Source organism: Spea bombifrons, chromosome 2, assembly GCF_027358695.1.
Source record: "Spea bombifrons isolate aSpeBom1 chromosome 2, aSpeBom1.2.pri, whole genome shotgun sequence".
In the NCBI taxonomy this organism is placed as follows: domain Eukaryota; kingdom Metazoa; phylum Chordata; class Amphibia; order Anura; family Pelobatidae; genus Spea; species Spea bombifrons.
In genome coordinates this window covers 124,592,670-125,138,780 of record NC_071088.1, presented here as the reverse complement: position 1 = coordinate 125,138,780, position 546,111 = coordinate 124,592,670, and the positions used below count along the sequence as shown (strand labels likewise).

Genomic DNA, 546,111 nt, shown 5'->3' with positions numbered 1-546,111 from the left:
CTTCAAAGTCAATGTTGAACTAGTCATTGTCTCTTAAAGCTGACAATCAAAACACATATTTTGTGTGATTGGTTGAATTGTAGGTTAAACTTTTGATGAGACTCATAGAAAGAATAAGAATGTCCATCTTAGGCTTTGAGGATACCATACAGTCCCCAGTAAAGAATCATGAGAAACAAAGGGACAGTTTGTATGAACTGTCCTGATCATGCTTTTGGCAGAGGCATATATGATTTACGAGTTGGAAAAATACAAATGTGAGTAACAGAGTATAAAAAAGTAACAAGTGACCAATATTGCTATGATTTTATTTTAGATGTGATATTTCTCACAATATCAACCAATGGAGAAAAGGTGTTTAACATAAATCAAGCCCTTATGAAAAAAAACACATTCATCTGAAAAATGTTTTTCATATATTTTGGTTTTACAAAACTAAAGTCCATTCAAACTATCTGCACGGACAGGAAAACACAATTTTACAGAGGTGCCATTCCTCATCAGTTTACAAGGAAAATGCCCAAATGATAGTTTCTGGCAGCAATCCCTGAGAAATGAACATTCTAGAGATTTATGTAAAATAAACAGGGGCCCTCATTAATTTACAGAGTAAGCATATATTTACATAATTTAGCTGCGGATCCAATGTGCTATGTGGTGGAGAAACCATCTGGAGCTTTTTTATATGATTGGCAAATGGGACACAGTGGCTACAAAGAAACCTCCATTTTCCATGAAAAACAGCAACATGTAAGTGTTTCTTTTGTGTGTTTAGTGATTTTGTAGACCAACAATGGCCATCATTTTAGTTATGATATCATTTTAGCAAACCATAAAACCTTTTTTTTATATAAGACGATTTATCCTAAGAAAACACTATGGACAATTTTTCAATATTCACTAAATGCTGATGTCATAGCTAAACATCAAAAATGTCTTAACTGTACCAAATCTGCTGAGTGTGCTTTGCTGAGATATAAAATGCTCATGTGCAACCAGTGGTTTATTCATGGAGGTCGCTACCCTACGCCTGATCATGGGCAGCATCCCCAGCTGCCCCCGACCATTCCAAACCAAGGGTACAGAACCGAAAAACTGGAAAATGACAGATTATATTGCTATATTAAATTGCTATAATATTATTACTGTTTATCATATTTAAGGTATTAAGTCCTTGATGCTTCGAAAAGTATTACAAATTTGAGCAGAGGGGACAGTTGAGTACTCTCCAGTTGGAGTTTTTGCAAAAAGTAGAAAAGTGACAATGTTTTAGTAAATAATACTGCAGGTTGAAAAATCTGCCTTTTTGCTTAGCTCTGCAACTGAGTGCAGTGAAACAATGATTTTGTAGGAGAGTTCTGGGTTTAAGATAATATATTCATTTAGGAAAGCCAAACACTAGAAAGTTTCTTCGGCATGAAGGGCTCAGCTGGCCAATTTAATAATTTAATGGGTGGGGACGCTTTGAGGAAATCTCACTGTTTTACCTATGCGTAATACATGGCTAACCAAGCTCTTCTTACAGCACTCTTCCAGAAGTGAAACAGCTGAAACACAACTCTCCTGTCAACTCTCTCTTAATCAGATAAATATCATCAAAATAACAGCAACAAGAAAAACTAACTAACTAGAAGTAAATGAGAGAGGCCTAGGGGTGTACCAAGAGTATTTGGCACCCGGGGGGATCCTTTTTGTGGCACCCCCACACAAGAATTAATGTTGGCAAGAATATTTATTTCACAGATTTGTAAACTGTATGTCAACTAGGAAAAAACTAGAAGTCTAAAAAAATAAATTAACATAAATTTAACTAAATAACATTTACTGGACAGATATGGTACAGCATAACTCCTATCACTATATACTAAGCCAGACATTGATGGTGGTACAGTGTAACTCCCATCACTATACACTATGCCAGACATTGACGTGGTAGGATTCTGCCCCTTTAGCAGTCTGCCTGTGCCACTGCTGCCCTTTTAGCAGCCGGCTTGTGCCACCGCTGCCCCTTTAGCAACCTGCCTGTGCCATCATTGCCCCTGAAACAGTCTGCCTGTGCCACCACCAAAGTATGTACTGGCAGAATAGTGACAGAATATGGGACTATCCAGTGCTGCTTGGGACCCAATTTGTGTGAACAGCTACAAAACTAAAAATGAAACAGCTTGTCAATGTGAGGTAGATTATAACATGTACATATAAATATACAAATTAGGAGACAATAAATCACATAGATCTGTTGAAATAAAGATGAACATCTCCAATCCAACTGTTGCTATCTTGTATCCAAGTACATGCAAAATATATCAAAACAGTAACCTGCTTCTGCTGATGTAAACTTTTTGACATTGGCCCCAATCACATGTAAGCAAATGAAAATTGAGAAAACAAGAATCCAGATACAAAAGGTACTTTTTTAGAGTGAACTCAGGGATCTCCTGCCCCTCTTGTTGACTTGGGGTTCAACAACAATGAATACAAGTACTGAACAAGAAGGGTCATTTGGAATTTTTGTTTGGTTTCCAACACACGCAAGGGGCAAACAAGAAAAAACTGTCCCATCCTATTTCTGTTGATTAGTGATCAGCACATGGAGGCACTAAAAATGAATGTGAGTTTGGGTTTGTAAACAAAAACGATGCGTATGTTTGAGGACTGCTTGTATCGTAAAACAGGTAGACCCTTTGTTTTGGGTTACTGACTTGTCCCAGAAAAATATTACTCTGCTTTTCATTTCTCCTGATATTCTAAGAAGTGGAATAACTTGGATATTTTGCTTCTCAATTCCATCAAGGGTGACCTTACGTAATATAAAACACGTGTCAGTTATCACTGACCTTAAACTGTCATCAATCCAACAAGCCTTTTTGGTCTTACAATACCTTGTTGTTTTGCCCTAAAGCATATCAGCGCAGAAGCTCTTACATGTTACACTTACATCGGACTTTGATCTCACTAGTCTTGCAAAGATGCCTCTGTAATGACTGATCTGAGTGTCTCCCAGCTTTTACAATACAACAGAAGTACTTTTATCCACTTTTATCCAATTTTATTAACTATGCACTAAACCATTTCTACTTATTTAAAATGTATATTTGTCTTAGACTTTTGCTTAGTTTCATTTAAAGCGTCCCCACCTGTCATAAACATAACAGTTCTTACAGCTGCATGTGTGATGAGCAACTCTCCTATTAACAATACATTCACAATTCATGCATTTTTGGGTGTCATCTCCAAAAACGATACTATATATTTTTACAGTGATTTTGCTAGCACAATATATAATATAATGTACCTTGATAACTGCATATTTGTTGATAACAGATTCCGTTTAATCACAGCTGCAGTCAAATTCTTGCTTAGATGGAAAGGTAAGCGAGATCTTTCATGTTACAATGCATATCATAAAGCATGCGAGGGCTGAGGATAATAGTGCAGTTTCAGACTACTGTCTTTATCATTCTCATCCTGTTAATTCAGCAACAGCTGGAAGACTGCAGGTTTCCCCATTATGTGTTTTCGTCATTTAAAATCAAATTGGGAACTTTCTGGCCTGTCGGTGAAGGGTAAGGGTAGCTCTGAGCAATTGCCTTTCGCCCCTTGCATCCACCAAGCTCCATTAGGAATGTTACCTTAAATCATAAAGATGAATTCTATCCTTAGATAAACCTTTGTTTTTTTTACACTCTTAAGGAATTGGAATTCTGATTTTTGCTTAAGGAAATTTCCATGGTGTTACCCCATATGCTGTTTATTACAAGTGCAGATAAAAACATAATAAAATTGTTGCCCAGTTATTAGCTGTAGATTGGATATTTGATTATTGGATGCCAGAGGGGTGTACAGAGTGCAATGGAAAAAAAACTGTGTTTTCTGATTCCTTCCTTTTCCAGTAACAGTTGAGTAGTCACAAGAAAGCAGCTTGGAAAACCCATGGGAGGTGATTAACCGCAAGTTCAGCTGCAGGTGCAAGCAGTCTATTGTTATTTTACTGTCTGTACTGCATTTCACAGATTCAATATTGGATATCATTTTAAAATGATAAGGAAATGATAAAGAAAACAGAATATTGGATGGCACCTTTTTATATGTAAAAGTTGCCTTTTTGTCATAATGCAACTTAAATTTTGAGCAGAACAGTGTGGATGGCATTATTTTACATATACAGGTCCATCATTATAACTGTAATACCTACTAAAGAAATAGTTATAATAAAACGTGTTGGCTAGTAGCAGAAGATTCCAATTTTAGCTTGTAAAGCCTGAATTGCGAAAACACCAGGAGCAGGGAGTAGTCTTGAGCTTGAGAGGCAACTCCAGCCCAGTTCCCTAGGGATACATATGATGGGTGAAAAACACCAGCTAAAATCAGCACAGGTCAACCATATCCAAAATAAACAGACCACAGGTGTTTTAACACAAAAGATTTTAAATTCGTACCTGAATTTACCCTCAGTGAATATATGGTGTGGTAAGAATAAGCATCGGAATGACATTCCTTAGTAAATAAACTGGTAATTTTTACGACAAATTAAACTACAATGCTTTATTTTCATATAAACCATTAAAACTTAAAATGAATAAGGATCTGTTTTCTTTAAATGAATGTCACCTCCTGTGGTCATTAGGCTCACATCGTGGTTTTATATGTCTCCCCCTGGTGGTGGGTCCCTATTATTGCTGGTATGTCTGCCCATTGTCCAACACTAGGAAATATGATGGCACTATATAAAACAATAAATAATAATATACAGAGTACCCAATGAAGTTCCCCTTCTACTGAATAAACATCAGTGCCCTTGATTAATTAATTTGCATAACTAACCAGACATCTCAGATGCAGTTGCCACAGTGTCCCTTGTGCTCTCCTTATCATACTTATTCTATGTCTGATAACCCACCCAGTGTTAAAAATATTCATAATTGGCATTTACTTTACCGGGAGGGTGGTTCATAAATAGAACAACCCGGCAAAAGTGATAGAAGTTAACACAGAAAGAGAATTTAAACATGCATGGCGCAGGCATGTTTAGACTGATTAGGGTTTCAAGTCTTTTCACCGTATCAATACGCGGACTAGATGGGCCCGAATAGTACTTATCTGTTGTTACATTCTATGTTTTATTATCACCAAATATAATTTCATATTAAAGGAAAACTAAAACAAAATATGGGAAGTTACTCCATTTCAGTTAATAAGATTAAAGTGTGTCAGATCCTCTTTTGGGAGATGGTTTGTAATAATGGAGTTATTTAAATAAATTAGCATAAATAAATGAAATAGTTTGAGCTATCTTCTCTTACTGCTGTACATATAATATATGTATATCTATTCAAATCACACAGACATCCACTATATGCACAAAAGTATTGGGACACCTGACCATTACACCAACAGGGACTTTGATGACATTGCATTCTAAATACATAGACATTAATATGTAGTTATTCCTCCCCACCTTTGCAGCTATAACAGCTTCCACTTTTCTGGGAAGGCTTTCCACAAGATTTTGTAGTGTTTCTGTAGGATTTTTTCCCCATTCATCCAGTAGAGCAAAGGTGTTCAATAGGGTTGAGGTCAGGGCTCTGCACAGAGCAGTCTTTTGTGACCTTGCTTTGTTCACTGGGGTACAGCCATGCTGGAATAGAAAAAGGCCTTCCCCAAACTGTTCCTACAAAGTTTAAAGCACAATATAATACTGTACCCCCCGAAATTGTAAAGTCTGTTTGACTATTTGACTTACCAGGCACACTGATTTGTAACAATTTTGAGAAATAAGATCCCAAAAGCAAAGGGAGTTTAAAGCGGGTCACACGATTGAAAGAGATCAAATAAGTAACAAGACAAGGGAATAAAAAAAGCATTTCAAAGAAACAAAGACCAAAATTATACATCTGGAAAATAATCTAAAATATTAAATCTACATGCGATATTTAGTTTATATTTTTTGATATTCTTACTTAATGGTAGCTCATTTATGATTATGTCCCTTTAAAATAATTGCAAAAAACTAATATAATAAATACTACACTTGTGCATTCGTCTTCGGGCGAACATGAAAACGAACATGAAGAGTGTGTTTTCGTGTTAGTTCCGAAGACACGAAGAAGAGAATACAGTGCCGGTAAAACGTAGGCGGAGACGAAGACACAGACACGCAGAATCTTCGTGATCGTCTTCGTCTACTAATCTCCCCGGTCCCTTTTCCATCTAGCCTACCTTATCTTTGCGGCATCGCAGGAGTTGACGGAAGCAGAAATCTGCAGGTTCGCCGTCAGGGGTTACAGGGCAGTGCGAGTGAGCCTATTGGTCACCTGCAGGGTCTTCCTCTGGCATCAACCAATTGGTTGATGCCAGAGGAAGACCCTGCAGGTGACCAATAGGCTCACTCGCACGGCTTTTTTAACTCCTGATTTCCGCTCCCGTTAACCCCTGCGATGCTGCGTTGGATAACGGGTGTAAAAATCCGTAGGTTAAAGGGCCGTGCAAGCGACCAATAGGCTCACTCGCACGGCCCCTTACCACTGGTCCAATTAAATAAGGACTTTAATAAGGAATACTCAACCTGTATTACAAATGAAAACTCGATCTTTCTATAATACTCACTTTATTCCCCTAATATATCAGTTGAGGTCCCTCAGCCTGCTATATGTTATTACTAATTTCTATAAATCTAATTAATTTTTTATTTTCTCATAATACATAAATAATTTACGCTATGATTAAAATGGCAATTGAGGGGCGTAGTTGCTACATGACTTCGGTTCCTCCTTCTGGACATAATTATTTCACCTCCTGGAGCAATATGATAGTTACGTATGTTTTATGTATAGTACTCTAGCCTTAAATATTATGTATGAGACATAAATAGTTATGTAACAACGGTAATGTTTGCTGTAGCCCTGTGCTGTAGTATTTATTGCTATGATAAATGTAGATGTGAGGATACTGCAGCTACCTTAGAAAGTGTTTATCGTATGGCTTATTTTTCAATGTTCGTATCATACAAGTTCAAAAATAGATATTATATTGTTTCATACACTTATAGTGATAAATGATGTGTCCATTTACTACTTCTTCAGGTTTACATGGTACAGTTACTTTCAGTAATGAGGCAGACACATGCAATGGAAGGTAGGCAACCTTCAGGTCAGAGTATTTACACCTTGACTGGATCCTTTCTATACCTCTTGTGTACAATCCCTGTTGGTGACTATAAATTAGACGGTGAACTTGATGTCAATTGGTTTTGTAATATGGTGGCCCAAAACACGTTTGGCAGACAACAAGTTAAAATTTTACTGTCTGAGCTGGGAATTATAATCATAGTAGAGTTTTCAATGGGAAATAAGTGAGTCTTGTATTAGAAGGGGCACCAATACGGTGACCAGGGAACTTTGGAGAATATCTATAGAAGGGTTACATAAAAATGATACTCCATTATTATTATTAGTTTAGTTTTTATATTATTAGTTTGTTGTAGTTAGAATTTACAATTTGTGTTGATAGAATATATACCTCTACTGAAATTCTATCCAGCAAATTGGAAAGGAGGGAGGGAGATAGAAACATATGCGTGTGGGGGGAGGACATTCTGACTGTAGACTGGGCCCCAAAGGGCATGGTGTCACCAAATCCCACTGAACCTCTATTTGCCATTGTCTAGGGACAAGAGATTTAGTACATATGTTTCTTACATGCTTCCTTGTGATCTGTGCTCCCTGTCACGAATGACCCCAGGATGTGGGACCAAATTCGGGTACTAGCAGTGACACTGAGCATGGCCCATGGTGTGGGGTGGAATAAAGATCCACAAATCTACTGCAGCCCTTTTACCCCCACTAGACAACAAGGAAACTGGTGTCAGTGTCAGTATATGACCTGTGTATGCAACATGGTTGGTGTGTAAAAGGAGGGAGAAGTGGTCCCAAGGCGGTGGTTCCATACTTATTAAAACCACTCATTGCTTCTGTGTGTTAACGTGGGAGGCAGTAAAGATGTGTCCTCTGCCTCGTTCAATCACTGACTAAATTTTCCATTTCTATGGTTGGTTCTGTACTCAAGAGACACTCTCTTATTTGTCAGGAAAATAAAGCATAAACAAATCTGGTGTAGAAAGTACACTCTGGTACTCTGCTGAATCAGCACAGCAGGCAGGAAGGACAGAACTGCTTAACACAGCCTTTTCCGTAGTCACAGGTAAACTGAGGCTGAAAGCAACAAGAGATGAAGCAATAATACTACCCCTCAACGTGCAGCAAGAGGAGGATTATACTTTACAAATAAGGATGGGGAAAAAAACATTATTGCGTATGTGGTTTGGAACTTAAGTCTTTGAATGTCTTCTCTTTAGGTATAATCATTAAAATAATTTTGACACAGTCCTGCCCAGGATTGTTCCACTGACTGGCTGGCTCACAAGGTAGACCTTGCAGTCATAGTAACATAGTAACATAGTTCATAAGGTTGAAAAAAGACCAAAGTCCATCAAGTTCAACCTATATACATATTGTGTCCCTACCGTGTTGATCCAGAGGAAGGCAAAAAACCCTTATGAAGCAGATGCCATTTGCCCCATACCAGGGGGAAAATTCCTTCCCGACTCCAAATATGGCAATCAGAATAAATCCCTGGATCAACGTTCTGTCCCTATTAATCTAATATCCATAACTTGTAATATTATTGCTTTCAAGAAACACGTCCAGGCTCCTTTTGAACTCTTTTATTGAGTTTCCCATTGCCACTTCCTCTGGCAGAGAGTTCCATAGTCTCACCGCTCTTACTGTAAAGAACCCCCGTCTGTGCTGGTGTAGAAACCTTCTTTCCTCCAGCCGTAGAGGATGTCCCCTTGTTATAGATAGTCTAACTGCCTCTAGTGTAGTATGAGTTCTTACCCTACACTACAACCCCAATATTGTTTCAGTAAGGACTGGATGCTGAAGTGCAACTCGCAAAAAAAAAGAGTTACTGAGAGCGCCTGCAAATTCTGAAATTTACGTAAACACAAAATGTAATTCGTAATTCTGCCGGTGTTAGATGTAACAAGGTGCTAGGCTTCTGCATTCAGATTCTTACAAATGTTAATTTTAACAAAGTTTGCCAATCTCTTTCATTGATACGAAAACGAAGCCCTGTCAATTTCAAATAAACCAAAAGGGCAGGAGACTAAATTTGTTTTTTAAGAAAGAAATGGACCAAAAAACAAAACAAAAAAAATTTTCCGAATGGTTTTTGGTCCATTTGCACAAGTCTATAAGATGCTTTGATAAGGACTGAGCTGACTTCATACCCTATACTGAATAGTCTAGCGTATTAGATCCTTGTGTTTCTAAACCTTTTGTGCCGTTCCCAGCGTTCTCAAGCAGCTCATTGGAATGGTAGGTCTCAACTGGAGTCTCAGAAATAGCTAGTTCTTGAGGCGTCGTTTTTTTCAACCCAAGAATATTATGCATAGTGAAGGGCTCAAAGTTCATTACCCCGTATGCTGAATAATTAAATCTGTGACATGACTTTTCAAGACATTTCACAGATTTAACTTGGAAATGCTCACTAGTATAGACTCTTAACAGTGCATTGAGAAGCCATGTATTTGAAATGGCAACTATCCTATAAACCGTAAGGCAGCGGTTCTCAACCTTCCTAATGCCGCGACCCTTTAATACAGTTCCTCATGTGGTGACCCCCAAAATAAAATAAAATTATGTAATTATATATTGTGAAATATGTGTTTTCCGATGGTCTTAGGCGACCCCTGTGAAAGGGTCGTTCGGGTTGAGAACTGCTGCCGTAAAGTAGCATGATAGGAGTTGTAGTCAGCAGCAGTTAAGAAAATCCATAAACTAACAAGATAACCACAATCCTACCTAGATCTAATGTCCAAACATAACATAAACTATAAGAAGACTGCTATGTATGTGGTCTTGTAGAAGAAAATGTGTTTTTAGTTAAAATAAAATATTAAATCAGATTTATATCATTATATCTTCAGTCAGAATGATTGCTCTGCTGGAAGAAGTAAAAAATGTTTTTTTTGTCTTTAGTCTGGGGATTTGAGGTTTTCCCCATAGTTCTAATAGGAAAAGGAGCTGCGCTACGGAGTTAGCATGAAAGGCTCAGCTGCTGCGGATCTTTGTAATTGCTATTCTCCTGTGACTTGCTTCTCTCGATGAACTAAAATGTTTCTCTCAAGCAGAGCTGAGGTGGGAAAAAATCATTTGTTTCTTTACCGTTGCATAAAGAAAATCCGCTGCAGTTAACTGTGGTTCATTCTTGCAGAATCTGCATGGCCTGATTGATTTTGGTCTGTAAGGTCTCTAATGGTTTCCTTGTGTCAGATCTTGTCCGTAGTAACAGTGCTTCTGTCTCTATTGTTAGACATTAACCCCTTAAGGACAACGGGTCGTCTTTAAACCCATTAAAAACAATGCATTGTGAGCCCGTACATATACGGGCTTTGTTATTACGGGGTTAAAATTGCATGAGCCTTGCAGTTTAGTGCCTCCTAAGGTAGGTGGCCGTGATGTTAATTAGAAAGGAAATGTTGCTTTATGGTCCAATGTGCTTACTGTCCCCCTTTCTGCTGCCAAGGAAATATCAATTGTGTCCATGTCTTCAACATCAAAATGTAAATAATATATCAGCGCCGGTTGGTATATAAGAGAGCAGCCTGGAAACCAGGTAAGCTGTAAACCAGCGTTAAAGAAAACTGGGTTGTTTCGGCTTATATTGTCTTCTCAGGATATATAAATAATTTACATGTATTTTCTGTGTCGCACGGAATGTGTGCCATGGATAAACAGTGCCTTTCACCCCAACAATGAATGTTAGTGGTTATTTCCCTCTTGTATATCTACTATCTAGATATATCTACTATCTAGTAGATATACAAGAGGGAAAGCTTGTTTAATGTAGTTACCAAAGAATTCTAAACCTTTGGGAAAAGCACCTTGTGAACGGTCGGTTCATATCTGTTTAAAATGGCATGGCACAGCCATGTGAATGACAATAAGAAGTCAGAAACACGTTTGTTGTGATGTGCTGAGTGCGACAGCATGGCTATCAACAGTCCCAGGTTTGCGAATACAGACAGGTTTCAACAAGCCGCGGCAGGGCCGGATTGACTTATAGGCTGATGGAGCCCCTACCTTAAAATAGGCCCAGTCAGGATCGGACTGACTGGGCCTATGCGGCCTCTACGGCCACATTAACGCAGGGCATAAGGGGCACCTGCCCCTTAAGCCCGCCGCAACTGCAACCGGGTCCGCCACTCTAAGGGGCCGGGAAGCCCCCACCAGGGCCGGCCTTACGGGTGTGCGGCCGCACAGGGTTTAAATTAATCATTAATTATCATTGGTTAGACTAGTCTAGGGGAACTAGAAGGGTTTCATTGGCGAGCAACAAAAGTAATTTATGGGATATGATCACTATATACAGGTATATTCAAGGACAATATAAAGACCTGTCTCTGAATCTTTACACTCTTAGATCATTACAGAAAGTACAATAGAATAATTGTTAAGCAAACGATTTTTTAATTACAGTCAGGGCTGTTAAGATGTGCATTCAGTGCCAAGGGAAATGGTTTTGGCAAATTAAGTTAGCACCTTCAAAAAATGTTCTGGTAATGTAGATCCAGGAACAAAAGATAAAAGGGCAAATTGCCCCATGAATAAAGTAGCCCATGATATCAAGCCACCATTGCTCTGTCGGTGCTCCTATGTCCCAGCATGGGGCCTTGGAGAGTTAGTACGTATGCTCACACACTCATTTGTTGGGCACAAGCGGAGATAGGCGAGTGTAGCTTTTATTATAGGATCATGGATAATTTGGAAGGTAGTAATGGATGGTAATATCAAATGACGATATTCTCATCATTTCCTAGGGTAAACCATCAGTTCCTAGGGTAAACCAGAGTAAATAGACCCCTATTTACTAAATATTTAATTAAAAACAATAATTAAAAAAATTAAAATTCCGTAACACACTAAGATAGCACGGCTGCATGGAAAATAATTGTATCACAGGATAATAATAATTATATATATATATAAGTATAAATCAAAAGGAGTCAAAAGGAGTTAACGTGATTTACTTAAGTTTATGAACACTGCAGTTTTCACTTTTCAGTCAGACAGGTCAGTGTTCAGTACTTTTCTGAAACCTAATTCAATAAGCTCGAGGGCTTTTTATTCTATGCAGCATCTTACTTTAGACCGAGGGGCTCAAGCTCATGCTTAAGATACGATTAGAGAGTATTTTTCTCTTTTCAGAATATGATTTAGTTGGAATCCTGATGAGATTAAGTTTAGAGGAAAAGCAGACTAATCACATTGGGTGTCACAGATGTTTTATTATATTAAGAGGATCACAGTAGACATGATCATTTATTTCTATAAAAAATACCATTGGGAATTAGTTGATGTATATATATTTAATCTATTATAAAATGAAATTTTTATATGTGTTATTCTGCGTCAAAAGCTAGGAATTTTAATACCTGAATATAGTATACAATATGAACTTCGATACATTTTACCAGTTAATTTCAGTCCTAAAGTGAACGGATATTACAGACCCTTAAATATCCTAACACCTGCAGTCAGAGAGAGCGTCTCTCTTGGCCATCAGACGCCATCGTGTTCTACACATGGGACATATGGAAGGAGACATGGGAATTAGTGGTTGGAACACCTTTGCCCAAATTACTGAGTTAAACCTAAAATATTTTTGGGTACAATTTTTAGTCGGTCCATAAAATACAATTATCAAGGTTTAAAAGAAAGTGTTGATTGTGGACACTTGTTCATTGGAACAGATCCACTGGTCAATGGGCGTTTGCCTTCAATAATGGTCTGACTGATATTGAAATGCCTCTTGTGTATGTTTAGTATTCCTTTTCATATCCTAGACACAAACATCGACTCCATAAGCCATAAAATGATTCTCATCCATTTCCTTTTTTCTTTTTGTACCTTGTTTCAGAAGTAAAATATAGACAATTCTTACCCATTAAGACTCTTAATATTGTGTTGCTCGTTCCTTCGATGACTAAGTATCAGCAGATTTGCATAATGGCATATGCTCTTTTGAATTATGCATAATACGATACAATTCGAGTGCTATAACTAGAATAATTCCCATAGACGTTTCAACAACATTTTGGTGGTTCCTTTTTTTTTCTCACATTGGGTTATTAATGTGACAGACATGCCATTAAAAGTGAAAGTAAACCTAGTTTATTAACTCTTTGCTCCTTCTATACTCCCTGCTATTACAACACAAGGAATGGAAACGTAGCAACCTGACTGATAAATAATACTTTTATATTTCCTTTTTGATTTTACACTTTTTAGTTATAAAGCAATCGTTCTAACAGACCGACTATTTCAATCAATGTATTTGCAAGTACTTTGTAATTACTTTCATAAGCAATGTTTCAAGCTGGGGGGAAAAGGTGGATGAACAAATTGGAAAATAGCTGACGGAAGTGGAAGGGGCAAATTTTATTTGCCTCTTAGTTATCATACGCAATACATTGTTATAAATCTTTTTTATGTTACAAGCAATTTTTGCGTTATTTTATTTTGATGAATGGAGATCTTTTTTTGGTTTAAGGTGTTTAAAAGACCAAGTTGGATCATTTTTGTTCAATTAGTGTTGACAAAAGTATTGGGACATCTGACCATAACATAACAGGCACTTTATGACATTGCATTCTTAATACAAAGACATTATTTGAAATTGGTTCCCCCTTTGCACCTATAACAGCTTCCACCCTTCTGGGATCAATCAATTGATTAATCATGCAAATTTTTGCATTATATTAGAATAATGTTTACAATGAAGTAAAGCATTGTTGAGATAAGATGCAGGTCACTACTAAAATCAATATTTTTTGCTTCATATAAACCTGCTGCAGGAATAGGAGTAATACTGTAAGGACTACATTTTGCTAGAAATAAATTAATGTCATAAAAAGTTTCCCATAATATTTAAGACATATTGCAGAAACAAGAATCAGATCGTTCTTTTTAATCTATAGTCAACAAAATTTTTTCCCTGGCCTTTTGGCTGATGGCCGTACATGGCAACTTTCATTTCTCTCATGTGCTCTATTTTTGTCACGTTAGGATTGCTTGGTTTTTGCACTTTTTTTGTGTTTTCACTTTTTTGCTGCCACTGGAAATACTACAGTGCATGTAAGTTCCAGGGCCAGTGACCTAAAGACAAAGTTTTTCAGTGGGAATGGTGGGTTTGAACCTTTTGGCCACAACTTTGCAACCGTTCAGGGACTGTCCTGGGGCCAGGGGTTCCATCAGGATCCCAGGGAAGATTCCCACTAGCCTCCTGGCTGAGAGGGTGCAGACCTGCTTTCTGCTCCTTAAATACCATCAGCTCGGGATACAAAAGACAATGCCCTTCTCAGTTGGGTTGGGTAATAAAGAAGACTGGGGTTAAGTCTACTGTGGCTTGTCATTGCATATTGGCATGCGTCTTAAATGCGTGTCATAGGTTTACCACCACTACAGGGGATTCTGGGTAGTCATGTGCAAACAGGTTATGGTTGGTCGTTGTAAACCATGTTTGCATACCTAGTTTAATAATGCCTGCTATTTGGTGATACTTTGTAACAGTCAATAAAGTTTCAACTGAATTCTTGGAGCATTGTTATGCTGTACCTGTTGATAAGGTACCAGCCCTGCTTTCACAGGGGAAACCAAGCTATGACAAGACGATGGGCCAGTGATAGTATAACATACTTACCCTTACTCCCACCCCAGTGGCAGATTGGATCCTGTAGTGCGCTGACCCTGGCTGATGAGCGGCAGATGCAGTGCCCCCCTGATGAGCGGCACCCGGTGCGGACCGCCCCCCGCTAGGTATGCTGCTGGCGTCGGACCCTGCGGCGGCGGCGGACCCCGCGGCGGCGCCCCCTGGAGTGTGGCACCCCGTGCGGTCGCACAGGTCGCACACCTCAAAGGCCGGCCCTGCACACAGGTGTAATGAGTTATTAAGGGACGTAGCCAATCCAAAACAGAATGCATTCTTGGTGACCCTTAATCACAGCATGCAGAAGCCTCTGTACCTCCTACTTGTTGAGTGACTAGATCAAAATAATCAGTCGAGCCTAAAATGTATTTATTTACTCTAAAAATGTCCGCGGTGTCTGATAGGCCTACATAATTCACATATAAATCACTGAGATGCAGTTCTCACCTGCCTCAACTTAGCAATGCATTATACATCGTAAATTGGCCCTTCTTTAGGAAGAAACAGTTTGAGATTAGCATAAAGCAAATTGGTAAAACAAAGTTCGACAACATATTTTTTATCTCTTACTTTGTGCATAAACCCACATAATTCATGACCAGAGGATTCTTCAACACAGATTAATCAAACAAATACAAATGTCCCTATGAAAAGTAAAATTGGACTACAAAAAAAAAAACATATCTTTTGTTTAAATGTATGTCATTCGGGGCCATTGTAGAGAATCAACTAATTTGATTTGGTATCATACCGTGTTTATTATGCATCTATTCATCCGAGAAACAATTTGTGCGCTCAAGCCGAAAATGAACAGACTGCTCATTCCTAACCTTGCAATTTCACTAAATGTTTGCGTTCCCAGATTAATAGCTATTGTGTTAATGTTAATTTAGTGGTTAAAGTGTCACCTTTCACGGTATTCTGTAATTGTCATTAAAGTAAAAGCCTCCTCCAGTTGATATTTTTAAAATAGTTTTCTTTTTAATATAAAATTTCATCAGAAAAAAAAAATAACTGAAAAAAACTATTTTTTTTTCAACTATATCAAGCAGCCACTTGAAAAAAAGCGTTCAGAATCCGCAGATTACGTCAGTGGTACGCGGTCCGTGCCACTATAACGGTGTTTCTTGTAGAAAAGCTATAATTTTCTATAGAAACGTTTTAGAGGAAACACTAATAGTTTAAAGCATTTAAATAAAAATAGACATGGAATACATAAAGATGAAATATTTCCCCATATCTCAATGTTACGCTAAGCTGTGCAGATTCTGCCTGAAGATAAAATATTCTTAAATCTCTTATGTTCGTTCACATTGTTCTATATATAATGTGCACCCCGCAGAAATCTCCCTTACTGAATTTGTTTAGGTCTTGCATTATTAATACATTATACGCCTGCCCTCTTCTTTGACAGCTTGTTAGTATATATATTCAAAATGAATGTCCTTCAGTAATTGTATTAATATAGTACATAAAGAAGAGTTGTGGCTACAATTTTAACTTTAAAGTTATGTTTTGCTGGAAATAATATATTTTGTAATGTTTATGTGAAACCAGCATTTTAGGGGTACAGTTGCCCCTTTGGTTTGGTCAGAATTCTATACGCAGGATGGCCTTCTCTGGCGGTGGGCATTCAGTGCTTTGGTGACCCTGCACATGGCACTTGAAAGCACTTGGTTTTTTCGGTCAACAAATTTCGTTCCTGCCCTTTCCGTTAGGGTGTAATTCGGGGGGCTTTTTCTATTTGAAAATAACATTCGTTGTGCCTCGTGCTCTCTCTCATTATCTCTCTATCGTCTACGCCAATCACTTCTGTGTCCCTGTCTCATTTTCCCAGCTTTTCTTGTTCTTCTGTCTTCTTCCTTGTTTGCTTCCCCCTGCTATCTGCTGCATTAGCCTGGCTATACAATAACACACGTTTTGTACTCAACTGGAAATAGGCAGGAAAGGATCCTCAATGCCAAATTAAAGCAGCCCTCTAGTGAACAAACCAATCAAGAAACGTAGTAATCTGGCGGGAGCGGCTTGCAAGGTGTAAGTGACTGGGCACAGTGGTACCCACAATATGCCAGTCAAACAAGAGAATCTGGTAGGCAAATGGATAGACGGGTACACAAGCATGGGTCAGAGGCAGGCAGCAAACAGTGTAGTTAATAGACAAGTACAGGTCAACAACAACAAAAAAAAACAACCAATGAACTAGAATGCTAGTGAAGCACAGTAGGCACTATCACAGGCAATGTCTAAGCGCTTACATATGCCTCCAAGGTCCAGGCACTCCCATAGCCCAATAAACGGTGTGTGGTTAAAATTATATAATGGCCCTTTAACACAGCTTATGAATATTCATATATTGGTATCCGCCACTCGGTTGGGAACCCATCTGTAAGCTCCCTTGATGCCAGCCAGAGCCCTTGCTGACCGTAACAGCCGGGGACTGAATATGAGGAAGGCATTTCAATCCCGCCGCTGCTCTGGGTTACCACTGGAAAAATCTTGTGTTGCGAGAGCAGCATTCTGACATGCCCCACCCCTCTTTAAACAGAGGCGCATCCTGTAACGTCAGCAGGATCACCCACTGACATCAGTGCTAACGCCCACAATGGCAGCAGGACCACCCTCCGATGTCAGACCTTAAGAGAGCAGTGCATAAACAACTGCCCGCAAACCTCAATGAACTGAAGCTAGAGCGGGCCAATCTTCCTCTACAATGATGTGAGAGACTGATAAAGTCACACAAAAAATGTTTGTTATTGATGATAAAACTAGCTCTACAAGCTATTGAACATAATGTGTACTTAGTTTCTCACGCATAACTTCTCCATTTTGGCTTTATTTTTATTGAATAAATCATGATGCGGTGTAATATGTCATGTATTGTTCATCTGAGGTTGCATTAACCTGAATTTTAGACCTGCTAAGGAACAGATGATTGTTATTATGTCCTGATATGTAAAACCATATAATTCAAATAGGGCGTACTTTTTTTTCACACTACTGTAGGTGAATTTAAACTACAAATTCCCATTTTACCGAATAAATCCCTGAGCATTTCTTACTATTCATAGCTGTACATTCTATGGATATGCCTTACAGTTACAGGAATATAATTTATAATGTGCTAAAACATAAAGAGCCTAATTGTTCATGACAAGATATGCATATTTTCCTTACTTGCTAACGGTATGCAAACGTTAAGACGCACATGAGCTAGTGATTAAATTGCTATGTGCACCCTATTTATTAAATAGTAATCTTAAGGTTAAACATAGGTGAAACCTAATATTATGGAATCCCTAAGACAGATACCACTTTTTCATTTAGTCTGGTATTTAGTGAGACACAGCATGTGCTCTAAATCAGTTCACCAGCTCGGGGAAGCCATGATGATTCAATGAATGTCAGAAGCCATGGTTATCCAGTTGAAAGTGATAGCATCTGACATTCTTCATCAGATCATTCCCTCTCTGCATAAAATAGGTTCACAATCCAAGCTGTTATATTTTTCATTGTATAGTTTGTTGTAGTACATGACCAAGACCAGAGTGCAACATTTGTAATGAATCATTGGTACCTAGAATTAGGTTTAATTATATGAAGTTCAAAATGCACATCATTCAAAAGAATTGACTGAAAACTCCTTGGGCGATCAAGCCCCCCCAGTATCCCACTGCTCAATGGACCGGTGAAAAGGGAGGTCTTTGATCTACCAAACCGGCCCGTTTACACCATGGAGCCCGTGCCGGCTCAGCACATCCATCCATCTGCCTTTAATGTGATGTCATAGCCTTTTAATACAATGAAGATGCCAGATGCAGAGGGGATGGGAAATGTGCTGCTGACTATGTGCCTTACTAGGAAAAATAGTAGTCTGTTTATAGATGTTTTTGCCTACTTTTATGTATTTTTCATAAATTAATGCAGCATTACTAACACCATTTTAGTACTGTTTAATGCCCAAAACATTCCCACAACACTTTAACCATGTATAGTTTTACTTCATTTATAAATTTGGGTATGAACACTTAATTATCATGTGATATCCAGGCATTGATATGTTGTTGCCAAAGGAACTCAAAAAGCTTCCCGAAACAGTGTTTCTGAGTTGTTTTACTTGATTAAATCTTCAGAGGAAGGAACACAATGACAGATCTGCTAAGGCAGATGTGTTTGTAAAGAGTAGAGTTAATGTTTTGTCTAAGTGGAACTGCACCTTTAAGGGTATATTTCATTGCATATAGATAGAAAGTATGGCTAGCAAATAGACGGCGTATATATCCACAGTATCGCTGCTACAAGGTTCAGGCTATAGATAATACTTTTCTCATCCCGTAACCTTATTTGACCTGGTTTCATTTTATGCATGCTCTAGTAATCAAATTAGTTCAAATGTTGGCAGAGCAGACTTCTCTTAGTAAAAGTATGCACATAGGGAACTATACGGGTGTTCAGTAGTATCCCTAACAATAGATGTTCCACAAAAGGAGATGTTTGCATGTGAGTTGGACTTTTCAAGTCCCTGACCTCACTCTGCAATATAAATGACCAAATCCAGGAGAATAAGTAGTTACATGTTATGTCAGATCAAACCTTGGGTTTAATTCATTTTTTTCACTGCATCAATGATACATTGTAACCAGCTACTAGCAGAATTTAAATTCTTAATCATATAGTCACCCGCAAATCACCTTTTAGTGAATAGTCCCCACCTGTCTATTGGCTTGTGCAAGTTTTGATTGGTTCAGCATATCCCAAAATACTGTGCTTCCCATATGTTTAGATTACTTAAGGTAATCATAAAATGATTTGGGTTCATGGTTTGATCTCTCTCCTGCCGACTAAAAGTTATTAGTACTGTAAATTGTTAAATTTGGTGGACTTCACCCCCACCCTTTCCATCTCTATACATACATAAATGCGGCATGGCTAGCCCTCAGATGAAATCCCTGCCCTACCTCTCGGGTAGCACTGTAAGTATTTCCATGTCATCCATAGCAACTTTTTGTTGTAGTAATTACTTTGCGTTATAATAAACAAATACATAGTGATAAAATATATGGTAAATATTCAGTTAAAACATTTAAATGTATTAATATGCTTAGATGTTGATAGTCCTGCTTGAGGCTGCTAAGGATTATTAATATAGACAAGCTGTTAAGGACTAATCATTGATAGAGGAGAGTGTTACTGAAGTATAGTTTAATTAGAAAAATGTCATCTTCTTTTATTTAATGACCCAAGTTGCTTGGCAAACCTTGGTGCGTGTATGAAAGTGATGTACGGTGCGTGTATGAAAGTGATGTACTATAAAATCCTGTACAACACTGCTCGCTCAAAGCTACTAGTACCGTACTTCATGTTAATGAATAGATTCCCTTAATAAGGTGTAGCAACTTGGAAACTAGTATCGTTAAGAAAGCAGACTAATGCTACAGAATTCAAATGACAGAATTCTGATAAGTGGTCGTGTTCAGGAGTAAGCTATTGATAATTATGTTTATTTATGTTTTCAGCAATCATGTTGGGTTAGTGGCCTGGTTCCAAAATAGATGACAGGGTTAATATGAAGAAATAGGGCATCACTGAAATTATGTGCACTCTATTTTATGATACAATAAGCTGAGAAAAGCCTATCTTCTCTGTTGCAAAGTACTTAGGTAACAACCAGGAGCTGTTTTTTCCCTGTATTTTCTTTGCAATTCCACATATTGCCTCCAGGGTGTCTGACAAGTATTGGGGTAGCATTTGCACCATGACTGGATCCCTTGTGTGCACCTTTTATGGGCTGATAAAGACCTCATTGTGAGGTCGAAAACGTTGTTGCTGTCTTCCTTTAATAAATCTGCCTGAGCTGTGAATACATAGTTGTCCCTTAGCACCACACTTCATAAAACTAGTGTGTGTGTATGTGAGTGAATGAGGTAGCTAATGCATTTCTATTTAATGTGCTTTACTAGTAGCAAGAGATTTACAGGTTCTTACCTTTTGCATGTGAAACGTACATTCATGCCATAAGAGCTGCTTCTCTTTCTAAACTATTTTATATACACATTTGCAGCAGCTGTTATATTGTTCTCCACTTTATCTATTAAGTAAAGCTGAGATTTGCACTCCAGCACTAAAAAAATAAAACCACACCGATTGTAGTACGGACAAGGTTAAATCACACACATGGAGGTTTGACACTGCAGTAGTGTCAAACCAGGGTAAATAACCAGCCCTGCCGCCATTGTATCTGCAGTCCGTCTCAAAGGATGCTGCAACTAGACCTATGTGTTACTTATCCAGGCCAGCCATAGATCTCTTTAGGGCCACATCATAAAAGTACAAAAGCCACAAATTGTGTCCAACATCCCACACAGAAGCCCCATAATGCCAAAAAGGCGACAGCTTACAGCCTTACTTTTAGCAGTATGAAGCATCACATGGGGGGCTTCTGATGTCATCGTACAATGTCACCATCCCATCTAGCCGAACCGACCTCCGCATTTGGAGTGGAACTTTACTTGACCTAAATCGCTATCTGAAAATTACCCATTTTGTGTGAAATGCATAATTAAGATGTGTGACATTGAGGTTTAATATTAAGCGTTGGATCTTTAACTTGTTGCCTTTGCGCACTTAGCTACCCATATAATGAGTGTGATAAAGAGCTGCGAATACTAAAGTTAACTGCTGCTCAAACAAGGGTTTCTAGGTTCATACAAAACTGTCATTACCCAAAGGCTACAGTATCTTTCAGGACACAAACATCTTCAGGATTAATACGAATTTAATACAGTGGGATTAATTCGCTGAAGCTGACTTGATGCAAGTTGAAGCTGCTTCTTCCATGCAAGTTGCATGAAAACAAATTCCTGCTTGAAATCCTAGCCGACCTGTATTTTAACCCCTTAAGGAGAAATGGCAGTCCCTAAACCCATTGAAAACAATGCATTTTGAGCCGTACATGTACGGGCTTTGTCATTAAGGGGTTAAAAAGCTGTGCATTTGGTTTCCAATTTATGGGGACAAATATTTCAAATTATCAACAAAATCCATTGTGTCAACCTACATTCAATATTACCCCTGACATGCCAAAAACTGATAAGCAGCATATGTGCTGTTACCAGGCTTCTCTTGGCACGGTGCTGGAAACATGTGCCGCTGCAGCTCCCAGCAGTGCTTCAAAGAATTTGGCACATCTTAACGATAAGAAAATGAATGCCTTAACGCTCCAAAAATTTACTATCTAGGTTTAAAATATTGGACATTTTCAACCTAACCTCCCTCCACTTTTCATCCCCCTGTTTTAGCCCGGACGGTTATATATGGGTGACCATCTCTTATATTAACAGGTAGCTGAGTTGCTATCAGCTTGCACTCGAATACTAAACCTAAGCTGAAAATTCTAAATAATAATAAACAACTAAATAAGCCTAAATACCAGGGCAATAAACACAAATAACAATACAAAAAAACTACATTTGTTTTATTGAAATATATTAATTCTATTATCCAGTTATACAGTGTAACAGATCTATCAATCAATCTATAATCTGTCCATCCAAATATATACGTAGATCCATCCATACACATACCTTCTCCATTCACTTAAGAAGGAGGAAGACTTTCAGGGCTGTAAAAAAACATGAAATATTTCAGCAAGAGATTTGTTACTGAAGGTCATCTTTTATGGAAGAAAGAAGGAAAATGGTAATTGGATAATACACTAAATATTGAAGACAAGAAAGTGAATTGATTTTGAAGGAACCCAAAACATTTTAATGACTTCCGTATGTAAAATGTAGGCAAGCCTTCAGAATCATTTGTGTTGGTAAGATGTTTGGTATAACTTAGCTTTTTCATAGATAACATTCATTTTTTTCACTTTAACCTCATTTTTTGATCTAAATTTGCTGGAGGCACAAGCTAGATTCCTGCGACCAAATCTCTTGGGATAATCTAATTAGGTCAAATTAATTCATGATAAAATTTATTCATCAAGGAAAAATAAACCATAATTGATTTTGCATTCTCTTTCTTCTTTAAGTTTTGAGCTGCTGCTGCTGCATTATATTTGCTTTGATTATTTTTCATTTATAAAATAAAAAGTGTAGTATCAGTAAGTATTTCAATTTATCAAACGGAATATTTTAATTCATCCAAAGGTGTTATTTAATATATTAGTCATTTCATTTTTTTATGTGCTACGAGTGTACATTGAAGGACTTAAAATTTGCCACCATTTCAACCTTATGTGATATTCCCTGATAACATTTGTACCTGATCTAAATCCCTTATACAGTATAACCCTCGGTATGCCTCAAGGTGAGTCCGCGTTAGTGTTCTGTGAGATTGATAGGGGACGCCAGAAGATTCTATTACCGTATTTGCTCGATTATAAGACGACCCTGATTATAAGACAGCCCCCCAAAATCTAAATATTAATTTAGGAAAAAAACAAAAAGCCTGAATATAAGACTACCCTATAGGAAAAAAAGTTTTACTAGTAAATATTAATTCATGTCAACAATCTTTTCATATTTAATAAAAGCTATGATTGAGAAAAATATATAATTTTTTATTTCCTTTTATTTGCCAACCTGCCCCCCCCAGTTATGCACATCTGCCCCCAGGGTTGCCACTCTGCCCCCAGAAATGCCTTATACCCCCTATTTGCCACTCTACCCCATGATGTGCCTTTTAACCCTCTATATGCCACTCTGCCTCCAGAAATGTCTTATACCCTCCTATATGCCACTCTGCCCCATGATATGCCTTTTAATGGCATATAGGGGGTTAAAAGGCATTTCTGGAGGTATATATATATATATATATATATATATATATATAACTGCTAACAGCAATCATACTCCTATCAAGCCAAGGCAGCCAGTACATGCTGGAACCTGGGGATGATAGGAATGTGAGTACAGCCTCCCTATGCCATGCTACCACCAACACCCCCCTTACACATCCATGCTATCACACACACACTCATTCACAAACATTTAAATACTCATTCATTCCATTAATCACACATACTTCACACATTAATCACAAAAAGCCTCCCCCACCCCCTTACCTGAACTGCAGATCTCTCACTCGCAGACTTCTGCAGGGGCCCGGCTGTGCGAGCAACTTCTCTGACCCCGCCCCCAGAGGAAGGAGGAGGAGGTAGAGTTATGTGAAGACTGTGCTAGCTTCCTGTTCTCCTGCTGGAAGAGACGCTGCTCGCGACCAAAGCACCGGTAAGCAGCCTGGCCCCAGCGGACATTTTTTTGAGGTCTGATTAGAAGACGACCTCGATTATAAGACGAGGGGTATTTTTCAGAGCATTTGCTCTGAAAAAACCTCGTCTTATAATCGAGCAAATACGGTAATTTTATATTCACATTGGTGGTATAACCTGATTTTATTTTCGGGGCAGACTTATAGTCATACCAGAGATCTTTCCCGACTGGCTCACTTAGAAGTTAAATAACCAGTTTGGGGAGCTTGGGCTATTTGCACGTGGGTGTACAGTTAACCCTTATTCTACCAGAAAGGGAAGAGGAAGTGTGTAGGACTAGGCATAGGGTGGGCAAGGCCAAGAGATGTCCTAGATGAGTAAGCTTTGATTCTGTGAAACCTTTAGTCTTTAGTGAAAAACTCTGATCAAGCTATGAATCAAAAAAGATGCTCCCTGTGTAGATAAAACGTAACTTTTATTAAATGGATAAAATATTAAAGCCAAATGAAGAGACACTTAAAGGGAATCAAATATGTGTCCAAAAATTCTAAATTCTGAACATGCTCCCATCAGAAGTGGTGAAGGCTAATACAGTGAGAGACTTTAAACATACATGGGATAAACCTAAACTATCCTCCATCTAAGGCAAGACCAATGATTGATTAAGTCTTTACATCAGGAAAATGGGCAGACTAGATGGTTCTTACCTGCCATCAAATTCTATTTTTCTAATAGGCTTATCTGGTAAATAAAAATAATGTTGGAATTTCAAAATCTATTCAAGTCTCCCTCCATCTGTACAGAATGTTGGACGCTGTTTCACTTATTATCAAATGTTTGTAACCAATATGTCATCTCTGGAGTGCATGGACAAAGCAACATGGTTTGCTACACAGACTACATTTTTCCAGCCCCCTTTTGCCCCTGTTTCATTTTACCATTTCCTATCAATTTCCGCCCCTAAAACCTATTTCAATGTATTGTTTAAAGCCCCTTGTCCCCTATTGGCCAGCACCCAGGCCGTTCAGGATACAGGCTTATATGAACTAGCCTTTGTATCTTTACTAATCAGACGCTGCACACAAAACATTTACTTAGATAAGATTTAGGCAGCTTCAAAAAAATGGAACAGAAGTGAAGAAAATAATTGTGAACAAATAACTGTCTACAGGAAGAACGCTTTAAGACAAAGTGCTAATCCCGGATTCTGTATCTGGTAAACAAAGAATGACTAAAAATCAATATTTCTGGCAATGAGATTTTAAAGGATGTACAGAAAGTCACTTTGATGTCTTTTACAGAAAAAAAAATATCTAAATGAAAAATAATACTCGGTTCTTTTTTACAGTAAATCTGTTTTATAAACCGTTTATAATGATTAATGCAACGGATCAGCATGCTTAGTGCTTCCATGGGAGTGGGATTTGGAAACAAAGTAGAATCACAAAAAGAATATGGATTGGTACCAAGTTTGTGTACATTCAGGAGTGGATTTACCATTCCGCCTCATGGGAAAAACTTGTAAGGAATCCTAATTTCACGGCGAAATATTGTTACTGGAATTATTTATGCTGAACAAAAAGAGAAGATGACTGGAGTATACAGTTTGGGGGAAGCAATGGGGGCTAGTAAAAAAGTTTTTGAGTCATTGTAATGGAAACCAGGTCAACTGTAGAGTCCTAGGCCATCATCACTGAGTAAAATATAGCTGCTTAGGGGTACATTTCCTGAGCCACCAAGAAGGACACAAGACTGTTTAAGTATTTTTATAGTCCATAATTTAACCTACCAAAAAAGAAAAAAAAATCACTTTAGACAGAAGCTGCAACAGAACACCGAAGCAGCCAGCCAGTGGCTAGAACGCACCCCCATTGAACTCAATGGAAGCGCCATGAAAATTAAAGGGACCACTCAGCTATCATATCCATTAATGTGTATGATATAACTGGAGTGTCCCTTTAATTTTAGCACCTCTATACCTATGCATGCTTTGTTCATATAAGCAGGGCCTTGGGTTTATGTATTAATTTTAACAAGGTACCATCATTCAGTGAAGGCTTAGGCTTCCTGATTGCTCACCGATGTCCCATTCACATGTGAAACCTTAAATGGGTTGTGAGGAAAGAACATGAAATAAATAGGTTGTCCCCAGACTGTCCTGGTTGTCCTTAATGGGAATTGGGTTGTAAACCCATGATCCTGCTGAAGATCAAAACATTATCCGGAACTCCTACACTCCTACACTTGCTTACTAATACACAAGAGAACCTGACAATGCTCTCCCTGACAGTGTAGCACCCTAGGCAACTACTTGCGTGACCTATATGGCAGGGATGTCCCTGAATAATTGACTAACCATGAATGCAACAGTTTCATCCTCATGCAGTATTAAAAGGGAGAGGAGGGCTAAGTGACAGGCTTTCAGTCTGTTTATTATGTGATGTAGCTGGGCAAGCCATAATGGGCTTAAGCCCGCTGCCTCGTTTTGCTTCAAAAGTGGAGAAGTGGAAGCCAGAGCAGATCTAAAATATTTTTCCAACTTCAGAATGTTAGTACTCACATATGGACATCTAATATTCAGCAAGTAAGCCTGACTTGAAAAGCCGAGCCCAGGGTCTGGTCAAACAGACCTGTGTCACGGATGCCAGATACGGTCCCAGAAGCGGCAAGAAGTAGGACATAGCCCAGTGATCAGAGTATATCAAATACAGAATCAAACAATACATGATGAAGGTATGTGTCTGTATACACTAATAATATGAGATATTAATCAGTTTGTGCTATACTTACATGGATTTAAATGCAGTACAGGGATTGTAGTAAAGCATTTGCTTCTTTTTACACAAGAAATGATAGATGACAGCCAGAGGGCTTGGCAACACAAACTACAGACACCAGAAGGGTAGATAGGAGAAGAATAGGAGACAAAAAAAAGTAAAATCTGGATATTAGCTAAATATGCCATGGGTAACAATGTGACCTGCCAAACATTAGTGAAGACAATGGGACAATTTAACCATCTGCAAATATATCATCTCCTTAAAGAATATGTACAGCTAAACGAAGTTATTAAAAATATGTGAGTTAAATCATTATATTGTAATTATCCCCCTTCATTGTAAGAACACAAATGAAAAAGGACACATACATGTTAATTACATAAAATTAAGTAAAGAATTAAAATTGAGAACTGGATTTTAGCAAAAAGGTAAGATAATAGACCATAGAAAACAGTCAAAAGCAGATACATTTACCAATTCTTAATGTCCTCACTGTAACCTTAACTTTCAGCTGCTTACCCTCATTCACTCACACACACTCTCAATGTCTCCCTACCTTCTCCTACTTTGTCTCTGTATCCTTGTCCCACTTATTCTCTTGCCTCTTCTTGGTCTTCTGTCTTCTTTCTTTGTCCATTTCTCCACGAACCTGGCCTCTTGGTAAACATCTGCCGCAGAGCTCACCCTCATTCTTCCAATTGGGAGGAAGCGTGTGCCTGGAGGCATACCCTTTTGCAGAATTTTACTAGGTTGTCAGATTTACGGAGAAGCAGACATAGAAAGAAGACAAAAAGAACACAGGCGAAGAAGAAGAGTCAGAAGAAGCTGAGCTGTGGAAAATGACAGGGACACAGAAACGGTCAGTAGAGAAGGTAGGAAGACATTGAGAAAGAATGTGAGAGAGCGAGCGTGAGTCAGACATTACAGTACATTAATTTATATAGCACCAGCAGATTTTGTAGTGCTTTACTCTTTTTTTCCGAAGAGTTGGGTTTTCAGAGAGCTTTTGAAATTTACATATGAGAAAGAAAATCTGGCAGACTGGAGAAGGGAATTTCAGTTCAGGTGAAATACTGGATGCGGGAGTGGGAAGAAGTAGTGATGGTAGAATTGAGATAAAGGTAATGAGAGGAACAAAAGTAGAGGTTAAAGGTGTATTTGGGTTGGAGGGTAAGAGTGAGTGCAGGTGAGACAAATTCAGAGCTCTTTGTTTTGTTTTCGTTTGTTTTGTTGGGGATCCCTCCTCGTTTTCATGTATTTGTATGCATTGACAAAATGGGCAAATCACGTTAAAATGTAAATATATATAAATTAGAATGCACAAGTCTAGTACATATCACACGGCCTAACATTAAATACCAAAAATATTTATGTGTTGCCTAATGCAAATAATAGACTGATGGTGGGAGATATTTTAGTGATATCAGGGGTGAGCCTAGGATCACTGACATCTGGGAGCAAGATTTCTTTTTGCCCACCTAGGCCCCTTACCCTCTTCTGTAACTAACATACATGCAAACTTCCTCAAATACCCAAACTCTAACACTTTCTCTGTGCAAACTGTGTGTTACCAACATTACGTTACATTGCGTTACGCTGCCGAGCACTTTGCTTACAGGGGCTCTTGGGTACGGCGCATTTAAAACACCTGGCGAATGTGCATTAAATCTTGACAATGGATTGTTGCAATGAAGTTTTTTTAACCCCTTAATGACAAAGCCCATACATGTACGGGCTCAAAATGCATTATTTTCAATGGGTTTAGGGACCGCCCATTGTCCTTAAGGGGTTAATCCACATTAGTACAAAGCAGAACCAACAACAGAAATCCATACCATAAATTGGAACACTTTGCTTCCCACAGAAGTAATCAAAGTGTATTTGAATAAGCATAGAACATTATAACCTAAGCCTCCAAAATCAAGTACAATATAAAGACTCACATAGAACTTGATCTGTCCTTAAATTAATATGCTCCTTACAATTATAGAGAAAAAGAAAATTAATACATTAAGCTCACTTCTATCGAAATCCTTGGAAAATTTCCAACACTTGTAAATTAGTCAAGCATATAAATAATCTTTCACGCGCAGGCACTTTTTTGTAGCCAAGATGATTAGAAACAGTTTATTAAGCACGGAAAAGAGTTGCTTTCTTAGACAATTGCATCATGCAGTGTTTTAAGCAAGTAGAGTAATTGACCAATTAATTTAAAAATAGGGGTAAAAATAGACTTCTTTGTTTCTTGTTTACAATTTAATTATAATAGTGTTTATTCTTAACACAGGCATCAAAAACAAAGAAATATAACCAAAAGTAAATGATCTGCATTGCAAAATCTATCTCTCACATTCTATTATACTCTAATATCAAGTAGAAAGGTTAATGCTTCACAGACAGGAGTGCCTTCTATAAAAGAAGGTCCAAGAAAGGTCTTCCTCTTTCTCCTCTCTATTACAAGGGAGAAAATCAAACTGATAGTCCATCCTTTTAAATTGGTTTAATGGTAACCTTTAGCACATGCACATAATACCAATGGTAACAAGTGATTTACAGTACCAAACTATTTACAAGATGATCAACGCAGCATATTGTCATAAATCAAAACCTCCTGGAACAATCAAACATGGATTAGTGTTTATTGAATTCCAAGATACAAATGATCCTGTTACAAACCTTACGTTAGATATACTTTAGCTGGAACGTAGGTGTTCAGTTTGTTGCTAGCCGAGTAAATTGCATAAAGTAGTAACATGATTATCTCTTCAGTGAGTCTCTAAAAACCACAATTTAATCAGGCTTTTGTTTCACCACCTACATCATCAAGAATAGCACATGTCCCCAGCATTTTCCCCAACAATCAAATACATCAGGAGAACAGAAGACATCAGCCAAGGTTTGGCAATTGCTTCCCCAGATGTTATAAGACTACAGCTATCATCTGTCGTAGCCCGCCTTTGAGGTTGTCTTTGTTTTGAGGACATATTATGTATGGAGAAGGTATCTTTAATACATAGCTAAACATTTTCACAACATTCTCTAGAGTAGAGTTTTTCCTCTATTTTTCCCCTATGTCCTTGGTCATAAAATCGATATAACCAAGTTGAGCGGCATCAACTACCTGAGGATCATCTTCTGCACGGTCCTAGCGGGAAGCTGGGAGGCTGGTGATGCGCAGCAGGTCAGCGTTGAGGGCTCCTCGGTCAAGTAACACATATATTATTCATTATAGGGTCCAGATAAGTAATTGGTTAACAGAAATATAGAGAGTCCCTGTATTCTGTCACAGCTTAACATCACCAAAAATGTGCTCTTTGTCATTTTATTACTCCTGGACCTGCCCAGCTATTTGAGATTTAAAAAGGAAAATGGCAACAATAAGATAACTCAAGACATGTTGGAGGTCAAGTAAGGAGGCAAACAACCATTCAACAATCATTTATGGCAAGAATCAAGGGCAATGAAAAGAAAAAAAACAATTCTACTTTTTAGACTGTTTTTTAGATCATATGAAAAGAAGTAGCTTCGGTTTTAAGTGATGAAACTCATCATGTGGAAGTAGAACAAGCTGGGACTTTTTCTCCTTTGATGAACAAGCATCATTTCTGCTTAGCTTTACTTATGGCCATATGGTAATATAATGTTATAGTGTAGGGACAATTATTTCTTAAAATAATATTGCTGATAACTGCAGAGTTAATTCCAATGGGAAGGATGGAGATGCATTGCTTTAAAGGCATTAAACGGACAGGGCCTAATTATAGCCCTACTGTACGTTTCTCCCAGAATTCCATAAAACTGACATACTATACTGTAGTAGCAGCAGCCAAGCTTGCAATAGCACAGCACTAGTGGGATCCATGACCAGGGCCATCTTTAAGTACATATACGTAGGTCTCACACCTCAGGCCCTGCACTTCGGAGGACTTCACAGTGGAACTGCTCATCACCACCTGTGATATCTAGTCCCAGAGTGGGAGCACAGCTTGCTTCTTCCGATGCACAAATAAGCCTGGAAAATTCTTACAGCTCCAAGTTACACAAATCCTCAGGACCAGCCAGTTGTAGACATTTTAAATAATATTCATATTATGGAAGTTCTATGCAAGTACTTTTAATATGCATTCCCAAAAAAGCTCTAGAACAATTTGCAAGGGGGACACCACGGAAATTTAGAGGGACCACTGATGACTGTAGTGTTTCTTTGTTGTATTATTATTATTATTATTATTATTTATTGTTTTTATTATAATATATATGGATATTATTATATATTTCTTACCAAATCTCCCTGGTTTTATTATAAAGATTATATTTTGCTGAGTAACCCCACAGATTGGTTTATGTTCTCTTTTTAACAAGACTGATTAACAAGGTTGATTTTCAAAAAGGAGCCCCAAGACTTTCAGTATAAGCCTATTCTGGAAGAGGTATTGCCTGGGAATCCAGGAAGATGACACGTTTAATTTATATATAACAACTTCAGTTTGGCTGAATGCATTAATTATCTATTACAATATACTAAAGGGGATGCATGAGACTTGTGATATGTGCTCCTAGTGTTTAGTGTTGCTGTCCATTATTATGACATGAGTAACCACATTCAGCCATTTTTCACATGTTGCTGATCAGCAATATGTGGAACATATAGCTTAAGTTGCCCAGTGGCCGGTATTTGACTGGTTTGAAATTTTTTTTAAAGGTCAAGCTGATTGCCGGTTGGATACTTCAGCCATCTCTATAAAAAGAGGATTTTTTTAAAGGGAGGAGTATCTCTGTGCATAGAGGTAACAATGCATTTAAGTAAGCCTTCGGGAGAAAGGTCATGGAGGTTTAGAATTCTTATGATTCAACCCTCAAACTCCAGGTCTCCTGAAAACACGTTACTTGTCTTAGCATTGTGCAATATCTCTTACCTCCCTCTGCAGCTTTCTAGGACTCACTTTTTTTCTAAATAATTGGCATTTGTAAATTCCCTTTTAGTTAAACTCAGCAAAGGTATAGAGGTGGGACAATTGTTTTCTGGATCAATAGAAATAGGAACAAAGTGAACTTGATGCACTGATGCCTCTTTACTTTAAATCTTAGAAGCTTTAATGAAAAGTAACTTGGTTAGTGAGTATGCTCAGTGATCTGTGTATAATAATAATGGTCATACACAAAGTCTAGCTGTACTTTGCATGTACTTTTAAATAATGCATAAGTTTCACATCTCTCAGTGATTAATAACAAAATATTTTTATACATTATGTAAAATGTAATCCCCAAGAAGCATCTTTCAACAATTACAGGCACAGGCAGCTCGGAGTGGACTCTGTAGTCGGACTGGCAGGGGGGGCTGGGGAGACTCAGGCAGGGCACACGGCAGGAAGCCCTCAGGCAGACGCGGTCAGGGCCGACCTTAGGTGTTCAGGCGCCCTGCGCGGACTACTTCTCTGGCGCCCCTTGACAAAAAAGGGGAAAAAAGGGTAGGGTGGCCATTAGTGGCTGCAGATAGGCATGATGGTAGGTATGCAAAAGGATGCTGGCAGGCAGGAACCCTTGTTCTGTTAAAATGAATAACTGGCAATCATGGTTAGATTACTTTTATTGTCTTGAAAGATTAGTTTTTTGAATAGGAATAGGACTAACTGTCTTGTTTATTACACACAGTGCATATTTCACATTTCAAGACAGTGTAATAACACATATTATTATGACAGACCTACATCATTGTGTGCTTGTCATGGCATTTGTATTACACAATATTCTGTAATTTTTTTCATATTAAACTTTGCATATAGAAATGTATCTTTAATATATGAAAAGCTGAGACATAAACTGCTACTTGAGGGGGGTAGTGGCGTAATGACCATGGGTATACCTGGCCATGCCTGGGATCTTCCCGGGGCAGGCGTCTCAGAGCTCTTCCTCTTCTTCTTACAAATGGTGTTTGGAAGTGACGATTATACTGTACTGTAGGGATTGAATGTTACCACATTCAAACCACAAGCTTTATCGTAATCCATCTGTTCTAGGACCTGAGTCTCCAATCTCAGCCCATGCTGCAATGAGAAATATTTTAAAATATGTATTTTTGTGTTATCTGAGAAAAGCAGCCCCTGCAAACACTTACTTATTTTAATGCTGCACCACTTAAATTTAATACAGCGGTGATGTTATATATATATATATTTTTAAAAAATAGCAAATTCTGTCTAATACCAAAACACTGATTCTACAAAAAACTGGAAACGGACCAATCTAGTTGCCCTTAAAGGTAAACAATGTCCTCTTAAAATACCCGGGAGTAGCAAAATAAATGTAAAGGCTGACTACTTGACTAAATAGTTGGTTTCAGCTAACTGTATTAACATAGAATTCTGGAAAAAGAAAAGATACAAGTGCAGTGTAGACACTTCATTTTGCAGTTCGTTAGAGTTTGTGATACCCTTTAGTTGACCAGTGTTAGAAGAATAAGATGAATTATCACATTAGCGTACAAGACCTTATTTATCCCTCCTTTAGATGGAATTATTCTCCCTTGCCCCATTTCCAGTACCAGCACCAGTACACACCAGAAATGGTTTTGGAAAAATAAGGAATCTGGAAAGCTTATTTAGTGGAGACCTTAAAGGGACGTGAAAAGAACCTAAAGTCACGTGTTATGTGTTGAAGTGAATAAATAATAAAGGTGAAAAAAACAAGTATGTTATTTCCCAAACAAGACTGCAGCTACCCACATAAAAACACTCTTCCTCAAAGTGTAGAAATACAGGCAAACAAAAAGAAATATGGGGCGCAGAAACATATACGGGAAAAGACAACTGAAGTAAAATATAATAATATCTTTAATAATAAATGTGAATATAAAATTAAGCTAAAAAAGTGCAATATATAGGCCAAGGGTCAATATAACCAGCAAAATGCACTTACATTAAGTCCATGCACCCAAAGTGCATAAAGTGTGTATATAAACGAACCACCGATTGTGGAATAAAAGACAAAGTTCAGATAAGTCCTTCCAGATTCTTCTAAACGCGTTTCGCCGACTTGGCTTCTTCAGTAGAAGTTTATTCAGTCCGGTAAGTCCATATATAAACCTATTGGAATATTATATAAAAATATAGATAAAATAAAGCTGAGAGTGGGGCTGTGATACAATGGATGATAAACTAATCCATAAAAGCTAAAATGTCAAGTTCCATATTTAGTCCCCCTTTTTTGTGTGTCTGGAACTTGTAAATCCATTCAGTCTCTCGTTTGGCCAACATTTCTTTAATATGGGTGCATGGACTTAATGTAAGTGCATTTTGCTGGTTATATTGACCCTTTGCCTATATATTGCACTTTTTTAGCTTAATTTTATATTCACATTTATTATTAAAGATATTATTATATTTTACTTCAGTTGTCTTTTCCCGTATATGTTTCTGCGCCCCATATTTCTTTTAGTGGAGACCTTAAACCACAGGCCAGAGGAAGGACAGTTCCTGTTACTCTTGGCCAAGTTCAAAGAACGGGTTCCACATAGTGGATACTGGATAGATTGGCCCTTTGTGGTTGTATAGCTTCTTGGGGTCTCAAGTAGTTACTGTTTTTTTTTCTTCTGAATAATATTTGTCTTGTGTGCTGTACTGCACATACCTTTTCACTTCAGATAATAACTTTTTGGTTCATACAAAAACATACATTTTGGTTCTAAGTGCATGTACTATAGGTGTGCACCGTTCCTTCTACTTAAAGATAGATCCAGTCTCATGCTATGCAATAAGTATTTCCAATTAGCAATGCTTGTGCAGATTCTGTTTGGTTTATGAATATAGATATAAATGTCTGACACTCCATTCATTGCAAGGCATCCATATTAATAATCTTCTGTCACTGGAACACTGTCTGTGGTCAGTGTTCTGTCTGGGAGTAGATGGTAATTAGTGCTAATGAGGAAATTATTATAGCTTTTACATTACATGCTCTTCTTGATATGTACTGAGCTAACATTTATAAAGATTAATTAGCTTTGACTCTCAAGGTGGTACACAAGGAGGAGATGAGGGATGATTATGTTAATTAACAAGGAAGAAAGGCTATTGGTCCATGACTGTGAATGGTCTACTACCAATACATATGAAGCATGAATGTGTTATTACAGCAACAATCTATACCCCCCCCAGTAATAAATGCATGTTAAAGTTTGTAAGCACTTTAATATGTATTCTTAACCTGTAAAAATAAAAAAAAGTATGCTTACCTGTAGAAGATGTTACAACTTGAGAGCTCTGGGAGTATTCTGCCCCATCTCTTATCAGCTTTGGTGCCAGTTTTGGCTGCTTTAAGTACTATTCAATCCTATGATTACAGTAAATTTTCATGGGTAGATAACATGTGAGCTCTGAAACTGCTGGTCCTATTCACTAAGGAGTCAACCATACTGCTAACATAACACCCACGACAATGCCATACACAAACACCAAACACACTCACTGCACACATTCAAACACTATACACTTTCACATACACACTCTCTCTCTTTCTCACACACACACACACACACTGACCCTAACACATTATATATAACCTCCTAACATGCTAGGTTGCAAAGTAGTCCAACCCTGAGCAAATTTGCAAATACATGTAAGGTTGTGTGTTTTGCAGGCGCATAAATAGGTGCATCACAACTTGCTTGCCAACTTGCATTCTCTTGTTGTTTGGGTAATAGATATGCTTGAGTTTGCACAGCAAAACATCTCCTGACCACAAAATATATAACATTCAAATTCCTCCTTCCTCCATTTTCAGATAGAATACCAAAGATCAATAGGAGCACTAATCAATTGCCTAATCTGCCTATATGATACAGACATCTTATAGAAAGTATACATTGTAATGAAGATATTACTTCTGTTTTTAAGAAACAGAAATTAATTTGGTCTTTTGCAAAATACCAGCAGTAACAGGGGCGTACCTAGAGTATTTGGCACCCGGGGCGGATCCTGTAAGTGGCACCCCCCCCCCAAATGTAAAGACATCTACAAAATTATGTTGGCAAGAATATTTATTGCACCAATTTGTAAACTGTATGTCAACTGTAAACAACAAGAAATCTGAAAAAATAAATTAATAACTTATAAGTAAAATAAATATGTTTAAATAACATTTACTGAACATATAATAGTGCTTTCTTTAATAACCCCCCCAAAAAAACAACAAACACAACAAGTTTCTAAGAAGACCTAACAAATGAGTGACAAACATTACAAATTAAGTACTGGCTAAGCAGCTAAAGACACTATAAACAAAAAAAAATTCTGATATTATAATCAGGAGTCACCATAACATTGTTCTCTTTTTATTTAAGCATTTGCATATATAGTGGTGTTGCCATGTCGACTCATGATTATATATACCATATGAACCAGACACTGACTGTGGTATAGCATGACACCTATCACTATATGCTGAGCCAGGCAGTGACGGTGGTACAGCATAATGCCTATCACTCTATACTGAGACAGACATTGACGGTGGTGCAGCTTAAGTAATTTCATTATATATTGAGGCAAACATTACAGTGAAACAGCATAACTCCTATCACTATACACTGAGCCAGATACTACAGTGGAACAGCATAACACCTATCACTATAACTGAGCCAGATATTGATGGTGGTACAGCATAACCGCTATCTTTATATACTGAGCTAGACACTTATAGTAGTACAACATAACTATCATTATACACTGAGGCAGACATTGACAGTTGTGCAGCACAACTGCTATCATTATATACTGAGACACGCGCTGACAGTAGTACAACTTAACTGTTTCCATTATATACTGAGGCACGCGCTGACGGTGGTACAACATAACTGTTAATATATACTGAGGCCCACATTGCCGGTGATACAGGATAACACCTATCACTTTATACTGAGCACACATTGACGGTGGGGCAGCGTAATCCATATCACTATACATTGAGCCTGACATTTACAATAATGCAGCATAACCCATATCACTATATACAAAGCCATTGATGTGGTGTAGGCCTACCACTTCAGTGTCTGGCTTAGTATATAGTGGTAGGGGTTATGCTGCATTATTGTAAATGTCTAGATCGATGTATAGTGATAGGGATTATGTTGTACTGCCCTCAACTGCAGATCAGGGGAAGACTGTGAGAGTCAGTACAGCCTTCCCTTCTTCTGACTGCACCGTGACATTGGGAGGTCCTCTCCCCGTAATCATCCCCAAAGTCCATTTGTCCCCTACGTCACTAAACCACAACTCTCTTTTAATTACTCCCTGTAGTTCAGGTATAGATCAAATAAACAACACATGGAAACAGCACGTGCAACTGAATAAGACATAAATATCCTGTATTTACAGGTATACATAAATAATGTATGGAAACATAGCATTGCAGGTATAAATCAACAGAACACACAAACCCAGCATTGCAGGTATAGATCAACTGGAAATCACTCAGCACTGAAGGTATAGATCAAATAAACAACACATGGAAACAGCACCCCAGGTATTGATCAACTGAATAAGACATACAAATCCTGTATTTGCTGGTAAACATAAATAATGTATAGAAACATAGCATAGCAGATATAGACCAACACATTAACACACAAACCCAGCTTTTCAGGTATTGATCAATTGGAATTCACATAAAAACTCAGCATTAAAGTTATAGATAAAACACCATAAATTACAGGCATAGATCACAGATTGCACACCCCAAAGCCAGCGTCCACATTGCCCACATAGAACCTGACCAGCACCCTGCGGTGAGGGTGCAAGGCCTCTGTCTCCCAGCTCTGCCACTGTACGGAACAGTATAGAGTGATGGGAGTTATGATGTACTTTAGAGCATAATTATAATGAAAAAGACATTGGAAATGGTACAGCATAACACCCATCACTCTCACACACTTACCAATCCACACTTACCAATCCACAGATTCCACACATACCAATCCACAGATTCCACACATACCACACATACCAATCCACAGATTCCACACATACCAATCCACAGATTCCACACATACCACACATACCAATCCACAGATTCCACACATACCACACATACCAATCCACAGATTCCACACATACCAATCCACACATACCAATCCACAGATTCCACACATACCAATCCACAGAATCCACACATACTAATCCACACATACTAATCCACACATACTAATCCACACATACCAATCCACACATATACCAATCCACACATATACCAATCCACACATATACCAATCCACAGATTCCACACATACCAATCCACTCTCACTGTCACTCAGTCTTAATGAATGATTTCCTACCTTCTTTTCTACTTCTTTTCTTCTTAAAGCAGTCTTTTCTTTTTACAGCAGTCTTCCTCTTCGCTCCTCTTCTTCTGTCTTCTTCCGGGTCAGAGGGCACTGTGGGCGCGGCTTCAGTGCCGCCGGGGTTTGTTGTCAGATCCCGGCGGCACTGAAGCCGCGCCCACAGTGCCCTCTGCACAGCAGCAGTTGCCGCGCGGATCGCAAGGGAGCAGAATCGGAGGTCTTTAACAGACCTCCGGCTCCCTTGAGTGATTTTAAGCCGGTTCAAGGGAACCGGCTTAAAATCACTCAAAGGAGCCGGAGGTCTGTTAAAGACCTCCGATACCGCTCTCTTGCGAGCCTGCTCCTCCAGCGGCGGACATTACTGTCCGTCTCTGGAGGGGTGCCGGGTGCCGGCAAGTTGGCACCCCCCTGATGAGCGGCACCCGGTGCGGACCGCCCCCCCCCGCCCCCCGCTAGGTACGCTACTGAGCAGTAAGATTACAATTGACTTTATATCTTGAAACCTAATCCCTCATCCATAAACAATGGTTTTCAGGTAATGAGAATGAAAAATTATAATTATCTAGCACAAATTTAAGTTACTTCATTTCCTCATTTTGTTCGGCTATGAGGCAGGTACCTTTTTCATTTCTGTGATTATATTTAGTAATAAACCCATTACATTTTCAGGATATGAATACAGACTCAGAGTAACTCATAAAACCAGATGTAGCTTTAATTGTGAATTATGTTCTCTTTAGTAATCTTTATTGTAAAAATCAAATTGCAATTCACCATCAAATCGTTGAAAGGTTGTTTTGCAAAGGAGCCAAATTTCTGCCGACTGCAATTTGTGAAACTAAATTTGTAGTTTAAAACATATTATTTCCTTCCTTTGCATTTTCCTCACATTTAAAGCATCTAAGACTGGGGCTCATTACTGAGTGCTTTACAAATAGTTATTGCTCCAAAAAGACTCCATACCTAACCTAATTGGACAATTTACCAATAAAAACATGGGATTTGACAGCAGAAACATTCAGCCATTCTTTTATTACCTGCCAAGGTTCCTAACAGCCACAGTTGTACATGGCTAGAATAGGGACTGACCTATTAAAACAGATCATTGTATCAACTTTACAGGTGACAAGTCCCACTCCATCATAAAGCCACTCCCCGGAAGCGAGAGAGCTCCTGGTAGCCCACCTAAGGAAGTTCTCAGTTATCGATATGATGTCATACCCTGACACGCCACTTTAAAAGCTCACGAAATGGCAGCATAGGTAATCTGAGTGAGATCTCTGATGCAAAAAGGCAGACCTCAGAGGTAGTAACAATGAAAGTTAGATATAAGAGATATCTCATTGGGTGGGGGGTATGCAAATACTGAGAACAGGTACAGGGGTTTGCTAATGGACTACCAGGTCCATCAACTTAAAAATCAGCCCTGGTCATTCTTTCACTTATACCCATGCATTTCCACCATGGTCCCCTGTAATGTTAAGAATTGATTCTCCAGTCCTGAGTTCCTTTTCACTGTATTCCCATCAACCAGTTTGCTAAAGTGTTCCAGATATTTTTAATCTCAGGGATAACTGTAAAAGATGAAAGATTAAAAAGTAACATTGACCTAGAAAATACTGTTCACGTTCTCAGCTACGAGTTGCGTGTGTGATGAGGCTAATTGATCTACTTATAAGAATTATTAATGTTTTTAGCTTTTAGAACTTGCTCTGCTATTACGTACAATATTACATACATTTTTTCCTTTTCTCTCTGCCTTATATGATTTGTATGTCTCAAATGTTCAAAATGTTTTCTATAAAACATGTAATGTTTTTTTTTTCTTTGTAGGTTAGCAAGGGATGTCTCACATCAGAAAAGAAAAGCAATCCTCACTCCTCCAATGAGTATATCTACTCAGAATGAGCTGCTCTTAAAGGAGGTGAAAACCAAATTTGGAACATTGAAACAAATGCTGTAAAATGGCAAAGTGAGCCTGACTATTTCCTTGCTTGGACTCTTTTCAGAGAGTAATTATTGCCCCAAAATGAGTTCACCTTTGGTACCAAGCAAGTCATGCTGTGATGAACAGCAGGGCAACAGCAACGAAGACCAAAATGACAATGAAAGTGGGACAGCAATTGATGACAGCAATGCCAACAAAATATTTTCCACTGTAAGGACCCATGACCAGGTTGAGGTAAATAGTGGTGAAGAGGAAACAAGTGCTTTACAATCTTGGCAAACAGAAAACCTTCCACAGTCACAGAAGGAGCACAGTTTAGGACTGCATTATGGTCAAGGACCTCGGTCTTGTGGCCAAGCTTTAGGCGAACCAAGGCAACATTCACCAACTAATAGACATTTAAGCAAAAGCTGCATGACGGATGATGCCAAGGACAGTCTAAAGTTCTCTTCTACTCATGGACTAGCTCAGATACACTCAAAGACCAGCACCCAAGACAGAAGCTCACTAATACCCATAAATAAAGTTAGTGATCCTTCCTTTATTAGTTATACTAATAATGTTGGTACCATATCACCAAATGAACGTTTCAAAGGATTTTCATTAGCAAAATCAGGTATATATTCAACAAAATCAGAACCTTTTGTAAAAGACCGTATTTTACTTACTCCACCTATGGACTCACCTTCTAAGTATTTACAATGCAGTGAAACATCAAATTTTGGAATCAGGGCCCCGGATCCTTCTATACACATTGACCCTTTATATGGACTACCCAGTCACACACTCAGTAATACCTCAGAGGAAAAAAAGATTGTGATTTATTCAAAGCCACCTACCTCAGATACTAGTGTCTCTGAATTTCCTACAGGTGAAAGAACCACACCACATGTGAACAAGCACAGCACATTACAGCAACCTACAAATATGGATCATCACTCACGTTTATCTCCTAAACCTCAGGTAACACCAGAAGCACAACTACATCAGGGTCAAACAAATGTACCATCAGAACTAGATTCAAAATGTCTGCCTTCCAAGGCTACAGGTCAACACAGAGCAGAGCATTTTATGTTTGGTGATTTGTCAGGAAAAAGAGGGGGAACTTTGTCTGAAAGCAGAGTTTCTCTTCCTAGTGTTTCAGCAAGCCGTCCACAGTCAAATCGAACAGCAAAGCAGTCCGACGTAATTTTATGTGGCAGCCCTACAACACTGAATTCCAACAGTTCAAGTTTAAGACAAGAGGAATGCATTGGAGGCAAATCATGTAACGAACTGAAAACGTCTCAGGATTGCAATCATCCAGACAGCAAGTCACAAGTAATAGAAACATTAAAAAATAAAGAGTCTACCATCAAACCTGCTTTAAGAAAAACAACATCATTCAACGAATCTCTAGGTAATAAAATGTATCTCAATAAAGACAGAGTTTCAGGGGAAGACTATCTTTCTCAAGACAGTGACAGTAACTTTTTTTCAAGTAGCAGTGCAAATGCCTTGAAAGATAAAATTGCTTCGGTCGATAACAGAAAGACAGCTGTTGGGAGAAAACTTCAGACAGATGTTTTAAAAGCCAGTATGAAAGAGAGTCAAAAGAACTCAGCAGATACCTTATTATGTTCCCCCATTCCCTTAAGCCCGGTGGCAGCAGTAAATATTAATGATCAACGGACGGCTTTGCTGAGCAGCTTGAAGGATCTCAACACAGTTCACACTGACAGATTGTCACCTTCTTTCGCTCTACCTCCTATTGAGAGTACACAGTTGTTCAACATATCCCCTAAAGCCAGTAACAAGACACTTTGTAACAGTGGTATCCCCAAACCAATCCTAATACATCCTAAAGCTCCCATTACAAATGAAGGGGAAGTGGAAAACAACAGTAAAGACAAAAATGAAGAGGCAATTGAACCAAATCTTTTAGTGCCTAAACCCAAGCAAGTGAGGCCGAAAATCATTACATACATCAGAAGAAACCCTCAAGCAGTAGATGGGCTCCCTTTTGGACAAATGAGTATGCCTTTTGGAGTCCCTTCGTGTACTGTTCCGATACCAAAAGAACACGAGATATTGAGTGGTGACATTAAATCTTCCAGTGTGTTGGATAAATACAAACCTGACATACAAAAACCGAGGATATTTAGTGCTGGCCTGATGGTGTCTACAGTACAGCCACCTGGACACCATTCATTGGAGGAGGTAAGGGAGGTTCATGTGCTAGGCCTCTACTCAGTGATAACTATGTTTTGTACGTTAGAGATTTTGGTGAACGCGTTGCCTTACCAGATTGTGGCCAGTGATGTATTTACCTTTCGGCCCATCATAGGCCTGACCTAGGGCAGTGCCCCCCAGTTGCTTCCCCCTCCTTAGTAGGCTAAGTACAATAATGAGTGCTGCATACCTTTAAGAAATGGAACAATGGCATATGATGCCATATCCTGGTGTGCTTTGTCATAAAGGTGTGCATCAACTTTTAATGGAGTCTAAGGAGGCTTTGCTGACCCATCACAGTCTCCATAGCACTAATAGGTCTGTAGATCTCCCTTGTAACCAGCCTTTTGTGCAGCGGGACACAGGAGGGTTGATTGCCCCGTAGAAGGTGATCTGCCCCCCCCCATTTTGTACCAGGAGAACTGCCATGAACCTGCCCCCCTAGGCCTGGTCAGCCTAGCCCAGGACTAGATTGTAGCCACTATGCACCACTGTATAATAGCTATTTATTATGCTTTTTGTAGTTTATAAACACCTTCGTGATCGTTTTCTCAATTAATAACTTTGTTTAGATATTGTACAAAATACTCTTAAAATACATTGTATTGTTTACTTGGGAGTGTTCTGCAAAAACTGTTACAAGGTAAACACTCTCTGAAATCTAACCTTTAGGTGACCTTCCAAATGAATGGGTTCCTCGTTAAATACTGTACCACATGTTCAAACAAATTTAAGTCTAATGTTCTTTTTTGTAGTTTTGTTATTTTATTGGTGTTAATTCCATGACATAATACAGACAGTTATCATCACAAGAAAAGCCATGCATTCATCACCATTTAAAACAAATAATAATAAAACCAAGAATAAACCAAAAAAGTACTACTGTGTTCTAGCAATATCCTTACAATGCTGTTATAGGCATATGCATAGTACAATTAGTTTTGTGGACAGTTTTTGTGTACTACATTGACATGTGACTTAAACTATATGGCCATATACAAGATCGCAGGGCCACCCCTATACCAATAAATCCGGTGGGGCCCAGATGAGAAATATTGTCAATAGGCCTAATGTGCTTTTTTTGTTTTTATTTGCCAACCTGCCATGCATATCTGCCCCCCAGGCTTGCCCCCACCCGCTGCCTACACCAGACACCAGGGAGTCAGAACCAGTGGTAAGTCGGGGGGGGGGGTTATATGGGGGTATAAGACTTTTCTGGAGGCAGAGTACCCAATGATATGCCTTTTAACCCCCTTTATGCCACTCTGCCCCCAGAAATGCCTTATACCCTCCTATATGCCACTCTGCCCATGATATGCCTTTGAACCCCCTGGGTTAAACCATTGCTGTCCCGCTCTCAACCATTCTTCTAAATTATTAGCATGTAATCATATAATTCAGCTGTGGAAACAATTTTTTATGCAGTAGTTTCTTCTGGGTAACTACTTCCCACTGTTTTTTGGGCCACAGATGAAAGTTTTTGTCTATCTTTATTTTTGAATACTTTTACAGAGTTTTATTAAAACACCCAAAGTAGAAGAAATGTTATGAGAATACTATGCTCTCAAAACCATAGGGAATATCTGTAAAAGCACCATTCTAATGTGAACTTGAAGCTAAAGAAAAATGTTATTCTACTTTTAATAGTTTATTGGGTAGATGATGTAATATGATTTAAAGTGTCACAATACACTATGGGGACCAGATCTTTAAATATGATACATACGTTAATTTAAACTTTTCTCTGTGTCCTTTAATTAATACTTATGTCTGTGATCTTTAAATACTGCCAATCTACATAAAAGTAAAGCGGGTATCTATGTTTTCTTTATAGGCAAGGAAAGATGACTACTGTTCCTCCACATTTCCTCATTATGAGGTTCCTCCCAGCTTCTATAGATCCACCATGATCCTAAAGCCACAGCTTGGTCTGGGTGCTGTTTCCAGACTGCCATCAACAAGAAGCAGGATATTGATTGCAAGCCAGTGTTCCTCAAGTAGTCACATAACCCAACAGGAACAAGAGAGAGCTGCCGGCAGTGTTAACAGCTCAGACACTTCAGGTATATTTCAAAATACATTTTTCTTTGCTAATCATTCTCTTATTTCATGGTGATAGCTAATCATAGGGGAAATCTCCATCTGCACTCACTACATTAGCATTGCGAAATAACCTCTTCAACAATCTATTTTGCTATGATTATTTCTATATATCCCTGTACGGAAATAAAAGTACTTTGCTGTAATAATAGGATATTGTGGATTGTATTTTTACCAATGTGAAATACAGATGTTACCGGTTCATACATTAGTATATAAAGTATTATATGTAGAGTGACCACATGTTCACGATTGCATAGATAATCCGTGTCATAATCAAGAGACTTGCCCCTCATCCTGGCTGATCCATGAAGCACAGGAGCCTCTATCATTCCTGTACAGTGTATTAGCCAAACCTACCCCCTGTTTGCTGGCTCACATGTACCATATACTCCCTGCCACCCAGCTCCGAAATTGGCTCATGCAAGAGTTCAAGGGGGTCTAATGAGCCCTCCATGTGCATACACAGAAATCAATGGAAGCACTTTCTTGCCATTAATTGGCTGAATCAAGCAGCCAAAAGTGACAGGAAAATGGGATTGTGGGGTTGCAGCTCTGGAGCTGTAGCATCTACTAAGGGCAAGTAACTTATTTTATTTTGTTTTTATTAACAAAGTACTTAGTTATGTATTCTCTATTGGTGGTACTGGATGGCACACTGGTATGTGTCTTTAAAACACTAAATGCGCAGTTTTGTAATTTCATATTGTTAAGGTGAAATGCAGCTTTCTGTGAGATCATGAAGCGTTTTCCCACTAAGAAAGTTACAATAGTTGTCTTGTAAAGTACTTGATATTATCCGCCACTGTATAATTCCAGCACAATGCACCCCTTGTTATAAAAAAGCTATTTCTGATAGATCAGGACAGAAGAAATGTGTATTTGAAAATGTAAACAACAAAAAGTGGGCAAAACGAAACAATGTTCCCAAAATACATATTTGGCACAAATACAGAAAAATATACATAAGAAGACTAAAGATTAATTAACCCCTTTACGACGACTAACATACATTTTTCTTGGTGTTACTGAGGCTTTGCAGCAACAGTGTTTGAGTGAAGAAAGTGATTGTTGCCAGACATGTCATTGGCTCTTAACTTTATGTTTTTCTGTGACGTGTCTGTTACCAATCACTTTCTTCACTCAAACATTGATTCAATGCCTCAATATTGAGGGATTCAACTACAACAAAAAAAGTTGCAGTGGAACCGTGTGACATTTTCCATATTCTTATCTCTCACAAGATGGCGGCTGCCAGTACAAAGTACAAGAGTTCCCAGAGGGTCTATCCGGACCCAGAGAGGTACTGCAGCCAACCATGCAGATCAATGGAGCCCAGCTTACTAATCACTATGTGATCAGTAAAATAAAATGTAAAACATTAAAAAAGTGATAAAATCTAAAAATGAAAAGACCCCAGTGATGTCACCATAACACAAGAGCTTGGTGTTCTACACAAATGTTCTCTGTAGATTGAATAAAAATGTCATTGCTCTTGGCTTGAATATATTTGTATGCCGTAATCATAGGTTTTAAGGTATCCTGTATATCAAGTGTTACAAATCTCTTTAATCATGAATTATTTAAACACATTACACTGATGGACGATCTAGTCTGCACCCTTTTAGTTACTGTAAAAGTCAAACTTCATAGGCCCTTGTCATTGACTTATGGTCAGGAGCCTTATGCCTATCCTATACTTATACCTCTACCACCTAAGGTGAAAAATAATCATGGTAATTAGTATGAGGCCATTGTTATCGCCACAGAATTTTACCTTGCGCCTTTTGTTACAAACCCTGCACACCTATTAAAGTAATCAGCTGCTACTGGATGGTTGGAACAAATGATATGAAGGAATAATTAATTGGCATATTAAGATGGATGCTGCCGATGTGGTATTTATAGAAAAGTTACTTTTTGGAACACTAATTTCCGCAGTTACAATGCTGAAGGAATTTGTGAATCATCTCACTTAAAAATAAATGCTTTGCATTACATGCTGTACAGTAATTAGCGAGCAGTGGTGTTCTTTCATCTCATCAAACTGCAATAAGGTTATGTTACTCATTTATTATATGCAGGCATATGGCATTAACCTTTATGTTCCCTAATTACTAGTATTGAAAATGTCTTGTTGTGTGCGCTTCTTTGGCACTCAAAGTGTTAAGGAGCTGTAGTCAAATTATTTTCATCCATATTGAAGTTAGTCCTCTTAAACAATGTTTGTGGCTTTGGAACAAATGCAAGCAGGTTTATTTGTGTTAAAAGGACTTGGTTGAAAATTATATATGAAAATGTTTATGGTGAGCAAAGAAGTGACAAAAGCATCCACCGTCCCGCAAAGCAAAATAAAATATACTTTTGCATCACCTTTTTCTTTCCATAAGCATAACCCCCCAACTTTACAGGTGTTCAAAATGGGAAATCTGTGTTTGGGAGTGTGGCAAGACACAGGGAGAGTGGGGTCATTCCAGAAGTGGGGAGGACGTGAGGTGGCCAACTTTCTTACCTGCAAACCCACCTTGCAAAGCTATTGTCTAAGGAGGCAAAGTGGGAACTGTAATGGAGGTCTGTGTTGCAACAGCATACACCTCAAATGATTTCTCATCTCCTTGAGTCAAAAATAAAGAAGTAGAGGCTCAGCACTCAAATAACTCAGCACTCCTTAAGGCTTGAGAAAGACCTGTGTGTCGAAACGTTGCCTATGCGAAACCAGCCCATGCTCCACACTGCTTGCAAAAGTTGAACAATGGGGCAGCTAGCTGGTACAGTAGGACAATGCATGAAAATTAGGACTTCCTATGAAAACGTGGACTGTTGGGAGGTATGTATAAGCGTACTCAATTTGTGGCTTGCTGCAGTTACATGAGATGAGATGCAACAATTGTTAAACAGGTGAATGTAGGTGTAATACGCAGGCTCATGCAGTTCCACACAATACAATGCTCAAAGTACATGTAAAGTAGCAGTACATGTAAAATACCTTATCTGCGTGACTCTGCCTGGCTACTTGAATGTGTTAAAAAGTAAATATTTATACTTCTCTGCTTGCCGTTTCTTACTTTGTTCAGGAACAAATGTGATTGCAGTAAAATTGGCTGTGATTAACAAGAAATGTCTTGTCTCCAGTATTGGGTTGCTAATCATTCATTTTGGGGTTTCTGCTCTTTTTATTATATGAAATATCACAAAACAAGCCTCTAGGAAAACCACGTATAAAGATGCCTATAAATCCAGGTCCCGGGCTAAGCCTTTTAAAGTAAATTTTTACAGGGTTGTAAGAGCGGTCAGCCTATGTAGGACTTTAGGATAGCCACGAGATGCCGGGAGATACCACTCAGCTTATGAGTCAACAAGAAAGCAGAGAGGATATGTCATCCAAAAGGTGAACTGCTTTATTGAGGAAGAGCATGGGTAAAAGAGTGGATCAGTGATCGAGTGGATTATTTATGATAGTGCTATTCAAATGTGATGCCACATATTACACAAATGAAACAGATTAACACTCATCCCTCAAACAACTGGCTTAATCCTCACCTAACGTCCATAGAGACTCATTAACATATACAAAAAGTCCATTAGTGGACGCATGTATTGTGGGGGTGAGCCCAGGACAGAGAGCAAATACATTTTACAGGTTTTACCATAATCTAATCAAATAAGCTACGGTAAAATAATTTTATGGTACTGAAATTATATGTAGACACATTTTAAACAGCTTTCACACAAGAAATACATGTCTTTATAATGGGCTTAACCCTTTGCAGAAAAAAATAGGTGTTCATTTCAGTTTTATTTAGTATCTTTATACAAATAAAAGGCATGTCAGAATTTGAATCGTCGGTCACAATGGACTTGACATAAAGACAAGACAGCATTGGCTTCACTGTGATTGTCGCGTCTTTCTCAGAATTCCATTTCTTACCATCTGACCTCACTAAAAGTGAGCTTTCCTACCCCAGTCCCCATCAGAGGCCAACGATTTATATGCGGTCTGGAATAATAGCTGGTGGTCGTGTTCCCTTCATAGTGTGGTGCCCATGGTGGGAGTGAGGCAGTGGGCCTGAGTAGTAGGACAGCCACCTCCAGATCAAGTGCCACCATGGCTATGAGAGCCTCTGCTGCCTGGATGTGCTATCCCAAAATGCACCAGAGAAAAGGAGGGAAGAGAAAGAGAAAAGGGGAGAAAAAATTGGAACGATTAGGACAGAAGGCAGGGGAAGAGAGAGACTCAGTTTTTAGGACAGTTACAGTAATAAAAGCTAAAAAAAGCTAAAAAGCTAGTATCCTTATAATAATAACCATTTTAACTGTGACAGGAGCTTCTGCTGTTTAAAAATAACACACAATATCATGTCAGAAACAACTATGAATGTGTCTTATTGGGAAAGCACAACTAAATATTGGCTGAAACATTTTGGCAGAGACAAAGAATAGTACATCAAAGAAACAGAAGGTTGGCAGCTGCCTAACAGTGAAGGCTCCCACTGACAAACCGTGAAAGTGACATTTACAAGCAGGAAGGATTAAGGTCCTTGTTCAATATGGTTCCTAAAGTAAAATGTAAATCCTAGTCATCTGATTGAATCTTCTGTCCTCATACAGTGACAGGTCAGGAGATATTTGTTTGGAGAATAAAAAGAAAAAGAACATTTTTATTTGTGGAACAAAATTGGGATGTAACCAGATTCACCTCCACTATCAGTATCAGTTACAGTTCTGTGTAATTGGATTTACTGACAGGAATCAGTTATTTAGAATTATAATCCTATGAATAGATTTATTCATTTACTTGTTACAATTGTGATCTATTGCTAGCCTTTTTTGCTTTACTGAGAGGGAGGATGGTACGTGGACCAGTGAGTTAAATTAGACATGCATTTGATAGACCAAGGACTGATTAAAGTTTTAGTCTTCATAGTAGGAAAAAAACAGACAGGAGGGCTTTTGTCACTTACCCTCACTCACGCTCTCTTACTCACTCTTACATGCTCTTTTACTCACTCATTAACTCTCTCGCACTCTCATTCATTCTCTCTCTCGTGCTCTCTTTCCCTTCTCCACCAACCACTTCCATGTCCCTGTCTGCTTTTCCGCAGCTCCACTTAAGCTCTTGCCTTCTGTCTCCATACTGCTTCCCTCCTTTTATCAGCTCCGTTATACAGGTAATTGGAAATTATTTTGGCAACAAAAAATAATTTTTTTCTAATTCATTTTTGTATTTCAGCACAGTGGTGTTTACTGAGAACACAAATACATCATTTTTTTTACAAAAAAAGGAAGCAGTGTCAGTACTTTGAACAGTGATGTATGTATTCACCTCTGGTACTGTCATAGGCCTTACCCAGGGCAGCATCCCCAGGTGCCCACCAGGGCCACAGGGTCTTCAGGATGTGTGGGATTTACAGTACAATAACAGTGGTGGTGCAACTTGGTGCAGTCCTCCATAGTATGAATCGGTCAGTTACCCCATTGAGCATCCATGACCCAGGAGCAATCTGCCCTCCTCCGACCTACTGCCAAAATGCACCAATTACTCTTCTGACTTGCTCACTTTTAGTTTATTTAGGGTATGATGTCTCTTTTGCAACAGAACATGGGCAGATAGAGCCCTGCTGTTTGAGAGTACAGTCCTCTCTGATCATCCACTAGACCACCAAATACAAATACTAGACCCCCTAGGATTCAAGGCCTGGTAACTAGAACTGATTACTGGAGTATGGATGGAATGACCCATATAAAAGTATTTTTTCTCACTGATCTGGCTTAGATTTCTAGAATGATGAATCAATTCAAAGCTATTCCAAATGCTTTCTGTTTTCTTTCAATTTGTTCCCTTGAGGGAGATCATCGTGTCTTGAAATGCTTTGTGCCTTCCGGCAAAGAGCACTAAGTCCCACTTTCTGAAACTGAAGTGCCACAGATGAATTCTCATTACATTTATTTTTTTATATTATTGTTCTTGTAGCAGATTAAGGTCCTTATTTCTTTCCCTGCACACATGATTAAGTACAGGTTGTCAAGTGGAAGCCAAAGCTTGTATGTAAATTGCCCTTTTTGTTTGCAGAGAAATATTGGTAACATGAGTCCTTGAACAAATTATTTTCTGTTCACTAAAAAGTGAATACAGGCAGGTTAGGAGAAAATACAAGTCCATCTTACTAATTTACTTTGGTCAACTTGATTTTGTGTTCACTAAACTTCACACTCAAATTGTGTACACTTCAAAGCAGGAAATTCAAGTTAATGCAAGCTAAAAAAAAAAAAAAAAAAAGTAGGCAATTCGTTAACCCATGAGATTTTTTAAGATCATTTTTGGGCCGCTGCTGTCTTTATTATAAACCAAATGCAGTTCTTGGCTCACTTTACTATTCAGAACTCATTTAAAATGTCATCATTCTACCATGTATTGTGTGAATGTGTAATTTATCGATGATATTCCAAATGATACATGCATGAAGTAACGGAAATGAAATATTATTTAGAATATGTAATTGAAACTTGTTAGAAAATATTTTAGTATTTATTGTTGGCTTTCATTTTCATAGCCTAATATTGATAGTACTTGAAGGTGCTGTTCCACCTACTCAACATACTTTGACGTTTTTGTAACTAAATGCATCATAATTTTGCAAGAAACACTAACTTGTCGAGGGAAAAAAGCTTGCACAAGCAACGATAGAAAGCAAAAAGGAAAGAATGAAATGACCGACCTGCTGACCCTTAACATCTTAGAGCAGAGCTGCACAACTCCAGTCTTCAAGGACCATGCACAGGCCACATTTTTCATATCCCAGCGCGAGTACAGCCATCTCAATTACAAATTAATCAAACCACCGTACTTGTTTTCAGGCAAGGAAGCACAGAGTTTCTAGCTTGTCTGGCCCCTCTATGACACAAGTGGATCAGTATGGAATCAAAAATATGCTGAAAACTATGCACTTTTTCCATTCTGCCATGTAAAAGTGCTCTATAAACTGCACTGTGTTATTGCTAACTCACAATTGAGTTCTTTAATAAACTGTTAGGCATGTGTGAAATTTGGATCAGCTATGCCCCACACCACAATACTTAGGTTTATACATGGTAATTATTATTATTATTTTAATTAATAGTATTTATGGCATTATAACAATATTGCTGTTTCATCTTAAGGCTTGTAACTTTCCTGAATTCATGGTATCTATCAAACTGTTCCTTCAAGACAGCAACTTGTGCTATAGTTAGAGGAGAACGCTAAGTTAAACCTGCTGGTTTACATTTTACACAATCGCTACAAACTTTTGGTGAGACTGGAAGTTTCTAACAGACTTAATGTTGTATTTGGAGAACCTAAGAAGACACTAAATTGTTGTTTTGAGAGATGATAAATCTTGGCAGATTGTGGCATGGTTGGTTGCATCTGATGTGTCCAACCTCTTCTGTAAATTCAGTACCATGGATAGGGACTACAGCTGTTGAAGGGCTTTCTAGCAAACAGGCATGCCCACTGCACTGACTCGTCTACTAAGGATTTATACACTGTGGAGTAACACAGGGCTTGCAGATTTACAACTACTCTGCGCCCCTTATTGATTAACAAAGGAGGTGCCGCAAATAGCACAGTTCTTCCTCCTGCTCTTCAGTGATATATGTTTATTATGGATTTAGAACATCAGATTTAGATGTCATAACCAGAGAATAGAAATCTGTCGACAGAGGCTTCCATCACTAGAGCTCTGAAGTCCTCCACACACCCATGCAGGCTTGTGGGAGGACAAGCAGCCGCGAAGGACCCAGAGAATTCTGGGGACAGCATCCTCTGTCTTCTTCTGCATCTACTTTCCCAGTTGTTTGGGACTTCATAACCTGTAATTAGTGCAGGCAAACAAATTTAACAAATGCATAAAAAAGTTTAGTTCCCCCCCAATACTAATTGAAATCAAATTGGATGAAAACCAAAAAGAGTTATTGGAAAATTTATTATATGCCTATTATTTATTACAAGGTAAAAGTGTGATGCAGTCATTAATGATTACAAGTAGGAAAAAAACCTAATATTGCTCACTTTGTTTTTTTTCTCCACAGAGGATCAAAAAAAAGGTTCCATGACAAATGGGGCCAAGTCAAATCTTCCCAAGCATTGCCAGTCCGGCCTTCGTCCTCCTGGCTATTCACGGATGCCTGGGACCAAGCTAACGGCATTTGGATTTGTTAGAAGCTCCAGTGTGTCATCACTTTCAAGTAATCAGTCCAACGAGAGCATCCAAAGTGACCACGGGAGAACACTCAGTTGTAAGTCTATGACATTTCAAATTATATTGCAGGTCTAAGGGCAAGAGCGGCATGTACAAGACAAAGAGGTAACACATACTTGTGAGGAACAGCGCTACAGAATCTGTTGGTTCTCGAAATAAAATGTAATATAGTGAATGGTCTGCATTAGGCAACATCATTTGTTAATGATATATGAAAGGAGATGTAGATCACTCCAGGAAAATATTTGCACTCAAAATATTGTCCGAGGACTGATCCCTTTAGTGATGAGCGTTATTTAAGGTTGGCCAGTTCCTATAGATCCTCTAGACATAAGTACAGTAACTTTCATTTGCAAAAAATAACCAATTTGTTTTAAAAGTACAGAAAATCTCCATCGAAAATCTCCATTTTTTAAATCAAACAAGTTAAATGGATGACAGCTTTATAGCATAAGCTTCTTGCAGTAATTGATTCAAATTGCCAATCTTCCTAAATGCATTGTCAGTAAAGCCTCCACAAGGTTTATCTTTTCTTTTTTTATATATCCAGATTTCCCATTTATTTAATTGCCTTCAGGTTTGACACATCAGAGAAAATAGATCGCATTTAGAATATGGAAGGTAAAGCTCCTTACAGTTTGACTGTATGACTGTGTGACTGCATATTGCTTATACTCTGGATGTATTATTTTGCACTGGTGATAGATTCAGTAATGTATGTAAAATCTCAACTGAGAGTTAATTTCATATTATAAAATCATTCACTGTATCTCAATCAGATTTCATTCTGTAACCTTTTTAGCCCATCCAAACCCCTCTAGCAGAGAAAGAGGAAATCTTTCCCTTTACCATGGAAAACGTATGAACGTTAAAAAAAGAAAAATGATAAGAAATAAATCCCCGGGGTCAGGTCTGTTGTGTGAATGTACCATTGTATATTTCACAGTATCAAATCTGAGCTTGGGTTTTGATACCACGTTCTATGATTGAAAACCTACACGTTTTGTTGACCCTGTACTAGATCATAGATATTTATATATGTGATATTGCAGAATACCTGCCAAAAAATGCCTCCCACTAAACTATACATTTCTACAATAACTATATATGGTTATTAATATTGGTAAACAAGGGGGCATGTACCAAACTACAGTATTTTGGAGAACTATTTAAAATTCTTACTTTATGAGAAAGAATCGGAAAGAGAAGGGTTAAACGTTGTGGCCGTCACAGGCAGACCCTTGATCCAATCCCAGGATTGTCACACGTGTTAAATTCTTGACTACAGTGTTGCCATATGACATATGGCAACTTTAATTTTGGTATCATTCATTCTTCTGTTGACCTTCTTGGATCCACTCATGGAAGCATGGAGACCTTCCATTAAGGTTTAGGGTTGTATTGATTTAAAATAATATAGTAATATTTCATTTAGTACTTATTTCTAATAATAATCTAATAATATTAGTGATAATTATTATTTATATATATATTCCATAATGACAATGGGGAGCAGAGTCACCTTAATGAAGAGTGAAATTGGTCAAAGTCCCATGTGTTGCCAGTAAAACTCTTCTAGTATACTATATAGTATGTGAATTCCTGTACTCATTTAGAAGCCTTGAGTGGTGGATTTGCAGCCAACTCTACTTGGTAGGCACCTGAATAATTCATCACTAACACAGCAAGGACCTTTTGTGACCTTTAGTTATCAGCAATCCTGGAACTGTACAGGGAGCTTTTAATAACAGACCACAGCGTTTATGTATTGAAGCACAAGGTTGTTAATTTCACCGGAATTATTGCACAATTAGTTACACATCTTTATTTATGAAAAGTAATTAAATGATCCCATACATTATATGATTATTATTATATGGTGTCAGTCATAGTTATTTGATTATAATAAGAATAGTTTGTTTGCTAATGGTTTAAATTGAAAATTATCTGTTTTGTAGGATATATATATATATATATATATATATATATATATATATATATATATTAGACTAGGGCGCCGGCCAACTCTTCATGTTCGTCTTCATGTTCGTCTTCGTGGGGGAAAAAATCTTTGTGTTCCATGAATATTTGCCCGTTTCTGTATTCGGTTTGGGAGAATATTCGTGACATTCTTCGTGTTTTTTGTAGAAGGGGTCATTACAGGGTTTGGCGCCAGGATTTTAAATGTCCGTACGAACACCTGTACTTCATTGGTTGATGACAGACGAGCCTCCTGCTGGCGACCAATAGAGTCGCTCGTACAGACATTTAAAATGTCTGGTCTCCCCGCTCCATGAGTTAAGAGTCCGTATGAACGACCAAGTCGCTTGTACGGACCTTTAACTCTTGGAACAGGGAGGTCTCCCCAGGCCAAGTTGCGCCGTGCAAGTGAGTCTATTGGTCGGCTGCAGGGGCCTCCTCTGGCATCAACCAATTGGTTGATGCCAGGGGAGGCCCCTGCAGCTGACCGATAGAGTCGCTTGCATGTCCCTTTAACTCCTGACGGGGAACTTGGCCTGTCTCCCCTCTACAAAAGTTAAAGGTCTTGAACTGCTGACGGCGAACATCGGAATAGGAAATCCGTAGGTTCACCTTCATGAGTTAAAGGGCCATAAGAACGACTGTCGGTTGCACGGCCCTTTAACTCCTGACGTGGAACCATTGGTCTCCCTGCTCCAAGAGTTAAAGGCCTGTACGAGCGACTCTATTGGTCGCCGGCAGGGAGCTCCTCTGCCGTTGGTTGATGGCAGATGAGCCCCCTGCGGTGACCAATAGAGTCGCTTGTACAGACTTTTAAAATCCTGGTGCTGCAACTTGGCTCCAAGAGTTAAAGGTCCATACAAACGACCAATAGAGTCGCTCGTACGGACTTTTAACTATTGGAGCGGGCCAAATTGCGCCGTCAGGAATTAAAGGGCTGTGCGAGTGAGCCTATTGGTCGCCTGCAGGTGCTTCTTCTGGCATCAACCAAAAAAAATCAACTTTGTGTATTGTTTGCGAATCTGTATACAATGCAGATTGGGATAATTATTATTATTGTCACTTATATACAGCCTTAAAAATAGCATTTTGCGCTCATGTATTTATGCATGCATGTATGTATTGTGGTACAATAAGTACAGAAAACTAACAACAAAAAACATTTTATATCAAGTATAAACATATAAATGTATACAATTTGGCATAAAACTTAACTGCCCTTGCTTGTCGTTGAACTTTCCATTGGATCATAGAACCCATCTACAATAAAATTATTATAAGCTGTTTATACGACTTTATAATAAACATAACATACACAATAGAAAAACTGCAGAAATTGTCCTGGCCACCTAGGGGATTTATGTGCCCCAACCTCCAGAGTGCTTAAGGTTTAACTACTACCGTATTGTGATCGATATCATTAAAACTATGACTATTTTTTGAATTGTTATATAGTGAATTAACAAGCATGTCTGGAGATTTTTCTTTTCCTGGTAACATTTTAATCCAGATGAGAGAAAGGTCAGTAAAGCTTGTGTTTACCTTGAAGGTTAGCTCCCAGCTGGGATCTATAATGGTACTGTGCTCATCCACAGGAGACCTAACCTCATCCTTACGCAAACCCGGAGCACATAGACTTGCTGACAAAGCTTTTATAATTAGCAGCTTCACTCATGGACACTCATGAACTAGCTGTATCCTTTCCATTAATACATGTTTTTAAACTTAAATTGCTTCTTGATTACAAGTAACAAGATCAGTGGATAGCAAGCTGTACCAGAAATCATTATTTTAATTATCACCACAATTACAAAGGTGAGGTCACGTACATTTTCCAGGTGAAGTGCTAAATAGTTATTTACTATGCTATATGTGTCCGTCATGTCTTCATTCTAGATTCATAATTAGATTCTAATGTGGTCAGTTTAGATTTTGAGCTTAATATATTGAGAGCTGTGCTCACTAGAGGATAGATGTAGGATCTAGAAGAGAAGAGCATGTGCTGTCACAAAATGTCTCCACACTTTTCATTTTTGGATCCTCATACACTTGCAAAAGAATCAGGGCCAAGACTGGGGAAGAAAAGCAGATCTGACCTGGCCAGGCCAGCGACCGCTAAGATGGGCCATGTTTGGGCCAGTTGTTCACTTTTTTGGTGGTTGTTCTTGCAATTAAAGCAGAGGAGGTCTACTGCTCATTCATGCACGAACATTGTATTGAGGGTTTATTCATTCTCTTCTGATGTCTTCTGCCCAAACAACAAGGTTTACAATTTAACCTTGTGGTGTCCCAATTGCCTGCTAGCAATCTGAACAGCCTAATATGGCAGGAAAAGTAAAGAATCATTCTTAGGATCAGTACATGTGACCGCATGTTACACTCAGCGTATGGCCTTGGGTAGCCCCTTTCAACACAATAAGGGTGTTGGATTTAGCACTGGCCCAACGAGAATTTCTGTGTTTCCCAAATGACCAGTCCAACTGTGCTGCAGATCACGAGAAGCCTCAAGGCCTTCAATTTTAGCAGTAATGAGTGTATAAAGTAAACCACTATGTAATTTTTCCTAAATTATGTGCTGTTTGGAGCAAATACGTGACCTTGCCTATAACTTTTCTATTATATCCAGTGTTTCTACTGCCTCTAAATCAACACAACCAGTTAAAATCAATGTTTCCTCACACAATATTATTTTATTCTATACTACTGTGTAATATGTCTCCATTTTGTCAACACTGTCTTCTGATGAAGTATTTTGGTCCTCCTGTGTAAATACCCAACTTTTTTTTAAGACACAATAATCCTCCGGAGAGCTCTGCTTGGGCTCCAGCGACTATTCTTCTGTGCATCTGAGCGCACAATTTCTAATCAATTTTCCAGGAGATTTGGCAAGATGTGCTCTGAAATAACTCATCCAATCCAAATAGATTATACCTGACATTTAGCTCCCTTTCACAGTGATCTCTGTGCCACGTTACAAAGAGAAATAGAACCATTTGCTCTTTATAACTTGCTAATAAAGTATTTTTTTGTTTAGATTTTGTACAATCTCGTTTGGTTTTGGTAATGTGGCCTTTCCATTAAAAAAAGCCTTTACATTAATCGTATAATAGTATAAAATTTCATGTATGTCTTGTTAACATTTTTAAAGCGTTTAAGTCTTTTTAATAACACATTTACACGTATACTACATTCCTTTTTTCCCTCTTCTAATTAGCTACATGTTTTCTATGGTTACAATGAAGGGATTCATATAAATATTGCTTTATTTACATACGTTTCTTGGCTATGACAAAACATTAAGTCATGCAATGAATGGACCCAACAAAATATTGTAGAAGTGATGGCATTTGTAATAATTTCATAAATTCCTTGCCTTTGCCTACCTACAAGCCACCTCTATGGCACTCAAGAGGTTAAAGAGACGGTCTATAGTAAACGTACTCAGTACATCAATATGCATTCTTTCAAAATGAAAATAAAATTACAGTTCTCACCTCAATTAAAAGAGGCTGCCCTTCTGCTTCATGTTCAGACTGTTCTTGTCACTGATTGGCTGCTTGAAGCAGTCTATCAGTGGCAGGAAAGTGCTCCCATTGAAATAAGTGGCAGCACTTTCCACACATGTGCACATACCCTTGCATGCATCATTTACCCGAGACGCCATGGGAGCTGGCTGGATGTGAGTGTAACGCCTGAAGTTAGATGTGTTCAGCCCAACACATCTCCTGCAGTGTATTTAGCTGGAGGGTGTGGAAAGGGGCAAATGGAAAACAGTCCACATGAACATTTAAAGGGGTCACGCAGCTATCATATGCATTATATCCCTTTAATGTTATAAAATGTTTCATAATAATGTTTACCAGTCTCATTTAGTACTTATTTACTAACCATTCTTGTGTATATCACAAACATGTACATACATATATCACACATAAACATACTAATATTCTAGCAATGTAAATACTGTTGGCATTTTACATTATAGCTGTCGGACATACTATACCATTAATATTCTGCTAACGCACATGAGATTATAACGCTATCACATTGAAGTACGGCTGATATCGTTACATTATTTTTTATTCAAACCTGGGTTCAGAGAAGTCACAAGGAGGTTTTCACTTTATCTGAACGTGAGGATTGTGACAAGCCTGAGTGAAGTATAACATGCGGAGAACTAACCCGGGGAGAACGTCCGGCTGACAGCCGCAGACTAATCTTCCAATTTGTGTGAAGGGCAGAATAATACAGTTATGGTTGCTGTTATGTCATCCTTGTAGCACTATTTCAAAGACACACACACCGTTTATAACAACACGTCGGTTTCCATGCTGGGAAAATAAATAGTTAGGCTGTTTGAAAGCGGAACACAGAAATATCGCAAATACTCAGAAAGAAAGACTTCATAAGGGCAGCTGTCTATATGCAATACATGTTAGATCATACCTTCAATATACTATACAGGGCAATAAACTCAGATGAAAGGGGTTGGCATTGACAACTCATTCAATGGCATTTTTTATGCCACTAGACATTTCAGATTTTGGTTATTGTGCAGTTGTTGGAAATAAAAAGGACGCTCTTTAAAGTGACAGTTATAGCTAAATGAAATACGGTATGTACTTTGTGACAACAAGACCATAAAGCACATTTGGTGGCAAAAGCTCTGCCTCGGTTCAGAAAAGAATATAGGTTCGACCAATAACAAACCTTCAGGAGAATTTGCATTTCCACAGGAGTTACAATCTGAAGAAGATATGCCTTCGCTTCTTCCTCCTAACACTCTCAGCCAACATCCTAATCAAGACATCTGAATGACCAACACATTCTACAGATCATCCTGACTCGACCAACCCATCCACATCCAAGTAATCCAGGTAGTCCTACTGTTTCACCTCCCCTCAGCTATCAACTAGACTGCAAGCTCCCAAGGGCAGGACCCTCTTCTCCTTTTTTGTACCAGTTTGCTATAGTTTATGATTTTCATTTATTTCACTGACTCTTTTGTAACAGTGCTACTGAATCTGCGGTTGCTATATTAATAAATGTAATGTAACGTAGACTCTGCTTTACAGATGCACGTAAGACATTTACAAATGTCTTCGATGTAATCCTTATTGTGTGAAGTATTACACTTGAATACATATGTATGAAATAGCCATTTAGTTCAGAAGACTCTTTGCTGAAAATTGCTAAAGATTTTGCTCAAAACAGGGATCCAAAACATCGAATCCATTTTATTGTAGCGCACAGTAATTTCATTTACAGTCTTCACTTAACCTCAGTTCCAGAGAATGTCCGCGATAACTCTCTGGCAGGCAATGGGTTAATGGGTTACTGGCTTCACAAAACAAAAAGCTATTATGTCAAGTGTTCCATGTGCACACAACTATATTGCACTTATTACAGTAACCAGAGAGTTCAGCAATAAGAGGGCACAACGAGGGAACGCTGGTTGCGTAAGAATTGTCCTGCAGAGAAGGATTTTAAATTTTGTAGCGACAAGAGGTTTTTATTCTAGTTCTAGATGTGTTTTTCATACACCGTCTGTTCTGTCCATAGATGTGACAACTGCATCCCTACCACAAATGATACTTCGTAATTTTAGCCATAAACGACTGTTTATAACTCCAGCATACACAAGTTAATAGAAAACAAATATTACGGTTGGTTTCAAGGCTTTAGATCACTATAGATCAACTAATGTCTGCCAAACATTTTGAGCTCCTAGCAAAGAGGAAAGAGGGATTTTGGTTGATTATACTGAATAGGGACATTTGGTAGGTATGGATTTAACTCCAAAACTAAAAGGTATTTGGTATAGAATGGGTATGGAAATCTTATGGGTTTTTAGTACTCTTAGCTGTCAGGAGGCCAGTACTCATTGGTGGTAATAAGGAGATGTACATAGACATTATTGCTGGTCAGCACTCACTGGTAGTAATAAGATGTTGTACATAGACATTATTGCTGGTCAGTACTCACTGGTAGTAATAAGATGTTGTACATAGACATTATTGCTGGTCAGTACTCACTGGTAGTAATAAGATGTTGTACATAGACATTATTGCTGGTCAGTACTCATTGGTAGTAATAAGGAGATGTTGTACATAGACATTATTGCTGGTCAGTACTCATTGGTAGTAATAAGGAGATGTTGTACATAGACATTATTGCTGGTCAGTACTCACTGGTAGTAATAAGGAGATGTTGTACATAGACATTATTGCTGGTCAGTACTCACTGGTAGTAATAAGGAGATGTTGTACATAGACATTATTGCTGGTCAGTACTCATTCGTAGTAATAAGGAGATGTTGTACATAGACATTATTGCTGGTCAGTACTCACTGGTAGTAATAAGGAGATGTTGTACATAGACATTATTGCTGGTCAGTACTCATTCGTAGTAATAAGGAGATGTTGTACATAGACATTATTGCTGGTCAGTACTCATTGGTAGTAATAAGGAGATGTACATAGACATTATTGCTGGTCAGTACTCATTCGTAGTAATAAGGAGATGTTGTACATAGACACTATTGCTGGTCAGTGCACCTGGTGTCTATTACAGGGATCTGAAAGCCTTTCATTGCATTTCAATATTCAATATTAAAATTGTTAATGTTTATATTAGCAATGTAAGAACAAAACCAGAGAGAGAGAGATGTACAAATACATATAGATATATATTTATTTATATAGATAAATAAAGATATATTATAATCTATATACAATCTGTAGACTGGACGGTGTGTAGCACTGTATGTGTTATTCAGAGTCATTGCACTACTAACATGTCATGTCACAGAGACCTAGAGCTTTGGGAACTTTAATTTCCACAGTTTAACAAACCATGCTATAATCTACCTTAATCTGATTTATTGCCACAATCTGGATTAACAAAATCACTGGTGGAAAATTACACGGTTGCAGTGAAATCATCATACCCGGTGTCCCACCATTGGGCTTCTAGATGGTGACTGTTTGCAGTTCCTTGTTGACAGTCAGAACGAGAGGTATTTTGGAACATTGCAGGTCTCATTTATGAAGACCCTGCAATATACCACTTTTCCATCAAAGGGACAATTTGGGGACTAATTAGCTCTTGGATTTAGGTTCAGAGATAGTTTAACCTCCATGACACTAGGACAGTATATTATCAAATTTACTGTAGCCAGTGGAAAATTATCTTAAAATATTCTCATTTAGAATTAAGTTCGGCAAAACATCACTCCAAAATTCCAATTTCACATCTAATTGGATATACTCAGTGAACTAGGTTATTTTTTGCATGAGCTGTTCCTTTATTATTTATTTTTAATTAGAACCATGCCAATTGAAATGATTTCAATTTAATGCTCAATGTCACTTTTTTCTACACAAAAATGCCCAGCAAAATTAAAAAGGGAATATTACAATTTGTGTCTAAAAAAAACCCCTGTAAATTTGAAATGTATAATGGCTGTACCTGATATGGAATATGTTTGCTGTTTGATACATGAGGATGGAGTAAAAGCAAAAAAGAGAGTATTTTAAGAAAAAATGATGCGTGTAGGAGAGTCACGTAATGCTCTGCTCATTTTGCCTCTCAGGAGTCATGATGTCGCTTGGTATTCTGCTCTCAGATTCCCGTCTCCTGTTTATTCAGTGAACATGTATTCTCAGCTGCCAGAAGTCCCAATAAATGGGACATTTAAGAGAACAGTTTAGTCTAGTCTGGTTGTTGCGATTGCTCTATGAAATTCAGGACTGTTGGCAGCTATGGTGTCAGGGTCGGCCCAAGACATAATGCCGCCTGGGGCGAAGTTTAAAATGCCACCCCCCCATTATCTACCCTTCCTCTCCCTCCCTATTATCTACCCTTACTCTCCCTCCCATTATCTACCCTTACCCCCCCCCCTTTGTACTTACCTTTCAGCAGTCCTGCAGCGAGTCTGCATGCTCGGTCTCGATGTCTGCTTGTAATGCTGAGCGCCGGAAATCACGTCATCTTCCGGCGCTCAGCATTACAAGCCGGGACCGAGACCGAGCTAGAGGGCTCGCAGAGGAGAGAGAGGGGCGCCCAGCGGGTACTGACAACTTGGCAAGCGAAAACCACTCGGCGCCCTCTCTCTCTTCCACTTTAAATAATAAAAAAAAGGGCTTGCCGCCCCTTCAAAAGTGCCGCCTGGAGCAATTACCCCACTCTGCTCCATGGTAGGGCCGGCCCTGTATTGTGTCCCAAATAAACAACACATCAGCTGTACCTTTAAGTATTCTCTAGTCTTTCCTTTCTAGAACCTTGAAACCATTCATGTTCTCTCTCACTAACAGTACTGGATGTAACAATTACTGTGCTTTAATTTAACAATATAATGTTTATTCTTTTATTGAAATTTGAAGCAATTGTACGAGTCAGTAATGACCAAATCCCCCAGCACTAGAATGGCTTAATCCTGCTATGTGTTTCAGAAGTCGATATCATTGTCTGTGATCTGGAATGTCTGTCACAGGCTGCAGAGCTATTTTGAGTCCCTATTGTATCTGACTAATATGTAGCCATCCGTGTATGCTTTACTCTCCCCACAGTTTTGAGGTGTCTGCCCACCATAAGCGCCATGACTTTGCGGCAAGTAGCCACAGGGATCACGCATCCGGAGGCAAGGAATATTATACACGTTAAGTAGTGGCCCTGCAGGCTTACGCTCAGAACCCACACCCCTGCTGTTCTAGAATTTCAAGAAGTTGATTAAGAAGCATGTGAGACCATTGGCAGTGTCATTCGGCTAGAAAATGCGGACAAAGGCGTCTTAACAAGCGTGTGGCAGACAGTATACCATATACCATTTTATTTACAGTCTTTATTAAATATAAAAAACCTTACCGTGGCCCAGTCCCAGGTCTACGCATGTATATACGCTTTTTGGAAACCGCCATATGGCCAGGATCCTCCAGATCTCCAAAGTTTTACCTAGTAAAGCTCTGTAAAGCTAGACGATTTGCCCCTATAAAAAGACCACAACAGAATAAAATAGATGTATTAAATCCACCAACAGCTGCATCGAGGACACCCCGTTATCCCAAAAAAAATTAAATCCCAGCCAGTGCCCCCCCACGTCTCACTTTTAACTGTTTAACTCCCGCTGTCGCCCCAACATACTGGCAGTGCTGAGTTGTTGCTGCCTTTAAGTATATTATTCACCTTTAGGATGTATTCAGTTTTAAACTGGCTACAGGCCATTTGTATCACTGGATTAAAAATATCACCTAGTTACAATTGTATAATTTCTGATTTGTCTGAACAAATTCCTGCCAAATATTTTGCTTCTCGGTAGGTTTAATTTGGAAATAGTCTATCACATTATTACATTTGCAATGTACAGTAGTTTAGAAATACGGTTTGTCTTAGTCTGTCACTTCTAGTTTCGTCATTCCTCTTGACTGTACGTTTTGTAGGAAGTGCTGTGTAAAATTGTTGGAACTAAATACTGTAATAGATAATATAGTGCTAATACCAAAATTGTCATTTCACAAGATCGCTATTCATTATCAAGGGACTTTACCAGAGTCAACAATAATACTTTGATTGCACAACCGCCATAGAAACATTCCTACAAAAGATCACAATTTAATTATTGAGTAATATGTGTTGTGGTTACCATGCGCAGAGCAACAAGGCAGGAGGTAGTGCAGGCTGAAGCATTTCAAGCACAAGCTATGCATTGATTCATAAATAATTAGTAAGCAGAAAGGAATGCTGTGTGTATAGCTAGATGAATGAACACAACCAATGCAACAGAAAGACAGGTAATGGTCCTGAATGCCAGTCTATATAAAGGTGGATTTTTTAACACATTAATGGAAACTATGCAACCAAACATTGCCTGCTTTTAATTTGCTGACAGAAAGCCCGTGATATTAACAGCTGTATAATTACTTTACCTATCCAAATTGCAGCTTTGAGTAGAATTCCATTGATGAGCAAGAACACAAGTTTATGATGGCAATCATTTAGATCTGGTTTGGAGATCAGGTTAATATGTGTTAATTACACAGATCACTGTATTGTAACTTATTTTCAGCCCGTGTTAAAATGTACTTGAAGGACGCTAAAATTGATTTTCTCCATTCCCCGTGTCCAGTGCATTATGGAAATGAAATTCAATAATGGCAGCTGTGCGGTGCAGCATATAACACATAAGCCTTATTTATTTATGTACCTTACGGCAATATGTAACGTCCTTATGCTCGCAGACGAGTGTCTGATTAATGGTGGTGGGTCCATTGAGGTCTCCACAATATTCAGTGAATTGATTCCCTTCTGTGAGCTACATGTACCTCATGTCATCGGGAAGCTCTAGTTGTAAGGCTTGCCGTTGGACCCTCCATATGTGGATTGGTACCCAATGTCTTATAAGCCGAGGCTTTTTCTTCAGACAATCATCTTTTCACAAAAGCTGAGTCTGAAGGTACTTAACGGTTCCTAGGAATTTGCTGCTTACAGCAATATACATAAAACCAGAAGTAATGTAAATATTTGTATGGATACTAGGCAGTAGTTGAGGCAGGCAGGTATCTGCAGAGTCAAGGCCAACAAGCTATATATGAGGTAAAAATGCGATATATAGCTAAAAGTATGGGAGAAATAAAAAATATGCTGTGGTTTGAATAACAGAAGCTTCCATTTGAAGAAACACAATTATCTGGATGTGGGATTTGTTGAGCAAAAAACACCTAAAAAGGTAATAGACAGAGCTGGAAAGCCAAACTAGTTGAGGACCTTGTCCACTTTTTCCAGGATACAAATAGTTTAATATTAAATGTAAAACTTATGAACTGGTTTTGCAAAAGTTGGATTCCATTAGCCTAGACAAACCTGTCACTCAGAAGAAATAAGTATTGGTGGGATTCATCTCCTGCAAAATAAAGAACATAAAGCCTGACTTACCAGGCTGGTCACCTGTACACCAGTTCATTATATGAAAAGTATAATTTCTTCCACCCAACAATGTTAATTGTAAGTGATGACTTCCGGGACAAAGCCGTACTAATGAAACACATTGAAGAAATAAAACACCCTAAACCTTGGAAACTTGGAAATAGCCAAGATGTCCCAATATCTTGTTTGCTTAATGCTCAAATATGGGGCACCATAAGCACACATATTACATCTACTGCATGTTGTTCTTCAGATGTTAATAGGGCCAGCTCCAAAAGGCTTGCTTCTGCACCAAAGAGCATTGAATACCCCCTAAGACCTATGGGCTCCATGGACTATGGGCTCTGCAAGGGCTGGTGTTACACCTCTTATCATACATAGGAAAGTATGGGTTACTGTTATGTTTAGCATACCTGTGGTTACAGCCTCGTAATACAAGCACTCAGCAGGACTAATGTGTACCTAATGCCCCGTGTCTCTGTGTGTTTATCCCTGTTGCTATGTTCAGCAATATATCCTAGGTATAGGTTTTCAAATATGTTATGTTGCACCAGAAGAGTCCTCTCAGTACAGCATGCTGTTAAAGGATACCGACAAACCTTTGCATTTATTTCTTCTATATAAACCCTAATGAAGACTGTAAGCATTCCACATTTCCGCCTGATACTTAACCAAGTAGCTGAGATTGTGAATATCATTGGGACACCTATTTTGTTTTTTATCTCGATGTGCAAATCTGTCAGTGTTGGCTTGTGGAAACCTTTTGGAAGGAAAGGTAAGCCCTTCCGAAACTTTCGTTAATATTGGACTTTACAGGTTCTTGTATAAAAACATGAAAAACTGAATTTGACTGAAGATAAGAACTAGTTTGTTTTTCGTGATGTAAAGAGTCAGACCTTAATTAGTCCTTGGTCTTGTCTTAGATTAAGGAAAGCTATATGCCTATGCCATACATTTTTAATTTCCATTACTGTATTACCGTATTGGCTTGATTATAAGACAAGGTTTTTTCAGAGCAAATGCCCCGTCTTATAATCGGTGTCGTCTTATAATCAAACCTCGAATAGGTCTGACTATGAGACTAAGATCCTCCTGTCTTATGCCCCCCCAACTTACCGGTGATTCTGATTCCCCGGTGTGTTGTCCGGGCAGCGTGTAGAGGTCTACGCGATTCGCGTACACAACTTCCGCTGCAGCCGGAAGGAGGTGCGGTTAGCAGCGGGGGTTGTCTGCGTCCATCGCGCTGACCTTCCCCGACTGTCAGAGAGAATTCTCTGCACCGGTGCGGGGAACTCTGATCTCTGGGGCACAGTGGCATATAGAGGGTTAAAAGGCATATCATGGGGCACAGTGGCATATAGGGGGTTTAAGGCATTTCTGGGGCAGAGTGGAAAGCCTGGGGGCAGATGTGCATAACTGGGGGGGCAGGTTGGAAAAAAAGGAAATAAAAACAAAATATTTTTCTCAATCATAGCTTTTATTAAAAACAAATAGTTCACATAGTTTACATGAATTAACATTTACTGGCAAAACTTTTTTCCTATAGGGCCGTCTTATATTCAAGCTTTTTCTTTTTTTCATAAATTAATATTGAGATTTTGGGGGGGTCGTCTTATAATCACGGTAAATACGGTAACTTCTACCACTTATGCTAAGAGGCTGTTCCACTTATCTAGCATCCCTCTGAAGTAAATAGGTAAAGTATGGACTGCAAGCACAGTCTTCATTTCTATGCCCAGTAAGATGTTTAGATTAAAAGCTTTTGGGACAGATACCTGTGTTGGAATATGTTACGTGTTTTTATTGTGTCTAAACTATACATTGTCTTTGTTTAATATGAATTCACAGCTTGACCTATTAAAATGTGAATGCAGCTTTGTTTTTGACTGGAGAGATGTGCTTAGGCATCACTGCTGATGTCATTGGTGGATAGGATATCCTCCGGAGAGTTTGTCTAGACCAGGGTTAGGCAACCTTCGGCACTCCTGATGTTGTGGACTACATTTCCCATAATGTTCTTACAGTCATAATGCTGGCAAAGCATCAAGGGAAATGTAGTTCACAACATCTGGAGTGCCGGCGACCCTTCTGGGAAATCAGATAGGCCCTCTGCTGGCCAATCACTTGCATTGCAATCAGCGATGCAAGGCAATGGATACTTCCTGCTCACAGTGTGATTAGTGCAGGGGGGAACAGAGGGAAGAGAGTGAGAAACAATGTTTCTCCTTCTTTTCACAAGAGGGAAATAGTAAAAAAAAAAACATCACTGGCACACATAAGATGTACAAGATATTAATAATAAAGAAAAAAGCCCTTACATCCCATTGTATTTAAATAAAAAAACCCTATTTTGTTTTTAAAAAAGGCTGTAGAATTTGTGTGGGTACATCAAATAAACCCACATATGGTAAAAATTGCAGAAAATTGATAATTGGGGTACTAAAAACCCTTGGTAATGAAGAGGTTAATTACAGGGCCATTCTGTTGTCTAATATGTGAGATGTGTAACTAAGTAATGTATTTCCTTAAATATGTGTATACGACCCTCATACTGCAACACAACATTTAAATGTGCTGGTCACCAACATAAGAAATGTATGTGTGTATGTATATATATCTATATATCTATATATATATATCTATATATATATAGATATATATATATATATACCCGCTGTCCCGATTTGAGGAACGTGGGAGAGGTTGTCTCTGTGATTACACTCTTTTGCGAGAATGCCCCAACATTGCAGACCCTTTCTGCACCTTTCTTTCCCTGCAAATCTGCCTGCACTCCCCACAAAAGAGGGGCGTCATGGGGGCAGCCCCCGTTCCTAGAATCCGGAGAAAGAGTGTGCACAGAAGCTCCACCCTCGGCTGATAACTTGGTTACTTAGTGAATAGACTCACTAGAATCAAGCTGGTTAAGCATGTACTACAGAGCCGACTCTTACATGGGTCTTGGTGAGTCCATGGGATCAGGATAGATTTGTGGTGAAAGAGAAGCGAATGAGAGGGTGAGAGAGAGTGCGAAGAGTGAAGCTGTGTGGGGACAATGATGGCACAGACAAGCTGTTAGGAGATAAATAGGCCACTGGCAAGCTGTTTGGGACCAAAGATGGTAGATGCATAGATGCAAGTTGTGTGGGAAAAGTGCACTGAACTACTGTTTGGGGGATAAGATGGCACTGTGTGTGTAATATTTGTTTTCCGGAGTGCACCGTACCTTATTTGCAACATTTTTTAGCATTGCTGCTGTGAGAGACTAGTGACACCTCTATCATTGGTGGCTCCGCCAGTCCCCTCTGATTGATGGTCGTTTGGTATTGGAATCAGTTTTCCCTTTTAGAAACAATAGAGGGAGACTTTATCTCCTTGAGCAGGGCCCCCAGCACAACCCGGCCCTTACAACTATAATAGTTGTACCCGCCGATGACATCCCTGAGGATGTGGGTGTGTGTTTTTGGTGGGCATCCTTTTTGGGTGGCAAGAATTTAATCTTGGGACCCTGGCAGCATAATTTCTTGGGCCGCCCATGGTGTACTATATGTACCTCCTTGCTTCTCGCTTCCAACATACGGTACATCTTTCTGAAGTTCTGTTGAATGTATTACCCACCTCTGAAGTTTGCATGTATTTAAATAATACCAACTTCAATCTCATCTATGTAAATTTCTACTTGTCACAGGTGTGTGTGGCACATGGTTTCTCCGCAGGCATAAAATGTGAAATGGGATCATCACAAAGTGTCTTGTTTCATTGTCCATATTGTGTTTGACCCACTGTGCGAGTGAGCATCTGTTGTATGCTTGGAACATCTCTTGCTTTTTTTTTTTTAAGAATGCATAATTTACGCAGAAGAGCATCTGCAGCAACAGAGCGGCACATGTTAAAGGTGGTATCAGTGTAGGCTCTCCTTTGGAATGTGCTTTGTTCTTACACTTTGTTTAACCGTCAACTATGATACTGTTTGACATTTTCATTGATTTAACATGAGTCCTAAGTGGAATCCTGCCAAGAATAAACTTGATAACTGGAAAATGAATTGTGTATTTGGCTTTATCAGTTAAGTACCTGCAAAGTCACTGGTGATTTAATATATTTTCAAGTAAAGTTGGCCGTTTTTATCATATAAGGTACCATGTTTGTTAGTTGCAAAGCTCATACTTGTTATGAGTGATGTCTCATGTCAAATACCTTTGCATTTTAATACACTAATGACTGTACTACATGGTAATCATGAGCCATCTAGGATAGAATTAACCATGATAAAGGTGAAAGCGAACACCAATTTGAAGCACTGTAAACTGCAAAGATTTGGGCTTCTGGTTTGACCACACACTTTTGCATGTTACGCATTTGGCATTGTAAACAGTACCTAATAAGAAAAATAGATCTAGTCTTTAGTTAGCAAACATCATACCACCCAACAGTCCTGTTTTTGCAAGAAACACAAAGACCTGAGTTGGCTCAAAACCATACTAGGATTGTGCTAGCACACTTTGGGATTCAAGTAGTAAAAGAGTATCATTAAATATTACAGTCATTAAACACAAGAACAGCAGTACATTTGTTAAGAAGAGCTTTCAGCATTTGTAAGGTCTCAGAACGTTATCGCACACTAAAGAAACATTAATTGCTCTCTCTAGTATGTTAACAGAATACACTCTAGCAGATCTGTCATTTCATTCATCACTGTGAAAGTTTAATAACCTAAAAATACATAATATTCAAGAAGCATTTTTGTTTCCATGGCAACAATCTACCAGTGTCAGCTTTCATGTCACATGACAGTTAAAGGGACACTCCAGCCATCACGTGCGCTTTTATCAGTGGCGTAACTACAGGGGTAAGTGGTCGCAACTGCGAAATGGCTCGGCTCTCTGTACCGCTTTCAAATTGTTCAGAAAGGGCCCTTCCCACCTGGACCATGCCGGTCTAAGTTGGAAGGGCCCTTTATGAACAATTTTAGAAGAGACAGACACACAGTGGTGTTACGTCACTGAGTAGCGGATCGAAGTCTGCAGGAGAGAAAAGGAGGTGCGGGTGGGAGAGTGAGGGTATGCATGTATGTATGTATGTGAGCATGGATGCGTATGTATAAGTGTATGTGAGCATGGATGTAGATGTCTAAGTATGTGTGATTGTGGATGTGTAATTGGTGAGAGAATGAGTGTGTGCTAGTGAGTATATGTGTAAGTGTGTGTGTTAGCATGTGTAAATTTGTGGAAGTGTGTTTACATATGTGTTTGGGGGGCAAAGATGGCACAGGCAGGTGGGGGGCACTGATAAGCTGCCTAGGGCTAAAGTGGCACTCAGTACCTGTTTGGGGGCAAAGGAGGTACTTACAAACATTTTGGGGGCAAAGGTGGCACTGTGGGACATATTTGGTGAAAATGGGGGCCCCAGGAGCCCTGTGGTTTCTAGTTATGCCCCTGACTTAAATGCATGTGATTTTTGCCCCTTTCCACACCCCAGCTAAATGACCTGCAGGAGATATTTTCACAAATCCACTCATATTCATTAAATTATATCCAGGACTTTGTGTACTTTACAAATATATGAACATACCATTCTGACCTAATTTCAATACAACACAAATTAGCACACGCAGAATAGAATGGTATAATCATAATAATCTTAGCTGATGTTAGAATTGTTAGCTACAACTTGTAATGCATAACTAATTAAATCGAATATCCTGAATGTAATCATATTGCTAGTAACCTAAAAACATACAGAGAGGGCTAACAAAGAGCTGGATTATTGGACACATCGTCCAACATTATTCTTTATTTCTGGTTACAAATCAAACTGGTAGCTCCATCAGAGCTTTGCTGGACTGTGGCCGGCAGAGAATCATTAGATTTGAGGTTTACATTGTACTAAAGAGGATTTCTATAGAGCATATAGAGAATGTTTGCCACTCAACATTTTACAGCTTACTGAATCATGAACAGAGCAGGGATGTCAGTGACAAATATTAATTTTGACAGCTGACAGTCCACAAAGTGCAACTTAATTCACATGGACCAAATAAACAGCGAATTGGTACTCTCATTGTAACAGCCATAATTGAACACCAGCAAGAGGTGGGCAGAAAAAGAGCAAGGAAATTACAAATGACATTGGCAGGTTATCTCTCCCCTATTGTTAAGTTACGGATTGTTAAAGGTTGGCTCAGCCTGTGCAAGGATGGGGTGAGAAGATAACTTTGGCAGAGGAAATTGATATCCCCAAAGCAATTACACTATATATCTATATATCTATATAGATGTATAGTGTAATTGCTTTGGGGATATATATATATATATATATATTTATATATATATTTTTTTTTTTTCCTATGAGAAGCGGCAGTTCCCATTTTGCAGCATGCTTGCCATTCTGAATATCACACCAGGTCTTATCCATGTCATATCTTCTTTCTGAAACAGAGCTCATGTTCAACATGCACTTATACACTTATTCACAAAAAACAAAAACTGTCTGTGCTTCTTACCCTAATAAAGTTGGCAACAAATATATATAAACATAATATAAATGAGAGGTCTGGTTGCAGCTTGCTGTCCAGGGGTTAATAGGGAGGAGGTTTAATTGCACCTCCCCCAACACATTAATAAGGTTTTGGTAGCAGTATAAACTGCTTTGTGTGTCCACTATATAGGAGGTGAGAGTAGGTTCTCACCCTATTGAGAGTGTGCCTTGACATGGCGGGTGAGCTTAATTATGCTTTGGCCAATTCATATAACCAAAACCTCTCATTTATATTATGTTTATATATTTGTTGCCAACTTTATTAGGTTAAGAAGCGCAGACAGTTTTTGTTTTTTGTATACATTGTACAGCCAATACACTGTTTTTTGCAGCATGCTTACACCTGTTTGGTAGGCCTCGTATTATACATTTGTATTATTTGAGCCTGTGACTAGCTTAGCGCACCGACATTTTTTCTTTTCCCCACTTATACATTCACTACTAGATAATAAAGCCCATGGTACTGCAGACACAATGGATGGGATGATAATTCTTACATCTAAAAAATATCTTTGTAAACAGCATTTGGGATATAAACTGTTTTACATGATGGTACCAAGTGAGAGTATGAAGAATTTTCACCTTGACTGCCTTTTGTATCTCTAGAAAAACTGACAATTGTCCCGTTACGGATCGGGACAAATATATTCCATCTTTAAAAAGTCTGACCCTGACTTTTGTTTATGTTCATCTAAGGGTACAAAATTGTATCGACATGGTATCCGTTATATTGTAAACAACAGTGTTGCTGGCCAGAGGTTCTTTATCATTTAGATTGCCTGACATTTGGAGCAGTGCGTTGTATGTACTTACAACCAAACATTTTTTAGCCTAAAGGGCAAATCGCCGTATAATGTAAGCAAAACTGGCTCACAGATGTAAGGGCAAAATGGCAGTAAAATTGTCTCTAGGGCGTGACACCAGTTGTCAATCTGTTATATTCAACAGGGTATCTTGCTGTTAACTTAGCTTTAAAAAAAAAGCCATTAATGCCGTTACTGAGCTCCATTTGATAAGAATGCGATGGCATACTGTGTTACTGATTTAGTTGGTTACCCAAGTCTGTCTTATTATAGAGATATTATAGTTGCCATACTACTTTATTTCAACGGTTAAGCAGTGTAAAACCTTTCTAACTCATCAATCTGAAACAGCCTTGGCTAACAACAATAGGTAGAGATTCAGCTGAATATTACTATTCCTGAGAATTTAATAGCTACAGCATGATACTCCTGGGTGAGGAGCATTCAGTGACAGCCTGTTTTATCATGATCTGGGTCATTGCCTTGCTTTTGTGCTGACCTGCTGAGACAATAATCTTTATGGTCAATAAACTCTGCAATTCCCTCATGATACCATGCTTAAAATGTTATTTTAGAGTTTCATTAACTGTGGAATGGAAAAGGTTTGTAGTCGTCCATCGTAGACAGTAGAACTACTTACATTTCTGGTATATATGTTTTATCCTTTCATGGTGACAGGCATATTAGTTAAATATGTGAGAGAGGAAGGAGAATTTGAAAGGACAAATATTCTGTATATATAGAGATGCAATAGTTATTTTTATATATATAGCATAAGGGTTTACACAACCGATACGACACTGCCATTTTGGTATTAATTGTCCGTAGAGTCTTTCTTTATATTTCTACAGTGACCCACATTATAAAGTACAATAGGTGGCACAGTCTCCTGTCATGTGTTTGACTATGGTGAAATAATTCACTTTATTTGGCAAACAATATAAATTCAATGAAAAAACACAACCTGAATATTAAAATCAATGTTAATTTAATGTTGATCCACTACATATGTACATACCAAGAGGTTTTTAAAAGAACCTATCAAATCTGAGGTTGGGTATCTCTTTAGGGAAACTGGTCAAGGTAGTCTTTCAAACAATTTAGTGAATACACTAGGATAGACATCACTGTCACTTGACAATTTTTGCTTAGTGACAAAACATTTCTGTTATTTCAGAAAGTGTTTATTTGTTTCTGTAGAGTGTAGAAATGCATACAACACTGTAGTTTTGTAGACTGGTTCATCTCTGACAAATCATTTAAAAATAACTCCATTCTAAAGGCTACAATGTGGCAAATATATGGTATGGCATTTTTAAATATGTATTCATACGCAGTTTACAACTTATTTTCCTAGATGCTAAATAAATGTGAAAATCTCTAACAAGTCATACCGTGTATTCGGACTAAGTATAGAAGAAGAACCGTCTGCAATTACTGGGCAGCCAACTGTTACAAACAGGGCTGTGCCTTTCAAGTTATGTTAAGCCTAGGAGAAATAAGAAAGATTAGGGGCAGACTGCAGAATTGACATGAGAGCGAGAGAGACTGTCGTATTGGCATGAGCAAGAGAGAGAGAAAGAGAGAGAGAAAGATTTTGAGAAACGTACCTTAAGAGGCTCGGTGCTAACTGACATTCTCACCAGAAAGTATTGGTCAAGGAGGGCAGAGCTGTAACTAGGGATCATTGCACTTGGGGCAAGGGTGGATACCCTGCCCTTCACTGATGTCACTTCTGCTTGTGGAAGTTAAAGGGGATACGGGTAGTACACAAACAGTCCATGAGCAGTACATTTTTATTTTGTCCCTCAAGTGTGTAAGATTTGTGCCTAAAGGTGGCAATTTGTCATTTTTCTTGCCCCATCCTTCAGAAGCTCTGGTAACCATAATTGGTGGGCACCAAACGGAAGCAGTAAATGGAAATTAGTGGATTTAATCTTCAGAATAAAGTTAAGGTGGCTGTTCTCTAGCAGTCTTGTGTATTTGGGCACGGATAAGTTTTAATTTTAACAAAATTTGCCAGTTCTTTACCCGCTTCTACCCATGTCTTTTTTTCTTTGCCTGCTTCTCCGTGAATCAGGCCCCCAGGCAAAAGTTTAGGGCCTCCAGGCACACTCTAGGAGGACTGGGAAGAAACGGTCTCTGTGACTCCGCCCTTTTGTGGTAGTACACCAAGGGGCAGAATAATGAAGACAGATTAGTGGAGAAAGAGAAGTGTTTCTACACTTATCTTTTTCAGCAAATTTGTCTGTATTATTTTGGCCTCTCAACGTACTTCCGCAAAAGTGAGTCACTGGTTCATGGAGAAGCGGACGAAGAAAGAAGACACGGGGAAAGCAGATGAAGAAAGAAGACAAAAGAACAATAAGAGGAAAAAGAGAAATAGAGCTTCAGGAAAAGAGATCAGCATAGAAGGTAGCGAGACCTTGAAAGAGAGCAAGAATGAGAGTGTGAGAAAGCATGAGAGAGTCTGAGTGAGTGAATAATGGTTAGTGACAACAAATATCGTTTCCAAATGGAAAATCCCATATACCGAATTGGCTCGATTATAGGCCGCACCAGATTATAGGCCGCACCCTTAAAGTTTGGTGCTATTTTAAAGAAACATTTATTTTTAGAGAAAAAATACACATTAGTGGAATGTAAAACAGTATTTTACTTAATAAACAGGAATACATGTACATTTTTCGTATCTATTATGCAGTTAGTCAGAATATGTTACATACAAACAGAAATTTGGAAAACCAATAGCCATTTTAAGGTCCCCCTTAATTCATAATGCACCTTACTTGTAGATATTCCCCTCTGCCCCCTGATATGCCACTCTGCGTCCCAGATATGCTTTATGCCCCCTAGAAATGCCCCTCTGCCCCTGATATGCCACCCTGTCCCCTAAAAATGCCACTCTGCCCCCCAGATATGCTTTATGTCCCCTAGAAATGCCACTCTGCCCCCTGATATGCCACTCTGACCCATAGAAATGCCACTCTGACCACCAGATATGCTTTATGTCCCCTAGAAATGCCACTCTGCCCCCCTGATATGCCACTCTGACCCCTAGAAATGCCACTCTGCTCCCTAGATATGCCACTCCCCCCAGACTTACCAATGCACCCCCAGACTCCCTGGTGTCTAGAGGGGCGAGCCGGTGGACATCTGCGTGATGCGTTCAGACAACCTCCAGCACTTCTATTGTGGAGCACCGGAAGGTGTCATGCCGGTGCTCCGTTATAGAAGCCGCGACGGAAGTGCGGGCAGCGGAGGTTGTTTACGCACATCACACAGATTTGGGAAAATACGGTATATATTTTTCCAATATAACATATACAATAACAATAATAATTATACAGTATAATCTTATTTTAATATATAAACACCATCACATGAGCTTATTTTGTCTATAGAACTGTAAAATGGAAGTAAAAAATCTGCTTTAAGGTCAATGAGGAGTTTTCACTCTTGATAAATCCCTGTAGCTCACTATTTTGTTACCCTCACAACTATGGGATATAGGCAACAAATAACAATTTAGACAATTACATAAATTCAAATTATATGAATGTGACTAAGTTATTACGTTGTTTTCTTATTCCCTTCATTGAGAAATGCAAACACTATACAACAGTAAGAAATAGAAAGAGGCGTAAAACGCCCTCTTTTAAGGATACATTAAATAATTCACATATCTTTAATATTGGAGTAGGAAGTTATTCCTTAAAGGCCATCATTTCTGTAACGTCTTGTTCATGCCTCAACTGATTTTGTGTTCACAAAATGAGAAGCTTTTACGAGGCACGCAAGCCCTTACTTAACTTTGACAATATTCTCCAAAGTGGAGCATTTTCTTAATTAGAGGTTTAAAGAACTATGCATACATTCAATTGTTTGTCTTAAATTAAATGTTTACGTACTCTAAAACATTCTGAATTAGATGACCTTAAGAGTCTTAAAAAATTAACCCTTTAATATTCCATTAGAATGTATTGCAGACTCGTTAACTTTTTCATATTAAAAAAATTGGGGTCATATCAAAGAACCCCCATAATCTTTTTTTTTTCTTACTAGTATTAGATAAAAAAAAAAAACAGCATTCATCCTTTTTTGCATAATATAATGGTTTCAGGCAGTGGTATATTACTTGTATGTGTTCTAGCTCTGTTATCATAGACAAGCACCCTGACTACTTATACTGCCATCCGGAAAACAATTCAATGTCTCAACTAGCCGGACACTTTGGCCAATAAAAGTCCATAGAGGAACAGACTTCATTAGTATTGCCATAAAGAATCAGTGCAGCGTGATGTTTGAGGGAAAGCCACTCAAAACCACATGACTGACTACAATGGCAGTCTCAACATCAGCAGATGAAGGAAGTTTTTGTCAACGATAACCCACATCCCTGTATACAGGGCTGGATTTTAGCTCAAGAATTTCCTTTCCCTTTATTTTATCTTGATGCCATAGAATATTATTATGTTTTAGTAAGTGTGGTGTAAGAAAATTAGGCAATCACTTGGGAACCAACAGCATTGTCCCAGGTGGTATGATAACATATGATTGTCACAGGCATCACGGTGAGTCTTTAGTTGAAGCTGATACTTTTTTAATGGACTATTATAGAAAAAGAGGTAAAGATGCATAAGCTTTTGCAACCTCAGAAGTTTCTTCGTCATCTAAAAAATGCCTTCAAAAAAAATAAAAAAATTATGTTACCACATTTCACCTCTGCTCCATAATGTTTAAGTGTTGCATTGAGGGCAGTGGAGTTTGTTGGTTCTACTAGTTTTACTTGAAGTTTGAAGCACATCAAACCAAGTGAAAATTCGTATTGCACTATTATAATTTTTAATAATAATTTTTAATGATCATCACAATTTACACTGACCAGATGAAAACTACATTTAACCCAATTACTTCAGTTGTGCTCCTTAATAGTCAAGAATGGAACAATATATTCAACAATAGAAAAAATAATATTGTTTTGCATGGTTTAACTGTGTTTTGTTGGCAGTAATTGCTCCTCGGAATATCCCACTCAAAAGCTGTGCTATTCTAGTCCTGTATTTTCCATTTCAAATGAAACCTGACCTTTTTCTAGATGTGAAATTTATTAAGATGACATGCCAAGGAAAAACAATTTTCATAACTGCAGAGACTTCATTATCTTTTTCTAAACGTCCACCTGACAGCCTATATTAGACTGGAGAGTGCTTACCGATGCCATTCACTCACAGTACACATGTTGATGTGCTACAAAAAGGGCAACGGGAGGGTCGTGAAGCTAATTTAGAACGTCTATGGTAATTTACATTTACTATGGTGGAAAAAATAAATATAAAATGGCTTGATGACCTAGTTGAAATTACAAAAATCTTCTAGAGTGATCTTAATTTTGTTTGCTGTTCAAAGAGACTATATACCGGCATGAGTTAAAAAATTTTGCCAACATGTCAACATTTAAACAGGAATGACTATAGACTATTCATGTTCCCATGTGGATTATATTCCCTCCCAGCTCCCAAAGGTTAAAAGATCCCCTTACACAAGTACATGCACGGCAACATATGTTACTTGTAGATACCTGATCAAAGAAATTCCAAAAAGAGGAGCACAGCTTTTTTAAATGCAACTCCATTGTCCACCTACAGATCCCATATTATACTATCTCAAACATTATTGATTACCTATTTACCCTCAATTAATTCAATGATAATTTAAATCCATTTTGTGTTTACTCATGTTGTCTTTGTCGTAGATTAAAATACTATGATGAAAAACTGTTATGGCACCTTAAAGCTAGTAGCAAATAAGTTACATGTGTGTTACATGTGTGTGCTAGCCTGCTGGATACACACAGCTGCACGACACACTGTTATACTTGTTCAAAATGTGGTCACTTGTAGCCACAGCAGTGCTCCTCAACCCTCTCCTTAAGGCACACCTAAGAGTCCAGGATTTAGGTGTTTCTCAGGTGTGTCTAAGGTATTGCATAATTAATTAATAAAAACACCTTAGACACACCTGAGAAACACCTAAATCCTGGACTGTTAGGTATGCCTTGAGGAGCACAGCACTGAAGATGATGAGAACAGCCGCTCTAGTGGGTATTAGTGGGTCAGTCACCATCAAGCACTGGCCCAAACGTCATTTGCTCACTGAACCCAATGATTTGCCTAGGGCTCCATATGCATATATTGTAAAATTATAAATGTACAGCATACAGTCATTTACTAATGAAACAAAATGCATTTTAAAATATTCAGCAGCAATGATGTGATGTCAGTGGCATTAATGGCAGTTCTAAAATGAAACATGTTCACAAAGGTACTAAAACTATATTTTTTTTGTCTAGTTGGATAATGTCATCCTTTAGGAAACAATGTTAAAGCGAAGGAATCCATTTAAACACCTACAAATGAAGTTTGTTTTTTTTCAGTTTGTGTATAGCATAAAGTGTTAAAATAATATGGAAAGCTAAAAGTGTATTCTTTTGCATAGGTTCAACTAGTTGGTATTAGATTTCCAAACATTTGACACATCTTGTATGAATTCAGTGTCTCTTTCAGACTCACTCCAATGCAGGCTACGTTCTGTAGCTCAGTAAGAAATAACTGCTCCTTGGTTAATATCAGAAACTGAGACATGGCTTAGTAATAGTTCAGAAAATCAGCTAAATGTCCTTTGTATTTTAGAAAGGTACCATTTTGAATGACTAAGTGTCTTCAGCTGTTTATCTCTTGGTCATGCGTTCCTTCTGTCATCTCATGTTTATACAGTTGCCTCTGACATTCACAGTTTGAATCATATCATGAAAATGCAGCCAAAAGATTATTTCAGGAAAGATGATTATTGTGGAAGCAACCGAATAGCGTACGTGAGTTATAGAGCTGGGGCATTTGTCATTGGCTTTTATGGGTCAAATAAATCCCTATTGTAAACCAAACACTGCATAATGTCAGATTTGTACAATATTTGCATGGACTAACTCTTTAATGCCAGGATAGTAGTTCAAATAAGACCATAGTTTTGAATTTTCCATATTGCATTAATCTTGGAATATTGTGAATCACAACTGAAACAAAACAAGGCACACAGGGAACTAAGGTTTGTTGTATTTTTATTTGTTTTTTTGCAAAGATGGGGTTGTAGGATCCAACATCATATATAAAGCAAGTTGTAGGTGAAGCACTAAGGTCAGGTGACTGGAGCACCATTGAATGTATCAAAGCAAGGCCACATGAATTCCATAAAGAATCTTTCCCACTTACCCAATTCTTTACATTTCAGGTGCTATCTGGGGATATAACATCAGGTTGTCTAGGAGGGACCAGTTGATCTGTGGCTCAGATCTTGTTTTCTGCTCTCACTCCTGTGAGCCCACACATGGCTCCTCTCTATGAAGATCTGAAGGCCCAGGATCATAGTTGTGTCATTTTCTCACCCAGTAGACCACCTGGAGTTGAATTCCCAGGTCTGTTCGATTCTTGACTGTCTGTGATTGCCAATGTCACCCTTGTGACCAAAAGAGTTCATACATTTGTGAGCACATTTAGCAGACAACACACAATGTGTACTATCCAGTCCTATCCAACACACAAAGGCACAGAAAGTAAATCCCCTATTTTCATCATTGCAATGACCCATTTGTGCTGAAAACGCAACCTAAGGCTCTTGTTACTCTAAATCCACCATTGATTTTGCATCTAGGATTTCAAGTAAAAACAGAAAGAAAAAGTTTCTCACAGGATCTCAATACCCTCAGATCAACTGGCAGCCTTTGCCTGCATGTGACCCATGTAATTGTGGCTCTGTCTTTGACATTTAGCTTCACAGTAGCAGCTCCCACATACAATCACAACCAACCATTTCATAGTCAGTGCAGGGAATGTGTTAATATTACATTGCAAAGCAAAATGTTGGTTTTGTAAGTGGTTTTTAGTGCCTTCTTCAATGTTTTAAGATACACACTGTACTAAAATCATCTTTAAACATTAATGAGCCGTTTTCACAAATAAGCGGACTGTTAAGTATTATGTTCATAGCCAAGGTTTAAGAACTCACATGACAAGTAGGTATCAAATGTGTAGCTGTTTTCTATTAAGTCATTTAATTTTAATACATTTATGTTTACATTTCTGCGGGGGAGAACAATTTAAGTTCCTTAAGCAGGGAGCTTCTGTAAGATGCGGCCTCAATTAGGAGAAAAACAAAAGGAAACTCCCAAATCAGGGGATTGTAGTTAAATTCATAGCATAAATTCAACAAATAAAAAAATATATAAGTATGATGCTTTTTTGTTTTTTCTTTTCTCCTTGTTTTCTTTTTTTATACACAAGAAAATGGTGCCCGATATTTGTTAGTGAGAACAATATACATATAAACCTTACGGCTGAGGCCTTTACACTAGTGTATGATATATATTTTGTTGGATTTATTAGAATGTGATATGGGTTTTAAACAAAATAGCATGTATGATGATTTGACGTAAAAAGGAAACTATGACATTATTGCCTAGTTGTGTTTCCTTATCTATGCTAAAAAAAAATGTCATGCATGTATTATGTGGCGTGCAGCTCATCTTTTGGTTTGGTTATAGATTCAGTTCCGTTTTTAGGAGGGAACTGGTAGAGCTGGCACACCCGGCTGTAGTATACAGGCAAGTTAATTTTAGCTGACGAAATGCTGCTAATAGAACCTACTTATTACTAGATATAGGTTTTAGGATATATTTAATGAACTAGTTTTCAGGTGAGTTAAGGCATTTCAACTCACCAACTTTATTATGCAGAGGGAGAAAAGGACTGAGGGTTAAAATTAGCTGTAGGATTTTAAGGCCAATGGCCTGAATGAATTACATATCTATAGCAGATTGCTGGATATATCATAGGATCTGCCATAAAAATTCTAGTCTTTGCTATCATCAGAGGCGTATCTAGGGTATGGCACCTATGGCTCCTGCCATAGGCGCCATTTGAAGGGGGCGCCAGTGAGCGGCTTTCAAACGCCATCTTTTTTTTTTTGATGCGGAGGAGCGTCTAGCAACTGCTCGGCGCCCCTCATTCTCCTCCACGAGGCTTCTACCTCCGTCCCGGTGCCGGCATTTCAAAGTGGACTTGTGCTGGGCTATTTGGGGACAAAGATTGCAAATCTTATGTGTGTTATCTGGGTGCTGGTCAGGTTCTATGTGGGCAGTGTGGACGCCAGGGCTGACTTTGGGGTGTGCAACCTGTGATCTATGCCTGTAATTTAGGGGGGTTTAAATATACCTTTAATGCAGAGTTTTTCTGGGTTTGTGTGTTGATCTATACCTGCTATCAGCAGCAGGGACTAATATTTATATATATATGGGCAGCAGGGGCTAGTAAATGGGTTTTAGATATTTGGACAGGGGCGCAATTTCAGTGCTTGCCATAGGCGCTATTTTCAGTAGATACGCCTCTGCCTATCATATAATGAAGCATTTGAAAGTTACTATTTTTGTTAGCAGACTCCTGAGAAAGAATTTTCTGGCCCTCCTACGTTCATTTGTACAATTTTGTTTAATGTATACCATTTGTTGTACAGCCCTGCCAGTTCATGAAAAGGAGTAATTTCCATACTTAGCAGAGCGGAGTGTGCAAGAACAGAGAACGAGTTTCCAGACTTGTACGATTCAGACATCAGTATTGATGTTACAGTAATTGTTCCAATTCAAGAAGCTGCCCTGAAAACATGCACATGCACAAAAAAATGAATGTTTTCATTCATGTTTTTTCATTCCTTCAGTGCCTGAAGAATATATCAGGATTTGCTCTGTAATGCGTGCCCCCCATCTTCTGTAAAGAAAAGCTTTAACAAGAAAGTTAGCAGAAACTTTTAAATGGAATGCCATGAAATGCACACTTTTTTCTTACATACAAAGATAGAAGAATGTTTAACGTTGGAGGCTATGTGATTTAGAATAAATGAAAGTAACACTTCAGTATTACTTTTAAGTAACATTTACATATACAAATATGTGCATGCACTTTTATTTATGGGAGCTAGAAATTAGAATTATTTCTTATTTCCCTCCTATTGTCTGATTCTGCTGAAACAGGGAGTGTACATGCATACTTGTGTACATAAGGTGTATGCACTCTCATTGAAATGAATGGCAGTTCAATTTACATATATGAGATTGAGAGGTAGCCAATCGCATGTATGTTAGATGAATGTGTTTGAGCATGGCTCAGCTTGCAAGTATGTAAGTTGAAATGTACTTAATTAGGCAGGGGTCTCATTTTGTATCATACAGCAGCATATGGTTGTTGGAAAAAAAATAGCTATTTGGCAATGATGGAAAAAAGAGTCCACCTGGATTTTGTACAAAATCTGTTCCATATGCTGGATAGGCACCATCCCCCATGGCCATACCTGGGATCTCTCTCCGGTTCTCTGGGTCAACACCCGAATCACCTGGGTCGCAGAAGTGGGGTCCTGACATGCCCCACCCCTACCCTTTTCTCCTTTAAATGGGGGTGTTTCCCACCACTGATGTCAGTGGGCAGTCCTGGCTGCTCCCCGCAAGAGTAGGCTCTGGGTAGCTGGAGCCCAAAAGTTCTCAGGTATGCCCATAGCCTAAATAGGCCATTTAGGGAGATCACTTTTGTAATCGACCCATTGAGCAGCAGCAGCAGAACACTGGAGAGCCTGTATGCCCAACAGAGCAATCCTTGGACTTGTGGGCCTAAACCAGAATGCACTAAAGCCAAAAATCCTAAACACACAAAGTAAGACAAAGTGAGTTCTGGTAATAGCCCAAAGATATTAGATCAAACCAAACCAAGGGACATGTGCTGCTTATTAGTTACAAATCAGCAAATAATAAATATAGTCCATTCTTCTGGCCCTGGAACAGTTAAGAAACTAGGTTCACTGCACGGACTCATTAGAAGTCTAAGCAAGTTGGATATAAGACCATCCTGGAGTAAAGCCAGTACATTATTCTTCTTCTTTATCTCACAATGAATACATCCAGCCTTGACAATATCTTAATTTCCCCTTCTCTTTCAAGTATCCTTTGTGGGTCTCTTTTAATGATCTGCTCAGAGCTCAAAGATTAGATTCACACGTGTTTTCCCTCGCTACTGTCTGCAGCCAGCACCGGGTATCTTAGATCTTACAGAGCTGACTGACATGTTACCAAGACTCACTCTGAGGAATAATGTATTCTCTTGACGTGAATCTTAAAACTTTAAGTTTTTGTGTATTTACTAGTGCAGTTACCCAATGAGCACATGAAAACTAAAGGGAACGAACAGTACTATACACAGTAGATTTATATTTTCATTTTATCATGTTACTTCCTTAAAAACATTTTTCTTGTCATTTTCGTAACTAGAAATTTCTGTTTTCGGCAGATTGACAGTTTTTCGTCAAGCACATGACTTAAACATCTCTTAATCCCGTAGGACCATTGGTTGCACAATTCCTCCAGTTTTTTAGGAACCTGGATGAAATATGTTATCTTCCTTAAATATGATTTGGGTTAAAAAAAATTGTAGAATATATTTTTGGGAAAAAATTACTTTTTAATGCTCCATGGCATAATTTAATTAGTATCTTCAAAGGCTGACATTGTCGCTTAGATGATTTGACCTTTGTGAAACCAGTTTGTCATTTTACCGTTTATTCACTTGACTCTAATTACATAATCTGCATTTCCAAATGGCTGTTGGCCAAAAAAATGCATTTGTGTGTGTAAATGTTAGTTAAATTCTAAGACCAATAAAATGACATTTCATTTTAGGGAGTTTAATGTAGTCTACTTGTCTAAGGCCATTTTCAAAAGTCAGAGCACTGGAAATAACTATTTAATTAGAGTATTTCGGTTTTTTGGTCATGCTTTATAACTAAATGTTAAAAGGTTGTATGTAAAATCTTGTAAAGAACGAGACACCCCCAAAAATCCCCAAATCTGCTTTTTTTTACTTTTTTGTATAGTAATATTTAACAATGTTTATGGTGGGGGTAAAGATGATGGAAAACACTGACAATTTAAAAAATAAACATTTTTATTTCTATTTCATTTTAAAACTAATAATAATTACACTTACAATTATACATTTAGAAAAACTTAGATTAAAAGTACTGGCTATGAAAAAAGTATATATTTACTACTCAGAGGTACATGGCGGGGAAACAGATGCCTTACAGTATATTATTCATATTCACACTAGATTTATTAATTGTATTTAAATAATTTCCCAGAGTCTCCATTTATTGCTGGATGATTTAGCAAACCGTGACTTTATATTTACCCAAGGCCAGGGGAGATTTGCTGCCTGTCTAAACCAATTAGCTTGTGACAGCCACATATATGAGAATCCTGTAAAAGAGATCAGTGTATCATCTGACTCTTTAACTGCTACAAATACTCAACAAACATCTGCTATATGACATATGTCTTTAGTGGGTGTCTTTTGCCAAAGTCATGGTCTCCTCTGTTGACTTGTTGGATGTAAAACTTTATCAATGCTGTCATAGAAAATCTGTCAGTTTAATACACAACATGCCAGTTCTTGAAAAGATGCCATCTGAGTGTGTCAACTTGTAGTGATGGAAGTTGCCATATATTGACAGGTGTGGGTTGCAGAGGGGCTCATGGACTAGGGATTTGGGATTTCTGGCAGAAAATTTGATTCATTCTGGCAGATTATTGCATGGGTCAAGGATTATGTGGGTGTGACAGGGCCAGGCTGCTGGGAATACCGTCTGGACCTAGCTACTGCCAAAAGGTATCTCTCACATGGAACTCCAACCCATGCAGCCTGGTGACTTTTACCAGTATATAAACTTCTTATAGGAAAATAGTATGGCACACTTGTTGGCACCATCTGGTGCAGTTTATCCAAGTCATGGAGCGCTTTTGTGTCCATTGACTGGCTCCATGCACCGTAAAGCTTTTGGACTTCTTTTTTTAATCAACCCCATGGACTAATATTAGCCGCCTACTCTTCCAGCACCTCACCATGAGATTCCTGGTAAGGTCTGGAACTCTAATTTGCTGCGCAACCTATTGACTAAAACAGACTCCTCTCCACAGGGTATCCAAGGAAGGCACCAGCCTGGCAGCTAAAGGGAGATAACACTAGCGGGTAACTCTATTGTACCAGATAATCCCCTTTCCTAGACTATTGTCTGTGTACTCCCAAAGTTAAAATGATTTGGGCTATGTACCAATTTGCTACATGCCTGTTAGCTGTGTTAATGAAGTAAGGGAACCATATAAATTGATGTCTATCCCAATAAAGGTAGTTCTGATTTTACAAATTGTGGTCTGTCTGTTCCTTGGGTAGCAGGAGCTATGCGTATGAGGGTCCTGACTGTTGATTCCTTAGCCCTCAAACAGGGGTACCCAGGCTTGGGTACGGGCACCCTGTAACAAGGGGTTAGGAGTTAACCAAAGTTGTGGTGTACTACCCCTTCTGTTGTTCCAGACCACTTTTTGGCTGCTTGAGGAACCCAACCGGACCACTTTCTGTGCAAATGTGCGGATGTGGGGGGTTCTTATTAGATCCCCTGGAACACCAGCAGTGGAGCTGGCTGAGGTTTGCCATGGTATATTTTCATTTGGTGCTGCCTTAGGCCTGATCCAGGGCAGCGCCCTCTGCAGCTCACACAGTGGCTGCCATCTTCACTAAAGGCAAGCATTGCTTTTTAGAGCGTATCTGGGAACCTTCTTAATGAGCTGACCTTGAGACTCTTTACACTTTGATAGCCCATAGTGAAAATTATATTTAGTGACTAACCAAATATGTTAACTAGATGACTTTAATACCAGTCCTTGATTTGTCACTATCCAACGATGCCGTTATTTGAGTCACCTGCATTACATACTGGTGGCATAACCACTAATTAGGATGCTCATATATCATAAGCTATGTGCAGAATATCAAGTAGCTTCTGACCCTTCACCTTGAGATTAGAGCAAGAAACCCTGAGAATTCCCAGGTGTGCTTTTAGTGTAGTGAGTCGGCGCAGTTTCCGTAGTTTACATTGGGTGGTTGGGGGATCAGTGATCTCCGCTGTAACTGGCCCATTGAGGAGCAGCACACAGAGACTCCTGATCATCCAAATAGGAGATCTACTTCTTTGTTTTCTAGAAGGAGGACTGCTGCCCCCTAGGCACCGTCACCCAAGGCAAATGACAATTTAAAATGGGCACTCAATTAAAATGCATATGATGAATGAAGTGTCCCTGTAACAAGTATATGAGGCAGAAACCTGACCAATTTACCGATCCGGTGCCGTAACACATTACATATACATTACACTGCAGAACTACTAATACTATATAAGATACTAATAGTATAAATCTTTTTTTAACATATAAATAGTTTTATAATAGGGTTTGGTGGTTCTATTTGCCTAAATATTAGGAGTGTTATAGGCATCTTCAGTGAAAGAATATTATTAAGGTTCAGAACCAAATTAGGATACTTGTCCATGGGGTCTAGAAAGCAGTCATTTGAAATTCACCCATTAAGCAAACACTCCTGCCTTATTGCACCAAATAAATTCCACATCTGAATAGGTAAACATTGGAATAAGTGCCTTGTTTGATATAACTGTCATTGGACTGAAGTTGCAATTGCGAGTTGTCTCAGGTCACTGAAGTTCGGGTAATCCACTCATGCATGAAATTACTTCTGGGTACAGGTGCACTGCAGATGGGTATTGATGGTAATGCATGAATATTCCAATAAGCAATTACTTTTTTCATGTATGATATCATGAATAACACATGTTGGCAAACAGATGTTTTCTGCAGGTAGGTAGACCTTGACAAAAGATGTAAATGTTGCCCAAGCTAAAATGAGATAAAATAAAATGTAAAATTTGGCCACATTCTTAACAATATGATTTAATTTAGTTGTTACCCACTTTGGTAGGAAACATCTTTAAACATGTGGTTGAAACATCTGCTCCCTTTAGTGAATAAGTCTCAAAACACAACAGCAGGACAGTCACCAAAAATTAGGACTTTCCCGTGAAAACCGGGATTGTCTAGAGGTACGAAATACTTTTGATTGGTTACCTGGGAAAGGGGCAATAGATACTATTAAAGCGAGTTGTCTTTCATACAAGGATGTATCTGACAGCTTAATATTGCCTGAAATAGATTGTGTAGATCTCATCTTCTCTATTGTTGTAACTTCTCTCTCTGTTTTGATATTTTAACATCGCCAAAGAAAATTCCACAGCTGCTGCCATTTAAAAATGGGAAAAAAAAACATTATTTGTTAAAATAGCTGCTTGTGATTTCTGCCTCTTTCTTTATACTGATAATGGAGCGATGCAGTTTGGAACTGGCTTACAAATCAGTTTTTGTTTTTCATTACTGCTCAGTTATAATTGATACTGAACATGGAATATTCATCAGAGCTGAATAGACAGATCAAGGCGTATTAGTCCCTGCCAGTTGTGCGGATTCTAGAAACTTTTCTGTATCAAAAAAATGCTATAGTTTCCATGGCAACTTGGGACCTCACCAAGGTTCACCAAGAGACCAAATTTGATAACGGCTGACAGTTCATTCTTCAAAACTAGTTCATTTAAGTTTGCCTTCCGATTCCATTTATATTCATATGACAAAATAACGTATTCAACTGAAAATGTTTAGTTTACAGAAAATATATTGGTCTTTAACCCTAAAATGAACACATTTGAAAGAAAGAGGGATAAGAGATCCTTAGGTAAAAATAGCCACTTTTCTAATATGATATTCACGGGCCAGTTACCTTTTACTTTGGAACTTTATATAAATCTCTGTGGCCTAAATTAAAGTTGCATTTAATTAAACCAGCCTCATGCCCCATGTATTGGCGCTGCAAACGGCTTAGCATCCACAATGGCCACATTAGACACTGTACATTTAAGAATTTGCTAGAGAAATGACATTATGTAAACAATATGCCCTGTGGCATGACAACATCACCCGCTTTATGTGGGTTGGGTATGATGTCACACCACCTACACAATATCACACACTGAAGTGTCCCACCTTGAAACCCTGTAAATTGAGAAGTATACATAAGGTAAGACTAGGCAGCTGCCATGTATGCCACGCTAGAAGCATAAGCATATCTGGGACCTTTCAGGCTCCAGCTACCAGTCCAGGGTTTGTAATATTATCTTATTAAATTAAATCCAACCAAACTCCGTCGCTGCAAACTCTGTATGCAACACAACTCTGCAAACAAGAGCTGATTAGCAATATAAGGAGAAAGTGGTGCACAAAATACAATTAAACACACCCATGTGTATGACTCTCAGTGCCAAAAGGCATCTAAAGTACTTATACATGATACAGTTTTCTGTCTTCCTGCAAATGTTGTCATTCGAGAAAAAATAAGATACAACATATATAGTGTGCCCACTCCTTGTGATTGTCTGGTCACTGACACGGGTAAAAATAAGACCCACGATGGGGACCACGATATCGCTACAGCCACAAATACGGAAAGTAAGCTGTAATGCTCCTGAGGAGTGGAAACAAGGTCCCCGCGGCAGATATTATGGTATTTTCTGCAGTACAGTTCTTGGCAAGATCCAGTTGATCACGTGACCACACATTTAGCTCCACTTCCTGCTTGGGTGCGTAGTATTACGTAGTACTACGCAACTCACCCAATAGGCTTCTTAAGGTGCTTAACCCTTGCTTCTCAATAATCATCTATATATGTGCGTTCCTGATTCAAAAATTATCCCACTCAGTGTATAGAAAAATGCCCTGCCCATGATTAAACAATATGATATGCAGCATTCCTATGCTATACAAGCCAACTATCAAAACAATATGCTTAAAAATCTAAAAAAATATCATTTGTATAGATTTTTTATGAGATTGATATTGCCTTTTTCTTTTTTTTTTCTAGATGAACCCTTTTCTGAAATGTGGAAAGTCCCTTAGTATATTTTATCCTTAATGTAATGTATTGTGTAATGTGTATATTGAATGCATTTTACGTGGTTAAACTTTTTGAGTTCTTGCTTTTGATGGCTATCGCGTTCAGCTCATTTCAGATTTTGAATTAAAGTAGATAGATTAAGCTTCTGAACGGTGTTTGTCACCATGTTCGGGGACAATTTAGCTGTTCAGTTTTGGTTATAGTTCGAGCTGGTGCTTATTATCCATATAATTTGACTTTTTTTAAATGGTGATTGCTCAGTTGGAATAAATTACATCCTTCCAGCTATGTTATTGGAGTTTAAAGTGATAATATCCAACAAATAGATAACACGGTGTGACATCCTGTCTACCAGATAATAAGGCGGGAGGGGTGTAATATAAAAGCTGTAATCCAGTGCTACACAACTCCAGTCCTCGAGGGCCAAAAACAGGCCAGGACATTTTTCATAAAAACTGTCTTAAAAGTAGAGTTGTTGTTAATGGAAAAATATCAAATGGACAAAAGTCATGAGAGGAGAACCCAATAGCTCTATTAACCCCTTAAAACCCTTCATGACGATCTATGCTATTTTGAAAAGATGTGCTTAACGACATAAAACATGGTTGCCAGCTGATCTATAGATAAATCTGTGCGCATCTCTTTATAAACAAAGTTTGAGGACATTGGGGTATGAGTCAAATGTAAGAATCAGATTCTCAAATATTGAATCAGTATATTTTTAATCCCTATACACTTGGCCATACCCAATTTCCAGTGTCCCAGTTTTCGCAGGGAGGTCATGAATTTTCAGACAGTTGGGATCGTGGCCTATTAGGATCGTGTTGTTGGCATCCGCACTCAGGTCCAGCTACACCCCCTCCCCATATGTAGCCAAACCATGCAACACATGTTCCGATTTGGACACCTGAAATGTTGTGGCTATGCTATATCAACCCCTCTTTCCTCCCTATATGTGGTCCACACAAAAAAGTAATTTCTACAAGTGGGTTCTCCGCTAAGTACTAACCACTAAAACACCCTGTTACATGAAGCAGGTTATTTTTGATGGCTGCCTGGAGGTATGCCACATCTCAAATAAATGTGCAAATTTCATCAGTAATAAAGCAGCTATATCTCAAATTATACAATACTCACAGGTGCGCTAAAATAAATAGTAGGGCAATCTACATTACATGAGCTTTATGCCTCTGCTAGAACATTTTTGTTAACACAAGTCTGTTAATTTATCTTGAGTTGAGACCTGCTGAATAAATGCAGATGTCACTCACTTCCCAGTTCTGACAACAATTAACAGGCTAATAATTAAATTGAATGCACAGATTTGCATAGCTATCAGTAAGGGGCCATTAACCTGAAAATGAACCCAACGTCGATTGTAACATTGACATTTTTAATTATCAGGAATTTCTCCCAAGGGCATGAAATGAAAACAATGAACAGCACAACAGGGAAAAAATGTAAAAGGAAAAAATTTACAAAAACAAATGACATTTAGTCTGTTTCATGATTGACTTTTTTGGCTGCAGTTTGCAGAAAAAAATACGATTTTCTTGACATAGTGTAAAATGCTAACATATTCTTAACCAACCAAGCATGGCTTGCTCTGCATATATCTAGCTGTGCACTGGTGTCAGCATATTTAAGAACTTTGCATTCAGAGTATTTTACATTCTTGGCTTTAGTTTATTTTCAAAAACACTTCAGGAATGTCAATAACTATTATATTTCTATATGTTTGGTGTCAGATAAGAGCTATTTAGCCCTTCTGTTCTGCCCATATTTTTTTTACTGATATAAGACCTCAAGCCTTACATTGGTCCTTCCCTTATGTTTTCACGTTCTATTCATGCGTCATGCTTTGTAGATGTAGGCACCCACAGAAATTGTCTGACTCTGTCCAAGGAATGGGGCATAGGCAAAAGAGGATGGCATTGGTAGGGAATTTCTAGGGTGAGGAAAGCAAGGATGGGTAAAGGTCATTATGTTCTCAATCCTGACGTTTCCCTGGTTTGTACTACTTTGGCTATTTCATTATAGGATAGTCATTGCATAACTCCCAAATGTCTCTGTTCATGGGGGGCACTTACTCATGGAACCCAAATCCCTCTGCCCTGCTTGTCTTCCCCTGAAATCCCCATTTTTCAGGAATTCTGAATGTTTGGGACATAAACAAATATTGTTTTCTACAGTTCTAAAAATCCACAGTAATGTTTATATTAACAGATATCTTTATATTTAATTATGTAAATAAAATAAAATTAACAATATCCATCAATGGATCACAACCCCAAATAAAAAGTCTCAGTAAAGTCAGACTTTCTAGCAAGTCTAATCAAACTTTTTTTTTTTCATATGAAATGTTGGGAGGTCCCCCTTCTACTTTGTATTTGGACCTTTTGTTCTTTTTTTAACAAGACATGAGATGATGATTTTTTTTTGTTATTACAATGTTGTACCGTAGCTTTATATAAATATATAATACATTTTAATTCTGCTGAAGTGGAACTGCATCCTAGCACAAATGGTAGAAGTTAATATTGTTATGGAATATAAACATAATTTGGACAGCATAAGGCTATCCTGAACATGAGAAGACCAAGGATCAAACAAGGTTCAAGATTTTACAGAACAAAAAACAAGCCACACTAAATGGGCTACATGGTTCTTAATGTGCCAAATTATTTTTCTATATACACGCATAACACAAATCATTATTAAAAAGCAACAGTTATGCGATCACTTGTTGGGCAAAATATTTTCTATTTTTGCACATCATAATTACAAATCTCAGAGTAATCTTTGTACTACATATTTTATGCTGATTTAATTAGAGCTGTTTTCCATTTCAGCAGGTACAAGTTTTGCAAATGAAGAGCAATCAACTCAAAAGACAGTGTTGCCTTCAAGAGATGCACCCAAGGGTACCAACAAAACAGCCCTGCAAGTGTGCAGCAGCAGCATGGCGGTGCCTCGCAGGAGTCTGCTTCCATCACCGAAAACAAATGTATCACCTGCTGGTAAGCAGTTCTAGCCCTGAAAACAAATCTGCAGTACTGTGCCATCTGCATTACCCTATCTACAATTTCTCATTATATTAAAGTAATGTGTCTTTCTTTCTAAATATCAAAATAGATATGTTTCACAGTCGCCCTAAGGATTTTTTTTGATACATTCAAAATGTATAGACGGGTAATAAAAAAACAGAATTAGTCACAGTTTTACATATACAACTGTTTTTAGGTAAGAATTGAAAATCCAGTATGTCACTCCTGTAGACACTTGAATTGGAGACCGCTGAGGTTGCCCCACATTATAGAGGCAGCCTCCGTTACTCCCCTTCACTTCCGCTGGGGCTTCTATGAAGCTGCAGTGAAAGTGCCTGTCAGCAACGGAGGTTCACAAAACACCAGGGAGTGGGGAGAGAGGCAGAGTGGTGTATGGGAGGGGGGAGGAGTCAGAGGGGTATATGGGAGCCACCCTCCCATACACCACTATGCCTCCTCCCCCTCCCATACACCACTCTGCTTCTCTACCCAACTCCCTGGTGTCTTGTGAACCTCCGTTGCTGGCAGGAGGCAAAGTGGTGTATGGGAGGGGGGAGAGAGGCAGAGTGATGTATGGGAGAGGGGAGGAGGCAGAGTGGTGAATGGGAGGAGGGAGGAGGCAGAGTGGTGAATGGGAGGGGGAGGAGGCAGAGTGGTGAATGGGAGGCGGGAGGAGGCAGAGTGGTATATGGGTGAGTTATAGTGGTGTATGGGTGAGTTATAGTGGTGTATGGGGGTATAATGAATTTCAGGGTAGCAGAGTGGTGTATGGGTGTGTAATGAATTTCAGGGAGGCAGAGTGGCATATCTGGGGGAGTTAGAGTGGTGTTTGGGGGGTATAATGAATTTCAGAGTGGCATATCTGGGGGAGGCAGAGTGGTGAATCAGGGAGTATAATGAATTTCAGGGTGGTGGTGCAGGGCATTTATGGGGGGCAGAGTGGCATATCAGGGTGCACAGTGTATGAATTAATATTTACTAATAACTTTGTATTAAAACCTAGTTTGAGAAACACTGTGTTTGGGTTCCTGTAGCTTTTATTATGTCAGTAAAATAAGAAGGTTTTTATTACATTATTTTAAATGTAAAAAATTTGCATTTTTTTAATCCGATTAATCAAAAAAAGAATCGGCCAACTAATTGATTATTAAAATAATCGTTAGTTGCAGCCCTAAACTAAACCTTTTGATGGGCACCTTGTGTACCGCATGGTAAACATAAATCTTTCTAATTATGCTCAAGTCGGATGTTTCACCTGCTATGTGTCTATATACAATATGTATATCTCTTTGAATTCAGTTAATATAATGCATTGCCCTTCACACCAACCATACAAATGGTTAAGAACTGTGTTCAATTTCTATTTTTTATTTTACAATAGACAGTTCATACTGGTTGTTCCCTATGGTCATTAGGCAGAAACCCTCAATTTTCAAGCAATCTTTAAAAATTGCAGCTCATGCTGTTTTGTTATCAGCAATGCCAGGTTTGGATAAAAATAAATAAATATAATTCCACTATTATTCCCTATGATCTATATCACCTCCATTGATCCATATCCTTCAATTCACTGCCAGGTTTTCATTTTTATACCAAGATACCCAGGTATGACAATTATCGTATCCCATCTTTGTATGTAGTGTGATTAACCCCTGACATAATGTTATAGTAGGAGTCCTGCAGCATAAGATATCAAGAAACAATAACAATCATTATAGGATTTTTCCACTGAAAAATGTAAGTATGAGTAATTGTTCAGCCTGTTCTACACTGTATGTGAAAACTAATATTAAAGTCATCTACCAGGGTTCGTACAACAATAGTTTTCATACAATTTCTGTCTGGCAGCGTTTGTCTGGGATCGTTGTGTCCCAACAGCAATAAGTAAACATCTAGATGCTCATTTCTTTTCTGTAACCTTTTGTGTCTCTGTTTTATTATAAAAAAAATTAATAATTTTGTTCTGAAGGTTCTATAATTTATCACTTAACAAATGTCACAGAATAACTAGATGCTGTTATTACTGTTAGAGAAAGAAGCTGCGCCGGGGATAGGACTAGTCACTGAGCTTTTCCACTGGGACAGTTTGATCAAGATTTTCAACAACTGAAGGAGGAAAATTACAATACACTGAAATACTACATTTCCAGGTTGTCAAGTACACACAAAAGGAGACTAGAAAAGGGTTGTAAATTAAGGCTGGCAATCTCTGGCTTTCTGGTTGATGAACTTCTACTAAAGTTTTTGAGGTATGCGCCATAGTGGTAAAACTTTGAATTTGTCCTGCTTCACCTCCCTCAATTGGAAGATTTCCTATGGACATCCATGCGGAATATACCCATGCTTAAGCACCTATGTATTTCTCCTGGGTTATGTTTAAAGAGAGGCTCTTTGACAATTTATGTCTTGGGTACCATTTTATTGTGATATTTTGTGCATGAAGATTAAGCAATTTAGCAGTACTGTGAAACAGGTAATGTACAGCATTTTATATGCTATAAAAATCGCATGCATGCATAAGTTGGATTTACTGTCATTCAGATAGCCCACAGATATTAATAAACCCCCAGAGATACAAAAACATTGTCAGCATATTCATTCAGTACCCTAATCTGAGTTTTATTTCTCCTCCCATTCCCAGGCCCTGTCTGAAATTGGGCACCATTTTAAAAGTGTGATGCAATCCAAACACAACTTCCCACTGTTTGTCAAAACAAAGGCAAACATGCATACAATGAAAGTTTGTTGTTCGATGCTGACCCACAATACACTGATGATGTTGAGGCTGTCCAAAGGTGGTTTTCACCTAGAACAAAATGTACGGGAATAACCACCATATGGTAGGTGCCTTAGTTACCACAGGAGTGGTGTACCACCTCAACATCATCTTATACGATTGCTTATTGAGAGTCACACATAAAGAGAGCTGAGCCATGGCCTTCCCATATTTCACTATCCAATACCTTCCCAGGTCCTCCTACCATCTACTCATATATGATGGGGTAGATCTATAAATGAAGTAGAATTTATAAAAGAACCTAGCAGGCTCGGCCTCATTATAGCATAATCTTTCCAAATGGGTCATTGGGAGACTGACCCTGTATTTAACCTCAGGTTACCACAAATAGTGGTAAGTGAAACATTAGCGCTAAGAGAATCAAAACTCAACATGAAATCACCACAGCAGCTGCCTGTTATGACCTGCATTAAAGGTAGCCCTGGATGAACCACACAGCTCTTAAATGTCCTTGCGCGTTCGCACCTGTGGAAATGTCTACAGGGAAAAAAGTTATGTTTCCGTGACCATTCATGTGATCATTTGCGCCATGAGCATTGGGAGGTTTACAGTACGTGCCAATTTGTGACATGGCCAAGGACTTAACATTCGAGATGCATATATGGTCACATAAGCAAGCAGAAACTAGCATCCATCTTTGCTCCCATGGAAGTTACCACTGAAACGGGTGAAAATATGAGATTTTCAAAGTAACTACAAGAGCAATTATTCAAGATTTCACCCAGCTTTACTGCTAGGTCCAAGAGCAGCTGCTCAATCTGTTCTAACCAAGATGTATTGAAAATATAGCCTCTCTTATAACAGATTAATGCTAGAGGATGGAAGAATGCATTCTTCTGATACTCTATGGGTTAAATAAGTATTTTCGGTTATACATTTAATTGCAAATAATAAAAAAATGGGTGATTTGATTATCATCCATAGTGCTTCCCTGCAAGTAATATTTTCCAATTGTTTGAATACTGAAATATTGTCTTCGGTTTGTAACAGGATCAAAGAAGGAAGCACAGAAAGAACATGAAGTTATCAAGCCTGCAGTTTCTTCCCCAAAAAGACAAATAGTCTCGACTCCCAAACTTCATTCACCAGGTAATAATAAACCGTAAGCCATTTTGCTCTGTCAAAAATGATTTTGTCATTAAATCAAATCAGCAACAGCCAAAAAGCTACCTCAACATCTTATGGTACAAATAGGGCGAAGGTAATAGTATAGGTTTTATGAATGAAAAATGTATAAACTTGTTCTTCCTATATACAATTTCTTGAGGAAACTGCACTTTACATTCTAAATTCACTGCTCTAGGATGAAATATCCTTGAATAGCCTTGTTCTCTCCACCTGGGGCACATCTGTGGTATCAGCTGATCTTGACATGTGGAGAAACTGAGGACAAGAGATTTATCTGTGGTGAAGCTTTCCTATTAAAAATGTACAAAGACGGTTTGAGTATGACACTCAGCATAATTAATTCTCCCCCAAACAAACAAAACAGCAGCATCTGTGGGATGTCAAACCTCTGAATGCGGCTGGTGTTTTATTCTATTTGACATCCCTGGGAAAAACACTGATTTATTGTGGCATAATTAAAGCATTGCAGTTGATATAAAATAAATTAAACTAATTATTCAGAAAGATATATATATATATATATATATATATATATATATATATATTCCATCTATCATCTATGTTTTCTTCTGGCCTAAAATATTTTTTCCCAAATATACAAGATTACTATAATTTTATTTATAACTGTGCAGTGCAGAGGTTGGATCTGGATGAGGGTGATTAGACATCTACTTTTCAGATTGAAGAGTCTGATACATTTCCAGGTTTTTTTATTTATTTTTTTTGTATACATTTTTGTCACATTGCACATGAACCACCTTTTTGTCTATTTATGCTATTTTTTTGTTTTTTACACTTAATAGTCAGTAAATAAGTTTGCAATATTTCTAGAGAAAAATACTATGAAATCTAAGAAATTGCAGCCAGTGGTAGCTCTAACCCCGAGTGAAAAGATTCAGGGGAACCCTGTGTTATGTACAATTGAAAAGGAACAATTATACATAAATGAAGATCAATACATATGATCACAAGCTTATTAATGAACAGAATTATATTGGTATAATTAAGATGCATTATACCAATATAAATGTAAAATGAATATGTGCCTCACACTTCCCACTTTCTCTGAGTCTGAGGGTCCCTTAGACCATATAGAAGAACGCTTCAAAACCCATATTTGTTTACGTGAAAAACATCAACTCTCTGAATGCCATTGTGTGGTTCATATGAAGGTATGCTACTTGCTAGTGACTTTGGTGAGGTGGATTGGAAAAGAGGATATATCTACAACAGGTAACACAGTAGGCATATGAGATAGGATCTTACACTGCTGTGGGCTATAACTTCCATGGTTGTCGCCAATGCTATTGGCTGAGAACCTTTTGTGTTGTAGGTCACAGCAGCTGCAATTGAATTGAAGGAGATGTATGATTACACCACTGCTCCTGTTCTTTCTCATAAATGACAGAGAACCAGTAGAGTTATATATGACCCCCAGGGCTGAGAAGGATTATAGTTTATATGGATATGTCAGTAACAGAACGTTGATCGAAATCCTTTACCTACGGAAAGAAAAATGGTATAAATGTCATAAAAAGTAACTAATTGTACAGAAAGCAAGTAATCAAGTCGGCAATGAACATGATTTGTTAGCAACCCCCTATTACTACAAACTAAAGTGTTTAACTACACTTTACACTTCCAGGGCATGCAAAGCTAAGGCCAACCATCCAAAAGAATGGATATGGTACCAAGGTAGAAGTACAGATGCGAGATGCAGAGCGCCAGGGTACGCAGAAGCTCAAAGACAAGTATGAAGAACAATCAAAGAAACTTTTTTTTGTCCAGGAAGAACTAAAGAAAGCCAGTTGTGGATTTGTGGTTTTTGCTGTGACTACTCAGTATTTCTTCCAGAAGGTAAGAATGCAAAAAATAATTAATAATATCTCCTTTACTTCAAGCTCCTAAACACTCTTTACACTACGTATCAGTTATCTGGCCACAATAATTTATTGTATTGACAGTGTACCCACCAAGACTGGCCAATGAATAGAGCAAAACATTAATACTATGATAACTAACTTTTATTTTAAATGGCTGCTGGGTCTGGTGTGCTGTTTATGATCATTACAAAGACGTTGTAATTTCCTTTCATTAAAGTATTCCTGTTTGATTTTGCTGGACATGTAACAGTAGAAGATAGAAACCTATCAATTTAGAACGTAGCAGCACAATAAAAAGAGCAGTCTCAAAATATGTAATGCTTTAAAACCAGTGGCGGAACTACCGGGGTCGCAGGGGTCGCGACTGCGACCGGGCCCTGGAGTTCTGCCAGTCAGGGGGGCCCAAGGGGTGCCGAGCGGTTGCTGAAAACGACCGCTCGGCAACTCTTGGGCCCCCTTGACTGACAGAAATCCAGGATGCCTCTGCTCCCCGCCGCTGCTGCCGCGGTCACCGCCGTTACCGCCGTCACCGCCTGCCTCAGCGCTGCCCAGAGCGCAGTGTTGGGAGCGTGAGGCGTTTGTTTCGGGTGCCGGCGCTCAGCAGTGAAGCGCCGGCACCCGAGACAAACGCCTCACGCTCCCAACACAGGAGTTGACGGTAAGTGACCTACAAAGGAGGGGGGGTAGTGAGGGAGAGGGTAGATCGTGAGAAGGGGGGGTAGGGAGGGAGAGGGTAGATCGTGAGAAGGGGGGTAGGGAGGGAGACGGTAGATCGTGAGAAAGGGGGGGTAGGGAGGGAGAGGGTAGATTGTGAGAAGGGGGGGTAGGGAGGGAGAGGGTAGATTGTGAGAAGGGGGGTAGGGAGGGGGAGGGGAGATAGTGAGAAAGGGATAGGTGGGGGGGCCCTTAACAGATTCTCACACCGGGGCCCTGAGGTTTCTAGTTACGCCCCTGTTTAAAACACATTTATTGATCTGGAGTTAGGCTGACAACGTCTCTCAAAGAAATGCCATTGATGTCAAGGAAGAGTCGCTTTCAAGGGTTTTACTATTAAAACTATATATAGCTTTTTAAATCAATGTTACAAATGCTGCATGAACCAATCAACAACCAACAAACAAGAGCTGTACATTAACAGACTGGAAAAAATGATGCAGGCCATGTGGAGAGGACGTTAGGATAAACACTCCCATCGCATATATGTATGTTTTGTAGCATATAGCTAGGGTATATCTGCTAATTCAGCTATGATGTACAATGATGTATCCTTATAGTTAAGAGTGATTTTCCTTAAAGGAATGTACCACAGGGTGCCCCATTTATTGAACCTTATGATTGCCACTTAAGGGTTACCATATCTACTATCTTGTTTTTTGAGGGACACACACACACATACCTACTTTTCAAATGTTTGGCTTTAGGAGGACCCAAAGCCCACAATGTTTGCTTGGTGTGATTAGATCCCAGTGTTCTACAACTCTAAGTCTCAATACTGGATACAACATCAGGGAATGGTTTCGAAATCAAACTGTACGATGCATTATTATACTTCAGAACTTGTAAAATGTAAGTTTGCAAGCAGGACCCTCTCTATCAAATATCGTTTTGTCTTAGTCTCTCAGTTCTTTTGCATACCCCTTGAATATATACCATATTCAAAGTTTGGCATCACTTAGCCTTTTTTATGGAAAACAAGAAAATTTCTAGCTGTAACGCAATTGCGAAAGGGTTTACTAATGATCAATTAGCTTTTTATACCAAAACTTGATTTAGCGAACATAACATGCCATTGGAACACAGGACGGATGGTTGCTGATAAAGACCCTCTGTACGCGAATGAAGATATATCATTAAAAATCAATATTTTCCAGCTACAATAGTCATTTACAACATTAACAACATCTACTCTGATCCTTTTTATCGGCAAAATTTGCTTTTCTTTCAAAAACAAGGACATTTCGAAGTGACCCCAACAGGGGCGTAACTGGAAACCTCAGGGCCCCGGTGCGAGAATCTCTTAAGGGCCCCCCCACCCCCAACCCACCTATCCCTTTCTCATGATCTACCCTCTCCCTCCCTACCCCCCTTCTCACGATCTACCCTCTCCCTCCCTATCCCCCCTTCTCACGATCTACCCTCTCCCTCCCTATCCCCCCTTCTCACGATCTACCGTTTTCAGCAACCGCTCGGCACCCCTTGGGCCCCCCTGACTGGCAGAACTCCAGGGCCCGGTCGCAGTCGCGACCCCTGCGACCCCGGTAGTTCCGCCACTAGACCCCAAACTTTTGAATAGTAGTGTATGTATTGTAAAAAGCTCTGCCAAAATTGTTGGCCGTATATAAATAAAACATAATATAATAATACTTTTCTCCGTTGCATAAACAGGTCACAAAGTTGCATAAAAAGTAGTGGTTAAGCCCACCCCCCTTAGCCACATCTATAACTGCACATCATAAAACAAGTGTGCCCCTTGTAGCCATTTGGAATATTGGGAGGTATTTGTTTTATATATTTAGAAAATATGTTACTAGGAGGAATGCAGTTATAGTTACAGCGATACGGTTGTAAGGGTACATTGTAACACAATTTAACAATACAAATACAATTGTAGTTTACTGCCATCTAAATGTCAGCGGTTACATAATCTTCTATATTTATTAAGGCATTCTTTACACTAATAAGGGCAGAGATGAGAGACAAAATGTTAATGCTGTTTAATGAGTAGTGTAATCCAATAAAGGATAATGATTTTTTGGAGTTAATGACTAATGATCTTACCATTCATAGGAAACATATTAGCTCAGGTGCACCGCAGGTTCAGTAATTAACAAAAAACACATTTTCTTTAACACGGCTTCTGCATATATTCCACACAGTGTGTATTAATCTAAAATATTTAATATATAAAAAGATGGTAAGAAAGCAACTTGTTTGTGTATACATCTTTACAAAAAAAGCTAATAGTTGATTGGTTCAGCAGTTGCAGCGTAACATTGTTTTTATCTGGTTTGTCAGGTTGGTATGATTAACTTTGAGCAGTTTTGAGAAAGGATATTCAGACAAAATTGAGATTAAGTGTGATTTTTGGAGAAATCTCAGACTTCTATTATGTACCAGCAAATACTGTACGTTGCTACACAGTGCTGGATCATATCTGAGAATCCCCCTTAATCCAGGGATTTGCTTTCACCAAATGTAACTGACTTGTAAAGGACGCTATTGCCCTCTAGAGGTTAAGATGTGGTACTGCTTTTTTTTTACGATGTTTACGATGGATAAGTGGGGAGGTTGGGTAAATTCCATAAAATAGTTAACAATGTAACAAGAATTAAACATTAATCAAAAAAAGTAGTACAAAATAAAAATAATTTTTCAAACCGTCCAAGATGCAAGTCTACAAATTGAGAAGGACATTTATGGTTTATTTTAATTTCATTAAAGAAAAATTGTTGCGAGTAAGTGTTTGTACATTGGTGTAGAAAAAACTGTATAATACTTGATTTTTTAACTAATTTAGTTTTAATTTTGGGATAACATCCCTTACCCCCGAGTTCTAATTGTAAAAATATACAACATGTTTAAGGGTGCATTAGCTTGTACTCAACAATAAATAAAACAGGCCATAGCTGTCATTCTACAAGATGTCCCCTGTGCTGGGCCAAGGAGGACCACCAGGCTTATATGTGCGTGCATTGTGCACAATGTATCCACACTGCCCCCTAGTGAGTGGGTTCAAAGTTGCTTTCCTGATATAAATGCTAGCATGCTACATAATGGTAGACCAGGGAGTCTCACACAAACATTTTACAGGGGAAAAAATGGCTTAATCAGATCTTTTTCAAATTATATTGGTACACTACAATAATTTCATTTAAAAAATGGACAATGAATTGATAAACTGTTACAGTGGAAACAATAGCGCAAATGGGGTTTGTGATATTTTGTTAGTGTAAGAACTCCAGGCCTTGTGTCACAAACTGACCAGAGTTTGAGTAAATCCTTGATTTAATCAGTTCAAACCATCTAGATTGAGCCTACATTACTCATGTTCGGATACCCAGAAAATCTGGTTCTGGCCCTTGAGGCCTTGAGTTTGACATCCCTTTGACATGTACTACTTAAATTAATTTGTGAAGGTTTTGTGTATGAAGATTCTTTCCAAATTTCTCCATATCATAAGAGATATCTGAGATGAGAAATTTGCTGTGAGAATTCTGATTGATGTATTCATTTTTGTAGATTACCTTGCCCTTAATTAAATTACTCCTATCTACATTTTATAAAATGAATTAAAACACAAACATTTTGTTGAATGTTATCTGCGGTTGAAGTGAAAAGTACTTTGCAGTAAAACTTTTTCCTGCACTTTTTTTTACATCATTAATAGGACTTATTGTCCCCGGCTTTGCATCTGATTAGTATAAAGCCCTCCACAAAGCAAACATTAAAAAAAAACATTAAAACCGGGCCGATGTCTCACTGTACTGTCCATTTTAGCAAAATATTAAAATGTCATGATTCCATTAGCATTTAAGCGCTACGTAAATTGTTGACGCTATATAAATAAAAGATAATAATAATTATTATTTCATTGGTTGAATGCACTGCATTCATAAACTATTCAACCAATTGCACCTTTTTATCATTGTACACCACTGGCAATCTCACATATTTTACATTTTCCAATTCACGAAACACAGGAGAATAAAGTTCTAGTGGTCTGCAATCGTGCTAGAGTGTTGTTTACCTAATGTCAGGTAGAGACTGCTACTTAAAGTGATTTATACTCTGTAGAATTCTACACACACTTACACACTCATGCTAACACACATATACACACTAATGCTAACATCCATTCAAAATAAATTTCACAAACACACACGCAGACATGCTAACACACACTGCCACTCACTTTAGGCCACAAATTACATCATCATCATACCCTTACCGTCACTGAAGCTTTTTTTTTTTTATGGTTCGCACACTTTGTGAGCAGCCACATTACTGCGGGGTCACATAAAATTGCATTAACATTCCTGCCTCAGGCAGGAATCTAAGTCAAACTGGCCCTGTTTAAAGAATTTTAAAGCCTTTTAAGTAGGCAATTAGTGGCACAAGTACAGGACCAGAGAGGGTCCATTGTGCTGCAGCTCTGGAGATTCATCTTCTTCTGATCTCCAATAGGCTCCCAGATCATCTAAATTTGCTTCTCAAATAGCAAAGCATCATGGGTATACGAGTATGCCTGAGAAAAATAGAAATAAATGATTATGTTACTACTATAACCGGAATGACATGGATATTCCTTCCAACCAAAAAACAGTAACAAAATGGTATAAATGTATTCTGGGGGTTACCCTTTAATATAAACGTTCTAAATATGACAGATGTATTGGCTTACTTTGGTACCTAAAGTGTCACTCCATTCTGAAATTTTAAATAAATAGGTCTGGAAATAATTCTTTCAAATGTTCTTTTTTTCATATTAATGACATAATTGTGTTTTGAAGCCAGTGGATATAGTTAATGATCTGTAGAGCTCATTCAAATCTGTTGCTTCAAGAAAAGATTTCACACTGAATACCCTTTAAGCAAATTAAACTGCTTGATGCCACGGTTGACCTTTCACATCATACTCACATTATAAAAGTTTCTCAGCCTTTCTCAGTTTAACTCAAATGGACTTGGACAGCAGAGACTGGCACTTTTGTATCTTGACATCTCTGGAGGCTCATCCCTGTAGGAGTCAAGAAGAGGGCAAGGAAAGATAGCTAGACAAAGCCTTGAGGACCAGGGTAAAGACTGGGCATAGTCGCACATGAGTTATTTTAAGGGCTGCAAAAAAATGTCTTCAGTGATGTGACAAAAATGCAACACATAATAACTAAGTGAACAGATTTCTTAAAGTGCTAATATATTATGTTTTAACATGGAAGGGCGTATCTTGAGTACTTGGCACCCAGTGCGGATCCTGTATGTGGCACCCCCTTTAAAAATGTAAAGACACAAAAGTTTGTAAATTGTATGTCAACTGGAAAGACCTAGAGATCTAAAAAAAAAAAAAAAAAAAGAAATTAACTGATAAATAAGTTTAAATAAATAACGTTTACTGTACAGGTATTGCACAGCATAACCTCCCATCACTATATACTGAGCCAGACATTGATGGTGGTACAGTGTAACCCCCATCACTATATACTAAGCCAGACATTGGTAGGCCCTGAAATAGCCTGCTTGTGCTGCCTCTGCCCCCGAAACAGCCTGCCTGTCTCATTTCTGACACTAAACACATACATACATTACACTCACTCACTTACTGGACCAAAGGAGAGAGAAAAGAGATGTGATAAACTCCTTTATGTATTTAAATGTTTCTAACAAAGTACGAGGGAAGTTAATTTAAGGGGGGAAATGTTACAACAAAATGTATTATAAGGAACTGATTAAGGACCGTCATCTTGGAAAAAGGACTAGATGGGCTGAATAGTTCTTATCTGCTGTCAAATTCTGTTTCTATGCCATGATGTAACCAAACACCATATTATCTAAAATATATTGCAATATTTCCTGTAAGCTCGCATCAGTTTGTTATTGTATGTGTTATTGTATGTGTTGATAAATTGTTCTAATGAATGTAACAGCGCTGCGGAATCTGCCAGCGCTTTATAAATAAATGTAATGTCTGAGAGCCCGGGGGGGAGGGGCAATAAAAAAAAGTGTTTTGGATCTTTAGACTGGATTTAAAGTTTACACTGGGTATAAACAGAGTGGGAGATCAATTGTTATACTGAATAACTCTCTTTATTATGCAACATACTGTATATAAGATTTACGAATATACACTTTGCGGCATGAATATTATACACACTGTGTTGTATATGTTATGAAACATGAAACCTATTGCATATTAATTGGGGCATCTAGCAACAGGATTTCCTATTATTTTAAGAATTTATTATTTTTGATGTCAAGATGTTCTGTTTCACTTCATATGGGGTATATTCATAATAAATTATAATTAGAACCTATGTAATGTTATCCCTAGTAAGGTCCCATGTTATGTACGTAATTTGTGTTTTTGTGACATTATGAACTAAGGTATTTATAGCTATTTATACTGCTATATTGATAACATACGATCATCTTCATCAACATGTAATTATTATAAAATATGTAAAGGTGACAGTTACCTTTTAACCCTTAGAGACAGTTCTTTTGCATTGGGAAGCCCCCCCCCCGAATGTCCTTAGTTTATCTAATATACAATAACACACACTTTCACTAAAACACCATAAAGATACAAACATATGCACATACACTCTTTCATTCTCTTCCTCTTTCTATGTTGTGTTTTGTTGTGTTTTAGGCACCACTAATCCTAGGCTCACCTCTGATACTCTAACACTATATACTGACACACACTCATACTAACACCATACACAAACATACACACTATTAACACCCTACAGTGACTTACACACACTAATAGCATACACTCATATGCTAACACCATACCTTACACAAATACTATTACACACATAAATGCCATACAGTAACACACACTAAACACCTAACACACACTTTAACACCATGCCCATACGTATATGGATACTCCAGAGATCTCCAAGAATGCCAGTGCCAGAGTTGTGCTAGCGACATCCTTTTGTACCCAGACTGACAGCCAGATGCTGATAACCCTTTCTTGATCAGGATGTACCATTACGTCCTGCGGTTCTTACTATTGAGGAAGCAGGACCTAGTAGGATGTTCTGCATGTTAATGCATGTTAAAGGCTGATGCTGGCTACCCTGGATGCTGGGAAGACCAACTTCAGCCTATCTGGAGCCCTTCTGCACATGTAACTGCTTTTTAACCAATCAAATCAGATTCATTCAATAGACAAAGGCAACGTGAGAAACATTGCCTTTGTTTGTGTTCTCTGCCGCTCTCCATAATGAGCTGGACAAAGACTAGAAAATATTACAGCTTAACAAAAAGCACATGGAACACTATTTTATAACCTTTTATTAAATACATTTAAGAATTGCTTATTATGGAATTATAGTGTTAGGTTTTCTTAGTTGGAAGTTTTAGGGATAGGTTTAATTTAGTAAGTAAGTTGCATTGGTAAGTTTAGTTAGTGGCGGATTTGACCTTTTTTATTTTTTATTCTAATTTGTTGATAGGATTGTTTGGTGGAGTTTAGCTAGTTAGTAAATATGTTTACTTACTGGTTAGTAAGTGGAAAGTTGTATTAAATTAAAAGATTGTATTTGGTGTATGGAGGGTAGGTTTGGTAGCAAAGTTTTGTAGGGTTAATCCTAAATCATCTATTTAGTCCAGTGGTGATATATATTATGTGTGCCACATTTTTTTGACACCCCTATAAATTCATATGAGAAAAATATATTTGAAGTACATTCTCATTGCTATTTTACATTTTTAGTACACCTGGGTGACTAGGAACAGGTAATTATTTAATCTTGACATTTTGTTTTACAGGGGTATAAATATTAGGCAACGCATTGGTCAAATTACTGTAGCCATACATCTCAAATGGTAAGACCAAGAAATATAGTTGTGATGTGCGGCAAAAGGTTGCCAAGCGTCACAAAATGGGAAGTGGCTATAAGAAAATAGCAACAGCATTGAAAATGTCCATTTGCACCATTAGTTAACCCGAAATGTTGTGAATCAACCTGAAAGAGGACGTATATCTATATTGTCTCACTGTGAAGGGGATGGTTTGAGTGGCAAAAAATCTGACACTGATCCAATACATACCCCAAAATCAACACAAAAATTGTTTACTGACCACTGTCCTAACATGGCCATCCCAGTGTGGACCAGTATTGCCTAAAATAGTGCCAACAATTGTGCCACCCATATATTTAACTTGTTTTTAATAAACCTGTGTTGTGTTTCCAATTGTTTGATATCCATGAAAGCAGAGTATTGTTTGTGTATTGTTTGAAGAAAAGATCAAACGGTTAAACATTCCGGTCAGAAACAAAAATGTGAAATTGCAAGTTTTTATGAGAAAAAAAAGAAAGTTGGAGAATGATGTTGTGGAAACAGCTGCATAAGATATGTTTATATGCCCCTAGATAAATACCCTGTAGTCCAAATACATTTTTATTGGGTTAAATTTAAATATGAGGCCACCATACCACCTCAAAGACACAAGCCCACTAACAAACTCCAAGTTTGAAAACTCAAAATGTGCATATTTCAGAGAGAGAGAGAGAGAGAGAGAGAGAGAGAGAGAGAGAGACTTTATAACAGGGGTTCTCAAACTGCGGCCCTCCAGCTGCTGCAGGACTACATCTCCCATAATGCTCCTTCAGCTAAGGGGCTAGCTGAGGAGTATGGGAGATGTAGTCCTGCAGCAGCTGGAGGGCCGCAGTTTGAGAACCCCTGCTTTATAACATCCCTAACACACACACATATATATATATATATATATATATATATATATATATATATATATATATATATATATATAATATATAATATTATAGGATTTGCCAATATTCAGGGAATGTTTTTGACCACATTCTCTTTCATATTAGATTATAGCACATGTAATGCAGAATGGTTTTGGAAGGAAGCCCCAGTTGTCCTGAAAAAAACCCCGACAATATATGGTTTGTATGTTTACATTAAGTGAGAGAGGGAGAATTACAGCTGTACAAAAGAGATTGCAAAAACGCCGAAACCCCTTGCATCCTCATGTGTAAACTGTGTCATTAAGGGGTTAAATTGCTATCGATCTACTGCTTGTCTCAAGCAGCACTAGGACCCCTCCCATCAGCCGGCTGGTAGCTTGCTGCCGGGATTCCTCAGCATAATAGTGACACAGAGGCTGCACAAACAGCTGTATCACTGAGACAATACAAAGGCACCGGGAAGATCGCAGCTTCTCCTTAGGATTTAGCACTAAGCTGAGGTTCTGGATGTAGTTGCCCCCCCTGGGGCACGATGGGCCAGTGCTGTGGCAAGGTTTGTTTTTGCTGTCATTATTAAGACTCCCCTCTTTCTTTCTCTTGTACCAAGGACAGAGCTAAGATGAGCAGAGGATGGTTGATGCCTCCTTTGTCCAGCCCTGGAGCCTTGCTATTCATATATAAATAGTCTGCTAGTATCCTGTATAGATCATGCCTCTATCAGTAACAGTTGGTTTCACACACACTGTATCATGTCTGCGACTATATATATATATATATATATATATATATATATATATATATATATATATATATAATATTAACTTTCATGCGTTATTCTGGCTTTGTTTTGGTGTTTTGGTCTCAGGGTTGGTTACTTGTATTGTAGCTTTGTCTGCATCAGGTACTATTTTACACCAGTCAAAGGACTTAATTAACCAACATCATACTGGAACTGACGTGGTTAATACTATTTCCTCCCACCCATGAAGGTGTTGTAGTGAGGTCACAGCCAATCAGATACATTTTTAATAATAATAATAAACCGCAGCCTCTTCGCAGCCACGCCTGAGTCAGGAAAAAAAACAATGGAAACCAGTATAGTTTTTATTTATTTTTTTTGAATTTAATGGCATGTCATGATATACAGTTTGGTTATCTTACTGCATTTGCATCTTCTGCTTATGCTGGGAAGTTGTTTCACTTATCCCAGTAAATTAAAACATCTTTACATTCTTAAAGCTTAAAATTGGGAATAGAAATGTATACATTCTACCTCGTGTTAGTGCTGTAAAATACTATGTGATTTGTTACAATACATAAACACTCTGTCAGCGTTCTATGTAATAATAATACTTATAAGGAAAAAAAAAGTTTTGGCAGAATGTGTTCTGTTAAAATGTATTAACAAAAATATCTATTTTCACTACAGAGTGCCAAAGGCCTTATGAAAGAAAGAGAGCTAGCAGCTGAGCTTGCGGCAATCAGAGAGGAAGTTGGTGAGTAAAACACGTTCTAGGTGTGCAAATGGTGAGGTACATGGAAACTGGACGATGAAAACAATTATGCTCCACTTGTGTCCAAAATGTATTCCGTGATCAACTTTGTCTCTCTTCCTGTTTAGTCTGAAAGTGATTTCATGTAAGATTTGGAAATTAGTTTTTTTCTAGTTCCAAGCTCTTCCAGTTGCGATTACTCCCACCAAGTGTCCCTCTTTTGAAGGTCCATCTTTGGGACCCAATCTTTCTGCTCCTCTTTCTTCCCCTGATGTCCATCTTTTTTCTAGGATTTTGAAAGTTTTTCTCGTTATTAGTATATCACAGTATTTTACAGCCCCAAAAGTTTCAATAATGTGTATGGTATTAGAAACAACAAAAATAGGTCTAATAAATTACATTTTGGAAATAAAATACACTATTACTCCTATAAATGCCTTGTATAGTTACAGCCTTTTGGCTTAGGTCAAAGCTTGGTCCTCTGGCTTTAAGACTGGAAATGCAGAGAAGCCTGAAGTGTTCTCATAGGCACCCTATTTGGTCCATCAGGGTGCCTCTGTGGAAGAATACATGCTCTAGCACACAGATCTGGTAGGCACTATTTTTTTTCTCTCACTTGCCTGGCCTATGGCTGGCAGATAGCAAATTTAATTTTTAATGCCAGCTATAGGCTGGGATCTGAAAAAGGTTTTTGCTGTTTCACAGAATTCACTTTTTGTGCACTTTTTATATGGATTTTGTATCGTACGACAAATATTTATCACATTTTAAATGTTTCAGATCAACCAACTAATTTTAATATAAGACAAGGACAACATAAGTAAATGATCATTTCATTTATTGAAGTTAATGAGTTAATCAAAACCAGCCATGTGAAAAAAAACACCTGCCCCCCTGAGTCTAATAACTGGGTGTGCCACCTCAGCGGCAACAACTGCAATCAAGTGGAAATGAGACTATTAAATTGCTGTGGATGAATTATTGTCCACTCTTCTTGGCAGAATTGTTTTAATTCGGTTATGTTCGAGGGTTACGAGCATGAATTGCATTTTTAAGATCATGTCTTAACTCATTGTGGTCATTGTCCTGCTGCATAACCCTACTGCACTTGAGCCTTGGGTCATGAACCAATGACTTGACACTCTCCTTTAGGATTTTCAGGTACAGAGCAAAACTCATGGTTCTATCAATTATGGCAGGTAGTCCAGGTACTGAATCAGCAAAGCAGCCCGACCTTCACACTACCACCACCGTGTTTGACTATTAGTATGACGTTCTTAGCTTTATGACAGATGTAAAGGTGTAAAGGGACCCATGTCTTCCAAAAAGTTCCCTTTTTGACTTAACATTCCACAGAATATTATCCCAAAAGTCTTGGGGGAAATGTGAGATGAGTCTTTGTGTTCTTTTTGGTCAGAAGTGGGTTTCACCTTCCAGCTTCCCCATGGATGCCATGTCTTTTTATTGTGGAATCATGAACAATGACCTCAACTGAGGCAAGTGAAGCCTGAAATTCTTTACATGATGATCTGGGAGTTCTTTGTGACCTCCTGAATGAGTTGTTGATGCACTGGAAGGATGCACGTCCTGGGAAGGTTCACAGCTTTTCCAATGGTTCTCACCGTGGTTCGATGGAGTCCCAGGGACTTCAAGAGAAATGAGAATGTAACCAGACTGATCCAAAACTTTGTTTCTCGTTAATGCTTGAATTTATTTAAATCGTAGCATCATAGTTACATAGTTACATAGTTCATAAGGTTGAAAAAAGACCTAAGTCCATCAAGTTCAACCCTTCTACCTAACCTTCCTATTCTTGATCCAAAAGAAGGCAAAAACACCCTAATTAAGCTACTTTGAATTCTGCCAGGAGGCAATCGGATTTCTCCTTGGATCAAGAAGCTCTAAAATATTAATGTTATTCTATTTATAGCCCTGTATGCCATGCCTTTCTAAGAAAATATCGAGGCTCCTTTTGAAGGTATCTAATGTATTGGATAACACTACCTCCCTTGGAAGTGAATTCCATACCTTAATTGTCCTCACTGTAAAAAATCCCTTCCTTTGTCGTCTATGAAACCTGCGCTTTTCCAGTCTCTGAGGGTGACCTCTTGTTCTTTGTATATTTCTGTTATTGAACAGGTCACTGAAGAGCTCTTTATATTGGCCCTGCATATATTTATATATAAAATTACTTTTTTCACATATGGCCAGGGAGGGTTGGATTGCTTTTTTACTTATATACATGAAATCATAATTTACTTGGGTTGTCTCTGTCTAATATTAAAATAGGTTTGATGATCTGAAACATTTAAGTGTGATAAATGTGCAAAAATAGAAGAAATTAGGAAGGCGACTAAATGCCCTCTTTGTACGAGGACACCAACGCAATACAAAAAATGAACACTTATATAGTTTTTGTCTTGTATGTTGGATTTCTTCCTCTAGCTTCGTTACTTATTCCTAATGATATTGTTATTGACCAGACATCATCCTTATAGTAACAAAAGAGAGAACATATTATAGGCCCAGCTGCACTGGAATTCTGAGCAGTCTCTTGGAATTTTCAGCAAGGGGCTGCTTCTGTCCATCAGTGGCGACTCTAGAAACAATATATAGGGGGGGCACACAAGATACCACAGTCAAACTGGGGGGGCATTCATAATTTCCAAAAGTAATGTGCTATGGAATTATAGTTTTGTTATTGGGCTAAAATAATACTTGATCATTCAACATGGGAAGCCTGAAGCCACAATTGAGTGCGACTAATCCTTGAAATAAATATTATAACACAATAAATAACTTTCCACTAAATGATTTCAGGGCCTTGAACGTTTTGTCCCCTGAAGTCACTACAACTTCAGGAGGGCATTTTATCTCTGGATAAATATAAATTAAATAATTCCTACTGTAAGTTAAGTGCCAGGAAACAGATGACCAAACACACACACCAACACAGGCTCTGTCACACCAACACCCAGACACACACATCAGGACAGGCTCTGCCACACCGACAACCAAACACACACACACACACCAGGATAGGCTCTGCCACACAGACACCCACACACATCAGGACAGGCTCTGCCACACCCACATCCAAACACACACACACCAGGACAGGCTCTGACACACTGACACCCAAACACACACCCTAGGACAGGCTCTGCCACACTGACAACTGAACACACACACCAGGACAGGCTCTGCCACACCAACACCCAAACACACACCAGGACAGGCTCTGCCACACCAACACCTATACACACACACACCCGAGGACAGGCTCTGCTACACTGATAACCAAAAACACACAAACAGCAGGACACAATCTACGTCACAGACGTCTACATCAGGATGGATTTTTCATACTGCATTGTCGTTTATACCCCCCTTAGTGATTTTGCCCCTTGTGTATTGATGCCCCTGCTGCCCATATATATATTAATATTAGCCCCAGTTGCCGATAGCAGGTATAGATCAACACATTAAAACACAAACCAAGCTTTACATGTATAGATCAACTGATATTCACTTGTGATCTCAGCACTGAAGGTATATATCAAATAAACAGAATCAGACATACAAATCCTGTATTTGCAGGTATACAATAGTATATGAAACGTAGCATTGCAGGTATAGATCAAATAAATACATGGAAACAGCATTGCAGGTATTAATCAACTGAATAAGACATACAAACACTGTATTTGCAGGTATACATAAATAATGTATGGAAATATATAGATATGGCTCTACAGAATAACGCAAAAACCCAGCATTGCAGGTATAGATCAACTGGAATTCACATAAAAACACGTCATTAAAAGGTATATTTAAAACCCCCTAAATTACAGGCATAGATCACAGGTTGCGTCCACACTGCCCACACAGCAATCACACTCCTATCATACCAAGGCAACCAGTAAATGCTGGTACCTAGGCAAGATGGGACTGTGCTTGCTGTGATTGCTGTTAGCAATCACACTCCTATCATGCCAGGTCAGCCAGTACATGATGGTACAGGGTGGCTGTAAGTGATGTGTAGACCCCATACTGCTGGCAGCATCAATACACAAGGGGGCAGCTAGCTAGGTTTCAGCATGTAGTGGCTGACTTGGCATGATAGGAGTGTGATTGCTAACAGCAATCAAAGTCCCATTATGCCTAGGTTCCAGCACTTACACATCCAACCAGTAAATGCTGGAACCTAGGCATGATGGGACTGTGATTGCTGTTAGCAATCACACTCCTATCATGCCAAGTCAGCCACTACATGCTGGTACAGGGTGGCTGTAAGTGATGTGCAGACCCCATACTGCTGGCAGCATCAATACACAAGGGAGCAGCTAGCTAGGTTTCAGCTTGTACTGGCTGACTTGGCATGATAGGAGTGTGATTGCTAACAGCAATCAAAGTCCCATCATGCCTAGGTTCCAGCACTTACACATCCAACCAGTAAATGCTGGAACCTAGGCATGATGGGACTGTGATTGCTATTAGCAATCACACTCCTATTATGCCAAGTCAGCCAGTACATGCTGGTACAGGGTGGCTGTAAGTGATGTGCAGACCCCATACTGCTGGCAGCATCAATACACAAGGGGGGCAGCTAGCTAGGTTTCAGCATGTACTGGCTGACTTGGCATGATAGGAGTGTGATTGCTAACAGCAATCACAGTTCCATCATGCCAAGGTTCCAGCACTTACACATCCATGCTATCACACACACATTCATCCATATACTCATTCATTCACAGATTCATTCCCTCAATCACCCATACTCATTCAAACACCCTCCCCACCCCCTTACCTGCACTGCAGCTCCTCGATGCCGCTCACAGACTTCAGCAGGGGGCGCGGCCTCCCTCTGCGTTCTCTGCTAGCTTCCGCTTCCTCTATGCAGTACAGAAGATCCTCCCACAGGTAAGTAGCAGGGCTCGAGGTGCGGCCCAAGTAAGATCGGTTGCCCTGGCTGCCGATCTTACGCGGGCCGCACCCTCTCTGTCCTCCACATTAAAAAAAAAAAAAGACGGGATTTAAAGTCGCATTGCGACTTTATTCCAATTTCGGCAGGGGGGCAACAGGGGGGGCAAGGATTAACCTAGGGGGGGCAATTGCCCCCCCCTTGCCCCCCTGTAGCGACGCCACTGCTGTCCATCCATCTTAGGATGGAACCAAGCTTTGCAGAGTGTATTGTATAGAAACCCTTCACATAGCTTGGGGCCAGGGCCACCATCAGAAGTTTTGGGCCACCTCCCCAGACAAGCCGTGAGGGCACTGACAAGCCATTTGGGGACAAAGGTATCTTTAAAGGTTCGTGGGAGAATGGCGCTACCAGTGATGGCTAGGGGGACCACATTTTATTTCTGCCATTCAAGGACACAGTTTGAAGCAGATGAGATTACATAAAATGGGTGTATCGTATATATACACAATACACAATAGAATGCAGAAATTATTAGGAAGCCTTGGGAACCATGCTGATTTCAGATCTAAAATATACATACAGTCCATACCAGATATGATCAGTCTTAGACAATTAACCCCCTCCATTACCAGACATGAGCAGTTCAAATTAACCCCCTCCATTACAAGACATTAGCAGTTTAAATTAACCCTCTCCATTACTGGACATCAGCAGTTTCAGTTAAACTCCTCTATTATCAGACATTAGACACAGTCACATACACACAGTGTGCACCTGGTGCTGGCTGTAGGTTACGCTGAGCTCCATCTGGAGGAACTCCGCCAGTCAGAAGTCTAGATGTCTCTCCTTATTGGCGGAGACCTCCTTCACCATAGTGAGGGCTCCTCCTTCAGCTGAACTAGTCGTCCAGTGCTGAGCTTTTTGGGGTTTTGTTTTTTAATTGCAGTGACAGCCGTGCCCCTTACAACTCTAACATGCTGGTGGGAAGGCCATCATAACAGGAAAAAAGTTACTTTTTTTAAAAGTGCGTCAATGCAAAGCTTAAGGTCATCAGCAAAGAGCTCTAATACCATATTTAATATTTAAGACACAAAAATATATTTTTTAAAAATATTAACTTGGATCTCTAATCAGTGACATTTGATGTGACATTTATGTATTCCAGCCTTAAACCTTTCAAGGTGTGAAAAATTACAAAAAGAGAAAGAGGAGCTGGAAATCAAATTTGATAATGAAGTGAGGAAGCTTGAATGCCAACAACAAGAAGACCTTCAATCACTAAAGGATCGTTTACAGTTGCAATACATTGAAGAAATTGAGTGTTTACGGAAGGAACAAAACATCGAACTTAACCGGATTCAATCTCAGCATCAGGAGCAGGTCAGTTATAAGTTGGGTGCCTGCCCTCTGTTTAAGGTGGCAGTCCTTGAGGTTTGTTCACTAAATGGTGAGTTTGCAGGGAGCCAAAATGTACAAAAATCCTTTTTATTTTCTAACAATCAGCATTAATTCCAAATTCATATTCATAGATACACAAGGTTTTTCTTTTTCGGTTTTAAAAAACACCCTACAATTTCATTTGGTTGTTGAACAAAATCTCTAGCACTTTCACATGAATGTTTGCCTTACTGCTACTGTCTACGTGCTTGGCTTACCAGGTTCCTGACTACCATAGATTGCCGTCTGCCCTGAATTTTGATTTTGTGACTATTCTTTTGCCTAAACCTTGCATATTTGGTGTTCTTTTGATTCCTGATTTTTGCCTGCCTCCTGACCACCAGTTATTGCTGTCTCTTTTGATCTATACCAGTGTGCCCCACACATATCTTAAGGTATCTTCACATTTTCTCTTAATATGTTGTCTTTCACACAGATTGAATACCTAACTGTAAATCAAGAGGCCACCCTGTCAGAGCTAAAACATACTCACACTGCTGTCATTGATTCGATGCATGATGACCATAAGAGACTGGTTCACGGTAAAATCTTGGACTTTATTATGTATAGATTGATATGTTTTTTATTCTGTACATGCCCTATTGGTTAATTCTTTTTTTGGACATTTTGATGCAGAAAGTCTGATCATCTTCAGCTAAAGAGATTCATCTAGACACTGAGACATATCATTTTAAGATATGAAAAACAACTCAAACAACCTTTTAAGGTTTTAGCATAGGTAACAATGTATATTTGGTTATATTTTGTACTTGTTTTCTCAAGCTATAAGCTCATCAGGCCCTCTAGTGGTATATTGTGTGATTGCAATTCTGATTAAAAAGAGCCATTTACAATATGTTTAATATTAACATATTAACTAGCACACTATTGAAATCACAGTTGGGTTGATACACCAATGAGTTGAGTTTTCCGTCAAGTTAAGTACTGCAGTCACCTGAGTTCAATGTGAACTTGCATATCGTCTCCTATGTTTCATTGTTCACATGCATTAAATACTTGTCTCACAATATTTTATGGCAAACCTAAACATGGCCAAATTACATACAGAATATTTTCTTATTTTAAGAACTGAAAGAAAGTCATGAATATGACCTCAAACTGCTTGAAGACAGCTTTGAAAAACTACGATTGTCATTACAGGTAATTATGCATCAAGCTTCTTTACTATATAAAAACGATTTACAGTATTAATGTTAGCCATGTGCAGCATTGGAGGTTATGTGTAATGTTGTGTAGAGCTACAGGCAGTGCAGTCACCATAGAAACCACCTGAATGGTTCCACTGACTGCTCAAAATTTCCCATGCTCTATTATACTGTCTCTGTATGCATGCTGTCTATGTTAACTACAGTGAGTTAACATAGAAGTTGGTGGGACTGCTGAAAACACTTTCATCGTTTGACTCACAGAGCACTTGCTCAACCCTTTGGGACTCTTATCTATAAGTAAACCTCACTAAACCTTCACTATAGGGAGAGTTGACATGAGCTTACCTTGACTTCAGTGTACATTAAACATGGCTAACCCCAGTGTGGTTGTACTGAAGGAAAGGGTTGGCCGGCCCTGTCTAGTTAAATCAGTGAGATTTTCTCCTAAATTCTCCTGATTTTGAATTAATTTTGGTGGAAAAAAACAACCAGTGTTGGGCCTTCATAATCAATGAAACTGAAGGAGCTGAGGTCTATAATGCTTTGTAAACTCCCCCCCCCCCAACTGTCCTTATGAGGGCCTTGACACATTTATATAGATGAGAGCATTCAGGATTTGATCTGGATTATGGCAGTTGACAGCTGGGTCTCCAGGATTTTTTGGATCTGCTCCTTTCACTCCTGATTCTATCCTTTCCTACCTCAACCCTGCCTTTTCCACTTTTTTTATGGTTCTGCCAAAGCTCGCAGCTGATTGAGTCTGGTGTGTTTGCTGCATGTAAGCGGTTAGAAGCTAAGGTTGTAAGCAGAGAAACTAGATGTCCAGTATACGTCAATTATAAAATTCATCAAGGAGAAAGGAAACAATTTCAGTATAGCCCTGCAATGTTTTTTTTCTGTAAATGTCCCAGATGAAAAGGGGATTAAAGAAATAGTATTATTTGCACAATAATTTGCCTTTAATACTGTTTTTTGTTTCTTTGAAGGACCAGGTGGAGACCCTAGCATGCCAAAATAATTCACTAAAAGACAAAGCAAAATGGTTTGAAGATGCTTTAAAGAAGAGCACTAATGAGCAGCTCGAGGTATTTTATGGAATCTCATTTAAAAGTTCTGTATGTGTCCTCTTAAAAGGGTAAATTCCTTTTTTCTGCAGTTTTGTATAGAATTTCATCTATCAAGTAGGTGCTATTGCTGAACAACAAAATATTCCTGATTGAAGTATACATATTTTTTATGTTCTAGAGGGCCACATTTGTGCCTTACATATTAGAAAATATTTTTTTTAAAATATTTCTTGGAGGTAGTGAAGGGTGTTTTATTAATATCATTTTCTATCACTGGTAGGGGAAAGGGTTATTGGTGTCACGGACTGGGTCCAAGCTGATGGCTGGAAGGACCCAGCGCGCCCGATGGTTGTTTGCAGGAGTCACGATGCAGCAGTGGAGTCTGGGGCAGGGCCTGGTTGCAGGGTGACCACACTCGCCCAGGCGTTGAGCACCTAGGAAGTGCAGCCAAACACCAGCGCCCTGATATGGCAGCAGATGGAGTCCAGAACAAAACGAATCCTGCAGGCACCCTGGAGCAGGCATGAAGCATAGCACATAGATCACGAGCAGGATGCTGCAGGCTGGGAGAATGAAGACTAAGCAAAGGGTTAATGTAGCAGACACATAACACAGCAAAGGAAAGGGAGACCAGGCAAGAAACATGATATAGGATATACATGAGAAGTGGCTAGAAACATGACATGAATAGCATAAAGTATAAACAGGCACAAGACAAGGAATAAACATAACCTGACAAGACATACATGGTACAGGGCACAACAAAGGACAGGGAAGAAGGCAAGGAACACAGGGGAAGGAGTGAGGAGCCGGAACCCTCGGACGCTTCTCCTATAAGCAAGGATAGGACATATTAACAGGGACATGGGGAGAGGAGAGAGGAACCGGAATCCTCAGATGATTCAAGGAAGAAGGGCAAAGGTACATAAAAGACACACAAACATGAATACAGAAACTAGCCTAGGACTACAAGATAACTATTGGAGATTTAGTCACATGATATGGCCATAGTATGCTTAGCCCACCACTACGCCAAAGTACTCCAATGACGGTGGGTCCTAACGCTAATCCCTGCAGACAAGATACAAAACAAACCACACATGTAAACCAAACACAGCACAGAGACATACCTTAGACTGAAGACTGCAGACTGAGACAAACAGAACACAGGTGGGGCACACCTAATAAAGGAAGCAGAGCTGAAGCAAAGAGCCGGAGCAGAAGCAAGGAATGGAAAATAGAACAAAGCAAAAGGAAATCCAGGAATGGATCAAAGCAAAGCAGAGAAACTAAAGCAGAACAGATATGCAGCTCCGCAGCCTGGGCAGAACGTAACACAATCCCCCTCCGAAAGAGCGGCCTCTGGACGCGAACAGAAACATCAACAGAAGGAAGGCCCACTCTCTAACGGAAGAACTGAAGACACAAGTCAACCCAGGAACCAGCATACGGAGTCTGTAAAACGTAGGAGTCCTTCGATGACCAGCACTGCCGCTAGTAGACCAATCTCCTCCAAAAACAGGAATCAGAATGTCTGTACAGGATTGAGGAAGATGTCTCTAGCTGACATTTAGATCCAGACGAAGGTAAAGTAGATAAGCCACTTGACAAGGCAGACACGGCAGGTAACCCACTTGCTGGGCAGACATGACAGATAGCCCACTTGCTGGGCAGACACGAAAGGCACGAGTTCAGGCATGGGTACGGGTTCGGGTACGGGTTCAGGCACAGGTTCAGGCACAGGTTCAGGCACAGGCATGGGTACAGGCACAGGTTCAGGTTCAGACAACAGGTTGCCCACTTGCAGGGCACACGGCAGGTTGCCCACTTGCAGGGTACTCGACCAGGGTAGCCCGGATGCAGGCACTCTTCCTGGGAGTCCACAGTGGGGCGCTGGCCGCAACTCAGGAAACCCTCTTTCAGGGTACACGGCAGGTTGCCCACTTACAGGGTACTCGACTTAGGAGTCCACTTACTGGGGCGCTGGCCGCAACTCAGGAAACCCTCTTTCAGGGTACACGGCAGGTTGCCCACTTACAGGGTACTCAACTTAGGAGTCCACTTACTGGGGCGCTGGCCGCAACTCAGGAAACCCTCTTTCAGGGTACACGGCAGGTTTCTGGAACAAGGCAGGTTCTGGAACAAGGCAGGTTCTGGAACAAGGCAGGTACTGGAACAAGGAGAAGCCCTCTTGCGGGGCACACGACTAGAAGCCCTCTTCCAGGGCACACGGCATGGCTAGAAGCCCTCTTGCGGGGCACACGACTAGAAGCCCTCTTCCAGGGCACACGGCATGGCTAGAAGCCCTCTTGCGGGGCACACGACTAGAAGCCCTCTTCCAGGGCACACGGCATGGCTAGAAGCCCTCTTGCGGGGCACACGAGAACAGAGTACCACCGGGCCAGGCACATGTACTGGTTCATGCAAGGATACCGGCATAAGCTCAGGTAGTGGATCATGCATGCGTACAGGCTCAGGCACGGGTACGGGAACGGACACAGGCTCAGGCAGGAACAGGCACAGGCTCAGGCAGGAACAGGCTCAGGCAAGCGGGTACGGAGGCCCACTGGAAGGGCAGACGGAAACGGAGGCCCACTGGAAGGGCAGACGGAAACGGAGGCCCACTGGAAGGGCAGACGGAAACGGAGGCCCACTGGAAGGGCTGACGGGTACGGAGGCCCACTGGAAGGGCTGACGGGTACGGAGGCCCACTGGAAGGGCAGACGGGTACGGAGGCCCACTGGAAGGGCTGGAATGCTGCGGACTCCACTCCGCGAACTCCTGGCCATTTACCTGCGGCCATGTGTCACGGACTGGGTCCAAGCTGATGGCTGGAAGGACCCAGCGCGCCCGATGGTTGTTTGCAGGAGTCACGATGCAGCAGTGGAGTCTGGGGCAGGGCCTGGTTGCAGGGTGACCACACTCGCCCAGGCGTTGAGCACCTAGGAAGTGCAGCCAAACACCAGCGCCCTGATATGGCAGCAGATGGAGTCCAGAACAAAACGAATCCTGCAGGCACCCTGGAGCAGGCATGAAGCATAGCACATAGATCACGAGCAGGATGCTGCAGGCTGGGAGAATGAAGACTAAGCAAAGGGTTAATGTAGCAGACACATAACACAGCAAAGGAAAGGGAGACCAGGCAAGAAACATGATATAGGATATACATGAGAAGTGGCTAGAAACATGACATGAATAGCATAAAGTATAAACAGGCACAAGACAAGGAATAAACATAACCTGACAAGACATACATGGTACAGGGCACAACAAAGGACAGGGAAGAAGGCAAGGAACACAGGGGAAGGAGTGAGGAGCCGGAACCCTCGGACGCTTCTCCTATAAGCAAGGATAGGACATATTAACAGGGACATGGGGAGAGGAGAGAGGAACCGGAATCCTCAGATGATTCAAGGAAGAAGGGCAAAGGTACATAAAAGACACACAAACATGAATACAGAAACTAGCCTAGGACTACAAGATAACTATTGGAGATTTAGTCACATGATATGGCCATAGTATGCTTAGCCCACCACTACGCCAAAGTACTCCAATGACGGTGGGTCCTAACGCTAATCCCTGCAGACAAGATACAAAACAAACCACACATGTAAACCAAACACAGCACAGAGACATACCTTAGACTGAAGACTGCAGACTGAGACAAACAGAACACAGGTGGGGCACACCTAATAAAGGAAGCAGAGCTGAAGCAAAGAGCCGGAGCAGAAGCAAGGAATGGAAAATAGAACAAAGCAAAAGGAAATCCAGGAATGGATCAAAGCAAAGCAGAGAAACTAAAGCAGAACAGATATGCAGCTCCGCAGCCTGGGCAGAACGTAACAATTGGAGCACTTTTTAAAATAAAAATAAAAGAGATCTCTCTCTTATATCCTGCCGATGACAGTCATGTCACAGTGACATCACTAGGCTCCCTATAATGTTTTCATTCATTTTCATTTTTTCCATTTATACTTCATTTAAGAAAAAACATTTTGCCCGTTGGTTGTTATACCAGATCTGTCTACAACAGTCCAGGCTGTCTAGAGGACTCACTGAAAAGGATGGACGTATATATACGTCTTAAGGGTCCTCTTGACCCTATTTTTGTATCTGTATGTCCAAAGAAGTGTAAATGGTTTAAAGGAACACTTCCAGTCATATTCACTTCAATGCATATGATAGTTAATTGTCACCCTTAAATTAATAGCTTTTCCCTCAGGTATAGCTTTGGCTTGCAGCAGATGATTTTGTTTCAATGGGAGCATTTTCCTGCTAGTAACTGGCTGCTTCATGTCCCCAAAACTGGCACGAAATACAGATGGCGGAGGGAGTGATGCATCCAGGGTCTACCAGGCAAATATGGGGTTTTTTTATTATTTATTTCTTTTTTTTTAGGTAACAAATGCATACTAAAGTACTTACAAATAATATTTCTCCTGATTAAGTTATCTCTATATTGTTATGTTACTGATTATTGATGGTTCAGGCAGGCTTTGCAAGGGTATGTATGTGAGGAGATGGGTTACGCATTTAGGCTATAACAATAATTAATTAATGATTACCTTGCTACACACACAGATCTCATCTTTCCCGAGATACATTTTTAAACTTACAAAAATAGCTACATAGATTGACAAACAAAAAGAGCAATATGGCTACTTAAACAAGAAACAAACTTACTTATGCCATACACTTTGACCATTCCTCATTGAACCTATTGTTTTTTTTTCTGTTGAAGATTACATTAGCACCGTATCAGCACTTAGAAAAAGATCTGAACAGCATGAAAGAAGTGCTAGAAATGAAGAATCAGCTCATTCGTAAACAGGAGAAGAAGATCATGGAACTGGAAGTACTGGTGGGTTTCTTTGTAAAATGATGCCATACTAGTGTTTGCATACTTCTCAGTATTCTGTCGTAATTCTGCCAAGCCAATGAAGAATTACACAGCACCACTGGAACAGAATTTGGCACTGTAATGCCACGTCAAGCTTTTTCATGTCACATGCCGGTATTGTGATTTTTATATTGCATGTCTGCATAGCCACTTTTTGTTGCCAAACAATCACTATACATGATCAGCCACAAAAATTACATTTTGTCCTGTTGAATTATTTGATAATTGTAAGTTATGTTATACATATATCAATCAATGCTATTATGATATTGTGAGCGCAAAGGCATCAATATACATCTGCTGTATCAAGGTGCTTCATATATTGTAAGAAATCTCCACAATATTCTATATGGTATAAAATACAGTATATAAAAATACCATAACTATAAGAAAAAGAAAAAAAAGGACCAACAAAATATAAAATCAAACTTATTTCAATCTTATTATTATTATTGTGTTGTTCACTTGGCCAGGATAAAAACTGACATAAATAAAGGAGACCTCACAGGAAGCATTTAGCTGCCTTTATCAGGTGTGACCTTTTTTTATCTTTATTCTACTTATTATTATTTTTTTTTTATTTATCTTTGTCCTGATATTTTTTTAATATACTATATTTTATTTTATATAAAATGGTGATCATTTTTGCAATATATGAATCACCTTAATATATGTATATTGGTTTTAACAATAACAATATGCTAATAGCATTGATATATTGTATTTATTTATTGATCTTGACTTATTTTATATGTATATATATATGGAATAACATTTATTTTTATATAAGTATATTGTGGCATTGAGTAATTTTAGTGCTTTTTCTTTTTGTATATTTGATATCACTACTGACATAAAATCTATACTTCTGTTTACTGCTGTAGGCTGAAACAAATATTATCTTGGAGGAAAAAATTCAGGTGCTTCAGCAGCAAAATGAAGACATGAAAGCACAAATTGATCGGAATGTTGAAGTGACAAGGTCAGTGTTGGTATAGAAAAAGTTAGGCATGTGTATCTACATACTTGTACATAGCTACACACCTCAAAATGTTTTGGGAATGTTTTGTCAGAAATCCTGTGTTGGTAGATTTCTTTTAAGACATAAATATAGAAGAATGCTAGATTACCGCTGCAATAGCATAATATGTCAGACACAATACAGCCTGTTATGTATCTACTGATACCGTTGATTATCATGAAATCACATTGTCTGAAAAAAAAGTCTACAAGTGTTTCTTAAATGAACTAAGTTATGTACCAGATATAGAGGCATAAGTAACATCACATCTCACTTAACTTGCTTCCTCATAAGTCAATAAATGGAGTTACAGGGACAACAGCATATCCTAGCACTCTCAATCTGGACCATAGAGGGTCGGTCACTTTAAAGGTTACAAGATGGTTTCATGTCATGGCAGACCTATCGTTTGATCTGTGATTTCTTTTAGGCAACTATCTGCTGAAAATGCCACTCTGCACGAGAGTGTGGAAAAAGAGAGCAAGGAAAAGAATAGATTGAGCATGACGAATGAAGAGCTTGTTTGGAAACTTCAGAGTACAGAGTCCATGAGTCCCACCAAACTGCCTACGTCCCCCATTAATCGTTCAACATCTAGTTCTATGTCTCCTGCAAAAGTCAGCTCTCCAATACGACACTAAACTCTCCTGCAGTGCAATTAATTTAATTGAAAATGTGGATCTGCTTGTGGTTACGTGTGGCAATACATACTCTTACGTGTATTGGAGACCCAACTGGATGGATTACAAAAGGTGCATCAGAACAACTTATTTTATAAGTTATTTCAGCCAAGGAAAATTAAAATAATAAAAAAAAACTTTTAATAACTATTTATTTAAAATGGAGAAGCCACATTAATATTTCAGGTTATCTAGAGTCCAGTTTGCTGGGGATGTATAGCTTCATCATCACTTTACAGGTTTATATGTATATAAAGAAAAACATACACATCTATATATTAAAGTGTATCGGTTCTTTTCACTTTTTGGATAAATGCTGAAAAGCAGATTTACAATCAGCTGTTTTCTAACCTGTGCCTATGTGTTTTACCTGAATGGGACATCTTTCTGTCCATCCTGTTTCTTCTACAAATTCATGTCCACCGAATTAAAATGAAAAAAGCGCCTTTCTCCATATCCCAAAACAGGACATGGTGATCACCAGCGTTATCTGGAACAATGCTGCATTTGCAATAACCAACAGTGTTGCTATCACGCTAAACTTTCATTTCAAACTTTTCAATTCCTGTGCGATATTGATAATCTGACCCTAGCAAGGGTTGTTTTGGCTTCTCTCTGCTGCTGGACTTGTTTTTGTCCCTTAATTTACTATTTTTTGATAGCCAGTGGGCACTGTGCTTTTGGTTCATGAATGATGTCCAAAAAGAGAAACTGTGCAGACATGTTTAATTATGCTCTCGTCGTTTCGATAATGAAACTGATTCCATCGTTAACTTGATCCTTGTTATTAACAAAATGGTTTGTTCGGTTGTATGTGCCGATATTGTTCCTACAACAGTATACACCCAGATTTTACATTGAAGCAGATGGATTTCTGCCGATTTTGTAAAGCACAAATGAATAGTGATACGTTTTGATATAAGTAAGCACCCACTGTAATGGAATTTTATAACGGGTTGAAAAATAATGCAAATGTGTTCAGAACAAGGGTAGCCAACAACTAGTACAACTACAAGTCCCATGAGTCCCAGTCAATTCAGACTTTTCCATTTAGGAGCACCATGGGAGTTGTAACATTAATTGAAATGCTGACGGTTTTAACACAGACAGATACAGAGATAGTTTAACTTTGTGCGCTAAACCCCTTTTTTGATATTTATAATGACATTTATAATAATAAAAAACAAATAGTTGAAACACTGTGTTAGAAACAGGAATACTGATTTAAAAATGATTGCATATTTTTACTGGCATCATTTTATGAAATGTTTACATTGCATATATCTGCTTGGTAGAGAAAGTGGTGATCTCCATGCGCAGTGCATTTGGTTTAATGTCATAGGTCTGATTTTGGGTTGTCATAATCTCCATGATGGGAATGTGTAAACATGTGTAGACAGTTTAGAATCTATTGTATCAGCAAGCACTGTAGAATTGTATGTTCTAGAAATAGGCATTTAAAAAGTAGTGTTGCCCCCCTCCCCCCAATAATGGCATATTTTCAAGTAAATAGCAATATTAGCAGTTCTGCATTAAATATTCTTGGGTTTTTATGGAGTCTTGGGATGACATTTATACTAGAAATATGTGTGGGGCATGAGACACAGTCCATTTAGTCAACTAGCGATGTTTATTGTTCTTTTACTTCATAACGAATAGAGTGACCTGTGTTTTTATTCTGTCGAATCTCAAATAGTTTCCGCTGTTTTCCTAAACCTGTATCAGGAATGTATTTGGTAACTCCCCGTCCAGCTTCTATTCCACCCATTTTTTTTATAACCTATACAATTTATTCTATTCCACCACCTTTTTTATAAGCTATACCATTTACAATAGGGTAAGTGTTGTTCCTATTTTGTCCTTTTATACTTTTTATGTAAGTGTTTTTCATTTATTGAATATCACTCTCTCTGGCATTTTTTAGGATATTCCCTAGAGCGGTGGTCTACAACATATCTCTTGATAAGAGCAGCTTCTAATCACCAGATAGCCTATACCTAACCCTAGCCAACTGATTAGAATTAGAATGGAATAACATATGCCTTTCAGGGTCACATCTGCATCCTAATTTCCTGAATGAGCATTTTACAATAGAACAGGACACCCCAACATGAAAAAGCATAAACAGAAATTAAGAAAATGTTGGTCATTAAAATATTAATCAATAAACTAATATGAGCTAGGACAGGTGTCATATTGATAACTGCAGTAAATTGAAACATTGCTAGATACATAAAAGCAAACAAGGGATCAAAATTGTGGTTGCATTCTTTGAGAATTGAGGATTTGTTCTCAGACTCTTCCCCAACACACATGATTTTATTCTTATGCAACATATAGCAGGAAGTTGTCATTGAGAGGGACAGCAAAACAGGAAAACAGGATTGTGCAGAAGAGTTATGATGTCAAGACTTATGTCCTGATCTATGTGTTTGTGAACCGTGCCACTTTTTCACCTAAATAAGTTTTGTATTTATGAAACTTGTCTTGCATTTCAGTTCTTGGATGGCCCATGTGGACTGGATTGCTTTGAATGCTGAAATGTCACACATTATCTAACATTGTAGAGTCTTCCTGTAGGACTGGCTGTTTGATTCTTTAAGAAATTACTATAACACTTTTATATAAATTAGTTTTGTATGTGCCCTTTTGGTCAGGATTGGTATATAAGTGAGGTATTATAATGGTACTTCTATCCTCTGACCACTATGTGCCCCAGAATATTCATTCTGAATCTTAAAGGCACTTTGTTGAGTTCCCTCACCTACGCCATACATGTTTCTACAGATCCTAAACTTGTGTGGTGGGGAGAGTAAGTGCATAGGCACCTACATCATGCTCACTTACCTCACTATAGCACACTAAATTAGTGTCAGTGCCTAGTACCCTTTATAGTATACCATTCTGTGCCAACAGAGGTTTCATTGTTCAAAAGTTTGCCTTCTTATACAACGTGCGTATGGTCAGTCCCAAGATGAAACAGGGTCACTCCGACAATGAACACAATTGTCTTAACACCCAAGTTTGACCAACAGTTCTAACATGCAGGTCCATCATTAGGCATATTCGAGACTCAGCAAACTAGGCCAAGCCAACGGGTCTGAGGGCACACTGCTCTATGGGGCTAATTAAAAGAAAATAGTACTAATTTATTGTTCAGAATGACAGCAACGCTTTACTTAACTCCCTACTTTTATTTATACAATGTTGATTTTATTGTACATATATTTTTGATTAATTAAAACCCATTCAGGTATTTATGTATTTGCACTATTGGCATCTGTGTCCTGTGGACACTGCTTGTACCTGTATGTAAAGTTTCCTTCCAGATATTATCTGTCACATTGTCCACTTAATTAACTGCAGCTTTGTATTGTATTCTGTAATTTATTTCTTTTAATAAATACTGTGCTACCTTTGTCTCTAAGGGGGAAGCATGAAAATCAAGATATGTTTATTATTTAATCTGAAGATCTGAAGTGAGATGACTGTCAACAAATCCCCCACATCGGGGGGCAATACGTTATACAGGACATACACTGTTCTTTTTGAAAAGAAGCTCACTTTGGCCCGGCTTATGATAACGCCTATTGAAATGTTCAACTCTCCTGCAAACTCCTGGTAGAAAATGCATCCTTCTGTCCTTTATCATCTTGAGTGGGCCATTAAACACTTAAGTGAGCCAGAGGACTTGTTCTCAGTATCTCTGGAAAAATGCAGTGAAGACACCACTTCTTAATAACATACTATTGTTTTTTTTGTTTTTTTACATAAATGGACCCATGTAATGGCAATATATACATTTTAGTGTTTATAACATGAAAGCAGCCATGTTATAATTTCGGTTTCATGTTTATACCAGCTAGGTAGACTACACAGAGTAGTGGGAGAGTGAATTCACTCGGCACGACTATCCTCAGAGAACTTTAAGTGGGAGGGAACTGGCCATGGAGCAGGGAAAAAGTGGGCAGTAGTAGTTAGAGCATGGGCGGGGAATGGGCATGGCCACTCCCCTACCTGACAAAAGAAGAGTCTGATCCAGAGAAATGTCTCATCATCCCGAGACTCAGAGTCAAACCTGGAGAGTTCCCAGGTATGCCCATATGCATTAAGCTGCCAATAGCCATGTTCCTAATGCATGTGTGTTGCCACATAAAGCAATGTGATAGTTTGAACACAAGGTGAAGGCAGAAAACCTAAATATAAGAAAAAGTAAATTCTATTACTATGGAAATGTGGAAAAAATAAATATATGAAATCATTATTGTATTTGTATGTATTCTAAGCTTTAACCATTTGAATGAAGGTCCGGATTTTAAACCATCTCATTTGTAGCAGCACCTCATTAGAATAGTAAATATGTAACATCGTGGAAGCTGACAATCAATCTATTTTTGCAGTGAAAGAGGAACAATGAGCCATCTGCTGGCTACAAAATACAGTCACAACCAGAATGATGCTCGGGGCTATGAGAGTTTTACCATTGTAGTTTTGTCTTTTTATAAGTTATTATGGAATTTACCCTTGTTATATGTTTCTACAGTGTGACATGTTGTGTACTGTCACAGGCATGGGATGCGTGTGCAGTTCACATGTATGTAGAACCCCATCTCTTCAATAAATGTACTTGGGAGTAGGGTAATATTTAAGGAAAGTATTTATTTTTAATTGGGGGGGAATAATAGAGCCAAACATGCTTGCATTTGTATAGGAAATATGTGTAACTGGTTCACCAAGAGAGCTGTAGTCACACCCAGAGATCACCCGGATGTATCCTCCTGTTGTCCTCGAAATCACTTCCAGCACCAGCCAGCATGCGCTGTGTACCCAGAAAGTAGACACAACTACCTTGAATTGAGTAAAGCAGGAATGAACATTTTATGGAACAGAATATAGCTTATTTATCCACAGAAACATCAAGACAACAGCCAGGTTTTAAACAGAACAAAAAGGCTCAATCACATCAGGACATAATTGAATGACATCATAGAAGATTAAGACTTAACAGAACAATTATAAAATTAACCAACTTAAGGTGCAGGGAAACAATTACTATGGAAGGGGCCTCCTCTGGTGTGAGCAGTCTTTGTACATTTCAACCTGCATTTTTACAAGTGATCCCCCCACACACTTCCCTCACAGGAGGAACCATGTCCCAAATGCCCAGGCTGAATGTGGGCAAGTGTCCACGAGTCTGCAACTCTCAGGAAGGGGATGTGTCTGACCCAGCAATGTAGTTCTGTCACAATATGGTTTGCCATAAACTATGCATCTATAAATAGCTTAACATGCCCTGAAATAAATATATATGCAATTGGAGCTTAGTGTTCCGGCACACCGGGTCAATGGTATAGCGTTTCAATTGGGGGGGCACACTGGGGGGCACAGCATAATGTAGGGGGGGTCCATGGCCCCCTCTGGCCCCCCCCTGGCGACGCCACTGTGCCTAGTCTATGAAGTCTTGGTCCAGTCTAATTCTAAAAGAAGTTAAAGGCGTAAAGAATCATGACCATCTAGATGTCAGTAGGTTTTTACTCATGGTCTATAATCCCGTGCTGGTTAAACACACTAATTCTCTTGTTTATACTGAGCCTAACATCTGAGTTTTTGGTAGGTGTTTGTGGCATTTGTGAATTATCTTATCCTGTGATTCTTAATTCATGACATCCCACTTCTCATGTGAGTTTCTTTTAAATTTAATAGTTTCAGCTAAAAAGACTGCAAAACAGCCCAATTTTCCATTGCTAGTTCAAATCATTACTGCTATAGTAAGATTTGCTCCTCTCTGACATATCGTCAAATGTTGAAGAGCAGGGTAGTCCATGGCTTTGCAAAAGATTGCATCTTTCGAGGCACTGTGGCTTAGATGGTTAAAGCGCCTGTCTAGTAAACAGGAGATCCTGAGTTCGACTCTCAGCAATGCCTCCGTTTTAGAGCATCCACTGTTTAATTTGTGCCTAGTCTATGAAGTCCGGGTACAGTCTAATTCTTAAAGAAGTTAAAGGCGTAAACAATCATGACCATCTAGATGTCAGTAATTTTGTTACTGCTATAGTAAGATTTGCTCCTCTCTAACATATCGGTGAAATGTTGTAGAGCAGGGTGTAACGGGTTCACCAAGAGAGCTGTAGTAACTCCTAGAGATCACCCACATGTATCCTCCTCTTGTCCCCGGAATCACTTCCAGTACCAGCCAGCATGCGCACCTTGGAACCCTGCTATGTGTACCCAGTAAGTAGACACAACTACCTTGAACTGAGTACAGCAGGAATGAACAGGTTATTGTTGTAAAACATAGACTGATATAGCCACAGAACTTCATTAACATAAATTAACATTGATAAACAGGTAGACAACCCAACCTTTAATCCCCTTTAGCTACTGAATATCCCCCTGGTAGCCATCCTGTTAATGGGATTAGTTTAACAATGGAGTTCCTGCCTGTTTGGCAGCCAGGCTGGAGCCATCTCTGAGTACCTTGGACCCCTATATGACAGGTCATTCTGTCAAATATCTCCCCTTTTAAAAAGAAGACTGAACTGGGGCCAGACCCCAGCCGGGTCTGCATCCAGTTCAGTCGAGGAGCACAGCTCCGTCGCTCCTAGAGTTGTGGATGCAGGGGGCTGGCAAAGGGCACCTGTCCCACTAACCAGTCCTGGGGTGCACTTAGAGACTGGAGAGTTCGGGTCCCAGACGAGGACAACAGTCCCACTCGCCAGGGCAGGGAGACAGAGTCCATAATCTGCGGGTAGCAGGCTTGCTTTCAGTCCTCTCCAGGGGCCCCAGTGATGGACAGTTCCGTCACACACTCCATCACATATCTCCTTTTTCCGGGGGGAGACTGACGTCTGATAAGACCCCACACGGCTTGACTCCAAAGTCAGTCTGTATATCCGGACCACCACTGCCAGCCACAAATTGGTACTCCCCAAAACAATTTAACAAAGGACCAGTACGCACCCAGCCGCACTCTGCTTCTCCCAAATAGTGTAACTGCCGCTGGGGAGAAGGGCCAAATGTGCCTTCTCCCTGGAGTCCTCTCAGCCGCTGGGGAGAAAACAGAGTGGCTGGGGTCCCTTCCATATGGGGTTCTGGGCTGACTTCTCGGCACCTCTGGGGACTGCAGGTGGCGACCGTAGTCCAAGCCACCTGCTTGGTACAAATGTTTGTATGATCCTCGGCGAGGGGAGGAAAGCCACATGCATCCCATCCTGTATACTCCATCTGCTGGGGAGAGATGTCGATCTGCCTCTCTCCCATTGCCAACACTTCTGCTGGGAATACAGGATCCATAGAAATCACTGCCTCTGGGCAACATTGGGGGGGTAAAGCCAATGGAGCTGGGGTCACAGAGGAGAGCAGGCAGAGGCCAGCGGCACTCTGCCCCGAGGGCAGCGTTTCAGCTGCATTTGTAAAATCCAGGGACACCACCAACTCTGTGGCTGCCTGACCGGACCCTCCTTGGTTACTGCGGTCAGGCTTGGGAACAAGTGGAAGGGGTGGGCAGAGGCCAGCAGCACTCTGCCTCGAAGCCAGCAGTTCAGCTGGGGGATCTGGCTGGGACATGCAGGGGGGATCTTGGTCAGTTTCTGGGCCATATTGCGGGGAATAGGACAAAGTGTCTGGGGTGAGGGAAGAGAGTGGGCAGAGGCCAGTTGCGCTCTGCTCGGATGTTTGTGCTTCTGGTGGTGGCACAATACTTACAGGATCCACTGGGGCACACTGCTGAGCACGGTCAAAGAGTTCTCGGTAGGCCTGCTCCAGGAACCATTCTTGGTAAACCAAATAATTGAAATCAGCCCACAAGTCGGGCAGGTAACAGGGCACATCTGCGAGAATCCCTTCCCTGAACTCCCGGATCTCCTCGCACCGATATTTTGATGGGCTCCCAAATTCTCTGTCCTCTTGTAGGCTTTCCATTATCAATCCCGGGCCGCCAAAGTCATCGCCCTCTGGCATGTAGTCATCCTTCAGCTCTGGACACCACTGCACGGCCTGCCAATACAGGGCCCGGTATCCACAATCCACAGTCATTTCAAGCGGAAGCAACTTCTCCAACTCAGCCACCAAGTCCTCTTGGGGCTGTTCTCCCAGGTACTGCATTTGCCAATCTAGTTGTAGCACGTACCATTCCTTGGAAGAGGGGAGGAATATTCCCCGGACACCCTGGTCCACTCTGAGAGCCTCCATCCAGGCATTTATGTAACTCGCGACTCTGCTGTGCACCAACACGTCCTGTAGTGCTGGAACCATCTTTAGCTTGCTGCTGGTATACCCGCTGGTACTCCGCTGGGACGCTTGCAAGGAGGATCCCACCGCTGCCACCAATGTAACGGGTTCACCAAGATAGCTGTAGTAACTCCCAGAGATCACCCACATGTATCCTCCTCTTGTCCCCGGAATCACTTCCAGTACCAGCCAGCATGCGTACCTTGGGACCCTGCTATGTGTACCCAATAAGTAGACACAACTACCTTGAACTGAGTACAGTAGGAATGAACAGTTTATTGTTGTAAAACATAGACTGATATAGCCACAGAACTTCATTAACATAAATTAACATTGATAAACAGGTAGACAACCCAACCTTTAATCCCCTTTAGCTACTGAATATCCCCCTGGTAGCCATCCTGTTAATGGGATTAGTTTAACAATGGAGTTCCTGCCTGTTTGGCAGCCAGGCTGGAGCCATGTCTGAGTACCTTGGGCCCCTGTATGACAGGTCATTCTGTCACACAGGATACTCCATGGTTCTCGAAAAACGCACAGACATCAAGGCGCCGTGGCTTAGTTGGTTAAAGCACCTGTTTCGTGAACAGGCCATCCTGAGTTCGACTCTCAGCAGCGCCTAGGTTTTAGAGCACCCACTCTTCAATTTGTGCCTAGTCTATAAAGTCTGGGTCCAGTCTAATTCTAAAAGAAGTTAAAGGCTTAAAGAATCATGACCATCTAGATGTCAGTAGGTTTTCACTCATGGTCTATAATCCCATGCTGGTTAAACACACTAATTCTCGTGTTTATACTGAGCCTAACATCTGAGTTCTTGGTAGGTGTTTGTGGCATATCTGAATCTTCTTATCCTGTGATTCTTAATTCATGACATCCCACTAAGAATGTGAGTTTCTTTTAAATTTAATAGTTTCAGCTAAAAAGACTGCAAAACAGCCCAATTTTCCATTGCTAGTTCAAATCATTACTGCTATAGTAAGATTTGCTCCGCTCTGACATATCGTCAAATGTTGAAGAGCAGGGTAGTCCATGGCTTTGCAAATCATTACATCCTTCGAGGCACTATGGCTTAGATGGTTAAAGCACCTGTCTAGTAAACAGGAGATCCTGAGTTCAACTCTCAGCAGTACCTACCTTTTAGAGCATCCACTGTTTAATTTGTGCCTAGTCTATGAAGTCCGGGTACAGTCTAATTTTTAAAGAAGTTAAAGGCGTAAACAATCATGACCATCTAGATGTCAGTAATTTTGTTACTGCTATAGTAAGATTTGCTCCTCTCTAACATATCGGTGAAATGTTGTAGAGCAGGGTGTAACAGGTTCACCAAGAGAGCTGTAGTAACTCCCAGAGATCACCCACCAGGGCCGGACTGGCCCACCGGGATACCGGGAAATTTCCCGGTGGGCCGGAAGGTCCGTGGGCTGGGCGGCCGGCAGACTTACCATGAAGACAGCCGCTGAGCGGCTGCAAATGGCATTGAACGCCTCCCTCGGTGCCAGGGGCGGGCTGGGCAGGGGGGCAATTGCCCCCCAGGCTGCCCGAAATCTAATCAAAGCGGCCGCTGGGTGCGGCATCAGCACCCAGCAGCCGTGTGCGATGGCCGTCTAGTGATGGGACCAGTGTGAGGGGTGAAAGCTCCGCCCCCTCGCACTGACCTTTCACCCCTCACGCTGCTCCTATCAAATCAAATCAGATTGCTGGGAATGTAATCTAAACGGCCGATGCGTGCTGATGCCGCCGGCCGCCTCTGCTTTAATACTTTTTTTTTTTACTTTATATGGCAAGCCGATCCAGCTTACCATATAAATAAAAAAAGTGTTAAAGTAGCTCCGGCCGGGGGCATCAGCACGCACCGGCCGTTCAGATTACATTCCCAGCAGTCCGATGGCTGCATAGTGATGGGAGCAGCGTGAGGTGGAAGCTCCGCCCCCTCGCACTCAGACTGCTGCAGCACCGGATGTCAGGTCAGTCATCCTGTCAGGATAGAGAAGAGAACAGTGTGCAGCTGTTCAAGAGAAGTAGAAGGTGAGTAAAATAATGTATTATGTGCGATCTGGAACAAGTTTTCCTTATAAGAAAAATCAAAATATAATTTAATAACCTTATTCCCTTAAGTCTACTTTGCCTATTGATGTTTACAGACCTGAAGTTTCTGCTATGGAATGCTTAGCATTCAAATAAAAATGTATCAGACACATTTACCAGATTTTATAAGTGTTTGTTTATTAAGTTGAGGGCAACATTGTTTGTAGTTTATCACACTGGTACTGGTGGACTATACCAAGACAGGCAAGTAATCAAATAGCTTAAATTATCATAATCCACATGGCAGGACTCACCTTCATTGCAGTGCTCAACCGCAAAGCTCTACTTCTTCATCTTCTACATTCCACATAGCACAAGTAGGCCCGATTCCAGGCCATCCTCACATAACGTGGTCACTAAATGTGCAATGCGCCATGCACATAGGCACGTACAAATTACATCATCCTTTAAGGGGACCTCCATCTCAGACTGCCCTGATTCCTGGTGAATTCCTCTATTCAAACTTTGGGCCTACACTACTTCCTTGCCCTTTACTGATGTAAGAAGGTTAGTTCGTTCTGCAGTTTTGCTGAGGGTTCTTGCTTCTGCCTATTCCTGTTGACACCTTTTCATCAGGTATGTGGTAGGCTAGAATTGCAAACTGTATAATGTTTTTTGTATTTGTTAAAAACAAAAAAAATCGGCATGTGTGTGTATGTAAGTGTGTCCCCCTATATGCCATTCTGCCTCCAGAAATGCCTATGCCTTATACCCCCCTATATGCCACTCTGTCCCATGATATGCCTTTTAACCCCCTATATGCCAGAGTTGCATATAGGGGTATAAGGCATTTCTGGATGCAGAGTGACATATAGGGGGTCAAAAGGCATATCTGGAGGCAGAGTGGCATAAAGGGGGTTAAAAGGTATATCATGGGGCAGAGGAGCATATAGGAGGGTATAAAGCATATCAGGGAGGCAGAGTGGCATATAGGGGTATAAGGCATTTCTGAATGCAGAGTGACATATACGTGCTCAACGGCATATCTGGAGGCAGAGTGGCATAAAGGGAGTTAAAAGGGATGTCATGGGGCAGAGGGGCATATAGGAGGGTATAAAGCATATTGGGGAGACAGAGTGGCATATAGGGGGCATAAGGCTTTTCTGTAGGCAGAGTGCCCCATGATATGCCTTTTAACCCCCTTTATGCCACTCTGCCTCCAGAAATGCCTTATACCCCCCTATATGCCACTCTGTCCCATGATATGCCTTTTAACCCCCTATATGGCAGAGTGGCATATAGGGGGTTAGAAGGCATATCATGGGACAGAGTGGCATATAGGGGTATAAGGCATTTCTGGATGCAGAGTGACATATAGGGGGTCAAAAGGCATATCTGGAGGTGGAGTGGCAAAAAAGGGGTTAAAAGGCATATCACGGGGCAGAGGGGCATATAGGAGGGTTGAGGCATATCAGGGAGGCAGAGTGGAATATGGGGGGTATAAGGCATTTCTGGAGGCAGAGTGACATATGGAGTAAAAGGCATTTCTGGAGGCAGAGTGGCATATAGGGGATTAAAAGGCATATTATGGGGCAGAGTGGCATATAGGAGGGTATAAAGCATATCAGGGAGACAGAGTGGCATATAGGGGGGCATAAGGCTTTTCTGGAGGCAGAGTGCCCCATGATATGCCTTTTAACCCCCTTCATGCCACTCTGCCTCCAGGAATGCCTCATACCCACTATATGTCACTCTGTCCCATGATATGCCTTTTAACCCCCTATATGGCAGAGTGGCATCTTATCCTGTGATTCTTAATTCATGACAAGCCACTTCGAATGTGAGTTTCTTTTAAATGTAATAGTTTCAGCTAAAAATAATACAAAACAGCCCAATTTTCCATTGCTAGTTCAAATCGTTACTGCCATAGTAAGATTTGCTCCTTTCTAACATATCGGTCAAATGTTGAAGAGCAGGATACTCCATGGTTTTAGAACAAACCACAGGTGTCAAGGAGCTGTGGTTTAGATGGTTAAAGCGCCTGTCTAGTAAACAGGAAATCCTGAATTTGACTCTCAGTAGTGCCCAAGTTTTAGCGCATCCACTGTTGAATTTGTGCCTAGTCTATGAAGACCGCGTCCAGTCTAATTCTAAAAGAAGTTAAAGGCTTCAAGAATCATGACCATCTAGATCTCAATCGATATTTTCTCATCGTCTATAATCCCGTGCTGGTTAAACACACTAATTCTCTTGTTTATACTGTTTATTTGTGAATTATCTTATCCTGTGATTCTAAATTCATGACATCCCACTTCTCATGTGAGTTTCTTTTAAATTTAATAGTTTCAGCTAAAAAGACTGCAAAACAGCCCAATTTTCCATTGCTAGTTCAAATCATTACTGCTATAGTAAGATTTGTTCTTCTTTAACAAATTACTCAAATGTTGAAGAGCAGTGTAGACCATGGTTTTGAAAAAACCAAAACAGCCACTAAGGCATTGTGGCTTAGATGGTTAAAGCGCCTGTCTTGTAAACAGGAGATCCTGAGTTCGACTCTCAGCAGTGCCTAACTTTTAGAGCACCCACTCTTCAATTTGTGCCTAGACTGTGAAGTCTGGGTCCAGTCTAATTCTAAAAGAAGTTAAAGGCTTAAAGAATCAAGACCATCTAGATGTCAGTAGGTTTTTACTCATGGTCTATAATCCCGTGCTGGTTAAACCCACTAATTCTCTTGTTTATACTGAGCCTAACAACTGAGTTCTTGGTAGGTGTTTGTGGCATATCTGAATCATCTTATCCTGTGATTCTTAATTCATGACAACCCACTTCGAATGTGAGTTTCTTTTAAATGTAATAGTTTCAGCTAAAAATAATACAAAACAGTCCAATTTTCCATTGCTAGTTCAAATCATTACTGCCATAGTAAGATTTGCTCCTTTCTAACATATCGGTCAAATGTTGAAGAGCAGGATACTCTGTGGTTTTAGAACAAAATGCAGGTGTCAAGGCACTGTGGCTTAGATGGTTAAAGCGCCTGTCTAGTAAACAGGAGATCCTGAGTTCAACTCTCAGCAGTGCCTAAGTTTTAACGCATCCACTGTTGAATTTGTGCCTAGTCTATGAAGACCGCGTCCAGTCTAATTCTAAAAGAAGTTAAAGGCTTCAAGAATCGTGACCATCTAGATCTCAGTAGATTTTTTCTCATCGTCTATAATCCCGTGCTGGTTAAACACACTAATTCTCTTGTTTATACTGAGCCTAACATCTGAGTTCTTGGTAGGTGTTTGTGGCATATCTGAATTATATTATCCTGTGATTCTTAATTGATGACATCCCACTACGAATGTGAGTTTCTTTTAAATGTAAAAGTTTCAGCTAAAAATACAACAAAACAGCCCAATTTTCCATTGCTAGTTCAAATCATTACTGCTATAGTAAGATTTGCTCCTCTCTAACATATCGTCAAATGTTGAAGAGCAGGGTAGTCCATGGCTTTGCAAACCATCACAGGCTTTGAGGCGCTGTGGCTTAGTTGATTAAAGCACCTGTCTAGTAAATAGGAAACCCTGAGTTCGACCCTCAGCAGTGCCTGCATTTTAGAGCATCCACTGTTTAATTTGTGCCTAGTCTATGAAGTCCGGGTACAGTCTAATTCTTAAAGAATTTAAAGGCTTAAACAATCATGACCATCTAGATGTCAGTAATTTTGTTCCCATTGCTAGTTTGAATCATTACAGCTATAGTAAGATTTGCTCCTCTCTAACATGTCGGTCAAATGCTGTAGAGCAGGGTACTCCATGGCTCTGGAAAAACACACCAACATCAAGGCGCTGTGGCATAGTTGGTTAAAGCGCCTGTTTCGTAAACAGGAGATCCTGAGTTCAAATCTCAGCAGCGCCTGACTTTTAGAACATCCACTGTTTAATTTGTGCCTAGTCTATGAACTCCGGGTTTAGTCTAATTCTTAAAGAAGTTAAAGGTTTAAACAATCATGACCATCTACATCCCAGTTGGTTTTTACTCATTGTCTATAACCCCGTGCTGGTTAAACACACTAATTCTCTTGTTTATACTGAGCCTAACATCTGAGTTTTTGGTAGGTGTTTGTGGCATTTGTGAATTATCTTATCCTGTGATTCTTAATTCATGACATCCCACTTCTCATGTGAGTTTCTTTTCAATTTAATAGTTTCAGCTAAAAAGACTGCAAAACAGCCCAATTTTCCATTGCTAGTTCAAATCATTACTGCTATAGTAAGATTTGTTCTTCTTTAACAAATTACTCAAATGTTGAAGAGCAGTGTAGACCATGGTTTTGAAAAAACCAGAACCGCCACTAAGGCATTGTGGCTTAGATGGTTAAAGCGCCTGTCTTGTAAACAGGAGATCCTGAGTTCGACTCTCAGCAGTGCCTAGCTTTTAGAGCACCCACTCAATTTGTGCCTAGACTATGAAGTCCGGGTACAGTCTAATTCTTAAAGAATTTAAAGGCTTAAACAATCATGACCATCTAGATGTCAGTAATTTTGTTCCCATTGCTAGTTTGAATCATTACAGCTATAGTAAGATTTGCTCCTCTCTAACATGTCGGTCAAATGCTGTAGAGCAGGGTACTCCATGGCTCTGGAAAAACACACCGACATCAAGGCGCTGTGGCTTAGTTGGTTAAAGGGCCTGTTTTGTAAACAGGAGATCCTGAGTTCAAATCTCAGCAGTGCCTGACTTTTAGAACATCCACTGTTTAATTTGTGCCTAGTCTATGAACTCCGGGTTCAGTCTAATTCTTAAAGAAGTTAAAGGTTTAAACAATCATGACCATCTACATCCCAGTTGGTTTTTACTCATTGTCTATAACCCCGTGCTGGTTAAACACACTAATTCTCTTGTTTATACTGAGCCTAACATCTGAGTTTTTGGTAGGTGTTTGTGGCATTTGTGAATTATCTTATCCTGTGATTCTTAATTCATGACATCCCACTTCTCATGTGAGTTTCTTTTCAATTTAATAGTTTCAGCTAAAAAGACTGCAAAACAGCCCAATTTTCCATTGCTAGTTCAAATCATTACTGCTATAGTAAGATTTGTTCTTCTCTAACAAATTACTAAATGTTGAAGAGCAGTGTAGACCATGGTTTTGGAAAAACCAAAACAGCCACTAAGGCATTGTGGCTTAGATGGTTAAAGTGCCTGCCTTGTAAACAGGAGATCCTGAGTTCGACTCTCAGCAGTGCCTAACTTTTAGAGCACCCACTCTTCAATTTGTGCCTAGACTATGAAGTCTGGGTCCAGTCTAATTCTAAAAGAAGTTAAAGGCTTAAAGAATCAAGACCATCTAGATGTCAGTAGGTTTTTACTCATGGTCTATAATCCCGTGCTGGTTAAACCCACTAATTCTCTTCTTTATACTGAGTCTAACAACTGAGTTCTTGGTAGGTGTTTGTGGCATATCTGAATCATCTTATCCTGTGATTCTTAATTCATGACAACCCACTTCGAATGTGAGTTTCTTTTAAATGTAATAGTTTCAGCTAAAAATAATACAAAACAGTCCAATTTTCCATTGCTAGTTCAAATCATTACTGCCATAGTAAGATTTGCTCCTTTCTAACATATTGGTCAAATGTTGAAGAGCAGGATACTCCATGGTTTTAGAAGAAAAAGCAGGTGTCAAGGCGCTGTGGCTTAGATGGTTAAAGCGCCTGTCTTGTAAACAGCAGATCCTGAGTTCGACTCTCAGCAGTACTTGAGTTTTAGCGCATCCACTGTTGAATTTGTGCCTAGTCTATGAAGACCGCGTCCAGTTTAATTCTAAAAGAAGTTAAAGGCTTCAAGAATCATGACCATCTAGATCTCAATCGATATTTTCTCATCGTCTATAATCCCGTGCTGGTTAAACACACTAATTCTCTTGTTTATACTGAGCCTAACATCTGAGTTCTTGGTAGGTGTTTGTGACATTTGTGAATTATCTTATCCTGTGATTCTTAATTCATGACATCCCACTTCTCATGTGAGTTTCTTTTAAATGTAATAGTTCCAGCTAAAAAGACTGCAAAACAGCCCAATTTTCCATTGCTAGTTCAAATCATTACTGCTATAGTAAGATTTGTTCTTCTCTGACAAATTGGTCAGATGTTGAAGAGCAGGGTAGACCATGGTTTTGAAAACCAGAGCAGCAAACAAGTCGATGTGGCTTAGATGGTTAAAGCGCCTGTCTTGTAAACAGGAGATCCTGAGTTCGACTCCCAGCAGTGCCTAATTTTTAGCGCATCCACTGTTGAATTTGTGCCTAGTCTATGAAGACCGCGTCCAGTCTAATTCTAAAAGAAGTTAAAGGCTTCAAGAATCATGACCATCTAGATCTCAATCGATATTTTCTCATCGTCTATAATCCCGTGCTGGTTAAACACACTAATTCTCTTGTTTATACTGAGCCTAACATCTGAGTTTTTGGTAGGTGTTTGTGGCATTTGTGAATGATCTTATCCTGTGATTCTAAATTCATGACATCCCACTTCTCATGTGAGTTTCTTTTAAATTTAATAGTTTCAGCTAAAAAGACTGCAAAACAGCCCAATTTTCCATTGCTAGTTCAAATCATTACTGCTATAGTAAGATTTGTTCTTCTTTAACAAATTACTCAAATGTTGAAGAGCAGTGTAGACCATGGTTTTGAAAAAACCAAAACAGCCACTAAGGCATTGTGGCTTAGATGGTTAAAGCGCCTGTCTTGTAAACAGGAGATCCTGAGTTCGACTCTCAGCAGTGCCTAGCTTTTAGAGCACCCACTCTTCAATTTGTGCCTAGATTGTGAAGTCTGGGTCCAGTCTAATTCTAAAAGAAGTTAAAGGCTTAAAGAATCAAGACCATCTAGATGTCAGTAGGTTTTTACTCATGGTCTATAATCCCGTGCTGGTTAAACCCACTAATTCTCTTGTTTATACTGAGCCTAACAACTGAGTTCTTGGTAGGTGTTTGTGGCATATCTGAATCATCTTATCCTGTGATTCTTAATTCATGACAACCCACTTCGAATGTGAGTTTCTTTTAAATGTAATAGTTTCAGCTAAAAATAATACAAAACAGTCCAATTTTCCATTGCTAGTTCAAATCATTACTGCCATAGTAAGATTTGCTCCTTTCTAACATATCGGTCAAATGTTGAAGAGCAGGATACTCTGTGGTTTTAGAACAAAATGCAGGTGTCAAGGCACTGTGGCTTAGATGGTTAAAGCGCCTGTCTAGTAAACAGGAGATCCTGAGTTCGACTCTCAGCAGTGCCTAAGTTTTAACGCATCCACTGTTGAATTTGTGCCTAGTCTATGAAGACAGCGTCCAGTCTAATTCTAAAAGAAGTTAAAGGCTTCAAGAATCGTGACCATCTAGATCTCAGTAGATTTTTTCTCATCGTCTATAATCCCGTGCTGGTTAAACACACTAATTCTCTTGTTTATACTGAGCCTAACATCTGAGTTCTTGGTAGGTGTTTGTGGCATATCTGAATTATATTATCCTGTGATTCTTAATTGATGACATCCCACTAAGAATGTGAGTTTCTTTTAAATGTAAAAGTTTCAGCTAAAAATACAACAAAACAGCCCAATTTTCCATTGCTAGTTCAAATCATTACTGCTATAGTAAGATTTGCTCCTCTCTAACATATCGTCAAATGTTGAAGAGCAGGGTAGTCCATGGCTTTGCAAACCCTCATAGCCTTCGAGGCGCTGTGGCTTGGTTGGTTAAAGCACCTGTCTAGTAAATAGGAAACCTTGAGTTCGACCCTCAGCAGTGCCTGCATTTTAGAGCATCCACTGTTTAATTTGTGCCTAGTCTATGAAGTCCGGGTACAGTCTAATTCTTAAAGAATTTAAAGGCTTAAACAATCATGACCATCTAGATGTCAGTAATTTTGTTCCCATTGCTAGTTTGAATCATTACAGCTTTAGTAAGATTTGCTCCTCTCTAACATGTCGATCAAATGCTGTAGAGCAGGGTACTCCATGGCTCTGGAAAAACACACCAACATCAAGGCGCTGTGGCTTAGTTGGTTAAAGCGCCTGTTTCGTAAACAGGAGATCCTGAGTTCAAATCTCAGCAGTGCCTGACTTTTAGAACATCCACTGTTTAATTTGTGCCTAGTCTATGAACTCCGGGTTCAGTCTAATTCTTAAAGAAGTTAAAGGTTTAAACAATCATGACCATCTACATCCCAGTTGGTTTTTACTCATTGTCTATAACCCCGTGCTGGTTAAACACACTAATTCTCTTGTTTATACTGAGCCTAACATCTGAGTTCTTGGTAGGTGTTTGTGGCATTTGTGAATTATCTTATCCTGTGATTCTTAATTCATGACATCCCACTTCTCATGTGAGTTTCTTTTAAATGTAATAGTTTCAGCTAAAAAGACTGCAAAACAGCCCAATTTTCCATTGCTAGTTCAAATCATTACTGCTATAGTAAGATTTGTTCTTCTCTAACAAATTACTCAAATGTTGAAGAGCAGTGTAGACCATGGTTTTGGAAAAACCAAAAAAGCCACTAAGGCATTGTGGCTTAGATGGTTAAAGCGCCTGTCTTGTAAACAGGAGATCCTGAGTTCGACTCTCAGCAGTGCCTAGCTTTTAGAGCACCCACTCTTCAATTTGTGCCTAGACTATGAAGTCTGGGTCCAGTCTAATTCTAAAAGAAGTTAAAGGCTTAAAGAATCAAGACCATCTAGATGTCAGTAGGTTTTTACTCATGGTCTATAATCCCGTGCTGGTTAAACCCACTAATTCTCTTCTTTATATTGAGTCTAACAACTGAGTTCTTGGTAGGTGTTTGTGGCATATCTGAATCATCTTATCCTGTGATTCTTAATTCATGACAACCCACTTCGAATGTGAGTTTCTTTAAATGTAATAGTTTCAGCTAAAAATAATACAAAACAGTCCAATTTTCCATTGCTAGTTCAAATCATTACTGCCATAGTAAGATTTGCTCCTTTCTAACATATCGGTCAAATGTTGAAGAGCAGGATACTCCATGGTTTTAGAAGAGAAAGCTGGTGTCAAGGCGCTGTGGCTTAGATGGTTAAAGCGCCTGTCTAGTAAACAGGAGATCCTGAGTTCGACTCTCAGCAGTCCCTGAGTTATAGCACATCCACTGTTGAATTTGTGCCTAGTCTATGAAGACCCCGTCCAGTCTAGTTCTAAAAGAAGTTAAAGGCTTCAAGAATCATGACCATCTAGATCTCAATCGATATTTTCTCATCGTCTATAATCCCGTGCTGGTTAAACACACTAATTCTCTTGTTTATACTGAGCCTAACATCTAAGTTTTTGGTAGGTGTTTGTGGCATTTGTGAATTATCTTATCCTGTGATTCTTAATTCATGACATCCCACTTCTCATGTGAGTTTCTTTTCAATTTAATAGTTTCAGCTAAAAAGACTGCAAAACAGCCCAATTTTCCATAGCTAGTTCAAATCATTACTGCTATAGTAAGATTTGTTCTTCTCTAACAAATTACTCAAATGTTGAAGAGCAGTGTAGACCATGGTTTTGAAAACCAAAACAGCTACCAAGGCATTGTGGCTTAGATGGTTAAAGCGCCTGTCTTGTAAACAGGAGATCCTGAGTTCAACTCTCAGCAATGCCTAGCTTTTAGAGCACCCACTCTTCAATTTGTGCCTAGACTATGAAGTCTGGGTCCAGTCTAATTCTAAAAGAAGTAAAAGGCTTAAAGAATCAAGACCACCTAGATGTCAGTAGGTTTTTACTCATGGTCTATAATCCCGTGCTGGTTAAACACACTAATTCTCTTGTTTATACTGAGCCTAACAACTGAGTTCCTGGTAGGTGTTTGTGGCATATCTGAATCATCTTATCCTGTGATTCTTAATTCATGACAACCCACGTCGAATGTGAGTTTCTTTTAAATGTAATAGTTTCAGCTAAAAATAATACAAAACAGCCCAATTTTCCATTGCTAGTTCAAATCGTTACTGCCATAGTAAGATTTGCTCCTATCTAACATATCGGTCAAATGTTGAAGAGCAGGATACTCTGTGGTTTTAGAACAAACTGCAGGTGTCAAGGCGCTGTGGCTTAGATGGTTAAAGCGCCTGTCTAGTAAACAGGAGATCCTGAGTTCGACTTTCAGCAGTGCCTAGGTTTTAGCGCATCCACTGTTGAATTTGTGCCTAGTCTATGAAGACCGCGTCCAGTCTAATTCTAAAAGAAGTTAAAGGCTTCAAAAATCGTGACCATCTAGATCTCAGTAGATTTTTTCTCATCGTCTATAATCCCGTGCTGGTTAAACACACTAATTCTCTTGTTTATACTGAGCCTAACAACTGAGTTCCTGGTAGGTGTTTGTGGCATATCTGACTCATCTTATCCTGTGATTCTTAATTCATGACAACCCACTTCGAATGTGAGTTTCTTTTAAATGTAATAGTTTCAGCTAAAAATAATACAAAACAGCCCAATTTTCCATTGCTAGTTCAAATCATTACTGCCATAGTAAGATTTGCTCCTTTCTAACATATCGGTCAAATGTTGAAGAGCAGGATACTCCATGGTTTTAGAAGAAAAAGCAGGTGTCAAGGTGCTGTGGCTTAGATGGTTAAAGCGCCTGTCTAGTAAACAGGAGATCCTGAGTTCGACTCTCAGCAGTGCCTAAGTTTTAGCGCATCCACTGTTGAATTTGTGCCTAGTCTATGAAGACCGCGTCCAGTCTAATTCTAAAAGAAGTTAAAGGCTTCAAAAATCGTGACCATCTAGATCTCAGTAGATTTTTTCCCATCGTCTATAATCCCGTGCTGGTTAAACACACTAATTCTCTTGTTTATACTGAGCCTAACAACTGAGTTCCTGGTAGGTGTTTGTGGCATATCTGACTCATCTTATCCTGTGATTCTTAATTCATGACAACCCACTTCGAATGTGAGTTTCTTTTAAATGTAATAGTTTCAGCTAAAAATAATACAAAACAGCCCAATTTTCCATTGCTAGTTCAAATCATTACTGCCATAGTAAGATTTGCTCCTTTCTAACATATCAGTCAAATGTTGAAGAGCAGGATACTCCATGGTTTTAGAACAGACTGCAGGTGTCAAGGCGCTGTGGCTTAGATGGTTAAAGCGCCTGTCTAGTAAACAGGAGATCCTGAGTTCGACTCCCAGCAGTGCCTAAGTTTTAACGCATCCACTGTTGAATTTGTGCCTAGTCTATGAAGACCGCGTCCAGTCTAATTCTAAAAGAAGTTAAAGGCTTCAAAAATCGTGACCATCTAGATCTCAGTAGATTTTTTCTCATCGTCTATAATCCCGTGCTGGTTAAACACACTAATTCTCTTGTTTATACTCAGCCTAACATCTGAGTTCTTGGTAGGTGTTTGTGGCATATCTGACTTATATTATCCTGTGATTCTTAATTGATGACATCCCACTAAGAATGTGAGTTTCTTTTAAATGTAAAAGTTTCAGCTAAAAATACAACAAAACAGCCCAATTTTCCATTGCTAGTTCAAATCATTACTGCTATAGTAAGATTTGCTCCTCTCTAACATATCGTCAAATGTTGAAGAGCAGGGTAGTCCATGGCTTTGCAAACCCTCACAGCCTTTGAGGCGCTGTGGCTTAGTTGGTTAAAGCACCTGTCTAGTAAATAGGAAACCCTGAGTTCGACCCTCAGCAGTGCCTGCATTTTAGAGCATCCACTGTTTAATTTGTGCCTAGTCTATGAAGTCCGGGTACAGTCTAATTCTTAAAGAATTTAAAGGCTTAAACAATCATGACCATCTAGATGTCAGTAATTTTGTTCCCATTGCTAGTTTGAATCATTACAGCTATAGTAAGATTTGCTCCTCTCTAACATGTCAGTCAAATGCTGTAGAGCAGGGTACTCCATGGCTCTGGAAAAACACACAGGCATCAAGGCGCTGTGGCTTAGTTGGTTAAAGCGCCTGTTTCGTAAACAGGAGATCCTGAGTTCAAATCTCAGCAGTGCCTGACTTTTAGAACATCCACTGTTTAATTTGTGCCTAGTCTATGAACTCCGGGTTCAGTCTAATTCTTAAAGAAGTTAAAGGTTTAAACAATCATGACCATCTACATCCCAGTTGGTTTTTACTCATTGTCTATAACCCCGTGCTGGTTAAACACACTAATTCTCTTGTTTATACTGAGCCTAACATCTGAGTTTTTGGTAGGTGTTTGTGGCATTTGTGAATTATCTTATCCTGTGATTCTTAATTCATGACATCCCACTTCTCATGTGAGTTTCTTTTCAATTTAATAGTTTCAGCTAAAAAGACTACAAAACAGCCCAATTTTCCATTGCTAGTTCAAATCATTACTGCTATAGTAAGATTTGTTCTTCTCTGACAAATTGGTCAGATGTTGAAGAGCAGGGTAGACCATGGTTTTGAAAACCAGAGCAGCAAACAAGTCGATGTGGCTTAGATGGTTAAAGCGTCTGTCTTGTAAACAGGAGATCCTGAGTTCGACTCCCAGCAGTGCCTAATTTTTAGCGCATCCACTGTTGAATTTGTGCCTAGTCTATGAAGACCGCGTCCAGTCTAATTCTAAAAGAAGTTAAAGGCTTCAAGAATCATGACCATCTAGATCTCAATCGATATTTTCTCATCGTCTATAATCCCGTGCTGGTTAAACACACTAATTCTCTTGTTTATACTGAGCCTAACATCTGAGTTTTTGGTAGGTGTTTGTGGCATTTGTGAATTATCTTATCCTGTGATTCTAAATTCATGACATCCCACTTCTCATGTGAGTTTCTTTTAAATTTAATAGTTTCAGCTAAAAAGACTGCAAAACAGCCCAATTTTCCATTGCTAGTTCAAATCATTACTGCTATAGTAAGATTTGTTCTTCTTTAACAAATTACTCAAATGTTGAAGAGCAGTGTAGACCATGGTTTTGAAAAAACCAAAACAGCCACTGAGGCATTGTGGCTTAGATGGTTAAAGTGCCTGTCTTGTAAACAGGAGATCCTGAGTTCGACTCTCAGCAGTGCCTAGCTTTTAGAGCACCCACTCTTCAATTTGTGCCTAGACTGTGAAGTCTGGGTCCAGTCTAATTCTAAAAGAAGTTAAAGGCTTAAAGAATCAAGACCATCTAGATGTCAGTAGGTTTTTACTCATGGTCTATAATCCCGTGCTGGTTAAACCCACTAATTCTCTTGTTTATACTGAGCCTAACAACTGAGTTCTTGGTAGGTGTTTGTGGCATATCTGAATCATCTTATCCTGTGATTCTTAATTCATGACAACCCACTTCGAATGTGAGTTTCTTTTAAATGTAATAGTTTCAGCTAAAAATAATACAAAACAGTCCAATTTTCCATTGCTAGTTCAAATCATTACTGCCATAGTAAGATTTGCTCCTTTCTAACATATCGGTCAAATGTTGAAGAGCAGGATACTCTGTGGTTTTAGAACAAAATGCAGGTGTCAAGGCACTGTGGCTTAGATGGTTAAAGCGCCTGTCTAGTAAACAGGAGATCCTGAGTTCGACTCTCAGCAGTGCCTAAGTTTTAACGCATCCACTGTTGAATTTGTGCCTAGTCTATGAAGACAGCGTCCAGTCTAATTCTAAAAGAAGTTAAAGGCTTCAAGAATCGTGACCATCTAGATCTCAGTAGATTTTTTCTCATCGTCTATAATCCCGTGCTGGTTAAACACACTAATTCTCTTGTTTATACTGAGCCTAACATCTGAGTTCTTGGTAGGTGTTTGTGGCATATCTGAATTATATTATCCTGTGATTCTTAATTGATGACATCCCACTAAGAATGTGAGTTTCTTTTAAATGTAAAAGTTTCAGCTAAAAATACAACAAAACAGCCCAATTTTCCATTGCTAGTTCAAATCATTACTGCTATAGTAAGATTTGCTCCTCTCTAACATATCGTCAAATGTTGAAGAGCAGGGTAGTCCATGGCTTTGCAAACCCTCATAGCCTTCGAGGCGCTGTGGCTTGGTTGGTTAAAGCACCTGTCTAGTAAATAGGAAACCCTGAGTTCGACCCTCAGCAGTGCCTGCATTTTAGAGCATCCACTGTTTAATTTGTGCCTAGTCTATGAAGTCCGGGTACAGTCTAATTCTTAAAGAATTTAAAGGCTTAAACAATCATGACCATCTAGATGTCAGTAATTTTGTTCCCATTGCTAGTTTGAATCATTACAGCTTTAGTAAGATTTGCTCCTCTCTAACATGTCGATCAAATGCTGTAGAGCAGGGTACTCCATGGCTCTGGAAAAACACACCAACATCAAGGCGCTGTGGCTTAGTTGGTTAAAGCGCCTGTTTCGTAAACAGGAGATCCTGAGTTCAAATCTCAGCAGTGCCTGACTTTTAGAACATCCACTGTTTAATTTGTGCCTAGTCTATGAACTCCGGGTTCAGTCTAATTCTTAAAGAAGTTAAAGGTTTAAACAATCATGACCATCTACATCCCAGTTGGTTTTTACTCATTGTCTATAACCCCGTGCTGGTTAAACACACTAATTCTCTTGTTTATACTGAGCCTAACATCTGAGTTCTTGGTAGGTGTTTGTGGCATTTGTGAATTATCTTATCCTGTGATTCTTAATTCATGACATCCCACTTCTCATGTGAGTTTCTTTTAAATGTAATAGTTTCAGCTAAAAAGACTGCAAAACAGCCCAATTTTCCATTGCTAGTTCAAATCATTACTGCTATAGTAAGATTTGTTCTTCTCTAACAAATTACTCAAATGTTGAAGAGCAGTGTAGACCATGGTTTTGGAAAAACCAAAAAAGCCACTAAGGCATTGTGGCTTAGATGGTTAAAGCGCCTGTCTTGTAAACAGGAGATCCTGAGTTCGACTCTCAGCAGTGCCTAGCTTTTAGAGCACCCACTCTTCAATTTGTGCCTAGACTATGAAGTCTGGGTCCAGTCTAATTCTAAAAGAAGTTAAAGGCTTAAAGAATCAAGACCATCTAGATGTCAGTAGGTTTTTACTCATGGTCTATAATCCCGTGCTGGTTAAACCCACTAATTCTCTTCTTTATATTGAGTCTAACAACTGAGTTCTTGGTAGGTGTTTGTGGCATATCTGAATCATCTTATCCTGTGATTCTTAATTCATGACAACCCACTTCGAATGTGAGTTTCTTTAAATGTAATAGTTTCAGCTAAAAATAATACAAAACAGTCCAATTTTCCATTGCTAGTTCAAATCATTACTGCCATAGTAAGATTTGCTCCTTTCTAACATATCGGTCAAATGTTGAAGAGCAGGATACTCCATGGTTTTAGAAAAGAAAGCTGGTGTCAAGGCGCTGTGGCTTAGATGGTTAAAGCGCCTGTCTAGTAAACAGGAGATCCTGAGTTCGACTCTCAGCAGTCCCTGAGTTATAGCACATCCACTGTTGAATTTGTGCCTAGTCTATGAAGACCCCGTCCAGTCTAGTTCTAAAAGAAGTTAAAGGCTTCAAGAATCATGACCATCTAGATCTCAATCGATATTTTCTCATCGTCTATAATCCCGTGCTGGTTAAACACACTAATTCTCTTGTTTATACTGAGCCTAACATCTAAGTTTTTGGTAGGTGTTTGTGGCATTTGTGAATTATCTTATCCTGTGATTCTTAATTCATGACATCCCACTTCTCATGTGAGTTTCTTTTCAATTTAATAGTTTCAGCTAAAAAGACTGCAAAACAGCCCAATTTTCCATAGCTAGTTCAAATCATTACTGCTATAGTAAGATTTGTTCTTCTCTAACAAATTACTCAAATGTTGAAGAGCAGTGTAGACCATGGTTTTGAAAACCAAAACAGCTACCAAGGCATTGTGGCTTAGATGGTTAAAGCGCCTGTCTTATAAACAGGAGATCCTGAGTTCAACTCTCAGCAATGCCTAGCTTTTAGAGCACCCACTCTTCAATTTGTGCCTAGACTATGAAGTCTGGGTCCAGTCTAATTCTAAAAGAAGTAAAAGGCTTAAAGAATCAAGACCACCTAGATGTCAGTAGGTTTTTACTCATGGTCTATAATCCCGTGCTGGTTAAACACACTAATTCTCTTGTTTATACTGAGCCTAACAACTGAGTTCCTGGTAGGTGTTTGTGGCATATCTGAATCATCTTATCCTGTGATTCTTAATTCATGACAACCCACGTCGAATGTGAGTTTCTTTTAAATGTAATAGTTTCAGCTAAAAATAATACAAAACAGCCCAATTTTCCATTGCTAGTTCAAATCGTTACTGCCATAGTAAGATTTGCTCCTATCTAACATATCGGTCAAATGTTGAAGAGCAGGATACTCTGTGGTTTTAGAACAAACTGCAGGTGTCAAGGCGCTGTGGCTTAGATGGTTAAAGCGCCTGTCTAGTAAACAGGAGATCCTGAGTTCGACTTTCAGCAGTGCCTAGGTTTTAGCGCATCCACTGTTGAATTTGTGCCTAGTCTATGAAGACCGCGTCCAGTCTAATTCTAAAAGAAGTTAAAGGCTTCAAAAATCGTGACCATCTAGATCTCAGTAGATTTTTTCTCATCGTCTATAATCCCGTGCTGGTTAAACACACTAATTCTCTTGTTTATACTGAGCCTAACAACTGAGTTCCTGGTAGGTGTTTGTGGCATATCTGACTCATCTTATCCTGTGATTCTTAATTCATGACAACCCACTTCGAATGTGAGTTTCTTTTAAATGTAATAGTTTCAGCTAAAAATAATACAAAACAGCCCAATTTTCCATTGCTAGTTCAAATCATTACTGCCATAGTAAGATTTGCTCCTTTCTAACATATCGGTCAAATGTTGAAGAGCAGGATACTCCATGGTTTTAGAAGAAAAAGCAGGTGTCAAGGTGCTGTGGCTTAGATGGTTAAAGCGCCTGTCTAGTAAACAGGAGATCCTGAGTTCGACTCTCAGCAGTGCCTAAGTTTTAGCGCATCCACTGTTGAATTTGTGCCTAGTCTATGAAGACCGCGTCCAGTCTAATTCTAAAAGAAGTTAAAGGCTTCAAAAATCGTGACCATCTAGATCTCAGTAGATTTTTTCCCATCGTCTATAATCCCGTGCTGGTTAAACACACTAATTCTCTTGTTTATACTGAGCCTAACAACTGAGTTCCTGGTAGGTGTTTGTGGCATATCTGACTCATCTTATCCTGTGATTCTTAATTCATGACAACCCACTTCGAATGTGAGTTTCTTTTAAATGTAATAGTTTCAGCTAAAAATAATACAAAACAGCCCAATTTTCCATTGCTAGTTCAAATCATTACTGCCATAGTAAGATTTGCTCCTTTCTAACATATCAGTCAAATGTTGAAGAGCAGGATACTCCATGGTTTTAGAACAGACTGCAGGTGTCAAGGCGCTGTGGCTTAGATGGTTAAAGCGCCTGTCTAGTAAACAGGAGATCCTGAGTTCGACTCCCAGCAGTGCCTAAGTTTTAACGCATCCACTGTTGAATTTGTGCCTAGTCTATGAAGACCGCGTCCAGTCTAATTCTAAAAGAAGTTAAAGGCTTCAAAAATCGTGACCATCTAGATCTCAGTAGATTTTTTCTCATCGTCTATAATCCCGTGCTGGTTAAACACACTAATTCTCTTGTTTATACTCAGCCTAACATCTGAGTTCTTGGTAGGTGTTTGTGGCATATCTGACTTATATTATCCTGTGATTCTTAATTGATGACATCCCACTAAGAATGTGAGTTTCTTTTAAATGTAAAAGTTTCAGCTAAAAATACAACAAAACAGCCCAATTTTCCATTGCTAGTTCAAATCATTACTGCTATAGTAAGATTTGCTCCTCTCTAACATATCGTCAAATGTTGAAGAGCAGGGTAGTCCATGGCTTTGCAAACCCTCACAGCCTTTGAGGCGCTGTGGCTTAGTTGGTTAAAGCACCTGTCTAGTAAATAGGAAACCCTGAGTTCGACCCTCAGCAGTGCCTGCATTTTAGAGCATCCACTGTTTAATTTGTGCCTAGTCTATGAAGTCCGGGTACAGTCTAATTCTTAAAGAATTTAAAGGCTTAAACAATCATGACCATCTAGATGTCAGTAATTTTGTTCCCATTGCTAGTTTGAATCATTACAGCTATAGTAAGATTTGCTCCTCTCTAACATGTCAGTCAAATGCTGTAGAGCAGGGTACTCCATGGCTCTGGAAAAACACACAGGCATCAAGGCGCTGTGGCTTAGTTGGTTAAAGCGCCTGTTTCGTAAACAGGAGATCCTGAGTTCAAATCTCAGCAGTGCCTGACTTTTAGAACATCCACTGTTTAATTTGTGCCTAGTCTATGAACTCCGGGTTCAGTCTAATTCTTAAAGAAGTTAAAGGTTTAAACAATCATGACCATCTACATCCCAGTTGGTTTTTACTCATTGTCTATAACCCCGTGCTGGTTAAACACACTAATTCTCTTGTTTATACTGAGCCTAACATCTGAGTTTTTGGTAGGTGTTTGTGGCATTTGTGAATTATCTTATCCTGTGATTCTTAATTCATGACATCCCACTTCTCATGTGAGTTTCTTTTCAATTTAATAGTTTCAGCTAAAAAGACTACAAAACAGCCCAATTTTCCATTGCTAGTTCAAATCATTACTGCTATAGTAAGATTTGTTCTTCTCTGACAAATTGGTCAGATGTTGAAGAGCAGGGTAGACCATGGTTTTGAAAACCAGAGCAGCAAACAAGTCGATGTGGCTTAGATGGTTAAAGCGTCTGTCTTGTAAACAGGAGATCCTGAGTTCGACTCCCAGCAGTGCCTAATTTTTAGCGCATCCACTGTTGAATTTGTGCCTAGTCTATGAAGACCGCGTCCAGTCTAATTCTAAAAGAAGTTAAAGGCTTCAAGAATCATGACCATCTAGATCTCAATCGATATTTTCTCATCGTCTATAATCCCGTGCTGGTTAAACACACTAATTCTCTTGTTTATACTGAGCCTAACATCTGAGTTTTTGGTAGGTGTTTGTGGCATTTGTGAATTATCTTATCCTGTGATTCTAAATTCATGACATCCCACTTCTCATGTGAGTTTCTTTTAAATTTAATAGTTTCAGCTAAAAAGACTGCAAAACAGCCCAATTTTCCATTGCTAGTTCAAATCATTACTGCTATAGTAAGATTTGTTCTTCTTTAACAAATTACTCAAATGTTGAAGAGCAGTGTAGACCATGGTTTTGAAAAAACCAAAACAGCCACTGAGGCATTGTGGCTTAGATGGTTAAAGTGCCTGTCTTGTAAACAGGAGATCCTGAGTTCGACTCTCAGCAGTGCCTAGCTTTTAGAGCACCCACTCTTCAATTTGTGCCTAGACTGTGAAGTCTGGGTCCAGTCTAATTCTAAAAGAAGTTAAAGGCTTAAAGAATCAAGACCATCTAGATGTCAGTAGGTTTTTACTCATGGTCTATAATCCCGTGCTGGTTAAACCCACTAATTCTCTTGTTTATACTGAGCCTAACAACTGAGTTCTTGGTAGGTGTTTGTGGCATATCTGAATCATCTTATCCTGTGATTCTTAATTCATGACAACCCACTTCGAATGTGAGTTTCTTTTAAATGTAATAGTTTCAGCTAAAAATAATACAAAACAGTCCAATTTTCCATTGCTAGTTCAAATCATTACTGCCATAGTAAGATTTGCTCCTTTCTAACATATCGGTCAAATGTTGAAGAGCAGGATACTCTGTGGTTTTAGAACAAAATGCAGGTGTCAAGGCACTGTGGCTTAGATGGTTAAAGCGCCTGTCTAGTAAACAGGAGATCCTGAGTTCGACTCTCAGCAGTGCCTAAGTTTTAACGCATCCACTGTTGAATTTGTGCCTAGTCTATGAAGACAGCGTCCAGTCTAATTCTAAAAGAAGTTAAAGGCTTCAAGAATCGTGACCATCTAGATCTCAGTAGATTTTTTCTCATCGTCTATAATCCCGTGCTGGTTAAACACACTAATTCTCTTGTTTATACTGAGCCTAACATCTGAGTTCTTGGTAGGTGTTTGTGGCATATCTGAATTATATTATCCTGTGATTCTTAATTGATGACATCCCACTAAGAATGTGAGTTTCTTTTAAATGTAAAAGTTTCAGCTAAAAATACAACAAAACAGCCCAATTTTCCATTGCTAGTTCAAATCATTACTGCTATAGTAAGATTTGCTCCTCTCTAACATATCGTCAAATGTTGAAGAGCAGGGTAGTCCATGGCTTTGCAAACCCTCATAGCCTTCGAGGCGCTGTGGCTTGGTTGGTTAAAGCACCTGTCTAGTAAATAGGAAACCCTGAGTTCGACCCTCAGCAGTGCCTGCATTTTAGAGCATCCACTGTTTAATTTGTGCCTAGTCTATGAAGTCCGGGTACAGTCTAATTCTTAAAGAATTTAAAGGCTTAAACAATCATGACCATCTAGATGTCAGTAATTTTGTTCCCATTGCTAGTTTGAATCATTACAGCTTTAGTAAGATTTGCTCCTCTCTAACATGTCGATCAAATGCTGTAGAGCAGGGTACTCCATGGCTCTGGAAAAACACACCAACATCAAGGCGCTGTGGCTTAGTTGGTTAAAGCGCCTGTTTCGTAAACAGGAGATCCTGAGTTCAAATCTCAGCAGTGCCTGACTTTTAGAACATCCACTGTTTAATTTGTGCCTAGTCTATGAACTCCGGGTTCAGTCTAATTCTTAAAGAAGTTAAAGGTTTAAACAATCATGACCATCTACATCCCAGTTGGTTTTTACTCATTGTCTATAACCCCGTGCTGGTTAAACACACTAATTCTCTTGTTTATACTGAGCCTAACATCTGAGTTCTTGGTAGGTGTTTGTGGCATTTGTGAATTATCTTATCCTGTGATTCTTAATTCATGACATCCCACTTCTCATGTGAGTTTCTTTTAAATGTAATAGTTTCAGCTAAAAAGACTGCAAAACAGCCCAATTTTCCATTGCTAGTTCAAATCATTACTGCTATAGTAAGATTTGTTCTTCTCTAACAAATTACTCAAATGTTGAAGAGCAGTGTAGACCATGGTTTTGGAAAAACCAAAAAAGCCACTAAGGCATTGTGGCTTAGATGGTTAAAGCGCCTGTCTTGTAAACAGGAGATCCTGAGTTCGACTCTCAGCAGTGCCTAGCTTTTAGAGCACCCACTCTTCAATTTGTGCCTAGACTATGAAGTCTGGGTCCAGTCTAATTCTAAAAGAAGTTAAAGGCTTAAAGAATCAAGACCATCTAGATGTCAGTAGGTTTTTACTCATGGTCTATAATCCCGTGCTGGTTAAACCCACTAATTCTCTTCTTTATATTGAGTCTAACAACTGAGTTCTTGGTAGGTGTTTGTGGCATATCTGAATCATCTTATCCTGTGATTCTTAATTCATGACAACCCACTTCGAATGTGAGTTTCTTTAAATGTAATAGTTTCAGCTAAAAATAATACAAAACAGTCCAATTTTCCATTGCTAGTTCAAATCATTACTGCCATAGTAAGATTTGCTCCTTTCTAACATATCGGTCAAATGTTGAAGAGCAGGATACTCCATGGTTTTAGAAAAGAAAGCTGGTGTCAAGGCGCTGTGGCTTAGATGGTTAAAGCGCCTGTCTAGTAAACAGGAGATCCTGAGTTCGACTCTCAGCAGTCCCTGAGTTATAGCACATCCACTGTTGAATTTGTGCCTAGTCTATGAAGACCCCGTCCAGTCTAGTTCTAAAAGAAGTTAAAGGCTTCAAGAATCATGACCATCTAGATCTCAATCGATATTTTCTCATCGTCTATAATCCCGTGCTGGTTAAACACACTAATTCTCTTGTTTATACTGAGCCTAACATCTAAGTTTTTGGTAGGTGTTTGTGGCATTTGTGAATTATCTTATCCTGTGATTCTTAATTCATGACATCCCACTTCTCATGTGAGTTTCTTTTCAATTTAATAGTTTCAGCTAAAAAGACTGCAAAACAGCCCAATTTTCCATAGCTAGTTCAAATCATTACTGCTATAGTAAGATTTGTTCTTCTCTAACAAATTACTCAAATGTTGAAGAGCAGTGTAGACCATGGTTTTGAAAACCAAAACAGCTACCAAGGCATTGTGGCTTAGATGGTTAAAGCGCCTGTCTTGTAAACAGGAGATCCTGAGTTCAACTCTCAGCAATGCCTAGCTTTTAGAGCACCCACTCTTCAATTTGTGCCTAGACTATGAAGTCTGGGTCCAGTCTAATTCTAAAAGAAGTAAAAGGCTTAAAGAATCAAGACCACCTAGATGTCAGTAGGTTTTTACTCATGGTCTATAATCCCGTGCTGGTTAAACACACTAATTCTCTTGTTTATACTGAGCCTAACAACTGAGTTCCTGGTAGGTGTTTGTGGCATATCTGAATCATCTTATCCTGTGATTCTTAATTCATGACAACCCACGTCGAATGTGAGTTTCTTTTAAATGTAATAGTTTCAGCTAAAAATAATACAAAACAGCCCAATTTTCCATTGCTAGTTCAAATCGTTACTGCCATAGTAAGATTTGCTCCTATCTAACATATCGGTCAAATGTTGAAGAGCAGGATACTCTGTGGTTTTAGAACAAACTGCAGGTGTCAAGGCGCTGTGGCTTAGATGGTTAAAGCGCCTGTCTAGTAAACAGGAGATCCTGAGTTCGACTTTCAGCAGTGCCTAGGTTTTAGCGCATCCACTGTTGAATTTGTGCCTAGTCTATGAAGACCGCGTCCAGTCTAATTCTAAAAGAAGTTAAAGGCTTCAAAAATCGTGACCATCTAGATCTCAGTAGATTTTTTCTCATCGTCTATAATCCCGTGCTGGTTAAACACACTAATTCTCTTGTTTATACTGAGCCTAACAACTGAGTTCCTGGTAGGTGTTTGTGGCATATCTGACTCATCTTATCCTGTGATTCTTAATTCATGACAACCCACTTCGAATGTGAGTTTCTTTTAAATGTAATAGTTTCAGCTAAAAATAATACAAAACAGCCCAATTTTCCATTGCTAGTTCAAATCATTACTGCCATAGTAAGATTTGCTCCTTTCTAACATATCGGTCAAATGTTGAAGAGCAGGATACTCCATGGTTTTAGAAGAAAAAGCAGGTGTCAAGGTGCTGTGGCTTAGATGGTTAAAGCGCCTGTCTAGTAAACAGGAGATCCTGAGTTCGACTCTCAGCAGTGCCTAAGTTTTAGCGCATCCACTGTTGAATTTGTGCCTAGTCTATGAAGACCGCGTCCAGTCTAATTCTAAAAGAAGTTAAAGGCTTCAAAAATCGTGACCATCTAGATCTCAGTAGATTTTTTCCCATCGTCTATAATCCCGTGCTGGTTAAACACACTAATTCTCTTGTTTATACTGAGCCTAACAACTGAGTTCCTGGTAGGTGTTTGTGGCATATCTGACTCATCTTATCCTGTGATTCTTAATTCATGACAACCCACTTCGAATGTGAGTTTCTTTTAAATGTAATAGTTTCAGCTAAAAATAATACAAAACAGCCCAATTTTCCATTGCTAGTTCAAATCATTACTGCCATAGTAAGATTTGCTCCTTTCTAACATATCAGTCAAATGTTGAAGAGCAGGATACTCCATGGTTTTAGAACAGACTGCAGGTGTCAAGGCGCTGTGGCTTAGATGGTTAAAGCGCCTGTCTAGTAAACAGGAGATCCTGAGTTCGACTCCCAGCAGTGCCTAAGTTTTAACGCATCCACTGTTGAATTTGTGCCTAGTCTATGAAGACCGCGTCCAGTCTAATTCTAAAAGAAGTTAAAGGCTTCAAAAATCGTGACCATCTAGATCTCAGTAGATTTTTTCTCATCGTCTATAATCCCGTGCTGGTTAAACACACTAATTCTCTTGTTTATACTCAGCCTAACATCTGAGTTCTTGGTAGGTGTTTGTGGCATATCTGACTTATATTATCCTGTGATTCTTAATTGATGACATCCCACTAAGAATGTGAGTTTCTTTTAAATGTAAAAGTTTCAGCTAAAAATACAACAAAACAGCCCAATTTTCCATTGCTAGTTCAAATCATTACTGCTATAGTAAGATTTGCTCCTCTCTAACATATCGTCAAATGTTGAAGAGCAGGGTAGTCCATGGCTTTGCAAACCCTCACAGCCTTTGAGGCGCTGTGGCTTAGTTGGTTAAAGCACCTGTCTAGTAAATAGGAAACCCTGAGTTCGACCCTCAGCAGTGCCTGCATTTTAGAGCATCCACTGTTTAATTTGTGCCTAGTCTATGAAGTCCGGGTACAGTCTAATTCTTAAAGAATTTAAAGGCTTAAACAATCATGACCATCTAGATGTCAGTAATTTTGTTCCCATTGCTAGTTTGAATCATTACAGCTATAGTAAGATTTGCTCCTCTCTAACATGTCAGTCAAATGCTGTAGAGCAGGGTACTCCATGGCTCTGGAAAAACACACAGGCATCAAGGCGCTGTGGCTTAGTTGGTTAAAGCGCCTGTTTCGTAAACAGGAGATCCTGAGTTCAAATCTCAGCAGTGCCTGACTTTTAGAACATCCACTGTTTAATTTGTGCCTAGTCTATGAACTCCGGGTTCAGTCTAATTCTTAAAGAAGTTAAAGGTTTAAACAATCATGACCATCTACATCCCAGTTGGTTTTTACTCATTGTCTATAACCCCGTGCTGGTTAAACACACTAATTCTCTTGTTTATACTGAGCCTAACATCTGAGTTTTTGGTAGGTGTTTGTGGCATTTGTGAATTATCTTATCCTGTGATTCTTAATTCATGACATCCCACTTCTCATGTGAGTTTCTTTTCAATTTAATAGTTTCAGCTAAAAAGACTACAAAACAGCCCAATTTTCCATTGCTAGTTCAAATCATTACTGCTATAGTAAGATTTGTTCTTCTCTGACAAATTGGTCAGATGTTGAAGAGCAGGGTAGACCATGGTTTTGAAAACCAGAGCAGCAAACAAGTCGATGTGGCTTAGATGGTTAAAGCGTCTGTCTTGTAAACAGGAGATCCTGAGTTCGACTCCCAGCAGTGCCTAATTTTTAGCGCATCCACTGTTGAATTTGTGCCTAGTCTATGAAGACCGCGTCCAGTCTAATTCTAAAAGAAGTTAAAGGCTTCAAGAATCATGACCATCTAGATCTCAATCGATATTTTCTCATCGTCTATAATCCCGTGCTGGTTAAACACACTAATTCTCTTGTTTATACTGAGCCTAACATCTGAGTTTTTGGTAGGTGTTTGTGGCATTTGTGAATTATCTTATCCTGTGATTCTAAATTCATGACATCCCACTTCTCATGTGAGTTTCTTTTAAATTTAATAGTTTCAGCTAAAAAGACTGCAAAACAGCCCAATTTTCCATTGCTAGTTCAAATCATTACTGCTATAGTAAGATTTGTTCTTCTTTAACAAATTACTCAAATGTTGAAGAGCAGTGTAGACCATGGTTTTGAAAAAACCAAAACAGCCACTAAGGCATTGTGGCTTAGATGGTTAAAGCGCCTGTCTAGTAAACAGGAGATCCTGAGTTCGACTCTCAGCAGTGCCTAAGTTTTAGCGCATCCACTGTTGAATTTGTGCCTAGTCTATGAAGACCGCGTCCAGTCTAATTCTAAAAGAAGTTAAAGGCTTAAAGAATCAAGACCATCTAGATGTTAGTAGGTTTTTACTCATGGTCTATAATCCCGTGCTGGTTAAACCCACTAATTCTCTTGTTTATACTGAGCCTAACAACTGAGTTCTTGGTAGGTGTTTGTGGCATATCTGAATCATCTTATCCTGTGATTCTTAATTCATGACAACCCACTTCGAATGTGAGTTTCTTTTAAATGTAATAGTTTCAGCTAAAAATAATACAAAACAGTCCAATTTTCCATTGCTAGTTCAAATCATTACTGCCATAGTAAGATTTGCTCCTTTCTAACATATCGGTCAAATGTTGAAGAGCAGGATACTCTGTGGTTTTAGAACAGACTGCAGGTGTCAAGGCGCTGTGGCTTAGATGGTTAAAGCGCCTGTCTAGTAAACAGGAGATCCTGAGTTCGACTCTCAGCAGTGCCTAAGTTTTAACGCATCCACTGTTGAATTTGTGCCTAGTCTATGAAGACCGCGTCCAGTCTAATTCTAAAAGAAGTTAAAGGCTTCAAAAATCGTGACCATCTAGATCTCAGTAGATTTTTTCTCATCGTCTATAATCCCGTGCTGGTTAAACACACTAATTCTCTTGTTTATACTCAGCCTAACATCTGAGTTCTTGGTAGGTGTTTGTGGCATATCTGATTTATATTATCCTGTGATTCTTAATTGATGACATCCCACTAAGAATGTGAGTTTCATTTAAATGTAAAAGTTTCAGCTAAAAATACAACAAAACAGCCCAATTTTCCATTGCTAGTTCAAATCATTACTGCTATAGTAAGATTTGCTCCTCTCTAACATATCGTCAAATGTTGAAGAGCAGGGTAGTCCATGGCTTTGCGAGCCCTCATAGCCTTTGAGGCGCTGTGGCTTAGTTGGTTAAAGCACCTGTCTAGTAAATAGGAAACCCTGAGTTCGACCCTCAGCAGTGCCTGCATTTTAGAGCATCCACTGTTTAATTTGTGCCTAGTCTATGAAGTCCGGGTACAGTCTAATTCTTAAAGAATTTAAAGGCTTAAACAATCATGACCATCTAGATGTCAGTAATTTTGTTCCCATTGCTAGTTTGAATCATTACAGCTATAGTAAGATTTGCTCCTCTCTAACATGTCGGTCAAATGCTGTAGAGCAGGGTACTCCATGGCTCTGGAAAAACACACCAACATCAAGGCGCTGTGGCTTAGTTGGTTAAAGCGCCTGTTTCGTAAACAGGAGATCCTGAGTTCAAATCTCAGCAGTGCCTGACTTTTAGAACATCCACTGTTTAATTTGTGCCTAGTCTATGAACTCCGGGTTCAGTCTAATTCTTAAAGAAGTTAAAGGTTTAAACAATCATGACCATCTACATCCCAGTTGGTTTTTACTCATTGTCTATAACCCCGTGCTGGTTAAACACACTAATTCTCTTGTTTATACTGAGCCTAACATCTGAGTTCTTGGTAGGTGTTTGTGGCATTTGTGAATTATCTTATCCTGTGATTCTAAATTCATGACATCCCACTTCTCATGTGAGTTTCTTTTAAATTTAATAGTTTCAGCTAAAAAGACTGCAAAACAGCCCAATTTTCCATTGCTAGTTCAAATCATTACTGCTATAGTAAGATTTGTTCTTCTTTAACAAATTACTCAAATGTTGAAGAGCAGTGTAGACCATGGTTTTGAAAAAACCAAAACAGCCACTAAGGCATTGTGGCTTAGATGGTTAAAGCGCCCGTCTAGTAAACAGGAGATCCTGAGTTCGACTCTCAGCAGTGCCTAAGTTTTAGCGCATCCACTGTTGAATTTGTGCCTAGTCTATGAAGACCGCGTCCAGTCTAATTCTAAAAGAAGTTAAAGGCTTAAAGAATCGTGACCATCTAGATGTTAGTAGGTTTTTACTCATGGTCTATAATCCCGTGCTGGTTAAACCCACTAATTCTCTTGTTTATACTGAGCCTAACAACTGAGTTCTTGGTAGGTGTTTGTGGCATATCTGAATCATCTTATCCTGTGATTCTTAATTCATGACAACCCACTTCGAATGTGAGTTTCTTTTAAATGTAATAGTTTCAGCTAAAAATAATACAAAACAGTCCAATTTTCCATTGCTAGTTCAAATCATTACTGCCATAGTAAGATTTGCTCCTTTCTAACATATCGGTCAAATGTTGAAGAGCAGGATACTCTGTGGTTTTAGAACAAAATGCAGGTGTCAAGGCGCTGTGGCTTAGATGGTTAAAGCGCCTGTCTAGTAAACAGGAGATCCTGAGTTCGACTCTCAGCAGTGCCTAAGTTTTAACGCATCCACTGTTGAATTTGTGCCTAGTCTATGAAGACCGCGTCCAGTCTAATTCTAAAAGAAGTTAAAGGCTTCAAGAATCGTGACCATCTAGATCTCAGTAGATTTTTTCTCATCGTCTATAATCCCGTGCTGGTTAAACACACTAATTCTCTTGTTTATACTGAGCCTAACATCTGAGTTCTTGGTAGGTGTTTGTGGCATATCTGAATTATATTATCCTGTGATTCTTAATTGATGACATCCCACTAAGAATGTGAGTTTCTCTTAAATGTAAAAGATTCAGCTAAAAATACAACAAAACAGCCCAATTTTCCATTGCTAGTTCAAATCATTACTGCTATAGTAAGATTTGCTCCTCTCTAACATATCGTCAAATGTTGAAGAGCAGGGTAGTCCATGGCTTTGCAAACCCTCACAGCCTTTGAGGCGCTGTGGCTTAGTTGGTTAAAGCACCTGTCTAGTAAATAGGAAACCCTGAGTTCGACCCTCAGCAGTGCCTGCATTTTAGAGCATCCACTGTTTAATTTGTGCCTAGTCTATGAAGTCCGGGTACAGTCTAATTCTTAAAGAATTTAAAGGCTTAAACAATCATGACCATCTAGATGTCAGTAATTTTGTTCCCATTGCTAGTTTGAATCATTACAGCTATAGTAAGATTTGCTCCTCTCTAACATGTCGGTCAAATGCTGTAGAGCAGGGTACTCCATGGCTCTGGAAAAACACACCAACATCAAGGCGCTGTGGCTTAGTTGGTTAAAGCGCCTGTTTCGTAAACAGGAGATCCTGAGTTCAAATCTCAGCAGTGCCTGACTTTTAGAACATCCACTGTTTAATTTGTGCCTAGTCTATGAACTCCGGGTTCAGTCTAATTCTTAAAGAAGTTAAAGGTTTAAACAATCATGACCATCTACATCCCAGTTGGTTTTTACTCATTGTCTATAACCCCGTGCTGGTTAAACACACTAATTCTCTTGTTTATACTGAGCCTAACATCTGAGTTTTTGGTAGGTGTTTGTGGCATTTGTGAATTATCTTATCCTGTGATTCTTAATTCATGACATCCCACTTCTCATGTGAGTTTCTTTTCAATTTAATAGTTTCAGCTAAAAAGACTGCAAAACAGCCCAATTTTCCATTGCTAGTTCAAATCATTACTGCTATAGTAAGATTTGTTCTTCTCTAACAAATTACTCAAATGTTGAAGAGCAGTGTAGACCATGGTTTTGGAAAAACCAAAACAGCCACTAAGGCATTGTGGCTTAGATGGTTAAAGCGCCTGTCTTGTAAACAGGAGATCCTGAGTTCGACTCTCAGCAGTGCCTACCTTTTAGAGCACCCACTCTTCAATTTGTGCCTAGACTATGAAGTCTGGGTCCAGTCTAATTCTAAAAGAAGTTAAAGGCTTAAAGAATCAAGACCATCTAGATGTCAGTAGGTTTTTACTCATGGTCTATAATCCCGTGCTGGTTAAACCCACTAATTCTCTTCTTTATACTGAGTCTAACAACTGAGTTCTTGGTAGGTGTATGTGGCATATCTGAATCATCTTATCCTGTGATTCTTAATTCATGACAACCCACTTCGAATGTGAGTTTCTTTTAAATGTAATAGTTTCAGCTAAAAATAATACAAAACAGTCCAATTTTCCATTGCTAGTTCAAATCATTACTGCCATAGTAAGATTTGCTCCTTTCTAACATATCGGTCAAATGTTGAAGAGCAGGATACTCCATGGTTTTAGAAGAAAAAGCAGGTGTCAAGGCGCTGTGGCTTAGGTGGTTAAAGCGCCTGTCTTGTAAACAGGAGATCCTGAGTTCGACTCTCAGCAGTGCCTAAGATTTAGCGCATCCACTGTTGAATTTGTGCCTAGTCTATGAAGACCGCGTCCAGTCTAATTCTAAAAGAAGTTAAAGGCTTCAAGAATCATGACCATCTAGATCTCAATCGATATTTTCTCATCGTCTATAATCCCGTGCTGGTTAAACACACTAATTCTCTTGTTTATACTGAGCCTAACATCTGAGTTCTTGGTAGGTGTTTGTGACATTTGTGAATTATCTTATCCTGTGATTCTTCATTCATGACATCCCACTTCTCATGTGAGTTTCTTTTAAATGTAATAGTTCCAGCTAAAAAGACTGCAAAACAGCCCAATTTTCCATTGCTAGTTCAAATCATTACTGCTATAGTAAGATTTGTTCTTCTCTGACAAATTGGTCAGATGTTGAAGAGCAGGGTAGACCATGGTTTTGAAAACCAGAGCAGCAAACAAGTCGATGTGGCTTAGATGGTTAAAGTGCCTGTCTTGTAAACAGGAGATCCTGAGTTCGACTCCCAGCAGTGTCTAATTTTTAGCGCATCCACTGTTGAATTTGTGCCTAGTCTATGAAGACCGCGTCCAGTCTAATTCTAAAAGAAGTTAAAGGCTTCAAGAATCATGACCATCTAGATCTCAATCGATATTTTCTCATCGTCTATAATCCCGTGCTGGTTAAACACACTAATTCTCTTGTTTATACTGAGCCTAACATCTGAGTTTTTGGTAGGTGTTTGTGGCATTTGTGAATTATCTTATCCTGTGATTCTAAATTCATGACATCCCACTTCTCATGTGAGTTTCTTTTAAATTTAATAGTTTCAGCTAAAAAGACTGCAAAACAGCCCAATTTTCCATTGCTAGTTCAAATCATTACTGCTATAGTAAGATTTGTTCTTCTTTAACAAATTACTCAAATGTTGAAGAGCAGTGTAGACCATGGTTTTGAAAAAACCAAAACAGCCACTAAGGCATTGTGGCTTAGATGGTTAAAGTGCCTGTCTTGTAAACAGGAGATCCTGAGTTCGACTCTCAGCAGTGCCTAGCTTTTAGAGCACCCACTCTTCAATTTGTGCCTAGACTGTGAAGTCTGGGTCCAGTCTAATTCTAAAAGAAGTTAAAGGCTTAAAGAATCAAGACCATCTAGATGTCAGTAGGTTTTTACTCATGGTCTATAATCCCGTGCTGGTTAAACCCACTAATTCTCTTGTTTATACTGAGCCTAACAACTGAGTTCTTGGTAGGTGTTTGTGGCATATCTGAATCATCTTATCCTGTGATTCTTAATTCATGACAACCCACTTCGAATGTGAGTTTCTTTTAAATGTAATAGTTTCAGCTAAAAATAATACAAAACAGTCCAATTTTCCATTGCTAGTTCAAATCATTACTGCCATAGTAAGATTTGCTCCTTTCTAACATATCGGTCAAATGTTGAAGAGCAGGATACTCTGTGGTTTTAGAACAAAATGCAGGTGTCAAGGCGCTATGGCTTAGATGGTTAAAGCGCCTGTCTAGTAAACAGGAGATCCTGAGTTCGACTCTCAGCAGTGCCTAAGTTTTAACGCATCCACTGTTGAATTTGTGCCTAGTCTATGAAGACCGCGTCCAGTCTAATTCTAAAAGAAGTTAAAGGCTTCAAGAATCGTGACCATCTAGATCTCAGTAGATTTTTTCTCATCGTCTATAATCCCGTGCTGGTTAAACACACTAATTCTCTTGTTTATACTGAGCCTAACATCTGAGTTCTTGGTAGGTGTTTGTGGCATATCTGAATTATATTATCCTGTGATTCTTAATTGATGACATCCCACTAAGAATGTGAGTTTCTTTTAAATGTAAAAGTTTCAGCTAAAAATACAACAAAACAGCCCAATTTTCCATTGCTAGTTCAAATCATTACTGCTATAGTAAGATTTGCTCCTCTCTAACATATCGTCAAATGTTGAAGAGCAGGGTAGTCCATGGCTTTGCAAACCCTCATAGCCTTCGAGGCGCTGTGGCTTGGTTGGTTAAAGCACCTGTCTAGTAAATAGGAAACCCTGAGTTCGACCCTCAGCAGTGCCTGCATTTTAGAGCATCCACTGTTTAATTTGTGCCTAGTCTATGAAGTCCGGGTACAGTCTAATTCTTAAAGAATTTAAAGGCTTAAACAATCATGACCATCTAGATGTCAGTAATTTTGTTCCCATTGCTAGTTTGAATCATTACAGCTATAGTAAGATTTGCTCCTCTCTAACATGTCGGTCAAATGCTGTAGAGCAGGGTACTCCATGGCTCTGGAAAAACACACCAACATCAAGGCGCTGTGGCTTAGTTGGTTAAAGCGCCTGTTTCGTAAACAGGAGATCCTGAGTTCAAATCTCAGCAGTGCCTGACTTTTAGAACATCCACTGTTTAATTTGTGCCTAGTCTATGAACTCCGGGTTCAGTCTAATTCTTAAAGAAGTTAAAGGTTTAAACAATCATGACCATCTACATCCCAGTTGGTTTTTACTCATTGTCTATAACCCCGTGCTGGTTAAACACACTAATTCTCTTGTTTATACTGAGCCTAACATCTGAGTTCTTGGTAGGTGTTTGTGGCATTTGTGAATTATCTTATCCTGTGATTCTTAATTCATGACATCCCACTTCTCATGTGAGTTTCTTTTAAATGTAATAGTTTCAGCTAAAAAGACTGCAAAACAGCCCAATTTTCCATAGCTAGTTCAAATCATTACTGCTATAGTAAGATTTGTTCTTCTCTAACAAATTACTCAAATGTTGAAGAGCAGTGTAGACCATGGTTTTGGAAAAACCAAAACAGCCACTAAGGCATTGTGGCTTAGATGGTTAAAGCGCCTGTCTTGTAAACAGGAGATCCTGAGTTCGACTCTCAGCAGTGCCTAACTTTTAGAGCACCCACTCTTCAATTTGTGCCTAGACTATGAAGTCTGGGTCCAGTCTAATTCTAAAAGAAGTTAAAGGCTTAAAGAATCAAGACCATCTAGATGTCAGTAGGTTTTTACTCATGGTCTATAATCCCGTGCTGGTTAAACCCACTAATTCTCTTCTTTATACTGAGTCTAACAACTGAGTTCTTGGTAGGTGTTTGTGGCATATCTGAATCATCTTATCCTGTGATTCTTAATTCATGACAACCCACTTTGAATGTGAGTTTCTTTTAAATGTAATAGTTTCAGCTAAAAATAATACAAAACAGTCCAATTTTCCATTGCTAGTTCAAATCATTACTGCCATAGTAAGATTTGCTCCTTTCTAACATATCGGTCAAATGTTGAAGAGCAGGATACTCCATGGTTTTAGAAGAAAAGCAGGTGTCAAGGCGCTGTGGCTTAGATGGTTAAAGCGCCTGTCTAGTAAACAGGAGATCCTGAGTTCGACTCTCAGCAGTGCCTAAGTTTTAGCGCATCCACTGTTGAATTTGTGCCTAGTCTATGAAGACCGCGTCCAGTCTAATTCTAAAAGAAGTTAAAGGCTTCAAGAATCATGACCATCTAGATCTCAATCGATATTTTCTCATCGTCTATAATCCCGTGCTGGTTAAACACACTAATTCTCTTGTTTATACTGAGCCTAACATCTGAGTTCTTGGTAGGTGTTTGTGACATTTGTGAATTATCTTATCCTGTGATTCTTAATTCATGACATCCCACTTCTCATGTGAGTTTCTTTTAAATGTAATAGTTCCAGCTAAAAAGACTGCAAAACAGCCCAATTTTCCATTGCTAGTTCAAATCATTACTGCTATAGTAAGATTTGTTCTTCTCTGACAAATTGGTCAGATGTTGAAGAGCAGGGTAGACCATGGTTTTGAAAACCAGAGCAGCAAACAAGTCGATGTGGCTTAGATGGTTAAAGCGCCTGTCTTGTAAACAGGAGATCCTTAAAGAATCAAGACCATCTAGATGTCAGTAGGTTTTTACTCATGGTCTATAATCCCGTGCTGGTTAAACCCACTAATTCTCTACTTTATACTGAGTCTAACAACTGAGTTCTTGGTAGGTGTTTGTGGCATATCTGAATCATCTTATCCTGTGATTCTTAATTCATGACAACCCACTTCGAATGTGAGTTTCTTTTAAATGTAATAGTTTCAGCTAAAAATAATACAAAACAGTCCAATTTTCCATTGCTAGTTCAAATCATTACTGCCATAGTAAGATTTGCTCCTTTCTAACATATCGGTCAAATGTTGAAGAGCAGGATACTCCATGGTTTTAGAAGAAAAACCAGGTGTCAAGGCGCTGTGGCTTAGATGGTTAAAGCGCCTGTCTTGTAAACAGGAGATCCTGAGTTCGACTCTCAGCAGTGCCTAAGTTTTAGCGCATCCACTGTTGAATTTGTGCCTAGTCTATGAAGACCGCGTCCAGTCTAATTCTAAAAGAAGTTAAAGGCTTCAAGAATCATGACCATCTAGATCTCAATCGATATTTTCTCATCGTCTATAATCCCGTGCTGGTTAAACACACTAATTCTCTTGTTTATACTGAGCCTAACATCTAAGTTTTTGGTAGGTGTTTGTGGCATTTGTGAATTATCTTATCCTGTGATTCTTAATTCATGACATCCCACTTCTCATGTGAGTTTCTTTTCAATTTAATAGTTTCAGCTAAAAAGACTGCAAAACAGCCCAATTTTCCATTGCTAGTTCAAATCATTACTGCTATAGTAAGATTTGTTCTTCTCTAACAAATTACTCAAATGTTGAAGAGCAGTGTAGACCATGGTTTTGAAAACCAAAACAGCCACCAAGGCATTGTGGCTTAGATTGTTAAAGCGCCTGTCTTGTAAACAGGAGATCCTGAGTTCAACTCTCAGCAATGCCTAGCTTTTAGAGCACCCACTCTTCAATTTGTGCCTAGACTATGAAGTCTGGGTCCAGTCTAATTCTAAAAGAAGTAAAAGGCTTAAAGAATCAAGACCATCTAGATGTCAGTAGGTTTTTACTCATGGTCTATAATCCCGTGCTGGTTAAACACACTAATTCTCTTGTTTATACTGAGCCTAACAACTGAGTTCCTGGTAGGTGTTTGTGGCATATCTGAATCATCTTATCCTGTGATTCTTAATTCATGACAACCCACTTCGAATGTGAGTTTCTTTTAAATGTAATAGTTTCAGCTAAAAATAATACAAAACAGGCCAATTTTCCATTGCTAGTTCAAATCATTACTGCCATAGTAAGATTTGTTCTTCTCTAACAAATTACTCAAATGTTGAAGAGCAGTGTAGACCATGGTTTTGAAAACCAAAACAGCCACCAAGGCATTGTGGCTTAGGTGGTTAAAGCGCCTGTCTTGTAAACAGGAGATCCTGAGTTCAACTCTCAGCAGTGCCTAGCTTTTAGAGCACCTACTCTTCAATTTGTGCCTAGACTATGAAGTCTGGGTCCAGTCTAATTCTAAAAGAAGTTAAAGGCTTAAAGAATCAAGACCATCTAGATGTCAGAAGGTTTCTACTCATGGTCTATAATCCCGTGCTGGTTAAACACACTAATTCTCTTGTTTATACTGAGCCTAACAACTGAGTTCTTGGTAGGTGTTTTAAATGTAATAGTTTCAGCTAAAAATAATACAAAACAGCCCAATTTTCCATTGCTAGTACAAATCATTACTGCCATAGTAAGATTTGCTCCTTTCTAACATATCGGTCAAATGTTGAAGAGCAGGATACTCCATGGTTCTAGAACAACAAGCAGGTGTCAAGGCGATGTGGCTTATATGGTTAAAGTCCCTGTTTAGTAAACAGAAGATCCTGAGTTCGATTCTCAGCAGTGCCTAAGTTTTAGCGCATCCACTGTTGAATTTGTGCCTAGTCTATGAAGACCGCGTCCAGTCTAATTCTAAAAGAAGTTAAAGGCTTCAAGAATCATGACCATCTAGATCTCAATCGATATTTTCTCATCGTCTATAATCCCGTGCTGGTTAAACACACTAATTCTCTTGTTTATACTGAGCCTAACATCTGAGTTTTTGGTAGGTGTTTGTGGCATTTGTGAATTATCTTATCCTGTGATTCTTAATTCATGACATCCCACTTCTCATGTGAGTTTCTTTTCAATTTAATAGTTTCAGCTAAAAAGACTGCAAAACAGCCCAATTTTCCATTGCTAGTTCAAATCATTACTGCTATAGTAAGATTTGTTCTTCTCTAACAAATTACTCAAATGTTGAAGAGCAGTGTAGACCATGGTTTTGGAAAAACCAAACCAGCCGCTAAGGCATTGTGGCTTAGATGGTTAAAGCGCCTGTCTTGTAAACAGGAGATCCTGAGTTCGACTCTCAGCAGTGCCTACCTTTTAGAGCACCCACTCTACAATTTGTGCCTAGACTATGAAGTCTGGGTCCAGTCTAATTCTAAAAGAAGTTAAAGGCTTAAAGAATCAAGACCATCTAGATGTCAGTAGGTTTTTACTCATGGTCTATAATCCCGTGCTGGTTAAACCCACTAATTCTCTTCTTTATACTGAGTCTAACAACTGAGTTCTTGGTAGGTGTTTGTGGCATATCTGAATCATCTTATCCTGTGATTCTTAATTCATGACAACCCACTTCGAATGTGAGTTTCTTTTAAATGTAATAGTTTCAGCTAAAAATAATACAAAACAGTCCAATTTTCCATTGCTAGTTCAAATCATTACTGCCATAGTAAGATTTGCTCCTTTCTAACATATCGGTCAAATGTTGAAGAGCAGGATACTCCATGGTTTTAGAAGAAAAAGCAGGTGTCAAGGCGCTGTGGCTTAGATGGTTAAAGCGCCTGTCTTGTAAACAGGAGATCCTGAGTTCGACTCTCAGCAGTGCCTAAGTTTTAGCGCATCCACTGTTGAATTTGTGCCTAGTCTATGAAGACCGCGTCCAGTCTAATTCTAAAAGAAGTTAAAGGCTTCAAGAATCATGACCATCAAGATCTCAATCGATATTTTCTCATCGTCTATAATCCCGTGCTGGTTAAACACACTAATTCTCTTGTTTATACTGAGCCTAACATCTGAGTTCTTGGTAGGTGTTTGTGACATTTGTGAATTATCTTATCCTGTGATTCTTAATTCATGACATCCCACTTCTCATGTGAGTTTCTTTTAAATGTAATAGTTCCAGCTAAAAAGACTGCAAAACAGCCCAATTTTCCATTGCTAGTTCAAATCATTACTGCTATAGTAAGATTTGTTCTTCTCTGACAAATTGGTCAGATGTTGAAGAGCAGGGTAGACCATGGTTTTGAAAACCAGAACAGCAAACAAGTCGATGTGGCTTAGATGGTTAAAGCGCCTGTCTTGTAAACAGGAGATCCTGAGTTCGACTCCCAGCAGTGCCTAATTTTTAGCGCATCCACTGTTGAATTTGTGCCTAGTCTATGAAGACCGCGTCCAGTCTAATTCTAAAAGAAGTTAAAGGCTTCAAGAATCATGACCATCTAGATCTCAATCGATATTTTCTCATCGTCTATAATCCCGTGCTGGTTAAACACACTAATTCTCTTGTTTATACTGAGCCTAACATCTGAGTTTTTGGTAGGTGTTTGTGGCATTTGTGAATTATCTTATCCTGTGATTCTAAATTCATGACATCCCACTTCTCATGTGAGTTTCTTTTAAATTTAATAGTTTCAGCTAAAAAGACTGCAAAACAGCCCAATTTTCCATTGCTAGTTCAAATCATTACTGCTATAGTAAGATTTGTTCTTCTTTAACAAATTACTCAAATGTTGAAGAGCAGTGTAGACCATGGTTTTGAAAAAACCAAAACAGCCACTAAGGCATTGTGGCTTAGATGGTTAAAGCGCCTGTCTTGTAAACAGGAGATCCTGAGTTCGACTCTCAGCAGTGCCTAGCCTTTAGAGCACCTACTCTTCAATTTGTGCCTAGACTGTGAAGTCTGGGTCCAGTCTAGTTCTAAAAGAAGTTAAAGGCTTAAAGAATCAAGACCATCTAGATGTCAGTAGGTTTTTACTCATGGTCTATAATCCCGTGCTGGTTAAACCCACTAATTCTCTTGTTTATACTGAGCCTAACAACTGAGTTCTTGGTAGGTGTTTGTGGCATATCTGAATCATCTTATCCTGTGATTCTTAATTCATGACAACCCACTTCGAATGTGAGTTTCTTTTAAATGTAATAGTTTCAGCTAAAAATAATACAAAACAGTCCAATTTTCCATTGCTAGTTCAAATCATTACTGCCATAGTAAGATTTGCTCCTTTCTAACATATCGGTCAAATGTTGAAGAGCAGGATACTCCATGGTTTTAGAAGAAAAAGCAGGTGTCAAGGCGCTGTGGCTTAGATGGTTAAAGCGCCTGTCTAGTAAACAGGAGATCCTGAGTTCGACTCTCAGCAGTGCCTAAGTTTTAGCGCATCCACTGTTGAATTTGTGCCTAGTCTATGAAGACCGCGTCCAGTCTAATTCTAAAAGAAGTTAAAGGCTTCAAGAATCATGACCATCTAGATCTCAATCGATATTTTCTCATCGTCTATAATCCCGTGCTGGTTAAACACACTAATTCTCTTGTTTATACTGAGCCTAACATCTAAGTTTTTGGTAGGTGTTTGTGGCATTTGTGAATTATCTTATCCTGTGATTCTTAATTCATGACATCCCACTTCTCACGTGAGTTTCTTTTCAATTTAATAGTTTCAGCTAAAAAGACTGCAAAACAGCCCAATTTTCCATTGCTAGTTCAAATCATTACTGCTATAGTAAGATTTGTTCTTCTCTAACAAATTACTCACATGTTGAAGAGCAGTGTAGACCATGGTTTTGGAAAAACCAAGACAGCCACTAAGGCATTGTGGCTTAGATGGTTAAAGTGCCTGTCTTGTAAACAGGAGATCCTGAGTTCGACTCTCAGCAGTGCCTAACTTTTAGAGCACCCACTCTTCAATTTGTGCCTAGACTATGAAGTCTGGGTCCAGTCTAATTCTAAAAGAAGTTAAAGGCTTAAAGAATCAAGACCATCTAGATGTCAGTAGGTTTTTACTCATGGTCTATAATCCCGTGCTGGTTAAACCCACTAATTCTCTTCTTTATACTGAGTCTAACAACTGAGTTCTTGGTAGGTGTTTGTGGCATATCTGAATCATCTTATCCTGTGATTCTTAATTCATGACAACCCACTTCGAATGTGAGTTTCTTTTAAATGTAATAGTTTCAGCTAAAAATAATACAAAACAGTCCAATTTTCCATTGCTAGTTCAAATCATTACTGCCATAGTAAGATTTGCTCCTTTCTAACATATCGGTCAAATGTTGAAGAGCAGGATACTCCATGGTTTTAGAAGAAAAAGCAGGTGTCAAGGCGCTGTGGCTTAGATGGTTAAAGCGCCTGTCTAGTAAACAGGAGATCCTGAGTTCGACTCTCAGCAGTGCCTAAGTTTTAGCGCATCCACTGTTGAATTTGTGCCTAGTCTATGAAGACCGCGTCCAGTCTAATTCTAAAAGAAGTTAAAGGCTTCAAGAATCATGACCATCTAGATCTCAATCGATATTTTCTCATCGTCTATAATCCCGTGCTGGTTAAACACACTAATTCTCTTGTTTATACTGAGTCTAACATCTGAGTTCTTGGTAGGTGTTTGTGACATTTGTGAATTATCTTATCCTGTGATTCTTAATTCATGACATCCCACTTCTCATGTGAGTTTCTTTTAAATGTAATAGTTCCAGCTAAAAAGACTGCAAAACAGCCCAATTTTCCATTGCTAGTTCAAATCATTACTGCTATAGTAAGATTTGTTCTTCTCTGACAAATTGGTCAGATGTTGAAGAGCAGGGTAGACCATGGTTTTGAAAACCAGAGCAGCAAACAAGTCGATGTGGCTTAGATGGTTAAAGCGCCTGTCTTGTAAACAGGAGATCCTGAGTTCGACTCCCAGCAGTGCCTAATTTTTAGCGCATCCACTGTTGAATTTGTGCCTAGTCTATGAAGACCGCGTCCAGTCTAATTCTAAAAGAAGTTAAAGGCTTCAAGAATCATGACCATCTAGATCTCAATCGATATTTTCTCATCGTCTATAATCCCGTGCTGGTTAAACACACTAATTCTCTTGTTTATACTGAGCCTAACATCTGAGTTTTTGGTAGGTGTTTGTGGCATTTGTGAATTATCTTATCCTGTGATTCTAAATTCATGACATCCCACTTCTCATGTGAGTTTCTTTTAAATTTAATAGTTTCAGCTAAAAAGACTGCAAAACAGCCCAATTTTCCATTGCTAGTTCAAATCATTACTGCTATAGTAAGATTTGTTCTTCTTTAACAAATTACTCAAATGTTGAAGAGCAGTGTAGACCATGGTTTTGAAAAAACCAAAACAGCCACTAAGGCATTGTGGCTTAGATGGTTAAAGCGCCTGTCTAGTAAACAGGAGATCCTGAGTTCGACTCTCAGCAGTGCCTAAGTTTTAGCGCATCCACTGTTGAATTTGTGCCTAGTCTATGAAGACCGCGTCCAGTCTAATTCTAAAAGAAGTTAAAGGCTTAAAGAATCAAGACCATCTAGATGTTAGTAGGTTTTTACTCATGGTCTATAATCCCGTGCTGGTTAAACCCACTAATTCTCTTGTTTATACTGAGCCTAACAACTGAGTTCTTGGTAGGTGTTTGTGGCATATCTGAATCATCTTATCCTGTGATTCTTAATTCATGACAACCCACTTCGAATGTGAGTTTCTTTTAAATGTAATAGTTTCAGCTAAAAATAATACAAAACAGTCCAATTTTCCATTGCTAGTTCAAATCATTACTGCCATAGTAAGATTTGCTCCTTTCTAACATATCGGTCAAATGTTGAAGAGCAGGATACTCTGTGGTTTTAGAACAAAATGCAGGTGTCAAGGCGCTGTGGCTTAGATGGTTAAAGCGCCTGTCTAGTAAACAGGAGATCCTGAGTTCGACTCTCAGCAGTGCCTAAGTTTTAACGCATCCACTGTTGAATTTGTGCCTAGTCTATGAAGACCGCGTCCAGTCTAATTCTAAAAGAAGTTAAAGGCTTCAAGAATCGTGACCATCTAGATCTCAGTAGATTTTTTCTCATCGTCTATAATCCCGTGCTGGTTAAACACACTAATTCTCTTGTTTATACTGAGCCTAACATCTGAGTTCTTGGTAGGTGTTTGTGGCATATCTGAATTATATTATCCTGTCATTCTTAATTGATGACATCCCACTAAGAATGTGAGTTTCTCTTAAATGTAAAAGATTCAGCTAAAAATACAACAAAACAGCCCAATTTTCCATTGCTAGTTCAAATCATTACTGCTATAGTAAGATTTGCTCCTCTCTAACATATCGTCAAATGTTGAAGAGCAGGGTAGTCCATGGCTTTGCAAACCCTCACAGCCTTTGAGGCGCTGTGGCTTAGTTGGTTAAAGCACCTGTCTAGTAAATAGGAAACCCTGAGTTCGACCCTCAGCAGTGCCTGCATTTTAGAGCATCCACTGTTTAATTTGTGCCTAGTCTATGAAGTCCGGGTACAGTCTAATTCTTAAAGAATTTAAAGGCTTAAACAATCATGACCATCTAGATGTCAGTAATTTTGTTCCCATTGCTAGTTTGAATCATTACAGCTATAGTAAGATTTGCTCCTCTCTAACATGTCGGTCAAATGCTGTAGAGCAGGGTACTCCATGACTCTGGAAAAACACACCAACATCAAGGCGCTGTGGCTTAGTTGGTTAAAGCGCCTGTTTCGTAAACAGGAGATCCTGAGTTCAAATCTCAGTAGTTCCTGACTTTTAGAACATCCACTGTTTAATTTGTGCCTAGTCTATGAACTCCGGGTTCAGTCTAATTCTTAAAGAAGTTAAAGGTTTAAACAATCATGACCATCTACATCCCAGTTGGTTTTTACTCATTGTCTATAACCCCGTGCTGGTTAAACACACTAATTCTCTTGTTTATACTGAGCCTAACATCTGAGTTTTTGGTAGGTGTTTGTGGCATTTGTGAATTATCTTATCCTGTGATTCTAAATTCATGACATCCCACTTCTCATGTGAGTTTCTTTTAAATTTAATAGTTTCAGCTAAAAAGACTGCAAAACAGCCCAATTTTCCATTGCTAGTTCAAATCATTACTGCTATAGTAAGATTTGTTCTTCTTTAACAAATTACTCAAATGTTGAAGAGCAGTGTAGACCATGGTTTTGAAAAAACCAAAACAGCCACTAAGGCATTGTGGCTTAGATGGTTAAAGCGCCTGTCTTGTAAACAGGAGATCCTGAGTTCGACTCTCAGCAGTGCCTAGCTTTTAGAGCACCCACTCTTCAATTTGTGCCTAGACTGTGAAGTCTGGGTCCAGTCTAATTCTAAAAGAAGTTAAAGGCTTAAAGAATCAAGACCATCTAGATGTCAGTAGGTTTTTACTCATGGTCTATAATCCCGTGCTGGTTAAACCCACTAATTCTCTTGTTTATACTGAGCCTAACAACTGAGTTCTTGGTAGGTGTTTGTGGCATATCTGAATCATCTTATCCTGTGATTCTTAATTCATGACAACCCACTTCGAATGTGAGTTTCTTTTAAATGTAATAGTTTCAGCTAAAAATAATACAAAACAGTCCAATTTTCCATTGCTAGTTCAAATCATTACTGCCATAGTAAGATTTGCTCCTTTCTAACATATCGGTCAAATGTTGAAGAGCAGGATACTCCATGGTTTTAGAAGAGAAAGCAGGTGTCAAGGCGCTGTGGCTTAGATGGTTAAAGCGCCTGTCTAGTAAACAGGAGATCCTGAGTTCGACTCTCAGCAGTCCCTAAGTTATAGCACATCCACTATTGAATTTGTGCCTAGTCTATGAAGACCGCGTCCAGTCTAGTTCTAAAAGAAGTTAAAGGCTTCAAGAATCATGACCATCTAGATCTCAATCGATATTTTCTCATCGTCTATAATCCCGTGCTGGTTAAACACACTAATTCTCTTGTTTATACTGAGCCTAACATCTAAGTTTTTGGTAGGTGTTTGTGGCATTTGTGAATTATCTTATCCTGTGATTCTTAATTCATGACATCCCACTTCTCATGTGAGTTTCTTTTCAATTTAATAGTTTCAGCTAAAAAGACTGCAAAACAGCCCAATTTTCCATAGCTAGTTCAAATCATTACTGCTATAGTAAGATTTGTTCTTCTCTAACAAATTACTCAAATGTTGAAGAGCAGTGTAGACCATGGTTTTGAAAACCAAAACAGCCACCAAGGCATTGTGGCTTAGATGGTTAAAGCGCCTGTCTTGTAAACAGGAGATCCTGAGTTCAACTCTCAGCAATGCCTAGCTTTTAGAGCACCCACTCTTCAATTTGTGCCTAGACTATGAAGTCTGGGTCCAGTCTAATTCTAAAAGAAGTAAAAGGCTTAAAGAATCAAGACCATCTAGATGTCAGTAGGTTTTTACTCATGGTCTATAATCCCGTGCTGGTTAAACACACTAATTCTCTTGTTTATACTGAGCCTAACAACTGAGTTCCTGGTAGGTGTTTGTGGCATATCTGAATCATCTTATCCTGTGATTCTTAATTCATGACAACCCACGTCGAATGTGAGTTTCTTTTAAATGTAATAGTTTCAGCTAAAAATAATACAAAACAGCCCAATTTTCCATTGCTAGTTCAAATCGTTACTGCCATAGTAAGATTTGCTCCTATCTAACATATCGGTCAAATGTTGAAGAGCAGGATACTCTGTGGTTTTAGAACAAACTGCAGGTGTCAAGGCGCTGTGGCTTAGATGGTTAAAGCGCCTGTCTAGTAAACAGGAGATCCTGAGTTCGACTTTCAGCAGTGCCTAGGTTTTAGCGCATCCACGGTTGAATTTGTGCCTAGTCTATGAAGACCGCGTCCAGTCTAATTCTAAAAGAAGTTAAAGGCTTCAAAAATCGTGACCATCTAGATCTCAGTAGATTTTTTCTCATCGTCTATAATCCCGTGCTGGTTAAACACACTAATTCTCTTGTTTATACTGAGCCTAACAACTGAGTTCCTGGTAGGTGTTTGTGGCATATCTGACTCATCTTATCCTGTGATTCTTAATTCATGACAACCCACTTCGAATGTGAGTTTCTTTTAAATGTAATAGTTTCAGCTAAAAATAATACAAAACAGCCCAATTTTCCATTGCTAGTTCAAATCATTACTGCCATAGTAAGATTTGCTCCTTTCTAACATATCGGTCAAATGTTGAAGAGCAGGATACTCCATGGTTTTAGAAGAAAAAGCAGGTGTCAAGGTGCTGTGGCTTAGATGGTTAAAGCGCCTGTCTAGTAAACAGGAGATCCTGAGTTCGACTCTCAGCAGTGCCTAAGTTTTAGCGCATCCACTGTTGAATTTGTGCCTAGTCTATGAAGACCGCGTCCAGTCTAATTCTAAAAGAAGTTAAAGGCTTCAAAAATCGTGACCATCTAGATCTCAGTAGATTTTTTCCCATCGTCTATAATCCCGTGCTGGTTAAACACACTAATTCTCTTGTTTATACTGAGCCTAACAACTGAGTTCCTGGTAGGTGTTTGTGGCATATCTGACTCATCTTATCCTGTGATTCTTAATTCATGACAACCCACTTCGAATGTGAGTTTCTTTTAAATGTAATAGTTTCAGCTAAAAATAATACAAAACAGCCCAATTTTCCATTGCTAGTTCAAATCATTACTGCCATAGTAAGATTTGCTCCTTTCTAACATATCGGTCAAATGTTGAAGAGCAGGATACTCCATGGTTTTAGAACAGACTGCAGGTGTCAAGGCGCTGTGGCTTAGATGGTTAAAGCGCCTGTCTAGTAAACAGGAGATCCTGAGTTCGACTCCCAGCAGTGCCTAAGTTTTAACGCATCCACTGTTGAATTTGTGCCTAGTCTATGAAGACCGCGTCCAGTCTAATTCTAAAAGAAGTTAAAGGCTTTAAAAATCGTGACCATCTAGATCTCAGTAGATTTTTTCTCATCGTCTATAATCCCGTGCTGGTTAAACACACTAATTCTCTTGTTTATACTCAGCCTAACATCTGAGTTCTTGGTAGGTGTTTGTGGCATATCTGATTTATATTATCCTGTGATTCTTAATTGATGACATCCCACTAAGAATGTGAGTTTCTTTTAAATGTAAAAGTTTCAGCTAAAAATACAACAAAACAGGCCAATTTTCCATTGCTAGTTCAAATCATTACTGCTATAGTAAGATTTGCTCCTCTCTAACATATCGTCAAATGTTGAAGAGCAGGGTAGTCCATGGCTTTGCAAACCCTCACAGCCTTTGAGGCGCTGTGGCTTAGTTGGTTAAAGCACCTGTCTAGTAAATAGGAAACCCTGAGTTCGACCCTCAGCAGTGCCTGCATTTTAGAGCATCCACTGTTTAATTTGTGCCTAGTCTATGAAGTCCGGGTACAGTCTAATTCTTAAAGAATTTAAAGGCTTAAACAATCATGACCATCTAGATGTCAGTAATTTTGTTCCCATTGCTAGTTTGAATCATTACAGCTATAGTAAGATTTGCTCCTCTCTAACATGTCAGTCAAATGCTGTAGAGCAGGGTACTCCATGGCTCTGGAAAAACACACCAGCATCAAGGCGCTGTGGCTTAGTTGGTTAAAGCGCCTGTTTCGTAAACAGGAGATCCTGAGTTCAAATCTCAGCAATGCCTGACTTTTAGAACATCCACTGTTTAATTTGTGCCTAGTCTATGAACTCCGGGTTCAGTCTAATTCTTAAAGAAGTTAAAGGTTTAAACAATCATGACCATCTACATCCCAGTTGGTTTTTACTCATTGTCTATAACCCCGTGCTGGTTAAACACACTAATTCTCTTGTTTATACTGAGCCTAACATCTGAGTTTTTGGTAGGTGTTTGTGGCATTTGTGAATTATCTTATCCTGTGATTCTTAATTCATGACATCCCACTTCTCATGTGAGTTTCTTTTCAATTTAATAGTTTCAGCTAAAAAGACTGCAAAACAGCCCAATTTTCCATTGCTAGTTCAAATCATTACTGCTATAGTAAGATTTGTTCTTCTCCAACAAATTACTCAAATGTTGAAGAGCAGTGTAGACCATGGTTTTGGAAAAACCAAAACAGCCAATAAGGCATTGTGGCTTAGATGGTTAAAGCGCCTGTCTTGTAAACAGGAGATCCTGAGTTCGACTCTCAGCAGTGCCTAACTTTTAGAGCACCCACTCTTCAATTTGTGCCTAGACTATGAAGTCTGGGTCCAGTCTAATTCTAAAAGAAGTTAAAGGCTTAAAGAATCAAGACCATCTAGATGTCAGTAGGTTTTTACTCATGGTCTATAATCCCGTGCTGGTTAAACCCACTAATTCTCTTCTTTATACTGAGTCTAACAACTGAGTTCTTGGTAGGTGTTTGTGGCATATCTGAATCATCTTATCCTGTGATTCTTAATTCATGACAACCCACTTCGAATGTGAGTTTCTTTTAAATGTAATAGTTTCAGCTAAAAATAATACAAAACAGTCCAATTTTCCATTGCTAGTTCAAATCATGACTGCCATAGTAAGATTTGCTCCTTTCTAACATATCGGTCAAATGTTGAAGAGCAGGATACTCCATGGTTTTAGAAGAAAAAACAGGTGTCAAGGCGCTGTGGCTTAGATGGTTAAAGCGCCTGTCTTGTAAACAGGAGATCCTGAGTTCGACTCTCAGCAGTGCCTAAGTTTTAGCGCATCCACTGTTGAATTTGTGCCTAGTCTATGAAGACCGCGTCCAGTCTAATTCTAAAAGAAGTTAAAGGCTTCAAGAATCATGACCATCTAGATCTCAATCGATATTTTCTCATCGTCTATAATCTCGTGCTGGTTAAACACACTAATTCTCTTGTTTATACTGAGCCTAACATCTGAGTTCTTGGTAGGTGTTTGTGGCATTTGTGAATTATCTTATCCTGTGATTCTTAATTCATGACATCCCACTTCTCATGTGAGTTTCTTTTAAATGTAATAGTTCCAGCTAAAAAGACTGCAAAACAGCCCAATTTTCCATTGCTAGTTCAAATCATTACTGCTATAGTAAGATTTGTTCTTCTCTGACAAATTGGTCAGATGTTGAAGAGCAGGGTAGACCATGGTTTTGAAAACCAGAGCAGGAAACAAGTCGATGTGGCTTAGATGGTTAAAGCGCCTGTCTTGTAAACAGGAGATCCTGAGTTCGGCTCCCAGCAGTGCCTAATTTTTAGCGCATACACTGTTGAATTTGTGCCTAGTCTATGAAGACCGCGTCCAGTCTAATTCTAAAAGAAGTTAAAGGCTTCAAGAATCATGACCATCTAGATCTCAATCGATATTTTCTCATCGTCTATAATCCCGTGCTGGTTAAACACACTAATTCTCTTGTTTATACTGAGCCTAACATCTGAGTTTTTGGTAGGTGTTTGTGGCATTTGTGAATTATCTTATCCTGTGATTCTAAATTCATGACATCCCACTTCTCATGTGAGTTTCTTTTAAATTTAATAGTTTCAGCTAAAAAGACTGCAAAACAGCCCAATTTTCCATTGCTAGTTCAAATCATTACTGCTATAGTAAGATTTGTTCTTCTTTAACAAATTACTCAAATGTTGAAGAGCAGTGTAGACCATGGTTTTGAAAAAACCAGAACAGCCACTAAGGCATTGTGGCTTAGATGGTTAAAGCGCCTGTCTTGTAAACAGGAGATCCTGAGTTCGACTCTCAGCAGTGCCTAGCTTTTAGAGCACCCACTCTTCAATTTGTGCCTAGACTATGAAGTCCGGGTACAGTCTAATTCTTAAAGAATTTAAAGGCTTAAACAATCATGACCATCTAGATGTCAGTAATTTTGTTCCCATTGCTAGTTTGAATCATTACAGCTATAGTAAGATTTGCTCCTCTCTAACATGTCGGTCAAATGCTGTAGAGCAGGGTACTCCATGGCTCTGGAAAAACACACCAACATCAAGGTGCTGTGGCTTAGTTGGTTAAAGGGCCTGTTTCGTAAACAGGAGATCCTGAGTTCAAATCTCAGCAGTGCCTGACTTTTAGAACATCCACTGTTTAATTTGTGCCTAGTCTATGAACTCCGGGTTCAGTCTAATTCTTAAAGAAGTTAAAGGTTTAAACAATCATGACCATCTACATCCCAGTTGGTTTTTACTCATTGTCTATAACCCCGTGCTGGTTAAACACACTAATTCTCTTGTTTATACTGAGCCTAACATCTGAGTTTTTGGTAGGTGTTTGTGGCATTTGTGAATTATCTTATCCTGTGATTCTTAATTAATGACATCCCACTTCTCATGTGAGTTTCTTTTCAATTTAATAGTTTCAGCTAAAAAGACTGCAAAACAGCCCAATTTTCCATTGCTAGTTCAAATCATTACTGCTATAGTAAGATTTGTTCTTCTCTAACAAATTACTAAATGTTGAAGAGCAGTGTAGACCATGGTTTTGGAAAAACCAAAACAGCCACTAAGGCATTGTGGCTTAGATGGTTAAAGCGCCTGTCTTGTAAACAGGAGATATTGAGTTCGACTCTCAGCAGTGCCTAACTTTTAGAGCACCCACTCTTCAATTTGTGCCTAGACTATGAAGTCTGGGTCCAGTCTAACTCTAAAAGAAGTTAAAGGCTTAAAGAATCAAGACCATCTAGATGTCAGTAGGTTTTTACTCATGGTCTATAATCCCGTGCTGGTTAAACCCACTAATTCTCTTCTTTATACTGAGTCTAACAACTGAGTTCTTGGTAGGTGTTTGTGGCATATCTGAATCATCTTATCCTGTGATTCTTAATTCATGACAACCCACTTCGAATTTGAGTTTCTTTTAAATGTAATAGTTTCAGCTAAAAATAATACAAAACAGTCCAATTTTCCATTGCTAGTTCAAATCATTACTGCCATAGTAAGATTTGCTCCTTTCTAACATATCGGTCAAATGTTGAAGAGCAGGATACTCCATGGTTTTAGAAAAAAAAGCAGGTGTCAAGGCGCTGTGGCTTAGATGGTTAAAGCGCCTGTCTTGTAAACAGCAGATCCTGATTTCGACTCTCAGCAATGCTTAAGTTTTAGCGCATCCACTGTTGAATTTGTGCCTAGTCTATGAAGACCGCGTCCAGTTTAATTCTAAAAGAAGTTAAAGGCTTCAAGAATCATGACCATCTAGATCTCAATCGATATTTTCTCATCGTCTATAATCCCGTGCTGGTTAAACACACTAATTCTCTTGTTTATACTGAGCCTAACATCTGAGTTCTTGGTAGGTGTTTGTGACATTTGTGAATTATCTTATCCTGTGATTCTTAATTCATGACATCCCACTTCTCATGTGAGTTTCTTTTAAATGTAATAGTTCCAGCTAAAAAGACTGCAAAACAGCCCAATTTTCCATTGCTAGTTCAAATCATTACTGCTATAGTATGATTTGTTCTTCTCTGACAAATTGGTCAGATGTTGAAGAGCAGGGTAGACCATGGTTTTGAAAACCAGAGCTTCAAACAAGTCGATGTGGCTTAGATGGTTAAAGCACCTGTCTTGTAAACAGGAAATCCTGAGTTCGACTCCCAGCAGTGCCTAATTTTTAGCGCATCCACTGTTGAATTTGTGCCTAGTCTATGAAGACCGCGTCCAGTCTAATTCTAAAAGAAGTTAAAGGCTTCAAGAATCATGACCATCTAGATCTCAATCGATATTTTCTCATCGTCTATAATCCCGTGCTGGTTAAACCCCCCAATTCTCTTGTTTATACTGAGCCTAACATCTGAGTTTTTGGTAGGTGTTTGTGGCATTTGTGAATTATCTTATCCTGTGATTCTAAATTCATGACATCCCACTTCTCATGTGAGTTTCTTTTAAATTTAATAGTTTCAGCTAAAAAGACTGCAAAACAGCCCAATTTTCCATTGCTAGTTCAAATAATTACTGCTATAGTAAGATTTGTTCTTCTTTAACAAATTACTCAAATGTTGAAGAGCAGTGTAGACCATGGTTTTGAAAAAACCAAAACAGCCACTAAGGCATTGTGGCTTAGATGGTTAAAGCGCCTGTCTTGTAAACAGGAGATCCTGAGTTCGACTCTCAGCAGTGCCTATCTTTTAGAGCACCCACTCTTCAATTTGTGCCTAGACTGTGAAGTCTGGGTCCAGTCTAATTCTAAAAGAAGTTAAAGGCTTAAAGAATCAAGACCATCTAGATGTCAGTAGGTTTTTACTCATGGTCTATAATCCCGTGCTGGTTAAACCCACTAATTCTCTTGTTTATACTGAGCCTAACAACTGAGTTCTTGGTAGGTGTTTGTGGCATATCTGAATCATCTTATCCTGTGATTCTTAATTCATGACAACCCACTTCGAATGTGAGTTTCTTTTAAATGTAATAGTTTCAGCTAAAAATAATACAAAACAGTCCAATTTTCCATTGCTAGTTCAAATCATTACTGCCATAGTAAGATTTGCTCCTTTCTAACATATCGGTGAAATGTTGAAGAGCAGGATACTCCATGGTTTTAGAAGAAAAAGCAGGTGTCAAGGCGCTGTGGCTTAGCTGGTTAAAGCACCTGTCTAGTAAACAGGAGATCCTGAGTTCGACTCTCAGCAGTGCCTAAGTTTTAGCGCATCCACTGTTGAATTTGTGCCTAGTCTATGAAGACCGCGTCCAGTCTAATTCTAAAAGAAGTTAAAGGCTTAAAGAATCAAGACCATCTAGATGTTAGTAGGTTTTTACTCATGGTCTATAATCCCGTGCTGGTTAAACCCACTAATTCTCTTGTTTATACTGAGCCTAACAACTGAGTTCTTGGTAGGTGTTTGTGGCATATCTGAATCATCTTATCCTGTGATTCTTAATTCATGACAACCCACTTCGAATGTGAGTTTCTTTTAAATGTAATAGTTTCAGCTAAAAATAATACAAAACAGTCCAATTTTCCATTGCTAGTTCAAATCATTACTGCCATAGTAAGATTTGCTCCTTTCTAACATATCGGTCAAATGTTGAAGAGCAGGATACTCTGTGGTTTTAGAACAAAATGCAGGTGTCAAGGCGCTGTGGCTTAGATGGTTAAAGCGCCTGTCTAGTAAACAGGAGATCCTGAGTTCGACTCTCAGCAGTGCCTAAGTTTTAACGCATCCACTGTTGAATTTGTGCCTAGTCTATGAAGACCGCGTCCAGTCTAATTCTAAAAGAAGTTAAAGGCTTCAAGAATCGTGACCATCTAGATCTCAGTAGATTTTTTCTCATCGTCTATAATCCCGTGCTGGTTAAACACACTAATTCTCTTGTTTATACTGAGCCTAACATCTGAGTTCTTGGTAGGTGTTTGTGGCATATCTGAATTATATTATCCTGTCATTCTTAATTGATGACATCCCACTAAGAATGTGAGTTTCTCTTAAATGTAAAAGATTCAGCTAAAAATACAACAAAACAGCCCAATTTTCCATTGCTAGTTCAAATCATTACTGCTATAGTAAGATTTGCTCCTCTCTAACATATCGTCAAATGTTGAAGAGCAGGGTAGTCCATGGCTTTGCAAACCCTCACAGCCTTTGAGGCGCTGTGGCTTAGTTGGTTAAAGCACCTGTCTAGTAAATAGGAAACCCTGAGTTCGACCCTCAGCAGTGCCTGCATTTTAGAGCATCCACTGTTTAATTTGTGCCTAGTCTATGAAGTCCGGGTACAGTCTAATTCTTAAAGAATTTAAAGGCTTAAACAATCATGACCATCTAGATGTCAGTAATTTTGTTCCCATTGCTAGTTTGAATCATTACAGCTATAGTAAGATTTGCTCCTCTCTAACATGTCGGTCAAATGCTGTAGAGCAGGGTACTCCATGACTCTGGAAAAACACACCAACATCGAGGCGCTGTGGCTTAGTTGGTTAAAGCGCCTGTTTTGTAAACAGGAGATCCTGAGTTCAAATCTCAGCAGTTCCTGACTTTTAGAACATCCACTGTTTAATTTGTGCCTAGTCTATGAACTCCGGGTTCAGTCTAATTCTTAAAGAAGTTAAAGGTTTAAACAATCATGACCATCTACATCCCAGTTGGTTTTTACTCATTGTCTATAACCCCGTGCTGGTTAAACACACTAATTCTCTTGTTTATACTGAGCCTAACATCTGAGTTTTTGGTAGGTGTTTGTGGCATTTGTGAATTATCTTATCCTGTGATTCTAAATTCATGACATCCTACTTCTCATGTGAGTTTCTTTTCAATTTAATAGTTTCAGCTAAAAAGACTGCAAAACAGCCCAATTTTCCATTGCTAGTTCAAATCATTACTGCTATAGTAAGATTTGTTCTTCTTTAACAAATTACTCAAATGTTGAAGAGCAGTGTAGACCATGGTTTTGAAAAAACCAAAACAGCCACTAAGGCATTGTGGCTTAGATGGTTAAAGCGCCTGTCTTGTAAACAGGAGATCCTGAGTTCGACTCTCAGCAGTGCCTAGCTTTTAGAGCACCCACTCTTCAATTTGTGCCTAGACTGTGAAGTCTGGGTCCAGTCTAATTCTAAAAGAAGTTAAAGGCTTAAAGAATCAAGACCATCTAGATGTCAGTAGGTTTTTACTCATGGTCTATAATCCCGTGCTGGTTAAACCCACTAATTCTCTTGTTTATACTGAGCCTAACAACTGAGTTCTTGGTAGGTGTTTGTGGCATATCTGAATCATCTTATCCTGTGATTCTTAATTCATGACAACCCACTTCGAATGTGAGTTTCTTTTAAATGTAATAGTTTCAGCTAAAAATAATACAAAACAGTCCAATTTTCCATTGCTAGTTCAAATCATTACTGCCATAGTAAGATTTGCTCCTTTCTAACATATCGGTCAAATGTTGAAGAGCAGGATACTCTGTGGTTTTAGAACAAACTGCAGGTGTCAAGGCGCTGTGGCTTAGATGGTTAAAGCGCCTGTCTAGTAAACAGGAGATCCTGAGTTCGACTTTCAGCAGTGCCTAGGTTTTAGCGCATCCACTGTTGAATTTGTGCCTAGTCTATGAAGACCGCGTCCAGTCTAATTCTAAAAGAAGTTAAAGGCTTCAAAAATCGTGACCATCTAGATCTCAGTAGATTTTTTCTCATCGTCTATAATCCCGTGCTGGTTAAACACACTAATTCTCTTGTTTATACTGAGCCTAACAACTGAGTTCCTGGTAGGTGTTTGTGGCATATCTGACTCATCTTATCCTGTGATTCTTAATTCATGACAACCCACTTCGAATGTGAGTTTCTTTTAAATGTAATAGTTTCAGCTAAAAATAATACAAAACAGCCCAATTTTCCATTGCTAGTTCAAATCATTACTGCCATAGTAAGATTTGCTCCTTTCTAACATATCGGTCAAATGTTGAAGAGCAGGATACTCCATGGTTTTAGAAGAAAAAGCAGGTGTCAAGGTGCTGTGGCTTAGATGGTTAAAGCGCCTGTCTAGTATACAGGAGATCCTGAGTTCGACTCTCAGCAGTGCCTAAGTTTTAGCGCATCCACTGTTGAATTTGTGCCTAGTCTATGAAGACCGCGTCCAGTCTAATTCTAAAAGAAGTTAAAGGCTTCAAAAATCGTGACCATCTAGATCTCAGTAGATTTTTTCCCATCGTCTATAATCCCGTGCTGGTTAAACACACTAATTCTCTTGTTTATACTGAGCCTAACAACTGAGTTCCTGGTAGGTGTTTGTGGCATATCTGACTCATCTTATCCTGTGATTCTTAATTCATGACAACCCACTTCGAATGTGAGTTTCTTTTAAATGTAATAGTTTCAGCTAAAAATAATACAAAACAGCCCAATTTTCCATTGCTAGTTCAAATCATTACTGCCATAGTAAGATTTGCTCCTTTCTAACATATCGGTCAAATGTTGAAGAGCAGGATACTCCATGGTTTTAGAACAGACTGCAGGTGTCAAGGCGCTGTGGCTTAGATGGTTAAAGCGCCTGTCTAGTAAACAGGAGATCCTGAGTTCGACTCCCAGCAGTGCCTAAGTTTTAACGCATCCACTGTTGAATTTGTGCCTAGTCTATGAAGACCGCGTCCAGTCTAATTCTAAAAGAAGTTAAAGGCTTCAAAAATCGTGACCATCTAGATCTCAGTAGATTTTTTCTCATCGTCTATAATCCCGTGCTGGTTAAACACACTAATTCTCTTGTTTATACTCAGCCTAACATCTGAGTTCTTGGTAGGTGTTTGTGGCATATCTGATTTATATTATCCTGTGATTCTTAATTGATGACATCCCACTAAGAATGTGAGTTTCTTTTAAATGTAAAAGTTTCAGCTAAAAATACAACAAAACAGCCCAATTTTCCATTGCTAGTTCAAATCATTACTGCTATAGTAAGATTTGCTCCTCTCTAACATATCGTCAAATGTTGAAGAGCAGGGTAGTCCATGGCTTTGCAAACCCTTACAGCCTTTGAGGCGCTGTGGCTTAGTTGGTTAAAGCACCTGTCTAGTAAATAGGAAACCCTGAGTTCGACCCTCAGCAGTGCCTGCATTTTAGAGCATCCACTGTTTAATTTGTGCCTAGTCTATGAAGTCCGGGTACAGTCTAATTCTTAAAGAATTTAAAGGCTTAAACAATCATGACCATCTAGATGTCAGTAATTTTGTTCCCATTGCTAGTTTGAATCATTACAGCTATAGTAAGATTTGCTCCTCTCTAACATGTCAGTCAAATGCTGTAGAGCAGGGTACTCCATGGCTCTGGAAAAACACACCAGCATCAAGGCGCTGTGGCTTAGTTGGTTAAAGCGCCTGTTTCGTAAACAGGAGATCCTGAGTTCAAATCTCAGCAATGCCTGACTTTTAGAACATCCACTGTTTAATTTGTGCCTAGTCTATGAACTCCGGGTTCAGTCTAATTCTTAAAGAAGTTAAAGGTTTAAACAATCATGACCATCTACATCCCAGTTGGTTTTTACTCATTGTCTATAACCCCGTGCTGGTTAAACACACTAATTCTCTTGTTTATACTGAGCCTAACATCTGAGTTTTTGGTAGGTGTTTGTGGCATTTGTGAATTATCTTATCCTGTGATTCTTAATTCATGACATCCCACTTCTCATGTGAGTTTCTTTTCAATTTAATAGTTTCAGCTAAAAAGACTGCAAAACAGCCCAATTTTCCATTGCTAGTTCAAATCATTACTGCTATAGTAAGATTTGTTCTTCTCTAACAAATTACTCAAATGTTGAAGAGCAGTGTAGACCATGGTTTTGGAAAAACCAAAACAGCCACTAAGGCATTGTGGCTTAGATGGTTAAAGCGCCTGTCTTGTAAACAGGAGATCCTGAGTTCGACTCTCAGCAGTGCCTAACTTTTAGAGCACCCACTCTTCAATTTGTGCCTAGACTATGAAGTCTGGGTCCAGTCTAATTCTAAAAGAAGTTAAAGGCTTAAAGAATCAAGACCATCTAGATGTCAGTAGGTTTTTACTCATGGTCTATAATCCCGTGCTGGTTAAACCCACTAATTCTCTTCTTTATACTGAGTCTAACAACTGAGTTCTTGGTAGGTGTTTGTGGCATATCTGAATCATCTTATCCTGTGATTCTTAATTCATGACAACCCACTTCGAATGTGAGTTTCTTTTAAATGTAATAGTTTCAGCTAAAAATAATACAAAACAGTCCAATTTTCCATTGCTAGTTCAAATCATTACTGCCATAGTAAGATTTGCTCCTTTCTAACATATCGGTCAAATGTTGAAGAGCAGGATACTCCATGGTTTTAGAAGAAAAAACAGGTGTTAAGGCGCTGTGGCTTAGATGGTTAAAGCGCCTGTCTTGTAAACAGGAGATCCTGAGTTCGACTCTCAGCAGTGCCTAAGTTTTAGCGCATCCACTGTTGAATTTGTGCCTAGTCTATGAAGACCGCGTCCAGTCTAATTCTAAAAGAAGTTAAAGGCTTCAAGAATCATGACCATCTAGATCTCAATCGATATTTTCTCATCGTCTATAATCCCGTGCTGGTTAAACACACTAATTCTCTTGTTTATACTGAGCCTAACATCTGAGTTCTTGGTAGGTGTTTGTGGCATTTGTGAATTATCTTATCCTGTGATTCTTAATTCATGACATCCCACTTCTCATGTGAGTTTCTTTTAAATGTAATAGTTCCAGCTAAAAAGACTGCAAAACAGCCCAATTTTCCATTGCTAGTTCAAATCATTACTGCTATAGTAAGATTTGTTCTTCTCTGACAAATTGGTCAGATGTTGAAGAGCAGGGTAGCCCATGGTTTTGAAAACCAGAGCAGCAAACAAGTCGATGTGGCTTAGATGGTTAAAGCGCCTGTCTTGTAAACAGGAGATCCTGAGTTCGACCCCCAGCAGTGCCTAATTTTTAGCGCATCCACTGTTGAATTTGTGCCTAGTCTATGAAGACCGCGTCCAGTCTAATTCTAAAAGAAGTTAAAGGCTTCAAGAATCATGACCATCTAGATCTCAATCGATATTTTCTCATCGTCTATAATCCCGTGCTGGTTAAACACACTAATTCTCTTGTTTATACTGAGCCTAACATCTGAGTTTTTGGTAGGTGTTTGTGGCATTTGTGAATTATCTTATCCTGTGATTCTAAATTCATGACATCCCACTTCTCATGTGAGTTTCTTTTAAATTTAATAGTTTCAGCTAAAAAGACTACAAAACAGCCCAATTTTCCATTGCTAGTTCAAATCATTACTGCTATAGTAAGATTTGTTCTTCTTTAACAAATTACTCAAATGTTGAAGAGCAGTGTAGACCATGGTTTTGAAAAAACCAGAACAGCCACTAAGGCATTGTGGCTTAGATGGTTAAAGCGCCTGTCTTGTAAACAGGAGATCCTGAGTTCGACTCTCAGCAGTGCCTAGCTTTTAGAGCACCCACTCTTCAATTTGTGCCTAGACTATGAAGTCCGGGTACAGTCTAATTCTTAAAGAATTTAAAGGCTTAAACAATCATGACCATCTAGATGTCAGTAATTTTGTTCCCATTGCTAGTTTGAATCATTACAGCTATAGTAAGATTTGCTCCTCTCTAACATGTCGGTCAAATGCTGTAGAGCAGGGTACTCCATGGCTCTGGAAAAACACACCAACATCAAGGTGCTGTGGCTTAGTTGGTTAAAGGGCCTGTTTCGTAAACAGGAGATCCTGAGTTCAAATCTCAGCAGTGCCTGACTTTTAGAACATCCACTGTTTAATTTGTGCCTAGTCTATGAACTCCGGGTTCAGTCTAATTCTTAAAGAAGTTAAAGGTTTAAACAATCATGACCATCTACATCCCAGTTGGTTTTTACTCATTGTCTATAACCCCGTGCTGGTTAAACACACTAATTCTCTTGTTTATACTGAGCCTAACATCTGAGTTTTTGGTAGGTGTTTGTGGCATTTGTGAATTATCTTATCCTGTGATTCTTAATTCATGACATCCCACTTCTCATGTGAGTTTCTTTTCAATTTAATAGTTTCAGCTAAAAAGACTGCAAAACAGCCCAATTTTCCATTGCTAGTTCAAATCATTACTGCTATAGTAAGATTTGTTCTTCTCTAACAAATTACTAAATGTTGAAGAGCAGTGTAGACCATGGTTTTGGAAAAACCAAAACAGCCACTAAGGCATTGTGGCTTAGATGGTTAAAGCGCCTGTCTTGTAAACAGGAGATCCTGAGTTCGACTCTCAGCAGTGCCTAACTTTTAGAGCACCCACTCTTCAATTTGTGCCTAGACTATGAAGTCTGGGTCCAGTCTAACTCTAAAAGAAGTTAAAGGCTTAAAGAATCAAGACCATCTAGATGTCAGTAGGTTTTTACTCATGGTCTATAATCCCGTGCTGGTTAAACCCACTAATTCTCTTCTTTATACTGAGTCTAACAACTGAGTTCTTGGTAGGTGTTTGTGGCATATCTGAATCATCTTATCCTGTGATTCTTAATTCATGACAACCCACTTCGAATGTGAGTTTCTTTTAAATGTAATAGTTTCAGCTAAAAATAATACAAAACAGTCCAATTTTCCATTGCTAGTTCAAATCATTACTGCCATAGTAAGATTTGCTCCTTTCTAACATATCGGTCAAATGTTGAAGAGCAGGATACTCCATGGTTTTAGAAAAAAAAGCAGGTGTCAAGGCGCTGTGGCTTAGATGGTTAAAGCGCCTGTCTTGTAAACAGGAGATCCTGAGTTCGACTCTCAGCAATGCTTAAGTTTTAGCGCATCCACTGTTGAATTTGTGCCTAGTCTATGAAGACCGCGTCCAGTTTAATTCTAAAAGAAGTTAAAGGCTTCAAGAATCATGACCATCTAGATCTCAATCGATATTTTCTCATCGTCTATAATCCCGTGCTGGTTAAACACACTAATTCTCTTGTTTATACTGAGCCTAACATCTGAGTTCTTGGTAGGTGTTTGTGACATTTGTGAATTATCTTATCCTGTGATTCTTAATTCATGACATCCCACTTCTCATGTGAGTTTCTTTTAAATGTAATAGTTCCAGCTAAAAAGACTGCAAAACAGCCCAATTTTCCATTGCTAGTTCAAATCATTACTGCTATAGTAAGATTTGTTCTTCTCTGACAAATTGGTCAGATGTTGAAGAGCAGGGTAGACCATGGTTTTGAAAACCAGAGCTTCAAACAAGTCGATGTGGCTTAGATGGTTAAAGCACCTGTCTTGTAAACAGGAGATCCTGAGTTCGACTCCCAGCAGTGCCTAATTTTTAGCGCATCCACTGTTGAATTTGTGCCTAGTCTATGAAGACCGCGTCCAGTCTAATTCTAAAAGAAGTTAAAGGCTTCAAGAATCATGACCATCTAGATCTCAATCGATATTTTCTCATCGTCTATAATCCCGTGCTGGTTAAACACACTAATTCTCTTGTTTATACTGAGCCTAACATCTGAGTTTTTGGTAGGTGTTTGTGGCATTTGTGAATTATCTTATCCTGTGATTCTAAATTCATGACATCCCACTTCTCATGTGAGTTTCTTTTAAATTTAATAGTTTCAGCTAAAAAGACTGCAAAACAGCCCAATTTTCCATTGCTAGTTCAAATCATTACTGCTATAGTAAGATTTGTTCTTCTTTAACAAATTACTCAAATGTTGAAGAGCAGTGTAGACCATGGTTTTGAAAAAACCAAAACAGCCACTAAGGCATTGTGGCTTAGATGGTTAAAGCGCCTGTCTTGTAAACAGGAGATCCTGAGTTCGACTCTCAGCAGTGCCTATCTTTTAGAGCACCCACTCTTCAATTTGTGCCTAGACTGTGAAGTCTGGGTCCAGTCTAATTCTAAAAGAAGTTAAAGGCTTAAAGAATCAAGACCATCTAGATGTCAGTAGGTTTTTACTCATGGTCTATAATCCCGTGCTGGTTAAACCCACTAATTCTCTTGTTTATACTGAGCCTAACAACTGAGTTCTTGGTAGGTGTTTGTGGCATATCTGAATCATCTTATCCTGTGATTCTTAATTCATGACAACCCACTTCGAATGTGAGTTTCTTTTAAATGTAATAGTTTCAGCTAAAAATAATACAAAACAGTCCAATTTTCCATTGCTAGTTCAAATCATTACTGCCATAGTAAGATTTGCTCCTTTCTAACATATCGGTGAAATGTTGAAGAGCAGGATACTCCATGGTTTTAGAAGAAAAAGCAGGTGTCAAGGCGCTGTGGCTTAGCTGGTTAAAGCACCTGTCTAGTAAACAGGAGATCCTGAGTTCGACTCTCAGCAGTGCCTAAGTTTTAGCGCATCCACTGTTGAATTTGTGCCTAGTCTATGAAGACCGCGTCCAGTCTAATTCTAAAAGAAGTTAAAGGCTTCAAGAATCATGACCATCTAGATCTCAATCGATATTTTCTCATCGTCTATAATCCCGTGCTGGTTAAACACACTAATTCTCTTGTTTATACTGAGCCTAACATCTGAGTTCTTGGTAGGTGTTTGTGGCATATCTGAATTATATTATCCTGTGATTCTTAATTGATGACATCCCACTAAGAATGTGAGTTTCTTTTAAATGTAAAAGTTTCAGCTAAAAATACAACAAAACAGCCCAATTTTCCATTGCTAGTTCAAATCATTACTGCTATAGTAAGATTTGCTCCTCTCTAACATATCGTCAAATGTTGAAGAACAGGGTAGTCCATGGCTTTGCAAACTCTCGCAGCCTTTGAGGCGCTGTGGCTTAGTTGGTTAAAGTGCCTGTCTAGTAAATAGGAGACCCTGAGTTTGACTCTCAGCAGTGCCTGCATTTTAGAGCATCCACTGTTTAATTTGTGCCTAGTCTATGAAGTCCAGGTACAGTCTAATTCTTAAAGAAGTTAAAGGCTTAAACAATCATGACCATCTAGATGTCAGTAATTTTGTTCCCATTGCTAGTTTGAATCATTACTGCTATAGTAAGATTTGCTCCTCTCTAACATGTTGGTCAAATGTTGTAGAGCAGGCTACTCCATGGCTCGGAAAAACACACCAACATCAAGGCCCTGTGGCTTAGTTGGTTAAAGCGCCTGTTTCGTAAACAGGAGATCCTGAGTTCAAATCTCAGCAGTGCCTGACTTTTAGAACATCCACTGTTTAATTTGTGCCTAGTCTATGAACTCCGGGTTCAGTCTAATTCTTAAAGAAGTTAAAGGTTTAAACAATCATGACCATCTACATCCCAGTTGGTTTTTACTCATTGTCTATAACCCCGTGCTGGTTAAACACACAAATTCTCTTGTTTATACTGAGCCTAACATCTGAGTTTTTGGTAGGTGTTTGTGGCATTTGTGAGTTATCTTATCCTGTGATTCTTAATTCATGACATCCCACTTCTCATGTGAGTTTCTTTTCAATTTAATAGTTTCAGCTAAAAAGACTGCAAAACAGCCCAATTTTCCATTGCTAGTTCAAATCATTACTGCTATAGTAAGATTTGTTCTTCTCTAACAAATTACTCAAATGTTGAAGAGCAGTGTAGACCATGGTTTTGGAAAAACCAAAATCGCCACTAAGGCATTGTGGCTTAGATGGTTAAAGCGCCTGTCTTTTAAACAGGAGATCCTCAGTTTGACTCTCAGCAGTGCCTAACTTTTAGAGCACCCACTCTTCAATTTGTGCCTAGACTATGAAGTCTGGGTCCAGTCTAATTCTAAAAGAAGTTAAAGGCTTAAAGAATCAAGACCATCTAGATGTCAGTAGGCTTTTACTCATGGTCTATAATCCCGTGCTGGTTAAACCCACTAATTCTCTTCTTTATACTGAGTCTAACAACTGAGTTCTTGGTAGGTGTTTGTGGCATATCTGAATCATCTTATCCTGTGATTCTTAATTCATGACAACCCACTTCGAATGTGAGTTTCTTTTAAATTTAATAGTTTCAGCTAAAAATAATACAAAACAGTCCAATTTTTCATTGCTAGTTCAAATCATTACTGCCATAGTAAGATTTGCTCCTTTCTAACATATCGGTCAAATGTTGAAGAGCAGGATACTCCATGGTTTTAGAAGAAAAAGCAGGTGTCAAGGTGCTGTGGCTTAGATGGTTAAAGCGCCTGTCTAGTAAACAGGAGATCCTGAGTTCAACTCTCAGCAGTGCCTAAGTTTTAGCGCATCCACTGTTGAATTTGTGCCTAGTCTATGAAGACCGCGTCCAGTCTAATTCTAAAAGAAGTTAAAGGCTTCAAGAATCATGACCATCTAGATCTCAATCGATATTTTCTCATCGTCTATAATCCCGTGCTGGTTAAACACACTAATTCTCTTGTTTATACTGAGCCTAACATCTGAGTTTTTGGTAGGTGTTTGTGGCATTTGTGAATTATCTTATCCTGTGATTCTTAATTCATGACATCCCACTTCTCATGTGAGTTTCTTTTCAATTTAATAGTTTCAGCTAAAAAGACTGCAAAACAGCCCAATTTTCCATTGCTAGTTCAAATCATTACTGCTATAGTAAGATTTGTTCTTCTCTAACAAATTACTCAAATGTTGAAGAGCAGTGTAGACCATGGTTTTGAAAACCAAAACAGCCACCAAGGCATTGTGGCTTAGATTTTTAAAGCGCCTGTCTTGTAAACAGGAGATCCTGAGTTCAACTCTCAGCAATGCCTAGCTTTTAGAGCACCCACTCTTCAATTTGTGCCTAGACTATGAAGTCTGGGTCCAGTCTAATTCTAAAAGAAGTAAAAGGCTTAAAGAATCAAGACCATCTAGATGTCAGTAGGTTTTTACTCATGGTCTATAATCCCGTGCTGGTTAAACACACTAATTCTCTTGTTTATACTGAGCCTAACAACTGAGTTCCTGGTAGGTGTTTGTGGCATATCTGAATCATCTTATCCTGTGATTCTTAATTCATGACAACCCACTTCGAATGTGAGTTTCTTTTAAATGTAATAGTTTCAGCTAAAAATAATACAAAACAGGCCAATTTTCCATTGCTAGTTCAAATCATTACTGCCATAGTAAGATTTGTTCTTCTCTAACAAATTACTCAAATGTTGAAGAGCAGTGTAGACCATGGTTTTGAAAACCAAAACAGCCACCAAGGCATTGTGGCTTAGGTGGTTAAAGCGCCTGTCTTGTAAACAGGAGATCCTGAGTTCAACTCTCAGCAGTGCCTAGCTTTTAGAGCACCTACTCTTCAATTTGTGCCTAGACTATGAAGTCTGGGTCCAGTCTAATTCTAAAAGAAGTTAAAGGCTTAAAGAATCAAGACCATCTAGATGTCAGAAGGTTTCTACTCATGGTCTATAATCCCGTGCTGGTTAAACACACTAATTCTCTTGTTTATACTGAGCCTAACAACTGAGTTCTTGGTAGGTGTTTTAAATGTAATAGTTTCAGCTAAAAATAATACAAAACAGCCCAATTTTCCATTGCTAGTACAAATCATTACTGCCATAGTAAGATTTGCTCCTTTCTAACATATCGGTCAAATGTTGAAGAGCAGGATACTCCATGGTTTTAGAACAACAAGCAGGTGTCAAGGCGCTGTGGCTTATATGGTTAAAGTCCCTGTTTAGTAAACAGAAGATCCTGAGTTCGATTCTCAGCAGTGCCTAAGTTTTAGCGCATCCACTGTTGAATTTGTGCCTAGTCTATGAAGACCGCGTCCAGTCTAATTCTAAAAGAAGTTAAAGGCTTCAAGAATCATGACCATCTAGATCTCAATCGATATTTTCTCATCGTCTATAATCCCGTGCTGGTTAAACACACTAATTCTCTTGTTTATACTGAGCCTAACATCTGAGTTTTTGGTAGGTGTTTGTGGCATTTGTGAATTATCTTATCCTGTGATTCTTAATTCATGACATCCCACTTCTCATGTGAGTTTCTTTTCAATTTAATAGTTTCAGCTAAAAAGACTGCAAAACAGCCCAATTTTCCATTGCTAGTTCAAATCATTACTGCTATAGTAAGATTTGTTCTTCTCTAACAAATTACTCAAATGTCGAAGAGCAGTGTAGACCATGGTTTTGAAAAAACCAAAACAGCCACTAAGGCATTGTGGCTTAGATGGTTAAAGCGCCTATCTTGTAAACAGGAGATCCTGAGTTCAACTCTTAGCAGTGCCTAGCTTTTAGAGCACCCACTCTTCAATTTGTGCCTAGACTATGAAGTCTGGGTCCAGTCTAATTCTAAAAGAAGTTAAAGGCTTAAAGAATCAAGACCATCTAGATGTCAGTAGGTTTTTACTCATGGTCTATAATCCCGTGCTGGTTAAACACACTAATTCTCTTGTTTATACTGAGCCTAACAACTGAGTTCTTGGTAGGTGTTTGTGGCATATCTGAATCATCTTATCCTGTGATTCTTAATTCATGACAACCCACTTCGAATGTGAGTTTCTTTTAAATGTAATAGTTTCAGCTAAAAATAATACAAAACAGCCCAATTTTCCATTGCTAGTTCAAATCATTACTGCCATAGTAAGATTTGCTCCTTTCTAACATATCGGTCAAATGTTGAAGAGCAGGATACTCCATGGTTTTAGAACAAATAGCAGGTGTCCAGGCGCTGTGGCTTGGATGGTTAAAGCGCCTGTCTAGTAAACAGGACATCCTGAGTTCAACTCTCAGCAGTGCCTTAGTTTTAGCGCATCCACTGTTGAATTTGTGCCTAGTCTATGAAGTCCAGTCTAATTCTAAAAGAAGTTAAAGCCTTCAAGAATCATGACCATCTAGATCTCAATCGATATTTTCTCATCGTCTACAATCCCGTGCTGGTTAAACACACTAATTCTCTTGTTTATACTGAGCCTAACATCTAAGTTTTTGGTAGGTGTTTGTGGCATTTGTGAATTATCTTATCCTGTGATTCTTAATTCATGACATCCCACTTCTCATGTGAGTTTCTTTTCAATTTAATAGTTTCAGCTAAAAAGACTGCAAAACAGCCCAATTTCCCATTGCTAGTTCAAATCATTACTGCTATAGTAAGATTTGTTCTTCTCTAACAAATTACTCAAATGTTGAAGAGCAGTGTAGACCATGGTTTTGAAAACCAAAACAGCCACCGAGGCATTGTGGCTTCGATGGTTAAAGCGCCTGTCTTGTAAACAGGAGATCCTGAGTTCAACTCTCAGCAATACCTAGCTTTTAGAGCACCCACTCTTCAATTTGTGCCTAGACTATGATGTCTGGCTCCAGTCTAATTCTAAAAGAAGTAAAAGACTTAAAGAATAAAGACCATCTAGATGTCAGTAGGTTTTTACTCATGGTCTATAATCCCGTGCTGGTTAAACACACTAATTCTCTTGTTCATACTGAGCCTAACAACTGAGTTCCTGGTAGGTGTTTGTGGCATATCTGAATCATCTTATCCTGTGATTCTTAATTCATGACATCCCACTTCTCATGTGAGTTTCTTTTCAATTTAATAGTTTCAGCTAAAAATAATACAAAACAGGCCAATTTTCCATTGCTAATTCAAATCATTACTGCCATAGTAAGATTTGCTCCTGTCTAACATATCGGTCAAATGTTGAAGAGCAGGATACTCCATGGTTTTAAAACAAACTGCAGGTGTCAAGGCGCTGTGGCTTAGATGGTTACAGCGCCTGTCTAGTAAACAGGAGATCCTGAGTTCAACTCTCAGCAGTGCCTATGTTTTAAGGGTAAATCAGAATTTTATTGTAATTTTCCAAATAATGCAGGGAAGGGGTACAGAAAGGAAAAAGGGGAAGGGGGAGGGAAAAAGAATCCATATAGGCAATACACAGTGCGCCAACGCGCTACAAAAAAAAAAAGGCAATAACAGAATACATGGACATATCACGCTCAAGAAAACACGGAGTGCCCATACTGCAAAGGAACCACAGTCCGGAAACACAATGCGGAAGAACCATCCCGTGCTCCTAGCTGGACATAGCAAATACATGGGGATCATGAACATTTGCGGAGAACATACGAGAATGCAGAGTGAACAGCTCGACACGCAAACAGAATGTTTGGCAGAGCACTAATCATGGGATACCACAGAATCCCACTACCAGAATTGGCCCCACGCCGGAGTGGAACCAGGAAAGCACTACTAATATAGAGCTCATACGAAAGAGAGTGTATGCAACATATGATACCAATGGAAAGTATCCCAATATACGCCAGCCATCAAGCCAGGAATGGTAAGGCACTGAGAGGTGGGAAAGGCCATGCTGTGACATTTAAATGTAGTAGCGTAGGTGTAATGTCAGGATAAATTGGAAGCGCATAGCGAGCCCTACCAACAGGCAACGCAAGAGCTCTCGGAAGAGCCGGACCCCAAGGGGTCACATGCTAGAGGGAGGCGCAGAGCAGACCAGAAGGAAAAGGCAACGAGGGAAAAGAGAAAGGGTAGAGAGGAACCGGAAGGGAGGGGCCAAAGGAGGGAGGGACAGGGCGTAGGCGGGGAGAGGAAACTGAGAGGACCAGAAAGGAAGGGAAGAGTAGAAGAGGAAAAAAGAAAGGGAAAAGAAAAAAAAAAAAACTACAACGCAAGGACAAAGAAAGACAGAAGAAGAAAGAGGAGAAAAGAAGACAGCAAAGACGTACAGTACATAAATCACTCCAACAAGGGACGAATAACAGGGTCACTCACGAAAGACAGCCAATAGAACCACGTGGCCTGATACCGTTCCATGCTCCCAGAAGCAAGATAATGAAGTTCATCCAGGGCCCGGATCCGCTCCACCCTGAGCACCCACTCAGCGAACGTGGGGGGGGCAGGACAGCCCCAGCGTAAAGGGATTAAAGCCTTAGCAGCCACCAACAAATGGCAAAGTACCGATTTCCGAAAGCACTTGACGGATTGGGGCATATGGAAAAGAAGGAAGCACTCCGGAGTAAGAGGGGGAACCGAGTCCGTGAAGCGGTGAAGCGTGGAATGGATAGCAGTCCAGAAAGGGACAATACTCGGACACTCCCACCAGATGTGGAGGAGGGAACCCGGGGTGGCGTTACACCGCCAACAACGGTTAGGAACATCGGGGCGGTAGGTAGAGAGTAGTGCAGGAGGACGATACCAGAGGGCCAGCAACTTATATGACATCTCCTGATCTCTGGCACTCCAGGAACAACGGTAATTGAGAATACATATCCTCTCCCACTGGGGCCGCGTGAAGGTGAGTCGCAGCTCTGACTCCCAGCGACCCATAAACGCCGGTGGCACGGGGTTAAAAGCGTCGAGGAGAAGGCCGTACAGACGGGAGACACCATGAGCCAATAAGGAGGGCGCCACACAGAGATCCTCAAACACAGTGAGGGCACGAGAAAGATTGTGTTGTCGGGGTAGAGAGCAACAGAAACTGCGAAGTTGCGCATACTTAAAAACATCGGAAAAAGAGGGAGGTGAAGAAGGGGAGAGCTGGCTCAGGGGCTTAAGGCCCGCAGGCGACCAATAAGAGCGGATACTGCCAGTCCGGTCAGAGGGAAGGGCAGGGAAAAGGAACTGCCCCTGGCCGGGTGGGAAATCGGGGTTGTCCCTGACAGCGGTCAGAGGGGAGGGGATAGTGGAAAGTCGGGTGTGCCGGAGCACGGAATGCCAGACGTCCAACGTGGCCCGTATAAATGGGTGAGGCGTGGCCAGAGACCGGGCCGCCGGAATCGACAACCAGGGCAGCACACCAGCAGGGGATCCCAAGAGGCCAGACTCAACAGCCACCCACTGCTTATGACTAGGGCCATGGGCCCACTCCACGATCCGGAGAAGGTGACATGCCCTGTAGTAAGAGCGAGGGCAAGGCAGCGCCAGGCCCCCCTGTGTTTTGGGCAAAATCAATCAAAGTGGAGAAACGGACACGGGGGGCCCGAGATCCCCAAACGAACCGCAAAAGAGTCTGTCGCAAGGACACAAAGAACGACGAGGGAAGAGAGATAGGGAGGGTCTGAAAAAGGTATAGTATACGAGGCATGATAGACATTTTAATAACATTGATGCGGCCCACCCAGGAAATCATCAGACATCTCCACCGTAGCAAATCTGCCTGCACCCCAGCAAGGAGAGGCAGGAAGTTATAGCGAAAAAGCTGGGAGAAGTCAGGGGAGAGCCATGTTCCCAGGTACTTAATTCTATCAGCACTCCATCGGAAAGAGAAGCATGGCGAGATGGAGCGAACTTCAGAACAAGGCAAGGTAACGTTAAGAATTTCGGATTTGGAAGGGTTGATCTTAAAATTTGAAAGAGCACCGTAAAGCGATAGTTCGCGCATGATGATAGGGAGAGACAGCCGCGGTTGAGAGATGGTGAAGAGGAGGTCGTCTGCGTACGCTAAAACCTTATGGTGCGTGCCCCCCACGGATAGACCGCTGATGTCCGGGTTACCCCTGATAGATTGCAACAAGGGTTCCAAGGATAAAACAAATAAAAGGGGGGATAGCGGACAGCCCTGGCGCGTGCCGTTTCTAATACTGAAAGGGGCAGAGGAGATACCATTGACGCGGACACGCGCCGCTGGAGTGGAGTAAAGAGCGCGGATCCAAGTGAGCAGCCCGGGGCCAAAGCCCATGTGCGTTAGAGAGGCAAACAGAAAGGACCAATCAACTCTGTCAAAGGCCTTCTCTGTGTCGGTAGACAGCAAGACCACTGGGACACGTGCATGTTTAGCAAAATGCATCAGAGAAAGAGCCCTAATAGTGCTGTCTCGCGCTTCCCGACCAGAAACGAAGCCGGTTTGATCCGGGTGGACCAGAGAGGGCAGGAAAGGTTTAATCCGATTGGCGAGAACCTTGGCAAACAACTTGAGATCAGAGTTGAGCAAAGAGATAGGGCGGTAGCTGCCATAGTGATCCGGATCCTTGCCCTCTTTGGGAATGAGGGTGATCGAGGCCAGCAACGTATGATCATGAATGCGGTCACCCGCGAGGATGGAATTGAAGGCGGCTACAAAATGGGGGCCGAGGAGATCCTTGAATGTGGAATAATACCGCAGCGGGAGTCCATCCGGGCCAGGGCATTTACCAGGGGGTGAGGACTTAAGGGCCAGCAAAAGTTCAGGGAGCGTGATCGGGGAATCAAGGGAGGCAGCCGCCTCTGCAGTGAGCTTGCGGCTGATAGTCCGCTCCAAGTAACGCCGGACCTCGTCCGACTCCACACGGGGCGCCGAAGGCGACCCCCCCCGCGCACATTATACAGCTTCTCGTAATACGTCTTGAAACAGGCAGCGATGTCCGAGGGAAGCGAACGGAGCTGGCCGTCAGAGGATTGGATTCTCGAGAGATACACCGACTTGCGAGACGCCCTCAGAGCCCTAGCAAGGTATTTGCCCGGTTTATTCCCATGTTCATAAAACAGAGCTCTAGAGCGGGCAAAGGATCTTTGCATCCGCTCGTTAAGAATAGAGGCTAATTCACCCCGCAGAGCAAGCAAGCGCTGCAAGTCAGCTCCCAAACCAGAAGACTTATGAACCCGTTCCGCCTCCGCAATCTCACCATAGAGCTCATCAACCCTGGCCGCTGCCAAACGTTTACGACGAGAACAGACACTGACAAAGTGACCCCTGATCACGCACTTATGCGCCTCCCAGACCGTCAACAACGGGGTCTCAGGGATCGAGTTCTCCTCAAAATACCGACGGAGGACCTCCAGAGCCTCCGCACCGACAGCGGTATCAGAGAGAATCGCCTCATTGAGGCGCCAGGAACGCTCCAGGGGGCGGGCCAATGGGGAGAGCAAGGAAAGCAGGACTGGGGCGTGATCAGACCAAGTAGTGACCCCAATAGTGGAGCTACGCAAGAGAGAAGCATGGTGGCAGGGAAGAAAGAAATAGTCAATTCGAGAGTAGGAGTGATGAGACATAGAGTAGAAGGTGTAATCCCGGTCGGAAGGATGCAAGGCTCTCCAACAATCCAATAGCCGGTGTTCTAAGAGGATAGCTGAAATCTTACGAAGAACGTGACGAGGAGTCCCGGACGTGCCAGAAGAAGTATCCAGGGCGGGATGTAAAGACACATTGAAATCACCCCCAAGCACAAGGATCCCCTCCTGGAAGCCCTCCAACTCCCGAAAGACACGGCGCAGAACAACAGGCTGACCTCTGTTGGGAAGGTAGACATTGGCAAACGTATAAGTTTGCTGCAGAATCCTCCCCTTCACCAACAAGAATCTCCCCCCGGGATCTTCCCGAGTATCAAGCAAATGAAATGGAAGCCGATTAGAGAAAAGCATCGCCACACCCTTGGACTTAGCAGAAGGGTTATCGCTGAAAAACCCAGCGGGAAAGAATCGAGAAAGTAGCCTGGGGGCCTTGGACTTCAAGAAGTGTGTCTCCTGCACGAAAGCAACATCAATTCTCCCACGCTTGACATCACGTAAAAGAGAGGAACGTTTTTCTGGAGTATTCAGTCCACGTGCATTAATAGAGAGCAGATTCATACCAGCAGTCATTGCGGACATCACACAGAGACAGAGAGGGACACGAACAACAACCGCTACAACAACAACAACCAAGACAACAAAGGAAAGGAAGAGAGAGGAAAAAAAAAAAAAAAAAAAAAGGGGGAAAGGAAAGAGGAGGGGAAACACAGAGCAAAGGAGGGAGAAGAGGGGCGGGAGAGGCAAGGAGGTGAAGGAAAAGGAAAGGGCAAGGAGAGGGGAAAGAAAGGAGAAAGACACCAACTGCGCCCACCGGGAACACCGCACCCAGTAACTGAAGGGCGAGATCGTGTAGGGGGCAGGGGCCGACCAACGAGAGAGGAGAGGAAACCAGAGACAAAAGAGAAGAAAAAGGAAAGAGGAGAAAAGAGACGAGCCCAATAAGAGCCGCCGCTCGCAGACCCAAAAGAAAGCATAAGAACCGCGAAGAAAGGGGGGAGAATGGGAGGGGTGGAGAGCAATGGCCAGGCCATACAACCTGGATATTAAGTGACGGAAACAACCGCCTCATAGAGAGACCTTGAGGTATAGCACAGTGACAAGGAACACATGAACGAGAGTAACATTAGTAACAATAACAATAACCATCGCACGTCACCAAGTGCGAACCGAAGCGCCGAGACCCATGAACAATGTCAAGCACTCTCAGTAAAATACAAGAGGGAGCCACACATACAAAAAAAAGCAAAAAACCACAAACTCCCCCACCCTCCCCCCACCCGCGTCAGAGACCGCAGCACCAACAGGAATCATTGCATAGGAGACGTGAGGAGATGTAAAGAGCCACCCAGTAGACTGAATGAAAACATGGTAAGCGCAAACATATACACAGAATATGTAAATAACGTAGTAAACTGTGCACAGGAGGCACGCATAACATCCGGGTAGCGAGGATATCAGACGGCACAAAAAAAAAAAAAAGGACCCAGATAACCACATAGCACCCCCGCCCCCCCCACCAGAGCACAGCATTCAGCAGTAACAGTAGCATTGCATATGGAGCCCAGTAGAACAAAAATAATAAAAAGGAAAATTCCCGCCTAGGAGACGTGGCGAGATCATGACAGGCGCATACAGAAGTGCAGGACAAGTGGTACACAAAGTCCAGCGTAGACTGAGCCTGTATGACACTAGAAAGCGATAGTATCAAACAAATAAATGTGTAGAGAGCGGAGAGCATGTATTAGCGGAACACGGCGCAAACTAAATAAATAAATAAATAATATATATAAAAAAAAAAAAAAAAAAAAAAAAAAACGAGGCTAATGTCAACAAGAGAGCCCCAACAAGAGTCCAGGGAGCGTGGGGTGAATAACAGGTGAGGTGACGGCGATGGCAGCAACAGCGCAAGAACTCACAAACCGTTACTCTTCAATGTCGCCCCGACGGCGAGAGGCCAAGGCGAGCTGCGCATGGGAGGCCCGACGGCGAGGAGAATCCCTGCGGGCGAGATCCAGACGACCACGGCTCCGAGGCGGTAGAGCTGGGGTGCGAAGAGAGCCAAGAACCGCATCCGCAGATGACCAATCCAAGATGCGGAGGTCCGAGAGGCCCAGATGCTGCAAAACGCCACCGACATCCTGGTAGTGCCTGATGATAAGAGGCCGATTGTCGTGGCGGATGACCAGGGCCCCCAACGATATTGTATACTCAGCCTCTGCAGTTCAGCTGTCAGCGGCCGCAAGGCCCTCCTGGCCTGCAGAGTCAGGTCGGAGAGGTCCTGATAGAAGGACACCTGGTGCCCGTCGAACAGCCAAGTGCCCACCTCACGGGCGCGAAGCATGATGGCCTCCTTCACCAAGAAGTCCGTAAGGTGGCAGATAATGTCTCTGGGGGGGGTCCCAGGGCCACCACGAGGGCGGAGGGCCCTATCCAAGGGCATCAGGGAGTCAGCCGAACGACCCAGGAGATCATTGAAGAGACGCGTAAGGAGCACCGTCACATCCTCCGGGCCCTCGGACTCCGGAATCCCACGGACGCGTATGTTGTGTCGACGGCCCCTGTTGTCAAGATCTTCGATCCTGCGGCGGAGTTCTTGCAGGTAACGAGCGTGTTGAGTAGTCGTCTGTTGCGCCTGAGTATGTGCCTGTAGATGTTGTGTCGCGGAGGCCTCGAGGGTCTGCACACGCTTCTCCAACGTGGCCAGGTCAGAGCGTACAGCAGAGACCTCATCGCGAACCACCTGCTTGAGCTCCGCGATGAGCAGCGAAAAATCGGACTTCCACGGTGCCGAGGAGAAGAGACTCACCACCTCCGGAGGCTGGGATGCAGGCGGTAAGTGTAGCGCCGGGGCCGGCCCTTCAACCGATGAGGAGCTGGCCGGAGACGAGGCCTCGTGGTCCTCAGGGGCCTGGGAGGCCAGGACCGCCGGGGTCCGGAAATATTCGCGGAGGGAAGGATTGGAGGAGCGTGAACGGTCCCCCGGTGTAGAGGGGTCAGCGGCCGGTTTCTTGGAGCGACCCATGAAGGCGATGTGCGCGGATTAGCCAAAGAAAGATGCGAGCGGCGGCGGAGACAATGGCTCAAGCGTCCAGCTTACTCGGCGGTCGGACACCCCCCTTCGTGCCTACGTTTTAACGCATCCACTGTTGAATTTGTGCCTAGTCGACGTGTTGGGGTGATGACGTGATTACGCACGTCGGAGGGGGTGGAGCAGCATACTCGCAGCATGGCAGGTGAACGCGAGCGTTAGCTCGCGAGAGACGAGATCGGGAGCTTGAGGCAGGTGGCAGCAGCAGCAAACCGGCGGCAGCAGCAGTTTGGCGGCAGCTACACACCGGCGGCTGGCAGGCCGCACGAATATCGGCGGCAGGCAGCTGCACAAATATCAGCGGCAGGTAGCCGCACGAACAACGGCGGCAGGCGGCTCTACTATCTGCGGTAGGAGACCGCATCCTTAAAAGCACTTGCGGCGGGAGGCAGTCGGCAGACGGCCGCATTACCATCTGCGGCAATCGGCCGCGTTTCTACCGGCGGCAGACGGCCGCGTTACTACCGGCGACAGGCGGCCGCGATATTTCGGGTGACAGGCGGCAGCTTCCACTATCGGCGGCAGGCGGCCGCAATATGAGGACTGTAGTGGTGCTGGAGTCCCAGGAGGTAGGCGGCCACACAGTTTATATTTTTTATTGGCGGCAGACGACCGCATTGCTGCTGACGGCAGGTGGCCGCACCATCGCCGGCAGGAGGCCGCATTATTCGTTGGCGGCAGGCGGCCGCACTATTGACTCTAGTAGCAGGCACCACCTCCGGAGATAGCGGCAGGCAGCTGCACTACATTGGCGACAGGGGGCCGCAGCACTGGAGGATAAAAAAAAAAAAAAAAAAACAAGTGGCAAACGTGCCTTCTGAGGTATAAACCGCCTAATCGCTCATCGGAGTACTGCCAAATAATAATAAAAAAGAGAGAAAAGAGAAGGAAGGAAAAGAAAAGGAAAAAATTAGAATTATATTACAAGTAACGAAAAGAGACTCTTTTATTTTTTATTTTTTATTTTTTTGTGTGTGTACTAAATATACAAATATGGCAACTAAAAAAACCACTCTCAAGGAACAACCTAAAAGAGACAGAAAAGAAAGGAAAGACAAACAACCTGGATCTGTAGCAGAATTTTTTTCTCCCTCACAAGAAAGAACCAAGGAAAAAAACCCAAATTTATCAGTAACAGCTCAGTGGGATGAATTCCAAGATCTTCAACAGCGTAATAGTTTAAGTCCGTCTTCATCTGTGTCTCAAGACTTTATGGTCACCCACTTCGATGAAATAAAAAAGAAATATCTAAAGGCTCAATAGAAATTAAACAAGAGTTAAGTGAGCTGACCAATAAGATTGCAACCATGGAATGTAAATTATCCAACCTAGACATAAATTATTCAGCCCTGAAGGAATCCATCACAAGTGTCACCCAAAGAGTGGATATAATCGATCAAAAAATTAGAGAGTTGGAGGATAGAGCAAGAAGAACAAATCTGCGTTTTCGCAATATTCCAGAGACGGTATCTCAAGAACAACTCAAATCTTTTTTGCTGGATTTTTATAAAACATTGGGAGTGGTTATAGAAAATCCTGACCGGATAATGGAAAGATTCCATAGATTGAGACGACCGAATGGTTTATCAGATAAGGTTCCACGAGACGTTATAGTTGCCTTCTATTCTGTAGTATTTAAAGAGCAAATATTGAGAGCTAAGAAACTCAGCAATTTGAAAGAAGACCCATATCATAATATTCTAATCTTTCAAGATTTGTCTTACCAAACGAGAAGCTGGAGAAGAGGATTTGCATCATCATTGCAGGACCTACGGCAAAATAACATCAAATACAACTGGACTAATAACTCTAGTGTGAGAGTGTGGTGGGAGGGCCAGATGAGAATTTTTGACTTGCCTTTTAAATTGGAAGAATGGTGCAAATCTCTAAACTTTAAAGCTTAATAATCATTAATTTTCCTTTTTTTCATTTTTTTTTGTGAATCTTTAAATTATAGTAATCAGTGTTTAATCTGAGTAAGCCACTCAGTACTACTCTGGGCAGTAAGAGATAATTAATATTGAAACTATAGCTATTCTCAGAAAGATAACTGACTCATAATAAGATGCTTATGGAGATTGTAGTTATAATCGGCCCATATCCATAGTAAGGGGGGAGGAGAAGGAAAAAGAAAAAATGGAAATAACGAGATTATATCTGTATGCATAAAAAAAATAATTGTATTCTATTAAGAGGTTAACAAATAATTAATGCGCCATAGCAAAAACGGTAATAGCTATGGGTTTGCTCATATCACTTGCACTTTAGATTAGTTTATAAGATAAAATTTGGAGCAATTACTAATACATAATACTATCTTAATATATACTTGAATCTTTTGTATAACGAATTCTATATCCATCATATTAAGATGATGGTAATTAAATTATTCTTTCACAGTGGAATCTGAATTAAATCGTATATAGGTTTGCACTTTGACACTTTACCTTTATATTATAAAATTGGGAGTAATTATTAAAATATAATTATGGACTAAACTCCTTATTCCTATGCACAAATAATCTTATTGCACTTTATCTACTTGAGAGGATAGTAATTAAAGTCATCATATTAAGATGATGGTAATTAAATTATTCTTTCACAGTGGAATCTGAATTAAATCGTATATAGGTTTGCACTTTGACACTTTACCTTTATATTATAAAATTGGGAGTAATTATTAAAATATAATTATGGACTAAACTCCTTATTCCTATGCACAAATAATCTTATTGCACTTTATCTACTTGAGAGGATAGTAATTAAAGTATGCTTATATCATTTTGCACTTTATTTTTTAGTTGAGAGCAACTACCGTATTTGCTCGATTATAAGACGACCCCGATTATAAGACGACCCCCCAAAATCAAAATATTAATTTAGGAAAAAAACAAAAAGCCTGAATATAAGACGACCCTATAGGAAAAAAGTTTTACCAGTAAATATTAATTCATGTAAATTATTTTTTCATGTTTAATAAAAGCTATGATTGAGAAAAATATATTTTTTAAATTTCCTTTTATTTGCCAACCTGCCCCCCCCAGTTATGCCACTCTGCCCCCAGAAATGCTTTATACCCCCCTATTTGCCACTCTGCCCCATGATATGCCTTATACCCCTATATGCCACTCTGGCATATAGGGGGTTAAAAGGCATATCATGGGGCTGAGTGGCATATAGGGGGTTAAAATGCATTTCTGGAGGTATATAGGCATATCATGGGGCTGAGTGGCATATAGGGGGTTAAAATGCATTTCTGGAGGTCCAGAAATGCATTTTAACCCCCTATATGCCACTCAGCCCCATGATATGCCTTTTAACCCAGCATGTACTGGCTGCCTTGGCTTGATAGGAGTGTGATTGCTGTTAGCAGTTTGATATATATATATATATATATATATATATCAAACTGCTAACAGCAATCACACTCCTATCAAGCCAAGGCAGCCAGTACATGCTGGAACCTGGGGATGATAGTAGTGGGATTACAGCCTCCCTATGCCATGCTACAACCCCCACCCCCCTTACACATCCATGCTATCACACACAAACACATTTAAATACTCATTCATTCCATTAATCACACATACTTCACACATTAAACACACATTAATCACACATACTTACCCAAAAACCCTCCCCCACCCCCTTACCTGAACTGCAGATCTCTCACTCGAAGACTTCTGCAGGGGACCGGCTGTAGAGCAACTTCTCTGGCCCCGCCCCCAGAGGAGGGAGGGGGAGATAGAGCTCTGTGAGGACGCTGCAAGCTTCCTGTCCTCCTGCTTCTAACAGAAGAGACGCTGCTCGCGACCGGTAAGCAGCATGGCCCCAGCAGACGTTGTTTGGGGGGTCTGAGAAGACGACCCCGATTATAAGACGAGGGGTATTTTTCAGAGCATTTGCTCTGGAAAAAACCTCGTCTTATAATCGAGCAAATACGGTATATCTTGCTTCATAGTAGAATTTGAAATTAAATCTTTATGGTAAAACTGGAAATGAAATAGCTTTAGGCAATTTATTAATACTGACTTGGTTTGACAATGAAATGAATACTTAATCTTTAAAGTTAATTTATGTTTCCTTTTTTTTTTTTTTTTTGTGTTGTGTATTTCAACGTGGATCTTTAAATTATAGAGATCAGTGTTCAATCTGAGTAAATCACTCAGTACTATTCTGAGTAGTAAGAGATAATTAATATTGAAATTATAGCTACTCTTAGAAAGATAACTGACTCATAATGAGATGCCTACGGAGATTGTAGCTATAATCAGCCCATATCCATAGTAAGGGGGGGAGGAGAAGGAAAAAGAAAAAATGGAAATAACGAGATTATACCTGTAGGCATAAAGAAAATAATTGTATTCTATTAAGAGGTTAACAAATAATTAATGCGCCATAGTAAAACCAGAAATAGTTATAGGCTTGCTCATATCACACGCACTTTAGATTAGTTTATAAGATAAAATTTGGAGCATTTACTAATACATAATACTATCTTAATATATATTTTAATCTTTTGTATAATGAATTCTATACCCATCATATTAAGATGATGGTAATTAAATTATTTTTTCACAGTGGAATCTGAACTAAATCGTATATAGGTTTGCACTTTGACACTTTACCTTGATACTATAAAATTGGGAGTAACTACTAAAATATAACTATGGACTAAACTCCTTATCCCTATGCACAAAGAATCTTATTGCACTTTATTCACTTAAGAGGATAGTAATTAAAGTATGTTTATATTATTTTGCACTTTATCTTTTAGTTGAGAGCAACTATACCTTGCTTCATAGTAGAATTTGAAATTAAATCCTTATGGTAAAATTGGAAATGAAATAGCTTTAGGTAATTTATTAGTACTGACTTGGATTGACAATGAAATGAATATCTAATTTTTATAGTTAATTTATGTTTTTGATGTGGTTTTTTTTTTTTTATTTTTTTTTTTTATTATTTTTCTCTCTCTCTTTGTTATTTCCCAAAATGATAGCATGTATAATGATAACGTAAATACTCAAAGGAAAGGGAGAGGGAGGAGAAAGGAAGAGAGGGAAAAGGAAAGAAGGAAGAAAATTTGTCATTCGAAATAACTCAATATTAAGGAAAGCCTTTCTGTTCCCAGATAATAGACTAAATAGTCTGCGAGTATCGCTTACTCTACCGTATGTCTTAAATTAGACATAGGAGATATGTCCTTTAGGAGATTTCTCACTCGAGGGGACACAGGCCGTGCGCCTATTGTCTCTGGAGATATGTGTATCGTTTTATGTTTTTCTTTGGCCTTATTTATCAGAAGGCTAAGAAAATATATGTATGTTTATATATCCCAGCTTTTAGACTTTGCGATAATATTGAGAATGAAGGGGATTTATGTGTGTTATGTTCTTTTTACTATTATTTTGTTTCTTTGTTAATTGGTCTATGTTTGGCTGCATAGGGAATTTGAGAAAGGGGATCCCAAGAATCTTTGAATGATCAAGGTGTGTTCAGTCAACACCCAAGGTTTAAATTCGCCACATAAACGCTCTATAGTATATAACTTTTTATGTAAAGAGCATATAGATGTAGGCTTTCTACAGGAGACCAATTGGAGACGAATAGATAAAATTAAATGGGGAGGAAAGAAATTTCCGATTATGATTCATGCCTCAAACGAAGTAAAAAAAAAAAAGGAGTTGCAATAGTGTTTTCTGCAGCACTCCAAATTGAAGTTAAGTTTGAATTTCATGATCTGGAAGGCAGATTCTTAATTGTAGTCTGCAAACTAAATGAAGAGTGGTTTACATTGGTGAACGTATATTTACCAAATATCTCCCCAGTACATCTTTTGAATAAGATATTAGATCAGGTAGATAATATTAAGACCGGTTGTTGTATTATAGCAGGAGATTTTAATTGTGTCTTAGATAGTAATTTAGATACGAAAACTTCTAAAAAAAGAGCTAATGAAAAAAAGATAAAGTCTTAAGCAAGAGCTTTCAATAATTCTTTAAATAATCATGAACTTATGGATACCTGGAGAGTATTCCACCCACTTGAAAGAGACTTTACGCACTTTTCTCATGTTCATTTGTCCTACTCTCGTATTGATTATATATTATGTTCTCCATCTCTTATAAATGGGATTCAAAAAATCGAGATTAGAAATAACACCTGGTCAGACCATAATATTATTATTATGGATATTAAAAATAATATTAATAAGAACGTACGGACTACTTGGAAACTAGACGACTCTATTCTCCTTAATAAAGACAATGTGAAATATCTATCTGATCTAATTAACTTATTTTTTAAGGAAAATAATCCCAATGATACCTCAATTGTAAACAATTGGTGTGCCTTCAAAACAGTAATGAGAGGATATTTAATTAAGCTGAAAAATACAATTATAAGAAAACAAGGAAGAACACTGGCGGAGCTTTATCTGTTGTATAATCAGGAACTTTTAGAAAACAAAAAAACCCAACTTTAGATAAATCGGAAAAAATTAAACAAATCCAAGTCCGTATCAATGATAAATTGTTGGAAAGAACGGTTATCAATATGGAGAAACTAAAAACTACATATTACTGTTGTAGTAATAGAGTAGATAAAATGATGACTAATAGACTGAAGAAATTAAAAACTAGTAATCGAGTCCATAAGATAATACTGGACAATAAAACCTATTCAACACCAGAAGCAATTGGTGAAAAGTTTAACCAATACTACGAGAAACTCTATAACTTGAATAATAAAGTCTCTCCAGAAGAAATAGATAACTACTTGGATAAAATAAACCTCCCTCAGATATCTGTAGAGCAGAGAGCTATTTTAAATGAAGACATAACCCCAGCGGAATTAAGAGAAGTAATATCTAAATTAGTCAAATATAAAACCCCTGGGCCAGACGGCTTTACAAATCTATTCTTTAAAGTATTCAGTCTACAAATTTTAGATCCTTTAACTCTTACTTTTAACTCTATTGCTAATTATGGTAAACTTCCTATTGAAATGTCATGAGCTAATATTCTTCCTATTTTGAAGCAAGGGAAAAACCCGACAGATCCCGCCAGCTACAGGCCAATTTCCCGTATCAATGTTGATGTGAAATTGTATTCCTCTATTCTTGCTAATAGATTAAAATCTATTCTTAAATCTATTATTGATCCGGACCAAGTTGGCTTTATCCCGGGCCGATCATCCTGTAACCATATTAGAAGAATTATAAATATCTTAGATCAAACAGAGAAGAAAAAAATTCCAATTATTATAATGTCAGTGGATGCAGAGAAGGCCTTTGACCGGGTGAATAGGGAATTTATGAGTAAAGTTTTATCTAAGTTTGGATTTCTTGGCTGGATTCATAAGGCGATTATGGCTCTTTATTCCAATCCTTCTGCTAGGACAGTAGGACCAAATATTTGTTCAAAATGGTTTGCTTTAAAAAATGGAACAAGACAAGGTTGCCCCTTGTCTCCATTGCTATATATATTTTCGGTAGAACCTTTAGCTACTAGCATTAGAGACAATTATGATATTCAAGGCTTTTCTACTAGACACTCGGAGTTAAAAATCAACCTGTACGCAGATGACATACTAATTTCTATTACTAATCCCCGAGTCTCTTTAAAACATCTTATGGTGGAATTTAAAGAATATAGTAAGGTCTCGAACTATAAAATAAATACAAACAAAACAACACTATTAGATATTAATTTAGAAAACTCTTTAATTGAACAGATTAAAAAACAATTCGATTTTGTTTGGGCTAAATCTGATTTTATTTATCTTGGTATATACATAACAAAATCTATGCCGTTATTAGTTGAGACCAATTTTATTCGACTATTGAAATTAACAAATATCTGGCTAAAAGAATGGAGAAATAAAGAATTCTCCTGGTGGGGCAGAATTAATATACTAAATTCTTATATAGTTCCAAAATGGTCCTATCTGTTCTCAATGATTCCATTAAGGGTTCCGGACTCGTGGTTAAGAATGCTACAGGCGAGCTTTGAATGCTTTGTCTGGAAAGCTAAGAAACCAAGAATAAAATTGGCTGTTATGGCATGCAAATCGAAGTATGGAGGCCTGGGTTTTCCTATTGTAAAAAATATATATCTGGCAAACATAATGGTTCATATTTACAGATTACAATTAGAGCATTCCATTAATGAAGGGTGGTATGCAATTGAGATGGGTACAGATGGTATTGATAACTTACATCACATAGTATGGTATCCCCTAACTTCAAAATCTCTTTTAAAAATAGAAAGTTCTAATTTAATTTTGGGACAGATTCTTCCAATTTGGGAGTCGATCAAGAAAAAATTAAATCCTACTAAAGGGATACCGTCCTTTTCTAAACTTAAATTTGTGGAACTTTTTATTTCAAATATAAATCTTGACGAATGGATAACTAAGGGTATATTTACTTTAGATCAATTGTTGACCCCCGGGGGACCTAAACCTTTTTTTCAACTAACACAAGAATCAGATAAATATCTGAGAATGAAAAATTTCTTGTTGAAAGATTTATGGAAACCTAGTCAAGAGCTGTCAATTCGCTTAAAGAAAATATTTACAGGAAAGGATGTAAATAAAGTGTTATCTAAGGGTTTAGATTTAATTAACTATGTTATGCTTGATCATATTCCATATGCTACTGATGTATGGGAACAGGAGTTAGATATAAAGATAGATCAGGACAATTGGTATAGATCTCTATATGATGTTACGAAATCTATTCATTCGCTGTCACTGGCTGAAACCCAATTTAACATATTAAACAGATGGTATTTGACACCATCAAGAATGCACAAAATGTATAGCAATTGTTCAGATATGTGCTGGAGATGCGGAATAGAAAGAGGGACTTTTCTTCATATCTGGTGGGACTGCGCGGGTGTAAAAAACCTATGGTCCAATATTTATGATTTAATTTTTGCTTTAACAACAAAAGTGATTGTTCGATCTCCTGTAACGGCTTTACTACACTTAGAATGGCCTAATTGTAGCAATAATGAAAAACAATTTTTTATCCACTGTTTCATATCAGTGAAAATTATGATTGCCCGCTCATGGAAACAAATTAATGTAGCCCCTTGGAATATGATTATTTCTCAATTGAACTACCAGATTAAAATGGAAAGGCAGCTATATAGATCTTATTTTATGTCTGAAATAAAAGCTAAGAAATGGGATGTTTGGCTAAAGAGGCTGGAAGAATATACGCAATATTGTTTGGGTTTGTTGACTGTAATTCCACCTATGATAACTGGAAATTACTACTGGTTTATGATGACCCGGGGTTCTTCCTGTCCCTAAGAATCCCAAATGCAGCTAAGAGATTTATGTATTTATTTATTTAAATATATTATATTATTTTATATTATGTATATTATTGTGTAATCGTCCTTTCTCTATTTCTCTTTTATTTTTTGTCTTTGTGTATAATTGTGTATTCCTTTTCAATTGGACAAAAACTGAAATAAAGAATATATTTAAAAAAAAAAAAAAAAGAATTTGTGCCTAGTCTATGAAGACCGCGTCCAGTCTAATTCTAAAAGAAGTTAAAGGCTTCAAGAATCGTGACCATCTAGATCTCAGTAGATTTTTTCTCATCGTCTATAATCCCGTGCTGGTTAAACACACTAATTCTCTTGTTTATACTGAGCCTAACATCTGAGTTCTTGGTAGGTGTTTGTGGCATTTGTGAATTATCTTATCCTGTGATTCTTAATTCATGACATCCCACTTCTCATGTGAGTTTCTTTTAAATTTAATAGTTTCAGCTAAAAAGACTGCTAAACAGCCCAATTTTCCATTGCTAGTTCAAATCATTACTGCTATAGTAAGATTTGTTCTTCTCTAACAAATTACTCATATGTTGAAGAGCAGTGTAGACCATGGTTTTGAAAACCAAAACAGCCACCAAGGCATTGTGGCTTAGATGGTTAAAGCACCTGTCTTGTAAACAGGAGATCCTGAGTTCGACTCTCAGCAGTGCCTAGCTTTTATAGCACCCACTCTTCAATTTGTGCCTAGACTATGAAGTCTGGGTCCAGTCTAATTCTAAAAGAAGTAAAAGGCTTAAAGAATCAAGACCATCTAGATGTCAGTAGGTTTTTACTCATGGTCTATAATCCCGTGCTGGTTAAACACACTAATTCTCTTGTTTATACTGAGCCTAACAACTGAGTTCTTGGTAGGTGTTTGTGGCATATCTGAATCATCTTATCCTGTGATTCTTAATTCATGACAACCCACTTCGAATGTGAGTTTCTTTTAAATGTAATAGTTTCAGCTAAAAATAATACAAAACAGGCCAATTTTCCATTGCTAGTTCAAATCATTACTGCCATAGTAAGATTTGCTCCTTTCTAACATATCGGTCAAATGTTGAAGAGCAGGATACTGCATGGTTTTAGAACAAAAATCAGGTGTCAAGGCGCTGTGGCTTAGATGGTTAAAGCGCTCTTCTAGTTAACAGGAGATCCTGAGTACGACTCTCAGCAGTGCCTAAGTTTTAGCGCATCCACTGTTGAATTTGTGCCTAGTCTATGAAGACCGCGTCCAGTCTAATTCTAAAAGAAGTTAAAGGCTTCAAGAATGATGACCATCTAGATATCAATCGATATTTTCTCATCGTCTATAATCCCGTGCTGGTTAAACACACTAATTCTCTTGTTTATACTGAGCCTAACATCTGAGTTTTTGGTAGGTGTTTGTGGCATTTGTGAATTATCTTATCCTGTGATTCTTAATTCATGACATCCCACTTCTCATGTGAGTTTCTTTTCAATTTAATAGTTTCAGCTAAAAAGACTGCAAAACAGTCCAATTTTCCATTGCTAGTTCAAATCATTACTGCTATAGTAAGATTTGTTCTTCTCTAACAAATTACTCAAATGTTGAAGAGCAGTGTAGACCATGGTTTTGGAAAAACCAAAACAGCCACTAAGGCATTGTGGCTTAGATGGTTAAAGCGCCTGTCTTGTAAACAGGAGATCCTGAGTTCGACTCTCAACAGTGCCTAACTTTTAGAGCACCCACTCTTCAATTTGTGCCTAGACTATGAAGTCTGGGTCCAGTCTAATTCTAAAAGAAGTAAAAGGCTTAAAGAATCAAGACCATCTAGATGTCAGTAGGTTTTTACTCATGGTCTATAATCCCGTGCTGGTTAAACCCACTAATTCTCTTCTTTATACTGAGTCTAACAACTGAGTTCTTGGTAGGTGTTTGTGGCATATCTGAATCATCTTATCCTGTGATTCTTAATTCATGACAACCCACTTCGAATGTGAGTTTCTTTTAAATGTAATAGTTTCAGCTAAAAATAATACAAAACAGTCCAATTTTCCATTGCTAGTTCAAATCATTACTGCCATAGTAAGATTTGCTCCTTTCTAACATATCGGTCAAATGTTGAAGAGCAGGATACTCCATGGTTTTAGAAGAGAAAGCAGGTGTCAAGGCGCTGTGGCTTAGATGGTTAAAGCGCCTGTCTAGTAAACAGGAGATCCTGAGTTCGACTCTCAGCAGTGCCTAAGTTTTAGCGCATCCACTGTTGAATTTGTGCCTAGTCTATGAAGACCGCGTCCAGTCTAATTCTAAAAGAAGTTAAAGGCTTCAAGAATCATGACCATCTAGATCTCAATCGATATTTTCTCATCGTCTATAATCCCGTGCTGGTTAAACACACTAATTCTCTTGTTTATACTGAGCCTAACATCTACGTTTTTGGTAGGTGTTTGTGGCATTTGTGAATTATCTTATCCTGTGATTCTTAATTCATGACATCCCACTTCTCATGTGAGTTTCTTTTCAATTTAATAGTTTCAGCTAAAAAGACTGCAAAACAGCCCAATTTTCCATAGCTAGTTCAAATCATTACTGCTATAGTAAGATTTGTTCTTCTCTAACAAATTACTCAAATGTTGAAGAGCAGTGTAGACCATGGTTTTGAAAACCAAAACAGCCACCAAGGCATTGTGGCTTAGATGGTTAAAGCGCCTGTCTTGTAAACAGGAGATCCTGAGTTCAACTCTCAGCAATGCCTAGCTTTTAGAGCACCCACTCTTCAATTTGTGCCTAGACTATGAAGTCTGGGTCCAGTCTAATTCTAAAAGAAGTAAAAGGCTTAAAGAATCAAGACCATCTAGATGTCAGTAGGTTTTTACTCATGGTCTATAATCCCGTGCTGGTTAAACACACTAATTCTCTTGTTTATACTGAGCCTAACATCTGAGTTTTTGGTAGGTGTTTGTGGCATTTGTGAATTATCTTATCCTGTGATTCTTAATTCATGACATCCCACTTCTCATGTGAGTTTCTTTTCAATTTAATAGTTTCAGCTAAAAAGACTGCAAAACAGCCCAATTTTCGATTGCTAGTTCAAATCATTACTGCTATAGTAAGATTTGTTCTTCTCTAACAAATTACTCAAATGTTGAAGAGCAGTGTAGACCATGGTTTTGGAAAAACCAAAACAGCCACTAAGGCATTGTGGCTTAGATGGTTAAAGCGCCTGTCTTGTAAACAGGAGATCCTGAGTTCGACTCTCAGCAGTGCCTAACCTTTATAGCACCCACTCTTCAATTTGTGCCTAGACTATGAAGTCTGGGTCCAGTCTAATTCTAAAAGAAGTTAAAGGCTTAAAGAATCAAGACCATCTAGATGTCAGTAGGTTTTTACTCATGGTCTATAATCCCGTGCTGGTTAAACCCACTAATTCTCTTCTTTATACTGAGTCTAACAACTGAGTTCTTGGTAGGTGTTTGTGGCAAATCTGAATCATCTTATCCTGTGATTCTTAATTCATGACAACCCACTTCGAATGTGAGTTTCTTTTAAATGTAATAGTTTCAGCTAAAAATAATACAAAACAGTCCAATTTTCCATTGCTAGTTCAAATCATTACTGCCATAGTAAGATTTGCTCCTTTCTAACATATCGGTCAAATGTTGAAGAGCAGGATACTCCATGGTTTTAGAAGAAAAATCAGGTGTCAAGGCGCTGTGGCTTAGATGGTTAAAGCGCCTGTCTAGTAAACAGGAGATCCTGAGTTCGACTCTCAGCAGTGCCTAAGTTTTAGCGCATCCACTGTTGAATTTGTGCCTAGTCTATGAAGACCGCGTCCAGTCTAATTCTAAAAGAAGTTAAAGGCTTCAAGAATCATGACCATCTAGATCTCGATCGATATTTTCTCATCGTCTATAATCCCGTGCTGGTTAAACACACTAATTCTCTTGTTTATACTGAGCCTAACATCTAAGTTTTTGGTAGGTGTTTGTGGCATTTGTGAATTATCTTATCCTGTGATTCTTAATTCATGACATCCCACTTCTCATGTGAGTTTCTTTTCAATTTAATAGTTTCAGCTAAAAAGACTGCAAAACAGCCCAATTTTCCATAGCTAGTTCAAATCATTACTGCTATAGTAAGATTTGTTCTTCTCTAACAAATTACTCAAATGTTGAAGAGCAGTGTAGACCACGGTTTTGAAAACAGAAACAGCCACCAAGGCATTGTGGCTTAGATGGTTAAAGCGCCTGTCTTGTAAACAGGAGATCCTGAGTTCAACTCTCAGCAATGCCTAGCTTTTAGAGCACCCACTCTTCAATTTGTTCCTAGACTATGAAGTCTGCGTCCAGTCTTATTCTAAAAGAAGTAAAAGGCTTAAAGAATCAAGACCATCTAGATGTCAGTAGGTTTTTACTCATGGTCTATAATCCCGTGCTGGTTAAACACACTAATTCTCTTGTTTATACTGAGCCTAACAACTGAGTTCCTGGTAGGTGTTTGTGGCATATCTGACTCATCTTATCCTGTGATTCTTAATTCATGACAACCCACTTCGAATGTGAGTTTCTTTTAAATGTAATAGTTTCAGCTAAAAATAATACAAAACAGCCCAATTTTCCATTGCTAGTTCAAATCATTACTGCCATAGTAAGATTTGCTCCTTTCTAACATCAGTCAAATGTTGACGAGCAGGATACTCCATGGTTTTAGAACAGACTGCAGGAGTCAAGGCGCTGTGGCTTAGATGGTTAAAGCGCCTGTCTAGTAAACAGGAGATCCTGAGTTCGACTCTCAGCAGTGCCTAAGTTTTAACTCATCCACTATTGAATTTGTGCCTAGTCTATGAAGACCGCGTCCAGTCTAATTCTAAAAGAAGTTAAAGGCTTCAAAAATCGTGACCATCTAGATCTCAGTAGATTTTTTCTCATCGTCTATAATCCCGTGCTGGTTAAACACACTAATTCTCTTGTTTATACTGAGCCTAACATCTGAGTTCTTGGTAGGTGTTTGTGGCATATCTGAATTATATTATCCTGTGATTCTTAATTGATGACATCCCACTAAGAATGTGAGTTTCTTTTAAATGTAAAAGTTTCAGCTAAAAATACAACAAAACAGCCCAATTTTCCATTGCTAGTTCAAATCATTACTGCTATAGTAAGATTTGCTCCTCTCTAACATATCGTCAAATGTTGAAGAGCAGGGTAGTCCATGGCTTTGCAAACCCTCATAGCCTTCGAGGCGCTGTGGCTTAGTTGGTTAAAGCACCTGTCTAGTAAATAGGAGACCCTGAGTTCGACCCTCAGCAGTTCCTACATTTTAGAGCATCCACTGTATAATTTGTGCCTAGTCTATGAAGTCCGGGTACAGTCTAATTCTTAAAGAATTTAAAGGCTTAAACAATCATGACCATCTAGATGTCAGTAATTTTGTTCCCATTGCTAGTTTGAATCATTACAGCTATAGTAAGATTTGCTCCTCTCTAACATGTCGGTCAAATGCTGTAGAGCAGGGTACTCCATGGCTCTGGAAAAACACACCAACATCAAGGCGCTGTGGCTTAGTTGGTTAAAGCGCCTGTTTCGTAAACAGGAGATCCTGAGTTCAAATCTCAGCAGTGCCTGACTTTTAGAACATCCACTGTTTAATTTGTGCCTAGTCTATGAACTCCGGGTTCAGTCTAATTCTTAAAGAAGTTAAAGGTTTAAACAATCATGACCATCTACATCCCAGTTGGTTTTTACTCATTGTCTATAACCCCGTGCTGGTTAAACACACTAATTCTCTTGTTTATACTGAGCCTAACATCTGAGTTTTTGGTAGGTGTTTGTGGCATTTGTGAATTATCTTATCCTGTGATTCTTAATTCATGACATCCCACTTCTCATGTGAGTTTCTTTTCAATTTAATACTTTCAGCTAAAAAGACTGCAAAACAGCCCAATTTTCCATTGCTAGTTCAAATCATTACTGCTATAGTAAGATTTGTTCTTCTCTAACAAATTACTCAAATGTTGAAGAGCAGTGTAGACCATGGTTTTGGAAAAACCAAAACAGCCACTAAGGCATTGTGGCTTAGATGGTTAAAACGCCTGTCTTGTAAACAGGAGATCCTGAGTTCGACTCTCAGCAGTGCCTAACTTTTAGAGCACCCACTCTTCAATTTGTGCCTAGACTATGAAGTCTGGGTCCAGTCTAATTCTAAAAGAAGTTAAAGGCTTAAAGAATCAAGACCATCTAGATGTCAGTAGGTTTTTACTCATGGTCTATAATCCCGTGCTGGTTAAACCCACTAATTCTCTTCTTTATACTGAGTCTAACAACTGAGTTCTTGGTAGGTGTTTGTGGCATATCTGAATCATCTTATCCTGTGATTCTTAATTCATGACAACCCACTTCGAATGTGAGTTTCTTTTAAATGTAATAGTTTCAGCTAAAAATAATACAAAACAGTCCAATTTTCCATTGCTAGTTCAAATCATTACTGCCATAGTAAGATTTGCTCCTTTCTAACATATCGGTCAAATGTTGAAGAGCAGGATACTCCATGGTTTTAGAAGAAAAAGCAGGTGTCAAGGCGCTGTGGCTTAGATGGTTAAAGCGCCTGTCTAGTAAACAGGAGATCCTGAGTTCGACTCTCAGCAGTGCCTAAGTTTTAGCGCATCCACTGTTGAATTTGTGCCTAGTCTATGAAGACCGCGTCCAGTCTAATTCTAAAAGAAGTTAAAGGCTTCAAGAATCATGACCATCTAGATCTCAATCGATATTTTCTCATCGTCTATAATCCCGTGCTGGTTAAACACACTAATTCTCTTGTTTATACTGAGCCTAACATCTGAGTTTTTGGTAGGTGTTTGTGGCATTTGTGAATTATCTTATCCTGTGATTCCTAATTCATGACATCCCACTTCTCATGTGAGTTTCTTTTCAATTTAATAGTTTCAGCTAAAAAGACTGCAAAACAGCCCAATTTTCCATTGCTAGTTCAAATCATTACTGCTATAGTAAGATTTGTTCTTCTCTAACAAATTACTCAAATGTTGAAGAGCAGTGTAGACCATGGTTTTGGAAAAACCAAAACAGCCACTAAGGCATTGTGGCTTAGATGGTTAAAGCGCCTGTCTTGTAAACAGGAGATCCTGAGTTCGACTCTCAGCAGTGCCTAACCTTTATAGCACCCACTCTTCAATTTGTGCCTAGACTATGAAGTCTGGGTCCAGTCTAATTCTAAAAGAAGTTAAAGGCTTAAAGAATCAAGACCATCTAGATGTCAGTAGGTTCTTACTCATGGTCTATAATCCCGTGCTGGTTAAACCCACTAATTCTCTTCTTTATACTGAGTCTAACAACTGAGTTCTTGGTAGGTGTTTGTGGCAAATCTGAATCATCTTATCCTGTGATTCTTAATTCATGACAACCCACTTCGAATGTGAGTTTCTTTTAAATGTAATAGTTTCAGCTAAAAATAATACAAAACAGTCCAATTTTCCATTGCTAGTTCAAATCATTACTGCCATAGTAAGATTTGCTCCTTTCTAACATATCGGTCAAATGTTGAAGAGCAGGATACTCCATGGTTTTAGAAGAAAAAGCAGGTGTCAAGGCGCTGTGGCTTAGATGGTTAAAGCGCCTGTCTAGTAAACAGGAGATCCTGAGTTCGACTCTCAGCAGTGCCTAGGCTTTAGCGCATCCACAGTTGAATTTGTGCCTAGTCTATGAAGACCGCGTCCAGTCTAATTCTAAAAGAAGTTAAAGGCTTCAAGAATCATGACCATCTAGATCTCAATCGATATTTTCTCATCGTCTATAATCCCGTGCTGGTTAAACACACTAATTCTCTTGTTTATACTGAGCCTAACATCTGAGTTTTTGGTAGGTGTTTGTGGCATTTGTGAATTATCTTATCCTGTGATTCTAAATTCATGACATCCCACTTCTCATGTGAGTTTCTTTTAAATTTAATAGTTTCAGCTAAAAAGACTGCAAAACAGCCCAATTTTCCATTGCTAGTTCAAATCATTACTGCTATAGTAAGATTTGTTCTTCTTTAACAAATTACTCAAATGTTGAAGAGCAGTGTAGACCATGGTTTTGAAAAAACCAAAACAGCCACTAAGGCATTGTGGCTTAGATGGTTAAAGCGCCTGTCTTGTAAACAGGAGATCCTGAGTTCAACTCTCAGCAGTGCCTAGCTTTTAGAGCACCCACTCTTCAATTTGTGCCTAGACTGTGAAGTCTGGGTCCAGTCTAATTCTAAAAGAAGTTAAAGGCTTAAAGAATCAAGACCATCTAGATGTCAGTAGGTTTTTACTCATGGTCTATAATCCCGTGCTGGTTAAACCCATTAATTCTCTTGTTTATACTGAGCCTAACAACTGAGTTCTTGGTAGGTGTTTGTGGCATATCTGAATCATCTTATCCTGTGATTCTTAATTCATGACAACCCACTTCGAATGTGAGTTTCTTTTAAATGTAATAGTTTCAGCTAAAAATAATACAAAACAGTCCAATTTTCCATTGCTAGTTCAAATCATTACTGCCATAGTAAGATTTGCTCCTTTCTAACATATCGGTCAAATGTTGAAGAGAAGGATACTCCATGGTTTTAGAAGAAAAAGCAGGTGTCAAGGCGCTGTGGCTTAGATGGTTAAAGCGCCTGTCTAGTAAACAGGAGATCCTGAGTTCGACTCTCAGCAGTGCCTAAGTTTTAGCGCATCCACTGTTGAATTTGTGCCTAGTCTATGAAGACCGCGTCCAGTCTAATTCTAAAAGAAGTTAAAGGCTTCAAGAATCATGACCATCTAGATCTCAATCGATATTTTCTCATCGTCTATAATCCCGTGCTGGTTAAACACACTAATTCTCTTGTTTATACTGAGCCTAACATCTGAGTTCTTGGTAGGTGTTTGTGGCATATCTGAATTATATTATCCTGTGATTCTTAATTGATGACATCCCACTAAGAATGTGAGTTTCTTTTAAATGTAAAAGTTTCAGCTAAAAATACAACAAAACAGCCCAATTTTCCATTGCTAGTTCAAATCATTACTGCTATAGTAAGATTTGCTCCTCTCTAACATATCGTCAAATGTTGAAGAGCAGGGTAGTCCATGGCTTTGCAAACCCTCATAGCCTTCGAGGCGCTGTGGCTTAGTTGGTTAAAGCACCTGTCCAGTAAATAGGAGACCCTGCGTTCGACCCTCAGCAGTGCCTACATTTTAGAGCATCCACTGTTTAATTTGTGCCTAGTCTATGAAGTCCGGGTACAGTCTAATTCTTAAAGAATTTAAAGGCTTAAACAATCATGACCATCTAGATGTCAGTAATTTTGTTCCCATTGCTAGTTTGAATCATTACAGCTATAGTAAGATTTGCTCCTCTCTAACAGGTCGGTCAAATGCTGTAGAGCAGGGTACTCCATGGCTCTGGAAAAACACACCACCATCAAGGCGCTGTGGCTTAGTTGGTTAAAGCGCCTGTTTCGTAAACAGGAGATCCTGAGTTCAAATCTCAGCATTGCCTGACTTTTAGAACATCCACTGTTTAATTTGTGCCTAGTCTATGAACTCCGGGTTCAGTCTAATTCTTAAAGAAGTTAAAGGTTTAAACAATCATGACCATCTACATCCCAGTTGGTTTTTACTCATTGTCTATAACCCCGTGCTGGTTAAACACACTAATTCTCTTGTTTATACTGAGCCTAACATCTGAGTTTTTGGTAGGTGTTTGTGGCATTTGTGAATTATCTTATCCTGTGATTCTTAATTCATGACATCCCACTTCTCATGTGAGTTTCTTTTCAATTTAATAGTTTCAGCTAAAAAGACTGCAAAACAGCCCAATTTTCCATTGCTAGTTCAAATCATTACTGCTATAGTAAGATTTGTTCTTCTCTAACAAATTACTCAAATGTTGAAGAGCAGTGTAGACCATGGTTTTGGAAAAACCAAAACAGCCACTAAGGCATTGTGGCTTAGATGGTTAAAGCGCCTGTCTTGTAAACAGGAGATCCTGAGTTTGACTCTCAGCAGTGCCTAACTTTCAGAGCACCCACTCTTCAATTTGTGCCTAGACTATGAAGTCTGGGTCCAGTCTAATTCTAAAAGAAGTTAAAGGCTTAAAGAATCAAGACCATCTAGATGTCAGTAGGTTTTTACTCATGGTCTATAATCCCGTGCTGGTTAAACCCACTAATTCTCTTCTTTATACTGAGTCTAACAACTGAGTTCTTGGTAGGTGTTTGTGGCATATCTGAATCATCTTATCCTGTGATTCTTAATTCATGACAACCCACTTCGAATGTGAGTTTCTTTTAAATGTAATAGTTTCAGCTAAAAATAATACAAAACAGTCCAATTTTCCATTGCTAGTTCAAATCATTACTGCCATAGTAAGATTTGATCCTTTCTAACATATCGGTCAAATGTTGAAGAGCAGGATACTCCATGGTTTTAGAAGAAAAAGCAGGTGTCAAGGCGCTGTGGCTTAGATGGTTAAAGCGCCTGTCTAGTAAACAGGAGATCCTGAGTTCGACTCTCAGCAGTGCCTAAGTTTTAGCGCATCCACTGTTGAATTTGTGCCTAGTCTATGAAGACCGCGTCCAGTCTAATTCTAAAAGAAGTTAAAGGCTTCAAGAATCATGACCATCTAGATCTCAATCGATATTTTCTCATCGTCTATAATCCCCTGCTGGTTAAACACACTAACTCTCTTGTTTATACTGAGCCTAACATCTAAGTTTTTGGTAGGTGTTTGTGGCATTTGTGAATTATCTTATCCTGTGATTCTTAATTCATGACATCCCACTTCTCATGTGAGTTTCTTTTCAATTTAATAGTTTCAGCTAAAAAGACTGCAAAACAGCCCAATTTTCCATAGCTAGTTCAAATCATTACTGCTATAGTAAGATTTGTTCTTCTCTAACAAATTACTCAAATGTTGAAGAGCAGTGTAGACCATGGTTTTGAAAACCAAAATAGCCACCAAGGCATTGTGGCTTAGATGGTTAAAGCGCCTGTCTTGTAAACAGGAGATCCTGAGTTCAACTCTCAGCAATGCCTAGCTTTTAGAGCACCCACTCTTCAATTTGTGCTTAGACTATGAAGTCTGGGTCCAGTCTAATTCTAAAAGAAGTAAAAGGCTTAAAGAATCAAGACCATCTAGATGTCAGTAGGTTTTTACTCATGGTCTATAATCCCGTGCTGGTTAAACACACTAATTCTCTTGTTTATACTGAGCCTAACAACTGAGTTCCTGGTAGGTGTTTGTGGCATATCTGAATCATCTTATCCTGTGATTCTTAATTCATGACAACCCACGTCGAATGTGAGTTTCTTTTAAATGTAATAGTTTCAGCTAAAAATAATACAAAACAGCCCAATTTTCCATTGCTAGTTCAAATCGTTACTGCCATAGTAAGATTTGCTCCTTTCTAACATATCGGTCAAATGTTGAAGAGCAGGATACTCTGTGGTTTTAGAACAAACTGCAGGTGTCAAGGCGCTGTGGCTTAGATGGTTAAAGCGCCTGTCTAGTAAACAGGAGATCCTGAGTTCAACTCTCAGCAGTGCCTAAATTTTAGCGCATCCACAGTTGAATTTGTGCCTAGTCTATGAAGACCGCGTCCAGTCTAATTCTAAAAGAAGTTAAAGGCTTCAAGAATCATGACCATCTAGATCTCAATCGATATTTTCTCATCGTCTATAATCCCGTGCTGGTTAAACACACTAATTCTCTTGTTTATACTGAGCCTAACATCTGAGTTCTTGGTAGGTGTTTGTGGCATATCTGAATTATATTATCCTGTGATTCTTGATTGATGACATCCCACTAAGAATGTGAGTTTCTTTTAAATGTAAAAGTTTCAGCTAAAAATACAACAAAACAGCCCAATTTTCCATTGCTAGTTCAAATCATTACTGCTATAGTAAGATTTGCTCCTCTCTAACATATCGTCAAATGTTGAAGAGCAGGGTAGTCCATGGCTTTGCAAACCCTCACAGCCTTTGAGGCGCTGTGGCTTAGTTGGTTAAAGCACCTGTATAGTAAATAGGAAACCCTGAGTTCGACCCTCAGCAGTGCCTGCATTTTAGAGCATCCACTGTTTAATTTGTGCCTATTCTATGAAGTCCGGGTACAGTCTAATTCTTAAAGAATTTAAAGGCTTAAACAATCATGACCATCTAGATGTCAGTAATTTTGTTCCCATTGCTAGTTTGAATCATTACAGCTATAGTAAGATTTGCTCCTCTCTAACATGTCGGTCAAATGCTGTAGAGCAGGGTACTCCATGGCTCTGGAAAAACACACAAACATCAAGGCGCTGTGGCTTAGTTGGTTAAAGCGCCCGTTTCGTAAACAGGAGATCCTGAGTTCAAATCTCAGCAGTGCCTGACTTTTAGAACATCCACTGTTTAATTTGTGCCTAGTCTATGAACTCCGGCTTCAGTCTAATTCTTAAAGAAGTTAAAGGTTTAAACAATCATGACCATCTACATCCCAGTTGGTTTTTACTCATTGTCTATAACCCCGTGCTGGTTAAACACACTAATTCTCTTGTTTATACTGAGCCTAACATCTGAGTTTTTGGTAGGTGTTTGTGGCATTTGTGAATTATCTTATCCTGTGATTCTTAATTCATGACATCCCACTTCTCATGTGAGTTTCTTTTCAATTTAATACTTTCAGCTAAAAAGACTGCAAAACAGCCCAATTTTCCATTGCTAGTTCAAATCATTACTGCTATAGTAAGATTTGTTCTTCTCTAACAAATTACTCAAATGTTGAAGAGCAGTGTAGACCATGGTTTTGGAAAAACCAAAACAGCCACTAAGGCATTGTGGCTTAGATGGTTAAAGCGCCTGTCTTGTAAACAGGAGATCCTGAGTTTGCATCTCAGCAGTGCCTAGCTTTTAGAGCACCCACTCTTCAATTTGTGCCTAGACTATGAAGTCTGGGTCCAGTCTAATTCTAAAAGAAGTTAAAGGCTTAAAGAATCAAGACCATCTAGATGTCAGTAGGTTTTTACTCATGGTCTATAATCACGTGCTAATTAAACCCACTAATTCTCTTCTTTATACTGAGTCTAACAACTGAGTTCTTGGTAGGTGTTTGTGGCATATCTGAATCATCTTATCCTGTGATTCTTAATTCATGACAACCCACTTCGAATGTGAGTTTCTTTTAAATGTAATAGTTTCAGCTAAAAATAATACAAAACAGTCCAATTTTCCATTGCTAGTTCAAATCATTACTGCCATAGTAAAATTTGCTCCTTTCTAACATATCGGTCAAATGTTGAAGAGCAGGATACTCCATGGTTTTAGAAGAAAATGCAGGTGTCAAGGCGCTGTGGCTTAGATGGTTAAAGCGCCTGTCTAGTAAACAGGAGATCCTGAGTTCGACTCTCAGCAGTGCCTAGGTTTTAGCGCATCCACTGTTGAATTTGTGCCTAGTCTATGAAGACCGCGTCCAGTCTAATTCTAGAAGAAGTTAAAGGCTTCAAGAATCATGACCATCTAGATCTCAATCGATATTTTCTCATCGTCTATAATCCCGTGCTGGTTAAACACAATAATTCTCTTGTTTATACTGAGCCTAACATCTGAGTTTTTGGTAGGTGTTTGTGGCATTTGTGAATTATCTTATCCTGTGATTCTAAATTCATGACATCCCACTTCTCATGTGAGTTTCTTTTAAATTTAATAGTTTCAGCTAAAAAGACTGCAAAAAAGCCCAATTTATCATTGCTAGTTCAAATCATTACTGCTATAGTAAGATTTGTTCTTCTTTAACAAATTACTCAAATGTTGAAGAGCAGTGTAGACCATGGTTTTGGAAAAACCAAAACAGCCACTAAGGCATTGTGGCTTAGATGGTTAAAGCTCCTGTCTTGTAAACAGGAGATCCTGGGTTTAACTCTCAGCAATGCCTAGCTTTTAGAGCACCCACTCTTCAATTTGTGCCTAGACTATGAAGTCTGGGTCCAGTCTAATTCTAAAAGAAGTAAAAGGCTTAAAGAATCAAGACCATCTAGATGTCAGTAGGTTTTTACTCATGGTCTATAATCCCGTGCTGGTTAAACACACTAATTCTCTTGTTTATACTGAGCCTAACAACTGAGTTCCTGGTAGGTGTTTGTGGCATATCTGAATCATCTTATCCTGTGATTCTTAATTCATGACAACCCACGTCGAATGTGAGTTTCTTTTAAATGTAATAGTTTCAGCTAAAAATAATACAAAACAGCCCAATTTTCCATTGCTAGTTCAAATCGTTACTGCCATAGTAAGATTTGCTCCTTTCTAACATATCGGTCAAATGTTGAAGAGCAGGATACTCTGTGGTTTTAGAACAAACTGCAGGTGTTAAGGCGCTGTGGCTTAGATGGTTAAAGCGCCTGTCTAGTAAACAGGAGATCCTGAATTCGACTCTCAGCAGTGCCTAAGTTTTAACGCATCCACTGTTGAATTTGTGCCTAGTCTATGAAGACCGCGTCCAGTCTAATTCTAAAAGAAGTTAAAGGCTTCAAGAATCGTGACCATCTAGATCTCAGTAGATTTTTTCTCATCGTCTATAATCCCGTGCTGGTTAAACACACTAATTCTCTTGTTTATACTGAGCCTAACAACTGAGTTCCTGGTAGGTGTTTGTGGCATATCTGACTCATCTTATCCTGTGATTCTTAATTCATGACAACCCACTTCGAATGTGAGTTTCTTTTAAATGTAATAGTTTCAGCTAAAAATAATACAAAACAGCCCAATTTTCCATTGCTAGTTCAAATCATTACTGCCATAGTAAGATTTGCTCCTTTCTAACATATCAGTCAAATGTTGAAGAGCAGGATACTCCATGGTTTTAGAACAGACAGCAGGTGTCAAGGCGCTGTGGCTTAGATGGTTAAAGCGCCTGTCTAGTAAACAGGAGATCCTGAGTTCGACTCTCAGCAGTGCCTAAGTTTTAACGCATCCACTGTTGAATTTGTGCCTAGTCTATGAAGACCGCGTCCAGTCTAATTCTAAAAGAAGTTAAAGGCTTCAAAAATCGTGACCATCTAGATCTCAGTAGATTTTTTCTCATCGTCTATAATCCCGTGCTGGTTAAACACACTAATTCTCTTGTTTATACTGAGCCTAACATCTGAGTTCTTGGTAGGTGTTTGTGGCATATCTGAATTCTATTATCCTGTGATTCTTAATTGATGACATCCCACTAAGAATGTGAGTTTCTTTTAAATGTAAAAGTTTCAGCTAAAAATACAACAAAACAGCCCAATTTTCCATTGCTAGTTCAAATCATTACTGCTATAGTAAGATTTGCTCCTCTCTAACATATCGTCAAATGTTGAAGAGCAGGGTAGTCCATGGCTTTGCAAACCCTCATAGCCTTCGAGGCGCTGTGGCTTAGTTGGTTAAAGCACCTGTCTAGTAAATAGGAGACCCTGAGTTCGACCCTCAGCAGTGCCTACATTTTAGAGCATCCACTGTTTAATTTGTGCCTAGTCTATGAAGTCCGGGTACAGTCTAATTCTTAAAGAATTTAAAGGCTTAAACAATCATGACCATCTAGATGTCAGTAATTTTGTTCCCATTGCTAGTTTGAATCATTACAGCTATAGTAAGATTTGCTCCTCTCTAACATGTCGGTCAAATGCTGTAGAGCAGGGTACTCCATGGCTCTGGAAAAACACACCAACATCAAGGCGCTGTGGCTTAGTTGGTTAAAGCGCCTGTTTCGTAAACCGGAGATCCTGAGTTCAAATCTCAGCAGTGCCTGACTTTTAGAACATCCACTGTTTAATTTGTGCCTAGTCTATGAACTCCGGGTTCAGTCTAATTCTTAAAGAAGTTAAAGGTTTAAACAATCATGACCATCTACATCCCAGTTGGTTTTTACTCATTGTCTATAACCCCGTGCTGGTTAAACACACTAATTCTCTTGTTTATGCTGAGCCTAACATCTGAGTTTTTGGTAGGTGTTTGTGGCATTTGTGAATTATCTTATCCTGTGATTCTTAAAACAGGAGATCCTGAGTTCGACTCTCAGCAGTGCCTAACTTTTAGAGCACCCACTCTTCAATTTGTGCCTAGTCTATGAAGACCGCGTCCAGTCTAATTCTAAAAGAAGTTAAAGGCTTCAAGAATCGTGACCATCTAGATCTCAGAAGATTTTTTCTCATCGTCTATAATCCCGTGCTGGTTAAACACACTAATTCTCTTGTTTATACTGAGCCTAACATCTGAGTTCTTGGTAGGTGTTTGTGGCATATCTGAATTATATTATCCTGTGATTCTTAATTCATGACATCCCACTAAGAATGTGAGTTTCTTTTAAATGTAATAGTTTCAGCTAAAAAGAATACAAAACAGGCCAATTTTCCATTGCTAGTTCAAATCGTTACTGCCATAGTAAGATTTGCTCCTTTCTAACATATCGGTCAAATGTTGAAGAGCAGGATACTCCATGGTTTTAGAAGAAGAAGCAGGTGTCAAGGCGCTGTGGCTTAGATGGTTAAAGCGCCTTTCTAGTTAACAGGAGATCCTGAGTTTGGCTCTCAGCAGTGCCTAAGTTTTAGCGCATCCACTGTTGAATTTGTGCCTAGCCTATGAAGACCGCGTCCAGTCTAATTCTAAAAGAAGTTAAAGGCTTCAAGGATCATGACCATCTAGATCTCAATCGATATTTTCTCATCGTCTATAATCCCGTGCTGGTTAAACACACTAATTCTCTTGTTTATACTGAGCCTAACATTTGAGTTTTTGGTAGGTGTTTGTGGCATTTGTGAATTATCTTATCCTGTGATTCTTAATTCATGACATCCCACTTCTCATGTGAGTTTCTTTTCAATTTAATAGTTTCAGCTAAAAAGACTGCAAAACAGCCCACTTTTCCATTGCTAGTTCAAATCATTACTGCTATAGTAAGATTTGTTCTTCTCTAACAAATTACTCAAATGTTGAAGAGCAGTGTAGACCATGGTTTTGAAAACCAAAACAGCCACCAAGGCATTGTGGCTTAGATGGTTAAAGCACTTGTCTTGTAAACAGGAGATCCTGAGTTCAACTCTCAGCAATGCCTAGCTTTTAGAGCACCCACTCTTCAATTTGTGCCTAGACTATGAAGTCTGGGTCCAGTCTAATTCTAAAAGAAGTTAAAGGCTTAAAGAATCAAGACCATCTAGATGTCAGTAGGTTTTTACTCATGGTCTATAATCCCGTGCTGGTTAAACACACTAATTCTCTTGTTTATACTGAGCCTAACAACTGAGTTCCTGGTAGGTGTTTGTGGCATATCTGAATCATCTTATCCTGTGATTCTTAATTCATGACAACCCACTTCGAATGTGAGTTTCTTTTAAATGTAATAGTTTCAGCTAAAAATAATACAAAACAGCCCAATTTTCCATTGCTAGTTCAAATCATTACTGCCATAGTAAGATTTGCTCCTTTCTAACATATCGGTCAAATGTTGAAGAGCAGGATACTCCATGGTTTTAGAACAGACTGCAGGTGTCAAGGCGCTGTGGCTTAGATGGTTAAAGCGCCTGTCTAGTAAACAGGAGATCCTGAGTTCGACTCTCAGCAGTGCCTAAGTTTTAACGCATCCACTGTTGAATTTGTGCCTAGTCTATGAAGACCGCGTCCAGTCTAATTCTAAAAGAAGTTAAAGGCTTCAAAAATCGTGACCATCTAGATCTCAGTAGATTTTTTCTCATCGTCTATAATCCTGTGCTGGTTAAACACACTAATTCTCTTGTTTATACTGAGCCTAACATCTGAGTTCTTGGTAGGTGTTTGTGGCATATCTGAATTATATTATCCTGTGATTCTTAATTGATGACATCCCACTAAGAATGTGAGTTTCTTTTAAATGTAAAAGTTTCAGCTAAAAATACAACAAAACAGCCCAATTTTCCATTGCTAGTTCAAATCATTACTGCTATAGTAAGATTTGCTCCTCTCTAACATATCGTCAAATGTTGAAGAGCAGGGTAGTCCATGGCTTTGCAAACCCTCACAGCCTTTGAGGCGCTGTGGCTTAGTTGGTTAAAGCATCTGTATAGTAAATAGGAAACCCTGAGTTCGACCCTCAGCAGTGCCTGCATTTTAGAGCATCCACTGTTTAATTTGTGCCTAGTCTATGAAGTCCGGGTACAGTCTAATTCTTAAAGAATTTAAAGGCTTAAACAATCATGACCATCTAGATGTCAGTAATTTTGTTCCCATTGCTAGTTTGAATCATTACAGCTATAGTAAGATTTGCTCCTCTCTAACATGTCGGTCAAATGCTGTAGAGCAGGGTACTCCATGGCTCTGGAAAAACACACAAACATCGAGGCGCTGTGGCTTAGTTGGTTAAAGCGCCTGTTTCGTAAACAGGAGATCCTGAGTTCAAATCTCAGCAGTGGCTGACTTTTAGAACATCCACTGTTTAATTTGTGCCTAGTCTATGAACTCCGGCTTCAGTCTAATTCTTAAAGAAGTTAAAGGTTTAAACAATCATGACCATCTACATCCCAGTTGGTTTTTACTCATTGTCTATAACCCCGTGCTGGTTAAACACACTAATTCTCTTGTTTATACTGAGCCTAACATCTGAGTTTTTGGTAGGTGTTTGTGGCATTTGTGAATTATCTTATCCTGTGATTCTTAATTCATGACATCCCACTTCTCATGTGAGTTTCTTTTCAATTTAATACTTTCAGCTAAAAAGACTGCAAAACAGCCCAATTTTCCATTGCTAGTTCAAATCATTACTGCTATAGTAAGATTTGTTCTTCTCTAACAAATTACTCAAATGTTGAAGAGCAGTGTAGACCATGGTTTTGGAAAAACCAAAACAGCCACTAAGGCATTGTGGCTTAGATGGTTAAAGCACCTGTCTTGTAAACAGGAGATCCTGAGTTCGACTCTCAGCAGTGCCTAACTTTTAGAGCACCCACTCTTCAATTTGTGCCTAGACTATGAAGTCTGGGTCCAGTCTAATTCTAAAAGAAGTTAAAGGCTTAAAGAATCAAGACCATCTAGATGTCAGTAGGTTTTTACTCATGGTCTATAATCCCGTGCTGGTTAAACCCACTAATTCTCTTCTTTATACTGAGTCTAACAACTGAGTTCTTGGTAGGTGTTTGTGGCATATCTGAATCATCTTATCCTGTGATTCTTAATTCATGACAACCCACTTCGAATGTGAGTTTCTTTTAAATGTAATAGTTTCAGCTAAAAATAATACAAAACAGTCCAATTTTCCATTGCTAGTTCAAATCATTACTGCCATAGTAAGATTTGCTCCTTTCTAACATATCGGTCAAATGTTGAAGAGCAGGATACTCCATGGTTTTAGAAGAAAAAGCAGGTGTCAAGGCGCTGTGGCTTAGATGGTTAACGCGCCTATCTAGTAAACAGGAAATCCTGAGTTCGACTCTCAGCAGTGCCTAGGTTTTAGCGCATCCACTGTTGAATTTGTGCCTAGTCTATGAAGACCGCGTCCAGTCTAATTCTAAAAGAAGTTAAAGGCTTCAAGAATCATGACCATCTAGAACTCAATCGATATTTTCTCATCGTCTATAATCCCGTGCTGGTTAAACACACTAATTCTCTTGTTTATACTGAGCCTAACATCTGAGTTTTTGGTAGGTGTTTGTGGCATTTGTGAATTATCTTATCCTGTGATTCTAAATTCATGACATCCCACTTCTCATGTGAGTTTCTTTTAAATTTAATAGCTTCAGCTAGAAAGACTGCAAAACAGCCCAATTTTCCATTGCTAGTTCAAATCATTACTGCTATAGTAAGATTTGTTCTTCTTTAACAAATTACTCAAATGTTGAAGAGCAGTGTAGACCATGGTTTTGAAAAAACCAAAACAGCCACTAAGGCATTGTGGCTTAGATGGTTAAAGCGCCTGTCTTGTAAACAGGAGATCCTGAGTTCGACTCTCAGCAATGCCTAGCTTTTAGAGCACCCACTCTTCAATTTGTGCCTAGACTATGAAGTCTGGGTCCAGTCTAATTCTAAAAGAAGTAAAAGGCTTAAAGAATCAAGACCATCTAGATGTCAGAAGGTTTTTACTTATGGTCTATAATCCCGTGCTGGTTAAACACACTAATTCTCTTGTTTATACTGAGCCTAACAACTGAGTTCCTGGTAGGTGTTTGTGGCATATCTGAATCATCTTATCCTGTGATTCTTAATTCATGACAACCCACTTCGAATGTGAGTTTCTTTTAAATGTAATAGTTTCAGCTAAAAATAATACAAAACAGCCCAATTTTCCATTGCTAGTTCAAATCATTACTGCCATAGTAAGATTTGCTCCTTTCTAACATATCAGTCAAATGTTGAAGAGCAGGATACTCCATGGTTTTAGAACAGACTACAAGTGTCAAGGCGCTGTGGCTTAGATGGTTAAAGCGCCTGTCTAGTAAACAGGAGATCCTGAGTTCGACTCCCAGCAGTGCCTACGTTTTAACGCATCCACTGTTGAATTTGTGCCTAGTCTATGAAGACCGTGTCCAGTCTAATTCTAAAAGAAGTTAAAGGCTTCAAAAATCGTGACCATCTAGATCTCAATCGATATTTTCTCATCGTCTATAATCCCGTGCTGGTTAAACACACTAACTCTCTTGTTTATACTGAGCCTAACATCTAAGTTTTTGGTAGGTGTTTGTGGCATTTGTGAATTATCTTATCCTGTGATTCTTAATTCATGACATCCCACTTCTCATGTGAGTTTCTTTTCAATTTAATACTTTCAGCTAAAAAGACTGCAAAACAGCCCAATTTTCCATTGCTAGTTCAAATCATTACTGCTATAGTAAGATTTGTTCTTCTCTAACAAATTACTCAAATGTTGAAGAGCAGTGTAGACCATGGTTTTGGAAAAACCAAAACAGCCTCTAAGGCATTGTGGCTTAGATGGTTAAAGCGCCTGTCTTGTAAACAGGAGATCCTGAGTTCGACTCTCAGCAGTGCCTAACCTTTATAGCACCCACTCTTCAATTTGTGCCTAGACTATGAAGTCTGGGTCCAGTCTAATTCTAAAAGAAGTTAAAGGCTTAAAGAATTAAGACCATCTAGATGTCAGTAGGTTTTTACTCATGGTCTATAATCCCGTGCTGGTTAAACCCACTAATTCTCTTCTTTATACTGAGTCTAACAACTGAGTTCTTGGTAGGTGTTTGTGGCAAATCTGAATCATCTTATCCTGTGATTCTTAATTCATGACAACCCACTTCGAATGTGAGTTTCTTTTAAATGTAATAGTTTCAGCTAAAAATAATACAAAACAGTCCAATTTTCCATTGCTAGTTCAAATCATTACTGCCATAGTAAGATTTGCTCCTTTCTAACATATCGGTCAAATGTTGAAGAGCAGGATACTCCATGGTTTTAGAAGAAAAATCAGGTGTCAAGGCGCTGTGGCTTAGATGGTTAAAGCGCCTGTCTAGTAAACAGGAGATCCTGAGTTTGACTCTCAGCAGTGCCTAAGTTTTAGCACATCCACTGTTGAATTTGTGCCTAGTCTATGAAGACCGCGTCCAGTCTAATTCTAAAAGAAGTTAAAGGCTTCAAGAATCATGACCATCTAGATCTCAATCGATATTTTCTCATCGTCTATAATCCCGTGCTGGTTAAACACACTAATTCTCTTGTTTATACTGAGCCTAACATCTAAGTTTTTGGTAGGTGTTTGTGGCATTTGTGAATTATCTTATCCTGTGATTCTTAATTCATGACATCCCACTTCTCATGTGAGTTTCTTTTCAATTTAATAGTTTCAGCTAAAAAGACTGCAAAACAGCCCAATTTTCCATAGCTAGTTCAAATCATTACTGCTATAGTAAGATTTGTTCTTCTCTAACAAATTACTCAAATGTTGAAGAGCAGTGTAGACCATGGTTTTGAAAACCGAAACAGCCACCAAGGCATTGTGGCTTAGATGGTTAAAGCGCCTGGCTTGTAAACAGGAGATCCTGAGTTCAACTCTCAGCAATGCCTAGCTTTTAGAGCACCCACTCTTCAATTTGTTCCTAGACTATGAAGTCTGGGTCCAGTCTAATTCTAAAAGAAGTAAAAGGCTTAAAGAATCAAGACCATCTAGATGTCAGTAGATTTTTACTCATGGTCTATAATCCCGTGCTGGTTAAACACACTAATTCTCTTGTTTATACTGAGCCTAACAACTGAGTTCCTGGTAGGTGTTTGTGGCATATCTGAATCATCTTATCATGTGATTCTTAATTCATGACAACCCACGTCGAATGTGAGTTTCTTTTAAATGTAATAGTTTCAGCTAAAAATAATACAAAACAGCCCAATTTTCCATTGCTAGTTCAAATCGTTACTGCCATAGTAAGATTTGCTCCTTTCTAACATATCGGTCAAATGTTGAAGAGCAGGATACTCTGTGGTTTTAGAAGAAACTGCAGTTGTCAAGGCGCTGTGGCTTAGATGGTTAAAGCGCCTGTCTAGTAAACAGGAGATCCTGAGTTCGACTCTCAGCGGTGCCTAAGTTTTAACGCATCCACTGTTGAATTTGTGCCTAGTCTATGAAGACCGCGTCCAGTCTAATTCTAAAAGAAGTTAAAGGCTTCAAGAATCGTGACCATCTAGATCTCAGTAGATTTTTTCTCATCGTCTATAATCCCGTGCTGGTTAAACACACTAATTCTCTTGTTTATACTGAGCCTAACAACTGAGTTCCTGGTAGGTGTTTGTGGCATATCTGACTCATCTTATCCTGTGATTCTTAATTCATGACAACCCACTTCGAATGTGAGTTTCTTTTAAATGTAATAGTTTCAGCTAAAAATAATACAAAACAGCCCAATTTTCCATTGCTAGTTCAAATCATTACTGCCATAGTAAGATTTGCTCCTTTCTAACATCAGTCAAATGTTGAAGAGCAGGATACTCCATGGTTTTAGAACAGACTGCAGGTCTCAAGGCGCTGTGGCTTAGATGGTTAAAGCGCCTGTCTAGTGAACAGGAGATCCTGAGTTCGACTCTCAGCAGTGCCTAAGTTTTAACTCATCCACTATTGAATTTGTGCCTAGTCTATGAAGACCGCGTCCAGTCTAATTCTAAAAGAAGTTAAAGGCTTCAAAAATCGTGACCATCTAGATCTCAGTAGATTTTTTCTCATCGTCTATAATCCCGTGCTGGTTAAACACACTAATTCTCTTGTTTATACTGAGCCTAACATCTGAGTTCTTGGTAGGTGTTTGTGGCATATCTGAATTATATTATCCTGTGATTCTTAATTGATGACATCCCACTAAGAATGTGAGTTTCTTTTAAATGTAAAAGTTTCAGCTAAAAATACAACAAAACAGCCCAATTTTCCTTTGCTAGTTCAAATCATTACTGCTATAGTAAGATTTGCTCGTCTCTAACATATCGTCAAATGTTGAAGAGCAGGGTAGTCCATGGCTTTGCAAACGCTCACAGCCTTTGAGGCGCTGTGGCTTAGTTGGTTAAAGCACCTGTATAGTAAATAGGAAACCCTGAGTTCGACCCTCAGCAGTGCCTGCATTTTAGAGCATCCACTGTTTAATTTGTGCCTAGTCTATGAAGTCCGGCTTCAGTCTAATTCTTAAAGAATTTAAAGGCTTAAACAATCATGACCATCTAGATGTCAGTAATTTTGTTCCCATTGCTAGTTTGAATCATTACAGCTATAGTAAGATTTGCTCCTCTCTAACATGTCGGTCAAATGCTGTAGAGCAGGGTACTCCATGGCTCTGGAAAAACACACCAACATCAAGGCGCTGTGGCTTAGTTGGTTAAAGCGCCTGTTTCGTAAACAGGAGATCCTGAGTTCAAATCTCAGCAGTGCCTGACTTTTAGAACATCCACTGTTTAATTTGTGCCTAGTCTATGAACTCCGGGTTCAGTCTAATTCTTAAAGAAGTTAAAGGTTTAAACAATCATGACCATCTACATCCCAGTTGGTTTTTACTCATTGTCTATAACCCCGTGCTGGTTAAACACACTAATTCTCTTGTTTATACTGAGCCTAACATCTGAGTTTTTGGTAGGTGTTTGTGGCATTTGTGAATTATCTTATCCTGTGATTCTTAATTCATGACATCCCACTTCTCATGTGAGTTTCTTTTCAATTTAATACTTTCAGCTAAAAAGACTGCAAAACAGCCCAATTTTCCATTGCTAGTTCAAATCATTACTGCTATAGTAAGATTTGTTCTTCTCTAACAAATTACTCAAATGTTGAAGAGCAGTGTAGACCATGGTTTTGGAAAAACCAAAACAGCCACTAAGGCATTGTGGCTTAGATGGTTAAAACGCCTGTCTTGTAAACAGGAGATCCTGAGTTCGACTCTCAGCAGTGCCTAACCTTTAGAGCACCCACTCTTCAATTTGTGCCTAGACTATGAAGTCTGGGTCCAGTCTAATTCTAAAAGAAGTTAAAGGCTTAAAGAATCAAGACCATCTAGATGTCAGTAGGTTTTTACTCATGGTCTATAATCCCGTGCTGGTTAAACCCACTAATTCTCTTCTTTATACTGAGTCTAACAACTGAGTTCTTGGTAGGTGTTTGTGGCATATCTGAATCATCTTATCCTGTGATTCTTAATTCATGACAACCCACTTCGAATGTGAGTTTCTTTTAAATGTAATAGTTTCAGCTAAAAATAATACAAAACAGTCCAATTTTCCATTGCTAGTTCAAATCATTACTGCCATAGTAAGATTTGCTCCTTTCTAACATATCGGTCAAATGTTGAAGAGCAGGATACTCCATGGTTTTAGAAGAAAAAGCAGGTGTCAAGGCGCTGTGGCTTAGATGGTTAAAGCGCCTGTCTAGTAAACAGGAGATCCTGAGTTCGACTCTCAGCAGTGCCTAAGTTTTAGCGCATCCACTGTTGAATTTGTGCCTAGTCTATGAAGACCGCGTCCAGTCTAATTCTAAAAGAAGTTAAAGGCTTCAAGAATCATGACCATCTAGATCTCAATCGATATTTTCTCATCGTCTATAATCCCGTGCTGGTTAAACACACTAATTCTCTTGTTTATACTGAGCCTAACATCTGAGTTCTTGGTAGGTGTTTGTGGCATATCTGAATTATATTATCCTGTGATTCTTAATTGATGACATCCCACTAAGAATGTGAGTTTCTTTTAAATGTAAAAGTTTCAGCTAAAAATACAACAAAACAGCCCAATTTTCCATTGCTAGTTCAAATCATTACTGCTATAGTAAGATTTGCTCCTCTCTAACATATCGTCAAATGTTGAAGAGCAGGGTAGTCCATGGCTTTGCAAACCCTCATAGCCTTCGAGGCGCTGTGGCTTAGTTGGTTAAAGCACCTGTCTAGTAAATAGGAGACCCTGCGTTCGACCCTCAGCAGTGCCTACATTTTAGAGCATCCACTGTTTAATTTGTGCCTAGTCTATGAAGTCCGGGTACAGTCTAATTCTTAAAGAATTTAAAGGCTTAAACAATCATGACCATCTAGATGTCAGTAATTTTGTTCCCATTGCTAGTTTGAATCATTACAGCTATAGTAAGATTTGCTCCTCTCTAACAGGTCGGTCAAATGCTGTAGAGCAGGGTACTCCATGGCTCTGGAAAAACACACCGTCATCAAGGCGCTGTGGCTTAGTTGGTTAAAGCGCCTGTTTCGTAAACAGGAGATCCTGAGTTCAAATCTCAGCATTGCCTGACTTTTAGAACATCCACTGTTTAATTTGTGCCTAGTCTATGAACTCCGGGTTCAGTCTAATTCTTAAAGAAGTTAAAGGTTTAAACAATCATGACCATCTACATCCCAGTTGGTTTTTACTCATTGTCTATAACCCCGTGCTGGTTAAACACACTAATTCTCTTGTTTATACTGAGCCTAACATCTGAGTTTTTGGTAGGTGTTTGTGGCATTTGTGAATTATCTTATCCTGTGATTCTTAATTCATGACATCCCACTTCTCATGTGAGTTTCTTTTCAATTTAATAGTTTCAGCTAAAAAGACTGCAAAACAGCCCAATTTTCCATTGCTAGTTCAAATCATTACTGCTATAGTAAGATTTGTTCTTCTCTAACAAATTACTCAAATGTTGAAGAGCAGTGTAGACCATGGTTTTGGAAAAACCAAAACAGCCACTAAGGCATTGTGGCTTAGATGGTTAAAGCGCCTGTCTTGTAAACAGGAGATCCTGAGTTCGACCCTCAGCAGTGCCTAACTTTTAGAGCACCCACTCTTCAATTTGTGCCTAGTCTATGAAGACCGCGTCCAGTCTAATTCTAAAAGAAGTTAAAGGCTTCAAGAATCGTGACCATCTAGATCTCAGTAGATTTTTTCTCATCGTCTATAATCCCGTGCTGGTTAAACACACTAATTCTCTTGTTTATACTGAGCCTAACAACTGAGTTCCTGGTAGGTGTTTGTGGCATATCTGACTCATCTTATCCTGTGATTCTTAATTCATGACAACCCACTTCGAATGTGAGTTTCTTTTAAATGTAATAGTTTCAGCTAAAAATAATACAAAACAGCCCAATTTTCCATTGCTAGTTCAAATCATTACTGCCATAGTAAGATTTGCTCCTTTCTAACATATCAGTCAAATGTTGAAGAGCAGGATACTCCATGGTTTTAGAACAGACTGCAGGTGTCGATGGTCTCATCGATTGAGGAGGACGTGATGACGTGAGACGCGCACGGAGGTGGAGCGCGCGAGCAGAGAAGGAGCGAGGTAGATAGCTGCCTACTGACCTCTGATCTTCGGCGTCGATTTTTGTTATCTCCCGGGTCCGGGTCCGGGTCCGGAACGGCGTGAACAGACCCGAACGGCTGACAGGTGGCTGATAGGCGGCTGACGAGGGGCTGGCGAGGCGAGAGACGAGAGGCAAACGGCTGGGAAGCGGCTGACCAGCGATTGGTGTGCGGCGGACGGACGGGCGGTTTTTGGTGGTTCTGACGGCTTTGGCGGCTATATCAGCTATCAGAGACGGCTATTGCGGATTTGGGACCACGGAGGGGCTACAGAAAGCTAAGTGATCGGTGTTTGAGGAGATACTCCGTGTTTTTTTTTTTTTTTTTTTTTTTTTTTGTGTTTAATATTTGCCGCGAAAGCATCCACAAGGGCGTGAATGTGCCGAAAACGACAGAGACAATATTGCGTTTTGGTGGAGACAAAATACACTCCCCCCTTATAAACATCAATATAAAATTTTATTTTTATATGGTATGGTATGGTATACCGTCCTGAAGGAAAATTTTCGCTGGCTTTAAAAGAGAATTGATGATACACATCAGCCGTGCCGCTTTAAAGTTAAAGATAGACCCGGAGAGGCCTACAGAAGCTACCCCCCTGGTGAATATACATTTTAAATGACTTTGTTTGCATTCTCTGATATATATATCAACAGATCTAAGTTGGTTTGAATAGCCACTGTATAAAATTGAAGTGGTAAACCCAAAGCTATTGGAATTTGAAGAAGATCCGGGGAATAGTCTAACTTGTGCTATATCTCTTATTTGAATGCCTACTTAAGAGAAGACTGCTGTATCCTCTTATATACGTAGCAATAGACCTAAGCTGGCTTGAATATCATCGGTATGAAATTGAGATAGGAACCTTAAAATTAATGGAAATTGAAGAGACCCTGGAAATAGATTAATGAGTATTATATCTCTTGTATAAAGGAGATCTAAATATTGGTTAAAGAAAAAAGGGAAAGAAAAAAAAAAAAAAAAAAAAACCTTTAAGATGGCCTCAAAAAAAGAAGATACGAAATATAAGAAAAGAGAAAAGAGAGAACTTGACCCGAAAAAAGATAAAAAAAATTACAACATTATTCTCACCTCAGGGATCAAAAAAAATGGAGGATTCAATATGTCTATCAGATATCACTATTGAGGATCATAGTAGACATTCACTAAGCCCCGGTGTTCAAACTACACAAATGATTACTAAGGACTATTTGCAGCAATGCATGGATATACAACTGAATCTTTTTAAAGAAGAAATTTTGAAGATCCATAATGACTGGAAAGAGGAACATAAAAGAATAGAAGGCTGTTTAAAAGTAAATGAACAAAAATCTGAATACCTGGAAAATGAACTAAATCTCATTAAGGAAGAACTGGTCCGAAAGGAAGGTACAATCAAAGTTCTTGAACAAAGATTAATTGATACAGAGGACAGAACACGAAGGAAGAATTTAAGGATCCGAGGTATTTCAGAAGATATTAAACAGGAATCTCTAAGGGGCTATCTACAAGAACTATTTAAAGATATGGAAATACCTGGGAGTGTAAGAGAGGAAGAACTGGAAAGAGTACACAGGACGATCAAACCGAAGAACATTGCAGAATCTCTACCACGAGATATAATTATACGTTGCTCAACCTTTTATATACGTCAAAAAATTTTGAAATCATCTAGAGACTATATACCTGGGAAGGACAAATTTCAAAACTTACTTTTTTTTCAGGATTTATCTGCTGATACAAGAAGAAAAAGGATGGAGTTTAAAGAAGTGACTAAAATACTCCGAGAGCGCAACATTTATTATAACTGGGGTTTTCCTGTTAAATTATTTATTAAAGTAGGGAAACAATTAATTAAAATGTCGTCAGCCGATGAAGTGAAGCAATGGCTAAAAGATAACCCGATGTAAAGTGGGGTAGCACTATATGACGGAAATAGGGAGATGTGTTTTTTTTTTTTTTTTGCAAGCATAAGTCTATAGGAGACACGATAGAGTAGAATTTTGAAATATGGTGGAAACTAAATACAAGATGGTTACATAGGATATTTGGTCAAGGGAGACAGAAATCCCTTTACCCTAATTTGTATTCACTAGTTATGTGGAGAGTTTTTTTTTTTTTTTTTTTTTTATTGAAATTCACATTGAATGGCAGAATGAGGGTGTAATCAATAGAATTTTACTATTTGTTAAAAGTATAGAAACATACACACAAAGCTATATGAGATGTGACATAAGAAGGTTGATTACGTAATAAGGATGGAATCTAAGCACAAATACACAATAGCGGATATTGGTTTAAAGAGATAGAAGTAATAACTAGACTTGGGCACCAGGGGTCTCTTCGTGTTCGTCTTCGTGCTCGTCTTCGGGGAAAAAAAAATCTTCGTATTCCGCGAATATTCGCCCGTTCCTGTCTTCTCTTCGTGCGAATATTCGCGGACATTCTTCGTGCTCGTTTAATCTTCGTTTTCCTCCTGGTTGCCTAGCAGGGGTTAATACGGGGTTAATAACACATCACAGCAGCAGCAGCTGCCGTGAAGGTACGTGTGTGCAGCTCTATTGGTCGTTTCGGCAGGGGGCTGGTCTGGCATCAACGAGTGAATTGCAGAACTGCAGAATGCACTTCATTCGTTGATGGCAGGCGAGCCCCCTGCCGAAACGACCAATAGAGTTGCACACACATACCGAGGTGTACTGTCCATAGATGTTTAATAAAAGAATAGGGAATATTTTACATTTTTAAATTGATTTTGGACCACTTTACATGCCTAACATTTGCTACCTATTTACAATGGCATACTTTGCAACAACCCAACTTACTTATTGGACAGGACTGGAAAATAGCAGGACTGTCCACCAAAATCTTGGGTGTGTTGGCAGGTATGCTGATGGAAAAATGTTGGACAAGAACTAAAAAATAGCTTAGGGTTAATGTACGGTTATGTTTAAGATTAGTAGCAGTGCACTGGTTTGGTTAAAGATGGATTATGTCTAAATAATAATAATTTAATTTTAATGTTTTTTTTTAAAAAAAAAATAGGGGTTTATTTAAATGTATTTTAAAGTTAGATTTATTATTTAGTACTTGATTATATTTATTAAATGTTTATAGTAGCGTTACCTACCGAGCTATAACTACCTATGTGTATTTGCATTTTGCATACCTAGTTTAGCTAAATTAGATGGGACAGGACTGGAAAAAAGCAGGACTGTCCCTGAAAAAGTTGGGTCTGTTGGCAGGTATGTGGATGGAAAAATGTTATAGGGTGAAGTGTGAGTTATAGTGTTAATGTAATGCTATTAGTGAGTGAAGGCCAGGGCAAATAACAAGGAAAAGGTCCTTGTGTTTTGTGCATTGTAAGTGTGTGTGTATGTGTGTTATGTGTGATGTCACTGTGTGTTATATGTGTTATATGTGTTATTGTGTGTGTTATGTTTGGTTGGTTGTGTATCAGAAGGAAAATAATGAAATGGAAAAGGAAATGGGAAAGGCAAATGAGTGGGCAATTGGCGACCCGCTCACCTGTTTCACCCCAGGGCAAAGCACCCAAACACTGTCAGTCTTAGACGTTTGGCAGCAGACTTCCAGAGCTCAGACACAAGGCCCTAGCGTAAGCTGGCCACTCCGGCGGAGGTAGCAGGCGTTGCCACACCGCAAACAGAGGCAGCCAGGGGGGAGAAACTGCCCTTACCATTAGGGACATTTTGGGCATGACTCTAGCCAGGAAGCGAACTGGCAGAGAAGAGATGCTGGCACCACCACCAGCAGCAGCATTGAAAAGGCGAATGAGTGGGCAATTGGCGACCCACTCACCTGTTTCACCCCAGGGCAAAGCACCCAAACACTGTCAGTCTTAGACGTTTGGCAGCAGACTTCCAGAGCTCAGACACAAGGCCCTAGCGTAAGCTGGCCACTCCGGCGGAGGTAGCAGGCGTTGCCACACCGCAAACAGAGGCAGCCAGGGGGGAGAAACTGCCCTTACCATTAGGGACATTTTGGGCATGACTCTAGCCAGGAAGCGAACTGGCAGAGAAGAGATGCTGGCACCACCACCAGCAGCAGCATTGAAAAGGCGAATGAGTGGGCAATTGGCGACCCACTCACCTGTTTCACCCCAGGGCAAAGCACCCAAACACTGTCAGTCTTAGACGTTTGGCAGCAGACTTCCAGAGCTCAGACACAAGGCCCTAGCGTAAGCTGGCCACTCCGGCGGAGGTAGCAGGCGTTGCCACACCACAGACAGAGGCAGCCAGGGGGGAGAAACTGCCCTTACAATTAGGGACATTTTGGGCATGACTCTAGCCAGGAAGCGAACTGGCAGAGAAGAGATGCTGGCACCACCACCACCACCACCACCACCAGCAGCATTGAAAAATTGGAAAGGCGAATGAGAGGGCAATTGGCGACCCGCTCACCTGTTTCACCCCAGGGCAAAGCACCCAAACACTGTCAGTCTTAGACGTTTGGCAGCAGACTTCCAGAGCTCAGACACAAGGCCCTAGCGTAAGCTGGCCACTCCAGCGGAGGTAGCAGGCGTTGCCACACCGCAGACAGAGGCAGCCAGGGGGGAGAAACTGCCCTTACAATTAGGGAAATTTTGGGCATGACTCTAGCCAGGAAGCGAACTGGCAGAGAAGAGATGCTGGCACCACCACCACCACCACCACCACCAGCAGCATTGAAAAATTGGAAAGGCGAATGAGAGGGCAATTGGCGACCCGCTCACCTGTTTCACCCCAGGGCAAAGCACCCAAACACTGTCAGTCTTAGACGTTTGGCAGCAGACTTCCAGAGCTCAGACACAAGGCCCTAGCGTAAGCTGGCCACTCCGGCGGAGGTAGCAGGCGTTGCCACACCGCAGACAGAGGCAGCCAGGGGGGAGAAACTGCCCTTACAATTAGGGACATTTTGGGCATGACTCTAGCCAGGAAGCGAACTGGCAGAGAAGAGATGCTGGCACCACCACCACCACCACCACCACCAGCAGCATTGATAAATTGGAAAGGCGAATGAGAGGGCAATTGGCGACCCGCTCACCTGTTTCACCCCAGGGCAAAGCACCCAAACACTGTCAGTCTTAGACGTTTGGCAGCAGACTTCCAGAGCTCAGACACAAGGCCCTAGCGTAAGCTGGCCACTCCGGCGGAGGTAGCAGGCGTTGCCACACCGCAGACAGAGGCAGCCAGGGGGGAGAAACTGCCCTTACAATTAGGGACATTTGAGGCATGACACTAGCCAGGAAGCGAACTGGCAGAGAAGAGATGCTGGCACCACCACCAGCAGCAGCATTGAAAAGGCGAATGAGTGGGCAATTGGCGACCCACTCACCTGTTTCACCCCAGGGCAAAGCACCCAAACACTGTCAGTCTTAGACGTTTGGCAGCAGACTTCCAGAGCTCAGACACAAGGCCCTAGCGTAAGCTGGCCACTCCGGCGGAGGTAGCAGGCGTTGCCACACCGCAAACAGACGCAGCCAGAGGGGAGAAACTGCCCTTACCACTAGGGACATTTTGGGCATGACTCTAGCCAGGAAGCGAACTGGCAGAGAAGAGATGCTGGCACCACCACCACCACCAGCAGCAGCATTGAAAAATGGGAAAGGCGAATGAGTGGGCAATTGGCGACCCACTCACCTGTTTCACCCCAGGGCAAAGCACCCAAACACTGTCAGTCTTAAACGTTTGGCAGCAGACTTCCAGAGCTCAGACACAAGGCCCTAGCGTAAGCTGGCCACTCCGGCGGAGGTAGCAGGCGTTGCCACACCGCAGACAGAGGCAGCCAGGGGGGAGAAACTGCCCTTACCATTAGGGACATTTGATTCATGACACTAGCCAGGAAGCGAACTGGCATCGAAGAGACACTGGCACCACCACCAGCAGCAGCAGCAGAATTGGGAAAGGCGAATGAGTGGGCAATTGGCGACCCACTCACCTGTTTCACCCCAGGGCAAAGCACCCAAACACTGTCAGTCTTAGACGTTTGGCAGCAGACTTCCAGAGCTCAGACACAAGGCCCTAGCGTAAGCTGGCCACTCCGGCGGAGGTAGCAGGCGTTGCCACACCGCAAACAGACGCAGCCAGAGGGGAGAAACTGCCCTTACCACTAGGGACATTTTGGGCATGACTCTAGCCAGGAAGCGAACTGGCAGAGAAGAGATGCTGGCACCACCACCAGCAGCAGCATTGAAAAGGCGAATGAGTGGGCAATTGGCGACCCACTCACCTGTTTCACCCCAGGGCAAAGCACCCAAACACTGTCAGTCTTAGACGTTTGGCAGCAGACTTCCAGAGCTCAGACACAAGGCCCTAGCGTAAGCTGGCCACTCCGGCGGAGGTAGCAGGCGTTGCCACACCGCAAACAGACGCAGCCAGAGGGGAGAAACTGCCCTTACCACTAGGGACATTTTGGGCATGACTCTAGCCAGGAAGCGAACTGGCAGAGAAGAGATGCTGGCACCACCACCAGCAGCAGCATTGAAAAGGCGAATGAGTGGGCAATTGGCGACCCACTCACCTGTTTCACCCCAGGGCAAAGCACCCAAACACTGTCAGTCTTAAACGTTTGGCAGCAGACTTCCAGAGCTCAGACACAAGGCCCTAGCGTAAGCTGGCCACTCCGGCGGAGGTAGCAGGCGTTGCCACACCGCAGACAGAGGCAGCCAGGGGGGAGAAACTGCCCTTACCATTAGGGACATTTGATTCATGACACTAGCCAGGAAGCGAACTGGCAGAGAAGAGATGCTGGCACCACCACCAGCAGCAGCATTGAAAAGGCGAATGAGTGGGCAATTGGCGACCCACTCACCTGTTTCACCCCAGAGCAAAGCATCCAAACACTGTCAGTCCTTGGCGTTTGGGAGCGGACTTCCAGAGCTCAGACACAAGGCCCTAGCGTAAGCTGGCTACATTGGCGGAGGTAGCAGGCGTTGCCACACCGCAGCAAGTGCAACCAGGGGGGAGAAACTGCCCTTACCATAAGGGACATTTAAGGCATGACACTAGCCAGGAAGCGAACTGGCAGAGAAGAGATGCTGGCACCACCAGCAGCAGCAGCAGCAGCAGCAGCATTGGAAAAGGCAAATGAGTGGGCAATTGACGACCCGCTCACCTGTTTCACCCCAGGGCAAAGCATCCAAAGACTGTCAGTCCTTGGCGTTTGGGAGCGGACTTCCAGAACTCAGACACAAGGCCCTAGCGTAAGCTGGCTACATTGGCGGAGGTAGCAGGCGTTGCCACACCGCAGCAAGTGCAACCAGGGGGGAGAAACTGCCCTTACCATAAGGGACATTTAAGGCATGACACTAGCCAGGAAGCGAACTGGCAGAGAAGAGATGCTGGCACCACCAGCAGCAGCAGCAGCAGCAGCAGCATTGGAAAAGGCAAATGAGTGGGCAATTGACGACCCGCTCACCTGTTTCACCCCAGGGCAAAGCATCCAAAGACTGTCAGTCCTTGGCGTTTGGGAGCGGACTTCCAGAACTCAGACACAAGGCCCTAGCGTAAGCTGGCTACATTGGCGGAGGTAGCAGGCGTTGCCACACCGCAGCAAGTGCAACCAGGGGGGAGAAACTGCCCTTACCATAAGGGACATTTGAGGCATGACACTAGCCAGGAAGCGAACTGGCAGAGAAGAGACACTGGCACCACCACCAGCAGCAGCAGCAGCAGCATTGGAAAAGGCGAATGAGTGGGCAATTGACGACCCGCTCACCTGTTTCACCCCAGGGCAAAGCATCCAAAAACTGTCAGTCCTTGGCGTTTGGGAGCGGACTTCCAGAACTCAGACACAAGGCCCTAGCGTAAGCTGGCTACATTGGCGGAGGTAGCAGGCGTTGCCACACCGCAGCAAGTGCAACCAGGGGGGAGAAACTGCCCTTACCATAAGGGACATTTGAGGCATGACACTAGCCAGGAAGCGAACTGGCAGAGAAGAGACACTGGCACCACCACCAGCAGCAGCAGCAGCAGCATTGGAAAAGGCGAATGAGTGGGCAATTGACGACCCGCTCACCTGTTTCACCCCAGGGCAAAGCATCCAAAAACTGTCAGTCCTTGGCGTTTGGGAGCGGACTTCCAGAACTCAGACACAAGGCCCTAGCGTAAGCTGGCTACATTGGCGGAGGTAGCAGGCGTTGCCACACCGCAGCAAGTGCAACCAGGGGGGAGAAACTACCCTCTCCATTAGGGACATTTAAGGCATGACACTAGCCAGGAAGCGAACTGGCATTGAAGAGAGACACTGGCACCACCACCAGCAGCAGCAGCATTGGAAAAGGCGAATGAGTGGGCAATTGACGACCCGCTCACCTGTTTCACCCCAGGGCAAAGCATCCAAGCACTGTCAGTCCTTGGCGTTTGGGAGCAGACCTACAGAACTCAGACACAAGGCCCTAGCGTAAGCTGGCTACACCGGCGGAGGTAGCAGGCGTTGCCACACCGCAGCAAGTGCAACCAGGGGGGAGAAACTACCCTTACCATCAGGGACATTCGAGGCATGACACTAGCCAGGAAGCGAACTGGCATTGAAGAGAGACACTGGCACCACCACCAGCAGCAGCAGAATTGGGAAAGGCGAATGAGTGGGCAATTGACGACCCGCTCACCTGTTTCACCCCAGGGCAAAGCATCCAAGCACTGTCAGTCCTTGGCATTTGGGAGCAGACCTACAGAACTCAGACACAAGGCCCTAGCGTAAGCTGGCTACACCGGCGGAGGTAGCAGGCGTTGCCACACCGCAGCAAGTGCAACCAGGGGGGAGAAACTACCCTTACCATCAGGGACATTCGAGGCATGACACTAGCCAGGAAGCGAACTGGCATTGAAGAGAGACACTGGCACCACCAGCAGCAGCAGCAGAATTGGGAAAGGCGAATGAGTGGGCAATTGACGACCCGCTCACCTGTTTCACCCCAGGGCAAAGCATCCAAGCACTGTCAGTCCTTGGCGTTTGGGAGCAGACCTACAGAACTCAGACACAAGGCCCTAGCGTAAGCTGGCTACACCGGCGGAGGTAGCAGGCGTTGCCACACCGCAGCAAGTGCAACCAGGGGGGAGAAACTACCCTTTCCATTAGGGACATCTGAGGCATGATTTCAGCCAGGAAGCGAACTGGCAAAAGATACTGGCACCACCACCAGCAGCAGCGTTGGAAACGGAAAAAGGTGAATGAGTGGGCAATTGACGACCCACTCACCTGTTTCACCCCAGGGCAAAGCATCCAAAGACTGTCAGTCCTAGGCGTTTGGGAGCGGACTTACAGAGCTCAGACACTAGGCCCTAGCGTAAATTGGCTACACCAGCGGAGGTAGCAGGCATTGCCACACCGCAGCAAGTGCAACCAGGGGGAGAAACTACCTTAAACATTAGAGAGAAAAAATTTAACTTTCCAAGCTAAGAGCTGGGTAACCCAATTTGGGCAGATTGAATTTAAGAAAGGCAATCTGCTCCATCAGATGAGGTGCCATGCGTGAGCGCTGTGGACTCAGTATGTTTCCAGTCATAGAAAACACGCGCTCACTTTGAACAGTGGTTGGCGGACATGATAGAAGCTGCTGCGCAACCCATGAGAGTGCAGGCCACACACTCTTCTTTTCATCCCAGTAGCTAAGAGGATCAACATTAGGAGCAGAAGGAACTTCACAGAGGTAAAGTTTGACCATTTCAGCAGCACTACTCTCCTTTCTGCTGCTAGCTCTGTCAGATGGTCCAACTATACTGCCAAGTGCCTCTTCCCAAAACGCAGCTGCTCCACTCAGCTGTGTTGTGCTGCTTGTGGCACTGCTGCTGATGCTGCTGCTAGGGGTAGCAGACCACATCATCTCTTCCTCCTCCTGCACCTCACCCTCCTCGGACAGCATTCCCATTTTACGCTGCCAGTCACGCACCTTGTTGACCAATTGCTCCCGGTAGCTACTGAGAACATTGAATTTCAAAGCTAGCTTTCCCTTAATTCTTGGATCACAAAGGCACGCTAGCATCATTTCGGGACTCTCTTCCATTCGCTTGCGAAGGTGTACTTTTAGCAGATCCTTCAGCTTCCTGACTATGGCTGCTACGTCAGGATGTAGAGTGCCACCTTGAACAGCCTCACGGTTTCCAAGGAACACATCCATCTTGCTGCCTAGATGGGAGAACACTGGGATTACCTGGGCCAGACTGGCAGTGTTTGAGCTTAAATTTTCTGTGGCATCCCTGAATGGTTTAAGGACTGCCACTAGCTGGGCGATCACTGTCCAATCCTCCCTATTCAATGGAGAGGTAATCCCAATATTGTGCTCTGAGGCAAGATTATGGATTGCCCTCTGCTGCTCCAAAATCCTCTCTAGCATGTCTAACGTGGAGTTCCACCGTGTACTGACATCCTGACGTAGGCAGTGTACGGGAAGACCTGACCTCTCTTGCTCTTCCCTCAAAAGTTGGCTAGCCTTAACACTATGGTGAAAGTGCCCAGCGATCTTTCTGCAGCGGGACAGAACTACTGCTGCCACATTAGTTCCTTCTGACATTGCTGCCTTCACTACAAGATGGATGATGTGGGCTGCACAGCGCACACCAACAATATGACCATCTCGCAGCGCTTTCACCATATTGGCACCTCCGTCAGTTACCACAAAACCAACTTCAACATTGGTGCCCGCCTCTGCTCCCACCCAAAGGCTAAACATTTTCCTCATCGCATGCAGAATGTTTTGGGAAGTGTGCTTTTCATCCATCACTTCTGCATGGAGAAGGAAAGATCGGTAGCCTGCTGCAGCAGCTTCCTTAGACACACCGGGCTGCCACCAGTGTGCTGTCAAAGAAAGAAAGGCATGCTGGCCGCTAGGTGCACTCCACAAATCTGTAGTGAAATGAACAGACTGACCAGCAGCCTTGGAAAGCTCCTCTTTCACTGCTGCAACACAGGACCGATACAATGAGGGGACAATGTTCCTGCTGAAAGTGGAACGTGACGGAACTGTATATTGTGGAGCCACAGCCGCCATCAATTGTTTGAAAGGCTCCCCTTCGATCATAGAGAAGGATGCCCCTCCAACAGCAATGAACTGACCAATCAGTCGCGTTACTTTATTGGCCTGCTGTTTGGGCATTGACCTTTTGGATTGGAATGCCACAAATTGTTCCAGGGTGGGCTGGACATGCAGTGCTCCAACCTGCCTTGGTCTCTGGCTGCCAGCACTAGTTGCTGCTGCTGCTGCTGCTGCTATTGGCTCAGAAGAAGAAGCTGTTGGGGTTTTTCCACGGCCACCAGCTATGCTGCCTGCACTAAGTTTTACCTCTGCATCTTTCCCCAATAGCACAGCGTTGTGTTGAGTGCTGAGGTGATGCTTCATGCTAGCACTGGTAAAATGGCCAGACACTTTCCCTCTGCTTATTAGCTTCCCACAATGTTTGCACTTTCCATAGCGCCCTTCTTCAACATTTTCAAAGTGCTCCCAAATTGGGGCGCGCATAGCCTTGGAGTGTGCCTTGGGTGCTGCTCTTACTGCTCGGGGTGGATGAACAGAGGCAGAACTAGTGGTGGTGGAACTGGTGGTAACAGTACTGGCCATAGTGGGACTGCTAATTGCTTTAGATTTGCTAGGTTTTGCTGCTGCTGCTGGTGGTGGTGATGGTGATGATCGTAGCGGAGAAGGTGGAGGCTCAGGGGAAAATTGTGCACTAGTCATTTGGACACTGCTCCCTGAGGAATCTGATTCCTGACCACTCATCTCCTCTACTTCCTCTGGCTCATAGTCTAGCTCTTCATTAGCCAGATCGAATGGAATTCCTGCTAGGCTGGAGCTAAGACTGATATCGTCGTGAGACTCGTGACTAGTAGTAGTGCGAGCAGGAAGAATAGACTCTGCACTTGGCCTCTCAGTCTCAGGCTCCTCTGCTACCTCGCTAGGTGGAGTTCCACTATGTGTAGCCCTCTCTCTAACTGTCTTTACAAAAATTTTGTAAGGACTTGGTGGCTTGCTAGAGGTACTAGGAGGACATGGCGTGGCGGTACCAGTGGGAACAGTAGGCGCAGCACTAGTGGTGGTAGAGGCGGTAGAGGTGGGGGTGGTGGTGGTGGTTTTCCCTACAAAGGAATGAGATCGCTTTGGTTTGGGACCCCTCTGAGTCTTGCTGCTAATTTGGCTCTGCTTGGTACCTTGCATGCTGCTGGTGGATGGGGAAGATGCTGCTTGGGGCAAAAGGCACTTCTTTTTAGTCACTGGGCTGGTACTACTTGTGCTACCCTTTAACTTTGAACGTGCTTCTGGTGCTTTAGGCTTTCCGTAAAAAACCATAGAGCTTGTGGGCCTAGCCGCACTACTACTGCCTGCTTTTGGTGCCTTTCCTTTACTTGATGATCCTTCAAGCAATGCTTCCCCAAATGATAAGCGAGAGCTTGGCCTACTTGGCCGACTAGACTGACGCAAAGGCTGCATCTTAGAACTGGTGGTGGTGCTGCTGGTGGTGGTGGTGGTGGTGGTGGTAGATGGAGCTTGTCCCTCCTTAGTCCCAAAAGGAGGATCCATTTCAAATTTTGTGTTGTGTGTGTAGTGTAGTGTAGTGTAGTGTTTAAAAAACTATAAAAAAAAAATAAAAAAATAAAAATAAAAAAAAAGGAAAAATGAATTAAAGACAAAAAAATTAGAGGAAGTTCTCTTCAGTGCTACTGCTTAAAAAGTAAAACTATGCACTACTGCACTGTGCTGTGTGCAATCTGCCAAAATCCTAAAGTTATTTAAATTATTAACTCAAGATTAACTATTTAATAACTAGCAGTATTTTATTTTTAATTTGAATTTACACGGGCCTAAGAGCTTAGCCTACTACTATGCTAGCCTAAAGCTATATTTCCTTACTATAAGTCTACCTCTAGGCAGACGCTCTCAAACCCACTAAGCTAAAGTGAGGTTAAATCAGATTCAGTATATGATTTATTAATTAATATTAAGTTATATAATATTAATAGATTAGAACTAATTTACTTATATATTATGTATTATAGATAGAAGAATATAGATTATGAATTAGAATTTAGAATTAGAATTACTTATATTATAGATTATGAATTAGAATATTATTATTTATAATATATTATAGATTAAGATTAAAGAAGATTAGAATTATTTTAGTACTACAGCTAGTAGCTTGAAGCTTTGCTTAGTACAGCTCGTCACAGTCAATTTTTCTTGAAAAGAATTAGAAATAAAATAAAATGTCACAGCAAAACAGTTATCTTCACTGCTTGCTGCACTCACTAGCCCAACAAGTTCACTTCACTGATGGACTGAGGTGAGCAAAACACTAAGGGTACTTTTAATAAAATTGAAATAAAATGTAAAATAAATGAGAAAATCTTTGCAAAACAGTTAACGTCACTGCTTGCTGATCAAAAAAAAACACAGCACTTATGCGGCTGCACTCACTAGCCCAACAAGTTCACTTCACTGATGGACTGAGGTGAGCAAAACAAATGAAATAAAATGAAAGATTAATTAAGAAAAATTGACTTGGTCTCTTACTGTTGCTAAAACAAAGCACAAACTATAGAGCTGCAGCACCAGTACTAATAAGATTAGCTGAACTATACGCTAGTAGTAATTAATTAATATTATTACTTTTATTTATAGCTAATTTAATTAACTATTAAGATAAGAAAGAATTAGAGAATTATTGATATTACTGATTTTAGATTAGACACTAGTAGATGTTCTGAATGTCTACAGTACACTCTACACTAGTATACTATTACTAACTATAACTGACAAATATATATATTTTATAATGAATTCAATTATTAATTATATTAATTAATATTACTGATTTTAAATTAGACACTAGTAGATGAATGTCTACAGTACACTCTACACTAGTATACTATAGTATATATATATATATGACTGACAAATATATATATATATATAATATTATAATGAACTATTAAATTATAGATTCTATTAAATTGTAATTTATAAATTCTATTTAATTTATTTAAGCAGGACAGGCAATAGGCACTAGTGCCAGCCCAGGGCAAGGGCACCCCAGTGCCACTGAGGCACTGGGTGCACTGTCAACTCAACAGCACTTACACTAAAGTTGATGACAAATTAATTTTAAAAAAATTAAATTAATCAAATTATTATTATTAAATTAATTATATTAAGTAGCACTGAAGTGAGGATGAAGTACACTGTGAGAAAGGCTTACCAGTCTCACACAGAACAGAACAATCTCTCTCTGTAACGCTCGGATGCAGCACAGCAGTGTTGCCAAAGCAGTCACAGCGAAAAATGAATGGATCTCTCAGGCAAGCTCTGGTCTTATAAAGGCGCCTTCAGAATTCAAAAAACAGCAGCACAGGCATTGGACGAGACCCTTAGCGTTACGTCACAAGAGTGAGCTGATTGGACAGACGAGGATCAGCTCACTCCTGTTTGAAATTTTGGCGGTTGCGCGGCAAAAACGAAGACGATCACGAAGAATCTTCGATTCTTCGTGATTGTGAGTCTTCGTCTTCGCCTACGGTTTGCCGGCACTGTATTCTGTTCTACGTTCCTTCGGAACGAACAAAAAAACGGCCTCTTCGTGCTCGTTTTCATGTTCGCCCGAAGACGAATGCACAAGTCTAGTAATAACACAAAAGGGATATGAATAGGAAATTAGACACCTTAATTATAAGATAATATGAATATATTTGGCACATAGAGATATGATATACGGAATGGACTTGTTAGCTTGAGGGAGGTTAATGTAAGGTATGGCACTGGGCGCTCATGCGCTGTAATCTATTCCGATATATACACTTTTTTTTTTTATTTTATTTTTTTTTTTCTCCCTATTTATTTATCTAATAATTTATTAACTCGTCTCCTTCTTTGAGACTCAACCTAGGTGGATGTACCTTAACTCCGGTTACTATGTTCTTAAGGGGGTTTTACTTACCGGGAGGTTTAAGTACAATGATTTCCACAATAATGTATAAATGTGAGTGGTGTATGAATGTGTCTTGTAAGGGAATAATGAAAGTTAAGTGTATGAATATGGTAATTTTGGAGTCTTCAAAATGGAATGGTTTAAGATATATCATAATTACTAATGGCAAGTAATAGAATAGATTTAATTAAATTTATTACATTGAATGTACAAGGGCTTAATCTCCCACATAAAAGGCGCTCTCTTTTTGACCTTTTGATTAAGGAACATATAGATGTGTGCTGTATTCAGGAAACACACTTGAAATGCAGTGATATACATAGGTTAAAAAATGAGAAATATACATTGATAGAACACTCATCTCTAACGCGGAAAAAAAAACGGGGAGTTGCTATATTAGTATCTAATAACATTAAAGTTGAAGTTATATATAGACAAAAGGATCTATCGGCTAGATATGTATTCGTTATATGTAAACTAGATGATAAAATATTCTCGTTATTAAATATTTATGCCCCAAATACCAAACAGATACATTTTCTTAATACTACCTTACATAAAATACAGAAATATATCCAGGGAACATTCCTTTGTTTGGGGGACTTTAACTGTGTATTAGATTTTGAATGGGATAGTACAAGCACCCCAAAAAATAAAAGATGTAATCAGCTCAGGTTGTCTAAAGCTTTCCAAGAAGCTCTTGGTAAAAATGAGCTATATGATATTTGGAGAGCTCTAAGACCTTTAGATAAAGATTATACTTTTTTTTCGCAACACCATAAAGTATTTACACGGATAGACTTAATCTTAACTAATGCCAAAATATTACAAGATTGTAAGAGTATATCGATAGGGAATATAGCATGGTCTGACCATGATCCTGTCTGCCTTGCGATTAATAAAAAATATAGACGGAGTCCACAACCGTGGAGGCTTAAGGAATTCCTTTTAAGAAGTAAAGAAAGTCTAGAATTTATCATTAAGGAATCAACTCAATTCTTCCAGGAAAACCTTACTAAAGATATTAGCCCAGGGAATGTATGGGCAGCATATAAATGCGTCTTGAGAGGGTATTTAATTAAGAGAGAAGCATATAATAGGAAGAAAAGAAATGAAAAATTGTCAGATCTACATATTTCCTTAAATAATCTTAAAAAGAAATGTCGAGATAACCCTACCGATCAGGATTTTTCGGACATGATTAAAATAAAAAAAGAGATTGAACAGCGCCTCTTGAATATAGCTAATCAGAATTTAATTAAAATGAAACAAAAATTCTATTATTCAGGAAATAGAGCAGAGAAACTTCTTACGAACCAACTAAAAAAAAGGAAACTTAAAGCTAGAATATATAAAATTAGGAAGGGGAAGGAATACGTATTTAGTCCTGAGGAGGTAGGAAAAGCTTTTGGAGAATTCTATTCTAATTTATATCATATATCAAATCAAAACCAGGATAGGGAACAAATGAGGAATTATTTAATAGACTCTAAGCTCCCGAAAATACCAGAAAATGTAGCGGAACAAATGGACAGTCCTTTTTTAGAGGATGAAGTTTGTAGGGCGATTAAGTCGTTAAAAATCCATAAAGCTCCGGGTCCAGATGGTTATATAGCTTTGTTCTATAAAAAATTAGTAAAACATCTGGTACCCCACTTAACTAAGGTATTTAATGATATCCGGATTACTAGGATCTTTCCGAATGGGATGCTTGAAGCCTCTATTATTCCTATTCTTAAAATAGGAAAAGACGAGATGAATGTAGCAAATTATAGACCAATCTCGCTGATTAACATAGATACAAAATTATATTCAATAATACTGGCTGATAGATTAAAAGAGGTATGTCCCCAGCTAATACATGGAAATCAAACTGGTTTTGTAAAAGGGAGACATTCTAATGACAATGTGCGTAAAATTATTGATCTGGTCGAATATGTTTCCAATTATAAAGTGCCTTCTCTATTTTTGGCCCTCGATGCAGAGAAGGCATTTGATAGGGTCAACTGGATGTTTATTGAAGAAACATTATATGCATATGGTTTTAAGAAAGGGTTTATCGATTCGGTACTATCATTATATTCTAATCCATGTGCTAAAGGGATAGGACAAGGTTTTACTTCTGATTGGATCAAAATATTTAACGGTACCAGGCAGGGATGTCCTCTTTCTCCTCTTCTGTACATTCTAACCATTGAGCCTCTTGCGGCCAGGATTAGGAATAACAAAGATATCAAAGGCTTGGTGATAGGAAATGTAGATAATAAAATCAGTTTGTATGCGGATGACATCTTAATCTCGTTGTATGATCCCATTAACTCATTAAGTAAAGTGATGGAAGAAATTACAGTATTTAGTGAATTCTCTAACTATAAATTAAATACAAGAAAGACCCAGGCAGTTAATATGAATCTACCGGAAAATATAAAAACGAGATTGGGGGAAGAATAAGATTTTATATGGGAGTCTACAAAATTCGAATATTTAGGAATTATCATCCCTTTGAAAATAACACAAATAATAGATATTAATTATGGAAAACTTCGCGATCAACTTATACGCCAACTAGCAGAATGGAAAGGATTATTTATATCTTGGATGGGAAGAATAAATGTTATAAGAGCATACATAATCCCAAAATGGTTTTATCTATTGCGAATGATCCCCATTAAATTACCCTCTTTGTGGACTCAAGCATTTCAAAAAAATATTGAAAAATTTATATGGGCAGATAAGAAGCCTAGAGTAGCAAAAAAAGTCCTATATGCTAGTAGAAATAATGGAGGTCTAAATGTTCCTTGTTTAGAAAGATACGCCCAGGCAAGTATACTTACCCATATAATGAAGCTACAATACAAAAATAGTTGTAAAGAGGAATGGTTCATGATTGAACAAGAACTGATAGGTATGGCAAACCTAGAATGTCTATTATGGAAACACCAGGACAAATTAAAATCGATTACAAATATTTTACCTATTTCCCTAAAAAGTGCCATAGAATTTTGGAATTGCTTTAAATATCGGGTAGGACTCCAAAATAAAGTTGTTATGTCTGCACCTCTGGAAATTCTCGTTAATAACATTTCATCACTAAGCCTTAAAAACTGGGAGAACTTCAGTAATAAGAGAATAGGCGACTTATATAGCTCAAATAAATTCAATACCTTTCCTCGGCTTAAGGAGGATTTTAAGTTGAGTGACTCCGAATTTTTTACTATGTATAGAATTTGTCATTACTTAAAGACTCATATATATGTGGGAGAGAGATCTCTGTTGAGCCAAAAGATTGTGGACATGTTCTCTTCAGAAGTAATTATTAAAGGGCTGAGGAAGTGGTATTCCTTTTTAGAAATATTAGAAACTCCCTTCGAAAACTCCATTTTAAGGTCTTGGCAACAAGACTTGAAAATTTCAATAGAACAAAAAAGTTGGATAACTAGCTTAGGCGAAGTCAATAAATTTTCTCACTGCTTGAATATGATAGAACTGCACTTCAAGATAGTATTAAGATGGTATATGATACCCGTGAAACTAGCTAAATTTAATTGTAATGCCACATCCACATGTTGGAGGTGTGAACTAGGAAAGGGCACATATGTGCATATATGGTGGAAGTGCAATCTGATACAACACACATGGGGTGAACTATTTAAGATAATATCGGAACTTTTTAATAGACATATAAATCCCACTCCTGAAAAAGCTTTATTACATATCAATTTGTTAAATCTTTCTGTTAACCAAAAAGCATTATATATCCAATGTTTATTAGCGATGAAAATAATCATAGCGAGACATTGGTTACAAAAAACATCTATTAATATAGACCATGTAATAAATCAAATTAACCATCAATGTGTCATGGAACGAGGCTTTTACTACGCGCATCAGAAAATATATAAATTTAATAAAATATGGAGACCTTGGTTAATAAAATATCCCAATCTATTCTCTGACTATAGCTATTAAATCATAATACCGTGTAAAAATACTGAAAATTTTGAAGACTCGAGTGGTATGAATGGAGTATGAGTGTGAGTGTCAAACCCTCTTCTTTCTTTTCTTCTTTTTTTTTTTTTTTTTTTTCTTCTTGGGAGCAAGAAGCCAGGAGGAGCCAGTTACTAATATCCTGGTATATTTGTTCACTATGTTCTTTTAAGAGGCAATGGAAATAATTTTATTGGATAGATATTCAAATGTTGAAATAGTTTAACAGCTCTTTGAAATGTATTATAGAGTTACATGAGATATGGGACAAACTATTGTTACAGTTTATACTATACTGAAGCGATTGCCTATATTGTATTTATATGCAGAAAAAAAATAAATGTAATAAAAAAAAAAAAAAAATAAAAAAAAAAAACTTAAATGGGAACCAATTAAGTCCCAACACGTATACAGAGCTATGGTGGAAAAAATGGAAGAAAACCCCATGAAAAAGCAATGCTGTGTTTACAGGAGCCACCAGGAAAAAAAAAAAAAAAAAAGAACAGACTGCAGGTGTCAAGGCGCTGTGGCTTAGATGGTTAAAGCACCTGTCTAGTAAACAGGAGATCCTGAGTTCGACTCTCAGCAGTGCCTAAGTTTTAACGCATCCACTGTTGAATTTGTGCCTAGTCTATGAAGACCGCGTCCAGTCTAATTCTAAAAGAAGTTAAAGGCTTCAAAAATCGTGACCATCTAGATCTCAGTAGATTTTTTCTCATCGTCTATAATCCCGTGCTGGTTAAACACACTAATTCTCTTGTTTATACTGAGCCTAACATCTGAGTTCTTGGTAGGTGTTTGTGGCATATCTGAATTATATTATCCTGTGATTCTTAATTGATGACATCCCACTAAGAATGTGAGTTTCTTTTAAATGTAAAAGTTTCAGCTAAAAATACAACAAAACAGCCCAATTTTCCATTGCTAGTTCAAATCATTACTGCTATAGTAAGATTTGCTCCTCTCTAACATATCGTCAAATGTTGAAGAGCAGGGTAGTCCATGGCTTTGCAAACACTCACAGCCTTTGAGGCGCTGTGGCTTAGTTGGTTAAAGCATCTGTATAGTAAATAGGAAACCCTGAGTTCGACCCTCAGCAGTGCCTGCATTTTAGAGCATCCACTGTTTAATTTGTGCCTAGTCTATGAAGTCCGGGTACAGTCTAATTCTTAAAGAATTTAAAGGCTTAAACAATCATGACCATCTAGATGTCAGTAATTTTGTTCCCATTGCTAGTTTGAATCATTACAGCTATAGTAAGATTTGCTCCTCTCTAACATGTCGGTCAAATGCTGTAGAGCAGGGTACTCCATGGCTCTGGAAAAACACACAAACATCAAGGCGCTGTGGCTTAGTTGGTTAAAGCGCCTGTTTCGTAAACAGGAGATCCTGAGTTCAAATCTCAGCAGTGCCTGACTTTTAGAACATCCACTGTTTAATTTGTGCCTAGTCTATGAACTCCGGCTTCAGTCTAATTCTTAAAGAAGTTAAAGGTTTAAACAATCATGACCATCTACATCCCAGTTGGTTTTTACTCATTGTCTATAACCCCGTGCTGGTTAAACACACTAATTCTCTTGTTTATACTGAGCCTAACATCTGAGTTTTTGGTAGGTGTTTGTGGCATTTGTGAATTATCTTATCCTGTGATTCTTAATTCATGACATCCCACTTCGAATGTGAGTTTCTTTTAAATGTAATAGTTTCAGCTAAAAATAATACAAAACAGCCCAATTTTCCATTGCTAGTTCAAATCGTTACTGCCATAGTAAGATTTGCTCCTTTCTAACATATCGGTCAAATGTTGAAGAGCAGGATAATCTGTGGTTTTAGAAGAAACTGCAGTTGTCAAGGCGCTGTGGCTTAGATGGTTAAAGCGCCTGTCTAGTAAACAGGAGATCCTGAGTTCGACTCTCAGCGGTGCCTAAGTTTTAACGCATCCACTGTTGAATTTGTGCCTAGTCTATGAAGACCGCGTCCAGTCTAATTCTAAAAGAAGTTAAAGGCTTCAAGAATCGTGACCATCTAGATCTCAGTAGATTTTTTCTCATCGTCTATAATCCCGTGCTGGTTAAACACACTAATTCTCTTGTTTATACTGAGCCTAACAACTGAGTTCCTGGTAGGTGTTTGTGGCATATCTGACTCATCTTATCCTGTGATTCTTAATTCATGACAACCCACTTCGAATGTGAGTTTCTTTTAAATGTAATAGTTTCAGCTAAAAATAATACAAAACAGCCCAATTTTCCATTGCTAGTTCAAATCATTACTGCCATAGTAAGATTTGCTCCTTTCTAACATCAGTCAAATGTTGAAGAGCAGGATACTCCATGGTTTTAGAACAGACTGCAGGTGTCAAGGCGCTGTGGCTTAGATGGTTAAAGCGCCTGTCTAGTGAACAGGAGATCCTGAGTTCGACTCTCAGCAGTGCCTAAGTTTTAACTCATCCACTATTGAATTTGTGCCTAGTCTATGAAGACCGCGTCCAGTCTAATTCTAAAAGAAGTTAAAGGCTTCAAAAATCGTGACCATCTAGATCTCAGTAGATTTTTTCTCATCGTCTATAATCCCGTGCTGGTTAAACACACTAATTCTCTTGTTTATACTGAGCCTAACATCTGAGTTCTTGGTAGGTGTTTGTGGCATATCTGAATTATATTATCCTGTGATTCTTAATTGATGACATCCCACTAAGAATGTGAGTTTCTTTTAAATGTAAAAGTTTCAGCTAAAAATACAACAAAACAGCCCAATTTTCCTTTGCTAGTTCAAATCATTACTGCTATAGTAAGATTTGCTCGTCTCTAACATATCGTCAAATGTTGAAGAGCAGGGTAGTCCATGGCTTTGCAAACACTCACAGCCTTTGAGGCGCTGTGGCTTAGTTGGTTAAAGCACCTGTATAGTAAATAGGAAACTCTGAGTTCGACCCTCAGCAGTGCCTGCATTTTAGAGCATCCACTGTTTAATTTGTGCCTAGTCTATGAAGTCCGGCTTCAGTCTAATTCTTAAAGAATTTAAAGGCTTAAACAATCATGACCATCTAGATGTCAGTAATTTTGTTCCCATTGCTAGTTTGAATCATTACAGCTATAGTAAGATTTGCTCCTCTCTAACATGTCAGTCAAATGCTGTAGAGCAGGGTACTCCATGGCTCTGGAAAAACACACCAACATCAAGGCCCTGTGGCTTAGTTGGTTAAAGCGCCTGTTTCGTAAACAGGAGATCCTGAGTTCAAATCTCAGCAGTGCCTGACCTTTAGAACATCCACTGTTTAATTTGTGCCTAGTCTATGAACTCCGGGTTCAGTCTAATTCTTAAAGAAGTTAAAGGTTTAAACAATCATGACCATCTACATCCCAGTTGGTTTTTACTCATTGTCTATAACCCCGTGCTGGTTAAACACACTAATTCTCTTGTTTATACTGAGCCTAACATCTGAGTTTTTGGTAGGTGTTTGTGGCATTTGTGAATTATCTTATCCTGTGATTCTTAATTCATGACATCCCACTTCTCATGTGAGTTTCTTTTCAATTTAATAGTTTCAGCTAAAAAGACTGCAAAACAGCCCAATTTTCCATTGCTAGTTCAAATCATTACTGCTATAGTAAGATTTGTTCTTCTCTAACAAATTACTCAAATGTTGAAGAGCAGTGTAGACCATGGTTTTGGAAAAACCAAAACAGCCACTAAGGCATTGTGGCTTAGATGGTTAAAGCGCCTGTCTTGTAAACAGGAGATCCTCAGTTCGACTCTCAGCAGTGCCTAACTTTCAGAGCACCCACTCTTCAATTTGTGCCTAGACTATGAAGTCTGGGTCCAGTCTAATTCTAAAAGAAGTTAAAGGCTTAAAGAATCAAGACCATCTAGATGTCAGTAGGTTTTTACTCATGGTCTATAATCCCGTGCTGGTTAAACCCACTAATTCTCTTCTTTATACTGAGTCTAACAACTGAGTTCTTGGTAGGTGTTTGTGGCATATCTGAATCATCTTATCCTGTGATTCTTAATTCATGACAACCCACTTCGAATGTGAGTTTCTTTTAAATGTAATAGTTTCAGCTAAAAATAATACAAAACAGTCCAATTTTCCATTGCTAGTTCAAATCATTACTGCCATAGTAAGATTTGCTCCTTTCTAACATATCGGTCAAATGTTGAAGAGCAGGATACTCCATGGTTTTAGAAGAAAAAGCAGGTGTCAAGGCGCTGTGGCTTAGATGGTTAAAGCGCCTGTCTAGTAAACAGGAGATCCTGAGTTCGACTCTCAGCAGTGCCTAAGTTTTAGCGCATCCACTGTTGAATTTGTGCCTAGTCTATGAAGACCGCGTCCAGTCTAATTCTAAAAGAAGTTAAAGGCTTCAAGAATCATGACCATCTAGATCTCAATCGATATTTTCTCATCGTCTATAATCCCCTGCTGGTTAAACACACTAACTCTCTTGTTTATACTGAGCCTAACATCTAAGTTTTTGGTAGGTGTTTGTGGCATTTGTGAATTATCTTATCCTGTGATTCTTAATTCATGACATCCCACTTCTCATGTGAGTTTCTTTTCAATTTAATAGTTTCAGCTAAAAAGACTGCAAAACAGCCCAATTTTCCATAGCTAGTTCAAATCATTACTGCTATAGTAAGATTTGTTCTTCTCTAACAAATTACTCAAATGTTGAAGAGCAGTGTAGACCATGGTTTTGAAAACCAAAATAGCCACCAAGGCATTGTGGCTTAGATGGTTAAAGCGCCTGTCTTGTAAACAGGAGATCCTGAGTTCAACTCTCAGCAGTGCCTAGCTTTTAGAGCACCCACTCTTCAATTTGTGCCTAGACTGTGAAGTCTGGGTCCAGTCTAATTCTAAAAGAAGTTAAAGGCTTAAAGAATCAAGACCATCTAGATGTCAGTAGGTTTTTACTCATGGTCTATAATCCCGTGCTGGTTAAACCCATTAATTCTCTTGTTTATACTGAGCCTAACAACTGAGTTCTTGGTAGGTGTTTGTGGCATATCTGAATCATCTTATCCTGTGATTCTTAATTCATGACAACCCACTTCGAATGTGAGTTTCTTTTAAATGTAATAGTTTCAGCTAAAAATAATACAAAACAGTCCAATTTTCCATTGCTAGTTCAAATCATTACTGCCATAGTAAGATTTGCTCCTTTCTAACATATCGGTCAAATGTTGAAGAGCAGGATACTCCATGGTTTTAGAAGAAAAAGCAGGTGTCAAGGTGCTGTGGCTTAGATGGTTAAAGCGCCTGTCTAGTAAACAGGAGATCCTGAGTTCGACTCTCAGCAGTGCCTAAGTTTTAGCGCATCCACTGTTGAATTTGTGCCTAGTCTATGAAGACCGCGTCCAGTCTAATTCTAAAAGAAGTTAAAGGCTTCAAGAATCATGACCATCTAGATCTCAATCGATATTTTCTCATCGTCTATAATCCCGTGCTGGTTAAACACACTAATTCTCTTGTTTATACTGAGCCTAACATCTGAGTTCTTGGTAGGTGTTTGTGGCATATCTGAATTCTATTATCCTGTGATTCTTAATTGATGACATCCCACTAAGAATGTGAGTTTCTTTTAAATGTAAAAGTTTCAGCTAAAAATACAACAAAACAGCCCAATTTTCCATTGCTAGTTCAAATCATTACTGCTATAGTAAGATTTGCTCCTCTCTAACATATCGTCAAATGTTGAAGAGCAGGGTAGTCCATGGCTTTGCAAACCCTCAAAGCCTTCGAGGCGCTGTGGCTTAGTTGGTTAAAGCACCTGTCTAGTAAATAAGAAACCCTGAGTTCGACCCTCAGCAGTTCCTACATTTTAGAGCATCCACTGTTTAATTTGTGCCTAGTCTATGAAGTCCGGGTACAGTCTAATTCTTAAAGAATTTAAAGGCTTAAACAATCATGACCATCTAGATGTCAGTAATTTTGTTCCCATTGCTAGTTTGAATCATTACAGCTATAGTAAGATTTGCTCCTCTCTAACATGTCGGTCAAATGCTGTAGAGCAGGGTACTCCATGGCTCTGGAAAAACACACCAGCATCAAGGCGCTGTGGCTTAGTTGGTTAAAGCGCCTGTTTCGTAAACAGGAGATCCTGAGTTCAAATCTCAGCAGTGCCTGACTTTTAGAACATCCACTGTTTAATTTGTGCCTAGTCTATGAACTCCGGGTTCAGTCTAATTCTTAAAGAAGTTAAAGGTTTAAACAATCATGACCATCTACATCCCAGTTGGTTTTTACTCATTGTCTATAACCCCGTGCTGGTTAAGCACACTAATTCTCTTGTTTATGCTGAGCCTAACATCTGAGTTTTTGGTAGGTGTTTGTGGCATTTGTGAATTATCTTATCCTGTGATTCTTAATTCATGACATCCCACTTCTCATGTGAGTTTCTTTTCAATTTAATAGTTTCAGCTAAAAAGACTGCAAAACAGCCCAATTTTCCATAGCTAGTTCAAATCATTACTGCTATAGTAAGATTTGTTCTTCTCTAACAAATTACTCAAATGTTGAAGAGCAGTGTAGACCATGGTTTTGAAAACCAAAACAGCCACCAAGGCATTGTGGCTTAGATGGTTAAAGCGCCTGTCTTGTAAACAGGAGATCCTGAGTTCAACTCTCAGCAATGCCTAGCTTTTAGAGCACCCACTCATCAATTTGTGCCTAGACTATGAAGTCTGGGTCCAGTCTAATTCTAAAAGAAGTAAAAGGCTTAAAGAATCAAGACCATCTAGATGTCAGTAGGTTTTTACTCATGGTCTATAATCCCGTGCTGGTTAAACACACTAATTCTCTTGTTTATACTGAGCCTAACAACTGAGTTCCTGGTAGGTGTTTGTGGCATATCTGAATCATCTTATCCTGTGATTCTTAATTCATGACAACCCACGTCGAATGTGAGTTTCTTTTAAATGTAATAGTTTCAGCTAAAAATAATACAAAACAGCCCAATTTTCCATTGCTAGTTCAAATCGTTACTGCCATAGTAAGATTTGCTCCTTTCTAACATATCGGTCAAATGTTCAAGAGCAGGATACTCTGTGGTTTTAGAACAAACTGCAGGTGTCAAGGCGCTGTGGCTTAGATGGTTAAAGCGCCTGTCTAGTAAACAGGAGATCCTGAATTCGACTCTCAGCAGTGCCTAAGTTTTAACGCATCCACTGTTGAATTTGTGCCTAGTCTATGAAGACCGCGTCCAGTCTAATTCTAAAAGAAGTTAAAGGCTTCAAGAATCGTGACCATCTAGATCTCAGTAGATTTTTTCTCATCGTCTATAATCCCGTGCTGTTTAAACACACTAATTCTCTTGTTTATACTGAGCCTAACAACTGAGTTCCTGGTAGGTGTTTGTGGCATATCTGACTCATCTTATCCTGTGATTCTTAATTCATGACAACCCACTTCGAATGTGAGTTTCTTTTAAATGTAATAGTTTCAGCTAAAAATAATACAAAACAGCCCAATTTTCCATTGCTAGTTCAAATCATTACTGCCATAGTAAGATTTGCTCCTTTCTAACATATCAGTCAAATGTTGAAGAGCAGGATACTCCATGGTTTTAGAACTGACTGCAGGTGTCAAGGCGCTGTGGCTTAGATGGTTAAAGCGCCTGTCTAGTAAACAGGAGATCCTGAGTTTGACTCTCAGCAGTGCCTAAGTATAAACGCATCCACTGTTGAATTTGTGCCTAGTCTATGAAGACCGCGTCCAGTCTAATTCTAAAAGAAGTTAAAGGCTTCAAAAATCGTGACCATCTAGATCTCAGTAGATTTTTTCTCATCGTCTATAATCCCGTGCTGGTTAAACACACTAATTCTCTTGTTTATACTGAGCCTAACATCTGAGTTCTTGGTAGGTGTTTGTGGCATATCTGAATTATATTATCCTGTGATTCTTAATTGATGACATCCCACTAAGAATGTGAGTTTCTTTTAAATGTAAAAGTTTCAGCTAAAAATACAACAAAACAGCCCAATTTTCCATTGCTAGTTCAAATCATTACTGCTATAGTAAGATTTGCTCCTCTCTAACATATCGTCAAATGTTGAAGAGCAGGGTAGTCCATGGCTTTGCAAACCCTCACAGCCTTTGAGGCGCTGTGGCTTAGTTGGTTAAAGCACCTGTATAGTAAATAGGAAACCCTGAGTTCGACCTTCAGCTGTGCCTGCATTTTAGAGCATCCACTGTTTAATTTGTGCCTAGTCTATGAAGTCCGGGTACAGTCTAATTCTTAAAGAATTTAAAGGCTTAAACAATCATGACCATCTAGATGTCAGTAATTTTGTTCCCATTGCTAGTTTGAATCATTACAGCTATAGTAAGATTTGCTCCTCTCTAACATGTCGGTCAAATGCTGTAGAGCAGGGTACTCCATGGCTCTGGAAAAACACACAAACATCAAGGCGCTGTGGCTTAGTTGGTTAAAGCGCCTGTTTCGTAAACAGGAGATCCTGAGTTCAAATCTCAGCAGTGCCTGACTTTTAGAACATCCACTGTTTAATTTGTGCCTAGTCTATGAACTCCGGGTTCAGTCTAATTCTTAAAGAAGTTAAAGGTTTAAACAATCATGACCATCTACATCCCAGTTGGTTTTTACTCATTGTCTATAACCCCGTGCTGGTTAAGCACACTAATTCTCTTGTTTATGCTGAGCCTAACATCTGAGTTTTTGGTAGGTGTTTGTGGCATTTGTGAATTATCTTATCCTGTGATTCTTAATTCATGACATCCCACTTCTCATGTGAGTTTCTTTTCAATTTAATAGTTTCAGCTAAAAAGACTGCAAAACAGCCCAATTTTCCATTGCTAGTTCAAATCATTACTGCCATAGTAAGATTTGCTCCTTTCTAACATATCGGTCAAATGTTGAAGAGCAGGATACTCCATGGTTTTAGAAGAAAAAGCAGGTGTCAAGGCGCTGTGGCTTAGATGGTTAAAGCGCCTGTCTAGTAAACAGGAGATCCTGAGTTCGACTCTCAGCAGTGCCTAAGTTTTAGCGCATCCACTGTTGAATTTGTGCCTAGTCTATGAAGACCGCGTCCAGTCTAATTCTAAAAGAAGTTAAAGGCTTCAAGAATCATGACCATCTAGATCTCAATCGATATTTTCTCATCGTCTATAATCCCGTGCTGGTTAAACACACTAATTCTCTTGTTTATACTGAGCCTAACATCTGAGTTCTTGGTAGGTGTTTGTGGCATATCTGAATTATATTATCCTGTGATTCTTAATTCATGACAACCCACTTCGAATGTGAGTTTCTTTTAAATGTAATAGTTTCAGCTAAAAATAATACAAAACAGTCCAATTTTCCATTGCTAGTTCAAATCATTACTGCCATAGTAAGATTTGCTCCTATCTAACATATCGGTCAAATGTTGAAGAGCAGGATACTCCATGGTTTTAGAAGAAAAAGCAGGTGTCGAGGCGCTGTGGCTTAGATGGTTAAAGCGCCTGTCTAGTAAACAGGAGATCCTGAGTTCGACTCTCAGCAGTGCCTAAGTTTTAGCGCATCCACTGGTGAATTTGTGCCTAGTCTATGAAGACCGCGTCCAGTCTAATTCTAAAAGAAGTTAAAGGCTTCAAGAATCATGACCATCTAGATCTCAATCGATATTTTCTCATCGTCTATAATCCCGTGCTGGTTAAACACACTAATTCTCTTGTATATACTGAGCCTAACATCTGAGTTTTTGGTAGGTGTTTGAGGCATTTGTGAATTATCTTATCCTGTGATTCTAAATTCATGACATCCCACTTCTCATGTGAGTTTCTTTTAAATTTAATAGTTTCAGCTAAAAAGACTGCAAAACAGCCCAATTTTCCATTGCTAGTTCAAATCATTACTGCTATAGTAAGATTTGTTCTTCTTTAACAAATTACTCAAATGTTGAAGAGCAGTGTAGACCATGGTTTTGAAAAAACCAAAACAGCCACTAAGGCATTGTGGCTTAGATGGTTAAAGCGCCTGTCTTGTAAACAGGAGATCCTGAGTTCGACTCTCAGCAGTGCCTAGCTTTTAGAGCACCCACTCTTCAATTTGTGCCTAGACTGTGAAGTCTGGGTCCAGTCTAATTCTAAAAGAAGTTAAAGGCTTAAAGAATCAAGACCATCTAGATGTCAGTAGGTTTTTACTCATGGTCTATAATCCCGTGCTGGTTAAACCCATTAATTCTCTTGTTTATACTGAGCCTAACAACTGAGTTCTTGGTAGGTGTTTGTGGCATATCTGAATCATCTTATCCTGTGATTCTTAATTCATGACAACCCACTTCGAATGTGAGTTTCTTTTAAATGTAATAGTTTCAGCTAAAAATAATACAAAACAGTCCAATTTTCCATTGCTAGTTCAAATCATTACTGCCATAGTAAGATTTGCTCCTTTCTAACATATCGGTCAAATGTTGAAGAGCAGGATACTCCATGGTTTTAGAATAAAAAGCAGGTGTCAAGGCGCTGTGGCTTAGATGGTTAAAGCGCCTGTCTAGTAAACAGGAGATCCTGAGTTCGACTCTCAGCAGTGCCTAAGTTTTAGCGCATCCACTGTTGAATTTGTGCCTAGTCTATGAAGACCGCGTCCAGTCTAATTCTAAAAGAAGTTAAAGGCTTCAAGAATCATGACCATCTAGATCTCAATCGATATTTTCTCATCGTCTATAATCCCGTGCTGGTTAAACACACTAATTCTCTTGTTTATACTGAGCCTAACATCTGAGTTCTTGGTAGGTGTTTGTGGCATATCTGAATTATATTATCCTGTGATTCTTAATTGATGACATCCCACTAAGAATGTGAGTTTCTTTTAAATGTAAAAGTTTCAGCTAAAAATACAACAAAACAGCCCAATTTTCCATTGCTAGTTCAAATCATTACTGCTATAGTAAGATTTGTTCTTCTTTAACAAATTACTCAAATGTTGAAGAGCAGTGTAGACCATGGTTTTGAAAAAACCAAAACAGCCACTAAGGCATTGTGGCTTAGATGGTTAAAGCGCCTGTCTTGTAAACAGGAGATCCTGAGTTCAACTCTCAGCAGTGCCTAGCTTTTAGAGCACCCACTCTTCAATTTGTGCCTAGACTGTGAAGTCTGGGTCCAGTCTAATTCTAAAAGAAGTTAAAGGCTTAAAGAATCAAGACCATCTAGATGTCAGTAGGTTTTTACTCATGGTCTATAATCCCGTGCTGGTTAAACCCATTAATTCTCTTGTTTATACTGAGCCTAACAACTGAGTTCTTGGTAGGTGTTTGTGGCATATCTGAATCATCTTATCCTGTGATTCTTAATTCATGACAACCCACTTCGAATGTGAGTTTCTTTTAAATGTAATAGTTTCAGCTAAAAATAATACAAAACAGTCCAATTTTCCATTGCTAGTTCAAATCATTACTGCCATAGTAAGATTTGCTCCTTTCTAACATATCGGTCAAATGTTGAAGAGCAGGATACTCCATGGTTTTAGAAGAAAAAGCAGGTGTCAAGGCGCTGTGGCTTAGATGGTTAAAGCGCCTGTCTAGTAAATAGGAGATCCTGAGTTCGACTCTCAGCAGTGCCTAAGTTTTAGCGCATCCACTGTTGAATTTGTGCCTAGTCTATGAAGACCGCGTCCAGTCTAATTCTAAAAGAAGTTAAAGGCTTCAAGAATCATGACCATCTAGATCTCAATCGATATTTTCTCATCGTCTATAATCCCGTGCTGGTTAAACACACTAATTCTCTTGTTTATACTGAGCCTAACATCTGAGTTCTTGGTAGGTGTTTGTGGCATATCTGAATTATATTATCCTGTGATTCTTAATTGATGACATCCCACTAAGAATGTGAGTTTCTTTTAAATGTAAAAGTTTCAGCTAAAAATACAACAAAACAGCCCAATTTTCCATTGCTAGTTCAAATCATTACTGCTATAGTAAGATTTGCTCCTCTCTAACATATCGTCAAATGTTGAAGAGCAGGGTAGTCCATGGCTTTGCAAACCCTCATAGCCTTCGAGGCGCTGTGGCTTAGTTGGTTAAAGCACCTGTCTAGTAAATAGGAGACCCTGCGTTCGACCCTCAGCAGTGCCTACATTTTAGAGCATCCACTGTTTAATTTGTGCCTAGTCTATGAAGTCCGGGTACAGTCTAATTCTTAAAGAATTTAAAGGCTTAAACAATCATGACCATCTAGATGTCAGTAATTTTGTTCCCATTGCTAGTTTGAATCATTACAGCTATAGTAAGATTTGCTCCTCTCTAACAGGTCGGTCAAATGCTGTAGAGCAGGGTACTCCATGGCTCTGGAAAAACACACCATCATCAAGGCGCTGTGGCTTAGTTCGTTAAAGCGCCTGTTTCGTAAACAGGAGATCCTGAGTTCAAATCTCAGCATTGCCTGACTTTTAGAACATCCACTGTTTAATTTGTGCCTAGTCTATGAACTCCGGGTTCAGTCTAATTCTTAAAGAAGTTAAAGGTTTAAACAATCATGACCATCTACATCCCAGTTGGTTTTTACTCATTGTCTATAACCCCGTGCTGGTTAAACACACTAATTCTCTTGTTTATACTGAGCCTAACATCTGAGTTTTTGGTAGGTGTTTGTGGCATTTGTGAATTATCTTATCCTGTGATTCTTAATTCATGACATCCCACTTCTCATGTGAGTTTCTTTTCAATTTAATAGTTTCAGCTAAAAAGACTGCAAAACAGCCCAATTTTCCATTGCTAGTTCAAATCATTACTGCTATAGTAAGATTTGTTCTTCTCTAACAAATTACTCAAATGTTGAAGAGCAGTGTAGACCATGGTTTTGGAAAAACCAAAACAGCCACTAAGGCATTGTGGCTTAGATGGTTAAAGCGCCTGTCTTGTAAACAGGAGATCCTCAGTTCGACTCTCAGCAGTGCCTAACTTTCAGAGCACCCACTCTTCAATTTGTGCCTAGACTATGAAGTCTGGGTCCAGTCTAATTCTAAAAGAAGTTAAAGGCTTAAAGAATCAAGACCATCTAGATGTCAGTAGGTTTTTACTCATGGTCTATAATCCCGTGCTGGTTAAACCCACTAATTCTCTTCTTTATACTGAGTCTAACAACTGAGTTCTTGGTAGGTGTTTGTGGCATATCTGAATCATCTTATCCTGTGATTCTTAATTCATGACAACCCACTTCGAATGTGAGTTTCTTTTAAATGTAATAGTTTCAGCTAAAAATAATACAAAACAGTCCAATTTTCCATTGCTAGTTCAAATCATTACTGCCATAGTAAGATTTGCTCCTTTCTAACATATCGGTCAAATGTTGAAGAGCAGGATACTCCATGGTTTTAGAAGAAAAAGCAGGTGTCAAGGCGCTGTGGCTTAGATGGTTAAAGCGCCTGTCTAGTAAACAGGAGATCCTGAGTTCGACTCTCAGCAGTGCCTAAGTTTTAGCGCATCCACTGTTGAATTTGTGCCTAGTCTATGAAGACCGCGTCCAGTCTAATTCTAAAAGAAGTTAAAGGCTTCAAGAATCATGACCATCTAGATCTCAATCGATATTTTCTCATCGTCTATAATCCCCTGCTGGTTAAACACACTAACTCTCTTGTTTATACTGAGCCTAACATCTAAGTTTTTGGTAGGTGTTTGTGGCATTTGTGAATTATCTTATCCTGTGATTCTTAATTCATGACATCCCACTTCTCATGTGAGTTTCTTTTCAATTTAATAGTTTCAGCTAAAAAGACTGCAAAACAGCCCAATTTTCCATAGCTAGTTCAAATCATTACTGCTATAGTAAGATTTGTTCTTCTCTAACAAATTACTCAAATGTTGAAGAGCAGTGTAGACCATGGTTTTGAAAACCAAAATAGCCACCAAGGCATTGTGGCTTAGATGGTTAAAGCGCCTGTCTTGTAAACAGGAGATCCTGAGTTCAACTCTCAGCAATGCCTAGCTTTTAGAGCACCCACTCTTCAATTTGTGCCTAGACTATGAAGTCTGGGTCCAGTCTAATTCTAAAAGAAGTTAAAGGCTTAAAGAATCAAGACCATCTAGATGTCAGTAGGTTTTTACTCATGGTCTATAATCCCGTGCTGGTTAAACCCACTAATTCTCTTCTTTATACTGAGTCTAACAACTGAGTTCTTGGTAGGTGTTTGTGGCATATCTGAATCATCTTATCCTGTGATTCTTAATTCATGACAACCCACTTCGAATGTGAGTTTCTTTTAAATGTAATAGTTTCAGCTAAAAATAATACAAAACAGTCCAATTTTCCATTGCTAGTTCAAATCATTACTGCCATAGTAAGATTTGCTCCTTTCTAACATATCGGTCAAATGTTGAAGAGCAGGATACTCCATGGTTTTAGAAGAAAAAGCAGGTGTCAAGGCGCTGTGGCTTAAATGGTTAAAGCGCCTGTCTAGTAAACAGGAGGTCCTGAGTTCGACTCTCAGCAGTGCCTAGGTTTTAGCGCATCCACTGTTGAATTTGTGCCTAGTCTATGAAGACCGCGTCCAGTCTAATTCTAAAAGAAGTTAAAGGCTTCAAGAATCATGACCATCTAGATCTCAATCGATATTTTCTCATCGTCTATAATCCCGTGCTGGTTAAACACACTAATTCTCTTGTTTATACTGAGCCTAACATCTGAGTTTTTGGTAGGTGTTTGTGGCATTTGTGAATTATCTTATCCTGTGATTCTAAATTCATGACATCCCACTTCTCATGTGAGTTTCTTTTAAATTTAATAGTTTCAGCTAAAAAGACTGCAAAACAGCCCAATTTTCCATTGCTAGTTCAAATCATTACTGCTATAGTAAGATTTGTTCTTCTTTAACAAATTACTCAAATGTTGAAGAGCAGTGTAGACCATGGTTTTGAAAAAACCAAAACAGCCACTAAGGCATTGTGGCTTAGATGGTTAAAGCGCCTGTCTTGTAAACAGGAGATCCTGAGTTCAACTCTCAGCAGTGCCTAGCTTTTAGAGCACCCACTCTTCAATTTGTGCCTAGACTGTGAAGTCTGGGTCCAGTCTAATTCTAAAAGAAGTTAAAGGCTTAAAGAATCAAGACCATCTAGATGTCAGTAGGTTTTTACTCATGGTCTATAATCCCGTGCTGGTTAAACCCATTAATTCTCTTGTTTATACTGAGCCTAACAACTGAGTTCTTGGTAGGTGTTTGTGGCATATCTGAATCATCTTATCCTGTGATTCTTAATTCATGACAACCCACTTCGAATGTGAGTTTCTTTTAAATGTAATAGTTTCAGCTAAAAATAATACAAAACAGTCCAATTTTCCATTGCTAGTTCAAATCATTACTGCCATAGTAAGATTTGCTCCTTTCTAACATATCGGTCAAATGTTGAAGAGCAGGATACTCCATGGTTTTAGAAGAAAAAGCAGGTGTCAAGGTGCTGTGGCTTAGATGGTTAAAGCGCCTGTCTAGTAAACAGGAGATCCTGAGTTCGACTCTCAGCAGTGCCTAAGTTTTAGCGCATCCACTGTTGAATTTGTGCCTAGTCTATGAAGACCGCGTCCAGTCTAATTCTAAAAGAAGTTAAAGGCTTCAAGAATCATGACCATCTAGATCTCAATCGATATTTTCTCATCGTCTATAATCCCGTGCTGGTTAAACACACTAATTCTCTTGTTTATACTGAGCCTAACATCTGAGTTCTTGGTAGGTGTTTGTGGCATATCTGAATTCTATTATCCTGTGATTCTTAATTGATGACATCCCACTAAGAATGTGAGTTTCTTTTAAATGTAAAAGTTTCAGCTAAAAATACAACAAAACAGCCCAATTTTCCATTGCTAGTTCAAATCATTACTGCTATAGTAAGATTTGCTCCTCTCTAACATATCGTCAAATGTTGAAGAGCCGGGTAGTCCATGGCTTTGCAAACCCTCAAAGCTTTCGAGGCGCTGTGGCTTAGTTGGTTAAAGCACCTGTCTAGTAAATAAGAAACCCTGAGTTCGACCCTCAGCAGTTCCTACATTTTAGAGCATCCACTGTTTAATTTGTGCCTAGTCTATGAAGTCCGGGTACAGTCTAATTCTTAAAGAATTTAAAGGCTTAAACAATCATGACCATCTAGATGTCAGTAATTTTGTTCCCATTGCTAGTTTGAATCATTACAGCTATAGTAAGATTTGCTCCTCTCTAACATGTCGGTCAAATGCTGTAGAGCAGGGTACTCCATGGCTCTGGAAAAACACACAAACATCAAGGCGCTGTGGCTTAGTTGGTTAAAGCGCCTGTTTCGTAAACAGGAGATCCTGAGTTCAAATCTCAGCAGTGCCTGACTTTTAGAACATCCACTGTTTAATTTGTGCCTAGTCTATGAACTCCGGGTTCAGTCTAATTCTTAAAGAAGTTAAAGGTTTAAACAATCATGACCATCTACATCCCAGTTGGTTTTTACTCATTGTCTATAACCCCGTGCTGGTTAAGCACACTAATTCTCTTGTTTATGCTGAGCCTAACATCTGAGTTTTTGGTAGGTGTTTGTGGCATTTGTGAATTATCTTATCCTGTGATTCTTAATTCATGACATCCCACTTCTCATGTGAGTTTCTTTTCAATTTAATAGTTTCAGCTAAAAAGACTGCAAAACAGCCCAATTTTCCATTGCTAGTTCAAATCATTACTGCTATAGTAAGATTTGTTCTTCTCTAACAAATTACTCAAATGTTGAAGAGCAGTGTAGACCATGGTTTTGGAAAAACCAAAACAGACACTAAGGCATTGTGGCTTAGGTGGTTAAAGCTCCTGTCTTGTAAACAGGAGATCCTGAGTTTGACTCTCAGCAATGCCTAACTTTTAGAGCACCCACTCTTCAATTTGTGCCTAGACTATGAAGTCTGGGTCCAGTCTAATTCTAAAAGAAGTAAAAGGCTTAAAGAATCAAGACCATCTAGATGTCAGTAGGTTTTTACTCATGGTCTATAATCCCGTGCTGGTTAAACCCACTAATTCTCTTCTTTATACTGAGTCTAACAACTGAGTTCTTGGTAGGTGTTTGTGGCATATCTGAATCATCTTATCCTGTGATTCTTAATTCATGACAACCCACTTCGAATGTGAGTTTCTTTTAAATGTAATAGTTTCAGCTAAAAATAATACAAAACAGTCCAATTTTCCATTGCTAGTTCAAATCATTACTGCCATAGTAAGATTTGCTCCTTTCTAACATATCGGTCAAATGTTGAAGAGCAGGATACTCCATGGTTTTAGAAGAGAAAGCAGGTGTCAAGGCGCTGTGGCTTAGATGGTTAAAGCGCCTGTCTAGTAAGCAGGAGATCCTGAGTTCGACTCTCAGCAGTGCCTAAGTTTTAGCGCATCCACTGTTGAATTTGTGCCTAGTCTATGAAGACCGCGTCCAGTCTAATTCTAAAAGAAGTTAAAGGCTTCAAGAATCATGACCATCTAGATCTCAATCGATATTTTCTCATCGTCTATAATCCCGTGCTGGTTAAACACACTAATTCTCTTGTTTATACTGAGCCTAACATCTGAGTTCTTGGTAGGTGTTTGTGGCATATCTGAATTATATTATCCTGTGATTCTTAATTGATGACATCCCACTAAGAATGTGAGTTTCTTTTAAATGTAAAAGTTTCAGCTAAAAATACAACAAAACAGCCCAATTTTCCATTGCTAGTTCAAATCATTACTGCTATAGTAAGATTTGCTCCTCTCTAACATATCGTCAAATGTTGAAGAGCAGGGTAGTCCATGGCTTTGCAAACCCTCATAGCCTTCGAGGCGCTGTGGCTTAGTTGGTTAAAGCACCTGTCTAGTAAATAGGAGACCCTGAGTTCGACCCTCAGCAGTTCCTACATTTTAGAGCATCCACTGTTTAATTTGTGCCTAGTCTATGAAGTCCGGGTACAGTCTAATTCTTAAAGAATTTAAAGGCTTAAACAATCATGACCATCTAGATGTCAGTAATTTTGTTCCCATTGCTAGTTTGAATCATTACAGCTATAGTAAGATTTGCTCCTCTCTAACATGTCGGTCAAATGCTGTAGAGCAGGGTACTCCATGGCTCTGGAAAAAAACACCAACATCAAGGCGCTGTGGCTTAGTTGGTTAAAGCGCCTGTTTCGTAAACAGGAGATCCTGAGTTCAAATCTCAGCAGTGCCTGACTTTTAGAACATCCACTGTTTAATTTGTGCCTAGTCTATGAACTCCGGGTTCAGTCTAATTCTTAAAGAAGTTAAAGGTTTAAACAATCATGACCATCTACATCCCAGTTGGTTTTTACTCATTGTCTATAACCCCGTGCTGGTTAAACACACTAATTCTCTTGTTTATACTGAGCCTAACATCTGAGTTTTTGGTAGGTGTTTGTGGCATTTGTGAATTATCTTATCCTGTGATTCTTAATTCATGACATCCCACTTCTCATGTGAGTTTCTTTTCAATTTACCGTATTTGCTCGATTATAAGACGAGGTTTTTTTCAGAGCAAATGCTCTGAAAAATACCCCTCGTCTTATAATCGGGGTCGTCTTCTAATCAGACCTCAAATAGAGGTCTGATTAGGAGACTAAGATCCAGATCCCCCGCACCGCTGCAGGGGACCTGGATCCTCCTGTCGTCGCCCCCCCCCCCACACACACACACACACACTTACCGGTGCTTCCGGAGGTGAAGTTGGCAGCGGGGGTTTGTATGCGTCCGTCGCAAATACCTTCCCCGACTGTCAGAGATCAGAGTTCAAGAGTTCCTGATCTCTGACAGCCGGGGAAGGTATTTGCGACGGACGCATACAAACCCCCGCTGCCAACTCCACCTCCTTCCGGCTGCCGCGGAATGAGACGTCAACCCGCTGCCCCGGCAATACAGCAGGAAATTGGAAGCACCGGTAGGTAAGTAAGTAAGTAAGTGTGTGTGTGTGTGTGTGTGTGTGTGTGTGTGTGTAGGGCATTTCTGGAATGCCTTACACCCCTATATGCCACTCTGGCACTTAGGGGGTTAAAAGGCATATTATGGGGCAGAGTGGCATATAGGGAGGTATAAGGCATTTCAGGAGGCAGAGTGGCGTTAAGGGGGCATTTAATAGTGCACTCTGCCTCCTGAAATGCCTTATACCTCCCTATATGCCACTCTGCCCCATAATATGCCTTTTAACCCCCTAAATGCCAGAGTGGCATATAGGGGTATAAGGCATTTCTGGAGGCAGAGTGCTCTATATAATGCCTTTTAACTCCCTTAATGCCACTCTGCCTCCTGGAATGCCTTATACCTCCCTATATGCCACTCTGCCCCATAATATGCATTTTAACCCCCTAAATGCCAGAATGGGATATAGGGGTATAAGGCATTTCTGGAGGCAGAGTGGCACATAGGGGGTCAAAAGGCATACCATGGGGCACAGTGGCATATAGAGGGTTAAAAGGCATATCATGGGCCACAGTGCCATATTGGTGTGGCAAGCCTGGGGGCAGATGTGCGTAACTGGGGGACAGGTTGGAAAATACAAGAAATAAAAACAAAAAAAAAATATTTTTCTCAATCATAGCTTTTATTAAAAAAAATAGTTTACATGAATTAACATTTACTGGTAAAACTTTTTTCCTTTAGGGTCGTCTTATATTCAGGCTTATTCTTTTTTTCCTAAGTTAATATTCAGATTTTGGGGGCTCGTCTTATAATCAGGGTCGTCTTATAATCGAGCAAATACGGTAATAGTTTCAGCTAAAAAGACTGCAAAACAGCCCAATTTTCCATTGCTAGTTCAAATCATTACTGCTATAGTAAGATTTGTTCTTCTCTAACAAATTACTCAAATGTTGAAGAGCAGTGTAGACCATGGTTTTGGAAAAACCTAAACAGCCACTAAGGCATTGTGGCTTAGATGGTTAAAGCGCCTGTCTTGTAAACAGGAGATCCTGAGTTCGACTCTCAGCAGTGCCTAACCTTTAGAGCACCCACTCTTCAATTTGTGCCTAGACTATGAAGTCTGGGTCCAGTCTAATTCTAAAAGAAGTTAAAGGCTTAAAGAATCAAGACCATCTAGATGTCAGTAGGTTTTTACTCATGGTCTATAATCCCGTGCTGGTTAAACACACTAATTCTCTTCTTTATACTGAGTCTAACAACTGAGTTCTTGGTAGGTGTTTGTGGCATATCTGAATCATCTTATCCTGTGATTCTTAATTCATGACAACCCACTTCGAATGTGAGTTTCTTTTAAATGTAATAGTTTCAGCTAAAAATAATACAAAACAGTCCAATTTTCCATTGCTAGTTCAAATCATTACTGCCATAGTAAGATTTGCTCCTTTCTAACATATCGGTCAAATGTTGAAGAGCAGGATACTCCATGGTTTTAGAAGAAAAAGCAGGTGTCAAGGCGCTGTGGCTTAGATGGTTAAAGCGCCTGTCTAGTAAACAGGAGATCCTGAGTTCGACTCTCAGCAGTGCCTAAGTTTTAGCGCATCCACTGTTGAATTTGTGCCTAGTCTATGAAGACCGCGTCCAGTCTAATTCTAAAAGAAGTTAAAGGCTTCAAGAATCATGACCATCTAGATCTCAATCGATATTTTCTCATCGTCTATAATCCCGTGCTGGTTAAACACACTAACTCTCTTGTTTATACTGAGCCTAACATCTAAGTTTTTGGTAGGTGTTTGTGGCATTTGTGAATTATCTTATCCTGTGATTCTTAATTCATGACATCCCACTTCTCATGTGAGTTTCTTTTCAATTTAATAGTTTCAGCTAAAAAGACTGCAAAACAGCCCAATTTTCCATAGCTAGTTCAAATCATTACTGCTATAGTAAGATTTGTTCTTCTCTAACAAATTACTCAAATGTTGAAGAGCAGTGTAGACCATGGTTTTGAAAACCAAAACAGCCACCAAGGCATTGTGGCTTAGATGGTTAAAGCGCCTGTCTTGTAAACAGGAGATCCTGAGTTCAACTCTCAGCAATGCCTAGCTTTTAGAGCACCCACTCATCAATTTGTGCCTAGACTATGAAGTCTGGGTCCAGTCTAATTCTAAAAGAAGTAAAAGGCTTAAAGAATCAAGACCATCTAGATGTCAGTAGGTTTTTACTCATGGTCTATAATCCCGTGCTGGTTAAACACACTAATTCTCTTGTTTATACTGAGCCTAACAACTGAGTTCCTGGTAGGTGTTTGTGGCATATCTGAATCATCTTATCCTGTGATTCTTAATTCATGACAACCCACGTCGAATGTGAGTTTCTTTTAAATGTAATAGTTTCAGCTAAAAATAATACAAAACAGCCCAATTTTCCATTGCTAGTTCAAATCGTTACTGCCATAGTAAGATTTGCTCCTTTCTAACATATCGGTCAAATGTTCAAGAGCAGGATACTCTGTGGTTTTAGAACAAACTGCAGGTGTCAAGGCGCTGTGGCTTAGATGGTTAAAGCGCCTGTCTAGTAAACAGGAGATCCTGAATTCGACTCTCAGCAGTGCCTAAGTTTTAACGCATCCACTGTTGAATTTGTGCCTAGTCTATGAAGACCGCGTCCAGTCTAATTCTAAAAGAAGTTAAAGGCTTCAAGAATCGTGACCATCTAGATCTCAGTAGATTTTTTCTCATCGTCTATAATCCCGTGCTGGTTAAACACACTAATTCTCTTGTTTATACTGAGCCTAACAACTGAGTTCCTGGTAGGTGTTTGTGGCATATCTGACTCATCTTATCCTGTGATTCTTAATTCATGACAACCCACTTCGAATGTGAGTTTCTTTTAAATGTAATAGTTTCAGCTAAAAATAATACAAAACAGCCCAATTTTCCATTGCTAGTTCAAATCATTACTGCCATAGTAAGATTTGCTCCTTTCTAACATATCAGTCAAATGTTGAAGAGCAGGATACTCCATGGTTTTAGAACTGACTGCAGGTGTCAAGGCGCTGTGGCTTAGATGGTTAAAGCGCCTGTCTAGTAAACAGGAGATCCTGAGTTTGACTCTCAGCAGTGCCTAAGTATAAACGCATCCACTGTTGAATTTGTGCCTAGTCTATGAAGACCGCGTCCAGTCTAATTCTAAAAGAAGTTAAAGGCTTCAAAAATCGTGACCATCTAGATCTCAGTAGATTTTTTCTCATCGTCTATAATCCCGTGCTGGTTAAACACACTAATTCTCTTGTTTATACTGAGCCTAACATCTGAGTTCTTGGTAGGTGTTTGTGGCATATCTGAATTATATTATCCTGTGATTCTTAATTGATGACATCCCACTAAGAATGTGAGTTTCTTTTAAATGTAAAAGTTTCAGCTAAAAATACAACAAAACAGCCCAATTTTCCATTGCTAGTTCAAATCATTACTGCTATAGTAAGATTTGCTCCTCTCTAACATATCGTCAAATGTTGAAGAGCAGGGTAGTCCATGGCTTTGCAAACCCTCACAGCCTTTGAGGCGCTGTGGCTTAGTTGGTTAAAGCACCTGTATAGTAAATAGGAAACCCTGAGTTCGACCCTCAGCAGTGCCTGCATTTTAGAGCATCCACTGTTTAATTTGTGCCTAGTCTATGAAGTCCGGGTACAGTCTAATTCTTAATGAATTTAAAGGCTTAAACAATCATGACCATCTAGATGTCAGTAATTTTGTTCCCATTGCTAGTTTGAATCATTACAGCTATAGTAAGATTTGCTCCTCTCTAACATGTCGGTCAAATGCTGTAGAGCAGGGTACTCCATGGCTCTGGAAAAACGCACAAACATCAAGGCGCTGTGGCTTAGTTGGTTAAAGCGCCTGTTTCGTAAACAGGAGATCCTGAGTTCAAATCTCAGCAGTGCCTGACTTTTAGAACATCCACTGTTTAATTTGTGCCTAGTCTATGAACTCCGGGTTCAGTCTAATTCTTAAAGAAGTTAAAGGTTTAAACAATCATGACCATCTACATCCCAGTTGGTTTTTACTCATTGTCTATAACCCCGTGCTGGTTAAACACACTAATTCTCTTGTTTATACTGAGCCTAACATCTGAGTTTTTGGTAGGTGTTTGTGGCATTTGTGAATTATCTTATCCTGTGATTCTTAATTCATGACATCCCACTTCTCATGTGAGTTTCTTTTCAATTTAATAGTTTCAGCTAAAAAGACTGCAAAACAGCCCAATTTTCCATTGCTAGTTCAAATCATTACTGCTATAGTAAGATTTGTTCTTCTCTAACAAATTACTCAAATGTTGAAGAGCAGTGTAGACCATGGTTTTGGAAAAACCAAAACAGCCACTAAGGCATTGTGGCTTAGATGGTTAAAGCGCCTGTCTTGTAAACAGGAGATCCTGAGTTCGACTCTCAGCAGTGCCTAACTTTTAGAGCACCCACTCTTCAATTTGTGCCTAGACTATGAAGTCTGGGTCCAGTCTAATTCTAAAAGAAGTTAAAGGCTTAAAGAATCAAGACCATCTAGATGTCAGTAGGTTTTTACTCATGGTCTATAATCCCGTGCTGGTTAAACCCACTAATTCTCTTCTTTATACTGAGTCTAACAACTGAGTTCTTGGTAGGTGTTTGTGGCATATCTGAATCATCTTATCCTGTGATTCTTAATTCATGACAACCCACGTCGAATGTGAGTTTCTTTTAAATGTAATAGTTTCAGCTAAAAATAATACAAAACAGTCCAATTTTCCATTGCTAGTTCAAATCGTTACTGCCATAGTAAGATTTGCTCCTTTCTAACATATCGGTCAAATGTTGAAGAGCAGGATACACTGTGGTTTTAGAACAAGCTGCTGGTGTCAAGGCGCTGTGGCTTAGATGGTTAAAGCGCCTGTCTAGTAAACAGGAGATCCTGAGTTCGACTCTCAGCAGTGCCTAAGTTTTAACGCATCCACTGTTGAATTTGTGCCTAGTCTATGAAGACCGCGTCCAGTCTAATTCTTAAAGAAGTTAAAGGCTTCAAGAATCGTGACCATCTAGATCTCAGTAGATTTTTTCTCATCGTCTATAATCCCGTGCTGGTTAAACACACTAATTCTCTTGTTTATACTGAGCCTAACATCTGAGTTCTTGGTAGGTGTTTGTGGCATATCTGAATTATATTATCCTGTGATTCTTAATTGATGACATCCCACTAAGAATGTGAGTTTCTTTTAAATGTAAAAGTTTCAGCTAAAAATACAACAAAACAGCCCAATTTTCCATTGCTAGTTCAAATCATTACTGCTATAGTAAGATTTGCTCCTCTCTAACATATCGTCAAATGTTGAAGAGCAGGGTAGTCCATGGCTTTGCAAACCCTCACAGCCTTTGAGGCGCTGTGGCTTAGTTGGTTAAAGCACCTGTATAGTAAATAGGAAACCCTGAGTTCGACCTTCAGCTGTGCCTGCATTTTAGAGCATCCACTGTTTAATTTGTGCCTAGTCTATGAAGTCCGGGTACAGTCTAATTCTTAAAGAATTTAAAGGCTTAAACAATCATGACCATCTAGATGTCAGTAATTTTGTTCCCATTGCTAGTTTGAATCATTACAGCTATAGTAAGATTTGCTCCTCTCTAACATGTCGGTCAAATGCTGTAGAGCAGGGTACTCCATGGCTCTGGAAAAACACACACATATCAAGGCGCTGTGGCTTAGTTGGTTAAAGCGCCTGTTTCGTAAACAGGAGATCCTGAGTTCAAATCTCAGCAGTGCCTGACTTTTAGAACATCCACTGTTTAATTTGTGCCTAGTCTATGAACTCCGGGTTCAGTCTAATTCTTAAAGAAGTTAAAGGTTTAAACAATCATGACCATCTACATCCCAGTTGGTTTTTACTCATTGTCTATAACCCCGTGCTGGTTAAACACACTAATTCTCTTGTTTATACTGAGCCTAACATCTGAGTTTTTGGTAGGTGTTTGTGGCATTAGTGAATTATCTTATCCTGTGATTCTTAATTCATGACATCCCACTTCTCATGTGAGTTTCTTTTCAATTTAATACTTTCAGCTAAAAAGACTGCAAAACAGCCCAATTTTCCATTGCTAGTTCAAATCATTACTGCCATAGTAAGATTTGCTCCTTTCTAACATATCGGTCAAATGTTGAAGAGCAGGATACTCCATGGTTTTAGAAGAAAAAGCAGGTGTCAAGGCGCTGTGGCTTAGATGGTTAAAGCGCCTGTCTAGTAAACAGGAGATCCTGAGTTCGACTCTCAGCAGTGCCTAAGTTTTAGCGCATCCACTGTTGAATTTGTGCCTAGTCTATGAAGACCGCGTCCAGTCTAATTCTAAAAGAAGTTAAAGGCTTCAAGAATCATGACCATCTAGATCTCAATCGATATTTTCTCATCGTCTATAATCCCGTGCTGGTTAAACACACTAATTCTCTTGTTTATACTGAGCCTAACATCTGAGTTCTTGGTAGGTGTTTGTGGCATATCTGAATTATATTATCCTGTGATTCTTAATTCATGACAACCCACTTCGAATGTGAGTTTCTTTTAAATGTAATAGTTTCAGCTAAAAATAATACAAAACAGTCCAATTTTCCATTGCTAGTTCAAATCATTACTGCCATAGTAAGATTTGCTCCTATCTAACATATCGGTCAAATGTTGAAGAGCAGGATACTCCATGGTTTTAGAAGAAAAAGCAGGTGTCGAGGCGCTGTGGCTTAGATGGTTAAAGCGCCTGTCTAGTAAACAGGAGATCCTGAGTTCGACTCTCAGCAGTGCCTAAGTTTTAGCGCATCCACTGTTGAATTTGTGCCTAGTCTATGAAGACCGCGTCCAGTCTAATTCTAAAAGAAGTTAAAGGCTTCAAGAATCATGACCATCTAGATCTCAATCGATATTTTCTCATCGTCTATAATCCCGTGCTGGTTAAACACACTAATTCTCTTGTATATACTGAGCCTAACATCTGAGTTTTTGGTAGGTGTTTGAGGCATTTGTGAATTATCTTATCCTGTGATTCTAAATTCATGACATCCCACTTCTCATGTGAGTTTCTTTTAAATTTAATAGTTTCAGCTAAAAAGACTGCAAAACAGCCCAATTTTCCATTGCTAGTTCAAATCATTACTGCTATAGTAAGATTTGTTCTTCTTTAACAAATTACTCAAATGTTGAAGAGCAGTGTAGACCATGGTTTTGAAAAAACCAAAACAGCCACTAAGGCATTGTGGCTTAGATGGTTAAAGCGCCTGTCTTGTAAACAGGAGATCCTGAGTTCGACTCTCAGCAGTGCCTAGCTTTTAGAGCACCCACTCTTCAATTTGTGCCTAGACTGTGAAGTCTGGGTCCAGTCTAATTCTAAAAGAAGTTAAAGGCTTAAAGAATCAAGACCATCTAGATGTCAGTAGGTTTTTACTCATGGTCTATAATCCCGTGCTGGTTAAACCCATTAATTCTCTTGTTTATACTGAGCCTAACAACTGAGTTCTTGGTAGGTGTTTGTGGCATATCTGAATCATCTTATCCTGTGATTCTTAATTCATGACAACCCACTTCGAATGTGAGTTTCTTTTAAATGTAATAGTTTCAGCTAAAAATAATACAAAACAGTCCAATTTTCCATTGCTAGTTCAAATCATTACTGCCATAGTAAGATTTGCTCCTTTCTAACATATCGGTCAAATGTTGAAGAGCAGGATACTCCATGGTTTTAGAATAAAAAGCAGGTGTCAAGGCGCTGTGGCTTAGATGGTTAAAGCGCCTGTCTAGTAAACAGGAGATCCTGAGTTCGACTCTCAGCAGTGCCTAAGTTTTAGCGCATCCACTGTTGAATTTGTGCCTAGTCTATGAAGACCGCGTCCAGTCTAATTCTAAAACAAGTTAAAGGCTTCAAGAATCATGACCATCTAGATCTCAATCGATATTTTCTCATCGTCTATAATCCCGTGCTGGTTAAACACACTAATTCTCTTGTTTATACTGAGCCTAACATCTGAGTTCTTGGTAGGTGTTTGTGGCATATCTGAATTATATTATCCTGTGATTCTTAATTGATGACATCCCACTAAGAATGTGAGTTTCTTTTAAATGTAAAAGTTTCAGCTAAAAATACAACAAAACAGCCCAATTTTCCATTGCTAGTTCAAATCATTACTGCTATAGTAAGATTTGTTCTTCTTTAACAAATTACTCAAATGTTGAAGAGCAGTGTAGACCATGGTTTTGAAAAAACCAAAACAGACACTAAGGCATTGTGGCTTAGATGGTTAAAGCGCCTGTCTTGTAAACAGGAGATCCTGAGTTCGACTCTCAGCAGTGCCTAGCTTTTAGAGCACCCACTCTTCAATTTGTGCCTAGACTGTGAAGTCTGGGTCCAGTCTAATTCTAAAAGAAGTTAAAGGCTTAAAGAATCAAGACCATCTAGATGTCAGTAGGTTTTTACTCATGGTCTATAATCCCGTGCTGGTTAAACACACTAATTCTCTTGTTTATACTGAGCCTAACAACTGAGTTCCTGGTAGGTGTTTGTGGCATATCTGAATCATCTTATCCTGTGATTCTTAATTCATGACAACCCACTTCGAATGTGTTTCTTTTAAATGTAATAGTTTCAGCTAAAAATAATACAAAACAGCCCAATTTTCCATTGCTAGTTCAAATCGTTACTGCCATAGTAAGATTTGCTCCTTTCTAACATATCGGTCAAATGTTGAAGAGCAGGATACTCTGTGGTTTTAGAACGAACTGCAGGTGTCAAGGCGCTGTGGCTTAGATGGTTAAAGCGCCTGTCTAGTAAACAGGAGATCCTGAGTTCGACTCTCAGCAGTGCCTGAGTTTTAACGCATCCACTGTTGAATTTGTGCCTAGTCTATGAAGACCGCGTCCAGTCTAATTCTAAAAGAAGTTAAAGGCTTCAAGAATCGTGACCATCTAGATCTCAGTAGATTTTTTCTCATCGTCTATAATCCCGTGCTGGTTAAACACACTAATTCTCTTGTTTATACTGAGCCTAACATCTGAGTTCTTGGTAGGTGTTTGTGGCATATCTGAATTATATTATCCTGTGATTCTTAATTGATGACATCCCACTAAGAATGTGAGTTTCTTTTAAATGTAAAAGTTTCAGCTAAAAATACAACAAAACAGCCCAATTTTCCATTGCTAGTTCAAATCATTACTGCTATAGTAAGATTTGCTCCTCTCTAACATATCGTCAAATGTTGAAGAGCAGGGTAGTCCATGGCTTTGCAAACCCTCATAGCCTTTGAGGCGCTGTGGCTTAGTTGGTTAAAGCACCTGTCTAGTAAATAGGAGACCCTGAGTTCGACCCTCAGCAGTGCCTACATTTTAGAGCATCCACTGTTTAATTTGTGCCTAGTCTATGAAGTCCGGGTACAGTCTAATTCTTAAAGAATTTAAAGGCTTAAACAATCATGACCATCTAGATGTCAGTAATTTTGTTCCCATTGCTAGTTTGAATCATTACAGCTATAGTAAGATTTGCTCCTCTCTAACATGTCGGTCAAATGCTGTAGAGCAGGGTACTCCATGGCTCTGGAAAAACACACCAACATCAAGGCGCTGTGGCTTAGTTGGTTAAAGCGCCTGTTTCGTAAACAGGAGATCCTGAGTTCAAATCTCAGCAGTGCCTGACTTTTAGAACATCCACTGTTTAATTTGTGCCTAGTCTATGAACTCCGGGTTCAGTCTAATTCTTAAAGAAGTTAAAGGTTTAAACAATCATGACCATCTACATCCCAGTTGGTTTTTACTCATTGTCTATAACCCCGTGCTGGTTAAACACACTAATTCTCTTGTTTATACTGAGCCTAACATCTGAGTTTTTGGTAGGTGTTTGTGGCATTTGTGAATTATCTTATCCTGTGATTCTTAATTCATGACATCCCACTTCTCATGTGAGTTTCTTTTCAATTTAATAGTTTCAGCTAAAAAGACTGCAAAACAGCCCAATTTTCCATTGCTAGTTCAAATCATTACTGCTATAGTAAGATTTGTTCTTCTCTAACAAATTACTCAAATGTTGAAGAGCAGTGTAGACCATGGTTTTGGAAAAACCAAAACAGCCACTAAGGCATTGTGGCTTAGATGGTTAAAGCGCCTGTCTTGTAAACAGGAGATCCTGAGTTCGACTCTCAGCAGTGCCTAACTTTTAGAGCACCCACTCTTCAATTTGTGCCTAGACTATGAAGTCTGGGTCCAGTCTAATTCTAAAAGAAGTTAAAGGCTTAAAGAATCAAGACCATCTAGATGTCAGTAGGTTTTTACTCATGGTCTATAATCCCGTGCTGGTTAAACCCACTAATTCTCTTCTTTATACTGAGTCTAACAACTGAGTTCTTGGTAGGTGTTTGTGGCATATCTGAATCATCTTATCCTGTGATTCTTAATTCATGACAACCCACGTCGAATGTGAGTTTCTTTTAAATGTAATAGTTTCAGCTAAAAATAATACAAAACAGTCCAATTTTCCATTGCTAGTTCAAATCGTTACTGCCATAGTAAGATTTGCTCCTTTCTAACATATCGGTCAAATGTTGAAGAGCAGGATACACTGTGGTTTTAGAACAAACTGCAGGTGTCAAGGCGCTGTGGCTTAGATGGTTAAAGCGCCTGTCTAGTAAACAGGAGATCCTGAGTTCGACTCTCAGCAGTGCCTAAGCTTTAACGCATCCACTGTTGAATTTGTGCCTAGTCTATGAAGACCGCGTCCAGTCTAATTCTAAAAGAAGTTAAAGGCTTCAAGAATCGTGACCATCTAGATCTCAGTAGATTTTTTCTCATCGTCTATAATCCCGTGCTGGTTAAACACACTAATTCTCTTGTTTATACTGAGCCTAACATCTGAGTTCTTGGTAGGTGTTTGTGGCATATCTGAATTATATTATCCTGTGATTCTTAATTGATGACATCCCACTAAGAATGTGAGTTTCTTTTAAATGTAAAAGTTTCAGCTAAAAATACAACAAAACAGCCCAATTTTCCATTGCTAGTTCAAATCATTACTGCTATAGTAAGATTTGCTCCTCTCTAACATATCGTCAAATGTTGAAGAGCAGGGTAGTCCATGGCTTTGCAAACCCTCACAGCCTTTGAGGCGCTGTGGCTTAGTTGGTTAAAGCACCTGTATAGTAAATAGGAAACCCTGAGTTCGACCTTCAGCTGTGCCTGCATTTTAGAGCATCCACTGTTTAATTTGTGCCTAGTCTATGAAGTCCGGGTACAGTCTAATTCTTAAAGAATTTAAAGGCTTAAACAATCATGACCATCTAGATGTCAGTAATTTTGTTCCCATTGCTAGTTTGAATCATTACAGCTATAGTAAGATTTGCTCCTCTCTAACATGTCGGTCAAATGCTGTAGAGCAGGGTACTCCATGGCTCTGGAAAAACACACAAACATCAAGGCGCTGTGGCTTAGTTGGTTAAAGCGCCTGTTTCGTAAACATGAGATCCTGAGTTCAAATCTCAGCAGTGCCTGACTTTTAGAACATCCACTGTTTAATTTGTGCCTAGTCTATGAACTCCGGGTTCAGTCTAATTCTTAAAGAAGTTAAAGGTTTAAACAATCATGACCATCTACATCCCAGTTGGTTTTTACTCATTGTCTATAACCCCGTGCTGGTTAAACACACTAATTCTCTTGTTTATACTGAGCCTAACATCTGAGTTTTTGGTAGGTGTTTGTGGCATTAGTGAATTATCTTATCCTGTGATTCTTAATTCATGACATCCCACTTCTCATGTGAGTTTCTTTTCAATTTAATACTTTCAGCTAAAAAGACTGCAAAACAGCCCAATTTTCCATTGCTAGTTCAAATCATTACTGCCATAGTAAGATTTGCTCCTTTCTAACATATCGGTCAAATGTTGAAGAGCAGGATACTCCATGGTTTTAGAAGAAAAAGCAGGTGTCAAGGCGCTGTGGCTTAGATGGTTAAAGCGCCTGTCTAGTAAACAGGAGATCCTGAGTTCGACTCTCAGCAGTGCCTAAGTTTTAGCGCATCCACTGTTGAATTTGTGCCTAGTCTATGAAGACCGCGTCCAGTCTAATTCTAAAAGAAGTTAAAGGCTTCAAGAATCATGACCATCTAGATCTCAATCGATATTTTCTCATCGTCTATAATCCCGTGCTGGTTAAACACACTAATTCTCTTGTTTATACTGAGCCTAACATCTGAGTTCTTGGTAGGTGTTTGTGGCATATCTGAATTATATTATCCTGTGATTCTTAATTCATGACATCCCACTAAGAATGTGAGTTTCTTTTAAATGTAATAGTTTCAGCTAAAAAGAATACAAAACAGGCCAATTTTCAATTGCTAGTTCAAATCGTTACTGCCATAGTAAGATTTGCTCCTTTCTAACATATCGGTCAAATGTTGAAGAGCAGGATACTCCATGGTTTTAGAAGAAAAAGCAGGTGTCAAGGCGCTGTGGCTTAGATGGTTAAAGCGCCTTTCTAGTTAACAGGAGATCCTGAGTTCGGCTCTCAGCAGTGCCTAAGTTTTAGCGCATCCACTGTTGAATTTGTGCCTAGCCTATGAAGACCGCGTCCAGTCTAATTCTAAAAGAAGTTAAAGGCTTCAAGGATCATGACCATCTAGATCTCAATCGATATTTTCTCATCGTCTATAATCCCGTGCTGGTTAAACACACTAATTCTCTTGTTTATACTGAGCCTAACATCTGAGTTTTTGGTAGGTGTTTGTGGCATTTGTGAATTATCTTATCCTGTGATTCTTAATTCATGACATCCCACTTCTCATGTGAGTTTCTTTTCAATTTAATAGTTTCAGCTAAAAAGACTGCAAAACAGCCCACTTTTCCATTGCTAGTTCAAATCATTACTGCTATAGTAAGATTTGTTCTTCTCTAACAAATTACTCAAATGTTGAAGAGCAGTGTAGACCATGGTTTTGAAAACCAAATCAGCCACCAAGGCATTGTGGCTTAGATGGTTAAAGCACCTGTCTTGTAAACAGGAGATCCTGAGTTCAACTCTCAGCAATGCCTAGCTTTTAGAGCACCCACTCTTCAATTTGTGCCTAGACTATGAAGTCTGGGTCCAGTCTAATTCTAAAAGAAGTTAAAGGCTTAAAGAATCAAGACCATCTAGATGTCAGTAGGTTTTTACTCATGGTCTATAATCCCGTGCTGGTTAAACACACTAATTCTCTTGTTTATACTGAGCCTAACAACTGAGTTCCTGGTAGGTGTTTGTGGCATATCTGAATCATCTTATCCTGTGATTCTTAATTCATGACAACCCACTTCGAATGTGTTTCTTTTAAATGTAATAGTTTCAGCTAAAAATAATACAAAACAGCCCAATTTTCCATTGCTAGTTCAAATCGTTACTGCCATAGTAAGATTTGCTCCTTTCTAACATATCGGTCAAATGTTGAAGAGCAGGATACTCTGTGGTTTTAGAACGAACTGCAGGTGTCAAGGCGCTGTGGCTTAGATGGTTAAAGCGCCTGTTTAGTAAACAGGAGATCCTGAGTTCGACTCTCAGCAGTGCCTGAGTTTTAACGCATCCACTGTTGAATTTGTGCCTAGTCTATGAAGACCGCGTCCAGTCTAATTCTAAAAGAAGTTAAAGGCTTCAAGAATCGTGACCATCTAGATCTCAGTAGATTTTTTCTCATCGTCTATAATCCCGTGCTGGTTAAACACACTAATTCTCTTGTTTATACTGAGCCTAACAACTGAGTTCCTGGTAGGTGTTTGTGGCATATCTGACTCATCTTATCCTGTGATTCTTAATTCATGACAACCCACTTCGAATGTGAGTTTCTTTTAAATGTAATAGTTTCAGCTAAAAATAATACAAAACAGCCCAATTTTCCATTGCTAGTTCAAATCATTACTGCCATAGTAAGATTTGCTCCTTTCTAACATCAGTCAAATGTTGAAGAGCAGGATACTCCATGGTTTTAGAACAGACTGCAGGTGTCAAGGCGCTGTGGTTTAGATGGTTAAAGCGCCTGTCTAGTAAACAGGAGATCCTGAGTTCGACTCTCAGCAGTGCCTAAGTTTTAACGCATCCACTGTTGAATTTGTGCCTAGTCTATGAAGACCGCGTCCAGTCTAATTCTAAAAGAAGTTAAAGGCTTCAAAAATCGTGACCATCTAGATCTCAGTAGATTTTTTCTCATCGTCTATAATCCCGTGCTGGTTAAACACACTAATTCTCTTGTTTATACTGAGCCTAACATCTGAGTTCTTGGTAGGTGTTTGTGGCATTTGTGAATTATCTTATCCTGTGATTCTTAATTCATGACATCCCACTTCTCATGTGAGTTTCTTTTCAATTTAATAGTTTCAGCTAAAAAGACTGCAAAACAGCCCAATTTTCTATTGCTAGTTCAAATCATTACTGCTAAAGTAAGATTTGTTCTTCTCTAACAAATTACTCAAATGTTGAAGAGCAGTGTAGACCATGGTTTTGGAAAAACCAAAACAGCCACTAAGGCATTGTGGCTTAGATGGTTAAAGCGCCTGTCTTGTAAACAGGAGATCCTGAGTTTGACTCTCAGCAGTGCCTAACTTTTAGAGCACCCACCCTTCAATTTGTGCCTAGACTATGAAGTCTGGGTCCAGTCTAATTCTAAAAGAAGTTAAAGGCTTAAAGAATCAAGACCATCTAGATGTCAGTAGGTTTTTACTCATGGTCTATAATCCCGTGCTGGTTAAACCCACTAATTCTCTTCTTTATACTGAGTCTAACAACTGAGTTCTTGGTAGGTGTTTGTGGCATATCTGAATCATCTTATCCTGTGATTCTTAATTCATGACAACCCACTTCGAATGTGAGTTTCTTTTAAATGTAATAGTTTCAGCTAAAAATAATACAAAACAGTCCAATTTTCCATTGCTAGTTCAAATCATTACTGCCATAGTAAGATTTGCTCCTATCTAACATATCGGTCAAATGTTGAAGAGCAGGATACTCCATGGTTTTAGAAGAAAAAGCAGGTGTCGAGGCGCTGTGGCTTAGATGGTTAAAGCGCCTGTCTAGTAAACAGGAGATCCTGAGTTCGACTCTCAGCAGTGCCTAAGTTTTAGCGCATCCACTGTTGAATTTGTGCCTAGTCTATGAAGACCGCGTCCAGTCTAATTCTAAAAGAAGTTAAAGGCTTCAAGAATCATGACCATCTAGATCTCAATCGATATTTTCTCATCGTCTATAATCCCGTGCTGGTTAAACACACTAATTCTCTTGTTTATACTGAGCCTAACATCTGAGTTCTTGGTAGGTGTTTGTGGCATATCTGAATTATATTATCCTGTGATTCTTAATTGATGACATCCCACTAAGAATGTGAGTTTCTTTTAAATGTAAAAGTTTCAGCTAAAAATACAACAAAACAGCCCAATTTTCCATTGCTAGTTCAAATCATTACTGCTATAGTAAGATTTGCTCCTCTCTAACATATCGTCAAATGTTGAAGAGCAGGGTAGTCCATGGCTTTGCAAAACCTCAAAGCCTTCGAGGCGCTGTGGCTTAGTTGGTTAAAGCACCTGTCTAGTAAATAAGAAACCCTGAGTTCGACCCTCAGCAGTTCCTACATTTTAGAGCATCCACTGTTTAATTTGTGCCTAGTCTATGAAGTCCGGGTACAGTCTAATTCTTAAAGAATTTAAAGGCTTAAACAATCATGACCATCTAGATGTCAGTAATTTTGTTCCCATTGCTAGTTTGAATCATTACAGCTATAGTAAGATTTGCTCCTCTCTAACATGTCGGTCAAATGCTGTAGAGCAGGGTACTCCATGGCTCTGGAAAAACACACCAGCATCAAGGCGCTGTGGCTTAGTTGGTTAAAGCGCCTGTTTCGTAAACAGGAGATCCTGAGTTCAAATCTCAGCAGTGCCTGACTTTTAGAACATCCACTGTTTAATTTGTGCCTAGTCTATGAACTCCGGGTTCAGTCTAATTCTTAAAGAAGTTAAAGGTTTAAACAATCATGACCATCTACATCCCAGTTGGTTTTTACTCATTGTCTATAACCCCGTGCTGGTTAAGCACACTAATTCTCTTGTTTATGCTGAGCCTAACATCTGAGTTTTTGGTAGGTGTTTGTGGCATTTGTGAATTATCTTATCCTGTGATTCTTAATTCATGACATCCCACTTCTCATGTGAGTTTCTTTTCAATTTAATAGTTTCAGCTAAAAAGACTGCAAAACAGCCCAATTTTCCATTGCTAGTTCAAATCATTACTGCTATAGTAAGATTTGTTCTTCTCTAACAAATTACTCAAATGTTGAAGAGCAGTGTAGACCATGGTTTTGGAAAAGCCAAAACAGACACTAAGGCATTGTGGCTTAGGTGGTTAAAGCTCCTGTCTTGTAAACAGGAGATCCTGAGTTCGACTCTCAGCAGTGCCGAACTTTTAGAGCACCCACTCTTCAATTTGTGCCTAGACTATGAAGTCTGGGTCCAGTCTAATTCTAAAAGAAGTAAAAGGCTTAAAGAATCAAGACCATCTAGATGTCAGTAGGTTTTTACTCATGGTCTATAATCCCGTGCTGGTTAAACCCACTAATTCTCTTCTTTATACTGAGTCTAACAACTGAGTTCTTGGTAGGTGTTTGTGGCATATCTGAATCATCTTATCCTGTGATTCTTAATTCATGACAACCCACTTCGAATGTGAGTTTCTTTTAAATGTAATAGTTTCAGCTAAAAATAATACAAAACAGTCCAATTTTCCATTGCTAGTTCAAATCATTACTGCCATAGTAAGATTTGCTCCTTTCTAACATATCGGTCAAATGTTGAAGAGCAGGATACTCCATGGTTTTAGAAGAGAAAGCAGGTGTCAAGGCGCTGTGGCTTAGATGGTTAAAGCGCCTGTCTAGTAAACAGGAGATCCTGAGTTCGACTCTCAGCAGTGCCTAAGTTTTAGCGCATCCACTGTTGAATTTGTGCCTAGTCTATGAAGACCGCGTCCAGTCTAATTCTAAAAGAAGTTAAAGGCTTCAAGAATCATGACCATCTAGATCTCAATCGATATTTTCTCATCGTCTATAATCCCGTGCTGGTTAAACACACTAATTCTCTTGTTTATACTGAGCCTAACATCTACGTTTTTGGTAGGTGTTTGTGGCATTTGTGAATTATCTTATCCTGTGATTCTTAATTCATGACATCCCACTTCTCATGTGAGTTTCTTTTCAATTTAATAGTTTCAGCTAAAAAGACTGCAAAACAGCCCAATTTTCCATAGCTAGTTCAAATCATTACTGCTATAGTAAGATTTGTTCTTCTCTAACAAATTACTCAAATGTTGAAGAGCAGTGTAGACCATGGTTTTGAAAACCAAAACAGCCACCAAGGCATTGTGGCTTAGATGGTTAAAGCGCCTGTCTTGTAAACAGGAGATCCTGAGTTCAACTCTCAGCAATGCCTAGCTTTTAGAGCACCCACTCTTCAATTTGTGCCTAGACTATGAAGTCTGGGTCCAGTCTAATTCTAAAAGAAGTAAAAGGCTTAAAGAATCAAGACCATCTAGATGTCAGTAGGTTTTTACTCATGGTCTATAATCCCGTGCTGGTTAAACACACTAATTCTCTTGTTTATACTGAGCCTAACAACTGAGTTCCTGGTAGGTGTTTGTGGCATATCTGACTCATCTTATCCTGTGATTCTTAATTCATGACAACCCACTTCGAATGTGAGTTTCTTTTAAATGTAATAGCTTCAGCTAAAAATAATACAAAACAGCCCAATTTTCCATTGCTAGTTCAAATCATTACTGCCATAGTAAGATTTGCTCCTTTCTAACATATCAGTCAAATGTTGAAGAGCAGGATACTCCATGGTTTTAGAACAGACTGCAGGTGTCAAGGCGCTGTGGCTTAGATGGTTAAAGCGCCTGTCTAGTAAACAGGAGATCCTGAGTTCGACTCTCAGCAGTGCCTAAGTTTTAACGCATCCACTGTTGAATTTGTGCCTAGTCTATGAAGACCGCGTCCAGTCTAATTCTAAAAGAAGTTAAAGGCTTCAAGAATCGTGACCATCTAGATCTCAGTAGATTTTTTCTCATCGTCTATAATCCCGTGCTGGTTAAACACACTAATTCTCTTGTTTATACTGAGCCTAACAACTGAGTTCCTGGTAGGTGTTTGTGGCATATCTGACTCATCTTATCCTGTGATTCTTAATTCATGACAACCCACTTCGAATGTGAGTTTCTTTTAAATGTAATAGTTTCAGCTAAAAATAATACAAAACAGCCCAATTTTCCATTGCTAGTTCAAATCATTACTGCCATAGTAAGATTTGCTCCTTTCTAACATATCAGTCAAATGTTGAAGAGCAGGATACTCCATGGTTTTAGAACAGACTGCAGGTGTCGATGGTCTCATCGATTGAGGAGGACGTGATGACGTGAGACGCGCACGGAGGTGGAGCGCGCGAGCAGAGAAGGAGCGAGGTAGATAGCTGCCTACTGACCTCTGATCTTCGGCGTCGATTTTTGTTATCTCCCGGGTCCGGGTCCAGGTCCGGAACGGCGTGAACAGACCCGAACGGCTGACAGGTGGCTGATAGGCGGCTGACGAGGGGCTGGCGAGGCGAGAGACGAGAGGCAAACGGCTGGGAAGCGGCTGACCAGCGATTGGTGTGCGGCGGACGGACGGGCGGTTTTTGGTGGTTCTGACGGCTTTGGCGGCTATATCAGCTATCAGAGACGGCTATTGCGGATTTGGGACCACGGAGGGGCTACAGAAAGCTAAGTGATCGGTGTTTGAGGAGATACTCCGTGTTTTTTTTTTTTTGTTTTTTTTTTTTGTGTTTAATATTTGCCGCGAAAGCATCCACAAGGGCGTGAATGTGCCGAAAACGACAGAGACAATATTGCGTTTTGGTGGAGACAAAATACACTCCCCCCTTATAAACATCAATATAAAATTTTATTTTTATATGGTATGGTATGGTATACCGTCCTGAAGGAAAATTTTCGCTGGCTTTAAAAGAGAATTGATGATACACATCAGCCGTGCCGCTTTAAAGTTAAAGATAGACCCGGAGAGGCCTACAGAAGCTACCCCCCTGGTGAATATACATTTTAAATGACTTTGTTTGCATTCTCTGATATATATATCAACAGATCTAAGTTGGTTTGAATAGCCACTGTATAAAATTGAAGTGGTAAACCCAAAGCTATTGGAATTTGAAGAAGATCCGGGGAATAGTCTAACTTGTGCTATATCTCTTATTTGAATGCCTACTTAAGACTGCTGTATCCTCTTATATACGTAGCAATAGACCTAAGCTGGCTTGAATATCATCGGTATGAAATTGAGATAGGAACCTTAAAATTAATGGAAATTGAAGAGACCCTGGAAATAGATTAATGAGTATTATATCTCTTGTATAAAGGAGATCTAAATATTGGTTAAAGAAAAAAGGGAAAGAAAAAAAAAAAAAAAAAAAAACCTTTAAGATGGCCTCAAAAAAAGAAGATACGAAATATAAGAAAAGAGAAAAGAGAGAACTTGACCCGAAAAAAGATAAAAAAATTACAACATTATTCTCACCTCAGGGATCAAAAAAAATGGAGGATTCAATATGTCTATCAGATATCACTATTGAGGATCATAGTAGACATTCACTAAGCCCCGGTGTTCAAACTACACAAATGATTACTAAGGACTATTTGCAGCAATGCATGGATATACAACTGAATCTTTTTAAAGAAGAAATTTTGAAGATCCATAATGACTGGAAAGAGGAACATAAAAGAATAGAAGGCCGTTTAAAAGTAAATGAACAAAAATCTGAATACCTGGAAAATGAACTAAATCTCATTAAGGAAGAACTGGTCCGAAAGGAAGGTACAATCAAAGTTCTTGAACAAAGATTAATTGATACAGAGGACAGAACACGAAGGAAGAATTTAAGGATCCGAGGTATTTCAGAAGATATTAAACAGGAATCTCTAAGGGGCTATCTACAAGAACTATTTAAAGATATGGAAATACCTGGGAGTGTAAGAGAGGAAGAACTGGAAAGAGTACACAGGACGATCAAACCGAAGAACATTGCAGAATCTCTACCACGAGATATAATTATACGTTGCTCAACCTTTTATATACGTCAAAAAATTTTGAAATCATCTAGAGACTATATACCTCGGAAGGACAAATTTCAAAACTTACTTTTTTTTCAGGATTTATCTGCTGATACAAGAAGAAAAAGGATGGAGTTTAAAGAAGTGACTAAAATACTCCGAGAGCGCAACATTTATTATAACTGGGGCTTTCCTGTTAAATTATTTATTAAAGTAGGGAAACAATTAATTAAAATGTCGTCAGCCGATGAAGTGAAGCAATGGCTAAAAGATAACCCGATGTAAAGTGGGGTAGCACTATATGACGGAAATAGGGAGATGTGTTTTTTTTTTTTTTTTTGCAAGCATAAGTCTATAGGAGACACGATAGAGTAGAATTTTGAAATATGGTGGAAACTAAATACAAGATGGTTACATAGGATATTTGGTCAAGGGAGACAGAAATCCCTTTACCCTAATTTGTATTCACTAGTTATGTGGAGAGTTTTTTTTTTTTTTTTTTTTTTATTGAAATTCACATTGAATGGCAGAATGAGGGTGTAATCAATAGAATTTTACTATTTGTTAAAAGTATAGAAACATACACACAAAGCTATATGAGATGTGACATAAGAAGGTTGATTACGTAATAAGGATGGAATCTAAGCACAAATACACAATAGCGGATATTGGTTTAAAGAGATAGAAGTAATAACACAAAAGGGATATGAATAGGAAATTAGACACCTTAATTATAAGATAATATGAATATATTTGGCACATAGAGATATGATATACGGAATGGACTTGTTAGCTTGAGGGAGGTTAATGTAAGGTATGGCACTGGGCGCTCATGCGCTGTAATCTATTCCGATATATACACTTTTTTTTTTTATTTATTTATTTTTTTCTCCCTATTTATTTATCTAATAATTTATTAACTCGTCTCCTTCTTTGAGACTCAACCTAGGTGGATGTACCTTAACTCCGGTTACTATGTTCTTAAGGGGGTTTTACTTACCGGGAGGTTTAAGTACAATGATTTCCACAATAATGTATAAATGTGAGTGGTGTATGAATGTGTCTTGTAAGGGAATAATGAAAGTTAAGTGTATGAATATGGTAATTTTGGAGTCTTCAAAATGGAATGGTTTAAGATATATCATAATTACTAATGGCAAGTAATAGAATAGATTTAATTAAATTTATTACATTGAATGTACAAGGGCTTAATCTCCCACATAAAAGGCGCTCTCTTTTTGACCTTTTGATTAAGGAACATATAGATGTGTGCTGTATTCAGGAAACACACTTGAAATGCAGTGATATACATAGGTTAAAAAATGAGAAATATACATTGATAGAACACTCATCTCTAACGCGGAAAAAAAAACGGGGAGTTGCTATATTAGTATCTAATAACATTAAAGTTGAAGTTATATATAGACAAAAGGATCTATCGGCTAGATATGTATTCGTTATATGTAAACTAGATGATAAAATATTCTCGTTATTAAATATTTATGCCCCAAATACCAAACAGATACATTTTCTTAATACTACCTTACATAAAATACAGAAATATATCCAGGGAACATTCCTTTGTTTGGGGGACTTTAACTGTGTATTAGATTTTGAATGGGATAGTACAAGCACCCCAAAAAATAAAAGATGTAATCAGCTCAGGTTGTCTAAAGCTTTCCAAGAAGCTCTTGGTAAAAATGAGCTATATGATATTTGGAGAGCTCTAAGACCTTTAGATAAAGATTATACTTTTTTTTCGCAACACCATAAAGTATTTACACGGATAGACTTAATCTTAACTAATGCCAAAATATTACAAGATTGTAAGAGTATATCGATAGGGAATATAGCATGGTCTGACCATGATCCTGTCTGCCTTGCGATTAATAAAAAATATAGACGGAGTCCACAACCGTGGAGGCTTAAGGAATTCCTTTTAAGAAGTAAAGAAAGTCTAGAATTTATCATTAAGGAATCAACTCAATTCTTCCAGGAAAACCTTACTAAAGATATTAGCCCAGGGAATGTATGGGCAGCATATAAATGCGTCTTGAGAGGGTATTTAATTAAGAGAGAAGCATATAATAGGAAGAAAAGAAATGAAAAATTGTCAGATCTACATATTTCCTTAAATAATCTTAAAAAGAAATGTCGAGATAACCCTACCGATCAGGATTTTTCGGACATGATTAAAATAAAAAAAGAGATTGAACAGCGCCTCTTGAATATAGCTAATCAGAATTTAATTAAAATGAAACAAAAATTCTATTATTCAGGAAATAGAGCAGAGAAACTTCTTACGAACCAACTAAAAAAAAGGAAACTTAAAGCTAGAATATATAAAATTAGGAAGGGGAAGGAATACGTATTTAGTCCTGAGGAGGTAGGAAAAGCTTTTGGAGAATTCTATTCTAATTTATATCATATATCAAATCAAAACCAGGATAGGGAACAAATGAGGAATTATTTAATAGACTCTAAGCTCCCGAAAATACCAGAAAATGTAGCGGAACAAATGGACAGTCCTTTTTTAGAGGATGAAGTTTGTAGGGCGATTAAGTCGTTAAAAATCCATAAAGCTCCGGGTCCAGATGGTTATATAGCTTTGTTCTATAAAAAATTAGTAAAACATCTGGTACCCCACTTAACTAAGGTATTTAATGATATCCGGATTACTAGGATCTTTCCGAATGGGATGCTTGAAGCCTCTATTATTCCTATTCTTAAAATAGGAAAAGACGAGATGAATGTAGCAAATTATAGACCAATCTCGCTGATTAACATAGATACAAAATTATATTCAATAATACTGGCTGATAGATTAAAAGAGGTATGTCCCCAGCTAATACATGGAAATCAAACTGGTTTTGTAAAAGGGAGACATTCTAATGACAATGTGCGTAAAATTATTGATCTGGTCGAATATGTTTCCAATTATAAAGTGCCTTCTCTATTTTTGGCCCTCGATGCAGAGAAGGCATTTGATAGGGTCAACTGGATGTTTATTGAAGAAACATTATATGCATATGGTTTTAAGAAAGGGTTTATCGATTCGGTACTATCATTATATTCTAATCCATGTGCTAAAGGGATAGGACAAGGTTTTACTTCTGATTGGATCAAAATATTTAACGGTACCAGGCAGGGATGTCCTCTTTCTCCTCTTCTGTACATTCTAACCATTGAGCCTCTTGCGGCCAGGATTAGGAATAACAAAGATATCAAAGGCTTGGTGATAGGAAATGTAGATAATAAAATCAGTTTGTATGCGGATGACATCTTAATCTCGTTGTATGATCCCATTAACTCATTAAGTAAAGTGATGGAAGAAATTACAGTATTTAGTGAATTCTCTAACTATAAATTAAATACAAGAAAGACCCAGGCAGTTAATATGAATCTACCGGAAAATATAAAAACGAGATTGGGGGAAGAATAAGATTTTATATGGGAGTCTACAAAATTCGAATATTTAGGAATTATCATCCCTTTGAAAATAACACAAATAATAGATATTAATTATGGAAAACTTCGCGATCAACTTATACGCCAACTAGCAGAATGGAAAGGATTATTTATATCTTGGATGGGAAGAATAAATGTTATAAGAGCATACATAATCCCAAAATGGTTTTATCTATTGCGAATGATCCCCATTAAATTACCCTCTTTGTGGACTCAAGCATTTCAAAAAAATATTGAAAAATTTATATGGGCAGATAAGAAGCCTAGAGTAGCAAAAAAAGTCCTATATGCTAGTAGAAATAATGGAGGTCTAAATGTTCCTTGTTTAGAAAGATGCGCCCAGGCAAGTATACTTACCCATATAATGAAGCTACAATACAAAAATAGTTGTAAAGAGGAATGGTTCATGATTGAACAAGAACTGATAGGTATGGCAAACCTAGAATGTCTATTATGGAAACACCAGGACAAATTAAAATCGATTACAAATATTTTACCTATTTCCCTAAAAAGTGCCATAGAATTTTGGAATCGCTTTAAATATCGGGTAGGACTCCAAAATAAAGTTGTTATGTCTGCACCTCTGGAAATTCTCGTTAATAACATTTCATCACTAAGCCTTAAAAACTGGGAGAACTTCAGTAATAAGAGAATAGGCGACTTATATAGCTCAAATAAATTCAATACCTTTCCTCGGCTTAAGGAGGATTTTAAGTTGAGTGACTCCGAATTTTTTACTATGTATAGAATTTGTCATTACTTAAAGACTCATATATATGTGGGAGAGAGATCTCTGTTGAGCCAAAAGATTGTGGACATGTTCTCTTCAGAAGTAATTATTAAAGGGCTGAGGAAGTGGTATTCCTTTTTAGAAATATTAGAAACTCCCTTCGAAAACTCCATTTTAAGGTCTTGGCAACAAGACTTGAAAATTTCAATAGAACAAAAAAGTTGGATAACTAGCTTAGGCGAAGTCAATAAATTTTCTCACTGCTTGAATATGATAGAACTGCACTTCAAGATAGTATTAAGATGGTATATGATACCCGTGAAACTAGCTAAATTTAATTGTAATGCCACATCCACATGTTGGAGGTGTGAACTAGGAAAGGGCACATATGTGCATATATGGTGGAAGTGCAATCTGATACAACACACATGGGGTGAACTATTTAAGATAATATCGGAACTTTTTAATAGACATATAAATCCCACTCCTGAAAAAGCTTTATTACATATCAATTTGTTAAATCTTTCTGTTAACCAAAAAGCATTATATATCCAATGTTTATTAGCGATGAAAATAATCATAGCGAGACATTGGTTACAAAAAACATCTATTAATATAGACCATGTAATAAATCAAATTAACCATCAATGTGTCATGGAACGAGGCTTTTACTACGCGCATCAGAAAATATATAAATTTAATAAAATATGGAGACCTTGGTTAATAAAATATCCCAATCTATTCTCTGACTATAGCTATTAAATCATAATACCGTGTAAAAATACTGAAAATTTTGAAGACTCGAGTGGTATGAATGGAGTATGAGTGTGAGTGTCAAACCCTCTTCTTTCTTTTCTTCTTTTTTTTTTTTTTTTTTTTCTTCTTGGGAGCAAGAAGCCAGGAGGAGCCAGTTACTAATATCCTGGTATATTTGTTCACTATGTTCTTTTAAGAGGCAATGGAAATAATTTTATTGGATAGATATTCAAATGTTGAAATAGTTTAACAGCTCTTTGAAATGTATTATAGAGTTACATGAGATATGGGACAAACTATTGTTACAGTTTATACTATACTGAAGCGATTGCCTATGTTGTATTTATATGCAGAAAAAAAATAAATGTAATAAAAAAATAAAAAAAAAAAAAAAAAAACTTAAATGGGAACCAATTAAGTCCCAACACGTATACAGAGCTATGGTGGAAAAAATGGAAGAAAACCCCATGAAAAAGCAATGCTGTGTTTACAGGAGCCACCAGGAAAAAAAAAAAAAAAAAAGAACAGACTGCAGGTGTCAAGGCGCTGTGGCTTAGATGGTTAAAGCACCTGTCTAGTAAACAGGAGATCCTGAGTTCGACTCTCAGCAGTGCCTAAGTTTTAACGCATCCACTGTTGAATTTGTGCCTAGTCTATGAAGACCGCGTCCAGTCTAATTCTAAAAGAAGTTAAAGGCTTCAAAAATCGTGACCATCTAGATCTCAGTAGATTTTTTCTCATCGTCTATAATCCTGTGCTGGTTAAACACACTAATTCTCTTGTTTATACTGAGCCTAACATCTGAGTTCTTGGTAGGTGTTTGTGGCATATCTGAATTATATTATCCTGTGATTCTTAATTGATGACATCCCACTAAGAATGTGAGTTTCTTTTAAATGTAAAAGTTTCAGCTAAAAATACAACAAAACAGCCCAATTTTCCATTGCTAGTTCAAATCATTACTGCTATAGTAAGATTTGCTCCTCTCTAACATATCGTCAAATGTTGAAGAGCCGGGTAGTCCATGGCTTTGCAAACCCTCACAGCCTTTGAGGCGCTGTGGCTTAGTTGGTTAAAGCATCTGTATAGTAAATAGGAAACCCTGAGTTCGACCCTCAGCAGTGCCTGCATTTTAGAGCATCCACTGTTTAATTTGTGCCTAGTCTATGAAGTCCGGGTACAGTCTAATTCTTAAAGAATTTAAAGGCTTAAACAATCATGACCATCTAGATGTCAGTAATTTTGCTCCCATTGCTAGTTTGAATCATTACAGCTATAGTAAGATTTGCTCCTCTCTAACATGTCGGTCAAATGCTGTAGAGCAGGGTACTCCATGGCTCTGGAAAAACACACAAACATCAAGGCGCTGTGGCTTAGTTGGTTAAAGCGCCTGTTTCGTAAACAGGAGATCCTGAGTTCAAATCTCAGCAGTGCCTGACTTTTAGAACATCCACTGTTTAATTTGTGCCTAGTCTATGAACTCCGGCTTCAGTCTAATTCTTAAAGAAGTTAAAGGTTTAAACAATCATGACCATCTACATCCCAGTTGGTTTTTACTCATTGTCTATAACCCCGTGCTGGTTAAACACACTAATTCTCTTGTTTATACTGAGCCTAACATCTGAGTTTTTGGTAGGTGTTTGTGGCATTTGTGAATTATCTTATCCTGTGATTCTTAATTCATGACATCCCACTTCTCATGTGAGTTTCTTTTCAATTTAATACTTTCAGCTAAAAAGACTGCAAAACAGCCCAATTTTCCATTGCTAGTTCAAATCATTACTGCTATAGTAAGATTTGTTCTTCTCTAACAAATTACTCAAATGTTGAAGAGCAGTGTAGACCATGGTTTTGGAAAAACCAAAACAGCCACTAAGGCATTGTGGCTTAGATGGTTAAAGCGCCTGTCTTGTAAATAGGAGATCCTGAGTTCGACTCTCAGCAGTGCCTAACTTTTAGAGCACCCACTCTTCAATTTGTGCCTAGACTATGAAGTCTGGGTCCAGTCTAATTCTAAAAGAAGTAAAAGGCTTAAAGAATCAAGACCATCTAGATCTCAGTAGGTTTTTACTCATGGTCTATAATCCCGTGCTGGTTAAACCCACTAATTCTCTTCTTTATACTGAGTCTAACAACTGAGTTCTTGGTAGGTGTTTGTGGCATATCTGAATCATCTTATCCTGTGATTCTTAATTCATGACAACCCACTTCGAATGTGAGTTTCTTTTAAATGTAATAGTTTCAGCTAAAAATAATACAAAACAGTCCAATTTTCCATTGCTAGTTCAAATCATTACTGCCATAGTAAGATTTGCTCCTTTCTAACATATCAGTCAAATGTTGAAGAGCAGGATACTCCATGGTTTGAGAAGAAAAAGCAGGTGTCAAGGCGCTGTGGCTTAGATGGTTAACGCGCCTATCTAGTAAACAGGAGATCCTGAGTTCGACTCTCAGCAGTGCCTAGGTTTTAGCGCATCCACTGTTGAATTTGTGCCTAGTCTATGAAGACCGCGTCCAGTCTAATTCTAAAAGAAGTTAAAGGCTTCAAGAATCATCACCATCTAGAACTCAATCGATATTTTCTCATCGTCTATAATCCCGTGCTGGTTAAACACACTAATTCTCTTGTTTATACTGAGCCTAACATCTGAGTTTTTGGTAGGTGTTTGTGGCATTTGTGAATTATCTTATCCTGTGATTCTAAATTCATGACATCCCACTTCTCATGTGAGTTTCTTTTAAATTTAATAGCTTCAGCTAGAAAGACTGCAAAACAGCCCAATTTTCCATTGCTAGTTCAAATCATTACTGCTATAGTAAGATTTGTTCTTCTTTAACAAATTACTCAAATGTTGAAGAGCAGTGTAGACCATGGTTTTGAAAAAACCATAACAGCCACTAAGGCATTGTGGCTTAGATGGTTAAAGCGCCTGTCTTGTAAACAGGAGATCCTGAGTTCGACTCTCAGCAATGCCTAGCTTTTAGAGCACCCACTCTTCAATTTGTGCCTAGACTATGAAGTCTGGGTCCAGTCTAATTCTAAAAGAAGTAAAAGGCTTAAAGAATCAAGACCATCTAGATGTCAGAAGGTTTTTACTTATGGTCTATAATCCCGTGCTGGTTAAACACACTAATTCTCTTGTTTATACTGAGCCTAACAACTGAGTTCCTGGTAGGTGTTTGTGGCATATCTGACTCATCTTATCCTGTGATTCTTAATTCATGACAACCCACTTCGAATGTGAGTTTCTTTTAAATGTAATAGCTTCAGCTAAAAATAATACAAAACAGCCCAATTTTCCATTGCTAGTTCAAATCATTACTGCCATAGTAAGATTTGCTCCTTTCTAACATATCAGTCAAATGTTGAAGAGCAGGATACTCCATGGTTTTAGAACAGACTGCAGGTGTCAAGGCACTGTGGCTTAGATGGTTAAAGCGCCTGTCTAGTAAACAGGAGATCCTGAGTTCGACTCTCAGCAGTGCCTAAGTTTTAACACATCCACTGTTGAATTTGTGCCTAGTCTATGAAGACCGCGTCCAGTCTAATTCTAAAAGAAGTTAAAGGCTTCAAGAATCGTGACCATCTAGATCTCAGTAGATTTTTTCTCATCGTCTATAATCCCGTGCTGGTTAAACACACTAATTCTCTTGTTTATACTGAGCCTAACAACTGAGTTCCTGGTAGGTGTTTGTGGCATATCTGACTCATCTTATCCTGTGATTCTTAATTCATGACAACCCACTTCGAATGTGAGTTTCTTTTAAATGTAATAGTTTCAGCTAAAAATAATACAAAACAGCCCAATTTTCCATTGCTAGTTCAAATCATTACTGCCATAGTAAGATTTGCTCCTTTCTAACATATCAGTCAAATGTTGAAGAGCAGGATACTCCATGGTTTTAGAACAGACTGCAGGTGTCGATGGTCTCATCGATTGAGGAGGACGTGATGACGTGAGACGCGCACGGAGGTGGAGCGCGCGAGCAGAGAAGGAGCGAGGTAGATAGCTGCCTACTGACCTCTGATCTTCGGCGTCGATTTTTGTTATCTCCCGGGTCCGGGTCCAGGTCCGGAACGGCGTGAACAGACCCGAACGGCTGACAGGTGGCTGATAGGCGGCTGACGAGGGGCTGGCGAGGCGAGAGACGAGAGGCAAACGGCTGGGAAGCGGCTGACCAGCGATTGGTGTGCGGCGGACGGACGGGCGGTTTTTGGTGGTTCTGACGGCTTTGGCGGCTATATCAGCTATCAGAGACGGCTATTGCGGATTTGGGACCACGGAGGGGCTACAGAAAGCTAAGTGATCGGTGTTTGAGGAGATACTCCGTGTTTTTTTTTTTTTTTTTTTTTTTTTTGTGTTTAATATTTGCCGCGAAAGCATCCACAAGGGCGTGAATGTGCCGAAAACGACAGAGACAATATTGCGTTTTGGTGGAGACAAAATACACTCCCCCCTTATAAACATCAATATAAAATTTTATTTTTATATGGTATGGTATGGTATACCGTCCTGAAGGAAAATTTTCGCTGGCTTTAAAAGAGAATTGATGATACACATCAGCCGTGCCGCTTTAAAGTTAAAGATAGACCCGGAGAGGCCTACAGAAGCTACCCCCCTGGTGAATATACATTTTAAATGACTTTGTTTGCATTCTCTGATATATATATCAACAGATCTAAGTTGGTTTGAATAGCCACTGTATAAAATTGAAGTGGTAAACCCAAAGCTATTGGAATTTGAAGAAGATCCGGGGAATAGTCTAACTTGTGCTATATCTCTTATTTGAATGCCTACTTAAGAGAAGACTGCTGTATCCTCTTATATACGTAGCAATAGACCTAAGCTGGCTTGAATATCATCGGTATGAAATTGAGATAGGAACCTTAAAATTAATGGAAATTGAAGAGACCCTGGAAATAGATTAATGAGTATTATATCTCTTGTATAAAGGAGATCTAAATATTGGTTAAAGAAAAAAGGGAAAGAAAAAAAAAAAAAAAAAAAAACCTTTAAGATGGCCTCAAAAAAAGAAGATACGAAATATAAGAAAAGAGAAAAGAGAGAACTTGACCCGAAAAAAGATAAAAAAATTACAACATTATTCTCACCTCAGGGATCAAAAAAAATGGAGGATTCAATATGTCTATCAGATATCACTATTGAGGATCATAGTAGACATTCACTAAGCCCCGGTGTTCAAACTACACAAATGATTACTAAGGACTATTTGCAGCAATGCATGGATATACAACTGAATCTTTTTAAAGAAGAAATTTTGAAGATCCATAATGACTGGAAAGAGGAACATAAAAGAATAGAAGGCCGTTTAAAAGTAAATGAACAAAAATCTGAATACCTGGAAAATGAACTAAATCTCATTAAGGAAGAACTGGTCCGAAAGGAAGGTACAATCAAAGTTCTTGAACAAAGATTAATTGATACAGAGGACAGAACACGAAGGAAGAATTTAAGGATCCGAGGTATTTCAGAAGATATTAAACAGGAATCTCTAAGGGGCTATCTACAAGAACTATTTAAAGATATGGAAATACCTGGGAGTGTAAGAGAGGAAGAACTGGAAAGAGTACACAGGACGATCAAACCGAAGAACATTGCAGAATCTCTACCACGAGATATAATTATACGTTGCTCAACCTTTTATATACGTCAAAAAATTTTGAAATCATCTAGAGACTATATACCTCGGAAGGACAAATTTCAAAACTTACTTTTTTTTCAGGATTTATCTGCTGATACAAGAAGAAAAAGGATGGAGTTTAAAGAAGTGACTAAAATACTCCGAGAGCGCAACATTTATTATAACTGGGGCTTTCCTGTTAAATTATTTATTAAAGTAGGGAAACAATTAATTAAAATGTCGTCAGCCGATGAAGTGAAGCAATGGCTAAAAGATAACCCGATGTAAAGTGGGGTAGCACTATATGACGGAAATAGGGAGATGTGTTTTTTTTTTTTTTTTTGCAAGCATAAGTCTATAGGAGACACGATAGAGTAGAATTTTGAAATATGGTGGAAACTAAATACAAGATGGTTACATAGGATATTTGGTCAAGGGAGACAGAAATCCCTTTACCCTAATTTGTATTCACTAGTTATGTGGAGAGTTTTTTTTTTTTTTTTTTTTTATTGAAATTCACATTGAATGGCAGAATGAGGGTGTAATCAATAGAATTTTACTATTTGTTAAAAGTATAGAAACATACACACAAAGCTATATGAGATGTGACATAAGAAGGTTGATTACGTAATAAGGATGGAATCTAAGCACAAATACACAATAGCGGATATTGGTTTAAAGAGATAGAAGTAATAACACAAAAGGGATATGAATAGGAAATTAGACACCTTAATTATAAGATAATATGAATATATTTGGCACATAGAGATATGATATACGGAATGGACTTGTTAGCTTGAGGGAGGTTAATGTAAGGTATGGCACTGGGCGCTCATGCGCTGTAATCTATTCCGATATATACACTTTTTTTTTTTATTTATTTATTTTTTTCTCCCTATTTATTTATCTAATAATTTATTAACTCGTCTCCTTCTTTGAGACTCAACCTAGGTGGATGTACCTTAACTCCGGTTACTATGTTCTTAAGGGGGTTTTACTTACCGGGAGGTTTAAGTACAATGATTTCCACAATAATGTATAAATGTGAGTGGTGTATGAATGTGTCTTGTAAGGGAATAATGAAAGTTAAGTGTATGAATATGGTAATTTTGGAGTCTTCAAAATGGAATGGTTTAAGATATATCATAATTACTAATGGCAAGTAATAGAATAGATTTAATTAAATTTATTACATTGAATGTACAAGGGCTTAATCTCCCACATAAAAGGCGCTCTCTTTTTGACCTTTTGATTAAGGAACATATAGATGTGTGCTGTATTCAGGAAACACACTTGAAATGCAGTGATATACATAGGTTAAAAAATGAGAAATATACATTGATAGAACACTCATCTCTAACGCGGAAAAAAAAACGGGGAGTTGCTATATTAGTATCTAATAACATTAAAGTTGAAGTTATATATAGACAAAAGGATCTATCGGCTAGATATGTATTCGTTATATGTAAACTAGATGATAAAATATTCTCGTTATTAAATATTTATGCCCCAAATACCAAACAGATACATTTTCTTAATACTACCTTACATAAAATACAGAAATATATCCAGGGAACATTCCTTTGTTTGGGGGACTTTAACTGTGTATTAGATTTTGAATGGGATAGTACAAGCACCCCAAAAAATAAAAGATGTAATCAGCTCAGGTTGTCTAAAGCTTTCCAAGAAGCTCTTGGTAAAAATGAGCTATATGATATTTGGAGAGCTCTAAGACCTTTAGATAAAGATTATACTTTTTTTTCGCAACACCATAAAGTATTTACACGGATAGACTTAATCTTAACTAATGCCAAAATATTACAAGATTGTAAGAGTATATCGATAGGGAATATAGCATGGTCTGACCATGATCCTGTCTGCCTTGCGATTAATAAAAAATATAGACGGAGTCCACAACCGTGGAGGCTTAAGGAATTCCTTTTAAGAAGTAAAGAAAGTCTAGAATTTATCATTAAGGAATCAACTCAATTCTTCCAGGAAAACCTTACTAAAGATATTAGCCCAGGGAATGTATGGGCAGCATATAAATGCGTCTTGAGAGGGTATTTAATTAAGAGAGAAGCATATAATAGGAAGAAAAGAAATGAAAAATTGTCAGATCTACATATTTCCTTAAATAATCTTAAAAAGAAATGTCGAGATAACCCTACCGATCAGGATTTTTCGGACATGATTAAAATAAAAAAAGAGATTGAACAGCGCCTCTTGAATATAGCTAATCAGAATTTAATTAAAATGAAACAAAAATTCTATTATTCAGGAAATAGAGCAGAGAAACTTCTTACGAACCAACTAAAAAAAAGGAAACTTAAAGCTAGAATATATAAAATTAGGAAGGGGAAGGAATACGTATTTAGTCCTGAGGAGGTAGGAAAAGCTTTTGGAGAATTCTATTCTAATTTATATCATATATCAAATCAAAACCAGGATAGGGAACAAATGAGGAATTATTTAATAGACTCTAAGCTCCCGAAAATACCAGAAAATGTAGCGGAACAAATGGACAGTCCTTTTTTAGAGGATGAAGTTTGTAGGGCGATTAAGTCGTTAAAAATCCATAAAGCTCCGGGTCCAGATGGTTATATAGCTTTGTTCTATAAAAAATTAGTAAAACATCTGGTACCCCACTTAACTAAGGTATTTAATGATATCCGGATTACTAGGATCTTTCCGAATGGGATGCTTGAAGCCTCTATTATTCCTATTCTTAAAATAGGAAAAGACGAGATGAATGTAGCAAATTATAGACCAATCTCGCTGATTAACATAGATACAAAATTATATTCAATAATACTGGCTGATAGATTAAAAGAGGTATGTCCCCAGCTAATACATGGAAATCAAACTGGTTTTGTAAAAGGGAGACATTCTAATGACAATGTGCGTAAAATTATTGATCTGGTCGAATATGTTTCCAATTATAAAGTGCCTTCTCTATTTTTGGCCCTCGATGCAGAGAAGGCATTTGATAGGGTCAACTGGATGTTTATTGAAGAAACATTATATGCATATGGTTTTAAGAAAGGGTTTATCGATTCGGTACTATCATTATATTCTAATCCATGTGCTAAAGGGATAGGACAAGGTTTTACTTCTGATTGGATCAAAATATTTAACGGTACCAGGCAGGGATGTCCTCTTTCTCCTCTTCTGTACATTCTAACCATTGAGCCTCTTGCGGCCAGGATTAGGAATAACAAAGATATCAAAGGCTTGGTGATAGGAAATGTAGATAATAAAATCAGTTTGTATGCGGATGACATCTTAATCTCGTTGTATGATCCCATTAACTCATTAAGTAAAGTGATGGAAGAAATTACAGTATTTAGTGAATTCTCTAACTATAAATTAAATACAAGAAAGACCCAGGCAGTTAATATGAATCTACCGGAAAATATAAAAACGAGATTGGGGGAAGAATAAGATTTTATATGGGAGTCTACAAAATTCGAATATTTAGGAATTATCATCCCTTTGAAAATAACACAAATAATAGATATTAATTATGGAAAACTTCGCGATCAACTTATACGCCAACTAGCAGAATGGAAAGGATTATTTATATCTTGGATGGGAAGAATAAATGTTATAAGAGCATACATAATCCCAAAATGGTTTTATCTATTGCGAATGATCCCCATTAAATTACCCTCTTTGTGGACTCAAGCATTTCAAAAAAATATTGAAAAATTTATATGGGCAGATAAGAAGCCTAGAGTAGCAAAAAAAGTCCTATATGCTAGTAGAAATAATGGAGGTCTAAATGTTCCTTGTTTAGAAAGATGCGCCCAGGCAAGTATACTTACCCATATAATGAAGCTACAATACAAAAATAGTTGTAAAGAGGAATGGTTCATGATTGAACAAGAACTGATAGGTATGGCAAACCTAGAATGTCTATTATGGAAACACCAGGACAAATTAAAATCGATTACAAATATTTTACCTATTTCCCTAAAAAGTGCCATAGAATTTTGGAATCGCTTTAAATATCGGGTAGGACTCCAAAATAAAGTTGTTATGTCTGCACCTCTGGAAATTCTCGTTAATAACATTTCATCACTAAGCCTTAAAAACTGGGAGAACTTCAGTAATAAGAGAATAGGCGACTTATATAGCTCAAATAAATTCAATACCTTTCCTCGGCTTAAGGAGGATTTTAAGTTGAGTGACTCCGAATTTTTTACTATGTATAGAATTTGTCATTACTTAAAGACTCATATATATGTGGGAGAGAGATCTCTGTTGAGCCAAAAGATTGTGGACATGTTCTCTTCAGAAGTAATTATTAAAGGGCTGAGGAAGTGGTATTCCTTTTTAGAAATATTAGAAACTCCCTTCAAAAACTCCATTTTAAGGTCTTGGCAACAAGACTTGAAAATTTCAATAGAACAAAAAAGTTGGATAACTAGCTTAGGCGAAGTCAATAAATTTTCTCACTGCTTGAATATGATAGAACTGCACTTCAAGATAGTATTAAGATGGTATATGATACCCGTGAAACTAGCTAAATTTAATTGTAATGCCACATCCACATGTTGGAGGTGTGAACTAGGAAAGGGCACATATGTGCATATATGGTGGAAGTGCAATCTGATACAACACACATGGGGTGAACTATTTAAGATAATATCGGAACTTTTTAATAGACATATAAATCCCACTCCTGAAAAAGCTTTATTACATATCAATTTGTTAAATCTTTCTGTTAACCAAAAAGCATTATATATCCAATGTTTATTAGCGATGAAAATAATCATAGCGAGACATTGGTTACAAAAAACATCTATTAATATAGACCATGTAATAAATCAAATTAACCATCAATGTGTCATGGAACGAGGCTTTTACTACGCGCATCAGAAAATATATAAATTTAATAAAATATGGAGACCTTGGTTAATAAAATATCCCAATCTATTCTCTGACTATAGCTATTAAATCATAATACCGTGTAAAAATACTGAAAATTTTGAAGACTCGAGTGGTATGAATGGAGTATGAGTGTGAGTGTCAAACCCTCTTCTTTCTTTTCTTCTTTTTTTTTTTTTTTTTTTTCTTCTTGGGAGCAAGAAGCCAGGAGGAGCCAGTTACTAATATCCTGGTATATTTGTTCACTATGTTCTTTTAAGAGGCAATGGAAATAATTTTATTGGATAGATATTCAAATGTTGAAATAGTTTAACAGCTCTTTGAAATGTATTATAGAGTTACATGAGATATGGGACAAACTATTGTTACAGTTTATACTATACTGAAGCGATTGCCTATGTTGTATTTATATGCAGAAAAAAAATAAATGTAATAAAAAAATAAAAAAAAAAAAAAAAAAACTTAAATGGGAACCAATTAAGTCCCAACACGTATACAGAGCTATGGTGGAAAAAATGGAAGAAAACCCCATGAAAAAGCAATGCTGTGTTTACAGGAGCCACCAGGAAAAAAAAAAAAAAAAAAGAACAGACTGCAGGTGTCAAGGCGCTGTGGCTTAGATGGTTAAAGCACCTGTCTAGTAAACAGGAGATCCTGAGTTCGACTCTCAGCAGTGCCTAAGTTTTAACGCATCCACTGTTGAATTTGTGCCTAGTCTATGAAGACCGCGTCCAGTCTAATTCTAAAAGAAGTTAAAGGCTTCAAAAATCGTGACCATCTAGATCTCAGTAGATTTTTTCTCATCGTCTATAATCCTGTGCTGGTTAAACACACTAATTCTCTTGTTTATACTGAGCCTAACATCTGAGTTCTTGGTAGGTGTTTGTGGCATATCTGAATTATATTATCCTGTGATTCTTAATTGATGACATCCCACTAAGAATGTGAGTTTCTTTTAAATGTAAAAGTTTCAGCTAAAAATACAACAAAACAGCCCAATTTTCCATTGCTAGTTCAAATCATTACTGCTATAGTAAGATTTGCTCCTCTCTAACATATCGTCAAATGTTGAAGAGCCGGGTAGTCCATGGCTTTGCAAACCCTCACAGCCTTTGAGGCGCTGTGGCTTAGTTGGTTAAAGCATCTGTATAGTAAATAGGAAACCCTGAGTTCGACCCTCAGCAGTGCCTGCATTTTAGAGCATCCACTGTTTAATTTGTGCCTAGTCTATGAAGTCCGGGTACAGTCTAATTCTTAAAGAATTTAAAGGCTTAAACAATCATGACCATCTAGATGTCAGTAATTTTGCTCCCATTGCTAGTTTGAATCATTACAGCTATAGTAAGATTTGCTCCTCTCTAACATGTCGGTCAAATGCTGTAGAGCAGGGTACTCCATGGCTCTGGAAAAACACACAAACATCAAGGCGCTGTGGCTTAGTTGGTTAAAGCGCCTGTTTCGTAAACAGGAGATCCTGAGTTCAAATCTCAGCAGTGCCTGACTTTTAGAACATCCACTGTTTAATTTGTGCCTAGTCTATGAACTCCGGCTTCAGTCTAATTCTTAAAGAAGTTAAAGGTTTAAACAATCATGACCATCTACATCCCAGTTGGTTTTTACTCATTGTCTATAACCCCGTGCTGGTTAAACACACTAATTCTCTTGTTTATACTGAGCCTAACATCTGAGTTTTTGGTAGGTGTTTGTGGCATTTGTGAATTATCTTATCCTGTGATTCTTAATTCATGACATCCCACTTCTCATGTGAGTTTCTTTTCAATTTAATACTTTCAGCTAAAAAGACTGCAAAACAGCCCAATTTTCCATTGCTAGTTCAAATCATTACTGCTATAGTAAGATTTGTTCTTCTCTAACAAATTACTCAAATGTTGAAGAGCAGTGTAGACCATGGTTTTGGAAAAACCAAAACAGCCACTAAGGCATTGTGGCTTAGATGGTTAAAGCGCCTGTCTTGTAAATAGGAGATCCTGAGTTCGACTCTCAGCAGTGCCTAACTTTTAGAGCACCCACTCTTCAATTTGTGCCTAGACTATGAAGTCTGGGTCCAGTCTAATTCTAAAAGAAGTAAAAGGCTTAAAGAATCAAGACCATCTAGATCTCAGTAGGTTTTTACTCATGGTCTATAATCCCGTGCTGGTTAAACCCACTAATTCTCTTCTTTATACTGAGTCTAACAACTGAGTTCTTGGTAGGTGTTTGTGGCATATCTGAATCATCTTATCCTGTGATTCTTAATTCATGACAACCCACTTCGAATGTGAGTTTCTTTTAAATGTAATAGTTTCAGCTAAAAATAATACAAAACAGTCCAATTTTCCATTGCTAGTTCAAATCATTACTGCCATAGTAAGATTTGCTCCTTTCTAACATATCAGTCAAATGTTGAAGAGCAGGATACTCCATGGTTTGAGAAGAAAAAGCAGGTGTCAAGGCGCTGTGGCTTAGATGGTTAACGCGCCTATCTAGTAAACAGGAGATCCTGAGTTCGACTCTCAGCAGTGCCTAGGTTTTAGCGCATCCACTGTTGAATTTGTGCCTAGTCTATGAAGACCGCGTCCAGTCTAATTCTAAAAGAAGTTAAAGGCTTCAAGAATCATCACCATCTAGAACTCAATCGATATTTTCTCATCGTCTATAATCCCGTGCTGGTTAAACACACTAATTCTCTTGTTTATACTGAGCCTAACATCTGAGTTTTTGGTAGGTGTTTGTGGCATTTGTGAATTATCTTATCCTGTGATTCTAAATTCATGACATCCCACTTCTCATGTGAGTTTCTTTTAAATTTAATAGCTTCAGCTAGAAAGACTGCAAAACAGCCCAATTTTCCATTGCTAGTTCAAATCATTACTGCTATAGTAAGATTTGTTCTTCTTTAACAAATTACTCAAATGTTGAAGAGCAGTGTAGACCATGGTTTTGAAAAAACCATAACAGCCACTAAGGCATTGTGGCTTAGATGGTTAAAGCGCCTGTCTTGTAAACAGGAGATCCTGAGTTCGACTCTCAGCAATGCCTAGCTTTTAGAGCACCCACTCTTCAATTTGTGCCTAGACTATGAAGTCTGGGTCCAGTCTAATTCTAAAAGAAGTTAAAGGCTTCAAGAATCGTGACCATCTAGATCTCAGTAGATTTTTTCTCATCGTCTATAATCCCGTGCTGGTTAAACACACTAATTCTCTTGTTTATACTGAGCCTAACAACTGAGTTCCTGGTAGGTGTTTGTGGCATATCTGACTCATCTTATCCTGTGATTCTTAATTCATGACAACCCACTTCGAATGTGAGTTTCTTTTAAATGTAATAGTTTCAGCTAAAAATAATACAAAACAGCCCAATTTTCCATTGCTAGTTCAAATCATTACTGCCATAGTAAGATTTGCTCCTTTCTAACATATCAGTCAAATGTTGAAGAGCAGGATACTCCATGGTTTTAGAACTGACTGCAGGTGTCAAGGCGCTGTGGCTTAGATGGTTAAAGCGCCTGTCTAGTAAACAGGAGATCCTGAGTTTGACTCTCAGCAGTGCCTAAGTATAAACGCATCCACTGTTGAATTTGTGCCTAGTCTATGAAGACCGCGTCCAGTCTAATTCTAAAAGAAGTTAAAGGCTTCAAAAATCGTGACCATCTAGATCTCAGTAGATTTTTTCTCATCGTCTATAATCCCGTGCTGGTTAAACACACTAATTCTCTTGTTTATACTGAGCCTAACATCTGAGTTCTTGGTAGGTGTTTGTGGCATATCTGAATTATATTATCCTGTGATTCTTAATTGATGACATCCCACTAAGAATGTGAGTTTCTTTTAAATGTAAAAGTTTCAGCTAAAAATACAACAAAACAGCCCAATTTTCCATTGCTAGTTCAAATCATTACTGCTATAGTAAGATTTGCTCCTCTCTAACATATCGTCAAATGTTGAAGAGCAGGGTAGTCCATGGCTTTGCAAACCCTCACAGCCTTTGAGGCGCTGTGGCTTAGTTGGTTAAAGCACCTGTATAGTAAATAGGAAACCCTGAGTTCGACCCTCAGCAGTGCCTGCATTTTAGAGCATCCACTGTTTAATTTGTGCCTAGTCTATGAAGTCCGGGTACAGTCTAATTCTTAATGAATTTAAAGGCTTAAACAATCATGACCATCTAGATGTCAGTAATTTTGTTCCCATTGCTAGTTTGAATCATTACAGCTATAGTAAGATTTGCTCCTCTCTAACATGTCGGTCAAATGTTGTAGAGCAGGGTACTCCATGGCTCTGGAAAAACGCACAAACATCAAGGCGCTGTGGCTTAGCTGGTTAAAGCGCCTGTTTCGTAAACAGGAGATCCTGAGTTCAAATCTCAGCAGTGCCTGACTTTTAGAACATCCACTGTTTAATTTGTGCCTAGTCTATGAACTCCGGGTTCAGTCTAATTCTTAAAGAAGTTAAAGGTTTAAACAATCATGACCATCTACATCCCAGTTGGTTTTTACTCATTGTCTATAACCCCGTGCTGGTTAAACACACTAATTCTCTTGTTTATACTGAGCCTAACATCTGAGTTTTTGGTAGGTGTTTGTGGCATTTGTGAATTATCTTATCCTGTGATTCTTAATTCATGACATCCCACTTCTCATGTGAGTTTCTTTTCAATTTAATAGTTTCAGCTAAAAAGACTGCAAAACAGCCCAATTTTCCATTGCTAGTTCAAATCATTACTGCTATAGTAAGATTTGTTCTTCTCTAACAAATTACTCAAATGTTGAAGAGCAGTGTAGACCATGGTTTTGGAAAAACCAAAACAGCCACTAAGGCATTGTGGCTTAGATGGTTAAAGCGCCTGTCTTGTAAACAGGAGATCCTGAGTTCGACTCTCAGCAGTGCCTAACTTTTAGAGCACCCACTCTTCAATTTGTGCCTAGACTATGAAGTCTGGGTCCAGTCTAATTCTAAAAGAAGTTAAAGGCTTAAAGAATCAAGACCATCTAGATGTCAGTAGGTTTTTACTCATGGTCTATAATCCCGTGCTGGTTAAACCCACTAATTCTCTTCTTTATACTGAGTCTAACAACTGAGTTCTTGGTAGGTGTTTGTGGCATATCTGAATCATCTTATCCTGTGATTCTTAATTCATGACAACCCACGTCGAATGTGAGTTTCTTTTAAATGTAATAGTTTCAGCTAAAAATAATACAAAACAGTCCAATTTTCCATTGCTAGTTCAAATCGTTACTGCCATAGTAAGATTTGCTCCTTTCTAACATATCGGTCAAATGTTGAAGAGCAGGATACACTGTGGTTTTAGAACAAGCTGCTGGTGTCAAGGCGCTGTGGCTTAGATGGTTAAAGCGCCTGTCTAGTAAACAGGAGATCCTGAGTTCGACTCTCAGCAGTGCCTAAGTTTTAACGCATCCACTGTTGAATTTGTGCCTAGTCTATGAAGACCGCGTCCAGTCTAATTCTTAAAGAAGTTAAAGGCTTCAAGAATCGTGACCATCTAGATCTCAGTAGATTTTTTCTCATCGTCTATAATCCCGTGCTGGTTAAACACACTAATTCTCTTGTTTATACTGAGCCTAACATCTGAGTTCTTGGTAGGTGTTTGTGGCATATCTGAATTATATTATCCTGTGATTCTTAATTGATGACATCCCACTAAGAATGTGAGTTTCTTTTAAATGTAAAAGTTTCAGCTAAAAATACAACAAAACAGCCCAATTTTCCATTGCTAGTTCAAATCATTACTGCTATAGTAAGATTTGCTCCTCTCTAACATATCGTCAAATGTTGAAGAGCAGGGTAGTCCATGGCTTTGCAAACCCTCGCAGCCTTTGAGGCGCTGTGGCTTAGTTGGTTAAAGCACCTGTATAGTAAATAGGAAACCCTGAGTTCGACCTTCAGCTGTGCCTGCATTTTAGAGCATCCACTGTTTAATTTGTGCCTAGTCTATGAAGTCCGGGTACAGTCTAATTCTTAAAGAATTTAAAGGCTTAAACAATCATGACCATCTAGATGTCAGTAATTTTGTTCCCATTGCTAGTTTGAATCATTACAGCTATAGTAAGATTTGCTCCTCTCTAACATGTCGGTCAAATGCTGTAGAGCAGGGTACTCCATGGCTCTGGAAAAACACACAAACATCAAGGCGCTGTGGCTTAGTTGGTTAAAGCGCCTGTTTCGTAAACAGGAGATCCTGAGTTCAAATCTCAGCAGTGCCTGACTTTTAGAACATCCACTGTTTAATTTGTGCCTAGTCTATGAACTCCGGGTTCAGTCTAATTCTTAAAGAAGTTAAAGGTTTAAACAATCATGACCATCTACATCCCAGTTGGTTTTTACTCATTGTCTATAACCCCGTGCTGGTTAAACACACTAATTCTCTTGTTTATACTGAGCCTAACATCTGAGTTTTTGGTAGGTGTTTGTGGCATTAGTGAATTATCTTATCCTGTGATTCTTAATTCATGACATCCCACTTCTCATGTGAGTTTCTTTTCAATTTAATACTTTCAGCTAAAAAGACTGCAAAACAGCCCAATTTTCCATTGCTAGTTCAAATCATTACTGCCATAGTAAGATTTGCTCCTTTCTAACATATCGGTCAAATGTTGAAGAGCAGGATACTCCATGGTTTTAGAAGAAAAAGCAGGTGTCAAGGCGCTGTGGCTTAGATGGTTAAAGCGCCTGTCTAGTAAACAGGAGATCCTGAGTTCGACTCTCAGCAGTGCCTAAGTTTTAGCGCATCCACTGTTGAATTTGTGCCTAGTCTATGAAGACCGCGTCCAGTCTAATTCTAAAAGAAGTTAAAGGCTTCAAGAATCATGACCATCTAGATCTCAATCGATATTTTCTCATCGTCTATAATCCCGTGCTGGTTAAACACACTAATTCTCTTGTTTATACTGAGCCTAACATCTGAGTTCTTGGTAGGTGTTTGTGGCATATCTGAATTATATTATCCTGTGATTCTTAATTCATGACAACCCACTTCGAATGTGAGTTTCTTTTAAATGTAATAGTTTCAGCTAAAAATAATACAAAACAGTCCAATTTTCCATTGCTAGTTCAAATCATTACTGCCATAGTAAGATTTGCTCCTATCTAACATATCGGTCAAATGTTGAAGAGCAGGATACTCCATGGTTTTAGAAGAAAAAGCAGGTGTCGAGGCGCTGTGGCTTAGATGGTTAAAGCGCCTGTCTAGTAAACAGGAGATCCTGAGTTCGACTCTCAGCAGTGCCTAAGTTTTAGCGCATCCACTGTTGAATTTGTGCCTAGTCTATGAAGACCGCGTCCAGTCTAATTCTAAAAGAAGTTAAAGGCTTCAAGAATCATGACCATCTAGATCTCAATCGATATTTTCTCATCGTCTATAATCCCGTGCTGGTTAAACACACTAATTCTCTTGTATATACTGAGCCTAACATCTGAGTTTTTGGTAGGTGTTTGAGGCATTTGTGAATTATCTTATCCTGTGATTCTAAATTCATGACATCCCACTTCTCATGTGAGTTTCTTTTAAATTTAATAGTTTCAGCTAAAAAGACTGCAAAACAGCCCAATTTTCCATTGCTAGTTCAAATCATTACTGCTATAGTAAGATTTGTTCTTCTTTAACAAATTACTCAAATGTTGAAGAGCAGTGTAGACCATGGTTTTGAAAAAACCAAAACAGCCACTAAGGCATTGTGGCTTAGATGGTTAAAGCGCCTGTCTTGTAAACAGGAGATCCTGAGTTCGACTCTCAGCAGTGCCTAGCTTTTAGAGCACCCACTCTTCAATTTGTGCCTAGACTGTGAAGTCTGGGTCCAGTCTAATTCTAAAAGAAGTTAAAGGCTTAAAGAATCAAGACCATCTAGATGTCAGTAGGTTTTTACTCATGGTCTATAATCCCGTGCTGGTTAAACCCATTAATTCTCTTGTTTATACTGAGCCTAACAACTGAGTTCTTGGTAGGTGTTTGTGGCATATCTGAATCATCTTATCCTGTGATTCTTAATTCATGACAACCCACTTCGAATGTGAGTTTCTTTTAAATGTAATAGTTTCAGCTAAAAATAATACAAAACAGTCCAATTTTCCATTGCTAGTTCAAATCATTACTGCCATAGTAAGATTTGCTCCTTTCTAACATATCGGTCAAATGTTGAAGAGCAGGATACTCCATGGTTTTAGAATAAAAAGCAGGTGTCAAGGCGCTGTGGCTTAGATGGTTAAAGCGCCTGTCTAGTAAACAGGAGATCCTGAGTTCGACTCTCAGCAGTGCCTAAGTTTTAGCGCATCCACTGTTGAATTTGTGCCTAGTCTATGAAGACCGCGTCCAGTCTAATTCTAAAAGAAGTTAAAGGCTTCAAGAATCATGACCATCTAGATCTCAATCGATATTTTCTCATCGTCTATAATCCCGTGCTGGTTAAACACACTAATTCTCTTGTTTATACTGAGCCTAACATCTGAGTTCTTGGTAGGTGTTTGTGGCATATCTGAATTATATTATCCTGTGATTCTTAATTGATGACATCCCACTAAGAATGTGAGTTTCTTTTAAATGTAAAAGTTTCAGCTAAAAATACAACAAAACAGCCCAATTTTCCATTGCTAGTTCAAATCATTACTGCTATAGTAAGATTTGTTCTTCTTTAACAAATTACTCAAATGTTGAAGAGCAGTGTAGACCATGGTTTTGAAAAAACCAAAACAGCCACTAAGGCATTGTGGCTTAGATGGTTAAAGCGCCTGTCTTGTAAACAGGAGATCCTGAGTTCAACTCTCAGCAGTGCCTAGCTTTTAGAGCACCCACTCTTCAATTTGTGCCTAGACTGTGAAGTCTGGGTCCAGTCTAATTCTAAAAGAAGTTAAAGGCTTAAAGAATCAAGACCATCTAGATGTCAGTAGGTTTTTACTCATGGTCTATAATCCCGTGCTGGTTAAACCCATTAATTCTCTTGTTTATACTGAGCCTAACAACTGAGTTCTTGGTAGGTGTTTGTGGCATATCTGAATCATCTTATCCTGTGATTCTTAATTCATGACAACCCACTTCGAATGTGAGTTTCTTTTAAATGTAATAGTTTCAGCTAAAAATAATACAAAACAGTCCAATTTTCCATTGCTAGTTCAAATCATTACTGCCATAGTAAGATTTGCTCCTTTCTAACATATCGGTCAAATGTTGAAGAGCAGGATACTCCATGGTTTTAGAAGAAAAAGCAGGTGTCAAGGCGCTGTGGCTTAGATGGTTAAAGCGCCTGTCTAGTAAATAGGAGATCCTGAGTTCGACTCTCAGCAGTGCCTAAGTTTTAGCGCATCCACTGTTGAATTTGTGCCTAGTCTATGAAGACCGCGTCCAGTCTAATTCTAAAAGAAGTTAAAGGCTTCAAGAATCATGACCATCTAGATCTCAATCGATATTTTCTCATCGTCTATAATCCCGTGCTGGTTAAACACACTAATTCTCTTGTTTATACTGAGCCTAACATCTGAGTTCTTGGTAGGTGTTTGTGGCATATCTGAATTCTATTATCCTGTGATTCTTAATTGATGACATCCCACTAAGAATGTGAGTTTCTTTTAAATGTAAAAGTTTCAGCTAAAAATACAACAAAACAGCCCAATTTTCCATTGCTAGTTCAAATCATTACTGCTATAGTAAGATTTGCTCCTCTCTAACATATCGTCAAATGTTGAAGAGCAGGGTAGTCCATGGCTTTGCAAACCCTCATAGCCTTCGAGGCGCTGTGGCTTAGTTGGTTAAAGCACCTGTCTAGTAAATAGGAGACCCTGCGTTCGACCCTCAGCAGTGCCTACATTTTAGAGCATCCACTGTTTAATTTGTGCCTAGTCTATGAAGTCCGGGTACAGTCTAATTCTTAAAGAATTTAAAGGCTTAAACAATCATGACCATCTAGATGTCAGTAATTTTGTTCCCATTGCTAGTTTGAATCATTACAGCTATAGTAAGATTTGCTCCTCTCTAACATGTCGGTCAAATGCTGTAGAGCAGGGTACTCCATGGCTCTGGAAAAACACACCAGCATCAAGGCGCTGTGGCTTAGTTGGTTAAAGCGCCTGTTTCGTAAACAGGAGATCCTGAGTTCAAATCTCAGCAGTGCCTGACTTTTAGAACATCCACTGTTTAATTTGTGCCTAGTCTATGAACTCCGGGTTCAGTCTAATTCTTAAAGAAGTTAAAGGTTTAAACAATCATGACCATCTACATCCCAGTTGGTTTTTACTCATTGTCTATAACCCCGTGCTGGTTAAGCACACTAATTCTCTTGTTTATGCTGAGCCTAACATCTGAGTTTTTGGTAGGTGTTTGTGGCATTTGTGAATTATCTTATCCTGTGATTCTTAATTCATGACATCCCACTTCTCATGTGAGTTTCTTTTCAATTTAATAGTTTCAGCTAAAAAGACTGCAAAACAGCCCAATTTTCCATTGCTAGTTCAAATCATTACTGCTATAGTAAGATTTGTTCTTCTCTAACAAATTACTCAAATGTTGAAGAGCAGTGTAGACCATGGTTTTGGAAAAACCAAAACAGCCACTAAGGCATTGTGGCTTAGATGGTTAAAGCGCCTGTCTTGTAAACAGGAGATCCTCAGTTCGACTCTCAGCAGTGCCTAACTTTCAGAGCACCCACTCTTCAATTTGTGCCTAGACTATGAAGTCTGGGTCCAGTCTAATTCTAAAAGAAGTTAAAGGCTTAAAGAATCAAGACCATCTAGATGTCAGTAGGTTTTTACTCATGGTCTATAATCCCGTGCTGGTTAAACCCACTAATTCTCTTCTTTATACTGAGTCTAACAACTGAGTTCTTGGTAGGTGTTTGTGGCATATCTGAATCATCTTATCCTGTGATTCTTAATTCATGACAACCCACTTCGAATGTGAGTTTCTTTTAAATGTAATAGTTTCAGCTAAAAATAATACAAAACAGTCCAATTTTCCATTGCTAGTTCAAATCATTACTGCCATAGTAAGATTTGCTCCTTTCTAACATATCGGTCAAATGTTGAAGAGCAGGATACTCCATGGTTTTAGAAGAAAAAGCAGGTGTCAAGGCACTGTGGCTTAGATGGTTAAAGCGCCTGTCTAGTAAACAGGAGATCCTGAGTTCGACTCTCAGCAGTGCCTAAGTTTTAGCGCATCCACTGTTGAATTTGTGCCTAGTCTATGAAGACCGCGTCCAGTCTAATTCTAAAAGAAGTTAAAGGCTTCAAGAATCATGACCATCTAGATCTCAATCGATATTTTCTCATCGTCTATAATCCCCTGCTGGTTAAACACACTAACTCTCTTGTTTATACTGAGCCTAACATCTAAGTTTTTGGTAGGTGTTTGTGGCATTTGTGAATTATCTTATCCTGTGATTCTTAATTCATGACATCCCACTTCTCATGTGAGTTTCTTTTCAATTTAATAGTTTCAGCTAAAAAGACTGCAAAACAGCCCAATTTTCCATAGCTAGTTCAAATCATTACTGCTATAGTAAGATTTGTTCTTCTCTAACAAATTACTCAAATGTTGAAGAGCAGTGTAGACCATGGTTTTGAAAACCAAAATAGCCACCAAGGCATTGTGGCTTAGATGGTTAAAGCGCCTGTCTTGTAAACAGGAGATCCTGAGTTCAACTCTCAGCAATGCCTAGCTTTTAGAGCACCCACTCTTCAATTTGTGCCTAGACTATGAAGTCTGGGTCCAGTCTAATTCTAAAAGAAGTTAAAGGCTTAAAGAATCAAGACCATCTAGATGTCAGTAGGTTTTTACTCATGGTCTATAATCCCGTGCTGGTTAAACCCACTAATTCTCTTCTTTATACTGAGTCTAACAACTGAGTTCTTGGTAGGTGTTTGTGGCATATCTGAATCATCTTATCCTGTGATTCTTAATTCATGACAACCCACTTCGAATGTGAGTTTCTTTTAAATGTAATAGTTTCAGCTAAAAATAATACAAAACAGTCCAATTTTCCATTGCTAGTTCAAATCATTACTGCCATAGTAAGATTTGCTCCTTTCTAACATATCGGTCAAATGTTGAAGAGCAGGATACTCCATGGTTTTAGAAGAAAAAGCAGGTGTCAAGGCGCTGTGGCTTAAATGGTTAAAGCGCCTGTCTAGTAAACAGGAGATCCTGAGTTCGACTCTCAGCAGTGCCTAGGTTTTAGCGCATCCACTGTTGAATTTGTGCCTAGTCTATGAAGACCGCGTCCAGTCTAATTCTAAAAGAAGTTAAAGGCTTCAAGAATCATGACCATCTAGATCTCAATCGATATTTTCTCATCGTCTATAATCCCGTGCTGGTTAAACACACTAATTCTCTTGTTTATACTGAGCCTAACATCTGAGTTTTTGGTAGGTGTTTGTGGCATTTGTGAATTATCTTATCCTGTGATTCTAAATTCATGACATCCCACTTCTCATGTGAGTTTCTTTTAAATTTAATAGTTTCAGCTAAAAAGACTGCAAAACAGCCCAATTTTCCATTGCTAGTTCAAATCATTACTGCTATAGTAAGATTTGTTCTTCTTTAACAAATTACTCAAATGTTGAAGAGCAGTGTAGACCATGGTTTTGAAAAAACCAAAACAGCCACTAAGGCATTGTGGCTTAGATGGTTAAAGCGCCTGTCTTGTAAACAGGAGATCCTGAGTTCAACTCTCAGCAGTGCCTAGCTTTTAGAGCACCCACTCTTCAATTTGTGCCTAGACTGTGAAGTCTGGGTCCAGTCTAATTCTAAAAGAAGTTAAAGGCTTAAAGAATCAAGACCATCTAGATGTCAGTAGGTTTTTACTCATGGTCTATAATCCCGTGCTGGTTAAACCCATTAATTCTCTTGTTTATACTGAGCCTAACAACTGAGTTCTTGGTAGGTGTTTGTGGCATATCTGAATCATCTTATCCTGTGATTCTTAATTCATGACAACCCACTTCGAATGTGAGTTTCTTTTAAATGTAATAGTTTCAGCTAAAAATAATACAAAACAGTCCAATTTTCCATTGCTAGTTCAAATCATTACTGCCATAGTAAGATTTGCTCCTTTCTAACATATCGGTCAAATTTTGAAGAGCAGGATACTCCATGGTTTTAGAAGAAAAAGCAGGTGTCAAGGTGCTGTGGCTTAGATGGTTAAAGCGCCTGTCTAGTAAACAGGAGATCCTGAGTTCGACTCTCAGCAGTGCCTAAGTTTTAGCGCATCCACTGTTGAATTTGTGCCTAGTCTATGAAGACCGCGTCCAGTCTAATTCTAAAAGAAGTTAAAGGCTTCAAGAATCATGACCATCTAGATCTCAATCGATATTTTCTCATCGTCTATAATCCCGTGCTGGTTAAACACACTAATTCTCTTGTTTATACTGAGCCTAACATCTGAGTTCTTGGTAGGTGTTTGTGGCATATCTGAATTCTATTATCCTGTGATTCTTAATTGATGACATCCCACTAAGAATGTGAGTTTCTTTTAAATGTAAAAGTTTCAGCTAAAAATACAACAAAACAGCCCAATTTTCCATTGCTAGTTCAAATCATTACTGCTATAGTAAGATTTGCTCCTCTCTAACATATCGTCAAATGTTGAAGAGCAGGGTAGTCCATGGCTTTGCAAACCCTCAAAGCCTTCGAGGCGCTGTGGCTTAGTTGGTTAAAGCACCTGTCTAGTAAATAAGAAACCCTGAGTTCGACCCTCAGCAGTTCCTACATTTTAGAGCATCCACTGTTTAATTTGTGCCTAGTCTATGAAGTCCGGGTACAGTCTAATTCTTAAAGAATTTAAAGGCTTAAACAATCATGACCATCTAGATGTCAGTAATTTTGTTCCCATTGCTAGTTTGAATCATTACAGCTATAGTAAGATTTGCTCCTCTCTAACATGTCGGTCAAATGCTGTAGAGCAGGGTACTCCATGGCTCTGGAAAAACACACCAGCATCAAGGCGCTGTGGCTTAGTTGGTTAAAGCGCCTGTTTCGTAAACAGGAGATCCTGAGTTCAAATCTCAGCAGTGCCTGACTTTTAGAACATCCACTGTTTAATTTGTGCCTAGTCTATGAACTCCGGGTTCAGTCTAATTCTTAAAGAAGTTAAAGGTTTAAACAATCATGACCATCTACATCCCAGTTGGTTTTTACTCATTGTCTATAACCCCGTGCTGGTTAAGCACACTAATTCTCTTGTTTATGCTGAGCCTAACATCTGAGTTTTTGGTAGGTGTTTGTGGCATTTGTGAATTATCTTATCCTGTGATTCTTAATTCATGACATCCCACTTCTCATGTGAGTTTCTTTTCAATTTAATAGTTTCAGCTAAAAAGACTGCAAAACAGCCCAATTTTCCATTGCTAGTTCAAATCATTACTGCTATAGTAAGATTTGTTCTTCTCTAACAAATTACTCAAATGTTGAAGAGCAGTGTAGACCATGGTTTTGGAAAAACCAAAACAGACACTAAGGCATTGTGGCTTAGGTGGTTAAAGCTCCTGTCTTGTAAACAGGAGATCCTGAGTTCGACTCTCAGCAATGCCTAACTTTTAGAGCACCCACTCTTCAATTTGTGCCTAGACTATGAAGTCTGGGTCCAGTCTAATTCTAAAAGAAGTAAAAGGCTTAAAGAATCAAGACCATCTAGATGTCAGTAGGTTTTTACTCATGGTCTATAATCCCGTGCTGGTTAAACCCACTAATTCTCTTCTTTATACTGAGTCTAACAACTGAGTTCTTGGTAGGTGTTTGTGGCATATCTGAATCATCTTATCCTGTGATTCTTAATTCATGACAACCCACTTCGAATGTGAGTTTCTTTTAAATGTAATAGTTTCAGCTAAAAATAATACAAAACAGTCCAATTTTCCATTGCTAGTTCAAATCATTACTGCCATAGTAAGATTTGCTCCTTTCTAACATATCGGTCAAATGTTGAAGAGCAGGATACTCCATGGTTTTAGAAGAAAAAGCAGGTGTCAAGGTGCTGTGGCTTAGATGGTTAAAGCGCCTGTCTAGTAAACAGGAGATCCTGAGTTCGACTCTCAGCAGTGCCTAAGTTTTAGCGCATCCACTGTTGAATTTGTGCCTAGTCTATGAAGACCGCGTCCAGTCTAATTCTAAAAGAAGTTAAAGGCTTCAAGAATCATGACCATCTAGATCTCAATCGATATTTTCTCATCGTCTATAATCCCGTGCTGGTTAAACACACTAATTCTCTTGTTTATACTGAGCCTAACATCTGAGTTCTTGGTAGGTGTTTGTGGCATATCTGAATTCTATTATCCTGTGATTCTTAATTGATGACATCCCACTAAGAATGTGAGTTTCTTTTAAATGTAAAAGTTTCAGCTAAAAATACAACAAAACAGCCCAATTTTCCATTGCTAGTTCAAATCATTACTGCTATAGTAAGATTTGCTCCTCTCTAACATATCGTCAAATGTTGAAGAGCCGGGTAGTCCATGGCTTTGCAAACCCTCAAAGCTTTCGAGGCGCTGTGGCTTAGTTGGTTAAAGCACCTGTCTAGTAAATAAGAAACCCTGAGTTCGACCCTCAGCAGTTCCTACATTTTAGAGCATCCACTGTTTAATTTGTGCCTAGTCTATGAAGTCCGGGTACAGTCTAATTCTTAAAGAATTTAAAGGCTTAAACAATCATGACCATCTAGATGTCAGTAATTTTGTTCCCATTGCTAGTTTGAATCATTACAGCTATAGTAAGATTTGCTCCTCTCTAACATGTCGGTCAAATGCTGTAGAGCAGGGTACTCCATGGCTCTGGAAAAACACACCAGCATCAAGGCGCTGTGGCTTAGTTGGTTAAAGCGCCTGTTTCGTAAACAGGAGATCCTTAGTTCAAATCTCAGCAGTGCCTGACTTTTAGAACATCCACTGTTTAATTTGTGCCTAGTCTATGAACTCCGGGTTCAGTCTAATTCTTAAAGAAGTTAAAGGTTTAAACAATCATGACCATCTACATCCCAGTTGGTTTTTACTCATTGTCTATAACCCCGTGCTGGTTAAGCACACTAATTCTCTTGTTTATGCTGAGCCTAACATCTGAGTTTTTGGTAGGTGTTTGTGGCATTTGTGAATTATCTTATCCTGTGATTCTTAATTCATGACATCCCACTTCTCATGTGAGTTTCTTTTCAATTTAATAGTTTCAGCTAAAAAGACTGCAAAACAGCCCAATTTTCCATTGCTAGTTCAAATCATTACTGCTATAGTAAGATTTGTTCTTCTCTAACAAATTACTCAAATGTTGAAGAGCAGTGTAGACCATGGTTTTGGAAAAACCAAAACAGACACTAAGGCATTGTGGCTTAGGTGGTTAAAGCTCCTGTCTTGTAAACAGGAGATCCTGAGTTTGACTCTCAGCAATGCCTAACTTTTAGAGCACCCACTCTTCAATTTGTGCCTAGACTATGAAGTCTGGGTCCAGTCTAATTCTAAAAGAAGTAAAAGGCTTAAAGAATCAAGACCATCTAGATGTCAGTAGGTTTTTACTCATGGTCTATAATCCCGTGCTGGTTAAACCCACTAATTCTCTTCTTTATACTGAGTCTAACAACTGAGTTCTTGGTAGGTGTTTGTGGCATATCTGAATCATCTTATCCTGTGATTCTTAATTCATGACAACCCACTTCGAATGTGAGTTTCTTTTAAATGTAATAGTTTCAGCTAAAAATAATACAAAACAGTCCAATTTTCCATTGCTAGTTCAAATCATTACTGCCATAGTAAGATTTGCTCCTTTCTAACATATCGGTCAAATGTTGAAGAGCAGGATACTCCATGGTTTTAGAAGAGAAAGCAGGTGTCAAGGCGCTGTGGCTTAGATGGTTAAAGCGCCTGTCTAGTAAACAGGAGATCCTGAGTTCGACTCTCAGCAGTGCCTAAGTTTTAGCGCATCCACTGTTGAATTTGTGCCTAGTCTATGAAGACCGCGTCCAGTCTAATTCTAAAAGAAGTTAAAGGCTTCAAGAATCATGACCATCTAGATCTCAATCGATATTTTCTCATCGTCTATAATCCCGTGCTGGTTAAACACACTAATTCTCTTGTTTATACTGAGCCTAACATCTGAGTTCTTGGTAGGTGTTTGTGGCATATCTGAATTATATTATCCTGTGATTCTTAATTGATGACATCCCACTAAGAATGTGAGTTTCTTTTAAATGTAAAAGTTTCAGCTAAAAATACAACAAAACAGCCCAATTTTCCATTGCTAGTTCAAATCATTACTGCTATAGTAAGATTTGCTCCTCTCTAACATATCGTCAAATGTTGAAGAGCAGGGTAGTCCATGGCTTTGCAAACCCTCATAGCCTTCGAGGCGCTGTGGCTTAGTTGGTTAAAGCACCTGTCTAGTAAATAGGAGACCCTGAGTTCGACCCTCAGCAGTTCCTACATTTTAGAGCATCCACTGTTTAATTTGTGCCTAGTCTATGAAGTCCGGGTACAGTCTAATTCTTAAAGAATTTAAAGGCTTAAACAATCATGACCATCTAGATGTCAGTAATTTTGTTCCCATTGCTAGTTTGAATCATTACAGCTATAGTAAGATTTGCTCCTCTCTAACATGTCGGTCAAATGCTGTAGAGCAGGGTACTCCATGGCTCTGGAAAAACACACCAACATCAAGGCGCTGTGGCTTAGTTGGTTAAAGCGCCTGTTTCGTAAACAGGAGATCCTGAGTTCAAATCTCAGCAGTGCCTGACTTTTAGAACATCCACTGTTTAATTTGTGCCTAGTCTATGAACTCCGGGTTCAGTCTAATTCTTAAAGAAGTTAAAGGTTTAAACAATCATGACCATCTACATCCCAGTTGGTTTTTACTCATTGTCTATAACCCCGTGCTGGTTAAACACACTAATTCTCTTGTTTATACTGAGCCTAACATCTGAGTTTTTGGTAGGTGTTTGTGGCATTTGTGAATTATCTTATCCTGTGATTCTTAATTCATGACATCCCACTTCTCATGTGAGTTTCTTTTCAATTTACCGTATTTGCTCGATTATAAGACGAGGTTTTTTTCAGAGGGACAGGTTGGAAAATACAAGAAATAAAAACAAAAAAAAAATATTTTTCTCAATCATAGCTTTTATTAAAAAAAATAGTTTACATGAATTAACATTTACTGGTAAAACTTTTTTCCTTTAGGGTCGTCTTATATTCAGGCTTATTCTTTTTTTTCCTAAGTTAATATTCAGATTTTGGGGGCTCGTCTTATAATCAGGGTCGTCTTATAATCGAGCAAATACGGTAATAGTTTCAGCTAAAAAGACTGCAAAACAGCCCAATTTTCCATTGCTAGTTCAAATCATTACTGCTATAGTAAGATTTGTTCTTCTCTAACAAATTACTCAAATGTTGAAGAGCAGTGTAGACCATGGTTTTGGAAAAACCTAAACAGCCACTAAGGCATTGTGGCTTAGATGGTTAAAGCGCCTGTCTTGTAAACAGGAGATCCTGAGTTCGACTCTCAGCAGTGCCTAACCTTTAGAGCACCCACTCTTCAATTTGTGCCTAGACTATGAAGTCTGGGTCCAGTCTAATTCTAAAAGAAGTTAAAGGCTTAAAGAATCAAGACCATCTAGATGTCAGTAGGTTTTTACTCATGGTCTATAATCCCGTGCTGGTTAAACACACTAATTCTCTTCTTTATACTGAGTCTAACAACTGAGTTCTTGGTAGGTGTTTGTGGCATATCTGAATCATCTTATCCTGTGATTCTTAATTCATGACAACCCACTTCGAATGTGAGTTTCTTTTAAATGTAATAGTTTCAGCTAAAAATAATACAAAACAGTCCAATTTTCCATTGCTAGTTCAAATCATTACTGCCATAGTAAGATTTGCTCCTTTCTAACATATCGGTCAAATGTTGAAGAGCAGGATACTCCATGGTTTTAGAAGAAAAAGCAGGTGTCAAGGCGCTGTGGCTTAGATGGTTAAAGCGCCTGTCTAGTAAACAGGAGATCCTGAGTTCGACTCTCAGCAGTGCCTAAGTTTTAGCGCATCCACTGTTGAATTTGTGCCTAGTCTATGAAGACCGCGTCCAGTCTAATTCTAAAAGAAGTTAAAGGCTTCAAGAATCATGACCATCTAGATCTCAATCGATATTTTCTCATCGTCTATAATCCCGTGCTGGTTAAACACACTAACTCTCTTGTTTATACTGAGCCTAACATCTAAGTTTTTGGTAGGTGTTTGTGGCATTTGTGAATTATCTTATCCTGTGATTCTTAATTCATGACATCCCACTTCTCATGTGAGTTTCTTTTCAATTTAATAGTTTCAGCTAAAAAGACTGCAAAACAGCCCAATTTTCCATAGCTAGTTCAAATCATTACTGCTATAGTAAGATTTGTTCTTCTCTAACAAATTACTCAAATGTTGAAGAGCAGTGTAGACCATGGTTTTGAAAACCAAAACAGCCACCAAGGCATTGTGGCTTAGATGGTTAAAGCGCCTGTCTTGTAAACAGGAGATCCTGAGTTCAACTCTCAGCAATGCCTAGCTTTTAGAGCACCCACTCATCAATTTGTGCCTAGACTATGAAGTCTGGGTCCAGTCTAATTCTAAAAGAAGTAAAAGGCTTAAAGAATCAAGACCATCTAGATGTCAGTAGGTTTTTACTCATGGTCTATAATCCCGTGCTGGTTAAACACACTAATTCTCTTGTTTATACTGAGCCTAACAACTGAGTTCCTGGTAGGTGTTTGTGGCATATCTGAATCATCTTATCCTGTGATTCTTAATTCATGACAACCCACGTCGAATGTGAGTTTCTTTTAAATGTAATAGTTTCAGCTAAAAATAATACAAAACAGCCCAATTTTCCATTGCTAGTTCAAATCGTTACTGCCATAGTAAGATTTGCTCCTTTCTAACATATCGGTCAAATGTTCAAGAGCAGGATACTCTGTGGTTTTAGAACAAACTGCAGGTGTCAAGGCGCTGTGGCTTAGATGGTTAAAGCGCCTGTCTAGTAAACAGGAGATCCTGAATTCGACTCTCAGCAGTGCCTAAGTTTTAACGCATCCACTGTTGAATTTGTGCCTAGTCTATGAAGACCGCGTCCAGTCTAATTCTAAAAGAAGTTAAAGGCTTCAAGAATCGTGACCATCTAGATCTCAGTAGATTTTTTCTCATCGTCTATAATCCCGTGCTGGTTAAACACACTAATTCTCTTGTTTATACTGAGCCTAACAACTGAGTTCCTGGTAGGTGTTTGTGGCATATCTGACTCATCTTATCCTGTGATTCTTAATTCATGACAACCCACTTCGAATGTGAGTTTCTTTTAAATGTAATAGTTTCAGCTAAAAATAATACAAAACAGCCCAATTTTCCATTGCTAGTTCAAATCATTACTGCCATAGTAAGATTTGCTCCTTTCTAACATATCAGTCAAATGTTGAAGAGCAGGATACTCCATGGTTTTAGAACTGACTGCAGGTGTCAAGGCGCTGTGGCTTAGATGGTTAAAGCGCCTGTCTAGTAAACAGGAGATCCTGAGTTTGACTCTCAGCAGTGCCTAAGTATTAACGCATCCACTGTTGAATTTGTGCCTAGTCTATGAAGACCGCGTCCAGTCTAATTCTAAAAGAAGTTAAAGGCTTCAAAAATCGTGACCATCTAGATCTCAGTAGATTTTTTCTCATCGTCTATAATCCCGTGCTGGTTAAACACACTAATTCTCTTGTTTATACTGAGCCTAACATCTGAGTTCTTGGTAGGTGTTTGTGGCATATCTGAATTATATTATCCTGTGATTCTTAATTGATGACATCCCACTAAGAATGTGAGTTTCTTTTAAATGTAAAAGTTTCAGCTAAAAATACAACAAAACAGCCCAATTTTCCATTGCTAGTTCAAATCATTACTGCTATAGTAAGATTTGCTCCTCTCTAACATATCGTCAAATGTTGAAGAGCAGGGTAGTCCATGGCTTTGCAAACCCTCACAGCCTTTGAGGCGCTGTGGCTTAGTTGGTTAAAGCACCTGTATAGTAAATAGGAAACCCTGAGTTCGACCCTCAGCAGTGCCTGCATTTTAGAGCATCCACTGTTTAATTTGTGCCTAGTCTATGAAGTCCGGGTACAGTCTAATTCTTAATGAATTTAAAGGCTTAAACAATCATGACCATCTAGATGTCAGTAATTTTGTTCCCATTGCTAGTTTGAATCATTACAGCTATAGTAAGATTTGCTCCTCTCTAACATGTCGGTCAAATGCTGTAGAGCAGGGTACTCCATGGCTCTGGAAAAACGCACAAACATCAAGGCGCTGTGGCTTAGTTGGTTAAAGCGCCTGTTTCGTAAACAGGAGATCCTGAGTTCAAATCTCAGCAGTGCCTGACTTTTAGAACATCCACTGTTTAATTTGTGCCTAGTCTATGAACTCCGGGTTCAGTCTAATTCTTAAAGAAGTTAAAGGTTTAAACAATCATGACCATCTACATCCCAGTTGGTTTTTACTCATTGTCTATAACCCCGTGCTGGTTAAACACACTAATTCTCTTGTTTATACTGAGCCTAACATCTGAGTTTTTGGTAGGTGTTTGTGGCATTTGTGAATTATCTTATCCTGTGATTCTTAATTCATGACATCCCACTTCTCATGTGAGTTTCTTTTCAATTTAATAGTTTCAGCTAAAAAGACTGCAAAACAGCCCAATTTTCCATTGCTAGTTCAAATCATTACTGCTATAGTAAGATTTGTTCTTCTCTAACAAATTACTCAAATGTTGAAGAGCAGTGTAGACCATGGTTTTGGAAAAACCAAAACAGCCACTAAGGCATTGTGGCTTAGATGGTTAAAGCGCCTGTCTTGTAAACAGGAGATCCTGAGTTCGACTCTCAGCAGTGCCTAACTTTTAGAGCACCCACTCTTCAATTTGTGCCTAGACTATGAAGTCTGGGTCCAGTCTAATTCTAAAAGAAGTTAAAGGCTTAAAGAATCAAGACCATCTAGATGTCAGTAGGTTTTTACTCATGGTCTATAATCCCGTGCTGGTTAAACCCACTAATTCTCTTCTTTATACTGAGTCTAACAACTGAGTTCTTGGTAGGTGTTTGTGGCATATCTGAATCATCTTATCCTGTGATTCTTAATTTATGACAACCCACTTCGAATGTGAGTTTCTTTTAAATGTAATAGTTTCAGCTAAAAATAATACAAAACAGTCCAATTTTCCATTGCTAGTTCAAATCATTACTGCCATAGTAAGATTTGCTCCTTTCTAACATATCGGTCAAATGTTGAAGAGCAGGATACTCCATGGTTTTAGAAGAAAAAGCAGGTGTCAAGGCGCTGTGGCTTAGATGGTTAAAGCGCCTGTCTAGTAAACAGGAGATCCTGAGTTCGACTCTCAGCAGTGCCTAGGTTTCAGCGCATCCACTGTTGAATTTGTGCCTAGTCTATGAAGACCGCATCCAGTCTAATTCTAAAAGAAGTTAAAGGCTTCAAGAATCATGACCATCTAGATCTCAATCGATATTTTCTCATCGTCTATAATCCCGTGCTGGTTAAACACAATAATTCTCTTGTTTATACTGAGCCTAACATCTGAGTTTTTGGTAGGTGTTTGTGGCATTTGTGAATTATCTTATCCTGTGATTCTAAATTCATGACATCCCACTTCTCATGTGAGTTTCTTTTAAATTTAATAGTTTCAGCTAAAAAGACTGCAAAACAGCCCAATTTTCCATTGCTAGTTCAAATCATTACTGCTATAGTAAGATTTGTTCTTCTTTAACAAATTACTCAAATGTTGAAGAGCAGTGTAGACCATGGTTTTGAAAAAACCAAAACAGACACTAAGGCATTGTGGCTTAGATGGTTAAAGCGCCTGTCTTGTAAACAGGAGATCCTGAGTTCGACTCTCAGCAGTGCCTAGCTTTTAGAGCACCCACTCTTCAATTTGTGCCTAGACTGTGAAGTCTGGGTCCAGTCTAATTCTAAAAGAAGTTAAAGGCTTAAAGAATCAAGACCATCTAGATGTCAGTAGGTTTTTACTCATGGTCTATAATCCCGTGCTGGTTAAACCCATTTATTCTCTTGTTTATACTGAGCCTAACAACTGAGTTCTTGGTAGGTGTTTGTGGCATATCTGAATCATCTTATCCTGTGATTCTTAATTCATGACAACCCACTTCGAATGTGAGTTTCTTTAAATGTAATAGTTTCAGCTAAAAATAATACAAAACAGTCCAATTTTCCATTGCTAGTTCAAATCATTACTGCCATAGTAAGATTTGCTCCTTTCTAACATATCGGTCAAATGTTGAAGAGCAGGATACTCCATGGTTTTAGAAGAAAAAGCAGGTGTCAAGGCGCTGTGGCTTAGATGGTTAAAGCGCCTGTCTAGTAAACAGGAGATCCTGAGTTCGACTCTCAGCAGTGCCTAAGTTTTAGCGCATCCACTGTTGAATTTGTGCCTAGTCTATGAAGACCGCGTCCAGTCTAATTCTAAAAGAAGTTAAAGGCTTCAAGAATCATGACCATCTAGATCTCAATCGATATTTTCTCATCGTCTATAATCCCGTGCTGGTTAAACACACTAATTCTCTTGTTTATACTGAGCCTAACATCTGAGTTCTTGGTAGGTGTTTGTGGCATATCTGAATTCTATTATCCTGTGATTCTTAATTGATGACATCCCACTAAGAATGTGAGTTTCTTTTAAATGTAAAAGTTTCAGCTAAAAATACAACAAAACAGCCCAATTTTCCATTGCTAGTTCAAATCATTACTGCTATAGTAAGATTTGCTCCTCTCTAACATATCGTCAAATGTTGAAGAGCAGGGTAGTCCATGGCTTTGCAAACCCTCAAAGCCTTCGAGGCGCTGTGGCTTAGTTGGTTAAAGCACCTGTCTAGTAAATAAGAAACCCTGAGTTCGACCCTCAGCAGTTCCTACATTTTAGAGCATCCACTGTTTAATTTGTGCCTAGTCTATGAAGTCCGGGTACAGTCTAATTCTTAAAGAATTTAAAGGCTTAAACAATCATGACCATCTAGATGTCAGTAATTTTGTTCCCATTGCTAGTTTGAATCATTACAGCTATAGTAAGATTTGCTCCTCTCTAACATGTCGGTCAAATGCTGTAGAGCAGGGTACTCCATGGCTCTGGAAAAACACACCAGCATCAAGGCGCTGTGGCTTAGTTGGTTAAAGCGCCTGTTTCGTAAACAGGAGATCCTGAGTTCAAATCTCAGCAGTGCCTGACTTTTAGAACATCCACTGTTTAATTTGTGCCTAGTCTATGAACTCCGGGTTCAGTCTAATTCTTAAAGAAGTTAAAGGTTTAAACAATCATGACCATCTACATCCCAGTTGGTTTTTACTCATTGTCTATAACCCCGTGCTGGTTAAGCACACTAATTCTCTTGTTTATGCTGAGCCTAACATCTGAGTTTTTGGTAGGTGTTTGTGGCATTTGTGAATTATCTTATCCTGTGATTCTTAATTCATGACATCCCACTTCTCATGTGAGTTTCTTTTCAATTTAATAGTTTCAGCTAAAAAGACTGCAAAACAGCCCAATTTTCCATTGCTAGTTCAAATCATTACTGCTATAGTAAGATTTGTTCTTCTCTAACAAATTACTCAAATGTTGAAGAGCAGTGTAGACCATGGTTTTGGAAAAACCAAAACAGCCACTAAGGCATTGTGGCTTAGATGGTTAAAGCGCCTGTCTTGTAAACAGGAGATCCTCAGTTCGACTCTCAGCAGTGCCTAACTTTCAGAGCACCCACTCTTCAATTTGTGCCTAGACTATGAAGTCTGGGTCCAGTCTAATTCTAAAAGAAGTTAAAGGCTTAAAGAATCAAGACCATCTAGATGTCAGTAGGTTTTTACTCATGGTCTATAATCCCGTGCTGGTTAAACCCACTAATTCTCTTCTTTATACTGAGTCTAACAACTGAGTTCTTGGTAGGTGTTTGTGGCATATCTGAATCATCTTATCCTGTGATTCTTAATTCATGACAACCCACTTCGAATGTGAGTTTCTTTTAAATGTAATAGTTTCAGCTAAAAATAATACAAAACAGTCCAATTTTCCATTGCTAGTTCAAATCATTACTGCCATAGTAAGATTTGCTCCTTTCTAACATATCGGTCAAATGTTGAAGAGCAGGATACTCCATGGTTTTAGAAGAAAAAGTAGGTGTCAAGGCACTGTGGCTTAGATGGTTAAAGCGCCTGTCTAGTAAACAGGAGATCCTGAGTTCGACTCTCAGCAGTGCCTAAGTTTTAGCGCATCCACTGTTGAATTTGTGCCTAGTCTATGAAGACCGCGTCCAGTCTAATTCTAAAAGAAGTTAAAGGCTTCAAGAATCATGACCATCTAGATCTCAATCGATATTTTCTCATCGTCTATAATCCCCTGCTGGTTAAACACACTAACTCTCTTGTTTATACTGAGCCTAACATCTAAGTTTTTGGTAGGTGTTTGTGGCATTTGTGAATTATCTTATCCTGTGATTCTTAATTCATGACATCCCACTTCTCATGTGAGTTTCTTTTCAATTTAATAGTTTCAGCTAAAAAGACTGCAAAACAGCCCAATTTTCCATAGCTAGTTCAAATCATTACTGCTATAGTAAGATTTGTTCTTCTCTAACAAATTACTCAAATGTTGAAGAGCAGTGTAGACCATGGTTTTGAAAACCAAAATAGCCACCAAGGCATTGTGGCTTAGATGGTTAAAGCGCCTGTCTTGTAAACAGGAGATCCTGAGTTCAACTCTCAGCAATGCCTAGCTTTTAGAGCACCCACTCTTCAATTTGTGCCTAGACTATGAAGTCTGGGTCCAGTCTAATTCTAAAAGAAGTTAAAGGCTTAAAGAATCAAGACCATCTAGATGTCAGTAGGTTTTTACTCATGGTCTATAATCCCGTGCTGGTTAAACCCACTAATTCTCTTCTTTATACTGAGTCTAACAACTGAGTTCTTGGTAGGTGTTTGTGGCATATCTGAATCATCTTATCCTGTGATTCTTAATTCATGACAACCCACTTCGAATGTGAGTTTCTTTTAAATGTAATAGTTTCAGCTAAAAATAATACAAAACAGTCCAATTTTCCATTGCTAGTTCAAATCATTACTGCCATAGTAAGATTTGCTCCTTTCTAACATATCGGTCAAATGTTGAAGAGCAGGATACTCCATGGTTTTAGAAGAAAAAGCAGGTGTCAAGGCGCTGTGGCTTAAATGGTTAAAGCGCCTGTCTAGTAAACAGGAGATCCTGAGTTCGACTCTCAGCAGTGCCTAGGTTTTAGCGCATCCACTGTTGAATTTGTGCCTAGTCTATGAAGACCGCGTCCAGTCTAATTCTAAAAGAAGTTAAAGGCTTCAAGAATCATGACCATCTAGATCTCAATCGATATTTTCTCATCGTCTATAATCCCGTGCTGGTTAAACACACTAATTCTCTTGTTTATACTGAGCCTAACATCTGAGTTTTTGGTAGGTGTTTGTGGCATTTGTGAATTATCTTATCCTGTGATTCTAAATTCATGACATCCCACTTCTCATGTGAGTTTCTTTTAAATTTAATAGTTTCAGCTAAAAAGACTGCAAAACAGCCCAATTTTCCATTGCTAGTTCAAATCATTACTGCTATAGTAAGATTTGTTCTTCTTTAACAAATTACTCAAATGTTGAAGAGCAGTGTAGACCATGGTTTTGAAAAAACCAAAACAGCCACTAAGGCATTGTGGCTTAGATGGTTAAAGCGCCTGTCTTGTAAACAGGAGATCCTGAGTTCAACTCTCAGCAGTGCCTAGCTTTTAGAGCACCCACTCTTCAATTTGTGCCTAGACTGTGAAGTCTGGGTCCAGTCTAATTCTAAAAGAAGTTAAAGGCTTAAAGAATCAAGACCATCTAGATGTCAGTAGGTTTTTACTCATGGTCTATAATCCCGTGCTGGTTAAACCCATTAATTCTCTTGTTTATACTGAGCCTAACAACTGAGTTCTTGGTAGGTGTTTGTGGCATATCTGAATCATCTTATCCTGTGATTCTTAATTCATGACAACCCACTTCGAATGTGAGTTTCTTTTAAATGTAATAGTTTCAGCTAAAAATAATACAAAACAGTCCAATTTTCCATTGCTAGTTCAAATCATTACTGCCATAGTAAGATTTGCTCCTTTCTAACATATCGGTCAAATGTTGAAGAGCAGGATACTCCATGGTTTTAGAAGAAAAAGCAGGTGTCAAGGTGCTGTGGCTTAGATGGTTAAAGCGCCTGTCTAGTAAACAGGAGATCCTGAGTTCGACTCTCAGCAGTGCCTAAGTTTTAGCGCATCCACTGTTGAATTTGTGCCTAGTCTATGAAGACCGCGTCCAGTCTAATTCTAAAAGAAGTTAAAGGCTTCAAGAATCATGACCATCTAGATCTCAATCGATATTTTCTCATCGTCTATAATCCCGTGCTGGTTAAACACACTAATTCTCTTGTTTATACTGAGCCTAACATCTGAGTTCTTGGTAGGTGTTTGTGGCATATCTGAATTCTATTATCCTGTGATTCTTAATTGATGACATCCCACTAAGAATGTGAGTTTCTTTTAAATGTAAAAGTTTCAGCTAAAAATACAACAAAACAGCCCAATTTTCCATTGCTAGTTCAAATCATTACTGCTATAGTAAGATTTGCTCCTCTCTAACATATCGTCAAATGTTGAAGAGCAGGGTAGTCCATGGCTTTGCAAACCCTCAAAGCCTTCGAGGCACTGTGGCTTAGTTGGTTAAAGCACCTGTCTAGTAAATAAGAAACCCTGAGTTCGACCCTCAGCAGTTCCTACATTTTAGAGCATCCACTGTTTAATTTGTGCCTAGTCTATGAAGTCCGGGTACAGTCTAATTCTTAAAGAATTTAAAGGCTTAAACAATCATGACCATCTAGATGTCAGTAATTTTGTTCCCATTGCTAGTTTGAATCATTACAGCTATAGTAAGATTTGCTCCTCTCTAACATGTCGGTCAAATGCTGTAGAGCAGGGTACTCCATGGCTCTGGAAAAACACACCAGCATCAAGGCGCTGTGGCTTAGTTGGTTAAAGCGCCTGTTTCGTAAACAGGAGATCCTGAGTTCAAATCTCAGCAGTGCCTGACTTTTAGAACATCCACTGTTTAATTTGTGCCTAGTCTATGAACTCCGGGTTCAGTCTAATTCTTAAAGAAGTTAAAGGTTTAAACAATCATGACCATCTACATCCCAGTTGGTTTTTACTCATTGTCTATAACCCCGTGCTGGTTAAGCACACTAATTCTCTTGTTTATGCTGAGCCTAACATCTGAGTTTTTGGTAGGTGTTTGTGGCATTTGTGAATTATCTTATCCTGTGATTCTTAATTCATGACATCCCACTTCTCATGTGAGTTTCTTTTCAATTTAATAGTTTCAGCTAAAAAGACTGCAAAACAGCCCAATTTTCCATTGCTAGTTCAAATCATTACTGCTATAGTAAGATTTGTTCTTCTCTAACAAATTACTCAAATGTTGAAGAGCAGTGTAGACCATGGTTTTGGAAAAACCAAAACAGACACTAAGGCATTGTGGCTTAGGTGGTTAAAGCTCCTGTCTTGTAAACAGGAGATCCTGAGTTCGACTCTCAGCAATGCCTAACTTTTAGAGCACCCACTCTTCAATTTGTGCCTAGACTATGAAGTCTGGGTCCAGTCTAATTCTAAAAGAAGTAAAAGGCTTAAAGAATCAAGACCATCTAGATGTCAGTAGGTTTTTACTCATGGTCTATAATCCCGTGCTGGTTAAACCCACTAATTCTCTTCTTTATACTGAGTCTAACAACTGAGTTCTTGGTAGGTGTTTGTGGCATATCTGAATCATCTTATCCTGTGATTCTTAATTCATGACAACCCACTTCGAATGTGAGTTTCTTTTAAATGTAATAGTTTCAGCTAAAAATAATACAAAACAGTCCAATTTTCCATTGCTAGTTCAAATCATTACTGCCATAGTAAGATTTGCTCCTTTCTAACATATCGGTCAAATGTTGAAGAGCAGGATACTCCATGGTTTTAGAAGAAAAAGCAGGTGTCCAGGTGCTGTGGCTTAGATGGTTAAAGCGCCTGTCTAGTAAACAGGAGATCCTGAGTTCGACTCTCAGCAGTGCCTAAGTTTTAGCGCATCCACTGTTGAATTTGTGCCTAGTCTATGAAGACCGCGTCCAGTCTAATTCTAAAAGAAGTTAAAGGCTTCAAGAATCATGACCATCTAGATCTCAATCGATATTTTCTCATCGTCTATAATCCCGTGCTGGTTAAACACACTAATTCTCTTGTTTATACTGAGCCTAACATCTGAGTTCTTGGTAGGTGTTTGTGGCATATCTGAATTCTATTATCCTGTGATTCTTAATTGATGACATCCCACTAAGAATGTGAGTTTCTTTTAAATGTAAAAGTTTCAGCTAAAAATACAACAAAACAGCCCAATTTTCCATTGCTAGTTCAAATCATTACTGCTATAGTAAGATTTGCTCCTCTCTAACATATCGTCAAATGTTGAAGAGCCGGGTAGTCCATGGCTTTGCAAACCCTCAAAGCTTTCGAGGCGCTGTGGCTTAGTTGGTTAAAGCACCTGTCTAGTAAATAAGAAACCCTGAGTTCGACCCTCAGCAGTTCCTACATTTTAGAGCATCCACTGTTTAATTTGTGCCTAGTCTATGAAGTCCGGGTACAGTCTAATTCTTAAAGAATTTAAAGGCTTAAACAATCATGACCATCTAGATGTCAGTAATTTTGTTCCCATTGCTAGTTTGAATCATTACAGCTATAGTAAGATTTGCTCCTCTCTAACATGTCGGTCAAATGCTGTAGAGCAGGGTACTCCATGGCTCTGGAAAAACACACCAGCATCAAGGCGCTGTGGCTTAGTTGGTTAAAGCGCCTGTTTCGTAAACAGGAGATCCTGAGTTCAAATCTCAGCAGTGCCTGACTTTTAGAACATCCACTGTTTAATTTGTGCCTAGTCTATGAACTCCGGGTTCAGTCTAATTCTTAAAGAAGTTAAAGGTTTAAACAATCATGACCATCTACATCCCAGTTGGTTTTTACTCATTGTCTATAACCCCGTGCTGGTTAAGCACACTAATTCTCTTGTTTATGCTGAGCCTAACATCTGAGTTTTTGGTAGGTGTTTGTGGCATTTGTGAATTATCTTATCCTGTGATTCTTAATTCATGACATCCCACTTCTCATGTGAGTTTCTTTTCAATTTAATAGTTTCAGCTAAAAAGACTGCAAAACAGCCCAATTTTCCATTGCTAGTTCAAATCATTACTGCTATAGTAAGATTTGTTCTTCTCTAACAAATTACTCAAATGTTGAAGAGCAGTGTAGACCATGGTTTTGGAAAAACCAAAACAGACACTAAGGCATTGTGGCTTAGGTGGTTAAAGCTCCTGTCTTGTAAACAGGAGATCCTGAGTTTGACTCTCAGCAATGCCTAACTTTTAGAGCACCCACTCTTCAATTTGTGCCTAGACTATGAAGTCTGGGTCCAGTCTAATTCTAAAAGAAGTAAAAGGCTTAAAGAATCAAGACCATCTAGATGTCAGTAGGTTTTTACTCATGGTCTATAATCCCGTGCTGGTTAAACCCACTAATTCTCTTCTTTATACTGAGTCTAACAACTGAGTTCTTGGTAGGTGTTTGTGGCATATCTGAATCATCTTATCCTGTGATTCTTAATTCATGACAACCCACTTCGAATGTGAGTTTCTTTTAAATGTAATAGTTTCAGCTAAAAATAATACAAAACAGTCCAATTTTCCATTGCTAGTTCAAATCATTACTGCCATAGTAAGATTTGCTCCTTTCTAACATATCGGTCAAATGTTGAAGAGCAGGATACTCCATGGTTTTAGAAGAGAAAGCAGGTGTCAAGGCGCTGTGGCTTAGATGGTTAAAGCGCCTGTCTAGTAAACAGGAGATCCTGAGTTCGACTCTCAGCAGTGCCTAAGTTTTAGCGCATCCACTGTTGAATTTGTGCCTAGTCTATGAAGACCGCGTCCAGTCTAATTCTAAAAGAAGTTAAAGGCTTCAAGAATCATGACCATCTAGATCTCAATCGATATTTTCTCATCGTCTATAATCCCGTGCTGGTTAAACACACTAATTCTCTTGTTTATACTGAGCCTAACATCTGAGTTCTTGGTAGGTGTTTGTGGCATATCTGAATTATATTATCCTGTGATTCTTAATTGATGACATCCCACTAAGAATGTGAGTTTCTTTTAAATGTAAAAGTTTCAGCTAAAAATACAACAAAACAGCCCAATTTTCCATTGCTAGTTCAAATCATTACTGCTATAGTAAGATTTGCTCCTCTCTAACATATCGTCAAATGTTGAAGAGCAGGGTAGTCCATGGCTTTGCAAACCCTCATAGCCTTCGAGGCGCTGTGGCTTAGTTGGTTAAAGCACCTGTCTAGTAAATAGGAGACCCTGAGTTCGACCCTCAGCAGTTCCTACATTTTAGAGCATCCACTGTTTAATTTGTGCCTAGTCTATGAAGTCCGGGTACAGTCTAATTCTTAAAGAATTTAAAGGCTTAAACAATCATGACCATCTAGATGTCAGTAATTTTGTTCCCATTGCTAGTTTGAATCATTACAGCTATAGTAAGATTTGCTCCTCTCTAACATGTCGGTCAAATGCTGTAGAGCAGGGTACTCCATGGCTCTGGAAAAACACACCAACATCAAGGCGCTGTGGCTTAGTTGGTTAAAGCGCCTGTTTCGTAAACAGGAGATCCTGAGTTCAAATCTCAGCAGTGCCTGACTTTTAGAACATCCACTGTTTAATTTGTGCCTAGTCTATGAACTCCGGGTTCAGTCTAATTCTTAAAGAAGTTAAAGGTTTAAACAATCATGACCATCTACATCCCAGTTGGTTTTTACTCATTGTCTATAACCCCGTGCTGGTTAAACACACTAATTCTCTTGTTTATACTGAGCCTAACATCTGAGTTTTTGGTAGGTGTTTGTGGCATTTGTGAATTATCTTATCCTGTGATTCTTAATTCATGACATCCCACTTCTCATGTGAGTTTCTTTTCAATTTACCGTATTTGCTCGATTATAAGACGAGGTTTTTTTCAGAGCAAATGCTCTGAAAAATACCCCTCGTCTTATAATCGGGGTCGTCTTCTAATCAGACCTCAAATAGAGGTCTGATTAGGAGACTAAGATCCAGATCCCCCGCACCGCTGCAGGGGACCTGGATCCTCCTGTCGTCGCCCCCCCCCCCCACACACACACACACACTTACCGGTGCTTCCGGAGGTGAAGTTGGCAGCGGGGGTTTGTATGCGTCCGTCGCAAATACCTTCCCCGACTGTCAGAGATCAGAGTTCAAGAGTTCCTGATCTCTGACAGCCGGGGAAGGTATTTGCGACGGACGCATACAAACCCCCGCTGCCAACTCCACCTCCTTCCGGCTGCCGCGGAATGAGACGTCAACCCGCTGCCCCGGCAATACAGCAGGAAATTGGAAGCACCGGTAGGTAAGTAAGTAAGTAAGTGTGTGTGTGTGTGTGTGTGTGTGTGTGTGTGTAGGGCATTTCTGGAATGCCTTACACCCCTATATGCCACTCTGGCACTTAGGGGGTTAAAAGGCATATTATGGGGCAGAGTGGCATATAGGGAGGTATAAGGCATTTCAGGAGGCAGAGTGGCGTTAAGGGGGCATTTAATAGTGCACTCTGCCTCCTGAAATGCCTTATACCTCCCTATATGCCACTCTGCCCCATAATATGCCTTTTAACCCCCTAAATGCCAGAGTGGCATATAGGGGTATAAGGCATTTCTGGAGGCAGAGTGCTCTATATAATGCCTTTTAACTCCCTTAATGCCACTCTGCCTCCTGGAATGCCTTATACCTCCCTATATGCCACTCTGCCCCATAATATGCATTTTAACCCCCTAAATGCCAGAATGGGATATAGGGGTATAAGGCATTTCTGGAGGCAGAGTGGCACATAGGGGGTCAAAAGGCATACCATGGGGCACAGTGGCATATAGAGGGTTAAAAGGCATATCATGGGCCACAGTGCCATATTGGTGTGGCAAGCCTGGGGGCAGATGTGCGTAACTGGGGGACAGGTTGGAAAATACAAGAAATAAAAACAAAAAAAAAATATTTTTCTCAATCATAGCTTTTATTAAAAAAAATAGTTTACATGAATTAACATTTACTGGTAAAACTTTTTTCCTTTAGGGTCGTCTTATATTCAGGCTTATTCTTTTTTTCCTAAGTTAATATTCAGATTTTGGGGGCTCGTCTTATAATCAGGGTCGTCTTATAATCGAGCAAATACGGTAATAGTTTCAGCTAAAAAGACTGCAAAACAGCCCAATTTTCCATTGCTAGTTCAAATCATTACTGCTATAGTAAGATTTGTTCTTCTCTAACAAATTACTCAAATGTTGAAGAGCAGTGTAGACCATGGTTTTGGAAAAACCTAAACAGCCACTAAGGCATTGTGGCTTAGATGGTTAAAGCGCCTGTCTTGTAAACAGGAGATCCTGAGTTCGACTCTCAGCAGTGCCTAACCTTTAGAGCACCCACTCTTCAATTTGTGCCTAGACTATGAAGTCTGGGTCCAGTCTAATTCTAAAAGAAGTTAAAGGCTTAAAGAATCAAGACCATCTAGATGTCAGTAGGTTTTTACTCATGGTCTATAATCCCGTGCTGGTTAAACCCACTAATTCTCTTCTTTATACTGAGTCTAACAACTGAGTTCTTGGTAGGTGTTTGTGGCATATCTGAATCATCTTATCCTGTGATTCTTAATTCATGACAACCCACTTCGAATGTGAGTTTCTTTTAAATGTAATAGTTTCAGCTAAAAATAATACAAAACAGTCCAATTTTCCATTGCTAGTTCAAATCATTACTGCCATAGTAAGATTTGCTCCTTTCTAACATATCGGTCAAATGTTGAAGAGCAGGATACTCCATGGTTTTAGAAGAAAAAGCAGGTGTCAAGGCGCTGTGGCTTAGATGGTTAAAGCGCCTGTCTAGTAAACAGGAGATCCTGAGTTCGACTCTCAGCAGTGCCTAAGTTTTAGCGCATCCACTGTTGAATTTGTGCCTAGTCTATGAAGACCGCGTCCAGTCTAATTCTAAAAGAAGTTAAAGGCTTCAAGAATCATGACCATCTAGATCTCAATCGATATTTTCTCATCGTCTATAATCCCGTGCTGGTTAAACACACTAACTCTCTTGTTTATACTGAGCCTAACATCTAAGTTTTTGGTAGGTGTTTGTGGCATTTGTGAATTATCTTATCCTGTGATTCTTAATTCATGACATCCCACTTCTCATGTGAGTTTCTTTTCAATTTAATAGTTTCAGCTAAAAAGACTGCAAAACAGCCCAATTTTCCATAGCTAGTTCAAATCATTACTGCTATAGTAAGATTTGTTCTTCTCTAACAAATTACTCAAATGTTGAAGAGCAGTGTAGACCATGGTTTTGAAAACCAAAACAGCCACCAAGGCATTGTGGCTTAGATGGTTAAAGCGCCTGTCTTGTAAACAGGAGATCCTGAGTTCAACTCTCAGCAATGCCTAGCTTTTAGAGCACCCACTCATCAATTTGTGCCTAGACTATGAAGTCTGGGTCCAGTCTAATTCTAAAAGAAGTAAAAGGCTTAAAGAATCAAGACCATCTAGATGTCAGTAGGTTTTTACTCATGGTCTATAATCCCGTGCTGGTTAAACACACTAATTCTCTTGTTTATACTGAGCCTAACAACTGAGTTCCTGGTAGGTGTTTGTGGCATATCTGAATCATCTTATCCTGTGATTCTTAATTCATGACAACCCACGTCGAATGTGAGTTTCTTTTAAATGTAATAGTTTCAGCTAAAAATAATACAAAACAGCCCAATTTTCCATTGCTAGTTCAAATCGTTACTGCCATAGTAAGATTTGCTCCTTTCTAACATATCGGTCAAATGTTCAAGAGCAGGATACTCTGTGGTTTTAGAACAAACTGCAGGTGTCAAGGCGCTGTGGCTTAGATGGTTAAAGCGCCTGTCTAGTAAACAGGAGATCCTGAATTCGACTCTCAGCAGTGCCTAAGTTTTAACGCATCCACTGTTGAATTTGTGCCTAGTCTATGAAGACCGCGTCCAGTCTAATTCTAAAAGAAGTTAAAGGCTTCAAGAATCGTGACCATCTAGATCTCAGTAGATTTTTTCTCATCGTCTATAATCCCGTGCTGGTTAAACACACTAATTCTCTTGTTTATACTGAGCCTAACAACTGAGTTCCTGGTAGGTGTTTGTGGCATATCTGACTCATCTTATCCTGTGATTCTTAATTCATGACAACCCACTTCGAATGTGAGTTTCTTTTAAATGTAATAGTTTCAGCTAAAAATAATACAAAACAGCCCAATTTTCCATTGCTAGTTCAAATCATTACTGCCATAGTAAGATTTGCTCCTTTCTAACATATCAGTCAAATGTTGAAGAGCAGGATACTCCATGGTTTTAGAACTGACTGCAGGTGTCAAGGCGCTGTGGCTTAGATGGTTAAAGCGCCTGTCTAGTAAACAGGAGATCCTGAGTTTGACTCTCAGCAGTGCCTAAGTATTAACGCATCCACTGTTGAATTTGTGCCTAGTCTATGAAGACCGCGTCCAGTCTAATTCTAAAAGAAGTTAAAGGCTTCAAAAATCGTGACCATCTAGATCTCAGTAGATTTTTTCTCATCGTCTATAATCCCGTGCTGGTTAAACACACTAATTCTCTTGTTTATACTGAGCCTAACATCTGAGTTCTTGGTAGGTGTTTGTGGCATATCTGAATTATATTATCCTGTGATTCTTAATTGATGACATCCCACTAAGAATGTGAGTTTCTTTTAAATGTAAAAGTTTCAGCTAAAAATACAACAAAACAGCCCAATTTTCCATTGCTAGTTCAAATCATTACTGCTATAGTAAGATTTGCTCCTCTCTAACATATCGTCAAATGTTGAAGAGCAGGGTAGTCCATGGCTTTGCAAACCCTCATAGCCTTTGAGGCGCTGTGGCTTAGTTGGTTAAAGCACCTGTCTAGTAAATAGGAGACCCTGAGTTCGACCCTCAGCAGTGCCTACATTTTAGAGCATCCACTGTTTAATTTGTGCCTAGTCTATGAAGTCCGGGTACAGTCTAATTCTTAAAGAATTTAAAGGCTTAAACAATCATGACCATCTAGATGTCAGTAATTTTGTTCCCATTGCTAGTTTGAATCATTACAGCTATAGTAAGATTTGCTCCTCTCTAACATGTCGGTCAAATGCTGTAGAGCAGGGTACTCCATGGCTCTGGAAAAACACACCAACATCAAGGCGCTGTGGCTTAGTTGGTTAAAGCGCCTGTTTCGTAAACAGGAGATCCTGAGTTCAAATCTCAGCAGTGCCTGACTTTTAGAACATCCACTGTTTAATTTGTGCCTAGTCTATGAACTCCGGGTTCAGTCTAATTCTTAAAGAAGTTAAAGGTTTAAACAATCATGACCATCTACATCCCAGTTGGTTTTTACTCATTGTCTATAACCCCGTGCTGGTTAAACACACTAATTCTCTTGTTTATACTGAGCCTAACATCTGAGTTTTTGGTAGGTGTTTGTGGCATTAGTGAATTATCTTATCCTGTGATTCTTAATTCATGACATCCCACTTCTCATGTGAGTTTCTTTTCAATTTAATACTTTCAGCTAAAAAGACTGCAAAACAGCCCAATTTTCCATTGCTAGTTCAAATCATTACTGCCATAGTAAGATTTGCTCCTTTCTAACATATCGGTCAAATGTTGAAGAGCAGGATACTCCATGGTTTTAGAAGAAAACACTGGTGTCAAGGCGCTGTGGCTTAGATGGTTAAAGCGCCTGTCTAGTAAACAGGAGATCCTGAGTTCGACTCTCAGCAGTGCCTAAGTTTTAGCGCATCCACTGTTGAATTTGTGCCTAGTCTATGAAGACCGCGTCCAGTCTAATTCTAAAAGAAGTTAAAGGCTTCAAGAATCATGACCATCTAGATCTCAATCGATATTTTCTCATCGTCTATAATCCCGTGCTGGTTAAACACACTAATTCTCTTGTTTATACTGAGCCTAACATCTGAGTTCTTGGTAGGTGTTTGTGGCATATCTGAATTATATTATCCTGTGATTCTTAATTCATGACAACCCACTTCGAATGTGAGTTTCTTTTAAATGTAATAGTTTCAGCTAAAAATAATACAAAACAGTCCAATTTTCCATTGCTAGTTCAAATCATTACTGCCATAGTAAGATTTGCTCCTATCTAACATATCGGTCAAATGTTGAAGAGCAGGATACTCCATGGTTTTAGAAGAAAAAGCAGGTGTCGAGGCGCTGTGGCTTAGATGGTTAAAGCGCCTGTCTAGTAAACAGGAGATCCTGAGTTCGACTCTCAGCAGTGCCTAAGTTTTAGCGCATCCACTGTTGAATTTGTGCCTAGTCTATGAAGACCGCGTCCAGTCTAATTCTAAAAGAAGTTAAAGGCTTCAAGAATCATGACCATCTAGATCTCAATCGATATTTTCTCATCGTCTATAATCCCGTGCTGGTTAAACACACTAATTCTCTTGTATATACTGAGCCTAACATCTGAGTTTTTGGTAGGTGTTTGAGGCATTTGTGAATTATCTTATCCTGTGATTCTAAATTCATGACATCCCACTTCTCATGTGAGTTTCTTTTAAATTTAATAGTTTCAGCTAAAAAGACTGCAAAACAGCCCAATTTTCCATTGCTAGTTCAAATCATTACTGCTATAGTAAGATTTGTTCTTCTTTAACAAATTACTCAAATGTTGAAGAGCAGTGTAGACCATGGTTTTGAAAAAACCAAAACAGCCACTAAGGCATTGTGGCTTAGATGGTTAAAGCACCTGTCTTGTAAACAGGAGATCCTGAGTTCGACTCTCAGCAGTGCCTAGCTTTTAGAGCACCCACTCTTCAATTTGTGCCTAGACTGTGAAGTCTGGGTCCAGTCTAATTCTAAAAGAAGTTAAAGGCTTAAAGAATCAAGACCATCTAGATGTCAGTAGGTTTTTACTCATGGTCTATAATCCCGTGCTGGTTAAACCCATTAATTCTCTTGTTTATACTGAGCCTAACAACTGAGTTCTTGGTAGGTGTTTGTGGCATATCTGAATCATCTTATCCTGTGATTCTTAATTCATGACAACCCACTTCGAATGTGAGTTTCTTTTAAATGTAATAGTTTCAGCTAAAAATAATACAAAACAGTCCAATTTTCCATTGCTAGTTCAAATCATTACTGCCATAGTAAGATTTGCTCCTTTCTAACATATCGGTCAAATGTTGAAGAGCAGGATACTCCATGGTTTTAGAATAAAAAGCAGGTGTCAAGGCGCTGTGGCTTAGATGGTTAAAGCGCCTGTCTAGTAAACAGGAGATCTTGAGTTCGACTCTCAGCAGTGCCTAAGTTTTAGCGCATCCACTGTTGAATTTGTGCCTAGTCTATGAAGACCGCGTCCAGTCTAATTCTAAAAGAAGTTAAAGGCTTCAAGAATCATGACCATCTAGATCTCAATCGATATTTTCTCATCGTCTATAATCCCGTGCTGGTTAAACACACTAATTCTCTTGTTTATACTGAGCCTAACATCTGAGTTCTTGGTAGGTGTTTGTGGCATATCTGAATTATATTATCCTGTGATTCTTAATTGATGACATCCCACTAAGAATGTGAGTTTCTTTTAAATGTAAAAGTTTCAGCTAAAAATACAACAAAACAGCCCAATTTTCCATTGCTAGTTCAAATCATTACTGCTATAGTAAGATTTGTTCTTCTTTAACAAATTACTCAAATGTTGAAGAGCAGTGTAGACCATGGTTTTGAAAAAACCAAAACAGACACTAAGGCATTGTGGCTTAGATGGTTAAAGCGCCTGTCTTGTAAACAGGAGATCCTGAGTTCGACTCTCAGCAGTGCCTAGCTTTTAGAGCACCCACTCTTCAATTTGTGCCTAGACTGTGAAGTCTGGGTCCAGTCTAATTCTAAAAGAAGTTAAAGGCTTAAAGAATCAAGACCATCTAGATGTCAGTAGGTTTTTACTCATGGTCTATAATCCCGTGCTGGTTAAACACACTAATTCTCTTGTTTATACTGAGCCTAACAACTGAGTTCCTGGTAGGTGTTTGTGGCATATCTGAATCATCTTATCCTGTGATTCTTAATTCATGACAACCCACTTCGAATGTGTTTCTTTTAAATGTAATAGTTTCAGCTAAAAATAATACAAACAGCCCAATTTTCCATTGCTAGTTCAAATCGTTACTGCCATAGTAAGATTTGCTCCTTTCTAACATATCGGTCAAATGTTGAAGAGCAGGATACTCTGTGGTTTTAGAACGAACTGCAGGTGTCAAGGCGCTGTGGCTTAGATGGTTAAAGCGCCTGTCTAGTAAACAGGAGATCCTGAGTTCGACTCTCAGCAGTGCCTGAGTTTTAACGCATCCACTGTTGAATTTGTGCCTAGTCTATGAAGACCGCGTCCAGTCTAATTCTAAAAGAAGTTAAAGGCTTCAAGAATCGTGACCATCTAGATCTCAGTAGATTTTTTCTCATCGTCTATAATCCCGTGCTGGTTAAACACACTAATTCTCTTGTTTATACTGAGCCTAACATCTGAGTTCTTGGTAGGTGTTTGTGGCATATCTGAATTATATTATCCTGTGATTCTTAATTGATGACATCCCACTAAGAATGTGAGTTTCTTTTAAATGTAAAAGTTTCAGCTAAAAATACAACAAAACAGCCCAATTTTCCATTGCTAGTTCAAATCATTACTGCTATAGTAAGATTTGCTCCTCTCTAACATATCGTCAAATGTTGAAGAGCAGGGTAGTCCATGGCTTTGCAAACCCTCATAGCCTTTGAGGCGCTGTGGCTTAGTTGGTTAAAGCACCTGTCTAGTAAATAGGAGACCCTGAGTTCGACCCTCAGCAGTGCCTACATTTTAGAGCATCCACTGTTTAATTTGTGCCTAGTCTATGAAGTCCGGGTACTGTCTAATTCTTAAAGAATTTAAAGGCTTAAACAATCATGACCATCTAGATGTCAGTAATTTTGTTCCCATTGCTAGTTTGAATCATTACAGCTATAGTAAGATTTGCTCCTCTCTAACATGTCGGTCAAATGCTGTAGAGCAGGGTACTCCATGGCTCTGGAAAAACACACCAACATCAAGGCGCTGTGGCTTAGTTGGTTAAAGCGCCTGTTTCGTAAACAGGAGATCCTGAGTTCAAATCTCAGCAGTGCCTGACTTTTAGAACATCCACTGTTTAATTTGTGCCTAGTCTATGAACTCCGGGTTCAGTCTAATTCTTAAAGAAGTTAAAGGTTTAAACAATCATGACCATCTACATCCCAGTTGGTTTTTACTCATTGTCTATAACCCCGTGCTGGTTAAACACACTAATTCTCTTGTTTATACTGAGCCTAACATCTGAGTTTTTGGTAGGTGTTTGTGGCATTTGTGAATTATCTTATCCTGTGATTCTTAATTCATGACATCCCACTTCTCATGTGAGTTTCTTTTCAATTTAATAGTTTCAGCTAAAAAGACTGCAAAACAGCCCAATTTTCCATTGCTAGTTCAAATCATTACTGCTATAGTAAGATTTGTTCTTCTCTAACAAATTACTCAAATGTTGAAGAGCAGTGTAGACCATGGTTTTGGAAAAACCAAAACAGCCACTAAGGCATTGTGGCTTAGATGGTTAAAGCGCCTGTCTTGTAAACAGGAGATCCTGAGTTCGACTCTCAGCAGTGCCTAACTTTTAGAGCACCCACTCTTCAATTTGTGCCTAGACTATGAAGTCTGGGTCCAGTCTAATTCTAAAAGAAGTTAAAGGCTTAAAGAATCAAGACCATCTAGATGTCAGTAGGTTTTTACTCATGGTCTATAATCCCGTGCTGGTTAAACCCACTAATTCTCTTCTTTATACTGAGTCTAACAACTGAGTTCTTGGTAGGTGTTTGTGGCATATCTGAATCATCTTATCCTGTGATTCTTAATTCATGACAACCCACGTCGAATGTGAGTTTCTTTTAAATGTAATAGTTTCAGCTAAAAATAATACAAAACAGTCCAATTTTCCATTGCTAGTTCAAATCGTTACTGCCATAGTAAGATTTGCTCCTTTCTAACATATCGGTCAAATGTTGAAGAGCAGGATACACTGTGGTTTTAGAACAAACTGCAGGTGTCAAGGCGCTGTGGCTTAGATGGTTAAAGCGCCTGTCTAGTAAACAGGAGATCCTGAGTTCGACTCTCAGCAGTGCCTAAGTTTTAACGCATCCACTGTTGAATTTGTGCCTAGTCTATGAAGACCGCGTCCAGTCTAATTCTAAAAGAAGTTAAAGGCTTCAAGAATCGTGACCATCTAGATCTCAGTAGATTTTTTCTCATCGTCTATAATCCCGTGCTGGTTAAACACACTAATTCTCTTGTTTATACTGAGCCTAACATCTGAGTTCTTGGTAGGTGTTTGTGGCATATCTGAATTATATTATCCTGTGATTCTTAATTGATCACATCCCACTAAGAATGTGAGTTTCTTTTAAATGTAAAAGTTTCAGCTAAAAATACAACAAAACAGCCCAATTTTCCATTGCTAGTTCAAATCATTACTGCTATAGTAAGATTTGCTCCTCTCTAACATATCGTCAAATGTTGAAGAGCAGGGTAGTCCATGGCTTTGCAAACCCTCGCAGCCTTTGAGGCGCTGTGGCTTAGTTGGTTAAAGCACCTGTATAGTAAATAGGAAACCCTGAGTTCGACCTTCAGCTGTGCCTGCATTTTAGAGCATCCACTGTTTAATTTGTGCCTAGTCTATGAAGTCCGGGTACAGTCTAATTCTTAAAGAATTTAAAGGCTTAAACAATCATGACCATCTAGATGTCAGTAATTTTGTTCCCATTGCTAGTTTGAATCATTACAGCTATAGTAAGATTTGCTCCTCTCTAACATGTCGGTCAAATGCTGTAGAGCAGGGTACTCCATGGCTCTGGAAAAACACACAAACATCAAGGCGCTGTGGCTTAGTTGGTTAAAGCGCCTGTTTTGTAAACATGAGATCCTGAGTTCAAATCTCAGCAGTGCCTGACTTTTAGAACATCCACTGTTTAATTTGTGCCTAGTCTATGAACTCCGGGTTCAGTCTAATTCTTAAAGAAGTTAAAGGTTTAAACAATCATGACCATCTACATCCCAGTTGGTTTTTACTCATTGTCTATAACCCCGTGCTGGTTAAACACACTAATTCTCTTGTTTATACTGAGCCTAACATCTGAGTTTTTGGTAGGTGTTTGTGGCATTAGTGAATTATCTTATCCTGTGATTCTTAATTCATGACATCCCACTTCTCATGTGAGTTTCTTTTCAATTTAATACTTTCAGCTAAAAAGACTGCAAAACAGCCCAATTTTCCATTGCTAGTTCAAATCATTACTGCCATAGTAAGATTTGCTCCTTTCTAACATATCGGTCAAATGTTGAAGAGCAGGATACTCCATGGTTTTAGAAGAAAAAGCAGGTGTCAAGGCGCTGTGGCTTAGATGGTTAAAGCGCCTGTCTAGTAAACAGGAGATCCTGAGTTCGACTCTCAGCAGTGCCTAAGTTTTAGCGCATCCACTGTTGAATTTGTGCCTAGTCTATGAAGACCGCGTCCAGTCTAATTCTAAAAGAAGTTAAAGGCTTCAAGAATCATGACCATCTAGATCTCAATCGATATTTTCTCATCGTCTATAATCCCGTGCTGGTTAAACACACTAATTCTCTTGTTTATACTGAGCCTAACATCTGAGTTCTTGGTAGGTGTTTGTGGCATATCTGAATTATATTATCCTGTGATTCTTAATTCATGACATCCCACTAAGAATGTGAGTTTCTTTTAAATGTAATAGTTTCAGCTAAAAAGAATACAAAACAGGCCAATTTTCAATTGCTAGTTCAAATCGTTACTGCCATAGTAAGATTTGCTCCTTTCTAACATATCGGTCAAATGTTGAAGAGCAGGATACTCCATGGTTTTAGAAGAAAAAGCAGGTGTCACGGCGCTGTGGCTTAGATGGTTAAAGCGCCTTTCTAGTTAACAGGAGATCCTGAGTTCGGCTCTCAGCAGTGCCTAAGTTTTAGCGCATCCACTGTTGAATTTGTGCCTAGCCTATGAAGACCGCGTCCAGTCTAATTCTAAAAGAAGTTAAAGGCTTCAAGGATCATGACCATCTAGATCTCAATCGATATTTTCTCATCGTCTATAATCCCGTGCTGGTTAAACACACTAATTCTCTTGTTTATACTGAGCCTAACATCTGAGTTTTTGGTAGGTGTTTGTGGCATTTGTGAATTATCTTATCCTGTGATTCTTAATTCATGACATCCCACTTCTCATGTGAGTTTCTTTTCAATTTAATAGTTTCAGCTAAAAAGACTGCAAAACAGCCCAATTTTCCATTGCTAGTTCAAATCATTACTGCTATAGTAAGATTTGTTCTTCTCTAACAAATTACTCAAATGTTGAAGAGCAGTGTAGACCATGGTTTTGAAAACCAAAACAGCCACCAAGGCATTGTGGCTTAGATGGTTAAAGCACCTGTCTTGTAAACAGGAGATCCTGAGTTCAACTCTCAGCAATGCCTAGCTTTTAGAGCACCCACTCTTCAATTTGTGCCTAGACTATGAAGTCTGGGTCCAGTCTAATTCTAAAAGAAGTTAAAGGCTTAAAGAATCAAGACCATCTAGATGTCAGTAGGTTTTTACTCATGGTCTATAATCCCGTGCTGGTTAAACACACTAATTCTCTTGTTTATACTGAGCCTAACAACTGAGTTCCTGGTAGGTGTTTGTGGCATATCTGAATCATCTTATCCTGTGATTCTTAATTCATGACAACCCACTTCGAATGTGTTTCTTTTAAATGTAATAGTTTCAGCTAAAAATAATACAAAACAGCCCAATTTTCCATTGCTAGTTCAAATCGTTACTGCCATAGTAAGATTTGCTCCTTTCTAACATATCGGTCAAATGTTGAAGAGCAGGATACTCTGTGGTTTTAGAACGATCTGCAGGTGTCAAGGCGCTGTGGCTTAGATGGTTAAAGCGCCTGTCTAGTAAACAGGAGATCCTGAGTTCGACTCTCAGCAGTGCCTGAGTTTTAACGCATCCACTGTTGAATTTGTGCCTAGTCTATGAAGACCGCGTCCAGTCTAATTCTAAAAGAAGTTAAAGGCTTCAAGAATCGTGACCATCTAGATCTCAGTAGATTTTTTCTCATCGTCTATAATCCCGTGCTGGTTAAACACACTAATTCTCTTGTTTATACTGAGCCTAACAACTGAGTTCCTGGTAGGTGTTTGTGGCATATCTGACTCATCTTATCCTGTGATTCTTAATTCATGACAACCCACTTCGAATGTGAGTTTCTTTTAAATGTAATAGTTTCAGCTAAAAATAATACAAAACAGCCCAATTTTCCATTGCTAGTTCAAATCATTACTGCCATAGTAAGATTTGCTCCTTTCTAACATCAGTCAAATGTTGAAGAGCAGGATACTCCATGGTTTTAGAACAGACTGCAGGTGTCAAGGCGCTGTGGCTTAGATGGTTAAAGCGCCTGTCTAGTAAACAGGAGATCCTGAGTTCGACTCTCAGCAGTGCCTAAGTTTTAACGCATCCACTGTTGAATTTGTGCCTAGTCTATGAAGACCGCGTCCAGTCTAATTCTAAAAGAAGTTAAAGGCTTCAAAAATCGTGACCATCTAGATCTCAGTAGATTTTTTCTCATCGTCTATAATCCCGTGCTGGTTAAACACACTAATTCTCTTGTTTATACTGAGCCTAACATCTGAGTTCTTGGTAGGTGTTTGTGGCATTTGTGAATTATCTTATCCTGTGATTCTTAATTCATGACATCCCACTTCTCATGTGAGTTTCTTTTCAATTTAATAGTTTCAGCTAAAAAGACTGCAAAACAGCCCAATTTTCTATTGCTAGTTCAAATCATTACTGCTAAAGTAAGATTTGTTCTTCTCTAACAAATTACTCAAATGTTGAAGAGCAGTGTAGACCATGGTTTTGGAAAAACCAAAACAGCCACTAAGGCATTGTGGCTTAGATGGTTAAAGCGCCTGTCTTGTAAACAGGAGATCCTGAGTTTGACTCTCAGCAGTGCCTAACTTTTAGAGCACCCACCCTTCAATTTGTGCCTAGACTATGAAGTCTGGGTCCAGTCTAATTCTAAAAGAAGTTAAAGGCTTAAAGAATCAAGACCATCTAGATGTCAGTAGGTTTTTACTCATGGTCTATAATCCCGTGCTGGTTAAACCCACTAATTCTCTTCTTTATACTGAGTCTAACAACTGAGTTCTTGGTAGGTGTTTGTGGCATATCTGAATCATCTTATCCTGTGATTCTTAATTCATGACAACCCACTTCGAATGTGAGTTTCTTTTAAATGTAATAGTTTCAGCTAAAAATAATACAAAACAGTCCAATTTTCCATTGCTAGTTCAAATCATTACTGCCATAGTAAGATTTGCTCCTATCTAACATATCGGTCAAATGTTGAAGAGCAGGATACTCCATGGTTTTAGAAGAAAAAGCAGGTGTCGAGGCTCTGTGGCTTAGATGGTTAAAGCGCCTGTCTAGTAAACAGGAGATCCTGAGTTCGACTCTCAGCAGTGCCTAAGTTTTAGCGCATCCACTGTTGAATTTGTGCCTAGTCTATGAAGACCGCGTCCAGTCTAATTCTAAAAGAAGTTAAAGGCTTCAAGAATCATGACCATCTAGATCTCAATCGATATTTTCTCATCGTCTATAATCCCGTGCTGGTTAAACACACTAATTCTCTTGTTTATACTGAGCCTAACATCTGAGTTCTTGGTAGGTGTTTGTGGCATATCTGAATTATATTATCCTGTGATTCTTAATTGATGACATCCCACTAAGAATGTGAGTTTCTTTTAAATGTAAAAGTTTCAGCTAAAAATACAACAAAACAGCCCAATTTTCCATTGCTAGTTCAAATCATTACTGCTATAGTAAGATTTGCTCCTCTCTAACATATCGTCAAATGTTGAAGAGCAGGGTAGTCCATGGCTTTGCAAACCCTCAAAGCCTTCGAGGCGCTGTGGCTTAGTTGGTTAAAGCACCTGTCTAGTAAATAGGAGACCCTGAGTTCGACCCTCAGCAGTGCCTGCATTTTAGAGCATCCACTGTTTAATTTGTGCCTAGTCTATGAAGTCCGGGTACAGTCTAATTCTTAAAGAATTTAAAGGCTTAAACAATCATGACCATCTAGATGTCAGTAATTTTGTTCCCATTGCTAGTTTGAATCATTACAGCTATAGTAAGATTTGCTCCTCTCTAACATGTCGGTCAAATGCTGTAGAGCAGGGTACTCCATGGCTCTGGAAAAACACACCAACATCAAGGCGCTGTGGCTTAGTTGGTTAAAGCGCCTGTTTCGTAAACAGGAGATCCTGAGTTCAAATCTCAGCAGTGCCTGACTTTTAGAACATCCACTGTTTAATTTGTGCCTAGTCTATGAACTCCGGGTTCAGTCTAATTCTTAAAGAAGTTAAAGGTTTAAACAATCATGACCATCTACATCCCAGTTGGTTTTTACTCATTGTCTATAACCCCGTGCTGGTTAAACACACTAATCCTCTTGTTTATACTGAGCCTAACATCTGAGTTTTTGGTAGGTGTTTGTGGCATTTGTGAATTATCTTATCCTGTGATTCTTAATTCATGACATCCCACTTCTCATGTGAGTTTCTTTTCAATTTAATAGTTTCAGCTAAAAAGACTGCAAAACAGCCCAATTTTCCATTGCTAGTTCAAATCATTACTGCTATAGTAAGATTTGTTCTTCTCTAACAAATTACTCAAATGTTGAAGAGCAGTGTAGACCATGGTTTTGGAAAAACCAAAACAGCCACTAAGGCATTGTGGCTTAGATGGTTAAAGCGCCTGTCTTGTAAACAGGAGATCCTGAGTTCGACTCTCAGCAGTGCCTAACTTTTAGAGCACCCACTCTTCAATTTGTGCCTAGACTATGAAGTCTGGGTCCAGTCTAATTCTAAAAGAAGTTAAAGGCTTAAAGAATCAAGACCATCTAGATGTCAGTAGGTTTTTACTCATGGTCTATAATCCCGTGCTGGTTAAACCCACTAATTCTCTTCTTTATACTGAGTCTAACAACTGAGTTCTTGGTAGGTGTTTGTGGCATATCTGAATCATCTTATCCTGTGATTCTTAATTCATGACAACCCACGTCGAATGTGAGTTTCTTTTAAATGTAATAGTTTCAGCTAAAAATAATACAAAACAGTCCAATTTTCCATTGCTAGTTCAAATCGTTACTGCCATAGTAAGATTTGCTCCTTTCTAACATATCGGTCAAATGTTGAAGAGCAGGATACACTGTGGTTTTAGAACAAACTGCAGGTGTCAAGGCGCTGTGGCTTAGATGGTTAAAGCGCTTGTCTAGTAAACAGGAGATCCTGAGTTCGACTCTCAGCAGTGCCTAAGTTTTAACGCATCCACTGTTGAATTTGTGCCTAGTCTATGAAGACCGCGTCCAGTCTAATTCTAAAAGAAGTTAAAGGCTTCAAGAATCGTGACCATCTAGATCTCAGTAGATTTTTTCTCATCGTCTATAATCCCGTGCTGGTTAAACACACTAATTCTCTTGTTTATACTGAGCCTAACATCTGAGTTCTTGGTAGGTGTTTGTGGCATATCTGAATTATATTATCCTGTGATTCTTAATTGATGACATCCCACTAAGAATGTGAGTTTCTTTTAAATGTAAAAGTTTCAGCTAAAAATACAACAAAACAGCCCAATTTTCCATTGCTAGTTCAAATCATTACTGCTATAGTAAGATTTGCTCCTCTCTAACATATCGTCAAATGTTGAAGAGCAGGGTAGTCCATGGCTTTGCAAACCCTCACAGCCTTTGAGGCGCTGTGGCTTAGTTGGTTAAAGCACCTGTATAGTAAATAGGAAACCCTGAGTTCGACCCTCCGCAGTGCCTGCATTTTAGAGCATCCACTGTTTAATTTGTGCCTAGTCTATGAAGTCCGGGTACAGTCTAATTCTTAATGAATTTAAAGGCTTAAACAATCATGACCATCTAGATGTCAGTAATTTTGTTCCCATTGCTAGTTTGAATCATTACAGCTATAGTAAGATTTGCTCCTCTCTAACATGTCGGTCAAATGCTGTAGAGCAGGGTACTCCATGGCTCTGGAAAAACACACAAACATCAAGGCGCTGTGGCTTAGTTGGTTAAAGCGCCTGTTTCGTAAACAGGAGATCCTGAGTTCAAATCTCAGCAGTGCCTGACTTTTAGAACATCCACTGTTTAATTTGTGCCTAGTCTATTAACTCCGGCTTCAGTCTAATTCTTAAAGAAGTTAAAGGTTTAAACAATCATGACCATCTACATCCCAGTTGGTTTTTACTCATTGTCTATAACCCCGTGCTGGTTAAACACACTAATTCTCTTGTTTATACTGAGCCTAACATCTGAGTTTTTGGTAGGTGTTTGTGGCATTTGTGAATTATCTTATCCTGTGATTCTAAATTCATGACATCCCACTTCTCATGTGAGTTTCTTTTAAATTTAATAGTTTCAGCTAAAAAGACTGCAAAACAGCCCAATTTTCCATTGCTAGTTCAAATCATTACTGCTATAGTAAGATTTGTTCTTCTTTAACAAATTACTCAAATGTTGAAGAGCAGTGTAGACCATGGTTTTGAAAAAACCAAAACAGCCACTAAGGCATTGTGGCTTAGATGGTTAAAGCGCCTGTCTTGTAAACAGGAGATCCTGAGTTCGACTCTCAGCAGTGCCTAGCTTTTAGAGCACCCACTCTTCAATTTGTGCCTAGACTGTGAAGTCTGGGTCCAGTCTAATTCTAAAAGAAGTTAAAGGCTTAAAGAATCAAGACCATCTAGATGTCAGTAGGTTTTTACTCATGGTCTATAATCCCGTGCTGGTTAAACCCATTAATTCTCTTGTTTATACTGAGCCTAACAACTGAGTTCTTGGTAGGTGTTTGTGGCATATCTGAATCATCTTATCCTGTGATTCTTAATTCATGACAACCCACTTCGAATGTGAGTTTCTTTTAAATGTAATAGTTTCAGCTAAAAATAATACAAAACAGTCCAATTTTCCATTGCTAGTTCAAATCATTACTGCCATAGTAAGATTTGCTCCTTTCTAACATATCGGTCAAATGTTGAAGAGCAGGATACTCCATGGTTTTAGAATAAAAAGCAGGTGTCAAGGCGCTGTGGCTTAGATGGTTAAAGCGCCTGTCTAGTAAACAGGAGATCCTGAGTTCGACTCTCAGCAGTGCCTAAGTTTTAGCGCATCCACTGTTGAATTTGTGCCTAGTCTATGAAGACCGCGTCCAGTCTAATTCTAAAAGAAGTTAAAGGCTTCAAGAATCATGACCATCTAGATCTCAATCGATATTTTCTCATCGTCTATAATCCCGTGCTGGTTAAACACACTAATTCTCTTGTTTATACTGAGCCTAACATCTGAGTTCTTGGTAGGTGTTTGTGGCATATCTGAATTATATTATCCTGTGATTCTTAATTGATGACATCCCACTAAGAATGTGAGTTTCTTTTAAATGTAAAAGTTTCAGCTAAAAATACAACAAAACAGCCCAATTTTCCATTGCTAGTTCAAATCATTACTGCTATAGTAAGATTTGTTCTTCTTTAACAAATTACTCAAATGTTGAAGAGCAGTGTAGACCATGGTTTTGAAAAAACCAAAACAGACACTAAGGCATTGTGGCTTAGATGGTTAAAGCGCCTGTCTTGTAAACAGGAGATCCTGAGTTCGACTCTCAGCAGTGCCTAGCTTTTAGAGCACCCACTCTTCAATTTGTGCCTAGACTGTGAAGTCTGGGTCCAGTCTAATTCTAAAAGAAGTTAAAGGCTTAAAGAATCAAGACCATCTAGATGTCAGTAGGTTTTTACTCATGGTCTATAATCCCGTGCTGGTTAAACCCATTAATTCTCTTGTTTATACTGAGCCTAACAACTGAGTTCTTGGTAGGTGTTTGTGGCATATCTGAATCATCTTATCCTGTGATTCTTAATTCATGACAACCCACTTCGAATGTGAGTTTCTTTAAATGTAATAGTTTCAGCTAAAAATAATACAAAACAGTCCAATTTTCCATTGCTAGTTCAAATCATTACTGCCATAGTAAGATTTGCTCCTTTCTAACATATCGGTCAAATGTTGAAGAGCAGGATACTCCATGGTTTTAGAAGAAAAAGCAGGTGTCAAGGCGCTGTGGCTTAGATGGTTAAAGCGCCTGTCTAGTAAACAGGAGATCCTGAGTTCGACTCTCAGCAGTGCCTAAGTTTTAGCGCATCCACTGTTGAATTTGTGCCTAGTCTATGAAGACCGCGTCCAGTCTAATTCTAAAAGAAGTTAAAGGCTTCAAGAATCATGACCATCTAGATCTCAATCGATATTTTCTCATCGTCTATAATCCCGTGCTGGTTAAACACACTAATTCTCTTGTTTATACTGAGCCTAACATCTGAGTTCTTGGTAGGTGTTTGTGGCATATCTGAATTATATTATCCTGTGATTCTTAATTGATGACATCCCACTAAGAATGTGAGTTTCTTTTAAATGTAAAAGTTTCAGCTAAAAATACAACAAAACAGCCCAATTTTCCATTGCTAGTTCAAATCATTACTGCTATAGTAAGATTTGCTCCTCTCTAACATATCGTCAAATGTTGAAGAGCAGGGTAGTCCATGGCTTTGCAAACCCTCATAGCCTTTGAGGCGCTGTGGCTTAGTTGGTTAAAGCACCTGTCTAGTAAATAGGAGACCCTGAGTTCGACCCTCAGCAGTGCCTACATTTTAGAGCATCCACTGTTTAATTTGTGCCTAGTCTATGAAGTCCGGGTACAGTCTAATTCTTAAAGAATTTAAAGGCTTAAACAATCATGACCATCTAGATGTCAGTAATTTTGTTCCCATTGCTAGTTTGAATCATTACAGCTATAGTAAGATTTGCTCCTCTCTAACATGTCGGTCAAATGCTGTAGAGCAGGGTACTCCATGGCTCTGGAAAAACACACCAACATCAAGGCGCTGTGGCTTAGTTGGTTAAAGCGCCTGTTTCGTAAACAGGAGATCCTGAGTTCAAATCTCAGCAGTGCCTGACTTTTAGAACATCCACTGTTTAATTTGTGCCTAGTCTATGAACTCCGGGTTCAGTCTAATTCTTAAAGAAGTTAAAGGTTTAAACAATCATGACCATCTACATCCCAGTTGGTTTTTACTCATTGTCTATAACCCCGTGCTGGTTAAACACACTAATTCTCTTGTTTATACTGAGCCTAACATCTGAGTTTTTGGTAGGTGTTTGTGGCATTTGTGAATTATCTTATCCTGTGATTCTTAATTCATGACATCCCACTTCTCATGTGAGTTTCTTTTCAATTTACCGTATTTGCTCGATTATAAGACGAGGTTTTTTTCAGAGCAAATGCTCTGAAAAATACCCCTCGTCTTATAATCGGGGTCATCTTCTAATCAGACCTCAAATAGAGGTCTGATTAGGAGACTAAGATCCAGATCCCCCGCACCGCTGCAGGGGACCTGGATCCTCCTGTCGTCGCCCCCCCCCCCCACACACACACTTACCGGTGCTTCCGGAGGTGAAGTTGGCAGCGGGGGTTTGTATGCGTCCGTCGCAAATACCTTCCCCGACTGTCAGAGATCAGAGTTCAAGAGTTCCTGATCTCTGACAGCCGGGGAAGGTATTTGCGACGGACGCATACAAACCCCCGCTGCCAACTCCACCTCCTTCCGGCTGCCGCGGAATGAGACGTCAACCCGCTGCCCCGGCAATACAGCAGGAAATTGGAAGCACCGGTAGGTAAGTAAGTAAGTAAGTGTGTGTGTGTGTGTGTGTGTGTGTGTGTAGGGCATTTCTGGAATGCCTTACACCCCTATATGCCACTCTGGCACTTAGGGGGTTAAAAGGCATATTATGGGGCAGAGTGGCATATAGGGAGGTATAAGGCATTTCAGGAGGCAGAGTGGCGTTAAGGGGGCATTTAATAGTGCACTCTGCCTCCTGAAATGCCTTATACCTCCCTATATGCCACTCTGCCACATAATATGCCTTTTAACCCCCTAAATGCCAGAGTGGCATATAGGGGTATAAGGCATTTCTGGAGGCAGAGTGCTCTATATAATGCCTTTTAACTCCCTTAATGCCACTCTGCCTCCTGGAATGCCTTATACCTCCCTATATGCCACTCTGCCCCATAATATGCATTTTAACCCCCTAAATGCCAGAATGGGATATAGGGGTATAAGGCATTTCTGGAGGCAGAGTGGCACATAGGGGGTCAAAAGGCATACCATGGGGCACAGTGGCATATAGAGGGTTAAAAGGCATATCATGGGCCACAGTGCCATATTGGTGTGGCAAGCCTGGGGGCAGATGTGCGTAACTGGGGGACAGGTTGGAAAATACAAGAAATAAAAACAAAAAAAAAAATATTTTTCTCAATCATAGCTTTTATTAAAAAAAATAGTTTACATGAATTAACATTTACTGGTAAAACTTTTTTCCTTTAGGGTCGTCTTATATTCAGGCTTATTCTTTTTTTCCTAAGTTAATATTCAGATTTTGGGGGGTCGTCTTATAATCAGGGTCGTCTTATAATCGAGCAAATACGGTAATAGTTTCAGCTAAAAAGACTGCAAAACAGCCCAATTTTCCATTGCTAGTTCAAATCATTACTGCTATAGTAAGATTTGTTCTTCTCTAACAAATTACTCAAATGTTGAAGAGCAGTGTAGACCATGGTTTTGGAAAAACCAAAACAGCCACTAAGGCATTGTGGCTTAGATGGTTAAAGCGCCTGTCTTGTAAACAGGAGATCCTGAGTTCGCCTCTCATCAGTGCCTAACTTTTAGAGCACCCACTCTTCAATTTGTGCCTAGACTATGAAGTCTGGGTCCAGTCTAATTCTAAAAGAAGTTAAAGGCTTAAAGAATCAAGACCATCTAGATGTCAGTAGGTTTTTACTCATGGTCTATAATCCCGTGCTGGTTAAACCCACTAATTCTCTTCTTTATACTGAGTCTAACAACTGAGTTCTTGGTAGGTGTTTGTGGCATATCTGAATCATCTTATCCTGTGATTCTTAATTCATGACAACCCACTTCGAATGTGAGTTTCTTTTAAATGTAATAGTTTCAGCTAAAAATAATACAAAACAGTCCAATTTTCCATTGCTAGTTCAAATCATTACTGCCATAGTAAGATTTGCTCCTTTCTAACATATCGGTCAAATGTTGAAGAGCAGGATACTCCATGGTTTTAGAAGAAAAAGCAGGTGTCAAGGCGCTGTGGCTTAGATGGTTAAAGCGCCTGTCTAGTAAACAGGAGATCCTGAGTTCGACTCTCAGCAGTGCCTAGGTTTCAGCGCATCCACTGTTGAATTTGTGCCTAGTCTATGAAGACCGCGTCCAGTCTAATTCTAAAAGAAGTTAAAGGCTTCAAGAATCATGACCATCTAGATCTCAATCGATATTTTCTCATCGTCTATAATCCCGTGCTGGTTAAACACAATAATTCTCTTGTTTATACTGAGCCTAACATCTGAGTTTTTGGTAGGTGTTTGTGGCATTTGTGAATTATCTTATCCTGTGATTCTAAATTCATGACATCCCACTTCTCATGTGAGTTTCTTTTAAATTTAATAGTTTCAGCTAAAAAGACTGCAAAACAGCCCAATTTTCCATTGCTAGTTCAAATCATTACTGCTATAGTAAGATTTGTTCTTCTTTAACAAATTACTCAAATGTTGAAGAGCAGTGTAGACCATGGTTTTGAAAAAACCAAAACAGCCACTAAGGCATTGTGGCTTAGATGGTTAAAGCGCCTGTCTTGTAAACAGGAGATCCTGAGTTCGACTCTCAGCAGTGCCTAGCTTTTAGAGCACCCACTCTTCAATTTGTGCCTAGACTGTGAAGTCTGGGTCCAGTCTAATTCTAAAAGAAGTTAAAGGCTTAAAGAATCAAGACCATCTAGATGTCAGTAGGTTTTTACTCATGGTCTATAATCCCGTGCTGGTTAAACCCATTAATTCTCTTGTTTATACTGAGCCTAACAACTGAGTTCTTGGTAGGTGTTTGTGGCATATCTGAATCATCTTATCCTGTGATTCTTAATTCATGACAACCCACTTCGAATGTGAGTTTCTTTTAAATGTAATAGTTTCAGCTAAAAATAATACAAAACAGTCCAATTTTCCATTGCTAGTTCAAATCATTACTGCCATAGTAAGATTTGCTCCTTTCTAACATATCGGTCAAATGTTGAAGAGCAGGATACTCCATGGTTTTAGAATAAAAAGCAGGTGTCAAGGCGCTGTGGCTTAGATGGTTAAAGCGCCTGTCTAGTAAACAGGAGATCCTGAGTTCGACTCTCAGCAGTGCCTAAGTTTTAGCGCATCCACTGTTGAATTTGTGCCTAGTCTATGAAGACCGCGTCCAGTCTAATTCTAAAAGAAGTTAAAGGCTTCAAGAATCATGACCATCTAGATCTCAATCGATATTTTCTCATCGTCTATAATCCCGTGCTGGTTAAACACACTAATTCTCTTGTTTATACTGAGCCTAACATCTGAGTTCTTGGTAGGTGTTTGTGGCATATCTGAATTATATTATCCTGTGATTCTTAATTGATGACATCCCACTAAGAATGTGAGTTTCTTTTAAATGTAAAAGTTTCAGCTAAAAATACAACAAAACAGCCCAATTTTCCATTGCTAGTTCAAATCATTACTGCTATAGTAAGATTTGTTCTTCTTTAACAAATTACTCAAATGTTGAAGAGCAGTGTAGACCATGGTTTTGAAAAAACCAAAACAGACACTAAGGCATTGTGGCTTAGATGGTTAAAGCGCCTGTCTTGTAAACAGGAGATCCTGAGTTCGACTCTCAGCAGTGCCTAGCTTTTAGAGCACCCACTCTTCAATTTGTGCCTAGACTGTGAAGTCTGGGTCCAGTCTAATTCTAAAAGAAGTTAAAGGCTTAAAGAATCAAGACCATCTAGATGTCAGTAGGTTTTTACTCATGGTCTATAATCCCGTGCTGGTTAAACCCATTAATTCTCTTGTTTATACTGAGCCTAACAACTGAGTTCTTGGTAGGTGTTTGTGGCATATCTGAATCATCTTATCCTGTGATTCTTAATTCATGACAACCCACTTCGAATGTGAGTTTCTTTAAATGTAATAGTTTCAGCTAAAAATAATACAAAACAGTCCAATTTTCCATTGCTAGTTCAAATCATTACTGCCATAGTAAGATTTGCTCCTTTCTAACATATCGGTCAAATGTTGAAGAGCAGGATACTCCATGGTTTTAGAAGAAAAAGCAGGTGTCAAGGCGCTGTGGCTTAGATGGTTAAAGCGCCTGTCTAGTAAACAGGAGATCCTGAGTTCGACTCTCAGCAGTGCCTAAGTTTTAGCGCATCCACTGTTGAATTTGTGCCTAGTCTATGAAGACCGCGTCCAGTCTAATTCTAAAAGAAGTTAAAGGCTTCAAGAATCATGACCATCTAGATCTCAATCGATATTTTCTCATCGTCTATAATCCCGTGCTGGTTAAACACACTAATTCTCTTGTTTATACTGAGCCTAACATCTGAGTTCTTGGTAGGTGTTTGTGGCATATCTGAATTATATTATCCTGTGATTCTTAATTGATGACATCCCACTAAGAATGTGAGTTTCTTTTAAATGTAAAAGTTTCAGCTAAAAATACAACAAAACAGCCCAATTTTCCATTGCTAGTTCAAATCATTACTGCTATAGTAAGATTTGCTCCTCTCTAACATATCGTCAAATGTTGAAGAGCAGGGTAGTCCATGGCTTTGCAAACCCTCGTAGCCTTTGAGGCGCTGTGGCTTAGTTGGTTAAAGCACCTGTCTAGTAAATAGGAGACCCTGAGTTCGACCCTCAGCAGTGCCTACATTTTAGAGCATCCACTGTTTAATTTGTGCCTAGTCTATGAAGTCCGGGTACAGTCTAATTCTTAAAGAATTTAAAGGCTTAAACAATCATGACCATCTAGATGTCAGTAATTTTGTTCCCATTGCTAGTTTGAATCATTACAGCTATAGTAAGATTTGCTCCTCTCTAACATGTCGGTCAAATGCTGTAGAGCAGGGTACTCCATGGCTCTGGAAAAACACACCAACATCAAGGCGCTGTGGCTTAGTTGGTTAAAGCGCCTGTTTCGTAAACAGGAGATCCTGAGTTCGAATCTCAGCAGTGCCTGACTTTTAGAACATCCACTGTTTAATTTGTGCCTAGTCTATGAACTCCGGGTTCAGTCTAATTCTTAAAGAAGTTAAAGGTTTAAACAATCATGACCATCTACATCCCAGTTGGTTTTTACTCATTGTCTATAACCCCGTGCTGGTTAAACACACTAATTCTCTTGTTTATACTGAGCCTAACATCTGAGTTTTTGGTAGGTGTTTGTGGCATTTGTGAATTATCTTATCCTGTGATTCTTAATTCATGACATCCCACTTCTCATGTGAGTTTCTTTTCAATTTAATAGTTTCAGCTAAAAAGACTGCAAAACAGCCCAATTTTCCATTGCTAGTTCAAATCATTACTGCTATAGTAAGATGTGTTCTTCTCTAACAAATTACTCAAATGTTGAAGAGCAGTGTAGACCATGGTTTTGGAAAAACCAAAACAGCCCCTAAGGCATTGTGGCTTAGATGGTTAAAGCGCCTGTCTTGTAAACAGGAGATCCTGAGTTCGACTCTCAGCAGTGCCTAACCTTTAGAGCACCCACTCTTCAATTTGTGCCTAGACTATGAAGTCTGGGTCCAGTCTAATTCTAAAAGAAGTTAAAGGCTTAAAGAATCAAGACCATCTAGATGTCAGTAGGTTTTTACTCATGGTCTATAATCCCGTGCTGGTTAAACCCACTAATTCTCTTCTTTATACTGAGTCTAACAACTGAGTTCTTGGTAGGTGTTTGTGGCATATCTGAATCATCTTATCCTGTGATTCTTAATTCATGACAACCCACTTCGAATGTGAGTTTCTTTTAAATGTAATAGTTTCAGCTAAAAATAATACAAAACAGTCCAATTTTCCATTGCTAGTTCAAATCATTACTGCCATAGTAAGATTTGCTCCTTTCTAACATATCGGTCAAATGTTGAAGAGCAGGATACTCCATGGTTTTAGAAGAAAAAGCAGGTGTCAAGGCGCTGTGGCTTAGATGGTTAAAGCGCCTGTCTAGTAAACAGGAGATCCTGAGTTCGACTCTCAGCAGTGCCTAAGTTTTAGCGCATCCACTGTTGAATTTGTGCCTAGTCTATGAAGACCGCGTCCAGTCTAATTCTAAAAGAAGTTAAAGGCTTCAAGAATCATGACCATCTAGATCTCAATCGATATTTTCTCATCGTCTATAATCCCCTGCTGGTTAAACACACTAACTCTCTTGTTTATACTGAGCCTAACATCTAAGTTTTTGGTAGGTGTTTGTGGCATTTGTGAATTATCTTATCCTGTGATTCTTAATTCATGACATCCCACTTCTCATGTGAGTTTCTTTTCAATTTAATAGTTTCAGCTAAAAAGACTGCAAAACAGCCCAATTTTCCATAGCTAGTTCAAATCATTACTGCTATAGTAAGATTTGTTCTTCTCTAACAAATTACTCAAATGTTGAAGAGCAGTGTAGACCATGGTTTTGAAAACCAAAACAGCCACCAAGGCATTGTGGCTTAGATGGTTAAAGCGCCTGTCTTGTAAACAGGAGATCCTGAGTTCAACTCTCAGCAATGCCTAGCTTTTAGAGCACCCACTCTTCAATTTGTGCCTAGACTATGAAGTCTGGGTCCAGTCTAATTCTAAAAGAAGTAAAAGGCTTAAAGAATCAAGACCATCTAGATGTCAGTAGGTTTTTACTCATGGTCTATAATCCCGTGCTGGTTAAACACACTAATTCTCTTGTTTATACTGAGCCTAACAACTGAGTTCCTGGTAGGTGTTTGTGGCATATCTGAATCATCTTATCCTGTGATTCTTAATTCATGACAACCCACGTCGAATGTGAGTTTCTTTTAAATGTAATAGTTTCAGCTAAAAATAATACAAAACAGCCCAATTTTCCATTGCTAGTTCAAATCATTACTGCCATAGTAAGATTTGCTCCTTTCTAACATATCAGTCAAATGTTGAAGAGCAGGATACTCCATGGTTTTAGAACAGACTGCAGGTGTCAAGGCACTGTGGCTTAGATGGTTAAAGCGCCTGTCTAGTAAACAGGAGATCCTGAGTTTGACTCTCAGCAGTGCCTAAGTTTTAACGCATCCACTGTTGAATTTGTGCCTAGTCTATGAAGACCGCGTCCAGTCTAATTCTAAAAGAAGTTAAAGGCTTCAATAATCGTGACCATCTAGATCTCAGTAGATTTTTTCTCATCGTCTATAATCCCGTGCTGGTTAAACACACTAATTCTCTTGTTTATACTGAGCCTAACATCTGAGTTCTTGGTAGGTGTTTGTGGCATATCTGAATCATCTTATCCTGTGATTCTTAATTCATGACAACCCACGTCGAATGTGAGTTTCTTTTAAATGTAATAGTTTCAGCTAAAAATAATACAAAACAGCCCAATTTTCCATTGCTAGTTCAAATCATTACTGCCATAGTAAGATTTGCTCCTTTCTAACATATCAGTCAAATGTTGAAGAGCAGGATACTCCATGGTTTTAGAACAGACTGCAGGTGTCAAGGCGCTGTGGCTTAGATGGTTAAAGCGCCTGTCTAGTAAACAGGAGATCCTGAGTTTGACTCTCAGCAGTGCCTAAGTTTTAACGCATCCACTGTTGAATTTGTGCCTAGTCTATGAAGACCGCGTCCAGTCTAATTCTAAAAGAAGTTAAAGGCTTCAATAATCGTGACCATCTAGATCTCAGTAGATTTTTTCTCATCGTCTATAATCCCGTGCTGGTTAAACACACTAATTCTCTTGTTTATACTGAGCCTAACATCTGAGTTCTTGGTAGGTGTTTGTGGCATATCTGAATTATATTATCCTGTGATTCTTAATTAATGACATCCCACTAAGAATGTGAGTTTCTTTTAAATGTAAAAGTTTCAGCTAAAAATACAACAAAACAGCCCAATTTTCCATTGCTAGTTCAAATCATTACTGCTATAGTAAGATTTGCTCCTCTCTAACATATCGTCAAATGTTGAAGAGCAGGGTAGTCCATGGCTTTGCGAGCCCTCATAGCCTTTGAGGCGCTGTGGCTTAGTTGGTTAAAGCACCTGTCTAGTAAATAGGAGACCCTGAGTTCGACCCTCAGCAGTGCCTGCATTTTAGAGCATCCACTGTTTAATTTGTGCCTAGTCTATGAAGTCCGGGTACAGTCTAATTCTTAAAGAATTTAAAGGCTTAAACAATCATGACCATCTAGATGTCAGTAATTTTGTTCCCATTGCTAGTTTGAATCATTACAGCTATAGTAAGATTTGCTCCTCTCTAACATGTCGGTCAAATGCTGTAGAGCAGGGTACTCCATGGCTCTGGAAAAACACACCAACATCAAGGCGCTGTGGCTTAGTTGGTTAAAGCGCCTGTTTCGTAAACAGGAGATCCTGAGTTCAAATCTCAGCAGTGCCTGACTTTTAGAACATCCACTGCTTAATTTGTGCCTAGTCTATGAACTCCGGGTTCAGTCTAATTCTTAAAGAAGTTAAAGGTTTAAACAATCATGACCATCTACATCCCAGTTGGTTTTTACTCATTGTCTATAACCCCGTGCTGGTTAAACACACTAATTCTCTTGTTTATACTGAGCCTAACATCTGAGTTTTTGGTAGGTGTTTGTGGCATTTGTGAATTATCTTATCCTGTGATTCTTAATTCATGACATCCCACTTCTCATATGAGTTTCTTTTCAATTTAATAGTTTCAGCTAAAAAGACTGCAAAACAGCCCAATTTTCCATTGCTAGTTCAAATCATTACTGCTATAGTAAGATTTGTTCTTCTCTAACAAATTACTCAAATGTTGAAGAGCAGTGTAGACCATGGTTTTGGAAAAACCAAAACAGCCACTAAGGCATTGTGGCTTAGATGGTTAAAGCGCCTGTCTTGTAAACAGGAGATCCTGAGTTCGACTCTCAGCAGTGCCTAACTTTTAGAGCACCCACTCTTCAATTTGTGCCTAGACTATGAAGTCTGGGTCCAGTCTAATTCTAAAAGAAGTTAAAGGCTTAAAGAATCAAAACCATCTAGATGTCAGTAGGTTTTTACTCATGGTCTATAATCCCGTGCTGGTTAAACCCACTAATTCTCTTCTTTATACTGAGTCTAACAACTGAGTTCTTGGTAGGTGTTTGTGGCATATCTGAATCATCTTATCCTGTGATTCTTAATTCATGACAACCCACTTCGAATGTGAGTTTCTTTTAAATGTAATAGTTTCAGCTAAAAATAATACAAAACAGTCCAATTTTCCATTGCTAGTTCAAATCATTACTGCCATAGTAAGATTTGCTCCTTTCTAACATATCGGTCAAATGTTGAAGAGCAGGATACTCCATGGTTTTAGAAGAAAGAGCAGGTGTCAAGGCGCTGTGGCTTAGATGGTTAAAGCGCCTGTCTAGTAAACAGGAGATCCTGGGTTCGACTCTCAGCAGTGCCTAAGTTTTAGCGCATCCACTGTTGAATTTGTGCCTAGTCTATGAAGACCGCGTCCAGTCTAATTCTAAAAGAAGTTAAAGGCTTCAAGAATCATGACCATCTAGATCTCAATCGATATTTTCTCATCGTCTATAATCCCGTGCTGGTTAAACACACTAACTCTCTTGTTTATACTGAGCCTAACATCTGAGTTCTGAGTTCCCACTAAGAATGTGAGTTTCTTTTAAATGTAATAGTTTCAGCTAAAAATACAACAAAACAGCCAAATTTTCCATTGCTAGTTCAAATCATTACTGCTATAGTAAGATTTGCTCCTCTCTAACATATCGTCAAATGTTGAAGAGCAGGGTAGTCAATGGCTTTGCAAAACATCACAGCCTTCGAGGCGCTGTGGCTTAGTTGGTTAAAGCGCTTGTCTAGTAAACAGGAGATCCTGAGTTCTACTCTTACCAGTGCCTAGATTTTAGAGCATCCACTGTTTAATTTGTGCCTAGTCTATGAAGTCCGGTTACAGTCTAATTCTTAAAGAAGTTAAAGGCTTAAACAATCATGACCATCTAGATGTCAGTAATTTTGTCCCCATTGCTAGTTTGAATCATTACTGCTATAGTAAGATTTGCTCCTCTCTAACATGTCGGTCAAATGTTGTAGAGCAGGGTACTCCATGGTTTTAGAGCAAAAGCAGGTGTTAAGGCATTGTGGTTTAGATGGTTAAAGTGCCTGTCTTGTAAACAGGAGATCCTGAGTTCGACTCTCAGCAGTGCCTAGTGTTTAGAGCACCCACTCTTCAATTTGTGCCTAGACTATGAAGTCTGGCTCCAGTCTTATTTGAAAAGAACTTAAAGGCTTAAAGAATCATCACCATCTAGATCTCAATCAATATTTTCTCATCGTCTATAATCCCGTGCTGGTTAAACACACTAATTATCTTGTTTATCCAGACCCTCTTGAGAACTCTCAAGCTCCTCCTTCTGGTACGGTCAATGGAGCCCAGCTCACTAATCAGTGATGAGTAAAAAAAAATAAAACACATTTTTAAAAAAAAATGTAAAACATTTTTTCGGCTAGGTTTCCACTTGGGTTTTTGTCCGGCGTTTTTTTCTTGATGAAAAACGCCAGAAAAACTGCCAAGAAAACTGCCGCTGCATTTACCTGCGTTTTGGCGTTTTTTCTGCAGTTTTTTCTGGCGTTTTAGCCTTTCTGTGGAAATTGCTTTTTTTGACCTTAGGCAGTTTTTCCAGCCTTTACAAGTTAGAAGTTTCACCCAGCTAAAAGGGATTAGGATAAATGGCAAGTATCTGCCCTCTCCTGATGTCATTTACTTGGTAGACCCTTTTGTCTCTTTTCTGTGGTTTGTAAGGCATGCTTTATTCCGAATGTCTGCTCCTCTGGGAAGATTGGCCCCAAATGATGGTGCAAATCGTTTGCTGTTGCTTTTGGAACGCAGGATCCGGTCGCGTATGTTTGTTTGTAATGGCATGTTTGTTCCAAATGGTGTAAAATTCAATATGAACCAGTCCAGGACTTTGTTTTGTGTGAAACTGTTTGTTTTCAGCCTGTTTCTCGTAGGACACACAGATACTGGGTCCATCCTCTGCATTGTAACTGTGGAAAAAACGCCATAAAAAACGCCAAGGCAATAAACCCACATGGCTTTTTCATGGCGTTTTTTCTCTCCCATAGACTTCTATTGGAGAAAAAAAGCCAAGATTTCTTGCAAAAAACGCCAGAGTGTCAACATGCTGCAATTTTGAAAAACTGCCACAGAGCCCAAAAAAGCAGAAAAACGCCAAAGAGGACTGAAAAAACGCCAAACAGAAAAACGCCAAGTGGAAATGGCATTTTGCGATTTCCTATTGAATTACAGCTAACATCTGGCTGCAGCCGTTTTTCACAAAAAAAACGCCAGGTGGCGCTATTGGCGTTTTTATAGGCGTTTTTAGCAAAAAAAAAAACAAATGGAAACCTAGCTTTAAAAAATTATTGTTCAAAAATGTTAAAAAAATGTAAAAAACATTGAAAAAACATGAAAAAATCTCCACTGTCACCAAAAAAAAATAAGTTTTTATTATTATGATTTATGTATTAACCCCTTAAGGACAATAGGGGTTATTACTCGTAGTATATTGCGGGACAATGGCTCTTTTAACGTTTTTCATTGTTACTGTTTAGCTGTGATTTTCTTCTTTCTCATTTCGTGCTCCCACACATATTATATATTGTTTTTTTCAGGACAAACAGGGCTTCTTTTATCATATCATCTAATTTCCTTTTTTTGTTAAAAAATTACTTTTTCTCACTTTTTAAACAAAAAACTTTCACTCATCTGCAAAAACGAATGAAAAAACCTGCTAAATAGATTCCCTTACGTCCTAACTGGCAGCACAAGAGGGGTATTACTGCCCCTGTGAACAATTAGGACAGGTGGAAAATTAATGATTTACACAATTAAATAAGCAATTAACCCCATTTACCCCACCTATAAAGGGAACTCCACCCCTAACCACAGTGTGCTTTTTTCTGTCCTTTGGACATATTGGGACAGGTGGTGGTCTCTGTGTGAGACCTTGTGTTAGCTTGCTAACCTTTATTTTACTTTTATTTCAGGTGCCCTCCTGTTGGATTGTGTATCCTATTTTTATCTGCTGCCCTGCTGTGCTGCAGGACGGCCTCATTTCACCAGCATTATCTGTGTGTTTGTGCTGGATCTATTCCTGACTGGTTTGGATGTCTCCTCCCAGCTGCTTATCTTCATGTCTGCTGATCTAGTCTGTGATGTTCTGGAGTTTCTCTATGCCTCCCTGTACTCGTTTTAGCTGCTGAGGGGGAGAAATCCATTTATTTTCCCTCAGCAGCAGTAATAATCCCATAGAAAGTTTGTTCTTACTTGGATTCCTGATTTTCTTTTGTGGCGTCTGATGTCACTTCCGGGGGAGTGGCTTCCCGTTTTGGCTCTCTGCCAGTGTATATTAACCTGTTAGTGTCCTTTTGGCTGTCTCTTGGTACAGCTATTAGTTAGCCTTCCTAGAGTCTCCTGTCTATCTTTGGCTTTGTGTGTTACCCTTCCCTTGCATTTTCAATCTCGGGTAGGTTTAACTAAGAAGATTTTTATGTTTAATAAAACTCTTTATATTATTTTGGTCATCTCTTTTGCAGATGTCATCCCATACTCCAGAGAATCCTGCTCCTGAGGGGCTCAAGTCCACTGCCAAGCGCAGGCATTTTACCTGCCGCGGGTGTGATACACCTCTAGAGGATGTTTACCCTTATAGTCGCTGCTCAAGTTGCAGAGATCCCCCTGAAGCAGAACCCAATATATGTGATATGATGATTGGGTTAAAGATTTTGTTGGCTCCTCTATCAAGAGATTTGAGGATACACTCCAGATAAAGAGACCTAGGGCCCAGTCCTCTCCTAGGGTGGCCCCTATGTCTGAAGACGCTTATGTCACTGTAGATGAGCTTGACTCTTCTGAAGAAGAAGAACCTGCTTCATCGTTCTGGTTTCCCATTGCGAAAACCCAACGGTTACTAAGTCCATCCGGTCGGGGGACCAGGATGTTGACCCTAAGGAAGCTCCAGAAACCACCTCTAGAGGGCAAAGGGCCTTCAAAGTGGATTAGTCTCTTATTAAGATAATGGAGACTGAATGGAAATTCCCGGGAAAAGGTCCGGTTATTACCAAGCGGTTCAAATCTATGTTTCCGCTTAATGTAGACCAGCAGCGCCCATGGGGTCCTCCCCCTAAAGTCGATATGGCCATCGCCAAGATGTCCAAGAGGATCTTCTTTACACGATGCCATGGATAGGCGCGCAGAGTGTTCCTTGCGCCGCAATTTTGCGGCTGCTTCTGCCTCAGCTTCTGTGGCTATAGCTTCTAGTGAGGTTACTCATTTTCTGCGCACCAGAATGTCTCAAATCCAGTCGGATATTGATGCAGGTGTTCCAAGAGACGATATCTTGAAGCAGTTTAAAATCTTTGGCGCTATCTGCTGCTGCAAGGAGACCCCTATGGTTAAAACCCTGGAAAGCGGACAACGCCTCCAAATTTTCGCTTTGTGGGTTGCCTTACAAACCTGGCAATCTGTTTGGCAGTGAGCTGGACAGGATCATGGAGGGCCTTTCTGATAAGAAAGGCAAATCCCTCCCCCAGCAGGCTTCTAGAGGGAGGGGCAGACAGTCCAGAGGATCCAGGTCCCAGGGACCTTCTAGATCCCTATGCCGTCAGGGGACTCAGAAGAAAGGAGCAGGTCACTCCCGCGGGTCCTATGAGAAGAGAAAGGATGTCTGGCGCCAGAGAATCTGGAGGTAACCCCTCCTCCAGTGCTAGACCCCCTGGTGGGGGGTCGTCTATCTTTTTTTCCTGGAGGCATGCGAGACGTCCATACCAGACCTCTGGGTGTTAGATGTAGTCCGGTCAGGCTACAAAATAAGTTTTGTTTCTCTACCTCCTCTGAATTTTGTTCTGACAAGGATTCTCTCGTGCGAGAGGCACAGAGTCCTAGAGGCATCTATCCACGCCTATATACAGAAGAAGGCGTTGGAGGAAGTTCACAGGAGACTGGCGGATGATCATAGATCTTCGCTATTTGAATAAGTTCATAGCGAGAAAGATATTCCGCATGGAGTCCATCCGCTCTGTAATAAATATCTTACTGCCGGGAGACGTGATGGTCTCTTTAGACTTGAAGGACGCTTACCTTCATGTTCCTGTTTGCCAAGCCCACAGGAAGTATCTGCGTGTGGCTGTATCCCTTTGTGGCGAAGTGAAACACCTTCAGTTTGCTGCCCTTCCCTTCGGAATCTCCTCTGCTCCTCATACCTTTACCAAGGTTGTAGTTGCCGTGGTAGCAATCTTGAGTCTAGAAGGCCTAGAAATCGTCCATATTTAGACGATTGGCTTCTAAAAGCCGCTTCTACAGAAATTCTGTATTCTCATCTTCAGCAGGCTCTGGCTTTTCTCCACCAGTTAGGGTGGATAGTAAACTACCTAAAGTCTGAGTTGGTTCCATCCACTTCCAGGAAGTTTCTGGGGTTCATAATTGACTCGACCCGGATGACTCTCTCTCTGTCTCTCGACAGACACAATTGGGTTGTCAGAGCCACCAGTTCTCTAAGGACCCCTCAGTCGGTGTCCATCAGAACGCTTATGAAGATGTTAGGGCACATGTCAGCGACTGCGCATGCAGTCCCTTGGGCCCTTTGGCACCTACGCACTCTCCAATCAGAATTTTGGGCATTTGGAATTGCAACCCATTAGGGTTGAACAAAATGTGCACCCTGTCTCCTCAAGTCTGTCGCTCCCTCAGTTGGTGGGAGCATCTGAAAGATGGGAGGTCCTTCATTCAGCCAGCCTGGATTCTGTTGACCACGGACGCAGACCATCTAGAGGACATTCCAGTACAAGGTACTTGGTCCCGTCCAGAGAGCCTTATGTCTTCGAACTTCAGAGAGCTCAGAGCAATCAGATTGGCGCTCCTTCACTTTGCTCCTCAAATCCGCGGCAAAGCGGTGAGAGTTCATTCAGACAACATGACGGCGGTTTATTATATCAACAAACAGGGTGGCACGAGATCTCAACCTCTTCTCAAGGAAGTGGGAATGATCCTATCGTGGACAGAGCAGAACCTCTCCCACCTCTCTGCAGTCCACATTCGGGAATCTCTCAATGTGGTAGCGGACCGTCTGAGTCGGGGTCTCAGTGTTCCAGGCGAATGGTCACTAAACCAGGAAGTATTTAATTACTCTTCGGTGGGGAATGCCAGAAATCGACTTAATGGCTACGAGGTTCAACGCCAAGGTGAAGATCTTCTGCTCCCTATACAGGGAGGACAATCCTTGGGCGATAGATGCTCTGTCCATCCCTTGGAGGTTCGGGCTGGCTTACATCTTCCCTCCAACTTCCATGATACCAAGGGTATTGATGAAGATCAGACAGGACCAGACCTCGATTATTGCGATAATTCCATTCTGGCCAAAGAGGTCGTTCACCCAGCTCATGGGGATGAGTCAGGGTCTGTACTGGAAGCTTCCAATATCAGAGAACCCTGTGTTTCTGGGAACAGGTTCTCGCCTAGATCTGAGAATTCTCAATCTGACAGCCTGGAGATTGACAGCTCCCTATTGAAGGATAGTGGACTTTCTTCTGGGGTCTTGAGGACTTTGTCTCATTCGAGAGCGGAGTCTACTAATAGAGTTTACAACCGGATTAGACGCTCTTTTTCATTATGGTGTGCGAAGAACTAAGTGGGTTTCTCAGATCCCCCATTTCTTCCATATTCCAGTTCCTCCATGATGGACTGGATAAAGGCCAGGCTCCCTCTACACTCAGAGTGCACACCTCAGCCATATCGGCTTTTTTAGGAAACCTCTGTCCCTTATCAGGAGGTTCCTTAAAGGAGCTGAAAGGTTAAAACCTAAGATCCTGAGACCAGTCCCTCAATGGGACCTTACTGTCGTGCTCAGGGGGTTATGCTCTCCCCCCTTCGAGCCTTTGGAAAGCGTGGACATGAAGTACCTTTCCTGGAAGGCTGCCTTCCTAGTGGCGATCACCTCTGCCAAGAGAATTGGTGAGTTGCAAGCTCTGTGTGCCTTTGAGCCTTACACCCTATTCCTGCCTGATAGGGTTCTCCTGAGGTTCCTGCCAGCTTTTTTACTGAAGATTCCTTCGTTTCAGAACATTAATCAGGTCATTTCTCTACCTGTTTTTCACCCGGATCCTTCAACAGAAGAAGAATCTCTTCTACATACTCTTGACATCCCCAGATGTCTGCAGATCTATCTGCAAAGATCCGGTGTCTTCAGGAAAGATGAAAATCTCTTTCTACAGTTTTTTGGCAGGAACTAAGGATCTAAAGCTTCTAAACCATCCCTGAGCAGGTGGATGAAGGAAGCCATCAGAGAATCCTACTCAGCTCAAGGCTTGCCTCCTCCCGCCTTTGTCCGCGCTCACTCTACCAGAGCGGTAGCTACCTCGGCTGCTGAAAGGGGCCTCATCCCTCTTCAACCTATTTGTGCTGCAGCCTCCACTTTTAAAGCCATTATAGGCTAAATTTAAGACGTTTGGAAGACACTGCTTTTGGGCGGTCTGTTCTGAACGTCGTTCAGCCGGAAGACCCTCCCTCATAGGTGATCTTCTAGCTACTTCCCCTCTTGTGCTGCCAGTTAGGACGTAAGGGAATCGTTAATTTCTAACGATAATTTGTTTTCCCTTAGTCCTAACGGCAGCACACTAATATCCCTCCCTCTTATATTTTTTTATTATTCTTGTTATAGCACACTGTGGTTAGGGGTGGAGTTCCCTTTATAGGTGGGGTAAAGGGGGTTAATTGCTTATTTAATTGTGTAAATCATTAATTTTCCACCTGTCCTAATTGTTCACATGGGCAGTAATACCCCTCTTGTGCTGCCGTTAGGACTAAGGGAAAACAAATTATCGTTAGAAATTAACGATTCTACTATTTGTCCTGAGTTTAGAAATACCCAATGTTTTTATGTTTTTTTGCTTTTTTCTGCACGTTATGGGGCAATAAGTACAGGTAGCGTTTTGCTATTTCAAAACCTTTTTTTTCCAAATCTGGTAATTCTTCCCCCATGTGCCATTTCGGGTATCTTTGACTTGTGAGGCTTCCGTTGATGCTGCAAAGCCGCCGATCGCGGCGAAAATGCGTTATCTCGTTGCACGGCAACCCCGTACATGTACGTGGATTGTCGTTAAGGGGTTAAAAAATTCATGATTTGAGGGGGTAAATTGAATTGGCCGGATTCAAAGATGTCCCAAATATGGGACATGGGGGGCAGTAGGATCAGATGTCTAAATGGCAAAAAAATACACACCTTACAAAGGTGGCCTTTTACCTCCCAAATAACTAAACAAACCCATGCATCACTGCGCTCAGGAGATGTTACTGAACACATATTGGGGTGTTGTTCGACACGGACATATACCAGGAGCGATACAGTTATATCTTTACTACCATAAAGTTTCACAAAGGCTGGTGGTAAAATCAGTGCATGGAAAGGGTTAAAATACCAGCATTTCAAATACTTTGGGGTGTCTAGTTTTTAAAAATATATTGTTTGTTTGCTTATTTTTAAGGACCAGGTGGACACACTAACATTCCAAAATCGTTCACTTAAAGACAAAATAACATGGCTGGAAGACTCTTTAAAGAAGAGCACTAAAGAGCAGCTTCAGGTATTTCACGGAATCTCATGTATATGTTTGTTTTTGATTCATTTCCTTAATATAACTCAAAAATATATTTTCCAAAAATGTCCTCAGTTGATGTCATCATAATCCCTATAGTGCATATGATAGCTGAGGGACACCTTTTTATCAATGCAAATGCATGGAAGGATTAATCAGCACTCCTTTTAATGCATTTCCAAGGTTTCCTTATGTAACTATAAAATATATGTTTTTATATGTAGCTTATGGCCAGTTTTGTTATACAATAAGCGTGAATCCTACTGTTTCTTTTGCGACAGGTTGCATTAGCTCCTTATCAGTACTTGGAACAAGATCTAAACAGTATGAAGGCAGTGCTTGACCTGAAGAATGAATTGATGCGGAAGAAGGAGAAACGAATCATGGAATTGGAAATGCTGGTGGGTTTCTTTTTATACATTCCAGTGTTAGCACATACTTTTATATTGTGCCATCACAATTATGCCCCCCCAAAGAAATAGTGCACAAGTTTAGTTTGCACCATTAAGAGAAAAATATATATATATTTTTTTTTTAGAACAAAGTACAAAACTACATTTCTTATATATTCGTTTGTTGTCACTGAAGCCACGAATACAAAACATACAAATTAAAAAAAAAACATTTCAGACATGTTAAAAAAGATTCCCCTGTTACGACCATATCTTTAATTAATCTTAAATATTATCACCAAGATTTATAATAACATCGTTTATTAACTTGTTGAGTTATTTGCCCTCAACATTATTAATTTAAAGAAACTGTCAGTCCAACCTGCCTTGCTGTATTTGGTCTAACCATCGACTCCAGAAATGATCTCTATTTTGGTCCCATATAGATTTGGATAAAATTCCTTTTTCCATCTGGAGTTGATAAATCAATTGAATTTTAACTTTATTCCAATCAATCCCTTTAGTAGTCTTCCAATTTCTTGCAATTTCTATTTTAATAGATAATAATAAATGAAAAAGAAGTCGAAGATCTTTTTTATTAGATTTAGGGAGGTCTAAGTGTAATAGTGCCAAGTCTGAGGTTAATCTCCATTCGGTGCCAAAAATCTTTTCTAATCTAAAGGAAATCCTTTTCCAAAAACTATAGATAGGGGAGCAGCTCCACCAGATATGGAGCTCATCTCCTCTCAATGCTCCGCACCTCCAGCAGTTTGGAATATTATTTTTAAACATTTTTGTTAGAATTGTTGGTACTCTATACCACCTGTTCATTAATTTGAACTGCAATTCATTCAGATTAAGATTATGTATATATTTATTTGTAAGATTCAAAGCCTGATCCCAATCTGATGTATCAATTTCCCTATTCAAATCTTTTTCCCATTTTTTAAGTGCTGGAGGAATGAGTACTTTTTTATATGAATTTATCACCGTCATAGACTTAGTAAGGATTTTCCTATAATCATTATCTTTTAATATTTTTATAAGGATTCCTATAGATTTATTATTGTACTCTGTATATAATGAGTTAGATAAATAGCTTTTAACCCTCAGATATTTAAAACAATTCCCTAAAGATAAAGAAAATTGTGATTGTAATATAGCAAAGCTTTTAATGTTAGTATTATCATATAGCTCTGCTATCGTGTTTATACCTGCTTTTTCCCAGTCTGTTAGGTTTAGATCTTCATTTAGATTTTGGATTACCCTTAAGGGTAGACATGAGATAATTTTATCTCCAAGCCCAATCTTTTTTTTTTATATTCCCAGCTCTTAAGTAAATGTGAAAGAACTGGATTGTTTATAGTTTTTATATATTCTTTAGATTTTTTTTGTAGGGATCCAAAAAAAGGATTGGAGATCTCTAACTGGAATATCTTTGCATTCCAGGTCATACCATGTTTCGTAAATAGCCTTTTCATTTAGGGTCAATAGAATATGAGACAGTTGCGCGGCATCAACATAATCTTTAATAATTGGCATCCCCAAACCGCCATTTGACCTACTTTTTGCTAATAGTTGGGAATTCAGCCTTGGTCTTTTAGAGGCCCAAATAAATCTTGAGAATGCATTTTGAATTAAATCTGCCCAATCTGTAGATATCTTAAAAGGGATCATCCTGAATATGTAGGTAAATTTTGGTAAAATATACATTTTGACTGTATTCAGTCTACCCAGCCAAGAAATATATAGAGGTCGCCATTTTTTAAAAGATTGATTCATTTCTTTTATTAATGGAAGAATATTATTTTCCAACCATTCCAATGGATTTGCTACGATTTTTAGTCCACATTATGGGGGAGGAGAGATGACGTAGCACGCGGGTGTGCCACGCGCGCGGTTTGTCGGAGCCTGGGGGCCTAGATTTTTGGTCTCTCCCAATCTGGCGTCCTCTTACCGGCACCTGACGGCTCCAGTCTAACCCGGGCTCCTGGTCGGTGTCCCGGCCGTGGTGAAGGTCGGTACCCCGGCTGTGTTGAACGCCGGCGCCTCCGGCCGGGTTGAAGGTCGGTGATCCGGCCATGCTCCAGGTCGACGTCCCGGCTGTGCTTCTGGTCGGTGGCCCGGCCGTGCCATAGGTCGACTTCTCGGCCGTATTTTGGACCGGCGTCTCGTTAGGCCCGGGGTCGGGTCCCGGCTGTGTTACAGGCCGAAGTCCCGGCCGTGTTCCAGGCTGTTGCGCCTGCTGTGCCTGTGTTACAGGCCGAAGTTCCGGCCATGTTCCAGGCTGTGGTGCCTGCTGTAGGTCGCCTGTCCTGTCCTGGCTGAGCCACAGGCCGGTGTCCCGGTCGAGTTCCAGGAAACTATTGATCCGCTGCTGGGTGGACGCTAGACATACAAGAAGCATGAGACCGGCGAGATTCCAGAATGTCATAAGATCTGAAGAGATGGAGGGGTAGAATTTGCCCTAATACTGCTACCAGATAAGTGTCTAAAATTATTATTATGGACTGTCTTTGGTATTTGTTAAACCGACTTTAAACATTGGTGAAAGAAGGTAGAGGTGAAAAAGAAAAGAGAGGGGGAAAAAAAGGAAAAAGAAAAGAAAGAAAAAAAAAAGGAAGAAAAGGGAAGGAAAGGAAAAGAAAAAAAAGTGTATATATTATGGTCTATAAGGGTCACACGAGGATAGACCTAAGCTAAATGAAGTGGATCACTAGATTATATAAGGCTATATAAGAATATATTAGGCTGGTACGAAGAACCTTATTTTATATAAATACAATTTATTAAAGACCATGGCATCAAAAAAACTTCAAGACAAAATGCCTAGGAAAGACCATAAAGATCAAAAAGCAGAAAAAAGATTGTCCTTTTTCACTCCTCCACCTAAGCAGGACCGAAAAGACCTTGACTTAGAGGACAATCCTAATATAACTAATTAAACAGAAGGTGATTTGTTACAATAAAGTCCAGCAACTTAAGACATGAAACAACTGATACATAACCAGCTATCTGAAGCTTTAGAAGCTCAATTTGAACAGATTTAACAAGTTATAGAGACCAACATACAAGAGTTAAAAATTGATTTAACAGATATGGCAAAAAGAGTAAATCATAATGAAGAAAAGCTGGTTTCATTGGAATCCCAGACAGAACTTTTACGGGACACTATAAAACAAAATTCAATCAGAATTGATCTGCTTGAGCAAAAGCTAGCAGATCAAGAAGACCGTCTTAGACAGAATAACCTTAGATTTAGAGGGATTCAAGAAATAATTACAAATGAAAAACTCGAAGAATTTATGATAAGCTTTTTGGATGCAATGGGCATGAAACCTGAAATAAATATGCAATTATGGGACAGATGCCATAGAATAGCTAAACCCTAACATATCTTCAGAAACACCAAGAGATGTTTTAATTCATTTTACTTCCTCAAGGATAAAAGACAGCATCCTAAAAAAAGCAAGAAACACAACACCTCCTAAACCATATGAAGGTATTAAGACTCTACAAGATTTATCTCATTATACCAGAGCCAAGAGACGTCAATATGCGGAGTTCACAGGAATTTTGAGAGAGAAAGACATTCGATATAGATGGGCCGTGCCGCTGAAAATTGTATTAACTTATGACTATAAATCCTGGTCATTCGACTCACCGGAAAAGCTGAAAAAATGGATGCTATCAAATAAAATATACAGTAACAGATAAGACGCCTAATCCGCTAGGAAGGAGGAAAATGAAGAGTGTTAATTTAATTTTATTTTTTGTAATTTTTTTTTTTGTGCTGTCTCATATATGATATTATTTATATCAATTCACAGTTTTTGGTTTATTACTTAATGTTATACGCTATATATCTGTCTATACTTATAGTTGGGGTAGAATTATTAGAATATATATTTATATACACCATTCACATAATCTACACATATTTGGGTTGATATATGACCCCTTTTTTTTTTTTCTCTTTATTTTTTTTTTATTCCCCCCCCCCCACACATGATATTATTTATATCAATTCACATCTAACACTCGGGCGGGAATATGACCCGTTAGGTGAACACAGTTTTTGGCTTATTATATAATGGTCCACGGTATATATTTGTTTATATTCATATTGGGGGTAGAATTATAAGAATACATATTTATACACATCATTCACATAATTTACACAGGACCCACCCGGGTGGAATTATGATCCGATAGGCGAATTTTTTTTTTATATTTTTTGGGGGGGTTTATTACTTAGTGTTAGACGATATATATTTGTCTATACTTATATGTGGGGTTGAATTATAAGAATACATATTTATACACACCATTCACATAATTTATACATACGTGGGCCGATATATATATATATTTTTTTTTTGTACACATGACACTATTTATCAACTTATATTTAATACTTGGATGGACGTAGGACTCGCCAGTTGAATATAGATTCTGGTTTCATTTAATACTATATGGTATATACTTGTTTACAGTTTTTTGCGGAAGAATTATAAAGATAGATATCTATATATACCACTCACATAATCTATACATATTCTGGTATGAACCACTAGATGTTCCATAGACTTTGGTCATGCTATATGGAATATATAGGTAAAGTTATATGTTTGGTAGGACCTTAAGAGTATATTATTATCATAGTTTTTTTTTTTTTTTTCTCTTTTAAATTATTATATACTCCGTTGTTGTATAAGAGACCAATATTAAGATGTATAGATAGTACTGACCCCTGGAGGCTCCGACCGCCATCAGTTAGATGGCAACGTCCACTCGTGTAATTTGGAAGTACACAGGTGGAAGTATGCAACCACTCACTCAAATGGTTGCGTACAAATTTATGTTTTATGTTTTTGTAGGTGTAAAAAAATGTTATTATTTGTGTATTTAGATTCCCCGTTGCAAATGACCAATTGTACGATCTCACCAGGATATTATTATTTAAAGCTATATAAATAATGTTGAGATTTGCCTCAATTAATGTGCAGGGGCTTAATTCCCCGCAAAAACGTTCAATACTGTTAAACCGTTTATGGTCAGAGAAGATAAAAATTTGTTTTTTACAAGAGACCCATTGGAGGCTTTTAGATAAGATCAATATGAAAACGCAGAGATTTCCCCTTTGTTTTTCGGCATCATTAAAGGAAAAAAAAAAGAGAGGTGTGGCAATTGTGTTTGCCAATGGGATAGATATAAATGTTAAATTTGTCGATTTAGACCCTGACGGTAGATTTATTATAATGATTGTAGAAATAAATAAGAAACTGATGACTTTGGCCAATGTTTATGCTCCAAATCAGTCCTCGGTTTCCTTTTTGTCATTAGTAATTCAGAAAATAATGGATATAAAGCAGGGCCCACTATTACGGATGGGAGACTTTAACTGTGTCCCTGACCCTTATCTAGACAAAATGTCCCTAAAGGGCAACATAAAAGACAAGAATATTATCTCGCAAGCTAAAAAATTACAAGCCTTGTTACGACAGCACTCATTATATGATGTATTGTTATGCTTACCGGCTCCGTCGATGTCCCGCGACGGTCGACCGCGGGTGGGCGGCGCGCTCGCGTCTACAGACACACGCCCTCCCCGAGTGACGTGTGTACTACACGCACACGGAGGGGCGTGCGTATAGACGCAGCGCGTTCACGGCGGTCGCATTCGTCTATGCGAACCGCCGTGAGCCGCCCCCAAGACTCTGTTGCAGGAGCTGCCGCGACATGCCGGCAGCACTCGCAGAGTAATAAGCGAGGTGCTGCGGCATGCTCGCAGAGCTCCCGATCTACTAAGTAGTGCGAGACCCGCGATACTCGCGGGTTTAGCACTTGTTTTATTTGTTTTTCCGGCGCCATTATTTGGCGCCGGACGCAGTGACGTCACTCCTCTCCCATTGGTCCCCTGTTTGTTTTGTCCCGCCTTGTCCTTATTTAAACTTTCTCCTGACTTCTGTCTATGCCCGTTCAATGAGCTCTATATGTACTCTGGGTGTATTTTCCTTGCCTTGTCTTTTCGTGTACCGACCTTGGATTGTTTACTGGACCTCGCTACCGTGCTGCCTGCCCCGACCTTGGATTGTTTTCTGGACCTCGCTACCGTGCTGCCTGCCCAGACCTTGGATTGTTTATTGGACCTCGCTACCGTGCTGCCTGCCCCGACCTTGGATTGTTGACTGGACCTCGCTACCGTGCTGCCTGCCCCGACCTTGGATTGTTTGTAGGACTTTGCTCCTGTGCTGTCTGCCGCGACCTTGGACTGTTTAGTGCTGTACCTAGCCCGTCTCTGCATTGTGGGTCCGCTACTGGTGTTGTCTGGTCCCGACTTAACATAACATATTGAACGGGCCAAACATGGACCCCGCGGAGATGGCCAACATTCACTCCAGGCAAGAATTGCAAGATCAGTTGCTTGCTTCCCACTCATCTCAACTACAGTCACTGGCACAAAAGATGGACACCATGACAGACCTCATAAGGTCCCTAACGGTCACACCATCAACACGCACACCTTTTGCTCCCAGGGATCCTAGTCCCGAGGAACAGGGAGCCACTGCTCGTCTACCATTACCGGACAAGTTTGCGGGTGTTCCTAAATACTGTAGAGGGTTCTTGAACCAATGTCTACTTCATTTTCGTAACCACCCACAGGCCTTCCGTTCCCACTCCAAACGAGTGGCCTTCATTATATCACTGCTTAAGGGCGAGGCCTTGCTCTGGGCGTCTCCTCTGATTGAACAGGGGTCCGAACTCCTTGAGAACTGTCCAGCCTTCATGGAGGCACTACGGTCGGTTTTTGACACCCCCGGCCGGCGTGAGACCGCCGAGACGTCTCTTCTAGAATTACAACAAGGACACAAAACCCTCGGCCAGTATACCATCGAGTTCCGGACACTCGCCTGCGAACTGCAGTGGGACGCCGGAGCCTTACGGGCTGCTTATCGGAAGGGCTTAAACGAGAAGCTTAAAGACGCTCTCCTGTTCCATGAGCCACCGCCTGATTTAGAGGATTTCATCACACTCTGCTTACGCATAGACAAACGCATACAAGAGCGACACCTGGAAAAAGAACGGATCAGACGTCCTCGTCCGTACACCTCTCAACCCTTCCCATCTGCACCTCAGGGGGCCAACACCCCCACTGAGGAACCCATGGAGATTGGCACAATACGCCGTTTATCAGAAGCCGAGAAAACTAGGAGAAGGAATCTAGGACTATGTCTTTATTGTGGCCAAACAGGTCACTATCTGCGATCCTGTCCCACACGTCCGGGAAACGACAAGGCTTAGGGTCACACGGAGGAGAACCCCTAAGCCCATGCACCACTTCTCCTCCTTCACGAATGTTGCTCTCGGTTACGCTTAGGTGGAAAGACCACTCTGTGGTCACCCAAGCTTTCATTGACTCTGGGGCAGCTGGGGTTTTCCTCGATAAGTGTTGGGCCCTGCAGCACCGGGTTCCCCTGCGTATCAAGCGATCTCCTTCCGTGGTTACCACTGTGGACGGTACCTTGTTAGGCTCTGGGGTAGTTACACAAGAGACCCTGCCACTCACTATGCAAATCGGAGCAACACATAAAGAGGACATTTCTTTTGAAGTCATCCAGTCACGCTCCCCTCATCTTGGGCTACACCTGGCTCAGATCGCATAATCCCCGCATAGATTGGAGAAAAGGAGAGATCCTGGCTTGGAGCGACAGTTGCCATCAACTATGTTCCATCCCTTGTCAACGTGTCAATCTGGTTCTGGAGATCACTCCAACCGATCCCAAGCTCCTGGTTCCTAAACACTATTGGGAATATCTCGATGTCTTCTCGAAAAAAACAAGCTGAATGTCTGCCCCCGCATAGACCATATGACTGTGCTATTGACTTGTTACCCGGTACCACACCTCCGCGAGGGCGTACCTATCCGCTATCTGAACCCGAGAATAAAGCGCTTGAGCAATACATAAAAGAGAGTTTGGAGAAAGGCTTCATACGGCCATCCTCATCTCCAGCTGGTGCCGGCTTCTTTTTTGTCTCCAAAAAGGAGGGCTCTCTTCGACCCTGTATCGACTACCGAGGCCTCAACCGCATCACAATAAAAAACAGATATCCTCTTCCTCTGATAACAGAGATCTATGATCGAATAAAAGGGGCAACCATATTCACTAAATTGGATCTAAGAGGGGCCTACAATCTTATACGGATAAAACAAAATGACGAGTGGAAAACTGCATTCAATACCAGATTTGGCCATTACGAATATCTAGTAATGCCCTTCGGGCTCTGCAACGCACCAGCTGTGTTTCAAACATTCGTGAACGACGTTTTCCGGGACATGTTGCTCTCACATGTGATAGTTTACCTTGATGACATCCTTGTGTTTTCTCCGGACATCATTACCCACCGTAAACATCTCCGTTCAGTATTACAACGTTTAAGAGAAAATGGTCTCTACGCCAAGGCCGAGAAATGTGCCTTTGAAAAAAACAGCCTACCCTTCCTTGGTTACATCATCTCGGCTAAGGGCCTAGAAATGGATCCTGAGAAGTTGAAAGCGATCACAGCCTGGCCCGTTCCCAGGACATTAAAAGCAGTACAACGCTTCCTCGGGTTTGCGAATTATTATCGGCGCTTCATTCGCAACTACGCCAGCATCGCGGCCCCCATTACAGCACTTACCAAGAAGGGGGCCAACCCAAAGACGTGGCCGGACGAAGCCATTAAAGCATTCACTCGGTTAAAACATGCTTTCGTGTCAGCTCCGATTCTGCAACGTCCTGACCCTACTCTTCAATATATCCTAGAGGTTGATGCATCCGAAACCGGCGCTGGTGCCGTCCTCTCACAACGGAGCCCTACCACTTCCAAGTGTCTGCCGTGTGCCTTCTATTCTAAAAGGTTTTCACCCGCAGAGCGCAATTACGATGTGGGGAACCGGGAACTACTTGCGGTCAAGCTTGCATTCGAGGAGTGGCGACACCTCCTCGAGGGTACCCAACAACCCATCGTAGTCATGACAGACCATAAAAACCTACAATATATTGAAAGCGCGCGTCGCATGAATCCTCGTCAAGCCAGATGGGCTCTCTTCTTCACGAGGTTTAACTATGTGATGACATATCGGCCTGGACCGCAAAATACCAAAGCGGATGCCCTTTCACGCCAATTTGAGAACCAGCACGATGTCTGTCACGATGAACCCATCATCCCACCTACACGTATTATTTCCCTTCTGTCTTCCGCAGTGATGTCAAAGATCCGTTTACATCAAGCTCATATCACGTCGTCCCAAAAACCTCCTTCCGGTCGCCTGTACGTTCCGCAGCGGTACCGCACTGAGGTCTTACGATGGGGACACAACCCCTCTCTCGTTGGTCACCCTGGTTCCCATAAAATGGAATATCTACTCCGCAAGACATTTTGGTGGCCTTCCATGTCTCGCGACATTCACTCGTATATCACGGCTTGTTCTCAATGTTCCCGTCACAAGTCTCCACGTATTCGCCCTCCTGGCCTCTTGTTGCCGCTCCCCGTGCCCAAGGCTCCTTGGACCCACGTTGCTATGGACTTCATCGTTGATCTCCCTGTCTCTCAAGGATATAACACCATTCTCGTGGTTATCGACCGATTCTCTAAACAAGCCCACTTCGTCGCCCTGCCACGGCTCCCCACGGCTTCCCAACTGGCTGATATATTCATCAAGGAAGTGGCTCGGTTACATGGCTTACCTCTTCACGTGGTATCTGACAGGGGTCCACAATTCGTTTCCCGGTACTGGAGAGCTCTCTGCCTTAAGCTAGGCATTCGCATGCATCTTACGTCTGCCTATCATCCACAGTCCAATGGACAAACTGAACGAACCAACCAAACGCTTAAACAGTACCTGCGTTTATACGTTAACGACAGGCAGGACAATTGGTCTGCTCTTCTTCCATTGGCAGAGATGGCATATAACAACGCACTACACTCAGCTCTGCAATGTTCTCCTTATTTTGCAGCCCTAGGATACCACCCTGTAGTAATGCCAGCTCCTTCCTCGTCTCATAGTGTTAGCTTACCGGCTGTTGAACACTGGCGCATGTTGCAAGCTCAGCTGTCCAAAGCTCAAGACCATAGTAAGACAGCTGCTGACAAACGACGCTCTCCTCCGCCCCAGTATCGGGTCGGTGATTATGTATGGTTATCCACCCGGAATCTAGCACTTCGCCAACCCAGCAAGACTCTAGGTCCCAGATACGTTGGGCCCTTTCGTGTACTCAAGAGGGTCAACAAAGTGGCACTGTCCCTTGCTCTCCCTTCCTCTATGAGGATACCCAACACCTTCCATGTCTCCCTCCTCAAGCCGTACGTCTCCAATCGCTTTTCGGTTTCCCGTCGCCCTCCACGAGGAGTATGTCGTCAACCGTGTCCTCGATTCTCGCTGGCACCGGGGTTCCCTGCAGTACCTGATCGATTGGAAAGGTTATGGACCTGAGGAACGGTCTTGGTTACCTGCTCGCGCTGTCCACGCTCCCCTTTGTGTGTCGCGCTTCCATGCTCGCTTTCCGCTTCGCCCGGGTCCTTCGCGCTCGGTGCGCGCTCCTGGAGGGGGGGGTAGTGTTATGCTTGCCGGCTCCGTCGATGTCCCGCGACGGTCGACCGCGGGTGGGCGGCGCGCTCGCGTCTACAGACACACGCCCTCCCCGAGTGACGTGTGTACTACATGCACACGGAGGGGCATGCGTATAGACGCAGCGCGTTCACGGCGGTCGCATTCGTCTATGCGAACCGCCGTGAGCCGCCTCCAAGACTCTGTTGCGGGAGCTGCCGCGACATGCCGGCAGCACTCGCAGAGTAATAAGCGAGGTGCTGCGGCATGCTCGCGGCGCTCCCGATCTACTAAGTAGTGCGAGACCCGCGATACTCGCGGGTTTAGCACTTGTTTTATTTGTTTTTCCGGCGCCATTATTTGGCGCCGGACGCAGTGACGTCACTCCTCTCCCATTGGTCCCCTGTTTGTTTTGTCCCGCCTTGTCCTTATTTAAACTTTCTCCTGACTTCTGCCTATGCCCGTTCAATGAGCTCTATATGTACTCTGGGTGTATTTTCCTTGCCTTGCCTTTTCGTGTACCGACCTTGGATTGTTTACTGGACCTCGCTACCGTGCTGCCTGCCCCGACCTTGGATTGTTTTCTGGACCTCGCTACCGTGCTGCCTGCCCCGACCTTGGATTGTTTATTGGACCTCGCTACCGTGCTGCCTGCCCCGACCTTGGATTGTTGACTGGACCTCGCTACCGTGCTGCCTGCCCCGACCTTGGATTGTTTGTAGGACTTTGCTCCTGTGCTGTCTGCCGCAACCTTGGACTGTTTAGTGCTGTACCTAGCCCGTCTCTGCATTGTGGGTCCGCTACTGGTGTTGTCTGGTCCCGACTTAACATAACATGTATGGCGTACTATTCACCCAACAGATCGTGATTACACCTGCTTTTCTAAATCCCACATTGCATATTCAAGAATAGACCTGGCAATTGCTGACATTAACATGATGTCTGGGGTTGAAAAATCCAGAATCCATGAAGTTACGTGGTCAGACCATAATCTCTTAACGGTAGATATTAAAGATACAACAACTAAGCTACAACCAGAATGGAGACTCAACGATAAGTTAATGATGAGAGATGCTGATATTGCACATATAAAGGAGATAACACAATTATATTTCCAGGATAATGACACAAAAGATATAACGGCCAGCACTTTGTGGTGTGCATTTAAAGCCGTTATTAGGGGACACTTCATCAAGTTAGGAGCTCGAGCTAAAAAAATGGCAGAAGCACCTCTTTCAGAACTATATATATTAAATTATACCAATTGAATGCTGAGAATAAATTAGCTTCTTCCATTCAATTGGACATCTTAAAGAAAAGATAAACCAAGTACTTATGGAAAAAACTAATACATTTCTTAGTTCTCTAAGGGTAAATAGATACTATCAAGGTAACAGAGCTAGTAAAATGCTATCTAATCTAATAAAGAATAAGAGAACGAAAAATAATATAACAAAGATAGTCCAGAATGATAAAATCTTGTTGTCCCCTAGACAAATAGGAGAGGCTTTTACTGAATTCTACTCATCACTATATAACATTCCCCAGAAAGCCTCAGAGGTAGAGATTAATGACTATTTTAGTCATAAAACATTTCCTAAACTATCAAAAGAGAGTCTAAAGGACCTGAATAGAATCATTAGTGTAGAAGAGGTAAAAGATAGAATTAAAGTATTGAAATTAAATAAAACACCAGGTCCAGATGGATATAACACAAAGTTCTATAAAATCTTTATAAATTAAATAGCTTTACGACTGACTACAGCTTTTAATGAATTTATGGATAGAGGAACCGTTCCAGCTGAACTACTAAAGGGTAATATTATACCCATTTTAAAGATAGGGAAAAATCCGGAAGAAATTGCTAGTTACAGGCCCATTACCTTATTAAACTTAGACATTAGGATATATACTGGAATATTAGCGCAGAGGTTGAAACTGGTGCTTCCCAAATTGATTCATAAAGACCAGGTGGGATTTATAACTGGGAGGTCCCTGGTTCATCATATAAGAGCTCTTGCCGACATACTTGCAGAGGTGAAGCTAATGGCAGAGCCCCAGATGACCCTCTCATTAGACGCCAAAAAGGCTTTTGACAGGGTCAGCTGGAGATACATGTCTGATACAAACATCATTTGGATTCACTGGAAGAATCCACCAAGCAATTATGGCGGTATACACAACCCCAATGGGGAGAGTAGTGGCCCAGGGAATAGAACCTATATGGTTCACAATAACGGCACTAGGCAGGGTTGTCCTCTTCCACCTCAACTATATGTGCTCTCTCTAGAACCTCTTGCTAGGGAGATCAGACTAAGTAGAGAGATTTGGGGCTGCGGCACAAAGGGTATTTATAAAATACAACTATACGCTGATGACATTCTTCTGACTATGCGAAGTCCTGTTGACTCGCTGAAAAATCTTATAACTTTGATCGATCAATATAGTTTTCTATCAAATTATAAATTGAATGTTTCAAAGTCAGTGATACTTCCTCTATATTTGGAACAGTCACAAAAAATACAAATGGAAAAATTTGGTTTCTCGTGCTCAAAAAATTCATTAAGAGAAAAATATTGCAATGATGTCATTGGTGGATACAGTCATGATGTACATCATGTGTCACTCTTAATGTTGTTGCATGGTAATGATCCATCAAGGCTTTTTCAAGTTATTTGCTGGCAATGTGGCTGCTAACATCACCTTATTGAATCTCACATTGCACATTGAAAGCTCGTGTTGTTGCATTCATAGAAATGACAATTTGTTGTGATGATACTTGGAACAGCTAAAACCACATCGGGATGATTGTAAATGATGTACAGAAAGCTTTAATTCTGTTTTCTACTATAGGCTGAGACAAACTTCATTCTGGAGAAAAAGGTCAAAATTCTTAAGCAGAAAAATGAAGACCTGAGTGCACAGATTGATAGAAACACCGAAGTGACACGGTAAGTGAAATAGAAAATTATGCAGGGGTGGAATACTAAGGGGTGCAGCCAGTGCAAAGAGCTGATTGTACAGTAGGGCAATAAAGAGGCTGAGGTATCAAAAATGATCAAGTTTGTAGCTCTTTCCAGTTTTGCAACAAACTAAGGGGAAAAAACCTTTCTTGACCCCAAAATGGCAGTCAGATCTTTCCTTGGATCAAGAAGCTATTTCCCCATAAAAATGACCACCCTGAATATTATGTTTTTGCAAGTATTTATCCAATTGTTGTATAGTCTGTACAGACTCTGATACAACTACCTCTGCAGGCAGAGAACTCCACATCCTTATTGTTCTTACTGTACAAAACCCATTCCTTTGACTTAGACTAAATCTCCCTTCTTCCAGTCTAAATGCGTGAGCACGTGCCCTATGCATAGTCCTGTGCACACAAAGGTCATATTCCGGTAACGCATCACAGACATTATATCAATGATAAAGCAACGTCTAATTGTCTTTTATTACAAAAGAAAAAGTTTTTTAATGTTTATTTGATACAGATTTCTAGTCAATAAGCAGATAAGTCCCGATAATTTCAAGAAAATGAAAGCTCGCCTAGCCTTGGCTATGAGTGAAGCAAATGCCTAGTATTCAGTGGACATAAGGCCACTTTGACACAACTATGTAGGTTATATGAAACATGAGACGTTTGTAAATTGATCTTTAATGTTTTTTAGGCAATAATCTGCTGAAAATACCCATCTGCGTGAGAACATAGAGAAAGAGATCAGGGAAAAGAAACAACTGAGCATGACGAAAGAAGAGCTTGTTTGGAAGCTTCAGAATGCAAAGGCCCAACCAACTGCCTCACGTGAAAGTCAGCTCCACAAAATGAGACACTCTACTGAATCAATGTATTTCTGATAACACCAACAGAACCTGCTATTTTTTTATGTGCAACAATAACACCTAGTATTAAAGACCTAAATTGCACAAAACGCAAATGGTGCATATATTTATTTTAAAATTTTCATTTCAGTAGATGTGTGCATGCATTTTCATATAAACTTTATTTTTAATGAAAATTCCCTGTTCATGTTTCATCATCCTGATTCGTCCATTCGCCTACGCTATTACAAGCTGTTTTGGTACCATTGCAAGCCGTTTTGACGCTTGTTGATGAGGTACAGTGGAAAGGACTGTGTATAGGAGAGTACGTATCAATGACTGATTAGTAGAAGTAGCAAAAAAAACATGGGATGTTTATGGCTGTGGTTGACGAGTCCAACAAGTTGTGTGTTTGCCTGCCCAGACCCAGTGCATTACTGCTACTACTGCACCTCTTTGATAGTCCTTACTATGGGGAATTAAAAAAAATAATAATTCTATAATGAAAGGCGAGTCCAACAAGTGTCAGGGACCTCTCCTTTTGAGGACACCCCCACATGTCGTTTGAATGAAAACAAGTCCCTGAAGTTCATCCAGGTCAAACTGTGTGGAACTAACATTCTGACCCTAACAAGGCTCTCCAGCTTCTGTTTTCTCCTAGGCTTGGTTTTCTTTTCATTCACTATGTTTAATAACCTAAGGATCTGTGCTCCTGGATCATGAATGGTGTCTTAAAAGAGAAGCTATATAGAACCGTTTAACCCCTTTGTGAAAATTGCTGATTTTATTTCTGCCTTGCTCATGTTTATCTGTAATTTTCTTCTTATTTACTGTACCCACACACATTGTATATAAGTTGTTTTATATTTCAAACAAAGAAGGGCTTTCTATAGATACCATTATTTTGATCATACTTTATGATTTTCTATAAAAAAAAATGTGAAAACTATAGAAAAAAAATACCTTGTCTGACTTCTACTTGAAAAATATTTCACCCATCTACAAAAGCTAATAAAAAACCTGCCTAAATAGATTATAATGTTTGTCCTGAGTTAAGAAATACCCAATATTTTTATTCTTCTTCCTTTTTTTGCACGTTATAGGGCAATAATTAGAAGCAACATATTGCTATTTCAAAATCATTTTTCAAATCTGGTCATACTCCCATCTTGTGCTACTTATTCCCATCAAATCATATATGTTTGAAAATTAGACACCCCAACGTATTTCAAATGCTAGTATTTCAACTCTTTCCAAGCACTATTACCGGCCTTAGTCAAACTTTGTTAAGTAATTTTCTTTTTCTTTTTTCCCCCCAAACATTTTACTTCAGATATGAAGTGGTATGGTATGAAGTGGTATATGACCCTGTCAAAATACCCCAATATGTGTTCAGTAGCATCTCCTGAGTACAGTGATAACAACCATGCATGGTTTTTCGGGTTGTTTGGGGGATAATAGGTCCCATTTGGGACACGTGCAATTCAGTTTTTAATTTAAAATTTGGACATGTTGAAAATTCTGCTCCATGCCCTATCTGGGACATACTTGAAGCTGGCCAATTCCATATACTCCCATTAAACCATATATTTTTGAAAACTAGAAACCCGGGGGTATTTCAAATGCGGTATTTTATCCCTCTCCATGCACTACTTTACCACCATCCATTGTTAAAAATTTGTGGTGGTATTTTGTGTTATTTTTTACTATCTGGACATTCTGTGTCCTATTTGTGGGACACCTTTGAACCTGCCCAATTTGATTTACTCCATCAAATCATAAATTTTTTAAAAAAACTAGACACTCATTGGGCATTTAAAATGCAGGCATTTTAACTCTATTCACATGAGAATTGGAACTGGATGGTTCCCCTGATGTTACCATTTTACTAAGTACATTGTGATTAGTAAGCTGGGCCGGGTTTGCATGGTTCACTACAGGAGTGTCTAGAGAGATCCCATTGAGAACCTGTTTTTTTTTAATGGCACCACCATCTTGCGAGAGGCATATCTTTTGCATTTGGGTAATGAAGCTTTCGGCATTTCTGCTGATTCCACCATCAGCTGAATCGCTTAATAAAATGGTTTGATCAGTTGAAAGTATATATACTATATCTATATATCTATATAACTATATCTAATATCTAATATCCAGAGTTTGTTATGCTCTAATATTGTTCTTAGAGCATAACAAACTCTGGATATTAGATATTAGATATAGTAGCCTGGTATTCGACACCTTCCGCAAGGAATACTGGCATGGGAATAACATCAGAATGGTTTAAAATAAAAAAATGGAACTAGACAGGGATGCCCATTATTCCCTTTATTATATGTTCTTTCTTTGGAGCCCTTAGCACAATTTATAAGATTCAATAATCAAATTAAAAAGATTCATTCTGTTCTTTGGAAGAAGTCAAAATGAACCGTTATGCAGACGATATCATAGTCATGCACTCAGATCCAAACGTATCTATAGAATACATAATTAAGGAAATAGAGAGACATGGAGATATTTCTAATTATAAAGTAAATATTTCTAAATCTAGTACTATCACCTTTAATGTAAATAAAATATTAAAAGGAAAAAATGCAGAAAAACATGCTTTTATATGGAACAGTGAGAAGATTGAATACCTGGGAATTCTTATATCAATGAAGGTAGAACAAATATTGGAAATAAATTATCAAGCCTTATTGAAAAAAACAAAAAAAATATTTTCTAGACTGGAAACACAGTCACATATCATGGTGGGGCCGTATTAATACAATTAAATCTTACATTCTCTCCATCTCGTTATACTTGTTCAGGTCAATTCCAATGGCTCTATCAGACAGAATTACAAATAGCTTTAGACCAGTTGATATGGAGAAATAAAAAACCCAGACTTGCGAGAAATTTAATATGTAGGAAATTAAAGGAAGGTGACCTTGGCGCAGTTGATATTGAAAAATATCACAATTCAAATATGCTAATACACAAGAGTAATTGGTTAATACCTGAAAATAAAACTGAATCTTGGTATCTCATGGAAAAAGAAAACGAAAGAAAATTGGACCCAGAACTTTTTCTCTGGCTTCATCCCTCAAAATACCATAAATGGCTTAAGCACGAGGAGAACCCGATAATCAATAATCTGCTAAATGTAAGGAAAACATCAAGTCAAAGATACAATAGTAGAGATAAAATTCCACTGTCCACTAACTATAATTCAAAGTTATAAAATATTGATATTAAAGATTGGCAATATATGGGTTTCAATAAACTGAGTGATTTGGTGGCAGGTGATGAAATAAGATCTTTTTGAGCTCTCAAATCAGAATCTGAGTTACCAACAAAGGATATATTTAAATATTTAAGAATTAAAAGTATTATTTCAGATCGTCTTATGTCAGAATCCCTCAAAGTCGATTTAGATATATGCCTTACATACACTATATGCCTTATACCCCCTGATATGCCACTATGCCCCCTGATATGCCTTATACCCCAGATATGTCACTCCGTCCTCCCCTGATAAGCCTTATACTCCCAAGATATGCCATAGTGCACTCATAGATTCACAGACACGTTCACAGACACTATACTTTTATAAATAAATACAGGATTAATCTTCACTGCCCCCAGGATTTAGATTCCCCTTAGTTTGCCCCCCTTTGCCTCTAGAACTGCACCTTAACTTAACCTTATTAAATTAATTCACTCCTCAGCATTAAATTAACCCTAAAGACCCCATTAACCATAACTGCCCCTAAATTAACCCTAAAGACCCCATCAACCATAACTGCCCCTAAATTAACCCTAAACACCCCATCAACCATAAATGTCCCTAAATTAACCCTAACGACCCCATTAACCATAACTGCCCCTAAATTAACCCTAACGACCCCATCAACCATAACTGCCCCTAAATTAACCCTAAAGACCCCATCAACCATAACTGCCCCTAAATTAACCCTAAAGACTCCATCAACCATAATTGCCCCTAAGTTAACCCTGAAGACCCCATTAACCATAACTGCACCTAAATTAACCCTGAAGACTCCATTAACCATAACTGCCCCTAAAATAACCCTAAACACCCCATCAACCAAAACTGCCCCTAAATTAACCCTAAACACCCCATCAGCCATAATTGCCCCTAAATTAACCCTAGACACCCCATCAACCATAACTGCCCCTAAATTAACCCTTAATACCGCACCAACAGTAATTGCCCCTAAATGAAATAGGAAATGGGCGGGGGCAATCATCAGAGTGACCGCAGGGAGGGACTGGTAAGTAGTAACTGCTTCGAGTCACACTGAATGAACAGGATTTTTATAAATCGATAAAAATCAATTTTCATTATCGATTATTATCGATCTTACTGATTAGTTGTTGCAGCCCTAAAAAAGATAATAATTAAAGAAAACAAAAAAAAACCCTTGCATCCCATTGCCCTAACACAACATCTAAAAAGTATAACCGTCCTGTCCCCGTTCACAACCCCCAAACCCGTTAAGCCTTAAGCATAAAAATTCTACGAATAATGTACACCTTAGAGTATATTGCCTATAAGTGCTGGGAAAGTATGGAAAATCTATATAAATTAGGTATTTCTGAAACCATTGCTCCGGGACTTGAGGTATCAAAAACCCCTGGGACTGAAGGGGTTAAATCTCTTACAACTACAATTTAAAATAAACCAGCAATGGCACATGGCACCAAAAGAAGTATCTAAAATGTATCCAACCACATCAGCAAATCGCTGGAGATGTGATTCTGGTCAGGGTACCTATATACATATCTGGTGGGAATGTAGATGCCTACAACCAATTTGGAATAATATACATGGGGCAATTAGAGATCTTGGGATTACCAATATAAACAGAAAACCAGAACCAGCATTATTGTTTTTAGCATGGCCAAGATTAGAACCGGCATTTTTTTTTCTGGGCATACATGTATTTTTAGCAATTATAACTTTTATTGGTAAAAAAATTGGCAATCCCAAAATCTACCTTCCTGGCCCCAATTTACCAGATTGAAATGGAAAGGAATAGTAATATAGCAGAAAAAGGATTTAGGATCTGGAGAGATTTGTATAATGAGAATTAACATCATTATAGTGGATCAAAGTCTCAGTCCCCTCGGTAGATGTAATCCAGGAACCCCCACGACATATCATCACCATGTGTATATCGAAATCATGAAAAAAGGAAGTTAGATTTAGAAAATGGCATATTTGATTTTTGATTTTTCTTGTCATTGTTTGTTTTTGAATACACAATAATATATTTGGGGATTTCAGATGTTTTTTAACAAAACAATTGAATTCTATCATGTATTCTTTTTTTTCTATGTATTTTTTTATAACATATTAAAATAAAACATTAAATATGAAAGAAAGAACAATACAACCTTGTGTGGTATTTTAAACCCTAAGACTGTGTGGCTATATGATCCCGGCAAAATATATATATACATTTCCACTGGACATATATTGAAAAAAAATACTTGCTACTGCATTCACTTTGCACCCACATACATTTCTGATATTTACCCCAACACTGCAACAATTTCCACTGTACCCATAATGAAAAATGACTGCCATTGCGCCCACTTTGTACCCACATAAAATTCCACTGCATCCATAATAAAAAAAGTGACTTTCCATTGCACCCAATTTGTACCATTTTTGCACCCATATACATTTTCACTGCACTAACAATGGAGAAAAAAATTACTAGCCGTTGCACCCACTTTGTACCCATATAAACTTCCACTGCACTTCCACTGCGCCCAAATAATCATCCACTGCATCCATAATGAAAATAATACTCGATTCTAACTCGACTTTGCACCCATATACATTTTCACTGCTCTCACAGAAAGGTTGGAGACACCAGAGTCAGGTAGAACCCAAGGGTAGCAGAAACGTTGTCAACACAAGCCGAGGTCAGGATACCAGGAGTCAGGATCAACGGATAACAAGCCAAGATCCGGATGCCGGAGAATCCACGTAAACAAGGAAACAAGCAAAGTACTTCACTTGTCACTGCACCCACATTAATGTCCAGTGACCCACAATAATGAAAACAGTGACTTGCCATTGTACCCAATTTGCACCCACTTAAAATTCCACTGCACCCATAATGAAAAAAATGTATTTCTATTCCACCCACGTCACACTCGCTTTGCACCCATATACAGTTTTCACTGCACTCATAATGAAAAAAATGACTTGCCATTGCACCCACCTCCATAAATTGCATGCGCACCTAAAATAATTCCTTTATCAATTGAATAGTATAAATATGTGCAGGAATAGTTTTTCTGTTAAACGCATTATACAAACATACATATTCGCTGGCGGTGGCTGCTGCTTTATTGTAATTTGTTCAAAGTTAATTTGTTACATGTGAAAAGTCATGGAGATGAGTTTTACAGCAACTTGGAGGTTATTAGAGTTTACAGGATTTTTTTTAAAAAAAGTTTCTGTTGCACGCCCACTACAGTTGTCCTTTAATTCAGCTTCTCCTGAGTGTTTATTTCTTGTTTCCATGGCAACCCAGGCAGACGGATAGAACTTCCAGAAAAAGAAACTGTTCAATAAATATCGTCCAAACAGAAGATGGAAACAGATAAATGTTGTTGAATACGACAAGCGCAAACATGAAAACAAACCCAAGCCTGCCGGCGCCCAAGTCTAATATGGATAGGTTGAGACACCTGCAAATATACACAGATATCAGCTGTAAACAAATGTAATGCATATTAAGTCAGCACTATGATGTCATCGAACTCCAGAGAACAGCAGTGAAGTAGGCCTTACTGATGATGTCATAGAACTCCATAGAATGCCAGGTAAGCATTGTGATGTCATAGAACCCCAGAGCATAAAAGGGCTTGCAACGATGCTAGAGACATCCAGTTGTATCCAGACTGTGAATTGGCTAAAGCCTATTTCTATTTACGGATATCGCTCTGTTGCTACCGATCTACTAGTCAGTCGTAGCACTTCTTGCATCATCTGGTTGGCAGCTTGCTGCCAGCCTTAACCGGCTGGGATTCCCCAGCATACCAGTGACACAGGGACTGCACACACAGCTCTGTCACTGAGACCATACAAAGGCTCAAGGAACATCACAGCTTTTGTGTAGGATCCAGCACTAAGCCGTGTCTCTGGAAGTAGTTGCCCCTGTCTCAGGGAGCCTGCTCCAGTGAGGATGGGCCAGTGCTGTGGCAAGGTTTGTTTTTCTCTCATATAAATAAGACTGCTTCATCCATCTTATGAAGGTGTTGTTGTAAGGCAATAGCCAATCTCATCCATTTTATTAGTAATAAAGAAAAATGAATATGTAGGTGTAAAGCACACCTAGGGGAGAAAATAATCCCCGTTATATATAAGTAAATATCCAGTAAATATCCACTGAGTTAACCTCTGCCACTTCTCCTGGGGGGCTGTACCAGCTATCTACCACCCTCTCAGTAACATAAAGCTTGTTTACATTCTTTAGGTTACATTTTGGGATAGAAATGTATATATTTTACAGGATGTTAGAAAAATATACTATATGAAGTGAGGTTGAATTTTTAAAATACATATAAGCCCCTGTAAAAGTGTATTATCCATAAAATACATTGACAGAAATTTCTATCTTCACACAGAGAGACAAACAGAAAGAGCTAGCAGCTCAGCTTGCAGCTATCAGAGAGGATGTCGGTGAGTCAAATACTTAATAATTAATGATGTACATCAGATAATTGGGTTATCAAAGAATGTCCATCTTCTGTTCAAAATGTCTGCAAATATCTGGTGATCACCTTTGTATCTCTTCCTGTTTAGTTTCCTAGGAATTTAATGTAAGGATTCAAAATGTTCCTACTTTAAAAGTCTTCTCTTAGAGATGACTCCTAAATGCATTCCAACCAAGTTTACATTTCTGAAAAAAAGTCGCCATATCCCTCTTTCTCTAAGCCCTCTTTTTATATGAGCTTGGTGGCCTGTGGAAAGGTTGTTTTTTGCTGTCATTAAATTAAAAAAGTACATGGCAGTGGGACGACCATCATCATAGCTATGAACCTCCAGAAACAGAAGACCCTTGAAAACATTAACCTTTTTAAAAGTCAGTGGTATTGATTTTAGAAGAAGATCTTCAGCAATGGCCCTAACACAATATTTGATTTAAAAATGTTTCATTGTATCTAATCGAAAAGTGATTTGATCTTTGTTTATTGCAGCCTTAAACCGTTCAAGGTGCGAGATTTTACAGAAGGAGAAGGAGGAGCTGGAAGTAAAGCTTGCTTCTGATGTGAGGGAGCTTAAATTTCAACAGCAAGCTGACCTAGAAGAACTGAAGGAACGCTTTAACTCCCAATGCATCCAGGAAATTGAACGCGTAAAAGAGGAGCATGACATCCTTCTCAAAGAAATTCAATTCCATCACCAGGAGCAGGTCAGTTATAGATTAGAGGCCTGTCCTCTGTTTATGGTACTAATTCTTGGGATTTGCTCATTAAACAATGGCCAGGGGAGCTAACATGGGCTAACATGCATACTTTTTTATTTTCACCCAGTAATAATTCCAAACCAATATTCAGAAACTTATTTTCTGGACATTAAAGCTTCTTCTTTAACTTTATTAGGGTCTTAATACCTTTCAGCTGGATGTTATCCTTAACTATATACTTGCTGCTCCAAATCTTAAAAAGTTTAATTCCAAACACTTTTAGACATTTTTGTACTTTTGTATATTAAAGACACCAAGTGCCTTTAAACAAGAAGCACGTGGGGACACCAGGCTCAGTTTCTCACATTGTAACCTTTTATCTACTCCTGACTTTGCTACATTTTTACATCCAAAAATCAGAAGCGTACACATCCATGAATAATGTCCACCATCCCCTTAATATTTCACATTGATACTGAGTAAGAAGATATATCTGAAGTGACCTTCACATGTTCTGTTAATTTGTTTCTTCCACACAGATCAAAACACTATCTGATAATCATGAAGCCATCCTGGCAGAGGTGAAACTTTCCCATTCTGCCGCCATTCAATCGATGAGCGATGACCATGAGAGACTGGTTGATGGTAAGTTTTCCTCATACTTCATTATGCGTACACGTAATGTACGCATACTATGGCTTATATCTGGTTTTGTGAAATTCTGATATAGAAATAGCATCTTCAGCTAGAGATATTCAGCTATGTATTCATATAGTAGGCATGAGCTTTACCACTAACTGAACCTTTAACATGCTGGGAAATCTTTACTTTACAAGTTTTTTTCATTTCTAACCAATCTATGACCGTCTATTAACTGTTTTGGAAGATGTTTTAGGTTTAGATGTGAAAAACAGCTCAAGCATTAATAACATTGTAGCATAGATAATGTGATTGTGAATTCATTTTTTATGTTGTTTCAAATAACAAGTTTGGGGTGCAATGTAGTGTTGTATTGTTTTATTACAATACCATTTCATATAGTAACATGCAATATGCTGAATATTAACAAAAATATATTCCTTACCAAGAAACAAAAACAGCACCCTTTACTTGGTCCTAAAGCTGCGCTCCACTCAATAATAGCTCACTTAGTTCAATGAAATCTCATTAGACCTCTGTCTTTATGTGTCAGAGCAACCCATTTATCTAAGGATACATTTAGCTAGCGACCCTCAGCTTAGCTACTATTCCAGTTTTAATCAGGTTTATGAAAAAGTTTTTAGACATATAAATGGCGGACACAAACATTGAGAAAACACTTGTGTTTGTCATGTTTATCATGGAATTAAGTGGAAAGTACGTTATTACTGTGTTCACATGCATTGATTACTCGGTGTTGCAAATTTAAGTTGACCAGTCAAAATGACATACAGATTTCTGTCTCTTTATATTTAGAATTGAAAGAAAGCCATGAATATGAAAATAAACAGCATGAGGACAACTTTGAAAAACTTCGGTTGTCATTAAAGGTAAATATTTTGCATTTTTTCTGTATTACTATCAGCTCGTTGCAGTGTCGTTTGAGTGGAATATTGGAGGTTTTGTTTCAAGAACAATTATGATGTGATAAGCTGGCACAGCATAATGTGGTGCAGTCACCGTGACAACCAATGTAATGCTTCATGGGGAGTGTGAGAGTTGAAAAAATATATTACCTATATCCTTTCATTAAATTTTTACTCAGGGGTGTAACATACAAGTACATATCCATTCTCATACAGAATTACATATCCATACTCACACACAATTACACATCCGTGCATACCATTACACATCCATGCTCACGCACACAATTACACATCCATGCTCACGCACACAATTACATATCCATGCTCACACACACCCACACAATTACACATCCATGCTTACACACACAATTACACACCCATGCTCACATGCAAACATAATTACACATCCATGCTCACATACATATATATGAACACATATACATACATCCAGCCTCCCTCCCGCCCCTGCAGCTTTCTCTCCGGCTGCTCTCACAGCCTTGGGTCCCTGTGGGGTCCTGTCTCCTTCTACCGGTTACAAATAGATGAGAAAGGGCCCATCCGACCTGAACTGGTGCAGTCCAGGTGGGAAGGGCCCTTTCTAAAGAAGTTTGAACTGGTATAAGGAGGCAGGAACTACCCCTGTCGTTACGCCAATGTTGTTACTGCTATTAGATTGTTAATGGTGTTGAAGGAATTTAGAGAAATACTTTTTTCTCAATGCAGTTGTGATTTATAGATCTATGCATTAGTTGTGAGCAAGAAAACCTTTGCACATTAATATTGTTTTTTTAATATTGTTTGTTTATTTTTAAGGACCAGGTGGACACACTAACATTCCAAAATCGTTCACTTAAAGACAAAATAACATGGCTGGAAGACTCTTTAAAGAAGAGCACTAAAGAGCAGCTTCAGGTATTTCACGGAATCTCATGTATATGTTTGCTTTTGATTCATTTCCTTAATTTAACCCTCAAAAATATATTTTCCAAAAATGTCCTCAGTTGATGTCATCATAATCCCTATAGTGCATACAGTGGCAGAACTACCGGGGTCGCAGGGGTCGCGACTGCGACCGGGCCCTGGAGTTCTGCCAGTCAGGGGGGCCCAAGGGGTGCCGAGCAGTTGCTGAAAACGAACGCTCGGCAACTCTTGGGCCCCCCTGGCTGACAGAAATCCAGGATGCCTCTGCTCCCCGCTGCTGCCGCCACCGCCTACCTCAGCGCTGCCCAGAGTGCAGTGTTGGGAGCGAGAAGCGTTTGTCTCGGGTGCCGGCGCTTCACGCTGAGCGCCGGCATATGACGTCATATGCCGGCATGTCAGCAGTGAAGCACCGGCACCCGAGACAAATGCCTCACGCTCCAAACACAGGAGTTGACGGTAAGTGACCTACAAAGGGGGGGTAGGGAGGGAGTGGGTAGATCGTGAGAAGGGGGGGTAGGGAGGGAGATGGTAGATCGTGAGAAGTGGGAGGTAGGGAGGGAGAGGGTAGATCGTGAGAAGGGGGTAGGGAGGGAGACGGTAGATCGTGAGAAGGGGGGTAAGGCGGGAGAGGGTAGATCGTGAGAAGGGGGGTAAGGAGGGAGAAGGTAGATCGTGAGAAGAGGGGTAGGGAGGGAGAGGGTAGATCGTGAGAAGGGGGTAGGGAGGGAGAGGGTAGATCGTGAGAAAAGGGGGGTAGGGAGGGAGAGGGTAGATCGTGAGAAGGGGGGTAGGGAGGGAGAGGGGAGATCGTGAGAAGGGGGTAGGGAGGGAGAGGGGAAATAGTGAGAAAGGGATAGATGGGTTGGGGGTGGGGGGCCCTTAACAGATTCTCGCACCGGGGCCCTGAGGTTTCTAGTTACGCCCCTGAGTGCATATGATAGCTGAGGGGCACCTTTTTATCAATGCAAATGCATGGAAGGATTAATCAGCACTCCTTTTAATGCATTTCCAAAGTTTCCTTACTCCCCATCCCCTTGCCTTGTGTTAGTTTCACTGACAGCGCTTTCTTTTCTACAGTTAAGTATGCATGTTAATCATCCTTATTCATTTTCCTCCCCATCAACTTATCTCTACCCATTTGTTAGGTAGCTGATTGTTGTTGATGGGTTCAGGCAGCCGTTTTAAGGAAGGGTGAGGAAATTGGCCAGAACAGGACCGAAATTTGATTAGAATGATTACCCTGCTCCTCACAGATCTCTTCTCTCCATTTATTCCAAAAACAATTACTTTTTGTTTTTATATGTACCTTATGGCCAGTTTTGTTATACAATAAGCGTGAATCCTACTGTTTCTTTTGCGACAGGTTGCGTTAGCACCTTATCAGTACTTGGAACAAGATCTAAACAGTATGAAGGCAGTGCTTGACCTGAAGAATGAATTGATTCGGAAGAAGGAGAAACGAATCATGGAATTGGAAATGCTGGTGGGTTTCTTTTTATACACACCAGTGGTAGCACATACTTTTATATTGTGCCATCACAATTATGCCCCCCCCAAAGAAATAGTGCACAAGTTTAGTTTGCATCATTAAGAGAAAAATATGACAATGATGTCATTAGTGGATAAAGTCATGATGTACATCACATGATGTACATAATGTAGTTGCATGGTAATGATCCGTCAAGGTTTTTTCAAGTTTTTTGCTGGCAATGTGGCTGCTAACATCACCTTATTGAATCTCACATTGCACATTGAAAGCTCATTTTGTTGCATTCATAGAAATGACAATTTGTTGTGAGGATACTTGGAACAGCTAAAACCACATTGAGATGATTGTAAATGATGTACATATAACACATTTTTAATTGTTTCCTATTGTAGGCTGAGACAAACTTCATTCTGGAGAAAAAGGTCCAAATTCTTCAGCAGAAAAATGAAGACCTGAGTGCACAGATTGATAGAAACACCGAAGTGACACAGTAAGTGAAATAGAAAATTATGCAGGGGTGGAATAATAAGGGGTGCAGCCAGTGCAAAGAGCTGATTGTACAGTAGGGCAATAAAGAGGCTGAGGTATCAAAAATTATCAAGTTTGTAGCTCTTTCCAGTTTTGCAACAAACTAAGGGGAAAAAACCTTTCTTGACAACCAAAATGGCAGTCAGATTTTTCCTTGGATCAAGAAGCTATTTCCCCATAAAAATGACCACCCTGAATATTATGTTTTTGCAAGTATTTATCCAATTGTTGTTTAAATGTCTGTACAGACTCTGATAAAACTACCTCTGCAGGCAGAGAATTCCACATCCTTATTGTTCTTACTGTACAAAACCCTTTCCTTTGCCTTAGACTAAATCTCCCTTCTTCCAGCCTAAATGCGTGAGCACGTGCCCTATGCATAGTCCTGTGCACACAAAGGGGATATTCCGGTAACGCATCACAGACATCATATCAATGATAAAACGTGTAATAGTCTTTTATTACAAAAAAAAAGTTTTTTAATGTTTATTTGATACAGATTTCTAGTCAATAAGCAGATAAGTCCCGATAATTTCATGAAAATGAAAGCTCGTCTAGCCTTGGCTATGAGTGAAGCAAATGCCTAGTATTCAGTGGACATAAGGCCACTTTGACACAACTATGTAGGTTATAGGAAACATGACACGTTTGTAAATTGATCTTTAATGTTTTTTAGGCAATTATCTGCTGAAAACACCCATCTGCGTGAGAACATAGAGAAAGAGATCAGGGAAAAGAAACAACTGAGCATGACGAACGAAGAGCTTGTTTGGAAGCTTCAGAATGCAAAGGCCCAACCAACTGCCTTTGTTCCCTATTGATCGCTCAACATCTAAATCTGTGTCTCACGTGAAAGTCAGCTCCACAAAATGAGACACTCCACTGAATCAATGTATTTCTGATAACACCAACAGAAATTTTTTATGTGCAACAATAACACCTAGTATTAAAGATCTAAATTGCACAAAACACAAATGGTGCATTAGACAATTTATTTTAAATTTTCATTTCACTAGATGTGTGCATACATTTTCATATAAACTTTATTTTTAATGAAAATTCCCTGTTCATGTTTCATCATCCTGATTCGTCCATTCGCCTACGCTATTACAAGCTCTTCTGGTACCATTACAAGCCTTTTTGACGCTTGTTGATGAGGTACAGTGGAAAGGACTGTGTATAGGAGAGTACGTATCAATGACTGATTAGTAGAAGTAGCAAAAAAAAAAACATGGGATGTTTATGGCTGTGGTTGACGAGTCCAACAAGTTGTGTGAGTGTTTCCCTGCCCAGACCCAGTGCCTTACTGCTACTACTGCACTGATACATGTATTCCACCCAACCTTTAATCCCCAGTCAGCAATCCTATTGATGGGATTAATTAAACAATGGAGTTCCTGCCTGTTTGGCAGCCAGGCTGGAGCCCTCTCTGACTACCTTGGGCCCCTGTATGACAGGTCATTCTGTCACAATAATAATTCTATAATGAAAGGCGAGTCCAACAAGTGTCAGGCACCCCCACATGTCGTCTGAATGAAAACAAGTCCCTGAAGTTCATCCAGGTCCTAACTGTGTGGAACTAACATTCTGACCCTAACAAGGCTCTCCAGCTTCTGTTTTCTCCTAGGCTTGGTTTCCTTTTAATTCACTATGTTTAATAACCTAAGGATCTGTGCTCCTGGATCATGAATGGTGTCTTAAAAGAGAAGCTATATAGAACTGTTTAACCCCTTTGTGAATATTGCTGATTTTATTTCTGCCTTGCTCATGTTTATTTGTAATTTTCTTCTTATTTACTGTACCCGCACACATTGTATATAAGTTGTTTTATATTTCAAACAAAGAAGGGCTTTCTATAGATACCATTATTTTGATCATACTTTATGATTTTCTATAAAAAATGTGAAAACTATAGAAAAAAATGACCTTGTCTGACTTCTACTTGAAAAATATTTCACCCATCTACAAAAGCTAATAAAAAACCTGCCTAAATAGATTATAATATTTGTCCTGAGTTAAGAAATACCCAATATTTTTATTCTTCTTCCTTTTTTTGCACGTTATAGGGCAATAATTAGAAGTAACATATTGCTATTTCAAAATAATTTTTCAAATCTGGTCATACTCCGATCTTGTGCTACTTATTCCCATCAAATCATATATGTTTGAAAATTAGACACCCCAACGTATTTCAAATGCTAGTATTTCAACTCTTTCCAAGCACTATTACCGGCCTTAGTCAAACTTTGTTTAGTAATTTTCTTTTTCTTTTTTTCCCCCAAACATTTTACTTCAGATATGAAGTGGTATGGTATGAAGTGGTATATGACCCTGTCAAAATACCCCAATATGTGTTCAGTAGCATCTCCTGAGTACAGTGATAACACCCATGCATGGTTTTTCGGGTTGTTTGGGGGATAATAGGTCCCATTTGGGACACGTGCAATTCAGTTTTTAATGTAAAATTTGGACATGTTGAAAATTCTGCCCCATGCCCTATTTGGGACATACTTGAAGCTGGCCAATTCCATATACACCCATTAAACCATATATTTTTGAAAACTAGAAACCCGGGGGTATTTCAAATGCGGTATTTTATCCTCCACCCCATGCACTACTTTACCACCATCCATTGTTAAAAATTTGTGGTGGTATTTTGTGTGTTATTTTTTACTATCTGGACATTCTGTGTCCTATTTGTGGGACATCTTTGAACCTGCCCAATTTGATTTACTCCATCAAATCATACATTTTTTTTAAAAACTAGACACTCATTGGGCATTTAAAATGCAAGCATTTTAACTCTATTCACATGAGAATTGGAACTGGATGGTTCCCCTGATGTTACCATTTTACTAAGTACATTGTGATTAGTAAGCTGGGCTGGGTTTGCATGGTTCACTACAGGAATGTCTAGAGAGATCCCATTGAGAACCTGTTTATTTTTTAATGGCACCATCATCTTGCGAGAGGCATATCTTTTGCATTTGGGTAATGAAGCTTCCGGCATTTCTGCTGATTCCACCATCAGCTGAATCGCTTAATAAAATGGTTTGATCAGTTGAAAGTTCTAATATTGTTGTTAGAGCATAACAAACTCTGGATATTAGATATTAGATAGAGTAGCCTTATATTTGACACCTTCCGCAAGGATTACTGGCATGGGAGTAACATCAGAATGGTTTAAAATAAAAAAAATGGAACTAGACAGGGATGCCCATTATTCCCTTTATTATATGTTCTTTCTTTGGAGCCAATTTATAAGATTCAATAATCAAATTAAAGATTCATTCTGTTCTTTGGGAGAAGTCAAAATGAACCGTTATGTAGACGATATCATACTCATGCTCGCAGATCCAAGCGTATCTATAGAATACATAATTATGGAAATAGAGAGACATGGAGATCTTTCTAATTATAAAGTAAATATTTCTAAATCTAGTACTATCACCTTTAATGTAAATAAAATATTAAAAGGAAAAAATGCAGAAAAACATGCTTTTATATGGAACAGTGAGAAGATTGAATACCTGGGAATTCTTATATCAATGAAGGTAGAACAAATATTGGAAATAAATTATCAAGCCTTATTGAAAAAAACAAAAAAATATTTTCTAGACTGAAAACACAGTCACATATCATGGTGGGGCCGTATTAATACAATTAAATCTTACATTCTCTCCATCTAGTTATACTTGTTCAGGTCAATTCCAATCGCTCTATCAGATAGAATTACAAATAGCTTTAGACCAGCTGATATGGAGAAAAAAAAAAAACCAGACTTGCGAGAAATTTAATATGTAGGAAAATATGCTAATACACATGAGTAATTGGTTAATACCTGAAAATAAAACTGAATCTTGGTATCTCTTGGAAAAAGAAAACGAAAGAAAATTGGACCCAGAACTTTTTCTCTGGCTTCATCCCTCAAAATACCATAAATGGCTTAAGCATGAGGAGAACCCGATAATCAATAATCTGCTAAATGTAATTAAAAAAATTAAGTCAAAGATACAATAGTAGAGATAAAATTCCACTGTCCACTAACTATAATTCAAAGTTATAAAATATTGATATTAAAGATTGGCAATATAAGGGTATCAATAAACTGAGTCATTTGGTGGCAGGTGATGAAATAAGATCTTTTTGAGCTCTCAAATCAGAATCAGACCACAGGATATATTTAAATATTTAAGAATTAAAAGTTTTATTTCAGATCGTCTTATGTTAGAATCCCTCAAAGTCGATGTAGATATACATTTGTTATACAAAAAAAAAAAAAAAATATTGGTTAAATTTTGGAATCAGGTTTAGTAAAGAAAAAACAGAGGATCAAGTTTCGTACTTACATAACAAAATGGGAAAAAGATACTGGGTGTCAATTTTCATATTAAGAATGGATTGGGATAATTCCAAAAATAAAACCATATGTTCACTGCTTAGCCCATTCAGTACATTATGGAAATACCGGTACGTCGTGCTTTTCTTGCAGCGGCAGGGACACATCCCTGCCGCTACACGGGAGATCAGGCTGTCTCCCTCTTTCTGCTACCTGATCTCATGTAACAGCTTCCGGCACGAACGCCAGAAAACTGTTACATTTTTAAGCACCGATCGCGCGATCGTGCATTCCCTTCCGGGTCGCGTCACTTGGAAGGTCATCGGAGGACAGAATACCCCCTGCATTGATGAGGCACAGACACTGTGGGGACTTGCATAGAGATCACAGTGTGATCGGTGCAGAGGGGTCGCAGGAAGTAGAGTGAGAAACAATATTTCTCACTCTTCTCCCAAGCTGAAACACAAAACAAAGAAAAAAATGGTTAGTGATTTAAAAAAAAAAACTTAAAATAATAAAAATAATAATAATTAAAAAAAAACAATAAAGTGAGCTAAGTGACGTCATTGGGACATCACTGGCATTAATAACATGTTCAAGAGGTCCCTGAGATGACCTCTAACCATTTAAAAAAAATAATATACAAAATAATACAAAAAATAAAAATATAAAAAAAATATTAGGGCTGCAACTAACGGTTATTTTCATAATCGATTAGTTGACAGATTACTTTTTCGATTAATCGGATAAAAAAATAAATGTAAATTTTTCATTTATTTAAAATAACTGGATGTTAAAAACAAACAGCAGAATAAAAAACACTTTGATAAAAAAGTATTTCTTGTTTTTATTTCCCAACCTGCCCCTCCCCCAGTTATGCACATCTGAGCCCAGGCTTGCCACACTACCTCCTAGATGTCACATACCCCCAGATATGTCACATACCCCCAGATATGTCACTCTGCCCTCCCCACATATGCCTTGCATACCCTATATGCCTTATACCCCCTGATATGCCACTATGCCCCCTGATATGCCTTATACCCCAGTATACCTTATACCCCCAGATATGTCACTCCGTCCTCCCCTGATAAGCCTTATACTCCCCAGATATGCCATAGTGCACTCATAGATTCACAGACTCGTTCACACACACTATACTTTTATAAATAAATACAGGATTAATCTTCACTGCCCCCAGGATTTAGATTCCCCTTAATTTGCCCCCCTTTGCCTCTAACTGCACCTTAACTTAACCTTATTAAATTAATTCACTCCTCAGCATTAAATTAACCCTAAAGACCCCATTAACCATAACTGCCCCTAAATTAACCCTAAAGACCCCATCAACCATAACTGCCCCTAAATTAACACTAAACATCCCATCAACCATAACTGTCCCTAAATTAACCCTAACGATCCCATTAACGATAACTGCCCCTAAATTAACCCTAACGACCCCATCAACAATAACTGCCCCTAAATTAATCCTAAAGACCCCATCAACCATAACTGCCCCTAAATTAACCCTAAAGACTCCATCAACCACAATTGCCCCTACGTTAACCCTGAAGACCCCGTTAACCATAACTGCCCCTAAATTAACCCTGAAGACCCCATTACCATAACTGCTCCTAAAATAACCCTAAACACCCCATCAACCATAACTGCCCCTAAATTAACCCTAAACACCCCATCAGCCATAATTGCCCCTAAATTAACCCTAGACACCCCATCAACCATAACTGCCCATAAATTAACCCTTAATACCCCATCAACCATAACTACCCCTAAATGAAATAGGAAATGGGCGGGGGCAATCATCAGAGTGACCGCAGGGAGGGACTGTTAAGTAGTAACTGCTGTGAGTCACACTGAATGAACAGGACTTTTAATTTTTGCTAAATTTTCAGTTAATCATCTAACTATGGTATCAAAAGAAAGCTCTATCCCTCCTTGAAATAACAATACATAGTGTACATGGATACACTATTAGCAGGAAAAGAGAAAAATCGCTGAAACCGACATACCGCAAAAAAGGCAAAATTGCTCCGGGACTTGAGGTACTAAAAACCCCATGGGATTGAAGGGGTTAAATCTCTTACAACTACAATTTAAAATAAACCAGCAATGGCACATGGCACCAAAAGAAGTATCTAAAATGTATCCAACCACATCAGCGAATTGCTGGAGATGTGATTCTGGTCAGGGTACCTATATACACATCTGGTGGGAATGTAGATGCCTACAACCAATTTGGAATATGAAACACGGGGCAATTAGAGATCTTGGGATTACCGATATAAACAGAAAACCAGAAACAGCATTATTGTTTTTAGCATGGCCAAGATTAGAACCGGCCTTTTTTTTCTGGGCATACATGTATTTTTAGCAATTATAACTTCTATTGGTAACAAATTGGCAATCACAAAATCTACCTTCCTGGCCCCAACTTAAATATCAAGTAGAATACCAGATTGAAATGGAAAGGAATAGTAATATAGCAAAAAAAGGATTTAGGATCTGGAGAGATTTGTATAATGAGAATTAACATCATTATAGTCGATCATAGTCTCAGTCCCCTCGGTAGATGTAATCCAGGAACCCCCACGACATATCATCACCATGTGTATATCGAAATCATGAAAAAAGGAAGTTAGATTTAGAAAATGGCATATTTGATTTTTGTTCTTTTTGTCATTGTTTGTTTTTGAATACACAATAATACTGTATATTTGGGGATTTCAGATGTTTAACGAAACAGTTGAATTCTATCATGTATTCTTTTTTTTTTCTTTTTTGTATTCGCTTGTACAATGTATTTTTTTTATAACATGTGAAAATAAAAAATTAAATATGAAAGAAAGAACAATACAACCTTGTGTGGTATTTTAAACCCTAAGACTGTGTGGCTATATGATCCCGGCAATATATATATATGTTACTGTGAAAGACCGAAATTGGTGAATGTCGACTTTCACCGGTGAATGTCAACACATACCAAATACGTTGGTGAAAGATCGAATATTTCATTTCATGATATGATATTCGGACACTCACCGGTGAATGTCGACAATCACAGATATGCTCTGGTGGAGGTCGAAAAGAGTACATTCGGACCCTCACCGGTGTATGTCGGAGACAAATAGGCGACTGGCTGTCTCCCGCTGCTGTCAGTCCGTATGCCAAATCCTTTGCTCTGCTGTCAGTCCGTATGCAACTCCCGCCAAATCCTTTGCTCTGCTGTCATTCCGTATGCCAAATCGTTTGTTCTGCTGTCAGTCCGTATGCAACTCCCGCCAAATCGTTTGTTCTGCTGTCAGTCCGTATGCCAAATCCTTTGTTCTGCTGTCAGTCCGTATGCAACGTTTGATGGTGCGAGTAACGTTTTCTACATTTTTTACGACACCCTTATTTATAATCAATGGATACCGCAGTGAATCGTGATCTTTTTCTTGAAAAGTTAAATGCATTAATTGCGGAAAAACGAGAAGACAATTGTTTTTATTTTTCTCAAGAAAAGTACTCTAAAATACTTTCTGAAGTGGTTTCTGCTAAAACTAAGTGCAATACACCTTTGGATTACAGACGATTAAAACGTTTTGATGTTTTAAAAATTAATGATGAAGAGAAGTTAATTGTACCATTAAAACAAGGAGACACGAATATCCAGTATTATGTTACCAATGAGGAATTGTTCAGTATACTATATGAAACTCACACCAGAATAGGCCACGGAGGAAGAACACGTATGCTGAAAGAATTGCAAGTTAAATACAAAAATATTACGTATGAAGTTGTCATGTTGTATTTAAATTTATGCAAACAGTGTCAAATGAAACACAGTGCACCTAAGAAAGGTATTGTTGTGAAACCAATGGTCAGTTCTGAGTTAAACTCAAGATGTCAAGTTGATCTGATAGATCTACAGTCAAACAGCGATGGCGAATATAAATTCATAATGGTTTACCAAGATCATTTAACTAAGTTTGTCCAGCTACGACCTTTGAAAACTAAGAGAGCTGAAGAAGTAGCGCATCACGTTCTTTCAATATTTTTAACATTTGGTGCTCCAGCAATATTGCAATCAGATAATGGTAGAGAATTCAGTAATCAAGTCATATCCGAACTATGCGCTATGTGGAAAGATGTTAAGATAGTCCATGGAAAGCCTCGTCACAGTCAAACACAAGGCTCAGTTGAAAGGGCCAATCAAGATATACAGAATATGCTATCCGCATGGATGAACGATAACGATACAAATAAATGGTCAGATGGTTTACCCTTTGTACAATTTGCCAAGAACACTACATACCACGAAGGAATACGCCAAAGTCCTTATGAAGCCATGTTTGGCGTTAAGGCTAAAAGAGGCATAGCATCGTCTTTTTTGCCTAGCGAACTAATCGCAAATATTGAAACCGAAGAACAACTCAAAGAAATTGCCAATACTTGTGAAACCGAAAAACAGCATGAAGAAACTGTTGATACTTCTGAAAAAAATTTGTGCGGTGGTCTTTCGGAAAACCATATTTCAAGGAAAAATATTGAAGAGGACCTGCATTCTACTACGTTTCCACATCAAGCTCTAACTGGAAAACACGAGTTAATTTCAAGAAAAAGAGCGGCCGCGAAAGAGAATCTTGTACTGCAAGCAAACAAAATGTTACGCACCTCACAAAAACAATTTCCTCCTGCTCAAATTGGCGATAGTGTACGAATACAAGTGCCTGATGTCGACCGTGGTCGTACAGATAGCCGAAATGTGTTAGCGGTTGTTGTTGGGATAGAAGACTCCGACTTCTATAAACTGGCAAATAAAAATGGTACCCTCAAGCAGCTTTACACACGTAACCAGTTCGTAATTTGTAAAGAAAAGTTACTTTCCATAAATGAGATTTCGGCTCAAGAAATTTCGCTGAGAGAAGCAGCTGCAGCTAATTCGAGAAGCGGCGGGCAAGGCTATACACGCTGTCATTGCAAAAGGAAGTGTTCCACAAATAAATGCAGTTGCAAAAGCAAGGGACTTCTGTGTAATTCAAAATGTCATAATAGTTTCAGTTGTTGCAATAAATAAGTTAATGTAGTTGCAAAAGCAAGGGACTTCTGTGTAATTCAAGATGTCATAATAGTTTCAGTTGTTGCAATAAATAAGTTAATGTAGTTGCAAAAGCAAGGGACTTCTGTGTAATTCAAAATGTCATAATTGTTTCAGTTGTTGCAATAAATAAGTTTCTAATCACATAATTGAATCCTTTTATTATCACCCTTGTGATATTTTATCGCCGCTGAAATACGGAGAAGAAAATAGAAATCTCCGACATTCACCATTAGTACTTGGTGAATGTCGACATTGGCCGGTGTAAGTAAGAAATAAGGGTATTTAGCAATTATTTTGGACATACACCAAGCGACTATGTGAATGTTGTGACTTGATTACTGGACATACTGGACATACTGGACATACTGGACATACTGGACATACTGGATTACTGGACATACACCAAGCGACTATGTGAATGTTGTGACTTGATTACTGAATTAGATCTATCAGATCAACTTGACATCTTGAGTTTAACTCAGAACTGACCATTGGTTTCACAACAATACCTTTCTTAGGTGCACTGTGTTTCATTTGACACTGTTTGCATAAATTTAAATACAACATGACAACTTCATACGTAATATTTTTGTATTTAACTTGCAATTCTTTCAGCATACGTGTTCTTCCTCCGTGGCCTATTCTGGTGTGAGTTTCATATAGTATACTGAACAATTCCTCATTGGTAACATAATACTGGATATTCGTGTCTCCTTGTTTTAATGGTACAATTAACTTCTCTTCATCATTAATTTTTAAAACATCAAAACGTTTTAATCGTCTGTAATCCAAAGGTGTATTGCACTTAGTTTTAGCAGAAACCACTTCAGAAAGTATTTTAGAGTACTTTTCTTGAGAAAAATAAAAACAATTGTCTTCTCGTTTTTCCGCAATTAATGCATTTAACTTTTCAAGAAAAAGATCACGATTCACTGCGGTATCCATTGATTATAAATAAGGGTGTCGTAAAAAATGTAGAAAACGTTACTCGCACCATCAAACGTTGCATACGGACTGACAGCAGAACAAAGGATTTGGCATACGGACTGACAGCAGAACAAACGATTTGGCGGGAGTTGCATACGGACTGACAGCAGAACAAACGATTTGGCATACGGAATGACAGCAGAGCAAAGGATTTGGCGGGAGTTGCATACGGACTGACAGCAGAGCAAAGGATTTGGCATACGGACTGACAGCAGCGGGAGACAGCCAGTCGCCTATTTGTCTCCGACATACACCGGTGAGGGTCCGAATGTACTCTTTTCGACCTCCACCAGAGCATATCTGTGATTGTCGACATTCACCGGTGAGTGTCCGAATATCATATCATGAAATGAAATATTCGATCTTTCACCAACGTATTTGGTATGTGTTGACATTCACCGGTGAAAGTCGACATTCACCAATTTCGGTCTTTCACAGTAACATATACATTTCCACTGCACATATATTGAAAAAAAATACTTGCTACTGCATTCACTTTGCACCCACATACATTTCTGATATTTACCCCAACACTGCAACAATTTCCACTGTACCCATAATGAAAAATGACTGCCATTGCGCCCACTTTGTACCCACATAAAATTCCATTGCATCCATAATGAAAAAAGTGACTTTCCATTGCACCCAATTTGTACCATTTTTGCACCCATATACATTTTCACTGCACTAACAATGGAGAAAAAATTACTAGCCGTTGCACCCACTTTGTACCCATATAAACTTCCACTGCACTCATCATGAAAAAAATACTTGCATTGCTCTTATTTTGCGCTCACATAATCATCCACTGCATCCATAATAAAAATAATACTCGATACTAACTCGACTTTGCACCCATATACATTTTCACTGCTCTCTGTCACACACAGCAAGGTTGGAGACACCAGAGTCAGGTAGAACCCAAGGGTAGCAGAAACGTTGACAACACAAGCCGAGGTCAGGATACCAGGAGTCAGGATCAACGGATAACAAGCCAAGATCCGGATGCCGGAGAATCCAAGTAAACAAGGAAACAAGCAAAGGACTTCACTTGTCACTGCGCCCACATTAATGTCCAGTGCACCCATAATGAAAACAGTGACCTGCCATTGTACCCAATTTGCACCCACTTAAAATTCCACTGCACCCATAATGAAAAAAAATTCTTTCTATTGCACCCACTCTGTACTATTTTTGCACCCACATACATTTTCACTGCCTCCAGAATGAAAAAGAAAATTACTAAACATTGCACCCACGTTGAACTCGCTTTGCACCCATATAAATTTTCACTGCACTCATAATGAAAAAAATGACTTGCCATTGCACCCACTTTGCAACTCCATAAATTGCATGTGCACCTATTTTGCACCTAAAACAATTCCTTTATCAATTGAATATTATAAATATGTGCAGGAATAGTTTTTCTGTTAAACGCATTATACAAACATACATATTCGCTGGCGGTGGCTGCTGCTTTATTGTAATTTGTTCAAAGTTAATTTGTTACATGTGAAAAGTCATAGAGATGAGTTTTACAGCAACTTGGTGGTTATTAGAGTTTAAGGGATTTTTTTTTTTAAAAAAAAAGTTTCTGTTGCACGCCCACTACAGTTGTCCTTTAATTCAGCTTCTCCTGAGTGTTTATTTCTTGTTTCCATGGCAACCCAGATAGACAGATAGAATTTCCATAAAAAGAAACTGTTTGATAAATATCGTCCAAACAGAAGATGGAAACAGTTAAATGTTGTTGAATACGACAAGCGCAAACATGAAAACAAACCCAAGCCTGCCGGCGCCCAAGTCTAATATGGATAGGTTGAGACACCTGCAAATATACACAGATATCAGCTGTAAACAAATATAATGCATATTAAGTCAGCATTATGATGTCATCGAACTCCAGAGAACAGCAGTGAAGTAGGCATTACTGATGATGTCATAGAACTCCATAGAATGCCAGGTAAGCATTGTGATGTCATAGAACCCCAGAGCATAAAAGGGCTTGCAACGATGCTAGAGACATCCAGTTGTATCCAGACTGTGAATTGGCTAAAGCCTATTTCTATTTACGGATATTGCTCTGTTGCTACCGATCTACTAGTCAGTCGTAGCACTTCTTGCATCATCTGGTTGGCAGCTTGCTGCCAGCCTTAACCGGCTGGGATTCCCCAGCATACCAGTGACACAGGGACTGCACACACAGCTCTGTCACTGAGACCATACAAAGGCTCAAGGAACATCACAGCTTTTGTGTAGGATCCAGCACTAAGCCGTGTCTCTGGAAGTAGTTGCCCCTGTCTCAGGGAGCCTGCTCCAGTAAGGATGGGCCAGTGCTGTGGCAAGGTTTGTTTTTCTCTCATATAAATAAGACTATTTCATCCATCTTATGAAGGTGTTGTAGTCAGGCAATAGCCAATCGCATCCATTTTATTAGTAATTTTAAAAAAAATGAATATGTAGGTGTAAAGCACACCTAGGGGAGAAAATAATCCCCATTTTTAAACATAAGTAAATATCCAGTAACACTCTTACTGAGTTAACCTCTGCCACTTCTCCTGGGGGACTGTTCCAGCTATCTACCACCCTCTCAGTAACATAAAGCTTGTTTACATTCTTTAGGCTACATTTTGGGATAGAAATGTATATATTTTACAGGATGTTAGAAAAATATACTATATGAAGTGAGGTTGAATTTTTAAAATACATATAAGCCCCAGTAAAAGTTTTCTACCAAAGGTTAAAGACAATAAACATTATTATCCTTAAAATACATTGACAGAAATTTCTATCTTCACACAGAGAGACAAACAGAAAGAGCTAGCAGCTCAGCTTGCAGCTATCAGAGAGGATGTCGGTGAGTCAAATACTTAATAATTAATGATGTACATCAGATAATTGGGTTATCAAAGAATGTCCATCTTCTGTTCAAAATGTCTGCAAATATCTGGTGATCACCTTTGTATCTCTTCCTGTTTAGTTTGCTAGGAATTTAATGTAAGGATTCAAAATGTTCCTACTTCTAAAGTCTTCTCTTAGAGATGACTCCTAAATGCATTTTAACCAAGTCTACATTTCTGAAAAAAGTCGCCATATCCCTCTTTCTCTAAGCCCTCTTTTTATATGAGCTTGGTGGCCTGTGGAAAGGTTGTTTTTTGCTGTCATTAAATTAAAAAGGTACATGGCAGTGGGACGACCATCATCATAGCTATGAACCTCCAGAAACAGAAGACCCTTGAAAACAATGACCTTTTTAAAAGTCCATGGTATTGATTTTAGAAGAAGATCTTCAGCAATGGCCCTAACACAATATTTGATTTGAAAATGTTTCATTGTATCTAATCGAAAAGTGATTTGATCTTTGTGTATTGCAGCCTTAAACCGTTCAAGGTGCGAGATTTTACAGAAGGAGAAGGAGGAGCTGGAAGTAAAACTTGCTACTGATGTGAGGGAGCTTAAATTTCAACAGCAAGCTGACCTAGAAGAACTGAAGGAACGCTTTAATTCCCAATGCATCCAGGAAATTGAACGCGTAAAAGAGGAGCATGACATCCTTCTCAAACAAATTCAATTCCATCACCAGGAGCAGGTCAGTTATAGATTAGGGGCCTGTCCTCTGTTTATGGTACTAATTCTTGGGATTTGCTCATTAAACAATGGCCAGGGGAGCTAACATGGGCTAACATGCATACTTTTTTATTTTCACCCAGTAATAATTCCAAACCAATATTCAGAAACCTATTTTCTGGACATTAAAGCTTCTTCTTTAACTCTTGTTTTTGTTAGGTAGGGTCTTAATACCTTTCAGCTGGATGTTATCCTTAACTATATACTTTCTGCTCCAAATCTTAAAAGTTTAATTCCAAACACTTTTAGACATTTTTGTACTTTTGTATATTAAAGACACCAAGTGCCTTTAAACAAGAAGCACGTGGGGACACCAGGTTCAGTTTCTCACATTGTAACCTTTTATCTAAAAAATCAAAAGCGTACACATCCATGAATAATGTCCACCATCCCCTTAATATTTCACATTGATACTGAGTAAGAAGATACCGTATTGGCTCGGATATAGGCCGCCCCCGTATATAGGCCGCACCCTAAAAGTTTGGTGCTTTTTTAAAGAAAAAGTTTTTTTCTTTAAAAAAGCACCAAAAAAAAAAAACATGCTGCCACTCTGTCTCCCCCCCGAGATATGCTGCCACTGTCCTCTCCCCCCGAGATATGCTCCCACTGTCCCCCCCGAGATATGCTCCCACTGTCCCCCCCCGAGATATGCTCCCACTGTCCTTTCCTCCCGAGATCCCCCCGAGATATGCTGCCACTGTCCCCCCCCGAGATATGCTCCCACTGTCCCCCCCCGAGATATGCTCCCACTGTCCTCTCCCCCCGAGATCCCCCCGAGATATGCTGCCACTGCCCCCCCCGAGATATTCTGCCACTGTCCTCCTCCTCCCCCCCCGAGATATGCTGCCACTCTGCCCACCCCGACTTACCGCAGCAGACTCCCGGATGTCTTGCGGGGCCAGCGGGGGGGCATCTACGCAATACACGTATACAACCGGAAGTTGTATACGCGTATTGCGTAGATGTCCCCTGCCGGCCCCGCAAGACACCCGGGAGTCTGCTCCGGTAAGTCTTTGGGGCAGAGGTAAAACGCATCGCCCGGACGGTCACCGGCTGCGGCGATGCGGGTAAACAACCCAGAGGCTGTTTACCCGCATCGCCGCAGCAGGTGACCGTCCGGACGATGCGCTTAGACAACCTCCCGTGTCGGCAAACCCCCCCCCCCGTGGAAAGTGCTGGCAGGGGAGGCTGTCTGAGCATATCGGGGAGTAGGATGCAGGTCCCCTGCACCGCTGCGGGGGATCTGTATCCTAAGCCCGCTGCCTGCCCAGCGCCCGGGACGCCATGTCCCGGGCATCGGGCGCTAGACCCCGAATATAGGCCGCACCCCCACTTTAAAGACTTAAACTGGGGGAAAAAAGTGCGGCCTATATTCGAGCCAATACGGTATATCTGAAGTGACCTTCACACGTTCTGTTAATTTGTTTCTTCCACACAGATCAAAACACTATCTGCTAATCATGAGGCCGTCCTGGCAGAGGTGAAACTTTCCCATTCTGCCGCCATTCAATCAATGAGCGACGACCATGAGAGACTGGTTGATGGTAAGTTTTCCTCATACTTCATTATGCGTACACGTAATGTACGCATACTATGGCTTATATCTGGTTTTGTGAAATTCTGATATAGAAATAGCATCTTCAGCTAGAGATATTCAGCTATGTATTCATATAGTAGGCATGAGCTTTACCACTAACTGAACCTTTAACATGCTGGGAAATCTTTACTTTACAAGTTTCTTTCTTTTCTGACCAATTTATGACCGTCTATTAACTGTTTTGGAAGATATTTTAGGTTTAGATGTGAAAAACAGCTCAAGCATTAATAACATTGTAGCATAGATAATGTGATTTTGAATTCATTTTTTATGTCGTTTCAAATAACAAGTTTGGGGTGCAATGTAGTGTTGTATTGTTTTATTACAATACCATTTCATATAGTAACATGCAATATGCTGAATATTAACAAAAATATATTCCTTACCAAGAAACAAAAACAACACCCTTTACTTGGTCCTAAAGCTACGCTCCACTCAATAATAGCTCACTTAGTTCAATGAAATCTCATTAGACCTCTGTCTTTATGTGTGAGACCAACCCATTTATCTAAGGATACATTTAGCTAGCGACCCTCAGCTTAGCTACTATTCCAGTTTTAATCAGGTTTATGAAAAAGTTTTTAGACATATAAATGGCGGACACAAACATTGAGAAAACACTTGTGTTTGTCATGTTTATCATGGAATTAAGTGGAAAGTACGTTATTACTGTGTTCACATGCATTGATTACTCGGTGTTGCAAATTTAAGTTGACCAGTCAAAATGACATACAGATTTCTGTCTCTTTATATTTAGAATTGAAAGAAAGCCATGAATATGAAAATAAACAGCATCAGGACAACTTTGAAAAACTTCGGTTGTCATTAAAGGTAAATATTTTGCATCTATCAGCTCGTTGCAGTGTCGTTTGAGTGGAATATTGGAGGTTTTGTTTCAAGAACAATTATGATGTGATGAGCTGGCACAGCATAATGTGGTGCAGTCACCGTGACAACCAATGTAATGCTTCATGGGGAGTGTGAGAGTTGAAAAAATATATTACCTATATCCTTTCATTAAATTTTTACTCAGGGGTGTAACATACAAGTACATATCCATTCTCATACAGAATTACATATCCATACTCACACACAATTACACATCCGTGCATACCATTACACATCCATGCTCACGCACACAATTACACATCCATGCTCACGCACACAATTACATATCCATGCTCACACACACCCACACAATTACACATCCATGCTTACACACACAATTACACACCCATGCTCACATGCAAACATAATTACACATCCATGCTCACATACATATATATGAACACATATACATACATCCAGCCTCCCTCCCGCCCCTGCAGCTTTCTCTCCGGCTGCTCTCACAGCCTTGGGTCCCTGTGGGGTCCTGTCTCCTTCTACCGGTTACAAATAGATGAGAAAGGGCCCATCCGACCTGAACTGGTGCAGTCCAGGTGGGAAGGGCCCTTTCTAAAGAAGTTTGAACTGGTATAAGGAGGCAGGAACTACCCCTGTGGTTACGCCAATGTTGTTACTGCTATTAGGTTGTTAATGGTGTTGAAGGAATTTAGAGAAATACTTTTTTCTCAATGCAGTTGTGATTTATAGATCTATGCATTAGTTGTGAGCAAGAAAACCTTTGCACATTAATATTGTTTTTTTAATATTGTTTGTTTATTTTTAAGGACCAGGTGGACACACTAACATTCCAAAATCGTTCACTTAAAGACAAAATAACATGGCTGGAAGACTCTTTAAAGAAGAGCACTAAAGAGCAGCTTCAGGTATTTCACGGAATCTCATGTATATGTTTGCTTTTGATTCATTTCCTTAATTTAACCCTCAAAAATATATTTTCCAAAAATGTCCTCAGTTGATGTCATCATAATCCCTATAGTGCATACAGTGGCGGAACTACCGGGGTCGCAGGGGTCGCGACTGCGACCGGGCCCTGGAGTTCTGGCAGTCAGGGGGGCCCAAGGGGTGCCGAGCAGTTGCTGAAAACGAACGCTCGGCAACTCTTGGGCCCCCCTGGCTGACAGAAATCCAGGATGCCTCTGCTCCCCGCTGCTGCCGCCACCGCCTACCTCAGCGCTGCCCAGAGTGCAGTGTTGGGAGCGAGAAGCGTTTGTCTCGGGTGCCGGCGCTTCACGCTGAGCGCCGGCATATGACGTCATATGCCGGCACGTCAGCAGTGAAGCGCCGGCACCCGAGACAAACGCCTCACGCTCCAAAAACAGGAGTTGACGGTAAGTGACCTACAAAGGGGGGGTAGGGAGGGAGTGGGTAGATCGTGAGAAGGGGGGGTAGGGAGGGAGATGGTAGATCGTGAGAAGTGGGAGGTAGGGAGGGAGAGGGTAGATCGTGAGAAGGGGGGTAGGGAGGGAGACGGTAGATCGTGAGAAGGGGGTAAGGCGGGAGAGGGTAGATCGTGAGAAGGGGGGTAAGGAGGGAGAGGGTAGATCGTGAGAAGAGGGGTAGGGAGGGAGAGGATAGATCGTGAGAAGGGGGTAGGGAGGGAGAGGGTAGATCGTGAGAAAAGGGGGGTAGGGAGGGAGAGGGTAGATCGTGAGAAGGGGAGATCGTGAGAAGGGGGTAGGGAGGGAGAGGGGAAATAGTGAGAAAGGGATAGATGGGTTGGGGGTGGGGGGGCCCTTAACAGATTCTCGCACCGGGGCCCTGAGGTTTCTAGTTACGCCCCTGAGTGCATATGATAGCTGAGGGGCACCTTTTTATCAATGCAAATGCATGGAAGGATTAATCAGCACTCCTTTTAATGCATTTCCAAAGTTTCCTTACTCCCCATCCCCTTGCCTTGTGTTAGTTTCACTGACAGCGCTTTCTTTTCTACAGTTAAGTATGCATGTTAATCATCCTTATTCATTTTCCTCCCCATCAACTTATCTCTACCCATTTGTTAGGTAGCTGATTGTTGTTGATGGGTTCAGGCAGCCGTTTTAAGGAAGGGTGAGGAAATTGGCCAGAACAGGACCGAAATTTGATTAGAATGATTACCCTGCTCCTCACAGATCTCTTCTCTCCATTTATTCCAAAAACAATTACTTTTTGTTTTTATATGTACCTTATGGCCAGTTTTGTTATACAATAAGCGTGAATCCTACTGTTTCTTTTGCGACAGGTTGCGTTAGCACCTTATCAATACTTGGAACAAGATCTAAACAGTATGAAGGCAGTGCTTGACCTGAAGAATGAATTGATTCGGAAGAAGGAGAAACGAATCATGGAATTGGAAATGCTGGTGGGTTTGTTTTTATACATACCAGTGGTGGCACATACTTTTATATTGTGCCATCACAATTATGCCCCCCCCCGCAAAGAAATAGTGCACAAGTTTAGTTTGCATCATTAAGAGAAAAATATGGCAATAATGTCATTGGTGGATACAGTCATGATGTACATCATGTGTCACTCTTAATGTTGTTGCATGGTAATGATCCATCAAGGCTTTTTCAAGTTTTTTGCTGGCAATGTGGCTGCTAACATCACCTTATTGAATCTCACATTGCACATTGAAAGCTCGTGTTGTTGCATTCATAGAAATGACAATTTGTTGTGATGATACTTGGAACAGCTAAAACCACATTGAGATGATTGTAAATGATGTACATATAAGACATCTTTAATTCTGTTTTCTACTATAGGCTGAGACAAACTTCATTCTGGAGAAAAAGGTCCAAATTCTTCAGCAGAAAAATGAAGACCTGAGTGCACAGATTGATAGAAACACCGAAGTGACACGGTAAGTGAAATAGAAAATTATGCAGGGGTGGAATAATAAGGGGTGCAGCCAGTGCAAAGAGCTTATTGTACAGTAGGGCAATAAAGAGGCTGAGGTATCAAAAATGATCACGTTTGTAGCTCTTTCCAGTTTTGCAACAAACTAAGGGGAAAAAACCTTTCTTGACAACCAAAATGGCAGTCAGATCTTTCCTTGGATCAAGAAGCTATTTCCCCATAAAAATGACCACCCTGAATATTATGTTTTTGCAAGTATTTATCCAATTGTTGTTTAAATGTCTGTACAGACTCTGATAAAACTACCTCTGCAGGCAGAGAATTCCACATCCTTATTGTTCTTACTGTACAAAACCCTTTCCTTTGCCTTAGACTAAATCTCCCTTCTTCCAGTCTAAATGCGTGAGCACGTGCCCTATGCATAGTCCTGTGCACACAAAGGTGATATTCCGGTAACGCATCACAGACATCATATCAATGATAAATTAATGTGTAATAGTCTTTTATTACAAAAAAAGTTGTTTAATGTTTATATACAGATTTCTAGTCAATAAGCAGATATGTCCCGATAATTTCAAGAAAATGAAAGCTCGCCAAGCCTTGGCTATGAGTGAAGCAAATGCCTAGTATTCAGTGGACATAAGGCCATTTTGACACAACTATGTAGGTTATAGGAAACATGACACGTTTGTAAATTGAACTAATGTTTTTTAGGCAATTATCTGCTGAAAACACCCATCTGCGTGAGAACATAGAGAAAGAGATCAGGGAAAAGAAACAACTGAGCATGACGAACGAAGAGCTTGTTTGGAAGCTTCAGAATGCAAAGGCCCAACCAACTGCCTTTGTTCCCTATTGATCGCTCAACATCTAAATCTGTGTCTCACGTGAAAGTCAGCTCCACAAAATGAGATACTCCACTGAATCAATGTATTTCTGATAACACCAACAGAAATTTTTTATGTGCAACAATAACACCTAGTATTAAAGACCTAAATTGCACAAAACACAAATGGTGCATTAGACAATTTATTTTAAATTTTCATTTCACTAGATGTGTGCATACATTTTCATATAAACTTTATTTTTAATGAAAATTCCCTGTTCATGTTTCATCATCCTGATTCGTCCATTCGCCTACGCTATTACAAGCTCTTCTGGTACCATTACAAGCCTTTTTGACGCTTGTTGATGAGGTACAGTGGAAAGGACTGTGTATAGGAGAGTACGTATCAATGACTGATTAGTAGAAGTAGCAAAAAAAAAACATGGGATGTTTATGGCTGTGGTTGACGAGTCCAACAAGTTGTGTGAGTGTTTCCCTGCCCAGACCCAGTGCCTTACTGCTACTACTGCACCTCTTTGATAGTCCTTACTATGGGGAATTTAAAAAATAATTGTAACGGGTTCACCAAGAGAGCTGTAGTAACTCCCAGAGATCACCCACATGTATCCTCCTCTTGTCCCCGGAATCACTTCCAGCACCAGCCAGCATGCGCACCTTGGGACCCTGCTATGTGTACCCAATAAGTAGACACACAACTACCTTGAATTGAGTACAGCAGGAATGAACAGTTTATTGTGGTAAAACATAGACTCATATAGCCACAGAACTTCATTAACATAAATTAACAGATACATGTATTCCACCCAACCTTTAATCCCCAGTCAGCAATCCTATTGATGGGATTAATTAAACAATGGAGTTCCTGCCTGTTTGGCAGCCAGGCTGGAGCCATCTCTGACTACCTTGGGCCCCTGTATGACAGGTCATTCTGTCACAATAATAATTCTATAATGATAGGCGAGTCCAACAAGTGTCAGGGACCTCTCCTTTTGAGGACACCCCCACATGTCGTCTGAATGAAAACAAGTCCCTGAAGTTCATCCAGGTCAAACTGTGTGGAACTAACATTCTGACCCTAACAAGGCTCTCCAGCTTCTGTTTTCTCCTAGGCTTGGTTTCCTTTTAATTCACTATGTTTAATAACCTAAGGATCTGTGCTCCTGGATCATGAATGGTGTCTTAAAAGAGAAGCTATATAGAACTGTTTAACCCCTTTGTGAATATTGCTGATTTTATTTCTGCCTTGCTCATGTTTATTTGTAATTTTCTTCTTATTTACTGTACCCGCACACATTGTATATAAGTTGTTTTATATTTCAAACAAAGAAGGGCTTTCTATAGATACCATTATTTTGATCATACTTTATGATTTTCTATAAAAAATGTGAAAACTATAGAAAAAAATGACCTTGTCTGACTTCTACTTGAAAAATATTTCACCCATCTACAAAAGCTAATAAAAAACCTGCCTAAATAGATTATAATATTTGTCCTGAGTTAAGAAATACCCAATATTTTTATTCTTCTTCCTTTTTTTGCACGTTATAGGGCAATAATTAGAAGTAACATATTGCTATTTCAAAATAATTTTTCAAATCTGGTCATACTCCGATCTTGTGCTACTTATTCCCATCAAATCATATATGTTTGAAAATTAGACACCCCAACGTATTTCAAATGCTAGTATTTCAACTCTTTCCAAGCACTATTACCGGCCTTAGTCAAACTTTGTTTAGTAATTTTCTTTTTCTTTTTTTCCCCCAAACATTTTACTTCAGATATGAAGTGGTATGGTATGAAGTGGTATATGACCCTGTCAAAATACCCCAATATGTGTTCAGTAGCATCTCCTGAGTACAGTGATAACACCCATGCATGGTTTTTCGGGTTGTTTGGGGGATAATAGGTCCCATTTGGGACACGTGCAATTCAGTTTTTAATGTAAAATTTGGACATGTTGAAAATTCTGCCCCATGCCCTATTTGGGACATACTTGAAGCTGGCCAATTCCATATACACCCATTAAACCATATATTTTTGAAAACTAGAAACCTGGGGGTATTTCAAATGCGGTATTTTATCCTCCACCCCATGCACTACTTTACCACCATCCATTGTTAAAAATTTGTGGTGGTATTTTGTGTGTTATTTTTTACTATCTGGACATTCTGTGTCCTATTTGTGGGACATCTTTGAACCTGCCCAATTTGATTTACTCCATCAAATCATACATTTTTTTAAAAAAACTAGACACTCATTGGGCATTTAAAATGCAAGCATTTTAACTCTATTCACATGGGAATTGGAACTGGATGGTTCCCCTGATGTTACCATTTTACTAAGTACATTGTGATTAGTAAGCTGGGCTGGGTTTGCATGGTTCACTACAGGAATGTCTAGAGAGATCCCATTGAGAACCTGTTTATTTTTTAATGGCACCATCATCTTGCGAGAGGCATATCTTTTGCATTTGGGTAATGAAGCTTCCGGCATTTCTGCTGATTCCACCATCAGCTGAATCGCTTAATAAAATGGTTTGATCAGTTGAAAGTTCTAATATTGTTGTTAGAGCATAACAAACTCTGGATATTAGATATTAGATAGAGTAGCCTTATATTTGACACCTTCCGCAAGGATTACTGGCATGGGAGTAACATCAGAATGGTTTAAAATAAAAAAATGGAACTAGACAGGGATGCCCATTATTCCCTTTATTATATGTTCTTTCTTTGGAGCCAATTTATAAGATTCAATAATCAAATTAAAGATTCATTCTGTTCTTTGGGAGAAGTCAAAATGAACCGTTATGTAGACGATATCATACTCATGCTCGCAGATCCAAGCGTATCTATAGAATACATAATTATGGAAATAGAGAGACATGGAGATCTTTCTAATTATAAAGTAAATATTTCTAAATCTAGTACTATCACCTTTAATGTAAATAAAATATTAAAAGGAAAAAATGCAGAAAAACATGCTTTTATATGGAACAGTGAGAAGATTGAATACCTGGGAATTCTTATATCAATGAAGGTAGAACAAATATTGGAAATAAATTATCAAGCCTTATTGAAAAAAACAAAAAAATATTTTCTAGACTGGAAACACAGTCACATATCATGGTGGGGCCGTATTAATACAATTAAATCTTACATTCTCTCCATCTAGTTATACTTGTTCAGGTCAATTCCAATGGCTCTATCAGATAGAATTACAAATAGCTTTAGACCAGCTGATATGGAGAAAAAAAAAAAACAGACTTGCGAGAAATTTAATATGTAGGAAAATATGCTAATACACATGAGTAATTGGTTAATACCTGAAAATAAAACTGAATCTTGGTATCTCTTGGAAAAAGAAAACGAAAGAAAATTGGACCCAGAACTTTTTCTCTGGCTTCATCCCTCAAAATACCATAAATGGCTTAAGCATGAGGAGAACCCGATAATCAATAATCTGCTAAATGTAATGAAAAAATTAAGTCAAAGATACAATAGTAGAGATAAAATTCCACTGTCCACTAACTATAATTCAAAGTTATAAAATATTGATATTAAAGATTGGCAATATAAGGGTATCAATAAACTGAGTCATTTGGTGGCAGGTGATGAAATAAGATCTTTTTGAGCTCTCAAATCAGAATCAGAACACAGGATATATTTAAATATTTAAGAATTAAAAGTTTTATTTCAGATCGTCTTATGTTAGAATTCCTCAAAGTCGATGTAGATATACATTTGTTATACAAAAAAAAAAAAAAAATATTGGTTAAATTTTGGAATCAGGTTTAGTAAAGAAAAAACAGAGGATCAAGTTTCGTACTTACATAACAAAATGGGAAAAAGATACTGGGTGTCAATTTTCATATTAAGAATGGATTGGGATAATTCCAAAAATAAAACCATATGTTCACTGCTTAGCCCATTCAGTCCATTATGGAAATACCGGTACGTCCTGCTTTTCTTGCAGCGGCAGGGACACATCCCTGCCGCTACACGGGAGATCAGGCTGTCTCCCTCTTTCTGCTACCTGATCTCATGTAACAGCTTCCGGCACGAACGCCAGAAAACTGTTACATTTTTAAGCACCGATCGCGCGATCGTGCATTCCCTTCCGGGTCGCGTCACTTGGAAGGTCATCGGAGGACAGAATACCCCCTGTATTGATGAGGCACAGACACTGTGGGGACTTGCATAGAGATCACAGTGTGATCGGTGCAGAGGGGTCGCAGGAAGTAGAGTGAGAAACAATATTTCTTACTCTTCTCCCAAGCTGAAACACAAAACAAAGAAAAAAATGGTTAGTGATTTAAAAAAAAACTTAAAATAATAAAAATAATAATAATTAAAAAAAAACAATAAAGTGAGCTAAGTGACGTCATTGGGACATCACTGGCATTAATAACATGTTCAAGAGGTCCCTGAGATGACCTCTAACCATTTAAAAAAAATAATATACAAAATAATACAAAAAATAAAAATATAAAAAAAATATTAGGGATGCAACTAACGGTTATTCTCATAATCGATTAGTTGAAAGATTACTACTATTTCGATTAATCGGATAAAAAAATAAATGTAAATTTTTCATTTATTTAAAATAACTGGATGTTAAAAACAAACAGCAGAATAAAAAACACTTTGATAAAAAAGTATTTCTTGTTTTTATTTCCCAACCTGCCCCTCCCCCAGTTATGCACATCTGAGCCCAGGCTTGCCACACTACCTCCTAGATGTCACATACCCCCAGATATGTCACTCTGCCCTCCCCACATATGCCTTGCATACCCTATATGCCTTATACCCCCTGATATGCCACTATGCCCCCTGATATGCCTTATACCCCAGTATACCTTATACCCCCAGATATGTCACTCCGTCCTCCCCTGATAAGCCTTATACTCCCCAGATATGCCATAGTGCACTCATAGATTCACAGACTCGTTCACAGACACTATACTTTAATAAATAAATACAGGATTAATCTTCACTGCCCCCAGGATTTAGATTCCCCTTAATTTGCCCCCCTTTGCCTCTAACTGCACCTTAACTTAACCTTATTAAATTAATTCACTCCTCAGCATTAAATTAACCCTAAAGACCCCATTAACCATAACTGCCCCTAAATTAACCCTAAAGACCCCATTAACCATAACTGCCCCTAAATTAACCCTAAAGACCCCATCAACCATAACTGCCCCTAAATTAACACTAAACATCCCATCAACCATAACTGTCCCTAAATTAACCCTAACGATCCAATTAACGATAACTGCCCCTAAATTAACCCTAACGACCCCATCAACAATAACTGCCCCTAAATTAATCCTAAAGACCCCATCAACCATAACTGCCCCTAAATTAACCCTAAAGACTTCATCAACCACAATTGCCCCTACGTTAACCCTGAAGACCCCGTTAACCATAACTGCCCCTAAATTAACCCTGAAGACCCCATTACCATAACTGCTCCTAAAATAACCCTAAACACCCCATCAACCATAACTGCCCCTAAATTAACCCTAAACACCCCATCAGCCATAATTGCCCCTAAATTAACCCTAGACACCCCATCAACCATAACTGCCCATAAATTAACCCTTAATACCCCATCAACCATAACTACCCCTAAATGAAATAGGAAATGGGCGGGGGCAATCATCAGAGTGACCGCAGGGAGGGACTGTTAAGTAGTAACTGCTGTGAGTCACACTGAATGAACAGGACTTTTAATTTTTGCTAAATTTTCAGTTAATCATCTAACTATGGTATCAAAAGAAAGCTCTATCCCTCCTTGAAATAACAATACATAGTGTACATGGATACACTATTAGCAGGAAAAGAGAAAAATCGCTGAAACCGACATACCGCAAAAAAGGCAAAATTGCTCCGGGACTTGAGGTACTAAAACCCCCATGGGATTGAAGGGGTTAAATCTCTTACAACTACAATTTAAAATAAACCAGCAATGGCACATGGCACCAAAAGAAGTATCTAAAATGTATCCAACCACATCAGCGAATTGCTGGAGATGTGATTCTGGTCAGGGTACCTATATACACATCTGGTGGGAATGTAGATGCCTACAACCAATTTGGAATATGAAACACGGGGCAATTAGAGATCTTGGGATTACCGATATAAACAGAAAACCAGAAACAGCATTATTGTTTTTAGCATGGCCAAGATTAGAACCGGCCTTTTTTTTCTGGGCATACATGTATTTTTAGCAATTATAACTTTTATTGGTAACAAATTGGCAATCACAAAATCTACCTTCCTGGCCCCAACTTAAATATCAAGTAGAATACCAGATTGAAATGGAAAGGAATAGTAATATAGCAAAAAAAGGATTTAGGATCTGGAGAGATTTGTATAATGAGAATTAACATCATTATAGTCGATCATAGTCTCAGTCCCCTCGGTAGATGTAATCCAGGAACCCCCACGACATATCATCACCATGTGTATATCGAAATCATGAAAAAAGGAAGTTAGATTTAGAAAATGGCATATTTGATTTTTGTTCTTTTTGTTTATTGTTTGTTTTTGAATACACAATAATACTGTATATTTGGGGATTTCAGATGTTTAACGAAACAGTTGAATTCTATCATGTATTCTTTTTTTTTTCTTTTTTGTATTCGCTTGTACAATGTATTTTTTTTATAACATATGAAAATAAAAAATTAAATATGAAAGACAGAACAATACAACCTTGTGTGGTATTTTAAACCCTAAGACTGTGTGGCTATATGATCCCGGCAATATATATATACATTTCCACTGCACATATATTGAAAAAAAATACTTGCTACTGCATTCACTTTGCACCCACATACATTTCTGATATTTACCCCAACACTGCAACAATTTCCACTGTACCCATAATGAAAAATGACTGCCATTGCGCCCACTTTGTACCCACATAAAATTCCATTGCATCCATAATGAAAAAAGTGACTTTCCATTGCACCCAATTTGTACCATTTTTGCACCCATATACATTTTCACTGCACTAACAATGGAGAAAAAATTACTAGCCGTTGCACCCACTTTGTACCCATATAAACTTCCACTGCACTCATCATGAAAAAAATACTTGCATTGCTCTTATTTTGCGCTCACATAATCATCCACTGCATCCATAATAAAAATAATACTCGATACTAACTCGACTTTGCACCCATATACATTTTCACTGCTCTCTGTCACACACAGCAAGGTTGGAGACACCAGAGTCAGGTAGAACCCAAGGGTAGCAGAAACGTTGTCAACACAAGCCGAGGTCAGGATACCAGGAGTCAGGATCAACGGATAACAAGCCAAGATCCGGATGCCGGAGAATCCACGTAAACAAGGAAACAAGCAAAGGACTTCACTTGTCACATTAATGTCCAGTGCACCCATAATGAAAACAGTGACCTGCCATTGTACCCAATTTGCACCCACTTAAAATTCCACTGCACCCATAATGAAAAAAAATTCTTTCTATTGCACCCACTCTGTACTATTTTTGCACCCACATACATTTTCACTGCCTCCAGAATGAAAAAGAAAATTACTAAACATTGCACCCACGTTGAACTCGCTTTGCACCCATATAAATTTTCACTGCACTCATAATGAAAAAAATGACTTGCCATTGCACCCACTTTGCAACTCCATAAATTGCATGCGCACCTATTTTGCACCTAAAACAATTCCTTTATCAATTGAATATTATAAATATGTGCAGGAATATTTTTCTGTTAAACGCATTATACAAACATACATATTCGCTGGCGGTGGCTGCTGCTTTATTGTAATTTGTTCAAAGTTAATTTGTTACATGTGAAAAGTCATGGAGATGAGTTTTACAGCAACTTGGTGGTTATTAGAGTTTAAGGGATTTTTTTAAAAAAAAAGTTTCTGTTGCACGCCCACTACAGTTGTCCTTTAATTCAGCTTCTCCTGAGTGTTTATTTATTGTTTCCATGGCAACCCAGATAGACAGATAGAATTTCCATAAAAAGAAACTGTTTGATAAATATCGTCCAAACAGAAGATGGAAACAGTTAAATGTTGTTGAATACGACAAGCGCAAATATGAAAACAAACCCAAGCCTGCCGGCGCCCAAGTCTAATATGGATAGGTTGAGACACCTGCAAATATACACAGATATCAGCTGTAAACAAACGTAATGCATATTAAGTCAGCATTATGATGTCATCAAACTCCAGAGAACAGCAGTGAAGTAGGCATTACTGATGATGTCATAGAACTCCATAGAATGCCAGGTAAGCATTGTGATGTCATAGAACCCCAGAGCATAAAAGGGCTTGCAACGATGCTAGAAACATCCAGTTGTATCCAGACTGTGAATTGGCTAAAGCCTATTTCTATTTACGGATATCGCTCTGTTGCTACCGATCTACTAGTCAGTCGTAGCACTTCTTGCATCATCTGGTTGGCAGCTTGCTGCCAGCCTTAACCGGCTGGGATTCCCCAGCATACCAGTGACACAGGGACTGCACACACAGCTCTGTCACTGAGACCATACAAAGGCTCAAGGAACATCACAGCTTTTGTGTAGGATCCAGCACTAAGCCGCGTCTCTGGAAGTAGTTGCCCCTGTCTCAGGGAGCCTGCTCCAGTAAAGATGGGCCAGTGCTGTGGCAAGGTTTGTTTTTCTCTCATATAAATAAGACTGCTTCATCCATCTTATGAAGGTGTTTTAGTCAGGCAATAGCCAATCGCATCCATTTTATTAGTAATTAAAAAAAAAAGAATATGTAGGTGTAAAGCACACCTAGGGGAGAAAATAATCCCCGTTTTTATACATAAGTAAATATCCAGTAACACTCTTACTGAGTTAACCTCTGCCACTTCTCCTGGGGGCCTGTACCAGCTATCTACCACCCTCTCAGTAACATAAAGCTTGTTCACATTTTTTAGGCTACATTTTGGGATAGAAATGTATATATTTTACAGGTCGTTAGAAAAATATACTATATGAAGTGAGGTTGAATTTTTAAAATACATATAAGCCCCAGTAAAAGTTTTCTACCAAAGGTTAAATACAATAAACATTATTATCCTTAAAATACATTGACAGAAATCTCTATCTTCCCACAGAGAGACAAACAGAAAGAGCTAGCAGCTCAGCTTGCAGCTATCAGAGAGGATGTCGGTGAGTCAAATACTTAATAATTAATGATGTACATCAGATAATTGGGTTATCAAAGAATGTCCATCTTCTGTTCAAAATGTCTGCAAATATCTGGTGATCACCTTTGTATCTTTTCCTGTTTAGTTTGCTAGGAATTTAATGTAAGGATTCAAAATGTTCCTACTTCTAAAGTCTTCTCTTAGAGATGACTCCTAAATGCATTTAACCAAGTCTACATTTCTGAAAAAAGTCGCCATATCCCTCTTTCTCTAAGCCCTCTTTTTATATGAGCTTGATGGCCTGTGGAAAGGTTGTTTTTTGCTGTCATTAAATTAAAAAGGTACATGGCAGTGGGACGACCATCATCATAGCTATGAACCTCCTGAAACAGAAGACCCTTGAAAACAATGACCTTTTTAAAAGTCCATGGTATTGATTTTAGAAGAAGATCTTCAGCAATGGCCCTAACACAATATTTGATTTGAAAATGTTTCATTGTATCTAATCGAAAAGTGATTTGATCTTTGTGTATTGCAGCCTTAAACCGTTCAAGGTGCGAGATTTTACAGAAGGAGAAGGAGGAGCTGGAAGTAAAACTTGCTACTGATGTGAGGGAGCTTAAATTTCAACAGCAAGCTGACCTAGAAGAACTGAAGGAACGCTTTAACTCCCAATGCATCCAGGAAATTGAACGCGTAAAAGAGGAGCATGACGTCCTTCTCAAAGAAATTCAATTCCATCACCAGGAGCAGGTCAGTTATAGATTAGGGGCCTGTCCTCTGTTTATGGTACTAATTCTTGGGATTTGCTCATTAAACAATGGCCAGGCGAGCTAACATGGGCTAACATGCATACTTTTTTATTTTCACCCAGTAATAATTCCAAACCAATATTCAGAAACCTATTTTCTGGACATTAAAGCTTCTTCTTTAACTCTTGTTTTTGTTAGGTAGGGTCTTAATACCTTTCAGCTGGATGTTATCCTTAACTATATACTTGAGGCTCCAAATCTTAAAAGTTTAATTCCAAACACTTTTAGACATTTTTGTACTTTTGTATATTAAAGACACCAAGTGCCTTTAAACAAGAAGCACGTGGGGACACCAGGCTCAGTTTCTCACATTGTAACCTTTTATCTAAAAAATCAAAAGCTTACACATCCATGAATAATGTCCACCATCCCCTTAATATTTCACATTGATACTGAGTAAGAAGATATATCTGAAGTGACCTTCACACGTTCTGTTAATTTGTTTCTTCCACACAGATCAAAACACTATCTGCTAATCATGAGGCCGTCCTGGCAGAGGTGAAACTTTCCCATTCTGCCGCCATTCAATCAATGAGCGACGACCATGAGAGACTGGTTGATGGTAAGTTTTCCTCATACTTCATTATGCGTACACGTAATGTACGCATACTATGGCTTATATCTGGTTTTGTGAAATTCTGATATAGAAATAGCATCTTCAGCTAGAGATATTCAGCTATGTATTCATATAGTAGGCATGAGCTTTACCACTAACTGAACCTTTAACATGCTGGGAAATCTTTACTTCACAAGTTTCTTTCTTTTCTGACCAATCTATGACCGTCTATTAACTGTTTTGGAAGATGTTTTAGGTTTAGATGTGAAAAACAGCTCAAGCATTAATAACAGTTTAGCATAGATAATGTGATTTTGAATTCATTTTTTATGTTGTTTCAAATAACAAGTTTGGGATGCAATGTAGTGTTGTATTGTTTTATTACAATACCATTTCATATAGTAACATGCAATACGTTGAATATTAACAAAAATATATTCCTTACCAAGAAACAAAAACAGCACCCTTTACTTGGTCCTAAAGCTGCGCTCCACTCAATAATAGCTCACTTAGTTCAATGAAATCTCATTAGACCTCTGTCTTTATGTGTCAGAGCAACCCATTTATCTAAGGATACATTTAGCTTGCGACCCTCAGCTTAGCTACTATTCCAGTTTTAATCAGGTTAATGAGGTTTGTAGACATATAAATGGCGGACACAAACATTGAGAAAACGCTTGAGTTTGTCATGTTTTTCATGGAATTAAGTGGAAAGTACGTTATTACTGTGTTCACATGCATTGATTACTCAGTGTTGCAAATTTAAGTTGACCAGTCAAAATGACATACAGATTTCTGTCTCTTTATATTTAGAATTGAAAGAAAGCCATGAATATGAAATGAAACAGCATGAGGACAACTTTGAAAAACTTCGGTTGTCATTACAGGTAAATATTTAGCATTTTTTCTGTATTACTATCAGTTCATTGCAGTGTCGTTTGAGTGGAATATTGGAGGTTTTGTTTCAAGAACAATTATGATGTGATGAGCTGGCACAGCATAATGTGGTGCAGTCACCGTGACAACCAATGTAATGCTTCATGGGGAGTGTGAGAGTTGAAAAAATATATTACCTATATCCTTTCATTAAATTTTCACTCAGGGGTGTAACACACAAGTACATATCCATTCTCATACACAATTACATATCCATACTCACACACAATTACACATCCATGCTCATGCATACCATTACACATCCATGCTCACGCACACACACACACACACAATTACACATCCATCCTCACGCACACAATTACACATCCATGCTCACACACACACAATAACACATCCAAGCTTACACACACAATTACACACCCATGCTCACATGCAAACATTATTACACATCCATGCTCACATACATATATATGAACACATATACATACATCCAGCCTCCCTCCCGTCCCTGCAGCTTTCTCTCCGGCTGCTCTCACAGCCTTGGGTCACCGCGGGGTCCTGTCTCCTTCTACCGGTTACAAATAGATGAGAAAGGGCCCATCCGACCTGAACTGGTGCAGTCCAGGTGGGAAGGGCCCCTTCTAAAGAAGTTTGAACTGGTATGAGGAGGCAGGAACTACCCCTGTCGTTACGCCAATGTTGTTACTGCTATTAGGTTGTTAATAGTGTTGAAGGAATTTGGAGAAATATTTTTTTCTCAATGCAGTTGTGATTTATAGATCTATGCATTAGTTGCACATTAATATTGTTTTTTTAATATTGTTTGTTTATTTTTAAGGACCAGGTGGACACACTAACATTCCAAAATCGTTCACTTAAAGACAAAATAACATGGCTGGAAGACTCTTTAAAGAAGAGCACTAAAGAGCAGCTCCAGGTATTTCACGGAATCTCGTGTATATGATTCATTTCCTTAATATAACCCTCAAAAATATATTTTCCAAAAATGTCCTCAGTTGATGTCATCATAATCCCTATATTGCATATGATAGCTGAGGGACACCTTTTTATCAATGCAAATGCATGGAAGGATTAATCAGCACTCCTTTTAATGCATTTCCAAAGTTTCCTTACTCCCCATCCCCTTCTGTTAGTTTCAGTGACAGCGCTTTCTTTTCTACAGTTAAGTATGCATGTTAATCATCCTTATTCATTTTCCTCCCCATCAACTTATCTCTACCCATTTGTTAGGTAGCTGATTGTTGTTGATGGGTTCAGGCAGCCGTTTTAAGAAAGGGTGAGGAAACTGGCCAGAACAGGACCGAAATTTGATTAGTTAATGATTACCCTGCTCCTCACAGATCTCTTCTCCCCATTTATTCCAAAAACAATTACTTTTTGTTTTTATATGTACCTTATGGCCAGTTTTGTTATACAATAAGCGTGAATCCTACTATTTCTTTTGCGACAGGTTGTGTTAGCACCTTATCAATACTTGGAACAAGATCTAAACAGTATGAAGGCAGTGCTTGACCTGAAGAATGAATTGATTCGGAAGAAGGAGAAACGAATCATGGAATTGGAAATGCTGGTGGGTTTGTTTTTATACATACCAGTGGTGGCACATACTTTTATATTGTGCCATCACAATTATGCCCCCCCCCCCGCAAAGAAATAGTGCACAAGTTTAGTTTGCATCATTAAGAGAAAAATATGGCAATAATGTCATTGGTGGATACAGTCATGATGTACATCATGTGTCACTCTTAATGTTGTTGCATGGTAATGATCCATCAAGGCTTTTTCAAGTTTTTTGCTGGCAATGTGGCTGCTAACATCACCTTATTGAATCTCACATTGCACATTGAAAGCTCGTGTTGTTGCATTCATAGAAATGACAATTTGTTGTGATGATACTTGGAACAGCTAAAACCACATTGAGATGATTGTAAATGATGTACATATAAGACATCTTTAATTCTGTTTTCTACTATAGGCTGAGACAAACTTCATTCTGGAGAAAAAGGTCCAAATTCTTCAGCAGAAAAATGAAGACCTGAGTGCACAGATTGATAGAAACACCGAAGTGACACGGTAAGTGAAATAGAAAATTATGCAGGGGTGGAATAATAAGGGGTGCAGCCAGTGCAAAGAGCTTATTGTACAGTAGGGCAATAAAGAGGCTGAGGTATCAAAAATGATCACGTTTGTAGCTCTTTCCAGTTTTGCAACAAACTAAGGGGAAAAAACCTTTCTTGACAACCAAAATGGCAGTCAGATCTTTCCTTGGATCAAGAAGCTATTTCCCCATAAAAATGACCACCCTGAATATTATGTTTTTGCAAGTATTTATCCAATTGTTGTTTAAATGTCTGTACAGACTCTGATAAAACTACCTCTGCAGGCAGAGAATTCCACATCCTTATTGTTCTTACTGTACAAAACCCTTTCCTTTGCCTTAGACTAAATCTCCCTTCTTCCAGTCTAAATGCGTGAGCACGTGCCCTATGCATAGTCCTGTGCACACAAAGGTGATATTCCGGTAACGCATCACAGACATCATATCAATGATAAATTAATGTGTAATAGTCTTTTATTACAAAAAAAGTTGTTTAATGTTTATATACAGATTTCTAGTCAATAAGCAGATATGTCCCGATAATTTCAAGAAAATGAAAGCTCGCCAAGCCTTGGCTATGAGTGAAGCAAATGCCTAGTATTCAGTGGACATAAGGCCATTTTGACACAACTATGTAGGTTATAGGAAACATGACACGTTTGTAAATTGAACTAATGTTTTTTAGGCAATTATCTGCTGAAAACACCCATCTGCGTGAGAACATAGAGAAAGAGATCAGGGAAAAGAAACAACTGAGCATGACGAACGAAGAGCTTGTTTGGAAGCTTCAGAATGCAAAGGCCCAACCAACTGCCTTTGTTCCCTATTGATCGCTCAACATCTAAATCTGTGTCTCACGTGAAAGTCAGCTCCACAAAATGAGACACTCCACTGAATCAATGTATTTCTGATAACACCAACAGAAATTTTTTATGTGCAACAATAACACCTAGTATTAAAGACCTAAATTGCACAAAACACAAATGGTGCATTAGACAATTTATTTTAAATTTTCATTTCACTAGATGTGTGCATACATTTTCATATAAACTTTATTTTTAATGAAAATTCCCTGTTCATGTTTCATCATCCTGATTCGTCCATTCGCCTACGCTATTACAAGCTCTTCTGGTACCATTACAAGCCTTTTTGACGCTTGTTGATGAGGTACAGTGGAAAGGACTGTGTATAGGAGAGTACGTATCAATGACTGATTAGTAGAAGTAGCAAAAAAAAAACATGGGATGTTTATGGCTGTGGTTGACGAGTCCAACAAGTTGTGTGAGTGTTTCCCTGCCCAGACCCAGTGCCTTACTGCTACTACTGCACCTCTTTGATAGTCCTTACTATGGGGAATTTAAAAAATAATTGTAACGGGTTCACCAAGAGAGCTGTAGTAACTCCCAGAGATCACCCACATGTATCCTCCTCTTGTCCCCGGAATCACTTCCAGCACCAGCCAGCATGCGCACCTTGGGACCCTGCTATGTGTACCCAATAAGTAGACACACAACTACCTTGAATTGAGTACAGCAGGAATGAACAGTTTATTGTGGTAAAACATAGACTCATATAGCCACAGAACTTCATTAACATAAATTAACAGATACATGTATTCCACCCAACCTTTAATCCCCAGTCAGCAATCCTATTGATGGGATTAATTAAACAATGGAGTTCCTGCCTGTTTGGCAGCCAGGCTGGAGCCATCTCTGACTACCTTGGGCCCCTGTATGACAGGTCATTCTGTCACAATAATAATTCTATAATGATAGGCGAGTCCAACAAGTGTCAGGGACCTCTCCTTTTGAGGACACCCCCACATGTCGTCTGAATGAAAACAAGTCCCTGAAGTTCATCCAGGTCAAACTGTGTGGAACTAACATTCTGACCCTAACAAGGCTCTCCAGCTTCTGTTTTCTCCTAGGCTTGGTTTCCTTTTAATTCACTATGTTTAATAACCTAAGGATCTGTGCTCCTGGATCATGAATGGTGTCTTAAAAGAGAAGCTATATAGAACTGTTTAACCCCTTTGTGAATATTGCTGATTTTATTTCTGCCTTGCTCATGTTTATTTGTAATTTTCTTCTTATTTACTGTACCCGCACACATTGTATATAAGTTGTTTTATATTTCAAACAAAGAAGGGCTTTCTATAGATACCATTATTTTGATCATACTTTATGATTTTCTATAAAAAATGTGAAAACTATAGAAAAAAATGACCTTGTCTGACTTCTACTTGAAAAATATTTCACCCATCTACAAAAGCTAATAAAAAACCTGCCTAAATAGATTATAATATTTGTCCTGAGTTAAGAAATACCCAATATTTTTATTCTTCTTCCTTTTTTTGCACGTTATAGGGCAATAATTAGAAGTAACATATTGCTATTTCAAAATAATTTTTCAAATCTGGTCATACTCCGATCTTGTGCTACTTATTCCCATCAAATCATATATGTTTGAAAATTAGACACCCCAACGTATTTCAAATGCTAGTATTTCAACTCTTTCCAAGCACTATTACCGGCCTTAGTCAAACTTTGTTTAGTAATTTTCTTTTTCTTTTTTTCCCCCAAACATTTTACTTCAGATATGAAGTGGTATGGTATGAAGTGGTATATGACCCTGTCAAAATACCCCAATATGTGTTCAGTAGCATCTCCTGAGTACAGTGATAACACCCATGCATGGTTTTTCGGGTTGTTTGGGGGATAATAGGTCCCATTTGGGACACGTGCAATTCAGTTTTTAATGTAAAATTTGGACATGTTGAAAATTCTGCCCCATGCCCTATTTGGGACATACTTGAAGCTGGCCAATTCCATATACACCCATTAAACCATATATTTTTGAAAACTAGAAACCTGGGGGTATTTCAAATGCGGTATTTTATCCTCCACCCCATGCACTACTTTACCACCATCCATTGTTAAAAATTTGTGGTGGTATTTTGTGTGTTATTTTTTACTATCTGGACATTCTGTGTCCTATTTGTGGGACATCTTTGAACCTGCCCAATTTGATTTACTCCATCAAATCATACATTTTTTTAAAAAAACTAGACACTCATTGGGCATTTAAAATGCAAGCATTTTAACTCTATTCACATGAGAATTGGAACTGGATGGTTCCCCTGATGTTACCATTTTACTAAGTACATTGTGATTAGTAAGCTGGGCTGGGTTTGCATGGTTCACTACAGGAATGTCTAGAGAGATCCCATTGAGAACCTGTTTATTTTTTAATGGCACCATCATCTTGCGAGAGGCATATCTTTTGCATTTGGGTAATGAAGCTTCCGGCATTTCTGCTGATTCCACCATCAGCTGAATCGCTTAATAAAATGGTTTGATCAGTTGAAAGTTCTAATATTGTTGTTAGAGCATAACAAACTCTGGATATTAGATATTAGATAGAGTAGCCTTATATTTGACACCTTCCGCAAGGATTACTGGCATGGGAGTAACATCAGAATGGTTTAAAATAAAAAAATGGAACTAGACAGGGATGCCCATTATTCCCTTTATTATATGTTCTTTCTTTGGAGCCAATTTATAAGATTCAATAATCAAATTAAAGATTCATTCTGTTCTTTGGGAGAAGTCAAAATGAACCGTTATGTAGACGATATCATACTCATGCTCGCAGATCCAAGCGTATCTATAGAATACATAATTATGGAAATAGAGAGACATGGAGATCTTTCTAATTATAAAGTAAATATTTCTAAATCTAGTACTATCACCTTTAATGTAAATAAAATATTAAAAGGAAAAAATGCAGAAAAACATGCTTTTATATGGAACAGTGAGAAGATTGAATACCTGGGAATTCTTATATCAATGAAGGTAGAACAAATATTGGAAATAAATTATCAAGCCTTATTGAAAAAAACAAAAAAATATTTTCTAGACTGGAAACACAGTCACATATCATGGTGGGGCCGTATTAATACAATTAAATCTTACATTCTCTCCATCTAGTTATACTTGTTCAGGTCAATTCCAATGGCTCTATCAGATAGAATTACAAATAGCTTTAGACCAGCTGATATGGAGAAAAAAAAAAAACAGACTTGCGAGAAATTTAATATGTAGGAAAATATGCTAATACACATGAGTAATTGGTTAATACCTGAAAATAAAACTGAATCTTGGTATCTCTTGGAAAAAGAAAACGAAAGAAAATTGGACCCAGAACTTTTTCTCTGGCTTCATCCCTCAAAATACCATAAATGGCTTAAGCATGAGGAGAACCCGATAATCAATAATCTGCTAAATGTAATGAAAAAATTAAGTCAAAGATACAATAGTAGAGATAAAATTCCACTGTCCACTAACTATAATTCAAAGTTATAAAATATTGATATTAAAGATTGGCAATATAAGGGTATCAATAAACTGAGTCATTTGGTGGCAGGTGATGAAATAAGATCTTTTTGAGCTCTCAAATCAGAATCAGAACACAGGATATATTTAAATATTTAAGAATTAAAAGTTTTATTTCAGATCGTCTTATGTTAGAATTCCTCAAAGTCGATGTAGATATACATTTGTTATACAAAAAAAAAAAAAATTATTGGTTAAATTTTGGAATCAGGTTTAGTAAAGAAAAAACAGAGGATCAAGTTTCGTACTTACATAACAAAATGGGAAAAAGATACTGGGTGTCAATTTTCATATTAAGAATGGATTGGGATAATTCCAAAAATAAAACCATATGTTCACTGCTTAGCCCATTCAGTCCATTATGGAAATACCGGTACGTCCTGCTTTTCTTGCAGCGGCAGGGACACATCCCTGCCGCTACACGGGAGATCAGGCTGTCTCCCTCTTTCTGCTACCTGATCTCATGTAACAGCTTCCGGCACGAACGCCAGAAAACTGTTACATTTTTAAGCACCGATCGCGCGATCGTGCATTCCCTTCCGGGTCGCGTCACTTGGAAGGTCATCGGAGGACAGAATACCCCCTGTATTGATGAGGCACAGACACTGTGGGGACTTGCATAGAGATCACAGTGTGATCGGTGCAGAGGGGTCGCAGGAAGTAGAGTGAGAAACAATATTTCTTACTCTTCTCCCAAGCTGAAACACAAAACAAAGAAAAAAATGGTTAGTGATTTAAAAAAAAACTTAAAATAATAAAAATAATAATAATTAAAAAAAAACAATAAAGTGAGCTAAGTGACGTCATTGGGACATCACTGGCATTAATAACATGTTCAAGAGGTCCCTGAGATGACCTCTAACCATTTAAAAAAAATAATATACAAAATAATACAAAAAATAAAAATATAAAAAAAATATTAGGGATGCAACTAACGGTTATTCTCATAATCGATTAGTTGAAAGATTACTACTATTTCGATTAATCGGATAAAAAAATAAATGTAAATTTTTCATTTATTTAAAATAACTGGATGTTAAAAACAAACAGCAGAATAAAAAACACTTTGATAAAAAAGTATTTCTTGTTTTTATTTCCCAACCTGCCCCTCCCCCAGTTATGCACATCTGAGCCCAGGCTTGCCACACTACCTCCTAGATGTCACATACCCCCAGATATGTCACTCTGCCCTCCCCACATATGCCTTGCATACCCTATATGCCTTATACCCCCTGATATGCCACTATGCCAACTGATATGCCTTATACCCCAGTATACCTTATACCCCCAGATATGTCACTCCGTCCTCCCCTGATAAGCCTTATACTCCCCAGATATGCCATAGTGCACTCATAGATTCACAGACTCGTTCACAGACACTATACTTTAATAAATAAATACAGGATTAATCTTCACTGCCCCCAGGATTTAGATTCCCCTTAATTTGCCCCCCTTTGCCTCTAACTGCACCTTAACTTAACCTTATTAAATTAATTCACTCCTCAGCATTAAATTAACCCTAAAGACCCCATTAACCATAACTGCCCCTAAATTAACCCTAAAGACCCCATTAACCATAACTGCCCCTAAATTAACCCTAAAGACCCCATCAACCATAACTGCCCCTAAATTAACACTAAACATCCCATCAACCATAACTGTCCCTAAATTAACCCTAACGATCCAATTAACGATAACTGCCCCTAAATTAACCCTAACGACCCCATCAACAATAACTGCCCCTAAATTAATCCTAAAGACCCCATCAACCATAACTGCCCCTAAATTAACCCTAAAGACTTCATCAACCACAATTGCCCCTACGTTAACCCTGAAGACCCCGTTAACCATAACTGCCCCTAAATTAACCCTGAAGACCCCATTACCATAACTGCTCCTAAAATAACCCTAAACACCCCATCAACCATAACTGCCCCTAAATTAACCCTAAACACCCCATCAGCCATAATTGCCCCTAAATTAACCCTAGACACCCCATCAACCATAACTGCCCATAAATTAACCCTTAATACCCCATCAACCATAACTACCCCTAAATGAAATAGGAAATGGGCGGGGGCAATCATCAGAGTGACCGCAGGGAGGGACTGTTAAGTAGTAACTGCTGTGAGTCACACTGAATGAACAGGACTTTTAATTTTTGCTAAATTTTCAGTTAATCATCTAACTATGGTATCAAAAGAAAGCTCTATCCCTCCTTGAAATAACAATACATAGTGTACATGGATACACTATTAGCAGGAAAAGAGAAAAATCGCTGAAACCGACATACCGCAAAAAAGGCAAAATTGCTCCGGGACTTGAGGTACTAAAAACCCCATGGGATTGAAGGGGTTAAATCTCTTACAACTACAATTTAAAATAAACCAGCAATGGCACATGGCACCAAAAGAAGTATCTAAAATGTATCCAACCACATCAGCGAATTGCTGGAGATGTGATTCTGGTCAGGGTACCTATATACACATCTGGTGGGAATGTAGATGCCTACAACCAATTTGGAATATGAAACACGGGGCAATTAGAGATCTTGGGATTACCGATATAAACAGAAAACCAGAAACAGCATTATTGTTTTTAGCATGGCCAAGATTAGAACCGGCCTTTTTTTCTGGGCATACATGTATTTTTAGCAATTATAACTTTTATTGGTAACAAATTGGCAATCACAAAATCTACCTTCCTGGCCCCAACTTAAATATCAAGTAGAATACCAGATTGAAATGGAAAGGAATAGTAATATAGCAAAAAAAGGATTTAGGATCTGGAGAGATTTGTATAATGAGAATTAACATCATTATAGTCGATCATAGTCTCAGTCCCCTCGGTAGATGTAATCCAGGAACCCCCACGACATATCATCACCATGTATATATCGAAATCATGAAAAAAGGAAGTTAGATTTAGAAAATGGCATATTTGATTTTTGTTCTTTTTGTCATTGTTTGTTTTTGAATACACAATAATACTGTATATTTGGGGATTTCAGATGTTTTTTAACGAAACAGTTGAATTCTATCATGTATTCTTTTTTTTTTCTTTTTTGTATTCGCTTGTACAATGTATTTTTTTTATAACATATGAAAATAAAAAATTAAATATGAAAGAAAGAACAATACAACCTTGTCTGGTATTTTAAACCCTAAGACTGTGTGGCTATATTATCCCGGCAATATATATATATATACATTTCCACTGCACATATATTGAAAAAAAATACTTGCTACTGCATTCACTTTGCACCCACATACATTTCTGATATTTACCCCAACACTGCAACAATTTCCACTGTACCCATAATGAAAAATGACTGCCATTGCGCCCACTTTGTACCCACATAAAATTCCATTGCATCCATAATGAAAAAAGTGACTTTCCATTGCACCCAATTTGTACCATTTTTGCACCCATATACATTTTCACTGCACTAACAATGGAGAAAAAATTACTAGCCGTTGCACCCACTTTGTACCCATATAAACTTCCACTGCACTCATCATGAAAAAAATACTTGCATTGCTCTTATTTTGCGCTCACATAATCATCCACTGCATCCATAATAAAAATAATACTCGATACTAACTCGACTTTGCACCCATATACATTTTCACTGCTCTCTGTCACACACAGCAAGGTTGGAGACACCAGAGTCAGGTAGAACCCAAGGGTAGCAGAAACGTTGTCAACACAAGCCGAGGTCAGGATACCAGGAGTCAGGATCAACGGATAACAAGCCAAGATCCGGATGCCAGAGAATCCACGTAAACAAGGAAACAAGCAAAGGACTTCACTTGTCACTGCACCCACATTAATGTCCAGCGCACCCATAATGAAAACAGTGACCTGCCATTGTACCCAATTTGCACCCACTTAAAATTCCACTGCACCCATAATGAAAAAAAATTCTTTCTATTGCACCCACTCTGTACTATTTTTGCACCCACATACATTTTCACTGCCTCCAGAATGAAAAAGAAAATTACTAAACATTGCACCCACGTTGAACTCGCTTTGCACCCATATAAATTTTCACTGCACTCATAATGAAAAAAATGACTTGCCATTGCACCCACTTTGCAACTCCATAAATTGCATGCGCACCTATTTTGCACCTAAAACAATTCCTTTATCAATTGAATATTATAAATACCGTATTTGCTCGATTATAAGACGAGGTTTTTTTCAGAGCAAATGCTCTGAAAAATACCCCTCGTCTTATAATCGGGGTCGTCTTCTAATCAGACCTCAAATAGGTCTGATTAGGAGACTAAGATCCAGATCCCCCGCACCGCTGCAGGGGACCTGGATCCTCCTATCGTCGCCCCCCCCCGCACGCACGCACGCACGCACTTACCGGTGCTTCCGGAGGTGAAGTTGGCAGCGGGGGTTTGTATGCGTCCGTCACAAATACCTTCCCCGACTGTCAGAGATCAGAGTTCCAGAGTTCCTGATCGCTGACAGCCGGGGAAGGTATTTGCGACGGACGCATACAAACCCCCGCTGCCAACTCCACCTCCTCCCGGCTGCCGCGGAATGAGACGTCAACCCGCTGCCCCGGCAATACAGCAGGAAATTGGAAGCACCGGTAAGTAAGTAAGTGTGTGTGTGTGTGTGTGTGTGTGCATTTCTGGAATGCCTTACACCCCTATATGCCACTCTGGCACTTAGGGGGTTAAAAGGCATATTATGGGGCAGAGTGGCATATAGGGAGGTATAAGGCATATCAGGAGGCAGAGTGGCGTTAAGGGGGCATTTAATAGAGCACTCTGCCTCCTGAAATGCCTTATACCTCCCTATATGCCACTCTGCCCCATAATATGCCTTTTAACCCCCTAAATGCCAGAGTGGCATATAGGGGTATAAGGCATTTCTGGAGGCAGAGTGCTCTATATAATGCCTTTTAACTCCCTTAATGCCACTCTGCCTCCTGGAATGCCTTATACCTCCCTATATGCCACTCTGCCCCATAATATGCATTTTAACCCCCTAAATGCCAGAATGGGATATAGGGGTATAAGGCATTTCTGGAGGCAGAGTGCTCTATATAATGCCTTTTAACTCCCTTAATGCCACTCTGCCTCCTGGAATGCCTTATACCTCCCTATATGCCACTCTGCCCCATAATATGCATTTTAACCCCCTAAATGCCAGAATGGGATATAGGGGTATAAGGCATTTCTGGAGGCAGAGTGGCACATAGGGGGTCAAAAGGCATACCATGGGGCACAGTGGCATATAGAGGGTTAAAAGGCATATCATGGGCCACAGTGCCATATTGGTGTGGCAAGCCTGGGGGCAGATGTGCGTAACTGGGGGCAGGTTGGAAAATACAAGGAAATAAAAACAAAAAAAATATTTTTCTCAATCATAGCTTTTATTAAAAAAAATAGTTTACATGAATTAACATTTACTGGTAAAACTTTTTTCCTTTAGGGTCGTCTTATATTCAGGCTTTTTCTTTTTTTCCTAAGTTAATATTCAGATTTTGGGGGGTCGTCTTATAATCAGGGTCGTCTTATAATCGAGCAAATACGGTATGTGCAGGAATAGTTTTTCTGTTAAACGCATTATACAAACATACATATTCGCTGGCGGTGGCTGCTGCTTTATTGTAATTTGTTCAAAGTTAATTTGTTACATGTGAAAAGTCATGGAGATGAGTTTTACAGCAACTTGGTGGTTATTAGAGTTTAAGGGATTTTTTTTTAAAAAAAAGTTTCTGTTGCACGCCCACTACAGTTGTCCTTTAATTCAGCTTCTCCTGAGTGTTTATTTATTGTTTCCATGGCAACCCAGATAGACAGATAGAATTTCCATAAAAAGAAACTGTTTGATAAATATCGTCCAAACAGAAGATGGAAACAGTTAAATGTTGTTGAATACGACAAGCGCAAATATGAAAACAAACCCAAGCCTGCCGGCGCCCAAGTCTAATATGGATAGGTTGAGACACCTGCAAATATACACAGATATCAGCTGTAAACAAATATAATGCATATTAAGTCAGCATTATGATGTCATCGAACTCCAGAGAACAGCAGTGAAGTAGGCCTTACTGATGATGTCATAGAACTCCATAGAATGCCAGGTAAGCATTGTGATGTCATAGAACCCCAGAGCATAAAAGGGCTTGCAACGATGCTAGAGACATCCAGTTGTATCCAGACTGTGAATTGGCTAAAGCCTATTTCTATTTACGGATATCGCTCTGTTGCTACCGATCTACTAGTCAGTCGTAGCACTTCTTGCATCATCTGGTTGGCAGCTTGCTGCCAGCCTTAACCGGCTGGGATTCCCCAGCATACCAGTGACACAGGGACTGCACACACAGCTCTGTCACTGAGACCATACAAAGGCTCAAGGAACATCACAGCTTTTGTGTAGGATCCAGCACTAAGCCGTGTCTCTGGAAGTAGTTGCCCCTGTCTCAGGGAGCCTGCTCCATTAAGGATGGGCCAGTGCTGTGGCAAGGTTTGTTTTTCTCTCATATAAATAAGACTATTTCATCCATCTTATGAAGGTGTTGTAGTCAGGCAATAGCCAACGCATCCATTTTATTAGTAATTTAAAAAAAAATGAATATGTAGGTGTAAAGCACACCTAGGGGAGAAAATAATCCCCGTTTTTATACATAAGAAAATATCCAGTAACACTCTTACTGAGTTAACCTCTGCCACTTCTCCTGGGGTGCTGTACCAGCTATCTACCACCCTCTCAGTAACATAAAGCTTGTTTACATTCTTTAGGCTACATTTTGGGATAGAAATGTATATATTTTACAGGATGTTAGAAAAATATACTATATGAAGTGAGGTTGAATTTTTAAAATACATATAAGCCCCAGTAAAAGTTTTCTACCAAAGGTTAAAGACAATAAACATTATTATCCTTAAAATACATTGACAGAAATTTCTATCTTCACACAGAGAGACAAACAGAAAGAGCTAGCAGCTCAGCTTGCAGCTATCAGAGAGGATGTCGGTGAGTCAAATACTTAATAATCAATGATGTACATCAGATAATTGGGTTATCAAAGAATGTCCATCTTCTGTTCAAAATGTCTGCAAATATCTGGTGATCACCTTCCTGTTTAGTTTGCTAGGAATTTAATGTAAGGATTGAAAATGTTCCTACTTCTAAAGTCTTCTCTTAGAGATGACTCCTAAATGCATTCCAACCAAGTCTACATTTCTGAAAAAAGTCGCCATATCCCTCTTTCTCTAAGCCCTCTTTTTATATGAGCTTGATGGCCTGTGGAAAGGTTGTTTTTTGCTGTCATTAAATTAAAAAGGTACATGGCAGTGGGACGACCATCATCATAGCTACGAACCTCCTGAAACAGAAGACCCTTGAAAACAATGACCTTTTTAAAAGTCCATGGTATTGATTTTAGAAGAAGATCTTCAGCAATGGCCTTAACACAATATTTGATTTGAAAATGTTTCATTGTATCTAATCGAAAAGTGATTTGATCTTTGTGTATTGCAGCCTTAAACCGTTCAAGGTGCGAGATTTTACAGAAGGAGAAGGAGGAGCTGGAAGTAAAGCTTGCTACTGATGTCAGGGAGCTTAAATTTCAACAGCAAGCTGACCTTGAAGAACTGAAGGAACGCTTTAACTCCCAATGCATCCAGGAAATTGAACGTGTAAAAGAGGAGCATGACATCCTTCTCAAAGAAATTCAATTCCATCACCAGGAGCAGGTCAGTTATAGATTAGAGGCCTGTCCTCTGTTTATGGTACTAATTCTTGGGATTTGCTCATTAAACAATGGCCAGGGGAGCTAACATGGGCTAACATGCATACTTTTTTATTTTCACCCAGTAATAATTCCAAACCAATATTCAGAAACCTATTTTCTGGACATTAAAGCTTCTTCTTTAACTCTTGTTTTTGTTAGGTAGGGTCTTAATACCTTTCAGCTGGATGTTATCCTTAACTATATGCTTTCTGCTCCAAATCTTAAAAGTTTAATTCCAAACACTTTTAGACATTTTTGTACTTTTGTATATTAAAGACACAAAGTGCCTTTAAACAAGAAGCACGTGGGGACACCAGGCTCAGTTTCTCACATTGTAACCTTTTATCTAAAAAATCAAAAGCTTACACATCCATGAATAATGTCCACCATCCCCTTAATATTTCACATTGATACTGAGTAAGAAGATATATCTGAAGTGACCTTCACACGTTCTGTTAATTTGTTTCTTCCACACAGATCAAAACACTATCTGCTAATCATGAGGCCGTCCTGGCAGAGGTGAAACTTTCCCATTCTGCCGCCATTCAATCAATGAGCGATGACCATGAGAGACTGGTTGATGGTAAGTTTTCCTCATACTTCATTATGCGTACACGTAATGTACGCATACTATGGCTTATATCTGGTTTTGTGAAATTCTGATATAGAAATAGCATCTTCAGCTAGAGATATTCAGCTATGTATTCATATAGTAGGCATGAGCTTTACCACTAACTGAACCTTTAACATGCTGGGAAATCTTTACTTTACAAGTTTCTTTCTTTTCTGACCAATCTATGACCGTCTATTAACTGTTTTGGAAGATGTTTTAGGTTTAGATGTGAAAAACAGCTCAAGCATTAATAACATTGTAGCATAGATAATGTGATTTTGAATTCATTTTTTATGTCGTTTCAAATAACAAGTTTGGGGTGCAATGTAGTGTTGTATTGTTTTATTACAATACCATTTCATATAGTAACATGCAATATGCTGAATATTAACAAAAATATATTCCTTACCAAGAAACAAAAACAGCACCCTTTACTTGGTCCTAAAGCTGCGCTCCACTCAATAATAGCTCACTTAGTTCAATGAAATCTCATTAGACCTCTGTCTTTATGTGTCAGAGCAACCCATTTATCTAAGGATACATTTAGCTAGGGACCCTCAGCTTAGCTACTATTCCAGTTTTAATCAGGTTAATGAGGTTTGTAGACATATAAATGGCGGACACAAACATTGAGAAAACACTTGTGTTTGTCATGTTTTTCATGGAATTAAGTGGAAAGTACGTTATTACTGTGTTCACATGCATTGATTACTCGGTGTTGCAAATTTAAGTTGACCAGTCAAAATGACATACAGATTTCTGTCTCTTTATATATAGAATTGAAAGAAAGCCATGAATATGAAATGAAACAGCATGAGGACAACTTTGAAAAACTTCGGTTGTCATTACAGGTAAATATTTAGCATTTTTTCTGTATTACTATCAGTTCATTGCAGTGTCGTTTGAGTGGAATATTGGAGGTTTTGTTTCAAGAACAATTATGATGTGATGAGCTGGCACAGCATAATGTGGTGCAGTCACCGTGACAACCAATGTAATGCTTCATGGGGAGTGTGAGAGTTGAAAAAATATATTACCTATATCCTTTCATTAAATTTTTACTCAGGGGTGTAACACACAAGTACATATCCATTCTCATACACAATTACATATCCATACTCACACACAATTACACATCCATGCTCATGCATACCATTACACATCCATGCTCACGCGCACACACACACACAATTACACATCCATCCTCACGCACACAATTACACATCCATGCTCACACACACACAATTACACATCCAAGCTTACACACACAATTACACACCCATGCTCACATGCAAACATTATTACACATCCATGCTCACATACATATATATGAACACATATACATACATCCAGCCTCCCTCCCGTCCCTGCAGCTTTCTCTCCGGCTGCTCTCACAGCCTTGGGTCACCGCGGGGTCCTGTCTCCTTCTACCGGTTACAAATAGATGAGAAAGGGCCCATCCGACCTGAACTGGTGCAGTCCAGGTGGGAAGGGCCCCTTCTAAAGAAGTTTGAACTGGTATGAGGAGGCAGGAACTACCCCTGTCGTTACGCCAATGTTGTTACTGCTATTAGGTTGTTAATAGTGTTGAAGGAATTTGGAGAAATATTTTTTTCTCAATGCAGTTGTGATTTATAGATCTATGCATTAGTTGTGAGCAAGAAAACCTTTGCACATTAATATTGTTTTTTTAATATTGTTTGTTTATTTTTAAGGACCAGGTGGACACACTAACATTCCAAAATCGTTCACTTAAAGACAAAATAACATGGCTGGAAGACTCTTTAAAGAAGAGCACTAAAGAGCAGCTCCAGGTATTTCACGGAATCTCGTGTATATGTTTGCTTTTGATTCATTTCCATAATATAACCCTCAAAAATATATTTTCCAAAAATGTCCTCAGTTGATGTCATCATAATCCCTATAGTGCATATGATAGCTGAGGGACACCTTTTTATCAATGCAAATGCATGGAAGGATTAATCAGCACTCCTTTTAATGCATTTCCAAAGTTTCCTTACTCCCCATCCCCTTCTGTTAGTTTCAGTGACAGCGCTTTCTTTTCTACAGTTAAGTATGCATGTTAATCATCCTTATTCATTTTCCTCCCCATCAACTTATCTCTACCCATTTGTTAGGTAGCTGATTGTTGTTGATGGGTTCAGGCAGCCGTTTTAAGAAAGGGTGAGGAAACTGGCCAGAACAGGACCGAAATTTGATTAGTTAATGATTACCCTGCTCCTCACAGATCTCTTCTCCCCATTTATTCCAAAAACAATTACTTTTTGTTTTTATATGTACCTTATGGCCAGTTTTGTTATACAATAAGCGTGAATCCTACTATTTCTTTTGCGACAGGTTGTGTTAGCACCTTATCAATACTTGGAACAAGATCTAAACAGTATGAAGGCAGTGCTTGACCTGAAGAATGAATTGATTCGGAAGAAGGAGAAACGAATCATGGAATTGGAAATGCTGGTGGGTTTGTTTTTATACATACCAGTGGTGGCACATACTTTTATATTGTGCCATCACAATTATGCCCCCCCCGCAAAGAAATAGTGCACAAGTTTAGTTTGCATCATTAAGAGAAAAATATGGCAATAATGTCATTGGTGGATACAGTCATGATGTACATCATGTGTCACTCTTAATGTTGTTGCATGGTAATGATCCATCAAGGCTTTTTCAAGTTTTTTGCTGGCAATGTGGCTGCTAACATCACCTTATTGAATCTCACATTGCACATTGAAAGCTCGTGTTGTTGCATTCATAGAAATGACAATTTGTTGTGATGATACTTGGAACAGCTAAAACCACATTGAGATGATTGTAAATGATGTACATATAAGACATCTTTAATTCTGTTTTCTACTATAGGTTGAGACAAACTTCATTCTGGAGAAAAAGGTCCAAATTCTTCAGCAGAAAAATGAAGACCTGAGTGCACAGATTGATAGAAACACCGAAGTGACACGGTAAGTGAAATAGAAAATTATGCAGGGGTGGAATAATAAGGGGTGCAGCCAGTGCAAAGAGCTGATTGTATAGTAGGGCAATAAAGAGGCTGAGGTATCAAAAATGATCACGTTTGTAGCTCTTTCCAGTTTTGCAACAAACTAAGGGGAAAAAACCTTTCTTGACAACCAAAATGGCAGTCAGATCTTTCCTTGGATCAAGAAGCTATTTCCCCATAAAAATGACCACCCTGAATATTATGTTTTTGCAAGTATTTATCCAATTGTTGTTTAAATGTCTGTAAAGACTCTGATAAAACTACCTCTGCAGGCAGAGAATTCCACATCCTTATTGTTCTTACTGTACAAAACCCTTTCCTTTGCCTTAGACTAAATCTCCCTTCTTCCAGTCTAAATGCGTGAGCACGTGTCCTATGCATAGTCCTGTGCACACAAAGGGGATATTCCGGTAACGCATCACAGACATCATATCAATGATAAAACAACGTGTAATAGTCTTTTATTACAAAAAAAGTTGTTTAATGTTTATATACAGATTTCTAGTCAATAAGCAGATATGTCCCGATAATTTCAAGAAAATGAAAGCTCGCCAAGCCTTGGCTATGAGTGAAGCAAATGCCTAGTATTCAGTGGACATAAGGCCATTTTGACACAACTATGTAGGTTATAGGAAACATGACACGTTTGTAAATTGAACTAATGTTTTTTAGGCAATTATCTGCTGAAAACACCCATCTGCGTGAGAACATAGAGAAAGAGATCAGGGAAAAGAAACAACTGAGCATGACGAACGAAGAGCTTGTTTGGAAGCTTCAGAATGCAAAGGCCCAACCAACTGCCTTTGTTCCCTATTGATCGCTCAACATCTAAATCTGTGTCTCACGTGAAAGTCAGCTCCACAAAATGAGACACTCCACTGAATCAATGTATTTCTGATAACACCAACAGAAATTTTTTATGTGCAACAATAACACCTAGTATTAAAGACCTAAATTGCACAAAACACAAATGGTGCATTAGACAATTTATTTTAAATTTTCATTTCACTAGATGTGTGCATACATTTTCATATAAACTTTATTTTTAATGAAAATTCCCTGTTCATGTTTCATCATCCTGATTCGTCCATTCGCCTACGCTATTACAAGCTGTTCTGGTACCATTACAAGCCTTTTTGACGCTTGTTGATGAGGTACAGTGGAAAGGACTGTGTATAGGAGAGTACGTATCAATGACTGATTAGTAGAAGTAGCAAAAAAAAAACATGGGATGTTTATGGCTGTGGTTGACGAGTCCAACAAGTTGTGTGAGTGTTTCCCTGCCCAGACCCAGTGCCTTACTGCTACTACTGCACTGATACATGTATTCCACCCAACCTTTAATCCCCAGTCAGCAATCCTATTGATGGGATTAATTAAACAATGGAGTTCCTGCCTGTTTGGCAGCCAGGCTGGAGCCATCTCTGACTACCTTGGGCCCCTGTATGACAGGTCATTCTGTCACAATAATAATTCTATAATGAAAGGCGAGTCCAACAAGTGTCAGGCACCCCCACATGTCGTCTGAATGAAAACAAGTCCCTGAAGTTCATCCAGGTCCTAACTGTGTGGAACTAACATTCTGACCCTAACAAGGCTCTCCAGCTTCTGTTTTCTCCTAGGCTTGGTTTCCTTTTAATTCACTATGTTTAATAACCTAAGGATCTGTGCTCCTGGATCATGAATGGTGTCTTAAAAGAGAAGCTATATAGAACTGTTTAACACCTTTGTGAATATTGCTGATTTTATTTCTGCCTTGCTCATGTTTATTTGTAATTTTCTTCTTATTTACTGTACCCGCACACATTGTATATAAGTTGTTTTATATTTCAAACAAAGAAGGGCTTTCTATAGATACCATTATTTTGATCATACTTTATGATTTTCTATAAAAAATGTGAAAACTATAGAAAAAAATGACCTTGTCTGACTTCTACTTGAAAAATATTTCACCCATCTACAAAAGCTAATAAAAAACCTGCCTAAATAGATTATATTTGTCCTGAGTTAAGAAATACCCAATATTTTTATTCTTCTTCCTTTTTTTGCACGTTATAGGGCAATAATTAGAAGTAACATATTGCTATTTCAAAATAATTTTTCAAATCTGGTCATACTCCGATCTTGTGCTACTTATTCCCATCAAATCATATATGTTTGAAAATTAGACACCCCAACGTATTTCAAATGCTAGTATTTCAACTCTTTCCAAGCACTATTACCGGCCTTAGTCAAACTTTGTTTAGTAATTTTCTTTTTCTTTTTTTCCCCCAAACATTTTACTTCAGATATGAAGTGGTATGGTATGAAGTGGTATATGACCCTGTCAAAATACCCCAATATGTGTTCAGTAGCATCTCCTGAGTACAGTGATAACACCCATGCATGGTTTTTCGGGTTGTTTGGGGGATAATAGGTCCCATTTGGGACACGTGCAATTCAGTTTTTAATGTAAAATTTGGACATGTTGAAAATTCTGCCCCATGCCCTATTTGGGACATACTTGAAGCTGGCCAATTCCATATACACCCATTAAACCATATATTTTTGAAAACTAGAAACCCGGGGGTATTTCAAATGCGGTATTTTATCCTCCACCCCATGCACTACTTTACCACCATCCATTGTTAAAAATTTGTGGTGGTATTTTGTGTGTTATTTTTTACTATCTGGACATTCTGTGTCCTATTTGTGGGACATCTTTGAACCTGCCCAATTTGATTTACTCCATCAAATCATACATTTTTTTTAAAAACTAGACACTCATTGGGCATTTAAAATGCAAGCATTTTAACTCTATTCACATGAGAATTGGAACTGGATGGTTCCCCTGATGTTACCATTTTACTAAGTACATTGTGATTAGTAAGCTGGGCTGGGTTTGCATGGTTCACTACAGGAATGTCTAGAGAGATCCCATTGAGAACCTGTTTATTTTTTAATGGCACCATCATCTTGCGAGAGGCATATCTTTTGCATTTGGGTAATGAAGCTTCCGGCATTTCTGCTGATTCCACCATCAGCTGAATCGCTTAATAAAATGGTTTGATCAGTTGAAAGTTCTAATATTGTTGTTAGAGCATAACAAACTCTGGATATTAGATATTAGATAGAGTAGCCTTATATTTGACACCTTCCGCAAGGATTACTGGCATGGGAGTAACATCAGAATGGTTTAAAATAAAAAAAATGGAACTAGACAGGGATGCCCATTATTCCCTTTATTATATGTTCTTTCTTTGGAGCCAATTTATAAGATTCAATAATCAAATTAAAGATTCATTCTGTTCTTTGGGAGAAGTCAAAATGAACCGTTATGTAGACAATATCATACTCATGCTCGCAGATCCAAGCGTATCTATAGAATACATAATTATGGAAATAGAGAGACATGGAGATCTTTCTAATTATAAAGTAAATATTTCTAAATCTAGTACTATCACCTTTAATGTAAATAAAATATTAAAAGGAAAAAATGCAGAAAAACATGCTTTTATATGGAACAGTGAGAAGATTGAATACCTGGGAATTCTTATATCAATGAAGGTAGAACAAATATTGGAAATAAATTATCAAGCCTTATTGAAAAAAACAAAAAAATATTTTCTAGACTGGAAACACAGTCACATATCATGGTGGGGCCGTATTAATACAATTAAATCTTACATTCTCTCCATCTAGTTATACTTGTTCAGGTCAATTCCAATGGCTCTATCAGATAGAATTACAAATAGCTTTAGACCAGCTGATATGGAGAAAAAAAAAAAACCAGACTTGCGAGAAATTTAATATGTAGGAAAATATGCTAATACACATGAGTAATTGGTTAATACCTGAAAATAAAACTGAATCTTGGTATCTCTTGGAAAAAGAAAACGAAAGAAAATTGGACCCAGAACTTTTTCTCTGGCTTCATCCCTCAAAATACCATAAATGGCTTAAGCATGAGGAGAACCCGATAATCAATAATCTGCTAAATGTAATGAAAAAATTAAGTCAAAGATACAATAGTAGAGATAAAATTCCACTGTCCACTAACTATAATTCAAAGTTATAAAATATTGATATTAAAGATTGGCAATATAAGGGTATCAATAAACTGAGTCATTTGGTGGCAGGTGATGAAATAAGATCTTTTTGAGCTCTCAAATCAGAATCAGACCACAGGATATATTTAAATATTTAAGAATTAAAAGTTTTATTTCAGATCGTCTTATGTTAGAATCCCTCAAAGTCGATGTAGATATACATTTGTTATACAAAAAAAAAAAAAAATATTGGTTAAATTTTGGAATCAGGTTTAGTAAAGAAAAAACAGAGGATCAAGTTTCGTACTTACATAACAAAATGGGAAAAAGATACTGGGTGTCAATTTTCATATTAAGAATGGATTGGGATAATTCCAAAAATAAAACCATATGTTCACTGCTTAGCCCATTCAGTCCATTATGGAAATACCGGTACGTCCTGCTTTTCTTGCAGCGGCAGGGACACATCCCTGCCGCTACACGGGAGATCAGGCTGTCTCCCTCTTTCTGCTACCTGATCTCATGTAACAGCTTCCGGCACGAACGCCAGAAAACTGTTACATTTTTAAGCACCGATCGCGCGATCGTGCATTCCCTTCCGGGTCGCGTCACTTGGAAGGTCATCGGAGGACAGAATACCCCCTGCATTGATGAGGCCCAGACACTGTGGGGACTTGCATAGAGATCACAGTGTGATCGGTGCAGAGGGGTCGCAGGAAGTAGAGTGAGAAACAATATTTCTCACTCTTCTCCCAAGCTGAAACACAAAACAAAGAAAAAAATGGTTAGTGATTTAAAAAAAAAACTTAAAATAATAAAAATAATAATAATTAAAAAAAAACAATAAAGTGAGCTAAGTGACGTCATTGGGACATCACTGGCATTAATAACATGTTCAAGAGGTCCCTGAGATGACCTCTAACCATTTAAAAAAAATAATATACAAAATAATACAAAAAATAAAAATATAAAAAAAATATTAGGGCTGCAACTAACGGTTATTTTCATAATCGATTAGTTGACAGATTACTTTTTCGATTAATCGGATAAAAAAATAAATGTAAATTTTTCATTTATTTAAAATAACTGGATGTTAAAAACAAACAGCAGAATAAAAAACACTTTGATAAAAAAGTATTTCTTGTTTTTATTTCCCAACCTGCCCCTCCCCCAGTTATGCACATCTGAGCCCAGGCTTGCCACACTACCTCCTAGATGTCACATACCCCCAGATATGTCACATACCCCCAGATATGTCACTCTGCCCTCCCCACATATGCCTTGCATACCCTATATGCCTTATACCCCCTGATATGCCACTATGCCCCCTGATATGCCTTATACCCCAGTATACCTTATACCCCCAGATATGTCACTCCGTCCTCCCCTGATAAGCCTTATACTCCCCAGATATGCCATAGTGCACTCATAGATTCACAGACTCGTTCACACACACTATACTTTTATAAATAAATACAGGATTAATCTTCACTGCCCCCAGGATTTAGATTCCCCTTAATTTGCCCCCCTTTGCCTCTAACTGCACCTTAACTTAACCTTATTAAATTAATTCACTCCTCAGCATTAAATTAACCCTAAAGACCCCATTAACCATAACTGCCCCTAAATTAACCCTAAAGACCCCATCAACCATAACTGCCCCTAAATTAACACTAAACATCCCATCAACCATAACTGTCCCTAAATTAACCCTAACGATCCCATTAACGATAACTGCCCCTAAATTAACCCTAACGACCCCATCAACAATAACTGCCCCTAAATTAATCCTAAAGACCCCATCAACCATAACTGCCCCTAAATTAACCCTAAAGACTCCATCAACCACAATTGCCCCTACGTTAACCCTGAAGACCCCGTTAACCATAACTGCCCCTAAATTAACCCTGAAGACCCCATTACCATAACTGCTCCTAAAATAATGGTGTGTTTAGGGTTAATTTAGGGGATGCTGTGGTTGATGGGGTCTTTAGGGTTAATTTAGGGGATGCTGTGGTTAAGGGGGTGTTAAGGGTTAATTTAGGGGCAGTTATGGTTAATGGGGAGTTTAGGGTTAATTTAGGGGAATCTAAATCCTGGGGGCAGTGAAGTGACATATCTGGGGGTATAAGGCATATACAGTATATAAGGCATATGTGGGGAGGGCAGTGTGGCATGTCTGGGGAGGACGGAGTGGTGTATCAGGGTGTATAAGGCATATCTGGGGGTAGAGTGGCATATCTGGGGGTAGAGAAGTGGCATGTCTGGGAGGCAGGGTGGCATGTCTGGGGAGGATGGAGTGGGGATATAAGGCGTATCAGGCACAGTGGCAGATGTGGGAGGCAGCGTGGAGTGGCAGATGTGGGAGGCAGCGTGGCATATGTGGGAGGCAGCGTGGAGTGGCAGATGTGGGAGGCAGCGTGGCGTGGCATATGTGGGGAGGGCAGGGTGGCATGTCTGGGGAGGATGGAGTGGCGTTTCAGCGTGGAGTGGCATATGTGGGAGGCAGCGTGGAGTGGCAGATGTGGGAGGCAGCGTGGAGTGGTATATGTGGGAGGCAGCGTGGAGTGGCAGATGTGGGATGCAGCGTGGTGTGGTATATGTGGGAGGCAGCGTGGGGTGCTGTGGTAGGCAGCGTGGCGTATGTGGGGGGGCAGCATGGCATGTCTGGGAGGCAGCGTAGCAAGCCTGGGCTCAAATGTGCATATATTGGGGGGCTGGTTGGGAAATAAAGACAAGAAATGTATTATCAAAGTTTTTTTATTCTGCTGTTTGTATTTAACATCATTTGTTTAGTAAATTATTATAAATAAATGAAAAATTTACATTCATTTTTTTTATCCGATTAATCGATTAATCGAAAAATAATCGGCCAACTAATCGATTATTAAAATAATCGTTAGTTGCAGCCCTATTTAAAATAAACCAGCAATGGCACATGGCACCAAAAGAAGTATCTAAAATGTATCCAACCACATCAGCGAATTGCTGGAGATGTGATTCTGGTCAGGGTACCTATATACACATCTGGTGGGAATGTAGATGCCTACAACCAATTTGGAATATGAAACACGGGGCAATTAGAGATCTTGGGATTACCGATATAAACAGAAAACCAGAAACAGCATTATTGTTTTTAGCATGGCCAAGATTAGAACCGGCCTTTTTTTTCTGGGCATACATGTATTTTTAGCAATTATAACTTTTATTGGTAACAAATTGGCAATCACAAAATCTACCTTCCTGGCCCCAACTTAAATATCAAGTAGAATACCAGATTGAAATGGAAAGGAATAGTAATATAGCAAAAAAAGGATTTAGGATCTGGAGAGATTTGTATAATGAGAATTAACATCATTATAGTCGATCATAGTCTCAGTCCCCTCGGTAGATGTAATCCAGGAACCCCCACGACATATCATCACCATGTATATATCGAAATCATGAAAAAAGGAAGTTAGATTTAGAAAATGGCATATTTGATTTTTGTTCTTTTTGTCATTGTTTGTTTTTGAATACACAATAATACTGTATATTTGGGGATTTCAGATGTTTTTTAACGAAACAGTTGAATTCTATCATGTATTCTTTTTTTTTTTCTTTTTTGTATTCGCTTGTACAATGTATTTTTTTTTATAACATATGAAAATAAAAAATTAAATATGAAAGAAAGAACAATACAACCTTGTGTGGTATTTTAAACCCTAAGACTGTGTGACTATATGATCTCGGCAATATATATATACATTTCCACTGCACATATATTGAAAAAAAATACTTGCTACTGCATTCACTTTGCACCCACATACATTTCTGATATTTACCCCAACACTGCAACAATTTCCACTGTACCCATAATGAAAAATGACTGCCATTGCGCCCACTTTGTACCCACATAAAATTCCATTGCATCCATAATGAAAAAAGTGATTTTATTGTTCTATTGCACAAAATTTGTACCATTTTTGCACCCATATACATTTTCACTGCACTAACAATGGAGAAAAAATTACTAGCCGTTGCACCCACTTTGTACCCATATAAACTTCCACTGCACTCATCATGAAAAAAATACTTGCATTGCTCTTATTTTGCGCTCACATAATCATCCACTGCATCCATAATGAAAATAATACTCGATACTAACTCGACTTTGCACCCATATACATTTTCACTGCTCTCTGTCACACACAGCAAGGTTGGAGACACCAGAGTCAGGTAGAACCCAAGGGTAGCAGAAACATTGTCAACACAAGCCGAGGTCAGGATACCAGGAGTCAGGATCAACGGATAACAAGCCAAGATCCGGATGCCGGAGAATCCACGTAAACAAGGAAACAAGCAAAGGACTTCACTTGTCACTGCACCCACATTAATGTCCAGTGCACCCATAATGAAAACAGTGACCTGCCATTCTACCCAATTTGCACCCACTTAAAATTCCACTGCACCCATAATGAAAAAAAATTCTTTCTATTGCACCCACTCTGTACTATTTTTGCACCCACATACATTTTCACTGCCTCCAGAATGAAAAAGAAAATTACTAAACATTGCACCCACGTTGAACTCGCTTTGCACCCATATAAATTTTCACTGCACTCATAATGAAAAAAATGACTTGCCATTGCACCCACTTTGCAACTCCATAAATTGAATGCGCACGTATTTTGCACCTAAAACAATTATTTTATCAATTGAATATTATAAATATGTGCAGGAATAGTTTTTCTGTTAAACGCATTATACAAACATACATATTCGCTGGCGGTGGCTGCTGCTTTATTGTAATTTGTTCAAAGTTAATTTGTTACATGTGAAAAGTCATGGAGATGAGTTTTACAGCAACTTGGTGGTTATTAGAGTTTAAGGGATTTTTTTTTAAAAAAAAGTTTCTGTTGCACGCCCACTACAGTTGTCCTTTAATTCAGCTTCTCCTGAGTGTTTATTTATTGTTTCCATGGCAACCCAGATAGACAGATAGAATTTCCATAAAAAGAAACTGTTTGATAAATATCGTCCAAACAGAAGATGGAAACAGTTAAATGTTGTTGAATACGACAAGCACAAACATGAAAACAAACCCAAGCCTGCCGGCGCCCAAGTCTAATATGGATAGGTTGAGACACCTGCAAATATACACAGATATCAGCTGTAAACAAATATAATGCATATTAAGTCAGCATTATGATGTCATCGAACTCCAGAGAACAGCAGGGAAGTAGGCCTTACTGATGATGTCATAGAACTCCATAGAATGCCAGGTAAGCATTGTGATGTCATAGAACCCCAGAGCATAAAAGGGCTTGCAACGATGCTAGAGACATCCAGTTGTATCCAGACTGTGAATTGGCTAAAGCCTATTTCTACTTACGGATATCGCTCTGTTGCTACCGATCAACTAGTCAGTCGTAGCACTTCTTGCATCATCTGGTTGGCAGCTTGCTGCCAGCCTTAACCGGCTGGGATTCCCCAGCATACCAGTGACACAGGGACTGCACACACAGCTCTGTCACTGAGACCATACAAAGGCTCAAGGAACATCACAGCTTTTGTGTAGGATCCAGCACTAAGCCGTGTCTCTGGAAGTAGTTGCCCCTGTCTCAGGGAGCCTGCTCCAGTAAAGATGGGCCAGTGCTGTGGCAAGGTTTGTTTTTCTCTCATATAAATAAGACTATTTCATCCATCTTATGAAGGTGTTTTAGTCAGGCAATAGCCAATCGCATCCATTTTATTAGTAAATTTTAAAAAAAATGAATATGTAGGTGTAAAGCACACCTAGGGGAGAAAATAATCCCCGTTTTTATACATAAGTAAATATCCAGTAACACTCTTACTGAGTTAACCTCTGCCACTTCTCCTGGGGGGCTGTACCAGCTATCTACCACCCTCTCAGTAACATAAAGCTTGTTTACATTCTTTAGGCTACATTTTGGGATAGAAATGTATATATTTTACAGGATGTTAGAAAAATATACTATATGAAGTGAGGTTGAATTTTTAAAATACATATAAGCCCCAGTAAAAGTTTTCTACCAAAGGTTAAAGACAATAAACATTATTATCCTTAAAATACATTGACAGAAATTTCTATCTTCACACAGAGAGACAAACAGAAAGAGCTAGCAGCTCAGCTTGCAGCTATCAGAGAGGATGTCGGTGAGTCAAATACTTAATAATTAATGATGTACATCAGATAATTGTTATCAAAGAATGTCCATCTTCTGTTCAAAATGTCTGCAAATATCTGGTGATCACCTTTGTATCTCTTCCTGTTTAGTTTGCTAGGAATTTAATGTAAGGATTGAAAATGTTCCTACTTCTAAAGTCTTCTCTTAGAGATGACTCCTAAATGCATTCCAACCAAGTCTACATTTCTGAAAAAAGTCGCCATATCCCTCTTTCTCTAAGCCCTCTTTTTATATGAGCTTGGTGGCCTGTGGAAAGGTTGTTTTTTGCTGTCATTAAATTAAAAAGGTACATGGCAGTGGGACGACCATCATCATAGCTATGAACCTCCAGAAACAGAAGACCCTTGAAAACAATGACCTTTTTAAAAGTCCATGGTATTGATTTTAGAAGAAGATCTTCAGCAATGGCCCTAACACAATATTTGATTTGAAAATGTTTCATTGTATCTAATCGAAAAGTGATTTGATCTTTGTGTATTGCAGCCTTAAACCGTTCAAGGTGCGAGATTTTACAGAAGGAGAAGGAGGAGCTTGAAGTAAAACTTGCTACTGATGTGAGGGAGCTTAAATTTCAACAGCAAGCTGACCTTGAAGAACTGAAGGAACGCTTTAACTCCCAATGCATCCAGGAAATTGAACGCGTAAAAGAGGAGCATGACATCCTTCTCAAAGAAATTCAATTCCATCACCAGGAGCAGGTCAGTTATAGATTAGGGGCCTGTCCTCTGTTTATGGTACTAATTCTTGGGATTTGCTCATTAAACAATGGCCAGGGGAGCTAACATGGGCTAACATGCATACTTTTTTATTTTCACCCAGTAATAATTCCAAACCAATATTCAGAAACCTATTTTCTGGACATTAAAGCTTCTTCTTTAACTCTTGTTTTTGTTAGGTAGGGTCTTAATACCTTTCAGCTGGATGTTATCCTTAACTATATACTTTCTGCTCCAAATCTTAAAAGTTTAATTCCAAACACTTTTAGACATTTTTGTACTTTTGTATATTAAAGACACCAAGTGCCTTTAAACAAGAAGCACGTGGGGACACCAGGCTCAGTTTCTCACATTGTAACCTTTTATCTAAAAAATCAAAAGCGTACACATCCATGAATAATGTCCACCATCCCCTTAATATTTCACATTGATACTGAGTAAGAAGATATATCTGAAGTGACCGTCACACGTTCTGTTAATTTGTTTCTTCCACACAGATCAAAACACTATCTGCTAATCATGAGGCCGTCCTGGCAGAGGTGAAACTTTCCCATTCTGCCGCCATTCAATCGATGAGCGATGACCATGAGAGACTGGTTGATGGTAAGTTTTCCTCATACTTCATTATGCGTACACGTAATGTACACATACTATGGCTTATATCTGGTTTTGTGAAATTCTGATATAGAAATAGCATCTTCAGCTAGAGATATTCAGCTATGTATTCATATAGTAGGCATGAGATTTACCACTAACTGAACCTTTAACATGCTGGGAAATCTTTACTTTACAAGTTTCTTTCTTTTCTGACCAATCTATGACCGTCTATTAACTGTTTTGGAAGATGTTTTAGGTTTAGATGTGGAAAACAGCTCAAGCATTAATAACATTGTAGCATAGATAATGTGATTTTGAATTCATTTTTTATGTTGTTTCAAATAACAAGTTTGGGGTGCAATGTAGTGTTGTATTGTTTTATTACAATACCATTTCATATAGTAACATGCAATATGCTGAATATTAACAAAAATATATTCCTTACCAAGAAACAAAAACAGCACCCTTTACTTGGTCCCGAAGCTGCGCTCCACTCAATAATAGCTCACTTAGTTCAATGAAATCTCATTAGACCTCTGTCTTTATGTGTCAGAGCAACCCATTTATCTAAGGATACATTTAGCTTGCGACCCTCAGCTTAGCTACTATTCCAGTTTTAATCAGGTTAATGAGGTTTGTAGACATATAAATAGCGGACACAAACATTGAGAAAACGCTTGAGTTTGTCATGTTTTTCATGGAATTAAGTGGAAAGTACGTTATTACTGTGTTCACATGCATTGATTACTCAGTGTTGCAAATTTAAGTTGACCAGTCAAAATGACATACAGATTTCTGTCTCTTTATATTTAGAATTGAAAGAAAGCCATGAATATGAAATGAAACAGCATGAGGACAACTTTGAAAAACTTCGGTTGTCATTACAGGTAAATATTTAGCATTTTTTCTGTATTACTATCAGTTCATTGCAGTGTCGTTTGAGTGGAATATTGGAGGTTTTGTTTCAAGAACAATTATGATGTGATGAGCTGGCACAGCATAATGTGGTGCAGTCACCGTGACTACCAATGTAATGCTTCATGGGGAGTGTGAGAGTTGAAAAAATATATCACCTATATCCTTTCATTAAATTTTTACTCAGGGTTGTAACACACAAGTATATCCATTCTCATACACATTCACATCCATGCTCATGCATACCATTACACATCCATGCTCATGCATACCATTACACATCCATGCTCATGCATACCATTACACATCCATGTTCACGCACACAATTACACATCCATGCTCACGCACACAATTACACATCCATGTTTACACACACAATTACACATCCATGCTCACGCACACAATTACACATCCAAGCTTGCACACACAATTACACACCCATGCTCACATGCAAACATAATTACACATCCATGCTCACATACATATATATGAACACATATACATACATCCAGCCTCCCTCCCGCCCCTGCAGCTTTCTCTCCGGCTGCTCTCACAGCCTTGGGTCACTGCGGGGTCCTGTCTCCTTCTACCGGTTACAAATAGATGAGAAAGGGCCCATCCCACCTGAACTGGTGCAGTCCAAGTGGGAAGGGCCCTTTCTAAAGAAGTTTGAACTGGTATGAGGAGGCAGGAACTACCCCTATCGTTACGCCAATGTTGTTACTGCTATTAGGTTGTTAATAGTGTTGAAAGAATTTAGAGAAATATTTTTTCTCAATGCAGTTGTGATTTATAGATCTATGCATTAGTTGTGAGCAAGAAAACCTTTGAACATTAATTTTGTTTTTTTAATATTGTTTGTTTATTTTTAAGGACCAGGTGGACACACTAACATTCCAAAATCGTTCACTTAAAGACAAAATAACATGGCTGGAAGACTCTTTAAAGAAGAGCACTAAAGAGCAGCTTCAGGTATTTCACGGAATCTCATGTATATGTTTGCTTTTGATTCATTTCCTTAATATAACCATCAAAAATATATTTTCCAAAAATGTCCTCAGTTGATGTCATCATAATCCCTATAGTGCATATGATAGCTGAGGGGCACCTTTTTATCAATGCAAATGCATGGAAGGATTAATCAGCACTCCTTTTAATGCATTTCCAAAGTTTCCTTACTCCCCATCCCCTTCTGTTAGTTTCAGTGACAGCGCTTTCTTTTCTACAGTTAAGTATGCATGTTAATCATCCTTATTCATTTTCCTCCCCATCAACTTATCTCTACCCATTTGTTAGGTAGCTGATTGTTGTTGATGGGTTCAGGCAGCCGTTTTAAGGAAGGGTGAGGAAATTGGCCAGAACAGGACCGAAATTAGATTAGTTAATGATTACCCTGCTCCTCACAGATCTCTTCTCCCCATTTATTCCAAAAACAATTACTTTTTGTTTGTATATCTACCTTATGGCCAGTTTTGTTATACAATAAGCGTGAATCCTACTGTTTCTTTTGCGACAGGTTGCGTTAGCACCTTATCAGTACTTGGAACAAGATCTAAACAGTATGAAGGCAGTGCTTGACCTGAAGAATGAATTGATTCGGAAGAAGGAGAAACGAATCATGGAATTGGAAATGCTGGTGGGTTTCTTTTTATACATACCAGTGGTGGCACATACTTTTATATTGTGCCATCACAATTATGCCCCCCCCCCGCAAAGAAATAGTGCACAAGTTTAGTTTGCATCATTAAGAGAAAAATATGGCAATGATGTCATTGGTGGATACAGTCATGATGTACATCATGTGTCACTCTTAATGTTGTTGCATGGTAATGATCCGTCAAGGCTTTTTCAAGTTATTTGCTGGCAATGTAGCTGCTAACATCACCTTATTGAATCTCACATTGCACATTGAAAGCTCGTGTTGTTGCATTCATAGAAATGACAATTTGTTGTGATGATACTTGGAACAGCTAAAACCACATTGGGATGATTGTAAATGATGTACATATAAGACATCTTTAATTCGGTTTTCTACTATAGGCTGAGACAAACTTCATTCTGGAGAAAAAGGTCCAAATTCTTCAGCAGAAAAATGAAGACCTGAGTGCACAGATTGATAGAAACACCGAAGTGACACGGTAAGTGAAATAGAAAGTTATGCAGGGGTGGAATAATAAGGGGTGCAGCCAGTGCAAAGAGCTGATTGTACAGTAGGGCAATAAAGAGGCTGAGGTATCAAAAATGATCACGTTTGTAGCTCTTTCCAGTTTTGCAACAAACTAAGGGGAAAAAACCTTTCTTGACAACCAAAATGGCAGTCAGATCTTTCCTTGGATCAAGAAGCTATTTCCCCATAAAAATGACCACCCTGAATATTATGTTTTTGCAAGTATTTATCCAATTGTTGTTTAAATGTCTGTACAGACTCTGATAAAACTACCTCTGCAGGCAGAGAATTCCACATCCTTATTGTTCTTACTGTACAAAACCCTTTCCTTTGCCTTAGACTAAATCTCCCTTCTTCCAGTCTAAATGCGTGAGCACGTGTCCTATGCATAGTCCTGTGCACACAAAGGTCATATTCCGGTAACGCATCACAGACATCATATCAATGATAAATTAATGTGTAATAGGCTTTTATTACAAAAAAAGTTGTTTAATGTTTATTTGATACAGATTTCTAGTCAATAAGCAGATAAGTCCTGATAATTTCAAGAAAATGAAAGATCGCCTAGCCTTGGCTATGAGTGAAGCAAATGCCTAGTATTCAGTGGACATAAGGCCACTTTGACACAACTATGTAGGTTATAGGAAACATGAGACGTTTGTAAATTGATCTTTAATGTTTTTTAGGCAATTATCTGCTGAAAACACCCATCTGCGTGAGAACATAGAGAAAGAGATCAGGGAAAAGAAACAACTGAGCATGACGAACGAAGAGCTTGTTTGGAAGCTTCAGAATGCAAAGGCCCAACCAACTGCCTTTGTTCCCTATTGATCGTTCAACATCTAAATCTGTGTCTCACGTGAAAGTCAGCTCCACAAAATGAGACACTCTACTGAATCAATGTATTTCTGATAACACCAACAGAACCTGCTATTTTTTATGTGCAACAATAACACCTAGTATTAAAGACCTAAATTGCACAAAACACAAATGGTGCATTAGACAATTTATTTTAAAAATTTTATTTCAGTAGACGTGTGCATACATTTTCATATAAACTTTATTTTTAATGAAAATTCCCTGTTCATGTTTCATCATCCTGATTCGTCCATTCGCCTACGCTATTACAAGCTCTTCTGGTACCATTACAAGCCGTTTTGACGCTTGTTGATGAGGTACAGTGGAAAGGACTGTGTATAGGAGAGTACGTATCAATGACTGATTAGTAGAAGTAGCAAAAAAAAAACATGGGATGTTTATGGCTGTGGTTGACGAGTCCAACAAGTTGTGTGAGTGTTTGCCTGCCCAGACCCAGTGCATTACTGCTACTACTGCACCTCTTTGATAGTCCTTACTATGGGGCATTAAAAAAATAATAATTCTACAATGATAGGCGAGTCCAACAAGTGTCAGGGACCTCTCCTTTTGAGGACACCCCCACATGTCGTCTGAATGAAAACAAGTCCCTGAAGTTCATCCAGGTCAAACTGTGTGGAACTAACATTCTGACCCTAACAAGGCTCTCCAGCTTCTGTTTTCTCCTAGGCTTGGTTTCCTTTTCATTCACTATGTTTAATAACCTAAGGATCTGTGCTCCTGGATCATGAATGGTGTCTTAAAAGAGAAGCTATATAGAACCGTTTAACCCCTTTGTGACAATTGCGGATTTTATTTCTGCCTTGCTCATGTTTATCTGTAATTTTCTTCTTATTTACTGTACCCACACACATTGTATATAAGTTTGTTTTATATTTCAAACAAAGAAGGGCTTTCTATAGATACCATTATTTTGATCATACTTTATGATTTTCTATAAAAAATGTGAAAACTATAGAAAAAAATGACCTTGTCTGACTTCTACTTGAAAAATATTTCACCCATCTACAAAAGCTAATAAAAAACCTGCCTAAATAGATTATACTATTTTTCCCGAGTTAAGAAATACCCAATATTTTTATTCTTTTTCCACGTTATAGGGCAATAATTATAAGTAACATATTGCTATTTCAAAATAATTTTTCAAATCTGGTCATAGTCCCATCTAGTGCTACTTATTCCCATCAAATCATATATGTTTGAAAATTAGACACCCCAACGTATTTCAAATGCTAGTATTTTAACTCTTTCCAAGCACTATTACCGGCCTTAGTCAAACTTTGTTTAGTAATTTTATGAAGTGGTATGGTATGAAGTGGTATATGACCCTGTCAAAATACCCCAATATATGTTCAGTAGCATGTCCTGAGTACAGTGAAAACACCCATGCATGGTTTTTCGGGTTGTTTGGGGGATAATAGGTCCCATTTGGGACACGTGCAATTCAGTTTTTAATGTAAAATTTGGACGTGTTGAAAATTCTGCCCCATGCCCTATTTGGGACATACTTGAAGCTGGCCAATTCCATATACACCCATTAAACCATATATTTCTGAAAACTAGAAACCGGGGGGTATTTCAAATGCGGTATTTTATCCCTCTCCATGCACTACTTTACCACCATCCATTGTTAAAAATTTGTGGTGGTATTTTGTGTGTTATTTTTTACTATCTGGACATTCTGTGTCCTATTTGTGGGACATCTTTGAACCTGCCCAATTTGATTTACTCCATCAAATCATACATTTTTTTTAAAAACTAGACACTCATTGGGCATTTAAAATGCAAGCATTTTAACTCTATTCACATGAGAATTGGAACTGGATGGTTCCCCTGATGTTACCATTTTACTAAGTACATTGTGATTAGTAAGCTGGGCTGGGTTTGCATGGTTCATTACAGGAATGTCTAGAGAGATCCCATTGAGAACCTGTTTATTTTTTAATGGCACCACCATCTTGCGAGAGGCATATCTTTTGCATTTGGGTAATGAAGCTTCCGGCATTTCTGCTGATTCCACCATCAGCTGAATCGCTTAATAAAATGGTTTGATCAGTTGAAAGTTCTAATATGGTTCTTAGAGCATAACAAACTCTGGATATTAGATATTAGATATAGTAGCCTTATATTTGACACCTTCCGCAAGGATTACTGGCATGGGAATAACATCAGAATGGTTTAAAATAAAAAAATGGAACTAGACGGGAATGCCCATTATTCCCTTTATTATATGTTCTTTCTTTGGAGCCCTTAGCTCAATAAGATTCAATAATCAAATAAAAAATGAATTCTGTTCTTTGGAAGAAGTCAAAATGAACCGTTATGCAGACGATATCATACTCATGCTCTCAGATCCAAGCGTATCTATAGAATACATACCGTATTGGCTCGGATATAGGCCGCACCCGAATATAGGCCGCATCCTAAAAGTAGAGGTGCTTTTTTAAAGAAAAAAATGTCTGCCCCCCCCGAGATATGCTGCCACTCTGCCCCCTCGAGATATGCTGTCACTCTATCCCCCCCCGAGATATGCTGTCACACTACCCCCCCCCGAGATACGGTGTCACTCTGTCCCTAAGATGTCCCCCCTGCCAGACTTACCGGTGCAGACTCCACGGGGTCTTGTGGGGCCGGTGGGGGACATCTACGCATAACGCGTATTCAACTTCCGGTGCCGGGAAGTACCGGCAAGGAAGATTAACGTACATCGCGCAGACGTTCACCGGCTGCGGCGATGCGAGCATAAACAACCTCCTTTGCCGGCACGTCTGCACCATGTGCTTTAACAATCTCCCTTGCCGGGACTCCCCCCGTGGGAATTCCCGGCCAGGGAGATTGTTAAAGGACATCGTGCAGACGTGCCGGCAGCGGAGGTTGTTTACGCACATCGCCGCTGCCGGTGAACGTCTGCACGATGCGCTTAGACAACCTCCCGTGCCTGCACTCCCCCCGTGGAAAGTGCTGGCAGGGGAGGCTGTCTGAGCGTATCAGAGAGTAGGATGCAGGTCCCCTGCACCGCTGCGGGGGATCTGTATCCTAACCCTACTGCATGTCCCGGGCGTCGGACGCTAGACCCCGAATATAGGCCGCACCCCCACTTTAAAGACTTAAAGTGGGGGAAAAAGTGCGGCCTATATTCGGGCCAATACGGTAATTATGGAAATAGAGAGACATGGAGATCTTTCTAATTATAAAGTCAATATTTCTAAATCTAGTACTATCACCTTTAATGTAAATAAAATATTAAAAAGAAAAAATGCAGAAAAACATGCTTTTATATGGAACAGTGAGAAGATTGAATACCTGGGAATTCTTATATCAATGAAGGTAGAACAAATATTGGAAATAAATTATCAAGCCTTATTGAAAAAAACAAAAAAAATATTTTCTAGACTGGAGACACAGTCACATATCATGGTGGGGCCGTATTAATAAAATTAAATCTTACATTCTATCCATCTGGTTATACTTGTTCAGGTCAATTCCAATGGCTCTATCAGAGAGAATTACAAATAGCTTTAGACCAGTTGATAAGGAGAAATAAAAAACCCAGACTTGCGAGAAATTTATATGTAGGAAATTAAAGGAAGGTGACCTTGGCGCAGTTGATATTGAAAAATATCACAATTCAAATATGCTAATACACATGAGTAATTGGTTAATACCTGAAAATAAAACTGAATCTTGGTATCTCATGGAAAAAGAAAACAAAAGAAAATTGGACCCAGAACTTTTTCTCTGGCTTCATCCCTCAAAATACCATAAATGGCTTAAGCACGAGGAGAACCCGATAATCAATAATCTGCTAAATGTAAGGAAAAAATTAAGTCAAAGATACAATAGTAGAGATAAAATTCCTAACAACTGTCCACTAACTATAATTCAAATTTTATATAATTCAAAGTTATAAAATATTGATATTAAAGATTGGCAATATAAGGGTATAAATAAATTGAGTGATTTGGTGGGGGGCAGTTATGGTTAATGGGGTGTTTAGGGTTAATTTAGGGGCAGTTATGGTTGATGGGGTGTTTAGGGTTAATTTAGGGGCAGTTATGCTTAATGGGGTCTTTAGGGTTAATGTTAGGGGTAGTTATGGTTGATGGGGTGTTAAGGGTTAATTTAATGGTACAGGTTAATTTAATTAATTTAATAACATTAACTTAAGGTGCAGTTAGAGGTAAAGGGGGAATCTAAATCATGGGGGCAGTGATGATTAATGCAGGGCTCGACAAATCCCAGGCTAGGAGTTTGTCAGCCTCTTACATTCACAAAAAAATGCCCCCGTGTCACCACGCGGGGGCGCTGCTGTTGCTGTCTGCCCAGGAGTCTGGGCAGACAGCACAGCCACTCCGAGCCCGCCCCCGAGCCTGTGATCACTCCCACGGAGTGATCCTGTAGGCTGAAACCGCGATTGCAGAGAAACCTGCAATAGCGTTTTCAGCTGCCACAGGCAGCTTCAGGAAAGGGGGTTCAGTGTTGATTTGGACACAACATCCCCCTGCTGCCTGATCGCTCCATGAGAGCGACAGGGCAGCGTTAACCCCTTCAATGCCGCGATCGCGGCATTTAGGGGTTAATTCCCGTTTTTCAAGGGGCTCTGCTGCTGGTGGTCTGCCTGGAAGTCCAGGCAGACCAGCAACAGCAAAAACGAGCCCCCACAAGCCCTTTGATGACTCCTGTAGGCATGGAAGCCTACAGCAGTCATCAGAGACTCCCCCCTGCAATGGCTGGTCTATAGACCAGCAATTGCTTCCCAGCTGCCAGAGGCAGCTTCAGTGACAGGGGGAGAGGGTTCTTTGGTCTCCACATGAGTGTGGACACCAGCCCCAACACCCCCCTGCTGCCTGATCGCTCCATGAGAGCGACAGTGCAGCGTTAACCCCTTCAATTCCACAATTGTTTATAACACATTCGTGGCATTGCAGGGGTTAACATTTGTCCCCACAAGCTTGTGGGGACTAAATATCAATCTATGCTGTGCTCCAATGGAACATCAGCATTGAAAGTTTTAAAAATATATATATATCAAAAAAAAATATTTAAAAAAAAAAAACCCAAAAAAACAGCACTGACCTGAAAGTCCAGGGTGCTTCCAGGTCAAATGCTGTGAGTTTAGTAAGTGGGCTGATGATGATCAGATCGCTCCTGACCAACTGTTAGTTTAAAAAAAAATCCTGGCTCCTAACTTTTTTAGCTGGCGCCTAGATTCACAACAAATTTGTCAAGCCCTGGATTAATGTATTTATTTCTAAAAGTATGGTGATATTCTCTGAATGATTCGAATCCCTGTAAGATTCGAATCCCTGTAAGATCCGGATCCCTGTAAGATCTGAATCTTTGAACGATTCTCTGCCTTCAGTGACATCACTAGAGTAGGCAGGCAGGAGGGTTCATTGACATATGAAAGGGGCGGGGCCAATCGTTATTGTGTGTCTGCAGGGAGGGACTGAGAAACAGTAACTCCTGTGAGTCACACTGTGTGATCCGAAGTTTCGGATCATGAATCGGATCATTTCAGTGAACGGAAGTGCCGGCAGCAGAAGAGGTTGTCTGTGCGCATCCCACAAACGTTCACTGGCTGCGGGATGCACAACCTCCGCTGCTGCCGGCACTTTCGCTGGGGCTTCTATGGTGGTGCACCGGAAGGTCATGCACTCCGTCATAGAAACCCCGGCAGAAGGCAGACATCCACCGGTTGCCAGACAGGAGGAACCAGGTCCCCTGCAGCGCTGCGGGGGATCTTGATCTTAGTCTTGTAGTCATACATTTCCACTGAACCCATATTGAAAAAAATTACTTGCTACTGCATCCACTTCGCACCCACATACATTTCTGATATTTACCCCAACACTGCAACAATTTCCACTGTATCTATAATGAAAAAAATGACTTGCCATTGCACCCAATTTTCACCATGGAAAAAACATTACTAGCCGTTGCGTCAAGTTTGTACCCGTATAAATTTTGCACCCACTTTAACATCCACTGTATCCATAAATCCACTTTGCACCCATATACATTTTCACTGATCACACACAGCAAGGTTAGAGACACCAGAGTCAGGTAGAACCCAAGGGTAGCAGAAACGTGGTCAAAACAAGCCTAGGTCATGATACCAGAAGTTGAGGGTGGCTGCTTAAGCTTAGTGCTCCACTAACCCTCTCCTCCATTAGCTAAATAAACAGGCAAAATTTTAAAATGGGCAAGACAAAGTCCCAGAGACTCCTACAACTCAGGGTTCTAAAGATCCTTAGGGTTCTAAAGCGAACCTTACCTCCTATTTTCAGAGTTCGCAGGACCAAGACTCCAGGGACTCGTTTCCTAAGATGGTTCCGTCTCCCGCCAGCATTAACAGCGAATGTCCAGAGGACTCCCTACGGATCCCCCACAGTAAAGCAAACCGGTCCTGGAAGGTGTCCTCAGGCTTCTACCTACAAAAATCAAAATAATTCCATTAATTAAAAAGGTTACACACAGGGGATTTGTGATACCCTGTTTGAAATTAAAGTAGACAGAGGCCATCTTGAAGATCGCATGGCATCTACTGAGGTAGAGAACCAGAAAATCTCCAAAACAGTAAACATACTAACGGAACACGTTAAGGAGCAGGCGAGAATAATAGAGAACGTAGAAACAACCTGACACTGCGTGGCATTCCGGAGTCTGTTACACAAGCTGAAATAATGCAATTCATCTTCAACACCATTTTAAAATGTTCTACTGACACATATTAAAAGGGATCTGAGACTGCGAGGATGTACCACGGATCCCCCGATGAACATTATATGTCATCTTTATAACTATCCCCTGAAAGAAAACATCCTTTGCGGTTACAGAGTAGGGGACGGTCTCACATGGGAAGGACACTAGATCTTCCCTGACTTGTCTCTGCGAGGAAGACCTATGTTATTGAGCAAGCCTCTGAAATCCCTTCCTTTCTGAAGCAACTGAGTTTAAAGAAGACTCAGATACCGGACTGGGAACCTTCATTCAACACACCGCAACGCCTAAGGGATTCATCCAGAGAATAGTCACCGAGACCACAGAGGCACACGCGTCAGAAGTTTCCAGATATCTGAATTGAGACTTCGTCCACCCTCGCTTTGACATTCTGTGGTTTACTCTAACTTTTCCATTGGTTCGCCTTCCTTCTTTTTTTTCTTATAATTATTGTTGTTTTAGCTTTTTGACTCGTCATGACACAATGGATGTGTGCCTAATGGTAAAGAATACCCCCATGGAGCAACTAGAGACCTCCTAGATGACTGTTCTACGAATCTTTGGGATATTTCCTTATGTATGGATGAACGCTCAAGATGAGCTAACGACTGGGTAATATTTATCATTTACATGTATCTTGGATGTCTAACTGTGACATACTTATATACTGTTCCTGACTGAGGTGCAGGTGTTTCATTTTGTTTATTCTCGTTACCTAACTTTCCTTTTACATAATTACCATATTTGGTTAATTATAAGAAGACCCCCTAAAATCTGAATATTAATTTAGGAAAAAAAGAAAAACCCTGAATATAAGATGACCCTATAGGAAAAAAGTTTTACCAGTAAATATTAAGTCATGTAAACTATTTTTTCATATTCAATAAAAACTATGATTGAGAAAAATGCATTTTTAGTTTTATCTCCTTATATGCCACTCTGCCCCCCAGAAATGCCTTATACCTCCCCATTTGGCAGTCTGCCTCCCTGATATGCCTTTTAACCCTCCTATATGGCACTCTGCCCCCGAGATATGCCTTATACACCCCTATATACCACTCTGCCTCCGATATTCCTTTTAACCCCCTATATGCCACTCTGCCTCCCTGATATTCCTTTTAACCCCCTATATGCCACTCTGCATCCCTGATATTCCTTTTAACCCTCTTTTTGCCACTCTGCCTCCCTGATATTCCTTTTAACCCCCTATATGCCACTCTGCCTCCCTGATATTCCTTTTAACCCCCTATATGCCACTCTGCCTCCCTGATATTCCTTTTAACCCCCAGATAGGCCCTTCTGCCCACCAAATATGCCACTGTGCCCCCATGATATGCCTTATAACCCCCTGACATGCCACTGTGCCCCCCAAATATGCCTTAGAACCCCCTTTATACCACTGTGCCCTTGATATGCCCCCCAGATATGCCTTATACCCCTAAATATGTCACTCTCGAAACCGAGAATTCAGGATTCACTTGGCCGAAAACGAAAATGACCCCCCAACCTTCAAAAAAAAAAAAATTAGCCACACTTTTATTTAAAGTAAGTTACACACCAAAATAAGACAACATCAATAACATTAATATATATATATATATATATATGATTAACAGCAATCATTCTCCCATCATGCCCAGGCATACCCACATTCCAGCATAGGGTGTATAAGGCATTTCTGGAGGCAGAGTGGCATATAGGGGGTTAAAAGGCATTTCTGGAGGCAGAGTGGCATAAGGGAGGTTAAAAGGCATATCATGGGGCACTCTGCTCCAGAAAAGCCTTATGCTCCATATACAACACCTCCCCCCTCTCGACTTACCAGTGCGTCTGAATCCCTGGTGTCTGGTGGGGGCAGCAGTTGGAGGCCACCGCTAGTTCGGCCCGGACTTATATGACTGAGCACCGGAAGGTCATGTGACGCCGGTGCTCCGTCATAGAAGCCCCGACAGAAGTTCCAGCAGTAGCGGGGGTTGTCTGCATTCGCCTGGAATTCTCCTCTCTTGCAGTCAGGCAAGGTATGCGCGATGCACGTAGACAACCTCCGCTGCTGCCCGAACTTTCGCCGGCGCTCGGTCAAAGACGCCGGTGTAAGTGCCGGCAGCAGCGGATGATACCAGACAGGAGGATCCAGGTCTCCTGCAGCGCTGCAGGGTATCTGGATCTTAGTCTCATAGTCAAACCTCATTTGAGGTCTGATTAGAAGACAACTGCGATTATAAGATTTTTCATCTTTTAATCGAGCAAATACGGTATTTAGATATAGATAGATATGGATATATATATATAGATAGATAGATCTTTAGATATATATATATATATAGATATACATACACTGCTCCTACATATCTTCCCATCTCTTACCTTTCTCATCTTCCATTCTGCATCCTATATCCTGCATCTTCCATCCTGAATCTTGCATTCTGCATCCTATATCCTGCATCTTCCATCCTATATCCTGCATCCTCCATCTTGCATTCTGCATCCTATATCCTGCATCCTCCATCTTGCATTCTGCATCCTATATCCTGCATCTTCCATCCTATATTCTGCATCCCCCATCTTGCATTGTGCATCCTATATCCTGCATCTTCCATCTCCCATCCTGCATCTTCCATCTTCCATCCTGCATCTTCCATCTTCCATCCTGCATCTTCCATCTTTCATCCTGCATCTTCCATTCTGCATCCTGTAGTCGGAGCCCGAGGTCTGTCGCATCAAACCACAGCTTCCGTTCTTCCTAATCACTATGCGCCGGCTATTGATGCAGAGCGCGGGGTATGACGTCATATCCCAGCGCTCGGTATCAATTGGCGGCGCTTAATGATTAGGAAGCACGGAAGCTGAGGTACTCGCACTCCGTAATGTTGGGCTGGTCAGGGGGGTTGTGACCTCCCCAACCAGCCCTGCTGATCGGGTGGCCGCTGAGCAGGGCTGGTTGGGGAGATCACAATCTCATACCTGCCTCGGCGCGGCACTCGCCCCTCCCCTATGGATTCATTACTGTGTTACTAGTATACGGGCTTCGTGGTGAATCACATTGCTAGCAGCAATGTTATTCACCATGGGGCTTTCAGGATGCAGGGCACTTGGGCAACTGCCCAGTGTGCCCATACGGTTAGATGCCACTGTGCCAATTGGTCCTGCAGCTGGAGGGGGGTCGGGATTCGAGGGAGGCAAGGAATAATCTAGGGGGTGAAATTGCCCCCTGTAGTGATGCCTATGTCCACTGTAAATATAATAAAAAAAAACATGTCTTGCCAATGCACGTACATAGATTTCCATGCACCATGGGGGGCATAAGGCTTTTCTGGAGGCAAAGTGCCCCATGATATTCCTTTTAACCCTATATGCCACTCTGCCTCCAGAAATTCCTATTTACCCCTATATGCCACTCTGCCTCCAGAAATGCCTTGTACCCCCTTATATGCCACTCTGTCCCATGATATGCCTTTTAACCCCCTAAATGCCAGAGTGGCATATAGGGGGTATAAGGCATTTCTGGAGGCAGAGTGGCATATAGGGGGTATATCTATGGCTAATAATACTTCTTGTGCACTAAAGGGCTCATTTAATGTTAGCAGTTGATCAAGGCTTATCTCAGGTAAAGTTATCTCTTCAAAATAATCATTCAATTGTAAATTATAAGTCTCTAGGGGAAGGTTATATAGTTCTTTATAAAAGGCATTACCAATTCAGTTGGAATCATTGATATTTTTCCGTTATTGATTACTTTTGTAATAGTCCTCTGTGTTCTCTCTTTTTTTAAACTATATGTCATAAGATTATCAACTTTAATTCCCCTCTAATACTATTTACATTTTAATTTTTCAGGGGTTTTAGTTACCCTATTTGTTAGTTGTTTATTTATTTCTATTTTAGTTGATATGATTTCCCTTGTTAATTCAAGTGATGGCTCCCTTTTATTTTGTTTAGTCAAATCGTTAAGTCTTAAATACAAAAGTGAAAAATCTTTCTTTTTATAGTTCTTCTTTAAATTTGAGCCTAACTTTATATGATGTCCTTGAATAGTGCATTTAAATTCGCACCAAATAAGCTAGCATACACATATGGGAAATATTTTGTTGTTAGTCTCACTTATCAGAATCATACAGCAACCTTCCTTATCTATTTCTTCATAAATTCTGTTAAGCGTCACATTTTAACAGTAATGAAACTCCTCTTTTTTTTTTTCAAGATGCGCTAACTACATTAGGGAACTGCTTGGATCTTAAAAACTATTTATCCATTTCCTTTCAATGGATTTCTTGAATAGCACATATTTATATTTTTTTCTTTTTGAAGAAAATCTCATATAATCAATCTTTTAGTTATGGAATTTATTCCCAGAGCATTAAAAGAAGCTACATGTATCTTAGATGGTATGTCTCATTATACAGGCACTTTTTTCCAACAGCCAGACAATACAATAATCAAAATTCCCAATACAGGTTAAACACAAAAGACCCACGTCCTGTCCTGAAGAGTAAAACCCATCTCTCAAGACAGGTTAAGATACACCCAATCTTGGACATAGCTCGAACCAAATACCAAACATGCAGTAATTACTAGGGAATAACAAATTCTATATTTAACATGGTGACGGGAAGGGAAAAAAGAAGAAAAAAAAAACATATATATAACTTGTTATAACAATCTTTTATTAAAAAATGACGAGTCATAAAAATAAATCAATATATTCAAATATCATATCCTTGTTATTATAGCAATACTCCACTTATTAATATAAATATTAACTATATACAACAAATTTACAATATCCAAATGGACTTCTTTTAAGTTATGATGAAACCAATATAGTGATAAAAATCATGCGATTTATTTAGATACATTATCTCACAAAAGTGAGTACACCCCCTCACATTTCTGTAAATATTTTATTATATTATATTCGTGTGACACTCTTCTACAATGTAATGTAGTGAGTGTACATCCTGTATAACAGTGTACATTTGTAATGTAGTGAGTGTACATCCTGTATAACAGTGTACATTTGCTGCCCCCTCAAAATAACTCAACACACAGCCATTAATGTCTAAACCTTAGCAACAAAAGTGAGTACACCCCTAAGTGGAAATGTCCTAATTGGGCCCAATTAGCCATTTCCCCTCCCTGGTGTTATGTGACTTGTTAGTGTTACAAGGTCTCAGGTGTGAATGGGGAGCAGGTGTGTCAAATTTTGTTATTGCTCTCACACTCTCTCATACTGGTCACAGGAAGCTCAACATGGCACCTCATGGCAAAGAATTTTCTGAGGATCTGAAAAAATGTTGCTCTACATAAAGATGGCCTAGGTTATAAGAAGATTGCCAAGACCCTGAAACTGAGCTGCAGCATGGTGGGCAAGACCATGCAGCGGTTTCACAGGACAGGTTTGGATTTTTTTATATGTTATGTTTGCGGTTGTTTTATGCTGCTAATTTAATCTTGGAACGGTTAGCTTAATTCAAATATGATACCAGCACCGTTGGTTAATGTTGTCTGTATTTAGATTCACATTGGGTTGCAATTTAATAGTAACATATGTAGTGTAAGATCAGCCAGGGCACTGGAGAATTTAGTGGTAGGGATGCATGCTAGTATCCCCCTTGGACCCGTGGTGGTCCTCTTACAGCATGACATCATAGTCCTCGGATTCAAGATCGAGGCTACTTCTCCATCAAGTCAGAGCTGTGGCTCTCCCGGAAGTCCGGGTAATTTTGAGAAAAATTTGAGGGTTCGGGATACCAAGCACTCAGGGGCGTAACTAGAAACCTCAGGGCCCCGGTGCGAGAATCTGTTAAGGGCCCCCCCAACCCATCTATCTCTTTCTCACGATCTACCCTCTCCCTCCCTACCCCCCTTGTCACGATCTACCCACTCCCTCCCTACCCCCCTTCTCACGATCTACCCACTCCCTCCCTACCCCCCCTTCTCACGATCTACCCACTCCCTCCCTACCCCCCCTTCTCACGATCTACCCACTCCCTCCCTACCCCCCCTTCTCACGATCTACCCACTCCCTCCCTACCCCCCCTTCTCACGATCTACCCACTCCCTCCCTACCCCCTTCTCATGATCTACCCACTCCCTCCTTACCCCCCCTTCTCACGATCTACCCACTCCCTCCCTACCCCCCTTCTCACGATCTACCCACTCCCTCCCTACCCCTTCTCATGATCTACCCACTCCCTCCCTACCCCCCCTTCTCACGATCTACCCACTCCCTCCCTACCCCCCCTTCTCACGATCTACCCACTCCCTCCCTACCCCCCCTTCTCACGATCTACCCACTCCCTCCCTACCCCCCCCTTCTCACGATCTACCCACTTCCTCCCTACCCCCCCTTCTCACGATCTACCCACTTCCTCCCTACCCCCCCGCCGCTGCTGCCGCCGCCTGCCTCAGCGCCGGCACCCGAGACAAACACCTCACACTCCCAACACTGCACTCTGGGCAGCGCTGAGGCAGGCGGCGGCAGCAGCAGCGGCATCCTGGATTTCTGTTAGTCAGGGGGGCCCAAGAGTTGCCGAGCGGTCGTTTTCAGCAACTGCTCGGCACCCCTTGGGCCCCCCTGACTGGCAGAACTCCAGGGCCCGGTCGCAGTCGCGACCCCAGCGACCCCGGTAGTTCCGCCACTGCAAGCACTATGTAACTATAGGCTTTTAATATATATCTGTCCCATACACATGCATTCTTTTCTTTTTGGTTTGCTTTTTGTTTGTTCTTTCTTTACATTGGAGACTCGGGTGCTCACGTGGCCATGCTGATAACTCTGCCATTATTAATGATGTATTGCTATCAACCTGACCAGATGCAGAGAGATCTCAAGATAATTTCACATAATGTCAGGGGGCTTAACACTCCACACAAGAGGCGGAAAGCTATGAGATACTATCAGAAACTACATGGAGATAGTGTCCTCCTACAAGAAACACATTTAAAGGTCAAAGCCATATCAACCTTCTGGAGCAAGTGCTTTGGGATGCACTTCCATGGCACTCATCCTAACAAGAAAAAGAATTGGGTCAGTATTTTTTTAAAAGGCTCTCTAGGCTTTCATCTTCATTCTGACAAATGGGGCCAGTATCTGCTTCTGACAGGTCTCTTGCACAACAAACCAACTGCAATCCTTAATGTATATGCTCCTTGTAAGGCAGATCAATTCTACGCAAAAATCACAGACATCCTTCTGTAGTACCGCAATTAACAAATCATAGCGGGAGGCGATTTTAATATGCTTTGAGGAGTGATCCCCACAGAGCGTTCTCCAATGAATTTTAAACATCTGAGAGATTTTGCAACGACGGCAACTCTGTCTTATATCTGGAGGCTTCTTCACCCCAAAACGCTTGATTACTCCTTCTTTTCACATCCACATCAATCCTATTTCAGGATTGGCTATGTATTTCTCAGTCAAACTATGGCTACCGCTGCCCTCTCAGCAACAATACATCCAATTTCCTGATCAGATCATGGAGCAGTGAAGTGCACAGTTCAACCAGCGGTACAGGGCTGCCTCTCAAGACAATGGCATCTGGATGAATTCTTGCTGACAGACCCAGCAGTAGTAGAAGAAATCAGCAGGGTCCTTGAAGAATTATTTCGATTTAATGAGACTCAAGACACACACCCTCATCTATTGTTGCAGACCCATAAAGCATTTATTAGGCGCAAGAAATTAAGGCAATCGAACATCTCCTCACCTGCTGACAAGTTATTCAAACTGGAAGCACAACATAAGATGTCCTTGGGCGCACAAATTTTACATTATGTTATACAAGTGAGGGGAGAGCTCAATTTACTACTCAGCAGGGAGGTGCTACACTCACTGGACCTCACCAAACTGAAATTCTTCGAAATGTCCAACAAACCGCATACTTTGTTAGCAAGACCATTACGAGCCCAGAGAAAATCTCAGAACATATCCGAAATCATAGATGCAAACAAGCGGACCTGGGTGAACCCCAACGACATAGCTGAACAATTCGCTGTGTATTAACAAACCCTGTATGACTGCAACAAAGCCTCTAGAAATCAAATGGGTCTGGAGCTTGTACAATGCTTCCTTGCCTCTGTGTCATTGCAGAAGCTTTCCGATCATCAAGTAGACTCATTATGCTGACCATTAATGGAGTTGGAACTCCTGGCTGCAATCTCAACCCTCAAAAATGCAAAAGCCCCTGATCCAGATGGCCTACCGGGATCGTACTACAAGAAATTTAAACAGCTGTTAAGTCCCCATTTGCTAGAGATTTTCATTTGCCTTATGGACGGTGAGTCCCCCCTGGCTGAAATGTTGAGAAACAAAATTATAGTTATCCATAAGGAGGGACCCACTGTGGAAGCTACCGCCCCATATTCCTCATCAATGCGGACAACAAATTGTACTCTAAACTACTGGCTCTAGGCCTGAATGCTGTCATCCCCCCCTTAATACATCCTGAACATCCCCAGAAGGGAGCACCAGACAATGTCAGACGAACGATCAACTTAATTAGCTAGCCAAATTAACAGACCAGCAAGCCATTTTTTAGCCTTAGATGCTGAAAAAGCATTCTATACAATAGATTGGAAATATATGTGGAAAGTAATGGAGACATTTGCTTTACGGGGTGCTTCCTGCAGCGGGTCCGGGCACTTTATAGCAATCCGTCGGCCATTGCTTTGATGGGATGTGACTCGCACACAATCCAGATATGAAATGGAACATGACAGGGATGCCCGCTCTCCCCGCTCTTGTTTGCTCTATGTTTTGAACCACTAGCCGCAACTATCAGAGCACACCTGGACATTACAGGGATAACTGTGGGTGATCAGCAATATAAATTGGGACTCTTTGCTGACGATATCCTGCTTATGCTGATGAGACCCTTGATTTCCCTCCCGAATCTATACAACACGGTTACAAAATCAATAATTCTAAATGTGAAGCCCTGAACATAAACCTTATGGAACCACTTTGAAGAACCACTGAAGTTAAGTTTATATGGAAGAAAACTTACGTTAAATACTTAGGTATTAATATCATCAACAAGCCTGACTCATTATACCGATCGTACTACCCACCACTATCGGCCACGTTCCGAAGTGAAATCAGGCAGTCGTCTCAATAAACCATATCATGGATAAACCGCATATGTTTTAAAAATGAATACGTTGTCAAGGCTGCTGTACCATTTTCGGGCCATACCCACCCCTATTCGAAAGGAAGATATTGAAACATTTCAAACTCACATGTTCCAGTTCATTTGGGGGGTATAACAGAGCGAGAATTAATAGGGAAACAATGTACCTATCTAAAGAGCGAGGAGGCTGAACCTTTACCTGTACTACCCCACAGCTAGATTATCGCAGCTGGAAGCCTGGTCTTACCCCAACGGCACATTACCTTGGGTAGATATTGAGCGTAGTTGCATATCCCACCATTAATTACAATTAGTCCTCTGGACAGAACTACCGGGACTACCTGGAACCACCATCCTATCAACAATGTAATCCTCTTACTCCTTGTGGAGAAGAGTGAGAAACAGCCTACAACTCATGGGAAAGGTATCCCAACTAACTCATCTGATCTGTAATCCATTTTTCTTTGGGAGAAGGGCAGTGAATAAGTTTAGATGGTGGATTGAAGCTGGTCTGAGATGGTTCGGTGCGCTGGTACAGAGGGGGCAAGATGGTGACCTTCTTGTGTCTACAGGAGACAAGGAAAATACCTAATACGGAACTCTTCCGCTATTTACAAATCAGGCACTTTGTGAACTCTCAGTTGGGCGGGGAGGGTCTCTCTGCACTGACCTTCTTCAAAAGGCATTTCCTGGCTCATAGAAGGGCGAGGAATTTGATTTCTTCACTATACACTCACTAACACCTAAACACGGTGGACCCTTGAAATACAGGAATGTCTGGCACAACGAATTACACAAATAATTCTCAGACTCGGAATGGTGCAAGGCAGCAGTAAACATACATAAACTCACTACCAATATACTGATGAAAGAAAGAGCCTATAAGGTCATGGCATACTGGTATCTTTCGCCGGTGCGGATATCCTGTGTAGCAATGGGTGCAGGTGATGAGAGGTTCCTACCTGCACGCTTGGTGGTCTTTGTCTTCCCCATGTTGAAGGAATCCTTTAAACAGATTTCTAGGGCTCTGGGGACAGCTGTGAAACCCTCACCTGAAGTGGCTTTAATGGATTGATGGATGTCGCCGAACCAGAACTGACCGTGCCACACCAGAAGCTTATTCATAGGATATATGCATCTGTTAAGCAGGCAATAGCGACAAGTTGGAAGGGTACCCCCCAACTATAGAGGAGATTCAGTCCAATATCTGGAACCTCCTTACCTTGGAGGAGATCACAGCTAAAATACATGATGAAATATATAAGTTTGATGCCATCTGGGATCCCTGGGTTACTACATACTCTAATGCAGAGGAAGAGGTGCCCCCTTGATGCACCTTGAGACTGTGGTTTCTGTCGGAGGACACCCGAGTCTTCTCCCCCTTTTTTTTTTCTGTACTTTCTCTGTTTTCCCCTGTCGCATTAATAAATAGAAAACTAATTGCTTAGCATTTGTTACATGATACAATTTTGCTTTGTTAGCAGATACTGTAGCCAGGGGTCTCACTAGCTCTGTGCAGTTATGGTTAAATATGAATTTTGGTAAACAGCTTTTGTGACAATCATATTGTGTACGCACATGTGACGCTGTTCTGTTTAATTTTTATGAACGAATGCTAACAAACAGATTAAAAAAAAGAAAAAAATATATATATATACGACAGAGAAACCTGTATTTCGCCATTCTCAGATAGGCAATGCTTTTAAATTATACTATAAAGAACTATATATTATACGTTTTTAATTACAGCAAAGTGTAAAGCTGATTTCAAAAACTTTTTTGGGTCTTTACAAAGACTGTGTAATGTATATTTGTATGTATTTGTTTTCCCCTCTTTTATAAGAAACATCAATAAAATACTTATAATAAAAAAAAAAGAACTATATAATGTGCCGGAACCCAAAGACACTATAGATCAGGGGCGTCCAAGGTTTTTCTGCAGCGGGCCACTTCAACAGAATTGTATACGTGCACGGGCCGCACTCATTTTTCACTGTGAGAAAATATGGCCTTTAATAACATATGCAGATTAAAATAAATTAAATGACACAAAACCTTTACTTTTCCTCTCACTGATTTCTGGGCCTAGAAAGTTTTGTGACTACAAATGCAGGATTCTGGATAAGTAAAAATAAAATAGTTCTATTTATTTTAGCGATGCACTAAAATGAAAATTCTGGACCAAAACCGAAAATTCAGGGTTCACTTACCCGAAACTGAAAATGACCCCCCACACACTTTTAATAAAAGTAAGTTACACACCAAAATTGTACAAAAAATTATATATTATGATTGTTAACAGCAATCTCAGGCATACCCATATTCCAGCATGTACTGGTTGGCTGTACCAGTATTTTTTGTCCAATTTTAGTGTGTAACCACGCTTTTATTAAAAGTAACACACCACAATTGGACAAAAAAATCAACAATATGACTTGGCATGATAGGAGTGTGATTGCTAACAGCAAACACACTCTTTTTATACCCAGGCAACCAGTAAATGCTGGAACCTAGGCATGATGGGACTGTGATTGCTGTTAGCTGTTAGCAATCACACTCCTATCATCCCAAGTAAGCCAGTACATGCTGGTACAGGGTGGCTGTAAGTGCAGACCCCATACTGCTGGCAGCATCAATACACAAGGGGGACAGCTAGCCAGGTTTCAACATGTACTGGCTGACTTGGCATGATAGGAGTGGGATTGTTAACAGCAATCACAGTCCCATCATGCCTAGGTTCCAGCACTTACACATCCATGCTATCACACACACATAAATTTATTCATTCACAGATTCATTCCCTCAATCAGGCGTACTCATTCAAATACACTCCCCCACCCCCTTACCTGCTCTACAGCTCTCTCAATGCCGATCACAGACTTCAACAGGGGGCGCGGCCTCCCTCGTTCTCCCCACAGAGGAGGCAGGACTGGAGCAGAGAATAGACCCTCCCACAAGTAAGCGGCAGGGCTCTTGTGATACTGGCTGCCGATCTCACGCGGGCCGCACCGCGGGCCGCATGTTGGACGCCCCTGCTATAGATGATACGACGGGGTTCCTAAGATCTCTTAGACTCCCAAAATTCTCTAATGAAAAGCTGCTAAAGGTTGAATCAACCTTTCTCTGTCTCCGAAATCTCTAATGCGATTAGGGACATGAAAGTGGGGAAATTACGATGGTTTCCCACATTGTTCTATCAGACCTTGGACCTGGTGATTTCTCCTATATTGGAAAGGGTATTTAATTCTATTGGGAAAGGTGACAAGTTTCCACTAGAGATGATGGGGGCATCTATATCACCAATCCTGAAGCCAGGGAAAAACCCTACCCAGGTTGGCAATTATAGACCAATTTCTTTGATTAATGTAGATGTCAAGGTCAATTTTAATATTCTAGCCCTTAGATTTAACCTTGTCATTAGTGATCTGACACACACTGAACAAGCAGAGTTTTTAATATAATTGGGAATATACATAGAAAGAAAACACCTTCAGTGATAATGGTGTTAGATGTAAAAAAGCATTTGATAGAGTTATTTGGAAATTTCTGGCAGAAACATTACGGGTGTTAGGTATAACAGGGTTTTTTTTCAAGATTTGACCTTGGCCCTATATATTAAACCCAGAGCAAGGATTAAGGGTCCTTCCCTGGAATCAGATTATTTTAGTATCTGCAATGGAACTTGGCAGGGATGTCCGTTAGCCCCATTGCTTTTTGCATTAACAATCGAGCCATTTGCAATTTATGTTAGAAATTATCCGGACACATATGGTATAGAGATTAACAACTTCAACCATCGGATCATATTGTACACAGATAATATTTTGCTGACCTTAGCTTTGCCATTATCATCGGTCCCTGCCCTGCTGGATGGGGTGGAAAAATTTGGTTCTTTTTCTATAAATTCAATTTATCTAAGACCCAAATGATTCCACTCTACCTTCCAGGGCTTCAGATAGCCTCACTGTGTACATTGCTTCAAATTAAAGGAGAGTCAGACTTTGACTACCAAGGAACTAAAATAAGCCCAGTACTGGAAGTAACATCTAAAGTAAATCATGAGAAACTGTTGTTATACTTGGGAGTCTTATTGGCTCAATGGGGTAAACTCAAGGTCTCATGGTTGGGCCAAATTAACGTACTGAAAGCATATATAATCCCTAAAGTGCTCTATTTATTACCTTTCTGGTCCCCAAATATCTTCTGTTAGAGTTTTATAAACTCTTCTCCCGGTTCGTATGGGTATCTAAAACTATAAGACTCCTGTCCGAGTTTCTTAAAAGAGGTACAGACCATGGAGGTCTTGGATATCCTGACCTGATTAATCTATATAATGCCTCCAGAATAGCCAATATGTTGTCTTGGGGTTTTGTGAAGAAGAATCGATCAGGCTAGTACAACATTGAGAGACACAATTGTAGAAATGTTGACCCTTTTTTATTATTTTGGCTCAATCTCAGTTTAAGAAATTGGCTATTTCGAGCCTAATAATAAGGGACATTGTGTTTTCATTGTGTTCATCAAAAAAAACTCTTCTTAACGGGAACGCTCTCTAGAAAAACTGCCTTTAGATGTTTTATCTTTGTTTCTCCTTGAGCTTCCCTTGACCAATTGAAAAATAGCAGGTATTGAAAAGATTAGGGATTTATACACGCAAAATCTCTTGACATCCTTTCCTTCTTTGTCTGAGAAATATGGATTATCTACAAGGGAGATGTTTAAATACAATCGGCTCAACCATTTTTTATCTACTAATCTACCTGTTGACTTTGACCTGGGATAATTTTATTTTAACATGTACTTCAAAGAAAGTATTTTCTAAGATTTTAGGATTTTTCGCTTCTGTTAAACCATTGGAAAAGGTGAATGCTTATACATTGGTGAATGCTTAAACATTGGGAAAGGTGAATGCTTAAACATTGGGAAAGGGCTCTTGAGCTCATTTCCCTTACAGAACTGTCATAAATCCTGGCACCTTTATGAAATAGGAACTCAGTTACATATATGGTGGGAATGTCATTCTCTTTATAAAAATAAAATATTAGATTTTTGTTTTCAAGAATATTCAGCATATCAGAAGATATATCCCCTAAAACGTTCCTCTTTCACATAGACCAACCAAATTTAAAAAAATAGGATCAATATTTGTTCATCAATGTCCTACTAGTCTTTAAGATATCGTTAGCTAGTTATTGAAGAAAACAGGGACTTTTATCCTGGTTGGAGGTCAAAACTCAAATTGACATCCAAGTAAGATCTGAAAAATATTTGTATTATATTGTCAATGCCACAAGAGAAAAATATGAACGAATATGGCTGTGCTGGTCACTAATCACAGTTTAAATATTTTCTTTCCCTGTGAGCTTATTGCTTTTTATACATCTTCATCGTGGAGTGGTTTCTCCGTGGATTACCCTCTCTCCAAGGCACCCAATGGGACCTCCATCCTCACACGTTTATCTCCACATTTCTCCACATGGTATAATATACTGTTGTTTGTCTATCTGTACCTGTTTATGATATGTTAAGGTAAAAATGCTTAACTTTGTTAATTATGGAATATACATCACATGTATTCTGTGATTTTATTTTTTACTAGAAATTAAATGAAATATAAAACGTAGTAAAGAATTATTAATAAAGAAAAGCACTATACTCATAAAAGTTGTATTCTAAAAATATCCCTGGTAGAAAGGAAAATAATGATTAGATGTCAAGGAACAATCCCAGTCATTATATTCCCTGCAATGCATATAAATGAGTGTCATCGGCATCCCGTTCTATGAATTTCCTGCTCCTCCCCTCATTTCTTGCAGGAGATGCGTTAATTTCAGTGGGAATGCTTTGCTGCCAGTGATTGGCTGCCAAATCTGGGACCATGGTTACTTGTACAAAAGAACTTACAAAGAAACATAATAATATTCCTTCTGATCAACTTATCTCTGCCCATTTGTTAGGTTGCTGATTGTTGTTGATGGGTTCAGGCAGCCATTCTAAGTAAGGGTGAGGAAATGGGCCAGGACAGAAATTTGATTAGTTATTGATTACCTTGCTTCTCAGAGATCTCATCTTTCCATCTATGTTAAAAACAACTACATTGATTTACAGAAAAAAGCACTTTATTGCAAATTGAGTTATACAGTACAGTGTGACCATTCCTCATTAATTCTACTGTTTCTTCTGCTGCAGGCTGCATTAGCACCTTAGTAGCACATAGAAAAAGATTTGAACAGCACAAAAGAAGTTCTGGACATGAAGAATGATTTGATTCAGAAAAAGGAGAAAGGGATCATGGAACTGGAAAAGCTGATGGGTTTTACATACAAGCACTAGCACATATTTTAATATTCTGTCCTGTGCAGTCACAATTATGCCCACCAAATAAAGCACTGCACATTAGGGACAAATGTCATGGGTAGTCATGATGTCAAGTCACGCGTCACATGATATTTGGGACAACTAAGACCACATTAATTAATCGATAAGTAAATCTTTATTTCTGTTTTCTGCTATAGGCTGAGACACATATCACCTTAGAGAAAAAGATCCAGGTGCTCCAGCCGCAAAGTGAAGACCTGAAAACACAGATTGGGCAAAATATTGAAGTGAGAAGGTAAGTGATAAATAGGATTAGGCAGGGGCGGAATAATAAGTGCCCACCGACTTGCATAGAGATCACAGTGTCTGTGCTTCATCGGAGCGATCAGATATCCCAGCAGGGTCTGGACAGACCCTGCAGGGGATATCGTGTCCTCCGATGACCTTTCAGGTGACGTCAGCAGTGACGCGTCCCGGAAGGGAATGCCTGATCGCGCAATCTGCGTTTAAAAATGTAACATTTTTCCGGTGTTCGTGCCGGAAGCTGTTACATGAGATCGGACAGCAGAAACCCAGCGATGCTGACTTCTGCTGTCAGGTGGGAGTCCAGGCTGTCAAACGACAGCCTGGTCTCCCGTGTAGCGGCAGGGATGTATCCTTGCTGCTGCAAGAAGGGCAGGACGTACCGGTACGTCCATAGGGGATTCTTGGGAATGCGTTTTTTGGACGTATCATAGGGGACTGAAGGGGTTCATTGTCCTATTTTTTGTTTGTTTTGATTGTTAAATAGTTTTTTTCTTTAGGTCCTTTGCTTAGGGTATGGTTACTTGGGCATTTGTATGTATATTAGACCACAAGGCAGGCTGGAGTGTACAATGGCTTGTTTTGTGTTTTTTTTGCAGGGGGGGTAGTTTGCCACAAGGACTTAAAGGGTCATAAGACCAGGCTTTATCACGATGAGGTACACCTTTGAAATGTGGGCATTGACATATAGACCTTGCTACACGCAGGGGTGGAGAGGACGTTGTCTGTGCTGGGGAGTCAATAATATGCAAGTATTTGCATATATTGCCTGCGGCCTTTTCAGTTAGAATTTTGTTCTGGCATAGTGCAGTAACAGGCCATTTTAGGTCTGGCCTTGCTTGTGGTTCGCGAGCCTTCGGGCGCATGTGCAGGACACTACTTGGGCCAGATGCCCTGGTGATAGCAGTTAGTAGCCAACATGATAGTGGAGGATGCCAGTGGCCTCAAAAATGAAAGTGCTGCAGAACTATGCCTATACCAGGGTTGATTTGGTCATGAATGGTGTCCAAAAAGAGAACCAATGCAGATTTTTTTATTTTATTTCCTCATTTCAAGTTTTTCTGCTCATTCTACCACTGGTTCAATCTGCATATATTAGTTTTTGGTACAGAGGGTGGAGATCTCTATTAGTGTCAGGCTTTAGACAGTAGTGCTTTGCTGCCATGTAATAATGATACCGTGTTTGATTACATTATCTGGTTAATGTCTTTTTAAAATGTGTGCCACATCAAAGCCCCACACACATTGGATCAATAGATTTAATTCAGCTGGTATTTAAATATAATGCAGCGTGGTATATAACACATGTAAAAAGAAAAGTCAAAATTTGTGTCTTCTGTTAAAGATTGTATTAAGACATGTTTCGGGACATCCTCATAATATGTGTAGGCAACTACAGAAAACATGACACGTGTCCTTGTGAGTACTAGTCTTGCTTGAAGAAATATAACGTTTTTAAAAAAACATGTTTGTGAATACGTGCTTTCAAATATAACAGATACTCATACATAACTTATGGATGGGTAGAGACTATTGCAAATGGAATGCTTGTTAATTAAGCATTATTTTATAGAACTCCAGAGTGAAGAACTACAGCGAGCATCAGTTAAAAAACACATTATGGTGTCATAGAACTTCAGAGAATAAAATGACCTGGAGTGATGCTAGTTACATCCAGTTCTATCCCGACAGTTGAATTGATTAAAGCCTATTTTGTTTTACAGATATCGATCTATTGCTACTGATCTACTAGGCAGTAGTAGGACTTCTTGCATCAACTGGCTGGCAGCTATAACCGGCTGGGATTCCCCAGCATACCAGTGACACAGGGACTGCACACACAGCTCTGTGACTGATACCATACAAAGGCTCAAGGAACATCACAGCTTTTGTTCAGGATTTAGCACTGAGCCTCTGGAAGTAGTTGCCCCTGTCTTAGGGAGCCTGCTCCAGTCAGGATCAGCCAGTGCTGTGGCAAGGTTTTTTTGCTACTGCCTTCTCTCTTTCTGTTGTACAAAGGGGAGAGCTAAGATGAGCAGAGGATGGTCGAAGAAGGTAATTTTACCTCATCTGAAATGGGATATGATTTTTGTGTATTCCAGCCTTAAACTGTTCAAGGTGCGAGATTTTACAGAAGGAGGAGGAGGAGCTGGAAGTAAAACTTGCAACTGATGTCAGGGATATTAAATATCAACAGCAAGCAGACCTTGAAGAACTGAAGGAACGCTTTAATTCCCAATGCATCCAGGAAATTGAACGCGTAAAAGAGGAGCATGACATCCTTCTCAAACAAATTCAATTCCATCACCAGGAGCAGGTCAGTTATAGATTAGGGGCCTGTCCTCTGTTTATGGTACTAATTCTTGGGATTTGCTCATTAAACAATGGCCAGGGGAGCTAACATGGGCTAACATGCATACTTTATTATTTTCACCCAGTAATAATTCCAAACCAATATTCAGAAACTTATTTTCTGGACATTAAAGCTTCTTCTTTAACTCTTGTTTTTGTTAGGTAGGATCTTAATACCTTTCAGCTGGATGTTATCCTTAAATATATACTTGCTGCTCCAAATCTTAATAGTTTAATTCCAAACACTTTTGGACATTTTTGGAGTTTTATATATTAAAGACAACCAAGTGCTTTAAAACAAGAAGCACGTGGGGACACCCGGCTCAGTTTCTCACATTGTAACGTTTTATCTACTCCTGACTTTGCTACATTTTTAAGTCCAAAGATCAGAAGCGTACACATCTATGAATAATGCCCACCATCCCTTTAATATTTCACATTAATACTAAATAACAAGATATATCTTAAGTTATATTCACATGTTCTGTTAATTTGTTTCTTCCACACAGATCAAAACACTATCTGCTAATCATGAGGCCGTCCTGGCAGAGGTGAAACTTTCCCATTACGTATAGACTGAGATGTTTCATGTAATGTACACATACTATGACTTATATCTGTCTTTGTGATATTCTGATGTAGAAATAGAATCTCCAGCTAAAGGTATTCAGTTATCTATTCATATAGTAAATTACTATAATATTCATATAATGATCTAAGGGGAACCTCTCTGCGCCAGCATGAAGTGGACAGACTGAACATTTGGCACTTTATATTTTTATTGGCCTACATTTATTGGGACTTTCCACTGGATTTTTTAGTCATTGAGGATGATCTGGTGGATTTTTCCTTATTTTAATAGGTATGTATGCTATTTTTACTGTTAAATACTTTATATGTTAAACTAACCCTGTCTCCAAATATCTATTTTACAGCTGGACACTGAGACCACTTCTGGGTAGACTATCCACAAACATTCTTGAAGGTCTTATTCCCCCGCCCCTCCTACGTGAAGACCAAGTTAAGTTGTTCTTTTTTTCACCTATATTTGCGATTTTTATCTTTTCTTCTTTAGAAGTAAAAGAAAATCACTAATATAATTTGAAACAACTTGAGGACAATTTTGAAAAACTTTGATTACAGGTAAATATTTAGCATTTTCTTCTTTATTAACAAATTGTCAGCCTGTTGTAGTTTAATTATTCTGGGTACTGCGCTGCATTTACAATGCTTTAATACATTGTCTCTGTATCCATCACCCTAACCTGTTTGTGGAGACTAGAGTGAGTTGCAATTATGGTTAATAGGTTCTTGAAATTTCAGACAAAATGTCATAAAGAAAGTGTATTAATTGCGTGCAAGAAATAACTTCTCCTTATAAATACTGTTTTTTGTTTTGTTTTTTAAAGGACCAGGTGGAGACTAACTTTTCAAAACCATTCACTTAAGGATAAAACACAATGGTTGGAAAACACTTTAAAGAAGAGCACTAAAGAGCAGTTTGGGTTTTTTATGGATTCTCATTTAAATATGTGCTGTTGGTGCATTTTTTTATATAAACCCATACATTTACAGAAAAAGAACACTTTATGGCAAATTGAGTAATATAGTACCATTGTATACCGTGACCCTTCCTCACTAATCCTGTTTCTTCTGCTGCAGGTTGCGTTAGCACCTTATCAGCACATAGGAAAAAGATCTGAACGGCATGAAAGAAGTTCTGGAAATGAAGAATGATTTGATTCGGAAAAAGGACAAAAGTATCATGGAACCGGAAAAGCTGATGGGTTTCCTTTTATAAATACCAGCGATAGCCGATATATTTTAATATTTTGTCCTGCGTAGTCACAACTATGCCCACCACTTCCATTAGGAAAAATGATGTTATTGTTGGGTAGTCATGATGTCAAGTCATGCGATGATATTTGGGACAACTAAGATCACATTGGGATAATAAGTAAATTATGTACACATTTGAAATCTTTATTTCTGTTTCTTGCTATAGGCTCAGACACGGTACAAGAGAAAAAAAAGATCCAGGTGCTCCAGAAGCAAAAGGAAGACCAGATTCAGCAAAACATTGAAGTGAGAAGGTAAGTGATAACTAGGATAAGGCAGGGGCAGAATAATAGGGGTGTACACAGTGCAAGGACCATATTGTGCATTATAGGGTCTGTGGGGTATAAAACTGGGGCTTGACAATTTCAAGAGAATTGTAGAACATAGACCAAGACACATGAAAAAATAGGTAAATCTGCAGTTAAGCTATTTTAGCCTCAATTTTCTTTCATGTCCCTTGAACTTCTCATCAATTCATTGCTTGGTCAATAGACTCTATATTGTTTTATGCTTTCAAGTTTAGGACTATAAAAGTGTTAATGTTTGTATTTACATATTTTTTATGTTCATATATAGTATACGGATCTGAAAATAGGTCTCAAAACATTTCTTTAAATTGATCTGAGGTATGACATCAGACGCTAGGTGGGGCTGAGAGAGTTAATGCCTGATGTCATCCCTCAGAACAAGCTAGTGTGTTCAAGTGGTCGTTGTCATTGGACTGTCAGATCACCTTGAGATAACAATACAGGTAATAGTGTAATCTGACTTTTTTTACATTTATCTTCTGAAATTACCGCAGGAGAATGGAAAAGAAAGTCAGGGAATGTCTGATTCCTAACAAACTGCCTTCATGCCCCATTGGTCGTTTAACATCTAGATCCACGTCTCCCGTGAAAGTCAGCTTTCCAAAATAATAAACTCTTCTGGATCAATTTATTTGTGCTTGGAAAAATCGAACATGCTTGTGTTTATGTGTAATAAAGACCTAAATTGCACCGGTACAAAAGTTGCATCAGAAGTTATTTTAGAATTTTAATTTTCAGTATCTGTTGATTGAAAATGCAGAAGATGCATCGATATTTCAGGTTAGCTTAAGTACAGTGTGGTCTGACATATAGCTTCACACAAATCACACACAGGTTAGACATCTTAAAATCTCTTCCTGTGTTATTGGAAGCATTTTAGAATCATATTTTCTAGTACTAGGCTTAAGACAGTAGTGTTGTTGTCCCTCATAGTGATAAGCGTGGATGCTCGATTATAAGACATGATTTCTTAGAATAATCAGGCAAAAAAAATCTACATTTAAAAAAAACAAAACAACAAAAACTTCCTATATTCAAGGTGGGGTGGTCAGCAACACTGCTTTCCTGGGTGGCTGAAGTTATCCAAGAAATTTAAAATTGCTGCTTAGAAGACAAATGCAAAAATTGCACCTATATTGTAGTAAATCACATATCTGTGCATACTTTAGAAATCATACGATTATTGTTAAAAGATAAGGTTTTGGGGCTTTTTGCACAAAATGGGGATATCAAGGGTGATATTTAATGCGTCATTTATATAATAATCCCAAAGCTTTTGAACAAGATTTTTTTCTTAAATTACATTCAGTACAGTAAAAGTTATGGATTAATCTTCCAAATTTAATAAACGCGATTTTAAATTTGTGATCTAAATGTATTCAAAAGCAAACAAGATCTGAAAGAGAAAAATATTTATTGAGTTTTGTGAAAGTAATAAGCAACAAATGCATGTGTTAGGCAAAAAAAGTCTACCAAAATCAGCTTGCAAAACACATTTAAATACAAAAAGCCTAGCGTTAAAACACAAATTTATACATTAATAGCAACTTAAAAAATCTATTTAAATAACCAAATCACATAAATACAAAGGACTTATTTACAGAATGAGAATACATTGAATTGGAACTATTGAGCTCTACATTATTTTTAAGTCATTAGAAAACAGATCAAACAAAAGGATTACTGGTATTTACAGTTTACAAACAAACAAAAAAAAAAGACTTCAAGCTAGAAATATAATAGAGTGTACTAAAATTACTTTGAAAATTATGACAAAACACTTAAAAACCAAGGCACAAAAGGGAATATACCAGGACGAGTCAGATTTGCTATCGAAGGCTATTGCCGAATAGAAGAGTTGGAAAAGACTGCGCTCCAATCAGCCGCTGACGTTCCATGGTACATATAGCAACTTGGTAAGAGAAGCAGACGGTCCCCTCCAAATATCATTAAATGGAAGGATACGTCTAGACACTTATATGTTATATATTTCCGATACACAAAGGCTTGAAATATTAACCTTTGTGTACCAAAATATATCTTTAGCATTCAAGGGCTTTGTTCCCCAAATTGCATAATGGAGACATTCTCCCTGAAAGTCGACAGAAAATACAATCTGAATGCAAGTATCTTCTATTGAGAATTATCATTGCCCTGTGTAGGGGCTTCCAGACCATTCTAAACAGGTTTCGGAAACTAAAATGTTACTGTATTTCCCCAAGTATAGGACGCTCCCTATACATACATACATACATACATACATACATACATTTACTCTCCCACCTCACCTGAACTGCAGATCTTCTGCTGCCGCTCGCCGACTTCCGTGGGGGCCGCTGTTTCCCCTCTGCCTTGCTTGAGCAGGAACAGGAACTGAGCAGAGTCATGTGATGCGATGTGCATTCACGCGACTCCACTGGGTTCCTGTGCAGCCGCGGCAGATCAAGGTAAGCAGCAGGTCCCCTTTTTAGTTAAAGAAAAAGAAAAAAAAAACACCACTGTATAAGACGCACCCAATTTTTAGACCCCATTTTTTTTCTAAAAAAAGGTGCGTCTTATACATGGGGAAATACGGTACTCTGAAATAAGTATAATTAATACATGTCTGTATGCCTGAGAGGTGATTTCAAAATATCACAATATACCAGCCTTAGAAAATATCCCTCTAATGTCCTAATGTCTCCTAATGGCTGAGTGATCTTTAATCATTAAAGGCACAGGTTTGGGGAGAATACATTATGTCACACACAGCATTCATTACAGAAATTCTGACAGTCTGGCAATATTGTTGTACTAAAAAATATATTGTTTGATACATTTGGTTTCTCACATTAAGACAGCAGCAAGAGTTGGGGCATCCTCTGCTCGGCAGCCCACAGCGATGACAAGAGCAGTAATGGTCTTTCTCTTGACTGAATCAATGAATAAAATAAGCATTAGATGACACGAGGAACCCATGTAGCCTCTGGGTAGAAAGCACCCAGACCCAGTCGTATAAATTAATCATTAACTGTACATAATTGAACATAGCGGATCCCAACTGTGGTAGTCAAAGCCATCCATTACCGCCTCATGTAATTTAGAGTAAAGTAAGGAAGCTTCACAACCTCCCAGCAGAGGAAGATCCTTAATCTAAAACAAGACTAAGACTAAGGACCGGGTCAGAGTCTTTACAGCAGAAAAAACAAGAACAGACGGGCCGAATGGTCAAATTTTGTGTTTTTATTTGTTCATTCACTTAAGAGTTGGCAGGAGAGTTGTGATTTCAACTAAACCATATCACCACTCATTATGCTGACGACAGCAAGTTCCTCCAGCACTAAGGACAGTTAGCTTTGCATAAAGCATAATTCAAACTGTAATAAGACTGAGAAATATCACTAATTATTACATGCAGCCAATGCGTTCCTGCTACAGAAGATAATAGAGGTTGGTTCTTCATAATGTAAAGAGTGGAATTCAACTTTTCTGCCAACTCTCCCTTTACTGAATAAACCCCCATGTTCAGTTTAATCAACTAGGTCTTCTGATGGAGACAGCTGTGCTATTTATTGAGGAACAAGGGCATTTATTATTATCTAGTATTTATATAGCGCAAACGATTTACGCAGCACCTAAATACATACGTTCTGAGGGTGTGCCAAAACTAAATGGGCAGACTAAGAAAAGTGATACTGGGGGTGTCTGAGATATTCCACCCCCAGTCGCCGACAAAGATTTCTTCCTGTTGAGGCATGTTACCCTCAGGCGTCCTACCTGGTGGCACGGGAATTTGTGAAAATTGATTGTTGAGGGGCCTTAAAGGCTTCAGTTGGGAGAGTACTGCTTAAAACTTTTTTAAAAAATGCTTTGAACCTAACCAAATAATGAAACAGACTTCGTTTTATGATCAAAAACACTATAATATAAACATAACTGAGCGTCAGAAGCACACAAGGTGCTCCAATTGTGCATATGGCTTCTTAAGGGGAGAGAGAGGAATAAAACATCTTACCAGGACATGCAATGCCTACAAGAGAGCACACGATAAAGCCATATTTGATTTGGACATCGTATACTTGACATAATAACAGTTCTTAATGGTATAGTCAGCGATATTTCAAGGTATGTATATTTAACTCTTTCTTGATTGCATGATTTATTTTAAGCCAGATTTGTATCCAAGCTGCATACATGCAAATTACCATTTATACAAAATATAAAAACTGCAAGCAATGAAAAAAGAATCTACATTATTAAAAGCTTAATAAATTAGAGAATGCTTCTTGGAGGTTTCATTCAAGTCTGGTTATTAAATAGGTTTTAAAATATAAACAGAGCCAGGATTATTTCATCAAGTGCTTGATTAAAGAAGTAAAAAGCGAGTGGGACAATAGTTCAGAAATATTGGCTTTTTATAGCAGAAATTTAAATGAACACAGACAACTTATCAATGGCTTTTTACACTACTAAAAAAATGAAAAACATTATTTATACAACACAAAAGCATTCTGCTTAGCCACCATAAATGTATTAACTGTGCTACCTCTGAGATGAGTAACTCCGCATGGAAACCGTCCAGGGCTAAAACACCACAACTATTGGATTCTAAAGGAACAGTAGTATGCGTTTAGAATGAACAATTTTTCTAGAAATTACCGCACAAATTTGGTTACCATAGTGACTGCTCCATAATTAGGACTTTGCCCCAGAACATGTGTTACACATATGGCTTAAGATCTAAATGGAAGATCTCTCAATTTATTCCTTGTGATGAATCTTCTTTGGCCATTTTCATTCTTCGTTACACACCAACAAATGGGAAAACACCCTGAAAAACAATCTTCACACCCACGTGGCTTTAACAAACACTATACTCGCTTTGCGGAGGCGAAGCAGCCCATCTAGTTTTCCAGTGTACTGTTCAGCAGTCCATTTCATCAGGAAAACACTAAATATGTATTTAGCAATTTATATATTTACATTTCACAATATCTACCCAATTATCAATATTTTATTAATTTAAGGGCTAATTAAAAGGAAGCCAGCTGCAAACATTATGTGGAAGTATGATAAAAATAATATTACATATGTACAGATAAAGTGAAAAAAGACTCAATCACCTATTACGCTGCTATATATTGAAATTAAGTGCTACAATGGATACTCTGCACACGGAGGCAAATAATTGTGCCACCAAGGGCCAATATATTTTATAAAATGACTAGGTGCAACTGTATGGGGCACCACATTTACTTTACAGATTATGCCAGCAAATGTGCAGGTGAAACACTATCTTCCCGGAAAATGATGGATACAAACATGATAGACGTACATCCACATTTCTCTCTGCGCAATGCCAGAATACGAAGCTTGCACGAGAGAACTATGGCACATTTCGCCAGCCCTATTTGTAGCTCATATAAAAAAAGATACTTTTTGGAAGGTTTAAGTATACACAATTTTTTCAAGTATAATGTATATATAATCTGCTGCACTTACATGCAGCAGATCAGTATGTCTATGGACAACATACATGTCCACTTTAATTTGCCTGCAGTTTTGCCTGTATGAAGTATAGAATGTTTTTTTTGTTTTTTTTAACAGAGAATTTCATTTTTTAATGACAGCCTGGACTTGGGTTATAGCCAGCGTTGCTCAGCCAACTGTGCTGCTCCAGGTTTCTGAGCAGTTCCACGCTAGACCCTCTTTTTCCAATAACGTTCATCTTATTTTTAATCTCAAGCCCATTCCTCCATAGGCACAGCGGAAGGATCTGTTATAAGATTGTCTAGATTCCTTGTATTGAAAACTATTTTTGGTGATGCAATGTCATAACTGACCAAGAAAAAAATGTGGGGGGATGAATTGCATGGAACAGTTCAATCCTGTTACACCAAAGCAGGTCATTTTACATTTTACCAATGTTCCCTCACATAAATATATTTTATAAATCGATAAGCATCATCTGTCAACCTCCAGTTTAAACACGGAAGTCCATGCATGTTAACTTATAGCTTCAAAAAAATGTTGTTTCAATTACTGCTAAAGTAATGCAGCTAAACCAATGTTTAAATATAGTTTCAAAATATAAAAAAAATAAATAACAGGCAAATATCTTTGTATGTAATATATACGTAAAACGGGATATAAATTAACGTAAAACAAAATGGCGATGACCTCATCAAAATATCCCATATACCAATAACAGACAAAATGTGGCCCCCACACATACCCAGTAGCGGACAATTAAAATAGAAAGAAAAGTCATTAGGAAGATAAAAAGTATATCACGGCATGATGATTTCTTCAAGCGAAAATTCACATAGCCAAAAATATTCATTCTTTCTTTCCGTTCTAGAGAGTCTTCCAGCAGAAAGACGACATCTTCCCAGACATGGTAATTGATGAAGGAATTAAAATTTCACAGAGATGGAATTGTCAAACAAATCTCCCTTTTAAGTGCCCTGCACTTAGATACGTAATACTAAGATAGTTTAAGAACAGACATAATAAGTTAACATTTTCCTTCAGGATCTAAAAAGAATATTACTTTTTCTAGGCAGGTTGTAAACAAGACGGCCAAATGATACTATTCTAATAATTCATTGGTTTTAGAAGGGTATAGCAGTAGTTTCGTTTTCATAGAACGTCAATCCGTGGTTCTTCAGATTTGTATTTGATGACTTGATAAAAAGAATAAGGAAAAACAAAAATACTAAAATCATAATGAAAATCCAGATACTACTTCGAGAGTCTTCGGTTAAGGACAAACTAATCGATACAACATGGCGGTAATAATAATTTTGTCGTTTTGCAAAGTAAAGTCCGTATTTAAGGGTTTCTAATACAGTAGCAGCATTGATCGGCAGCCGACACATCAGGTTTGACTATTTCGTTTGTTTGAGGTATAGCTACCAGCAAGACGTAGTGTTTGTGCCAGCTGCGAGCATGGGGTCTGGTCATTCCGGTCAGTAAATCTACATGGCGTATCTGACAGTCTACTCAGGCCTCTTCCTCTGTAGCCCATGTGGTTTCAGGATTAACAGCTCCTGGATCCTCTAGAAAAGCCTGCTTTTCATTGTTAAGCACAACGCTGGACCTTTTGTAACCATTTTCAGTACTTCTTTCCGTTACGGAGCTGGCAGCCTCTGTGCTGTGCCACATCCCATAACCAAAATATATAATAAAACCTACAGCAATGAAAAAAAGAACTGCAGTTAGTCACGTGAGCCGAAGGCAGCGGTCGTAATTATTACAAAAACCAGTACGTGCTATATTCGGTTTATCATATTCCCAAGACAGAAAAGAAAGGGTTAACCAGTAAGAGTAACTGACTAACCATAAGGGAAAACAAGGCCATATAGAAACACATTGATCCTTTAACCGTCAGGTTTATGTGCCATATATTATAAAGGGTTAGAAATATAAATAGAAAGTATAGCAAATAATACCTATAACCATCCAAATGGAAAATCGTATCCAGGTGCCCTTGTCTAGTTGCATCATCAGATAAACATTTACGAAAATACTCAGGATCGGGAGGATGGGAAGGAATGGTACCTGGGGAGAAATATACAAAAACACCATAAAAACGCTGAAAAAGAAGTAGAGCCAGGCAATGCGGAGAGGATGTTCTTTAAGAGAAACAATTTGCCTTTTAACTGCGGCGGTTTATGGGGGGGAGAAATATATTCTAAATATATATTGTGACAGAAAGCTAGGCATTGTTATTGATGATGTATATATTTCACAGCAAACAGTGGGGGAGACTGCATTTCTCTGCCCAAAGTCTGTGCTGCGGTTTGTTTTTGCTGGCAGCGGATAAGCCGCCCAACTCTAGTCAGTTAAAACCGTTAGTGCTCAAAAAGTGTTTTTATTTTTATTAACCCCTTTGTCAGAAATAAGAACTTGTGTGGTGTTTCAAACATAAGACTGTATGGTTATATTGCCCCAGGTCACAAAATATATACACACATAAGTCCACGTCTGTCTATTACACACACTATATATACATATATACTACACACACACACAGATTTATACGCAACTTTTTCTTCACAGATTTTCAAAGAAATGATTTGAAGTCTTCTTACATCCCAGTGATCTACATTTACTGCCTCCCCCGTTGTATATGTATGTGGTATATGTATATGTATGTGGTATATGTATGTGAATGTTGTATATGTATGTGAATGTTGTATTTGTCTCCTCAATGCCCACAAATGTTAGCTCTTTAATGAGGGGATCTCCTGCTATAAACTTTAACAGGCTAGGTACAACTTTTTGCACTAAAAAAATAAAACATTTATATACATACGACCAATAAAGGTTTATTTTCTCCTGTATGGATACCAGAATTGTTATTCTATCCTGCTCTATAATATTTTTGTGTGGCTGTCTTCCTTGGTATTTCCATTAAAATGGTTTGAGACTGGACTTGCAGCTCACCTTAAAGGAAAGTTTGGTTTTGCTTTCTGGTTGCCTCCAAATGATGACGGTAAAAATACAGCATAAAATCATAATAATGGCAAGCGGCAGAATAACCGACGCGCTTCCTTTTATGAGGGATTCTTGTCCAAGGACTGTGAGGCAGCAAAATGAGATGATAAGCAAGCCTGGAAGACAAATGCAAGAGTTCAGTATCCAGGGCGTAATAATATAAAGCAGAAGAGAAATAAGCATTTTACGTCTTTCTTGAAGAACATATACATAATGTGTGTATGAGTGAGCTCGTTTTTTTTTCTCTGCAATGTTTTATGGCAAAAACAGTAAACATGCCACTTTCAACGTCACAGCAATGCAATATTGGGTAAAGAATTAGAAATAATAATAAAGCAACATGTTTTACTGTACTATATATTTCCAGGAATTTAGATAATCCCTAATGTCTTCAATGGAAATGAAATAACATTGAAGCATTCTGCTTCAGTAGCACAATGTGAAGAATTTCATTAAAAAATGTTACTTTCTATATAACTTAATATGTGAGCCGATTAGCGTTACACCGATTACTATGTATGAAAACTGCTGTCAAGACAGAAAAGGAATCTGCAAAAGGTGCTTAATCTTTTTCAAATTAAAAACATAGACGTAAACCTCCAGTTCCACGGATACAAGCCAATGTGATACAAATTGCATTGCATCTATACACGAGAGAGAAAGAGAATTTGTTTTTTTAAGAAGCGAATGCAAACAATGTTATAAATCAGAAGAGTTGCCATTATAGTCCTTGGTTAAAGGGAATACCTAGGAGCCAACAAGAGAGCAAACTATGGTCTCATAACAAGAGGTTCATAGAGAAAAGTTAGAAAGGAACTGACAGACAGAATACTCTCCCAAGTAGAAGATATGGAGAGGTCAAAACTATCGGAATATAAAAATAGAGATAATGAAAAGGTGAATCTAGATCACCCTCCAGTCATCTTGGATTTTAATAAGTCAAAGTTAAAAGAATAAAAAAAAAACATTGGCACATTCTATTAAAGGTGACATTACTAAAAAGTATGCTACCTACGGCTCCATATTATATTATATTATATCTAGGGAAACTCCAAATCTAAAACAAAAACTGTCTAAAAGCTTTATAAAAGAAATAAAGTCCCTTCAGAACAATCTTTTTTAAAAGCAAAAATTGTTTTTTAGAGAATTTTTTTTTTTTAATGTTGATTAATGTTCTGCTTTTTTAAGTTTATAAATAACTCCTATTATAAATTGATTTATTGGATATCTTACTTCAATATGTCTTTAGATGAAATGATAGATATTTATTGATTTATTCAAATATATGAATTGATATTTATTCATTTTCCATATAGGTTGTTTTTATCTAGCATATATTTTAAATTATGGACTAAACAGATTTTTATGATTTTGAGTTTACATAATTATTCATTATATGAATGGGTTCCATTTAAGATATCTTCACAAGATTTGCTAAACCTGGGATACATTGAAATTTCAAGTTATACACTTATATATCACCGTGTTGGAATTCATGTGTACCATTTGGTATATGGTGCAGGTGGTGTTGTGGATTGGCGCTGAGAGAGTCACTTTTGGTGACATTGTGTAATGATATGTATTTTACTATTTTACTGAAAAGGCAGCAAATTTATAAACTTGCCACAGCCTGTAGGACAAGTGGATATTTGTGCCGGCCCATTGACATAATTCATGTTAACTGGAGAACATTCTACAGATGAATCTATAAACACTTTGAATGGACAAAAAGTGACTGACTCCACGTGGCACTGAATTGGTTAACCAGGGATAAGACTAGAAAACCACTCACCGATGCAACTAGCTGAAAAGTTTACTATTGAGCCGGACAATCTCGTTGGGTCAGAATTTTGTGGAAATATCAAGGAGCGAAGGGTGAACTTTTCATCTTCTAAAAATGCAGCTTGGGACTCGCTGGTACTAACGGATTCATTAATTTCTGCTTCGTCGTTGGTACTGGCCATTTGATAAGCAAGGTTTGGCTGATCTGGTTGATACCTGGCAGTGAACAAAAATGAAGTACATACGGTAAATTGCTAGACTGGAACCTGGCCATGTGGACAGCTACTTAGAATTACTAAAATCTCATATTCACACTACAGACAGCAGAAGATCCAGGAACTCTGTGCTTCCCAATATGCTTTCATATAGGTTTAATGTAATCCCATATATATCCCAACACTGGCACAAAAAGAGGGCATGAATTGTGAGGAATTGCATTTAAAAAAAAAAAACAACGGTATAGCAGAGATCTTTACAATGTTTTGTTAAGGCACCAAGGAGCATAGAGAACTTTACAGTGCTTTTGACCCATCGTGTAACATTGACAAGTATGTTACCTTAGAACTAACACACAGGCAGCTACCAAGGAATATGCAAGAAGAGTTCCAATAGACATTAGGTCCACCAAATCTTTCAGGTCAAACAGAAATGCCATCAGCGCTGCAAATTAGAATAAAAGATATTTAGGTAAAATATGATATTTGCAAGTATATAACAATAAGAATAAAAAAAATCAGATCATAACACAGTAGCCTACTCCCTGATATCTACCTTTGGCCGGACCAGGCATAATCAAATGCATTATTCTAGACCAAAAGGAGACTACATATTGGGGTTCCAACTGGGGTTCCAGAGAGATCATACACAATACAGATTACTTGAATGACACAAAGACAAATCAGCTTTTTTGTTGCTGACAAGTTCTTGTGTACAACCCTGGATAATGCAACACCTGGAGATCAACACTTTAGTCAATAAGGCCTGTACTTGAGAAGGTAAAAAAGAAAAAGGAAAAAAAAAAGAGTTGACTAGAAAATAGTCCTTTTATAAAACACATTTCCAGACAATCAAATTACTGGGCACATTAATACAACCAGCTCTGGAGTCAGCCCAACATCCTGCAATAGGGAAAGAACAGTGCTTCAGAAAGAGGAAGCCATATGATCACATATAGAAAATCCATCATACACGGCTATAAAGTCTGATTATTATTATAGTGTACACCTAATAAAGACATCCCTCCTTTAAGAAGGACCCTGTAATACCATGCCCAAACAGGAGAGCTGGCAAATGGATCACTTCCAAAAATACTCTACTGGTGACTAATCACATTCCCACATCCACACGCTTCAAAAATACACCGGTGATTCTGAAGCCTATAAGTGGATTTCAGAGCAGTACATGTGGATGGGGTGGGGAACCAGATGATCCAAATTTACTTATCTCTACTATGCTTGCTTATTATTTTAGAACAGTATTTACAGTATGGGGTTTTCACAGAAGGCCCTACTTGGTAACTTTTGATCTGTAGATTTATAATAATAATAATGATTAGCTGTGTTTGGGCTAATGCTACGATATCCTGGATGTCTCTGGATGTCTTCTCTCAATCTGCAGAAGCACATACAAGTGATAATTATGGAAACTCATAAGAGTTTACTGTATGTGGTTTAGATTGTTGCCCATCTCTGAGGAACTGAATTTGGGGTTTAGAAGGCATAACAAAGTATAGTGAGGAATAATTTTGTTGGAACAATTTTTGGAAATACCCAACTAACAGAGTTCCTTTTTTGCAGCCATATCTGTCACAATTTGGAGTTTATCCAGAAATATAAGATATAAGCTTCCTACAGCAAAGGAACGCAGAGCTGCCTGGTTCCTGGTACTGCAGTCCCATTGCTATTGCACTTTCTTCCCTTCTAGAGTTATGACACTTTGCAGCTATCCTAGACACTGTTTGGCAGGGTTGGGGCGGATGGGACAAGGAAATTAACAAGTTCCCAAGGCAAAGTTCAGGACTGGCTCTGTCAGGACCATCCCATGCCAATGGCATATGAAGCAGGCCTGAACAGCTCCACACAGAAGCAATAGGACATATGAATATTCATGCATATATAAAGAAAAGCAAAGAAAAAAATATGAGCATTCGTGTAAATGCATAAAAAATGAATGTCAGATGGCATACAACAACTACGCATAATACATTGTGTGCATGTAATCCTCTGAAGAGTCCTCACCTGCAACAGCTCCGGAAGACACAGTCGCTATAACAGGAGTTTTACTTTTTTCACCAACTCTGGCTAAAAATTTAAACAGCAGCCCATCATCTGCCATGGCATAAATCACTCGAGGCATTGGGAACATTGAACCAAGAAGACTTGAAGAAAAAAAAAGACAAGCACAGCACAGTTAAGCCTGGGTTTGGAAAGCCCCTAGTCAGTTACATCATCAGTAATTGTAGTTAAAAAGGGGGGGCTAGGGGGATATGAGGCAAAAAAGTTTCTGTTCCTACAAATCTGCATAAAATGTCTGAGAATGAAGGGAACGTGGGATCATAACCAAGTTTCATTTAAAGAAGAAATAAAAATAAATCTTTACATATGTCAAGGAAACAGAGACTCCTTTCCTTATATACATAGACAAAGGCATACTGCATATACATAAATACACACTAACTTCAACGGACATGGATCCAAGCTTCTACCTACACACGATATGTCTGTTCCTGAGACTGCAGCCTAGGGATCTTGGCTCAGTTACCCTGAACCTTTCAGTTTTCATTTAGCTACAGAAGGATATTCTTGCTGTCTGATCCAGTCACAATAGAAAGTAAGAAGCTCCCTCTCCATTTCAGGCATATGATCAGTCATCATCTGGGCAGGCTACATGGGTTGCTTGGTTCTGATCTCCAGTCTATGTTTATATGATGACGGTCTCCAGCACGAGGGGGGTCATGCACCAATTGGGTCCCCACATTACACAGCACAACAAGCACTGTGTTCCTGCTGTACTAGAGTATATAGAAATGATACAGCAGCAAGGGGCTATTTGCCTCAGGGACCCTGGGACAAATGCCCATTTTGCTCTATTGTTAATCTGCAGATCCGTGTAGAAAGATACTGGTGGTAAGACTGTGGAGTGATACCTGGCCTATGAAGCAGGAAGAGAGATAGGATACATAACAAAGGAAAAAAATCACACACACCTGGTGGAGAGAGCACATAGAGATCCCACAGCCACTGCATATCTCGCTCCATCCCATCCGACATAATTAAATGCCACAGGTAAGGGACTATTCTTGTCCAGTAGATAATACGGCATCATGAGCGTCAGTGCTGCAGACACGCCAAAGTAAGCAACAAAACATATCAACAGGGATGCCACTATGCCAATAGGGATGGCCTTCTGTGGATTCTTTACTTCTTCACCTAAATGCAAAAATAAAAAATGTCAGTTATCACCTATCCACCCCGAATTTTCACAATCATATGCTGTAAACATGTCTCATTCATTCTATTAAGTGCCAGAGACAAGTCTCAATAGCACATTCTTATTTATGAAACAGAACACCCACCAGTCGTAGCGATGCAATCAAAGCCAACAAATGCATAGAAACACGTAGCTGCTCCGGACAGAACTCCAGCAAACCCATATGGCATGAACCCACCACTGCCATAGTTCCACGGCGCCTCTGTTGATGTTGTACTGCTATAAATTGCAAAAACAGAACTTATTTAGGATTTAAAAGGAAAACAAAACAAAAATTATAAGGATAAGCCATCAAAACTGTGCAGAATTAATTATATTGCTAAAACCCTCAAACTTCAAAACAATTCAAACTTTGGCAGAACAAGCATATCTAAACTGTGTTCTGACCCAAGGTTCTTGCTCTTCTCCCTCATCCATCCTTACAAAGGCTGCCTGAACCAACAACTAAATATGGGCGAAATATTTAAGAAGATCCTTGCACTACAGAAATATTTTTTAAGGACTACCTCCCTTTGGAGTGACAAATGACTTTAAACGAAGCATTAACAGGCCAAATTACAATGACATTTGTACCGTTTACATTACAGCTCAACTATCTTGGCATGATTCGAAATGTCAGCTTACTGGGAATAATGAAGGGAACCTGCACAATCCTTTCATGCGTGTGACATATAATACCACTTATATCATCAAGCAATAGCTTTATCTTATGCTCTGTGCAAAGCTAAACATCAAAACACCCCAATCAAGTTACAAGACGGTTTTATTCATTGGAAAAAGAAAAAAATACACGTACTTGTCTAAGTGGGTGACATTCGTCACATTGATATCATTCTCTGATAACTGCCAGTTCTTGATGGATCCTTTTACAAATCCAGAAACAATAACGAAGCACAGAACAAGGACATTAATGCACGTAAACACCTTATTGACAAGAGCAGACTCCTTCACACCAAAGGACAGGAGACCTACAGGAGGGAAAAAATGTCAATATGAGAAATCTACAGTATGCACCAAGCTTGCCTAGGTTTGTATATAAAACTTTTGTGAGGTTAAAGACTTTTTGGAAGAGGCTAACAATTGTATATTTTATCTATGCTAGAACAGTTCTCGTAGAACAGCAGAGCAAAAGGTTGGGGTCCTGTGTTCTAGAACATCTGGTCTCCGGCTTTATGAAAAAAGTGCATTCAGGAACAATTTACCTGTTAACACCAAAATTATGAGTACAGAGAAAATGTCTGGATACTTGGCAAGCACCCCCGGAAAGTCCATAGACATATGTTGTATACAAAATGTTTCGATACGTTTTCCTATAAGTTCATCAAACGTTGCACTCCATGCTCGGGCCACACTAGAGGTTCCTAAAGCAAGAAAAAAAAGAGGGGGAAAAAAGCAAATATGATAAAGATTCATTGATAAGGTACATGGAATCCACTGTGAGCTAGAGATTCTGTTCCATTATTTCAATAAGCGATGCCCAATAACCGGCAAGGTTTAGGGAAAGTGTCTGTAGGGCCAAATTTGGTCCATCATAACCAATACACGACTACCAGTTAATAAATCAATAATTTAAAAAATCTAAATATATTTTGGATTTACTTTGTGAATTCACTTTATCTATAGGCCTCATCATAAATGTGGTTTTGCTGGGTTTGCACACCATAGTTTACAAATAAAAGAGATGGAAAAGAGACCTTTAAATGATTTCTTTGCTTTTAATTACAAACAAACTCAATTAAACATATTTAGGTGTCCAAAATGCATTTTAGTGGAAATCATTATGGAACTGACTTATAAGCTAATGTATCGATTTGAATTTATGTACTGTAAGAAGCGCTGGGTAAAAAATTATTATTAGTTGTCTGATATAGCGTCATATTCCACAACGCTGTACTATGGTGAATATAACAACAATTTGTCTTACAGAAACATTGTACACTATAGTGCAAAAACCGGCAATATTAATACATGCGTCTATTACTCCATGACAAAAATCACATCCGTGTAACTCATTTAGTGAAAATGTCTTAATCTATTGTTATACTGTAGTAAAACAAGTTTAAGGAGAAACACAGGGAAAGTACCAGCTATTGAAGATATAATTTGATCTATTTCCTCCAAAGGCGCTAAATAAGGAAACTGCATGAAATACAACAATAAAAGTATTAGCTGTACAAATCACTTACCGATGACATACGAGAGGATTAAATTCCAGCCCGTAATAAAAGCTAAAAGTTCCCCGACAGTCACATAGCTGTACAGGTACGCCGATCCAGTTTTTGGAACTCTTGCACCAAACTCTCCATAGCAAAGACCGGCAAGAACAGAAGCAAGGGCGGCTATGAGGAAGCAGAGGACGATGGCCGGTCCAGCATTTTCTCTTGCCACGGCTCCAGCAAGCACGTAGACACCGGCACCGAGGGTGCTACCCACACCAAGAGCTACCAAGTCAAAAGTATTAAGGCATCGGGACAATCTGCTCTCCTTGCTATCGGATCCCACAATCTTACGGCGAAACAGCTGCTGGCCAAAGTTCAGGACCACGTTACAACTCATCTTCTTTAAATTTAATCTGAAAATACAAATACAAGAATAAGCTTCGACACCGATACTCCAACATTTAACTAAACACAGTTGAAGATTCCCTGACCAGATGTATCTGGTTCTACAGCAACTGTGTTGGTCCTGGAAAGAGGCAAGATTCCTTTGGCACACACTCAGAATTTTAAAATGAACAAATGCCTCGCATTTTCATTTTGCTTGCCAGGATCAAGTAAGGTGAATAAGTCAAAGTTTCTATTGTTCACGGCATAAGCAGATTAAAAAAGTCTTAATTACAACGTATTACTAACATTGTGACCATACTATGGGTTGCATTATAATTACCAGGTTCACGATAAAAGCTTTGTGGGGTGACTGGTAAAAATAAATAAATAAATAAAATAAAAAAAAAATCCACCTGAAATACTCAAGCCAAAAGATAAAGCATATTTACATATAACAAAGTTTAAAAAGCAATGATCTATTGTAGCCAATAAAAGCATAAAAAATTCCAGCCTTCTATTGTACTGGACCACCTATTAATATAAAAACGTTATTTAATTGTAAAAACATTTTTGACATAAAAAATATTGGAAATAATTTTAATTAAAATCCCAACCACATTTACACAGAGCATTTATAATTCAAATAAGGGCAAAACAATCAGACATTTCCTAATTCATATGACTGTATTGCAGTGTTTTACAACCGTAAATCTCATCATGTGTATAGAAATAGCAGAAAAGCTGTTTAGTATAGATGTGCCACATACGTTTCTTTGAAGGCCAGTTCCAAACCAACATGTCCCTCTTAGGACATTTCAAATGCCCTTCACAATGTTTCATAGTTTATTTCACTGACCCCAAAAGGCTGAATCTGACTGCCCCTTGAAAGTTACAGCATAAACCCACTGGATACATCAATACGAAGCAGTCCTATTACTACGTAGTCTGACTAAAACTGCAAAAATACCTAAAAATGCAGAAGAAACATTAGCACGCTGTAGTTACACTTGTCAAACAGTACCTCCCACCCAGCTCTGAAAACATATACAAATGATAGAGTTTATCTTTACTGATAGGGACAGTTAGCCTCCCTTTCCTAAAAACAATGTCTTTTCTTGCTCTGGTTGTGCTACAATTTATCTTTAAGGCCTTGAGCGCATTGGTGAGAAATAATTCCTGGAAGAGATATCACAAAAAGGGACGCTAGTCTTCGCGGTAATCAAAGGGGAGAGAGGGAAAATAGAAATAATTGCATGATACACCTGCAAACTGGAAGCCATAAACAAACAACCATCACTTGGTGACATACCAGCAATTATAACGCTCTTCAACGAGGGGGGGGGACTACAAAAGTCTCTCTAATTGTGCATTTAGCAAAAAATGGTCTGTTGCAGGCTAGACAGGACATATCAACTAGTATATAACATAGCAAGATAACATACAGAAACAACAAGTGAGGAGAACCCTGCTGAAAACAGCTTACAATCTAGCTGGAGTTTGGGTGTATTACCCAAGAGGTAAAAGTGCCCCTGCTAGGGATAGACCAGCCACACTAGTATAAGAATTGGGGAAGGACTGGGAAAGGTGAGCTAAAGAATACGGGAGGAAGGACGTTAATGTGTACGTTTTTAAGTGTCCTTAAAGAAGTGGGTCTTGAGGGATTTTTTGAAGGACTGGGGAGGGCATTCCAGAGCATACAGGCAGCCCTAGAGAAACCTTGCAAGCATGCATGAGAAGCAGAAATCAGAGGAGAGGACAAACAGAGCTCATCGGAGAGACCGGTCAGAAGTATGTTAAGAGATGAGTGAGGAGAAAGGTATAAAATAGTTCTACCCACATCATGGCGTTTGTAATTCTAATGTTGCTGCCCGTCCCACACAGCTACATCGACCCTGGTTTGTAAATAGGGGATACCAAGTAGCACGTTTATGCAGATAGAAGCATGCTTTGTATCAACTTCTTGCCGGAAATAAAACACTTGTACACTCAATTAACCAGAAGATGTCATCTAACAGCACCCAGTTATAATAATGTTCAATAGGGAGACGAAGAGCGATAGAGCATATCTACCCTGGGGTAGATAGCTGGGATCTGAACTGACTCATTCGACTCTCAGCCAAAAGGCTTTTGGTCCTAAGGCTGGCTGTGAATTATGAGAGATGTGATTCCAAAAATAGCCAAAGGTCTAATTCGAGGCAGCCCATAACACACACTTGGCTTAAAATATAAATAAAATTAAAAGAATAATCTCCCAAAAATAAAATGTTTTATATAAAACCCAATTTAAGAGACTGCAGCCTATACTGTGCCAGCAGATTCTGTAGTGTCCCTACAGAACATAAAAATTAGAAAGAACATTAAAGATGACAATATACAAACTTGGCAATAACATTAACACACGTTAAAGACATACTGGTTACAGAAAAAGAGGGCTCAGAAATCACGAAAGGTTATCTGGGGAAAAAATGTAACGCCAATCCCTGAAGGCAAATATTACCATTAGTCAGCTGATTAATCATTTAACTAGTCTAATAAGATGAGAATATTGTTCAAAACGTCAAACCTACTAGACAACATTGGTACTTTAACTACAAAACCAGCACCATCCTTCACCACCACCATGACCGCAGAAATACTATTTGTGTTAAATATTTGGGGAAACCGTAAGACCACTGAATAATCTCATTTGCTTGTTCAAACACTGAGTAAGCATTGCAAACACATAACTTATTAAATATTGGGGTAGAATAAAGAAAAAATCCATGGGTACATTTCTTGGGACAGGAGCACAGAGACAAATATCTCATTAAGATTAACATTTGAAAGGGGTTCAAATGGGTTTGGTACCGTTTATAAAAGTCATGCACACCGGCATCCACTATGTAAATGTGCTTACACACAAAGTCAGGATGCTCATAAAACATGGCGTGATAGACTGTTACATAACAGGCAAACATCACCCATAGTTTGCCAACACTTTGCGCCTACAGGCACAGACATGCAGCCAATGGGTAGAAAAGTAACCAAAATTCCATGATGCAGAATCGATGTTGTTACGCACAACGAGCCTGTGTATACATGAAACCGGTGCTTAAACAAATCCTCAAATCGCTAGATTACCTTTTAACATAGAGTTTAGTATAACAACGCCCCATTATCTTGCATACCAGATCCTTTTAAGTTATTAAACAAGCATCACGTTCTCCATCCCATGCAAAATTGTATTCTGGAGTCACAAACAGCAAACTAGTAACATTTCGGTTTGTCGGATCTGAATGCAAAACCTTATGTTCAACCGTAAATAATAAAAAAAACAGTGGCTTAAAATAATGAGAAAACGAGCATTATAAGTCACATTGTACAGGATGCCACGAAAGTCCATTCAGCAGAGATCAGCGGAAGTCCTCTCCAGCATGCATATATATTCAATGTTTCTGCATGTAGTTTCAGTTTGCCCTAAACATTGCTGGATGAATAGTTTGGTGTTTCTTATAGCCATACCCAAGTATCTGGTTGAAGCCCTCGTTCTTACCAAACACTGCTTCCCTGCCCAGGGTAACACTCACTTCCCACCTCATTGCCCCTTGCCTAGAAGAGCTCCAGGTAGCCCACTCTGGGACGTTCCCAGGTATGCTTATTGCATGGAAGCACTGCTGAATATGTTGGTGCGATAGAAATAACAAAAATACACACACACAGCCCTTATAGTAACACAATTTACATTCCACAATCCCTGGTAACCGGCTGCGCTGATCATCTATACTAATATTTTCCTAAGATTATCTCGCACTGTTTTAATAGGCTTGTTTCACAAGTAAAAATATTTAGTAGTGGGAAGGGTCTCAAACAGCAAAATTTGCAGCCAAAATAGGCTTGCTTTTTTGTACTAGCCTATTTTGGCTGCAAACCTTTCATAGAAAATTGTCAAAGGGACACTTTAATGCACATGATGGCCGAGTGTCGCTTTGCTCCTCTCCCAGTCACTTGCCGTCATCTCCGGTACTTCCCTTTAGGAGGTGCAGATCACGGTCAACTTTGTGGTCCCATTCTTTCCCACTTTTTGGTTGCTTCACACAGCCAATCAGTGATAGGAAAGCATTGTCACTGAAACCAATAGGAGCACTTTCTGTGCGCATGCAGGCAAGGGAAGTTTTGTTATACCCCTGGAACTCCTGAGTGAGTCAGTGCTGGTATAGAATGTGTATGTTTTGGTAAGCCAAGGAGCTGGGGGTTGGAAAAGACATAAGTGCATAGGAGGAATGCTGTACTTATTCATTAAAATGTTGATGGGTATGACCCCTGCTCTATAAATGCCTCCTCTGCTGGAACAGTAATTTTTGAATAATTCTTCATGGCGCCTGGAAAATTCCGATTATCAATGGTCTCCCGGACAGTAAGGAATTATTTTTCCTACACACCCTTCTTCTGAACATTCAGTCCACAATACCTCGCCCATTTTTACACAAGCCAGCAAAGTTCATGTTTGCCAAATAATATATTTTTCTTTGAAACAGCTTTGTTTTGCCTTAGTTTCTGGCAAAAATGAAATATTCCTCCAGAGTATTCTTTTTCTCTCCACGGCTACAATTGTACCCAGAGTGTCCTATAAACAAGGCCTATACCCATACATTTTGCCATATTTTCTCATCATTTGTACCCTTCAACAACAGAACCAGAACTGTAGCCCCAACCACTATATGGTGCTTATTCAATAACCACTCTACCAACCATTTGCATTTTCTTTTTTATTTTCAGCTTGCCTATAATAAAACACAACAAAAATTGTAGATGGTCAAGTACTATCGGCAAGTTTTCATTGCCATTGAGCATTTGTTTTACTCCTATTCAATCTGGGATGCTTTTCACAAAGAGGACAGTAAGTCTTTGTGGCACTCAATGTTTGTACTCAGACTGACTCAACCCAACGGTTTCACGTGGTTTCAAACCAGACTAATCTCAGATTAGCTTCCTTAACCTGTTATCTATACTTAGAAACTGTCAGTATGGAACAGACCTTATCCAAACACCACGGATACCATGTAAACTTCTACGTACATACTCGTTCTCCCAGAAAAAAAGTTACGGTACGTTGGATTCCACTACGGCATCTTAAAGTGAATCACACTTTAGAAGTAAAACCTATATCTAAGAGTTAAAGGTACAGTTTCACTTGGGGAAAAAAACATAGTATGTAAAGTAAATGAATTTAGCGGATTTGTCATAGTATCAATCCCTCTGAATGCTTAATCAGATAGAAACAGATGTTTTAAGATTATTTTCCAGTTTCTATGTCAACAACATATCACGATTTGCTTTTTGTCTAGAGTAGTTGGAATCGCACCTTAAAAAGTTTGTTTTTACACACTTAAAAAAGGGACACTCCAGTGTCCAATGCGGTCGTTAACAACTCTCTTAAAGTACTTTGTAAGAATCCCTCCATGCATTCTTAAGGGGGAAACATGAAAATATAGAGCCTTCAGCTACCATACGCATGAAAGCGTAGAACAATAGCGCCAGGAAACACATTTGTGTTATTATATTGTCAAAACTTCATACCAAAAACGCTCTGCAACATCTTTCATTACAACTTTCCATATCTGACCAAATGCTAACTTCTGGGCAAAGAAGAATAATTGGCTGTCGGCAATTTCATAGAAACACCATAAGCCCTTATAAGACAATGTACCAAATGTTATTAACTTTAATCAATGTCCTCCTAGAGCGAACGAATACGTCATCGCCGATCCATGTTGAGAACCGAATCACCCATGAGAGAAGTTGGTTGTATGAAGGGCAGTGACTGGAAAGCAATAGCCTTTATTAGGTAGGTTACAGGGCAGTGAAATATATTTTTATTTGTACGTCATCACATACACAACAGTACTTAAGAATGACCATGTGGGTATTAAATGAAACCCTACCTAAATATGTTAAAAGTAGCAATATATAGAAACTCATTTTATCTATATTCCATTGGGAAGAGCCACCATAACGGTCAGGATAAGGATGGTTATTTCATCCCATTACGGTATCCCTGCCCTTTGGATCTGGCTGCATTTGTAAAGGTCGAGTGAGGAAAAGCGGGAGAGGAATTCATGTCAGTAAGGCCAATGAACCCTATTTCACACAGAAAAAACTGCTCCGTACTTTAAAACTCAATATCTCCAGAGCTAATAAAATAGCAATAAAATATTAATATAGATTGATATAGTAATATGCTATTGGAGCAATTATCACACATTAGAAAAGGCAAATATTTAGGGCTAAAAATGTCACCGTCTATTAAAAAGTTATGAATGACTAGGATGTAAGAGTCACCTGTCACCCATAATCATGATCAAATCATTAGTGCATTAGTACTAGAGCTCATCAGCGCTATTAATGGAGATGTGCAATCCCATTACAATGTTAATCCAACGTGGCATTTCAAAATGACCACAGGGTAGAGACTGGGATTATTTAGCCAGCCAACATAAAAATAATCACAAGTACATAAAAATTTAAAAATAAACTGCTAATCGTGACTTATACCCCCCACATACTTGCATAGTGTGGCGGGCACCATTGTTGTGCGAAAACTGACACCAGTGACATCTGTGATATTTGCCCATTATTTTTACGGAGTGAGGGCTCAGGAATCTAAGAGGGTATGATAGTAACAAAAACAAAACTAGAGGGAAACCAAGGCCAGAAAGTGGTGTCAGGCTGAGTGTGTGTGTGTCAGTGTGGCTGAAGGTGGTCAATCTTATAAAAGTTGGAAAGTTAGAAAAACACTTTTGTAAACCTAAAGTGGGAACTCTCCCCAATAATGTATAATGAATTCCCAGCCCTAGGTATCTTTGGTGCTTTAGAGCTGCATCAAGAATAGGCACTGGGGAGATGTAGGAAATATGGGCAGTTATCCATCCTAAAAAGGTTTATTAAAACATACCATATCCTCACAGAGAAGAAGACACATGGAAACCTTCAAATTCCCATGAGGGCATTCTGAAATATGTCATCTCACCCTTACTGTGAATGTGGTAGATACCTGGAACAGTCTCCTAGAAGAAGCAATAGAACCTAACACAGTCAGGGGATTTAAGTATGTATGGAGATGGAGTAGGCATAGGTCTACCCTGAATCTAATACAAGACCTTCATACATTCTAGACATTCTCCCTTCATACATGGGAAAAGGGAGAAGACATTTTAGATTTCCTCAATCTGGTGGAACGCAACATTTTAGGCTGATAAAACTAAACCATTTTTGACCGAGCAATTGCCACACTAGATCTACCCTTGCCTCTTCTCACAAGTATAGACTAAATCATCAGCATATATAAGAAATGAACAGGGTACATGAATCCCTTTGCTGCTTGAGCGAAGGGAAGAATTACACTGTAATAACATAATGCTGTATTAACATACTTTTATTTAAATACTTTTATTTAATGTGTCTGCCACTCCTGAACTTTAACCTATATTATTTCCACTACAACAAGGAGGGGTAAAACATAGTTCTTTAAGTACTGTTTGCATTAAGTGTTCGTTTGTCTGGCGGAAGTTTGTGGTTTGGAGGAACAATCTTACTCTACCTAACAATGCCCTGATGTTATTTAGATTTGAGTTTCTCACACTTCACACCCCACAGGATCCATGACCTGATCATTAGCAGGCTCCCTTTATGCAGACAACCAAGTATAGTTATAAGCTTGAGAGCAGCGTCCTCTTTACCGGATATATCAGTTTGTCTTAGTCAATTTTAGTTTTATCAAACCCTTTGAATGAATGTAACTGCTGCGGAAATTGGTGCTATATAAATAAACATAAGCTAATATGAAAAGTACACATTTCGGGAGGGGGGGGGGTCATTGGTACCAGGACCTATTCTGGAATGTAAATATAGACACATAATTGTTCACAGGCACCCAAAGTAATGATAGGGACAAAATCATTTTTTGAAATATCCTTGAAATTTGCTGTGGAAGGACTTTGCAGCGGGCCGCCTCTGACTGTGATATCTAGAACAATAAACACAGAAAGCATCACATTTGGCTGACGATCCTATTTGCTTGAGCTAATAAAAATATGCGCACATTCCCTATGGATAGTAAAGCCCACAACTTTTTGTTATTTGTCCTGTAGTCTACAGCTGGGTTGAGCCACCCTCCAGCTGTTCCAGGACTAGGACTCCCAGTGGATAATGGGAGTTGTAGTAATGACTCAGTAGAGCAAACGAGGCTTCTAACCTCTTACTGCTTTCTACTTTGCAGTATTGGCTTGTTTGAAGAAGAAAGTGTGTCTCATTACATCCCTGTAGCTTAACTGGACATTCCAGCTCCAGAGAATAAAGCTCTTGTTCTACGCAAGGGAAACCTGGCAGGCCAGCTACCCATCACCGCAGAAGCCTAGGACGGGTCAGACGTCACTTTTAATACAAGCTACTAGTGATCGGCTTATACTGAAATGCAGGATCTGGTTAACCCCTGCAGCATGCATGGTACACAATTGCCAACTGCTTAAAAGTGGCAGTATGGTCCTGCTAGGGAATATTTAAGGAAAAATTATGAATATAAATTGTGAAAATGTGTTTGCCAAATGCCACAATGCTGCTTTTTTAGGACTGTTCACAATCCAGATAAAAAGAGGCAAAAGTGCGAAATGCGCCTAACTTGTGAAAAACACTTTCTGCGAGTATTATCTGCCATGAACAGAAGAGACGACTATAGATTAAGACATGTTATAAGGTGTCAAAACAGAAACAGAACCAGCAAGTTCTAACCCCAGTAAGTGATAAAGCTTGTACCCATAAAAAAAATTATCTGCCATGCTCACTGACATAATGATAAAGATTCTAAATGTATATTGCAATAAAGCACATATATATATATTTAGAATTTTCCACGCATAGCAAATTGATTTTTTGTCGCAGTTTAAAACTCTTTATATATTTTACATAGTCATGATCATAATGAGCTCTTTTTAATCTCCGTGTGTAGACACTTTACATAATCCCTAAAGTACTTTATGCTTGAAGGCAATAGTTATAGGATAGCGAGGAGTCTATAACGCTGCTACTTGCAGAACTGAGAACACATTCAGTGCTGGATGATGCAATCGATGCGGTCCAGCTACTGAACGAGGACGCGGTCTGAACGTGGCCAACTATTTCGCCAGACAGCATCTGTGTATAAAATGTCTACTAATACAGCGTTCCACAAAGGGGTTTATTTACTAAACCTTTTGAGGGGTTGTTGAGACAAGACTGATCCAAGCCAAGTAAAAATCACCCTCTTCTTTGGACATGTGTCAGGACAGTACCTGGTGGGAAACACATGCATCTTCAGGGTGTGCTCACCTTCTAATGAGGTCACGTCACCTAAAAAAAGCTAATGGCTTGGCAAATAACAGCCAAGGTCACAAAACATGCACAAGGACAAACATGATAAGTTCTACATTCACAATTATTGATGCTCCTATGGCTTGGTGACCAGCAGTCTTACATCTCCAGAGTGAAAAAGAGCATTAACGTACATGTAAAGCCTTTAAATCTGCTCAGTCGCATTGCAGACTAGTACCCAACAGTATAACTGGGAAACTTTGGTTTGTAGGAATAAACAGTAATGTTGATTGCATAAAGGCACCCCCCGTTATTCAAGCTGGAATCTTTAGTTTGATAATCAAATGTGCAGAGCTGTCTGCTTAAGATGACCTCTTTTTCTAGACAGTCAATTTCAACACCAAAGTCACTCGGCATTAGAAAATATTCACAGCAGGTTCTGGTCGGCTAAAATGATGGCAACCAGACCCTGCTGATGGGGGCGTAGAGAAGAATGTGGCACCAAATCCCAGTGGTACTATACAATTTGAATAAATTTTTGTTTTATTTTTGCAACATTAAACATTATGTTCATATATTAGCATATAAGTCTTCATAATAAGGTCCTATAACTTAGTATTTCAGAGTGGTTATATACATCCAATATCCATTCTCTCACACGAGACAAATACTAGCATTGATCATGGAGCAGCCTTATTTGTACAATGGAACAAATGGGCCAGTAAACACTTGCGTTTTTGCCAAGATGCAACTGCAATTTGCTAGACTCAACATATCTGTGAAGGCCTCATGTGAGTGTGTGTGTGTGTGTACACCAGATAGTCCGCATATCCCTAGAGCAAAGATTCTCGGCATGCAAGCAAATAAAGTTACAGATATACAATTACGTACGCTACGTAAGCTTGTACGATGCCACCAACGTCATACTGTGGGACAACACCTTCCTTATTTACAATAAACAAATACCCTAAAGCCAATCTTTAAAGGGAACTAAAGTAAGGAAACACTTACTAAAACTACCGGCAGCCTGTGCTTATTGCTTGCCAACAAATGTAATAGCTGTGAAGATACCTGGTTTAAAAATGAGCCTTGTGGAAGCTGCATTCTGGGGCTAAACAACTAACATTATAGTTGACCTTAAAGCCACTGTACCATGAAGCATGATTAGTACTCCATATTACCTTTCTTAAAGCTGGTCCTCATCATCTGGCTTTAAACCTTTGATCATCGGGAGAAACTGGCAGACAAGGTGGCCTGAATGGTTCTTAGCCGTTTCTATGATCTCCTAATGCAGAATGTGTTGCATGTACACGGATATTGGGGAGCACATTCATGCACTCCCAATACTTTCAATGGCAGAACCTGCCCATGACAACGACAGGACACGTAGGCTAAGGGGCGATAAGATTAAGTTGAAAAGAAAACGCATGAAAAAAAAAAAAAAAAAAGTCTGAACATAAGGCAAGACCAAGTACGGTGCGAGGTTTTACTTTAGGTATAATAGTGGGTCTTTATTCTGCCTACAAAGTCTACGTTTCATCCTGGACTGGTCGTCCAGTAGGCCAGTGCCCAACAGCACCTTCCTTAAACCTTTATCATGTGTGGCTCTTGTGATTTACTGGCCACCAGCCTTAAAGTGCCAGAGACGATTTCCCTGCTTTAATCCAGTGCTGTATCCATTCAGCTTTTCACTGCTTGTATCACAATGCAACCTTTTACAACTCCTGTCACACAACCTGAGTAATAAATCAATTGTAACCTAAGAATGATAAAGAGCTTTACAGCCATGAATGCCCGTCGCTTAACTACGGCTTTTTACCTGTAAGTAGTAAGAGGAAGTTTACTTATATATCCAAGTAACAGAAGGAAACAGACTCGGCACGCTACTTTGGTTTATTACAACTTGTGTAAAGCAAGGTGCGTTCCCAACGCCACAAAGTCATCACCATTGTTTGAAATATTAATTACATGCGTTAAACTGTGCAAACTGCTGCAGGAATGCTTATATACAATATATAACACACACACATTATTACAATGTAACACTTTCACATAGCAAACAGATACATTGATCTATCACTGTGGGAAAAGTTGCCAGCTAATAAATAAATGATAACACGCGGATATAAGCTTTCTAACTGCTGTTTCATAAGAAGCATTGCCTTTAAAGCAACGAGAGATTACTGTGTGTGTACGTAAAATAAGGAGACAAAACCAAGATATCTACAGTCACCAGCAGATAAGTAAAGAAACGGGGGTCAAAAAGCTGTTTAAGGGCTACGACGGCTAGAAAGAGTTAAATTGTGAGACCGTTGGGTTGCTTGGTACAGAAACATGGGTCTCCATGAGCCTAATTATCAGAGAATGATTAACACAGACATGAAAGATATCACAGAGAAGTGTCTCAGCCTGCTACAACATCATACTAGTACTAAAACACACACTCGCGCCAAGCAAGGGAGAGCTCTCCATGCCCTGACGCAAGAGGGTATTATTCACTAAAAAACCTCCAAGCTCCCTCATACATACATGTGTACATGTGCGTGTATATATATATATATATATATATATATATATATATATATATACACACATACATATACATCTCATACACACACTTTAAGAACAAGCTGTTGTGTGCACAGGAAGTCAGCGATAGGAGCTACACCAGTTTCCTGAAACACTGTGGTCACCTTCACTTGATCTGATGTGTCTGTCAACCACCGTACAGGAAGCAGGGTTCATGCCCCAGCTACCCGCCAAATGTACACCCCCAGCCCCTTTCGGTGCACATGCACCCACTCACAAAAAAAAAAAAAAAAAAATGCCCATAACTATACAACAAAGGCTGAGAGACACGTGTGCCGCGCACGATGCTCCCACAGCATGAATGTTCATGCCTTGCCTTCAGGAAATGGGCGGGGCATGTGCACTGTCACTCAAAAGCTCCCACCCACCACACAATAAATATTGCATCATGTGCCTTACACACACAGCCACAATGTGCGGGAATGAACCGGTTGGGTGTGTGGATAATATATGTACACACACATATGTATATATGTACACACACACACACACACACACACACACACACACACACACGGATATCAATATATATACACATTTACTAAACAATAGATATTGTATATAGTATTCCTCAATATCCGAATACCTATTCCTTTCAGTGGTGGGTAGCTGTATCACAACCAAAAGAGGGGTTAACAAAGACTCCAGAAAGCCCACGCTACGCACCGACCACTTTATACAGCCGCAGGTTTGTAAAGGTGGCTCGTTGGGCATCCGAGCGGAGAGACACCAGCCACGTGTCTCGAAAACGAGCGAAATAAACACGATGTATGATAAAGATCCACAGAAAGAAGCGAGCAGAGAGGGGTTTCCAGCAGGCAGGATGAGTCACATCACGGGCGGTAACAGCTGTCACCGCACGGAACGCCCGGGATGGTCACATCCATCCATACACAGAGGAAACGTGGCGGATCGGACTCACCGGGTGCTGCTACTGCGCTGTGTCGGGACCGGTGGGATAATGATACTGCTTCACAGCGGCAAGGACACGATGCCGAGACTTAGCGGTCGGTGTGAACGGGGGTAACGAGTAGCGCAGCAGCGTGTTGGGGATGGCCCGCCTACTGCCCCTCCCGCTCTTACATCAGCCGCTTTCCCAAACCTGCCCTGCATACCCGGACCTGCTGCACCCCCCGGGGGTATGTGAGGAAGCGACTCCTGCTGGCCCGCCGGCGCGCGCCAACAGGGGGCTCCGAGGCGGATGCACCGTGACTCCCACTACCCCCAGCTCAATGCGGGCGGCATTCCTGCGGGTGGCACACAGCCATCTCGGTAACACTCCAGGCCTGGTTTTGGGTTACTCGCTCTCCCGGTGCATCCTGGTAAAAAGCACACTTAATACTCAGCGAACAGCCTCGGCTTCCCGGAGGAATGTATCCGCTGGCGAGTACAATAACGCTTAAATAACATAGAAGGGTTTTTATTATTATTTTAGCTTTTTTAGTTTTATTTTTTTTTTAAAGTAAATGTTGAGAACCTGCCCTCTGGTGCTTCAAGAATTTTATGTAATGTAAGAAATGTATAAGGGATGAATATAACCGCTACTATGGTTTTAGCCGTTATACAGAGTACAAAGTTAACGAAAGAACACAAAACATCTAAATGTGTTTATTTGCTGGCTTTGGGCTTGGGATTGCCATCCAGGGCCCCCCCATACGGTTTCTCCCTGCTGCTCCCTCAAAATAAAGGGAGAGCCAGGCCTCTGTTTCACCGCTCCCTAGAGAAGCGTGGCGCTATGGAGTGCCAGGATGTGATGTCATATCCTGGCACTTAGGCCGGTAATGAAACAGAGGTCTGGGAGGAGATAGAAAGTGGGGAGATAACCAGAGAGAAGAGAGACAAGAAAAGAGATGAGGTAAAGAGAGATAATCAAAGAGGAGCTTAACAGAAATAGTAGGGATAGGGAAAAGGGGTGAGTTAAAGGAGCAGAGATGAGGGGAAAAGGGGTGAGTTAAAGGAGCAGAGATGAGGAGAAAAGGGAAGTGTAAAGAGGAAAAGAAAGGGGGAGACGGAAATGGGAGATAAAAAGATATAATGACAAGGGATCAAAGAGAAGGGGAGAATTTAAAGAAGTTGAAATACTTATTGGATTTTTTACCAGAACCCAGTGTTTACGCCAGTAATAAATACAATGTTAGCCTGCAATTGGGTTGGGTGTGCCATAATCAATCTATCAATTCAAACTGGAGCACAGGTTACAGGAAAAAACTGATATCCACTGTGCAGAAACGCTTAATGTCTTTCATGGGAGAGGAGCCATGGGAAGTCCTGCAACAAGAATAGTAAGAAAACACTTATCAAAGAAACTGCACCGCGGATACCCGCTCACACACTCCAAATGCATCTCTTCCCTCGCTAATGGGCAGCAACTGCATATTTTTGTCTCCACGTTGCAAGTAACTTCTGTGTTTCAGGTGGAAATACTACTTAGAATATGGTGCGGCAGGCAGGGTGTATTCTTAAAGGGCGTGGAACACAACAATTGACGTGATTAAGCCTTTTGAGACTTTAGATCTCTTATAAGAATGGCAAGTAAGGTTAATATCCTTCACAAGATTGAAGGGGAATGTTTAGGGATCCGTAGTCAGCGCTCATGGTCATCTACTGGTTTTGCGTACTGCCTACCAACCATTAACCCGATGTCCTCTCCTTAGGCATTGGGGTCATTGAGATGCCAGCAATTGATTTTTCATTTATTCACACCGAAATGATATTTTCACAATATCCATTTGTGTCCCCATTAGCTAATATATAGGTAATTTTGTTTTTGCCACCACGGTTGAACAGATTATGTGTCGTCTGGAAGAAGGTATATTTCCCCTTCCAGGCAATCTGTATTAGATTCCACTCTACTGTAATTACTGTAAATCCTGGAAGCTTGCAGGTAGTGGCAAGCTTTCTTACAGCAATATCCACAGCATCTGTTATCACGGCTGACTCACCTGGCCATTCTTCTTATTGACCCAAATCATTTGCCGTTTAGTTTATTTCCCCAGGGCTGTCCATCTTGTTGCGGTACTTTGTATCGTTAGCGAGACATCGCATGATCTCTCAATAGGATAATATCACTAATAAAATACTTAAAAAGAATTGGCTCCAGTACATATTCTTAAGGCACCCCACTAATATCTTGACATTCATTTGAGTAGTCATCATTAACTGCAACCATCTGTTGTCTTCCATGTAGTCACTGCCATCAAATGCTATTCAGAAGTCTCTTAACCAGCCGTCTAGTATGAGAGGTATTGTTCAATGCCTTAAAATCTACTCTTTAGAACATGAAAGGGTCATGAAAAGCATTAAAAATGTATTTCCCATTATTTATTGTTTCTACAGCCATGTGGAGATCCCGAAGTACCTACCATGTTTGAGATCTCATATGTGGGCACTAAAGGTCTGTATTAAGTAGGTTCATTTACAGCCATAACCTCACCTTTCATTGTCATTTTAGTTACTCTCTCTACCAGCAAATTATCTAACAGCTCTGCTCTTCTAGTTGGGCAATAGATCAACTCTACATACCAAGTTCAAACTGACTCTTCACTTCCTTGTATCAGATAAGGGTTTATCCCAATAGTAACAAAAAAAGAGGGCAATGTCTCCTCCTTTTTACGGCCTCGACAGTTTCTGCCCTGATATTACCACATCCCACTATGTTTCTTTCATCACATGAATTTTTGGTAATCACCACCAGATCTCAATCATCACTGGTTATTATTGCAATCATTTCAGGGACCTTATTGTAAAAACTTGACATACAAACCTCAAGGTCTACTATTCTGTAACATTAAGATGTTCTGGACAGTTTTCTCAAACAGTATGGTGGAAAATGATCGATAATGTATTACACCCCCCCCCCTCCTGATTTAAATACCTTTTTTTCCCAACAGCATGCTGATGACCTCTGCTTTTGTAAAAGAAAGATCATCTTTTTTACACAGCTACTGGTCATACTAAATACAACTGCTGTGAGACACAAAGCCAAGCCCATATTCATGACACATCTCCCTAGCCATAATCCAAATGCCGTAGTCCGGAGGTTAAAGTGTTGTATTTTCATAGTTTATTAAAAATATTTGACTACCTAAAACTCACTACTAACCAGGTCATAAGCGTATAAACAGACTATATCATTCCAACCCTCTTTCCTTAACCATTGTTGTTTTTTAGAAAATGCCTCTGAGTTCTTGCTTCAGGAAGACATCTAGATTAATTGCCATATTTACAACTCCCCCAAATCCTATATCTTAACGTGGAGTCCCTAATAACTGATCCTTCCCCCCAAGGGAAGGTTTTTTGTTCTGTTGCTCAAATCAACTTACACTAAATATACTAAAACATATTAGTTTATCAATTTCCTAATTTAAGGATGACAATCATTGACAAAGTGACCTGCAAAATGTTATTGGAGGGGGGGGATATCTATTGCAGTGAAATCTGTTTAACTTTGTAAAGGTACTGATGAAATCCAGGAAAAAGGAAAAACACTACCTGTAGTCTTCATTCCAGCAGCACTTCAAGATGATCTCCTGAATATCTCCAAGCGTTTGAGAAATGCTTCCCAGCCAGTACATCACAAACTTATACCCACAAAAAGCACCTCCCACTGATCATCAGAACATCACGTAATATCTTACTTGCTAAGCCAAACCCAAAGGCCTAAATAAAATAAAATTTGTTTCCTTAACAATTATATAATAAATTCCAGAGTGCACTTTCCATCCCATCAATACAGTTGCTGATGCTCTTCTTGTCTGTACTGTGTGCCTACACCTCTCGGCATCTATCACCACCAATCAAAAATGATATATAGTTCTATATTACTAGTACACATATAATAATTTGGGAAGTTAGTCCAACATGTTCTTCTGGTGGGTGTACGGAAAGTGCTTGTGGTAAAACATGGTCTTATAACCATAGCCATGGACTGGTCCAGACAGGAAAAAAATCCATCGGCTGCAATAGTTTAAAATAAAAAAAAACATCTTTCAAATTTTGTATTAGAAATGCTTTAACTACTGTATACCCAGTGAATCCCCACTTTGAGATGACATCTTTATTCTTTGTTTCCATGAAACAGAATATGTGGGTTCCTCTTATTCTTTATTAATTGTGTCTGTCAGTTCATTTCACTGAATAGTCAATTGGGAACAAAATGAATAATTTTATAAGCTTAACTCCATATTGTAAAGGACAGAATTAAAAAAACAAATCCACCTGGGTTGGCCCTTCAGAACTCGCTGATTAGTGAATCCATGTTTTGTTTGCAATCTAATTTTTCTTACCCTATATATATGCCTTTTTTCTGTGCATACACACATCCTCACTACATAGAAAGTACATAAGTGACAGTCATTACCTAGAATGGTGGAGCAGCAGACCCTTCTTCTCTGATACTATAAACTTATGGGCAGACTTTTGGAATATGTTGTATATTATTTGTGGTGCCAGTTTATATGTGAACTACTTGGTTGTAACCTCGTATTGTGTAACACAATAAAAAAATGACTAATTTTAAATATACTGTCTGAACTTGATTTTGGGTTTGTTTATATTTTTCAATGTCTGAGGATGAGTTATTTGTGAGCCTACTGTCATTTGTAAAAATAACAACATCACATTATTTTTCGATTTCAGGCGGGGGCGGGGTGTAGGCTGTTTTTAATAGCAATAGATAATTTATGTGCAATCAGGAAATAATTTCCTTCCAGGATTCCCAGTTTTACATCATTCTGTGTTTTCACACATGAAACAAAAATATCAACAGGGAATTCAACATCTTAACCCCTTAAGGACCGGGCTCATTTTTCGTTTTGTACCCTGTGGGACCGCAGCTGTTTTGACACTTTTGTGGTGCTTGTGTTCAGCTGTAATTTTCTCCTCACCCATTTAGTGTACCCACATAAGTTATATATTGTTTTTTTCAGGACAAGATGGGCTTTCTTCGGATACCATTATTTTGATCGTATCATCTTATTTACTATAAAAAAAATAAAAAAAACATGGTGAAAAATTGAAAAAAAACACATTTTATGACTTTTATTTGAAAAATCTTTTACTCACCTAAAAAAGCAAGTAAAAAAACTAGCTAAATAGATTCTACTACTTGTCCTGAGTTTAGAAATACCCAATGTTTTTATGTTTTTTTGCTGTTTTTTGTAAGTTATAGGGCAATAAGTACAAGCAGCGTTTTATGATTTCCAAATCTTTTTTAACAAATCTGGTCAGTCTGCCTCCATCTCCTCTTTGGAAGATCTTTGAAGCCGGTTAACTCAATTTAACCCCCTCAAACCATATATTTTTGAAAACTAGACACCCCAGGGTATTCCAAATGCTGTTATTTTAACCCTTTCCATGCACCAATTATAGAACTACACTTTGTCAAACTTTGTAATAGTAATTTTTTTTATTTTTTTTTTCACACAAATTGTACTTTAGTTATAGATATACAGGTCCTGATATATGTCACTGTAAAACAACCCCCCAATATGTGTTGAGGAACATCTCCTGAGTACAGCGATACCCCACATGCATGGGTTTGTCAGATTGTTTGGCTGGTAAAAGACTACTTTTGGGGCATGCGTAATCCAGGTGGTCATTTGGTCATTGTGCCTCCATCTCCTCTTTGGAATATCTTTGAAGCCGGTTAACTCAATTTAACCCATTCAAACCATATATTTTTGAAAACTAGACACCCCAGGGTATTCCAAATGCTGTTATTTTAACCCTTTCCATGCACCAATTATAGAACTACACTTTGTCAAACTTTGTAATAGTATTTTTTTTTTATTTTTTTTCACACAAATTGTATTTTAGTTATAGATATACAGGTCCTGGTATATGCCACTGTCAAACAACCCCCCAATATGTGTTCAGGAACATCTCCTGAGTACAGCGATACCCCACATGCATGGGTTTGTCAGATTGTTTGGCTGGTAAAAGGCTACTTTTGGGGCATGCGTAATCCAGGTGGTCATTTGGTCATTCTGCCTCCATCTCCTCTTTGGAATATCTTTGAAGCGGGTTAACTCAATTTAACCCATTCAAACCATATATTTTTGAAAACTAGACACCCCAGGGTATTCCAAATGCTGTTATTTTAACCCTTTCCATGCACCAATTATAGAACTACACTTTGTCAAACTTTGTAATAGTATTTTTTTTTATTTTTTTTTTCACACAAATTGTACTTTAGTTATAGATATACAGGTTCTGGTATATGTCACTGTCAAACAACCCCCCAATATGTGTTCAGGAACATCTCCTGAGTGCAGTGATACCCGACATGCATGGGTTTGTCGGGTTGTTTGAGATTTAAAATGCCACATTTGGGAAGTGCGCTTTTTTTCTCCATTTTGGTCAGTCTGTACCTATGCCCTATCTTTGAGCTTGGCCACTCCAATTTACCCCATCAGCCATTTTTTTTATATATATTAGACACCCCTTGGGTATTTGAAGTGCTTTTATTTTAACTCTTTGTTGAGATTTTTGAGAAATTTTAGCACTTGCTCAAAATAATAAACTTTATTTTTTTATTTTATTTTTTTAATACTTTTTTTATATTTTTTTTTACACATTTTGCAATGTACTGGATGGTTCATCTAGTGACATCACTGCATAATTATTTTTAAATGTTAGCACATTTTTTTTTAATTTTTTTTCCATTTTTTATTTTTTTTTATTTTTTTTTGAATATTTTACTAATCACATAGTGATTAGAAAGCTGGGTTCCATTGACTTGCATGGTTGAATGCAGTACCTGTATTCAACCTGCAAGTGGAGCCAGAGTTCTCTAGAGGGTCTGGAGACCGTCTAGCTAACTCTTTCATCTTTATTGTTTATTTTCCCGGGCCGCCGCCATCTTGATTGATGGCGAAGATCACCGGCAGCGGCGGCTGTGACCGCTCTCCGGAGCGGTCACAGCCCATCCAAAGGTAAGTGTTTGGTGTCGCTGGATGCCTCCTGATCGAGGCATTCCAGCGACACCATTTAAGTTTAGGAGGCGATCGTCGATCGTCGATCGCCTCCTAAACGCTTTTAAAACGGGCGTCCGCCGCCATACAATGTATGGTGGCTGTTGACGCCCCGGGGAGGGGCCAGATGCCGATCTCGGCGTTACTGAATGCCTCGACATCGAGGCATTACAGTAACGCCGTTTAAGCGAAGAAAGTGATCGTTGATCACTTTCTAAGCTTATTTAATTTTATGACGGTTCAGGACCGTTAAAGGTCATTTAGCGACCTTCATGTCATGACGGTCCTGAACCGGCAAAGGTCGCGAAGGGGTTAATACAAATATGTGTATGTTTTTTCTTTTTCTAAGCAATATTCTTGCGTCCCGTATATTAAGTGAAAATGAAAATATAAGTATTTTTTCTTATTTTTCTGAAAAGAACTTATTTTTACAAAGTTACATAGTTATATAGGCTGAAAATAGACATGCTTCCATCAAGTTCAGCCTTTCCTATATCTGTTAATGTGTTGCTGTTGATCCAAAATACATGTGATTTTAAATGTATTCTACAGACTCCGATTGTAACCAGCGCTGTTTCAAAAAAAAAGTGTAAAGTAATGTGGATTGTGTTACATCGAGGTTTTAAAACTGTATCAGGGTCACTTGACTATACTGGTCTAACACCATAAAGTCTATCCATTGAAACCATGGCGACAGGAATTCTATAAAATGTATTTTAAGGTCAGTTATAATCTGTGTTTATTCTTTTACATGTTTATATTGGACAAATAGTGAGGATATAGGGATGGTAGAAATAAAGATACCAAATGCAAAGAGGAATATATTTGGCTGCATGAGTACACCAATATGGGGGAAACGTATGCACAGAAGTGAGAAGTCATAATGTGGAACATGAATTGATGCAAAGTAAATAGAAACATAGAATTTGGCAGTTTTGGAGTAGAGAGTGGAAAATGAATGGACCAAAAACATCTGAGTCATTTTTGGTCCATTTGCACAAGTCTAACCAAAAGCTAACCCTTTGTTTGATAACCCTGCTGTGTACTTCCATTCCTGTCAAATGTGTTTACCAGCCGGTATCATCATTCTACTAAATGTGTGCGACATTTATTATCTTTTTGTTTAAAGGAGAAAAATGACATCATATTGTAGGGAATTTTTTAATTGTCAGTGGATAAATAAATACAAATGTAATTTCAGCATTCCCAGTTTACATCATATGATGTTTTTTTTCCTCATACCTACACAAAAATCCCAGAAGAGGACGGAGTTTCCAGATATTAATGAAAAAGAAATATTTGTGTTGCTTGGGAACATCCTCATACTGGTCAACACCCATCTCTTGGAAAATACCTATGACAGGAGCTGTAAATGTTCTGTTTAAAATAGAAAATGAATAGAATTTTTTGGGGAGAAAAGTCTTTTGTTGAAGATATCTTTTACTTATAACAGAGAAAGAGAAGTAGAAGCTTTTGGGACTCTGTAACCTTTGACTTTGAAACACAACATACACTTTAGCACAACCATTGGTTACAACATGACGTATCTTCTAAGAAATAGTTGTAACAAAGAAAAGAATAGGTAGACACACCTAGTAATCTATGTTTGGATTTCAGGTCAACTCACATTTGTCACACATAAGTAAGGGTACTACTGGTTACAAGAGAGATCTTAGGTTGATAAAAAGACAAGTCCAATAAGTGGAACCTTGCTGTATATCCAGAAGAAGGTAAAACCCCCACATTGAAGTGATTTTTAATGGTGTCTCAATTGTTATCTGCATGTGTGTGTGGTATGGCAATGGGCACCAAATTCGCTCCAAGTTCCGCAAACATTTTTACCACTGATGAACAGTCTAAGAACATCTAGAACAATGATCCTTTTTGGGCTGATTATTTGGCTGTGAGGGGAGAAGAAAATAGTCTTTAGGTTAATTTATCTTTTGAAGGGCAACAGAAAAGGAGAAAGAGAAGCTTTTGGGACAATGCAATCTTTGACTTTGAAACACAACATACACTTTAGTTCAAGCATTGGTTACAAAAAGACTTGTTTCTGCTAAGGAATAGTTGTAACACGTACAATGAAAAGAATAGGTAGACACACCTAGTAGTATAGGCATCTTGGTTGCATATTACAGTGTGCATATAAACAAAGAACGGCGTGGGAAAGAATAAAGTGTGAAGGAATTACATATCAATTTCAACTATCGAACCAGGAAGTTTTGGAAGCTTCCTGGTTTGGAGATCGTACACGAGATCATGCTTGTAACCTCCTGTTGTCCCCGGAATAACTTCCAGCACCAGTCAGCATGCGCACCTTGGAACCCTGCTATGTGTACCCAATAAGTAGACACAACTACCTTGAATTGAGGACAGCAGGAATGAACAGTTTATTGATGTAAAACATAGACTCATATATCCACATAACTGCATTAACATAAATTAACAGATACATGTATTCAACCCAACCTTTAATTCCCCTGGCAGCAATCCTATTGATGGGATTAATTACACAATGGAGTTCCTGCCTGTGCTATCTTTGTTGGCTGGAGCCATCTCTGACTATCTTGGGGCCCTGTATGACAGGTCATTCTGTCACAATGCTGTATAACAAAACAATGGATTCTTCCCTCAGCAGAAGCCAATATAGCTGGTGCTGTGTTGACTGATCCAGAGGATCTATCCAGACCCTTCTGAGATCTCTGAAGGGAATGAAGGGATATAGAGTGTATGGATCACAACGAGAAAATGGAAAAACCAAAGCTTCTCCGTCTTCAATAAATAGGTCAATTTAAAATTAGTAATGAAAGAAATTTGAAAATAATTATATGGACCCCAGTAATGTCACCATGGTGTGATGCCAGGCCTGCGGTTCATCAGGATCTGACATCCCATCTTACTACAATGGACATAAGGTCTTGCCCTACAAAGTAACTAATCTGTGCCACTGAGTCCATTAAGCTGCATTGAAAAGCAAAGTCAAGATGTCTTGGTGGCAGCAAATTTCATACAGTCTGCCAAATGGGACCAGATGACACTTACCTTTGTTCTTAATTTTTCTTTTTCCTGCTCCCCGAGCCCATCCCTATGCCTCACATTATTTACTTTGGCTTGTCTTCCAGTGTTGGAACCTGTGCTACTTCCCCCTACCTTGGACTGTATTCAATGCTGTTTATGAAATACCCCTACCTCTACCTTGCTTTGATTTGCCCTGGTACCATTTACCTGCTACTAGGGATGTTGCGCCCTCTATTTCTTGTAGAAGAACATTTTGCAGGTGTGCTCTCCTACGTTTGGATTCCAGGTCAACTCACATTTTTCATACATAAGTAAGGATACTATCTGGTTAGAAGAGAGATCTTATGTTGATAAAAAAGACAAGTCCAATAGGTTGAACCTTGCTGTACAGTGGGGCAAAAAAGTATTTAGTCAGCCACCAATTGTGCAAGTTCACTTACAAAGACGAGAGAGGCCTGTAATTTTCACCATAGGTACACTTCAACTATGAGAGACAGAATGAGACAACAAAGTCCATAAATCACATTGTCTGATTTTAAAAGAATTTATTTGCAAATTATGGTGGAAAATAAGTATTTGGTCAATAACAAAAGTTCATATCAATACTTTGTTATATACCCTTTGTTGGCAATGACAGAGGTCAAATGTTTTCTGTAAGTCTTCACAAGGTTTTCACACACTGTTGCTGGTATCTTGGACCATTCCTCCATGCAGATCTCTTCTAGAGCAGTGATGTTTTGGGGCTGTTGCTGGGCAACACGGACTTTCAACTCCCTCCAAAGGTTTTCTATGGGGTTGAGATCTGGAGACTGGCTAGGCCACTCCAGGACCTTGAAATGCTTCTTACAAAGCCACTCCTTCGTTGCCCGGGCGGTGTGTTTGGGATCATTGTCATGCTGAAAGACCCACCCACATTTCATCTTCAATGCCCTTGCTGATGGAAGGAGGTTTTCACTCAAAATCTCACGAAACATGGCCGAATTCATTCTTTCCTTTACACGGATCAGTCGTCCTGGTCCCTTTGCAGAAAAACAGCCCCAAAGCATGATGTTTCCACCTCCATGCTTCACCGTAGGTATGGTGTTCTTTGGATGCAACTCAGCATTCTTTCTCCGCCAAACACGACGAGTTGAGTTTCTACCAAAAAGTTCTACCTTGGTCTCATCTGACCATATGACATTCGCCCAATCCTCTTCTGGATCATCCAAATGCTCTCTAGCAAACTTCAGACAGGCCCGGACATGTACTGGCTTAAGCAGGGGGACATGTCTGGCACTGAATGTTTTGGCGGTGGAGTGTGTTACTGATGGTAGCCTTTGTCACTTTGGTCCCAGCTCTCTGCAGGTCATTCACTAGGTCCCCCTGTGTGGTTCTGGGATTTTTGCTCACTGTTCTTGTGATCATTTTGACACCATGGGGTGAGATCTTGCTTGGAGCCCCAGATCGAAGGAGATTATCAGTGGTCCTGTATGTCTTCCATTTTCAAATAATTGCTCCCACAGTTGATTTCTTCACACCAAGCTGCTTGCCGATTGCAGATTCAGTCTTCCCAGCCTGGTGCAGGTCTACAATTTTGTTCCTGGTGTCCTTCGACAGCTCTTTGGTCTTGGCCATAGTGGGGCTTGGAGTGTGACTGTTTGAGGTTGTGGACAGGTGTCTTTTTTTACTGATAACA

General features: G+C 39.2%; 6 protein-coding genes, 1 long non-coding RNA gene and 342 other non-coding genes across 350 annotated transcripts in view; 348 read left to right on the top strand and 1 right to left on the bottom strand.

Moving 5' to 3' along the window:
• Positions 1–125,172, top strand: part of LOC128474120 (microtubule-associated tumor suppressor candidate 2-like) — a 144,202-nt gene extending 19,030 nt beyond the window's left edge. The window contains exons 2-15 of one of the 2 annotated variants that reach the window (XM_053456389.1): positions 39,926–42,254; positions 44,086–44,314; positions 52,422–52,628; positions 92,615–92,782; positions 96,597–96,695; positions 98,380–98,591; positions 109,496–109,562; positions 115,652–115,866; positions 116,360–116,465; positions 117,011–117,084; positions 118,079–118,177; positions 122,901–123,020; positions 123,944–124,041; positions 124,511–125,172. In XM_053456389.1, coding sequence (XP_053312364.1) covers positions 40,122–42,254; positions 44,086–44,314; positions 52,422–52,628; positions 92,615–92,782; positions 96,597–96,695; positions 98,380–98,591; positions 109,496–109,562; positions 115,652–115,866; positions 116,360–116,465; positions 117,011–117,084; positions 118,079–118,177; positions 122,901–123,020; positions 123,944–124,041; positions 124,511–124,721 — 4,038 coding nt within the window. In that variant the 5' untranslated portion in view covers positions 39,926–40,121 and the 3' untranslated portion in view covers positions 124,722–125,172. Of the gene's footprint in view, positions 1–39,925; positions 42,255–44,085; positions 44,315–52,421; positions 52,629–92,614; positions 92,783–96,596; positions 96,696–98,379; positions 98,592–108,457; positions 108,620–109,495; positions 109,563–115,651; positions 115,867–116,359; positions 116,466–117,010; positions 117,085–118,078; positions 118,178–122,900; positions 123,021–123,943; positions 124,042–124,510 lie in introns of those variants that run through there. The other variant, XM_053456388.1, reaches the window with a different exon arrangement.
• A 5,439-nt stretch (positions 125,173–130,611) lies between these two features.
• Positions 130,612–130,685, top strand: TRNAT-AGU (transfer RNA threonine (anticodon AGU)). The gene has a single exon. It is a non-coding gene; the product is annotated as a tRNA-Thr (tRNA).
• Positions 130,686–133,536: 2,851 nt separating this feature from the next.
• On the top strand, positions 133,537–133,610 carry TRNAT-CGU (transfer RNA threonine (anticodon CGU)). The gene has a single exon. It is a non-coding gene; the product is annotated as a tRNA-Thr (tRNA).
• A 437-nt stretch (positions 133,611–134,047) lies between these two features.
• Positions 134,048–134,121, top strand: TRNAT-AGU (transfer RNA threonine (anticodon AGU)). Its single transcript has one exon. It is a non-coding gene; the product is annotated as a tRNA-Thr (tRNA).
• A 3,387-nt stretch (positions 134,122–137,508) lies between these two features.
• Positions 137,509–137,582, top strand: TRNAT-UGU (transfer RNA threonine (anticodon UGU)). The gene has a single exon. It is a non-coding gene; the product is annotated as a tRNA-Thr (tRNA).
• Positions 137,583–138,020: 438 nt separating this feature from the next.
• Positions 138,021–138,094, top strand: TRNAT-AGU (transfer RNA threonine (anticodon AGU)). Its single transcript has one exon. It is a non-coding gene; the product is annotated as a tRNA-Thr (tRNA).
• A 437-nt stretch (positions 138,095–138,531) lies between these two features.
• TRNAT-AGU (transfer RNA threonine (anticodon AGU)) lies at positions 138,532–138,605 on the top strand. The gene has a single exon. It is a non-coding gene; the product is annotated as a tRNA-Thr (tRNA).
• Positions 138,606–138,840: 235 nt separating this feature from the next.
• On the top strand, positions 138,841–138,914 carry TRNAT-CGU (transfer RNA threonine (anticodon CGU)). The gene has a single exon. It is a non-coding gene; the product is annotated as a tRNA-Thr (tRNA).
• Positions 138,915–139,354: 440 nt separating this feature from the next.
• TRNAT-UGU (transfer RNA threonine (anticodon UGU)) lies at positions 139,355–139,428 on the top strand. Its single transcript has one exon. It is a non-coding gene; the product is annotated as a tRNA-Thr (tRNA).
• Positions 139,429–139,660: 232 nt separating this feature from the next.
• TRNAT-UGU (transfer RNA threonine (anticodon UGU)) lies at positions 139,661–139,734 on the top strand. Its single transcript has one exon. It is a non-coding gene; the product is annotated as a tRNA-Thr (tRNA).
• A 439-nt stretch (positions 139,735–140,173) lies between these two features.
• TRNAT-UGU (transfer RNA threonine (anticodon UGU)) lies at positions 140,174–140,247 on the top strand. Its single transcript has one exon. It is a non-coding gene; the product is annotated as a tRNA-Thr (tRNA).
• A 1,464-nt stretch (positions 140,248–141,711) lies between these two features.
• On the top strand, positions 141,712–141,785 carry TRNAT-UGU (transfer RNA threonine (anticodon UGU)). Its single transcript has one exon. It is a non-coding gene; the product is annotated as a tRNA-Thr (tRNA).
• A 438-nt stretch (positions 141,786–142,223) lies between these two features.
• On the top strand, positions 142,224–142,297 carry TRNAT-AGU (transfer RNA threonine (anticodon AGU)). The gene has a single exon. It is a non-coding gene; the product is annotated as a tRNA-Thr (tRNA).
• A 746-nt stretch (positions 142,298–143,043) lies between these two features.
• Positions 143,044–143,117, top strand: TRNAT-CGU (transfer RNA threonine (anticodon CGU)). Its single transcript has one exon. It is a non-coding gene; the product is annotated as a tRNA-Thr (tRNA).
• A 440-nt stretch (positions 143,118–143,557) lies between these two features.
• On the top strand, positions 143,558–143,631 carry TRNAT-UGU (transfer RNA threonine (anticodon UGU)). The gene has a single exon. It is a non-coding gene; the product is annotated as a tRNA-Thr (tRNA).
• A 437-nt stretch (positions 143,632–144,068) lies between these two features.
• On the top strand, positions 144,069–144,142 carry TRNAT-AGU (transfer RNA threonine (anticodon AGU)). The gene has a single exon. It is a non-coding gene; the product is annotated as a tRNA-Thr (tRNA).
• Positions 144,143–144,580: 438 nt separating this feature from the next.
• TRNAT-UGU (transfer RNA threonine (anticodon UGU)) lies at positions 144,581–144,654 on the top strand. Its single transcript has one exon. It is a non-coding gene; the product is annotated as a tRNA-Thr (tRNA).
• Positions 144,655–145,092: 438 nt separating this feature from the next.
• On the top strand, positions 145,093–145,166 carry TRNAT-AGU (transfer RNA threonine (anticodon AGU)). Its single transcript has one exon. It is a non-coding gene; the product is annotated as a tRNA-Thr (tRNA).
• A 438-nt stretch (positions 145,167–145,604) lies between these two features.
• On the top strand, positions 145,605–145,678 carry TRNAT-AGU (transfer RNA threonine (anticodon AGU)). The gene has a single exon. It is a non-coding gene; the product is annotated as a tRNA-Thr (tRNA).
• Positions 145,679–146,116: 438 nt separating this feature from the next.
• TRNAT-AGU (transfer RNA threonine (anticodon AGU)) lies at positions 146,117–146,190 on the top strand. The gene has a single exon. It is a non-coding gene; the product is annotated as a tRNA-Thr (tRNA).
• Positions 146,191–146,627: 437 nt separating this feature from the next.
• TRNAT-AGU (transfer RNA threonine (anticodon AGU)) lies at positions 146,628–146,701 on the top strand. Its single transcript has one exon. It is a non-coding gene; the product is annotated as a tRNA-Thr (tRNA).
• Positions 146,702–146,936: 235 nt separating this feature from the next.
• On the top strand, positions 146,937–147,010 carry TRNAT-CGU (transfer RNA threonine (anticodon CGU)). Its single transcript has one exon. It is a non-coding gene; the product is annotated as a tRNA-Thr (tRNA).
• A 952-nt stretch (positions 147,011–147,962) lies between these two features.
• Positions 147,963–148,036, top strand: TRNAT-UGU (transfer RNA threonine (anticodon UGU)). Its single transcript has one exon. It is a non-coding gene; the product is annotated as a tRNA-Thr (tRNA).
• A 438-nt stretch (positions 148,037–148,474) lies between these two features.
• TRNAT-AGU (transfer RNA threonine (anticodon AGU)) lies at positions 148,475–148,548 on the top strand. The gene has a single exon. It is a non-coding gene; the product is annotated as a tRNA-Thr (tRNA).
• Positions 148,549–148,985: 437 nt separating this feature from the next.
• Positions 148,986–149,059, top strand: TRNAT-AGU (transfer RNA threonine (anticodon AGU)). Its single transcript has one exon. It is a non-coding gene; the product is annotated as a tRNA-Thr (tRNA).
• A 235-nt stretch (positions 149,060–149,294) lies between these two features.
• On the top strand, positions 149,295–149,368 carry TRNAT-CGU (transfer RNA threonine (anticodon CGU)). The gene has a single exon. It is a non-coding gene; the product is annotated as a tRNA-Thr (tRNA).
• A 440-nt stretch (positions 149,369–149,808) lies between these two features.
• Positions 149,809–149,882, top strand: TRNAT-UGU (transfer RNA threonine (anticodon UGU)). The gene has a single exon. It is a non-coding gene; the product is annotated as a tRNA-Thr (tRNA).
• A 437-nt stretch (positions 149,883–150,319) lies between these two features.
• TRNAT-AGU (transfer RNA threonine (anticodon AGU)) lies at positions 150,320–150,393 on the top strand. Its single transcript has one exon. It is a non-coding gene; the product is annotated as a tRNA-Thr (tRNA).
• A 438-nt stretch (positions 150,394–150,831) lies between these two features.
• Positions 150,832–150,905, top strand: TRNAI-UAU (transfer RNA isoleucine (anticodon UAU)). The gene has a single exon. It is a non-coding gene; the product is annotated as a tRNA-Ile (tRNA).
• A 438-nt stretch (positions 150,906–151,343) lies between these two features.
• Positions 151,344–151,417, top strand: TRNAT-AGU (transfer RNA threonine (anticodon AGU)). The gene has a single exon. It is a non-coding gene; the product is annotated as a tRNA-Thr (tRNA).
• Positions 151,418–151,855: 438 nt separating this feature from the next.
• TRNAT-AGU (transfer RNA threonine (anticodon AGU)) lies at positions 151,856–151,929 on the top strand. Its single transcript has one exon. It is a non-coding gene; the product is annotated as a tRNA-Thr (tRNA).
• Positions 151,930–152,367: 438 nt separating this feature from the next.
• On the top strand, positions 152,368–152,441 carry TRNAT-AGU (transfer RNA threonine (anticodon AGU)). The gene has a single exon. It is a non-coding gene; the product is annotated as a tRNA-Thr (tRNA).
• Positions 152,442–152,878: 437 nt separating this feature from the next.
• On the top strand, positions 152,879–152,952 carry TRNAT-AGU (transfer RNA threonine (anticodon AGU)). Its single transcript has one exon. It is a non-coding gene; the product is annotated as a tRNA-Thr (tRNA).
• Positions 152,953–153,187: 235 nt separating this feature from the next.
• Positions 153,188–153,261, top strand: TRNAT-CGU (transfer RNA threonine (anticodon CGU)). Its single transcript has one exon. It is a non-coding gene; the product is annotated as a tRNA-Thr (tRNA).
• Positions 153,262–154,213: 952 nt separating this feature from the next.
• On the top strand, positions 154,214–154,287 carry TRNAT-UGU (transfer RNA threonine (anticodon UGU)). The gene has a single exon. It is a non-coding gene; the product is annotated as a tRNA-Thr (tRNA).
• Positions 154,288–154,725: 438 nt separating this feature from the next.
• Positions 154,726–154,799, top strand: TRNAT-AGU (transfer RNA threonine (anticodon AGU)). The gene has a single exon. It is a non-coding gene; the product is annotated as a tRNA-Thr (tRNA).
• A 437-nt stretch (positions 154,800–155,236) lies between these two features.
• TRNAT-AGU (transfer RNA threonine (anticodon AGU)) lies at positions 155,237–155,310 on the top strand. The gene has a single exon. It is a non-coding gene; the product is annotated as a tRNA-Thr (tRNA).
• A 235-nt stretch (positions 155,311–155,545) lies between these two features.
• On the top strand, positions 155,546–155,619 carry TRNAT-CGU (transfer RNA threonine (anticodon CGU)). The gene has a single exon. It is a non-coding gene; the product is annotated as a tRNA-Thr (tRNA).
• Positions 155,620–156,059: 440 nt separating this feature from the next.
• TRNAT-UGU (transfer RNA threonine (anticodon UGU)) lies at positions 156,060–156,133 on the top strand. Its single transcript has one exon. It is a non-coding gene; the product is annotated as a tRNA-Thr (tRNA).
• A 437-nt stretch (positions 156,134–156,570) lies between these two features.
• TRNAT-AGU (transfer RNA threonine (anticodon AGU)) lies at positions 156,571–156,644 on the top strand. Its single transcript has one exon. It is a non-coding gene; the product is annotated as a tRNA-Thr (tRNA).
• A 438-nt stretch (positions 156,645–157,082) lies between these two features.
• TRNAT-UGU (transfer RNA threonine (anticodon UGU)) lies at positions 157,083–157,156 on the top strand. Its single transcript has one exon. It is a non-coding gene; the product is annotated as a tRNA-Thr (tRNA).
• Positions 157,157–157,594: 438 nt separating this feature from the next.
• On the top strand, positions 157,595–157,668 carry TRNAT-AGU (transfer RNA threonine (anticodon AGU)). Its single transcript has one exon. It is a non-coding gene; the product is annotated as a tRNA-Thr (tRNA).
• A 438-nt stretch (positions 157,669–158,106) lies between these two features.
• Positions 158,107–158,180, top strand: TRNAT-AGU (transfer RNA threonine (anticodon AGU)). Its single transcript has one exon. It is a non-coding gene; the product is annotated as a tRNA-Thr (tRNA).
• A 438-nt stretch (positions 158,181–158,618) lies between these two features.
• Positions 158,619–158,692, top strand: TRNAT-AGU (transfer RNA threonine (anticodon AGU)). Its single transcript has one exon. It is a non-coding gene; the product is annotated as a tRNA-Thr (tRNA).
• Positions 158,693–159,129: 437 nt separating this feature from the next.
• TRNAT-AGU (transfer RNA threonine (anticodon AGU)) lies at positions 159,130–159,203 on the top strand. Its single transcript has one exon. It is a non-coding gene; the product is annotated as a tRNA-Thr (tRNA).
• A 235-nt stretch (positions 159,204–159,438) lies between these two features.
• TRNAT-CGU (transfer RNA threonine (anticodon CGU)) lies at positions 159,439–159,512 on the top strand. Its single transcript has one exon. It is a non-coding gene; the product is annotated as a tRNA-Thr (tRNA).
• Positions 159,513–160,464: 952 nt separating this feature from the next.
• On the top strand, positions 160,465–160,538 carry TRNAT-AGU (transfer RNA threonine (anticodon AGU)). The gene has a single exon. It is a non-coding gene; the product is annotated as a tRNA-Thr (tRNA).
• A 438-nt stretch (positions 160,539–160,976) lies between these two features.
• TRNAT-AGU (transfer RNA threonine (anticodon AGU)) lies at positions 160,977–161,050 on the top strand. Its single transcript has one exon. It is a non-coding gene; the product is annotated as a tRNA-Thr (tRNA).
• A 437-nt stretch (positions 161,051–161,487) lies between these two features.
• On the top strand, positions 161,488–161,561 carry TRNAT-AGU (transfer RNA threonine (anticodon AGU)). Its single transcript has one exon. It is a non-coding gene; the product is annotated as a tRNA-Thr (tRNA).
• Positions 161,562–161,796: 235 nt separating this feature from the next.
• On the top strand, positions 161,797–161,870 carry TRNAT-CGU (transfer RNA threonine (anticodon CGU)). Its single transcript has one exon. It is a non-coding gene; the product is annotated as a tRNA-Thr (tRNA).
• A 440-nt stretch (positions 161,871–162,310) lies between these two features.
• On the top strand, positions 162,311–162,384 carry TRNAT-AGU (transfer RNA threonine (anticodon AGU)). The gene has a single exon. It is a non-coding gene; the product is annotated as a tRNA-Thr (tRNA).
• A 438-nt stretch (positions 162,385–162,822) lies between these two features.
• TRNAT-AGU (transfer RNA threonine (anticodon AGU)) lies at positions 162,823–162,896 on the top strand. The gene has a single exon. It is a non-coding gene; the product is annotated as a tRNA-Thr (tRNA).
• A 437-nt stretch (positions 162,897–163,333) lies between these two features.
• On the top strand, positions 163,334–163,407 carry TRNAT-AGU (transfer RNA threonine (anticodon AGU)). Its single transcript has one exon. It is a non-coding gene; the product is annotated as a tRNA-Thr (tRNA).
• A 235-nt stretch (positions 163,408–163,642) lies between these two features.
• TRNAT-CGU (transfer RNA threonine (anticodon CGU)) lies at positions 163,643–163,716 on the top strand. Its single transcript has one exon. It is a non-coding gene; the product is annotated as a tRNA-Thr (tRNA).
• A 440-nt stretch (positions 163,717–164,156) lies between these two features.
• Positions 164,157–164,230, top strand: TRNAT-UGU (transfer RNA threonine (anticodon UGU)). Its single transcript has one exon. It is a non-coding gene; the product is annotated as a tRNA-Thr (tRNA).
• Positions 164,231–164,668: 438 nt separating this feature from the next.
• Positions 164,669–164,742, top strand: TRNAT-UGU (transfer RNA threonine (anticodon UGU)). Its single transcript has one exon. It is a non-coding gene; the product is annotated as a tRNA-Thr (tRNA).
• Positions 164,743–165,694: 952 nt separating this feature from the next.
• Positions 165,695–165,768, top strand: TRNAT-UGU (transfer RNA threonine (anticodon UGU)). Its single transcript has one exon. It is a non-coding gene; the product is annotated as a tRNA-Thr (tRNA).
• Positions 165,769–166,206: 438 nt separating this feature from the next.
• TRNAT-AGU (transfer RNA threonine (anticodon AGU)) lies at positions 166,207–166,280 on the top strand. The gene has a single exon. It is a non-coding gene; the product is annotated as a tRNA-Thr (tRNA).
• A 437-nt stretch (positions 166,281–166,717) lies between these two features.
• Positions 166,718–166,791, top strand: TRNAT-AGU (transfer RNA threonine (anticodon AGU)). Its single transcript has one exon. It is a non-coding gene; the product is annotated as a tRNA-Thr (tRNA).
• A 235-nt stretch (positions 166,792–167,026) lies between these two features.
• TRNAT-CGU (transfer RNA threonine (anticodon CGU)) lies at positions 167,027–167,100 on the top strand. Its single transcript has one exon. It is a non-coding gene; the product is annotated as a tRNA-Thr (tRNA).
• Positions 167,101–167,540: 440 nt separating this feature from the next.
• TRNAT-UGU (transfer RNA threonine (anticodon UGU)) lies at positions 167,541–167,614 on the top strand. Its single transcript has one exon. It is a non-coding gene; the product is annotated as a tRNA-Thr (tRNA).
• Positions 167,615–168,051: 437 nt separating this feature from the next.
• TRNAT-AGU (transfer RNA threonine (anticodon AGU)) lies at positions 168,052–168,125 on the top strand. Its single transcript has one exon. It is a non-coding gene; the product is annotated as a tRNA-Thr (tRNA).
• An 845-nt stretch (positions 168,126–168,970) lies between these two features.
• Positions 168,971–169,044, top strand: TRNAT-UGU (transfer RNA threonine (anticodon UGU)). Its single transcript has one exon. It is a non-coding gene; the product is annotated as a tRNA-Thr (tRNA).
• Positions 169,045–169,482: 438 nt separating this feature from the next.
• Positions 169,483–169,556, top strand: TRNAT-UGU (transfer RNA threonine (anticodon UGU)). Its single transcript has one exon. It is a non-coding gene; the product is annotated as a tRNA-Thr (tRNA).
• A 438-nt stretch (positions 169,557–169,994) lies between these two features.
• On the top strand, positions 169,995–170,068 carry TRNAT-UGU (transfer RNA threonine (anticodon UGU)). The gene has a single exon. It is a non-coding gene; the product is annotated as a tRNA-Thr (tRNA).
• An 881-nt stretch (positions 170,069–170,949) lies between these two features.
• TRNAT-UGU (transfer RNA threonine (anticodon UGU)) lies at positions 170,950–171,023 on the top strand. Its single transcript has one exon. It is a non-coding gene; the product is annotated as a tRNA-Thr (tRNA).
• Positions 171,024–171,461: 438 nt separating this feature from the next.
• Positions 171,462–171,535, top strand: TRNAT-UGU (transfer RNA threonine (anticodon UGU)). Its single transcript has one exon. It is a non-coding gene; the product is annotated as a tRNA-Thr (tRNA).
• Positions 171,536–172,487: 952 nt separating this feature from the next.
• On the top strand, positions 172,488–172,561 carry TRNAT-UGU (transfer RNA threonine (anticodon UGU)). Its single transcript has one exon. It is a non-coding gene; the product is annotated as a tRNA-Thr (tRNA).
• Positions 172,562–172,999: 438 nt separating this feature from the next.
• On the top strand, positions 173,000–173,073 carry TRNAT-AGU (transfer RNA threonine (anticodon AGU)). The gene has a single exon. It is a non-coding gene; the product is annotated as a tRNA-Thr (tRNA).
• A 440-nt stretch (positions 173,074–173,513) lies between these two features.
• TRNAT-UGU (transfer RNA threonine (anticodon UGU)) lies at positions 173,514–173,587 on the top strand. The gene has a single exon. It is a non-coding gene; the product is annotated as a tRNA-Thr (tRNA).
• A 438-nt stretch (positions 173,588–174,025) lies between these two features.
• TRNAT-AGU (transfer RNA threonine (anticodon AGU)) lies at positions 174,026–174,099 on the top strand. The gene has a single exon. It is a non-coding gene; the product is annotated as a tRNA-Thr (tRNA).
• Positions 174,100–175,051: 952 nt separating this feature from the next.
• Positions 175,052–175,125, top strand: TRNAT-AGU (transfer RNA threonine (anticodon AGU)). Its single transcript has one exon. It is a non-coding gene; the product is annotated as a tRNA-Thr (tRNA).
• A 438-nt stretch (positions 175,126–175,563) lies between these two features.
• On the top strand, positions 175,564–175,637 carry TRNAT-AGU (transfer RNA threonine (anticodon AGU)). The gene has a single exon. It is a non-coding gene; the product is annotated as a tRNA-Thr (tRNA).
• A 437-nt stretch (positions 175,638–176,074) lies between these two features.
• On the top strand, positions 176,075–176,148 carry TRNAT-AGU (transfer RNA threonine (anticodon AGU)). Its single transcript has one exon. It is a non-coding gene; the product is annotated as a tRNA-Thr (tRNA).
• A 235-nt stretch (positions 176,149–176,383) lies between these two features.
• On the top strand, positions 176,384–176,457 carry TRNAT-CGU (transfer RNA threonine (anticodon CGU)). Its single transcript has one exon. It is a non-coding gene; the product is annotated as a tRNA-Thr (tRNA).
• Positions 176,458–176,897: 440 nt separating this feature from the next.
• On the top strand, positions 176,898–176,971 carry TRNAT-UGU (transfer RNA threonine (anticodon UGU)). Its single transcript has one exon. It is a non-coding gene; the product is annotated as a tRNA-Thr (tRNA).
• A 438-nt stretch (positions 176,972–177,409) lies between these two features.
• On the top strand, positions 177,410–177,483 carry TRNAT-AGU (transfer RNA threonine (anticodon AGU)). The gene has a single exon. It is a non-coding gene; the product is annotated as a tRNA-Thr (tRNA).
• A 438-nt stretch (positions 177,484–177,921) lies between these two features.
• TRNAT-UGU (transfer RNA threonine (anticodon UGU)) lies at positions 177,922–177,995 on the top strand. Its single transcript has one exon. It is a non-coding gene; the product is annotated as a tRNA-Thr (tRNA).
• Positions 177,996–178,433: 438 nt separating this feature from the next.
• Positions 178,434–178,507, top strand: TRNAT-AGU (transfer RNA threonine (anticodon AGU)). Its single transcript has one exon. It is a non-coding gene; the product is annotated as a tRNA-Thr (tRNA).
• Positions 178,508–178,945: 438 nt separating this feature from the next.
• TRNAT-AGU (transfer RNA threonine (anticodon AGU)) lies at positions 178,946–179,019 on the top strand. The gene has a single exon. It is a non-coding gene; the product is annotated as a tRNA-Thr (tRNA).
• A 438-nt stretch (positions 179,020–179,457) lies between these two features.
• Positions 179,458–179,531, top strand: TRNAT-AGU (transfer RNA threonine (anticodon AGU)). The gene has a single exon. It is a non-coding gene; the product is annotated as a tRNA-Thr (tRNA).
• A 437-nt stretch (positions 179,532–179,968) lies between these two features.
• On the top strand, positions 179,969–180,042 carry TRNAT-AGU (transfer RNA threonine (anticodon AGU)). The gene has a single exon. It is a non-coding gene; the product is annotated as a tRNA-Thr (tRNA).
• A 235-nt stretch (positions 180,043–180,277) lies between these two features.
• Positions 180,278–180,351, top strand: TRNAT-CGU (transfer RNA threonine (anticodon CGU)). The gene has a single exon. It is a non-coding gene; the product is annotated as a tRNA-Thr (tRNA).
• Positions 180,352–180,791: 440 nt separating this feature from the next.
• TRNAT-UGU (transfer RNA threonine (anticodon UGU)) lies at positions 180,792–180,865 on the top strand. The gene has a single exon. It is a non-coding gene; the product is annotated as a tRNA-Thr (tRNA).
• Positions 180,866–181,303: 438 nt separating this feature from the next.
• On the top strand, positions 181,304–181,377 carry TRNAT-UGU (transfer RNA threonine (anticodon UGU)). Its single transcript has one exon. It is a non-coding gene; the product is annotated as a tRNA-Thr (tRNA).
• Positions 181,378–182,329: 952 nt separating this feature from the next.
• On the top strand, positions 182,330–182,403 carry TRNAT-UGU (transfer RNA threonine (anticodon UGU)). Its single transcript has one exon. It is a non-coding gene; the product is annotated as a tRNA-Thr (tRNA).
• Positions 182,404–182,638: 235 nt separating this feature from the next.
• Positions 182,639–182,712, top strand: TRNAT-CGU (transfer RNA threonine (anticodon CGU)). The gene has a single exon. It is a non-coding gene; the product is annotated as a tRNA-Thr (tRNA).
• Positions 182,713–183,151: 439 nt separating this feature from the next.
• Positions 183,152–183,225, top strand: TRNAT-UGU (transfer RNA threonine (anticodon UGU)). The gene has a single exon. It is a non-coding gene; the product is annotated as a tRNA-Thr (tRNA).
• Positions 183,226–184,689: 1,464 nt separating this feature from the next.
• TRNAT-UGU (transfer RNA threonine (anticodon UGU)) lies at positions 184,690–184,763 on the top strand. Its single transcript has one exon. It is a non-coding gene; the product is annotated as a tRNA-Thr (tRNA).
• Positions 184,764–185,201: 438 nt separating this feature from the next.
• On the top strand, positions 185,202–185,275 carry TRNAT-AGU (transfer RNA threonine (anticodon AGU)). The gene has a single exon. It is a non-coding gene; the product is annotated as a tRNA-Thr (tRNA).
• Positions 185,276–185,713: 438 nt separating this feature from the next.
• TRNAT-AGU (transfer RNA threonine (anticodon AGU)) lies at positions 185,714–185,787 on the top strand. The gene has a single exon. It is a non-coding gene; the product is annotated as a tRNA-Thr (tRNA).
• Positions 185,788–186,224: 437 nt separating this feature from the next.
• TRNAT-AGU (transfer RNA threonine (anticodon AGU)) lies at positions 186,225–186,298 on the top strand. The gene has a single exon. It is a non-coding gene; the product is annotated as a tRNA-Thr (tRNA).
• Positions 186,299–186,533: 235 nt separating this feature from the next.
• Positions 186,534–186,607, top strand: TRNAT-UGU (transfer RNA threonine (anticodon UGU)). The gene has a single exon. It is a non-coding gene; the product is annotated as a tRNA-Thr (tRNA).
• A 440-nt stretch (positions 186,608–187,047) lies between these two features.
• Positions 187,048–187,121, top strand: TRNAT-UGU (transfer RNA threonine (anticodon UGU)). The gene has a single exon. It is a non-coding gene; the product is annotated as a tRNA-Thr (tRNA).
• Positions 187,122–187,559: 438 nt separating this feature from the next.
• Positions 187,560–187,633, top strand: TRNAT-AGU (transfer RNA threonine (anticodon AGU)). Its single transcript has one exon. It is a non-coding gene; the product is annotated as a tRNA-Thr (tRNA).
• Positions 187,634–188,071: 438 nt separating this feature from the next.
• Positions 188,072–188,145, top strand: TRNAT-AGU (transfer RNA threonine (anticodon AGU)). The gene has a single exon. It is a non-coding gene; the product is annotated as a tRNA-Thr (tRNA).
• A 438-nt stretch (positions 188,146–188,583) lies between these two features.
• On the top strand, positions 188,584–188,657 carry TRNAT-AGU (transfer RNA threonine (anticodon AGU)). Its single transcript has one exon. It is a non-coding gene; the product is annotated as a tRNA-Thr (tRNA).
• Positions 188,658–189,094: 437 nt separating this feature from the next.
• TRNAT-AGU (transfer RNA threonine (anticodon AGU)) lies at positions 189,095–189,168 on the top strand. Its single transcript has one exon. It is a non-coding gene; the product is annotated as a tRNA-Thr (tRNA).
• Positions 189,169–189,403: 235 nt separating this feature from the next.
• On the top strand, positions 189,404–189,477 carry TRNAT-CGU (transfer RNA threonine (anticodon CGU)). Its single transcript has one exon. It is a non-coding gene; the product is annotated as a tRNA-Thr (tRNA).
• A 440-nt stretch (positions 189,478–189,917) lies between these two features.
• TRNAT-UGU (transfer RNA threonine (anticodon UGU)) lies at positions 189,918–189,991 on the top strand. The gene has a single exon. It is a non-coding gene; the product is annotated as a tRNA-Thr (tRNA).
• Positions 189,992–190,429: 438 nt separating this feature from the next.
• Positions 190,430–190,503, top strand: TRNAT-UGU (transfer RNA threonine (anticodon UGU)). Its single transcript has one exon. It is a non-coding gene; the product is annotated as a tRNA-Thr (tRNA).
• Positions 190,504–191,455: 952 nt separating this feature from the next.
• Positions 191,456–191,529, top strand: TRNAT-UGU (transfer RNA threonine (anticodon UGU)). The gene has a single exon. It is a non-coding gene; the product is annotated as a tRNA-Thr (tRNA).
• A 235-nt stretch (positions 191,530–191,764) lies between these two features.
• On the top strand, positions 191,765–191,838 carry TRNAT-CGU (transfer RNA threonine (anticodon CGU)). Its single transcript has one exon. It is a non-coding gene; the product is annotated as a tRNA-Thr (tRNA).
• Positions 191,839–192,277: 439 nt separating this feature from the next.
• On the top strand, positions 192,278–192,351 carry TRNAT-UGU (transfer RNA threonine (anticodon UGU)). The gene has a single exon. It is a non-coding gene; the product is annotated as a tRNA-Thr (tRNA).
• Positions 192,352–192,789: 438 nt separating this feature from the next.
• TRNAT-UGU (transfer RNA threonine (anticodon UGU)) lies at positions 192,790–192,863 on the top strand. The gene has a single exon. It is a non-coding gene; the product is annotated as a tRNA-Thr (tRNA).
• A 952-nt stretch (positions 192,864–193,815) lies between these two features.
• Positions 193,816–193,889, top strand: TRNAT-UGU (transfer RNA threonine (anticodon UGU)). Its single transcript has one exon. It is a non-coding gene; the product is annotated as a tRNA-Thr (tRNA).
• Positions 193,890–194,327: 438 nt separating this feature from the next.
• TRNAT-AGU (transfer RNA threonine (anticodon AGU)) lies at positions 194,328–194,401 on the top strand. The gene has a single exon. It is a non-coding gene; the product is annotated as a tRNA-Thr (tRNA).
• A 437-nt stretch (positions 194,402–194,838) lies between these two features.
• Positions 194,839–194,912, top strand: TRNAT-AGU (transfer RNA threonine (anticodon AGU)). The gene has a single exon. It is a non-coding gene; the product is annotated as a tRNA-Thr (tRNA).
• A 234-nt stretch (positions 194,913–195,146) lies between these two features.
• On the top strand, positions 195,147–195,220 carry TRNAT-CGU (transfer RNA threonine (anticodon CGU)). Its single transcript has one exon. It is a non-coding gene; the product is annotated as a tRNA-Thr (tRNA).
• A 952-nt stretch (positions 195,221–196,172) lies between these two features.
• On the top strand, positions 196,173–196,246 carry TRNAT-AGU (transfer RNA threonine (anticodon AGU)). The gene has a single exon. It is a non-coding gene; the product is annotated as a tRNA-Thr (tRNA).
• A 438-nt stretch (positions 196,247–196,684) lies between these two features.
• TRNAT-UGU (transfer RNA threonine (anticodon UGU)) lies at positions 196,685–196,758 on the top strand. The gene has a single exon. It is a non-coding gene; the product is annotated as a tRNA-Thr (tRNA).
• Positions 196,759–197,196: 438 nt separating this feature from the next.
• On the top strand, positions 197,197–197,270 carry TRNAT-UGU (transfer RNA threonine (anticodon UGU)). The gene has a single exon. It is a non-coding gene; the product is annotated as a tRNA-Thr (tRNA).
• A 1,393-nt stretch (positions 197,271–198,663) lies between these two features.
• Positions 198,664–198,737, top strand: TRNAT-AGU (transfer RNA threonine (anticodon AGU)). Its single transcript has one exon. It is a non-coding gene; the product is annotated as a tRNA-Thr (tRNA).
• A 944-nt stretch (positions 198,738–199,681) lies between these two features.
• On the top strand, positions 199,682–199,755 carry TRNAT-AGU (transfer RNA threonine (anticodon AGU)). Its single transcript has one exon. It is a non-coding gene; the product is annotated as a tRNA-Thr (tRNA).
• Positions 199,756–216,960: 17,205 nt separating this feature from the next.
• On the top strand, positions 216,961–217,034 carry TRNAT-UGU (transfer RNA threonine (anticodon UGU)). The gene has a single exon. It is a non-coding gene; the product is annotated as a tRNA-Thr (tRNA).
• Positions 217,035–217,986: 952 nt separating this feature from the next.
• Positions 217,987–218,060, top strand: TRNAT-UGU (transfer RNA threonine (anticodon UGU)). Its single transcript has one exon. It is a non-coding gene; the product is annotated as a tRNA-Thr (tRNA).
• Positions 218,061–218,498: 438 nt separating this feature from the next.
• TRNAT-AGU (transfer RNA threonine (anticodon AGU)) lies at positions 218,499–218,572 on the top strand. Its single transcript has one exon. It is a non-coding gene; the product is annotated as a tRNA-Thr (tRNA).
• Positions 218,573–219,010: 438 nt separating this feature from the next.
• TRNAT-UGU (transfer RNA threonine (anticodon UGU)) lies at positions 219,011–219,084 on the top strand. The gene has a single exon. It is a non-coding gene; the product is annotated as a tRNA-Thr (tRNA).
• Positions 219,085–219,524: 440 nt separating this feature from the next.
• On the top strand, positions 219,525–219,598 carry TRNAT-UGU (transfer RNA threonine (anticodon UGU)). Its single transcript has one exon. It is a non-coding gene; the product is annotated as a tRNA-Thr (tRNA).
• A 438-nt stretch (positions 219,599–220,036) lies between these two features.
• On the top strand, positions 220,037–220,110 carry TRNAT-AGU (transfer RNA threonine (anticodon AGU)). Its single transcript has one exon. It is a non-coding gene; the product is annotated as a tRNA-Thr (tRNA).
• A 438-nt stretch (positions 220,111–220,548) lies between these two features.
• TRNAT-UGU (transfer RNA threonine (anticodon UGU)) lies at positions 220,549–220,622 on the top strand. Its single transcript has one exon. It is a non-coding gene; the product is annotated as a tRNA-Thr (tRNA).
• A 436-nt stretch (positions 220,623–221,058) lies between these two features.
• TRNAT-AGU (transfer RNA threonine (anticodon AGU)) lies at positions 221,059–221,132 on the top strand. Its single transcript has one exon. It is a non-coding gene; the product is annotated as a tRNA-Thr (tRNA).
• Positions 221,133–221,569: 437 nt separating this feature from the next.
• On the top strand, positions 221,570–221,643 carry TRNAT-AGU (transfer RNA threonine (anticodon AGU)). Its single transcript has one exon. It is a non-coding gene; the product is annotated as a tRNA-Thr (tRNA).
• A 235-nt stretch (positions 221,644–221,878) lies between these two features.
• Positions 221,879–221,952, top strand: TRNAT-CGU (transfer RNA threonine (anticodon CGU)). The gene has a single exon. It is a non-coding gene; the product is annotated as a tRNA-Thr (tRNA).
• A 440-nt stretch (positions 221,953–222,392) lies between these two features.
• On the top strand, positions 222,393–222,466 carry TRNAT-UGU (transfer RNA threonine (anticodon UGU)). The gene has a single exon. It is a non-coding gene; the product is annotated as a tRNA-Thr (tRNA).
• Positions 222,467–222,904: 438 nt separating this feature from the next.
• TRNAT-AGU (transfer RNA threonine (anticodon AGU)) lies at positions 222,905–222,978 on the top strand. Its single transcript has one exon. It is a non-coding gene; the product is annotated as a tRNA-Thr (tRNA).
• Positions 222,979–223,418: 440 nt separating this feature from the next.
• Positions 223,419–223,492, top strand: TRNAT-UGU (transfer RNA threonine (anticodon UGU)). The gene has a single exon. It is a non-coding gene; the product is annotated as a tRNA-Thr (tRNA).
• Positions 223,493–223,930: 438 nt separating this feature from the next.
• Positions 223,931–224,004, top strand: TRNAT-AGU (transfer RNA threonine (anticodon AGU)). Its single transcript has one exon. It is a non-coding gene; the product is annotated as a tRNA-Thr (tRNA).
• A 440-nt stretch (positions 224,005–224,444) lies between these two features.
• TRNAT-UGU (transfer RNA threonine (anticodon UGU)) lies at positions 224,445–224,518 on the top strand. The gene has a single exon. It is a non-coding gene; the product is annotated as a tRNA-Thr (tRNA).
• Positions 224,519–224,956: 438 nt separating this feature from the next.
• On the top strand, positions 224,957–225,030 carry TRNAT-AGU (transfer RNA threonine (anticodon AGU)). The gene has a single exon. It is a non-coding gene; the product is annotated as a tRNA-Thr (tRNA).
• Positions 225,031–225,467: 437 nt separating this feature from the next.
• On the top strand, positions 225,468–225,541 carry TRNAT-AGU (transfer RNA threonine (anticodon AGU)). Its single transcript has one exon. It is a non-coding gene; the product is annotated as a tRNA-Thr (tRNA).
• Positions 225,542–225,776: 235 nt separating this feature from the next.
• Positions 225,777–225,850, top strand: TRNAT-CGU (transfer RNA threonine (anticodon CGU)). The gene has a single exon. It is a non-coding gene; the product is annotated as a tRNA-Thr (tRNA).
• A 440-nt stretch (positions 225,851–226,290) lies between these two features.
• TRNAT-UGU (transfer RNA threonine (anticodon UGU)) lies at positions 226,291–226,364 on the top strand. The gene has a single exon. It is a non-coding gene; the product is annotated as a tRNA-Thr (tRNA).
• A 438-nt stretch (positions 226,365–226,802) lies between these two features.
• Positions 226,803–226,876, top strand: TRNAT-AGU (transfer RNA threonine (anticodon AGU)). The gene has a single exon. It is a non-coding gene; the product is annotated as a tRNA-Thr (tRNA).
• A 438-nt stretch (positions 226,877–227,314) lies between these two features.
• TRNAT-UGU (transfer RNA threonine (anticodon UGU)) lies at positions 227,315–227,388 on the top strand. Its single transcript has one exon. It is a non-coding gene; the product is annotated as a tRNA-Thr (tRNA).
• A 438-nt stretch (positions 227,389–227,826) lies between these two features.
• TRNAT-AGU (transfer RNA threonine (anticodon AGU)) lies at positions 227,827–227,900 on the top strand. The gene has a single exon. It is a non-coding gene; the product is annotated as a tRNA-Thr (tRNA).
• A 437-nt stretch (positions 227,901–228,337) lies between these two features.
• TRNAT-AGU (transfer RNA threonine (anticodon AGU)) lies at positions 228,338–228,411 on the top strand. Its single transcript has one exon. It is a non-coding gene; the product is annotated as a tRNA-Thr (tRNA).
• Positions 228,412–228,646: 235 nt separating this feature from the next.
• On the top strand, positions 228,647–228,720 carry TRNAT-CGU (transfer RNA threonine (anticodon CGU)). The gene has a single exon. It is a non-coding gene; the product is annotated as a tRNA-Thr (tRNA).
• A 440-nt stretch (positions 228,721–229,160) lies between these two features.
• Positions 229,161–229,234, top strand: TRNAT-UGU (transfer RNA threonine (anticodon UGU)). The gene has a single exon. It is a non-coding gene; the product is annotated as a tRNA-Thr (tRNA).
• A 438-nt stretch (positions 229,235–229,672) lies between these two features.
• Positions 229,673–229,746, top strand: TRNAT-AGU (transfer RNA threonine (anticodon AGU)). Its single transcript has one exon. It is a non-coding gene; the product is annotated as a tRNA-Thr (tRNA).
• A 440-nt stretch (positions 229,747–230,186) lies between these two features.
• TRNAT-UGU (transfer RNA threonine (anticodon UGU)) lies at positions 230,187–230,260 on the top strand. Its single transcript has one exon. It is a non-coding gene; the product is annotated as a tRNA-Thr (tRNA).
• A 438-nt stretch (positions 230,261–230,698) lies between these two features.
• On the top strand, positions 230,699–230,772 carry TRNAT-AGU (transfer RNA threonine (anticodon AGU)). Its single transcript has one exon. It is a non-coding gene; the product is annotated as a tRNA-Thr (tRNA).
• A 438-nt stretch (positions 230,773–231,210) lies between these two features.
• TRNAT-AGU (transfer RNA threonine (anticodon AGU)) lies at positions 231,211–231,284 on the top strand. The gene has a single exon. It is a non-coding gene; the product is annotated as a tRNA-Thr (tRNA).
• Positions 231,285–231,721: 437 nt separating this feature from the next.
• Positions 231,722–231,795, top strand: TRNAT-AGU (transfer RNA threonine (anticodon AGU)). The gene has a single exon. It is a non-coding gene; the product is annotated as a tRNA-Thr (tRNA).
• Positions 231,796–232,030: 235 nt separating this feature from the next.
• Positions 232,031–232,104, top strand: TRNAT-CGU (transfer RNA threonine (anticodon CGU)). The gene has a single exon. It is a non-coding gene; the product is annotated as a tRNA-Thr (tRNA).
• Positions 232,105–233,333: 1,229 nt separating this feature from the next.
• On the top strand, positions 233,334–233,407 carry TRNAT-UGU (transfer RNA threonine (anticodon UGU)). The gene has a single exon. It is a non-coding gene; the product is annotated as a tRNA-Thr (tRNA).
• A 438-nt stretch (positions 233,408–233,845) lies between these two features.
• Positions 233,846–233,919, top strand: TRNAT-AGU (transfer RNA threonine (anticodon AGU)). Its single transcript has one exon. It is a non-coding gene; the product is annotated as a tRNA-Thr (tRNA).
• Positions 233,920–234,665: 746 nt separating this feature from the next.
• Positions 234,666–234,739, top strand: TRNAT-CGU (transfer RNA threonine (anticodon CGU)). The gene has a single exon. It is a non-coding gene; the product is annotated as a tRNA-Thr (tRNA).
• Positions 234,740–235,179: 440 nt separating this feature from the next.
• Positions 235,180–235,253, top strand: TRNAT-UGU (transfer RNA threonine (anticodon UGU)). The gene has a single exon. It is a non-coding gene; the product is annotated as a tRNA-Thr (tRNA).
• A 952-nt stretch (positions 235,254–236,205) lies between these two features.
• TRNAT-UGU (transfer RNA threonine (anticodon UGU)) lies at positions 236,206–236,279 on the top strand. Its single transcript has one exon. It is a non-coding gene; the product is annotated as a tRNA-Thr (tRNA).
• A 438-nt stretch (positions 236,280–236,717) lies between these two features.
• On the top strand, positions 236,718–236,791 carry TRNAT-AGU (transfer RNA threonine (anticodon AGU)). Its single transcript has one exon. It is a non-coding gene; the product is annotated as a tRNA-Thr (tRNA).
• A 440-nt stretch (positions 236,792–237,231) lies between these two features.
• Positions 237,232–237,305, top strand: TRNAT-UGU (transfer RNA threonine (anticodon UGU)). The gene has a single exon. It is a non-coding gene; the product is annotated as a tRNA-Thr (tRNA).
• Positions 237,306–237,743: 438 nt separating this feature from the next.
• On the top strand, positions 237,744–237,817 carry TRNAT-AGU (transfer RNA threonine (anticodon AGU)). The gene has a single exon. It is a non-coding gene; the product is annotated as a tRNA-Thr (tRNA).
• A 438-nt stretch (positions 237,818–238,255) lies between these two features.
• TRNAT-UGU (transfer RNA threonine (anticodon UGU)) lies at positions 238,256–238,329 on the top strand. Its single transcript has one exon. It is a non-coding gene; the product is annotated as a tRNA-Thr (tRNA).
• A 438-nt stretch (positions 238,330–238,767) lies between these two features.
• On the top strand, positions 238,768–238,841 carry TRNAT-AGU (transfer RNA threonine (anticodon AGU)). The gene has a single exon. It is a non-coding gene; the product is annotated as a tRNA-Thr (tRNA).
• Positions 238,842–239,277: 436 nt separating this feature from the next.
• On the top strand, positions 239,278–239,351 carry TRNAT-AGU (transfer RNA threonine (anticodon AGU)). Its single transcript has one exon. It is a non-coding gene; the product is annotated as a tRNA-Thr (tRNA).
• Positions 239,352–239,788: 437 nt separating this feature from the next.
• Positions 239,789–239,862, top strand: TRNAT-AGU (transfer RNA threonine (anticodon AGU)). The gene has a single exon. It is a non-coding gene; the product is annotated as a tRNA-Thr (tRNA).
• Positions 239,863–240,097: 235 nt separating this feature from the next.
• Positions 240,098–240,171, top strand: TRNAT-CGU (transfer RNA threonine (anticodon CGU)). The gene has a single exon. It is a non-coding gene; the product is annotated as a tRNA-Thr (tRNA).
• A 440-nt stretch (positions 240,172–240,611) lies between these two features.
• TRNAT-UGU (transfer RNA threonine (anticodon UGU)) lies at positions 240,612–240,685 on the top strand. Its single transcript has one exon. It is a non-coding gene; the product is annotated as a tRNA-Thr (tRNA).
• A 438-nt stretch (positions 240,686–241,123) lies between these two features.
• TRNAT-AGU (transfer RNA threonine (anticodon AGU)) lies at positions 241,124–241,197 on the top strand. Its single transcript has one exon. It is a non-coding gene; the product is annotated as a tRNA-Thr (tRNA).
• Positions 241,198–241,634: 437 nt separating this feature from the next.
• On the top strand, positions 241,635–241,708 carry TRNAT-AGU (transfer RNA threonine (anticodon AGU)). The gene has a single exon. It is a non-coding gene; the product is annotated as a tRNA-Thr (tRNA).
• Positions 241,709–241,943: 235 nt separating this feature from the next.
• On the top strand, positions 241,944–242,017 carry TRNAT-CGU (transfer RNA threonine (anticodon CGU)). Its single transcript has one exon. It is a non-coding gene; the product is annotated as a tRNA-Thr (tRNA).
• A 440-nt stretch (positions 242,018–242,457) lies between these two features.
• TRNAT-UGU (transfer RNA threonine (anticodon UGU)) lies at positions 242,458–242,531 on the top strand. Its single transcript has one exon. It is a non-coding gene; the product is annotated as a tRNA-Thr (tRNA).
• A 19,954-nt stretch (positions 242,532–262,485) lies between these two features.
• Positions 262,486–262,559, top strand: TRNAT-AGU (transfer RNA threonine (anticodon AGU)). The gene has a single exon. It is a non-coding gene; the product is annotated as a tRNA-Thr (tRNA).
• Positions 262,560–263,305: 746 nt separating this feature from the next.
• On the top strand, positions 263,306–263,379 carry TRNAT-CGU (transfer RNA threonine (anticodon CGU)). The gene has a single exon. It is a non-coding gene; the product is annotated as a tRNA-Thr (tRNA).
• A 438-nt stretch (positions 263,380–263,817) lies between these two features.
• TRNAT-AGU (transfer RNA threonine (anticodon AGU)) lies at positions 263,818–263,891 on the top strand. Its single transcript has one exon. It is a non-coding gene; the product is annotated as a tRNA-Thr (tRNA).
• A 436-nt stretch (positions 263,892–264,327) lies between these two features.
• TRNAT-AGU (transfer RNA threonine (anticodon AGU)) lies at positions 264,328–264,401 on the top strand. The gene has a single exon. It is a non-coding gene; the product is annotated as a tRNA-Thr (tRNA).
• A 746-nt stretch (positions 264,402–265,147) lies between these two features.
• On the top strand, positions 265,148–265,221 carry TRNAT-CGU (transfer RNA threonine (anticodon CGU)). The gene has a single exon. It is a non-coding gene; the product is annotated as a tRNA-Thr (tRNA).
• Positions 265,222–265,661: 440 nt separating this feature from the next.
• Positions 265,662–265,735, top strand: TRNAT-UGU (transfer RNA threonine (anticodon UGU)). Its single transcript has one exon. It is a non-coding gene; the product is annotated as a tRNA-Thr (tRNA).
• A 438-nt stretch (positions 265,736–266,173) lies between these two features.
• TRNAT-AGU (transfer RNA threonine (anticodon AGU)) lies at positions 266,174–266,247 on the top strand. The gene has a single exon. It is a non-coding gene; the product is annotated as a tRNA-Thr (tRNA).
• A 438-nt stretch (positions 266,248–266,685) lies between these two features.
• Positions 266,686–266,759, top strand: TRNAT-UGU (transfer RNA threonine (anticodon UGU)). Its single transcript has one exon. It is a non-coding gene; the product is annotated as a tRNA-Thr (tRNA).
• Positions 266,760–267,197: 438 nt separating this feature from the next.
• On the top strand, positions 267,198–267,271 carry TRNAT-AGU (transfer RNA threonine (anticodon AGU)). The gene has a single exon. It is a non-coding gene; the product is annotated as a tRNA-Thr (tRNA).
• Positions 267,272–268,017: 746 nt separating this feature from the next.
• On the top strand, positions 268,018–268,091 carry TRNAT-CGU (transfer RNA threonine (anticodon CGU)). Its single transcript has one exon. It is a non-coding gene; the product is annotated as a tRNA-Thr (tRNA).
• A 438-nt stretch (positions 268,092–268,529) lies between these two features.
• Positions 268,530–268,603, top strand: TRNAT-UGU (transfer RNA threonine (anticodon UGU)). Its single transcript has one exon. It is a non-coding gene; the product is annotated as a tRNA-Thr (tRNA).
• Positions 268,604–269,041: 438 nt separating this feature from the next.
• TRNAT-AGU (transfer RNA threonine (anticodon AGU)) lies at positions 269,042–269,115 on the top strand. The gene has a single exon. It is a non-coding gene; the product is annotated as a tRNA-Thr (tRNA).
• Positions 269,116–269,553: 438 nt separating this feature from the next.
• Positions 269,554–269,627, top strand: TRNAT-AGU (transfer RNA threonine (anticodon AGU)). Its single transcript has one exon. It is a non-coding gene; the product is annotated as a tRNA-Thr (tRNA).
• Positions 269,628–270,373: 746 nt separating this feature from the next.
• TRNAT-CGU (transfer RNA threonine (anticodon CGU)) lies at positions 270,374–270,447 on the top strand. Its single transcript has one exon. It is a non-coding gene; the product is annotated as a tRNA-Thr (tRNA).
• A 438-nt stretch (positions 270,448–270,885) lies between these two features.
• TRNAT-AGU (transfer RNA threonine (anticodon AGU)) lies at positions 270,886–270,959 on the top strand. Its single transcript has one exon. It is a non-coding gene; the product is annotated as a tRNA-Thr (tRNA).
• A 438-nt stretch (positions 270,960–271,397) lies between these two features.
• Positions 271,398–271,471, top strand: TRNAT-AGU (transfer RNA threonine (anticodon AGU)). Its single transcript has one exon. It is a non-coding gene; the product is annotated as a tRNA-Thr (tRNA).
• Positions 271,472–271,911: 440 nt separating this feature from the next.
• On the top strand, positions 271,912–271,985 carry TRNAT-UGU (transfer RNA threonine (anticodon UGU)). Its single transcript has one exon. It is a non-coding gene; the product is annotated as a tRNA-Thr (tRNA).
• Positions 271,986–272,423: 438 nt separating this feature from the next.
• On the top strand, positions 272,424–272,497 carry TRNAT-AGU (transfer RNA threonine (anticodon AGU)). The gene has a single exon. It is a non-coding gene; the product is annotated as a tRNA-Thr (tRNA).
• A 440-nt stretch (positions 272,498–272,937) lies between these two features.
• Positions 272,938–273,011, top strand: TRNAT-UGU (transfer RNA threonine (anticodon UGU)). The gene has a single exon. It is a non-coding gene; the product is annotated as a tRNA-Thr (tRNA).
• A 438-nt stretch (positions 273,012–273,449) lies between these two features.
• Positions 273,450–273,523, top strand: TRNAT-AGU (transfer RNA threonine (anticodon AGU)). Its single transcript has one exon. It is a non-coding gene; the product is annotated as a tRNA-Thr (tRNA).
• A 437-nt stretch (positions 273,524–273,960) lies between these two features.
• Positions 273,961–274,034, top strand: TRNAT-AGU (transfer RNA threonine (anticodon AGU)). Its single transcript has one exon. It is a non-coding gene; the product is annotated as a tRNA-Thr (tRNA).
• Positions 274,035–274,269: 235 nt separating this feature from the next.
• TRNAT-CGU (transfer RNA threonine (anticodon CGU)) lies at positions 274,270–274,343 on the top strand. Its single transcript has one exon. It is a non-coding gene; the product is annotated as a tRNA-Thr (tRNA).
• A 440-nt stretch (positions 274,344–274,783) lies between these two features.
• Positions 274,784–274,857, top strand: TRNAT-UGU (transfer RNA threonine (anticodon UGU)). The gene has a single exon. It is a non-coding gene; the product is annotated as a tRNA-Thr (tRNA).
• A 438-nt stretch (positions 274,858–275,295) lies between these two features.
• On the top strand, positions 275,296–275,369 carry TRNAT-AGU (transfer RNA threonine (anticodon AGU)). Its single transcript has one exon. It is a non-coding gene; the product is annotated as a tRNA-Thr (tRNA).
• A 438-nt stretch (positions 275,370–275,807) lies between these two features.
• TRNAT-UGU (transfer RNA threonine (anticodon UGU)) lies at positions 275,808–275,881 on the top strand. Its single transcript has one exon. It is a non-coding gene; the product is annotated as a tRNA-Thr (tRNA).
• A 438-nt stretch (positions 275,882–276,319) lies between these two features.
• On the top strand, positions 276,320–276,393 carry TRNAT-AGU (transfer RNA threonine (anticodon AGU)). Its single transcript has one exon. It is a non-coding gene; the product is annotated as a tRNA-Thr (tRNA).
• Positions 276,394–276,833: 440 nt separating this feature from the next.
• TRNAT-UGU (transfer RNA threonine (anticodon UGU)) lies at positions 276,834–276,907 on the top strand. Its single transcript has one exon. It is a non-coding gene; the product is annotated as a tRNA-Thr (tRNA).
• A 438-nt stretch (positions 276,908–277,345) lies between these two features.
• On the top strand, positions 277,346–277,419 carry TRNAT-AGU (transfer RNA threonine (anticodon AGU)). The gene has a single exon. It is a non-coding gene; the product is annotated as a tRNA-Thr (tRNA).
• Positions 277,420–278,165: 746 nt separating this feature from the next.
• Positions 278,166–278,239, top strand: TRNAT-CGU (transfer RNA threonine (anticodon CGU)). Its single transcript has one exon. It is a non-coding gene; the product is annotated as a tRNA-Thr (tRNA).
• Positions 278,240–278,679: 440 nt separating this feature from the next.
• Positions 278,680–278,753, top strand: TRNAT-UGU (transfer RNA threonine (anticodon UGU)). Its single transcript has one exon. It is a non-coding gene; the product is annotated as a tRNA-Thr (tRNA).
• Positions 278,754–279,191: 438 nt separating this feature from the next.
• On the top strand, positions 279,192–279,265 carry TRNAT-AGU (transfer RNA threonine (anticodon AGU)). Its single transcript has one exon. It is a non-coding gene; the product is annotated as a tRNA-Thr (tRNA).
• A 437-nt stretch (positions 279,266–279,702) lies between these two features.
• On the top strand, positions 279,703–279,776 carry TRNAT-AGU (transfer RNA threonine (anticodon AGU)). Its single transcript has one exon. It is a non-coding gene; the product is annotated as a tRNA-Thr (tRNA).
• A 235-nt stretch (positions 279,777–280,011) lies between these two features.
• Positions 280,012–280,085, top strand: TRNAT-CGU (transfer RNA threonine (anticodon CGU)). The gene has a single exon. It is a non-coding gene; the product is annotated as a tRNA-Thr (tRNA).
• A 1,701-nt stretch (positions 280,086–281,786) lies between these two features.
• TRNAT-UGU (transfer RNA threonine (anticodon UGU)) lies at positions 281,787–281,860 on the top strand. Its single transcript has one exon. It is a non-coding gene; the product is annotated as a tRNA-Thr (tRNA).
• A 438-nt stretch (positions 281,861–282,298) lies between these two features.
• On the top strand, positions 282,299–282,372 carry TRNAT-AGU (transfer RNA threonine (anticodon AGU)). The gene has a single exon. It is a non-coding gene; the product is annotated as a tRNA-Thr (tRNA).
• A 438-nt stretch (positions 282,373–282,810) lies between these two features.
• TRNAT-UGU (transfer RNA threonine (anticodon UGU)) lies at positions 282,811–282,884 on the top strand. The gene has a single exon. It is a non-coding gene; the product is annotated as a tRNA-Thr (tRNA).
• Positions 282,885–283,322: 438 nt separating this feature from the next.
• Positions 283,323–283,396, top strand: TRNAT-AGU (transfer RNA threonine (anticodon AGU)). The gene has a single exon. It is a non-coding gene; the product is annotated as a tRNA-Thr (tRNA).
• Positions 283,397–283,834: 438 nt separating this feature from the next.
• On the top strand, positions 283,835–283,908 carry TRNAT-AGU (transfer RNA threonine (anticodon AGU)). The gene has a single exon. It is a non-coding gene; the product is annotated as a tRNA-Thr (tRNA).
• A 437-nt stretch (positions 283,909–284,345) lies between these two features.
• On the top strand, positions 284,346–284,419 carry TRNAT-AGU (transfer RNA threonine (anticodon AGU)). The gene has a single exon. It is a non-coding gene; the product is annotated as a tRNA-Thr (tRNA).
• A 235-nt stretch (positions 284,420–284,654) lies between these two features.
• On the top strand, positions 284,655–284,728 carry TRNAT-CGU (transfer RNA threonine (anticodon CGU)). Its single transcript has one exon. It is a non-coding gene; the product is annotated as a tRNA-Thr (tRNA).
• A 440-nt stretch (positions 284,729–285,168) lies between these two features.
• TRNAT-UGU (transfer RNA threonine (anticodon UGU)) lies at positions 285,169–285,242 on the top strand. The gene has a single exon. It is a non-coding gene; the product is annotated as a tRNA-Thr (tRNA).
• Positions 285,243–285,680: 438 nt separating this feature from the next.
• Positions 285,681–285,754, top strand: TRNAT-AGU (transfer RNA threonine (anticodon AGU)). The gene has a single exon. It is a non-coding gene; the product is annotated as a tRNA-Thr (tRNA).
• Positions 285,755–286,500: 746 nt separating this feature from the next.
• Positions 286,501–286,574, top strand: TRNAT-CGU (transfer RNA threonine (anticodon CGU)). The gene has a single exon. It is a non-coding gene; the product is annotated as a tRNA-Thr (tRNA).
• Positions 286,575–287,012: 438 nt separating this feature from the next.
• TRNAT-AGU (transfer RNA threonine (anticodon AGU)) lies at positions 287,013–287,086 on the top strand. The gene has a single exon. It is a non-coding gene; the product is annotated as a tRNA-Thr (tRNA).
• A 438-nt stretch (positions 287,087–287,524) lies between these two features.
• On the top strand, positions 287,525–287,598 carry TRNAT-AGU (transfer RNA threonine (anticodon AGU)). Its single transcript has one exon. It is a non-coding gene; the product is annotated as a tRNA-Thr (tRNA).
• A 440-nt stretch (positions 287,599–288,038) lies between these two features.
• Positions 288,039–288,112, top strand: TRNAT-UGU (transfer RNA threonine (anticodon UGU)). Its single transcript has one exon. It is a non-coding gene; the product is annotated as a tRNA-Thr (tRNA).
• Positions 288,113–288,550: 438 nt separating this feature from the next.
• TRNAT-AGU (transfer RNA threonine (anticodon AGU)) lies at positions 288,551–288,624 on the top strand. Its single transcript has one exon. It is a non-coding gene; the product is annotated as a tRNA-Thr (tRNA).
• Positions 288,625–289,064: 440 nt separating this feature from the next.
• On the top strand, positions 289,065–289,138 carry TRNAT-UGU (transfer RNA threonine (anticodon UGU)). Its single transcript has one exon. It is a non-coding gene; the product is annotated as a tRNA-Thr (tRNA).
• Positions 289,139–289,574: 436 nt separating this feature from the next.
• Positions 289,575–289,648, top strand: TRNAT-AGU (transfer RNA threonine (anticodon AGU)). Its single transcript has one exon. It is a non-coding gene; the product is annotated as a tRNA-Thr (tRNA).
• A 437-nt stretch (positions 289,649–290,085) lies between these two features.
• TRNAT-AGU (transfer RNA threonine (anticodon AGU)) lies at positions 290,086–290,159 on the top strand. Its single transcript has one exon. It is a non-coding gene; the product is annotated as a tRNA-Thr (tRNA).
• Positions 290,160–290,394: 235 nt separating this feature from the next.
• On the top strand, positions 290,395–290,468 carry TRNAT-CGU (transfer RNA threonine (anticodon CGU)). The gene has a single exon. It is a non-coding gene; the product is annotated as a tRNA-Thr (tRNA).
• A 440-nt stretch (positions 290,469–290,908) lies between these two features.
• Positions 290,909–290,982, top strand: TRNAT-UGU (transfer RNA threonine (anticodon UGU)). Its single transcript has one exon. It is a non-coding gene; the product is annotated as a tRNA-Thr (tRNA).
• Positions 290,983–291,420: 438 nt separating this feature from the next.
• TRNAT-AGU (transfer RNA threonine (anticodon AGU)) lies at positions 291,421–291,494 on the top strand. Its single transcript has one exon. It is a non-coding gene; the product is annotated as a tRNA-Thr (tRNA).
• A 746-nt stretch (positions 291,495–292,240) lies between these two features.
• On the top strand, positions 292,241–292,314 carry TRNAT-CGU (transfer RNA threonine (anticodon CGU)). Its single transcript has one exon. It is a non-coding gene; the product is annotated as a tRNA-Thr (tRNA).
• Positions 292,315–292,752: 438 nt separating this feature from the next.
• On the top strand, positions 292,753–292,826 carry TRNAT-AGU (transfer RNA threonine (anticodon AGU)). Its single transcript has one exon. It is a non-coding gene; the product is annotated as a tRNA-Thr (tRNA).
• Positions 292,827–293,776: 950 nt separating this feature from the next.
• Positions 293,777–293,850, top strand: TRNAT-UGU (transfer RNA threonine (anticodon UGU)). The gene has a single exon. It is a non-coding gene; the product is annotated as a tRNA-Thr (tRNA).
• Positions 293,851–294,286: 436 nt separating this feature from the next.
• Positions 294,287–294,360, top strand: TRNAT-AGU (transfer RNA threonine (anticodon AGU)). The gene has a single exon. It is a non-coding gene; the product is annotated as a tRNA-Thr (tRNA).
• Positions 294,361–294,796: 436 nt separating this feature from the next.
• Positions 294,797–294,870, top strand: TRNAT-AGU (transfer RNA threonine (anticodon AGU)). The gene has a single exon. It is a non-coding gene; the product is annotated as a tRNA-Thr (tRNA).
• A 440-nt stretch (positions 294,871–295,310) lies between these two features.
• Positions 295,311–295,384, top strand: TRNAT-UGU (transfer RNA threonine (anticodon UGU)). The gene has a single exon. It is a non-coding gene; the product is annotated as a tRNA-Thr (tRNA).
• Positions 295,385–295,822: 438 nt separating this feature from the next.
• Positions 295,823–295,896, top strand: TRNAT-AGU (transfer RNA threonine (anticodon AGU)). The gene has a single exon. It is a non-coding gene; the product is annotated as a tRNA-Thr (tRNA).
• Positions 295,897–296,642: 746 nt separating this feature from the next.
• On the top strand, positions 296,643–296,716 carry TRNAT-CGU (transfer RNA threonine (anticodon CGU)). The gene has a single exon. It is a non-coding gene; the product is annotated as a tRNA-Thr (tRNA).
• A 440-nt stretch (positions 296,717–297,156) lies between these two features.
• Positions 297,157–297,230, top strand: TRNAT-UGU (transfer RNA threonine (anticodon UGU)). Its single transcript has one exon. It is a non-coding gene; the product is annotated as a tRNA-Thr (tRNA).
• A 438-nt stretch (positions 297,231–297,668) lies between these two features.
• TRNAT-AGU (transfer RNA threonine (anticodon AGU)) lies at positions 297,669–297,742 on the top strand. Its single transcript has one exon. It is a non-coding gene; the product is annotated as a tRNA-Thr (tRNA).
• Positions 297,743–298,180: 438 nt separating this feature from the next.
• Positions 298,181–298,254, top strand: TRNAT-UGU (transfer RNA threonine (anticodon UGU)). The gene has a single exon. It is a non-coding gene; the product is annotated as a tRNA-Thr (tRNA).
• Positions 298,255–298,692: 438 nt separating this feature from the next.
• TRNAT-AGU (transfer RNA threonine (anticodon AGU)) lies at positions 298,693–298,766 on the top strand. Its single transcript has one exon. It is a non-coding gene; the product is annotated as a tRNA-Thr (tRNA).
• A 7,649-nt stretch (positions 298,767–306,415) lies between these two features.
• TRNAT-AGU (transfer RNA threonine (anticodon AGU)) lies at positions 306,416–306,489 on the top strand. Its single transcript has one exon. It is a non-coding gene; the product is annotated as a tRNA-Thr (tRNA).
• Positions 306,490–307,235: 746 nt separating this feature from the next.
• On the top strand, positions 307,236–307,309 carry TRNAT-CGU (transfer RNA threonine (anticodon CGU)). Its single transcript has one exon. It is a non-coding gene; the product is annotated as a tRNA-Thr (tRNA).
• Positions 307,310–307,749: 440 nt separating this feature from the next.
• TRNAT-UGU (transfer RNA threonine (anticodon UGU)) lies at positions 307,750–307,823 on the top strand. Its single transcript has one exon. It is a non-coding gene; the product is annotated as a tRNA-Thr (tRNA).
• A 952-nt stretch (positions 307,824–308,775) lies between these two features.
• On the top strand, positions 308,776–308,849 carry TRNAT-UGU (transfer RNA threonine (anticodon UGU)). Its single transcript has one exon. It is a non-coding gene; the product is annotated as a tRNA-Thr (tRNA).
• Positions 308,850–309,287: 438 nt separating this feature from the next.
• Positions 309,288–309,361, top strand: TRNAT-AGU (transfer RNA threonine (anticodon AGU)). Its single transcript has one exon. It is a non-coding gene; the product is annotated as a tRNA-Thr (tRNA).
• A 7,653-nt stretch (positions 309,362–317,014) lies between these two features.
• On the top strand, positions 317,015–317,088 carry TRNAT-AGU (transfer RNA threonine (anticodon AGU)). Its single transcript has one exon. It is a non-coding gene; the product is annotated as a tRNA-Thr (tRNA).
• Positions 317,089–317,834: 746 nt separating this feature from the next.
• Positions 317,835–317,908, top strand: TRNAT-CGU (transfer RNA threonine (anticodon CGU)). The gene has a single exon. It is a non-coding gene; the product is annotated as a tRNA-Thr (tRNA).
• Positions 317,909–318,348: 440 nt separating this feature from the next.
• Positions 318,349–318,422, top strand: TRNAT-UGU (transfer RNA threonine (anticodon UGU)). Its single transcript has one exon. It is a non-coding gene; the product is annotated as a tRNA-Thr (tRNA).
• A 952-nt stretch (positions 318,423–319,374) lies between these two features.
• TRNAT-UGU (transfer RNA threonine (anticodon UGU)) lies at positions 319,375–319,448 on the top strand. The gene has a single exon. It is a non-coding gene; the product is annotated as a tRNA-Thr (tRNA).
• A 438-nt stretch (positions 319,449–319,886) lies between these two features.
• TRNAT-AGU (transfer RNA threonine (anticodon AGU)) lies at positions 319,887–319,960 on the top strand. The gene has a single exon. It is a non-coding gene; the product is annotated as a tRNA-Thr (tRNA).
• Positions 319,961–320,397: 437 nt separating this feature from the next.
• TRNAT-AGU (transfer RNA threonine (anticodon AGU)) lies at positions 320,398–320,471 on the top strand. Its single transcript has one exon. It is a non-coding gene; the product is annotated as a tRNA-Thr (tRNA).
• A 235-nt stretch (positions 320,472–320,706) lies between these two features.
• Positions 320,707–320,780, top strand: TRNAT-CGU (transfer RNA threonine (anticodon CGU)). The gene has a single exon. It is a non-coding gene; the product is annotated as a tRNA-Thr (tRNA).
• A 440-nt stretch (positions 320,781–321,220) lies between these two features.
• On the top strand, positions 321,221–321,294 carry TRNAT-UGU (transfer RNA threonine (anticodon UGU)). The gene has a single exon. It is a non-coding gene; the product is annotated as a tRNA-Thr (tRNA).
• A 438-nt stretch (positions 321,295–321,732) lies between these two features.
• TRNAT-AGU (transfer RNA threonine (anticodon AGU)) lies at positions 321,733–321,806 on the top strand. Its single transcript has one exon. It is a non-coding gene; the product is annotated as a tRNA-Thr (tRNA).
• A 746-nt stretch (positions 321,807–322,552) lies between these two features.
• TRNAT-CGU (transfer RNA threonine (anticodon CGU)) lies at positions 322,553–322,626 on the top strand. Its single transcript has one exon. It is a non-coding gene; the product is annotated as a tRNA-Thr (tRNA).
• A 438-nt stretch (positions 322,627–323,064) lies between these two features.
• Positions 323,065–323,138, top strand: TRNAT-AGU (transfer RNA threonine (anticodon AGU)). Its single transcript has one exon. It is a non-coding gene; the product is annotated as a tRNA-Thr (tRNA).
• A 438-nt stretch (positions 323,139–323,576) lies between these two features.
• Positions 323,577–323,650, top strand: TRNAT-AGU (transfer RNA threonine (anticodon AGU)). Its single transcript has one exon. It is a non-coding gene; the product is annotated as a tRNA-Thr (tRNA).
• A 440-nt stretch (positions 323,651–324,090) lies between these two features.
• TRNAT-UGU (transfer RNA threonine (anticodon UGU)) lies at positions 324,091–324,164 on the top strand. Its single transcript has one exon. It is a non-coding gene; the product is annotated as a tRNA-Thr (tRNA).
• A 438-nt stretch (positions 324,165–324,602) lies between these two features.
• On the top strand, positions 324,603–324,676 carry TRNAT-AGU (transfer RNA threonine (anticodon AGU)). Its single transcript has one exon. It is a non-coding gene; the product is annotated as a tRNA-Thr (tRNA).
• A 440-nt stretch (positions 324,677–325,116) lies between these two features.
• TRNAT-UGU (transfer RNA threonine (anticodon UGU)) lies at positions 325,117–325,190 on the top strand. The gene has a single exon. It is a non-coding gene; the product is annotated as a tRNA-Thr (tRNA).
• Positions 325,191–325,628: 438 nt separating this feature from the next.
• TRNAT-AGU (transfer RNA threonine (anticodon AGU)) lies at positions 325,629–325,702 on the top strand. The gene has a single exon. It is a non-coding gene; the product is annotated as a tRNA-Thr (tRNA).
• Positions 325,703–326,139: 437 nt separating this feature from the next.
• On the top strand, positions 326,140–326,213 carry TRNAT-AGU (transfer RNA threonine (anticodon AGU)). Its single transcript has one exon. It is a non-coding gene; the product is annotated as a tRNA-Thr (tRNA).
• A 235-nt stretch (positions 326,214–326,448) lies between these two features.
• Positions 326,449–326,522, top strand: TRNAT-CGU (transfer RNA threonine (anticodon CGU)). Its single transcript has one exon. It is a non-coding gene; the product is annotated as a tRNA-Thr (tRNA).
• Positions 326,523–326,962: 440 nt separating this feature from the next.
• Positions 326,963–327,036, top strand: TRNAT-UGU (transfer RNA threonine (anticodon UGU)). Its single transcript has one exon. It is a non-coding gene; the product is annotated as a tRNA-Thr (tRNA).
• Positions 327,037–327,474: 438 nt separating this feature from the next.
• Positions 327,475–327,548, top strand: TRNAT-AGU (transfer RNA threonine (anticodon AGU)). The gene has a single exon. It is a non-coding gene; the product is annotated as a tRNA-Thr (tRNA).
• Positions 327,549–327,986: 438 nt separating this feature from the next.
• Positions 327,987–328,060, top strand: TRNAT-UGU (transfer RNA threonine (anticodon UGU)). The gene has a single exon. It is a non-coding gene; the product is annotated as a tRNA-Thr (tRNA).
• Positions 328,061–328,498: 438 nt separating this feature from the next.
• TRNAT-AGU (transfer RNA threonine (anticodon AGU)) lies at positions 328,499–328,572 on the top strand. The gene has a single exon. It is a non-coding gene; the product is annotated as a tRNA-Thr (tRNA).
• Positions 328,573–329,012: 440 nt separating this feature from the next.
• Positions 329,013–329,086, top strand: TRNAT-UGU (transfer RNA threonine (anticodon UGU)). The gene has a single exon. It is a non-coding gene; the product is annotated as a tRNA-Thr (tRNA).
• A 438-nt stretch (positions 329,087–329,524) lies between these two features.
• On the top strand, positions 329,525–329,598 carry TRNAT-AGU (transfer RNA threonine (anticodon AGU)). The gene has a single exon. It is a non-coding gene; the product is annotated as a tRNA-Thr (tRNA).
• Positions 329,599–330,344: 746 nt separating this feature from the next.
• Positions 330,345–330,418, top strand: TRNAT-CGU (transfer RNA threonine (anticodon CGU)). Its single transcript has one exon. It is a non-coding gene; the product is annotated as a tRNA-Thr (tRNA).
• Positions 330,419–330,858: 440 nt separating this feature from the next.
• TRNAT-UGU (transfer RNA threonine (anticodon UGU)) lies at positions 330,859–330,932 on the top strand. Its single transcript has one exon. It is a non-coding gene; the product is annotated as a tRNA-Thr (tRNA).
• Positions 330,933–331,370: 438 nt separating this feature from the next.
• TRNAT-AGU (transfer RNA threonine (anticodon AGU)) lies at positions 331,371–331,444 on the top strand. The gene has a single exon. It is a non-coding gene; the product is annotated as a tRNA-Thr (tRNA).
• A 746-nt stretch (positions 331,445–332,190) lies between these two features.
• Positions 332,191–332,264, top strand: TRNAT-CGU (transfer RNA threonine (anticodon CGU)). Its single transcript has one exon. It is a non-coding gene; the product is annotated as a tRNA-Thr (tRNA).
• Positions 332,265–332,704: 440 nt separating this feature from the next.
• On the top strand, positions 332,705–332,778 carry TRNAT-UGU (transfer RNA threonine (anticodon UGU)). The gene has a single exon. It is a non-coding gene; the product is annotated as a tRNA-Thr (tRNA).
• Positions 332,779–333,216: 438 nt separating this feature from the next.
• TRNAT-AGU (transfer RNA threonine (anticodon AGU)) lies at positions 333,217–333,290 on the top strand. The gene has a single exon. It is a non-coding gene; the product is annotated as a tRNA-Thr (tRNA).
• Positions 333,291–333,727: 437 nt separating this feature from the next.
• Positions 333,728–333,801, top strand: TRNAT-AGU (transfer RNA threonine (anticodon AGU)). Its single transcript has one exon. It is a non-coding gene; the product is annotated as a tRNA-Thr (tRNA).
• A 235-nt stretch (positions 333,802–334,036) lies between these two features.
• TRNAT-CGU (transfer RNA threonine (anticodon CGU)) lies at positions 334,037–334,110 on the top strand. Its single transcript has one exon. It is a non-coding gene; the product is annotated as a tRNA-Thr (tRNA).
• Positions 334,111–334,815: 705 nt separating this feature from the next.
• On the top strand, positions 334,816–334,889 carry TRNAT-UGU (transfer RNA threonine (anticodon UGU)). The gene has a single exon. It is a non-coding gene; the product is annotated as a tRNA-Thr (tRNA).
• A 438-nt stretch (positions 334,890–335,327) lies between these two features.
• TRNAT-AGU (transfer RNA threonine (anticodon AGU)) lies at positions 335,328–335,401 on the top strand. Its single transcript has one exon. It is a non-coding gene; the product is annotated as a tRNA-Thr (tRNA).
• A 438-nt stretch (positions 335,402–335,839) lies between these two features.
• Positions 335,840–335,913, top strand: TRNAT-UGU (transfer RNA threonine (anticodon UGU)). The gene has a single exon. It is a non-coding gene; the product is annotated as a tRNA-Thr (tRNA).
• A 438-nt stretch (positions 335,914–336,351) lies between these two features.
• On the top strand, positions 336,352–336,425 carry TRNAT-AGU (transfer RNA threonine (anticodon AGU)). Its single transcript has one exon. It is a non-coding gene; the product is annotated as a tRNA-Thr (tRNA).
• Positions 336,426–336,863: 438 nt separating this feature from the next.
• On the top strand, positions 336,864–336,937 carry TRNAT-AGU (transfer RNA threonine (anticodon AGU)). The gene has a single exon. It is a non-coding gene; the product is annotated as a tRNA-Thr (tRNA).
• Positions 336,938–337,374: 437 nt separating this feature from the next.
• On the top strand, positions 337,375–337,448 carry TRNAT-AGU (transfer RNA threonine (anticodon AGU)). Its single transcript has one exon. It is a non-coding gene; the product is annotated as a tRNA-Thr (tRNA).
• A 235-nt stretch (positions 337,449–337,683) lies between these two features.
• Positions 337,684–337,757, top strand: TRNAT-CGU (transfer RNA threonine (anticodon CGU)). The gene has a single exon. It is a non-coding gene; the product is annotated as a tRNA-Thr (tRNA).
• A 440-nt stretch (positions 337,758–338,197) lies between these two features.
• TRNAT-UGU (transfer RNA threonine (anticodon UGU)) lies at positions 338,198–338,271 on the top strand. The gene has a single exon. It is a non-coding gene; the product is annotated as a tRNA-Thr (tRNA).
• Positions 338,272–338,709: 438 nt separating this feature from the next.
• On the top strand, positions 338,710–338,783 carry TRNAT-AGU (transfer RNA threonine (anticodon AGU)). The gene has a single exon. It is a non-coding gene; the product is annotated as a tRNA-Thr (tRNA).
• Positions 338,784–339,223: 440 nt separating this feature from the next.
• Positions 339,224–339,297, top strand: TRNAT-UGU (transfer RNA threonine (anticodon UGU)). The gene has a single exon. It is a non-coding gene; the product is annotated as a tRNA-Thr (tRNA).
• Positions 339,298–339,734: 437 nt separating this feature from the next.
• Positions 339,735–339,808, top strand: TRNAT-AGU (transfer RNA threonine (anticodon AGU)). Its single transcript has one exon. It is a non-coding gene; the product is annotated as a tRNA-Thr (tRNA).
• A 746-nt stretch (positions 339,809–340,554) lies between these two features.
• TRNAT-CGU (transfer RNA threonine (anticodon CGU)) lies at positions 340,555–340,628 on the top strand. The gene has a single exon. It is a non-coding gene; the product is annotated as a tRNA-Thr (tRNA).
• Positions 340,629–341,068: 440 nt separating this feature from the next.
• On the top strand, positions 341,069–341,142 carry TRNAT-UGU (transfer RNA threonine (anticodon UGU)). The gene has a single exon. It is a non-coding gene; the product is annotated as a tRNA-Thr (tRNA).
• A 438-nt stretch (positions 341,143–341,580) lies between these two features.
• TRNAT-AGU (transfer RNA threonine (anticodon AGU)) lies at positions 341,581–341,654 on the top strand. The gene has a single exon. It is a non-coding gene; the product is annotated as a tRNA-Thr (tRNA).
• A 438-nt stretch (positions 341,655–342,092) lies between these two features.
• TRNAT-UGU (transfer RNA threonine (anticodon UGU)) lies at positions 342,093–342,166 on the top strand. Its single transcript has one exon. It is a non-coding gene; the product is annotated as a tRNA-Thr (tRNA).
• Positions 342,167–342,604: 438 nt separating this feature from the next.
• TRNAT-AGU (transfer RNA threonine (anticodon AGU)) lies at positions 342,605–342,678 on the top strand. Its single transcript has one exon. It is a non-coding gene; the product is annotated as a tRNA-Thr (tRNA).
• Positions 342,679–343,118: 440 nt separating this feature from the next.
• On the top strand, positions 343,119–343,192 carry TRNAT-UGU (transfer RNA threonine (anticodon UGU)). The gene has a single exon. It is a non-coding gene; the product is annotated as a tRNA-Thr (tRNA).
• Positions 343,193–343,630: 438 nt separating this feature from the next.
• TRNAT-AGU (transfer RNA threonine (anticodon AGU)) lies at positions 343,631–343,704 on the top strand. Its single transcript has one exon. It is a non-coding gene; the product is annotated as a tRNA-Thr (tRNA).
• A 746-nt stretch (positions 343,705–344,450) lies between these two features.
• Positions 344,451–344,524, top strand: TRNAT-CGU (transfer RNA threonine (anticodon CGU)). The gene has a single exon. It is a non-coding gene; the product is annotated as a tRNA-Thr (tRNA).
• Positions 344,525–344,964: 440 nt separating this feature from the next.
• Positions 344,965–345,038, top strand: TRNAT-UGU (transfer RNA threonine (anticodon UGU)). The gene has a single exon. It is a non-coding gene; the product is annotated as a tRNA-Thr (tRNA).
• Positions 345,039–345,476: 438 nt separating this feature from the next.
• TRNAT-AGU (transfer RNA threonine (anticodon AGU)) lies at positions 345,477–345,550 on the top strand. Its single transcript has one exon. It is a non-coding gene; the product is annotated as a tRNA-Thr (tRNA).
• Positions 345,551–346,296: 746 nt separating this feature from the next.
• TRNAT-CGU (transfer RNA threonine (anticodon CGU)) lies at positions 346,297–346,370 on the top strand. The gene has a single exon. It is a non-coding gene; the product is annotated as a tRNA-Thr (tRNA).
• A 440-nt stretch (positions 346,371–346,810) lies between these two features.
• On the top strand, positions 346,811–346,884 carry TRNAT-UGU (transfer RNA threonine (anticodon UGU)). Its single transcript has one exon. It is a non-coding gene; the product is annotated as a tRNA-Thr (tRNA).
• A 438-nt stretch (positions 346,885–347,322) lies between these two features.
• TRNAT-AGU (transfer RNA threonine (anticodon AGU)) lies at positions 347,323–347,396 on the top strand. The gene has a single exon. It is a non-coding gene; the product is annotated as a tRNA-Thr (tRNA).
• Positions 347,397–347,833: 437 nt separating this feature from the next.
• On the top strand, positions 347,834–347,907 carry TRNAT-AGU (transfer RNA threonine (anticodon AGU)). The gene has a single exon. It is a non-coding gene; the product is annotated as a tRNA-Thr (tRNA).
• A 235-nt stretch (positions 347,908–348,142) lies between these two features.
• TRNAT-CGU (transfer RNA threonine (anticodon CGU)) lies at positions 348,143–348,216 on the top strand. The gene has a single exon. It is a non-coding gene; the product is annotated as a tRNA-Thr (tRNA).
• A 1,698-nt stretch (positions 348,217–349,914) lies between these two features.
• Positions 349,915–349,988, top strand: TRNAT-UGU (transfer RNA threonine (anticodon UGU)). Its single transcript has one exon. It is a non-coding gene; the product is annotated as a tRNA-Thr (tRNA).
• Positions 349,989–350,426: 438 nt separating this feature from the next.
• On the top strand, positions 350,427–350,500 carry TRNAT-AGU (transfer RNA threonine (anticodon AGU)). Its single transcript has one exon. It is a non-coding gene; the product is annotated as a tRNA-Thr (tRNA).
• Positions 350,501–350,938: 438 nt separating this feature from the next.
• On the top strand, positions 350,939–351,012 carry TRNAT-UGU (transfer RNA threonine (anticodon UGU)). The gene has a single exon. It is a non-coding gene; the product is annotated as a tRNA-Thr (tRNA).
• A 438-nt stretch (positions 351,013–351,450) lies between these two features.
• On the top strand, positions 351,451–351,524 carry TRNAT-AGU (transfer RNA threonine (anticodon AGU)). The gene has a single exon. It is a non-coding gene; the product is annotated as a tRNA-Thr (tRNA).
• A 438-nt stretch (positions 351,525–351,962) lies between these two features.
• TRNAT-AGU (transfer RNA threonine (anticodon AGU)) lies at positions 351,963–352,036 on the top strand. The gene has a single exon. It is a non-coding gene; the product is annotated as a tRNA-Thr (tRNA).
• A 437-nt stretch (positions 352,037–352,473) lies between these two features.
• Positions 352,474–352,547, top strand: TRNAT-AGU (transfer RNA threonine (anticodon AGU)). Its single transcript has one exon. It is a non-coding gene; the product is annotated as a tRNA-Thr (tRNA).
• A 235-nt stretch (positions 352,548–352,782) lies between these two features.
• TRNAT-CGU (transfer RNA threonine (anticodon CGU)) lies at positions 352,783–352,856 on the top strand. Its single transcript has one exon. It is a non-coding gene; the product is annotated as a tRNA-Thr (tRNA).
• Positions 352,857–353,294: 438 nt separating this feature from the next.
• TRNAT-AGU (transfer RNA threonine (anticodon AGU)) lies at positions 353,295–353,368 on the top strand. The gene has a single exon. It is a non-coding gene; the product is annotated as a tRNA-Thr (tRNA).
• Positions 353,369–353,806: 438 nt separating this feature from the next.
• Positions 353,807–353,880, top strand: TRNAT-AGU (transfer RNA threonine (anticodon AGU)). The gene has a single exon. It is a non-coding gene; the product is annotated as a tRNA-Thr (tRNA).
• Positions 353,881–354,320: 440 nt separating this feature from the next.
• Positions 354,321–354,394, top strand: TRNAT-UGU (transfer RNA threonine (anticodon UGU)). The gene has a single exon. It is a non-coding gene; the product is annotated as a tRNA-Thr (tRNA).
• Positions 354,395–354,832: 438 nt separating this feature from the next.
• Positions 354,833–354,906, top strand: TRNAT-AGU (transfer RNA threonine (anticodon AGU)). The gene has a single exon. It is a non-coding gene; the product is annotated as a tRNA-Thr (tRNA).
• Positions 354,907–355,346: 440 nt separating this feature from the next.
• On the top strand, positions 355,347–355,420 carry TRNAT-UGU (transfer RNA threonine (anticodon UGU)). Its single transcript has one exon. It is a non-coding gene; the product is annotated as a tRNA-Thr (tRNA).
• Positions 355,421–355,855: 435 nt separating this feature from the next.
• On the top strand, positions 355,856–355,929 carry TRNAT-AGU (transfer RNA threonine (anticodon AGU)). Its single transcript has one exon. It is a non-coding gene; the product is annotated as a tRNA-Thr (tRNA).
• A 437-nt stretch (positions 355,930–356,366) lies between these two features.
• Positions 356,367–356,440, top strand: TRNAT-AGU (transfer RNA threonine (anticodon AGU)). The gene has a single exon. It is a non-coding gene; the product is annotated as a tRNA-Thr (tRNA).
• Positions 356,441–356,675: 235 nt separating this feature from the next.
• On the top strand, positions 356,676–356,749 carry TRNAT-CGU (transfer RNA threonine (anticodon CGU)). The gene has a single exon. It is a non-coding gene; the product is annotated as a tRNA-Thr (tRNA).
• Positions 356,750–357,189: 440 nt separating this feature from the next.
• On the top strand, positions 357,190–357,263 carry TRNAT-UGU (transfer RNA threonine (anticodon UGU)). The gene has a single exon. It is a non-coding gene; the product is annotated as a tRNA-Thr (tRNA).
• A 438-nt stretch (positions 357,264–357,701) lies between these two features.
• On the top strand, positions 357,702–357,775 carry TRNAT-AGU (transfer RNA threonine (anticodon AGU)). The gene has a single exon. It is a non-coding gene; the product is annotated as a tRNA-Thr (tRNA).
• A 746-nt stretch (positions 357,776–358,521) lies between these two features.
• Positions 358,522–358,595, top strand: TRNAT-UGU (transfer RNA threonine (anticodon UGU)). The gene has a single exon. It is a non-coding gene; the product is annotated as a tRNA-Thr (tRNA).
• A 438-nt stretch (positions 358,596–359,033) lies between these two features.
• On the top strand, positions 359,034–359,107 carry TRNAT-AGU (transfer RNA threonine (anticodon AGU)). Its single transcript has one exon. It is a non-coding gene; the product is annotated as a tRNA-Thr (tRNA).
• Positions 359,108–360,057: 950 nt separating this feature from the next.
• TRNAT-UGU (transfer RNA threonine (anticodon UGU)) lies at positions 360,058–360,131 on the top strand. The gene has a single exon. It is a non-coding gene; the product is annotated as a tRNA-Thr (tRNA).
• A 436-nt stretch (positions 360,132–360,567) lies between these two features.
• On the top strand, positions 360,568–360,641 carry TRNAT-AGU (transfer RNA threonine (anticodon AGU)). Its single transcript has one exon. It is a non-coding gene; the product is annotated as a tRNA-Thr (tRNA).
• A 436-nt stretch (positions 360,642–361,077) lies between these two features.
• On the top strand, positions 361,078–361,151 carry TRNAT-AGU (transfer RNA threonine (anticodon AGU)). The gene has a single exon. It is a non-coding gene; the product is annotated as a tRNA-Thr (tRNA).
• A 440-nt stretch (positions 361,152–361,591) lies between these two features.
• On the top strand, positions 361,592–361,665 carry TRNAT-UGU (transfer RNA threonine (anticodon UGU)). Its single transcript has one exon. It is a non-coding gene; the product is annotated as a tRNA-Thr (tRNA).
• Positions 361,666–362,103: 438 nt separating this feature from the next.
• TRNAT-AGU (transfer RNA threonine (anticodon AGU)) lies at positions 362,104–362,177 on the top strand. Its single transcript has one exon. It is a non-coding gene; the product is annotated as a tRNA-Thr (tRNA).
• A 437-nt stretch (positions 362,178–362,614) lies between these two features.
• On the top strand, positions 362,615–362,688 carry TRNAT-AGU (transfer RNA threonine (anticodon AGU)). Its single transcript has one exon. It is a non-coding gene; the product is annotated as a tRNA-Thr (tRNA).
• Positions 362,689–362,923: 235 nt separating this feature from the next.
• TRNAT-CGU (transfer RNA threonine (anticodon CGU)) lies at positions 362,924–362,997 on the top strand. Its single transcript has one exon. It is a non-coding gene; the product is annotated as a tRNA-Thr (tRNA).
• Positions 362,998–363,437: 440 nt separating this feature from the next.
• TRNAT-UGU (transfer RNA threonine (anticodon UGU)) lies at positions 363,438–363,511 on the top strand. The gene has a single exon. It is a non-coding gene; the product is annotated as a tRNA-Thr (tRNA).
• A 438-nt stretch (positions 363,512–363,949) lies between these two features.
• Positions 363,950–364,023, top strand: TRNAT-AGU (transfer RNA threonine (anticodon AGU)). Its single transcript has one exon. It is a non-coding gene; the product is annotated as a tRNA-Thr (tRNA).
• Positions 364,024–364,769: 746 nt separating this feature from the next.
• Positions 364,770–364,843, top strand: TRNAT-CGU (transfer RNA threonine (anticodon CGU)). The gene has a single exon. It is a non-coding gene; the product is annotated as a tRNA-Thr (tRNA).
• A 440-nt stretch (positions 364,844–365,283) lies between these two features.
• Positions 365,284–365,357, top strand: TRNAT-UGU (transfer RNA threonine (anticodon UGU)). The gene has a single exon. It is a non-coding gene; the product is annotated as a tRNA-Thr (tRNA).
• A 438-nt stretch (positions 365,358–365,795) lies between these two features.
• Positions 365,796–365,869, top strand: TRNAT-AGU (transfer RNA threonine (anticodon AGU)). The gene has a single exon. It is a non-coding gene; the product is annotated as a tRNA-Thr (tRNA).
• A 440-nt stretch (positions 365,870–366,309) lies between these two features.
• On the top strand, positions 366,310–366,383 carry TRNAT-UGU (transfer RNA threonine (anticodon UGU)). Its single transcript has one exon. It is a non-coding gene; the product is annotated as a tRNA-Thr (tRNA).
• Positions 366,384–366,820: 437 nt separating this feature from the next.
• Positions 366,821–366,894, top strand: TRNAT-AGU (transfer RNA threonine (anticodon AGU)). Its single transcript has one exon. It is a non-coding gene; the product is annotated as a tRNA-Thr (tRNA).
• A 437-nt stretch (positions 366,895–367,331) lies between these two features.
• On the top strand, positions 367,332–367,405 carry TRNAT-AGU (transfer RNA threonine (anticodon AGU)). Its single transcript has one exon. It is a non-coding gene; the product is annotated as a tRNA-Thr (tRNA).
• A 235-nt stretch (positions 367,406–367,640) lies between these two features.
• Positions 367,641–367,714, top strand: TRNAT-CGU (transfer RNA threonine (anticodon CGU)). The gene has a single exon. It is a non-coding gene; the product is annotated as a tRNA-Thr (tRNA).
• A 2,201-nt stretch (positions 367,715–369,915) lies between these two features.
• Positions 369,916–369,989, top strand: TRNAT-AGU (transfer RNA threonine (anticodon AGU)). The gene has a single exon. It is a non-coding gene; the product is annotated as a tRNA-Thr (tRNA).
• A 440-nt stretch (positions 369,990–370,429) lies between these two features.
• Positions 370,430–370,503, top strand: TRNAT-UGU (transfer RNA threonine (anticodon UGU)). The gene has a single exon. It is a non-coding gene; the product is annotated as a tRNA-Thr (tRNA).
• Positions 370,504–370,941: 438 nt separating this feature from the next.
• Positions 370,942–371,015, top strand: TRNAT-AGU (transfer RNA threonine (anticodon AGU)). The gene has a single exon. It is a non-coding gene; the product is annotated as a tRNA-Thr (tRNA).
• Positions 371,016–371,455: 440 nt separating this feature from the next.
• TRNAT-UGU (transfer RNA threonine (anticodon UGU)) lies at positions 371,456–371,529 on the top strand. Its single transcript has one exon. It is a non-coding gene; the product is annotated as a tRNA-Thr (tRNA).
• A 437-nt stretch (positions 371,530–371,966) lies between these two features.
• Positions 371,967–372,040, top strand: TRNAT-AGU (transfer RNA threonine (anticodon AGU)). Its single transcript has one exon. It is a non-coding gene; the product is annotated as a tRNA-Thr (tRNA).
• A 437-nt stretch (positions 372,041–372,477) lies between these two features.
• Positions 372,478–372,551, top strand: TRNAT-AGU (transfer RNA threonine (anticodon AGU)). The gene has a single exon. It is a non-coding gene; the product is annotated as a tRNA-Thr (tRNA).
• Positions 372,552–372,786: 235 nt separating this feature from the next.
• On the top strand, positions 372,787–372,860 carry TRNAT-CGU (transfer RNA threonine (anticodon CGU)). The gene has a single exon. It is a non-coding gene; the product is annotated as a tRNA-Thr (tRNA).
• A 440-nt stretch (positions 372,861–373,300) lies between these two features.
• TRNAT-UGU (transfer RNA threonine (anticodon UGU)) lies at positions 373,301–373,374 on the top strand. Its single transcript has one exon. It is a non-coding gene; the product is annotated as a tRNA-Thr (tRNA).
• Positions 373,375–373,812: 438 nt separating this feature from the next.
• TRNAT-AGU (transfer RNA threonine (anticodon AGU)) lies at positions 373,813–373,886 on the top strand. The gene has a single exon. It is a non-coding gene; the product is annotated as a tRNA-Thr (tRNA).
• Positions 373,887–374,324: 438 nt separating this feature from the next.
• TRNAT-UGU (transfer RNA threonine (anticodon UGU)) lies at positions 374,325–374,398 on the top strand. The gene has a single exon. It is a non-coding gene; the product is annotated as a tRNA-Thr (tRNA).
• A 438-nt stretch (positions 374,399–374,836) lies between these two features.
• On the top strand, positions 374,837–374,910 carry TRNAT-AGU (transfer RNA threonine (anticodon AGU)). Its single transcript has one exon. It is a non-coding gene; the product is annotated as a tRNA-Thr (tRNA).
• Positions 374,911–375,348: 438 nt separating this feature from the next.
• TRNAT-AGU (transfer RNA threonine (anticodon AGU)) lies at positions 375,349–375,422 on the top strand. The gene has a single exon. It is a non-coding gene; the product is annotated as a tRNA-Thr (tRNA).
• Positions 375,423–375,859: 437 nt separating this feature from the next.
• Positions 375,860–375,933, top strand: TRNAT-AGU (transfer RNA threonine (anticodon AGU)). The gene has a single exon. It is a non-coding gene; the product is annotated as a tRNA-Thr (tRNA).
• Positions 375,934–376,168: 235 nt separating this feature from the next.
• On the top strand, positions 376,169–376,242 carry TRNAT-CGU (transfer RNA threonine (anticodon CGU)). The gene has a single exon. It is a non-coding gene; the product is annotated as a tRNA-Thr (tRNA).
• Positions 376,243–376,682: 440 nt separating this feature from the next.
• TRNAT-UGU (transfer RNA threonine (anticodon UGU)) lies at positions 376,683–376,756 on the top strand. Its single transcript has one exon. It is a non-coding gene; the product is annotated as a tRNA-Thr (tRNA).
• A 438-nt stretch (positions 376,757–377,194) lies between these two features.
• On the top strand, positions 377,195–377,268 carry TRNAT-AGU (transfer RNA threonine (anticodon AGU)). Its single transcript has one exon. It is a non-coding gene; the product is annotated as a tRNA-Thr (tRNA).
• Positions 377,269–377,959: 691 nt separating this feature from the next.
• On the top strand, positions 377,960–378,033 carry TRNAT-UGU (transfer RNA threonine (anticodon UGU)). The gene has a single exon. It is a non-coding gene; the product is annotated as a tRNA-Thr (tRNA).
• A 29,140-nt stretch (positions 378,034–407,173) lies between these two features.
• LOC128473843 (microtubule-associated tumor suppressor candidate 2-like) lies at positions 407,174–414,036 on the top strand. The gene is made up of 9 exons (XM_053456069.1): positions 407,174–407,263; positions 407,928–407,982; positions 408,501–408,715; positions 409,249–409,354; positions 410,165–410,238; positions 411,091–411,189; positions 412,562–412,681; positions 413,080–413,177; positions 413,892–414,036. The coding sequence occupies exons 1-9, from the start codon at positions 407,174–407,176 to the stop codon at positions 414,034–414,036; spliced, it is 1,002 nt and encodes a 333-aa protein (XP_053312044.1).
• Positions 414,037–441,786: 27,750 nt separating this feature from the next.
• On the top strand, positions 441,787–447,821 carry LOC128473842 (microtubule-associated tumor suppressor candidate 2-like). The gene is made up of 9 exons (XM_053456068.1): positions 441,787–441,876; positions 442,575–442,629; positions 443,146–443,360; positions 443,876–443,981; positions 444,789–444,862; positions 445,711–445,809; positions 446,344–446,463; positions 446,869–446,966; positions 447,677–447,821. Exons 1-9 carry the CDS (start codon positions 441,787–441,789, stop codon positions 447,819–447,821), a joined length of 1,002 nt encoding a protein of 333 aa, XP_053312043.1.
• A 9,723-nt stretch (positions 447,822–457,544) lies between these two features.
• LOC128473841 (microtubule-associated tumor suppressor candidate 2-like) lies at positions 457,545–463,593 on the top strand. Its single transcript, XM_053456066.1, has 9 exons — positions 457,545–457,634; positions 458,333–458,387; positions 458,895–459,109; positions 459,625–459,730; positions 460,538–460,611; positions 461,476–461,574; positions 462,119–462,238; positions 462,641–462,738; positions 463,449–463,593. Exons 1-9 carry the CDS (start codon positions 457,545–457,547, stop codon positions 463,591–463,593), a joined length of 1,002 nt encoding a protein of 333 aa, XP_053312041.1.
• Positions 463,594–472,118: 8,525 nt separating this feature from the next.
• Positions 472,119–478,332, top strand: LOC128473840 (microtubule-associated tumor suppressor candidate 2-like). Its single transcript, XM_053456065.1, has 9 exons — positions 472,119–472,208; positions 472,909–472,963; positions 473,479–473,693; positions 474,209–474,314; positions 475,122–475,195; positions 476,097–476,195; positions 476,740–476,859; positions 477,264–477,361; positions 478,077–478,332. Exons 1-9 carry the CDS (start codon positions 472,119–472,121, stop codon positions 478,219–478,221), a joined length of 1,002 nt encoding a protein of 333 aa, XP_053312040.1. The 3' UTR covers positions 478,222–478,332.
• Positions 478,333–504,509: 26,177 nt separating this feature from the next.
• LOC128474113 (uncharacterized) lies at positions 504,510–505,760 on the top strand. Its single transcript, XR_008346314.1, has 3 exons — positions 504,510–504,627; positions 504,753–505,183; positions 505,732–505,760. It is a non-coding gene; the product is annotated as an uncharacterized LOC128474113 (long non-coding RNA).
• A 5,065-nt stretch (positions 505,761–510,825) lies between these two features.
• On the bottom strand, positions 510,826–534,817 carry SLC7A1 (solute carrier family 7 member 1). The gene is made up of 12 exons (XM_053456373.1): positions 534,368–534,817; positions 521,176–521,561; positions 520,192–520,350; positions 519,786–519,957; positions 519,075–519,208; positions 518,706–518,928; positions 517,738–517,877; positions 516,058–516,160; positions 515,511–515,716; positions 513,668–513,834; positions 512,671–512,779; positions 510,826–512,409 (listed from the first exon to the last, which is right to left on the bottom strand). The coding sequence occupies exons 2-12, from the start codon at positions 521,543–521,545 to the stop codon at positions 512,222–512,224; spliced, it is 1,971 nt and encodes a 656-aa protein (XP_053312348.1). The 5' UTR covers positions 521,546–521,561; positions 534,368–534,817; the 3' UTR covers positions 510,826–512,221.
• Between the last annotated feature and the right edge of the window lie 11,294 nt (positions 534,818–546,111).

Excerpts from the sequence above, each read along its gene's own strand:
- LOC128473840 (XM_053456065.1), top strand. The coding sequence starts at position 472,119 with ATGCTAGAGACATCCAGTTGTATCCAGACTGTGAATTGGCTAAAGCCT. Across the intron at positions 472,964-473,478 it reads AGCTATCAGAGAGGATGTCG|CCTTAAACCGTTCAAGGTGC; the intron begins GTGAGTCAAATA and ends TGTGTATTGCAG. Across the intron at positions 476,196-476,739 it reads GCACTAAAGAGCAGCTTCAG|GTTGCGTTAGCACCTTATCA; the intron begins GTATTTCACGGA and ends CTTTTGCGACAG.
- LOC128473843 (XM_053456069.1), top strand. The coding sequence starts at position 407,174 with ATGCTAGAGACATCCAGTTGTATCCAGACTGTGAATTGGCTAAAGCCT. Across the intron at positions 407,264-407,927 it reads CTGTTGCTACCGATCTACTA|AGAGACAAACAGAAAGAGCT; the intron begins GTCAGTCGTAGC and ends ATCTTCACACAG. Across the intron at positions 408,716-409,248 it reads AATTCCATCACCAGGAGCAG|ATCAAAACACTATCTGATAA; the intron begins GTCAGTTATAGA and ends TCTTCCACACAG.
- SLC7A1 (XM_053456373.1), bottom strand. The coding sequence starts at position 521,545 with ATGAGTTGTAACGTGGTCCTGAACTTTGGCCAGCAGCTGTTTCGCCGT. Across the intron at positions 513,835-515,510 it reads CTTTTCAGCTAGTTGCATCG|GCTTGCTTATCATCTCATTT; the intron begins GTGAGTGGTTTT and ends TTTGTCTTCCAG. Across the intron at positions 512,410-512,670 it reads TTCCATTTGGATGGTTATAG|GTTTTATTATATATTTTGGT; the intron begins GTATTATTTGCT and ends TCATTGCTGTAG.
- LOC128473842 (XM_053456068.1), top strand. The coding sequence starts at position 441,787 with ATGCTAGAAACATCCAGTTGTATCCAGACTGTGAATTGGCTAAAGCCT. Across the intron at positions 445,810-446,343 it reads GCACTAAAGAGCAGCTCCAG|GTTGTGTTAGCACCTTATCA; the intron begins GTATTTCACGGA and ends CTTTTGCGACAG. Across the intron at positions 446,464-446,868 it reads TCATGGAATTGGAAATGCTG|GCTGAGACAAACTTCATTCT; the intron begins GTGGGTTTGTTT and ends TTTCTACTATAG.
- LOC128473841 (XM_053456066.1), top strand. The coding sequence starts at position 457,545 with ATGCTAGAGACATCCAGTTGTATCCAGACTGTGAATTGGCTAAAGCCT. Across the intron at positions 459,731-460,537 it reads CCATGAGAGACTGGTTGATG|AATTGAAAGAAAGCCATGAA; the intron begins GTAAGTTTTCCT and ends CTTTATATATAG. Across the intron at positions 462,739-463,448 it reads AGAAACACCGAAGTGACACG|GCAATTATCTGCTGAAAACA; the intron begins GTAAGTGAAATA and ends AATGTTTTTTAG.